This window comes from Budorcas taxicolor, chromosome 5, assembly GCF_023091745.1.
Source record: "Budorcas taxicolor isolate Tak-1 chromosome 5, Takin1.1, whole genome shotgun sequence".
Taxonomy (NCBI): Eukaryota; Metazoa; Chordata; class Mammalia; order Artiodactyla; family Bovidae; genus Budorcas; species Budorcas taxicolor.
In genome coordinates this window covers 134,913,279-135,489,994 of record NC_068914.1, presented here as the reverse complement: position 1 = coordinate 135,489,994, position 576,716 = coordinate 134,913,279, and the positions used below count along the sequence as shown (strand labels likewise).

At 38.1% G+C, this 576,716-nt stretch overlaps 1 protein-coding gene across 1 annotated transcript; it reads left to right on the top strand.

The window, feature by feature from the left end:
• The first annotated feature begins 126,091 nt into the window (after nucleotides 1–126,091).
• On the top strand, nucleotides 126,092–570,477 carry PIK3C2G (phosphatidylinositol-4-phosphate 3-kinase catalytic subunit type 2 gamma). Its single transcript, XM_052640675.1, has 32 exons — nucleotides 126,092–126,772; nucleotides 131,253–131,335; nucleotides 137,015–137,172; nucleotides 143,799–143,913; nucleotides 173,109–173,211; nucleotides 183,352–183,422; nucleotides 186,657–186,720; nucleotides 204,999–205,121; nucleotides 208,839–208,872; nucleotides 216,377–216,575; nucleotides 225,965–226,087; nucleotides 232,187–232,315; nucleotides 241,764–241,878; nucleotides 249,642–249,772; nucleotides 258,339–258,527; nucleotides 281,722–281,815; nucleotides 285,970–286,064; nucleotides 368,974–369,154; nucleotides 373,546–373,653; nucleotides 388,903–388,995; nucleotides 390,424–390,553; nucleotides 396,888–397,024; nucleotides 399,368–399,537; nucleotides 437,461–437,617; nucleotides 449,047–449,156; nucleotides 473,495–473,684; nucleotides 474,188–474,309; nucleotides 479,661–479,769; nucleotides 507,224–507,299; nucleotides 530,920–531,014; nucleotides 557,886–558,011; nucleotides 570,325–570,477. Exons 1-32 carry the CDS (start codon nucleotides 126,092–126,094, stop codon nucleotides 570,475–570,477), a joined length of 4,464 nt encoding a protein of 1,487 aa, XP_052496635.1.
• The last annotated feature ends 6,239 nt before the right edge of the window (nucleotides 570,478–576,716 follow it).

Here is a 576,716-nt window from a genome sequence, read left to right as displayed (position 1 = left end):
CTTAATGTGGCTTCTGCGAATACAGACCACCATGTTTAGAACCAAAATCTCTCCCAGCTTTAATTCTAGCAGATTCAGATTCCTAACGTTATCAAGTCCTCTATTTTGTAGATTGACAAGACTTGGAAAACAAATAAAAACCATTAATGTCATTTCAAATGAGCAACTTGTCTGTTCTACAGAAAGTATATGATCCATGGGTAGAAAATGTCCTTTTAAGTAGTTTACAGAAAACACGCCAGTAACGTTGACCTTTTCTGCAACAGGGCAGTCTCAATAGTGCGCTGTGATTCATAAAATGACCTCTGAGACAATTGAAGATTCAACAAAAGTGTATAGAGGTTAAGAATGTACAAATATATATACATGAGTCACTTTTATGTAGAGCAGTAATTAACACAACATAGTAATTCAATTGCACTTCAATAAAAAAGTAAAAAAAAAAATAATTGGAAGTAAAAAATAAGGATATTTTTAAAATATCCTTTAAAAATATACTATATTTTTATACAGTATATACTATATATACTATATCTCTTGAAGTTTCTATCACATGACTATGAAACATAAACTAGAAATCAATAAACTCTTTTCTGCAAAATAAAGTGTTAAGATATTAAACATAATTCTCAGCATCTACCAATTATAATTATATAAACTTGGAAATTTTTCTTAACCTTTTTTCATGTCAGTTTCACATATTAAAGGGCTATAATAAGATTAATTCTGTCAAGGGACAGATACTGGAATAAATTAATGCATAGCAGTAAGCACTGCAGAAGTGCAACTTATTATGATTTCACAGTTCTTTTTCCTTAATTTAGGAAATGTACAATTCTCTAAGCCTCCAGTTTCCTATGATAGGCTGAGAGATTTTTCTGTTCTTCTAGTCTTTTAGCTAAGGGCAAAAATATATCAAAAGACACAATTACAAACAAACAAGCATTCACTCTGAGTTCTGGATGATGAGTGTTTCTACAGGATCTACTCATATATTTAAAATGACAAAAGATATGGATAACACATCTATGTCCTCTGATCCCAATGACAGTATAAGTGCAACTTTTGCTGGCTTTTGGATTAAAGGCCTTATAAATTTCCATACAGTACATTTACCATCTCAAGCCAAGATTATACCTGGAAAAATTAGTTTCTCTTAAGTAGGGATCCAACTACCTAGGTGCATCTTAACATTGCTAACGTGCAGTTGCCAGGGCTACAACCCAACCTACTCAATAAGAATTTCTGTGAAGTTTGGTCTGCAGGAATCGAGTTTTACCCCCAGGGGTTGGGACACACAGTTTTAAGGGTACTAGCCTGCTGTGGTCCTCTTTGCAAAGCAATAAAGCTATTCTTTTCTACTTCATCCCCATTCCTTCAAATGCATTTTGACATGTGCCCTAGGTGATCCTGAAGCAGATGGTATTGGCTACAACACAACTGGAAAACATTTCTTACGGTGCTATAACACCTTGAGAAGGCCCAAGTAAACGAGATGCTTATGCAAATCTAATGAGACTAATTTATTCAATGAATACATCTTAAACAGAGATGGGTCCACCATTTATATGTGCTTGCCAGTTCCCCAAGTAATGTCTGTCCAAGTGTACTCTGTAGTCAGAAGACAATGCGTCTGTTTGATGGAGTGGGATGCTCCTCAGTTGTACTTTATACAGTGAGCATGGGAGCGATGGCATGATGGGCCATTCTGCATATTTGGTTTGTCTGAGGAATTGAGAACTCACATTACTTGATATAGTAAATCAAGAGGGAGAATTTATATTTGATGACATACAAATAGACATGGGGCAGATCATGGAATAACTTATAGGTTATTACATATAAGACATGTGTAATAATACAAATAATATGTAATAAAGTAAATCAGCTACAAATCCACATACAGAAAAGCATATTCTAAAATTCATAAGGTTTTATCATAATTTAAAAGTGTTATATGATTTGACTTTCTAATACTGACTCTTGCCCTCTGACCTGAAGAAGCTCTTACTGTATTAGCAGAAGGTCATCTTAAAATCTCAGCATTTCTACCCTAATGACAGAACAGAGGTTGAAAAGTCTGAGACTACTTGTGACTTAACTGTTTCTACTTTTAGAGCAGGACTGACCTTTCTCAGGCACAGGATTTGAAGGGACAGTCACATGACTTTTGGAGAATTTAAAAGTTAGGAACTTTCACCCTTGAGCTTAATATGAGTGATGTCCATATATTTCATATTTTATAGCTGTGGTGCATGACTATGATGAAAATCAAAGTTAAAAAAAAATGTTCTTTTCTAAAAGCACCACAACAAAATATCTATTATGGGAATATGAGACTGCTGAAGCAAAAACTATTTAACAAGAAATTATCATTGCTATTATATATTAATTTTGTGTACGTGTGTCTCTCATCCTTTGTTGAGATCTAAAAATGTATGTGTAGGAATAGTGATTTGTATACATGAACCAGCATATTTTGAAAGAACACTGTGAAGCATATGCATTTCTTCTTTTAAAAAAGAGCAAGAATATTTCTTCCATTGAAATTTTAGTACCCATCAAGTTCAAGTGCTTCATATTCACCCTGTTCCACCCAGATATGGGCTTCCCACATGGCTTTAAAGAACCTATCTGCCAATGCAAGGGACATAACAAACACAAGTTTGAACCCTAGGTTGGGAAGGCCCCTGGAGGAGGGCATGGCACTCCAGTATTCCTGCCTAGAGCATACCCATGGACAGAGGAGTCTGATAGGCTAGACTCCATAGGGTTGCAAAGAGTTGGACACAACTGAAGTGACCTAGCATGCATGCACACACCCAGATATATTTAATTTCCTCCTCTACTAAAGATCTCAACAACATAAAACAACCAAGCTCATAGATGCAGACTGGTGGTTCCCAGAGACAAGGGATGGAGGGTGAAGAAAATGGGTGGGGGTGGGTCAAATGGGCAAATTTTCAGTTATAAATTAAATAAGTCATGGGGATGTGTTATATAGTAGATGTTTAAAATCCTCACCATAATAAAAAAATACACAGATACATATGGGGATTGATACTAATTAGACTAATAGGATATTAGACTTAATATATACAAATAATGGATCGTTACATTGTACATTTGAAACTAACATAGCTCAGTTGGTAAAGAATCTGCCTGTGATGCAGGAGACCCCCTAGTTCAATTCCTGGTTCAGGAAGATCTGCTTGAGAAGGGATATGCTACCCATTCCAGCATTCTTGGGCTTCCCTTGTGGCTCAGCTGATTAAGAATCTGCCTGCAATGCAAGAGACCTATGTTCAATCCCTGGGTTGGGAATATTTCCTGAAGAAGGGAAAGCCTACCCACTCCAGTATTCTGCCCTGGAGAATTCCATGAACTGTGTAGTTAGTCTATCAGGTAGCAAAGAGTTTGACACAGCTGAGTGACTTTCACTTCACTTCATAAAGTTACACATCAATTATACCTCAAAAAAAGCTTCATCCTTCAATATAGCATTAATCATATACCGCCTTGATGATTGCTCTGAATTTATTTCATGTACTGAAGCTTCTACAACAAAAATCCAGTCTTACATTAATATGGTTCAAAGAATATACAGATAGACAGATAGATAGATATGTATATCAGTTCAGTTCAATTGCTCAGTCGTGTTCGACTCTTTGCAACCCCATGGACTGCAGCACGCCGGGCCTCCCGATCCATCACCAACTCCCAGGGTTTACTCAAACTCATGTCCTTTGAGACGGTGATGCCATCCAACCATCTTATCCTCTGTCATCGCCTTCTCCTCTCGCCTTCAATCTTTCCCAGCATCAGGGTCTTTTCAAATGAGTCAGTTCTTCACATCAGGTGGCCAAAGTATTGGAGTATCAGCTTCAGCATCAGTCCTTCCAATGAATATTCAGGACTGATTTCCTTTAGGATGGACTGGTTGGGTCTCCTTGCTGTCCAAGGAACTCTCAAGATTCTTCACCAACACCACAGTTTAAAAGCATCAGTTCTTCAGCACTCAGCTTTCTTTATAGTCCAACTCTCACATCCATGCATGACTACTGAAAAAAAAAAAAAAGCTTTGACTAGATGGACCTTTGTCAGCAAAGTAATATCTCTGCTTTTAATATGCTGTCTAGGTTGGTCATAACTTTTCTTCCAGAGAGCAAGCATCTTTTAATTTCATGGCTGCAGTCACCATCTGCAGTGATTTTGGAGCCCCCCAAAATAATATCTGTCACTGTTTCCACTGTTTCCCCATCTATTTGCTATGAAGTGATATGAACAGATGCCATGATCTTAGTTTTCTGAATGTTGAGTTTTAAGCCAACATTTCCACTTTCCTCTTTCACTTTCATCAAGAGACTCATATACAAATATAATCTTTGTGAGATTGAAAGATGGATGGGAAAGTAATCTTAAGGAGAAACATATGAATAGGCCTCTGGGACTGAATATAGTATATAAGGATATTTGTGTCCCACAATATGCTGACCAGAAAGCACCCATTAAGAGGAGACTCTTAATAATTAAGTAAGATGGCCCATCCTATGAAATTCTGTCAAATGCCCTCCTATGTGCTTATAATGTGTCCATGACAGCAGGGAGAAAGGGAATGCATGCCCTTTAAGTGCACAGTATCCTTCCCTAAGGCTGACCTTCCATCTATCACTATTAAGGATCCAACTGACAACTGCAAAAACAAATTCTGAGTCTTTGATCTGACATAATATCCTGGCAGAACCAGCTATGGTGGCAGGTTGTTTCTACCATCCTTTTGCATTATGGAAGGAGTAGTGAGCAGTCCTCAGACGAATAGATTCACGTGCCAGATTACTACTCAGGTTTGCCTTTCTAGTCTGAAATGTTTCTGTCGGCACCATCATTCATGTTTTATCTGCCATTTTGACATTTCACACATCATCATGGGATTCAGTTCATGGCAAAGGATAACCTACTGGAGGCTCAGTGATAAAAATCATCTGGGATATACAAACTGGGATGCTGTTCTATGAGCTGTGATATATTTCTCCAAGCAGAGGTCACATATGGTGCCATCTACTCTAGAGCCATCTACTTACTAACAAAGGAACAGAAAAGAAAATGTCCCCTCTCACTGGAAGCAAACATATCACTTTCCCGTATCTGTAAACTTGATCAGTTGGTTGATCAAGGTTGATCAGAGGTTTTAGTGAAGGGATAATAATATTGGCTGATGGGATTGATTCTAAATCCTCATAGCCAATTGGCCCATTGTTACTCAATGAGAATAAGGAAAATATATTGAAGACCAGACATTATCCCTGATGCACTGCTTGAAAATGAAAGTGAAAGTGAAGTCGCTCAGTTTGTCCAACTCTTTGCGACCCCACGGACTCTAGCCTACAAGGTTCCTCCATCCATGGGATTTTCCAGGCTAGAATATTGGAGTGTGTTGCCATTTCCCTCTCCAGGAGATCTTCCTGACCCAGGGACTGAACCCTGGTCTCCCGCATAGTTCAGTTCAGTTCAGTCACTGAGTCGTGTCCTACTCTTCCAACCTCATGAATTGCAGCATGCCAGGCCTCCCTGTCCATCACCAACTCCCGGAGATCACCCAAACTCACTTCCATCGAGTCAGTGTTGCCATGCAGCCATCTCATCCTCTGTCGTCCCCTTCTCCTCCTGCCCCCAATCCCTCCCTCCAATGAGCCAACTCTTTGCATGAGGTGGCCAAAGTACTGGAGCTTCAGCTTTAGCATCATTCCTTCCAAAGAAATCCCAGGGCTGATCTCCTTCAGAATGGACTGGTTGGATCTCCTTGCAGTCCAAGGGACTCTCAAGAGTCTTCTCCAACACCACAGTTCAAAACCATCAATTCTTTGGCACTTAACCTTCTTCACAGTCCAATTCTCACATCCATATATGACCACTGGAAAAACCATAGCCTTGACTAGACGGACCTTTGTTGGCAAAGTAATGTCTCTGCTCTTCAATATGCTATCTAGGTTGGTCATAACTTTTCTTCCAAGGAGTAAGCGTCCTTTAATTTCATGGCTGCAGTCACCATCTGCGGTGATTTTGAACCTCAAAAAAATGAAGTCTGACACTGTTTCCACTGTTTCCCCATCTATTTCCCATGAACGATGGGACCAGTTGCCATGATCTTCGTTTTCTGAATGTTGAGCTTTAAGCCAACCTTTTCACTCTCCTCTTTCACTTTCATCAAGAGGCTTTTTAGCTCCTCTTCACTTTCTGCCATAAGGGTGGTGTCATCTGCATATCTGAGGTTATTGACATTTCTCCCGGCAATCTTGATTCCAGCTTGTGTTTCTTCCAGTCCAGCGTTTCTCATGATGTAATCTGCATAGAAGTTAAAAAAGCAGGGTGACAATATACAGCTTTGACGTACTCCTTTTCCTATTTTGAACCAGTCTATTGTTCCATGTCCAGTTCTAACTGTTGCTTTCTGGCCTGCATACAGATTTCTCAAGAGGCAGGTCAGGTGGTCTGGTATTCCCATCTCTCTCAAAATTTTCCACAGTTTATTGTGATCCACAGTCAAAGGCTTTGGCATAGTCAATAAAGCAGAAACAGGTGTTTTTCTGGAACTCTCTTGATTTTTCCCACATTGTAGGCACTGCTTAGTATTCCTTTTAAGTGAATGCTAGTACACTGGAAATTTTTACATGACAACTCAATAGAAACATGATCACCAAGGATTCAGTTTATGTAAATACACAGGTTTTAGTCACTTCATGGAAGAAGAGTCATATAGGTGAGATCCTGGTAAAAAGCAATCCTCAATCACAAGCACTGAATATAATTATTTTGTTTTTAATCATTATAATCTTAAGTGGTCAGAAAGTTTTTTAATTCAGTTTTTTTCATGTATTTTAACAGCAGTAAAATATTTTGCCATCAGAAGATTAGACATATAATTACATAGATACCTATGTAATCATTTATGAGATTTTTACCTTTGACTCTTAGTCCATTTGAAATTTGATGCATAGTTTGAGGTGTTTAAATGCCTCTGTCTCAATAATTAATAATCTTACCAACCATAATTGAATGGTTTTAAATTTACTTATTTTAATTTTAATATATAATGAATGATTTCTCAGATGGGTGAAGCATAATCTTTACTATGTACAAACTTATTTTGTATGAAACAAAACAAATAAATTTCAACTGCTGATGATGGACTTTCTTTTCATATATATCCTGTTTTGAGGAGGACACATACACATAAATTAATAAAATGATGTAGAAAGTTTTCTGGTTAAAAGCCAGAACTTGTCAACATTTTATCACATGCATGTGTGCTCAGTTGCATCCAACTCTTTGCAACCCTATACCATAGCCCACCAGGCTCCTCTAGTCCATGGGATTCTCTAGGCAAAAATACTGGAGTGGGTTGTGGTGCCCTTCTCTGGGGGATCTTCTTCACTCAGAAATCAACCCCATGTCTTTTGCACTCCTGCATTGCAGGTGGATTCTTTAACCGCTGAGCCACCTAGAAAGCCCCCATGTTATCACAGTTCAGTATTCTTATTTCCTCTTTTTCCCTTCCTCCACTTGTACATGTCCCTTGCAAATTTGCCATTTCTCTTCTTCATTCTATTCCTTTTCTATGTTGCTCATTAAAATGTTACAGTTTGTAACCCAGTATTGTCCCCATATTACAAGACTTTTATAATTTAGATATAAGTAATTGTTTTGCTATAGAGCTGGTTTCCAGTGTGATCTAACTGCTTTTGTGATATGTCTCAGACACCTAATGCCACACAAAGCATTGCTCAGCTTTTCCCATAAGTAAATTATATTATTTGGATATAAATTTCTTTTCTAACATGTATCTGGAAAGATTCAGCTCATTTAGTGAGAAATTTAACAGCAAATTACATTGAAAATGTACCTACAGTCACTAAATATTTTACATTGTGTCTATCATATCTCTGATTTATTTGTTTTTTTATCATATATTTCTACAACATAACTTTGTTTATGAGAACTAAAGTTTTAAATGTTCATACGAAATTTTATGCCTTTACTTTAGTGATTTCTTTCTAATTTCAATTGTAATGTATTGCTCAAAATTTGTTATCAAAGAAGTTTAATTAAGCTGTACATTTTGTTTGGTTTGCATGGTTGTGAAAGTGAAAGTGAAGTAGCTCAGTCGTGTCTGACCCTTTGCGGCCCCATGGACTGTAGCCTACCAGGATTGTCCGTCCATGGGATTTTCCAGGCAAGAATATTGAAGTGGGTTGCCATTTCCTTCTCCAGGGGATCCTCCCGACCCAGAAATTAAACCCAGGGTTCCTTCACTGTAGGCAGACGCTTTACCATCTGAGCCACCACGGAAGTCCATGGGTTTGCCTGGTTAGTTTACTGTTATTAATATATGTCATATCACTTAAAGTCCATTTTGGAAAATTAGCTAATTGGTTTTAGTTTCACATCTTGCATTATTTTCAAGAGATCAAAATTTTGTTATCTTCCTTTAGATCATGTTTAAGTTTTAAATTGAAATTTTCAAGCTTAATGCCATAATTAAGTAAATGTTGGCATCCTTTTGTATGTGAGTTAAACACATTTCATTTTAATTTTATGAAGTATTTTGGGAAAAAATACATAGGTGAAGAGTAGCAATAAAATCAATGGCTCTACTGGAAGTTTAACATAATTATATCCGTCTTTCATTTTAGAAATTTAGTTTTGGTGAAAAATAATCGTGTTTACTACCTCCATTACTTTGTATTCACAAAAACAGAGACATTACTTTGTTGACAAAGGTCCGCCTAGTCAAAGCTATGGTTTTTCCGGTAGTCATATATGGATGTGAGAGTCATACTATAAAGAAAGCTGACTGCAACGAATTGATGGTTTTGAACTGTGGTGTTGGAGAAGACTCTTGAGAGTCCCTTGGACTGCAAGGAGATCCAACCAGTCCATCCTAAAGGAGATCAGCCCAGAATATTCATTGGAAGAACTGATGCTGAAACTGAAACTCCAATACTTTGGCCACCTGATGTGAAGAACTGACTCATTTAAAAAGTCCCTGATGCTGGGAAAGAATGAAGGCAGGAAGAGAGGGGAATGACAGAGGGTGAGATGGTTGGATGGCTTCACCGACTCAATGGACATGAGTTTGAGTAAGCTCCAGGAGTTGGTGATGGACAAGGAAGGGCATGCTGTAGTCCATGGGGTCACAAAGAGTCGGACATGACTGAGCGACTGAACTGACTAATCAAACAATCAAGCAGAGGTATGGAGAGGATGGGAACTGTGATCCTGACACTGCTGCAGGAAAAACAAAACCCACCTACAGAAATTTTAAAACCTAGGTGTATAAACGCTAATACCTTTAACCCAAGTTTAAATAGGCATGTGTTATTTGCTTACAGGAACAACAGACTGGTTCCAAATAGGAAAAGGAGTACGTCAAGCCTGTATATTGTCACCCTGCTTTTTTAACTTCCATGCAGAGTATATCATGAGAAACGCTGGGCTGGAAGAAGCACAAGCTGGAATCAAGATTGCCAGGAGAAATATCAATAACCTCAGATATGCAGATGACACCACCCTTACGGCAGAAAGTGAAGAGGAACTAAAAAGCCTCTTGATGAAAGTGAAAGTGGAGAGTGAAAAGGTTGGCTTAAGGCTCAACATTCAGAAAACGAAGATCATGGCAACTGGTCCCATCACTTCATGGGATATTTCCCATGGGGAAACAGTGGAAACAGTGTCAGACTTTATTTTTTGTGGCTCCAAAATCACTGCAGATGGTGATTGCAGCCATGAAATTAAAAGACACTTACTCCTTGGAAGAAAAGTTATGACCACCTAGATAGCATATTGAAGAGCAGAGACATTACTTTGCCAACAAAGGTCCATCTAGTCAAGGCTATGGTTTTTCCAGTGGTCATGTATGGATGTGAGTGGTCATGTATGGATGTCCATCATCACCGACTTGATGGACATGAGTTTGGGTTAACTCTGGGAGTTGGTGATGGACAGGAAGGCCTGGCGTGCTGCAATTCATGGGGTCACGAAGAGTCGGACACGACTGAGCGACTGAAATGAACTGAACTGAACTGAACCTTTCCTACACTATCAATGTGAACATGTGAAACAGTTGCCTATAAATTACAAGATGTAATAGTTCCTTAAAGGAACTACATATTGTTGCATTTTCAGTATAAAATCACTTAAAATAAGTTGTTAAATTTCTCAGAAGTGTAAAAATGCCAGAACTATGTATAGCAATAGAAGAAATTAGATACTAATGAGTATTGGAAGCAATCAAATGGGGGACTAAAATGGGAGTATAACTACAAAGATGGATCAAGAATACTGATGAGAGACAAGCACATTCAGAAGTTAGTAAGAAAAGCAAACTGGCCAGGACTAGATCAGGACTAATCTAGCTCTAGAAGTATCACATGAGAAAAGTTCAGTAGAGTGTAATCACCATGAAGGAGCATAGAATATTTGTGCACTATGTATCTAAAGATGCTGGGACAAATTTTAGAAACATTAAATGTGCAAAGCGTAGCCATGATTGAAATAATTCAATCAAACCACATTCTAAAACATTTGCTCTATTTTAAGAATTGCTTAAGGCTTTCCTGGTAGCTCAGTAGTAAAGAACCTGCCAGCCAATGCAGAAGACATGGGTTCAATCCCTGGTTCAGGAAGATCCCCCAGAGAAGGAAACATCAACCCACTCCAGTATTCTTGCCTGGGAAATCCCATAGACAGAGGAGGCTAGTGGGCTACAGTCCATGGGGTCACAAAAGTCAGATACAACTTAGCGACTAAACCACCACCACCACCAAGGGAGATATATGAGAAGCAAAAAGTATAGAGAACATACATGAGAATAACAATTCGGAAAAAAAATTTACATGAACAGATAAGAAGATTAAACCAAACCCTAAAAATATCCCTTTTTATGTCAAATGCAAAGCCTACTAGCACAGTTTGAAATCTGCTGAGAATGGTATAAGTTTCCCAGCATATATCTACTTATAATTTATGAAAACAGAAAATATGGGCTAACCAAGGCAAACATATGTTCAGCATGATTATAAAGCAGACTGTTATTTGATATTGATGAACTCACCTCTTTTGAAGTCTCATTTAGGACAACAAAGAAATTAATAAATATCATCTGTATTGTCTTATGTAGGTCACATTTCTTCTTAAATTTCATTCATGCTTGGAGAATATTTTGCAAATTATTTTAAATTAAGTCGCTGAATATCTAATTGCCCTCTAGACCAATCCAATATTGATCTCATGATCAATGGTGATTGTGCTGTGCTATTTTTTCAATTTTTATTCAATGAAAAATGATTTTGAGAGTTTAATATACAATGGTTTAAGCAGTTTATTGTGTCAATATGAACAAGAGAGTTAAAAAAGATAAAATCTACTGACTGAATTAATATCAGTTACTATTTCTCCAGCTGTGATTATTATTAATAAAACAAAATAATATTTTGGTTTATGTGTCATGAAACTGTAATACACAGCAAAATAGAAGTAAAAGGACCATCCTAAAATTTTAAGATGTATAAAATGTAGTTTGAGAAAGAACATATGGACTCAAAAATGACAGGAAATTCCAGGGCCCAGGATCTATAATTATAGTGAGTACACTGATAGCAAGATGTGTGTGTGTGTGCACGCACATGTGTGTCTTGGAGAGTTGTTAGGAAATACTTTGCTGAGTTGGTATTCAAAATGGGTGGTTTTATTTACCTGAAGGACAGTGTGAAATTGCAAAGTTGTCCTAAAAAACAGAGACAGCAAAAGTAAAGGCTCTTGGCTCTGAGGTAGTATGGTATGTCTAAGCACAGATGATTTTTTTTTTTTAATTGGAGTATAGTTTTACAGTGTTGTGATAGTTTCTGCTGTACAATGAAGTGAATCAGCTATCTGTGTACATATATACCCCCACGCTGGGACCTCCCCCTCACTCCCTGGGTGAGATGGCCTCTCGGTTATCACAGAGCATCGAGCTGAGCTCCCTGTGCTAAAGCAGGTTCCCACTAGCTTTCTGTTTTATACGTGGTCCTGTGTGTATGTCAGCCCTAGTCTCCCAATCCATTCCACCCTCCCCATCCCCCGCTGTGCTATTCTCTGCATGTCCAATCTCTACGTCTGTGTCTCTATTCCTGCCTTGCAAACAGGTTTATCCACACCATTTTTTTTAGACTTCACATTTATGCGATAATATGCGATCTTTTTTCTCTTTCTGGTTTACTTCACTCTGTATGACAGCCTTTAGTTTCATCCATGTTTCCATAAATGACTCAGTTTCATTCCTTATGTGAGCATGGGTGATTTTGTGCTGTCCAGAAGAAAGGGAAAAAAAATGAGTTGCTCAGGAATTTAGAATTTGGAAGGATCTGGAGAAGTAATAATTTTAAACATGGGAGTAATTTGCTTATGTTTGCTTGCAGAGCCATAATTCTGGCAGAGATATAGATTTACCAATTCTGCAAATTAGAATTATTCAACTTTCCATTGATAAAACTACAATATCCAATAACATATACTAAGAATAATTATTCAGACACGTTGCTCACTTAATGAAAGCAATAATTTGGAAAGGAACAAAAAAGAAATCGCAGAGATAGCCAAGTGCTGGTTCCAGCATGAGTCCTGAATGTACTTACCAAATATTGGGACCCTGAGTTGCCACCTAGATGAGAGCAAGGCACAAAGAACAGGATATAAAGATAGGACCTCTGCTTCTGTGTATGATGAAGTAGCTTGAATCTAATCTAACTCTCAATTTGTTAAGAGTTAGAAGAGGAGGGGGTGGGATAAACTACTTGATGCCACTAGAAAGCAAGCAACACACTCAGGAACTGAGGGACTATTGTGAATCTTGAAACAAGGGTAATACGCAAGGTGGGCTCCACACTGGCCTGGCTTTGTCCATGAAGCCGTTTCTCAGTTTGCTGCATTGTAGTGGCACAGGGCCAAACAGAAGGAAGTAGTCTTAAGGAGAAAGGCTGTGTTGAACCCCACAAAGTGATTAGACAAAATTCACTTGTACCACCACTGAGTATGCAGACGGTTTTACTTTGATTTTGCATTTCAATTTTCATAGTAATGCTATACAAACAGACTCTATCTCTCCATATATATATGGAGAGAGAGAGATTTTTATATACTAACAAGGAATTAGTTAGGGATTTTTTTATACTAACAAGGAATACAAAATAATTGATTTTGTTTTGTTAAAATAAGGAGACACTGCCTTACATGACTTACTCCAGTCCAAAATTTCCTCTTACCCAACTCCCTTTAAACTCATTTTGGGTCTAATTGTCAGAAAAAAAATGCATATGGAAGAAATCCAGCACAAATTTGGTCTTAATATCTAGCTGCCTTAAATTACATTTGAATCAATATGAGAAAATCACAGGAAAAGAGATAGATGGCCTTATGATGACCAATAAAGATAATTTCAGTATGTGTTAACATTTATTATCATGAAAACTTGTGATCATTTAATTAAGTTACCTTATCTTTTGCCTTAAATTCTTAAAAAAAAAAACAACCATATTAATTCAGCCAAATAAGCACTTCAGAATTTTTAAAGTCTATTGATTTTTTTTTCTTCTAAAATCTCAATAAGATTTGTCCCTAGAGAATTCTCTAAAAGGGCAAACGATGTCCTTGCAGCCTTGGCTGTTTCAGACTGTTGGCAGTTTAGTGACTCACTGTACTTATAAATGTTCCTGATTAAGCTCTTTTCATTTTATTCTGTAATTTAGTTTATATTGTTACATTTCACACGTAATTTCTCATTTCTGCTACTGGATTCACATATCATTAAATATCAACTTGTGCAGTTGACAGTCTCTTGTAAACATCAAGTGTGTTTTCTCTACTTGACCTTTGCTAACCTTCTGTAACAGACCTATTCTTTCAAATGGGCAGAAATGACTTTTTGTATGTAAGTTATCTATCACACAGGGTGAAAAATCATTTATCTTAAAATGAAACTTAAACTGTACAGACACTGATGTTGAGAAAAAGAACTAAAAGATGATGCTAGAAATTAATGATGTCCCTTGGGTTTAGTTTTATCCAGATCCTGGAAAAGATGTAACCCTGAAACAGCTGTTTGCTTACTAGGGTACGAAAGTTTCCCACAGCAGGGCTTGATGCTTCACATCAGAAGATGTAGAACTGAGTGTTAAAATATGATTTGACACTGAAGCAGAAGTTCTATGACATAGGAAATTCCACCAAAAATGCCAGGCCAAAATATTCCACAAGATAATTGGGTCTAGAATTCTTGAACCCTTGCTCCTAGTTTGAGAGTATAAAATAATCAAAAATGGAACATCACAAAATAAAATTTTTTTGATGAGGGATTTTGCCTTCCCCCTTGCCAAAGGGGAGGCATGAGGTCCTTTCTCCATTTCAAGCCACAAAAGGAGACCGCCATGGAGGTTTCAGATAGAGACTATTCTTCCAGTTCTGCAGACATAGGTGAACGGGGCCCGACTAATGTCTGAGAAAGCCAACGCTGCCTTTGAACTAGGAATATGTCTCCTACCTGGAAAAATCCAGAGACCAAGGAAAAAGCAGATGGACTGTTTTGGGGCAGATTTAAGGAACGTCACTGCCATGAGATAGGTCTGCACTCTGAGGGCTTTCAGACATGAGTTGCACAAATGTTTTCCAGGGATAGGAGTCTCATGTTATTTGGGAGCAGAAAGAAACCAGAGGTATAATTCCTGATACCCTGGTTGTCACAAACAGTCATACACATCAGGGAACTTCAAGGGAGAAGGACAGCAAAAATCCCCATGAAGAACGCTGCAGAGAGTTGGCTTAAACCATCTGCCAGGGCTGGGAGGCTGGAAAGGATCCACAGACAGAGATTAACTAATCACATTTCCTCTCTTTCCACCCTCTTCTGTTGACCATGATGGAAGCCAAAATGTAAACCAGCTGTGGGAAATCTGGAATAGCACTGAGGCAAGAAAAACAAACCCTAAATTGAGTTTGATATTTTTATTTTTGTAAAGAATTTGACTTTTCAACTACTAAATTAAGATAGCATCTACAAGTTAAAATGTCTTGAAAGACTTACCTATGAGCAAGTAGAAACACACACACGCACACACACACACACACACACACACACACACACACACACCAAATAGGGGACCAATGAAAGCTTTTATAGGAGCTAAGGAGTAAAGAGTATTTACCCCAACTGAATACTTTTAAAGGGATTGTTGTTGTTTTCTTGCTAAAGTCGTGTCTAACTCAGCGTACCAGGCTCCCCTGTCCTTCACTATCTCCCAGAATTTGCTCATACGCATGTCCACTGAGTCAGTGATGCCATCCAACTATCTTATTCTCCGTCACCCCCTTCTCCTCTTGCCCTCAAACTTTCCCAGCATCAAGGTCTTTCCTGATGAGTCAGCTCTTTGCATTAGGTGTGGCGGGCAAAAACCTAGGGATATTATTATGTCATGAGGTCTGCTGACTCACATGATTATGATATATTTTTTGAAGTGTTAAAGAAACGTACTTGGTGTGATTGAAAATATATCTCATTTCATTAAAAGTAATGACATTTTCTGTTTCTAAAATATGATACTAAAACATTAAATACTGTTATCAGAAGTTTCCTAAAATTATATTGAGTGAGTGAGTGAAGTCACTCAGTCGTGTCTGACTCTTTGCGACCCCATTGACTGTAGCCTACCAGGCTTCTCGGTCCATGGGATTTTCCAGGCAACAGTACCAGAGTGGGTTGTCATTTCCTGCTCCAGGGGATCTTCCCGATCCAGGAATTGAACCCAGGTTTCCCACATTGCGGGCAGATGCTTTATCCTCTGAGCCACCACTTAATTCGGTAAATATCAGGCTTGAACTTAACTGGAGTTTCAATCTAGAACAAATAATATTAATTTGCTGTTTTTAAACTATTTTTTTCAACTATAAGCATTTGAAAAGGAAGAATAGGTCTTATATGTTTGTTCACCATTGAGTTGGTGATACCATCCAACCATCTCATCCTCTGTCATCCCCATCTCCTCCTGCCTTCAATCTTTCCCAGCATCAGGGTCTTTTCCAATGAGTCAGTTCTTTCTCCAGTAGCATATTGGGCACCTGCCAACCTGGGGAGTTTATCGTTCACTGTCATATTTTTTTGCCTTTTCATACTGTTCATGGGGTTCTCAAAACAAGAATACTGAAGTGGTTTGCCATTCCCTTCTCTAGCAGAACACGTTTTGTCAGAACTCTCCACCATGACCCATCTGTCTTGGGTAGCCCTACCTGGTATGGCTCATAGTTTCATTGAGTTAGACAAGGCTGTGTTCCATGTCATCAGTTTAATTAGTCTTCTGTGATTGTGGTTTTCATTCTGTCTGCCCTCCGATGGAAATTGAGTTCTTTATTTTTTTGAATATTTTTAGAAGTTCTATACATACTTTAGCTCTCCAGGGGATCTTCCCAACCCAGGGAATGAACCCAGGTTTCCCACATTGCAGACAGATTCTTTATCAGCTTAGTCCCCCCATTTAGGACTACCATGACACATGACAAAATGTATCACCTTTAAATGTTTGGTGACTAATCCACTTGGGGGTTTTGAATAATTCAAATTATAAAATTAATAAACATTGATAAAAGTTATATCACATTAGTAAAGCTCATATTTCTAGCCAGTCAATGTGCTATGAAGGAAGTTATTATTCTCTCCAATATCAAAAAAAGAATAATCTAGCCTCAGAATGTTTGTCACTTACCCCAAATCACAGTAGCAGCAAAGCTAGAAGTGAAAATTGTCTTATCAACTCCAAAGGCTACACTTTTTCCACTACATTGTATCACCAGCTGAACCAAATAAATTCATATTTTCAAAATATAATTAATCAAATTCAAGTTCTTCATATACTACTGAAATAGGTCACTTTACAAAGTTCTGGTTTGCTTAGTTTGTTACAAAATCAGGAAAATTCTGGAATTTATTTATCTTGAAATATTTACAAAAGAGAGAAAGCATCCATTCTCTCACATTTGCATTCATTGATTCATCAGGCATCTGTTGGCTGACTGTGCACTTCCCTAGACTCAGGAGGTTAATCTGTGAATAAGACAATGTCTCTGTTTTATATAACTTACATTTATATGGGAGAAGAAGACAATAATCACAAACAAGTTTTCAGTAATATTAAAATTATTATTAAAAGCCTTCCATGTAACAGTATTTTCTAAAACAAAATAAATTTTAAATGCTTTGAAGTAGTTATTAACACAAAGATTGAAACAAAAGTGCTCAACCATTGGCTAAATACATTTTAGCCTGACTGAGACGGCTTTTCTGATGGCTCCGTGGGTAAAGAATCCGCCTGCAATGCAGTTCTATCCCTGGATCAGGAAGATACTGTGGAGGGTCAAATAACAACCCTTCCCAGTATTCTTGCTTTAAAAATCCCATGGACAGAGGAGCCTGGCGGGCTACAGTCCAAAGGGTTGCAAAGAGTTGGACACATCTAAGCAACTAAGAATGCATGCATGCAAGAGAGGCAAGTACTGAAAAGTGTTAATACTTCCCTATTATACAAATAAACCCTTTAATATCTTTATCTTTAGCAGCAGTATCTGAAAACACCACAAGAGGGTGACATTACTCTTTAAAAATAAATCTTTGGTTCCACTAGCATAAACATTCTTCAGTTTCCTAAAGCAAAAACTGAAATGTTCTTCTTGCTTTTGTTTTTCTTTCTTTCTTTCTTTTTGTTTTTTAGTGTTTTAAAAGCACATGTGAGATTCCTAGAATATATAACTGTGGAAATCACATAAAAGAGTGATTTTCCAAGTTAATATATTACAATCTATGACATATTTTAAAATAGCAGTGTGAATAAATGAATCAACTAGAGCTTTGGCAAATATTGATATCTCACTCTTAAAATTCCTGACCCAAAATTATTGTGGCTCATCTGTTATGTTTACACACAAATTTTTGTGTGTGTGGAACTTCACCATTTGGACTTCCCTTGGCTGTCCTTGATAACAATTTGCAGAATGATTTTATATATCAGAATAACTTAGAATATCTTGATATCAAAAGAGACTGCATTGATGATTCTAACTATATTAAAGAGATGACTTGTTTCAGGCTTATATTTATAAGCGTCAAATGCTTAGAATTTAAACTAGTAAAACATTCTAAAGTAATTATGTATGTCTTCCGAATTTATCAGATTTTTTATTTTCCCTGGTTATCAGATGTCTTGTTGTTAACTCTACATTCTAACACTCCTCACAATTTCCTCCAAATCATGGGAGACTGTTTCCAGTGTATTCTTAGGTAAAGATCTGACAATAAGAGATTCTCACTTGAGATCTGAAAAGCAGAAGAAAAGGAAAAGCCTTTATTTTCTGATGGCAGTTGCAACAGAAATGTAAGTAAGCAGTAGAGAAGAGGTTTGCAGAGACTTCTAAAATGATATCCTGTAAAAACCATCTGTCTCAGAGTTATAAGCATGTGGAATGGGCAGTTTTCCTGATGTCATTCAAGTTGATAATATCTAAGTGATCTTCTCCAAATACCCATTTGAAGGTTGTAGGCAGCTGAGATCATTGACTGCAATGTAATTTTTTAACCTCTAGTGGCATTTTTTCAGACCTTCACTTCCAGTCCATGTCAATGCATGTATAAACTTACAATTCCTTTATTAAAACTAGTATCTCTTGGAATACATAGAGTGGCCATGGCTTTCCTGACTTGACCAAAACTGATGTGCTCAGAGGGCTTCCCAGGTGCTGCTAGTGGTAAAGAACCCAGCTGCCAATGCAGGAGAGGTAAAAGATGCGGTTTCACTCCCTGGGTCAGGAAGATACCCTGTAGAAGGGCATAGAAACCTACTCCAGTATGTTCAGTGCCATGGACCCCAGAAGCTTGTTGGGCTACAGTCCAAGGGGTCGCAAAGAATCGGATACATCTGAAGCAACAAAGCACACACGCTATACAAGCGTGGTACATATATTAGAGAATTTTCTTTTAACTTTTTTAATCTTTAATTTCTTTTGACAATGTTTTATAGTTTAAAGGGTGTAATCTTTTAATTTCTTTTGTTAAATTTACTTCTAAGGTTTTTTTAATATAAATTTATTTATTTATTTTAATTGGAGGCTAATTACTTTACAATATTGTATTGGTTTTGCCACACATCAACATGAATCTCAGACAGAGTTGTGTATTTCAGCACTGCAAGGATTTCTCTAATAAATTGCATTTTCCAATGATATGGTGCTGGACTATGAAAATAGAGTTGAAATTTTTTCTGATATCCAGAAACTGCTTTGAATTAAAATAATCATCTTTAGTGAATTCCTTGGTGGTTCAGTGGTTAGGACTCAGCACTTTCACTACTGTGGCCTGGGTTCAATTCCTGGTTGGGGAACTAAGATCCCACAAGGCACACTGTGTGGCAGAAAAGAAAGAAATCATCTTTAGAGTCTATATACAAAAGCATATGTTTTCAAACTATTGATCACATTATTTTTGTCTGATCCTTATATGTCTGTTTTATAAATTTCTTTTTCCTGCCTTATTTTATCAGCCAGCCCAATGAATAGAAGTGATGGCTCCTTTATTCATTCACAATATTAGAGAGAAAGCTATCAATTATCAAGACCAGCTGTGAGATGAGCAGTAGGTTTTCACACATGCATACTATATATTAGGGAAGTTTCTCTATGCTTTTACTTTACTAGGAAGTTTTATCATGCATAGATATTGCATTTTTCTAAATGTTTTTATGCATCTGTTCAAACAATCAAATAAGTTTCCCTTTATTCTACTAATGTGGTGAATCAAAGAACATGTTTGATCAAAGAATGTAAAAAATAATCCTTGAATTCTTAATATAAACTCAATTTTCTCATGACGTACGCTTTTTATACACAGCTTGATCGAGTATTTTAATATTTTTTCTCAGATATTTGCATTTATATTCTTAAGTAAAATTGACATATAATGCTCCTTTCTTGAAAAGTCCTTGTTAGGTTTTTGTAACAAATCTTGCTTGATACCAAATGTTACCTTCTGTAGTGAGTTAAAAAAACTTTCTTGTTTTACTCTATGTGAATATTTTCCCCTCAATGTTCAGTGGAATTCACTGGAAAAGACTGGAATTTATTACATTTGAAGACCTTAAATTATGGTTTCATTTTTTTAACAGTTTTTAACTGACTAGAAATTTCTCACCCCTTCTCAGTTTTGCTAAATTTTGTATTTAAAGGGATTTCTAAATTTTACTGAGATTTTCAGATATATTAGGTTAAACTTGCTCATAAAATTCTCGTAATACTTTTTGACATCTGAACTATCAAGATTAATATTTCCTTTTACATTCTTAATTAAAATTCTTTTTCTCAGTTTTTGATCACTTTAAGTTGAGGCTTACTTTTAAAAAAAGCTTTCCTTTGAACCAAGGAATGGTTTTTCTTTGTCTTGTTTGATTTTCATTTATGCTAATTATCTATTTCATTAATTTAATTCATTAATGAACTTCCCTGGTGGCTCAGATGGTAAAGTGTCTGCCTACAATGCAGGAGACCTGGGTTCAATCCCTGGGTCAGGAAGAATAATTTCATTAATTTACTCATTTAATTTCACTAATTTATCTTCTCATCTTTATTATTTTCCTCCTTAAGCTTTTTTGATTATATGCTGCTATTTATTTTTCAACTTCCATAGTTGGATTCATAGAATATTGATTCTTTAGTCTTTCTTATTAAAAAAATTATATATATATATATATATATATATATATATATACACACACACACACACATATATATATTAGCCAGGGCTTCCCTGGTGGCTCAGATGGTAAAGAATCTGCCTGTAATTTGGGAGACACAGCTTCAATCCCTGGATTGGAAAGATCCCCTGGAGAAGGGAATGGCTACCCATTCTAGTATTTTTGCCTGGCAAATTCCATGGACAGAGAAGCCTGGCAGGCTGCAGTTCTTAAGATGACAAAGAGTCACATATTTCTAGAAGAAAGAAGTCAGAGAAAATAAGAGCTATTAAAGACAAAAAATTATGGATTATGCAATAATGCTAAAGAGGTCAAGTGAAAATATAGAAACTGTCTATTGGATCTGATATTGAAAGTCAACTGTACACTCAGATACATTTTAATGAGGTAACTGATAACTCTACCAGTGTATTTTTCTGTAGTCTTAAATTCACTCTCATTCTAGTAATTTAGCTTTGACCATTAAATGGAAAATTGCCCAAGGTTATCAGTGATGTCATTCTAGGAAAATCCCTTATCTTGTAATCTTGCTGTCATCATATTTCTACCTTATTTGCACTAAGTTGTTTGGCATAGAATTTGTGATACAGAAAAGAAAACAGAAACAATTTTCAAGGTAAATTGGAAATATGCCCAATAAAGTATTTCTAAACACGTTCAGATTATTTAAATTTTTATGAATTAGTAAGATATTCATTATTATCTGTAATGTTTTGCATAAAAATGTGTATTAAAATATATATTAATAAAATGGCAAAACAGAGCTTGCTGTTGTTTAGTTGCAAAGTTGTGTCTGACCCTTTGAGACCCCCTAGACTGTAGCCTTCCAGACTCCTCTGTCCATGGGATTCTCCAGGCAAGAATACTGGAATGGGTTGCCATGCTCTCCTCCAGGGGATCTTCCCGACCCAGGGATTGACAGGCATCTCCTGTGTCTCCTGCATTGGCAGGCAGATTCTTTATCACTGTGCCACCTGGGAAGCCCCATATTAGTACTTATAGGGCAATAATATTCATATTAACAATTAAAATCTGAAGAATATTTAATGACATGAAAATTTCATGATAGCCTATTAAATGAGATTGCAACTCAAAGAATCAAGGTATATGGAGCTACCGATGAAAATGATAGCCCAAAATATTAGCAATTGAAAGTTATTCACTCCAAATGAAATAAAAGTAACTGAAGTTTTTGAGAAGATTTTTTTTTAAAGTTCAGTCTTTAGAAAGCTAAAGAAAGAAATTGCATCACCACAGTATTTTCTCCAAGATTGAAAAAGCATAAACTCTACAAATACATGTATTTGAATAAATTGAAAATAAATTGAAAATCTGAAATGTCAAAATATTATCTCTAGGAAAAAAACATCCAACAGGAGAGACTTGAACACAGTCAAAGAGTACTGATAAACTGGAAGATAATGGGGAATCAACTCAGAATGCAGTATTGAGAGACACAAAATTTAGAAATATAAAAGAGCACTAAGAGAAATGAAGCATACATTGAAAGACTCCACCTACAATTAGAATCCAAGAATCCCAGATGAATAGCAGAAAAGTCACCTAAAGAAACAGTGAGAACACATGAATCCTACACAAAAATTTGCAGGCTGAGTTCCAGTAAGGATAAATAAGTTCTCACCTAGTCAGTTTGACCCCTTCCCCAAAGGCTCAGAAGTAAAGAATCTGCCTGCAACGCAGGAGTCACAGAAGACATGGATTCGATTCCTGGGTTGGGAAGATCCCTTGCAGAAGGAAATGGCAACCCGCTTCGGTATTCTTGCCTGGAGAATCTCACAGACATCGGAGCCTGGCAGGCTACAGTCCAGAGGGTTGCAAAGAGTTAGACATTACTGAGTACACACACACACACGTCAGATTACACTGAAACTACAACTTACCAAGAATTAAAGAGAAACAATCATAAATGCAAATGGAAACTCAGATCATGAAAAAAAAAGAAAAACAGAGAACAGATTCACAATATACTTACTATCAGCTATCACAAATATCAGAAAACAATGGTATGACATAGCTAAGGAAAATAACTTTCAACTGAAACTTCTGTTTCTAGCTGCCTTATTTAAGAATATCAATAAAAATAAAGATACTTTCAGACATCAAAAGCACTAGAGTTCATAGTCCATAGACCCATTAAAATGTATGTTTACACACTCATTAAGATGTACATTTAAACTCTTTTGGATCAGAGTTTTCCAGTTGGAATATCATGCGACACACATAGATAGTTCTAAATTTTCTATTGGCACATTTTTAAAAAGTAAAATGATACCAGTAAAAGTAACTTTAACAATATTTTATTTAACCTGATATATGCAAAATGTTACCATTTCAATGTATATAATCAGTACAAAAGCACTTTATATTTTTAATAGTAACTGAAATTATTTTATGCTTATAGCGTATCTCTTATGAGACAGCCACATATCAAGTGCTCAGCAACCACTATGAGTCCTACTGTATTGGATAGCATAGTTTTACATGGTGAAATTGCCACATAGAGTCCACTTTCCCCTGGAACTGCTGAGTTATGTTACAGATCCACAATGCATTTTGTATGAGAGAGAAATGAATCTTTGTTAACACAGAAAATTATGGCATTCTTCATACTGCATCATATTTTGCAAATCACAAAAATACAAAGATAGCAATAATCATGGCTTCCTAAGCACATTAAAAAATAGACCTTTGAAATAAATAAAGACTGATAAACTCTCAAGAATAATTCATAAAACATGAATCAAAGAGGCTTTTATGCCTATCTATGAAAAAGTTATTGACAGTAGCTTAAAATTTAAGTAGGTCATAGAAACTCTGGATTCACAGTTATTCTAATGTACATGTACAAATGGAACCTATATCTCACAATAGACATTATTTTTAAAGTACACTTCAAGCATTTTCTATATAATTTTGAAGGAATTATCAATAAAACAAAAATTTCAATGTTATATAGATACTTTCAACATAATGTGATATATTATAATAAAACACTAAAAAAAAACCTCAAAAGAGATCAAAGTCTGATAAGTTTCGAAACTATATGTATATAGCACTAAGTCACTAAGTTGTGTCCGACTCTTGTGATCCCATGAACTGTATGTAGCCTGCCAGGTTCCTATATCCATGGAATTCTACAGGTAAGAATACTGGAGTGGATTGCCATTTCCTTCTCCAGGGGAACTTCCTGACCCAGGAACTGAACTCAAGTCTCCTGCACTGCAGGCAGATACTTTACCAACTGAGCTTCGTAGGAAGCCTCATTCACTCAGTCGTGTCTGACTCTTTGTAACCCCATGGACTATACAGTCCATGGAATTCTCCAGGCCACAATACTGGAGTGGGTAGCCTTTCCCTTCTCCAGGGGATCTTCCCAACCCAGGTATCGAACTCAGGTCTCCTACATTACAGGCAGATTCTTTACCAGCTGAGCCATAAGGGAAGCCCATATATATATGCATGATATATAAAATATCATGCATGTATATAAATTCCTCAATGACTCATAAAGAAAAATGATAAGTTTTCAATATCTTCAGAACTATGGACAATAAAAATAATGTGTAACAATTAACCTCAGTTCAGTTCAGTTCAGTCACTCGGTCGTGTCCGACTCTGCCACCCCATGGATTGCAACACGCCAGGCCTCCCGGTCCATCACTAACTCCCGGAGTTTACTCAAACGCATGTCCATTGAGTTGGTGATGCCATCCAACCATCTCATCCTCTGTCATCCCCTTCTCCTCCCACCTTCAATCTTTCCCAGCATCAAGGTCTTTTCAAAGGAGTCAGCTCTTCACATCAGGTGGCCAAAGTATTGGAGTTTCAGCTTCAGCATAAGTCCTTCCAATGAATATTCAGGACTGATTTCCTTTAGGATGGACTGGTTGGATCTCATTATAGTCCGAGGGATTCTCAAGAGTATTTGCCAACACCACAATAGTCCAACTCTCACATCCATACATGACTACTGGAAAAAACATAGCTTTGACTAGATGGACCTTTGTTGGCAAAAGTAATGTCTCTGCTTTTTAATATGCTGTCTAAGTTGGTCATAACTTTCCTTCCAAGGAGTAAGCCTCTTTTAATTTCATGGCTGCATTCACCATCTGCAGTGATTTTGGAGCCCCCAAAAATAAAGTCAGCCACTGTTTCCACTGTTTCCCCATCTATTTGCCATGAAGTGATGGGACCAGATGCCAAGATGTAGCTAAATAGTTTTTAGTGGAAATTTTATAATCTTAAATGCATTAATTAATTTAACAAGAAATTTTAAAAGAAATCATTAAGCAGTCAATTCAAGAGGCTTAGAAAAAGAAAGCAACTTCATCTTAAGGAAGTATGATTATTTTAATATCTGTTTGTAATGGTGGTAGAAAGGGTAGGGTACAAAATTTGAAACCTATACTTTTCAGAAGATAAATTGGCCCTAAACTCAAAATAGCTTATCAATATATCATACGTTATTTCCCTACTGATATATGGGAAAATAGGCTAGTCTATGGAAATCCTAGCACTTCGTGAAGTTTTTGCTCTGTAATTGTCTATAAACAATTTGTGTGTGTGTTTGTGTCTGTGTGTGTGTGTGTGTGTGTGCTCATGTGTGCACGCTCAGTCGTGTCTGACTCTTTGCGACCCCATGGATTATAGCCTGCCAGGCTCCTCTGTCTGTTCACCAGGCTTCACTGTCCATCAAATTATCCAGGAAGAGTACTGGAGTGAATTTCCATTTCCTACTACAGGGGATCTTCCTGACCCAGGGACTGAACTTTTCTCTCCTCTGTCTCCTGCATTGTAGGGGGATTCTCTACAGACTAAGCTATTACACAAGAAACTTAAGAAATTAACCTTTCCACAGTAGTCAAGTATTGTGCAATCCTCACAGTATGCTATGAAGTAATTTCACAACATGGAATTTAAGTTATTTTGACGGATGGACTAAATACTTAAGGCACAACATGATGAAATTACAAGCTCTTTGCTTTAGTTATCAGTGTTTAACAAGATAACATGTTGATTTATTAATTTAAACCAGGCAGAAAGATAGAGTGAGGGGATATTGGAAAAAAGAAATGTCAGGATTTCGGGCTATCAGATACTTATGAATAAACCAAGATATCCTCAAGTAGATAATAAAGAGAAAAAAGGATAGCTATCTAAACACGGAAAGGGGCTTGCTGTTCACCATGAAGACAAAGATGTAAAATGTATTTTAATCAATATATAAAGTTCTATAAATGTCCTGTTTTTTTTTCAATTCAATTCAACAAACATTTATTTTTAAAAACTATTATTTACTAGGGATTGTGAAAGATACTGCAGACACACAGATAAAGACTTAGATTAAAGGCAGCAAAAAAAGCTTGCTAAGCAAAGAAAATAGGAAAATTAGCTAATAACATCTGAAAATATAGAGGTACTGCACAAGTGAAATATGTACATATAGTTACTGTAAAATAAAAGTAGATTCACTTTACCTAGAAGACAAGAAGCCTTTTCAGATGAGACAACAGCTGATCTGAGTTCTGGGGACAGAGGGAGGAGCCTGTGTATTTGCAGGCGATAGAGTACAGCTGGGTGAATGGCTGAGGACAGAGTAGTGTCCCATCCTATAGGTCATGCCCATTCAAGACCCTGTACTACAGTTTGACCCTGATCCTTGGTCAGACCACAACTTATCTGAGCTTTGGTCACTCACCTTATCTGTCAAGAAAGTACTATAGTACTTACTTTTAGAACTGTCATGAGATTTAGAAATATGGATATAAAAGCAGATGGTAAAATAATGACAGTTCAGTTCAGTTGCTCAGTCGCGCCCGACTCTTTGAGACTCCATGGACTGCAGCATGGCAGATATCCTGTCCATCATCAACTCTCTGAGTTCACTCAAACACATGTCCATTGAGTCGGTGATGTCATCCAACCATCTCACCCTCTGTGATCTCCTTCTCCTCCCACCTTCAATCTTTCCCAGCATCAAGGTCTTTTTAAATGAGTCAGTTATTCACATCAGGTGGCCAGAGTATTGGCATTTCAGCTTTAGCATCAGTCTTTCCAATGAACATTCAAGACTGTTTTCCTTTAGGATGGACTACTTGGATCTCCTTGCAGTCCAAGGGACTCTCAAGGGTCTTCTCCAACATCACAATTCAAAAGTATTGCTTCTTTAGCGCTCAGCTTTCTTCATAGTCCAATTCTCACATCCATACATGACCACTGGAAAAACCATAGCCTTGACTAGACAGACCTTTGTTGGCAAAGTAATGTCTCTGCTTTTAAATATGCTGTCTTCGTTGGTCATAACTTTTCTTCCAAGGACTAAGCGTCTTTTAATTTCCTGGCTGCAGTCACCATCTGCAGTGATTTTGGAGCCCCCCAAAATAAAGTCAGCCACTGTTTCCACTGTTTCCCCATCTATTTGCCATAGAGTGATGGGACCAGTTGCCATGATTTTAGTTTTCTGAATGTTGAGCTTTAAGTCAACTTTTTCAGTCTCCTCTTTCACTTTCATCAAGAGGCTTTTTAGTTTTTCTTCACACATAGTAAAATAATGACAGTAGAATAATAAAAATAGCCATAACTGAGTTCTTAATTATTAAAAGCTAAAATGAATACTTTTAATACATAACCATATTTAATTTCAAACCCAACTTTGTGATACATATTACTATCCTCATTATAGAGGTATAAACTGAAGCTTAGGAAAATTAAGCAATTTCTAAAATGTTATATAATATTAAACATGAACACACCACCTCCACCAAAATCACATTAGGGATGAGACATTTCCATCTTACTGGTCATTTCATTCAGCATCTAGTACAGTCCTTTGTCCATAACAGGAATTCAACAAGTATTCATTAAATAAATGAATAAGTGCTTGGGAAAGTCCCAGGCATGTTAAATTTCAAAAGCTACACTCAAATTACAAAGGTAAGTAAACACTAACACTCAGAAGTTATTATTATTGTAACATTTAATATTTGCTAACTGGAAATTTAAAATACTTTATAAATCATCTAATAGAAAGATGAAGTTTTACTGGAAAAAAAAAAACAGACAAGAGAAGAAGAAAAGTGAACAGAAATAGAGGTCAGGTAATAGAAATGGTGCTGTAAATTAAATTTGGTTGTAGCAGAAGTAGTAGTTAAAAACAGCGTGGTTCATCAGCTGTCAAGGCTCTCAAAAATAGAGATTAAAGAAAACATGACACATCATTGAATAATCAGAAGTTATAAATAGTCACATTCAGAAGTAAGGCAAGAAGCCACTAAGAGAATCAATATTCCACCATAAAGACAAATCAATAATAGAAGACTTTTGAAATATGTGATCTGTGGAGTGGGGAGAAGGATGAAGAGGTGATAGACAGGAGTTACTCTGATTTGGGGGGAGATATGTTTGAAATAAAACATATATCCGGATTTTTTCCAATGAAGTACAGTGCCTCCTCTGTACTGATTTATTTCTCCATATATAAAGCTCTGATTATAAAAATGTATATAATAGTATGTCTGTACTATCCAGAAACTGTGTGTGCTTTTATTTTTTACTTTGAATTTTTGAGGCAGATATTAAGTTACATTATTTTATGTGGAATGTGTTAAGAAGTCTGAGGCACATATATATTTTAGAAAGATTTATATTAAAAATTAAAGGTAAAATATTCATGCTCAGAAATTTCAACTGACATTTAAAAGAGTGCTTATCTTGGGACTTCCCTGGAAGTCCAGTGGTTAAGACTCTGCTCCCAGTGCAGGGGGGCTGAGCTCAACTCCTGGTCAAGGAACTAAGATTCCACACGCTGCATGGCGTGGCCAAAAAATTAAATAAATAAAAGACACCAATTTCCTAAAATAAATAAATAAATAAATAAGAGTGATCTTGTATCTATAAAAGTCAAAATCTCAATTCAGTAGGCTATTTTGGGGGAACCTACACTTAATAGCATTGAATATCCTGTATTCCAGGGTGACTCAGAGAAGACAGAGCTACTCTGTCTGAAAGAAATTTGAAGACTTTTCTTGAACTTTCAGTGTTCACCAACACCATGGAAGCATTGGGAAGAACTATTAAGTCCAGCCAATGGAGTAAACTTAAGATACAGGATCATGCAATTCAAACCGATCTGAAGTTAGAAGTCCTCTTCCAGTCAGTCTTCAGTTCCTTTTTCCATTACAACCTTCATCCTCTAATGAATAGGGATATTTCACTAGTGATTATATAACAGGACTGTTTTCTCCTTCCCCTCATTGATTATATGGAGATCTCATACAGTGATCTTTTAGATATTAATATTTCCTGAACAACTTGTAGATTCAGTTCAGTTCAATACAGTCACTCAGTCGAGTCCGACTCTTTGTGACCCTATGAATTGCAGCACGCAAGGCCTCCCTGTCCATCACCAACCCCTGGAGTTCACTCAGACTCACGTCCATCGAGTAGGAGATACCATCCAGCCATCTCATTCTCTGTCGTCCCCTTCTCCTCCTGTCCCTAATCCCTCCCAGCATAAGCGTCTTTTCCAATGAGTCAACTCTTCTCATGAGGTGGCCAAAGTATCGGAGTTTCAGCTTTAGCATCAGTCCCTCCAATGAACACCCAGAACTGATCTCCTTTAGAATGGACTGATTGGATCTCCTTGCAGTCCAAGGGACTCTCAAGAGTCTTCTCCAACACCAAAGTTCAAATGCATCAATTCTTTGCACTCAACTTTCTTTACATTCCACCTCTCACATGCATACATGACCACTGGAGAAACGATAGCCTTGACTAGATGGACCTTTGTTGGCAAAGTAACGTCTCTGCTTTTCAATATATCTAGGTTGGTCATAACTTTCCTTCCAAGGAATAAGTGTCTTTTAATTTCATGGCTACAGTCACCATCTGCAGTGATTTTAGACCTCAAAAAAATAAAGTCTGACACTGTTTCCACTATTTCCGCATCTATTTCCCATGAAGTGATGGGACTGGATGCCATGACCTTTGTTTTCTGAATGTTGAGTTTTAAGCCAACTTTTTCACTCTCCTCTTTCACTTTCATCAAGAGGCTTTTTAGTTCCTCTTCACTTTCTGCCATAAGAGTGGTGTCATCTGCATACCCGAGGTTATTGATATTTCTCCCGGCAATCTTGATTCCAGCTTGTGTTTCTTCCAGCCCAGCGTTTCTCATGATGTACTCTGCATACAAGTTAAAAAAGCAGGGTGACAATATATAGCCTTGACGTACTCCTTTTCTTATTTGGAATCAGTCTGTTGTCCAACGTCCAGTTCTAACTGTTGCTTCCTGACCTGCATATAGGTTTCTCAAGAGGCTGGTCAGGTGGTCTGGTATTCTTATCTCTTTCAGAATTTTCCACAGTTTATTATGATCCACACAGTCATATGCTTTGGCATAGTCAAAAAAGCAGAAATAGATGTTTTCCTGGAACTCTCTTCCTTTTTCGATGTTCCAGCGGATGTTTGCACTTTGATCTCTGGTTCCTCTGCCTTTTCTAAAACCAGTTTGAATATCTGGAAGTCCACGGTTCATGTATTGCTGAAGCCTGGTTTGGAGAATTTTGAGCATTACTTTACTAGCATGTGAGATGAGTGCAATTGTGCGGTAGTTTGAGCATTCTTTGGCATTGCCTTTCTTTGGGATTGGAATGAAACCTGACCTTTTCCAGTCCTGTGGCCACTGCTGAATTTTCCAAATTTGCTGGCATAGTGACTGCAGCATTTTCACTTGTAGATTAAGCAATTACAAGTGTTTCAGAGTTATTAATGACTCTTCACAAAAGAACTGTACAAAAAACATTTTCATGACCAAGATAATCACGATGGTGTGATGACTCACCTATAGCCAGATATCCTGGAATGTGAAGTCAAGTGGGCCTTAGAAAGCATCAGTGTGAACAAAGTTAGTGGAGATGATGGAATTCCAGTTGAGCTGTTTCAAATCCTGAAAGTTGATGCTGTGAAAGTGCTGCACTCAATATGTCAGCAAATTTGGAAAACTCAGCAGTGGCCACAGGACTGGAAAAGGTCAGTTTTCATTCCAATACCAAAGAAAGGCAATACCAAAGAATGATCAAACTACTGCACAACTGTACTCATCTCACATGCTAGTACAGTAATGCTCAAAATTCTCCAAGCTAGGCTTCAGCAATACATGAACCTTGAACTTCCAGATGTGCAAGTTGGTTTTAGAAAAGGGAGAGGAACCAGAGATCAAATTGCCAACATCTGCTGTATCATCAAAAAAGCAAGAGAGTTCCAGAAAAACATCTATTTCTGCTTTATTGACTATGCCAAAACTTTAGACTGTGTGGATCACAATAAAGTGTGGAAAATTCTGAACGACATTAGAATTCCAGACCACCTGACCTGCTTCTTGAGAATTCTATATGCAGGTCAGGAAGCAACAGTTAGAACTGAACATGGAACAACAGACTGGTTCCAAATAGGAAAAGGAGTACGTCAAGGCTGTATATTGTCACTCTGCTTCTTTAACTTATATGCAGAGTACATCATGAGAAACGCTGGGCTCGAGGAAGCACAAGCTGGAATTCAAGATTGCCGGGAGAAATATCAATAACCTCGGATATGCATGACACCATCCTTATGGCAGAAATGAAGAGGAACTCAAAAGCCTCCTGATGAAAGTGAAAGAGGAGAGTGAAAAAGTTGGCTTAAAGCTCAACATTCAGAAAAAGAAGATCATGGCATCTGGTCCCATCACTTCATGGCAAAGAGATGGGGAAACGGTGGAAACAGTGTCAGACTATTTTTTTGAGCTCCAGTGTCACTGCAGATTGTGATTGCAGCCATGAAATTAAAAGATACTTACTCCTTGGAATGAAAATTATGACAAACCTAGATAGCATATTGAAAAGCAGAGACATTACTTTGCCAACAAAGGTCCGTCTAGTCAAGGCTATGCTTTTTCCAGTGTCGTGTATGGGTGTGAGAATTGGACTGTGAAGAAAGCTGAGTGCCAAAGAATTGATGCTTTTGAACTGTGGTGTTGGAGAAGACTCTTGAAAGTCCCTTGGACTGCAAGGAAATCCAACCAGTCCATTCTGAAGGAGATCAGTCCTGGGTGTTCATTGGAGGGACTGATGATGAAGCTTAAACTCCAGTACTTTGGCCACCTCATGTGAAGAGTTGACTCATGGGAAAAGACCCTGATGCTGGGAGGGTTTAGGGACAGGAGGAGAAGGGGACGACAGAGAATGAGATGGCTGGATGGTATCACTGACTCGATGGACATGAGTTTGAGTGAACTCCGAGAGTTGGTGATGGACAGGGAGGCCTGGCATGCTGCAATTCATGGGGTCGCAAAGAGTCGGACACGACTGAGCGACTGAACTGAACAGAACTGAATGCACTCTCACACAAGACTCAGTTGAGTTCAGTTCAGTCACTCAGTCGTGTCCAACTCTTTGTGACCCCATGAATCGCAGCACGCCAGGCCTCCCTGTCCATCACCAACTCCCAGAGTTCACTCAGACTCACAGCCATCGAGTCAGTGATGCCATCCAGCCATCTCATTCTCTGTCGTCCCCTTCTCCTCCTGCCCCCAATCCCTCCCAGCATCAGAGTCTTTTCCAATGAGTCAACTCTTCGCATGTGGTGGCCAAAGTACTGGAGTTTCAGCTTTAGCATCATTCCTTCCAAAGAAATCCCAGGGCCGATCTCCTTCAGAATGGACTGGTTGGATCTCTTTGCATTCCAAGGGAATCTCAAGAGTCTCCACTAATACCACAGTTCAAAAGCATCAATTCTTCGGCGCTCAGCCTTCTTCACAGTCCAACACTCACATCCATACATGACCACAGGAAAAAGCATAGCCTTGACTAGACGGACCTTAGTTGGCAAAGTAATGTCTCTGCTTTTGAATATGCTATCCAGTTTGGTCATAACTTTTCTTCCGAGGAGTAAGCATCTTTTAATTCATGGCTGCAATCACCATCTGCAGTGATTTTGGAGCCCGAAAAAAAAACAAAATCTGACACTGTTTCCACTGTTTCCCCATCTATTTCCCATGAAGTGTTGGGACTGGATGCCATGATCTTCGTTTTCTGAATGTTGAGTTTTAAGCCAACTTTTTCACTGTCCACTTTCATCAAGAGGCTTTTTAGTTCCTCTTCACTTTCTGCCTTAAGGGTGGTGTCAAGACTAGGGGAATATAGACCAACAGATAAGCCAACCCTTCTAACTGCGTTGGTAAAAAAAAAACTCATGCCAAATCCAAACCCAAATTCAAATATTTTACCATTTAAGATTATTCGGGTGTGACTTGCTAGCTGATTTGATATCCTAATATTTCAGTGAAAGCTCTTACCTTTATGTTCATGAGGAATATTAGCCTGTCATTCTAGTTCTCTTTTCTGGCATTGTTTTTATCTGGTTTGAGTATAAGGCTGGCCTCATAAAACAAGTTAGAAAGAGTTCTGTCCTTTCCAGTTTATGCAAATGTTTTAAAGAATCCATCAGTGAAGTGATAGATGAGCAGAGTTTTCTTTGTTCAAAGTTTAAACTACAAATTCAATGTGTTTAATCAGTGACCCCTATTTGGGTCATTTCTCCAGATTTTGACTTCCTTCTACAGTCAACCTAGTCTTTATTTTTTCTTTATTTTTGTATTCAGAATCTTCAGAAAAGTTACTTTTTCTGCTGGTGCTGCAACACAGAGTTTTTGCTGTGACCATAGCATACTTTTTTTTTAATATAAATTTATTTGTTTTAATTGGAGGCTAATTACTTTACAATATTGTACTGATTTTGCCATACATCAACATGAATCTGCCACAGGTGTACATGTGTTCCCCATCCTGAACCCCCTCCCACCTCCCTCCCCATACCATCCCTCTGGGTCATCCCAGTGTACCAGCCCAAAGCATCCTGTATCATGTGTCGAACCTGGACTGGTGATTCATTTCTCATATGATGTTATACATGTTTCAAGGCCATTCTCCCAGATCATCCCACCCTCTCCCTCTCCCACGAGTCCAAAAACTGTTCTATACATCTGTGTCTCTTTTGCTGTCTCGCATACAGGGTTATCGTTACCATCTTTCTAAATTCCATATATATGTGTTAGTATACTGTATTGGTGTTTTTCTTTCTGGCTTACTTCACTCTGTATAATAGGCTCCAGTTTCATCCACCTCATTAGAACTGATTCAAATGTATTCTTTTTAATGGCTAAGTATTAACTCCATTAACTCCATTGTTTATATGTACCACAGCTTTCTTATCCCTTCATCTGCTGATAGACATCTAGGTTGCTTCCATGTCCTGGCTATTATAAACAGTGCTGCGATGAACATTGGGGTACACATGTCTCTTTCGATTCTGGTTTCCTCGGTGTGTATGCCCAGCAGTGAGATTCCTGGGTCATATAGCAGTTCTATTTCCAGCTTTTTAAGGAATCTCCACACTGTTCTCCATAGTGGCTGAACTAGTTTGCATTCCCACCAACAGTGTAAGAGGGTCCTCTTTTCTCCACATCCTCTCCAGTATTTATTGCTTGTAGACTTTTGGATAGCAACCATTCTGACTGGCATGAAATGGTACCTCATTGTGGTTTTGATTTGCATTTCTCTGATAATGAGTGATCTTGAGCATCTTTTCATGTGTTTGTTAGCCATCTGTATGTCTTCTTTTGAGAAAAGTCTGTTTAGTTCTTTGGCCCATTTTTTGATTGGGCTATTTATTTTTCTGGAATTGAGCTGCAGGAGTTCCTTGTATATTTTTGAGATTAATTCTTTGTCAGTTGCTTCATTGGCTATTATTTTCTCCCATTCTGAAGGCTGTCTTTTCACTTTGCTTATAGTTTCCTTTGTTGTGCAGAAACTTTTAATTTTAATTAGGTCTCAATTGTTTATTTTTGCTTTTATTCCCAATATTCTGGGAGGTGGGTCATAGAGGATCCTGCTGTGATTTATGTTGGAGAGTGTTTTGCCTATGTTCTACCTCTAGAAGTTTTATAGTTTCTGGTCTTACATTTATATCTTTAATCCATTTTGAGGGTTTTTTTTTTTTTTTTTGTATGGTGTTAGAAAGTGTTCTAGTTTCATTCTTTCATAACATACTTTTTAAAGTGGAAAAAAATTAAATGAAAGACTATAGGTACATGTTAAATATCATTTTCTGAATTCCTAAATTCCTATTGTGAATCAAGACTTTACACAGATTATTTCATTTATTCTACATGAAAAATTGTTTACTTATTTATTAGTTATTATCTCCAATGTGAAGTTGATGATGTGGGTGGGTTCAAAAAAACGTCAAGTAACCTAACCAAACTCCTTCATTTTAGAATAAAAGAAAAAAAAAATAAAAGAATTAGAATTTGAGAACAGGTTTCTGGCCAAAGATGTCTACCTACATTTTTTTTTTTTTTTACCAATAATCAAAGTCATTGGAAAACTACAATAAATGTTATATTTACTCTTTTACTTTCACAGTCATCAGAACATAAGCTTAAACCAGCAGATATTCTTGAATTGATAAATTGAGAATACCTAAAGAGGGTTTTCAAAATACTATTTGAAAATAGTTTTAAAACTCTTATATAGTTTAGTAACTAATATTTTCTCTTGAAATAATTACTAGTACATTCCAAATAAAATCTTAACTATCCATAATAATTACAGAATCATGTTTCTTCAAAGACCCTCATTAACTTCTTTAAAAAACACATGACGGATACAATATGGCAAAAGTGAAAATCATATAATTTTAATGAGATAGTCATTAATACAGTGATATTTTATCCATCTGGAAGACTCATATAAACACCAGATTCTTGTACATTAAAAAAATCACTAATTATCATCAAGTATTCTGAAAACATAATTTTATAGAGGAGTTCCTTATTTCATTCAACAGATATTTAATACTTCCAGTCATGTCCAATGTTCTTTATACAACTATTTTAGTATTATATCTAATATAATTGTTAGCATTTAAATTGCATTCACCTGACATATTTTCCTATTGAATTATATGACATATAAAAGCTTTAATTTCTTATTGAATCTTCACTTAGTAATAGTTTCTAATACATTATTTATCTTTGATTAACAAACTTATCAGTACCCATATTGAGGAAATCACCAGCAACATGTATCAAATTCTAAAATATGACTCCTGCCCTAAAGAAAAATATCCTTTTGTCAACATTTTTTTTCATATATTTGCTTTTAAAGTATGTATCTTCCTAAAGTTCCCCCCCCCCCAAAGGAAAACATTCTCATTTCCTCCTATAATCAGGTTGCCTAAATCATGCAATATATTTCAGGCTCAGATTCATAAGAGCAGCACATGAGGAGTTACTTTTAGCATCCGCTTGTTATAAAGTTCAGTATACCCCCCAGACATACCCTTTATAAACATTGAACCTGAGAAACATTGTTCATACTAAATTGGGCGGCATGAATAATACCGAAGTCATGAATTTAAATTATTACTAGTTTTCAGAGAAATAAATGAGAACCCTTAAATAAGAACTTAAATAAGAACTCTATTTCTAGAAACTGAAGTTACTAAGTTGTAAATCAGAAGCATGCCACAGTTCCAAACCTCTCCTGATCCTCAACCCATGCTAGATATTTCAGAAATTCTACATCATATCTACATTACACTTCCCCTTAAAAGATGTTAAGGCTTACTTGAGCAAGATATGAAAGCCTTTCAATGATTTTGGTTTGCATTTTCTTATTTTTTATAAAAGGGCAAGACAAAATATGCAGCAGGTGCTGAAAGATGTCTCTGACCTATAATATGGGAGTCGGTAGATTCACAAACTAGCATCAAGTGCTATCATTCAGCACTGCTTCAGGGCACTATGCTTTTTTAATGAAGTTGCCTAATTCAAATTTTTTTCTCTACTTCAACAGTTTCCACACTGCTTTTTTGCTACCTTGGAACCAAAATAGTACAGGATACTGTGAGCTGTATTTATAAGAAGTCATCAGGATCTGGACAATATGATTGTAAGAATCACTGCTTACATGGCAAACCCTGCCCATAATGTTATCTTCCTTCCTCTTTCCTTTCTGAATGGAACTAATTGCTTAGCAGTTTAGTTCAGTGTGGGAATATGGAAACCATTGCAGGTTTCTAAAGTCAGAAAAATCTGAGTTTTGATTATGTCTTTGTAATGTGCTAGCAATAAGTCCACAGCAACCTTTCTTCCCCTTACATTTCTGAGATGGGATTGTGATTATGAAACATCTTGTACAAGAGAAGCTAGGGAAGGTTTGCAGGAAAGACAGTGCAACAAGACATGTGTAAATCCCATCACAACTTTCAGAGCATAGTCAATCAAGGAATGAAGTTTTATTTTGCTTAATCCATAAATATTTAAGGTCTGAATGTTGTAGCAATTAAGATTAGATTCTAACAACTATGCTTATATTCTTGTATACATTATGTAGCTACATACAATACAAAAGCTAGTATTACACATAATGGGAAAAGACTGTAGCATTCTCATTAGAGTCACACACACAAAACCAGGAATGTACTCCAGAACCACTTTTTATCAGTGTTGTGGAATAATCATCACTGTAATTATGTAAAAGCAGTATTTCAAGGTGGGCTTCCAGGTGACTCAGTGGTAGAGAATCTGTCTGGCAATGCAGGAGACACAGGCTTAATCCCTGGGTTGGGAGGAGCCCCTGGAGAAGGAAATGGCAACCCACTCAGGTATTCTTGCCTGGGAAATCTCATGGACAGAGGAGCCTGGCAGGCTACAGTCCTTGGCATTGCAGAGTCAGACATGACTTAGCGACTAAACAACAACAATATTTCAAGGTATAAAAAATTAAAGAGACAAATATAACTATATTTATTTGCCAGTTCTATCATTGCAATGTATGACATCCAAAACAATAAATTGGAAATATAATTTTAAAATATATTTTTACTTTTAAAACGCCAAAGAAAAAGCAATTATTAAAGGTTTGGAAGTAGTTAATGCACACGGCTTCTAATAATAATTTTATATTTATACATGAAATTTAATTTAGTTTTATGTTTTGGTTGTCTTAAGAAACACTACTTTTTAAGCAGAGTTCTTGAAAATTTATATCAAAAGCTTATTTAAGTCCTGAGTGAGCTGGGTTTCATAAAGGAGCCATCAATTCTCAACATTCTTTGTAACAGTAAATATAGTGAAACATTACGCTCAGTCAATATTGCTCATATTCTTTACAAGTGGGAATTAGAATTTCATGAAATGTTCAGTTGAAATTTCTGAAAATCTAATAAATGTACTGTCAGTTTCCAAGTAAATATTCTAGCTGGTGTATTTTATAGCAAGAAAAATTTGATTCATAGAATCACTAGTTTACATTACATTTTATTACAAAATATTGGAAGACAAGAATTATAATTTTTATATAAAAATGTAATGTAGAGCTTAACTGATAGTAATATATTTCTTAAACTGAAATAACATGTATCAAAATTTCCTCTTACACATTTCTTATAAATCATTTTATTGTGTTTATTTTGATGATAGCAAATATGAAAATATAAGACAGCTGTGAGAACTGAGAATATTTAACTTAGTTTTTATAACCTGTCACTTTTACTTCTGCTTAAGAGGGAACTTTAGTCTGTTTCATGAGATTTTATTGAAAATAGAACAGTAAATGTAATTGCTGTGATGGATAGAGCAATAATCATGTTGTCGCTGTTCAGTCACTCAGTCTTGTCCGACTATTTGTGACCCCAGGGAATGTGGCCCGCCAGGCTTCCCTGTCCTTCACCATCTCCTGGAGTTTGCTCAAACTCATGTCAATTGACTTGGTGAAACCATCCAACCATCTCATCCTCTGTTCTCCCCTTCTCCCCCTGCCCTCAATCTTTCCTAGCATCAGGGTCTTTTCCAATGAGTTGAGTCTGCACAACAGGTGACCAAAATATTGAAGTTTCAGCTTCAGCATCAGTCCTTCCAATGAATGTTCAGGACTGATCTCCTTTAGGATTGACTGGTTGGCTCTTCTTGCAGTCCAAGGGACTCTCAAGAGTCTTCCCCAACAACACAGTTCAAAAGCATCAGTCCTTCGGCACTCAGCTTTCTTTATGGTCCAACTCTCACATCCATACATAACAGGAAAAACCATAGCTTTGACTTTATGGACCTTTGTTGGCAAAGTAGTGTCTCTGCTTTTTAATATGCTGTCTATTGTTTTTAGAAGCTTTTCTTCCAAGAAGCAAGCATCTTTTAATTTCATGGCTACAGTCGCCATCTGCAGTGATTTTGGAGCCCAAGAAAAAAAAGTCTGTCACTGTTTCCATTGTTTCCCCATCTATTTGCCATGAAGTGATGGGACCAGATGACATGATCTTGGTTTTTTGAACGATGAATTTTAAGCTAGCTTTTTCACTCTCCCTTTTCACCTTCATCAAGAGGCTCTTTAGGTCCTCTTCACTTTCTGCCATAAGGGTGGTGTCATCTGCATATCTGAGGTTATTGACATTTCTCCCAGTAATCTTGACTCCAGCTTGTGTTCATCCAGCTTGGCATTTTGCATGATGAACTCTATATATAAGTTAAATAAACGGGATTACAATATACAGCCTTGACAAACTCCTTCCTAATTTGGAACCAGTCTATTGTTTCATGTCTTGTTCTAACTGTTCTAACTGTTGCTTCTTGACCCACATACAGTTTCTCAGGTGGCAAGTAAGGTGGTCTGGTTTCCCATCTTTTTAAGAATTTTCCAGTTTGTTGTGATCCACACAGTCAAAGGCTTTGGCATAATCAATCAAACAGAAGCAGATGATTTTCTGGAGGTCTCTTGATTTTTTTGACAATCCAGCAGATGTTGGTAATTTGATCTCTGGTTCCTCTGCCTTTTCTAAATCCAGCTTGAACTTCTGGAATTTCTCGGTTTACATAGTGTTGAACCCTAGCTTGGAGAATTTTGAGCATTACTTTGCTAGCATGTCAGATGAGTGCAACTGTGCGATAATCATAGTACATCTAATTAAGTTTTCAGTAAAAGTTTTTTATTTCTATTTATGTAACTAAAATTAATTTAGCTCCACAAAAATATAAGACCTTAGAAGATTGGTTATTTATATTTTCAATACTAGAATGACTTACATGGAGGAATAAGCATGTTTTGGGCTTCCCAGGTGGTAAAGAATCCACCTGCCAATGCAGGAGACACAAGAGATGTGGGTTCCATTCCTGAGTCAGGAAGATCCTCTGGAATAGGAAGTGGCAACTTACTCCAGTATTCTTGCCTGGAAAATTCCATAGACAGAGGTGAGCTATAGTCCATGGGACTGCAAAGAAACAAACATGACTGACCGACTGCTTAAATTACCCTCCAACATGAAGCCTTAGTTCTACTCAAAATGGCAAACAGGATTTCATTAAAACAATTCTTGCTAAAAAAGTTTGTCATTAAACAAGTTAAAAAAAATCCTTTACATAGTATCTAAGACCACATAGAAAACTAAACAGGATAACATAATAAAGAATGAATCAAGCAGTATCAGTGGGAAATATTAGATATCTAGTGATGAGATGAACCATATGCAGAGTGTTTGGAACAGTCCCTGGGAAAAAAAAAACAATTCCCTGTCTTGGCGCTAGTAGCAGTTTTGTTTAACAGGACTGTCATATTAAGGCAAACAGAAACTTTTAACAAAAGAATATCAAAATAAATTATGGATATTGTTATGTCTCTAAAATAAAATCTGATCACAACTATCCTAAAATAGTTGTTGTTGTTGTTCAGCTGCTAAGTTGTGTCTGACCTGCAACCCTGTGGATTACAGCACTCCAGGATTTCCTGTCCACTCCTGGAATTTGCTCAAACTCATGGTGATCGAGTCGGTGATGCTATCCAACTATTTCATCCTCTTCCAGTTCCTTCTCTTCTTGCCCTTAATCTTTCCCAACATCAGGGTCTGTTCCAGTGAGTCAGTTCTTCATGTCAGGTGACCAAAGTATTGGAGCTTCAGCTTCAGCATCAGTCCTTCCAATGAATATTCAGGACTGATTTCCTTTATGATTGACTGGTTGTATCTCCTTGCAGTCCAAGAGACACTCAAGAATCTTCTCCAGCAGCACAGTTCAAACGCATTAACTCTTCAGTGCTCAGCTTTCTTTATGGTCCAACTCTCACATCCATACATGACAACGGGAAAAATTATAGCTTTGGCTAGACAGACCTTTGTCAGCAGAACTTTGTCTGCTTTTTAATATGCTGTCTAGGTTGGTCATAGCTTTTCTTTCAAGGAGCAAGCATCTTTGAATTTCATGGCTGCAGTCATCATCTGCAGTGATTTTGAAGCCCAAGAAAATAAAGTTTGTCACTGTTTCCATTGTTTCTCCATCTATTTGCCTTGAAGTGATGGGACTGGCAGCATAATCTAAGTTTTTTGAATGTAGAGTTTTAAGCCAGCTTTTTCACTCTCCTCTTTCACTTTCATCAAGAGGCTCTTCAGTTCCTCTTTGTTTTCTGCCATAAGGGTGGTGTCATCACCCAGTTAAACAGCACAGATACACAGACCCATGGAAATACTGAGATTTATTCTGAAAATAATAGAATGCAAAAAGGAAAAGAACAGAATATATAGGGAACACAACAGAAGAGAACATCAAAGAAGTATGGGGGAATATCAAAAGCTATAGCAGAAGAAAGACTTAAAATACCAATGTTGAAAATTTTCTAAAATTAATGTCCAATATCAAACCACAAATCCATGAAACTCATGGAATACCAAACAGAATAAACACAAAAAAATATAGCCATATCATGTCATATCAGATTCAAACTGAAGAAAACCAAAGAAAAAGAAGAAAATATTGAAAGAAATCAGCAGTGAGGAAGGAGGAATCATCCTACCTGTAGAGGTACAAGAATAAGAACTTTAGGGATGTCTAGCTGAAATCAGTGAAGAAGAGAGTGACATAAAATATTTTAAATATTGAAAAAGAAAAAGTAAAATGCCACAACCTAGAATTATATATCCAGCAAAATTATCCTTAAAAAAAAAAAAGATAAATACTTTCTTAGACAAACAAAAACTGATATATTCATTGCCTGTGGATGTGCATTTCAAATGGTAAAAAAAAAAAAGCAATTTGAGAAATAAAGATTTAATATAGGATTCTCATAAAAAATGGAACAGTGTCAGAGAAGAAATAAATAAAGATAAAATGTTTTGCTTTTCTTATTTTTAAATGATAACTATTTTATAATAAAAATAATGTAGTGTGTGATTATAGCATATGAAAAAATAAAGTATATGACAGCAATATCACAAGAAATGGGATGGCAAAATTGGGAATACTCTGGGATAAAATACCTGGTCCCATGGATGGCAGCACAGTGTTATTTGAAGGTGGACTAGACTAGCTTAAAATATTTATTGTACATTCCAAGGCAACCATTAGATATTTTTAAGTAAACTGATACACTATGAGAGGAGATAAAGTCAGGTCATATAAATTGCTGAATTAAAACCAGAAAAGATAGAGTATGAGGAGGTGCAAAAGAATCAAAGAACTAATGCAGCATTCAGAAAATAGTTGCAGAAATGGTGGGTGTTAGTCTAACCGTACAGATGATCACTTCAAATTTGAATGGTTGAATGCCATTCTCCCTTCTCGCGATACAGCATGCTTGGGGCTGGTACATGGGGATGACCCAGAGGGATGTTGTGGGGAGGGAGGTGGGAGGGGAGTTCATGTTTGGGATCGCATGTACACCCATGGTGGATTCATGTCAGTGTATGGCAAAACCAATACAGTATTGTAAAGTAAAATAAAGTAAAAATAAAAATTTAAAAACAAACAAACAAAAAATTGAATGGTTTAGTACACCAATTAAAAGGCAGAGGATGTCAGAAGAGATTTAAGAGCCAAATTATACATTGTCTACAAGAAATTCACTTAAACTAAAAGACTCAAATTGAAAGTAAAGGGAAACAGAGGATATACAGTGCTATCACTACTTAAAATAAAGCTGGTGCAACACATTAATTTCAGACAAAGCAGACTTCAGGATAAAAAGGAACATTATGTAATGACAAAGGGGTCAATTCTAAAAGAAGACATATTAATCTTAAATATATATGTACCTGACAACAGGGCATCAAAGAGTATGTGAAGCAAACACCAATGTAACTTAAATGATAAATATACACTATTATAGTTGGACTCTTCAAAATATCTCTGTCAGTAATGAATAGCTCAAACTGGCAGAAAATCAGTACATGACAGATAGACAGGGAAGAATAATGGCTATAATAGTCAGGCCACTCACTAGTTTTACTATCTATGTGATCTTATATTATCTAAAATTCAGTACTGCATTCATATAATTGAAATAATAGTAGTATTTAATGATTCATAGAGTTGCTTGAGAGTTAAATAAATACTGCAGGTGAACTACTTATGAGTGCTTGACATATAGTAATTCACAATGAAATACAATATCATTATTTTACATTTAGATATTAATTTTGGATTGACTTTTTATAAATGTTTTCCTAAAACTCATAAGATTCATGACACTGTCAGAATGAATTTCTTATTTTTGTGCTGCCTGAGTAATGTATTTAGTACTCTCATGACATTTTATATTGACAAGATAAGTGTATTTTGCTAAACACTGTAACAATCAAATAATCTGCTTCTGGTAATGTCCACAATGCCTGAAGGTGAATAAAAAGCATTGTATATCACTAGATAAATGTAACAATCAATAAATTATATTTATGGTTCAGCTGTTAGAAAAATATATTGATTGAGATCTTTTTCTCTTAAATGCCTTAGTAAACTTTCTCAAGAATAGCAAATTCCATTCAGTCTCTTTCAAATCTACCATTTCAAATTATTCATTTGTCTCTCATTTACTGGCACCATAATGCATAATGTCTTTATTCTTTCCCTTAAAATTCTGACAGGCACACCAGGGTTTTTGTTCAAAATTAAGAATAAAAGGCTAGGAAACACCACTATAGTGTCAGAGCCCATACAAAAGAATGTGGAAAGGAGTGAGGTGGTGAATGATGGGAATGCCAGTGGGATTTTTATTTATAATCCAGAATTCTCAAGCAGAAGAATCAAATATCACTTGCCTTTCAAAACTGTTTTCATTTTTGGTGAAGAAAAACAAACCATGTAAAATAAGAGCTCAGTGAGTTTGATCTTCATCAGCAAATTAAAATAGACAATTACTATTTTCAACTCTATTGAAACTATAATAATGCTATTGAATAAATTTTTGAGTAGACATAGGATCTCTATTTTATTCCAATGACCAATGTTTTCTCTGTCTGGTAAAGGTGTCTTGATATAAAGTCAAAATATAATGTAAATTTTACAACCAAAATAATTTTTAGAGTCCTACACTAGTCATACAAAGCCATACATATTAACAAGAATGTACTATTGACAAAATAGATACTGATTTTTGATATGAGAGTAAATTTCTAAGTAAAAAATATATTTTTTTCAAATTTACCAAATATTATCAAATTACTTACCAAGTTATGCTGATTATACTCCAATTATTATGGTTTAGAAATGTTTGTTTCTCCACAACAAACCAAAAGCTTGATGTTAGAAAATATTCTCTTTTTTCCATTCTAATAAGTATAAAATAGTATCCCATTATTGCTTAATTTTGCACCTTCCCAAATACGTAAATTATACAATTGAACATTTATTTATATGGTTCACCAGGATCTTCTACTACATATTTTGCTCATTCTTCTATTCTGTTGCTATTTTTTTCTGAGTAATTTAGAAGAAATGATTACTAGTCCTTAAGTTCAGTTCAGTTCAGTTCAGTTGCTCAGTCGTGTCCAACTCTTTGCGACCCCATGAATTTGCAGCACGCCAGGCCTGTCCATCACCATCTGAGTCTGAGTGTCCATTGAGTCGGTGATGCCATGCAGCCTTAGTCAAAGATAATTGTGATTATTTTCTCTGTCTGCAGATTTTCTATTAATTTTTGAAGGTGGACTAGGTATCTTTTCTAGAAACATTTGTTAATATAGCCAAATTATCACAAAGTTTATTTTAGCTTTTATGACTTTGAGTCTTATTTAAGAAATCCTTAACTACCAGAAAGTCATTTTTATTCTAAATTTTTTACAACTTTGTTTTTATCATTTTGTTTCTTTATCCATCAGTAATTTGGTTTTTTTGTATGTTTTCCATAAAATAGGATTTTAACATTCTTTTCTAACATAGGAAAACATTCCCTGCACCATGGAAGAGTTCATGCACTGATCGGCAGTGCTTCTTATTTCATGGGATCAAAGTTCTATTTGTCCATAAGTCTGTTTCTGAGGTTTCACCAATTAAATTGTTCTAGCAAATATTCTCCTAGACCAACATCAGCCTACATGATTGGATACCGCTTTATAGTATGTCTTGATATCTAGATGTCAAATCGTTTCTCAAATGCTGGATATATTTCATTTGCCCTTCCACTATCATGCTCCACCTTTCTCTGTCCTGTTCTATGCTTTTCATACAAAGGCACATCAGATTTTTCTTTTCACTTAGCAGCTTTATTTGTTAGAATAGTTTTGAGTTTACAGAAAATTTACTAGACAGTATAGTACAGAGAGTTCCCACATATTGCCCTCCCCTGCATACAGTTTCACCTATTTATTAATGTTTTACATTAGGTATATTTTTATGTTTAATGAGCCCAATATTAATGTATTACTGGTCACTAAATTCCATCATGTGCATTAAGGTTCACCCTTGTGCTATAATGTTCTGTGGATCTGACAAATGAATAATATCATGTCTCCACCATTATAGTGTCATACAGAATAGTTTCACTGTTATAAACCCCCACCCCTCACTCCTGCCCACACTCTCTCCCCCCAGTTCCTCACCTATTCCGTCCATGCCCATATCCCTGAGCCCCCTGGAAACCAGTGCTTATTTTTTTCTTTCTTTCTTTTTAACACTGTCCCTAGAGTTTCTCTTTTTCATAATATCATGCAGTAGGAATTTCACGGTATTCTTTATAGACTGGCCTCTATCACTTAGCAATATGCCTTTAAAGTTCATTTATTTTTGTGTGGCTTTATAGTTAATTTTTTAAATGACTGAATAACATTCTACTGTATAAATACAACACAGTGTGTTTATTTAGTCATCTAGTGAAGGATAATTTTGTTGCAATTATGGATCAAACTATTTGGAGATTGTTGTGTAGGTTTTTGTGTCAACATAGTTTTCAACTCAACCAAATAAATACTTAACAGACTAGCTGTTGGATCATATCGTATGACTACATTTAATTTAATTCACTGAGCAAGTGAAGTTGCTCGATTGTGTCCAACTCTTTGTAACCCCATGGACTATATAGTCCATGGAATTCTCCAGGCCAGAATACTGAAGTGGGTCGCTGTTCCCGTCTCCAGGAGATCTTCCCAACCCAGGGATCGAACCCAGGTCTCTCTCATTGCAGGCAGATTCTTTACTGTCTGAGCCATCAGGGAAGCCCAGAAACAGCCAAACTATCTTCCAATGTGGCTGGACCATTTTACAGTCCTGCTGGCAAGGGAAGAGAATTCCTATGGTTTTACATTCTTGCCAGCATTGAGTATTTGTCAGGTTTGGTGTTTTTTGTTTTGTTTTTGTCAGTTTGTTTTTTGAATTTTAGCTATTTTTATAAATGTGTTATACTGTGGTATCTTGATGTTTTAACCTGCAATTCTTTAATGACATATAACTTGAAACATCTTTTCATATGCTTATAAGCCATCTGTGTATCTGTGTGCTTAGTCACTCAGTTGTGTCTGACTCTGTGAACCCATGGACTGCAGCCCACCAGGCTCCTCTATTCATTGGGTTATCCAGACAAGAAGACTGAAGTGGATTGTTATGCCATCCTCCAAGGGATCTTCTCAGCCCAGCTATCCAACCCAGGTCCTGCGCGTTGCAGGCAGATTCTTTATCGACTGAGCCACTACATATCTTAAAGAGGAGTCTTCTTAAATTCTTGACCATTTTTTAATAAGTTGTTTTTGTTATTGTGGTGTTTTAACAGTACTTTGTATATTTTGAATACCAATACTTTAACAGCTAAGTGTTTTGCAAATATTTTCTCCTAGTCTGTGTCTCCTTTTTTTCATCCTCTTAGCAGTGTCCTTTAGGGAGCAGAAGGTTTTTAGCTTTTTTTTAACTTGTCAATGTTTTATTCTGTGGCCAGTGCTTCTGGTGCCATATCTAAAAAATTATCACCAAATTGCTGGTCATTTAAATTTTTTTCCTATGTCATCTTCCAGAAATTTATTGGTTTTGCATTTTACATTTAGGTCTACAATCTAGTTTGAGTTAATTTTTGTGAAGGTGTAAAATCTGTGACTAGGTTCATTTGTTTGGATTTTGCATTCTCACTTTTCAATACATATATTTTAATGGGGCTTCCCAGGTGGCTCAGTGGTAAACAATCTGCCTGCCAATGCAGGAGACAGTTTTGGAACACCCCCTGGAGGAGGAAATGGTAACCCACTCCAGTATTCTTGCCTAGAAAATTCCACAGACAAAAGAGCCTGGCAAGCTACAGTCCTTGGGTTCACAAAGAGCTGGACATGACTGAGCACACACACGCATGCAGAGAGAAGACATTATCAGTTCTTTGAAGCTTTAGTGTATTTTACCTGTTACCTATAAAGTTGTCTGGTTCTTGTGTCTTTGAGAATTCTTGATTAATAATTAAATTTTTTAATGCTTAGGGGATTTTAAATATTTCTTGAAATAATTTTGGTTATTAATTTTAGTATATTATAAGCTTCATTGCATAGAATTTTTAAAATTTTTTGACTTGAATATTTTCATTATATATATATATATTAAATCTTTATTATATCTCTAGCTGTTTCTCCTTTTTTTATTCCATATGTTAATAATTTGCCTTTTGTTATTATTTTATTTTTCCAAAAAATCTTGCTAAAAAATGTTTCTATTATATTGTCCTTTCTAAAGAATCAGCTTTGGTTTTGTTTTGGTCATCCTCATATGTATGTCATATATTTCACCATTTTATATTTTATTAACTTCTGCTATCTTTATCATGTTCACACTCCTATTTTCTTTAGGCTACATTCTCATCCTCTTAAGTGTCCTGCATTAGATTTTTAAGTCATGAAATTTCAGTTTTTCTTGATTTAAAGTACAACTGAAATTATGTTAGGAAATGTTCCAGAATTCTACCATGTCTTTGATATATCCATCCATTCAGTTTTATTTTGCAGTGTCAACTGATTTTTTTCTGTCCAACCATGGTAATTTTTTTTTCTGTCCAAGGCACGGTATTTCTTTTCAAGGCATTTAAAATTTTACAACATATGCAGTTGACCCTTGAACAGCATTGGGGTAGGGATACCAACCCCCTACACAGTTGAATGCCTGCATATAACCTTACAATTGGCCTGTGGTTCTGCTTCTGCAGATTCAACCAACCATGAATCATGTAGTATTACAGTATGTCATATTTACTGAAAAAAATATCTGCGTGAGAGTGAACCAGTGCAATTCAAACCCATGTTGTTCAAGGGTCAACGATAAGGATTTTTCTTATATATACATTTGTTATTCATACACATCTCACTTAACTGCATTATTTCAGAAAATGAGGTCTCTGTAATATGTATTGCCTTAAATATCTAGAGACATGATTGTGAAAAGGTGCATGTTCATTTTGTAAAAAATTTTATGTAAATATAAATGTATTTTTCATTAAAAATGAATGTATATTAGACAACAGAAATATATTAATCCATAAAACCTAATATATAGTATAAAATGCATGAATAACAAATACAGTAAAAAAAAAAAATCCTTACAGTTGACCCTTGAACAACATGGGTTGGAACTGCACTGGTTCACTTATATTCTCTAATTTTTTTCAGCTTTCTTTTATAAATGTTAAAACCAAGTTATTAGGTGTAAGCAAATTCAACAGTACTGTATCTTATTTGTACATTCATTTGATTACTAAATTGTATTTTCTTTATCTTTTTATCTGATATAAATGTTGCAGTATCAAGGTTTTGGGTTAATACTTTTCTGTTTACCCTCTTCTTCGACTTGGATTCATTTTCTTCATGCTCAGTTAATGCCTTTACTAATTCTTTCTGTGATAGTCTTAAGAGCAGAAAGTTTGCCTATGATTCACAAATGCCTTTATTTTTCTGTCTCATGGATGATAGTTTAGCTATCATAAAATACTAAGTTCTAAGGAACTTAAACAATATTTTGGTAAAGTGTTCTGGTATTTATAGTTGTTAATGACACACACTCTTTTAATCTACTTGTCACACTTTCACAGAAAATGTCATTTCTCTTCAACATAATATAAAATTTTCATTTCATCTTTAGTATTTTACAGTTTCACTCTGATTTGCTGAACATGGCTTTACATTAGTTTAACTGGCTTAGTACACAGATTATACATTTGATTTAGGGGCCCACAATTTCCTTCACTTCTGGAAGATTCTAAGTTGTCTGTTTAAATACTTCTTTTTCTCATTTTATTCCTCTGTAATACCTTGTGTTTCATGTACTAAATATTCACAACATTTGATGAAGGATTATTTATATCTACACTTAATAATCAGGCTTGCCCATGTGACTTGCTTTGGTCAATGAAATTTAAGTGAGAGTGGCATGTTCCACATTCTAAGCAGATGCATTAAAGTAATGGCATAGTTGCATTCTGCTTTCAGGGACATGTTCTGTGAATGATAACTCAACATGTGTAATTTTTAATGCATTTCTGTCATTTTTACTTAGGTATGTGTTAACATAACCTGACTTATAAAAACCTATGAAATAAACATCAAATTTCTCAGTCTATTCTCTTTTACATCTTCTATTATATACTTGATCTTCTGCACCCACCCTGGAAGTATTTCTCAATAACTACTAATATAATGTGTCAGTGAAAGTTTCTCAGAAACTGGTATCTTAATTCAGTCTTCAACTAAAGAGTATTTAATCAATCAGCTATTTTCAGCTGTTAGGGCATGCCTAAGGAAACTGTGAATGGCAAAACACCCAGGAGAAGCAATAGTGGGAAATCTAGTTTGAAGTCTGAAGAAACAAAGGCAGAGAACAGTTTCAGGAAACAGTAAGTGTGGACTGATGCTGTGAAAGGAGGTAAGGCCTCCAGGAACTGTAAGCACAGGCATAGAGAAACACAGGCATTGCCAGAATCACCATGAATCCTAGCAAAAGCGTAGTTTAAAAAAAAAAAAAAAAAAATCCTCACTCCGTCTATCCTAATAACTCACTTTCAACTGTCAGACCCCAGTGCCTGGTCCCAACTAGAAGTTAAAACAGAAGAAGCCCAGATGATGCAGTCCACAGAATATAGTCTCTAAGAGCATAGAATATGACACAAAATGGCAGGTTTGGAGGAAGAGGAAAATGAAGAATAATCAGAACACTTTTTTTTTTTTTTTGTCACACTGTGCAGCATGTGGGATCTTAGTTTCCCAACCAGGGATGGAACTGGCACCCCTGCATTGTAACGCAGAGTCTTAACCACCAGACTACCAGGGAAGTCCCTTAGAACATGTTTTAAACCACAGATTTCTCTGTCCAAGTTCAATAATGAAATTAATGGTCATTTCCCTTTCATTTTCCTTTTTTTTTGGATGACATTTTAAGCCACAAGGAACGGAAGCTGAGCCTGCATAACTTGACTATTATTAAAAGAAAAGTGAGTAGACTTTAAATCTGGTTATTAGAGAATAAATTGTGTACAAGTGAGCCATCTTCCAAACCAACTCTAAAAACAATGCAAAATACATGGAACACCTATTTGAATGCTTTGTAGAAGAGCCAACAGAGAATTCTGGGGTCTGTGATTCTCAAAAGAAAAGAAATGCATGGATACAAGTTCTATGTTCACCTTTGTTTCAAACTTGAGGTCATTTGCCAATTGTTAGTGAAGGACAACACAATATGAACACAAAGCCCTGATCTCACTGAGCTAAGGAAGCAGAGATATGAAATCAAGAATCATCCAAAGAGATGAAAATGAAGGGGAGAAAACTGCTGAAAAGTAAAGCCAAAAATCTGCATGAAATTTTATTTAGAAAAGTTTGGATGAAAAAGCTGCTCATGGGAAGGACATGTCTCGAAAAATAGACAAACACAAAATACCAGAAAGCAGCAGCTGGAATGCTAAAGAGAGGGCTGAGCAGAAGTTTTCATCAGATTTATAGTTCTGGGAACACAGAAGTTCAAGAGACTGGTAAAGACCTCAGATTTCAGTGGAGATTTGTGAAGGTTTACTATACCAAAGGTATAGTAAAAGGTACCCGGCATCACCCATGCAGTGGTTTTATCAAAAATATTTGACCTAAATCAAGTCATAAACATACTATTTAATATAAAATTTAGTTGTTCTGCAAGACAAAAGGCCGGGACTCTTCAATGAATCAGGTACGAGGAATGGCAAGAAACTTTAGGATTGTTATAGATTGTGAGAATTTGAAGGGACATAACTAATGATAATTCATCAGACTTGACTGAATCCTCAATGGGGTAAAACAGATCCTTAATAGACATTTTTTGCTACAACCGAGGAAATTTTGCATGTTGCAACAGGATTTTGAATTAATGCTAATTTTCTGAAGTGTAACATAATGTTGTCTGGTAGGAAAGTGTCCTTGTCTTAGATTATTCATGTTGAAGTAGTTAGGAATGAAATGTCCTGATGTTTCCAGCATCCATTTGGACAGAGAAAGTGGAAAATAGAGCAGATAGGAGCTTAGTAATTGGTCAAAGTTGGTGATGATGCATAGGTATTCATTTCACTCTTCATTCAGCTTTTCTGAGTCTTTGAAACTTTTCAGAATAAAAGATAAACTTTCAAAAATTTCAAAGCTGACCTCTAAATTAAAGCATGTTTTATTTTTGAAAGCTGATTTCTCACTTAAATGAATTTGACACAGGTCCAAACTAATTATCAAAGCCTGAGCCTTTTGATTGGTACCATTAATTGAAATTTAAGCTGAGATACTAACTATTCAGAGCGAAGTGGTTATCTTGCAAGCAACTTGCTTTTTTCACAAGGTCTGATCCAAATTATTTTGAGTGTTTTTCTTTTTCAATTGAAAACACCAAGGTTTTATTTAATTGTATAAATTATGCCCTTGGCTTTGGAAACTCTAACAAAATAGATGCAAAAAAAATTAATTACAACATTGTCAGAATCAACTATTAAACAGCAGGATATAAGCATCACAAAATTAGCATTTTCATCTAATCATTCTAGTGTCATCTGCTAATTGCAAACAGACCCTATAAACAAATTATTTTTCAAAGCATCCTTACACAAACCCTTAATTCATACTGAACCTTGTGACAACATTTGGAGTCAGTCAAAGTTCTGAAAGAGATAATCCTTACTTCTCAAAAAGAAATTAAGAGAATCATGGTTTATTTACTTTCAATTCATACTCACAAAGAGGTGAATACTATGCAAAGCAGACGTTATTTGCCTTAGTTCTTATGACTGGGAATACTTCCAAAGACTGACATCTTCGATTGCTCAATATAGCACTCCTTTAGCTAAATCTTGTCAGAATACATTTCTTTTCTCTCTTCTCATTGCATTCTCACAAGTATTAAATAAAATGCTCTTGTTATACTAAAGAAAGAAAAAGTAGCTCAGTCGTGCCTGACTCTTTGCTACCCCATGGACTGTAGCCTACCAGACTCCATCCATGGAATTTTCCAAGCAAGAATTCTGGATGGGTTGCCATTTAACAGACCATAAAGAAGGCTGAGCATCGAAGAAATGATGCTTTCAAATTGTGGTGCCTGAGAAGACTCTCTGGGACTGCAAGGAGGTCAAAGCTCTCAATCCTGAAGGAACCGTAAATATTCATTGGAAGGACTAATGTTGAAGCTGAAGCTCCAATAGTTTGGTCACCTGATGGAAAGAGCCAACTCAATGGAAAAGACCCTGATGCTGGAAAGACAGAAGGCAAAAGGAGAAGTGGGCAGCAGAGGATGAAATGATTAGATAGTATCACTAACTCAATGAACATAAATTTGAGCAAACTCTGGGATATGGTGAGGCATGGGGAGGCCTGGGGTGCTGCAATCCATGGGATCACAAAGAGTCATACATGACTTAGAGACTGAACAACAACAACAATACTAAAAAGGTGTACAGTTTTCAAACTTTTGTGATAGTAAATACTGAACTTTCCTGAAAATCTCTCAAATGTTCCTTTTCCTAATAAGTAGCCTACAAAAAAGGTTCCTCATTTTGTGTATCCAAAATGTTTATCATTTTTAGGTGTTTAATACACATGGGATACTAAAAATGAATTCTGTACCTGAAATACTTTTCTTAATATACTGCACCTCCATCTTTTAACATCCTTATGTACAAACTCTCTCTTGACTGGTTCATGATTCCTTCTGTCTTTCCTTCAACAAATATGTATTGAAAACCTATTACGTGTTAGATCCAATGTTAGCATCTGAATTTACAAAAATCATTAAGGCCTGTCATCTGCCCTTTTGCGTGCATGTATGCCCAGTCACATCAGTCGTGTCCGATTCTGTAATCCATGGATCATAATCCATCAGGCCCCTCTGGCCATGAGATTGTCCAGGTGAGAATACTAGAGTGGGATGCCATGCCCTCCTCCACAGGATCTTCTCAGTCCAGGGATCAAAACTGCATTGCCTGCATCTCCTGCATTGCAGGTGGATTCTTTCCACTGAGCCACCAGGGAAGAAGCCCTCACCTGCTCCTTTCAGTTCAGTTCAGTTCAGTTCAGTCGCTCAGTCGTGTCCGACTCTTTGCGACTCCATGAATCGCAGCACGCCAGGCCTCCCTGTCCATCACCAACTCCCAGAGTTCACTCAGATTCACGTCCATCGAGTCAGTGATGCCATCCAGCCATCTCATCCTCTGTCGTCCCCTTCTCCTCCTGCCCCCAATCCCTCCCAGCATCAGAGTCTTTTCCAATGAGTCAACTCTCTGCATGAGGTGGCCAAAGTGCTGGAGTTTCAGCTTTAGCATCATTCCTTCCAAAGAAATCCCAGGGCTGATCTCATTCAGAATGGACTGGTTGGATCTCCTTGCAATCCAAGGAACTCTCAAGAGTATTTGCCAACACTTAGAGAATCCTAAATACACTAGAGAGAGAAACATGAAAATACAATCTTATAATACCAATAAAGAAAGTATCTACAAAGTCACAAGACCAAAATGATGTGATAATACATTTGCCCTCATTCCAAATGGTTGATTCCTATTCTTTATTTCAGAAGATATATATATATTAGGGCAAGAGCAAACAGATCCTTAAAATATACAGCTCTTAAATATTAGAGTGAAAGTGAAGGTTGTTAATCATCTCTGACTCTTTGCAACCCCATGGACTATACAGTCCATAGAATTCTCAAGGCCAGAATACTGGAGTGGGTAGCCTTTCCACTCTCCAGGGGATCTTCCCAACCCAGAAATCAAACCGGGGTCTCCTGCATTGAAGGAGGATTCTTTACCGACTAAGCTAGGAGAAGCCCACAAGAGAAGACTCTACACATGGACATCACCAGGTGGTCAACACCGAAATAAGATTGATTATATTCTTTGCAGCCAAAGATGGAGAAGCTCTATACAGTCAGGAAAAACAAGACTGGGAGCTGACTGTGGCTCAGATCATGAACTCCTTATTGCCAAATTCAGACTTAAATTGAAGACAGTAGGGAAAACCACAGGCACATTCAGGTGTGACCTAACTCAAATCCCATATGATTATACAGTGGAAGTGAGAAATAGATTTAAGGAACTAGATCTGATAGATAGAGTGCCTGATGAACTATGGACAGAGGTTCATGACATTGTACAGGAGACAGGGATCAAGACCACACCCAAGGAAAAGAAATGCAAAAGAGCAAAATGGTTGTCTAAGGAGGCCTTACAAGTAGCTGTGAAAAGAAGAGAAGTGAAGAGCAAAGGAAGAAAGGAAAGATATAAGCATCTGAATGCAGAGTTCCAAAGAATAGCAAGGAGAGATAAGAAAGCCTTCCTCAGCGATCAAAGCAAATAGAGAAAAACAGTAGAATGGGAAAGACTAGAGATCTCCTCAAGAAAATTAAAGATACCAAGGGAATATTTCATGTAAAGATAGGCTCAATGAAGGACAGAAATAGTATGGACTTAACAGAAGCAGAAGATATTAAGAAGAGGTGGCAAGAATACACAGAAGAACTGTACAAAAAAGATCTTCATGACCCAGATAATCACGATGGTGTGATCACTCACCTAGAGGCAGACATCCTGGAATGTGAAGTTAAGTGGGCCTTAGGAAGCATCACTATGAACAAAGCTAGTGGAGGTAATGGAATCCCAGTTGAGCTATTTCAAATCCTGAAAGATGACGCTGTGACAGTGCTGCACTCAATATGACAGCAAATTTGGAAAACTCAGCAGTGACCACAGGACTGGGAAAGGTCCATTTTCATTCCAATCCCAAAGAAAGGCAATACCAAAGAATGCTCAAACTACCACACAATTTCACTCCTCTCACACGCTAGTAAAGTAATGCTCAAAATTTTCCAAGCCAGGCTTCAACAATATGTGAACTGTGAACACTGAGATGTTCAAGCTGGTTTTAGAAAAGGCAGGGAAACCAGAGATCAAACTGCCAACATTTGGTGGATCATCGAAAAAGCAAGAGAGTTCCAGAAAAACATCTATTTCTGCTTTATTGACTATGCCAAAGCTTTTGACTGTGCAAATCATAATAAACTATGGAAAATTCTGAAAGATATGGGAATACCAGACCACCCGACCTGCCTCTTGAGAAATCTGTATGCAGGTCAGGAAGCAATAGTTAGAACTGGACATGGAACAACAGACTGGTTCCAAATAGGAAAAGGAGTATGTCAGGGCTGTATATTGTCACCCTGCTTATTTAACTTATATGCAGAGTACATCATGAGAAACACTGGGCTGGAGGAAGCACAAGCTGGAATCAAGATTGCCAGGAGAAAAATCAATAACCTCAGATATGCAGATGACACCACCCTTATGGTAGAAAGTGAAGAAGAACTAAAGAGCCTCTTGATGAAAGTAAAAGAGGAGAGTGAAAAAGTTGGCCTAAAGCTCAACATTCAGAAAACTAAGATCATGGCATCCGGTCCCATCACTTCATGGGAAATAGATGGGGAACAGTGGAAACAGTGTCAGACTTTATTTGGGGGGGCTCTAAAATCACTGCAAATGGTGACTGCAGCCATAAAATTAAAAGATGCTTACTCCCCGGAAGGAAAGTTATGACCAACCTAGACAGCATATTAAAAAGCAGACACATTACTTTGCCAACAAAGTATGTACCTAGTCAAAGCTATGTCTTTTCCAGTAGTCATATATGGATGTAAGAGTTGGACTATAAAGAAAGCTGAGTGCTGAGAAATTGGTGGTTTTGAACTGTGGTGTTGGAGAAGACTCTTGAGAGTCCCTTGGACTGCAAGGAGATCCAACCAGTCCATCCTAAGTGAAATCAGTCCTGAATATTCATTGGAAGGACTGATGTTGAAGCCAAAACTCCAATACTTTGGACAGCTGATGAGAAGAGCTGACTCATTTAAAAAGACCCTGATGGTAGGAAAGATTGAAGGTGGAGGAGAAGGGGGCAACAGAGGATGAGATGGTTGGATGGCATCAGCGACTCATTGTGAGTTTGTGTAAACTCTGGGAGTTGATGATGGACAAGGAGGCTTGGTGTGCTGTGGTTCATGCGGTTGCAACGATTTGGACACGATGGAGCGACTGAACTGAACTGAATTGAAATATTAGAAATCTATGAATATTTTTACTCAAGATAAATAGCAAAGCTAGATAGTTGATGAAAAACTAAAAATCCAGGAAACAAAGTTTACTGAAACCTATCATTTAATAATCTACACATCTCAATCTTAGTTAATTTGTTCCTGTTATTAACAGAAATATCTATTGAAAATTGTGCTGGAAACTCTGAGTTTCTTTAAATCTTGCATTTCCTTTAATATTAGTTATCTTTTTTATTTTATTTAACCTTGCCAATATTACTGTATTAGTGAGGTCCAGTAATAAAGCAGAGAGTTCTGATTATAAAAGTTGTTCAGGACCTATGAAAACATCAAATATTCTCATCAAAAAGACCTGTAGAATAAATAATTGTTATATAAGTTAGATATGAACTAGATACTGTAAAGAGTATATTTAAAAGCTTGGGTTAAAAGGAAATTCTTTGGGTTGAAATATTGGGTTGTAGGAGTGAGTTCTGTTTTCATTACATACTCTAAGCATTGGAGGAAAGGAAATCAATCATGGTTATTAAGGATTCTATGGGGAGGCAGGTGCTCAACTTTTGCTATTGCCTCTAGAATTTTTTTTCTTGTCTTGGGGAATGAAGTATCCATAACTCATCTGAGGACAATCTTCATTTTGTTTGGAATTTCATTGTGACCTGCTGCCCCAGGGACCTTCATGCTAGTAGTTTAAAAGTCAAATACTGATCTCCTCCCCAGCTCAGCATTTTTTCAAGAACCAATACCCATACATTGTACTTCCAATCTGACATTTCTAATTATATATCATACAGTCACCTGAATTTAAATTATTTAAGCAAGAATCAGTAGTTGCAAGCCACAGAAGCCAACTCTCAGTTCAGTCACTCAATGTGTCCGACTCTTTGTGACCCAATGAATTGCAGCACGCCAGGCCTCCCTGTCCATCACCAACTCCCGGAGTTCAACCAAACTCACATCCATTGAGTTGGTGAGGCCATCCAGCCATCTCATCCTCTGTTGTCCCCTTCTCCTCCTGCCCCCAATCCCTCCCAGCATCAGAGTCTTTTCCAATAAGTCAACTCTTTGCATGAAGTGGCCAAAGTACTGGAGTTTCAGCTTTAGCATCATTCCTTCCAAAGAAATCCCAGCGTTGATCTCCTTCAGAATGGACTGGTTGGATCTCCTTGCAGTCCAAGGACTCTCAAGAGTCTTCTCCAACACCACAGTTCAAAAGCATCAATTCTTTGGTGCTCAGAGCTTTCTTCACAGTCCAATTCTCACATCCATACATGACCACTGGAGAAAACATAGCCTTGACTAGATGGACCTTTGTTGGCAAAGTAATATCTCTGCTTTTGAATATGCTATCTAGGTTGGTCATAACTTTCCTTCCAAGGAATAAGCATCTTTTAATTTCATGGAACAACAGACTGGTTCCAAATAGGAAAAGGAATACATCAAGGCTGTATGTTGTCACCCTGCTTATTTAACTTATATGCAGAGTACATCACGAGAAACTCTGGGCTGGAAAAAGCACAAGCTGAAATCAAGATTGCTGGGAGAAATATCAATAACCTCTGATTTACAGATGACACCACCCTTATGGCAGGAAGTGAAGAGGAACTAAAAAGCCTCATGATGAAAGTGAAAGAGGAGAGTGAAAAAGTTGGCTTAAAGCTCAACATTCAGAAAATGAAGATCATGGCATCTGGTCCCATCACTTCATGGGAAATAGATGGGGAAACAGTGGAAACAGTGTCAGACTTTATTTCTGGGGGGCTCCAAAATCACTGCAGTTGGTGGGAAGCCAACTCTAGATCATTTAAATGTCCAATTATATTTTTTAAATGCCAAAGAACCTGGATTAAGAAGGTGCTGTGACGTGCTTAGTCACTCAGTCATGTCCGACTCTTTGTAATCCCATGGACTGTAGCCTGCCAGGCTCCTCTGTCCACGGGGGATTCTCCAGGCAAGAATACTGGAGTAGGTTGCCATGCCCTCCTCCAGGGGATCTTCCCAACCGAGGGATAGAACCCAGATCTCCCACATTGCAGGCGGATTCTTTACTGTCTGAGCCACCAGGGAAGCCCAAGAATACTGGAGTAGATAGCTATCACTTCTCCAGGGCATCTTCCCAACCCAGGAATTGAACCAGGGTCTCCTACATTGCGCAGCGGATTCTTTACCAGCTGAGCTACCGGGGAAGCCTGGATGAAGGCTAAACACCTAAAAATTGTTACCAAACTGTGGCATAGAATGATTCGCCACCAACACAGCTGAGCACTAAACGCCAGCCAGTATTTTTGCAACGGCAAATGACTTTGCAGTTTTTACCCGATATGATGACCACAACTGTCACTACTGTTGCTGTTACTACTACTTACTGCTTGAGAGAGGGAAGAGTGATGGGGAAGAGAAAGATCAGCCCTACCGCAGAGCAGCCTGTGTCACCTGTTTTAGAATCAAAGTCCACTGCAAGAGACTGTTGGAGCCAAGATCACACCTCTGCATCTTGTTCCACTGAGGCAGAGAAAGTGTCTACTCCAATGTCCGGTGTTGAATTCAAAATCTTTCCCCTGATTTTCACCCTATATTTTATTTCTTTAAGTGTTATCACCTCTCAGTGGTTCACTTACGTCACAAACTTCAAACCCATCTTTGCATCTTACTTCCCCATTCCCAATCATTACTGGTCTTATATATCACTCTTCTTAGCATCCATTAAATCTATCTTCTTTTTTACATCACCAATCATAATATGATGGAAATACCTATGTGTTTTTAAGGTGTGGCTCTTAGTGAGTGACTTGATGTTAAACGGTAGGTGGTTCTCGCTCACTCAGAACCTAGGGCAAGACAGATAAATTTTGTAGTCTCATTTTGTGAGCAGGTAGATTTATTCTCACAGTCCTTTTCAATGACTGAGATCTGAAAGAGCCTAGCTTTGTGGAGTAGTCTCAGTTTCAAATTCATCTACTGTTCATAATTAAGAACCAAGACTCTTTTAATTACTTAAGTGACTAACAACCTCAGGTTGATAAGTTTAAGAGACCAGGGCTATAACTCTGCTTTCTAAGCTTTTTCTTTTCCTTTTCTCTATTGTCTATTTTTTCTTGTCTTTTTTATTTAGGGTCTTTCTTTACTTTGTTATGAGAACAGGAATACAATAAAAGGATATGTCTTAAATTTTTCCTTTACTGATATCTTGTAGCTTTTTAATTGTCTTCTTGTCTTTGCTAAATCCAGTGACAGATTCCATGACAAATGCCACTTGCAGTGGACTGTAATGGCTGTTTGAAATTCTCTGTAGAAATGGTTCTAAGATCAAGATCAATTCCAGTGTAATAGAGTTCTGGAGTTGATTGGTGATGCTTGGAATGGTTGAGGAAATAGGCAGTCTGGGGCAAATGCTGTATGATTGCTGACATGCATCCAGTCCTTTCACTCCAGACCACAAATATCTCTCAGTTTAATCCTTCCCTAGTTTTTATCTGCCATTTGTGATACTGACTCATTTATCTAACTAAATACAACTTGTATTTAGTATATTGTTGTCCAAAGTATAAGGACATGATATTACCTTACTACAAGACAACTACATCTTGTATAAAATGTGGGACAACAGTTCACTTACCCATTTCAGAGAATACGTGTGAAAATCAAATGAGAGAATATGTATAAAAATGCCACACATATTCTGTATTGATAAATTATGGCATGCCTTTTTTAAAGCACAAAATATATTATTAATATTTACTTCTAAGAAACAGTACCTAGAACAAAGCTTTGCATACTAGAAATGGACAATAAATGTTTTTTGAATTGAGTTAAGTACTCACTTGCTCTATGGAAGTCTTTTCTTGTGATTTTGACCTGGAGAATGAAGGTATGTGTGTGTGTGCAGCACTGGAGGACTATAACTTTAGTAGGTAAAAATCAATAAGTTATCATTTTGAAAAGCCATGCATAACTGATCATGGTTTTTGGCATTTCTCTTTTGCAATATAACCTCCCTGGGGGAAAGGAGCTATGCTTCTTCATATCTAGCAAATTATGTAATAAAATGTCTTATTCTGTAGATATGAGATAAATAATAATTAATATTGGTGAATTAGCCTGATGAAACCTTCTGTAAATAGCATCCCAAAAGACTATGAAATATGTCTTGCTCTAAAATTAAAGTAAGGCTGCTAGCTTGTTAATCCTTCACTTTTTTTTTTTTTTTTTAATGTTGGGGAAAAATGGTTTTTCAGGACCATTAACCTATTTGGCAGAGTTCCACTCTTATATTTGCCAGCCTTTATACCAGGATTTGTTGTAAAGCCATGCTCATTCTAGCAAGTTTATAGGATTTCTACCAGAACACTCACCTCAGGACTTATGATATAATTTTAACAGTGATTAAAAAAAAAACAACTTTTTAACTCACTGTTTCATTGGAGAACATAAAACCACATGCATATTTAAACTGACTAGGACTTGATTCCCTGATATCTCACCAGTTCAAATCTGTTCCGCTTTCTGCATTTTCAAATCACTCATAATGAATCACACTTTATTCATTCATTCAAGCGAGAAGGTTTCAAATCATCTTCATATTTTGCTTCTCCTTAGCCACGGTACTCAGTCATGTATAAAGTAAGAGTACTCAACTCTACCTCCTGTGTGCCTGTGACTCCCTTCTCTTCAACTCCACTGTCCTTGACCTCAGTCAGGTGATTTTAGGAGACAACAGCCATAGCTTCTCAACTGCTCTCTCTTGCCCTCTCCGCATTTCAAATTATTGGCAATGCTCTGTTCAACTTATCCTTCAAAAATAATAGTGTCACATTCCTACATAAGAACTCTGACAATCACTGCTCACAAAATAAATAACGTTTTAAAATCCCCCTAGACATATGAGCCATACATAAACTCTTCTTTCTTCCCTGTGTATTACATATTAATTAAATTTTGCTTTTACTGAGAAGAAACTATGCATCTTAACACTTCACATAATGTATCCAAATTGTTAGATGCTTTTCCATTACTGATGACGTAAGTTTATTAGTTGGGCTGTTGAAAAGATTCTTGGAGAAAAAATATATATATATTTATAATTCACATATGTCATTTTGTTTTAAAAAAATTGTGAGAAACTAATCTATTCAACTCAAGCTGCCAAAATTTGGGTGTGTGCTCAGTCAGTCATTGTCTGACTCTTTGCATCCCCATGGACTGTGGCCAACCAGGCTCCTCTGTCCATGGAATTCTCCAGGTAAAGAATATTGGAGTGGGTTGCCATTTCCTTCTCCAGGGGATCTTCCTGACCCAGGGATCGAACCCATGTCTCTTGTGTCTCCTGCATTTGCAGGCAGATTCTTTACCACTAGTGCCACCTGGGAAGCCCACTAACATTTGTACCATCATATTAATATTAATGAAATACTGAAGCTAACAGTGAAGCACAATAATCATCTTTTCCTGTCAAACTTAGTTTGAGGGCAAAGAAAAATTTCCATACTTTTTTCTGAGGGCAGGATAGCACAAGAGTCAGATCTGGAGATAATCCTGACATATATGAGAATTTAGAGACTTACAAACAATGTAACCTTCAAAATGTTATCATGTCTGTAGCTCATTCACCTGTGAAATAGAAATAGCATCTAACTACATAGATTTCTGTGAATTAAATCAGATATCACTAATTAAGCATTTGGTACCACAAAACAACATACAGCAGATCTTTGATAGATCCCAATAGTCAAGTAGTCATTTTAAGTGAATTTGTATTTCCAATGTCTGGATTGGCATATATAAATAAAAGGTCACAAAATGTGTACTATGTTCATATTCCTATATCTATTTCAAATATCTGAGTCATTAAAGACATAACTTACATATCGTCAGATCTGAAATATCTGACAATTTACATTTAAATTCTGACTAAGCCTGGTTGTTTCAAATTTTATAGGCTGGAATGAATTTGATTCTTGGGAACAGTGGGGATTGAAATGCTAGAGAGTAAAAAGATGTCTAAGGGCATTCAAATCTAGTTTTGATTTTGCTTTTGAACTCATTCCATTCGAAAACAAGTAAGGAGCTTCAAATTTTTATTCACTAGAATGAATAAACATAACAATGGTGATTGTGGGGAATTCCCTGGTAGTCCAGCAGTTAAAACTCAGTGCTTTCATGGCTGGAGTCTGGGTTAAATCCCTAATCCTTCGTCAGGGTAGATCCTGCAAGTCATGTGATGTAGCCAAAATAAGAGACATTTCTCCAAAGACATTCAGATGGTGCAAAAACACATGAAATGATGCCAACATCACTAATTATTAGAGAAATACAAATCAGTACTATAATGAGGTATCATTTCGCACTAGTCAGTATAGCCATCATAAAAAAATCAACAAGCACTAAATGCTAGAGAGGGTGTGGAGAAAACAGAACCTGCCTATATTGTTGGTGGGAATGTATATTGGTACAATCACTCTGGAGAACAGTACAAATGTTCTCTAAAAGACTAAAAATAGAAAACTACCCAGCAATTCCACTCCTGGGTATAATCTGGAGAAAACCATAATTTGAAAAGATACATGCAGTCCAATGTTCATAGAAGCACTATTTACAATAGTCAGGACATGGAAGCAATTCAATGTCCATTATCAGAATAATGGATAAAGATGTGGTACATATATACAATGGAATATTACTCAGCCATAAAAAAGCACAAAGGTTGTCATAATGAGTGAAGTAAGTCAGACACAGAAAGGCAAATATCATATGATATTGCTTATATGCGGAGTCTAAAATGAGTACAAATGAACTTATTTACAAAACAGAAGTAGGGTCACAGATTCAGAAAACAAACTTATGGTTACTAGGGGATAAATGTAAGGGATAAATTGGGAGACTGGGATTGACATATACACACTTCTATATATAAAATAGATAACTAATAAGAACCTGCTGTATAGCACAGGGAACTCTACTCAGTACTCTTTAATGGCCTAAATGAGAAAAGAATCTAAAAAGTGGTGCCATATATATGTTTAACTGAATCACTTTGCAGTATACCTGAAACTAATACAACATTGTATTATCAACTGTACTCCAATAATTTTTTAAGAAGTTGATTGTAGTAACATGTATCATGTTTACAGATTAAAAGGTGTATTTGTTACAGCAAATACCATCTTTACTTTTGTTGACACACTTGTAACTGATTGAAATACATAAACATGAATGATAGAGATGAAGATCAAGATAGAGTTTTCTAGAGAAAAACTGAATCAGTGTACATAGCTTTCATGTAGGATTACAATGTGCTTCCTAATATTTCATTCTAGAATTCACTTACTCTACCAAACTGGAGCCTTCACCCTTATATGGACAAAACCCAACCTATCATGGTTATCATATGACAAGAAAAGCAAATCACAATATCACTTCAGGACCCACAGGGTACTGAATTAATAAGTCACTGGCCTCTCCTGGGCAGGAAGGAGTAAGAAAGTATGGAAAAGATGAAGGTGTCCTGTCTAAGCTTTTCCCTCATGGAAGCAGAATGGAAATTCAACCCTCTTATGCAGATATATTGTTGTTCAGTTGCTCAGTTGTGCCCAACTCCTTGTGATCCCATGGACTACAGCACACCAGGCCTCCCTGTTGCTCACTATCTCCCAAAGTTTGCCCAAGTTCATGTCCATTGAGTTGGTGATGCTATCCAACCATATATGCAATATAATTAGTGGTGAATAAGTGTTTGCTCCTAGCAATCTCTAAGATATTATTTGTATATCAGCAGAAAGTGAAGAGGAACTAAAAAGCCTCTTGATGACAGTGAAAGAGGAGAGTGAAAAAGTTGGCTTAAAACTCAACATTCAGAAAATGAAGATAATGGCATCTGGTCCCATCACTTCATGGGAAATAGATGGGGAAACAGTAGAAACAGTGTCAAACTTTATTTTGGGGGGCTCCAAAATCACTTCAGATTGTGATTGCAGCCATGAAATTAAAAGACGCTTACTCCTTGGAAGAAAAGTTTTGACCAACCTAGATAGCATATTCAAAAGCACAGACATTACTTTGCCAACAAAATTCCATCTAGTCAAGGCTATGGTTTTTCCAGTAGTCACGTATGGATGTGAGATTTGGACTGTGAAGAAAGCTGAGCACCAAAGAATTGATGGTTTTGAACTGTGGTGTTGGAGAAGACTCTTGAGAGTCCCTTGGACTGCAAGGATATCCAACCAGTCCATTCTAAAGCAGATCAGCCCTGGGATTTCTTTGGAAGGACTGATGCTAAAGCTGAAACTCCAGTACTTTCGCCACCTCATGCAAAGAGTTGACTCACTGGAAAAGACTCTGATGCTGGGAGGGATTGGGGGCAGGAGGAGAAGGGGACGACAGAGGATGAGATGGCTGGATGGCATCACCGACTCGATGGAAGTGAGTTTGGTTGAACTCCGGGAGTTGGTGACGGACAGGGAGGCCTAGCATGCTACAATTCATGGAGTTGCAAAGAGTCGGAGACAACTGAGCGACTGAACTGAACTGAACTGAACTGAACTGAGATTCAGAAAGGATGTCTTTTTTAGTAATAACAATATTTTATGATTAGAGCCAGTTACTAACACCAAACAAATCCATATGACCAATTACTAACTCTGTCATACAACCCTAATTATGAAATAAAATAGGGAAACAGGAGTTTCGCAAATGCTTTGAGGCTCTTATAGTACCATGACTCTGTGCTCACTATAATGTTAAGAAAATTAACACATATTTGTGTGTATGTGTGTGTGAATGTGCACTCTGTCATGTCCAACTCTTTGTGACCCCATAGACTGCAGCACACTAGGCTCTTCTGTCCATGGATTGTTTTCCAGGCAAGAATGTTAGGGTGGGTTGCCATTTCCTCCTCCAGGGGATCTTCTTGACCCAGTGACTGAAAATCTCTTGTGTCTCCTGCATTAGCAGGTGGATCCTTACCATTGGAGCCACCTTAAGTTTGCCCAAAAAATAATAGCACTTTAGACAATTCATAATCATGGTTTGCTCCCAGGTCAAATATATCAATTCAAAACACATCAATTCACGTTTGTAGAAGTTGAAGAAATAGCGTGAACATTGCCATCATCCCAAGAAAAGAGAGAGAGGAGATCAGAGGGAGGGGATAAAGAGGTCTGATGAGCTGTCCTTAAAGAGGGGTGAGAACACCCGCCTTGTGTGCAGAGTGGGTTTCTCATAAGTGCTGACACAGGCAGACACTCCAGGGATCAGGGGGAATTGGTGATCTAGTAAAATACAGTCTTTAGCTAAAGGTCAAATGAAATTGTACTGGGAACCTTGGGGATACTTTAAAGTGGGAGCTAAAGATGGGGGCTGCTCATTAGAGCTTGTGCTTAAGTACCAGTTTCACTTATCAGGGAAATTGTTCATTTGTGTGAAAATGTGACCTCTGTCAGTGTGCCAAGCAGGCTGGGCCCGGGGGTGATCTCAGGCTCACGTGCACTGACAGAAGTGAAAGCTACCCGGGGACTACTTTCAAAGGACGTTGCCAAGGTTAGCAGACCCAAAATCTGACCTTCCTCTTCTTTCTTTCCATTTATATCTGTTTGTAAAGTTCAAATAGTTCTCTCTTTTTTTTTTCCCCCCAAAAAAGAAAGCGCTTCAAATGCAATAAAATGATAAAAGATTCCAAGGGGAGGCAGCTATTAAAAGAGAAAGTGAAATAAAAATGTTTCATTTAGGAAGCCTGGTTATTTAGGGAAATAGAAGTCAGATACCTTGGTAACAATTACCGTATTTCTTAACCTAGATTAGAGTTAGCCTTAAAATTTTATGATGCTATCACCCTTTAACCAGAGCTAAGTATTACTGCTGATGCATTAATGGAGAAAAAGAGGAAAGAGGCTTTTCCACAGGATGTTTGCTATCCAAAGAAGCTAGTAATTCAGAATTGTTTTAATTCTCCAAATATATGGACCCATATATATTAAGATACAAAGAAAAGGAATGATGGGCAATGATTTAATGGTATGAATATATAATGATTAAAGAAAATTTGAATTTTAAAAATCTATATAAAGTATCTACTAAGATTTTAATTTTTATTTCATATCTTTATATGTAATTATGTGGTTTTTTAAAATATATCTACCTGCTTATTATGAGTCTCCCCTTACTAGCATATATTCCTCCAGAGATAATGGATTTTATCTTATTATTTGCTGTACTCCTGACATCTAGAAAAGCACCTGACATATTTGTTTGTACTGTTTCTAAATAATACCTATTTGTACTACTTTTTCTTTACTGAGTAAATACATGACAGACATGCTCATATATATGATCATTTTAACATTCACATGAATTAGTTACTTAAAAATAACGATATTAATGTTTACTCTCATAGCTAATAAGTGGTTAAAAATGTAACTATGATTTCTAATTGTATAGACTTCTCATGTATCACATAGAGGGTATGTTTATTTGTAATAGAGTGTTTTGTTTACATTGTTAGTATATAGCTCTGAAAAATTTTCCTAGCATAATTAAAATTACTTCAAGTTAAGCACTTTAATGAGAGCTTTGCATACAATTAATTAATTTATATATATGTGGGAAGGCAAGGCTATTTTAGTCTGAATCAGAAGAAATCTTCAGTACTCCACTGTTTTTAACCTGCATAAACAGCAGTTTCATTTGGTTCAGTCAAATATGATTTCCATGTTACAAGGAGTAATTGAGGTTTAGAGAAATTAAATAAATTGTACAAGGCCAATACCAGTAAGCAATATACTTAAGATCTGAACTTATATTTAATTATAAATGCATTTTCTGTCTCTTGCTTCTCAAATATGACTTTGGCAGTGGAATTCAAGAGTACTGAAGTCAGGGATAAACATCACACAGTAGTTTGGACACGGAACTAGGTAAGTACAATGCAAAAATTACATGAATTCTTAACGAGGCTCTGGAAAATTTTTACACTATGTAGGATGACTTTCTGCTAAAAGTACAATACTACAAAAAGGTAGGAAGCAGAGTCCATTTGCTCCTAGAGCCCACCCCCTTATGCTACTGTCTTAAAGTAAGTGCTCACAATGAGATTTGCCACTGATCAATACAACTGAACAATCTGCTGAGAATAAGAAAAAGATTATTTTCTTTGAAGGAAAAAAACTTACATGTCATCAATGTCATCAAAATGCAATGATTTGCTTCAGATAGAGTGTGGGTGTGCTTGCTAAGTCACTTCAGCCATGTCCAACTCTGGGGCCCAACTCTGTAGGGCTCTTCTGTTCACGGGATTCTCCGGACAAGAATACTGGAGTGGGTTGCCATGCCCTCCTCCAGGGGATCTTCCCAACCCAGGGATGGAACCCTGGTCTCCTGAGTGTCCTGCATTGCAGGTGATTCTTTACCACTGAGTCACCGAGGAAGCCCCCCTGTTAAATATCAACATATCGATATTTTCCTATACTTTAGAAATGAATACTAATTGATGTGGAATATACTCAAGTAAAATATACATTTTTTGAAAATTAATAAAGTTTTTTCCCCAATTACTTTCTAGACCCTGGGATGGACTGGCTCAGCTTGGGGCCTATGCTCACCCCTACTATGCCCAGACAGGTGGGTGGGTTATGAAGATGCCAAACTTCCACCAGGAATACATGATACAAGTGGAGAGTGGAGATAACTCCAAAAGGAAGAAGAATGTTATCTAGAAGTATGGAGGGCAGTTGGGTGGACCTTAATAATGGCTCACTATTATCATCACATTCTAAAACTTTGATTTAAAACAATATTATGTATGTAAAATTAATATCATGTACTAGCCAGGAGATTCTATCTGAATAGAATTTGAATTTCCTTCTTCTTTTCTTTTTTTTTTAACCATTCTATTAACCCAGACAACCACTAAATTGCTGACTAAGCATCTTAAAAGCACAAAATAGAATCTAAAAAAATAGAGAGGCAGAGCAAAAAAAATAAAATTACTTCCTATATGCATTACTTTGTTTCTTAGCATCAAATTTATAGTTGCTACATTTCTATATAATACATCATTAAAATGAAAGTATTTCTGAAAACTTTCATTATCTAGAAGATAATATTTAACTTCTGATTGTAATTTAGAAACTTGTGAAATTTTCAAACAACTTTTTTAATTTAGGCAACAAATGATAAAGATTCAAAAACACAAAGTATTCAAATATATTTTTTAAAAAGAGAATAGTACAAATAATTCAGTGACTCAGTGTTATTTATATAAGTAATTATCTCAATTGACTTTCAATGAAATGCATTCCTTTTCAATTAGAATTCTGAGTGGGATCACATAAATTATTTAATGAACTGATTATCAAGCTTATAGTCCTCAAATACCACTTTCTGAGTGGCTTCATTTTCCTAAAATAACATGTATCTCTACAGACATAAAAACATGAAAACGACTTTGACCTCGAAAGAGTTTTTGTTTTTTTTTTTAATTTCGTTTTACCTTGAATTCTCATTGAGTGAGCAAAAGATTATGTGAAAGAAAATTAAATTTGGATGAGACCTTACACTTAGCTGATTTCTATACTGCTACTCAAACTCCTGGGCTTCACAGGTGGCACTAGTGATAAAGAATTCACAGGCAATGCAGAAGACCGAGGTTTTATCCCTGGGTCAGGAAGATCCCATGGAGGAGGACATGGCAACCTACTCCAGTATTTTTGCCTGGAGAATCCCCATGGACAGAGGAGCCTGGTGGGCTACAGTCTTTAGGGTCGCAATGAGTTGGACACGACTGAAGTGACTGAGAACACATGCACACATGCAGACTCCTATTTATATTTTATTAAAGCAGTTAGAAAAAAATTCCCATGCAGCACTCACACTTCATACTAGCACCTCATTCACTTTCCAGGGTGTTTTATCAAGAAGTAATAAGGAGAGCAGAAATTGTGTTTGCTTTTAAATAGGATATAATGTGACTGGGGATAACTTCTATAATCTTCGAAAGAGATAGATGGAAGAGTTGTGTTGTTCTGTTTTCCCTTAAGGAAGTGAAAAAGTTAAAGTCATGCTGAACATAAAGATCTGAAATAGGTAAGCAAGAAGCAGCCAAGATACAGTGGTTCCCTGCCACAGCCAGCCGGAGCTAATTGTATTAGTTATGATAATACTGCCCTCCAGAGGAACTTTGCAGGAATTTGAAAGGCATAGGGAAAATGAAAGGATATGAAAATGATGAATTTAAATACACACTTGTAGTAAGTTAACATATTAATCCTACCCAGATAATTAAAATATATGTTATTTTAAGGTAAGTTTAATTCCAGGAACAAATAAAGGACTGAGATTAGGAATCTAAATTTGTGATACCATTGTTACTTTTCCTCTGTGGTATTTCTTTTGGCAGTTCTTTAGAATTCAGTGTAAGTAGAGCTATATTCTTAAGTTAGTATCGCTGAAATGAGGCAAAATTATAAACAAGCATTATTAATCATTGAACACAAACTGAAATGGGGGACTTTAAAGCACTAGGTTATATAGATAGTAAGCCCCATTTAACATCACAAAATGTTAACAAGTTAAAAACAGGTAATAAGTACAGGAAATGAAAAATAAGATGCCTTATTTTGTCATTTAAATATTTATACTTTCTTAATTTTATAGAATGCATAATGATTATTTCACATGATTTATTGTCATTATCATCAAAATTGCTTTCACTATTTTAACATGCTAGGCACTGAGGCAAATGCAGGGAAAAGGGAATTCATATTTAATGATTTCACTGCTTTTTACCTCACTCACCATTGTCAGCCACCACCATAATTATTTTCTGCATTTGAAAACTTGGAGGAAAAGACAAATCAGAAAGCAAATTCCTTTCAGTAATTTACTAAAATAGCTATAAAAGAGTTGAAATTGTTCTCTTAAAATTTAATACCACAAACCACAAAAAGAAGAAAAGGAGAATAAAACAAAAATAAGAACAAAGCACAAGGAAAACAGAAAGAAAACACTAAGAAACATGGTAGATAAACCCAACTATGTCAATAATTACACAGATTATCAATGATCTAATGAAAGTCACTCAGTCGTGTCCAACTCCTGCAACCCCATGGACTGTATAGTTCATGGAATTCTCCAGGCCAGAATACTGGAGTGGGTAGCCTTTCCCTTCTCCAGGGGATCTTCCCAACCAGGGATCAAATCCAGGTCTCCTGCATTGCAGGCAGATTCTTTACCAGCTGAGCCACAAGGGAAGCCCAGTGATCTAAATGCATCAATTAAAAGACAGATTATCTGAGTGAATCAGAAAACAAGACACAGTGTATGTTATCGACAAGAAATTCACTTTAAGTATAAAGACATATTAAAAGTAAATGGATTTGTAATGTCACTACATTATTTATGCACATGTGCATGTGCTCAACCACTTCAGTCCTGTCCAACTCTGCAACCCCACGGACTGTAGCCCACCAGGCTCCTCTGTCCATGGAGTTTCTCCAGGCAAAAACACTGGAGTGGATTGCCATGCCCTCCTCCATGGGATCTTCCCAACCCAGGTCTCTTATGCCTCTTGCATTGGCAGGCCAGTTCTTTACTACTAGTGCCACCGGGGAAGCCCTCTATATGCACATCAGGTCCATTCAGTCCCTCAGTCCTGTCCAGCTCTTTGCAACCCCATGGGCCGCAGCACCCCAGGCCTCCCTGTCCATTGTCTTATTTGTTAAACCCTGTTCAAATAGCATATCTTTTAAGTTCCTGTCATGTATAATGATTCTGGAGACCTAGAGGGTTAAGTTTTTCTTATACAGCTCTTACTTTTGAAATGATATTAGCCAATCTTGTTCCTTTGCCCATCCCAATGATATATAGAAGAGCTTATCAAGTTTCATGAAAGAATATGTTGAGATTTTAAATAAGCATCACACTCACTTAATAGTTTAATTCGAGGAGGACTGCTATCTTTAAGATACTGAATGTTTACATCCATGACGGTGATAAAGCCCCAGTTACTATGTGCTGTTTTACGTTCTTCAGTACTAACTGCTTTCTCTGTAAAGATTCCATCTTTTGTTACATTTGCTCCCATGCGTATTACTAGGGACAGAGTAAAAGGACAAAATGGGTGATTAAATAGTTAATCTCACTAGGAGACTGCAAGCAAAAACATATTGCTGTATTCTTATAGCTATACACATATTTTTAAAGCTATATTCAATAGACTAATGATCAGTTAAGAAAATGGCTTTGCTTAACCACAAAACCTAGCAGGCCTGATTAGCAACAAAACCATGCAACAGAAGCATGGGACATGTCCCAAAACATTCAGACAACGGTGGCATGAGAGCCACATCCTGCCCAGTGAGCTCGGTAAGTTAATGGTCCCTAGCATGTGCTCTTTGCACATATAAAGGCTTTTAAAAAGTATACAAATTGTGGATCCCTCCTTAGCCGAGGGACAGAACCTTTTAAGCATACATTTCACAGTGCAGTCTGCTTCAGCCATCAGACCCAAAATTCAAAAAACTACTGACGGTCCTCAGATCCCTATGAATGACTTGTTACAATTGGTTTATTTGGTTTTCAATAATAGGGATATGGCCAAAAAGGTGGAATGAACACAGAGAGATAAACAAAAAACCCAGATGATGACATAGTCTTTGTCCACTCAGAGACCACCAAAGAGGCCAGGCTTTCTGGACCAGTTTGGCCATGGTACACCACAAGGCCCACGGGTACCCAGGCAAAATCGGTGTGCCCTGTGTAGACAGAAGTGACACTGGAGTAAAGATTGTGATGGATACTTCCTTTGCAAACAGCCAGGTCATTGGCAGAGGGAATAGCCCAAGATGCCAGCGTGGCAGGGGCCCCTCTGCCTTTGATGGTTTCAGAATCTAAAGACTGATGGGGCCCAGTGCCTAATGGCTCTGCCTTAGAGACGCCACATACATAACTAATGCCAAACCTCAGGTGGTCATTGAAATGGCAGACCACTTGATAAAATTTCTCATAGACACTGGTGCAGCCTTCTCAGTCATAACCGAAAAGGTTGAAAACCTTAAAGACTGTAAGAAATAGGTAATAGGAATCAGTATCATTTCAGTCACTCAGTCGTGTCCGACTCTTTGCGACCCCATGAATCACAGCACGCCAGGCCTCCGTGTCCATCACCAACTCCCAGAGTTCATTGAGACTAACGTCCATCGAGTCAGTGATGCCATCCAGCCATCTCATCCTCTGTCATCCCCTTCTTCTCCTGCCCCCAGTCCCTCCCAGCATCAGAGTCTTTCCCAATGAGTCAACTCTGCATGAGGTGGCCAAAGTACTGGAGTTTCAGCTTTAGCATCATTCCTCCCAAAGAAATCCCAGGGTTGATCTCCTTCAGAATGGACTGGTTGGATCTCTTTGCAGTCCAAGGGACTCTGAAGAGTCTTCTCCAACACCACAGTTCAAAAGCATCAGTTCTTCAGTGCTCAGCTTTCTTTATAGTCCAACTCTCACATCCATACATGACCACTGGAAAAACCAGAGCCTTGACTAGACAGACCTTTGTTGGCAAAGTAATGTCTCTTGCTTTTGAATATGCTGGCTTGGGTTGGTCATAACTTTCCTTCCAAGGAGTAAGCATCTTTTAATTTCATGGCTGCAGTCACCATCTGCAGTGATTTTGGAGCCCCCCAAAATAAAGTCTGACACTGTTTCCACTGTTTCCCCATCTATTTCCCATGAAGTGATGGGACCGGATGCCATGATCTTTGTTTTCTAAATGTTCAGCTTTAAGCCAACCTTTTCACTCTCCTCTTTCACTTTCATCAAGAGGCTTTTGAGTTCCTCTTCACTTTCTGCCATAAAGGTGGTGTCATATCTGCATATCTGAGGTTATTGATATTTCTCCTGGCAGTCTTGATTCCAGCTTGTGTTTCTTCCAGTCCAGCATTTCTCATGATGTACTCTGCATATAAGTTAAATAAGCAGGGTGACAATATACAGCCTTGACGTACTCCTCTTCCTATTTGGAACCAGTCTGTTGTTCCATGTCCAGTTCTAACTGTTGCTTCCTGACCTGCATACAGATTTCTCAAGAGGCAGGTAAGGTGGTCTGGTATTCCCATCTCTCTCAGAATTTTCCACAGTATATCGTGATCCACACAGTCAAAGGCTTTGGCATAGTCAATAAAGTAGAAATAGATGTTTTTCTGGAACTCTCTTGCTTTTTCCATGATCCAGTGGATGTTGGCAAATTGATCTCTAGTTCCTCTGCCTTTTCTAAAACCAGCTTGAACATCAGAAAGTTCACGGTTCACGTATTGCTGAACTTGGAGAATTTTGAGCATTACTTTACTAGCATGTGAGATGAGTGCATTTGTGCGATAGTTTGAGCATTCTTTGGCATTGCCTTTCTTTGGGATTGGAATGAAAACTGACCTTTTCCAGTCCTGCGGCCACTGCTGAGTTTTCCAAATTTGTTGGCATATTGAGTGCAGCACTGTCACAGCATCATCTTTCAGGATTTGAAATAGCTCAACTGGAATTCCATCACCTCCACTAGCTTTGTTCATAGTGATGCTTTCTAAGGCCCACTTGACTTCACATTCCAGGATGTCTGGCTCTAGGTGAGTGATCACACCATCGTGATTATCTGGGTCATGAAGATCTTTTTTGTACAGTTCTCTGTGTATTCTTGCCACCTCTTCCTAATATCTTCTGCTTCTGTTAGGTCCATACCATTTCTGTCCTTTATCGAGCCCATCTTTGCATGAAATGTTCCCTTGGTATCTCTAATTTTCTTGAAGAGATCTCTAGTCTTTCCCATTCTGTTCTTTTCCTCTATTTCTTTGCATTGATCACTGAAGAAGGCTTTCTTATCTCTTCTTGCTATTCTTTGGAACTCTGCATTCAGATGCTTATATCTTTCCTTTTCTCCTTTGCTTTTCACTTCTCTTCTTTTCACAGCTATTTGTAAGGCCTCCTCAGACAGCCATTTTGCTTTTTTGCATTTCTTTTCCTTGGGTGTGGTCTTGATCCCTGTCTCCTGTACAATGTCACAAACCTCTGTTCATAGTTCATCAGGCACTCTATCTATCAGATCTAGTCCCTTAAATCTATTTCTCATTTCCACTGTATAATCATAAGGGATTTGATTTAGGTCATACCTGAATGGTCTAGTGGTTTTCCCTACTTTCTTCAATTTGAATCTGAATTTGGTAATAAGGAGTTCATGATATGAGCCACAGTCAGCTCCCGGTCTTGTTCTCGTTGACTGTGTTAGAGCTTCTCCATCTTTGGCTGCAAAGAATATAATCAATCTGATTTCAGTGTTGACCATCTGGTGATGTCCATGTGTAGAGTCTTCTCTTGTGTTGTTGGAAGAGGGTGTTTGCTATGACCAGTGCATTTTCTTGGCAAAACTCTATTAGTCTTTGCCCTGCTTCATTCCGCATTCCAAGGCCAAATTTGTCTGTTACTCCAGGTGTTTCTTGACTTTCTACTTTTGCATTCCAGTCCCCTATAATGAAAAGGACATCTCTTTTGAGTGTTAGTTCTAAAAGGTCTTGTAGGTCTTCATAGAACCGTTCAACTTCAGTTTCTTCAGCATTACTGGTTGGGGCATAGACTTGGATTACCGTGATATTGAATGGTTTGCCTTGGAAACGAACAGAGATCATTCTGTCGTTTTTGAGATTGCATCCAAGTACTGCATTTCAGACTCTTTTGTTGACCATGATGGCTACTCCATTTTTTCTTAGGGATTCCTGCTCGCAGTAGTAGATATAATGGTCATCTGATTTGGATGCATAGATATTTACAATTCTTATGCCTTCCTCTTGGATTGATCCCTTGATCATTATGTAGTGTCCTTCCTTATCTCTTGTAATCTTCTTTATTTTAAGGTCTTTTGGGTCTGATATGAGAATTACTACTCCAGGTTTCTTTTGTTTCCTATTTGCATGAAATATGTTTTTCCATCCTCTCACTTTCAGTCTATATGTGTCTTGAGGTCTGAAGTGAGTGTCTTGTAGACAGCATATATATGGGTCTTGATTTTATATCTATTCAGCCAGTCTGTTTCTTTTGGTTGGAGCACTTAATCATTTACATTTAAAGTAATTATTCATATATATGTTCCTATTGCCATTTTCTAATTGTTTGGAGTTGATTTTGTATATCTTTTTTCTATTGCTGTATTTCATGACTATAGAAGTCTGTTTAACATTTGTTGTAAAGCTGGTTTGGTGGTATTGAATTCTCTTAACTTTTGCTTGTCTGAAAAACTTTGAATTTCTACATCAATTCTGATGAGAACCTTGCCAACTACAGTAATACTGGTTGTAGATTTTTTTCTTTCAGTACTTTAAATATACCTTGCCATTCCCTTCTGGCTGCAGAGTTTCTGCTGAAAGATCAGCTGTTAAGCATATGGGGTTTCCCTTGCGTGTTACTTGTTGCTTCTCCCTTGCTGCTTTTAATATTATTTCTTTGTGTTTAGTCTTTGTTAGTTTGATTAGTATATGTCTTGTCATGTTTCTCCTTGAGTTTATCCTGTATGGGACTCTCTGTGCTTCTTGGACTTCATTGGCTATTTTTTCCATGTTGGTGAAATTTTAAACTATAATCTCTTCAAAATTTTTCTCATATGCTTTCTTTCTCTCTTCTTCTTCTGGGACCCCTATAATTCAAATGTTGGTGTATTTGATATGGTCCCAGAGGTCTTTGAGACTGTCCTCAGCTTTTTTCATTCTTTTTACTTTATTCTGCTCTTCAGAAGTTATTTCCACCATTCTATCTTCCAGCTCACTGATTAACTCTTCTGCTTCAGATATTCTGCTACTGATTCCTACTAGAATATTTTTAATTTCAGTAATTGTGTTGTTTGCCTCTGTATGCTTATTCTTTCATTCTTCTAGGTCTTCGTTAACTGATTCTTGTATTTCCTCCATTTTGTTTTCAAGGTTTTTGATCATCTTTACTATCATTATTTTGAATTCTCTTACAGGTAATTTTCCTATTTCCTCTTCACTTATTTGGACTTCTGTGTTTATAGTTTTCTCCTTTTTTTGTGCAGTAGTTCTCTGCCTTTTCAGTTTTTTTTTTTTAAGTTATTGTGTTTGAGGTCTCCTTTTACCAGGCTTCAATGAAAGTTGAATTCTTTCCTTGAAGAGGGTTGAATCTTTCTTCCTTTTGATTTCTGCCCTCCAAAGGTTGGTCCGATGTTTTGTGTGAGTGTTGTATAGGGTGAGATTTGTGCTGAGTTTTTGTTTGTCTTTCCTCTGACGGGCAAGGCTGAGTGAGATGGTACTCCTGTCTGCTGATGATTTGGTTTTTATTTTTGTTTTGTTTATTGTTTAGATGAGGCGTCCTGCACAGTGCTACTGGTGGTTATGTGATGCCGGGTCTTGTATTCTAGTGGTTTCCTTTTTGTGAGTCCTCCAGGACACTCTCTAGGGTTAGTGCTCTGGGAGTCTAGAGTCTTGAAGTCAGTGCTCCCACTCCAAAGGTTCAGGGTTTGATCTCTGGTCAGGAACGAATATTCCACAAGTGATTTGTTATGGTTTTAAGGGAGGGTAAAACAAAAAAAATAAATAAATAAGAAACCAAAGATGAACCCCATATCAATGGCAATTACAAAATCAGGCACATAATAATTATGTATGGCTGTGGCAAGGACTGTCTGATTCTCATTCCATTTAGGCTGCCACAGATCAGTTGTTTCACTCTCAGCCTTAAATGTTTCTCCTCTGACTCAGACAATTGCCCTTATGTAGGAATCAAATTCCTGCATCAATACCCCACCCACTAAGGGCAGGTCCAGTCCTACTAATACTCCTGTTTTTCCCCCTAGTTCCTTTGTCCTACTGAGTTTTGAGTGGTTCCATGTATTCTTTTCCACTGGTCAAGTACTCCTTGCTGCTCTCAGCTGGTGTTCTGCATGTACTTCTGTGTCTAAAGGTGTATTCCTGATGTATCCATGGAGAGTGATGTACTCCACATCCGCCTACTCCTCTGCCACTTGTTCTCCCAGCTTCCATTATTCTCATACTAATATAGATATCACAGTTTTCTTTCATTAAGTATCTGCTGATATATCTTCTATATTATTTAGCTTAAAACTGTCTGTGTTCGTTGTTCATATTTTTCACCTTTTTTGTAATGTACTTACTGTTTATTTTCTCTCTCCCACTAGAAATTGAATTTCATGGTCACAGGAATATTTGTATGTTTTACTCAATGAGGTACTGAAATATCTAGAACAATGCTAGGCGCATAATAGCATCTCAAAGCATACTTGTTAAGCGAATTCTGTGATGTTATTTATAGGTTATATTTAACTGGACATTTTTCCATTTTAATCTAAACCCAGAGTCTCTGTTTCCTTTGTTTTCTGTTGTTTGCTGTTGATGTTCAGTCTCTACTTCATGTCTGGAGTGGGCAGCCTAGGGATCTTCCTAGCCCAGGGATCAAACCTGGGACTCCTGCACTGCAGGTAGACTCTTTACTATCTGAGCCACTGGCTTGAATACAAATATATACGTATACACCCGTGTGTGTGTGTGTGTGTGTGTGTGTGTGTTTAAAAGATATGTGTGTACATATATATACATATATACATAATCTGTTTTTTCTGTGTTATGTGTACTGTGCATAATTTCTATTTTTATTATATTTTGTCTGTCCTTACAGTATTTTGTCCTGTCCTTACAGGTTTTACACTTTATGGCTTTAATCATTTTAAACACATCAGATTCATTTTATTATTTTCATTTAGTCTTGTTATCTCAAAATTCTGGCTTATTTTTGGTAGAACTGATACTTTGCTCATGACACTTTGTTCATTCACTTGTGTTGTGATTTATTTTAATCTAAAGCTGCTTTGTAATGAGGATTGTAATTTTTCCCTACTGAATTCCTCCCAGCCTTACATTATAAGAGGGTGGCTCTAAAGCAGTGTTACAGGTTTACGAGGGTATCTCTGGACCAGGACAAATATTTTTGCTAATTTCGACTGAGGACTTTGGCACATAGTTGGTGCCTTTTAATCATACTTGATTTCACCTAAGACATAGACCTCAGATCTTGATTTCTCACAAGGAGACATTTCCCTTAACTAAAAGGGAAAAGTTTTGAACTTCTTTTCTCCCAAGACTGGCAGTCAGAGTATACATCTCATCAGGGAGATTTTTTTTTTTTTTTAATGGATTCAATTCTTATTCCAAGGTCTGTTTAAACTCACATCCCAAAGTAATCATAGGATCACCATAACTCTAGAGCTTTTAACCCTAGTTTTTTGTACCTTCTCAGAGTGTACCACTGGGGGTTTCTTGCCTTCTCTAAGAAGTCAGATGAACAATCCATATTATTCAGTACATTCAATTCTTTATAAGAACAAAGGATAGGTTTCTAACTTGATAAAAAGCCCTGAAATGATACTTCTGAATCAATGTGTATCTTATAATATACTACAAAAGGAAAAATAAACTGATTATTAATCAGATCTATGAAAGAGAATGGTACAGCTGCACTGGCAACAAAGAGAATTTTTAAGAATTATTTTTTAATAAAAATATCCTTACTTATAATCCAATTAGCTCAAAAATGCTATTACTACTTTTTAAAGAAGGTTTCAAAGTATTTTAGGGATAAATTTCCCTAACTAATTTTTTAAATAAATAAAAAATGGAGAAATAGAATTGTACCCTAATGTAATCCCATTTCTAATAACAATATGGAAACAATATGAAGTTACAATAGCTAGAATATGTAGGTATAACAAACTCACACTACACTAAATTTCACGCAATTTTTAGTACTCAGGGACATGAAAAACCATTTATCCTTTAGTTTTCATAGATTTCATAAATTAAGCAACCAAAATTAAGAGGTTAAGAGTTGAAAAAATCTGAAAGCCTTACTCTAAGTTCAGGAACAAGATAAGTATGCCCCTTCTTATCACTTTTATTCAAAATAGTCCTAGAAGTCCTATTCAGAGCAATTAGACAAGAAAAATGAATTGGGATTATATGAAAAGACTATACCAAAAACTGTTAATACTAACAAACAAAATAGGTAGTTTAGAAGAATACAATATCAATATACAAAAACCAGTTGTCTTTCTGTACAGCAAAAACTATCAAGAAGATAAAAAGCAGCCTGTTTATAATAACATCAAAAAGAACAAAATATTTAGGAAAATATTTAATCAAGAAGGCAAAAGATCTAACACAATAAGACACTGATGAACAAACTGAAGAATGCATAAATAAATGGAAAGATATTCCATTCTCATGGACTGGAAGAATTAATACTGTTAAAATGACTGTACTATCAGGGCAATCTAGAGATTTAATGTGATCCTGATCAAAATTTTGATGTCCTTTTTTACAGAAATTGAACAATAGTCTAAAATCTATGTGGAATCATGAAAGGCCCTACATAGCTAAGCAATCTTGGAAAGAAAATAAAAGCTGGAGGTATCACACATCCTGGTATCAAAATATATTACAAAGGTGTAATAATCAAAACAATATGACACTGTTATAAAAACAGACAGAGATCCATAGAACAGAGAGCACAGAAATAAACCCACACGTACATGGTCAATTAATTTATGACAAAGAAGCCAAGAATACACAATGGTTTGGGGAAAACTGGACAAAAGACAGGATAAGAAATGTCGGTGAGGATATGGATAAAAGGAAATCTTTGTGCATTGTTGGTGAGAATGGAAGTTGGTACAGCCACTATAGAAAATAGTATGGAAGTTCCTCAAAAAATTAAAAATAGAAATACCATATGATTCAGCAATCCCACTTCTGGCTATATATCCAAAAGAAATGAAAATAAAATCTCAAAGTGATATATACACTCTCATGTTTACTAAAACATTATCCACAATAGCCAAGACATGGAAAACAACATTCATGTCCATCAATGGAGGATAGAGAAAGAAGGCATGATTTACATATATAGATATATATTACACATGTATATTATACATATGTATATACATATATATAGTGAAATATTATTCAGCTGTGAATAAGCACATTATGTCATTTGTGACAACACAGATGAACCTTGAGGGCATTATGCTAAGTGAAACGTGTCAGTCAGAAAAAGATAAATACTGTTTGATATCACTTGCATGTGAAATTTAAAAAATCTGAACTCACAAAAACAGACAGCAGAGTGGTGGTTACCAGGTTCTGGGTAGGGGGAGGACAAGGGAATGGGGGATACTGATCATATGGTACACACCGCTGATCATAAGATACATGTGTTCTAGAAATCTAATATATAGCAAGTCATGATAGTTATTAACTATAATTTTGTATTATATACTTAAAAGTAGCTAAGAGAGTAAATCTCAAATGTTCTAACCACAGAAAACAAAGAGCAATTAGGTGACATGATGCACATTTTAGCTAACCCTAGGCTGTAATCCAGAGAAGGCAATGGCAACCCACCCCAGTACTCTTGCCTGGAAGATCCCATGGATGGAGGAGCCTGGTGGGCTGCAATCCATGGAGTCACTAAGAGTTGGGCACGACTGAGCGACTTCACTTTCACTTTTCACTTTCATGCATTGGAGAAGGAAATGGCAACCCACTCCAGTGTTCTTGCCTGGAGAATCCCAGGGACGGAGGAGCCTGGTGGGCTGCCATCTATGGGGTCGCACAGAGTCAGACATGACTGAAGTGACTTAGCAGCAGCAGCAGCAGCAGCAGCAGGCGGTAATCATTTTGCAGTTTCAGTTCTGTACAACTCAGTCACCCAGTTGTGTCTAACTCTTTGTGACCCCATGGACTGCAGCACGCCAGGCCTCCCTGTCCATCACCAACTCCCAGAGTTTACTCAAACTCATGTCCATCGCATTGGTGATGCCATCCAACTATCTCATCCTCTGTCATCCCCTTCTCTTCCTGCCTTCAATCTTTCTCAGCATTAGGGTCTTTTCCAGTGAGTCAGTCCTTCACATCAGGTGGCCAAAGTATTAGCGTTTCAGCTTCAGCATTAGTCCTTCTAATGAATATTCAGGACTGATTTCTCTTAGGATGGACTGGTTGGATCTCCTTGCAGTCCAAGGGACTCTCAAGAGTCTTCTCCAACACCACAGTTCAAAAGCATCAATTCTTCGGCACTCAGTTTTCTTTATAGTCCAACTCTCACATCCATACATGACTTCAGGAAAAACCATAGCTTTGATTAGACGGATCTTTGTTGGCAAAGTAATGTCTCTGCTTTTTAATATGCTATATAGGTTGGTCACGACTTTTCTTCCAAGGAGCAAGTGTCTTTTAATATATATGTATTAAATCAACATGTGGCCTACCTTAACTCTGCCAGAAGTTACATGTCAGTTACATCTCAATCTGGCTGAAAAAAAGAACTTATGAGAAAATTAATACATATATATTTTTTAAATAGTTCTCAATTATGATTTCTAATATGATGTCTTTATATACACATATACATACATATATATAAACTATATGAATAAAAGCTATTCAGTAGTTCTTAAGAGGATAAAATATTATTGGGAGCAAAAAGTTTTGAGAATTAATTCATTAGACTGAACTCTATTCTTTAAAAGACAGTGAATCCAGTAATTTCCTTGTAGGGAAGAAATATAAGTACAAAGCTACAACACACACTTTTATGAAACTTTTAGATTTTATATGGGTGACAGAAAAAGAAAGTGAGAATCTCAAAGAATAATAAAATTTTTTAAAAAATTTATAAAAGTCCTTTTGTAGCCTTGAGCCCCTGTTCAGTCCTTGGAATTTATTGAAAGAGGGAGCATTAAATAGCTAGATTGTTACTGGTAACTTTTAAATTGTATAAATTAAATGTGTCAACAGTAAGAGTTAACGGAAGAGATTGGAGAAAATTATTTTTGATGGTGCTCATGCCAATCATTAAAGGTTCTCAAACAAAGTATGGGAACATGTGATTTTATTTGCACAGCAACTGATAAGATAAAATCAAGGGTGAACAAAACTCCTTTCATAATGTGTAGTGAATCATTAAACATGAAATGAGCTTCTGAGTTCACCCTGTTTGCATTCTAATGAGGCAAGAAATACAATTAAAATAAAGAAGAAATAATAAGGTAAGTAATACTGATATACATTGTGTTATAAAATATTATCTGTATATGTGGCTCAGCTGGTAAAGAATCTGCCTGCATTGTGGGAGACTTGGGTTCAATTCCTGGGTTGGGAAGATATCCTGGAGAAGGGAAAGGCTGCCCACTCCAGTATTCTGCCCTGAATAATTCCATGGACTGTATTTATATGATAGAAATAATTGCAAAAATGATTAATTCATAAATGGCATTAGAATTCCCATAAGCAAAGTTTTCGACAATGTATATTTTTCAAATTTCAGGGATAATTTTCCTGGGTAAAAATAAAACAACATATGGCAAGAATATTTTGTTTAACCATTTAATTGTTGAGGATTTGGTGTGAAACTCTTCTTTTGGAGACAGGACTCTAAAACCCAGAAAGGTTAAATGATATGTTCAAGGTCAGTAGTTCATTTCCACTTGATCCAAAGAACCAAGTGGAATTCAAATTCAAAGAAAATGAGGTAAAATAGAAACTTTAGAAACGCAGATCACTCTAGATACTTTAGTCACAAATAAGAGTGTGCAGTTAAAAAATATTAATAAAAGTGCTTAAGAAACTAGTGGCAAGATAATAAAGTTCTCATTACAGAGCTATCATTTTGGGATTTTTTTTTGAATCTTGTAGCTTATGAAAGTAGATTTCATTTTTAATGTGTACACACTTTTCCTACAGTTCTTGCATTTTCAAATAGAATTGAAAATTTGGAAACTCTAAATGTGACATAGACATGGAATCTGTCATTGTAACAATACGTAGACCATATGCCTAAGCTTATTAATGTGATATTTTGAGTCTTTTTAATGCTAGATATTACTATAGACAAAAGAAATATTGAGAAAATTATGACTGAATCCTTGCTTTCAAGATCTTATGTTCAGGAGGAGAAAACAAAGTGACAATTACAGTTCAAGATATCGTGAGCTAGTAATTATGAGTCAAGAGGCTCTACTATAAGAATTTAGAGTGAAAACAGTGATAGAATATTAGCTGTCACAGTGATCTTAGTAAATTATAAAATTAAGCAAAATAACTTTATCTGCCAAAGAAAATGTCTGGAAGAAAAGGACATTTTCCCCAAATTCCAGGATACAAAATAAAGTAGAAAACTAACTGCCTACCAGTGTCAATAACAATATAATCAGAGAGCTAATAACAGAATCTAAAAGTATAATAGAAGAAACCTAGGATAATTCTGGGTATCATCAGCTCTTGGTCAAGCCCTTTGTATTAACAGAAGGAGACATTATAGATTCTAACGGTTAGGCAGTAAAACAAATCGGGATTCTGCAGGTTCTTGGTGGATTGCTAAGAGAGTATAATAAAACAGAGCACTTGGTAGGCAGAGATTTTACATTGCTTTTGGTGGAGCTCAGAGCCTTTTTCATACCTAATTTCTGGGTTTCTGAGAACTACCTTAATCCAGGAAACCCATGAATCATATAATTTTCTCTGATACCTTAAATTATTTTTCTAAAGTGTTTTAAAGTATCAATAAAGTGTTAACCAAGCCAGAGGAGTACTAGGATTTCCAATCATGACTGGGTAAGGTACATCTTTAGCATGGCTCTAATGCCATTAATAGGAGCTGTGGAGAATAGCTAAGAAGACACAGTCTCATCCTCAGGACATTTATTATAGCTTTTCAATACAAATATTAATTTAAAAAGCAACTCAGAAATGATGTATGTCAAATTGAGTTACATTTAAAGTGTCTAAGTGTGTAGTAGAGATTAATACATTCTATTGATGGTGTCTGGGAAGAAAAGAGCACAGTATTTTTTTAATATGGCAAGGTAGATTATAATAAAAGATTTATTCTGAAATCAAAGATATGGGTGAGATTCCAAGATTTATAATTTTCCCATATGCTGTCATGGAAGTCCTACATTCCTTCTGGCTCTCAAATTTTTGAACTATAAAAGGAATGTATTTTCATATGCCCAGAGTCTTTCCAGAATTTTTGTATCAAGTGTTAAAAGTATGAGAACTGTACTACATGATATTAATAATTTAGCATCTGAATTTTAAAGTACTCCATTAAGGAGGTAATTGAGCCCCTCCCCCACAAAATAGGGAAAAGCTTATGGAAGAAAAAAGGCATATTCAATAATATATAGCTCAAGTTTGGGAGTATTTATTACTTAACAAGCACAGTACTTAGAAGTACTTACTTATCAAGGGAACATTTCATGCAAAGATGGGCTCAATAAGGGACAGAAATGGTCTGGACCTAACAGAAGCAGAAGATATTAAGAAGAGGTGGCAAGAATACATGGAGGAACTGTACAAAAAAGATCTTCACAACCCAGATAATCATGATGATGTGATCACTAATCTAGAGCCAGACATCTTGGAATGTGAAGTCAAGTGGGCCTTAGAAAGTATCACTACTAACAAAGCTAGTGGAAGTGATGGAATTCCAGTTGAGCTATTTCAAATTCTGAAAGAAGATGCTGTGAAAGTGCTGCACTCAATATGTCAGCAAATTTGGAAAACTCAGCAGTGGCCACAGGACCGGAAAAAGGTCAGTTTTCATTCCAACCCCAAAGAAAGGCAATGCCAAAGAATGCTCAAACTACCACACAATTGCATTCATCTCACATGCTAGTAAAGTAATGCTCAAAATTCTCCAAGCCAGACTTCAGCAATATGTGAACCGTGAACTCCCTGTTGTTCAAGCTGGTTTTAGGAAAGGCAGAGGAACCAGAGATCAAATTGCCAACATCCGCTGGATCATGGAAAAAGCAAGAGAGTTCCAGAAAAACATCTATTTCTGCTTTATTGACTATGCCAAAGCCTTTGACTGTGTGGATCACAATAAACTGTGGAAAATTCTGAGAGAGATGGGAATACCAGACCACCTGACCTGCCTCTTGAGAAATCTGTATGCAGGTCAGGAAGCAACAGTTAGAACTGGACATGAAACAAAAGACTGGTTCCAAATAGGAAAAGGAGTATGTCAAGGCTGTCTATTGTCACCCTGCTTATTTAACTTATATGCAGAGTACATCATGAGAAACGCTGGACTGGAAGAAACACAAGCTGGAATCCAATACAGTATTGTAAAGTAAAATAAAGTAAAAATAAAAGTTAAAACAAACAAAAAAAGATTGCTGGGAGAAATATCAATAACCTCAGATATGCAGATGACACCACCCTTATGGCAGAAAGTGAAGAGGAGCTAAAAAGCCTCTTGATGAAAGTGAAAGAAGAGAGTGAAAAAGTTGGCTTATAGCTCAACATTCAGAAAATGAAGATCATGGCATCCAGTCCCATCACTTCATGGGAAATAGATGGGGAAACAGTAGAAACAGTGTCAGACTTTATTTTTGGGGGGGCTCCAAAATAACTGCAGATGGTGACTGCAGCCATGAAGTTAAAAGACGCTTACTCCTTGGAAGAAAAGTTATGACCAACCTAGATAGTATATTCAAAAGCAGAGACATTACTTTTCCAACTAAGGTCCGTCTAGTCAAGGCTATGGTTTTTCCTGTGGTCATGTATGGATGTGAGAGTTGGACTATGAAGACGGCTGAGCTCCGAAGAATTGATGCGTTTGAACTGTGGTGTTGGAGAAGATTCTTGAGAGTCCCATGGACTACAAGGAGATCCAACCAGTCCATTCTGAAGGAAATCAGCCCTGGGATTTCTTTGGAAAGAATGATGCTAAAGCTGAAGCTCCAGTACTTTGGACACCTCATGAGAAGAGTTGACTCATTGGAAAAGACTGTGATGCTGGGAGAGACTGGGGGCAGGAGGAGAAGGGGATGACCCAGGATGAGATGGCTGGATGGCATCACGGACTCAATGGACGTGGGTCTGGGTGAACTCTGGGAGATGGTGATGGACAGGGAGGCCTGGCGTGCTGCGATTCATGGGGTCACAAAGAGTCAGACACGACTGAGCGACTGAACTGAACTGAACAAGCACAGTGTTTTATTCTTTATATTTTATTATCACTTATTGCCAATGAATTCACATTTTAACTCAAAGCTAACATCAGAATTTTATACTTTTTGATGCTAGTGTAATATAATTAAACAATGAGAAGAGTCCTACTTCATAGGACTATAAGCGAAAGATTTACTTAAATTTCAATATCATATCTTAAAATTGTTGCAGCATTCTGTTACATAACTGATAAATAAAGTGGAGTTCAATTTAGTAATTCATTGTTAGCAATATGACTGTTATGCAGACTGGAATTCTCTAATGGTCGAAACTAGGACATTCTCTCCCTACAGGCTGACCTATATAGAATCCCAAATTATGATTATAATCAATTGTTTGCTTGGCAGGCTCTGAAGCAAAGAGGAATATTATAATTTGAATCTTTAATGGCAATAGACTAAGGTGATGAGAATCATTTATTTTCATGTTGGAGACTATCTATCGAAAACTTTCCAAATCTGATATGCTCTATAAAACACAATGGGTACTCAAAGAAAGTTGCTTCCTCCCTGTAGGATTTCTCACAGCTTTTAATATGCCAGTGTTCATCATTAATGTTCCAGAGGAAAATATCATAAGCCCTATTTTCCCAAAAAGAGTTTTTTTGGTGGTGGGGTATGAACTCTGATATCTCCCAGAAATAGAGATCCGGAAAACCCAGGTTCAGACTATGGAATTATAATACTGCAAAAGCTCTAACTTCTTCTCATAAATGTGTGGACATCTCTTTCATGGCATGTCCAACATCTATAAGGAGGGAGATCCAAGGCAATCAGAATCAGTGAGATTTCAATTTGCCAGAACTTGTAGGAAGCAAAAATTAACTTCCTGGATTGTGAGCTATGGAGGTAGTGTGTTGTGCTCAGTTGCTCAGTCCTGTCCAACTCTTTTGTGACCCCACGAACTGTAGCCTGCCAGGTTCCTCTGTCCATGACATTTTTTTAGGCGAAAATACTACAGTGGTTGCCATTCCCTTCTCTAGGGGATCTTTTCAACCCAGAGATCCAACTCATGTCTCTTATGTCTCCTGCACTGGCAAGAGGGTTCTTTACCACTAGTGCCACCTGGGAAGCCCTTCTCCCCCTCTCTCCCTTCTAAACCAAAACTGCAACCAAAATTAGCTTTACTGACTAACAGGGGCAATATCTGGTTAGATTCCTTCAACCCTGATTCCATGACTGCTTTTTGTATGTTTCCATTACTGCTCAATCACTCTTAAGATTATATTCTTTATATATATCAAGGTCATACATTATATAAAAGACAATACTTTGGGGGACATCTTGCCCTTGTTATTAATCTCTTTGATATGATTCATCTCTTTTCTGGTCCATTATCTTGGTTTTAAATGTATTTCTCAAGGGAATTTTACTTGCTAGTTCTCCTCAACTTCTCCCCCATACTACTTGTAGGCATAATAATGAGTTCAAATGAAATACTTCCAACTATCTCCTTTTATGTCAGTCTCTCTGACTCTTTACAGTACTTTAGGACTCTAGCATACATTCTCTATATCTTTAGCATCATAACCAGTATCTAGCCCTTAATAGGCTTGAAGATTGTTGGACTTCTTCCTAGACAAAGTAATCAATCTACTATTTTCTCTTGTTTGGGGTTCTGCTCTCTTTAGACTGCACATGTGCTCAAAAATTGGGTCTATCTTTTCTTCCCCCACCCCCAAAACAGATGGTCCTCTGATGACTGATGCTTTTAAGAAATAAATATAGTAAAACTGTTAATGACTGGTATGGTTTTATGTTTCTGACCTTCTGTTAGTCATTCCTATTGAATAAGAACTACTTTCAAAAGAATGAATATCTAATGGTGGAATTTAATTGAAGATAGTATGAGACTATTAGTACTATTTGCCTACTCAAATTATATCATTAAAGGACGTTTCTTTCCACATTTTCCTTAAAACTGATACTTCTCTTGCTCATGTTTTTCTCCCATCCCAACTGCAAGCATTTTACTTTTCATCCTTCTTGTGGTTCCTCTACGTGTTATGCACGCTTCAGTCATGTTTGACTCTTTGAGACCCCATGGACTACAGCCCACCAGGCTCCTCTGTCCATGGGATTCTCCAAGCAAGTATACTGGAGTGGGTTGCCATTTTCCTCCTCCAGGGGATCTTCCCAACCCAGGGACTGAACACACATCTCTTGTGTCTCCTGCATTGGCACGTGGGTCCTTTACCGCAAGCGCTATCTGGTTCCTCTAGGGCCTCAATAATCAGTAAGTTTCATCTTACAAATGAACTGTATTCTACCAAGGGTAACTGGAGTAAAACATTGTATATACTGCTTCCTGGATTCATAGAAAAACAGAGGCAAGTTTATTTAGTAATCTCTGCTGCAGGCATGAGTGGTTACTCATTTACAATAAATTTGCTCTCCCAGATATAGCCAATGTTTGTATGAAACCACCAAGACTAACTGACTAGTAAATATCTACATAGTCCTCAAGTGACCAGAATTAAAAATTAACACAGAAATTATGAATTTTAAAATCTTCAGCAGATTTTAAAAGTGAAACCTCAGAAACATATTTTACAAAGTTCACATTTTAGAAAGAAAACTATCATTAAAAAAATGTTTATACATACTCATCTTCACCCCATAAGTTTCCAACAAAGAAATACCAATAGTTTGTTTGTTCGTTTAAGTTCTAATGCTATCACAGTGAAAACAATCATTCCTCAGAGGTGGCAAATGTGGGTTACCCCATACTCAAATGTGAACTCTAGCTACTAACGAGTTTAACTAGCTTGACGTAGTTAGAATAGGTCAGAAAAATCCTGATTCTCTCATGTCTTATGTCAAACAAAATGTATATTCATTAACTAGCCTTTAGAACAGAATGCTTAACTGGAACTGCAGAGGCTTAGCTCATTCTTAATGGTGTGAACAATGGTGTTACTTATTTCTATGTACTATTATTAGATGTAAAAATGTTACGTATTACAGAAGCAGAACAACTTTATGGTTCTAAAAAGGGGCAGGGGAAGTAAATATATCAGAATTTTATTCCTAATACAAGCAATCAAAAACTTTCACTCATTCTGTAACTGTTACACACCAGTGTCTTCTTTAATTCCCCAGGGCTGGAGGTGGAGAATATTTGGTTGAAAGGAACATTGTTCCTGATGAAGCATGAGTTTTCTCAGTACCGAGTCCTAAATCTACCACAATCACAATGAACTGCTTCCTGACATTTAGAGAAGCATTTCATTTCCAGAAGGTGGCGTTCTAGAATAGTTGGAAATGAGTTTGCTTCTGTTTGAAACTAAGCAGAGACACATTAAATTACTATTCAAGTTAACTGAAAATCTGGGAACACAGAGTGGCTATTCAAACCAAAAAAAAAGAAAAAAGTCCTGCTGTCCTCTTATTGATAGCATTTAAAAATTCAAATATTTTTGTCCACGATCTAACTTATTTTCTTGGGAAAACTAGCAACATGACAGTTTAGATATTGCAGCATTTAAACAGAATGAAAGAACAAACATTACAAAACAGAGTTACAAATACAGAGAACAAACAGGTAGTTGCCAAAAGAGAGGCGGAGCTGGAGGAGAAAAGAAATTGGTGAGAAAAATCAAGAGGTAAATGAGTCACAAGTATGAAATGAACAAGGTGGAGAAGATAGTCAATAACTATGAGATGCTTATGTATGGTGACAGACGCTAATGAGGCTTACCGTGGTGATCAGTTTGAAATGTACAGAAGTATCAAATTATTATGTTGTGTAACAGGAACTAACATAGCTTTATAGGTCAAGTATACTTTAAAAACAAAACAAATTCATAGAAAAAGAGATCAGATTTGTGGTTACCAGAGACAGGGGGTGGGGAAGGGGGAACTGAATAAAGGCAGTCCAAAGGTACAACTTCCCAGTTATAAGATAGGTGAGTACTGGGGATGTGGCGTATGGCATGACTGATAAATAATTAACACTGCTGTACGTTATATGTCAAAGTGGTTAAAAGAGTGAATCCTAAGAGTTCTCATCACAAGAAAAATTTTTTGTCTTTCTCTTCAAATTTGTATATAAATGAGATGACAGATGTGCACTGAGCTTGTGATAACCATTTCATTATGAACGTAAGTCAAATCATTATGCTGTGTATCTTAGACTTATATGGGGCTATAGGCTATTTATATCTCAATAAAACTGGAAAAAATAAACATAAAATATAACATACAATGTTAGAAAACTTGGCCAGTTTTACATAAAAGTTTATCAGTTTCTCTTTTGACTTTTAATAAGTTCATTTGTAAGTGTATTTGAATAATATTTGATGCCATACAATTATGTTATATAAAATATATGCAAATTATACAATTATGGAAAATTTTGATTTCTCATTGATTACTTAAAATGTACTTGAGATTTCAAAATCTTTGGCCTGTAATACGCATATGGAGAAGCTGAAAGAGAGTGAAAAAATTAGAAAAGACATTAAAACAATTTCCCGAGGAAAGGTTAATTCTTGGGTCTTCTAAACAGAGTTCTTAGAAATCTTTGCCCTGTGAGAATGTGTGTGGCACCAAAGAAGTAATAAAGTTTGACTATAGTAAACTGATCCATTTTCTCTTCAGAGACAATTTGAGAACATTGCGATCTTGCCAGAGATTATGAATATTTTTAGCAGTTTAATTTATTTCTATCAGCAATAAGAATTTATGCAATGATCAAACGAAAACTATGTTTAGAATGTCAAAGACCATTTAAAAAGTCAGCTAATAAGTTTTCTGTAAGAGTTGGAAGTTTTAGTCATAATCATTTGTATCCTAAGAGCTATTTGTCTATTTGAGTATTGCTGTTTGCCAGTTGTTACAATAAGCCACAAATGGGTCTCTAACACAGCTGTATGTGACCATAATATAGACTGACTGGAAAACATATTTGAAATACATCATGTAAAATATATTTAGTACATCACTTAATATCATAATGCATTATAGAAGTATATACACCACACTCATTTGTAAAGATTTGAGAGGATGTCTGCAAATTAAATCAGTAATTTATCTTAAGGAAAAAGATAGAGGGTACCAAAATTACATGTGATATTTGGCAATATTAACATCTTTACTAGGACTTCCCTGGTGGTCTACTGGTTAAAAATCTGCCTTCCAATGCAGGGGGTGTGGGTTCCACCCTGGTTGGGGAACTAAGATCTCACATGCCATGCAGCACAGCTAAAAAGTAAATATATACATATATATATATATATATATATATATATATATACATATATACATATATATATACACACACACATATATATATACAACTCTACTAATAATCCATCTCTGAATATGATAAACTCTACTTTGCCTTAAAATAGAGTTGTTCTCAGAAAATGGATGCAAGAAACATTCAGATAAAAGACTATGAGACACAACTCATTCAAATATTAACATTTGGAATTAAGTGTACCAAATAGTAGACTCAAAGTTTTCGGACAAATATGGACACACATTATCACAAATCTCTCAGCAGAGTACAACTATTTATGTGGCTACAACTGAAGCTACAGAACTCATCGTGAAATACACAGTTCTGATTCTGTTTTGCTCCAAGACTGAGGTGGGGAGGGAACGTTATATTTTCATTAAGTTTAACATAACTATACACCATATATACACAATTTTAAGATAAAATGTAAAACCTTAAATAAAATTTTTCCTTCCTATAGACCAGTATAGATTCCCTTTGTCAATAAGGAATTTTATTGGAAAAATTTGAGAGAAACTGATGAGTATATTTTATTCCCTAAATTGTATTATTTTTTTTAGAACTGGATTCTCTTCCTTTACTTAAATCAGTTTAACATACAGTTCAGTTCAGTTCAGTTCAGTTCAGTCACTCAGTCGTGTTCGGCTATTTGCAACCCCATGGACTGCAGCATGCCAGGCCTCCCTGTCCATCCCAACTCCCAGAGTTTTTTCAAACTCATGTCCATCGAGTTGGTGATGCCATCCAACCACCTAATCCTCCGTCATCCCCTTCTCTTCCCGCCCTCAATCTTTCCCAGCATCAGGGTCTTTTCAAATCAGTCAGTTCCTCACATCAGGTGGCCAAAGTACTGGAGTTTCAGCTTCGGTGTCAGTCCTTCCAATGAATATTCAGGACTGATTTCCTTTAGGATGGACTAGTTGGATCTTCTTGCAGTTCAAGGGACTCTCAAAAGTCTTCTCCAATACCACAGTTCAAAAGCATCAGTTCTTTGGTGCTCAGCTTTCTTTATAGTCCAACTCTCACATCTATACATGACTACTGGAAAAAAAAAAAAAAACATAGCTTTGACTAGATGGACATTTGTTGGCAAAGTAATGTCTCTGCTTTTTAATATGCTATCTAGGTTGGTCGTAACTTTCCTTCCAAGGAGTAAGCATCTTTTAATTTCATGGCTGCAGTCACCATCTGCAGTGATTTTGGAGTCCCCAAAAATAAACTCTGTCACTGTTTCTGTTGTTTTCCCATCTATTTGCCATGAAGTGATTGGACCAGATGCCATGATCTTCATTTTCTGTATGTTGAACTTTAAGCCAACTTTTTCACTCTCCTCTTTCACTTTCATGAAAAGGCTCTTTAGTTCTTCTTCACTTTCTGCCATAAGGGTGGTAATCCTCTGCGTATCTGAGGTTATTCATATTTATCCCAGCAATCTTGATTCCAGCTTGTGCTTCATCCAGTCCAGCATTTCTCATGATGTACTCTGCATAAGCAGGGTGACAACATACAGCCTTGACATAACTCCTTTTCCTATTTGGAACCAGTCTGTTGTTCCACGTCCAGTTCTAACTGTTTAACAGTTTAACATACAGTGTGTACATTTATAAAATGATGACATTAATTACATTAAAGAGTTATACTAAGAGTTAGGGTTTTAAATACTCTTAAGTTATATCATTTCTAGAGTTTTTTTTTTTTCAAAAATTATTTTATTTGATCCTCAAACAACTACAGAAGGTTGATATGAAATGCATTATTCTTACTCTATCTTTAAAGAAAGGCAAATCAACCAAGATAAAGTGTCCAAAAAAAGTAAGTAAAAATTAACCCGATATGGGATTTTCAATTCTGGCTATCATAATGTCCATCAGAATCACAATTCTGCTGCAAGTAACTATGAAACTGGACAAAATTGGAATGCAGAGTACTCAGGGCTATGATAATTGAAGGAAAGAAAATAATATATAAAATGAGGTCTACATTCATCCTGGCTTTTTGCTGGGATCACTTTCCAATTTAAAAAGTAGAGCCAAACACAGAACAATAATCTCCTTGAATAGAAGAAATAAAGGTTGGAATTCTGGGCCACCAAGGTAGCTGTTATTTTCAGGGAAAAGGTACCAGAGAGAAGGAAGCTGGACAGAGAACTTCACAAATCTGAATAAGTGTTCTCTTGAGTTTCTGTGCAAATTCTAAGCTGTATGTGCATAGAGAAGAGATTCCATAGACCTGACAGACTGCTACTGTAGAGCTATAAACCCAACTGAGATTGGGCCTGGAAGTGATAGATACATTGTGGATCTCATCAGCCTGAGGGGAGAGACTGTCAAACATGCCAGAAGTTCAGGTGAAACTCCAGAACTGCCAGAGCTTAGGAGCAGAGCTGGTCTATCTCATCAAACTGTGTACTTAATATCTACACATTTCACTGTATTTAAATTATGTCTCAAAAGTTATATTAAATAAGGTAATATAGAAAGATAGGACAATTTTTAAAGTTTCTAAAAGGTTTTATGGGTTGGAAGAGGAATTTCCTGCATTACTGTATTAATTCTGGTCAGAAGGTAACAGAATGAATAAAGGAAAAAAACTAAAAAAAAAAAAATCTCTTTTATGAATGTATGAAGTTAGTAGAAACAATACAATAAAATACAGGAAGGCCCAGAAGCAGGATCAAGATCTGTTAAAAATGACTTCTTATAATAAACGTTTTGGTGCCTATTATGTTCAGAAAGCAAAAGGATGAGAATAAAACACAGACTCTATAATAAAGAAGGAGAGTAAATATACATATATACCCATTATAATACAAGGCAGAGAGTAGTAAGGCCTCCAAAGTTGATGATATGGGAACAATGCAATTTTAGAAGAACAAGAGAGAAGGATTTTATTTAGAAGTTGTTGTTATTTAGTTGCTCAATCGTGTCTGACTATGACGCCATGGACTGCAGCATTCCAGGCTTCTCTGTCCTTCACTATCTCCTGGAATTTGCTCAAATTCATGTCCACTGAGTTGGTGTTGCCATCCAACCATCTCATCCTTCAGGTCCCCTTCTCCTCCTGTACTCAATCTTTCCCAGCATTAGGGTCTTTTCCAATGAGTCAGCTCTTAGCATCAGGTGGCCAAAGTATTGGAGCTTCAGCTTCAGCTTCAGTTCTTCCAATGTATATTCTGGGTTTATTTTTAAGATTGACTGGTTTGATCTTCTTGCTGTCCAAGGGACTCTCAAGAGTCTTCTTCAAACGGGTAAAAATAGACTCATTAAGGAAACTAGCCACCCTGAGGCCCACGGCCGTTGTCCTCTGTAATTGTAGCCCAATGATATCCTGCAAGGCCTGAAAGTATCCACAGTGTAACTTCAGTTTGATTCTTACTATCTCTTACGTTCAAATTCTAGTTATTTACAATATGCTAAAATACAATCAGGAAGTAAAATTAGCCAAAACCAATCTGACAGCTTCAACTAATTTCCTTTCTTTTCAAATAAAACAGTTTCAACACATTTTCTCTTCTGGTTCCCTCTCCCCACTCTTCACTCCTCAGGTTTGTTCTCAACTCTGGCAGCCCCATAAGCCATAAGGCAATGAGAACTCTCACACACTTCAAGGAGACAAACCCCAGGAAGAAAGAAAAGTGCATATTAAGCTCTTTGGTCTTGGATTAAGAAACACAAGCAATTTAATTGACAATTTTGGGAATAGATATGCAATACGTGTTTTTTTTCTTTAATGTAGAGGAATTTTCTCATCATGTCATTATAGCAGGAAAAAAAAAAGCTGAATTCCTTTTAAAATCAACCCACTGTTTTTGTGCACTCTATACATACTCTGAACTTTACATTTGATGAGTCAAGATAATTTTTCAATTGTTATTGTTTTGTTATTTTCCAGAAAGGATGTTAGACTTCATAAAACTCTCATTTCAAGTTGTCCCTGTACAGACCATATTTCTTAGCTTTATACCAAACTATGTGAAAAGCTGTAGCAGTCTAATATGTAAACCTTTCATAGAATGTTTATCAGCATTAATTTAATGATTACTGGCATTAATAGTCATTGGATGAATTTTTCATTGTAAATAATCTCTGGAAATAATTGTTTGAGAACAATTAAGTTTTTAGTCTAAATTTATGGAACGTTAATACTTCATACAATTTTTAATTTAAACATGCACTTTGAAAGAGCCAGTTTGGATCTCTGATTAAATTTTTGTAAGTAATGCATTATGAATAAAATTTTAGGAAAAATAATCATTTCAGTCTATGCATACTGTGGTAGTTAATGTGGTTTTAACATAAACTCTATAATAAAGACTCAAAATACAGCAGTATAAACATGATAGTATGTTCTCTCTTGTGTTTTCCCACTCTTCTTTACAGCTAAGCTAAGAATGATAATGGGCAATTCAGGTTTAGCCATTGTCAGCAGCAGGCATCCATGTCCAAGGCGCCCACTCTAGTCATCGCTACTTTTCAGGTGTGCATCTGTCTGTGTGTGTGAAGAAGGAGCAGAGAGGAAGGTGTACATGTCATCCCTTTAAGGGCACAACTGAAGAGAATCACATATTTCTTTTCACATTTCATTGAGTAGAAATTTGGGCAACTAGTTACTTGCCCAAATCTCATTGAAATGGAGGCTGAGAAATGTGGCTTTTGATTGGCTGGCCATTACTATAGGAGGGGAAAAGACACTGGGACAAAGCTTGCAGCCTGCTGCCAAAAATCCAGGTGTGCACTTCTTCCCACTGACCTACCCTCCCTCTACACACATGTATACCCAATATAATAAAGTCCCATTCAAGAAAAAATGGAAGAGTGCAGTGTTGGAGATATAGTGGCAAGCACAGCTGCCTTCCAAAAAATGGAAGAATTGGAAAAGAAACAGCTGTCATTTTTCAAAGCAATGATCAAATCCTACTGCACAGGAATTATAAACATTCCCCATTCTGATGCTAAAATAATTTCCTTGACTAGATCCTGATTATATTACCCAGAAGAAATTTCATTGTCCCTTGTCATTTACAGTTCCTGTTTTCTTTACTTTGGGATGTTGTACTTGGTCCTTTATTTCATTACCATAATTACTGGTTTGCTCATGATCGTCCTGACTTACATGGACTGTCCTGATGTCACATCAATATTGAATGAATGAATTCTTTGTTTTAAATGTGTGTCTCTTTCATTCTTGAAAATATCTGAATACCTTATAATTTCCTCCTTAAGAGAGAATTGGACTCTATTCTCTCCTTGAAGACTGTACAGATTTCTGGGTTATATTCTTCAAGGCCAGTTGGGAGGCTTCAGGAGCTGCTTTAAAGGTCAAGCATACATTGGCTTTTGCAGATCGATACAATCCCTAAAAAACTCAGTATGCTTTTGTTCTACTGACAGTCAGATCCACAGGCAAATAATCATAACCAGAGATCTAACCAAGAAAAGCTTTTCAAGCTTGCAGGCTGTCCTCATATTTTCTGGTTTCTTTGTTCAGAATATTTTGGCTTCCCCTCAATTTAATGATGTCTACTTTGATGCGCTCTGAAAATATTAGTTGAGGCAAGAAAGCATCACCCTTAATCTAACCTTTGAAACTAGAATGGACCCCAATTAACTGAGAGGTTTTAATGGAGGCACTTGAGGACACTAGAGGTTATTCACTGTGAAAGCCACTTCTTTAAAATCGCATCATATAACCAGTCCAAGTACATCTTGTCACAGAACTGTGCATGGCAAGAAAGAGCTAACACCCATAAACATTCTGAGTCTTTTTTAATGTCCTGAGGTTTTCCAAGCAATTTACAGAGGCTGCACGTTCTTTTGGCAAGTAGTATATCTTTATAAGGATTACAAGTGACAGTTTTGTCAAATGTTTTATGATGATATAAGAAGAATCACTGGCTTTTCAGCCTGCAATAGTAGGGTTCTTGCCACCCAGTACCCAACTATTAGACTCATGCCTCATTTTTAAAATTATGTTCAAATTCTACTTCTAGCAACCCAATTATATTTTATTTAAGAATACGATGCTATTTTTCAAAAGCAAGAGAGAGTCTAAAATCCATCATTAAAGAAGGCTGAATGCTGAAGTAATGATGCTTTTGAACCTGTGGTTTTGGAGAAGACTCTTGAGAGTACTTGGACTGCAAGATCAAACCAGTCAATCCTAAAGGAACACAATTTTGAACAGTCACTGGAAGGCCTGATGTTGAAGCTGAAGCTCCAATCCTTTGGCCACCTGATGTGAAGAACTGACTCATTGGAAACGACCCTGATGCTGGGGAAAATTGAGGGCAAGAGGAGAAGGAGGCGATAGAGGATGAGATGGTTGGATGGCATCACTGATTCAATGGACATGAGTTTGAGCAAACTCTGGGAGATAGTGAAGGAAGGGAAGCCTGGCATGCTGCAGCTCATTGAGTCTCAAGAGTTGGACATGACTTAGCAACTGAACAACAACAACAAAACAGGATAGAACTGTGTGTTTCATAAAATAATTCAGGTGTAAGTGGTTCACTATTGACTGAACACTATACTCTCATTTTGTGGCTTCTGTCCCTGGATTCAGGGAAGATATTGAACCTTTGCCATCACATAGCAACTAGAAAGTATCAGAGTATTGTATGCTCCATGCTTTTAAAGACAAAACCCAGTAATACCAAATATAATACCTGTTTAAATTCTATTATCTGAAACTTAAGACACATTGTTATACCTCTCAATAAGAGAGGCTGAGCAAGGCAATCTTTCATTATATAGATATGTGACCAGTTGAAATTCTATTATTAGAAACAGGTTAACACAAGATATTGGCAACTCACAGTCTGACACGCTGTTGTGTTCTTCAGAAACAAATCTAAATATTTAAAGCAAGCAAGAAAGATTTAATACAGAGAATGAAGTACTTTCAAAATTAATAGAAGAAAGTGCCAAAGTTGTGGGCTCTGGACTTGAACACAACACTGTAGAACTAACACAGCCAGGGACTGAAGCTATCACAGATACGGCTGAGTACAGACATTCCACTTTAAAAGCAATTCCATAATCAGAAAGCTGGGAACTAGCTGTCATCACTGCTTTTGCAACAGCTGCCTCTCAACATGAAAGGAAGTGGATAACATACACTGGAGTACTGCTTTAGAAACCAAGATCTTGTCTGCTGGTAGGAAAAAAAAAAATCTAAAGCAACACAACTATCCTTTGCTTCCACCTTCTAAAGTCTGTGCAAATACATTTTATCGGTAGAGTCTAATTCTCTTCCTGACTCTTTACTGCAAAGGCATAGGGAAAGTATCACTTTAAGCTTTTCAGAATCTTCAGCCAGAAACACACAGGAAGAAGAAGGTTGGGATGGTGTCTAATGAGCCAATCTATAGCATCATCAGTGTTATTAATCAACAACAGGCACCTCAGCAAAGCAGATACTGTTGAAGTATCATTTTATTCAACTGAATACTCTAAATGAACTTTTTGTCTGTGTTTATGCTTTAGTAATTGAATTATCATTTAAAACAAAATAATTGTATTCACTTCACCAAAATAAGAGTCAAGAAACTCAGTTTGTATGAGATTTGGACACATCTTTATCAATTTCTCCCTCCTTTATACTATACTAGACTTTAAACAAATACTATTTTTAAAGGTCTGAAAGTTCTGTCTCTATCGAGACTTCATATTCTATTAACTCACTTTCTTCCTTCTCCCAAGCTACAGTGAATGAAAGAATAAGCAATTTACTTTTAATATAGTAGCAATATAGCTAGCACTTAATTTCAAAATAACTTGATCAAGATATTTCCCTTTATTTGTCAGTTTCTTGATATTTGGAATAGGAATAGGCAAATAACTTTATCTTATCTGCAACTGCCTTTAATTGTTTTTCAAAGAAGTGAAAAGGAGGTTCAGGTCACTCAATTAGAAAATAAGGCAGGGGTAGAAAGTTGTGCTGTCCCCTGCATGATAGCAGGGACCTTGCCTGTCTCATTCATCATAGTGGACCCAGAACCAAGCACTGCTAAGCACCCATTAGATAACCTCCTAAGAATTCTTCACTTAATAAGTAAGGCCCTAAAGAATCCGCCTGTAATGCAGGAGACCCTAGTTCGATTCCTGGGTCTGGAAGATCCTCTGGAGAAGGGATAAGCTACCCACTCCAGTACTCTTGGGCTTCCCTTGTGGCTCAGCTGGTAAAGAACCCGCCTGCAATGAGGGAGACCTGGGTTCGATCCCTGGGTTGAGAAGATCCCCTGGAGAAAGGAAAGGCTACCCACTCCAGTATTCTGGCCTGGAGAATTCCATGGACTATACAGCCCATGGGGTCACAAAGAGTCAGACATGACTGAGCAACTTAAACTTTTAAAACAGTTTATAAAAATAATATTAAGTAGATAATGAAGGGTAAGGAAAATGCTGAGCATACATGAAACACTCACAACCAATCTCAAGGTTCTGGATCATAACTCTTTGTAGTCAATTTTCAAGATGACTGTTAAACTTTATCCTACTGGCAAGATCACCATTGAAGATCCTTTCTCAGGTCTGAGGCGAGATTGCAGGCTGAATAGCAAGGACATTTACAGAACTTACCTTGGAATATGTGTTCTGAAAATTAAATCATTTTGAACAAAAAAAAAAATTATCTTTAGAGTGGGGAAAATACGTAACAAAATTAATCAGTTATATGCACTTAGATATTGATTTTTTTAATCCAACAAGCAGGAAAGTTTTAGGAGGCTATTCACCAAGACACTTAAATCACATGTTTGTAACACCTTTCAGGGAGCTTCCCTGACAGCTCAGTTGGTAAAGAATCTGCCTGCCTGGTGGGAGACCTGGGCTCACATCCCTGGATTGGGAAGATCCCCTGGAGAAGGGAAAGGCTACCCACTCCTGTATTCTGGCCTGCACAATTTCATTTAATGTTGTCTCTTATAATGAATAGACAAAACAACTTACAGTAATACTAACAGCATATACACAGAATATACAGAAAAGGAAATAAACTGACCCCATAAATCTTTTCTTTTTTTTTTTTTCCTAAAAGATGTGTAATTTCCATTTTGAAGGCAGATCACTTTGTCTTAAATACTTTGCCTGCAAAATGAGTAGACTATTATGTTGAAGAGAAGGCTTTACTTGTTTAAGTAGTGGGCACAGAACAAAGTCATGAAAAAATAAACAGTAAAAATGGCATGGTTTTCCATCTGATTTTATTTTTACTTAGAAGTTCTACTTAAAAGGGGTTAGCATTATGTAAAGGAAATAGATGGTGTTGAAGGACATATTCACAGAGGAAACAAAGCACAAGGTACATTTTGGTACCCTTTTCCTGTTAATAAATAACCAATATCAAACTGTGTTAACCTTACTCTTTCAGTTTTGCCAAGATTAGACTGTTCAAACAGCTGGACTTTTCAAATCAGTCCAGATCTCTTGGCTTTTCCTCCAAAATTCATGTCTACCATAACAAAAGAGACTTGTAGGTATAAAAATTTCCAATTTTTCTAGGATTTATTTTCTTAAAAATTAGCAGTATATTTTAGGGGTTACTTTAAAGAGAAAGTAAATGTTGAGCATAAATATACTGAGTAAAAATCACTACATGTAAAGTGGTTTTTAAGTCTCTCTACCTCTCCAGAGTCCCAAAGTTTAGAATTGCAATCTAGGCTATTATTAAAACATAAAAGTGAAAACATTTCCCTGTATCGCCACCTTCTGTTTCTAATTAAGCTTCTACTCTGTCTTTAACCTCTCACAACCTGTGTTACTCTATAAGGAAAAGAATGTGAGAGGGATGTACAATTTTGTGACTTTCATTCTTACAAATATCTTTTCATCAGGTGTTCTAATGTGAATGTAATTTTTAATTTTCTGTTTCTATCATTCCATTCAAGATATCAATCTTAGAAAAACACTAATATAAAATTAAAAGGGTAAAAGAGAAAAGGATAAGGATCCTATAATATACTTTAGTTCCTAAAACTTCCCTCAATAAAGCAAACATACTCCTGACTGGACCTAGTTCCTGGATCCAACTAGATATGTTATGTGTTGACTCCAAATCTCCACACATTGTCCATTTTCAATAGCAATAAACCAAAAAAGAAAAAAAGAAAAGAACTATCCACATCTGCTTTCTGACTAACCTTGTAAATATTCTTTTCTATTTCTGTTTCTTTCAAACATGATTAGATAATAAATTTATTTTTATGTTGGAAATTTACTTTGGATCCTGAGGTTGAATTAAAAAAAGGAACATATTAAATCTTAATTAAAAAACAAAAAAACTTGACAGTTAAACTCATAGAATGCTTAGAGTAACATTTTCAAGGGCTCAACTCTGCTTCTGGGAATTGAAACCACCAGTGCCTCCGTCCCCATTCACTCCCGCATTCAAATACAGGATCACATGAGGGGAAATACTTTGAGGGGAAATAGGTTCACCTTATACATTTTTTTTTCAAATAAGTACTTTGTTTGCATACTGCCATTCAAAGTCTTCTGGCACAAATTCTGTTCAACACAGAGAAGCTAATTCATTGTTAAGTGTTTGGCTTAAATCCTGTATTCATTATGTAAACTCCTTTTTTTTTCCACATAACCCTCCAAGGTTTGATGAAAAATATATTCCTAAACATGTTCAACCTGTCAAACAGGAATAAAAGTTTCCAGTGGAAGCATAATGCTCCCTTGAAATAGGATTGTTGTAGCTTGTATGAGTGTATTGCACTCTTGGACAGAAATGAGATCATGTTTCATTTCAGGAAGATATATGTTTCAGGTAAGAGACTGAAACGAATTAACTTTCTATAGTTAACTAAATGCATAGGAGAATATTTGAATTCAAGTGTACTGTTAAAGCCAAGTAGCTCTTTAATTATATTGTGAAATTAAATGGTAGCTGAGTTTCAATTCTGAGTAGGTTTGTAAATATTCTCCAGAAGATATAGATCTTTCCTGAAAAACTGCACAGTGATGATCTCTTCTTTCCCTCTCCTCTTCCCTTTCTCCCTCTCTCCGAATGACCCCATAAATGGCACCGATATAATTTCTTTTGTTTCTCCTCTTACCTGCTCAATTTCATGTCTGTCAAAATCTTGAGCCAGTTTCAGTCACGTCTGCCGGTAGATTCCTTCCTCGTGCACGTTTTCTTCAGTGTCTTGAATCAGTGTCTGTGGTCTATAGACTGTGTGCTGGTAATGACTGCATAAAGAAACTCTTAATGAAGGGTGGATATTCTTAACATATGGGCTCCAAATTAACTAGAGTTCCTGCTGCAGGAAGCAGCTGTTTTGTTTCTGTTCTGTCACTCCATGCTGGGCTCCTGTCCTGTTCTGTCTATCTATGTATTGGTAGCTCACTGAAGGCTGATATGAACAGGGTATAGTAACAAGTTATTCCCCCACATTCTTACCTGGCAATTATATTTCTGATACTTGAGTCTGATGATAGAAATGATATATCCCATTTAAAAATCATAATATACATGTGATACTGTTAAAATGCATGGTCAAATTGCAATACTGCATATCAAATAACAGAGAGAGGTTCAAGAGCATGTTGCCTACATTATAAATAACATCATCTATGTCATTAATCCAGAGAAGGCAATGTCACCCCACTCCAGTACTCTTGCCTGGAAAATCCCATGGATGGAGGAGCCTGGTAGGCTGCAGTCCATGGGGTTGCTGAGAGTTGGACACAAGTCAGTGACTTCACTTTCATTTTTCACTTTCATGAATTGGAGAAGGAAATGGCAACCCATTCCAGTGTTCTTGCCTGGAAAATCCCAGGGACGGCGGAGCCTGGTGGGCTGCTGTCTCTGGGGTCGCACAGAGTTGGACACGACTGAAGCGACTTAGCAGCAGCAGCAGCAGCATGTCATTAATCTGGAGAAAGAAATGATAACCCACTACAGTATTTCACAGATAGAGGAGCCCGGCAGGCTCTAGTCCACAGGCTAACAAAGAGTCAAACACAATTGAGCACGCACATGCCACACATACGTCATTAATAATATCAAGAGCTTGGATTTGAATCAAGGTTTTCTTACTCAATCTCAGGGGCTCTTTCCATGACATGTGACTTAACTTCATACATGTGTACCTGCCATTTGTACTATGTAGAAAGCAAGTCTGTGGAATGAGCATAAGGAAAGAACATCATCTTGACTGAGCTGGAAAAACAATGATATAGCTTCATCCGCTTCCTATAGAAAAGGGTCATAGTAAGTAGGTGAGTTCACAGATGGAATGAACAAGCTCATATGTTCCCAGGATGAAACTTCAGTCCCTGGTTTCATGGTGTTTTGTTTTTTTTTTTTTTCTGTCAGAGCTGAGATTCTTTGGTCATAGGAAGTCCTCTTCAAGGAAGCAAAAAAGCAATATAATTCTCTTGGAGCTTAGAATAACTGATGCAATAATCATCTTCTATCTAGAAAAGTACAGTATTGTATTTCTAACAATTATTACCTTTTTCTTTAAATGTATGATCTGATAAAGTGATACATAATCATAGCAGAAATGAACCACTATAATTATTTATGCATAAATCAATTATAACTATCATAAATCAATTATAAGCCATTAGTAATGCAGGTCCAGTCCCTGTGTCAGGAAGATCCCCTGGGGAAGGAAATGGCAACCCACTCCAGTATTCTTCCCTGGAGAATTCCCATGAACTACAGTCTATGGGGTCACACAGAGTCAGACACAACTGAAGCAATGTAGCACACAGCTAGCCATTAGCAATAGTCCTTTTATGACACTTTTCCATTTCAAGTTATTATCATTTATTTTTTTGTTGGATGGAATATTTTCAAGAAGTATTTAGAGCTGCAGAATAAGCATGATGTGTATCTCTGAAATTCTCTTACACAAAATACTTCTTTTCTTGACAATTTAATTTCATATTTCTACATGTCTTCCAACTTTATTGTGATTCTTTTTCTTGAGTTATTCAGAAATGCTTTTAAAGTTTAAAATATGAGTTATTTTGTAAACTATCTTTCTTTTAACTAATATTTAACTACTTCAGAGTCAGAAAGATTAGTCTATGTAATACTGACTTTGAGTTAAGTTAAAAGTAGCTGAATATATGGTCAATTTTCAAAAGTTATACATGCTTTCTTTAAAAACCTAGTTATCTATATCTGTACTTCTTCCTGGATATTATAAGGAACATTTAAAATTTAGATAACCCAATCCAAATTTATACTTTGTTGTGGTCTAGTGTTTAATTATATCTATTTTGATCTTCCCTGGTGGCTCAGATGGTAAAGAATCTGCCTGCAATGCAGGGGACTCAGGTTTGATCCCTGGGTCGGGAAGATCCCCTGGAGAAGGCAATGGCAATCTACGCCAGTATTCTTGCCTGGAGAATTCCATGGTCAGAGGAGCCTGGTGGACTACATTAGATGGGGTCACAAAGTGTCGTACATGACTCAGTGACTAACGCTAGTGTTTAATTAGATATATTTTGATCTCTGTATTAGAAATCACTACTATGTATACAACCATTAGTTTAGAATTATCCATATATTTACTACAATCTGTATTCATCATTCCTTTCAGAAAACATGATTTTTTTTGCTGTATTTCTTGAAAGACATGCATATATTCCTCATCCGATTTATTTTCCTGATCATACCGGCTTCCTGTTTTGTTGTGACATTTTTGCTTAGGTATCATTCTGATTACTTCTTACAAATGCACAACTTTGAATAGGAGTGATTTAAATATAATAATCTTTTTTCATGAAAAAAATGTATTCCCCCTTTCCCACTTTCTATTTATATAGGAACTCTGCAAGATGTTTACATTCTTTGTGCTTCCATTTCCTCTAAAATGAAGACAATAATAATGCCTACTCAAAAGACTCTCATAAGGCTCATATTTGTATGAGGATTAAAGAGGTTAAAAGTAGAGCACTTAGACTAATACCTAACACATTCTAAGTTAGCATTCTTCAATGTTTGCAAATGTAATTATTAAATTACATTTTTCTCCCTATTCAGCATTTCCCAGAACATATGCTAAAGGACTATCTTCCAGAAAATATTAATGAGTGTGACTGGAAGAGGTGTGGCCATGTCTGGGTTTTCACCGTCCTGTGAACAGGACATAAAGTTTGGTTTGTGTTTCCATCTGCACTAACCCTAGTACTTCATCCTCTGTCTACCTCTGACCCCTGTGACCAAGACCCAAGCCTGGTCAATCAAATCCCTGCTTCAAATGTTTAACCTGATGCCATTTGTTATGCAGAAAGTACATGTCTCCAGGAAGCCTCTATCCATATTCCCCATCCTGGAGGAAAAGTTCATTTGCTTAGAAAACGCAGAAGCCAATATACTGAGAGAACCAAGGGAGAGAAAGAGAGGCTTAGTTGTGACTGTCCTCAATTCACATCACATTCCCTTCTGTATTGACTTTTGCCACTGTGACCAAGAGTCCTGACCAGAAAAAAACTGCTCCTGAAAAGTGTCCTGAGTAAATTAGTTTTAAAAGTATTGCAAACTCTAGCCCTTTACTGAAATTTTAAAAAGTAAACTGTGCTCTTGTGCCTGTTCAGTCATGTCTGAATCTTTGTGACCCCATGGACTCTATGTAGCCTGCCAGGATCCTCTGTCCATGGAATTCTCCAGGCAAGAATACTGTAATGGGTTGCCATTCCCTACTCCAGTACTATGCTATCACAAAAGCCTCTATATACCTCTGCTTGGGGTTGGTGCACTGGGATAACCCAGAGGGATGGTATGGGGAGGGCGGTGGGAGGGGGGTTCAGGAGTGAGAACTTATGTACACCCGTGGTGGATTCATGTTGATATATGGCAAAACCGATACAGTATTGTAAAGTTTTAAAAAAAAAAAAAAAAACTCCAAAAAAAAAAGAATTTTATTTTAAAATCTTATTTTAAAAAAAGCATCCCTACCTTAACATAATAGCATTTCTCAAACATATCTGGACATTTTTTCTGACAACTTCTTGTTACAAATGACAAACCTGAGTCACGGAGAATAAATGTGTGCTTCACAGTAGTTTTGAAACCACTGATACAAGAGTCTCATGATTCCACATTATAGATCTTTACTCCCTATAGAATTTATTTTACAATTGTAATCCATCCTTAATGGTGCTAAGATTTTTTTTTATTCAAATAATTAACCAGATGTGCCTGCCCCATTTAATAAGAGACCCAACATTTCCTTCATGTCTAACATAAACTAGAATTGATATATGCCAGGTTTTGTTCATGCATTTTCCTTTCTGCTTCCTTGTTGCCTAAGTCTAAAACCATTTAATTTCTACATTGTTTTAATCATTGAATCTTTAAAAGGTGTATTATTTTTCAAATCTCACCAATGATTTTTCTATCCTTTGCTTTACTTGTACCAAAAGTACCATGGGATCAGCTTGTCAATTTCCTAATTAAGGGTTTTGAATTAATTTATAAATTCTTCCAAAGTTTATTTATATTTTTATAATTTTAAGCCTTCTCATGTTGAAATATTATGTCTCATATATCCTAAGGAGTTAATATAGTCTTCATACATAAACACATAATCTATGCATAATAATACTATTCTCTTTTCTAGCAGTTATATCCTCATTGATCTTATTGCATTAAATAGAATTCCTAGAACAATTTGATAGAAGGAATAATTATCCTATTCTTGATTTGAAAGAGAAAGCTTTTAAGTGTTTCTTCATTTAAAAAATTTGGCCATTAGTGTGTGCAAAGTATTTTTTGCATTTTTAAAGTATGTTCTTTTTATTCATAGTTCACCATTTAAAAAGTCATGAATGGGTACCAACACAATGTTGTAAAGTAAAAAAAAATAATAATAATAAATAATATAATAAAATAAAATAAGAAATTAAATCTAAAAAGTTTTTTCTGCTATGATTTATTAATTAACTATTTATTAGAAGATTCATTCTTGGAAAGATAAAAGGGAAAATCATATAAAATATAAATACAAGATTTAATAGGTTTCCCTGGTGTCTCAGACAGTAAAGAATCTGCCTGCAGTGCAGGAGATTTGTGTTCTATCCCTCGGATGGAAAGATTACCTGCAGGAGGGCATGGCAACCCACTCCAGTATTCTTGCCTGGAGAATCCCAAGGACGGAGGAGCCTGGTGGGCTACAGTCCATGGGACTGCAAAGAGTCGGACACGAATTAGAGACTAAGCACAGAAAAATATTAATAAATTGAGTTGGTTACAAAATCCCAGACAACACATTTTATATATGCATAAATGTCCACATTTATTTTAAGATCTTTAGAAACTGCAACAAGATTATCTTGATGCATTTCTGCTTTATGTTCTATTTTCCTATCCTGCTTCATTTTGCGTTTGTTTGTATATTTCTGTGTTTGAGCAACATACTTAGAAAAACTTTTAACCTTTCTCATACTTTTTGTTTCTGTTGCAAAAACCACACAACTGAAAATTACATATTTTAAATGTAATATGTTTTGCTTTTTAATGATAATGCATTTATTTTTTAATAATAATTTTTTAATTCCACGTATCTATACTTCTGTCATTAGAAATGCCACTGAACTTACTTGCCTAATTCTAGCTTTCATTCTTAATACATACTTTTCCTATTTTCCTTCTTATTATAATGAAAATGCTATCAAATTTTTATTGTTCTGGTGGTTTGAAAATTATACACACTGCTCTTCAACTAATAATTCTGTGTGGCACATTACAATTATATATGTGTACAAATAATTGTATATGAATTATTATTTGTTAATCACTGGTGAAACGAAAATAGCATATCTTAATCTCCTTTCTTCTTTTAAGGCAGAAAGTTTAACATGCCTTTCAGTTTTGAAATAAGTCTATGGTTTCTCACCTAACTTATTAATACCAAATAATTTCTGAGATTTATTTAAATCTCCAAATTTAATCTCTTATTACATTTAAAATTTTGTTTATAATTATTTAGACTAAGTCAACATTAACTGATCTTTACTATCTACTCTTAGGTCTCTAATCCTGAGTTTTTATTTTGATTAAAATTTTGTCAACTAGTACACCTTTTCCATTAGAAGTGTATAAAGATTTCTGAGCACTTACATACGGCAAATACATGTTTTTACTATTTTCACATATAAACGCCAAATTGAATGACATAAAACATAGTTACCCTCAACATTATGTAGCTTCTGTTCCCTTGTTTTAGGACAGCTAGTGTTTAAAGGTGAAGTCTATGCCTGGATGGTTAGATAGCATCACTAACTCACTGAACATGAATTTGAGCAAACTCCAGCAGACAGTGAAGCACAAAGGGATGCTGTAGGCTCCAGCGCACGGGGTTGGGAAGAGTCAGACATGACTTAGTGACTGAACAACAACAATGTGCAGATTAACCTTCCCTCCTCCTCTTCCTTTCCTCCCCTCCTCTTCCCTTTGTCCTTTAAAAAGTTTAAATATTTTACATATATCCTCAGTTTTTCCTGGTTGTATGTGTGCCACACAAGTATTTAGGTTTGGTATGCATATTCAGAGCTTTATTCAGTTCAGTTAGTTTTTTTTTTTTTTTTTGGCAGTCTTCAGTGCTACCTTTATTTCATTTCAATAATATGATGTTAGATATCTTTTCTCTGCCTTTTGCAATTGCAAGGGTACCTCTCATTCATTTCTATCACTAGCTCCTTTTCCTCTGTATTCATAGAATGGTTCTCAAAGTTTATCTCAAAATTTCATTTTCTTGTCATTCTGCTTTTAATGAATATTTTAAATGTTTGAATATTTAATTTCTTTGCATGTCAATGCTGCTGCTGCTAAGTCACTTCAGTCGTGTCCGACTCTGTGTGACCCCATAGATGGCAGCCCACTAGGCTCCCCCATCCCTGGGATTCTCCAGGCAGGAGTACTGGAGTGGGGTGCCATTTCCTTCTCCATGCATGTCAATAGTTCATTGTTTTGTCTTTAACATATCTCTTTTTTCCATTTTCTTCCATATCTTATTTTTTCATTTTATTATTACTTAAAATTTTATTTTTATCTTATTTCATTTAACACATTTCTTACTTTTATAAAAAACAAAAAAGCTTACGTTTTTATAAATTTACTTAGGGATATTATAGCATATGGCTCAGTGCTCAAAAATCAGCCTCCAGTGCAGGAGACGTGGGTTTGATCCCTAGGTTGGGAAAATCTCTTGGTAGAGGAAACGGCTACTCACTCCAGTACTCTTGCCTGGAGAATCCCAGGAATTTTATAAAATTTACTTAGGGATATTATAGCATATGGCTCAGTGGTCAAAAATCAGCCTCCAATGCAGGAGACGTGGGTTTGATCCCTAGGTTGGGAAAATCTCTTGGTAGAGGAAACGGCTACTCACTCCAGTACTCTTGCCTGGAGAATCCCAGGAATAGAGGAGCCTGGTAGGCTATTGATCCTTGGGTTGGGAAGATATCCTGGAGGAGGAAATGGCAACCCACTCCAGTATTCTTGCCTGGAGAATCCCAGGGATAGAGGAATCTGGCAGGGTACAGTCCATAGGGTCGCAAAGAGTCAGACATGACTGAAGTGACTTAGCATGGCATGTCATTGTAGCATATATTTTTCAAAAATAACTTATCTTCTAGTGTCTTGTTATTCATTTTACTTCTTGCAGAATATTTTCATATCTCCTCTGTCGATTTTTTTCCAGTTACTCATCCTTGAGGAATAAAGATTCTCTCCACTGATTACTCATAAATAATGTTTGTAGACTCTTCTGATTACTCTCATTGTTTTCTTGGTTGCTGTTGGAACATGTTTCTCAGATTTTCAACTAGAGAAATGGTAAATGTGAACAGACTTAGTTTAACTACTGGTCTCTGGCAGTCACTTGATTTCTAAATTCTGGACTTCATCAATCTTGCTATCATGGTCTGGTTGACTACTTTGAGAAGGTAATCATTTTTCTAGGTAATTCTAATCAATGTATATATAGTTCTTATACCAGAAGTGGTCTACCTTTGTACTTTCTTATGACACTTTCTTTTCTCATATTCTCAGATTCAGCAAACCAAATGTTTAGCCACTGTAGACTCTATTTTGTATTACTACAAATTTTAGCTGTAGAAAGGAGGATAGTAAAGTGGTCCTGAGTACAGATACTCTTTTTGGTCACTTTGGGAGAGTTGTTCAGACTCTGAATCTCCAAGTCAGGCAGCACTAGGGAAATTGGTCATTTCTTTCCCATTAGTTAGACTGGTAGATTTATTCTCCTTCAGATAATAAAGCAAGCCATATTCTAAAGATAATTAAGAAAGTGCCAGCCAATTTTTCCCCTTCTACTTCAGATTGATCTACTTGGTCTCACATATGGTGAAAATCTGGGTAACCAAGTGAATGGTTGCCAGTCTTTGTTGCTGGTAATGCTTTACGATGAATAGACTTTGTCTTTTTAGTTTTAAAAATATTTGATTAATTTTTTAAGTCACACCCTACCAGCCAGATGCCACTCTAAAGAAAGTCAACTCAACTGATTTTTAAATTTCTACATTCTTTCTTAGATTCTTTTCCATTATAGGTTATTACGAGATACTGAATATAGTTCCCTGTGCTATATTTCCTATATTTCCTATAGGTCCTTGTTTATCTATTTTATACATATATTGTGTGTGTGTGTGTGTGTGTGTGTGTGTGTGTGTGTGTGTGTATATATATATATATATATATAGTGTATGTATATGTTAATCACAGACTCCTAATTTATCCCTCACCCTCCTCCCCCTTTGGTTACCATAAATTTGTTTTCTATGTCTTTGAGTCTATTTCCGTTTTGTAACTACATTCATTTGTATCATTTTTTTATTTCATATATAAGTGATGTCATGTGATTTGTCTTCTTCTGTCTGACTTACTTCACTAAGTATGATAATTTTTAGATCCATCTATGTTGCTGGAGATAGTATCATTTTATTCTTTTTTATGGCTGAGTAATATCCCTTTGGGGCTTCCCTGGTGATTCAGCAGTAATCTTCCTGCCAATGTAGGAGATGTGAGTTTGATACCCTAGTTGGGAAGATCCCATGGAGAAGGAAATGACAACCTACTCTGGTATTCTTGCTTGGGAAATTTCATGGACAGGGGGGTCTGATGGGCTATATTCCACAGGGTCTCAAAAAGTTGGACACAATTTAGTGACTAAACAACAATATTCCTTTGTGTGCATGTATGCATACACACACCACTTTTCTTGATCCATTCTTCTCTTGATGGACACTTAGGTTGCTTCCATCTCTTGGCTATTTTAAATTGTGTGGCTATGAACACTGGGGTGCCTGTATCTTTTCAAGTTAGAGTTTTTGTCTTTTTCTGGATATATGTCCCATAGTTGGATGACTGGATCATATGGTAACTCAATTTTCAGTTTTTTAAGGAACCTCCATATTGGTCTCCATAGAGGCTGTACCACAGATATATGTTTTAAATAACTAAAATAAGATATGGTTATTTTAACCATATGTATATATTAACATATATCTCAGAGGAATGCCTTGTGTTATAGCTCACTGTATGAGCTGGCACAATAAACAAGTCCTTAGAAGTATTAAATGTAACAATATATTTATATTATCATAGTATTATTGGTTTCTCCTACACTTGGCTTATAAAACATTTCTGAGATCTTTCTCTTAACTATTATTCAAATAAAATTCATCATGTGCTGTGCTGTGCTTAGTCGTTCAATTGTGTCCGACTCTTTGTGACCCCATGGACTGTAGCCCACCAGGCTCCCCTGTTCATGGGATTCTCCAGGCAAGAATACTGGAGTGGGTTGCCACTTCTTTCTCCAACAGATCTTCCCAACCCAGGGACTGAACCCAGGTCCCCTGCATTGCAGGTGGGTTCTTTACAGTCTGAGCCACCACAGAAGCAAAAATTCATCATATCAATAATTTTGTCAAAGATTCAGTTAAAATTTAGACTTCTTACATCTTGTGCTAGTGATTACTAAGTATCATTAGGTAGAAATCTCTTCAATATCTCTGATATTTTGAATATGTAATTCACCTGGGAGTTTAATTTACCCGCTGAAAAACACAGACATGTTTCTAGCTATTAAAACAGTTGATGGGTACCACATGGTGAGCATCCCTCCTCCCCTTCTCCTGCATCCACACAGACTGCAGGAATGGAGCATCATTGCTTCCTGAGTTCTGTTCAGTCTCACAATTCTCAAACCATGTCCTGAAAAGCCACTACCATGTGATGAGATTTTACTTATGAGATAAAACTATTTACCACTTCAGCTTCAGATCCTTATTAGGGTTCCCCCAGAGAAGAAACTGTTATTGACTTGTTTCTGCTACTTTCCATTCACAGCCAAAAGAGAAACCATTTGCATGTATAAAAAAAAAGTAAATTATATTAGCATATAACAATGAAGCTTAAGATAGATGAGACAGCAAATATGACAATTTTTGATTTTTTATATTTAAAATATTTTAAAAACCTAGATTCAGGTTTAGGAAAAGGCAAAATAGAAAAAAGTTATTTATTGGAGGTTATAGTAGAATAGCTATTTGCTGTAGGTTCATTGAACATGGTTAGCCCTAAGGACTATTGTTGTTTTCCAAGAAAATATTAATATTTAAGGATTAAGTTTCTGGGTCAGGTAAAACTTACAGTAGTCCAAATTACTTTGGACCAGGATTCTGTGAAATGTGGCCTAAATTATATGTGGCTCCCAGGTAGTTTCCCTAGCGGCTTTAACGGTAAAGAGTCTGCCCGCAATGCAGGAGTCCTGGGTTTGATCCCTGTGTCAGGAAGATCCCCTGGTGAAGGGAATGGCTACTCACTCCAGGATTCTTGCCTGGAAAATACCATGGACAGAGGAGCCTGGTGGACTATAGTCTATGGGGTCAGAAAGAGTCAGACACGACTGCACTTTCACTTTCATACAACTGTTTATACTTTAGTTCTAAATAGTCTGAAAGAAGAGAGAACAATCTATTGTTGGTATTTTATGATGAAAATATATAATGTTTCATAAATACAAATCCCTTTAAAGAATGGTCTTGTATTCTAAATATGTAACTTCAATATGCTTCAAGTTTTTTACTAGAAACATAGCAGTATTTGCCATTATTAAAAAAATAAATATTCATGATACTCCAATTAAAAAATAAATTTTTAAAATTAAAAGTTTAATTTTAAAAATCTAATTAAAATTAAATTAAACAGATAATTTTAAGAACTGTGCTTTTTTTCATCATTCAGTCATGTCTGACTCTTTGAGATCCCATGTAGCCTGCCAGGCTCCTCTGTCCCTGGGGGTTTTCAAGGCAAGAATACTGGAGTGGGTTGCCATGCCCTCTTCCAGGGAATCTTCCCAACCCATGGATCAAACACAGGTCTTCTGCATTGCAGGTAGATTCTTTACCACCTGAACCACCAGGGAAGCCAAATTTTAAGAACTGGAGTTGAATAATTAACCAATGTTTTGTATTCCATATCCCCTCAAAGTAAGAGGAGTAGCAGAAATCCATACTTATAAAATATGTAGTGAGAGGCATTTCTTTGGTTGAGATTTAATCTGTGCAAGATGCACTGTTGATTTCTTAGCCTCTTCACTTCCATTTCCAAAAAGTAACCCTGGCTCTCCAAGTACTCTGCTTCTTTGCAGTTCTGTGGAAGTTGTTCATTCTCCCATGGCCGTTGTATCAAGAAGAGGAGACAAGTACAACCAGGATCCCATAACATTTTGCTCTCCTACTAATGTCCCTTCTACTTACTGTCATCCCTTGACCTTGTTTTTCCACATCCATTTAAGACTTTTGCTCCTAAGTGCAGCTGGTTCAGCATCTTCAGTTTGCATTCTAACTCCAGGCTATTCAGAGAACTTCAATTTCCTCCATCATTTCTCTTTCTAGTAAAAGAATATCGGTGCTTCTTCTGGTCTCCTGGTAACACAGTAAGGAACTTCATTTCCCAGGTTTCCTTGCAGATATATATTCAGGCCAATGAATGTGAGCAGAAGTGATATGCGCAACTTCATAATAAGGTTCCTGAAAGGAAGTCACTTGCCTTTCACTTCTTTCTCTCTTATCAGGATCAAAAGTGGAGAAAGTGAAGTGACAGTGGCTTAGAGTTCCTTTTCCTACCTTTCAGACTATTCTGTACCTTTTCTTTTTAGATTCATTTATTAGATATTGGTTTTCCCTCACAATGGGATTCCATTCTCAGATTCATTTATACCTGTTTTACTCCTCAACTGCTCCTTAGACAAGGCTCATGGGTCCAGCTACAAAATTTATCTCCTGAATTGAAGAATTACATATGCAAATGCTTATTCAGCATCTTCACTTAGATTTGTACAAGTCCTCGAGTTCCATATGGCCAATAAATCTGGCCACCCATTCCCCTTTTTTTTTAATGTATGATATTACCAACTACATAAACCAAATGTATAGCTTAATGTACTATTATAAATAAAGTGAACAACCTTCTAAACACCCAATGTCAAGAAATAAGCATTTTTTGCCACCCTCAAAACCTCTCCAACCCCTCTTACAATACCCTTCCTCCCCCAAGAAAAACAGCTCTCCTGATGTCACATCTGTACTTTTCTACATAGTTTCATCATTGAAATGTGTATCCCTAAAGTGTATAGCTTTGTTTTACATTCTCTATTTCTTTGGAGGGGTGCAGGAATGGGTTTTCACAGTCTTTTTCAACTGATGTATTTCATCTCTCTTTTTTATCTTCTAATTTATTTGCAGAAGAATCTAGCTTAATTTTCTATATCAGTTTCCATCCTGATTTAGTTCTATCCTGCACCCTTGTGCATGGTGACTGAATCCAGAAGCATAGGTAGATAGCTTAAGATGAGATTTTGTTGGCAAGACTTCATGGTAGTTTTGAACTCTTAAAGAAAGCACAAAACCCTAGCTGCTCCTCTTTTTGTGACGTTAGCAGCCATCAGTGCTGCTGCTGCTAAGTTGCTTCAGCTGTGTCCGACTCTGTGTGACCGCATAGACGGCAGCCCACCAGGCTCCTCCATTCATGGGATTTTCCAGGCAAGAGTACTGGAGTGGGGTGCCATTCTCTTCTCCGATCCATGCTAGATGCCTAGATTTTATAATTCATGACTTACTATAAAACATTGATAACCTGGCTTCATCATTCTCTCTTCACTTATCTTTTGCAGTACTTGTACAAAGAGAAACTTTGCCTCATTTATTACTTAGATCGCTTCATATTACTCATAACATTTCATATTATTTCAAATCATTTCATATTATTGCTTAGATCATTTCATATAAAAAAGGACAAAGTATGTTTTATTATGTAGTTTATTATCCCTGTGTCATACAAAGGCAATCAATTAGTTGTAGGTATGAATGTGTATTATTATGAATTCAGGCATCTAAGACGTTTGATATGCTTTCATCCACTTCAGTTTATTATACATTTTGGACAACGTAAGCCTTTTCAAGTTGGCTCTCAACTTCTATTGGTGCATCCTTATATTCTGTGACAATCTCCTTATTAACTAGAATAATAGGATTTCCTAGGCTCATGTTTAGAGAAGGCGATGGCAACCCACTCCAGTATTCTTGCCTGGAAAATCCCATGGAGGGAGGAGCCTGGTAGGCTGCAGTCCATGGGGTCGCTAAGAGTCGGACATGACTGAGCGACTTCACTTTCACTTTTCACTTTCATGCATTGGAGAAGGAAATGGCAACCCACTCCAGTGTTCTTGCCTGGAGAATCCCAGGGGCAGGGGAGCCTGATGGGCTCCGATCTATGGGGTCGCACAGAGTCGGACACAACTGAAGTGACCTAGCAGCAGCAACAGCAGGCTCATGTTACATTAGCTACCTTTTTCTCAAAGACAGGTGGTACTTCAAGTAGCTTTGTTTCTTTTCATAGGAAGTGGTATTTTTATATCACAGCCTGGATGGTATTTTTATATCACTGCTGTTAGGATGGGCTTTATTTCTAGACTTTTCCAATGAAGAAAACTATAGATAAATAAATGTGATTTCTTTTGAAAAAAAAAAAAATCTAATGAGTTCATTCTGATGCTTTCAGTTATAATTCTATACTTCTGAGAATACTGCTTGTTTTACCAAGCATTACACACAAAGTATTATAAGGATAATAATTCTAACACAGTCACCATATGGTTAATAAAAACTCTTCCAAAAACATGTACATGTTCTCTTCATTTTCCCTACCTTTTACTAAAGTTGAACTCTATCTACACTTTCAGTGCGGCCATATTAAACTACCTCCTATATCCCTCATCTATCTGAGTTCTTCAAAATAGTATGTGTGTATTTAATGCTAATCAGTAGTCTCAACGTTGATGTATCTCCATCTTTTTGATTAACCTGAAGTTTATTCTTCAGTAGCTTATAAATAAATAGTCCATAAAAACAATACTCCCTAAGCTCTCATGTGGCCATGACAGTTTGTGGAATGTTAATTTGGAAATCAGTTAAGTGAAGACATATTTTTGGTTCCCAATTTCTTTCCTTGTATTTTAAACATGAGTCCACTTGGCACAGGTGTTCCTGCCATAAAACCTAATGACAATTCTCTTTCCATTTAGGTTACAAGACTATGTTAGTCTTTCTCATGCTCTAACACAGCAGCTAGTACTCTGTTCCAACAGAGTATCTTTTCACATCTTCATTTTCTTCCATCTTTCATCTTTCTTTTGCATTTCACAGTTTCTTTATCCCCTCTTTCCTAGTTTTATTTTTCTTCCTTCCTATTTTTCTCCTTGACTTTTCAAAAATAATAGTCTCTGTCTGGAAAACCAAGGACTTCTTCTCCCTTTTGCCAAACCTGTCTGGAAAACTGCTCCTTTTTTCTCTTAGTTTAGGAATCATCTCTTCCTGAAACCTTTCTCAATCCACTTTAATAAATTGCAATTGTCTTTTCCTAATGTTGTTACTTAAAATTTAATGTAAAGTATTTCTCTGGAAACCAAGTAAATTATTGACAGAACCCTCTAATTTACTCATTCATTACTAATAGAACACTCAATGTTGTTGTTCAGTCACTCAGTTGTGTCTGACTCTTTTGGCACCCCATGGATTATAGCCCTGCAGGCTCCTGTGTTCATGGGATTTCCTAAGCAAGAATAACTGGAGTGAGTTGCCATTTCCTTCTCTAGAGGATCTTCCTGACCCAGGGATCAAACCCGTGCCTTTTGCATTGGCCAAACACTCTTAAATAAGGGATGGGGACCTACGTATTAGTTGCAAAAGTAGGCAAAGAAAACAGCAGCCACTACTGCTTCAATCACATAAAATTTCTTAGTCCTAATTTTTCAGAATAGATTTGTCTAATAGGCAAAACACTGTTAGTTCTTCCCAAATACCACTAGGCTGTGTTTATGGAGCCCTAACTGAGTGTCATATTTCAAGGGTTAACCGGATTGGGTCTGAAGATTTCCTCCCTTCTGGGTTGGTGTCATATTCCCTCACTGTCTCTGTCTTCCCCTGAAACAGTCTTCTTTCCCACTAGGTAATTTCCCCCAAAGCTGTTACTCAGAGCTGGAGGCTGACTTTCCATTGTCATGTTTATTCTTAAGACACACTCAGAGGAATTGAATGAATTACTGCTTCAACTGCTTTATCATGTTTGAGACTAAAACCTTAACAATACTTAGGAATAGAAGTATTCTTGAAACCAGGTCTCAGTGACCTGAACAAAACATACCCAATATATAAACCTCAAATATATCCTTTATGAATTTTACTTCTGCACTTTCTAAAGCAAAATAATCTTAATGATGTTCTATATGAAATTTCACCAAACAAAATGAAGACTTTGTCTATTAAAGTCATTCTCATACATCTGTATTATAAATTTATGTCTGTGAAATACTGGAGGGCAAGAGCTGTGCTTTATCTTTTTTATATTCCCAGTGCTTTGCACAGTACTTGACACAATGTATTTTAAAACACATACTGAATAAATAAATGTGCAAAGGAGTAAATAGAGGTGTGAATAAGTGAATTGATATTTTCAAGTCAATATCCCTCAAAAATAAGCATAACTGACAGCTTCAAATTTTCCACATAAGAGTGCTTGAGGCAATCTAATAGGAAGTGTCTTCTATAGGATTATACATTATTAAGAAAATGTCAATTGTTCACATAAAAAGGCACCTGATAGAGACTCCTTGGAAATTAATGTTTTTCCTAAGTATCTCCTGTCTGTGCTTACAGGAAAATAATCAGAGCTCGTGAAAATAGTATGTTTACCTTAGCACTCAATCACAAATTGGAAATGGAAAAAGTAAGGTAATACAAATTTTATATGTAATATGCTTTAATTATATATATCATTAAATTATATATAAATAGTTACAGTCTTCTCTGTATTCATTCAGCAAATTGAGCTGAGAAAGATCATACTTATGTCTATCTAAAATAGTGTCTGCATGACATATAAAATTGGCTCATAAGATGGAGAGATGGGAATTTCAGACCATGCAGCCAACTCAGACTTTTCTCAGAACCCAGGTTTGCCGCTACAGATAATGTGGGCTTGCCCTCCACCTTGCTGAAATACAGATGGCTTAGCTTGATTATGCTTTGACATGCCTTACGCTGGCACAATATTTATCTCCCAAGACATTAATGCATATTTTAAAAACTGCTAAATTTTCAACACGTTACAACTTGCTATCTGAAAGAAAAATCATGTTTCTTCAATCTCATAATTTATACCCTTCACCCTCTTCTCATCTTGTCCCTGCAGATATAGTGATTCAGTAATGCAGCCAGAAATTTTTGGATCAAGAACAGACAATTTTCAGAAAGGTTCTTTGTTCTTTTGTAAAATAAACATTTTTTTGTTCCCATTCTGAACACTGGGGCTATTTGGATGATATTTGAATCTTAGGAGATTTACAGAGTGGAAGCTGCTGGCAGGGGCTGCCCTTTCTCTGAAAGGTACCCAGGTTTTGTCTCTTCTTGTTCTTTGAGGGCAACTGAGCATTTAATCTTCAATAAAAACAGATCTCTTGAAAGTCAACCCAAATAGAAAGTTATAAGCTATTGAAGAATATTAATTTGTCATTATTAACACTTTTGAACTTCCTTGTTTGAATTTAGCTGGACTTACCAACAAAGACTGGGGAAACATTTTTGTGTGGTCTGCTATCTTTCTTCAAGTCCTTTCATTAATCACATTCCAGTTTTCATGTTGTATCGATTTTCTGTTGCCAGTGTAACAAATGATCACAAACTTAAGTGACTTAAAATCACACAAATTATTATTATACAATTTTATAGGTTGGAAATACAACGCAAGTATCACTGTGCAAAAATCAAGGTGTTATAAGGGATGTGCTCCCTTCTGGAGGTATCTGGGGGAAATCCATTCCCTTCCCCTTTCTAGCTTCTAGAGGCTGCTCACATTGCTTTGTTCACGGACCCCTTACTCCATCTTCAAAGCTAATAAAATCAGGTTGAGTCTTTCCTGAGTATCACTCTGACCTCTTCTTCCTTTAAGTATCCTTGTGATTGTACGTGTGTGTGTGTGCACGCTCAGTCCCTCAGTCATGTATGACTCTTTGCAACCCCATGGACTGTAGCCTACCAGGCTTCTCTATCCATGGGATTTCCCAGGCAAGAATACGGGAGTGGGTTGCCATTTCCTCCTCCAGGGAATCTTCCCGATCCACGGATTGAACCTGGGTCTCCTGCATTGGCAGGCAGATTCTTTACCACTGTGCCAAGTGGTAAGCCCTCTTGTGATTGTACTGATCCTATTCAGGTAATTTCCTAATTTAAGGTCAGATGACTAGGAAACTTAACTCCATTCAGAGCCTTGATTCTTCTTCATCATGTAACCTAACATATCCACATGTTCCAGGGATTAAGAATGGGAATACTGGAGAAGCGGGGCATTATTTTGCCTACCACAGAGCTTTTTCCTATAATTCGACAGAGTGTTATTTAAATCAGGAACCAACAGCCATGTCATCCCTATTATGACATATTTGATGCCATGTAGTATATATATGGTAGAGCTTCCCAGGTGGCTCAGTGATAAAGAATCCACCTGCTAACAAGGAGATGAGGATTTGATCCCTGGGTCAGAAAGATCCCCTGGAATAGGAAATGGCAATCCACTCCAGTACTCTGGCCTCAGAAATCAAATGGACAGAGGAGTCTGGCAGGCCACAGTCCATGGGGTTGCAATGAATTGGACATGACTGAGCAATTGAGCATGCATGCTAGCACATAGTATGTATAATTCTGCCTCAAAGTCAAAGTATATGACTTTTAGTTATTTTATGCATTACTTCCTAATGCAGACTGCATATATTTACTAGCTGGCACTCAATCACATTTTTATTTATTTTTAAACTAAGATATAGTTCTGAACTGTAATGGTAAAGAAGAGACATAAAATTATTAGGAATTTCTTAAAATCACCAAATTTAATATTATAAAAGTGGATCTGGATATGGTTTCTGTTTTATTACATTTTCAATATGAATAAGTATTTATCATTCTCCTTTATCTCACTATAATGAGATTTTTTTCAAAGAGGGCTTCTCACTCATTTTAAGTTTCAGTGCTGTGAGAAATGGATGGAAAATATTATTATTAATAAAAATGTTTACATTTCCAACTCTTTGCAGCAAAGATGGTTTCAATTAAGTTAATGCTGTTTTTCAATGCCTAAATTCCGGCATGCTCTAGATGTTATATTAGTATGGAATTATCACTCACTTGCTTTTTTTAAATTCCCATTTAAAACAAATCTATGAACACAAACTCTTAGACACTGGGTAAGTTGATTCACCTTTCTGTGCTTCAGTTTTCTCATTTGTTAAATGGCAGTAATAACATCACAGGTTGAGAGGATATGTTAATTCATGTAAACAAAGCAGTCTACTGAGTACTGTGTTAGAGTGGTGCTGAAAAGATGTTCAAAATCATTATTATTAATAATAACCAGGTGGTACAGCTTACCTGAATCTTTAATTTCATCATTATACCACTGATACTTCATTTAAAGACTTCCCCTGTGGCTCCAGAAAAAATCTAAAATAATTAAAAAACACTCAGTTCATTTGAAATACCCGAAAATTTAAAAAGTCAACATGAGATAGCCATATTGACCATATTTAAGCTAAGACAAGACACAGCAGGCTAGAAGACTAGAACAGGATATTAACTACGGTTGTCAGCAAAAAGTGACACTTGCTGGAAAATTCTGACTTCCATGACAGAGACAGAAGAAAGTGTAACAGTTCAGTTCTGCTCAATCACGCAGTTGTGTCTGACTCTTTGCAGCCCCATGGATTGCAGCACACCAGATCTCCCTGTCCATTGCCAACTCCCGCTTCAGCATCAGTCCTTCCAGTGAATATTCAGGACTGATTTCCCTTACGATGGACTGGTTGGATCTCCTTGGCAGTCCAAAGGACTCTCGAGTCTTCTTCAACACAACAGTGCAAAAGCATCAATTCTTTGGCGCTCAGCTTTCTTTATAGTCCAACTCTCACATCCATACATGACTAAAGGAAAAACCATAACATTGACTAGATGGATGTTGTTGGCAAAGTTATGTCTCTGCTTTTCAATATGCTGCCTAGGTTGGCCATGACTTTTCTTCCAAGGAGTAAGCGTCTTTTAATTTCATGGCTGCAATCACCATCTGCAGTGATTTTGGAGCCCCCTAAAATAAAGTCTGACACTGTTTCCACTGTTTCTCCATCTATTCGCCATGAAGTTATGGGACCGGATGCCATGATCTTAGTTTTCTGCATGTTGGGTTTTAAGCCAACTTTTTCACTCTCCTCTTTCACTTTCATCAAGAGGCTCTTTAGTTCTTCACTTTCTGCCATCTGCATAACTGAGGTTATTGATATTTCTCCCAGTTATCTTGATTCTAGCTTGTGCTTCATCCAGCCCAGTGTTTCTCATGATGTACTCTGCATAGAAGTTAAATAAGCAGGATGACAATATACAGCCTTGACATACTCCTTTCGCTATTTGGAACCAGTCTGCTGTTCCATGTCTAGTTCTAACTGTTGCTTCCTGACCTGCATACAGATTTCTCAAGAGGCAGGTCAGGTGGTCTGGTATTCCCATTTCTTTAAGAATTTTCCACGTTTAAGAGTTTTTTGTGATCCACACAGTCAAAGACTTTGGCATAGTCAATAAAGTAGAAGTAGATATTTTTCTGGAACTCTCTTGCTTTTTCAATGATCCAGCGGATGTTGGCAATTTGATCTCTGGTTCCTCCACCTTTTCCAAATAAGGCTTGAACATCTGGAAGTTCACAGTTCACGTACTGTTGAAGCCTGGCTTGGAGAATTTTGAGCATTACTTTACTAGCATGTGAGATGAGTGTCATTGTGCGGTAGTTTGAGCATTCTTTGGCATTGCCTTTCTTTGGGATTGGAATGGAAACTGACCTTTTCCAGTCCTGTGGCCACTGCTGAGTTTTCCAAATTTGCTGGCCTATTGAGTGCAGCACTATCACAGCATCATCTTTTAGGATTTGAAATAGCTCAACTGGAATTCCATCTCCTCCACTAGCTTTGTTCATAGTGATGTTTCCTAAGGCCCACTTGACTTCACATTCCAGGATGTCTGGCTCTAGGTGAATGATCACACCATTGTGATTATCTGGGTTGTGAAGATCTTTTTTGTATAGTTCTTTGTATTCTTGCCACCTCTTCTTAATATTCTGCTTTTGTTAGTGTATAAGTTGCTTTAATGAAACACACCTTTAACTACTACTATGGAAATGAAAAAAATGTCAATTTCTGCAAAACGGATTATGGCTAGATAATGTATCTGTGTGACCCATCAATTTGAATAGTTTGGAATAAATTTTATAGATTAATTTTCTATTTCACATATCCTTCTATACACATTTTATTTATATCTTCTGAAGTTCCATTTTATTTATATCTCCTGAAAATCTTTCTCGAATCAGTACAATTTCTTGAGTGACACATAATAAATCTAACTTGTTTATGTCTCAGGTGGTTGTGAGTTTCAAGTAGACCCTTAGTGCCAATATAATAAAAATCATTTGCCATTGCAAAACACATTGATAGAAAATGGTATTTGATAGGTAATGACTATTATAATCACCATTTAAAATGTTTTTTTGTCCTTTAACACACATATAATTGTTAAGGCAATTAATAAATCCACATTGTTGTTGTTTAGTCACTCAGTCAGTCATGTCCAACCCTTTGCGACCTCCATCGACCATAGCCTGTCCAGCTCTGCTGTCCATGGGACTCTCCAGGCAAGAACACTGGAGTGGATTGCCACCTCCTCCTCCAAATGAATCCACAAAATTACAGAAATACTTTTCAGTGTCATTTTCTTATAATTCAACTATAATTTTTCCAACATTTAAATCATTTGATCAATAAATGCAAATGAGCAACTACTCTCAGTGAAGCAAAGCACTAAATACTGAGTTATAAGTGAAAAGACTAACATGGCCTAATGATTTAATGGGACAGAAAAATGTTACATATATAACATTTATACATGTTACCCCCAGACAGTAGGAACCACTGTTATATACAAAGGTGATATATGGTTAGTCTATTAAATGTAACAGTATAACACAAAAAATGGATTACAAGACTCAAGAATGAATTGTAGAAAATGTGGAAGCAGTTTCAGAGAAACTGCAACAATGCAGATGAGAGGATTAGAAAACTTTAGACTAAGATTGTGACAGTGGTAGACAAAAAAGGAAGCAAGATCTCCTATAGGAACTGGTGACTTACCGGAGATAGAAGAATTAAGGTGTGGGAAGACTCAAAGATAAAACCCTGGTTTCTGGTCTAAGAAACTGAGTGAATTGTTGGGCCATTTTCTGTCACAGAAGACATTGGAATAAAAGCAGATTTTTGGGTGAATTTTGATTTAGGTTTTGGACTTTCTCTTAGAGGTTAAAAAAAAATTCCAAGTGGAGACAATGATAAGAATGGTCCTGTGTTAGGGTTATTGATATGTAGATAGTAATTTAAGCCATAGGAGGTATGAAATAATTTACACACAGAAAATGGATGAGAAGAAAAGCTCTGACAAGGGGTCCAGTAGGTAATGAACAATATGGCAGAGGATTCTTGAGAAAGAGCTAACACTGAACTCTGAGAGTACAGTGTCACAGAGAGTCAATGTAGGACACAGAAAGAAAATTTTAAATAAGTATAGTGAATAAAAGGGTTCAAGTTTTGCAGAGAGGTAAGTTAAAATAGAGATTGATAAACATCAGTTGAATTTTCTCATCAGTGAACTTAATGAAAATTGCTTTGGAGAAGTGATGAGAGAAGTTGGCAATTATTTAAAGTTTGAGCGAGGATATGAAAGGGTCTAGCCAACCTACAAGATGACTGGTTATGGAGGGCTGAAAAGAGTTAAGACTGTATCTAGGAATGGAATCACTGCTGATCATGAAGAGACTGTTAAGATACTTTAGCATACTAGCATGCTGATAAAGTGAAAGTGAAGTCGTTCAGTCGTGTCCAACTCTTTGCGATCCCATGGACTGTAGTCTACTAGGCTTCTCTGTCCATGGGATTTTCCAGGCAAAAGTACTGGAGTAGAATGCCATTTCCTTCTCCAGGGGATCTTCCTGGCCCAGGGATTGAACCCAGGTCTCCTGCATTGCAGGCAGACGCTTTACCCTCTGAGCCACCAGGGAAGCCCAGCATGCTGATAGATGATTAAATATAGAAGGAGATAATGCTGCTATGGGCCAGTGGGTTTTCAGTAGTAAAGGAGTCCAAAGGAGAATACCGGCTTTCATTCATGAAATCACCGTCATGACTGAAGTGGACTTAGTTTTCTACTACAGGAGTTTCATGCATGTCTCTGAAGTCAATACTCCCCCTTGGACTTTAATTATGTGAGCTCTGATGGATTTATATAACCCATGGGTTTATCTCATTTGCTATGAAACTTCAAAACAATCGTCTGTATTTATTCAACATGTTTCTTTCTTGAAAGCTCTTTTATTTCTAATTAATCACATTTTTAAATTTCCTTTTATCATTTGTCTAGGAAATTTTCTATCATCTTTTATAATATCATTGAAGAGATATTTGGACCTGAGTCAACCCTCTCAGTTACCTAAAATAAAGAATGGCATATTACTGGAAAACAGATCTAAATTCCAGTGAATCACATGAAAAGCAGCAGGAGCACCAAGAATTCTCCTCCTTGAATCAACCTCTTTTTCCTAGCACAGTCAGTCTGGGTTTTGATAATGTAGTAGGTGAGATCAGTAACAAAATCCCACTCTGTCATAGAGAAATTGAAGAAAATGCCTTTTTTGTGCCCAGTGCACCACACTGGGACTCAAGAAAACATTCATTAGATGAAACAGACCAAACATCCTTGAATGAATTCACTTTTAAAAGCTCAGAACTCTCCTGTCACCAAGTTAGTGAAACGCCAGTAATTGGTTTTAGTAGGCATTCTGTGCTACCAAATCCTCAAAACATCAATAAAGGAAGCTCTTGGGGAAATCCCATAGGAAAATACCATGATGCTGATGATTACGGATTCAATATTTTGCCTCTATCATCTACCAGTCTGGATAAAACTAATTCACAGAGTCAACTGGAAAATGAAAATCATAACTACTATATAGGATTTGAAAGCAGCATTCTTCCTATATACCCATTCTTGTCAACTAACTTGATGCCAAAAGAAGAAAATAAAAGCAGTAGAAATATGAACATTGTAGAGTCTTCTCTGATGCCCTTTAAAGGTTCTTCTCTACCCAGGATATGGGAAAGTACACTCCCAAAGAACACAGAGGTATGTACCATATTTTTCAACCTAAAAATATGAATCTGAAAGAATCAATCAATAATGTGCTGGGTGAATTTGGTAACAAGAATAACTAATATTCAGTAAGGGAATGTATTGCTACTACTTTTGAAAAAATGCCTATTATTCACAAATTCCATTTTCATGAATTAACGATTTTTTCTAAAGAAAGAGTTTTTCTAATATTTTTAAAGTTCTTGTTTCATCAAAATTAAATAGTGCGGTATAGTATTTACATTTTATTAGATAAAAAATATCATAGTTGGAGTTTTATATGATTGTATTTTTCATTCTTATTGTGTTGCTATGCACACACAGAAACACAAATTCATTTCATTACATTTATATTTTGAGTTACATTACCATGAATTAAAACATCATATTATTGGTAGGAAAAATGGCCCTTTACTCAGAGGCTTCTAAATTACCCTGTTGGCAGGCACCATCTATTGGGAACATTTCAAGAGTAGGAAATTAAGTAATCATTGTGCAATTCATCCTGATGGGTTCATTAGTAGTTTTCCAATCATTTTAGTAACCACAAAGCTTCTTGCATAATATTTGAACATTTCTCTGCTATACAGACTCCAGACACAAGGGAAACAAGAAGTAAACAATAAAAAGAAGAAACATTATTTCAGCTGTAATATTCAGGGTTAGACAAAAGGATTCTTCATTTATTTGACAACTATTTATTATTATTCTTAAGTTATATATGACATACTAGGCATAAAAAATAACAAAGAAGAAAAATGCATGATACCTGATTTTAGGAATAGCATATTGTTCAAATTTACATGCAAATGAATAATGGCAACACAGTAAAATAACACAGAGGATGAGTTCATTAGAGAAGACACAACTGTGTCTGAGGCACTTGCAGAAGAAATAACACCTCAAGGGATTTGAATTAAAAGTGGATGAATTTTAGGAACCTCTACTTCTGATTATGATGGTGTAACAAGTATTAAACTTTCTCTCACCACTGAAAACAACTATAAAATTAGACAAAATACATGAAACTACTGCTTTCAAGACTGAAGAATCAGTCGAGACAGTGATCCGTGAGAGAAGAGAAACACCCAAGGGTTGTTATGGTCATTCTGGTTTCTGCAGGGATTCTTCCTGGTGCTAGGTAGGCTAGTGGAGCCTAATTTGAGCTGCAGTACCTAAAGAAGGCTGAGCGCCAAAGAACTGATGTTTTCAAACTGTGGTGTTGGAGAAGACTCTTGAGATTCACTTGGACAGAAAGAGATCAAATCAGTCAATCATAAAGGAAACCATCCTGAATATTCACTGGAAGAACTGATGCTGAAACTGAAGCTCCAATACTTTGGCCACCTCATGCAGAGAGCCAATTCATGGCTAAAGACCCTGATGCTGGGAAAGATTAAGGGCAGGAGGAGAAGGGGATGACAGAGGATGAGATGGTTGGATGGTATCACCAACTCAATGGACATGAGTTTAAGCAAACTCCAGAAGATAGGACAGAGAAGCCTGCAGTCCATGGGGTCACAAAGAGCTGGACACAACGGAGCGACTGAACGACAACAGCATCACTAAACTGAGGAGGCAGAGACTGCAGTTCTAGGCTGCAAAGGACACTGTGATTTGCAGAGCAGACCACAGAAGGAGCTATGCAGTGGATGGGATTTATACTGCAGATTGTTGGCCAAGAGATCGTATTCACCACACACAAATAGAAGTTACACAGGCCACAAGTTCTGATCCAGCAAGAGAAGACTGAGCAGAACATTTCTGGTATTCGATTGAGAGCACACAAAACTCTCTCTTAAGAGCAAAAGTTGTGCTCTATAGTAAATGCTCTACATACCAAATTAGATGTGGCCTCCCAAAAAATAAAATCAAGGCAGACAAGACCAAAAGGATTTCAACTGCCTGCCAGAGAAAAACTGTAGTTTGTAGAAACAATTCCTAATGTGTCATCTACAATATCCAATATTTAATAACAAATGCATAAGATGTGTAAAGAATAGGGAATTCTGAACCATAATCAAGAAAATAACTCAGTGAATAGATTCTGAGATGGAACAGATGTTGGAATTAACAGACAGTGAATCGAAGGAAGTTATTAAAAGGATGTTCAAGTAGATGAAGTAAATGTGAACATAATGAAAGACAAATAAGGAATCTGAGGAGGAAACAAGAAACTATGAAAAAGCAAAGACTAAGGAAAATTTAGTATTAAAATTATACCTGCAAAGAAAAAGTCAGTGGGTACGCTTAAAAACAGATAAAGGATGATAGAGGGAAAAAACAGTACTTGAAAGGAAAATAATAGAAATTATCCAAACTAAAAAAGAGAAAATAAAAGAACTTTATAAAAGTGAGCAGGACTAAGAAACTTATGAGATAAACAGTTTAACATATGGATAATTTGGAAAGCTAACAGGAGAGGAAAGATGGAAAAATTCATTTCAAGAAATAATACCCTGAATTTTATCAAATTGAGTACAAAATATAAAATTATAGATATAATAAAATCAATACATCTCAAACTATAAATGCAAAGACAACCACATGTAGACAAATTATACTAGAACATATGAAGACCAAATTTGAAAAGATCATAAAAGGCAGCAGAGAGGGGGAAAAAATATGTCATGCAATGAAACATTTTGAATTAAAGTATTATCTTATCAGAAACAATGGAAGCCAAATGACAATGGAATGGCATTTTGAAAGTTTTATTTTAAAAAAAGAAAAGAATTCATACTTCTATACTCATTGAGTACATGCTTGAAATTTTAAATAAAATAAAAATATTATCATATAAACAAATGTAGAGAAAACTTAGTTCACATACACACAAAAAACACCAAAGTGCTTTATATGCAAAGAAAATTATATCAGATGGAATCTAGAAAAGAACAGAACAAATGGTAAATATGATAGTATATCAGAAAAACTACTTTAATCTTATTTTTTTGAAAGACAGCTGTATAAAGCAAAAAAAATAGTATTTCATTATGAGAATTACTGTATATGTAAACAAAAAGTAAAAGACAACAAGAGCATAAAAGATGAAGGGGGTAAATGTTATTTGCTGTTGAAAGTTCTTACATTTTAAATGCAGTAGTACAGTATTAACTCTAAGTAAACTGTGAAATATTTAGGATGCATATTTTAATTTCTAAGCTAGTATAACCACTACAGGAACAGTAAAAAAAAAAAGAAAAACTAAAAATCCAACAGAGGAATTAAATGAAACAGGAGAAAAATCAAATAGATTGAAAAAGTCAGGGAAGGAGAAATAGAAGAACAAAACAAAATAGAAGAAATGAATAGAAAGAAGTATATGTGAACATGGCAGTCTTAAACCCAACCACATCCAGAAATATGCTAAATCCATTCCAAACTAGATAAGAAAGACAAGTATTATTTACAAGAGTCAAATTTGAAAAGCATAGGTACAGATAGTTTGAAAGTAAAAGAAATCAAAATGTTTAACATTCAACCAGCAAAACAAAGCCTTGTGTCATTACAAATATCAGAAAAAGTACAGTTCAAGGCAAGATATTACTAGAGAAAGAAAAGGGTCATTTCATAATAATAAAAGAGTCAATCAGGAAGACATAATAAATTTAAATGCATATGTATGTAGTAACAGCTTCAAAATACATAAAGCAAAGATTTTTCTTTTAAAGTTAATCATATACCTACCCTCTGACTGAGTCATTTATGCACTTATTCACAAGAAGTGGAACACATGTCCAAAAAACACTTGCATATGAAAATTAATATTTCTCTTTACAATACTCCAAAACTACAAACAACACACCTGTCCATCAAAAAGAAAATGGGTAAACAAACTGTGGAATAGTAATGAAAAAGACTACTGCTGCTGCTGCTGCTGCTAAGTCACATCAGTCGTGTCTGACTCTGTGCGACCCCATAGACAGCAGCTGACCAGGCTCCGCCGTCCCTGGGATTCTCCAGGCAAGAACACTGGAGTGGGTTGCCATTTCCTTCTCCAATGCATGAAAGTGAAAAGTGAAAGTGAAAGTGAAGTCATGTCCGACGCTACTTCAAATAAAACTAATAGGCAATAAAAAAGATAAATCTTTGATAATGTATGACAGCATAAATTTTAAAATATGTATGATTTAAATGAAAGAAGACAGAAACACAAGAGCATATGGTGACAGAAATGTGAATTAACAGTTACCAAATAGATGTTGAGACTGAGAAAAGGAGATATGGGGGAACTTTCTAAAGTGATAGAAATGTATATTTTGATTGGATATTAATATTCACAGTTGCATATATTCCTCAAAGTTCAAATATAAATATTTTTCAGATTTATGTATTTTTCCATTTGTATTTTTTCAGTAAAGTTTTAAAAATATTATTAAAAGCAGAATGGCTTTTTAAAACAAAATAAAAATTTTAGAATTGTATTTACCTTTTCTCCACACAAAACTATTTTAACAGTTTTTATTTTAAGCTGACAGGTTGTTCCATTCAGCTGGTTGAAGTAGCTCAAGGCAGTAATATGAGTTTGGCATCCTTTTGCAACAAAGTAAAAAAGTGAGTGCTGCTATTTCATTCAACTTTGACATTTCTAGAATGTGCATGAATTTGTCTATCTTAACATCCTTGAACTGACTAATCTTGCATATAGAATGTTAAAGCTCTATAATTTTTAACATAGTTAAATGGATAAATTTATTACACAGTAGTTCATTAATCAACTTCTGGTATTGTTTCATTGTTTACAGTAAAATAATAAAAAATTTCCCCTGAAAATCTGCTAAAGATGAAAGTTTTATAACTTTGGGCTTGCTCATGCTGTTTGCTAATAGTTTGGTTTGCAGTAAATTAACTTCTCATTTAACTAGCACATAAGTGACTGACTTCTGTGGCTCTGTCCCAAACTAGCATGAATTTATCCTTCTTACCTGGAATATACTATTTAGAACAATGAGAATACCTTCTGCTTAATAACTCAATCTTACCCTGAATGGGCTGCCAGAATGCTGAATAAATGCATGGCTGTTTGTCCACTGAAAAACAAATTTGATCACTAAGGGATATTAACAAGAAATCGCAGATCCCCTTTTTGCTAACCTAAATAAAGAACTTATAAACGTAGATGCCTCCTTTTTAAAGACCAATCTCTCATTAATCAATGAAAATTTACATAATGCCATTTCTTCTTTTGCTCAGATTTCTGAAATTTTTGAAAAATTAGTGCACTTTCATTTTAATTATCTTGATTTTTATACTTTTTGGCTGTTTTAAGTGTAATAAATATACATATAAGTAAACATATTTATCACCTATAGCTGCTGCCTGCTGAATGATCATTTGGGATTAAAGATTTGAACCACTGATTTAGCCATTATCTTAAAAAGCTACCTGAATGCCTACTAACTAGTTCATGCATGAGAGAGATTCAAACAAAGAACAAGAAGAAAACTGAAAAGCAAGGTCAAGTTAAAAAGCCTTGTTACCATATTGGAAGAACCAAAGGGCACACACATACCAAAAAAAAAGCATTTCAAATCCATGAACCCATATTCAAACTTTAATTAACTTCTTGCTCCAGTTCACAGAAGAAAAATTTAAATGGCACTTTGGATTCCTAAATTAGGATCTTTAAAGATATCAATATTGATTCTTTCAAGAATAAGCTACCCACTGTAACAATCTGACAAGCACTGCCAGGAACTTGACACTTTAATAAAATTTAAGATGTGGTAATTTCTACTCTCGAAGCGTGAGAAATAGCTCTCTTCATATCACAAGGTAATACTTAGTATAGCTCCATCAAAAAACACTTATTAGTCTCTCCCATAACTTTTTTCCCCAAGAGAATTTAGTATGTATTTTTTGATGAAACCTTCTTAATAGTGACATAAAAATATTTTATGGGATGGTTTGTCAGTAGCTCATGGTACATTTTTAAACTCTTAGATGGAATTTTTCTCAATAGTTTCTTTCAAAGTAACCATAAGTACTAAAAAAAGACAACCAAACAATAATAAATGTTAAAGTAGTAAAAAAGAGGACAAAGGTTACATTTACACATTTACTTTTTTGTTTGCAATAATTTTTGTTGGCATGTACTCATATAAAATGAATTTATATATGCATAATTATTTTGTACACAAACACACTGTTCACGCAACAACAATTTTTTGAGGACCTACTATGCGCTGGTGTCCAAATACTTGCAAAAATATTTAGATATCCAAATATCCAAAGCTCTTTCATTCAAAAACAGACCAAATTGAATTTGAAAGACAAGTTTCTTAAGAGAGTCTCCAAACTTTCTGGTAAGCCATAGTAGAATGGATTTATATATCCAATTTCGTGTTTTTTCCTAATATTTAAATAACCATACCTAAAAATGCTGTTAACATTCCTGCTACATACCCTTCAAGAGGCTCTCTAATTTGTGGAATCTGGTTTCCTATTATGACATATTTTAAGCCATATATCTCAAGAAATGTAGTTTTATGATACAATAAAATATCATAGTGAGACAGGAGACAGACAGGTCCCAAGCTATGCAGCCGAAGTTTGTCCCCTGTAGACATATACTCCAAGATAAGAGTGAGAGAGGAGCTGAGCCCTACCCAGTTAAGAGATAAAAGACCCCATATTCCTCATTCTCGATGTCAAAGAGATCTCCCCAACTACACATGTGCAGGAAGGCTCCCTGAAGCTCAAAAAGGAAGGTGGTGCCAGGGCATAGTAGGTAATGTCAATATCCAATAGCACATTTGCTAAAATCCATCTTGGCTAACAGATGTGCCTACACCCACAGAAGGACCCTGAGATAAACCAAATACAGACTCGGAACCAGGTAAAGCAAGATGAATGGCCAAAGGAAACCCGGAAGAAACACCCCATAAAAGGGATTCAAACTCCTCTGAGGGCATGACTCTCAGCCCATCCATGTGCCTATCCACATGTGCTCTTTTCCTCCTAATAAACAATTTCTTTCCTTCACTACTTTCCATCTCTATGCGAAAATTCACTTCTACACATCTGATGGGCCAGGGCCTTGCCACTGGCCACTGATCACTGGTCACTGGGGGTCTAGTGGTTAGGATTCAGCGCTCTCACTGCCATGGCCTGACTTCAGTCTCTGACCCGGAACCGAAACCGTGCTTTAAGCTGCTGCAGGCAAAGGCCATCACAGAGCAACAGTCAGAGTCGCTCAGTTATACCCAACTCTTTGCAACCCCATGGACTATAGCCTGCCAGGCTCCTCTGTCCATGGAATTCTCTAGGCCAGAATATTGGAGTGGACAGCTGTTTCCTTCTCCAGGGAATTTTCCATCCCAGGGATCAAACCCAGTTCTCCTGCAATGCAGGCGAATTCTTTACTGTCTGAGTCACCAGAGCAATAGTACACAAAAAAGTTTTGGGCCCACAGTAGATGCTCAGTGAAGGTTTAGAAAAGAGAGTCATGAATTTACATTTTAAATTGAATCCTCCAAAATGGTAGAAGGTTAAATCATGCATGTAAGCATTGAGCAGTATCTTATCATATGGTTGAATGCTAGATCATCAAACTCCTCAATTCAGAAATGGAGTCCAAACCTTTGATGGAGGGTAAAAGAAGGAAGAGTGGCCTATATGTTTATCCTAAGTAGTGGTTCTTGAACTGTAGTAATATTGACTTATTTGGAAAACTGCTGGGAGAAAAAAATTGGGGTGGGGGTAGTAATCCTCCACTTACCTACTGAGTCAAAAACTTTGGGGATAGAATCCAGAAAACAAGATGATCCTTATGCATGCCAGGCCCATTGGATGAACATATACTTTTCCACTTGCGAGGTTCCTTAAAGAAGGGATGTTTTGGTAGAGTTTAAGGGTACAGAGATGGAGCTACCTCAGTGAGCCTATATTACTTTAATGCTGCATAAATTGTTAGGATGAATGTCAAGGATGTACTATATATGATATATTACACAGAATGCATAATTTTCATTCAGGAAAATTACTAGAAAGTTTAGGGTTCTGCAAAATTAACAAAAAAGGAAAAATAATCCAAGGCTTCATATTCATCATCAAAAGCATTTTAAATAGCTAGTTACAAATGTTATATTCTACATGTGGGCATAAAAATATAGCTCTACAGAGATTCAGCTATAATGATATATAATGATAATTATGATGCATTACATGCAACATTCAGAAAACGAAGATCATGGCATCCGGTCCCATCACTTCATGGGAAATAGATGGGGAAACAATGGAAACAGTGTCAGACTTCATTTTTTGAGACCGCAAAATCACTGCAGATGGTGACTGCAGTCATGAAATTAAAAGACGCTTACTCCTTGGAAGAAAAGTTATGACCAACCTAGATAGCATATTCAAAAGCAGAGACATTACTTTGCCGACTAAGGTCTGTCTAGTCAAGGCTATGGTTTTTCCTGTGGTCATGTATGGATGTGAGAGTTGGACTGTGAAGAAAGCTGAGTGCTGAAGAATTGATGCATTTGAACTGTGGTGTTGGAGAAGACTCTTCAGAGTCCCTTGGACTGCAAGGAGATCCAACCAGTCCATTCTGAAGGAGATCAGCCCTGGGATTTCTTTGGAGGGGATGATGCTAAAGCTGAAACTCCAGTACTTTGGCCATCTCATGTGAAGAGTTGACTCATTAGAAAAGACTCTGATGCTGGGAGGGATTGGGAGCAGGAGGAGAAGGGGATGACCGAGGATGAGATGGCTGGATGGCATCACTGACTCGATGGACGTGAGTCTGAGTGAACTCCGGGAGTTGGTGATGGACAGGGAGGCCTGGCGTGCCGCGATTCATGGGGTCGCAAAGAGTCGGACACGACTGAGCGACTGAACTGAACTGAACATGCATGTATTGCTTTACATTCTACAAAAGTCTTTTATATGCCTTTTCTCACATAAAACTTTAAAGTAGATATAAATATCCTCATTTGTGCAAACAAAGAATATGGTCAAATAACTTGCCTCTGACCATGAAACTACTGAATAAGAGAGTCAGGGTTCAAACTCAAGGCTCCTGGCTCCAAGGAAAAACTATTTTGCAGTTCTCTGACTCTGACACAGCAAATAATTGTGCAGAATGTACAAATGACTTCTGAGCTCAATTATTTATACAAAATCCAAATATTTGTGTAAAATCCAAATTTTAAAGAAAATGAGCTGCCAAGAATTGTACTTACCGATATGACACAAACAAGAGAATTTAACCATCAATAAATGAATAAATAACAAATGAGTGACTTCTGGCTTGAGAAAGGCACGAGTTCAAGCTTCAGAGGAAATGTCAGTGAAGCAATAGTCATTGTTCAGGGTGAATTTTCATATTTTATGAATGACAATGTATTCCTTTTTCATCAGCAAAATGGGTTTATTTGGAAGAAGCAAAAAATTACACTTTGGGTCATGTAATTATGGAAAACCACAGGCAACTCCCAGTAAAGCAAAGGAGAGGAAAACTTTCATAAAGGAGAAGGGGAAGTTGGGAGGGGCTATTACAAAAGTCCATCAGAGGCAAAGGGAGTTTTCCATTAGAGTGGCTTTTCATTGGCTGACTTGTGACAGTCTCTCACTGACTGAGTTGTGGCCAGGCAAGGAAAATCTTTTCTCTTGGAAATCTGGAAAATGGTATTATCCCCCATGGGATTGTCGGGCATTAGCCATCAGGCAGGTCTAATGAAATTTCTTTCTATGCTGTCACAAAATTCCTTTTCCAAGTCTGCTTGGCTGGCTGTGTAGTTGTGCACTGGCAAAAAGTTTTCCACTCAATAAAGCATTTAGAAGCATTTGTGGAACCCCTTTCATGTTCATGGACTGTGTTTAGTGATGATGGGATACAAAAATGAATATATCATAGTGTGTGTGTGTGTGTGTGTGTGTGTGCCTGGTGGGATACAAAAACGAAGGCAATATAGTGTGTGTGTGTGTGTGTGTGTGTGTGTGTGCATTTGTGGGAAAGAAGGCAGCAATAGCAACTGTTCCTCTCTTGTTTTTGCTGGACAATATATTCCTAATTGCTTCAAATGAGATGCACCAGAGAAAATTTAAAGACCAGACATTTACAGTTATTTTTGGTTTAACTGTAATCCTTACCAAGCTACCCTAGCTAACAGCACTGTACCACGAATCAGCTGCTGGCTACTTTCCTATATTAAATCTTCTATTGCAAACCCTGCAAGAAGTTTCTTGCAATTTTGTCCTAAGTACTTTTTCACATATGTTTTTCAGAATAAGAGAATCATATCATGCCGCTGACATGGATTCCAATTCTGGGAAGATTTGGAGCATGACTACAGCATTTCCATATAAGCTCTTTTCTAATACTAAGTTTAATATAAATATTTTTACTGATAACTCAACAAAAGGACTTCATTTTATCCCATGTGGTAAGCAATCTTGCAAATGAGTATAAAAATCTACCTAAAAGCTGGTATGAGCTGCCTAGCCTTGAGCCCACAGTCTGAAGTCATTAAGAGAAGCAGTGTTAGCTAGTATTTTGCCCTGAAGTGAAGTAACAGGAAAGCAGTTGGAAATCTTTTAACATTTACTTAGCTATTGTTTCAAAGAACTCTCTCCATAGCTCACCCCAGGACACCTTATTTTCCTACTATGAAATAGCAAGTATAGCAAGTTTTTAGCATATTAAAAATAAAAGCTAAATTTCAGAAAGATTCTAGAGAAAGGCTACATGTAAGTGGAAATGGCTGTTCTTATCCTTTAGAAACAACTGTTTTATTCAAAAGTAAATGGAAGATGGAATAGACATTGATACACAGCCTGTATCTTCAGAGTAAGAACTGTAATAGTCCTGTCAGTCCAGTATAGTTAGCAGATCCACTGAATCAGTCTCTGCAGATGGATCCCAGGTATCTATCTTATTAAACTCACCAGATGATTCTTATTCCCTCAAGTTTTAGAATCTCTTTAAGTTGTTTAATATTTATTTCACTGTTACAGTCAACCTTTTTGCAAAACAATTTTCTTCTTCAAACAACCTTTGTTGCTACTAAGTGTCTACCTATCAATTGCTGTTTCTTGACAAATTATTGTTGTTCAGTTGCTAAGTGATGTCTGACTCTTTGCGACCCCATGGATGGCAACATATCAGGCTCCCTTGTCCTTCACTATCTCCTGGAGTTTGCTCAAACTCATATCCATTGAATCGGTGATGCCATCCAACCATCTTCTCCTCTGTTGTCCCCTTCTCCTCCTGTCTTCAATCTTTCCTGGCATCAGGGTCTTTTTGGCTCTTCACATCAGATGGCCAAAGTTACTGGAGATTCAGCTTCAGTATCAGTCCTTCCAATGAATAGTCAAGGTTGATTTCAATTTTTTCATTGAAGAAGAAGTGTTAGTTACTCAGTCATGTCTGACTCTTTGTAACCTCATGGACTGTAGTTTCATTATGATTACTAGATTTTGTTGTTGTTGTTGTTGTTCTTCTTCTTCTTCCTTTCTTACTCTACCTAAGGCTCCAAGTTAGTACAGATGACTACAAACATAACAATATTATGTAGGAGTATTAGGATTATCTGGTTCGAAACTAACAGAAACCAACTCCTGCTGATATAAGTTAAATAAAATTTTTTTAAGGATTCCAGGTATTTCTTTAGCATTTAGGAGTAGGAATTCAGAAAACATTTGGGAAGAAAATCTGATGTACAAGCAGTCCAAAATTCCTGTATGTCTCTCACCTTATCTCCTCTCTGTATAACTGTCTCTTGTGTTTCTCTTACTTTCTGCTGACTCATTTCCCTTACTTTTCTGAATCACGTGGAAAGCCAGGCTCAAGCTTAAATGTTATTTGGCCAGCTACCTTAAGAAAGTTCAATCTCTAAAGAAAGTTCAATCTGTTGGATCTGTTACCAAACTCATGTTTGCCTGCTCACTGCTAAAAACCAATAATCAGGAGGAATTATTGAAGGTGCTTTAATCAGAAAAGCTGGCAATCTGTGGATGGTGTGGAGAAGATGGACTCATGCCCCACTCCAAAGATTCTGCTCAGCCCTGACAGTTTTTAAAGGGAAACAAGTGGGGGAAGAATCTCAGTGACTCGTAGAGGCAGAAGGCTGGGTTCTGCGTTGTTCTCTGTTCTGTGCAGGTTGACTGATTCTCTTCAGATGTAATCTTGCCTGTGGGACATGTCTGCAGGATCGCTAATGGGGTGGGGGCGGTGTTGCTCTAGAGAATTAATCATCCTTTAGCTACTTAATTCTTCATCTTACTTCTTTTTATCTCAGAAAAGAATCAACAGGTTAATTAGGTTCTTTCAAGGTTACAGGGGAACAGAAATGGGCAAAGAGAAAAGGGGCAAAAGATCTGCTTTCAGATCCACGTCCCGATTTCTGAAAGCAGGTTCTGATTGGACCACCAAGGTCAATGCAGTGTTGCAACTTGATCCAATCAGAATGATATCTGAGTAATGCTGACTTCAGTGGCTGGAGAAGAAGAAAGAATTATGAACTAAGGAAACTATTCCTGATCTTCCAGTTTATAATATTTAATTTCCAAAATTGGATTTGGCAAGCCAGAGGCCATTTTTGACTTTTACAAGCAGTTTCAGTAAAGTGATTAGGTCATTGTATTAAGTGTTAGAAATGTACGGTGGTAAAGAGGATGTCTGTGGCCTCAAAGATACTAAGAGTGCTTATAAAAAGGAGGAGGTGGAAGGGATGGATTAGGAGAAGGAGGAAAAAGTAGAGGAGGAGACAAGACACATTTATGAAAATATACAGAGTAGTGTATGCTACTCTTAGGAGAAAAACTTTTCCTCTGCCCATTTAAATTTGAAGTGGGATAGGACTGTGACATAATTGACAATAGACAGATTAACAAGACAAAAGACAAGATTTCTTTACACAGTCATTAACGAGCATAATATAAAAATGTGTGCAGGGGGAGGTATTTAAAGTTTCAGCTAGAAAAAACAATAATTATATATCTTTTTATGCTAGTGGATGGGCAGTCTGTCTCCTTCCTGAAATTTGCAGGAAGCTCTCTCAGAAGGAAATTAATAGCACCTGTATTATGAGACTTGGCTTTATTCAGTAAGAAAAGTACAGATAAGATTTCAAATGTTTTCATTTTAAAGTAATTTTTACACCAAAACTGTGATCCCTTCGCTACTTTATATTAGTGCTTTACTAATAATATAGACAGAGGATGAGATGGCTGGATGGCCGACTTGATGGACATGAGTTCGGGTGAACTTCGGGAGTTGGTGATGGACAGGGAGGCCTGGTGTGCTGCAATTCATGGGGTAGCAAAGAGTTGGACATGACTGATCAACTGAACTGAACTGAACTGAATAACATAGATGTACTCTAAAGAATAAAAATATGAAGAGCATTTCAAGAATGACTATTAAAAACCAGAAGCTGTTGCTAGAAACTTATGGAATAAAGAAATCTAAACAGAAAGAGTAGACAGTGAGAGATTCTCATCCAAAGAGAATTCTGTTTCCCCCAGAGTGAGAAAATAGAATCCTTCTGGAGGAGCAGGTGTTTTGAACAAGGTCGTCTCTGCTTCTACAATCTTCAGCTATCACTTCAGTGAAGAAGATTCCCTGTCCTTTTTTCCAACTCCAAAGTTATTCTAAAGGCAGTGTCTTTACTTTCTAGATTTAAATGATACATAGCTGGAACTGTATTAGGAAGTCATTTGTGACCTGTAAAGTGGTAGAAGTCAGTTTGCAAAGATTAAAGAGTAATAGAGAACTATTGGCAGAAGTTATGTACTCTTTAAAGAAATTTGGCAGTAATGAGAAGGTATAAATTAAATAAATAAATAAGATACTATCCTTAAGGGAATATAATGGAAGAGGAGTGATTTTATTGGAATATTAAATAGAAAAAGATTATTTTAAAGAAAAGACAAAAGCATCTTTAGAGGGGGGAATATTACATAAGAGAAGGGCTTTAAATTGATGGAACTAGAAACCAGTGATGGAAGAATCATATGTGAAGAAGTTAGATTTAATAAAAAGCAGTGATACTCCAGCTCACTGGAAAAGACCCTGATGCTGAAAAGATTGAGTATAGAAGAAGAAGGGGATGACACAGGATGAGATGGTTGGATGGCATCATCAACTCAATGGACATGAGTCTGAGCAAACTCCAGGAGATAGTGAAGGACAGGGAAGCCTGGTGTGCTGCAATCCATGGGGTCCCAAAGAATTGGACATGACTTAGCGCTAAGCAAAACAACAGTGATTCTTTTATATCAAAAGACATGTAAAGGGATCGAGAAGGATGCATAAAAACTAGATTTAAGCTGCAAAGTAGCATAATTTAAAAAATCACGAATGGATCTTTGCCTTTTCAATATGGTAGGCAATATGGTCAACAGATTGAGAAGGGTTCTATGAAGTTGGCAACTATGAGAAACTGGAAAAAGGATCATATTAGCTGCCAAATTGAAGATATAGGTATAAAATTTACTTAAGATAAACCATGGTACTTGTTGGCTTACAATATGGATGAAAAGTTTAACTTACAGATGCTTAACTATTTGGCTTCAAGGAGAAAAATGGTAATTTCAGATACAGACATGCTGAATTTGAAGTGATAATGAGACATCCAAGGAGTAACATGAGTTAGTAGTAGAAGACATGACACCAAAGCACAGAAGAGGAGTAACAGCTAGAAACTAGCTTATGGAGTCCTTCATGTAAACTGAAACAACTGACTGGAGTGAAATAATGAATGCATACATACTACAAAATAGCCTGGGCCATACAGTCTTGGAAATGGGAAAGTCAAATTAATTAAAATAAACTGGAGACTTTGGAAATATTTCCCTGCCATTTTACATTGGCCATGCTCTCCCCTTCTTTTCAAAGCCTTTCCAGTCTTGATTTTGCTTGTGGCTATATTTTCCTCTAGCTTCAATTCATAATATTTCAGTCAATATTACCAAGCAGTAGCACATATAAGACACTCTCTCCTATGTCAGGGCATTTCTGTAATCTCTACTTCCCTGATGAGCACTATCGTTTGTTTCTCTAAACATTTTATTGATAACAGCTTGATCTCCCATAAAATGCACTTTAAAATCCAACATTATATGCTTCCATTTTTCCTTCATGGCAAGTTCAATAATACCACTTATACTATGTTTTGTAAGCCAGTATGTGACAAAAACCTTTCCCAATGGTTTGGCGGTAAAAGAAGTCACATCAATGTAGACATATAAGCAAAACTCAACTTCAGTTCAGTTCAGTTCACTCAGTCATGTCCGACTCTTTGAGACCCCATGAATTGCAGCACTCCAGGCCTCCCTGTCCATCACCAACTCCTGGAATTCACTTCAAACTCATGTCCATCGAGTCAGTGATGCCATCCAGCCATCTCATCCTCTGTCATCCCCTTCTCCTCCTGCCACCAATCCCTCCCAGCATCAGAGTCTTTTCCAATGAGTCAACTCTTCACATGAGGTGACCAAAGTACCAGAGTTTCAGCTTTAGCATCATTCCTTCCAAAGAACACCTAGGACTGATCTCTTAGAATGGACTGGTTGAATCTCCTTGCAGTCCAAGGGACTTCTCCAACACCACAGTTCGAAAGCATCAATTCTTTGGCACTCAGCTTTCTTCACAGTCCAACTCTCACATCCATACATGACTACTGGAAAAACCATAGCCTTGACTAGATGGACCTTGGCAAAGTAATGTCTCTGGCTTCTTAATATGCTATCTAGGTTGGTCATAACTTTCCTTCCAAGGAGTAAGCGTCTTTTAATTTCATGGCTCCAATCACCATCTGCAGTGATTCTGGAGCCACAAAAAATAAAGTCTGACACTGTTTCCACTGTTTCCCCATCAATTTCCCATGAAGTGATGGGACCAGATGCCATGATCTTCATTTTCTGAACGTTGAGCTTTAAGCCAACTTTTTCACTCTCCTCTTTCACTTTCATCAAGAGGCTCTTTAGTTCTTCTTCACTTTCTGCCATAAGGGTGGTGTCATCTGCATATCTGAGGTTATTGATATTTCTCCCGGCAATCTTGATTCCAGCTTGTGCTTCTTCCAGCCCAGCGTTTCTCATGATGTACTCTGCATAGAAGTTAAATAAGCAGGGTGACAATATACAGCCTTGAGTAAGTGCAACTGAGGATTTTCAGTATGCTGTTCAAATCTTCAGTAAGGATCATCAGTACAATCTGTTGTACCTACTTTCATTTAAGATCACATTGAAAGCATTTTTGGCTCTGTGTGCTTGGCCCCTCAGTCGTGTCCAACTCTCTGCAGTCCCATGGATTGTAGCCCAACAGGTTCCTCTGTCCATAATTTCTAACTATTATCATATATGATAATAAATGAATCCGTCTTTAGCATCTATAAATACAAAATATTTCATAGGCAAACATAATTAAATGGTATATGTGTATCACTATGGGGGGATATTGTAGAATGTGAATATGAGACAGCGAAGGGTTTTTACCCTATAATATGCTGACACTTTTGAGTCCTAGGGAAGATGAATAAAAAGAGCACATGTCCTTCAAGGTTATTATAATGCTGTCCAAGACAGAATCTGGGGTGATTCTATACAGGAAAAGAAGAACGATAAGGTGTGAAGACTCCGAATTATTAAGAGCACCAGCTTTGGAAGCTGCCATATTTGGGTTAGACTCCTGGCTTGCCACCTAGCATTCACTCTATAATCTCTTTGGCATCTCTCAAATCTCTAAGGATAACCACAGTAGGACATTTTTTTTTTTAATGCAGGAGCTACCATTACCAAAGTTTTCAGAATGAGAAATGAAATACCTAGCTCTGTTAGATTATATAGAGACAGAGTGATCAAAGAAAATGCAAAGAATACTTTTAAAAAAATCTCCAAATATAATTAGATTAGTAACTGTGATGTATATCATTTTAATTCCTCTTGATGGAGCTAGACAGTTATAACAGTTCATAATGCATGCATCATTTTTTGGTCTCAAAATCTTTTACTTAGCCAATATATAATGTGCTCTTATTAACACTTTCTTATTCAATCTTGTTTTTAGCTAATTATCTTGTCAAAGACCTAATTGCAGAAATTCTACATTTTTGCACAAATGACCAGTTATTCCCCAGAGATCATCTTTTAAGTATATGTGGCCATGAAGAATTTTTACAAAAGTAAGTATCTTATTAAGGTAAATTTTGATCATTGTTAATCTATATTAAGCAACATTTCTTTCTTTGCTTTTAATCAGACTGTGCAAATACTCTATTCATAATCAGTTTTGCTCACTTAAAGGTGAATTTAAAATTTTGTGTCAAACTAACTGTCTTATTCTTGGTTTGACTTTATATTTTGTATATATATGGCAATGTGTATTTAAGTGACCTGTAACTAGGGTGACCAACTATCTCAGTCTGTTCAGACTGAGGCTGCTCCACAGACATGGGACTTTCAGTTCTGAAATCAAGAAAATCTTGGGCAACAAAAGTTATCTTATTTGTGACAAAGCTTAGTAGGACTGATCACAATTTAAACAATAAATTTTTTGCAATAAGTAATTTTTTTGACTCAGAAAAATATTAGCATGCTGTTTAAATACATTTCAAAATCACAGAGTGTTTGAGTATGACAATTATAATATTTTCATAAAAGACTAAGTTTTAAAATACTTTCTTCAATTTTTTACTTAGGGAGCTCAGTAAAATAATTAGAAAAGTCTATTCTCATGTATGTCAGCTGCATATACTTATTTGATAGAGAAAAAAAAAACAAAAAACCTTAACTCTTCTTAATGTACCACAATAACTATCGTCTTAAAGTTCCCTAAAGACCAAATTTGAAAATATAACACAACCTTAAGAAAGGAAATACTAATATTTATCTCCTGCTATTGCGTTATTTCTCTCCTGGTATTTATATTTCCTCATTGTGTTTCTATAAGTACCTAAAGATTGACAACATTTTTGCTTCATATTTCTTTTGAGACACCCATTGTCACTGTCATTGCTATTCCACCATGAATATGCTTGAAAATATCTTATGGGTGATTTTCCTTTATTGTACAATGTTAACTGTGAATGATTTTTAAGACTGATTATTCTCCTTTCTTTGTTCCCAGTTACAACAAAATTGTTTTGTTCTTTTTTCTTTTAATATAAACATAATAGATTTTTTTAGTGTTTTATGTTATTTTATTAAAATTCATTTACCTGGGTTTATTAAGATAGGAAAGTTGCCAAGTATTAGTGTAGGTTAATTAGAGTTAGTTTTTATCTAATGGAAATTGAAGGATATGTACATAACTGGAATTTGCTTACTATTTAAGAATAATAGCGTATCAGGACTGATATGACTACTTTAATAAGCAGAATATTCTTACTATTCTTTCTAATAGCTAAAGGAATATGTATTTCATTCATTTTTTTTCATGTATTCCCATGTAATTTATCTTAAAAATACATCCTTAAAGATTTGGATATCTGTTTTTATTTCTCTGTAGAGGCAACACAGGAAACATGTAATAAGTTAATGATGCAATAAGTAATAATTCAAACACTAACAGTTAGAGTATTACAATTCATCTGAATTACCTAACTAATTTTGATTGCAATGATAATATTAAAATAATAGTCATCATTTATCAAGTGCTAATGATGCCCCTGTCTCAAATTAGGGAAACATCTAAGTCTCATAAGACATCAAGAGATAGATACCATCAGATCAGTTCAGTTCAGTCACTCAGTCATGTCCGACTCTTTGCGACCACATGAATTGCAGCATGCCAGGCCTCCCGTCCATCACCAACTCCTGGAGTTCACTCAAACTCATGTCCATCAAGTCGGTGATGCCATCCAGCCATCTCATTCTCTGTTGTCCACTTCTCTGCCTGCGACCAATCCCTCCCAGCATCAGAGTCTTTTCCAATGAGTCAGCTCTTCACATGAGGTGGCCAAAGTACTGGAGTTTCAGCGTAAGCATCATTCTTTCCAAAGAACACTCAGGACTGATCTCCTTTAAAATGGACTGCTTGGATCTCCTTGCAGTCCAAGGGACTCTCAAGAGTCTAAACCAACACCACATTTCAAAAGCATCAATTCTTTGGCACTCAGCATTCTTCACAGTCCAACTCACACATCCATACATGACCACTGGAAAAACCATAGCCTTGACTAGATGGACCTTTGTTGGCAAAGTAATGTCTCTGCTTTTGAATATGCTATCTAGGTTGGTCATAACTTTTCTTCCAAGGAGTAAGCGTGTTTTAATTTCATGGCTGCAATCACCATCTGCAGTGATTTTGGAGCCCAAAAAAATAGTCTGAACTGTTTCCACTGTTTCCCATGGAGTGATGGACCAGATGCCATGATCTTCATTTTCTGAATGTTAAGCTTTAAGCCAACTTTTTCACTCTCCTCTTTCACTTTCATCAAGAGGCTTTTTAGTTCCTCTTTACTTTCTGCCATACGGGTGGTGTTATCTACATATCTGAGGTCACTGATATTTCTCCCTATAATCTTGATTCCAGCTTGTGCTTCTTCCAGCCCAGCATTTCTCATTATATACCCTGCATAGAAGTTAAATAAGCAGGGTGACAATATACAGCCTTGACGTACTCCTTTTCCTATCTGGAACCAGTCTGTTGTTCCATGTCCAGTTCTAACTGTTGCTTCCTGACCTGCATATAGGTTTCTCAAGAGTCAGGTCAGGTGGGCTGGTATTCCCATCTCTTGAAGAATTTTCCACAGTTCATTGTGATCCACACAGTCAAAGGCTTTGGCCTAGTCAATAAAGCAGAAAAAGATGTTTTTCTGGAACTCTCTTGCTTTTTCCATGAACCAGCAGATGTTGGCAATTTGATCTCTGGGTCTTCTGCCTGTTCTAAAACCAACTTGAACATCTGGAAGTTCATAGTTCATGGATTGCTGAAGCCTGGCTTGGAGAATTTTGAGCATTGCTTTACTAACATGTGAGATGAGTGCAATTTTGTGGTTGTTTGGGCAATTTTTGGCATTGCCTTTCTTTGGGATTGGAATGAAAACTGACCTTTTCCAGTCCTGTGGCCACTGCTGAGGTTTCCAAACTTGCTGGCATATTGAGTGCAGCACTTTCACAGCATCATCTATTAGGATTTGAAACAGCTGAACTGCAATTCCATCACCTCCACTAGCTTTATTTTTAGTGATGCTTTCTAAGGCCCACTTGACTACACATTCCAAGATGTCTGTCTCTAGGTGAGTGATCACACCATCATGATTATCTGGGTCATGAAGATCTTTTTTGTACAGTTCTTCCGTGTATTCTTGCCACCTCTTCTTAATATCTTCTGCTTCTGTTAAGTCCATGCCATTTCTGTCCTTTATCGAGCCCATCTTTGCATGAAATGTTCCCTTGGTATCTCTAGTTTTCTTGAAGAGATCTCTAGTCTTTCCCATTCTGTTGTTTTCTTCTATTTCTTTGCATGGATCGCTGAGGAAGGCTTTCTTATTTCTTCTTGCTATTCTTTGAAACTCTGCATTCAGATGCTTATATCTTTCCTTTTCTCCTTTGCTTTTCGCTTCTCTTCTTTTCACAGCTATTTGTAAGGACTCCACAGACAGCCATTTTACTTGTTTGCATTTCTTTTCCATGGGGAGGGTCTTGATCCCTGTCTCCTGTACAATGTCACGAACCTCATTCCATAGTTCATCAGGCACTCTATCAGATCTAGTCCCTTAAATCTATCTCTCACTTCCATTGTATAATTATAAGGGATTTGATTTAGGTCATACCTGAAAGATCTAATGGTTTTCCTACTTTCTTCAATTTAAGTCTGAATTTGGCAATAAGGAGTTCATGATCTGAGCCACAGTCAGCTCCCGGTCCTGTTTTTGCTGACTGTATAGAGCTTCTCCATCTTTGGCTGCAAAGAATATAATCAACCTGATTTCGGTGTTGACCATCTGGTGATGTCCATGTGTAGAGTTTTCTCTTGTGTTATTAGAAGAGGGTGTTTGCTATGACCAGTGCGTTCTCTTGGCAAAACTCTATTAGCCTTTGTCCTGCTTCATTCTGTACTCTTAAGGCCAAATTTGCCTGTGACTCCAGGTGTTTCTTGACTTCCTACTTTTGCATTCCAGTCCCCTATGATGAAAAGGACATCTTTTTTGGGTGTTAGTTCTGAAGGTCTTGTAGGTCTTCATAGAACCATTGAACATTAGCTTCTTCAGCATTACTGGTTGGGGCATAGAATTGGATTACTGTGATACTGAATGTTTTGCCTTGGAAACGAACAGAGGTCAGTCTGTCATTTTTTTGATTGCATCCAAGTACTGCATTTCAGACTCTTTTGTTGACCAGGATGGCTACTCCATTTCTTCTAAGAGATTCCTGCCCACAGTAGTAGATATAATGGTCATCTGAGTTAAATTCACCCATTCCAGTGCATTAGTTCGCTGATTTCCTAGAATGTCAACATTCACTTTTGCCATCTCCTGTTTGACCACTTCCAATTTGCCTTGATTCATTGACCTAACATTCCAAGTTCCTATGCAATATTGCTCTTTACAGCATCGGGCCTTGCTTCTATCACCAGTCACATCCACAACTGGTTATTGTTTTTGCTTTGGCTCCATCCCTTCATTGTTTCTGGAGTTATTTCTCCACTGATCTCCAGCAGCATATTGGGCACCTACCGACCTGGGGAGTTCCTCTTTCATTATCCTATCATTTTGCCTTTTCATACCGTTCATGGGTTCTCAAGGCAAGAATACTGAAGTGGTTTGCCATTCCCTTCTCCAGTTGACCACATTCTGTCAGACCTCTCCACCATAACCTACCTGTCTTCGGTGGCCCCACGGGCATGGCTTAGTTTCATTGAGTTAGACAAGGCTGCGGACGTGTGATTAGATTGACTAGTTTTCTGTGGTTATGGTTTCAGTGTGATAGATACCATAATGATCCATTTTACAGATGGGCAATCTAAGACTTTCATCAAGGTTACACAACTAGGAAGTTGGTAGGGTCAAGCCTGAACTCAAACTCAGGATTGGCTATCTGCATAACCTTGGCTCTTAACTATAAAACAACACTAAAAGAGCTCTTGAGTGAGACCCAGAAAATAGCTAATGGTTCTTCATGCTGGAGCATGGGGTGGAAAATATTTGCAGTTTTGCAGAGGTCTACAGGATAGGTGTGCAGGAATTACAGTACTCCAATTCAACACCTACTGGGCACACAGGTGTGCAAGTGATCTGGTTTATCATTGAGACACAAACATGATTTAAAAATATAATGTTTGCCTTCTTCCTTGATTAAGGAATTCATAAAACTATGTAATTAGTTATTACAAAGTCCTTTTGTAAGGGCAGTATTAGTTGGTTTTTGTTTTTGTTTTTTTTTTTTTCAGTATTAGTTTTTGTATATACCAACTACTTGCAGGGCAAAAAGAGACATGGATTAACAGCAAGAATAATGAAATGGTGCAAAAGAAAGTCAATGAGTAATTTGTATTTAAAGGGTAAATACTGAGGAGAGAAATCAGTACTGTATGACAAAATGATAACAGCTTTGGAATATATAAAATGTACATAAATTTTTAAAGAAATAATTATCAAGATAAAAAATGAGCTAAGAATGTGACTGGCAATTCAGTGAACAAGAAAGTATTTAGTGTTTAACTAATAACAAACATGCAGTTAAAACAATGAGATGCCATCTTTGCTCAACAAGTCGTTAAAATATTTATTATGATGAAATTCAGAGGGAAAAATGGACAAAATCCAGAAAGCTGCTGGGAATTTAAACAGATAGAGCACTCTCTAAAGTGAATTTTGTCAAAAATGTGTCAGACATCTATAGAAATATGTCAAGAACATACCTGTGTTCCAGCAATTCTGCTTCTACAAATATTTCTAAAGAAACAACCATAATTGTCCAAAAAAGACTTACAAAATACTACAGTCACCATAGAATAATTTCTAATAGTAATAAAAAAACTAAATCTCCATCAGTATTCAACAAGTGATAAAATAATTTCATTATATAGTTTCATTATATATAAAATAATATCATTATATATATAGTTCATTATATATAATTTTATATTATATATTCATTATATATATAATAATTTCATTATATTAATTTATAAATTAATAGAAAATACAGTATCATAAATCTTGATATGAAAACATGTATATCCCTGATGGCTCAGATGGTAAAACATCTGTCCACAATGTGGTAGACCCAGGTTCAATCCCTGGGTTGGGAAGATCCCTTGGAAAAGGGAACGGCAATCCACTCCAGTATTCTTGACTGGAGAATTCCATGGACAGAGAAGCCTGGCCAGCTATAGTCCATGAGGCCGCAAAGAATCGTACATGACTGAGTGACTAACATGCATACATATCATCCTTTTTAAGGGTAAAAAGATATATTTTCAAACCATATTTTAATATATTAATGTATACTACTATTTGGAAAATAGAAATCCTACATATGAAAATGTAATCCTATACAATAAGTGAGATCTTATACACTAAAATGCTAGAGTAGCTATTCCTTGAAAAAGAACTACAATAAAGATAATATTTATTCTTTTTTTACTTACAAAACATCAACAATAGGCATGTCTTTTTTGCTATCAGGAGATTAAGGAAATAAATTATTCTGGAGAGTGGGAGAAGTATTTAAGTGATCATATGAATAACAACATATGCTTAAAAGAGGGTTGGAAACGAGTTAGAAGAACATATGAAAGATGACAGAGTTTAACCTAAAGTATTAGCGGTGGGGCTAAACAGGAAGTATTAAATCCCTGGGGTATTAAAACTGTGGAATTAGTGGAACTTGGCAAATAAATGTGTGATGATTGAAATACAAACACACAATGTGAGAGCTGTGAGTTACAGTATTTGGGGGGGATTATGAGCTTCCCAAGTGGTGCAGTGTTAAAGAATCTACTTGCCAAGCAGGAAACATGGATTCTATCCCTGTGTCGGGAAGAGCCCCTGGAGAAGTGAATAGCAACCCAGTCCAGTATTCTTGCTTGGAAAATTCCATGGTGGGCTACAGTCCATGGAGTCACAAAGAGTCAGACATGACTGAGTGACTGAGCATGCACACAGGCACTGAGGACTGCAGCCAATAGGCAGCCTCTCAGCTAGCTTGGAGGAACTGCTCTGAAGAGTTAAGATGAGATTAGTTTATACATGATCTTGGAGAAGGGATGCATGCAATCGAACACACATCTTGGTGGAAGACTACTGTTATTCAGGAAGCACAGATATATCTTCAAGACTTCAGAACATACCTAAGTATGGGAAGATGCAAGAAATTGGGTTCATAAACTTTCTCCTGAAACCCAGTTTTCTTAGAGCACAGAGTGCCTCCTTCCTATCCCTTCTCTGAAGTCCTTTCAGGGTGTGGAGGTCAGCAACTGCAGTCGCTAGTGACTCAACCCTGGTAGAGCCAGATGGTGAGTGACATTCTGTAGGGTATAAAATAATTAATCAAGTTAGAAACATCCTGAGTATGTGAGTGCCAAGGGGCATCTGATATTGAGAAAACAGCTCAGATTTAGGGAAATCTGGCATGGATTAAGGAATCATTGGCACTAAGAGGAAATGGAAGTCTTAGAGATACATGCAACTGTGTAAGGAAAGTGACAAAAGAAAGGATCTTGAGAACATTAATATATCAAAGATGAAAGGAGGAAGAGGAACAGAAAAAGCAAACTGGAAAAAAGCAATTTAAATTGTATGATACTTTGGAAAACTTGCCTTTCACAAGAAGGAAAGAGAAATTTGAATTATTAAGCAAATATAGCATCATACTGGAAATAAATTAAATGAGGATTGATAAATCATCATTAAGTTTGGCAACTAACAAATTAGTTGATTCAAATAAGAACAAGTTTCATAAAAAGGAGAAGAAAAAAGCAAGATTGCAATCAGCTAAGGAGAAAGGAAGGTGTTAAAAAGAAACTCAAGCAGACTACTCTCTTAGAAGTAACGTGTGGTGATAAAAGACTGGGGGAAAATGGGGTTTTAGATGCTGAGAATCAGTCTGGAGATTTGGGGAATGTGGATAAGAGAGATACTGAAAATATTCATAAGATGAAGGGAAAGAACTGATGAAGAAGGAAACACTGAGGGCAGAGAATGTATCAGTTGTGAGGTGTTGTGAGAGCATGGGAACAGATCAAGAAGACAGATGAATATACCTGTGGCTGATCCATGTCGATGTATGGCAGAAACCAACACAATATTGTAATTATCCTTCAGCTAAAAATAAATAAAGAAAAAAAAGTCATACACACAAAAAAGAAGACAGAGAAAAGGTGAGCAATGCCTTGAAGGAGGACCTTCCCTTCCCAGAAAGACCAACAGGAGCTCAAATGAATATTAAATTAAAAAATTAATAGTCAGAAAGATAACTATGCATTTGAAAAACTGAATCTCTGATAAAAGCAGGAATGCATAAGGAAGTTGCATCGAAATGAGAATAATAATTATAACAATAAAAACAAGAAGAAAGTCTACTTATAAAAGCCTCTAATGGGTCTTCCCCTGTGGCTCAGTGAGGTAAAGAATCTGCTATCAATGCAGGAGACATGGGGTTTGATCCCTTGTCAAGGAAGATCCCACACACCATGGAGCAACTAAGTCCATGTGACACAAATACTGAGCCTGTGCTCTAGAGCCCATGAGCCATAACTGCTGAGCCCATGCATCCTGGAGTCCATACTCCACAAGGGAAGCCACCATAATGAGAAGTCTGTGCACTACGACTAGACAGTAGCCCCCTGCTCGCTATAACTAGAGAAAAGCCCACACAACAGAAAGAGAGACCCAACACAGCCAAAAATTTAAAATAAATAAATGAATGTTTTTAAAAGCCTCTTATGAGCAATTAATAAAATTTTCACATGTAATACCATTTGTTTCCATATAAGAAAAGTATGATTATTCCCATGTTAACATGCGGAAAATGAGGCTAAAAGAAATTGACTGACTCCCTGAAGTTCAGAAAATCATAAGCAGCAAAGCCAGGATGGCACAGATCAATCTGACTTTGAAGCCCTGTCTTCCCACTCAATTACAAAGCTTCCTTTCATGATAAAGGGCCATTTGAAAACAAAACTTACAGGATAACACCTCATTATGAATAATGACAATATGTGGCTTCCCAGGTGGCACTGTGGTAAACAACTCACTAAACATGAGTTTATAATTCAACATAGAGTATTTTGGTCAAGGAGAAGATAAATAACTTACAGAACACTCATTTTCTGACACATACACAAAATTTCAGTTTCTTTAATCAGGATATGCTTAGAAATGCTTTGACTAAAATAAAGGCAAATCAAAATCACTAAAAGTGGACTTTATTTGTCGTTTCCAAATTTCCGATTAGATAAAAATAAACTCTCTTTTTGGAATCTTGAGTCTGTTTAAGCAAATAAATAATATGAAAACACATCCTTCCCATTCTTAGTAAATACCCCTGATTTGGCAAAATGAGTTAATCTCCCTTAACTTCAAATTTTTTCCTTTTAAAAACTGAGTTTTTAATAGTTTTCTACTTTAAAAATGAGATGTAGGATTATATTTTAGTAATCTTTAATTCAAAATGTAAAATTTTATTAAGCTTCTACTAATCCTTTCATTACATATGGATTGCTTTAAGCTCTAAGCTTAGTTCTAAATAAATTAAAAGTTATGGTTGTTAAAATATAATAAACTGAAAAATAAAAATGTATTCCTTACCCCAAAATTCTACTATTACTTTTGTAAAATGACGTGGAAGGATTTTTCATTTTAAACTCCCCTTAAATTATCAGATCTATGTTTCTTAATCTGCTTTGTGATGATAGCAACAAATTATATTTAGTTGCTACGTTTGCAGTTTCTCATCTAGTTTGGATAAGATAAGGGCAAATTCTCAAAATTTAAACTTCTTGGTTTCTTCCAGATGGAATATCAGTCTGTTAAAACAGTCACAATAAGTAACTACTTGATGAACCAAGCAAATTTTCAAAAATTGGTTAAAAAATTTGGTCAATATTAAATGTCAATGGTCAGGAAACTTTTTCCCAACTTGACAAATAGTATTTCTGTGATTATATATTATTTTTTTTAACTTTTCATCCTTAAGTCATATTTTGCTATTTTATTGAACTAATCTGTCTTTACCAGAGTTAGTAAAGTAACAAATAAAATCCTAAAAAGGCAGGAGATGTAAATAAATAAGACAGACACAAATTACACATAATTTTACCTTTACATTGATACATTAAAGTGTCCTCAAACTTTAGTGTGTATATGAGTTATCTGAGGATGTTGTTAAAAACACATTCTGAATTTCTTGGTCTAGGGAAGAGACTTCACTTTTAATAGACTTCTGGGTGATGCTCACACTAATTGTTCATGGTTCATGTTTCAAGTTGCAAGATACTAGTTCAGTTCAGTTCAGTTCAGTTGCTCGGTCATGTCCAACTCTGCAATCCCATGAATCACAGCGCACCAGGTCTCTCTGTCCATCACCAACTCCCAGAGTTTACCCAAACTCATGTTCATTGAGTCGGTGATGCCATCCAACCACTTCATCCACTGTCGTCCCCTTGTCCTCCTGCCCTCAGTCTTTCCCAGCATCAGAGTCTTTTCAAATGAGTCAGCTCTTCACATCAGGTGGTGAAAGTATTGGGAGTTTCAGCTTCAATATCAGTCCTTCCAAATGAATACTCAGGACTGATCTCCTTTAGGATGGATTGGTTGGATCTCCTTGCAGTTCAAGGGACTCTTGAGGCTGGAGATATTAGCTACCTAAGAATTTTGACTCAATGAAAAATGAAGTACACATTTTTTAAATTATTATTTATTCATTTATTTTAATTAATTTATGTATTTTAATTGGAGGCTAATTACAGTATTGTAGTGGGTTTTGCCATACATTGACATGAATCAGCCATGGGTGTACATGTGTTTCCCATCTTGAACCCCCTCCCACCTCCCTCCCCATCCCATTCCTTGGGGTCGTCCCAGTGCACCAGCCCTGAGCACCCTGTCTCATGCTTCAAACCTGGGCTGGTGATCTGTTTCACATATGATAATATACATGTTTCAGTGCTATTCTCTCAAATCATGCCACCCCCGCCTTCTCCCACAGAGTCCAAAAGACTGTTATTTACATCTGTGTCTCTTTTGCTGTCTCGCATATAGGGTCACTTCAGTCGTATCCGACTCTCTGCGACCCCATAGGCGGCAGCCTATCAGGCTTCCCCATCCCTGGGATTCTCCAGGCAAGAACACTGGGGTGGGTTGCCATTTCCTTCTCCAATGCATGAAAGTGGAAAGTGAAAGTGAAGACACTCAGTCATGTCTGACTCTCAGCGACCCCATGGACTGCAGCCAACCAGGCTCCTCCATCCATGGGATTTTCCAGGCAAGAGTACTGGAGTGGGTTGCCATTGCCTTCTCTGATATAGGGTCACCGTTACTATCTCTCTAAATTCCATATATATGTGTTAGTATACTGTATTGGTGTTTTTCTTTCTGACTTACTTCACTCTGTATATAAGCTCCAATTTCATCCACATCATTAGAACAATTTAAATGTATTCTTTTTAATGGCTGAGTAATACTCCTTTGTGTATAGGTACCACAGCTTTCTTATCCATTTATCTGTCAATGGACATTTAGGTTGCTTCCATGTCCTAGTTGTTGTAAACAGTGCTGCAATGAACATTGGGGTACACGTGTCTCTTTCAATTCTGGTTTCCTTGGTGTGTAAGCCCAGCAGTGGGATTGCTGGGTCATATGGCAGTTTTATCTCCAGTTTTTTAAAGAATCTCCACGCTGTTCTCCATAGTGGCTGTAATAGTTTGCATTCCCATCAACAGTGTAAGAGGGTTCCCTTTTCTCCACAGCCTCTCCAGCATTTATTGTTTGTAGACTTTTTGATAGCAGCCATTCTGACCAGTGTGAGATGGTACCTCATTGTGGTTTTGATTTGTATTTCTCTGATAATGAGTGATGTTGAGCATCTTTTCATGTGTTTGTTAGCCATCTGCATGTCTTCTTCGGAGAAATGTCTGTTTAGTTCTTTGGCTCATTTTTTTATTGGAATTGAGCTGCTTGTATATTTTTGAGATTAATGCTTTGTCAGATGCTTTATTTGCTACTATTTTGCCCCATTCTGAAGGCTGTCTTCTCACCTTGCTTATAATTTCCTTCTTTGTGCAAAAGCTTTTAAGTTTAATTAGGTCTTATTTGTTTATATTTGCTTTTGTTTCCATTACACTGAGAGGTGGGTCATAGAGGATCCTGCTGTGATTTATGTCAGAGAGTGTTTTGCCTATGTTTTCCTCTAGGAGTTTTATAGTTTCTGGTCTTACATTTATATCTTTAATCCATTTTGAGTTTGTTTTTGTGTATGGTGTTAGAAAGAGTTATAGGTTCATTCTTTTTTAAGAGTGGTTGACCAATTTTCCCAGCACCACTTGTTAAAGAGATTGTCTTCTCTTCATTGTGTATTACTGTCTCCTTTGTCAAAGATAAGGTGTCCATAGATGCATGGATTTATCTCTGGGCTTTCTATTTTGTTCCATTAATCTATGTTTCTGTCTTTGTGCCAGTACCATACTGTCTTGATGACTGTAGCTTTGTAGTATAGCCTGAAGTTAGGCAGGTTGATTCCTCCAGGTCCATTCTTCTTTCTCGAGATTGCTTTGGCTATATGAGGTTTTTTGTATTTCCATACAAATTGTGAAATTATTTGTTCTCTTCTCTGCAAAATACCGCTGGTAGCTTGATAGTGATTGCATTGAATCTATAGATTGCTTTGGGTAGTATCCTCATTTTTCACTATATTGATTCTTCTGATCCATGCACACAGTATATTTCTCCATCTATTTGTGTCATCTTTGATTTCTTTCATCAGTGTTTTATAATTTTCTATATATAGCTCTGTTGTTTCTTTAGGTTGATTTATTCCTAAGTATGTTATTCTTTTTGTTGCAGTGGTGAATGGAATTGTTTCCTTAATTTCTCTTTCTGTTTTCTCATTGTTAGTGTATAGGAATGCAAGGAATTTCTGTGTGTTAATTTTATATCCTGCAACTTTATGATATTCACTGATTAGCTCTAGTAATTTTCTGGTGGAGTCTTTAGGGTTTTCTATGTAGAGGATCATGTCATCTGCAAACAGTGAGAGTTTTACTTCTTGTTTTCCAGTCTGGATTCCTTTTATTTCTTTTTTTTCTCTGATTGCTATGGCTAAAACTTTCAAAACTATGTTGAATAGTAATGGTGAAAATGGGCACCCTTGTCTTGTACCTGATTTTAGGGGAAATACTTTCAAATTTTCACCATTGAGGATAATGTTTGCTGTGGTTTTATCATGCTGCTGCTGCTGCTGCTGCTAAGTCGCTTCAGTTGTGTCCAACTCTATGCGACCCCATAGATGGGAGCCCACCAGGCTCTGCCATCCTTGGGATTCTCCAGGCAAGAACACTGGAGTAGGTTGCCATTTCCTTCTCCAATGCATTGAAAGTGAAAAAGAAAGTGAAGTCACTGAGTCATGTCCAACTCTCAGCGACCCCATGGACTGCAGCCTACCAGGCTCCTCCGTCCATGAGAGTTTCCAGGCAAGAGTTGCCATTGCCTTCTCTGTGGTTTTATCATATATGGCTTTTATTATGTTGAGGTATATTCCTTCTATTCCTTCTGGAGGGTTTTTATCATAAATGGATGTTGAATTTTGTCAAAGGCTTTCTCTGCATCTATTTTGATGATCATATGGTTTTTATCTTTCAATTTGTTAATGTGGTGTATCATATTGATTGATTTCTGAATATTGAAGAATCTATGCATCCCCGGGATAAAGCCCACTTGGTTGGATTCTCTTTGCTAGAATTTTGTTAAGGATTTATGCATCTATGTTCATCAGTGATATTGGCCTGTAGTTTTCCTTTTATGTGACATCTTTGTGTGTTTTTGGTATTAGGGTGATGGTGGCCTCATAGAATGAGTTTGGGAGTTTACATTCCTCTGCAATTTTCTGGAAGAGTTTGAGTAGGATAGGTGTTAGCTCTTCTTCAAATTTTTGGTAGAATTCAACTGAGAAGCTGTCTGCTTCTGGGCTGTTTTTTTTTGGCTGGAAGATTTCTGATTACAGTTTCAATTTCTGTGATTGTGATGGGTCTGTTAAGATTTTCTATTTCTTCCTGGTTCAGTTTCTGAAAGTTGTACTTTACTATGAATTTGTCCACTTCTTTTAAGTTGTCCATTTTATTGGCATATAGTTGCTGATAGTAGTCTCATGATACTTTGCATTTCTCTGTTGTCTGTTGGGATTTCTCCATTTTCATTTCTAATTTTGTCGATTTGATTCTTCCCTCTTTTTTTCTAGATGAGTCTGGATAATGGTTTGTTAATTTTATTTATCTTCTCAAAGAACCAGATTTTAGCTTTGTTGATTTTTGCTATGGTCTCCTTTGTTTCTTTTTCATATATTTCTGCCCTAATTGTTATGATTTCTTTCTTCTTGCTAAACCTGGAGTTCTTCATTTCTTCTTTTTCTAGTTGCTTTAAGTGTAGAGTTAGGTTAGTTGTTTGACTTTTCGCTTGTTTCCTTGCTATAAACCTACCCCTTAGCATTGCTTTTACTGAATCCCATAGGTTGTTTTGTTTTCTTTTCATTTTCATTTGTTTCTATGCATATTTTGATTTTCTTTTTTGATTTCTTCTGTGATTTGTTGGTTATTCAGAACTGTGTTGTTTAGTCTCCATATGTTTTAATTTTAATAAGTTTCTTTTTTTTCCTGTTCAGTTCAGTTCAGTCTCTCAGTTGTGTCCGACTCTTTGCAACACCATGAATTGAAGCATGCCAGGCCTCCCTGTCCATCACCAACTCCCAGAGTTCACCCAAACTCATGTCCATCAAGTCTGTGGTGCCATCCAGTCAATTCATCCTCTGTCATCCCCTTCTCCTCCTACCCCCAACTCCTCCCAGCATCAGAGTGTTTTGCAATGAGTCAACGCTTTGCATGAGGTGGCCAAAATATTGGAGTTTCAGCTTTAGCATCAGTCCTTCCAAAGAACACCCAGGACTGATCTCTTTTAGAATGGACTGATTGGATCTCCTTGCAGTCCAAGGGACTCTCAAGAGTCTTCTCCAACACCACAGTTCAAAAGCATCAATTCTTCGGTACTCAGCTTTCTTCACAGTCCAATTCTCACATGCACACATGACCACTGGAAAAACCATAGCTTTGACTAGACGGACCTTTATTGGCAAAGTAATGTCTCTGCTTTTGAATATGCTCTCTAGATTGGTCATAACTTTAATTTCAAGGAGTAAATGTCTTTTCATTTCATGGCTGCAATCACCATCTGCAGTGATTTTGGTGCTCAAAAATAAATAAATAAATAAATAAAGGTTGGCACTGTTTCCAATGTTTCCCCATCTATTTCCCATGAAGTGATGGGACCAGAGGCCATGATTTTCGTTTTCTGAATGTTGAGCTTTAGGCCAACTTTTTCACTCTCCACTTTCACTTTCATCAAGAGGCTTTTTGTTCCTCTTCTCTTTCTGCCAAAAGGGTGGTGTCATCTGCATATCTGAGGTATTTGATTTTTCTCCCGGCAATCTTGATTCCAGCTTGTGCTTCATCCAGCCCAGCATTTCTCATGATGTACTCTGCATATAAGTTAAATAAGCAGGGTGACAATATACAGCCTTGACATACTCCTTTTCCTATTTGGAACCAGTCTGTTGTTCCATGTCCAGTTCTAACTGTTGCTTCCTGACCTGCATACAGCTTTCTCAAGAGGCAGGTAAAGTGGTCTGGTATTCCCATCTCTCTCAGAATTTTCCATAGTTTATTGTGATCCACACAGTCAAATGCTTTGACATAGTCAATAGAGCAGAAAAAGATGTTTTTCTGGAACTCCATTATCCAGCAGATGTTGGCAATTTGATATCTGGTTCCTCTGCCTTTTCTAAAGCCAACTTGAACATCTGGAAGTTCATGGTTCACGTATTGCTGAAGCCTGGCTTGGTGAATTTTGAGCATTGCTTTACTAGTGCATGAGATGAGTACAATTGTGTGGTAGTTTGAGCATCCTTTGGCATTGCCTTTTTTTGGAATTGGAATGAAAACTGACCTTTTCCAGTGCTGTGGCCACTGCTGAGTTTTCCAAATGTGCTGGCATACTGAGTGCAGCACTTTCACAGCATCATCTCTCAGGATTTGAAATAGCTGAACTGCAATTACATCACCTCCACTAGCTTTGTTCGTAGTGATGCTTTCTAAGGCCCACTTGACTTCATATTCCAGGATGTCTGGCTCTAGATGAGTGATCACACCATCATTATTATCTGGGTCATGAAGATCTTTTTTTGTAAGTTCTCCTGTGTATTCTTGCCACCTCTTCTTCATATCTTCTGCTTCTGTTAGGTCCATACCATTTCTGTCCTTTATTGAGCCCATCTTTGCATGCAATGTTCCCTTGGTATCTCTAATTTTCTTGAAGAGATCTCTAGTCTTTCCCATTCTGTTGTTTTCCTCTATTTCTTGGCGTGGATCACTGACGAAGGCTTTCCTATCTCTCCTTGCTATTTTTTGGAACTCTGCATTCAGATGCTTATGTCTTTCCTTTTCTCCTTTGCTTTTCACTTCTCTTCTTTTCACAGCTATTTGTAAGCCCTTCCCAGAGAGCCATTTTGCTTTTTTGTATTTATTTTCCATGGGGATGGTCTTGATCCCTGTCTCCTGTACAATGTCACAAACCTCCATCCATAGTTCATCAGACACTCTATCTATCAGATCTAGTCCCTTAAATCTATTTCTTACTTCTACTGTATAATCATAAGGGATTTGATTTAGGTCGTACCTGAATGGTCTAGTGGTTTTCCCTACTGTCTTCAATTTAAGTCTGAATTTGGCAATGAGGAGTTCATGATCGGAGCCACAGTCCACTGATGATAAAACATCTAGGTTAATGGAGAAAAGAGGGACACAGTGAGGGACACACAGCGAGGTTCACAGAGTTATATGAAGAAGAGAAGAGGGAGGAGGGAGACAGAGGTGACCAGGAGGAGAAGAGGAGGAATCAAAAGGGGAGAGAGCAATCTAGCCAGTAAACAATTTCCTATGTGCTCTCCACAGTCTGGAACTCCCAGAGAGGTTCACAGAGTTACATAGAGAAGAACAGAGGGAAGGAGATAGAGGTGACCAGGAGGAGAACAGGAGAAATCAAAAGGATAGAGACTGATCTAGCCAGTAATCAGTTCCCTAAGTGTTGTCCACAGCCTGGAATACCCAAAGAGATTCATAGAGTTGCCTAAGGCAGACAAGGGGAGGGAGAAGATAGAGGTGATGTTGGGAGAAAAAAGAGAGTCAAAAGGGGGAAAGGGCAATCAAGCCAGTAATCACACTCCCAAATAATAATGGGTACTGAAGATTGGATTCTTAAAGGTACAAAATTGATAACAAATACCAAAAAGCAAAGATTAAAAAATCTGGAGTAAAGGTTAGACTCTCAAAAAAAATTTTTTTTAATCACAGAAATTATTTTTTTTTATGTATGTAATTTGCTTTAAAAATAGGGTCTTTTTTTTTGCAAGGTAATAGTAGGTTATAAAAATGAAAATTAAAGGAGTAATAAAAAACTTTAAAAATTTTTAAATTTTTAATGATAATGGTAAAATATATCTAGGAATTTCTCTGGAGCTGTTGAGGGCAGTGTGGATCAGTTCAGTTTCAGATAGTTCCTTGTTCCAGCTTATACTTCTTCTCAAGGTCTATAGGCCCCTTCCAATGTAGTCAGTGCTGAAAGGTTGTTGTTGAATTACGACACCGGGATTCTTGGCCCCCGGAGGAGAAGAATTCAATCCAGGGCCAAAGACGAGGCTTGACCGCTCAGAGCTTTTGTGTAATAAAGTTTTATTAAAGTATAAAGGAGATAGAGAAAGGTTCTGACATAGGCATCAGAAGGGGGCAGAAAGAGTACCCACCTGCTAGTCTTTAGCTGGATGTTATATAGTCACCAGCAGTCTGTTAATGAAAGAAAGGAATGCCTCAAAACTTAGAATGGCACAAGGCCCCTCACCCATAAGATGTATTTTGGGATAATCTTGGCTCCAAATGGTTTATCTTGGGCCATAAATGATTAACTTGAATCTTGAAGAAGGGCAGATCACTAAACAAATAGTTTCATTTACATAGATTAGAGGAACAATATCGGAGTATAACATACTGGTTTATCAAGTAGGTTCTGAGCCCAAAAGGCAGAACCGACTTGAAGACAGAGTTTGGGGTAAATGCATAGTACATTAGCATAGCTTAAGATAAATATTTCCATAAGAAAAAGGCATTGGTTAACTTCAGGTGAAACCAGGTATCATTATGATAACACAGAATTTTAAGAGAAACCACCTTTTAAATTTATATAGAGAATTAAAAAATATCGCTAGTTTGTTTCCTCCTGCCGCTTAAGAGAGATAAAATGTCTGACACTTGTAGGATACTTCCTCCATTTAGAGACCCCTGGCCTTCCTGCCTGTTACCCTCTCAGTGCTAACTACAAGGTTTTAATCTGCTGCACCTGTCACTTCCAAAGCAGTTCCCTCTTCTTGTTTATTTTGGCTTCCTCTGTTTGCAGGTCTCTTCAGTGCCTAATTTCCACCCTGATACAAGGGGGTGAAAGCTCACTAGTTCAGTTGTGCTGTGGGGAGGGAAGAACACTGCAAACAAATATCACTGGCGTGTGTGGGGAGTACTTGTAGTGTCTGGGCCACACTGGGTTTGCCCCTGCTCATGGCATGTGTGCTTTCTTGCTCTACACTGCTCAGGCTCCAGGTTGCTCTGCAGGGGAACTATCTAAAGCAGGCCCTGGGTTGTGGGCACTTCCCAGGTCTAAGGCACTCAAGTTAGGTTCTCAGGTACTCCACAAAGGCACAGACTCAGTTGGGCCTGAGTTTTGCGCCCTTCCCAGGTCTGAGAAGCTCAGGTGACCAGGTGCTTGGCGAGCTCTCCCCAGGTGGGCAGTGCGTCTTATAAACTCCCCAGTCCCAGCGGCTCAGTTTCCTGAGTATGCAGTGGGAGCACCGTCTCAGGAGCACGTGTGTCTCCTCTGGGGAGCTGACCTCTGGCTGTGGCCCTCCTGGCAGATGTCAAATGTCCAGGATCCCAGTAAGACTTGGTTAGCAACTGGGAGCCTGCTCACAGTTTGGTGTCTCTGTGGTGGAGTGCCTTTCGCCTTCCAGCTCTGGCTGTCACTTGCCTGCCTCCCTGCCTCTGGCGGGGGATGGGCCAGTCCGCAGCGTGCTAGCTCTCCTCTGGTATTCGTTCAGTCCTTTGTTCTGTGAGCCTGCCAGCAGTGCCTTAGGTTAGAGCTTTTCGTGGCAAAGTTCTCTCTCTCTCTCTCTCTCTCTCTCTTCTTTTCTCTCTCTCTCTCTCTCTCTCTCTCTCTCTCTCTCTCTCTCTCTCTCTCTCTCTTTTTCTCTCTCTCTCTCTCTCTCTCTCTGGCTAGCCCACAGTTTGGGTTGCTATCTCATGTTAGCTCCCTCAGACTGTCCTCAGGGCATTCAGGCCCTGTCCTTACCCTATGGAACACAGCCCACTCCTCCCTGTTCAGCCCCTGCTTGCTGGTGGCTGAGGCGATCCTCTGGGCTACTTCACCGGGAGTTGCAGTTAGGTGTGTAGTCTGTGGGTTTTTTGTTTTTGTTTTTTCCCTCCTGGTTATGTTGCCCTCTGAGATTCCAAAACTCCTTACAGACCCGGCGGTGAGAGGGTTTCCTGGTGTTTGGAAACTTCTCCTCTTTCATGACTCCCTCCCCTGGATGGGTCTCCATCCCTAATTCTTTTGTCTCTTTTTTTATCTTTTATATTTTGTCCTACCTCCTTTTGAAGACAATGAGCTGCCTTTCCAGGTGCCTCATGTTCTCTGCCAGCATTCAGATATTATTTTGTGAAATTTGCTCAGCGTTCAAATGATCTTTCGATGAATTTGTGTGGGAGAAAGTATTCTCCCCATCCTATCCCTCCGCCATCTTAGGACTACCACCTAAAGTACACATTTTTAAAACCAGTTTCTTGCACAAATACTGAATTTAATCAATAAAACAAAATGTTATACTTCATAACATATTGAAAAATGAGATAATTTTCCTAGCAAGTCACAATTCCCCTTTTAATAAGTCAGCTACCTTATTTTTACAGCCATTTACCACTTATCATAACCTAATATATGACAAACTCTTCCTGACAATTAAAGTATTCCATTTTCACTCTGTTGAATCTTGCTCTGTCACTCCTTCTTTCTGTGAAACACTTTTAAGAATCCAGTAACTCACTCTACTAACTCATTTCCAGAACTCTTCTCAAATGAGGGGACTCCTGACCTCTCACACATGGCTATCATGCTATTCTTACCAGGCACTTCAGTTAACATCAAAGAGAGTTGCATCAAGTATCATATACTCTTCAAAAACTGCCTCACAAAGTTTTTAAATTAGGAGCAAAGAGCAAATGAAAGCATTGGAACTTTATCAATTGTAACATAGGCTGTTGGTAGTGTAAAACAAAGTTGTGAGCAATATGAAGTGTGGATACTGAATGAGCTAATTAAAGTCAGAATAAATTAAACAGCAAAATAATAAAAATATTAGCAACTTCCATTACATTCCTGGTTTTAGCCCCCAAGTTAACTACCACAGTAGGAGTGTCTTGGTAATCTCATTTCCTTATTTCTCATGGTCTTATCCAATAGACAGATCCTCTGGGACTTATGCAGAGGCAGTATTGAGGTCAGGGACGATAACACCTTGTCTTTTCTGTGAGGTACATCACAGATAAAAGACCTAGGGACAGAAAGACTGTTTCCTAGAGTGTTCCTGTTTCTGCTTTATTTCCAGATAGTAAACCTTGTTATACCTTCACCTAGACTCACGTGAAGTTTAGATACACATATAGATAAGATAGATAAATACAGAGACATGGATATATCTCAATAATATATGAAGTATAATGCTACTTCATCATTTTTCCTTTATTATCTAAAGGCCTGACAATTGCAGAGTGCAGGTTTTTGTTTCTTACTCCTAATCTATGTGATTTGAGCATTTTCTTTTCCCAAAATTCTTGCTGTCTTGCTTTCTAATTCAAATTAAAAACAATTTTCCTTATGAACTTCTATGTGAAAAAAATTTTTTCTACTGCACCTAAAAGTTTCTGTTAAATAAATCATGACTACATTGCCAATAGTGAACCACGAGTGCCACATAAGGAAAAGTGAACAGTCTTCCTTGAAATTGGGCTTGGACCTACTGCTTGCAGTTATGGCCAAGTTTTAAGTCCTGGATTTAAACAAGATATGGCAAAACTTTTCTTTACTATTTAACTGACTCTTGATTTCAAGAACTCAGAGTACTAAAAAGATATAAGAAAAGAAAAAGAAAGCTTATGTTAATTAATTAAAAGTCTTACCTTGAAACTGCCATAGTTTTAAATAAAATTAAGAAATAATATCTACCTCTTGATTCATCACTAGCATTCATTAGTCTGATCTGGTTATCTACTATGGAGTCCCTTTTCTCTCTTCTGGGCTCTCCTATGAAACAAAATGTTGAATTACTTTGATGAGATTAAGAAAGTCCTCTTCAAAAATTAAATCTATTTTAAAAATGCTTTAGCTAGTTCCATTACAATTAGTATTAATTTATTCTTTAAACATTTGATTATAAGTTGGGGTTGCCTGTAATTCAAATAAAAATCAAACTATTAATTGGCAGGGTAAAAAGACTAGGTAATATTGTATAAAGTTTAACGTAATAGATTATACTCATTAGCAGTGAAAGCCCAGTTGCCTATATTCCTGGGGGAGAAAATGAGTCTTTTCATTCTCAATAAAATTAAAGGTTTTGTTTAGCAAACTTGAACAAATTGATTAGTTTCAGTGCATTCAGAACAGCCTAAGAATTATAGTACTATAATTTAGTCTATTATAATTTTTGAGACTTACTTTGAGAAAAAAAAAAAAAGATTAAAGTGCATTTCTCTTTTACATATTTGCTTTCCTCATAAAATCACAGAAGCATGTCAGGGCACGGAAAGAACATGTCATAACTCTGAGATCTCTCACAAAATAATGAAAACATGTTCTCTTAATAAACCATCCATTAAGAGTATTCTAAGTTACTTCTGTTTAGTGTTGAATCTCCTTCAAAGTACCCTTCCAAACATTTTTAAATGAATTTTTGTTGCTATCTTTAATAAACAGTAAAGTTCAGTTCAGTCACTCAGTCATGTCCGACTCTTTGCGACTCCATGAACCGCAGCATGTCAGGCCTCCGTGTCCGTCACCAACTCCCGGAGTTTACCCAAACTCATGTCCATTGAGTCAGTGATGCCATCCAACCATCTCATCCTCTGCTGTCCCCTTCTTCTCCTGCCTTCAGTCTTTCCCAACATCAGGGTCTTTTCAAATGAGTCAGCTCTTCACATTGGGTGGCAAAGTATTGCAGTTTCAGCTTCAGCATCAGTCCTTCCAATGAACACCCTGGAATGAGCTCCTTTAGGATGGACTGGTTGGATCTCCCAAAGGATCTCAAGAGTCTTCTCCAACACCACAGTTCAAAAGCATCAATTCTCCAGTGCTCAGCTTTGTTTATAGTCCAACTCTCACATCCATACATGACAACTGGAAAAACCATAGCCTTGACCAGATGGACCTTTGTTGAAAACGTAATGTCTCTGCTTTTTAATATGCTGTGTAGCTTGGCCATAACTTTCCTTCCATGAAGTAAGAGCCTTTTAATTTCATGGCTGCAATCACCATCTGCAGTGATTTTGGAGCCCAGAAAAATAAAGTCAGCCACTGTTTCCACTGTTTCCCCATCTATTTGCCATGTAGTGATGGGACCAGATGCCATGATCTTCGTTTTCTGAATGTTGAGCTTTAAGCCAAAGTTTTCACTCTCCACTTTCACTTTCATCAAAAGTCTTCTTAGTTCTTCACTTTCTGCCATAAGGGTGGTGTCATCTGCATATCTGAGGTTATTGATATTTCTCCCAGCAATCTTGATTCCAGCTTGTGCTTCTTCCAGCCCAGTGTTTCTCATGATGAACTCTGCATATAAGTTACATAAGCAGGGTGACAATATACAGCCTGATGTACTCCTTTTCCTTTCCTATTTGGAACCTGTCTATTGTTCCATGTCCAGTTCTAACTGTTGCTTTCTGACTTGCATACAGGTTTCTCAAGAGACAGGTCAGGTGGTCTGGTATTCCCATCTCTTTCAGAATTTTGCACAATTTATTGTGATCCACACAGTCAAAGGCTTTGACATAGTTAATAAAGCAGAAAGAGATGTTTTTCTGGAATTCTCTTGCTTTTTTGATGATTCAGCGAATGTTAGCAATTTGATCTCTGGTTCCTCTGCCTTTTCGAAAACCAGCTTGAACATCTGGAAGTTCACAGTTCATGTATTGCTGAAGCCTGGCTTGGAGAATTTTGAGCATTACTTTACTAGCATGTGAGATGAGTGCTATTGTGCGGTAGTTTGAGCATTCTTTGGCATTGCCTTTCTTTGGGATTGGAATGAACCGACCTTTTCCAGTCCTGTGGCCACCTCTGAGCTTAAAAATTAGTAAAAATAATATATACAAGCTTGAATTTGATTCTAGCTAGTAACTGTACTAGAACAAATGTCGTACTATGAGAATACTCTATATATACATATACCTTCATTTGAAAGCAATTCCCCAAAGAAAGAGCTTATACTAAATAAAGGTCGTTCATTATTGAAAGAAACATGTAAAATTATATCAACTACTGAGTACAGTAATAGTTTTTATTATTGTTAACATACATAAAAAGGACTGTTTAGTATTTTAAACATGATAGCCCCAAAAGAAGTACCAAATACAAATTCAATTGCTGTTGCTGCTAAGTCAGTTCATTCGTGTCTGACTTTGTTCGACCCATAGACATCAGCCCACCAGGATCCTCTGTCCCTGGGATTCTCCAGGCAAGGATACTGGAGTGAGTTGCCATTTCCTTCTCCAGTGCATGCATGCATGCTAAATCGCTTCAGTTATGTCCCACTCTCTGCGACCCTATGGACAGCAGCCCACCAGTCTCTTCTGTCCACGGGATTCTCCAGGCAAGAATACTGGAGTGGGTTGCCATTTTCTTTTCCAAATTCTTAGCAATATGACATATTTCTGTAACATGAATTAGTTTATTCAGACAAGTCACCTTTACATACAGGGAAAATTTTCGGGCATATTTGTAATGTTTTGTTCTGCTAAGTAACAGTAGATGAATGCAAAGTATACATAAAGCTGCTGAGAGTGACAATACTGTACCAGTGACTGTGACTATTCACCCGGAAAACATGCATTCCCCACCCCCCACCAGCTTGATTTCACAGTCTTGAAAATGCTTATTGAAGAATTCTCCACAATTGTACATTTCACCCTCATCTCTATATTCAGCAGCATCAAGGTTTTCTATATATTCTCTTTCACCAAGTTAAAGACATTTTTAAAAGTCAGGTCTATTTTACTATATACATATTTTTTAATTTTTGAAATTAAATGTGTCTTTTAAGACCATGCTAGTGTTCTGTACTAAGGTGTCTCTGTGAATGCACACAAACACATGAACTCTGCGTAGACCTGTATTGATTTGAGTGGTCTTTTCCAGTCCTATTTTCCCATGAGATGGTTTATTTTTAGCCCAAAGTTTGCAGAACACCTTAATTCCCCCGCCCCATTTTATAAGAAGAAATATGTATATCACATTATAACAGGAAAGCTTAACTCTATAAATAAACTTCATGCGTGCTATATTTACTCCAAATATTTATGTTCTAATTTCTGATCTTAGGTTGTTGAACTCAGTGTCTTTAATTGCAAATGAAAGAGCTGAGCAGAAAAATACTTCCTTTCCAGTTTTTGAGCTCTCTTCTCATGTAAAATCATTCCCATAATTAAAATAATTATTTATCTTCAGAATTGGATTAATACATTAGAGTGAAAATGCAAATCTACCCGCAGCCCACCAAAATTCTCATGTAAGGACAGGAAAAAATATTAATAATAAAACTGCTGGTAAAACAAGAAAGAGTGATAAGATGGAAAGGACAGAAAGATCACAAGGGGATTGTAGAGCTCCCAGGTAAATGTCAAAAGACTTTTAAAATAGAAGGGACTTGGGACATTTGTTTGACAACTTTATAAAAAATAGATAATTTCCTAAGGAATCATGAATTTTCAAAATTAGCTCAAGGAGAAGTATAAATGTGAAACAGAACAAAGAACAGTGGGGAGTAGAAAATGTAGTTTTAGGCAAATTGCATCAAACCTTGGGGGAATAGATAATTCTCAATTATACAAACTGTGCCAGGACAGAGAATAAGATGTATGCACTTTATAAAGATAGATTAATAGTAACGTCTAAAACAAATAAATATTAACACAAACATTAAGATTATAGGCCAATTTAGATTTTCCTATATACAAACAGAGACTTTAAAAAATTGAAAATTAAAGTACTCAAGAATGTAAAAATAATTATACATAGAAAAAGTCTATTGATACAATTAATATATTAATACACTCAAGGAAAAAAAGATCCTTGCAATATGATGTACTCAGTGAATGCAAAAAACTCATTAAATAAAATTTGAACCTTTTCATAATTAAAAAAAATAATTAACAAAATAGGCAACGAAAGTATAGACCAGGAATGCAGCAGATACCATATCTGTTAATCATCTGATGCATTCTCCATACAGTCAAGAAAAAGAAAAGGATACCTATTTTCATTGCTACTACTCAAAAGTCTGCCAAGCATCCTAGCCATCACAATAGAATAAAAAATCAAAAGGAAGCTTTTTGCTTTTGGAAGGTAATAAAATTGCATTTTAAAAGAATATAGCTTTCTACTTAAAAAATCCAAAAAATTCAACTGAAAAACTTTCAGGTATTACAACAGGAGTCCATAAGAAAAATCAACAAATAAACTCAATTAATAAATATTATGGAAAAAATCTTTGATTTGTAATAGAACAGAAACTATAAAATATCTTGCAAAAGGCATACTTCTAAAATCTACTTGGAAGAAAACTATCATTTTACTCAAAGGTATAGAAGAGAATCAGATTGCATGTAGAAATATATTATCCTTGGAAGAATTCAATGTTATACAAAGGCCAACTCTTCTTATAAATTCCATAAATGAAATATAAGTCAACACTATATTAGAATTTCTCTTTAATACTACCACACTAATTTCAAAATTGTTCTGAAAGAGAAATCATGGAAAGATAATATAATTTTTTAAAATTGTTACTTTTATTTATTTCTAAACTTCAAAATATGCTAGAAAATTAAATAATTGAAGCAATTTGGTACTGGACAGGAATAAATATATGGATTCATGAAGTATTTAGAGTTGAGAAATATTGGATATTTATGAAAATTATTCATGTGTTAAATGCAAAAGGTCAGAGATAAAAAAAAAAAAAAAGTCCTTGCTAGTTTAAGAATATTTGGGCAAATTGTTATTATATTGAAAAAAATGTCTAAAATTGGAGCTGTAAATCCCTCTTTACTCAACAAATACATTCCAGATAGATCATTAAAACCACTACTGCTGAATTAAGTGTGGAGGAAACAACTTCAAAAGATTAGAATAATAAGCACAGGAATCTAAATCAATTCTCCATTCAGGTTGGAAGCTGGAGCTGAAAATTAAAGATAATTATAGATTTGTTTTATGCCAGAAGACACAAAATTGTAATCAACAGATGCTTCATCCTATATCAACAATTTTATTCTAGCATGAAGACTTTGGTTATTGAGAGGCTATTTTTAGCTTAAAAATAAAGTATATTAAGATATCTTTTTATAATTTCCATTTCTAACTTTTTGCATCAACTGATCTACTATATTTTTATTGCATCCAGTAAATTATAAAAGAATCTGGAAAAAAATTGAAATGATCTCTTTTTGGGCAACCGTAGTATTATGAAATAGAAATGAAGTCATATTAAGCTCTAAGATTTATTTGAGAATGTGATATAAATTATGATTAAACTGATGTTGAAGTGGAAAAGATTTAAGATATGTTTTATTTTAAAAAATAGTTAACCAGTAGAAGATTAAAATTATTTGTGTCTTCTAAGCTTCTAAAGATAGAGGAAAAAGAGTTTCAGGGTTCAAATAATCCCAAAGAATAAAGGGAAAAATTTTAAAACAAATATGTTTAATATAAACCTACAATAACACAGCAGATGGTTTTGCTATGAATGGAATTGTTTAAATTTTCTGATCAAGAAGCAAAGTCTCAGGAATTCCTTGACGTTCCATTGCTTGGTACTCTGTGCTTCCACTGCAGGGGGCAAGAGTTTGATTCCCAGATTGGGAAATTAAGATCCTGAGTACCATGCGACATGCCAGAAACAAAAAAGTCAGTGTCCAAAAATAAATTAAAAGAAATTTAGCTACAAGTTAGAGGCACAGCTAAAATAAAAATGATCTTATTTTTAACATAAATGTATGTGTGCTTGACCATTTATCTCAGCCTATTTTCTTTTTTTTAAGTGCAATAAACTCTTGTTAACTATTGTTTTGGACAAAAGGAAAGAAAATAATTTTAAGATTTTTTTATTGTCCACAATTTAGTATAATTCAAATGTTTTTCCTGAGAATATATTCCTATAACTTTTTTTTTTAAAGAAAATATTTATAGGGGAAAAAATTCCTTCCAAAATCTGAAAATTACCCAGACCTTACCCCTCTCCTCACCACACTTGAGGCAAAGATAAGGGAAGAACTAGGGCTGACTTTTAGAAGGGAGTTGAACTGACATATTTAGCAAATAAATATACAGAATTTTCAGTTAAACTCGAATTTTAAAAATTTCCATTTTTCTTAGTGTATGTTTCAAACATACTTAGACTAAAAATGTTAATTCATTGTTATCTGAAATTCATCTTTATTGGTCATCTATTTTCTCTGGCAAGCCTAGTGAGGGACATACATACAAGTGGGTGAAATAGGCAGTTCAAGAAAGCAGTAGCCATATCTTAGGCTGAATTCACTGCACTGGGATCCAGGGTCCAGACTTCAACACACTGAGGAAAGGAAGCTTTGAAAGCAAGATGGGTCACTACTCTTAAAGTGGTTCCCAAAATAGGAAGAGGAACTTCAGAGGAATTTCAGAAGTATAAGCATGAAAAAAAAAAAAAAAAAAAAGTTGGGGTTGGAGGAAGTGAAAAGACAAACCTGAGTATATGTGATAGAATACGAGAATAGCCCTTGGAGGAAGACAGAAATCAATGATTCCAGAAACTCAGGGAATACACTGGCCATGTTTTATGTCTAGATTCACAGTAGAAACAATCCAAGGAACAATATAAGAGCCCTATGGATAGCAATAGGTTGTTTTGTTCATTATTTCATCTGTGATTAGGAAATATTTAGAGAGAGAGAGAGGGAGGAAGGAAGGATGGAAGGAAGAAAGGAAGGGAGGGAGGAAAACAAAATAAAATTACACCATTAAAAATGTCTGAAATGTGTAATATTTTTATTTAATCTGCTTATCAAGCCTTTGACGTAGACATTAATATCCCAACTCTAAAGGAAAAATATTGTGTTTCAGATAGTTTAATTGGCCTAAGGTCAAAGAACTAGTATATCTGTCTCTAAACTTGTGATATTTCTACCACAAGGCTCTGCTTCCTTGTTACAGTGATCCCCACATACATTTTGTGGCATCAATTAGACCTCCCAGAAGCATGCTGTGGTCAGCTTTGAGATGGCCGGATAAAACTAACTCTGAATATGGATTCTTTATCATATCCATTCTAAAGGTGTCTAGTCATTTTTTCTAACAATGAATTTGAAAATAAGTATATCTTGCCTTTAAAACTGAATATGAGGAGACATGTCTCTATACGTCTACATACACATGCACACTAGAGATAGACAGATAGATAGACAGATAGTTAAGGCACAGTCGTTCAGTTGTGTCTGACTCCTTGCAACTTTATGAACTGTAGCCTGCCAGGCTCTTCTGTCCAAGGAGTTACCAAGCAAGAATACTGGACTGGGCTGCCATTTCTTCCTCCAGGAGGGATCTTTCTGACCCAGGAATCAAACCCATGTCTCCTGCATTGGCAGGCAGATTCTTTACCACTGAGCCACCTGGAAAACCATGATAGAGAGGTAGACAGACAGAAAACTAAAGATACATTTAAACTTTTATCAGACTAAGTTCTAAAAATAAGATAAAATGACATAGAGTCAGGGGGGAAAACATACACTGGGGGAATAGTAAGAGAATAATTATGTTCATTTTTTTTTCTCTTTCAGTGATCACTATTTGGGAAGCCACAGAATATTTCAGAAAAATAAATCCGTTATTCAACTTCATCTACAGAAAAAGAGAGACACTCCAGGAACATTATCTCGAAAGGTGAGACTTTCTTAGCATTGGCATCATTGGCATCAGTTAGCAAATGGGTTCTTTAAGGACAGTGTTCCCATTGTTATGGATTGTTGCCATTTTGGGATTACATGGCTTAATGAATATGTATTTATTTGAGTATATTTACTGAAACATAATGAAATATATGTCCATATGTCTATTAACAATTTGGACTAAAGCAATTACATGTACAGCGTACTGCAACCTCAGTATAATAAATCAACTGGTTTCTTGAAAAGTCATTTATGAGTAACTTATTAATGTTATCATGTTCATATAAGAATCCATAGTAAATGAATGGGACAGAAAATGTGATGGGGAAACCATTGAAGGGAGCAAAATAACACAACTCTTGCTCTATTTGAAGACAATGGTGGTATCAACACAGTTTAAATCAGGACAGATTAATATTTATAATATATATAAAAAACTCCTTAGAAAGGAATTACTGTGCTTTAATGACAGATTCATGCTGTTAGATATAAATTTTATTCCCTGTGTGATGTCTTGAGTTACATCAAGCCCAAATTGCACAGTATGCAGTGACCTTTGATTTTTAGCAGTTTTTATCTATAGAATCTTCCAATTACCTACTTTAAGCAAAACTCCCATCACTGTCATTTACCTCAGATGACAGATTTCCAATGCATGACTTTTTTTCCTAGTTTGGGGTGCTTCATCATAAAAAGTGTCAGGTAGTGCATTAGTTTGCAATATATCTATGTGGAACATAACATAATGAGGCCAAAAGAGAGTTGTTTAGAAATATCTTTTGGAACTCATACCCAACTCAGCATTGATGGCTCCAGGGCTATGCATCTGAAATCTCCACAAAGAAGCATTATAAAGTCACTAATACCGTTAATATTAATAAACCTAAGTGTCTTCAAATTGTCCTCGGTGTTGATGAGAAAGCTGAAATTATCATGCTTCATTTCAACAGGGGGAGGAGAAAATGTATAATCCTAACTCCTACTCTTATTTAGAAGCTGAATAATTGTTAAAAAGAATGTCACTGGTAGTAATTCACAAATCACTAACATTTCAGTTTCATGTAAATTAAAGTTTATACTTAAATGCATATAACTCCACTACTTTGATATAATATGTCCTGAACATGTATTTTATACCTGAAACTTTAACATTTACATCACATTTACTGTTTACAACAATTCCATGTGTCAATAAGGAGACTGATCCCAAGGAACTCATGACCTTTCTCAGGTCACATTCATGGAACTAGTAAGACTTGGATCTGAGCCCAGTCAGTGAGTCTCCACTGAGAATTTATGGGATATACTCAAACGTTTTAGATGTGGGTGTCAGAGCAATTAGTCAAAAGTCTACCTTTATGTTTTTTTGGCTTTGTTTTGTTTTCCACAGCTGTACCCACATATCCCAAAGCCTGGGCCATGACAGGGTATTTAATGATAATTAACCACATTTAGTATATATTAGGTGCCAGGCACTGTTATTAGTGCTCTACATGTATTAATTCATAGCAGCCCCAAAGCAAACACTATAGAATGTTAGACTATATGATATTGTAGTCTTTTTTTAAACTTTTAAAAATAATATTATTTACTTATTTTGGTTGTGCTGGGTTTTCACTGCTCTGTGGGTTTTTCTCTAGGTGCGGCAAGTGGGTTTTGGTGCACAGGCTTCTCATTGTCCGGAGCACGCACTCTCGGGCATTACGGCTTCAGTAGCTGTGACTCCCAGGCACTGCAGCACAGGCTCACTAGTTGTGGGGCATGGGCTTAGTTGCTCTGTGGTCTGCACCATCTTCCCAGTTCAGGGACCAAATATCCATCTCCTGCACTGGCAGGCGGATTCTTTACCGCTGAGCCACTAGGGAAGTTCTAAAGGTTTTTTTTGATGTGGACCTTTTTTTTTTTTTTTTTTTTTTTAATTCAACTCCCCTCAGTTGTCTGTCTGGCTCTTTCTGCCTCTTTTTTTTTAATATAAATTTTTTTATTTTAATTGGAGGTTAATTACTTTACAATATTGTATTGTTTTTGCCATACATCAACATGTATCCACGACAGACTTTATTGAATTTGTTACAGCATTACCTTTCTTTTTTCAGTTTTTTGGTCACAAGGCATGTGGGCTCTTAGCTCTCCAATCAGGGGTCAAATCGACATCCCCTGCATTGGAAGGCAAAGTCTTAAACATTAGACCACCCTAACGTTAGTTAAGACATTCATACATTTCAAAAACTTACTCATGATATTGAAAATATTAGAGTCTGGACACTGGTGTGTTATGTCAACATGATGCATATGTTGCACTCTGATATATCACACTTTTTGTTATGAAATTTTAGTACCCATCAAGTAGGTTAAATTATAATTTCACTTGAAAATCTTATAGGTGAAAAAAATAAAAACTAATTGCCTGGTTTTATAAAATCCTCTTTGAGGACTAGATAAGCATGTTAATTAATTTAATATAACTGGATATAACTGAGAGAGTTTAAGAGTTTGCAATCCTTCTTCATTGTCTGAATGGCTATATTTAAAATAAATGGCCCATGATTCTTTTTCTTTTATAAATCTATGCTAAGCAAATGGTGAATGGTCTTCTATCTTAATTCTGTTATTAAAATGATGCCAAAATTCTCTATGATTTTCATAATTTCAGCTGTATGCTAAACATTGTGAATAATTAAATTTTCTTTCTACTTAAACAACATAAAAGTGGCTTGACAATATTCTTTCTATGTAATATTGGAACTATAATGATCAGTTCAGTTCAGTTCAGTCGCTCAGTTGTGTCCAACTCTTTGCGACCCCATGAATCGCAGCATGCCAGGCCTCCCTGTCCATCACCATCTCCCGGAGTTCACTCAAATCACGTCCACTGAGTCAGTGATGCCATCCAGCCATCTCATCCTCTGTCGTCCCCATCTCCTCCTGCACCCCATCCCTCCCAGCATCAGAGTTTTTTCCAATGAGTCAACTCTTTGCATGAGGTGGCGAAAGTATTAGTTTCAGCTTTAGCATCATTCCTTCCAAAGAAATCCCAGGGCTAATCTCCTTCAGAATGGACTGGTTGGATCTTTGCAGTCCAAGGGACTCTCAAGAGTCTTTTCCAACACCACAGTTCAGAACCATAAATTCTTCAACGCTCAGACTTCTTCACAGCCTAACTCTCACATCCATACATGACCACAGGAAAAACCATAGCCTTGGAGAAGACTCTTGAGAGCCCCTTGGACTGCAAGGAGATCCAACCAGTCCATTCTGAAGGAGATCAGTCCTGAGATTTTTTTGGAAGGAATGATGCTAAAGATGAAGCTCCAGTACTTTGGCCACCTCATGCAAAGAGTTGACTCATTGGAAAAGACTCTGATGCTGGGAGGGATTGGGGGCAGGAGGAGAAGGGGACGACTGAGGATGAGATGGCTGGATGGCATCACAGACTCGATGGACATGAGTCTGAGTGAACTCCGGGAGATGGTGATGGACAGGGAGGCCTGGCATGCTGCGATTCATGGGGTCGCAAAGAGTCAGACACGACTGAGCGACTGAACTGAACTGAACTGACTAGACGGACCTTAGTCAGCAAAGTAATGTCTCTGCTTTTCAATATACTATCTAGGTAGGTCATAACTTTTCTTCCAAGGAGCAAGCGTCTTTTAATTTCATTGCTGTAGTCACCATCTGCAGTGATTTTGGAGCCCCCAAAAATAAAGTCTGACACTATTTCCACTGTTTTCCCATCTATTTCCCATGAAGTGATGGAACCGGATGCCATGATCTTCGTTTTCTGAATGTTGAGCTTTAGGCCAACTTTTTCACTCTCCAATTTCACTTTCATCAAGAGGATTTTAGTTTCTTTTCACATTCAGCCATAAAGCTAGTGTCATCTTCATATCTGAGGTTATTGAGATTTCTTCCAGCAATCTTGATTCCAGCTTGTGTTTCTTCCAGTCCAGCGTTTCTCATGATGTACTCTGCATAGAAGTTAAAAAAAAGCAGGGTGACAATATACAGCCTTGACGTACTCCTTTCCCTATTTGGAACCAGTCGGTTCCATGTCCTGTTCTAACTGTTGCTTCCTGACCTGCATACAGCTTTCTCAAGAGGCAGGTCAGGTGGTCTGGTATTCCCATCTCTTGAAGAATTTTCCACAGTTTATTGTGATCCACACAGTCAAAGGCTTTGGCATAGTCAGTAAAGCAGAAATAGATGTTTTTTCTGGACCTCTCTTGCTTTTTTGAATATCCAGTGGGTGTTGGCCATTTGGTCTCTGGTTCCTCTGCCTTTTCTAAAACCAGCTTGAACATCAGGGAGTTCACGGTTCATGTATTGCTGAAGCCTGGCTTGGAGAATTTTGAGCATTACTTTACTAGCATGTGAGATGAGTGCAACTGTGTGGTAGTTTGAGCATTCTTTGGCATTGCCTTTCTTAGGGATTGGAATGGAAACTGACCTTTTCCAGTCCTGTGGCCACTGCTGAGTCTTCCAAATTTGCTGGCATATTGAGTGCATCACTTTCACAGCATCATCTCTCAGGATTTGAAACAGCTCAACTGGAATTCCATCACCTCCACTAGCTTTATTTGATCTGATCTTGGTGTTGACTATCTGGTGATGTCCATGTGTTGAATCTTCTCTTGTGTTGTTGGAAGAGGATGTTTCCTATGACCAGTGCATTCTCTTGGCAAAGTTCTATTAGTCTTTGCCCTGCTTCACTCTGCATTCCAAGGCCAAATTTGCCTGTTACTCCAGGTGTTTCCTGACTTCCTACTTTTGCATTCCAGTCCCCTATAATGAAAAGGACATCTTTTTTGGGTGTCAGTTCTAAAAGGTCTTGTAGGTCTTCATAAAACCGTTCAACTTCAGTTTCTTCGGTGTTACTGGTTGGGGCATAGACTTGGATTACTGTGATATTGAATGGTTTGCCTTGGAGACAAACAACGATCATTCTGTCGTTTCTGAGATTGCATCCAATTACTGCATTTTGGACCCTTCTGTTGACCATGATGGCTACTCCATTTCTTCTGAGGGATTCCTGCCCGCAATAGTAGATATAATGGTCATCTGAGTTAAATTCACCCATTCCAGTCCATTTTAGTTCGCTGATTCCTAGAATGTCAATGTTCACTCTTGCCATCTCTTGTTTGACCACTTCCAATTTGCCTTGATTCATGGACCTAACATTCCAGGTTCCTATGCAATATTGCTCTTTACAGAATTGGACCTTGCTTCTATCACCAGTCACATCCACAGCTGGGTATTGTTTTTGCTTTGGCTTCATCCCTTCATTCTTTCTGGAGTTATTTTCCACTGATCTCCAGTAGCATATTGAGCACCTACTGATGTGGGGAGTTCCTCTTTCAGTATCCTATCATTTTGCCTTTTCATACTGTTCATGGGGTTCTCAAGGCAAGAATACTACAGTGGTTTGCCATTCCCTTCTCCAGTGGACCACATTCTATCAGATCTCTCCACCATGACCCTCCCATCTTGGGTTGCCCCACGGGCATGGCTTGGTTTCATTGAGTTAGACAACGCTGTGGTCCTAGTGTGATTAGATTGACTGGTTTTCTGTGAGTATGGTTTCAGTGTGTCTGCCCTCTGATTCCCTCTTGCAACACCTACCATCTTACTTGGGTTTCCCTTACCTTGGGTGTGGGTTATCTCTTCACGGCTGTTCCAGCAAAGCACTCCTTACCTTACAGCCGCTGCTCCTTACCTTGGACAAGGGGTATCTCCTTACCGCCGCCCTTCCTGACTTTCAACGTGGGATAGCTCCCCTAGGCCCTCCCACGCCCACGCAGTCACTGCTCCTCAGGTTGCTCCTCCCGGCTGCTGCCCCGACCTCGGACGTGGGGTAAATCCTCTCGGCTGAGCTTAGTGAGCCGGGTCACAGCCACACAGTCATTTTATTAAGTTTATTGATACCAACACTGTTCAGGGGATATTTCAGAGTTTTTTGTTTTTTTTTTTTCATTGTAAAAAGCATTACAATAGATGATGGCTTTCTTATTTTAAACTGACTCCTATTATATAGATATATGAAGAAAGTAGGGAAAACCACTAGACCATTCAGGTATGACCTAAATCAAATCCCTTATGATTATACAGTAGAAGTGAGAAATAGATTTAAGGGACTAGATCTGATAGATAGAGTGCCTGATGAACTATGGACTGAGGCTCATGACATTGTAAAGGAGACAGGGATCAAGACAATCTCCATGGAAAATAAATGCAAAGAAGCAAAATGGCTGTCTGGGGAGGCCTTACAAATAGCTGTGAAAGAAGAGAAGTGAAAAGCAAAGGAGAAAAGGAAAGACATAAGCATCTGAATGCAGAGTTCCAGAGAATAGCAAGAAGAGATAAGAAAGCCTTCTTCAGCAATCAATGCAAAGAAATAGAGAAAAACAACAGAATGGGAAAGACTAGAGATCTCTTCAAGAAAACTAGAAATACCAAGGGAAATTTTAATGGCAAAGATGGGTACAATAAAGGACAGAAATGGCATGGACCTAACAGAAGCAGAAGATATTAAGAAGAGGTGGCAAGAATACACAGAAGAACTGTACAAAAAAGATCTTCATGACCCAGATAATCATGATGGTGTGATCACTAATATAGAAACTGACATCCTGGAATGTGAAATCAGGTGGACCTTAGAAAGCATCACTACGAACAAAGCTAGTGGAGGTGATGTAATTGCAGTTCAGCTATTTCAAATCCTGAAGATGATGCTGTGAAAGTGCTGCATTCAATATGCCAGCAAATTTGGAAAACTCAGCAGTGGCCACAGGACTGGAAAAGGTCAGTTTTCATTCCAATCCCTAAGAAAGGCAATGCCAAAGAATGCTCAAACTACCACACAATTGCACTCATCTCACATGCTAGTAAAGTAATGCTCAAAATTCTCCAAGCCAGGCTTCAGCAATACGTGAACCATGAACTTACAGGTGTTCAAGCTGGTTTTAGAAAAGGCAGAGTAACCAGAGATCAAATTGCCAACATCCACTGGATATTCGAAAAAGCAAGAGAGTTCCAGAAAAAACATCTATTTCTGCTTTACTGACTATGCCAAATCCTTTGACTGTGTGGATCACAATAAACTGGAAAGTTCTTCAAGAGATGGGAATACCAGACCACCTGACCTGCCTCTTGAGAAAGCTGTATGCAGGTCAGGAAGCAACAGTTAGAACAGCACATGGAACAACAGACTGGTTCCAAATAGGGAAAGGAGTACGTCAAGGCTGTATATTGTCACCCTGCTTATTTAACTTATATGCAGAGTACATCATGAGAAACACTGGGCTGGAAGAAGCACAGGCTGGAATCAAGATTGCTGGGAGAAATCTCAATAACCTCAGATATGCAGATGACACCACCCTTTATGGCAGAAAGTGAAGAAGAACTAAAAAGCCTCTAGATGAAAGTTAAAGAGAAAGAGTTGGCTTAAAGCTCAACATTCAGAGAACGAAGGTCACGGCATCTGGTCCCATCACTTCACGGCAAATAGATGGGGAAACAATAGAAATAATGTCAGACTTTATTTTGGGGGGCTCCAAAATCACTGCAGATGGTGACTACAGCAATGAAATTAAAAGACGCTTACTCCTTGGAAGAAAAGTTGTGACCAACTTAGACAGCACATTCAAAAGCAGAGACATTTCTTTGCCAACAAAGGTCCATCTGGTCAAGGCTATGGTTTTTCCAGTGGTCATGTATGGATGTGAGAGTTGGACTGTGAAGAAAGCTGAGTACCAAAGAATTTATGCTTTTGAACTGTGGTGTTGGAGAAGACTCTTGAGATTCCCTTGGACTGCAAGGAGATCCAACCAGTCCATTCTGAAGGTGATCAGTCCTGGGATTACTTTGAAAGAAATGATGCTAAAGCTGTTGACTCATTGGAAAAGACTCTGATGCTGGGAGGGATTGGGGGCAGGAGGAGAAGGGGACGACAGAGGATGAGATTACTGGATGGCATCACTGACCCGATGGATGTGAGTCTGAGTGAACTCCGGGAGATGGTGATGGACAGGGAGACCTGGTGTGCTGCGATTCATGGGGTTGCAAAGAGTCGGACACGACTGAGCAACTTATGAACTGAACTGATGATGATTTAATTCATGTTCCAGGAGATTATTCACAAAACTGGTTGATATTCTTTAGAAATCATCCTAGATTTCAAAATTTTTAAATTCCTGTCTTGATTAGAAATGGCACAAATGATTGAAACTTTTTTTTTATTTTCTTCCTTTATGTCTTTCGGGTCTGATCTAAAGTATTGCCAATATTGTAGATATTAATCATATAATTAAGATTTCTTTATAATTCAAGGAAGCCTTCACAGAATATGTAAAGCTATAGATTTCTGTATGAAAAAAAAGGAAAAAAAATACCTTAGTGTTTTTACTAAAACAAAGGTATGGCTTTTAGCTTTGGAGAAAAGTAAACTGCACAATACATTCCAAGGATACGTGCTCAAATTTCCCTCCAACTCTTTGAGATCCTTTAGATAAATTGTTTTTGTTTTTGTTTTTTCTTTTAAGTGACTATATGAAAAAGGACAATTCCCCTGCCCCAAAAAGTATCTCTGGAAGCCAAGTAAAGTAGCTTTTAAATGAATATGATTATGCTATACCAAAAGATGCAAATATGTCGTATTATTTATATACTGCTTTGGTTTTAACTTCGGAAATAAGTGCAGGTGTGCTCAGTCATGTCCAAGTCCTTGCAACCCTATGGACTGCAGCTCCCCAGGCTCCTCTGTCCATGGGATTTCCCGGGCAAGAATACTGGAGTGGGTTGCCATTTTCTCCTCCAGGGGATATTCCTGACCCAGGGATCAAACCTGCATCTCCCGTGTCTCCTGCATTGCAGTTTGATTCTTTAGCACTGAGCCACCAGGGAAGTCTCTGAAATAAGGCAAATGTCAAAGGTTACAGTTTAAATCTTATTGTATTTTGACTTTAAATTTCTCTTTTTTCCCTTCCCTTTTATTGTCCTTTCCATGCCTGAACTTTAGCTTTATCTACTGCAGAAAAAGAAATTGTCTCAATCACTATCACACTTTCAGATTTCATCAACTAGGAACCTTGGATGTAAAATCCTATACAGTAAGCCTCATGTTGCCAAGTTCCTTAGCATTTCTAATAATACAAAGCCTTCCTTTTTCATATCAGTGACCTTATGCTTTCCGTGTTACTTAGCTTCCTCCCTCTTCCTCACAAAACAAGCCAATATAAAAATTGATTTACCATTGACCTTAAGCCATGTAAAGGTTTTCCTTCTGATGTTTTCTGTCAGAAACTCTAACAGGCAGTTTTAAAATTAGATTGTGTGTGTACTGACATACAAGATTATATGTACCCCAGGCACTAAGGAACTCATTGGGCTATAAAACTTAACGGCTCTGGGTGATGAAAAAGTGCAAAGATGATGGGGTATATTTGCTTCCTCTGCAGACCTGCATAGGATTTTCACAGGTACCCATTTCAGAAGAGTTGATCAAGGAGTTAAGATGAGAGTGCATCTGTGTGAATGCAGAGATGTGGATCAGGGGGCTGCTATTTTAAGATGAGTAGTTTCTGCTCATCTTGGGAGAAAAATACAATGCCATCTGATAACTCCTGTAATTTGTACCTACAGTAGTTGTCTTTCATTAGCATAACTCAATGTTCATGAGATGGAAAGTTACCCTGACATTTTGGTGGCAAGATATGGAAAATCTGAAAAATAGAGGATTCCATTCTGTATCTGCTGGCCAATGTGGCAAGTCGTCAAGTCTTATGCTGCCATGGATCCAAGGCCTAAATGTGAAAAAACATACACGTACATGGGAGAACTGGTGTCAAAACTGCCTTCCTGCTGGGATAAATTCGTATTTGACCTTGGTGGTGGCAGGATGCTTTTCAACTGTCCTTGGGGTTTATCCTCAACCAAAGAGCAGCTTTCCACTTTACTTTTGAAAAGAATGCTTCTACAGTTAAGAAGTGTCTTCTAAGGTCTTTAAAACAAAATATTAAAATGATAAATGAGGGTTATCAAAAGAAGTGAATAAAATGACAGTAGGAAGTTACGGACCTATTTTTATCTGGGATTCATTCCTCTTCACTCTATAAATATTAATATATCCTGCTATCTACAGCATGAAGATGACCACAGTCAGTTTTATCTGAACCAGCTTCTAGAATTTATGCATATCTGGAAAGTATCCAGGTAAGACATTTCGTTTCTGTTCCAAGACTACTTGCTGACTGATTTCTTAAGTGCCAAATCACAATATTTTTCAGTTGATTGTAAAAACTATCCTTTCACTAATACTGTGGAAGCTATTGTACTTTTAATAGATACCTCCCTTTGGCAAATTCTGTTAATAATTATCTATTCTTCACAGTTATTCAGATACGTTTGAAGAGCTGCTAACACCTTCCAGAACAATCTAACATTCATTTAAAAATCTCTCTGCTACCAGTTATTACATTTTCGAGGATTTTTTTTCCTCATTAATTTGGTAATTTTGATTGTGCACATGTCACTAAGCTCTTTGTATCACTGAATTTCCATACTTTGAAAATCACCATCTCCTGCTTTAAATTCCTTTCTGGAACTCCTTGAAAATAATTGGTACATTATAAACAAAGGAGAATGAATTCAAATTGGAAAACTCAAGTGACAGCAAATGAGCATATTCTAATTGAGTCTGATATCTCAACATATGCATGTATTATTTGAAAGAATAGACATATCAAAAAGCTAACCTGGGAGAAGGTATCAGTGCTACAAGGTGAGTTTATCAGGAATTAAAGTTGTTCTGAGCTAAATGAGCAAAAAATGGAGTGTGGGAGGTACGTGTCACAAATTCTCTAAAGCACAGCCTGATATAAAAGTGAGCTAAAATTGTTTTAGTGACTATTAATAATAGCTATCACTTCCTGGAGTTCTAGTACATTTTGCATACATTATCTCATCTAATTCTCCCTTTAACTCCATAACAATACATACTACCTTACTTTGGAATCAAGGAAACTGAACTTCTGAAAGGTTAAATAACTTATCTAGGGCTGATCATTCAGTTTGTTAGTAGGAAGAGTGAAATTAATGCTGTCTGCAATTTGCAAAGGCTACATTCTTTCATTAAAATATCATGTCTTTCTCTTTCCCCCCAGTATTCAGCCTCATACCATAAAATCATAGAATGGGTAAAACTAAGGAGGACTTTTGATATCACTTAATCTAAATTATTATTGTATTACTAATTATATGCTTCAGATAGGTCCCCATCAAAATGGTGTATTAAATCAAAAGTTGTGTTTCAAAATAAATTTATAAGACAACAACTACCACATCAACAAATGCAGAGAAACATCAAATTGGACAAATTCTTTGAAAAGTCTGGAATCCTTGGCAGTCAGAAATTTGTTCTGAACTGTTTGGTGGAGGGCTGTGACTTGTAGGTGGATGCTACCTGGGGCACAGAGAAACAAAAGGAGCCTGTGACTCTTTGGAAAAGACCCTGTGCTAGGAAAGATTGAAAGCAGGAGAAGAAGGGGACAATAGAGGATGAGACGGTTGGATGGCATTGCCCAATCGATGGACATGAGTTTGAGCAAGCACCAGGAGTTGGTGGTGGCAACTGCATGCTGGACTGATATGCTGCAATCCATGGGGTCGCAAAGTCAGACACAACTGAGTGACTGAACTGACTGTGAGACCCATATGATTTATTCCCTAACTTTTCATTGTCAGTAATTTTTAACTGAAGTGTAGTTGACAGACAACATTTCTTCATTCCCTTCCTTCTTTTTGTTGTTCCTCTGATTGGGTGATTGCAAGAAATCTGTCTTTAAGTTTACGGAATCTTCTGCTTGGTAGTTTATCAAATTCTTCAGCTCAGTCTTGTATTCTTAAGCACAAACATTTCTATTTGATTCTTGTGTTTTCTCTTTGCTGAATTTCTCATTTTGTTTCTTGCATTGTTATGCTAAATTCATTAAATTCTTTTTCTGTGTTCCCTTGTGGTTCTCTGAGCATCTTTAGAATAATTATTGTGAGAGCTTTAATCAGACAATTCTTTTATCTCCATTTCTTTGGGGTCAGTTGCTGGAAGTCTACTGTATTCTTTGGGTGGTGTCATATTTCCCTGATTTTTTTGTGATTTTCTAGCTTTATATCCTTGGGTGGGGAAGATCCCCCGGAGAAAGGAATGGCAACTCACTTCAGTATTCTTGCCTGGAGAATCCCAAGGACAGAGGAACCTGGAAGGCTAGAGTCCATGGGGTCACAAAGAGTTGAACATGACTGAGCAACTAACCCTTTCACTGCACACAGCCTTGCATAGCTGCTGAACAGAGGAAGCAGCAGTCACCTCTTCCAGACTGTATGAGCTGGCTTCAGTATGGAAAGACCTTCACTTACTGGCGAGGGTATCCTGAAATGTGCCATAACCCTGGGTGTAGTGGTGCAAGGCACCAAGCACAGAATTGTGAGACAACTCCAGGTCTGGAGCGGGGGAGAAACACAAAGTCTGCTCAGTTCAGGTCACGAGGCTCCACAGCATCCACAGCCATGTGGTCCTTGGCAAGTGCTGTGGGAGGTCTGCAGTGCTGCAGGGGCTGTTGGGATCCTCAGTGGTGCCTCCAGATAGGGACCAGGGCAGACAGCAGTTGCTGCTGGAGCTGGTCATGTACACACACACACCTGGCTGTGAAGACCAGCTGCAATTGCCTGTGTAGCGACAGGGTTGGCTGCAGACACTCAGAGTTGGGCGGGGATCGAACAGGGCTACCTGCTACTATAAAATATATTGGTGTGTTTTTAACATTGTGAATTTGTGTTATACAGTTCATTATTTGATTCAGTTCAGGAGTTTTCAGGACAAATAGGAAGGGAAAGTCAATAACGTTTGGGACAATAATTTTGAATAGTGAAGCCAGAAGAATCTCTGCTCAACTCACATCTGTCCCATATAAGAAGAGATGAAGCTGAAGCATTAAGAGGAGCTTAGGGAAAAAAGCAAAAATATCAGGAAAACACAGAGGTTTGGGGTCAAAAACAACACCACCTATGATAAACATGTCATTAATTCTGAAAGCAATTATCTGCAAATTTTTGCATATTTAATATTTCTTGTTGTATCTGTCATTATCTCCTTATGAATCCCTTTGCAACTGACATTTTGACTTAAAAGTAGTTTCTTATAATGAACAATCTTTGAGAGGTTTGGTTGTCAAAAATTTATTCTGAGTTCTAAGGTTTTTAAATATGCTTGTTGCCTATCAAGTTATACAGAGGTTTTAAGGCAGACATCCAAAATGATAGTTAAAATTACATCAACAGAAATCCTTAAACCACATTTGCTATAGAATCATGGGAAAAGCAAGACTTGTGATAAACTTGCTAAATTTAATGTTTTACCACTCAATTTTAAACAAAGCTCTTTTTTCTTTCCAGACAGTGTCTCTCAACAGTAATCCAAAAATATGACTCCGACCTGAAATACTTATTGAAAACTCAGGTATTAACTTTTGTTACTTACTTAATTGATCCATTAAGCATTTATTACCTACTCTTTTACTAAAACTTTGCACATTTCTGAAGATACAAAGATTTATAAAGCAGAGGATCTACACTTCAATGGCTTTCATTCGATCATAGCGAAACAGACAAGTAACCAGATGTATGTAATAAAGTGTCATGTGTACTGCGAAAGACCTATGTGTATATAGGACACCCAGAAGAGGGTTATCGATTTTACTTATTTGATCTGAGTGTTGAAAAATGAGTGTGTCAGCCAGGGGAGGGGTATGGTGAAGGAAAGTCAGAGAGGTAGGGATAACTTAGAGCAAATAACAGGAATAGAGCAGGTTTATAGACCTGGTTTGAGTCAGAAACTGTATCCTTTTGAAACTCTGGAATGGCTACAATTAAGGTTCAAGGTGAAAGCCTATGAAAAGACCAGATGAAAGGGAGAAGCAGGAATCAAGTTATGTATGGTCTTAAGGACATTTTATGGACAATTTAATGATTTTCTAATTTATCAGCTGATGACATAAAGCCATTATGCAGGGCAGCATAATGACAGATGGGTGACTATAGGACATTTCATTAACCCAAAGAGATGAGGAGGGCATGGACAAAAGCTCTAATATGGGGATGGAGAGAAAGGGACAGATTCATAAAAGGTGAAAATGTGCAATTTACATGATTTGGTGAAAAACCGTGAACAACAGAAAAACACAGTGCCTAGACTATCTACAGATTCCTGGAGGCTGACTGATCACATGGAGACATTAATTAACTAAACAGTGAAGGTAGGAGAAGCTAGCTTGGCAGAGAAAAGAATGGATTCAGTCTAATCGAATGCCTATTAGGCATCCAAGTTGTAATCACCATTGCTGCTGCTGCTGCTGCTGCCGCTAAGTCACTTCAGTCGTGTCCGACTCTGTGCAACCCCATAGATGGCAGCCCACCAGGCTCCCCCATCCCTGGGATTCTCCAGGCAAGAACACTGGAGTGGGTTGCCATTTCCTTCTCCAATGCATGAAAGTGGAAAGTGAAAGCAGGCAAATCATTTCTTACAGTGTGTTCTTCCAGGGAAGGATTGTTGTTTTCCAATCTCCAGTCATGTCTGACTTCTTGCGATCCCCTGGACTGCAACACACCAGGCCTCTCTGTCCCATACCATCTCCTGAAGCTTGACCAAGTTCATGTCCATTGCATCAGTGATGTCATCCAGCCATCTCATCCTCTGGCACCCTCTTCTCCTTTGCCCTCAGTCTTTTCCAGCATCAGGGACTTTTCCACTCAGTTAGCTGTGCACATCAGATGACAAAAATACTGGAATTTCAGCTTCTGCATCAGCCCTTCCAACAAGTATTCAAGGTTTATCTCCCTTAAGATTGACTGGTTTGATCTCCTTGCTGTCCAAGGGACTTTCAGGAGTTTTCTCCAGCACCACAGTTCAAAGGCATCAATTCTTTGGTGTTCTGCCTTCTTTACAGTTCAGCTCCTACAACCATATGTGACCAATGGGAAGACCATAGCCTTGACTATACAGACTTTCGTCGACAGAGTAATGTCTCTGCTTGTCAACACACTGTCTAGGTTTTCCAAGCTTTCCTGTCAAAAAGCAACTGACTTCTGATTTCATGGCTGCGGTCACAATCCACAGTGATTTTAGAGTCCAAGAAAAGGAAATCTGTCACTGCTTCCACTTTTCCCCCTCTATTTGCCATGAAACAATGGAGCTAGATACCACAATCTTAGTTTTTTTAAAAAATATTTAGTTTTAAGCCAGCTTCTTATTCTCCTCCTTCACCCTCAAGAGGCTCTTTAGTTCCTGTTCACTTTCTGCCATTAGAGTGGTATCATCTGCACATCTAAGGTCATTGATGTTTCTCCTGCCTGTCTGGATTCCAACTTGTAACTCATCCAGCCCAGCATTTATCCTGATGTGCTCAGCATACATATTAGTTTTCCACAGATAAAATACTGTATGATTACAGAAAATGAGGTAAGAGAATGATTTTAAAACAAGTGAAGACTTCTTTTTCCGTTAAACAAATGACTCTTGATATCTGTACAAAGGGTACAGATCTTAAGCAATATTAAATTGCTATCTCCAATATTAAAAAACATTAAACAGTTCCGAAAATAATAAATTACACTTCTTGATGTAGATACAAAACTCACACATGAATTCCATGTCAATAAGCAAAGATACAGTAACGACAAACACACAACTCCTCTTCCTTCCCAAAGTGTAATCCTCTCACTCTAATTCCACTTCTTTCTTGAGTCTAGCCTGAATCTGGACGTTTAAAATGTGGAATGTGCAAATAATTCACAATTATTTATATTGTTTTAAACCTTATAAAAGTGTCATAATTACTATTTCTTTGTGACTGCCATTCTTCCTAGTGTAGAATTTGAAATATACCAGGTACCCAGGGCATATTAAGGCTCCATTCCCATATCATTTATGGCTCTTGACTATACACAGATATACTGTGGAGGTTATCATACCTTACTTATGGATGAATTTTAATTACCTAAATGTCTCAGTACTGCTCATGTATCACAGATCCATGATAATTAATTTAGTTTTCAAATGCAGAGGTTTGATCATATCACTTATATATGAGGCCTCCAATACTTTCTCTTTAAAATAAATCATTTTTTGAAAGAAAGCAATTTTTCCAATCTGACTGAAAAGTTGGCAAACCATCAAAGAAATACTGTCTTTATACTATCACAGGCAAATAGTTATTATCACCACATCTGAATTATTTTATAAATAGGCCACAGTGTCTGCAAATTTCCACATGAACTCTCTGTAAACCAATGAATTTTTTAAATGACATTTCTTCCTATGAAGCATCAATAGCTAAATATCTAAGAAGTGGGAACAGATTGTGATATTATCAATTTACAACACTGCACTTTCTGTTTGTTTGACAAGTGCATTAAGTAGCATTTAATCAACACTGAAAATAGTTAAAAATTTGAAGAATAATGTTTTCATCTTTCTCATACTTGAATTATTATATGATTTGACAAAATAACAAGCAGGTCGAATAAATTTGCCATGAATATTACTGAATAATATGGATACCCTAAATTTCCAAATATTTTGTCTCATCAGCAATGGCTATTGGCATATTTTACATTTGACACATTTCAGATTATGCATCCTAACTTATGCTTGCTAAACAGCTAATTTTGTAAGTAATTTGCATAGAGCTTTTCCTTTCGGCAATTTCCCCCCCTCTTTTCTAGTCTACTAATAATTAGGGAATGTTTTCTGTATTATGCTATATTCTGAATTCATTGCTAACATTTAGGAGAAATTAAGAACAGAAGAAAGAAAAAGAATTTTCCCCAGAGGTGTTACTTAATGCTTACTTAGTACAAATTACTAAACTATTTATTTACTGGAATCAACAGAAATCAAAGTCAGAACCATACTCTGAAGTTGCTAACAATCTAGCTGGAAAGAGCGTTTTCACATAAAGCACACAGAGTGGTAGATCTCCAGGAGAAAGCAATGAAAAGCCAGATTTCCATCTAGGTGGAAGAATCAGCTTCTGATTCAAAGTTGCTTTCTCCTACTAACCTCTAATGCGTTGTCTCCAAAATTTTTATTTAAATGCCAAGTAGGACCTTTAGAGAAAGTTAGCAATCCTTATCACTGAGGACACACTTACACTGGGATCTAGTAACTGATGAACTAATTGTAGACCAAATGGATCCGGATTGAAAAAAGCCATCCATGCTTCAAAATGTAGGTTGGCTTCATGAAAGATCTGCTTGGTATAAAAAGAGCTAAAAGCCTCCAAACACTTCACCTTCAAGTGGATGACTCAGAGGCTGTACCAACTAGATAATCGGACGAAAAATAAAAAAGGCACCTCTATTGTTTGTGTGTGTGTGTGCTAAGTCTCTTCAGTCACGTCTGACTCTTTGCGACCCTATGGACTGTAGCCTGCCAGGCTCTTCGGTCCACGGGACTCTCCAGGCAAGAATCCCAGAGTAGACTGCCATGTCTTCCTCCATGGGGTTTTCCTGATCCAGGAATCAAAGCCAGAAGTCTCCTGAGGCTCCTACACTGCAGGCAGATTCTTTGCCACTGAGCCGACAGGGAAGCCCCTCTCTATCGTTCAGGTATAACTAACTCAATGAGGAAGGCAGAATAATTCTTTTCTCACACCATCCTCAAAACCAAAATCTAACAGTATTTAGCCTCTAAACAGAGATCAAAAATTCCATTTAAAGGAGAAAGAAAGTGGGCACACAGGTATCTGATAATATATATTTAGCATTTTTAGGACAATAGCTTTCTTAGTAATAAGCAGACTGACTGTTGGATTTTCAGAAGTTCCAATTTCAGACATACTTTAACCAGAGTGGCAGTCAAGACAGAGTTTAGGAGCAGAGATTCCAAATGTATGTGTAAACATTCTGCCAGGGGGTAAGCTTTAATTCAGCAACCTTTGAGCTTATATTTTTCACTACTAGAGTGAAGATAGTAAAATAATATTGTTAAAAATTAACAAAGCAGTAGATGTAATGTGCTTAATATTATTTAGTGGCTGGAAGATAAAAAATGTTCAAGAAAAGATAAGTACAAGTGTGATTTTATTGTTAGAGTTACTGTTTTTAACACTGTCACTAAAGTAGAGGATTGTATATGATCCAGAAGAAAAATGTCACAAAACTGATTTGCATTCACAACAGAATATAATAGGAGGGAAAGGAGCAAAATTAATCATTAGAAAATAAGAGTAAAATGGACCAGCTAAAAGGTCACAAAAGGAGAAGTCAAGGAGATGAAAGAGGTTAAGTTAGGTTAAAAAGGAAGTAAAACACCTTTGCAGAACTAGAACCTATCTTAGCAGAAATAAAGGGCAGATTGAAAATACTAAAAATCAAACCTATGTATAGAACACTGCCAGAGAGGAATAAGAAGAAACAATGAAAGATCTTCAGTAAGGAAGAGAATTACTACCCAACATAATTTGTATTCTAAGTGGGCTTCCCTGGTGGCTCAGACGGTAAAGAATCCGCCTGCTAATGGAAGAGACCTGGGTTCAATCTCTGGCTTGGGAAGATGCGCTGAAGAAGAGAATGGATTCTCACTCCAGTGTTCTTGCCTGGAGAATTCCATGGACAGAGGAACCTGGCGGGCTACAGTCCATGGGGTTACAAAGAGTCAGAAACGACTGAGCGACTTTCACTTTCAAGTGAGACATAAAGAGTTTGATCAGAATAATGACATAATCTGATGACTTAAGATTTGTGCAGTAAGTTAACACAGGAAGAGTACACACACACAAATTAAATAACTGAATAGGCAATCTTATTACATAATCAGTTTGGTACAAAATATTTCCAGTATCCTAAGATCTGTCTGTTTGCCACTTTATATATATCTCTTTTTTTTCTCCATAAGAGTTATTCTTTGAAGAAAAGCCACTTTGTACCTTTTCTTTGCCATTTCACCACAGAAGTATGCATCCATTAGCAACTTGCATCTCAGATATTTCAGATTTGGTTTTATTCCACCACAATAAAGAAAATATGGCACTAAAGTGAATCACATGAATTTTTTTTTATTTTTCAGTATGTATAAAAGTTTTGTTTACACTGTAGTCTAGTAAGTGTGTAATAACATTATGTCTTGAAAAGTACAATGTCTGTACCTTAATTAAAAAATAATTTTTTGCTTCAGTTCAGTTCAGTCGCTCAGTCGTGTCCGACTCTTTGTGACTCCATGAAACACAGCACACCAGGCCTTGCTATCTGTCACCAGTTCCCGGAGTCCACCCAAACCCATTTCCATTGAGTCAGTGATGCCATTCAACCATCTCATCCTCTGTCGTCCCCTTCTCCTGCCCTCGATCTTTCCCAGCATCAGGATCTTTTCAAATGAGTCAGTTTTTTGCATCAGGTGGCCAAAGTATTGGAGTTTCAGCTTGAACATCAGTCCTTCCAATGAACACCCAGGACTGATCTCCTTTAGGATGGACTGGTTGGATCTCCTTGCATTCCAAGGGACTCTCAAGAGTTTCCCCAATACCACAGTTCAAAAGCATCAATTCTTCTGTGCTCAGCTTTGTTTATAGTCCAACTCTCACATCCATACATGACCACTGGAAAAGCCATAACCTTGACTAGACAGACCTTTGTTGGCAAAGTAATATCTCTGTTTTTCAATATGCTATCTAGGTTGGTCATAACTTTCTTTCCAAGGAGTAAGCATCTTTTAATTTCATGGTTGCGGTCACTATCTGCAGTAATTTTGGAGCCCCAAAAAACAAAGTCCGACACAGTTTCCCCTGTTTCTCCATCTATTTGCCATGAAGTGATGGGACCAGATGCCATAATCTTAGTTTTCTGAATGTTGAGCTTTAAACCAACTTTTTCACTCTCCTCTTTCACTTTCATCAAGAGGCTTTTTAGTTCCTCTTCACTTTCTGCCATAAGGGTAGTGTTATCTGCATATCTGAGGTTATTGATATTTCTCCCAGCAATCTTGATTCCAGCTTGTGCTTCCTCCAGCCCAGTGTTTCTTATGATAGAGAGACCTGCATATAAGTTAAATAAGCAGGGTGACAATATACAGCCTTGACGCACTCCTTTTCCTATTTGGAACCAGTCTGTTATTCCATGTCCAGTTCTAACTGATGCTTCCTGACCTGCATACAGATTTCTCAAGAGGCAGGTCAGGTGGTCTGGTATTACCATCTCTTGAAGAATTTTCCACAGTTTATTGTGATCCACACAGTCAAAGGCTTTGGCATAGTCAATAAAGCAGAAATAAATGCTTTTCTGGAACTCTCTTGCTTTTTCCATGATCCAGTGGATGTTGGCAGTTTCATCTCTGGTTCCTCTTCCTTCTCTAAATCCAGCTTGAACATCTGGAAGTTCATGGTTCACAGATTGCTGAAGCCTGGCTTGGAGAACTTTGAGCATTACTTTACTAGCATGTGAGATGAGTGCAAATGTGTGGTAGTTTGAGCATTCTTTGGCATTGCCTTTCTTTGGGATTGGAATGGAAACTGACCTTTTCCAGTCCTGTGGCCACTGCTGAGTTTTCCAAACTTGCTGGCATATTGAGTGCAGCACTTTCACAGCATCATCTTTCAGGATTTGAAATAGCTTAATTGGAATTCCATTACCTCCATTAGCTCTGTTCGTAGTGATGCTTCCTAAGACCCACTTGACTTCACATTCCAGGATGTCTGGCTCTAGGTGAGTGATCACACGATCGTGATTATCCGGGACGTGAGGATCTTTTTTGTACAGTTCTTCTGTGTATTCTTGCCACCTCTTCTCAATATCTTCTGCTTCTGTTAGGTCCCTACCATTTCTGTCCTTTATTATGCCAATCTTTGCATGAAATGTTCCCTTGGTATCTCTAATTATTTTGAAGAGATCTCTAGTCTTCCCCATTTTATTGTTTTTCTCTATTTCTTTGCATTGATCATTGAGGAAGGCTTTCTTATCTCTTCTTGCTATTCTTTGGAACTCTGCATTGAAATGGGTGTATCTTTCCTTTTTTCCTTTGCTTTTCATTCCCCTTCTCTAGAAATATCAACGCAAAAACTTCAGCCTTCAGTGAACTGTAATCTTTTTTGCTGATAGAAGGTACTGCCTTGATGCTGATGTCTGTTGAAGATTGGCATGCTGCGGCAATTTCTTAAGAAAACGATGAGGTCTGCCACATTGGGCGACTCTTCCTTTCATGAATGATTTCTCTGGAGCATGCAATGCTGTTTGATAGTATTTACTGATAGTAGAACTTCTTTCAAAATTGGAAGTCAATCCTCTCAAACACTGCCACTGCCTTAACTAAGTTTATTTATTCTAAACCCTTGCTTGTGATTTCCAAAGTCTTCATAGTGTCCTCACTAGGAGTAGTTTCCATTTTGAGAAACCACTTTCTTGGCTCATCCAGAAGACTCAGCTCCTCATCGTTCAGGTTTTATCATGAGATTGCAGCAATTCACTGCCATCTTCAGGCTTCCCTGTATCTATGTGTGTGTGTGTGCTCAGTCACAGTCAAGTCCAATTCTTTGCAGCTCCAGGGATGTAGTCTGCCAGGCTCCCCTGTCCATGGATTCTCCAGGCAAGAATACTAGAATGGTTTGTCATTTCCTCCTGCAGGGGGTCTTCCTAACCCAGGGATCAGACTCATGTCTCCAAAATTGGTAGGCAAATTCTTTACCACTAGTGCCACCTGGGAAGCCTCTCACTGTACCTGTACATATGGGTGTATGATTTTCTCATTTATTTTCAATTTTTGAAAAATCTTTGCACTGCTATAGATACAGTGAGGGGCTTCTCAGGTGGAACTAATGGTAGAGAATCCACCTGCTGACTGGTGATGGAAGTCAAGTCCGATGCTGTAAAGAACAGTATTGCACAAGAACCTGGAATGTTAGGTCAATGAATCAAAGTAAATTGAAAGTGGTCAAACAGGAGACGGCGAGAATAAACATCAACATTTTAGGAATCAGTGAACTAAAATGGACTGGAATGGGTGAATTTAACTCAGATGACCATTATATCTAATACTGTGGGCAAGAATCCCTTAGAAGAAATGGAGTAGCCATCATAGTCAACAAAAGAGTCCAAAATACAATCTCAAAAATGACAGAATGATTTATATTCCATTCCAAGGCAATATCACAGTAATTCAGGTCTATGCCTCAACCTCAAAGAAGCTGAAGTTGAATGGTTCTATGACGACCTACAAGATCTTCTAGAACTAACACCAAAAAAAGGATGTGTACTTCATCATAGGGGACTGGAAAGCCAAAGTAGGAATCAAGAAATATCTGAAGTAAAGATAAGTTTGGCCTTGGATTACAAAATGAAGCAGGGCAAAGGCTAACAGAATTTTGCCAAAAGAACATACTGGTCATAGCAAAAACCCTCTTCTAATGACACAAGAGAAGTCTATACACATGGACGTCACCAGACAGTCAATAGCAAAATCGGATTGATATATCCTTTGCAGCCAAAGATGGAGAAGCTCTATACAGCCAGCAAAAACAAGACCAGGAGCCACAAGACTGTGGCTCAGATCATGAACTCCTTACTGCAAAATTCAGACCTAAATTGAGGAAAGTAGGGAAAACCACTAGACCATTCCAGGTATGACCTAAATCAAATCCCTTATTACTATACAGTGAAAGTAACAATTAGATTCAAGGGATTAGATCTGATAGACAGGGTGCCTGAATAACTATGGACAGAGTTTCGTGACATTGTATAAGAGGCAGTGATCAAGAATATCCCCAAGAAAAAGAAATGCAACAAAGGAAAAATGGTTTTCTGAGGAGGCCTTGCAAATAGCTGTTAAAAGAAGAGAAGCTAAAGGCAAAGGAGAAAAGGAAAGATATACCCATTTAAATGCAGAGTTCTAAAGAATAGCAAGGAGAGATAAGAAAGCCTTCCTCAGTGGTCAATGCAAAGAAATAGAGGAAAACAATAAAATGGGAAAGACTAGAGAGCTTTTCAAGAAAATTAGAAATACTAAGGGAACATTTCATGCAATTATGGATACAATAAAGGACAGAAATGGTATGGACCTAAAAGAAGCAGAAGACATTAAGACGAGGTGGCAAGAATACACAGAAGAACTGTACGAAAAAGATCTTCCTGACCCATATAACCACGATAGTGTGATCACTCACCTAGAGCCAGACTTCCTGGAATGCAAAGTCAAGTGGGCCTTAGGAAGCATCCCTACAAACAAAGCTAGTGGAAGTGATGGAATTCCAGTTGAGCTATTTCAAATCCTAAAAGGTGATGCTGTGAAAGTGCTGCACTCAATATGCCAGCAAATTTGAAAAACTCAGCAGTGGCCACAGGACTGGAAAAGGTCAGTTTTCATTCCAATCTCAAAGAAAGGCAATGCCAAAAATGTTCAAACTACTGCACAATTGCACTCATCTCACATGCTAGCAAAGTAATGCTCAAAATTCTCCAAGCTAGGGTTCAACAGTACATGAACCGAGAATTCCCGATGTTCAGGCTGGTTTTAGAAAAGGCAGAGGAACCAGAGATCAAATTGCCAACATCTATTGGTCATCTAAAAGCAAGAGAATTCCAGAGAAACACCTACTTCTATTTTATTGACTATGCCTAAGCCTTTGACTCTGTGAATCACAACAAACTGAAAAATTTTTAAAGAGATGGGAATACCAGACCACCCTACCTGCATTCTGAAAAATCTGGAAGCAGGCCGACAAAGAAACATTTAGAACTGGATAGTACTACAGACTTGTTTCAAATTGGGAAAGGAGTACGTCAAGGCTGTATACTGACACCCTGCTTATTTAACTTGTATGCAGAGTACATCATGAAAAACGCTGGGCTGGAGGAAGCACAAGCTGGAATCAAGATTTCTAGGAGAAATATCAATAACCTGAGATATGCAGATGACACCACCCTTATGGCAGAAAGTGAAGAGGAACTAAAGAGCCTCTTGATGAAAGTGAAAAAGCTGGCTTAAAACTCAACATTCAAAAAACTAAGACCATCACATCCAGTCTCATCACTTTAAGGCAAACAGATGGGGAAACAATGGAAATAGTGACAGACTTTATTTTCTTGGGCTCCATAATCACTGCAGATGGTGACTGCAGCCATGAAATTAAAAGATGCTTGCTCCTTGGAAGAAAAGCTATGACCAACCTAGATAGCATATTAAAAAGCAGAGACATTACTTTGCCAACAATCGTCCATCTATTGAAAGATGTGGTTTTTCCAGTTGTCATGTATGGATGTGAGAGTTGGACTACAAAGAAAGTTGAGTGCTGAAGAATTGATGCTTCTGAACTGTAGTGTCAGAGAAGACTCTTGAGAATCTCTTGGACTGAAAGGTTATCAAACCAATCATTCTTAAAGGAAATGTCCTGAATATCATTGAAAGGACTGATGCTGAAGATGAAGCTCCAATATTTGGCCACATGATGCAAAGAACTGACTCACTAGAAAAGATCCTGATTCTGGGAAAGATTGAAGGCAGGAGGAAAAGGGGATGACAGAGGATGAGATGGTTGGATGGCATCACCGACTGGATGGATTGCTTTGAGCAAGCTGTGGGAGTTGGAGATGGACAGGAAAGCCTGGCATGCTGCATTCCATCGGGTCACAAAAACCCCAGACAGGGCTGAGTGTCTGAACTGAACTGTAATGACTTAGAACTCTTTCTACATATTTCTGGCTTCAATAAGCAAATATTTTGTTAAGGCTATCTGCATCTATGTTTATGAGAGACATCAGCCTATACTTTTCTTGTAATAATTTGGCTTGATTTTAACATTGAAATAATGCTAGCTTTATAAAATAAGTTAAGAAACGTTCCCTCTGGCTGACTCTGCATTCTGAAATAATTTGTGTAGATTTGGTTTTCTTTCTTTCTTAGATGTTTGATAAAATTTATCAACGAAGCCATCTGTTTATAGAATTTTCCTTATGGGAAAGATTTATTATAAATTCAATTTCTTCTAATTCAAAAACATAGAATCATTCAAAGTTTAAAGTCATAAATTTCCCTCTAACTTTTAGTGGTATCCTATGAATTTTGATACGTTGGCCATCATCTCTTTAAATATATCTCTCCCCCATTTTTATCTTTCCAGAACTCCAAATGCATAAATGCCTCTGACAGGTTTGGCTCGTGTGTACTGGCTTTTCTTCCCACTCATTTTCCTCTTTGCATTTCGGTAGGATGGTTTCTCTTGATCTATCTTCAATTTCACTGATACTTTACTTCACTGTGTTCAATCTGATGCTCAGATTGATGTTCAATCAACTGAAAGAATTCTTCATCTCTAGTATCAAGTGTATTCTTATAATTCTATGATTTCCACTTGCCTCTTGTACATCGTTTTCATGCCTCTGCTGAAATCCCCATCTGTTCATGCCTGTCATCTACATTTTCCACTATGTCCTGTCCCATGCTAATCATAGTTACTTAAAGTCCTCATCTGATTGTTCTAACATCTGGGTCATTTATTAGTTTGGTTTTGTTAGTTGTTTCATCTACTGACAATGGATTGTTATATTTTGTTTTTTTGGTATAGATCCTAATTTTGTATTGAGTCCTAAACACCCCATGTAGAACAATACTGGAGACTGAGGTTAATTGTATTCATACCTGGATATGGGCAATGCTTTTCTGTTATGCTATTTGTATGTAGAGTTGGTAAATCTAGTCAGGATTTGAGCTTTGAGTTTTGTTTTTCCTATCATTATAGTCAGGGCAGTTCAGGCTTCAAATTCCCTAATGGTTAGTTACCATCACCTATACTTATACAGAGCACCTGCAGTACCAGAGTCTTTTTCTCTGTTCCTCAGCTTTCAACAGCCCATTTGCTAGGTCACAGAGATGACCTCTCTCAATACTATTGTCTCTCTCCTAGTGTACTCTGCTATTGTTTATTCAAAATAGATTCATTTTTGTATTAGAGTAAAGGGAATTTTGAGGTAACGATCAACAACAACCCTAGGCTGTGTTTTTGAATCTCAGGATTGGAACTGTCTGAGCATTTCTGCCTTAAAATTGGAACTTTCTTGCAGCCAAACTGTACTTTATATCTGCACTTAGTCTTGTACAGGAGACAGTTTTCTGTCCTTCCTCCTAGTGGTTCCTGACTTCGGATTGGTATCCATGTGGGATCCTGGGCTCCAGACAGGGTCCCCAGTCTCCTCCCCAGGAACAACAGGTTTTTGCTTCAACCATTCTCTCACCAGCAAAGGATCTTAACCCATGTCCCACCTATCCCTGCAAGGCAGGCTGTTTGCTTTTTCTCCCTTCCTCCAAAGCAAGAGATTTTTGCCAGGGCTCAGGATCACAGAGGATATCTGTCTCCTCTTGTATTATCATTTTGCTAGTATCATAAACCAGTAGCTTAGAGCTTCAGCTTCTTATAAGAGGAAGATCTACAGAAATAGGGTTTCCCCTAGAAGGCCAATGAATGGACCTTCAGTTTCCTGCACTGTCTTCATTATTTCCCCTGAACAACTGGTAGATGTCCAAGATGAGCTTACGAATGACTGTTAAGTCTCCTTGTGTCTTGAACTCCCAGATATTTCAATCTGACATGTTTGCTCACATCTAGCCTTTAAGAATCTGCTGAAATTTTGGCTGATTTATTCTTACCCTCTTATATAGTGGCCATCTCGTTCTCCTGTGTCTGCCAAAGGCCAAAGACATTTTGTGCTCCATCTCCCCTTGGCAGGGCCTGCCACTCTTTGGAATTTGGTCTACTTGGTCACCTTTTGACCTCAAATCTCTAATGCAGTCAGGAAAAATTATGATCTTTGTATATTATCTGCCTTTCTCTACTTTTACAATGAGTCCAAAGTTCTACATTTTAAGCTGAAATGAAACTCCAAAGACAATTTTTAATCTTTAAGGAGCAATTTATAATAGCAGTAACTGCTGAACCTGGAATAAAAATAATTCTAAATTCTTAATTTGTCTCCTGAATTTGATAATTAATTGAATTTGATAATTTTTAATATGTAAACAGAAATAGAAATTAATTAAGATTTATTTTAAAAATCCTGGAAAACAGCAAGCTACTTAAACACATTATTACTTTGGTCTCCCTCATAGCTAAATTAAGGGAATGGGGTGGGGGACATGACCCTTATGCTCTTAGTTTACTTTTGTTTTCAAAACAGATGAGAAGGAAAGTTTGTCAGCAATCTTCTCCAGTGTTCAAAATACATTACAAATATGCTTAATCTCTAAAGTATTAGATTGGTGCTCCTTCTGAGTCTATGATACATCAATTATTTCTAAGGTTAGAATATAGCACATAAAATAACATTACAGCAGTATTGTTAGTTTTCACTAATCCATAGAGTTAGAAAGAATTTAAAGTAGTCTACTTCAAACTCTTATTTAACACAGAAGTTTCCTCTAAACATCCCAACTGCCTGCACACCTGTAACGTGGAAGAAGTCTCTACTCACAAGGCAGCCTGCTTTTTTTCCCAAAATATCAAGCCAAAATGAATATCTCACGATGAGCCAAAATGAAATGCCCTAAATGTGAAATCGTTTGTTCTGATTTATCATTCCAGAACTTACAGTAAAGGTAATCTCCTTTTTACTTGAAAGGTCATCATATACTTGAAAGTGATTGTGTTTCCTTTTCCTGTTTTTCCAAACTGAAACTTCCTAGTAACATCTATTATATTTTCTTTATGCCCATTAAACTGTAGTCTTATGGTTTATGTCTCAAAACTTTGTGTGCTCCAACTGTGACCCATACTTCTTCCTTCATCATCTAAATATTAAATGTTCTGAAATGTTATATACCCAAGTTTCCATTTTCATTTCCTCTGTTTATATTTTCCTTCTGGACAATCAAATCCATTTTCTTTGTCAGGTATCACCTCTATGAAAATAACACTCAAACCTAAGCTTTGATATCTCTTGAAATTAGGAACAAATTCTTTTGTTTTGTGTCTGTAGAATATCTCATCACGGATCAACCAAAGCCCTTGTGGTTTGGGGTCAGAAAAGTTTTGCATTTGCTTCTGCTTGAGTCCAAAATATTAACAACACTGGCATTATTTTTAGCATAAATTCTTGCTAAGGGTAGTGCAAATTAATACTCCATAGCTATACAAAACAGTTCCTCAGGTAATCATTTTCCTTACTCAATGCCCAGGTTGACAGAGAATTCCTCAATTGTTCTCCTGGTCAGTAGGCACTGTTTTTTTGTGTTTTTTTTGTTTTTGTTTTTTTTTCCGCATCTTTTGCAGGTGACAATCCAGTGTCAGGGATCTTAGCCCCAGGTCTGCCCCTTCTCCTACCTCAACCAATAGCTTTAGATCTAAAATTTTAGCACTTGTCCCATTCTAAGCAGTAAACACCAGTATCTAAGTCCACTGACATTTTCCCCAGGCTACTGACATATCCATGTTGAAGCTAATGCTCAGCCTTTAAATTTCCTCATTAAATTTCTGTCATCCACAGATTTATCCCATCTTTGTTTTGGGATAAACTTTGGATTTACATTTTTCTTATGGTTCAGCTAATGTTTATATGAGTGTACACTGTGTGTGTGTGTGTGTAAGGCATCCATGTTTGCTCAGTCCAGCAGCTGCAAGAGCTAGAACTCTGCTGCATTTCCCAGTACCCAGAGGCTGAGTCTACTTGGTTTTTCCATTGGCAACTCAAGCTCTGTGTATCAAAAATAGACACATCACAATTCCACCAAAACTTCGTATTTTGCCATAACTCATGACACTCTGTCTTTTGGTTTTCCAAGTATGAAATTTTGAAAACATCTCCAATCCAATATCCCTGTTGCACTCAATCCAATTAGTCACCAAGTTAATTCTACAATGGCAACATTTCACTTAACATATTCTAGCAATTTTGGTGACTCAAAAATGAAATATTTATCTTTCTGAATTTTTATGCAGATCAAATGAGATAAATAGATCAGATAAGAGGCACTACAAGACTACAATAACAGATGGAATAAATTAGCTATTGAGTGACCCAATCAACCCAACATTTGCAATTTAACTAGTAATATTTCATGGATTTCAACAAATTCACATGTATCTCATATCTACCAAGAATGTAAGAATGAAAACCAAATTCATTTACTCAGAACCTGATATACATCTCCATCATAGTTTAATAATTTACATATTATTAGTTACCTGGGCATGAACAGTGTCTGATTTCTCTTATAAACCAAAAAATCTGTGTGAATGGATAAAAATGAACTAATTAAAAATGAATTAACTAAAATTTAGCCCACATTCTTTGCCAGGGACTTTTCCTATTTTACCTTATTTAACCTTAATAATAATTGTGTGTTGTGTGTTAGTCACTCAGTCGTGTCTGACTCTTTGCAACCCCGTGGACTGTAGCCCACCAGGCTCTTTTCCCATGGGATTCTCCAGGCAAGAATACTAGAGTGGGTCGCCATTCCCTTCTCCAAATAATAATAACTAATTATTATTTAATAATCATAATCAGTTCAGTTCAGTTGCTCGGTCGTGTCCAACTCTTTGCTACCCCATGACTTGCAGCACACCAGGCCTCCCTGTCCGTCACCAACTCCTGGAGTCTACCCAAATTCATGTCCATCGAGTCAGTGATGCCATCCAGCCATCTCATCCTCTGTCATCCCCTTCTCCTCCTGCCCCCAATCCGTCCCAGCATCAGGGTGATAATAAGTAATTACTATTGTTCCAATTCTATGAGGGAATGAGGGAATTCAGATACATGGAAGTTAAACAATTTTGATAATGGCCATAGGTAGAATAGGACAGAATCAGGATTTTATCACATATAACCTTACTGCAGAACTGGAAAAAGAATTTATTATTTCTTTCACAAGAAAGAGTATATTCATATGATATTAATAGTTGGGTTGCTCTCTTTGGGGAAAATTTGATTTGTTAATAAGTTCAGTGTCAAACGTGGTACTCAACACTAACCTCAGTTCAGATTATATACATTTGCTGAGCTCTAACTTTCTGGTTTTGGAGAGTACATGTCTTCCAATTTAACAATAAAGTAGCTCTTCTGGCAGCCACATCACAATGTGGACTCATTTATTTCACACATAAATAAAACAACTGAGCTTTTTCCACATGTATTAGTAATAAATTTTTCTTCCTATGTTATAACTGAGTAGTTATATTTTCTTAATTTGTGAAGACTTAAGATCCAAGTTAACCCAGTTAAGTTCAATTTTTTATTTGTTTTGTTTTGTTTTATTTTTAGCTCATTAGTCAAGTCTGTTGACAGTTTTGGAGTCCTGATTGTGTCTTTCATAGTATTAATTAGCCATTCTTTCTAGGTTTTTGTCAACAGTTTTCAATGTTTATAAAATCATTATAAAATGTGCTGGAGATATATTAAAAAGCTTTGTTTTTCCATAAAAGACACAAAATGATATTCTTAAATATAATACACAGTTTTTTGTATTTATGTTGATAATGTTTTGATAAGAAAATGATCTAGAATAAGTAGAGTTAAAATCTTTTGTATTATGAATTCATATCTTTGTGTGAAAAAAATTTTTTCCATCTCTGTTGAAATAAACTCCATTGAAATTCTCCATTGGAATGACTGTGATTCTAGACTTGATAGAGCTAATGTGTTTTGAAAAGCCAACTTTATAGTGAGATAGTGATATAGATAAAATACATTAAAATATAATAGAGTTAAAGATGACTAACAAATGATTAAAAGAAAACAAGAGATTTCTAAACAGTTAACAACAAAAAACAAAAAAGAATAAGATCAAAATAGGGGAATTTTTCTTTTTTTTTAATGAAAGCTAAGTTTAAGAACATATGAAAGTACAGAAATTTAAAAAAAAAATGAAAAGCTCTTAGAACTGTGACACAAAGTCTGTGTATAACTATCTTAAGCAGAGACAGTAATTTTGATTTTAAGAATACTTGGTCATTTCTGTGGACTGTACTTGTCATCGGTGATTTTATTTTTGAAACATCATAAACTTAAAATACAGTATAATCAAATGATTACCTAACACCCCCAGTACCAAGCTTCATTGTCCCAAGTTTGTTCTGAACGCTGATTTTTAATGATTTTGCCCTCGTGTACAGTGCTTACAAAAATGAATGTGTTCTGCACTCTACACAGATCTGCTATAAACTGACTGGTTTTCAAAGTATTTTTCAGGAACCAGAGACTTTCAGTCTCTCTCTCTCTGTCTCTGTCTCTTCTCTCTCCCATTTTATATCAGATAATGTTAGAGTTGATATATATAAACTAGGACTGATAATCCTCAGAGAAGGCGATGGCACCCCACTCCAGTACTCTTGCCTGGAAATTCCCATGGACGGAGGAGCCTGGAAGGCTGCAGTCCATAGGGTCGCTGAGGGTTGGGCACGACTGAGCGACTTCACTTTCACTTTTCACTTTCATGCACTGGAGAAGGAAATGGCAAGCCACTCCAGTGTTCTTGCCTGGAGAATCCCAGGGACGGGGGAGCCTGGTGGGCTGCCGTCTATGGGGTCGCACAGAGTCAGACACGACTGAAGTGACTTAGCAGCAGCAGCAGGACTGATAGTCCTAGTTTTCAGCATTCACTCAATGCAAAGCATGCTTAAATCACAGGGTAACCAGTCCTGAGAATCTTTTACATGGAAACAACCATTTTTTTATTCTGTTTCCTCTTCCTAGGTAGAGAGGTAGTTTAAAGATAAATTAGTGTCCTCTTGATTTCAATAAACTAAAAGGTATAAATCTTTCCATCTACAGCAAAATGTGGATAATGTTATTGAGGAAGTAAAAAATATATGCAGTGTTCTGGGATGTGTGGAGACCAAACAAATTACAGATGCTATAAATGAACTAAATCTTATTCTTCAGAGAAAGCCAAAGGTAAATACACTCATTTATTACACAGCAATTATTTTAAACCTGAGTTCAATAATTAATTAAGGAGATTGAAAGACTTTTGATGAACTGGTATATACGTATGTGTGTGTGTGTGTGTGCGTACGTGTATGCATGTGTTGTTCCTCATATATATTTCAATCATTTGAGGGTAATGAAAACCTACTATACCAAAATGATTTAATTAAAAGGAAATTTCTTATAACTTCGAAGTGTAACTACAATACAACCTTCAAATGAGACTGAAATCTACCCTACAGTCCTACCTAAATGAATGTGCTTATATAATAATATTCACAGGCAAGTGTTTGTATAGACTATTAATGGCTCTCATGCACACCAGTGTATGCAGAGGTAGGCACCCATGCTTGCTTGGACAAGCATTTATACAGGTAAGAAGAAATCAGTTTTTGCGGTATTTTTTGTTGAATCTTCAAGGCACACTCCTTCGATGATCTCACATTCTATAATGATTTCCTGGGTTTTCCATTTATAAAAATGAGCATTATATGATTTTTTTTAATCTCAGAAATCTGATGTATATTATATGTGATTATAGCCTAAGAAAAAGATTAGGACATCTGGTTACAATGAATTGTTCTATCTTGTTACTAGTTTAGCAAGTGATAAAGTCAAAAGATATGATACTGCTGATGATAATGACTAATACTTGATAGTGAACTGCAGTAGTATCTTCACTTATATATTACTTCATTTCATTTCATTTTTATTTTATTTCAATTAATCCTCCCAGCAATACCTTGAAGGTGGCATTTTACTGTTCATTTTAGTATTAAAATCTGATGCTTAGAGTGCTGTGTATAGAGGATTAATAAGCAGCAAAAATAGAAATTTGAGCCCAGGCCTCTAAACACGCTTCAGTACATATGAAACTTAATAAAGAGAGTGACTGCATGCATTCCTTATCCATATGGATAGGAAAAGCACAGATTCTATTACCTTGAATGCACCAGTCTTGAAATTTCCAAAAGACTGATTTACAAAGTTGACAATTATACTAATATATATAAATTGTCATACTTATAGTTTCAAATAGGTGACTGGTAAAAATCAGTAATTTCTTACTATTGGACTTCCTATGTCTTTTTTTCTTCCCCTCAAGTGCAATTGCTTTACAACGTTGTGTTAGTTTCTGCTGTACAACGAAGTGAATCAGCTATATGTATACATGTTCATTGAATCAGCTATTTGTATACATAAATCTCCTCCCTCTTGAGTCTCCCTCCTACTCTCCCATCTCACCTTTTTAAGTCATCATAGAGCACCAAGCTGAGCTCCCTATGATATATAGCAGCCTCCCACTAGCTATCTATTTACACATGGTAGTGTATATAAGGAGAAGACAATGGCACCCCACTCCAGTACTCTTGCCTGGAAAATCTCATGGACGGAGGAGCCTGGTAGGCTGCAATCCATGGGGTCACTAAGGGTCAGACACAACTGAGCGACTTCACTTTCACTTTTCACTTTCATGCATTGGAGAAGGAAATGGCAACCCACTCCAGTGTTCTTGCCTGGAGAATCCCAGGGACAGGGGAGCCTGGTGGGCTGCCGTCTATGGGGTCGCACAGAATCAGACACGACTGAAGTGACTTAGCAGCAGCAGCAGCATTCATGCATAGAAATAAAGAAAAGAACTGACATTTACCAGTTTTATTTCATATATGTCAAGGGTCAAAATAAATAGTTGAATATCCCCAAGTAAACTCAAGTAAATGCTTAAGTACATTTTGAAAGTTAACTTATTCAACATCATTCAGACATTTTGTCCATCCCTTTCCTCAACGTATCTTAACTACAAGCCTACCTATATAAGAAAATCACCACAAATAGTAAGTATATTTTACATTACTTCTGCAGTAACCAACTATGGCTAATAATGCCAAAGTAGTTCAATCTACCCACCCACCATAAACCTAAAACTAAAGAAACACTGAGAAATACGTCTTCTGCCAACAAACTCAGATTTCAGAAGCTGTCCTTTTTCTTGGCTGCATTTTTAGGTCAACTAGCAAAACACCATTTCCTGCCATACCAGGAAGTAATTAAGTATTTACTAAATGTAAGTTTTGGCAAAATGAAGAATTATATCACAAATGCAGTTGTATTCCATCTATACTTCATGCTCCCACCTAGCACTGGAAACAATTTTCCATTCTTTAGAATTATATTCCAGAAGCTCACATAATATATTTCCATTAAATACACAATAAACAAAATACAAATAAAACATAGAGTCTCACACATTGTGCTGTAGGTGGATGTTACGGTGATTTTAAAATACAAGTTCACACTTCTGAATAAACTCAATTCTAGTTAAGTCATGTTAATGTGTTTAACAATCTCACCCACACAGCTAGGGTAAAGATCTTATGTGTTGAGCTTAGTAGTTGAATCTATGCTCAAATGAACTATTTTATCTAAGAGAAATGCTTCTGAGAAGGTTCATGTGAATGATACTCTTCAATGAAAAGTTATATAAATGTTTAATTACATTCTAAACATGACAGAAAACTTTTCTCTCTAAAAGGAATACTCTAGCAAGTTCCTTGTTACAGGAAAACAATTATTCCCTAGTTTGTTTGAGAAATCAAGCTTTTCATTAATTGGATTTCCTTCAAAGCAAACTTGTCAAAGCAAACTTTCCAAAAAAATTTAGTGTCAATTAAAATGGATCTTGTTAGAAAACTGAATTTGCTTTTGGACTGAAATGTAACTTTTAGTGAATCTGTGAATCACCTACCTTACATAGTTTTCATGATAATGAAGTTATAGCCAGTAAATTCTAAACCACTAAAGTAACTGCAGGTGTACAATAAACATAAACAAAAAAGCAAATAAAAACCACCATGTTAATGCACACAGACTTAAATGATAATGAAAAACACAAAATTTCAGATAGTATTTTTTTTTAATCCAGGATACAATCTCAAGTATTTGACTACCAGATTATCTTTTTAATCCTACAAAATAAAGAAATGAAACTATACAGTGAATCTGTATGATTTTTTTAAGCCTGTATCTAAATGACTGTTAAAATAAGAACTGAACACAGTAAACAGCAAAAATGACAAATCTTTTATGCTAAAATATCAGTCTGTTGTGGAAGGGGGATTGAATTTAGGCATTATCTGTGGGTGTGTGCTGAGTCGCTTCAGTCGTGTCCGACTCTTTACGACCCTATGGACTGTGGCCCGCCAGGCTCCTTTGTTCACAGAATTCTCCAGGAAAGAAACTGGAGTGGGTTGCCATACTCCCCTCCAGGGTATCTTCCCCACCCAGGGATCAAACCTGGGTCTTCTGCATTGCAGGTAAACTTTTTTTTACTGTCTGAGCCACCAGGGAAGCTATTTTGCCACCAGACAATATCTGCAGAACTGTTCAAATAATACTAAGAAGCGTGAGCTTATGCTAGAAATTTTTTTTCTTGAATCAAATAACAAAGATTGCTCATTATGACAAAAGACTTTTCTTTCAATTAAAACCTTACCTAAATTGTAAACCTTACAATTTAGATTTCCTGCTTAATAGGTAATATTGATATAAGACACCAAGAAATGCATTTTCTTTTTATCATGGCAGAGAAATTTCTGTATGTAGATTGTAGACATTATTGGTTTGGTTTTCCAATATTGTTTTCTGAATAACAAGTGTATCTTTGGACCTATTTTTCTTTTTCAGAATCTTCATCAAAATTCAGACACTTCAGCAAAAGGTAAAACATACGTGCACCCAAATATTTTTTAAATAAACAATTTCTAAAACCAAAAATAACAATTTTTCCAAATTTGGTAGTAACACACACACAAAATATTTCTGAGGGAAAAAACTTTTGCTAAAACTCTTTTTACTGATAGTAGTGATTATTCTGCAAGTGACTAAAAATCCACTGCCTTTGAGCCTGAGATTTTTTTTTTTTAAATAAAGTCAAGAAAGCTATAAAGGTAAAAAGAATTCTGAAAATGCTCTTATTACCATTCTAAAAAAGTATAAAATTTTATTTAACTAATGATATTCTGATGTAAGAGAAGTCGGAAATGTAGCAGATGTCTTTCTTCAAGGTCATTAATTTCCACTTTAAAATCAAACATCAATTTAATGTATCAGGCGGGAGGATTTGGTTCTGAAATACTTAAGTATTCGCAGAAGCTCTGAACCTACAAAACTACAGGAGGACTGGCCCTCTGTTGAAAAGGGTAGATAGTGTGGTGCACAGCAATGAGTCTGGCTTCTAGAATCAGGCAGAACTGGTTTTGAATTCCAGCTCTGCCCATTTTTTGACTCTGATGGTAAAGAATGAAACTCTCTGATCCTCAGATTTCCTAATATGAATAAAGGATAGGACAGTATGTAAAGTGCAGGGTGTGGTCAAGATTGCTCTTGTTTGCACTGGCAGATCGTATTTGGCTTATGAACACTTATGAGTATCTTTAAGGAAATGATCTGACTCAGAGATGTTCAGCTAACACTGTCAAAGGTGACAGTGAAGCACAAACAATAATTCTGACCTGCCCTCCCATACCCTTAGTGGTTTTCAATAGAAAGTTATGTATAGCAGGATATCCTGTCAACTCTAATTCCCACCACTCAAAAGAAGACACAGTAAGGCCCCTACATATGAACCTTCAAGTTGCAAACTTTGAAAGATGTGAACGTGTGTTCAGGCATGAGTGAAACTGCAGCTTTCCCTCCATTTCCTACTGCTAATGATTCTTCAGCTCCACTATCTCCCACCTCCTCCTCTCCATCTCCAGTCAGTAGCTCTTCTCACCTGTTCATGCAATGCCAGTCTCTGTATACCAGCTGTTGGACTGTACTACTGTACTTTTCAAGGTACTGTACTATCAGATTAAAAATGTTTTTATTTTTTGTTTGCTTTTTATATGTTCAGTTCAGTTCAGTTCAGTTGCTCAGTCGTGTCCGACTCTTTGCAACCCCATGAATCGCAGCACGCGAGGCCTCCCTGTTCATCACCATCTCCCGGAGTTCACTCAGACTCATGTCCATCAAGTCCGTGATGCCATCCAGCCATCTCATCCTCTGTCGTCCCCTTCTCCTCCTGCCCCCAATCCCTCCCAGCATCAGAGTTTTTTCCAACGAGTCAACTCTTCTCATGAGGTGGCCAAAGTACTGGAGTTTCAGCTTTAGCATCATTCCTTCCAAAGAAATCCCAGGGCTGATCTCCTTTAGGATGGACTGGTTGGATCTCCTTGCAGTCCAAGGGACTCTCAAGCGTCTTCTCCAACACCACATTTCAAAAGCATCAATTCTTCAGCGCTCAGCCTTCTTCATAGTCCAACTCTCACATCCATACATGACCACAGGAAAAACCATAGCCTTGACTAGACGGACCTTTGTTGGCAAAGTACGGTCTCTGCTTTTGAATATGCTATGTAGGTTGGTCATAACTTTTCTTCCAAGGAGTAAGCGTCTTTTGATTTCATGGCTGCAGTCACCATCTGCAGTGATTTTGCAGCCCCCAAAAAATTGAGTCTGACACTGTTTCTAATGTTTCCCCATCTATTTCCCATGAAGTGATGGGACCGGATGCCACGATCTTCGTTTTCTGAATGTTGAGCTTTAAGCCAACTTTTTCGCTCTGCTCTTTCACTTTTGTGTGAAAAGTATTATAAATCTATTACGGTACAGAACTATATAGTCGATTGTGTTAGCTGGGTACCTAGGCTAACTTTGTTGGACTTATAAACAAATTGGACTTACAAATGCACTCTCAGAACTGAACTCATTCATATATAGTGGACTTACTGTATGAAATACATAGGAAGAACTCCCCCACTTCACATCACAGAGGAAAATGGGATGGCAAAGGGTAAGGGCAAAAAACCGTTGCTAGTGCAAAAACCCCTATTCCAAGCATTCACATAATAAAACTCCAGAGCACCAACAAGGAAGGGGAGAGATAGACAGCCCCTAACAATTTTTCCAGTAGTCATGCATGGATGTGAGAGTTGGACTGTGAAGAAGGCTGAGTGCCGAAGAATTGATGCTTTTGAACTGCGGTGTTGGAGAAGACTCTTGAGAGTCCCTTGGACTGCAAGGAGATCCAACCAGTCCATTCTGAAGGAGATCAGCCCTGGGATTTCTTTGGAAGGAATGATGCTAAAGCTGAAACTCCAGTATGAAACTGGCCACCTCATGCAAAGAGTTGACTCATTGGAAAAGACTTTGATGCTGGGAGGGATTGGGGGCAGGAGGAGAAGGGGACGACAGAGAATGAGATGACTGGATGGCATCATCGACTCAATGGACGTGAATCTGAGTGAACTGCAGGAGTTGGTGATGGACAGGGAGGCCTGGCATGCTGCGATTCATGGGGTCGCAAAGAGTCAGACACGACTGAGCGACTGAACTGAACTGAACTGAACAATTTTTCCTAGCACAGAGTATAAGCTTTTAAAAGAACAAGGAGTGAATAAACCAGAGGTCTGCCTATATGAAACTGGCCTTTTCTTCCTTTCTATCAGGAATGTTGGAATAAACTCCTCTCATCCTACGTTCTTCAGGGGTCAGGATATGAGAGTCCACAAAACTGCAAGAAATGTTCCCAGGGACTTATAATCCATGCTAAGTCATCACAGAAAAGGAATTAATTCTGGATTAAAAATTCTCCATCTGCAGCTCTCATAAACTTTTCGTAAATCATACTTCTCATTCTATAAGATAAATATATTTTCTAGTATTTTGTTATGTAGAAACACCTTACAGTAGTTTAAAAAGCAGAAAGGAAAAGTGCTGAAATGACAGCAAAATGAAATGAACATTTGCCTGTATATACATGCAGTTGCTTTCTATTTAAGTACTCAGAAATGAAAAGTCTAGAACCCTCTTTACACAAAATGTTGATCTAACAATAAGCCACTATTATTGATGATTCTGATTCTCATACTTAATATTCTTATGGATTCTCCACAATATACTTTGAAGCTAAGAGATCTGATCATACCTGTGCTCTACACCAGCATTCATTAAATCTGACATGTTGCCTGTTTGTGTAAACAAAGTTTATTTGAAACATGAAAAACAAACCAGATTTTAATACAGATTATGTTTGCAAGGAAAACACAGACTTCTCTGAACAGGAGAAGTGACAAACACCAACACCACAGAGACTATTTTCCATTCAAAAGTAAACAAGAATAAAGTCATGTACTCTTACTCCCTCATTTCCATAAAAATGCAAACAAAACATTCTAATTAATGCATTTTAATCACCTACATATTTTCATTGCTTTTTTTTCTGTTACTACAAGTCTTTTCTCATTGCAAAATCAGGTGCAATAAACATTTTCCCATATTTCACCAAGCGCAGTACTTTAAGTCCTTAATACATTCCTGATGATAACTAAAATGCATTCTTCACCCAGAGTTCTGGAAGATGCACACATCTCTATACTACCTTAAAGAAGCAAATTCTAATCTAGAACGGTATTTCTGCAAAAAAGTGAAAAGTGAAGTTTGAGTAATTAGCCCAATAATTAAGATTCTCTAAAATATGTGCTGGGGCTTGAATTAATGAGATCTCTAACTCAACTTTATGATTTATTTTAATGTGCATTCATTTGCACAAGATTGGGAATTATTAACAAGAAGTCTGTACTTCCTGCTTGAGAATACAATTTGGGGACCAGAGAAACAAGATGTTTTTATAAATTTATAATTCTCTGCCTCCTGTTGTTCAGGAGAAACCCTGTTGGTGGGCCTCCAGAGTTTGATGAGGCCTCTTTAAAGACTATTTTTATGCTCCTTTCCTCTTCTGTTTCATTAATTGCTACTGCTGATTTCTCAGAGAATTTTAATTAGAGCTCTTTCACTCTGCTTGTCACCTCAGGCTGTTTCAACAAAGGACACAATTTTAGAAACACAGCAAGTAAGTAGAATTTGGCCATCTCATAAATTTTGTACAAATTTATGAATAACTAAGTGAATAATAGCATGTGTTGGACAACAACAACAAAACGTTTAATTATGGGCAGAGCTACTGAGGGACAGGATGTGGGAAGAAGCTCCATGCAGAAGCTGGCCTCTTTCCTGGGCAATGGAACACTGCACACATACTATTGGAGGAAGCGTCTAGTTCATTCTGCTAATTTCTTTTCAAACCAACTAATAACCAAAAGAATCTGCCTGCAATGCAGGAGACCCCAGTTGGATTCCTGGGTTGGGAAAGATACCCTGGGGGAGGGCACGGCAACGCACTCCAGTATTCTTGACTGGAGAATCCCCATGGACAGAGGTATCTGGTAGGCTACAATCCATGGGGTTGAAAGAAGTCCTATGCGGCTGAGCAACTAAGCACAGCACACAAGAACCAAAAAGCAATTTCCGTTTTGGAAACTACTTATGAGAAAGTACACGTGTCTCAAAAAAACAATACTGTGTGATGTGACTCCACACTGAATACACGTATGCCAAATTTGTGACTTGTCCCACTTGTTCCATTCATCATCTTTTTATCATCATTATTATTATTGGTCGAACTGAGTGGCTGGTAGGATCTTAGCTTGAATCGCACCTACTGCAGTGTAAGTGTTCGGATTCTTAACTACTGGACCATCCGGGAACCCTGCTCCCACACTTGGTCCCTTTCATAATTTTAATGCACATTTCTTTTTCTATACCTCAAAATATAAAAACCTTTAAATATAGCACAGTAAGTAAAATAAAATGTTATGAGAATATTTTTTAAATCACAGCAGATCTTGAGAACATAAGATCTAAGGATGCACTTACTTGTTCTGTCAACGTCTCCTTAGCTGCCAAGGGCTTGGCGACCTCGCTCTTCTGGGCTGTGGTCTTGGGGACTCACGGCTGCACATGACCCAGCCGCCCGAAGGGTAGGGAGGCGGGGGAAGGGAGGGCGTGGAAGGAGCCCGCCCTGGACCTGGTATCCGGGACCCCTTCTATGACAGGTGAGCACCACCAGCCCTGCTCAACCAGTGGGCTAAGAACCTGCAATCTGGAGAGCGAGAACAGGCGTTCAGGCTGGACCACTACAAAGCCAAGGCCAAGCAGCCCTGCTCCGCAACTGACACTGCCAGTATCACGTGGATGCCTGGCTTGAAAAGGCCCACACTCTGACCCCGGAGTCGTGAACCAGAACTAACTGGTGTCCAACTAGCAAGCTTGGGGTTGAAATGGAAGGAAATGTCCATCGGTCCCTTCCTCGCGCTACAGAAACCTCAGTCATCATCTGCAAACACCTGCCAGGCATGTTCAGCCTCAAACTTAGCTCAGCCCTGCTGGGGGAAGGCTGCCTGTCGAGGCCAATCAGCTCCTGTCTCAGCCCTTTTCCTCCGGGAAATGGAGGCTGTGCAGGAACCCGAGACGGAAGTCAAATGGAGGCTTGACTTCTGGAGCAGCAACCAGGTGCGGAGGCCTAGGATCAGGAGGACGGAGACATAATCTTCTGCCTTTCCCCACACAGGCTGGCTCCGCCCGTCCCTCCGCCACGGCCCCATCACTGTCCCCGTGGTCCCGCCCAGAAGCCTAGGATTGCTACCGATGCTCAGCAGCACGGGCTTCAGGCCTCTGGACACGGTGTCTCCCTTCCAAGTACCGCCTGGAGGGCCAGCTCTCCTCCGCAGGCCCTCCTCCGCAGCCGGCGGCCGTTCCCAACGTGGGAACCGCCGTCAAGAACACGGTTCCTCCGCCTCTGTTCCGCGCTGATGGCACTGCATTTTCATTTAATTTCTCCAGAACAAGGCGGCCGAAAAGGAGAAATATCTGAAATACGGCATTTCTGTACATATTTCTGGCCCAGGATGGATATAGGAACGCAGGGTTTTCTGCCTCACTCTCATCTACCAAGACCCTCCTGTGGGATTTAAGGAGGCCTTTTGGGGGGACTGAACAAGGCCTGAAGTACCGAGTGGTCTTGATCACAACCACAGGAGCCTTGCGACCCTCGACCTTCAAGACTTGTCAGCAAAGTCAGGCATGAGTAACCCAGAAGAGTAGGAGGGCTCCATTGATAACACTTCGTATTATACCTTCATCTCTTAAGACTCTTTGTCAGTTAAGTATTGTCCATTGAAGAGTTTCTTCTTCTAGGGAAAAAAGAAATAATTTTTAAAATACAATTTTTTACATGAGGTTATTCACCTAACTTCTGAAACAGCATAGTTGAATATTAAAAATAATTGCAAGTCATGAGCATCTTATGATTTTCGATGCATTGACTACTGCATACAAAATGTCAGCAGTGGGTGTTATTCACCTACCCTTTTAAGGGTCTGACAGCGAATCCTACCCGGAGATGACATTCATCATCCTCAGGTTTCTCCATCCTAATGGCACCAGATTCGTATCAAAGGCCACCAGTTCTGCCCAGTCCATTTCATCAGCCTCTTCTGCTTCTCCCCCTCAGGTTGGAATTCGTCCAACAGAGAGTTTAACAAGAGGGAGAAAACCATTCTCAGAAAAATTTACCTTAAATTTAATGATCAGGGAGCGCTTTTCATGTGCTCTAAACTAAATTGGCATGGCATCTTGCAGACATCCCAAAACTATTGAAACCTGTAGTTAGTCATTTTTATTCATTTTTTTCTTAATTTTTTCTTCCTTCATGACAAGTCACTTTTTTGATAATCAATAGACTCCCTATAAATAACTAATGGTAAAACTCGAGTAACGCTTTGATTTTGAAGAAATATAGTAAATGTCATAAATCTTTTATTCTAAACTTACCTCGGATCCCAGCCATGTACTAGCACTCTTTTTATGGCAGCATAATGTGTATGATTAGTGTTCAGTTAATGGCAAACATAGCATAATCAAACTTATTATAATTAATTCCTCAGATGGAGTTTGTTTAAAGTAGATATAAACCACACAGAAAACATGTCCCTGTCTGAACATTAATTCTAAACAATAATAATCTAGACCAAAAATTTTGTGAATTATAGTTGATCAGAATGCCAAATTGATAACCCAGAATTATGATTTGTGATTAAAGGCTGCACTTCCCAAATTTATGCAATTGAAGAAATGAAAGCTGATTAATTACACTATAGCAGCTACCCCAGGCTGCATACAGAGGCACAGATGGCTAATTGGCTTCAGTTGGTAGAGGGTCATTTTAATTCAGTTTTCTTTAAATTTTGTTATAAAAATTTTCAAAGCTGTAAAGAATGGTTTGTGATAAATATGACCCTTCACAAATGACCTGGTTTCTATCCCTCTCCCCGCGCTCCCCCCAGGTTTGATAGAGAAAGTGACAACTGAACTATCCACATCCATCTGTCAGCTAATTGATATCCATTGCAGCAGCTTCTGTGCAGATTTCCAGCCTCTACATGCACCTCTGTATAGTGTCTCCTGTGTAAATCTTGGGCTCCATTCCCACCTTAGCTTCACAGTGTATGCAGCTCACAATATTCCAGAAACCTGGGTGCACAGGTGAGTAGTGATGCCTTTTCCACAAAAGGGTTAATTAGTTTTGTGTCACTTCTAATTGCGTATAATTTGCCTTGTTCTTATTTGCAGAAGCAAATGTTTCATCTTGAAATTTAATCAGCATGGATGTATCCAAGTTTTTTAAATCATTTACACTTTTATTTCCAGTCGAGTGCACATTCCTTTTCCCTCAAGTCTTCTCCCATTCTCCTATTTAAAATAACTGCATGTTATCAATATATCATAACAGAAACAGAAAGTGCCCATCTTCACATAGCGATTGCCCTAAATTTTTCATTTTTTAAGTTTGAGTTTAAATGACTGATGCCAATTAACACAGGGTGAGAATGCATACACACATACAAGGAGATGGAGAGTATTTAAGAATAGAAAGAAATCACTTTGATCCCTATCAAGTTGTGAATGGTAAATATTTTGTGAGATTAGTACCTTGATAAAGTGAAAATTAGCCAAGAGTTACTTGAGTTACAATAGAAATTAACCACAATTATGCATGGAACATTGCCAGGTTTGAGGTTAATTCTGCTATGTACTATTTTCTTGAATAACATAATTAGAGTAATATTATAATAATTATTTTAAATTCCTTATGGATTAAATCTGTAAGAGAATACTGATTAAATCAAATTAAAGATGATAAGAGAATAGTAATTTTCTAATGGATTTATTGTACCCATTGCACTTAGCATCTCAAAGAAAGGCTAAAAGAAACAGTTTTAGTAAAAAGAGAAATACTTTTATCTTGGTCTGTATTTTTACAAATGGAAACTGTGCAGAATTTATGAGTCAATTATAATGAAAATTTTACCTTTGTATGTAAAAAAGAAAAATGATCATCTATGTATCTCACATAAACGTTCTTTAAAATCCATGGGAGGATTCTTTTACACTTTCTCTTTCTTAATTTTATGAAGTGTTTTAGGAGGAGGATGTATAATGTTACAAACTGCTACTCAAATGTTTTCATAATTTTTAAACCTTTAGTATACCTTTATTGATTCTAATTCACCTGGAAAAACTATGTAGCCAGATAAATACTGAGAAAGCTATATACACAGAGCTTCTGTTTATGTATGTGGGAAATTTAGTCTTGTTTATTTTTCTACTGTTTCTCTATTTTGTTTTACTTATTTTGCTCCTGATCTTTATTATTTTCTTTCTTCTTTTAATTTTTATCTTAATTTGTTTTTTGTTTTCTGGTTCCTTGAGTATAAATTCATATTGTTTATTTGTGAACTTCTTTCATTTTTAATTTTTTAAATCTGTTTTTAAAATTTTTATTGCAGCATAGTTGATTTACTATGTTTTGTTAGTTTCTGCTGTAAAGTGAATCAGTTATACATATACATGTATCCACTCTTATAGATTCTTTTCCCATGTGGGTCATTACAGAGTATTGAAAAGACTTCCCTGTGCTATACAGTAGGTCCTTATTAGTTATCTACTTTATAAATGTATAGTAGTGTGTATATATCAATCCCAATCTCCCAATTTATACCTCCCCTCCCCCACTTTCCTGGCTGGTAACCATAAGTTTGTTTTCTGCATCTGTGACTCTATTTCTATTTTGTAAATAAAGTCATGTGTGTGTGTTAAGTCGCTTCAGTTGTGTCTAACTCTTTGCAACCCTTTGGGCTGTAGCCTACCAGGCTTCTCTGTCCATGGGATTTTCCAAGCAAGAATACTGGAGTGGGTTGCCTTGCCCTTCTCCAGGGGATCTTCCCAATCCAGGGATGGAACCCATATCTCTTAACGTCTCCTGAATAGGCAGGTGAGTTCTTTACCACTAGTGCCACTTGGAAAGCCCAAATAAGATCATTTATACATTTTTTTTTTTTAGATTCCACTTATAAGTGGTATCACACAATTTTTGTCTTTCTCTAATTTAGTATGAAAATTTCTAAGTTCAATCATGTTGCTGCAAATGGCATTACTTTATTCTTTTTATGACTGAGTATCATTCCATTGTATATGTGTATCCCATCTTTATCCATTCCTCCACTGATGGACATTTAGGTTGCTTCCATGTCCTGGCTACTGTAAATATTGTTGCAGTAAACACTGGGGTACATGGTTTTCTCCAGATATATGGCCAGGAATGGGATTGCTGGATCATATGGTAGCTCTTTATTTAGCTTTTTAGGGAATCTACATACTGTTCTCCATAGTGGCAATACCAGTTTACGTTCTCACCAACAGTGTAGGAGAGTTCCCTTTCCTCTACACCTTCTCCAGCACTTAATGTTTGTAGACTGTCTGATAACGGCCGTTCTGACCAATGTGAGGTGGTACCTTATTGTAGTTTTTATTTGATCTTCCTTCTTTTAATGTAAGCATTTATTGCTTTAAACTTCTTTTTCAGAACTGATTTTGCTATATCTCATAAGTTTTGTTATGGTGTGTGTTTTCACATTTTACGGTATTTTCTAATTTCCCTTTTGATTTCTGTTTGACACATTGGTTGTTCAAAAGTACTCATTTCTACTGCATGATCTCACTTATGTAGAATCTGAAAAACAAACAAAATGAAAACAGACTCTCAGAGAACAACAAGTGGTTGCCAGAAGGAAAGGGGTGGGTTGGGGGTGAAATAGGTGAGGAGGATTAAGTGGCATAAATCTCCAGTTATATAACTAATAAGTCACATGGATATATTAATAATATACAGCATAAGAAACATGGATCAATGATATTGTAATACCTTTGTATGAGGACAGATGGTTACTTAACTTATCATTGTCATCAATGTATGCAAACATCAGGTCATTATATTGTACACCTGGAACTAATGTAATATTGTGTGTTAGTCGCTCAGTCGTGCCCGACTCTTTGCCACCCCATGGACTGCAATCCACCAGGTTCCTCTGTCCATGAGATTTTCCAGGCAAGGATACTGGAGTGTGTTGCCATTTCCTTCTCCACGGGATCTTCCCAACCCAGGGATTGAACTCGGGTCTCTTGCACTGCAGGCAAATTCTTTACTGACTGAGCTACTAGGGAAGCCCAATGTAATATTGTACAATAACTATATTTCAGTAGAATAAAAAAAGAAACAGAGACTAAGAAGTGTTAATTAACATTAATTTGAGAATTTTTCCAGGTGTTTTTTTTTTTTTTTTTCCTGCCACTGATCTCTACTTGTATTCCATTGTGGTCAAAAATATACTTGGTATGATTTCAATTTTTTAAAATTTGTTAAGACTTGTTCCATGACCAATTTTGTGATCTGTGCTAGAGAAAGATCCAAGCTTGAGAAGAATGTATATTGCCCTGAGGTTAGGTGGAATGTTCTATGTCTACTAGGTTCATTTGGACTATAGGGTTATTAAAACCCTCTGTTTCCTTATTGAGCTTCTTTCTGATTGTTCTATTAATTGTAACCAGTATTGAGATCTTCTGTTATTATTGTGTTATTTTCTAATTCTCCTTTTCATCCCTTCAGTGTTTGCTTAAGATATTTGCTTCAATTTGGGGTGCATGTATATTTACAGCTATTGTATCCTGTTAGTAAATTGACCTCTTTAACATTATATAATGTTTTTGTCTGTTGTGACAGCTTTAACTTAAAGTCTATTTTGTCTTGCATAAGTATGGCCACTCCGGCTCTTTTGATTATCATATATGGAATATCTTTTTCTGTCCTTTCACTTTCAGGTGTGTCCTTAAATCTAGACAGCATATGGTTGGATCTTTTTTACTAATCCATTCAATTATGCTGTTTCTTCTCATTGTAGAATTTAATTTATATCTAATATAATTAATGATAGAGAAGGACTTACTTTTGCCATTTTTTTGCATTGTTATCTGTTTTGTACCATTTTTGTCCCTCTTTTCCTGTTTTGCCACTTTCCTTAGTGTCCTGATGAATTTTTATAATGATACACTTCAATTCCTTTCTTAATTTCTTTTGTGTATCATCTGTATTGTGGTTGCTTTCTTTGTGGTGACAATGGGCCTTACATAATACATATATTTAAAACATTGTTTAATAACTTCACTTTTTAAAATTTTGTTACAACTTCACTTTCAGTTCAGTTCATTCGCTCAGTCATGTCTGACTTTTTGCGATCCCATGAATCACAGCACGCCAGGCCTCCCTGTCCATCACCAACTCCCGGAGTTCACTCAAACTCATGTCCGTCAAGTCGGTGATGCCATCCAGCCATCTCATCCTCTGTCGTCCCCTTCTCCTCCTGCCCTCAATCTTTCCCAGCATCAGGGCCTATTCAAATGAGTCAGTTCTTCGCATCAGGTGGCCAGAGTATAGGAGTTACGGTTCAACATCAGTCCTTCCAATGAACACGCAGGACTAATCTCCTCTAGGATGGACTGGTTGCATCTCCTTGCAGTCCAACGGACTCTCAAGGGTTTTCTCCAGCACCACAGTTCAAAAGCATCAATTCTTCGGCACTCAGCTTTCTTCACAGTCCAACTCTCGCATCCATACATGACCACTGGAAAAACCATAGCCTTGACTAGACAAACCTTTGTTGGCAAAGTAATGTCTCTGCTTTTCAATACTTCACTTTCAGTTCAGTTCAGTCGCTCAGTCGTGTCCGACTCTGTGACCCCATGAATCTCAGCATGCCAGGCCTCCCGGTCCATCACCAACTCCCGGAGTTCACTCAGACTCACACCCATCGAGTCCGTGATGCCATCCAGCCATCTCATCCTCTGTTGTCCCCATTCTCCTCCTGCCCCCAAACCCTCCCAGCATCAGAGTCTTTTCTAAAGAGTCAACTTTTTGCATGAGGTGGCCAAAGTACTGGAGTTTCAGCTTTAGCATCAGTCCTTCCAAAGAAATCCCAGGGCTGATCTCCTTCAGAATGCATTGGTTGGATCTCCCTGCAGTCCAAGGGGACTCTCAAGAGTCTTCTCCAGCACCACAGTTCAAAAGCATCAATTCTTCGGCACTCAGCCTTCTTCACAGTCCAACTCTCACATCCATACATGACCACAGAAAAAAACATAGCCTTGACTAGACGGACCTTAGTTGGCAAAGTAATATCTCTGCTTTTGAATATGCTATCTAGGTTGGTCATAACTTTAATTCCAAGGAGTAAGTGTCTTTTCATTTCATGGCTGCAGTCACCATCTGCAGTGATTTTGGAGCTCAAATAAATAACTAAATAAATAAATAAAAAGTCTGACACTGTTTCCATTGTTTCCCCATCTATTTCCCATGAAGTGATAGGACCAGATGCCATGATCTTCGTTTTCTGAATGTTGAGCTTTAAACCAGCCTTTTCACTCTCCTCTTTCACTTTCATCAAGAGGCTTTTTAGTTCTTCTTCACTTTCTGCCATAAGGGTGGTGTCATCTGCATATCTGAGGTTATTGATTTTTTCCTAGCAATCTTGATTCCAGCTTGCGCTTCATCCAGCCCAGCATTTCTCATGATGTACTCTAAATATAAGTTAAATAAGCAGGGTGACAATATACAGCCTTGACAAACTCCTTTCCCTATTTGGAACCAGTCTGTTGTTCCATGTCCAGTTCTAACTGTTGCTTCCTGACCTGCATACAGATTTCTCAAGAGGCAGGTCAGGTGGTCTGGTATTCCCATCTCTTGAAGAATTTTCCACAGTTGATTGTGATCCACACAGTCAAAGGCTTTGGCATCGTCAATAAAGCAGAAGTAGATGTTTTTCTGGAACTCTCTTGCTTTTTCCATGATCCAGCAGATGTTGGCAATTTGATCTCTGGTTCCTCTGCCTTTTCTAAAACCAGCTTGAACATCAGGAAGTTCACAGTTCACATATTGCTGAAGCCTGGCTTGCAGAATTTTGAGCATTACTTTACTAGCATGTGAGATGAGTGCAACTGTGCGGTAGTTTGAGCATTCTTTAGTCATATACAAATTCTCTACTCTTCTTCCCTCATCATACTTTGTGTTACTAAGACCACAAATTGCACCTTCTTAAATTTTATGTATTGTTATCATTAAAGTTTTCTATACTTTGTCCTTTTAAACGCTATAGCAGAGTTAAAAGTTATTCATGTATCACCATTACAGTCTTTCAGTATTCTGTTTTTCTCTATATGCTTCCCTTTACCAGCAAGCTTTCATACTTTTATGCTCTGCTGTTGCTATCTAGCATCCTTTCATTTCCACTTGAAGGATTCCCTTTAGCATTTCATGTTGAGTGAGGTCTAGTGCTGATGAACTCCCTCAGCTTTTTACCTGAGGAAGTATTTATTTCGCCTTCATTTTTGAAGGACAGCTTTGCCAGATACAATTTTTTTTTTTTCTTTCAGAACTTTAAATATATCATCTCACTCCCTCTGGCCTTCAAGGTTTCTGTGGAGAAATCTGCTGAAAAACTGATGAGATCCCTTTTATGCGGCAGATCACTTTTCTCTTGCTGCTTTCAAAGTTCTCTCTTTGTGTTTGACTTCCAATAGTTTAATTTTAATGTGTTTTAGTATGGTCTTCCTTTGGCTCATCCTAGTTTAGACCATTAGGCTTCTTGAAATTGGATGTCCATTTCCTTTCCCACAATTAATAAGTTTTCAGCCATTATTTCTTCAGATCAGCTTTCTGCCTTTTTCTCTCAGTCATCTTCTGGGACTCAAATAATGTGTTTGTTTGTCTTATTGATTGTGTCCCGTAAGTCCCTTAGACTTTCTCCACTCTTCATTTTTCTTGTTTCTCTGAATAATTTCAAATACCTATGTTTGAGCTTACTGATTTTTTCTTCTGCCTGATCCAGTATGTTCTTGAATCCACCTATTGATTTTTTTCAACTCAGTTGTTGTATTCTTCAGCTCCAAAATTTCTTCTTAATATTTTTCTTTTTTTTAATATTCTTATTTTGTTTATGCATTATTTTTCTGAGCTTATTGAGCATGTGTGTGTATATATATGTATATATTTTATTCTTCATTGGGTAATTCATATGCTTCCATTTCTTTAAGATTGTTTTCTGGAGAGTTTTCTTTTAGCATAAACCAACTCTCCACAATTTTGATGTATTCATAACATTTCATGAAGTTGGTCAATATGGTGATGTAAGAACTTACCCTTTTCTGAGGGAAATAAAAGAGTGTTAGTTCTGTGTCTGCACTTGTTGCTTTAATTCATCCGTTAGAAAGGTCTTTGCTTTCTAGCCCTGGTACCATTTTATGTTGATATCCTTAAATAAACTTGGCTTTCCAGTGAACAACACTTGAGCGTTGTTTGCACTTTCTCTTTGATTTCTAATTTTGTTCTTTCACTGAGAGACCTGGTAGAGAAACGACTGGAGGATCTTTGTAATGTCAGTTAGATTCATACAAAATTATTGACTTTGCAGATAGTAAGTTTATCTAGCCTAACCTCATTTTTCATCCTTTCATTCTCAGAAATGATTTAGAAATGCATTTTGACTCTCAGGGCTTCCCTTGTGGCTCAGTTGGTAAAGAATCTGCCTGCAATGCAGGAAACCTGGGTTCGATCCCTGGGTTGGGAAGATCCCCTGGAGAAGGGAAAGACTACCCACTCCAGTATTTTGGCCTGGAAAATCCCATGAACTATACATGGACAATAAAGTCCATGGGGTCACAAAGAGTTGGACACGACTGAGCAACTTTCAGTTCACTTCTGGAGATTTATCTTGTTCCTTTGATTGGGCCCATGTTTTCCTCTTTCATTGTATACTTTGTTTTACTTTGTATTGAGATTTGAGCATTTAAAAAAAAAAAAAAACAGCTACCTCTCCCAGTCCTTATGGACTGGTTTCATACAAGGAAAGAATTATTGCTTTAAAAAAAGATGCATAACGTGAGAGTTGTGAGTTCAAGTTTTATTTGGCGCAATATGAGGACTCTAGTCTGCAAGAGAGCACCTCAGATATCTCTGAAAAACAGCTCCAAAGAGGCAGGGGGAACGGACAGCATATATGTGACTTTGGTGAAGGGGGAGTACATGCAATCAAGCACATATTTTTTGTAGAAAGCTTCTGTTGGTTTTGTGAAGCTTCTGCTAGTCATGATAAATGATCATTTTAGTGCTTTTCAAGATATGAAGGATTTTAGTGTTTTTTGAGATATGAGGAAAATCAAGCATGAGGCTCATAAACTCAGTTTCTGAAAATATCTTACTATCAATAAGACCTGTCCTTGCCAGTTTCCAGAAACACAGAGTGCCTCATTTCTGCTGTCTACCCTGAACTCCTTCAGGGGGTGTTGGAGGTCAGCAATTGCAGTAGCATGTGATTTAATCCTTGCAGAGGTAGATGGCAAGCATCCATGGCAAATGCCAATTTGTGGTTGACCAAATGTTACCAATCAGCTAGAGATTTGGTGATTTTCAAACCTTTCTTGTAGGTGCATCCTCCCTGGATTTGTGTGTGTCAATTCACACTTAGAAAGGTTTTACTTCTTTGGTCAAGAACTTGAATTTCTTGTTTCATCCAGTGTCAGCCTGTGGTCCTTCCTGCTGGTTCTCCTTAAGCTGCCCAGCTCTTTTTTGTTCTCAGTTGGGTGCCAGCATTCAGAGTATGCCTGGTCCCATAGATGCTCTGGTGATGAGACATAAACCAGACCCTCACACAGCTTCCAAAGAAAGCCAAACTGTTGGATGCACACTGCACTCTCCCTGCTCCCCCTCTCTTCCTGCCAATTCAGAGATCATCAGATTGCATCAGCCTCTGCCTACAGTCCCACAAATCCTCTGGAGCAGCAGCAAGCCTCCCAGCTCTTTTTTGTTCTCCTAAATCCCATGGCCCCTGGGATATCATATCCTATTGGAATCACAATCCAGATCTTTCCCAAGGGAGAAGCTGGGAGTTGGGGGGTTTCTCCTATTCATTTTGCACTGAGCTCGGGGAAGTGGTGAGTTAGTTTGTGCTAGTTTAGACCACTAGCTGCCTTTGTTTTCTGTTCAGCACTCAGATTCAGGCAGGAGAGAAACCAGTCCCTTGGATAAACCCCTAAAAAGTCTGAATGTCAGACATATGTTCCAGTCTTCTATTTCCCACCCCAGGGAAAAGATGGGAGTTAGGAATTCTCTCCTGGTCACATGACACTCTGCTGGGAGAAAGGGCTCTGCAAAATGAGTGCCATGAATTTTCCTACTGATTTCATTGTGACTGGTTTTGTGCTTGGGTGCAAGAGCCTTTTAACTTGTTTCTGGATTTCTTGCAAAGGAAACTGATCCATGTATTGTTGAACTGGTGTCTCCAGCAGGGGAAAGAGGGTCTAGGACTTCCCATTATTCTGCAATTTTGCTGAAGCCACCAAACATAAATTCTTAGTAATTTTTAAAGTACACTCTGTACAAACAAACATCACTTTATCATTTGACTTTTAACTATAAAATAACTGACCCACTTAGAAAACTGCTTCCTTCACAGTGTTCAACTTATTGAATCAATATTGTTTCTTTTTAGCTATAAAGCATTTTCTTTCTCCTGTTGGCTTACATATGCTGGAAAGAAGCTGTGCCAAGTGAGAAACTGCAGAAATATTCCTGTCAAAAAGTTGTTCTTTTCCTTGGTCAACTGGAATGAAACGTAAGTTTAATCTTTATTTTGAAAGAATTATTTGTCTAATAAAGACCAGGGCTCCTTCCACTTCCCCTCTCCCTGCTGCTTCTAAGTGAAAGATATAATTTTTTTTTAATGTAGCTGGTTGATTTGATTCAGAGATGTGGTAAATATGCTAAGCATACTAGGTAACTGACTTCAATTCAACAGATTAAAGGTGCCTTTAAAAATCTAGATAAATATCCAATCTATATTGTTGAGCTGCTCAAAGAGGGAAATTGGGAAAAGGAGAATTATTAATCATTTGTAGACTGTGGATAAAAGAAATATCCTCTATTGGTATTGGAGGGAGATAGATTTCAGTTATAACAAAGAAGAAAGATGTCATCTAATGATATATGTAATCTCCATTTTCTCCCAAAAGCCAATTGCAAATTTATTTAAGCAATCAAGTTTTTGTACAGTAACTATCTATGCATTGCGTAAAATGTCATCTAATTTGGCATAATCAACTCCTACCAAGATCTTTATCTATTTATTTATTTATTTAATTTTCAGATTTTATCCCTAACAGCTAAAGCAGCACCAGACACAGTAAAAGTCCAGTAAATGTGGCTTGGCAAGTGAATGAATTTTATGTAATAAGTGACTCCCCAAAAATATATTAACCAGCTCAGTTACTAGAATTAGGATACCCTGTTTCGGTTCCTGGGTCAGAAAGATCCCATGCAGAAGGAAACAGCTACCCACTCCAGTTTTCTGGCATGGAGAATTCCATGGACTGTATAGTCCACGGGGTCACAAAGTGTTGGACACGACTGAGCAACTTTCACTTGACTTTTCACTTTTCTTCTGACTTAATTAAAGCTTATCCATGGTTGTTTTCAACTGACATATATGTGCCATCTTTTAAATAATTCAAGAGAAAAATTTCCTAATTCTAAAATCACATGAAGAAGAGAGACTCAATGGAAAAAAGAACATTCCAGATTATATGAGAAATAAAGTGAAATTATAGCTTCCATCCTGACACAAAATTATGAAAACTAATTAGAATGTCAATTACAGGTAAAAGAGAATATTCAAGAAAGTACTGTGCATTTCACAAAATCATCAACATTTTATGTTGAGTTTCAGAGCTTCTTTTTAAGCTGAGAAATAGTCCACATTACATTGAATGAATATTATAACTGTGAAAAAATATGAATGATAAGAACAACTTTTGGATAACTAAACGTGTGATAATTTAATTTTCAATAGTCTAAATTTTGCTAATATTAAAAAATAAATTTTCTTTAGCCTTTCCTTTGTTTTCTGTCCTTCCTTTTTTTAAAAATTTGTTCATTGGAGGATAATTGCTTTACAATATTTTGTTGGTTTCTGCCATATATTAACTTGGCCCAGGTCCCACAACCAGCGAATGACAGAACCAGTGCTCAGATGCACTCTGACTGCAGAACTGAGGTTTTTACTGTGATTTTCATACTTTCTTACAACATATAAAACCCTAGGCTGAATATTTATATTCTGCAACTAGTTCTTAATCTTAAATTTAAAAAAAAAAAAAACCTCTGCTTTATTGTTTCAACAGCAGCTATACCATTTTTCTCTCTACTTTGCAGCAAAACCCTTCCAAAGAGTTGTCTGTATTCACTTTCTTCAGCTTTCTCCCCTGCTTTAAAACATACTCCAGTCAGGCTTTCATCATCTCTTTTCCACTGAAATTGATCGTTAGAGTCACCAGTGACCTGCAGAGCTAAATCTGATGTTTGTTTCTCTGTCTTCATTTTACATAATCTATTAAGAGCTGTTTCCCACATTCTTTTAGCTTTCTGCCTCCCTCACTGGACATTCCTTCTCCGTATCCTTTTCTTCTCCCAGACTGCTCATAGTCCTAGCCCTTAAGCTTCCTCTGTTCTATCTATATTTATAGGCTTAGTTTTCTCTTATAGTCACACAGCATTAAATGCCATCTGTATGCCAGCAACTCCCAAATTTATATCACCAACCCAGGCATCAGTCACAAACTTCGTACTTATTCACTCAACATGTCTAAAACTAAACTCTTGATCTTACACTCCAAATTTGTCCTACCCATGGATGGCCACCCTGGATGATCATTTCCAGTTTTGGTTGTTTAGATCAGATCCTTAGCCTGAATTTCCTTCTCTCAGACCCATGTCTCGGATATCCTACTGGCTCTCTCCTCAGAATATTTCCAGAGTGTTACTTCTTGTCACTTTCCTTTGTCTAGGCCACCATCATATCTCCCCTGTATTCCTAAAACTGCCTTGTAATAGTCACCCTACTTCTCTTGCACCTTTATAATGCTTCTCATACAACAGCTCAAGTAACATCTTTTAAAATGTAAGTCAGGCTACCTCACTCTGCTGTTTTATAATCCTGAAATGGCTTCCTCTTTCACTCAGACAAAAGTCAAAGTCCTTACAATGGTTCATTATTTTATATCAGTATTAATAGGGGAATTCTATACAGTGTGACTTTTTAAATCTCCCAATTTCTCTATCAAAAAGTTATTCTGATTTTAGAAAAACTGTCTTATATGGAAGCAAAGAATGTTTAAGAAAAAAATTAGTTTTTACTCATTTTTAAATAGTAGAGTAAGGCAAGCATATGGTTAAAATTTGAAGTTTGTAGATATAGAGAAGCAATCTTACTTCACTTATTGAATTATCTCAAAGTATTTTTCTTCCTTTTTTGTGTAAAGTTCATTCCTTTGATTTTTCAATAGCCATGTAGAAGTTAATAAAAAGGATTTCTCAGTGACTGTGAGATTATTCTGGCTTAAAAATCCATATGTATTCAAGAAAATGAATAAATAACTATAAAATATGTATTCTTACTCTAGAAGAATTTATTTTTGTTAATAAAAATGACAAAATGGAGATTGGCAGTAACTATCCACTGTAACTTATCAAATGTTTTCTCATTCTTGATTTGAAAAGCTCACTAATAAGTGAAGTTACACATGAAGAAGAGAGACTCAGTGGGAAAAAGAACATTCCAGATTATATGAGAAATAAAGTGAAATTATAGCTTCCATCCTGACACAAAATTATGAAAACTAAATAGAAAGTCAATTACAGGTAAAAGAGAATATTCAAGAAAGTACTGTGCATTTCACAAAATCATCAACATTTTATGTTGAGTTTCAGAGCTTCTTTTTAAGCTGAGAAATAGTCCACATTACATTGAATGAATATTATAACTGTGAAAAAATATGAATGATAAGAACAACTTTTGGATAACTAAATGTGTGATAATTTAATTTTCAATAGTCTAAATTTTGCTAATATTGAAAAATAAATTTTCTTTAGCCTTTCCATTGTTTTCTCTCCTTCCTTTCTTAAAAAATTTGTTCATTGTAGGATAATTGCTTTACAATATTTTGTTGGTTTCTGCCATATATCAACATGAGTCAGCCATAGGTATATGTATGTCCCTTCCCTTACTTTTAACTATAATTATATTTCATCTGTTTTACAATGGCTATTATAAGTTATTTATTACATTGTTGATGGGATAATGAATATACTGCTGATATACAGTCTACCATGTATCACATATTGTGTTTTGTAATATTTTTTCCTTTTTATAGATAGACAAGGCTTAAAAAGGTTAAATTAATCACTCAAAGAACATCTGTTTAGTCACAGGGCCAAATTTGAATTAAATCCTTTGACTCATCTCCACACCCAGTTTACATATTGACATCTCTGAGTTATTATTAACTCAGTGACAGTAAGCCATAAGCCGCATGTAAGTCACCTACCCCAAATTCCTTATCTGTATTTTCTATCAGTTAAAAGGATCCACTAACATAATCTAGGAGCCTGAAATTCATCTTCCATTTGTCATTGTCCTATTCTACTAATATGCTGTCGGTCAATTATTAGTTATCCATTCTACCTCTAAAATAGCTCTTCTGTCTTTTCCTTTTGTTAGATGTCTTTTTACACCTGGACCTAGATCTCTCCATCTCAGAGAATAGCATGTTGAGGGGAAAGATGTGTATTTCTTCAGAATCAGTTATGGTCACCGGTGTGAATTACCTGTTCCTTATTCCTGAGGCTGAATGCCGCCTGTTGCCGTTGTTGTGTAGTCACTAAGTTGCGTCCACCTCTTTGCAACCCCATGGACTGCAACATACCAAGCTTCTCTGTCCTCTACTATCTCCTGGTGGTGATTTAGTCACTAAGTTGTGTCTGGCTCTTGCAACCCCATGGACTGTAGCCTATCAGGATCCTCTGTCCATGGGATTTCCCAGGCTCCCAGAGCTTGCTCAAATTCATGTCCATTGAGTCAGTGATGCTATCTAACCCCCTCATCATCAGCCACCTTCTTCCCCTTTTGCCTTCAGTCTTTCCCAGAATCAGGGTCTTTTCCAGTGAGTCAGCTCTTCACATCAAGTGATCAAAGTTTTGGGGCCTCAGCTTCAACAACAGTCCTTCCAGTGAATAGTCAGGCTTGATTTCCTTTAGGATTGACTGGTTTGATTTCCTTGCTGTCCAAGAGACTCTCAAGAATCTTCTCCAGCATCATGATTTGAAAGCATCCATTTTTCAGCATTCAGCCTTTTTCATAGTCTAACTCTCACATGCTTCCTGAGTGAGTGAGTGGAAGTCGTTCAGTCGTGTCCAACTCTTTGCGACCCAATGGACTGTAGCCTGCCAGTTTCCTCTGTCCATGAGATTCTCCAGGCAGGAATACTGGAGTGGGTAGCTGTTTCCTTCTCCACACATGCTTCCTAGCCACCCGTAAATCTATCTCTCCTAAACATTGTATTTCTCTTGAGACTGTTGTATCATTTCTATGTAGCCAAGATGACTCCTGAAAGGAAAGAAAGGTATCCTTCTTCCTGTCCACCATTAGGAACCTCAGATCTCTCAGCTTCCTGTCAAAACCCCTTTCTTCTTAGATTCTTCAACCACTCAAGTGTATTCATCCCAGTCTTACAGTATCTTTATACCTTGTAGGCAATCTTATATAGATTAATGGATTTGATGCCCAAATTCAAATTTTTTCCTCCTTTAACAACCTTGTGCTTATCCTTAGCCACTTTTTTTTACCCATATCTACAGGGTACCCATATCTATCTGAGTTTGATGTTCTTCACCTTGACATATCCAGGAATTGTACTGTCTATTACATCTCAGCAATCAGCCCTGAATTTCCTGGAATCTCATCATCACCCAGAATAGTTCACATTTAAAATTATAAACAACTCTCTATGCTTTTAGCTCTCTCATTTAAACATTTCCTTTTGCCATTAGGAAAAACATCGCAAATTCCTTTGCCTGGCATACAGAGTTTTTAAATATTCTGGCAACCACCTATCTTTCTAATTGCATCCTTCATAACTTTCAGGTTAAGACCAACTTGACTATGTTTCTTGTTCTAGCTACAATGCGCCACTCACCATTCCTCAGCTCCATGCTTATATGCCCTTGTCAGTGTACTTTTTTCTTTTTTGGAATATTCTTTTCCAACTATTTACCTTGTTGTAGCCAGCTACTGCTTAAGACCCATTATGAGTTTTTTCCTGTCCTCCCCCCATTCCCTAAGACAATGTTAATCATTCTTTCTTGATGCTTAAGTTTTTGTAATTTTCAAAAAATAAGCTTATGTATCAAAATCAAAACAATCACCATAGAGTAATCAATCTCATTACTCTAGTACTTCTGCTATATTTCTGCCTTTACAAGATAAAACATTAAAACTTGAGAGAATGCCTCAATTCAAATAGTTAAAATGCTTGTGTCACACAGCACTGTATTAGAAGGAAATATTTATGAAAACATCATAGTAATTGGGTCCTAGTGTCCTAGAGTTGCTGGGAATATTGATGAGATCAAGGGTTAACGGTGCTTGACACACAATAAAGTGAAGGTGTTAGTTGCTTAGTGGTATCTGACTCTTTGTGACCCCATGGTCTGTTCATGGAGTTCTCTAGACAAGAATACTGGGTGGATTGCCATTCCCTTCTCCAGAGAATATTCTCGATCCAGGAATCAAACCAAATGTCTCCTGCATTACAGACAATTTTTTTTAACCATCTGAGCTACCAGGGAAGCCCAACCTAATTTTTTTTTTTTTTATTTTAAGGATCAATTTTCCTCTTGAAATAAAATCACTTCCAAGAGAATCCATGCTCACTATAAAATTGTTTGGAATTACCTATGCAACCAATGCAGATTTATTGGCCTGGACTTGTTTTCCACTGTTTCCAAAACAGTAAGTATATCTTTTGTGATTAATAAAACTTCCATCTCAATAAAACCTCCTTGGAACTAGATAATGTCCAGTATATGGCATAATGAGAAAATCAAGGAGATGTTTCATTCTAAAACTGAGCTACCTCAATATAAATCACAACAGTTGAAAGCAGGACTGAAAAGCAAAATGTAGAAATGGCTTTAGAAACAAGCTTCATGCTCAGCTTGTCAACTGGATCATTTACCATGAAAAGGTATTGCCATGACCAGTCTCAATTTCTTTTCCTTCTCTGACCAGCCAGTTTCTCTGGAATTACTAATGCAAAATGATTTAGATCAGTACTGTCATTTAGCAACAATGTAAGTCTTGAAATTCTGGCTGAAGTAAAATTATTCAATGTAATTGGCTTACTGACCCTTTATTGCCAAGAAAAAAAATATATGTCAACTTTAAGACAATATTTTTCAGGAAAGTAAGCCAAATAGGAGTTCTGTCAGGACTGGTTGCCACTGCAAAAGTAGCTGTAAATTTAACCATAAGGATTTGGAATTATTAATACTTAGAATATTTGAGAAAGTCAGTAATGTGATTCTCTATGTTATTAAAGAAAAATATTTTAAAACATCTTAGTTATTTTCCTTTGACAAAACTTGCTTTAGAATCAAACTGTTAAAAAAAAAAGGACTTTTGAAGAATTAGAACTTGTGTTGTTATTTTAATATTATAAAGTGTGTTTCTGCCTCCGCTCTTTTAGAAAGACTTGGTAATATAAAAATGTTAACAAAATTCCTCATCAGGTTTTAGTTCCCACTTTTGTCAGTATAAATAAAATATCATCAAAGTAACTGTGATACATATTTTGGTTTTGTTTGCTTGTTTGTTTTGCTTTTAGCCATACCTTATGGCATGTGGGATCTTAGTTCCCCAACTAGGGATCGAACTCATGCCCCTTGCAGTAGAAGCACAAGTCTTAACCACTAGGTTACAGGAAAGCCCTCTGGAATACATTTTATAAATCATTTCTATTGGATTAATTATGACATGGTGTGCATGTTTGTATGTGTATATGTGTTGCTCTTTTATTTGTTTTCATGTTATAGCTAGTTTCCACATGTGTGAGCAGAGGGAATGTATTTTCTTGGTAATTTCTGTCATCTAACATGGTACCTCTTGTAAATAGGCAATCAGTACAGGTTTATTAAACTGAATTAGAAGAAAATCAATCTCTATAGGAAATTTAGAATGAAATAAGATCTCAAAAGTCTGTAAGAAACAGTTCAACCCTAACGGGAATACCAACTGCTGTTAGCAGATATTTCAAAAATCTGATTTGTGGGCTAAGAACTTTCATTACTTTCTCACTGGGAGCAGCTGCACAGGTGCCTTTCTTTCTCCTGAGTGAGTTTCTTTAAAGTTTCATCTGCAGTAAGATCTAAAATGTTGTAGAATACATTTGTAGCTATTCACTGAAAAAAAAAAAATCCATTTTATTACCTCTAACACTATTTTGTACATAATAGGTAATCAAAAACTTGTTAAATATATTAAAGGTCTGGAATATTTTTTGTCTTTCAAACTAATCTTCAAGGCTTTTTTCTACATGCTTATTGTGATAGCAAAATACTGCCTCCATGTTGTTTTGTCATCTGTCACTTAACCTTTGGTAGACATTTAAGATGCAAGTAATTAGAGACAATGGGTATCTTTAAGGAATGCCATCTGGGACTGATACTAAGTGCTTTTCCTAAGGGTAAATGGCAAAATTGTGGATGCTGAGACATCACAGAAACACAACTTACTTCAAAGAGGATTTCAATAAGCATTTGTGAAAGTGTTTCCAAAAGATCATTTCTTATGAAAATCAGAAAATCTGCTCTCTCCTGGGCTAAACAACGTAAAGAAATTTAGATCTTTTTAAGACATCAGAAATCCATCACGTGGCCAGTTGGGGAGATGTAATAACTCCCACTGTGTTCATTGCTTTGAGTTACAGAGATTCTAACCCAATTTATGTAAAGCAGGTATTTCAAGATCACATCAAATAAGTCACTTAATTTTATTTCCTTTATGGGCATGACCCATGCCCATAAACATTTGGTATCAGTTTTGTCATTTATTTCAGTTCAAATTGCTCATACCTAGTCATATGGAGCTGTAATGAGCATTTCTGTCTTTATTTTTCCAAGATACACACGACCTGAAAATATGCAGACTTAAAGTCTTTCTATCTCTTTGTGGGTTTCAGAGGTGGGTTTCAGAAGAACCAGCCAAGTTTAAACTCATATGTATTGGTTATGGCTGTATCAACAGTGTGTACCAATAAAAATAAGGTTCAACATTTTCAAGCACACAAACTCACTTTGAATCCTATTAAAAGGATATGTTTCAAGAACAAAGGTAAAATGTTGCCCACAGAAGTTTTATAATCCTCTCCTTTGCAGACAGGGCTCTACCACATCTGTATTCACAATGCCTCCACTGCAGTAAGACAGGGTTATTCTCACCTCAGTCATTTCTTTCTTTCTTTCTTTTTTTTTTTTTTTTTTATCTCAGTCATTACTATGAGCTACCTTCCCTACTTAAATTCAAAACAAATAGTGTGGTCCTTTCTTAGCATTTCTAAATTGCAGTAAACTCCTTCAATGCAGAGATGCTCAACCCTAATTGAACAATAGAATCTCCTGGGGAGATTTAAAACTAAACCCAAAACCCAAGTGCTCCCAAAGATTCTAATTTAATTGGTCTGTGGAGAAGCCCAGGCATCAGTATTTCCAGAGTTCCTGAGATGAGTTAAAATCCAGGAAAATGAGAATCTCTTTTGTAGAATTTAAAAAGAATCCTAAGTAAATCATAATACAATTTTATTCCTGAGACTGTTGTCTGAGTAGCCAACCCTGACCCCACTACGTAGTGTCATTTCAGATATACCCTTAAAATCAAATAATAAAAACAAGTTGTAGATAAAAATGCCTTATCATTCTTCCATCCTGTAGGAGAAAGACTCTCAGAGCTCAATTCAAATATCTTATTTATATATGAAGATCTTTATGATGAAGGAAGGTTAAGGGACTGGCTAGAGGTCACTGGGATACCTGGGAATAGAACAAGAACCAGAATGGAGAATTGGCTTCTCTGCACACATCTTCCTACTTCAAGTCGCCTCCCTTCCTGCCCTTAGATGTTATGTCCTGCTTCTGAGCTGTGGAAACCTCACCAGCACAGGAGGGGATCTTGTCTCTCTTCCTGGCCATGAAACCTGTTAGATCTATGAGAGTCAGAGTCTCAAAGAGTTTTATAAGATCAAATCTTCTGAAAGTACTGGTTCCAGAATGCCAAACCATGGATGCATAGAATCCTATACCTAAAAATGGGAGTAATTAATTTATTCTAACCATTTTTTAAAAATTCTCTGAGGAAACAGGGGGCCAGAGAGGGTCAACTAGCCTATCTGTTCTCCTGGTGCTAGAGATTTTCATTTGGTTTTTCCAGGCATAGGAATTTGTATAATATTGAAATTTAAAGCACACTTAAAGATAGAAACAGTATGAACCTAACTGGAAAAGGAGCAAAAATGGTATGGACCTAACAGAAACAGAAGATACTGAAAAGAGGTGGCAACAATAACAGAAGAACTGTATGAAAAAGATCTTCATGACCCAGATAACCACAATGGTGTGATCACTCACCTAGAGCCAGACATCCTGGAATGCCTATAAAGTGGGCCTTAGGAAGCATCACTATGAACAAAGCTAGTGGAGGTGATAGAATTCCAGTTGAGCTATTTCAAATCCTAAAAGATGATGCTGTGAAAGTGCTGCACTCAATTTGCAGGTTAATTTGGAAAACTCAGCAGTGGTCACAGGACTGGAAAAGGTCAGTTTTCATTCTAATACCAAAGAAAGGCAATGCCAAAGAATTCTCAATTTCACAATTGCACTCATCTCAGACACTAGCAGAGTAATGCTTAAAATTCTCCAAGCCAGGCTTCAACAGTACGTGAACCGAGAACTTCCAGATATTCAAGCTGGATTTAGAAAAGGCCGAGGAACCAGAGATCAAATTGCCAACATCTGCTGGATCATCGAAAAAGCAAGAGAGTTCCAGAAAAACATCTATTTCTGCTTTATTGACTATGCCAAAGCCTTTGACTGTGTAGATCACAAAAAATGTGGAAAATTCAAGAGATGGGAATACCAGACCATCTTACCTGCCTCCTGAGAAATCTGTATGCAGGTCAATAAGCAACAGTTAGAACTGGACATGGAACAAAGACTGGATCCAAATAGGGAAAGGAGTACATCAAGGGTATATATTGTCACCCTGCTTATTTAACATATATTCAGAGTAAATCATGAGAAAAGCTGAGTTGGATGAAGCCCAAGCTGAAATCAAGATTTCCAGGAGAAATATCAATAACCTCAGATATGCAGATGACACCACCCTTATGGCAAGAGCCATAATGCAAAAAGCCATCCATATGGCAAAGAGCCTCTTGATGAAGGTGAAAGAGGAAAGTGAAAAATTGACTTAAAACTCAACATTCAGAAAGCTAAGATCATGGCATCTGGTCCCATCACTTCATGGGAAATAGATGGGGAAACAATGGAAATAGTGAGACTTTAATTATTGGGGCTCCAAAATCACTGCAGATGGTGACTGCAGCCATGAAATTAAAAGAGGCTTACTCCTTTGAAGGAAAGATATGACAAACCTAGGCAGCATATTAAAAAGCAGAGATATTACTTTGCCAACAAAGGTCCTTCTAGTCAAAGCTATGGTTTTTCCAATGGTCATGTATGGATGTGAGAGTTGGACTGTGAAGAAAGCTGAGCACCAAAGAATAGATGCTTTTGAACTGTGGTGTTTGAGAAGACTCTTGAGAATCCCTTGGACTGGAAGAAGATCCAACCAGTCCATCCTAAAGGAATTCAGTTCTGAATATTCATTGGAAGGACTGATGCTGAAGCTGAAATGACAATACTTTGGCCACCTGATGTGAAGAACTAGCTATTTGGAAAAGACCCTGATGCCAGGAATGATTTAAGGCAGGAGGAGAAGGGGACAACAGAGGATGAGATGGTTGGATGGCAGCACCGACTCTATGGACATGAGTTTTAGTAAGCTCCAGGAGCTGGTGATGGATATGGAAGCCTGGCATGCTGCAGTGCATGGGGTCACAGAGTCAGAAACAGCTGAGTGACTGAACTGAACTGAACTAAGGATAGAAATGTTATTTATCAGCATAGTCCTTTGCTAATGACATCTTATTCAAAATCTCCACATATAAGATCAATGAACAGTGCATATACATGTTGGTGAGGTAGGCAGGGTAGCATTTGAAATTCTAGATTCCTGTCTATTTGCCACGGCTTCCCTGGTGGCTCAGTGGTAAAGAATCCACCTGCCGATGCAGGAGACATGGATTTGATCCCTGGTTCAGGAAGATCCTCTAGAGGAGGAAATGGCAACCCACTTCAGTACTCTTGCCTGGGAAAGCCTATGGATAGAGGAACCTGGCAGGCTACAGTGCATGGGGTAACAAAGAGCCGGACATGACTTAACAACTAAACAACAATTTGCCATCTCCTCAGCACCTTTCTGCTTCCCTGGTGGCTCAGATGGTAAAGAATCCCCCTGCAATGCAGGAGACCTGAGTTCAGTCCCTGGGTTGGGAAGATCCCCTAGAGGAGGGCATGGCAACTCACTCCAGTATTCTTGTTTGGAGAATCCCCATGGACAGAGGAGCCTGGTGGGCTACAGTCCATGGGGTAGTAGAGTCACTCAGACAGGACTGAGTGACTAAGAACAGCACAGCACATCACCTTTCTAAAGTCTACTCCCCTAAACACAAGGCCACATGAAGACAAATATAAAACTACTGATTCTGTGTCAGAAGCTTGAAGAAATTAAGCAAATTAAGGCTTGCTAATGAAGACAGGATACAGATGTCCTGGTATAAATCTGGTGCTCGTTCCACAATTATGAAACTGTTTCTGGTATGCTTTGCTTTCATCATGTTTTTGTTTTGTTTGCTTAATTTTTAACTGACTTCATAAACATTTGCATGGCATTGTAATGTAAAACCTACTGGTGAATCCCACCAACTTGGAAGTTAAAAATTTCCATTTTCATCCTTTTTTCTGAGACCACCAACACTAAGATGCATTCTTTAAACCCCTTGATTCCACTGATCATCTTCCTCATCCTCATATTTTCTATTCACAGACATCTATGGAAAGGTAGTCCTTCAGTCAAGCTTACAATATTGAAAAAGGCCCCTTGTCAGAATATAAATTAGGTAATTTCCTGCACACAGAGAACCGAAAGAATGGTGTCAAACATCCTCTCCCCCAGAATTGTCTTAAAGTATGTATTATATTAACCTTAACTGGGCAACTAAAAGTTCATTCTCTCTATGCCCTATCCCTTGATACATCCTTTCATACATATACTTGAATCCAGAGTTCCGACTTCACTGTGCCCCATACAACTCAGGGTTAAGACCAGGGTGACTGTTGATCCAGACTCCATCTGAGGAGACAAACGACAGATAACTCACAGTTATTCTTGAGTCTCTTCATTATTTGTAGGAATCAGCTTAGATCACTCAGATTTTCAGAGTGAAATACGGCCAAGATGTATAAATATAGTAGGGCCATAAATAGAGCTCACTACACAACTTAGATGTGAAGAAAAAGTGCAATTAATATATCACACTTTTCCTCATGAGCTCCCACCCTGTAACTAAGGAAGAGGACAAGTTTTCCATTGATAACTAAAAAATTAGCCAATTTGATCATCTAAATAGGTCCTTTTAGAATTATGCAGCCTCCTTTGATAAAATGCTCAATCACTCAGCTTCCTGACACCCTAAGTCTTTAAGAGGACCATTGTTGTGTAGTCGCTGAGTTCTGTCTAAGTCTTTTGCTATCCCAAGGACTATAGTCTGCCAGGCTCCTCTGTCTGTGGGATTCTCCAGGCAAGAATACTGACGTGGATTGCCATTTCTTTCTCCAGGGGATCTTCCTGACCCAGGGATAGAACCCTCATCTCATGCATTGACAGGTGGATTTTTTACCACTGCGTCATTTGGGAAATCTGGATACAAAGGATCAGAAAAGAAACAGATTATTTGGCCTAGTGACATACAATATCCAAATCAAAGGCATTTTTAAGCTGGTGGTTGTTCGTTCCATCTATTGTAGCCTGTGATTGGTACTCTCCCAAATTGGCTAGGGCTAACTGACATTGCCAGGGTGTCCTGGGGTCTTGCAGGCACCACAGACCCACACAAGACTCCAAGCTGACAGCTCAGATGGTCTAACCAGATGCCCTTATTGTAGAAGCCCTTTGTCCCCACCACCTGACTCCCTGTATGGAAACATTCTCACACAGACATCTTCAGCTCTGTCTAGATTCTGGCTCTTCTGTAAAGAAACCAAAAACCCAATAAAGCTGAACATGAGTTCCTTTGGTCTGTATATCATGTGGCCCCATGTTAAAGGTCACTCTTCAAGTCTGTACGGGATCAGCTCAAGAAATTATTTTCTTCTCAGATCTGAAGCACAGAGCATGAAATGGAGCCCCCTCTGCCTTCAGCATTAGGCCGTGCTCACTTACTTAACACTCCTCCCCATCTGCCTTCCTATGGGCAGAAGAGGGGAACTTGGGATACCATGATCGCACTGTCCCCTCTTTCTCTGTCTTTTGCTTCCCACCAACTCAAATTGTCAGGAAGTGGTAGCTATTTCTTTTGCCACATTCTCCTTCCAGTATGCCACACCCACCTTCCTACACTCCTGTTTACTCTACCATGGATAGGTGTATTTTCTGTAAACACTGTAGAGGACATTAACATCTGAGCCCTCCACACTCAATTATAAGACTCTTCTTTTGCATTCTGGCTGAAACTAATCCAAAACTTTTCCCAAGAAGATGGATGCTTCAGACCATTTGGGGCAAGATTATATACTCTGAAAGGTAAAAGAGAAAATCACAGTAATAATATTCTAATCTTTATCTCCACTGAGTTAACTTTTAGCTTGCTAATATACTGTGGGCTTCCCTGATCACTCAGACAGTAAAGAATCTGCCTGCAATTCTGGAGACCCAGGTTCCATCTTTGGGTCAGGAAGCTCCCCTGGAGAAACGAATGGCTATCCATGCCTGGAGAATTCCATGGACAGAGGAGCCTGGCGGGCTACAATCCATGGGGTCACATAGAGTCAGATGCGACTGAGCAGCTAACACTTTGACACTACTTTTGCTAATGCTGGTATTGGCTAATACTGGTCCCTGGTATTGTTATACCAAAAAACAAACAAACAAAACTCAAGTTTCTCCAGATGAGGTGAGGATAGAAGAAAGGGATAAAAATGACTCAAAATTCATCCTGCTAAAACAATATTCTTGGGTTATATAAAAATATCTGCACAGTAATGCTTAAAATTATACTTCCTTGTATAGTTTCTAATAGTATGTTTTAATATGAAAGCTAAAGAAGCCAAGCCTCAAGAAGCTAAGGGTTTAGAAAACTTTATTTGGATTTTTTTCCTCTTACTTTGCATATTTGTCCATTAAATGGCAAGGTAGAATTCTATGTTATTTTCCAAAGACTTGCTTAATGAATTAAAATTCTATATAAACTTTAATCTTGTTGACTTTAAGTTCTACAGTTTTAATTTGGTATGTTAATCAAAGACTGGTCTCAGATCAGTAGAACATTTTAACCAATAATCTTATTCATATATACAAGCCAGGTATGGCTTGTTTTTTAATTCCTATAAGCCTCTGTGAATTTGAATGTTATTGAAGCTGTTAAAACTATCCATGAATTCCTCCTGTCTAAAGTCTTTTCTGTATTCACTCTCATTTACTATGGCAATTTACAACATAGGTTTAAATATTCAGAATATGAATAATCTTTCTATTTATGCATAAAGAACCACTTCTTCCATGAAGTCCCACAACTACTTTGATGTGCAAATCATATGCTAATTTAAATCTTTTCTTTTTGTAAATTTAGAGTTCATATCTTTAAAGATGCCCAGGGAATTTAGTCACCCTATGAAGCAAGAAAAAAAAAAAAAATTCTTAAGAGTTATTAACATCTTTATTAATTTAAGGCAGTCATAACTCCAAGAATATAAACTTGAGATTCTTAGTCCCATCTTGTAATCAGCATTGTTGGAAATTAAGAGCAAGTGCTACCTGTTAGAAACCATTGTGGAAACAGTTTTCTCTCGTGGAAAATAAATGTAGGGATCTACAGACATCGCCATGCATGTGGTATTGTTAGAAACGAACCATTCATCAGTATCTAGACTTGTGGAATATCTTATTTCTCTTTTAACTACTGAGTGAAGCTACTTAAATAGCTAACTGTGCTTATTTTTTTTAATTTATAAACAGTAGTACCTTCCCTCTTGAAATGACTCTTGCCTGACATATGTGTTGTCTTTTGCAGCAGACCCATTCTCGGGTCTGTGCTGTTCAGCATGACATTACAAAGTGAGCCTCCCATGGAAATGATCGCTCCAGGAGTGTGGGATGTAAGTCAGCCATCCCCAGTGACCCTGCAGGTAAGGCCAGGCTATGAGATTAAAGTACACACAGCACGCATTACTTGATAAATGTCTTGTTGTCAATTACAGAAACAATTTTCTTCCAGGATCACACATTTTAATAGTCTTCTCTTTCTCCGGCCTGCTGGGATCTGTAAAACCTCTATTGCTTTTATTTTGCATTCAGTGTTCTCACAGCACTTTTCTCCCAGTTTATATAATAGCAATTTCAAGCCATTCTCCATCCAACACAATCAGGAAGGAAAGGAATGGACTGTTGCCAGGAGTCTACTCATTATACATATTCATTTTTCTTTCCATTGTCTAAAAACAGTCATTAGTATATATTATTAACTTGGCACCTTATTCACACCTACCTCTTCATTATGTCATATTGCCTTAAAATCTCTTTTGTTACGTGTTTCCTAAATGACTAGCCATTAAGCTGAATAGTAGGGGGAGAAACAGCAAACCAAATCTTTCCTTTTTCCTTAAAGGCTCTCTCCTTTCTGTGATTTGTAATCATGAATGAAAGGTGATTAATGATTTTGGACTTTCATCCTTTCTGCTCAGAAGATTTTTTTTTTTTTTTTCATTTCCCTCCCTTTTTTTCATGCTGGTAAATGATCAGGTTCATCAGATACCTGAAGCCTAACCGCTCCCATACATGCAAATGCGGGGAATACAGACTCTCCATCTACGTGGGAAAAACTGAGCTGTGCGCCACAGCACAGGATTTTTCAACCTCTCACTATTGACATGTTGGATGGGATGAGTCTTTGTTGTGGGGGGTGCCCTGTGCACTGTAGGATATTTAACAGTGTTTGGGGTTTTACCCACTAAGTACCAGTAGTACCTTCCCGGTTCTGATAACCAAAAATGTTTCCACATACTGTCAAATGATCTCTAGGGATAAAATTGCCCTCAAGTGAGAATCACTATGCTGGAGGAAATTAGTAGAGTCTATAGGTTTGTAGAATTTCCAGGTCTGCGGTAAAGGAAGTGAGGGACAAAGTTTAGCAACATGGAAAGTAAGCTGTTAAAAATGGAAAAGAAAAGCAGCAGTAATAAGAAAACGCGGCTTTCACTTTGCAAGATGGAAGAACTTCCCCCTCCAGACAGTAGCTGAAGATCCACTTCTAATCCGTGGATGGGGTGATAAAAAAAAAAAAAAAAAAAAAAAAACAGTGTTACAAAAGAGAGACACACAGAGAAGGAGTTTCTGATTGCCAGTGCAGGGGTTTGTGGGTGGGGAATGAAGGATGGGATAGTTAGGAATTTTGGGATGGATACATACACACTTCTGTACTTAAAATGGATAACCAACAAGGACCTACTGTATAGTGCAGGGAACTCGGCTCAATGTTATGTGGCAGCCTCGATGGGAGGGGAGTTTGGGGGAAAATGAATACATGTATATGTATGGCTGAGTGCCTTTGCTGCCCACCTGAAGTTATCACACCATTGTTAATTGGCTATATACCTCAATACAAAATACAAAATAAAAGCCAGGTGTTGTCAAAAAATAAAGCACACACACGCCAAAGAAGTGGTTGATTAGGTTGGATCTTGGCATAGCATCCTAGACACTCAACAGATGATGACTTAGTGATTAGCAGATGTTTCCTTATAACAGGACAACTACCTTTCTTTAAGAGGATGAATGCAGACTTTTCCTTGCCAGATCCAAACCACCTGAGCTTAACAAAAATCTTCCAAGTCTGCCCATTGCCAGAGCTTTATGGATATAAATTAATGATTATCAGGGTCTTTAGTAGCTGAGGTAGGGTGGGAGACATGAAGGAGACTATCCGATGAGACCTTCCTTGATTCCTCTCAAGTGAGGGGATCAGCTGCTTTAGGAGCACAGATCCTGGAAGTGGAAGCTGAAGAAAAGTATCAAGGATTCAGCAGCATAGATTTCCATGTAGAGACCTACAGCCAGGATGGAATTACCACATGCTCATGTTCAGTCACTAAGTCTACTCTTTGCGACTGCATGAACTGTAGCCTGTTAGGCTCCTCTGTCCATGGGATTTCCCAGGCAAGAATATTGGAGTGGATTAATGTTTCCTTCTCCAGGGGTTCTTCCTGACCCAGGGATCAAACTTGTGTCTCCTGCATTGGCAGGTGGATTTTTTTTTCTTTTTTATACCTCTTAGCCATCTGGGAAGCCCCTATGACAGAATTTATCTTACAAGAAAAGGAGAGAAGATATGGAAATCATCCAACAGGATGAAAAAATGTTCAATTATCTTCTCTTGCAAAATAATTTCACATGGTATAGACATAGATGGAAACGTGTCAGAATTTTTTCAATTGATGATGAAATACACAAAATAAAGTAAGAGGTATTCAGGTAATAAAGTTGAAAGCCTTAATAACTAGTCGCATTCTAATTACACACAGCTAAATTTAGAGCAGAATTTTCAACCTAAGGATTATGAGATGGTGAGGAAATTAGAAGCAAGTTCTGCAACCAGTGTTTGTGTTAAGGAGTCAGTGTGAGTCACAGGGAAAGACATCAGGCTCAGAGTCAGGAGATTCGGAGTCTAGTCTTAGCTCTTTAACAGTAAACGTTATGACTGAACAAGTCACTTTCCACCTCCATACAGTGAGAGGACTGTACTATGCCTGTTCAACTTCTTTCTGGTCTGTGCTTTGCTGATTGTCTATGTTATTAAAAGATGACAATTATGGTATGATGCAGGTTATAATATGTTACAGAACCTAATTCCTTCCAGTCAGCCTTCTTTTTTTCACTCTTTTACACCACAGGGAAAGAAAGTGTGAGTCACTCAGTCATGTCTGACTCTGCGGTCCCATGGACTGCAGCACGCCAGGCTTCCCTGTCCTTCTCTGTTTCCCAAAGTTTGTTCAGATTCATGTCCATTGAGTCAGTGATGCCATCTAACCATCTCACCCTCTGCCACACCCTTGCCCTCCTGCCTTCAATCTTTCCCAGCATCAGAGTCTTTTCCAGTGAGTCAGTTCTTCACATCAGATGGCCAAAGTATTGGCGTTTCAGCTTCAACATCAGTCCTTCCAAAGAATATTCAGGACTGATTTCCTTTAGGATGGACTGGTTGGATCTCCTTGCAGTCCAAGGGACTCTCAAGAGTCTTCTCCAGCACCACAGTTCAAAAGCATCAGTTCTTTGGCACTCAGCCTTCTTTATAGTCCAACTCTCATATCCGTATATGACTACTGGCAAAATGATAGCTTTCACTAGATAGACCTTTGTCAGCAAAGTGATGTCTCTGCTTTTTAATACACTGTCTAGGTTGGTCATAGCTTTTCTTCCAAGGAGCAAGTGTCTTTTAATTTCATGGCTGCAGCCACTGTCCACAGTGATTTTGGAGCCCAAGAAAATAAAATCTGTCACTGCTTCCACTTTTTCCCTTTCTATTTTCCATGAGGTGATAGGACCAGGTGCCATTAGTTTTTTTTAATGTTGAGTTGCAAGGCAGCTTTTTTACTCCTCTTTCACCCTCATCAAGAGATATTCTGTAGACAGCTTCCAAAACAATACATTCCAAATTGAGCTCACCGTCCTCTGAGAATTGCTTTCACTCCTTGAATTATTTATTACTGTGCATGCACTCACATACAGCTAGTCATTGCACTTGTCTTGTCTCTCTCTCAATACTCATATTCTGTCCACCATAGATCCTGTCAACTCTTCTCTCATATGTTCCTCAGTCTGTCCTCACAAGTCCCCACTGTGTCTTCCCTGGTTGTTATTCTCTAATCCAAAATCCACAAACATGATCCTTCTAAAACATAAATCTGAACCCGCCACTCTCCTTATACTCTCCAGTAACTCAGCACTGCCTAGAGAATTACAGGCAAGTTCTAAAGCACAGCCTCCTCCCATTGTTTCCCTTGCCACTCCCTGATGTCAAGCTCCAGCAGCTTCAAAATTTGTAGTCTCTGACGTGGACTGTGCTGTTTTTACCTTTTGTGCATTTATGAATTCTGTTCACTGCCTGCAATATGTCTACCATCTTCCCTTAACTGTCTGTTACCCACCCTTGGGCTTAGTTTCTGTCCTTGTTATTCACCTTTTAGGATCCATGGAACCCTCTTCCATGAATTTCTTACCCCCTTCCCTCTTTTTACTCTAAGAAGCATTGGAGTGTCCTACTTCTGTGTTCTCATAATAACCAAGAAGATTTTTGTCAACACATTTACAACATTGTATTTCTTTCTTGAGAACTTCTTTAAACCATAGTTCTTACCTACTCATTCATACAAGGTATTTTACTTTACCTAACATTTCATTACCTGTTTATCCTTCATTATCAGTGATGTTAGGGTGAGGCAACAGCAATATTATTGGTACATGATCCTTAGAACACAGTACATTTTTGTCCAAGTGTAGCATAGGTTCCTTTTTCTTCACCCCCTTTTCACAACTCCTTCCACAGACTCACAGCAATTGCCATCTAGTTGGTAGACCTCATTCTTTCCCTTGAACTGCATAGAACTTATGGTCTAATATGCATATGCCTTATATCCAAACTACACCTACAGCCCAGGTTCATTTCTTTGAACAAGGTGGTAGAATCATGGGGGCCTGAGCCAGGCCATGAACGTCTTATTGGCATAGTTATGTGAACATGAACACTAGGCACATTCACAGCAGCTCCTTCAAGGAATTCCAAAACATGAAGCCGTAGTAGGAACCATGGTGGCCAAGTGTAAATGGAGAAGGAAGGAGAGAGTAACAGCAGAGCAGATAAACGGAACACAAGACGTCAATATTCAGTGTATAAGGACGCGTGCGTTATAAGTGTGGATGATTGGATCTGAATATTTACCTGTACCCTGGAAGAAAGAGCCTCATAATTTCTTTCTTTCTTTCTTTTTCTTTTTTTTTGCTTAAAGTCAGTAGTCTATCCTTAACTCTTTGAGGCAAGAATGGAACAGTAGGTGTCATGGCACATTAAGTGAACACATTAGTAGAGAGCTCCTGTGAAGTGAAGTGAAGTTGCTTAGTCGTGTCCGACTCTTTGCAACCCCATAGACTGTAGCCCAGTAGGCTCCTTGGTCCATGGGATTCTCCAGGCATGAATACTGGAGTGGGTTGCCATTTCCTTCTCTAGGGGATATTCTCGACCCAGGGATCAAACCCAGGTCTCCCACATTGTAGGCAGACGCTTTACCGTCTGAGCTACTAGGAAAGCCCTTTAAAAAGAAGCAATCAATCCACGTGTGCCCCTTTGCTTCCGTGAGGGGGCGGGGCTGAGATGAGCTCAGGGGGCGTAGCCCTGGCTAAGGGGCTGGAAAGTGACTTGGGCCCCAGGTGGGCGGGCTCTGCAAAACCACCAGAACCAGCCGCAGGGCGGGGTCATCAGAGGAGGGGCGGCCCGGCCCAGGGTGAGAGCTCCTGTAGCACTCTATTAAATAAAAGAAAACAAAAATAAGACTAAGGCCAAGCTTAGTGCGTAATGACCACAGAAGAGGAGTCACATGTTTGCCATTTTTAACTTGAAGCATAGCTTGAGGGGCTTTGTATATATTCAACCCTGTTTTAATTGTTAATGTTTGCCTTTGTCCTCCTCCATAATGCATAGAACTCAAAAGTGTTCCAGGGAAAATGTTGTACATTAACATATATTTGGGAAAGTATCTTTTATGAAAAATTAAAACAAGAGGCAACTGGGGAAAGCCCTAATATTTTCTATCAGAAACTGAAGAATCGATAACTGTTTAACTTCATAAAATATGAAGATATGCAGTTTGTATAGGACCTCATTCATGTATCAGAAATGAAAAAAATTTCATAATTGAAATATATCAAGGAATTTATTATAGATTTTGTATAAGGATACTTCTGTATTCTCATCCACTAGCTTTAGTTTCCTCATCTACCCTGCCCTTTACTTAGGACCAACATAAAATTGAATAAGCTCATTAATATTTTAGTATTTTTCTTTTCTATGTTTAAAATATCTGGATATATTAAGAGTAAAGGGTAACCTACTAATACCGGAGGCACTTCTTTCCAAGGCAAAATTAATCTTTCTGCCAACAGGCAAAATTTACTATAATATTGCTTTGGTGTGTTGGAATAATGAATGATTATTATAACAAAAATTATACCAAAAACAAATATTGCAACAAATTTTAAAGATTAAAGAATAAAATTCTTAAGACTTTTCAAATAAGAACCCAAGTAGATTAAACTGTATTTCAAACCGTAACTCACAGTCTACCTTATAATTTTATTCCATTTTTTTCTGAGATCACAATCTAACATAGATCAGCAGAGAAAAATAAATTCTTTAGATTTTCTGATATGAAAATAAAAAAAAAAGTGATACTCTTAAGTACTATGAAAAGTGAAAGTCACTCAGTCATGTCCAACTCTATGACCCCATGGACCGTATTCTGCCAAGCTTCTCTATCCATGGAATTTTCCAGGCAAAGGGGTCTTCTGACCCAGGGATCGAACTTGGGTCTCCCACATTGCAAGCAAATTCTTTTACCATTTGAGCCACCAGGGAAACCTCCTAAGCATTATATGGGGCTGAAAATATTTATCTCATTTATGTACTTGGAAACTGTATTTTTTGATAACTACCGTTTTATTTACTGGGCTTCCCTGGTGGCTCAGTGGTAAAGAATCTGCCTGTCAGTGCCAGAGATGTGGATTCGATCCCTGGTCAGGAATATCGCCTGCAGAAGAAAACAGCAACCTACTCCAATATTCTTACCCAGGAAATCCCATGAGCAGAGGAGCCTGGTGGGCTAAAGTTCATGGGGTCATGAGAGAATCAGACATGACTGAGCAACCAAACAACAACAGTGACAAATGTTATTTACTAGAATCAGGTTATCACTTAAGTGTGGTCTAGTGGGAGGTGTGTTAAGCCAGGAAAAAAGGTCCACATTCTAGCCTTGTCTATAAAACTGAGCTACAGAGCCACAGCAAGAATATTCTGTTTGGTTTTATAGTTGCAAAACAGATCTTTACCAGAGAAGAGTTCACTGTCCTGTCTACAAAGTGGTTCACAGACTTACAAATTTTAAATAGTAGCTGCTACTAAGTCACTTCAGTTGTGTCCAACTCTGTGCGACCCCATAAATGGCAGCCCACCAGGCTCCCCCGTCCCTGGGATTCTCCAGGCAAGAACACTGGAGTGGGTTGCCATTTCCTTCTCCAATGCATGAAAGTGAAAAGTGAAAGTGAAGTCACTCAGTCGTGTCCGACCCTCAGCGATCCCATGGCCTGCAACCTTCCAGGCTCCTCCGTCCATGGGATTTTCCAGGCAAGAGTACTGGAGTGGGGTGCCACTGCCTTCCTCGTTAAGTAGTGGAGACGAACATAAAGTTACTCTTTTTATTTTCTCAAGTGATTACATGAAAAAAATGTGATTGCAATCTATAATTTTCATCATTTAATAATCAACATTTAGTAATGAAATACAGAAAGGGTATAATTTCAGCATTATATAAAATGTAGCATTTAACTTTAGGAAAAGTTAATAAATATTATTTTCTTATTTTTTCTCAGATAAAGTTACAGACTACAAACTTATATACCATTTATATAAATAATTGAGGATTTACCAAATATCATGTATATTTAAACACCGAGTCCAAACCCTAATGATTCTTCTAAAATTATTGTTAAATAATAAACATTACAGGAAACATAGAATATTTTCCTGCCCTTTGCTTTATTTTCTATAAATCTAAGATAGAGATCATTAAATTAATGATGCATTTTTCAGGCATTTGATACGTGGCAAACCATCTTTTTGTTATTTCAGATTGATTTTCCAGCTACTGAGTGGGAGTATATGAAACTTGATTCTGAAGAGAATGGAAGTGATCTTGAAGAACCACCAAAAGAATGTTTAAAACATATTGCCAGACTATCACAGAAACAGACTCCGATACTGTAAGTGAGCCAGTTTTTGGGAGGGAATTTTGCCTCTTTTCATGATACCAGCAATCATTCTAGAAGCACTCATATCTGTTAAGAGTGAAACTTCTTTCCAACATAACTCCTCTCGTTTCCTACGATCACACCTTTTGGATGATCCACTAATACTTAGGAGCTAAGTTAGTAATTGTGGGTTTTTTTAAGATTTTTTTTTTTTTCTCGTGACACTCAGAAACTTTAACTTTGGTCAAAAGAAAAATAAAAAGATTGGAAAACATTCAGTTCAGAATGACAAAGCAGAGACTGATAGATACAGATCAGCATTTAACAGTGATAAACCATTGTTCTTCAGTTAGATAGAAAATTGTTTTGGTAAACCAGAAAATGTAAAATCTAATTATAATTACATTAAAAAAGAACAGAAATAGCTTATGTTTTAATACCACTAAATTAGTAACTAAAGGAATACTTAAATTTTGTCAAACAGAAATTCTCTGGGAAAGAGATATCCCAGGAAGAATTATAAGAGATTACTAATTCTGTGTACTTAGTGTTTGTACTTGATATTTGGTAATCTCTAAGCCACAGTTTTGGAGAAGGCGATGGCACCCCACTCCAGTACTCTTGCCTGGAGAATCCCATGGAGGGAGGAGCCTGGTAGGGTGCAGTCCATGAGGTCACAAAGAGTCGGACATGACTAAGCGACTTCACTTTCACTTTTCACTTTCATGCATTGGAGAAGGAAATGGCAACCAACTCCAGTGTTCTTGCCTGGAGAATTGCAGGGATGGGGGAGCCTGGTGATCTGCCATCTATGGGGTCACACAAAGTTGGACATGACTGCAGCGACTTAGCAGCAGCAGTAGCAGCAAGCCACAGCTTATGATGTTCTCATTACCAATATGGAAAAATACAAAACTAAGAAAGCAATGCTTCATGTGTGTGAGATATATAATATAATAAACATTTTATTCCAAGAATAAGAGATTATTTAAAGTTTTGAACAGGGTAATCATGTGATCTGAATAATCTTTTTGAGTGATCTTTTTGGCTACAAGTTGAAGGATTGTTTAGAGAGGAAGTAAGAGAGGAAGACATCACTTTGTCAACTTTGTTCATCTAGTCAAGGCCATGGTTTTCCCAGTAGTCATGTATGGATGTGAGAGTTGGACTATAAAGAAAGCTGACTGCAGAAGAACTGATGCTTTTGAACTGTGGTGTTGGAGAAGACTCTTGAGAGTCACTTGGACTGCAAGGAGAGCAATCAGTCCATCCTAAAGGAGATCAGTTCTGTGTGTTCATTGGAAGAACTGATGTTGAAGCTGAAACTCCAGTACTTTGGCCACTTGATATGCAGAGCTGACTCATTTGAAAAGACCCTGATGTTGGGAAAGGTTGAGGGCAGGAGGAGAATGGGACAACAGAGAATGAGATGGTTGAATGGCCTCACTGACTCGATGGACATGGGTTTGGGTGGACTCTGGAAATTGGTGATGGACAGGGAGGCCTGTCGTGCTCTGGTTCATGGGGTTGTGAGGAGTGAGACATGACTGAGCAACTGAACTAAACTGAAAAGAGGAAGTGAGCAGTACAGTAAAGTAACTGATGTAATATTTTAGGCAGAAGGTCATGGTCACTAGAACGAGGGCAATGGCAGTGGACATTGTGAACATTGATAGTAATGGCTGGATTTGGAGCATATCTGGGAGTTGAAAAGGCATGACTTGATGATTAATAGTAAATAGGGGTGAAGCCAAATGAGAAACGAAATAATCAAGGTAATTCATTGAAGAGTCTAAGGTTTGAAATTGCTGAACTGGGCAGATATTAGAGCCATTTTCTGGAAGAGGGATTAGTTTGAGACCTTCCAGACTGAGGTGTTGAACGTGATTAAGCATTTCAGTTCAGTTCAGTTCAGTCGCTCAGTAGTGTCCGACTCTTTGTGACCCCATGAACCGCAGCACACCAGGCCTCCCTGTCCATAACCAACTCCCAGAGTCCACCCAAACCCATGTCCATCAAGTCGATGATGTCATCCAACCATCTCATCCCCTGTCATCCCCTTCTCCTCCTGCCCTCAACCTTTCCCAGCATCAGGGTCTTTTCAAATGAGTCAGCTCTTTGCATCAGGTGGCCAAAATACTGGAGTTTCAGCTTCAGCATCATTCCTTCCAATGAACACCCAGGACTGAGCTCCTTTAGGATGGATTGGTTGCTCTCCTTGCAGTCCAAAGGACTCTCAAGAGTCTTCTCCAACACCACAGTTCAAAAGCATCAGTTCTTCTGCAGTCAGCTTTCTTTATAGTCCAACTCTCACATCCATACATGACCACTGGAAAAACTAGTTTGGGGTAATCTTGTTAATGCCCTTAGCTCTAATTTCCGCACATCCTACTCTGTTCCTCATTCACTTCAAGCCAATGACATCTCTTTACTTCTCATATTTCACATGTGCCGTTCCCTCTCCCATCTCAGAGTCTTCTTATTTGGAATTTCCTCTTCATGAAATACTCCTTCCTCGTTCTTCACATGGCTGAATCATCTCATCTTGTAGTGAAAGTGTTAAAATGCTAGTTGTTCAGTCATGTCTGACTCTTCACAACCCCATGGACTGTAGCCCGCGAGGCTCCTAGGTCCATGGGTTTCTCCAGGCAGAACACTGGAGTAGGTAGCCATTTCTTCCCCCAAAGGATCTTTCCAACCCAGGGATCAAACCTGGATCTCCTGCATTGCAGGAAGATTCTTTACCATTTGAGCCACCAGGGAAGCCCCTCAACCTATAGGTCCTCACTTAATTGTGATCTTCTCAAAGAGACCTTCGTTTATGACCCTATCAAATGAAGTTTTTCCCTCTTTAGAATCTCTCTTATTACCTTTTTATCACACGTAACACAATCTGGCATCATCTTGTTTATTAATGTGTTTTTTTTTTCTCATTTATTTGTGAGAACAAGAGAATCTTGTTTGTTACTACGTTTCCAGTGTTCTACATTGTGCCTGATAAATAATATGTGTAAAATAAATGTTATAAAGGATAAAGTTCCTTGGCATAGAGTTTGGTATAAAAATGACCTTAAGGATTCTCATAGTCCTTATGACACATATTTTGATGATCCATCGTTATTCTAAACTATTGCCATCTTAATTAGATGAAGCATCTTTTGATAGTTCTTATTCAAAAATATAAAACTTAGCATTTAAAAAGTATGTCACATATCGGAGACTGATATATTTGCATGATAGATTTTTTTTAATATAAAAAGTTGTTATCCTTTGAAATTTTAAATATGTTCAAACAAAAAAATGTCAAAACCAACAAATAAATAAGCACAGAAACTGCCTTTAAATATTAAAGGTTTGTGTTTTTAAACTAGCCCCAGTGAATTCTAACTGGTTTTATACTTAAGTTTTCCATTTACATGAATAACTTATACATAAAATAAGCAACATTTTTTCTGTTTTGCTCACTCAAATACAATTATTAATGCTCAGTAGAGTACAGTTTCATTCAGGACTGTGAAAACAGATGGAGAACAGTCTTCAGTGTGATAAAACTTATGTTATAAACAGATTACATTCGTTTTCCAAATACCACATTTTATCATTTAGTTGGTGACATACTTGTCTTCTTTCAAACTGGTTAAATGTAAGCAGTTGAGAAGTTCAAACCATGAAGTTTGGTGAAAATGTACTATAACATTTGTAAAAATAAGAAGAATACCTTCTTGATGACTTCTAAAGAAAAGTATCTAATGTAAGGAAAATCTCAGAACATAAAGTAAAAAACAAATGTTTTGAAAGAAATTATGCCTCCACCTCTAGCCATGAAGGTTACCTATTATATTACTAAACTAGTCCTCCTGAAATGAAATATGACACAAGAGAAATACATATAAAGCAACTGCTCTCAGAAATTGAGCAGAGAAGGCTTGAGGTGAACCCATGAGTAAAAAGGCCTTCAGACCCAGAGACACTTTCTGTATCATAGCTCTAGAAGTTATAATTAAAGAAGAGCAGGCAGGTCTTACCTCCTGAGATTAAAAAATAAATAAATAAATAAGGCAGAGGTCACAGAGTTTAATAATTGTGAGGCAGCTAGAATTTCCAGAGAATAATAGTGAAGAAAGGAAGATCCACAGGATAGGAGCTTCAGAAATATGTAGTAGTGTCCCCTTATGTATTCAGCTGAGTACTGAGCCACTCATGAGCACATGGAGATTTTATAGCAAAAGAATTGCTACAGGGAGATGTGAAATAAATGTAGATTCTAGAGGTTGCACAATGCTGGGAGACATAAATTTTCTGACTGGTAATGATGCAGAAAGATCACAGAACACCTCAGCACTCAATAAAGAAATCAGAAAGATGCATATTAGGAGTAAGTGTGCTCTAGCTCAAGATTTAGGGCTGTGCTTGGCCTAGTCTAACACATCGTAAAAACAGACCCCAAGAGGATCAAGCTGCCTCCTAAAAAAAAAACTGGAAACATTTAGCACTCAAATGTAGCAAAATGCAGACTGTGAATAATGTAGGATTTTAAAAGTTTAGTGTACAACCAATAATTGCTAAACATAGGAAGAGTCAGGAATATATAACCATAGACCAGGATTGAAGGAGGCAGTTAACAGAAACAGCTTCAGATATTTTGCATGCGTGCTAAGTTGCTTCGGTTGTATCCAACTCTTTGCAACCCCATGGACAATAGCATGCCAGGCTTCTCTGTCCATTGGATTCTCCAGACAAGTACAATGGAGTAGGTTGCCATTTCCTCCTCCAGCAAATATTTTACAACTGTAATAAAGGTATTTATGGGTTTAAATTAAAAAATACATATGGGTGAACAAATGAAGTAGAAAAATGGAAATTTAAGAACTGAAAAGCACAGTATCTAAATTTTTAAAAATCACTGGAAAAACTTAATAGATTGCATAATAATAATAATAAAAAGAACAGTGAGTTTAAAGAATGGGCGATAGAAATTATCCATGTTGAAGTACAGAAAGAACAAAACCTGAAAATAGTGATACAGCCTTGTGACCTATAGGACAATTATCAAGCAATGTAATAAGTATATATTGGACACACAAGAGAGAAGAGAGATAGTGAAGAAAAAAAATTCTTAAAGAGATAATAGCCAAAATTTTACAAGTTTAATTAAAAAAAAAAAATCACCTACAGATATAAGAAACTTAGCAAATCCCAAACACACACACACACACACACACACACACACATCACCTAACCTCATCATAGTCAAATTTCTGAAAACTAAAGATAAATATAAAATTTTTCTAAGGCTTCAGAGAAAGTCAGCAAATCACATTCATGGGATAAGCTATAATTCTACAGATTTCTCATTCAGTTCAGTTCAGTTCAGTTCAGTTCAGTTCAGTTCAGTCGCTCAGTCGTGTCCGACTCTTTGCGACCTCATGAATCGCAGCACGCCAGGCCTCCCTGTCCATCACCATCTCCCGGAGTTCACTCAGACTCACGCCCATCGAGTCAGTGATGCCATCCAGCCATCTCATCCTCAGTCATCCCCTTCTCCTCCTGCCCCCAATCCCTCCCAGCATGAGTCTTTTCCAACGAGTCAACTCTTCACATCAGGTGGCCAAAGTACTGGAGTTTCAGCTTTAGCATCATTCCTTCCAAAGAAATCCCAGGGCTGATCTCCTTCAGAATGGGCTGGTTGGATCTCCTTGCAGTCCAAGGGACTCTCAAGAGTCTTCTCCAACACCACAGTTCAAAAGCATCAATTCTTCGGTGCTCAGCCTTCTTCACAGTCCAACTCTCACATCCATACATGACCACTGGAAAAACCATCGCCTTGACTACACGGACCTTAGTTGGCAAAGTAATGTCTTTGCTTTTGAATATACTATCTAGGTTGGTCATAACTTTTCTTCCAAGGAGTAAGCATCTTTTAATTTTAATTTAATTTAATTTAATGTTGTCTTTTAATTTAATTTAATTAAATGTTGTTTACAGGTGCATATTTTAAATACAATAATTTAACTAGATTAAAATTAAAAGAATTGAAAAAGATATATAAGGAAAATCATTCCATCTTGATATATTTGGGAAAAAAAATTGACAAAATTCAGCACCAATTCATGATAAAAACTCTCAAAACTGGGAATAGAGTGGGACTTCCTCAACCTTCAACTCCTGAGTTGAATCTGGAACTATAGGAAAAGCTAGAGTTAGCTTTATATTAAATGATGCAAGAATAAATGTTTTCTCCCTAAGTTTGGGAACAAAGATGCTTGCCTAAATATTCCTCTTCAGTGTTGTACCATTAGTCCTCGCCAGTGCACTATCCCAGGAAAAAAAAAAAAGAAAGTTTTAAGTGTGTAAAAGTCAAAAAGAAATAAAACTGGCTCTTTTTTCAGATGGGTAATTATGTAAGATCATAGCATTTGAGATTAATGTACAAAATGCAACTATATTCCAGTAAAAAAAAATAGAAAATAAATTTCATTTTTCTAAATTCTATCAGTATTTACAGTATCAACATCTCTATCCCCTGAAGAAAGGAATGGCAACCCACTTCAGTATTCTTGCCTGGAGAATTCCATGGACAGAGGAGCCTGAAGTGCTAGAGCCCATGGGGTTGCAAAGAATGAGACATGACTGAGTGACTAACACACACATAGTTAAAAATGCAAAACTTTGCTAGGAGAAATTAAAGAAAACCTCAGTAAATGGAAGGATATATCATGTCATTGATTAGAATAACCATAATTATTAAGATGACAGTTCTAGTACTTCCAAAATAGTGATAAAAATGCAATTATAATCTGTTAGAAAGTGTAATTTTTTTCAAATGATCAGTATGCTTTTAATTAAACTCCAGTGACTTGCATAATATTTTTTAATGGGCAAAATTAAAGAATGGCAAAATGCTATACAATTAGTTCTGTCATACCCTACACCTGCTAATGTGAAATGTAACAACCACTTCAGAAAGCAGTTTCTTCAAAAAGTAAACACATGACATACAACAAAGTCATTTCCCTCCATGGTACTTCCTAGGAGAAATGAAAATACACCTGTACAAACACATGCACACAAATGTTCACAAAAGCTTTATTCATAACAGTTCAAAACAGGAAACACTCTCAGTGTCCATCAGATAAGAGAAAGGATAAGCAAATTGTGATATGCTCATATAAAGGAGTAATACTCATTAACTAAAAGAAATAATCTACTGTTATACTCAACAGTATGGATAATTTCAAAAAATTATACTTAGTGAAAGAAGCTATAAATAAAAGAGTATTCATGATTCTGTTTATATGAAGTTTGAAAGTAGATATTATTTGTCTAAAATGAAAGAAGTCGTACTACTGCTCACCTCTGGTAGCATAAGAAACGTTTCATATCTTGAAAAGAGTGTGGATTTTATTATGCTTGATATGTGCATTTGTCAAACTTTAATTAACTGAATCCATGCATTCTCTTTTATGTAAATTATGCTTCAATAAAAGAGAAAAAAGCATTGTTCAATATTGAAAAATGAATTCAGTTAAAACAAAATAATTAGTTTTAGTAGCATAGTAATAATTTTATTATGGAATATTTTTCTTCTGGGGGGTTTCTGGTGAAGAACGTAGTAACAAAAGAGAAAAAGAGCACAAATGTACCTCAAAAACCATCCTCTGTGATTCATTTCTTTCATTTTGCAGATGGAGAGGATTTCAGAAGATATCATACAGAAATAATAATATCTAAAGTCTGTTAATAATTCTTGCTATCCCTTCTTGGGAGTTTTAGTTAATGAAAGCTGAGCGACAGAGTGTCAGTTTGGAGACAGTGTTGAAAAGCTGTCATTGTCGTGTGAGAAATGCTGTCCTTCAGTTCAACTGTGGTCTTGAATGCTTTTCCTGGAGTGTAAGCAAAACATGGTAAACTGTCAGTGAATCAATGGCCCTTGTCCCAAATCTAGATCTTCTGAGGGACACTTGTGCATGTGAGAAAGTCCTATTCACTGGCATTTTAACTCCAAACTTCCAACAAACTCTAAGAATTTAAAGCCAGAATCCAAGGATGAAATGAGATCTTTGTTTCTGAAGTTTAGAGCAAAAAGTTTTCTGACCTCTGATGAAACTTGCTTTGAAATGAAGGAATATCGTCTTTAAAATGTGCCATTTCTCCACAGGGCCCACTTGAGTCTAAGTTAATTTCCAAATACAGTAAGAAAGTAAATGGTTGATAATCTTTGTTCTAAGTAGTACATGTGGCAGAATTGATAAACTTGGTCTGCCTTGAAGGAGACAGAAACTTTGCTAACCAGAATGACATTTTTTAAAAAGTGGCAAAGATAAGAGCAAGGAAAAATACATGTGAATTATCTGAACTGAAGTACATTTTACTTAATTTTTCTATAAAAGATTAAATTAGTGGGAAATAATCAGATAAAATAACCTATCAAACTGTCCCAAGAAGATAAAGGACTTATTTTCCAAAAGAAACTAAAAATCAAAGAACTAGACCTAATATTTTGTACTGACTGTTCATAGCAAACGTTTCTTATTGTCACAAACTCCAGTAAATTATCACTTCCAATCTGGTTTTGCAGCCTCTCTGAGGAAAAGAGAAGATACTTATGGTTTTATCGCTTCTACTGCAACAATGAAAATTGCTCCCTTCCTTTGGTCTTGGGAAGTGCCCCTGGATGGGATGAAAGAACTGTTTCAGAAATGCATACCATTTTAAGAAGATGGAAATTCTCTCACCCTTTGGAGGCACTTGGACTTTTGACTTCCAGGTAAGAATTGCATGACAGGCATGATATTACTAATATGAAAATTTTAAAGAGAAAAACTGTAACTCTCTATGAGTAATTCAATATCAATTCTGTTTATTTCCAATTTCAGTAGCTGTAGATATTAAATTTAGATAAATGTAAGCTGTGAATATAAATTTGAAACAAATCTAAACTATAGTTGTGTCTTCTAAACTAAACTTAAAATTAATGGCCAGAGTTTCTTGAATGGGGAGTCTAGTTGCTCTTTGAGAAATAACTACCAAAAAATATTGAATAGGGAAAAATAAACTTCTCTACATGTCTCTCTCTCAAAACAAAAGAATCCTTAAAAACTGAAACTGTATCTTTTACTATTGAAATATGCAAAGCCTGGCAAAATACCCTGTTTATAGTAGGTGTCCATTTAGTAAGACAATGATAATGATAACAAAATGAAAAAAAACCTATCCCTTGTGTAATCTCTGTCTCTTCCCTAGAATGAAATGCATGGTGGTTGAGAATCTGGTGGATAATGATGTCATCGTCTAGTTAAGAGGAAGCATGTGGGAACAAGTGTGATGTCTGGTTCTGGCTTGGGGAAGCAACTCTTACTTGGCTTCTGCTTCACATTCAAAGCCAAGAAGAGATATTTTAAGTCTGTCTTCATGGCATCAGCACTGATGCCATGAAGAAAGTCTGTAATCTCTAGAGTCAGAGAAGAAGTGTGACACTCAGTTCTGTTCTGAATTCTTTCTCAAGATCCTGAAGAAGGAGAAAGGAGGGAAAGAAAGTGACACAAAGGACTTTTCAAACAATTTTTTTTTGGTTTATTTTAAAATCTGTGTCTTTTATAAAACTTCTAGCATGTGAAAGGAGGAGAAAGGAATTTATTTTTCTATTTTTCGTAGGAGTTACTAGAAGCTTCCTCTCAATCTTCCAAGTTCAAAATTTACAAGTTATCTTAAAATTCTGTTTTTTGTGCCTTGTACATTGAATATTTCTATTTTCTGATGTCTTTCATCAATTACTGTGCACTCATATACCCACCTTCCTTGATAAATGATAGAACATAGATACATAAGTAGAATATGTCTTTTGGTTGAGCTTGCAGCTTTCCCCCTTTTTATAAGGCTTCTTCTATGTGGACATTCTTTGACCTCACTAAGTAAAACTGACCACATGTTCCTACTACAGTGCTTTGTTTCCTTATGAATTATATTATATTGCAGTGTGTTTACACACAACATGTGAGACATGTAATTTACCCACATTAGAATGAGAGCTAGTAGTGAGTAGTAGTAGTGAAGTCGCTCAGTCGTGTCCGACTCTTTGTGACCCCATGGACTGTAGCCTACCAAGCTTCTCTATCCATGGGATTTTCCAGGCAATAGTACTGGAGTGGATTGCCGTTTCCTTCTCCAAGGGATCTTCCTGACCCAGGGATCGATCCCAGGTCTCCTGCATTGTAGACAGAGGCTTTACCCACTGAGCCACCAGGAAGTCCACAGAATGAGAGCTATTTAAGCCCAAATAGTTCATCATAGTGTTTCTGTTTCCCACAAGCTTAATAATACCTGAGACATAGTAATTACTCAATATTGAATCAATCACTCTCAAAAATTCATTATGATTATTTATACCTTATTTTAAAATAATATTTAAACTATATTATTTGAAGAAATCATCAATTATCCTTGTTTCTTACATCTCCGTATACAGTTGAATTAATTAATGAAATAATTATATAAGAAAATAAATTAACAATTGGTTTCATTGGAATTACTTACAGTCCATACTTATATTTCAAGAAACTTCTGGAAGAAATGAGTTCCTATTTTCATCTTACTCTTAACTTCTTTCTGATTTAGATAAGAGTAGCCAACATCTAAAAAAACTTTTTTTTAATTCTAATTGTTTTTTAGCTCAAGTAAGACTTAGAATAATAGCACAGTTATTGTTTTGTCATTCCTCAACTGATTAGCTCATAGAAAATTGGTTCAAAATGCAAAGGCTAAAAAAAAGTATGAAGGTAACAATTCACAGAATAAGAGAAGATATTAGCAAATCCTATATCTTAATAAAGGAATGTAATTGAGAATATATACTCTTATGACTCAATAACCAGACAATAAATAACCTAATTAAAAAAAAAAAAAATAGTCAGAGGGTCTAACATTTCCTCAAAGAAAATATAGACATGTCCAATAAGCAGGTGGAAAGATGCTCAGCATCATTAATCACTAGGGAAATATAAATGAAAACCACATTGAGATATCACTTAACACTAACTAGGATGGCTATAATCAGAATGACAATTAGCTTTGGCAAGGATGTGAAGAAATTGGAAATCTCATATATTGCTCGTGGGAATGTAAAATGGGGCAGCCAGTTTGGAAACCAGTTAGTCAGTTTCTTAAATACTCAACATCAGGTTAACATATGACCCAACAATTCTACCCTTAGGTATATACTCAAAAATGAAAAATAGGTTCCCTCAAAAATTTCTCCATGGATGTTCAGACCAGCATTATTTACAATAGCCAAAAAGTAAAAACAACTCAAATGACCATCAAATAATGAATGGATAGATAAAATGTGGTCTGTCCATGCAATGTTAGAGTATTCCATAATAAGGAGTGAATATTAATGTATGTTACAACACGAATGAACCTTGAAAACATGTTAAGCAAACAAAGCTAGTCACAAAAGACTACACGTTTTATGATGCCCTGCTGCTGCTGCTGCTAAGTCGCTTCAGTCATGTCCGACTCTGTGAGACCCCATAGATGGCAGCCCACCAGGCTCCGCCGTCCCTGGGATTCTCCAGGCAAGAACACTGGAGTGGGTTGCCATTTCCTTCTCCAATGCATGAAAGTGAAAGTGAAAGTGAAAGTGAAAGTGAAGTCGTGTCCAACTCCTAGCAACCCCATGGGCTGCAGCCTACCAGGCTTCTCTGCCCATGGGATTTTCCAGGCAAGGGTACTGGAGTGGCGTGCCATTGCCTTCTCCGTTATGATGCCCAGAGATAGGCAAATGGATGGAGACGGAAAGTAGATCAGTGATCACCTAGGGCCAGAGGAGTTTGGGGCAATGTAGGGGATGAGAGCCAGTGGTTATGAGGTTTCTTTTGTGGTTATGGTTCAGTAACCTTGGGAGGAAGCTAAAAGCCATTAAATTGTACACTGAGTGAATTGTGTGGTATTTGTTACATCTTTACAAAACTGTTAAAAATACTTCAAGAATGATTGTAAAGGCAAAACTATTAGTATGACTCTCTATATCACTAAAGCCTAGTTTACTTATGGGATAACTTTTTAAAGTTTCTAAAGCATTAACTATGGCCTTTTTTTGATAGCTTAATGTTCCATTAAGATGTACTTTGATCTATTTTAAAGACATTTAAATGTATTAAGTAATATTTTCTTGTAAAGTTCATGGAATATTTTTTACAAAAATCTTTATCAGCATGAAGCCTGCTTAGTTTTCTTGCTTATAGGTAGAGAGGATTCACTAGATGGACTTCTGTATTCTCTGATTCCTGATAACTAAGCTTCTCTACCTGAAGAGAAGTTGAACATCTATTTGATTCCCTTAATGTTTTAAGCATAAAGTTTAGATTTTCATGTAGTGCTCCCTTAATACGGCCTCATTTTATTATCTGTAATAACCCTAGAAAACAAAAACTATTATTATCCCAATTTTACCTTTGAGGAAACTGAGGCTTACAAGGGTTAAATTGCCCAAATGGCACTTGTAAGTTAAGGAGCTAGAGTTAAATCCAGAGATTTGGAGCTTGCCATCCTCACCCTATAATTCACACCATTCCTACATAAATACATGCTGTTTGTTTATGTACTAAATATGTAAATAAAACTATCCTAAAGTAGTTTGATTATAGTAAATAGCAGTACTTACGCTTGGATGTTTCCACTTCACTGTGTAATTTCTTTTTTTCTGAATAATCAGAGTTTTAGACGTTATGAGGACCGGTTTCAGATAGAGTGGTGTTTAGTAAGCATCATTCAAGGAACTTAGTAGAAACTTGATTTATTTGCACATTGAACAGTTCTTTATCATGCATCAAAAAAGGTCACTGAAAAGGTTGGAGTGTTTCCACTGTACTCATCCTCCGACTCCCACTCTCAGTTTAACAGAACTGTTAAAAAACTTGAGGACAGACTATTTCGAGAAATGAAGTTTTCAACTTCTCTAAATCAAAAGCTGACTTCTCTGAGAACAAACAGTATGTGCTTGTTAAGTAAGTTGTCAGAGTGAGTTCTTCAGAGGTCTATATTTTGTCTCTGTTGAATAATCTATTTTTTTTCCAGTGGCTTAACCTCATAAGAACCAGCGTGCTCCATTTCTAGCTTAGATAATTTTTAATATTGCTGATTACTTAATCCTGTTTGAAGATTCACCACCTCCTGCTGGCTTCCTTTTAGCAAGAGACATGTTGAAATTTGATTTAGCTCTTGTGGGCCATAGGGTGTTAATATTTCCACAGCTGAGTGTTAACAGTGTGTTCACCGGGTACTGATACTTCCATTAGAGAAGGCAGTGCTGTCAGAATACCAGAGACCAAGGGCTAAGGTCTGTAGTTCTTGGCAGATGGTTGCTATTTTCTTGAACCCTGGTGCACAGACGCAACTATTCAACTACTAATAATAAGCAGAAATTACCCAAGGAATTAGAAGGCAGTTCAAGGAAAGCATTCATTTAAAAATAGCAACTCTGAATTAGCATCAGAGGATTACATCAGAAGCTTAAATAAAAATTTGACAAGGTACTAGAACTTCCCATCCTACATGAAGTGAAATTATTGTTTTGCAGAAACAAGAGCAATACTTAATAGGCAGTGCCTTAGCTTTCAAAATCAGTTTCCCTGGAAAAATGTCCCACAAAAATGTTTGCATCAAACCACTGTATTCTTTATTGTAGAGATTAATGTACTAAAGTCATTCTTAACTAACATTGTAAGCAGGCCAAAGAGAATATGGAAAAGGTAGACAGCTATAACTTCCACATTTGACTAAACAATCAACTAATAGATCATGATGTATCCTTTCCATTTATTTTCTGAGTAAAAATATGTGTATATGGAAACTGGCACACAATGAATCAAAGAAGCAGAATAGGACATAGCAACTGTGTTGAAATAACATACAATTCAGAGGGAAAGACTCAAACTGAAGATCACCACACAATGTTCTCTAGACTATAATCATAGTGTTGAGTGCTGTATGCCCCCAAGGAAGAGAGAGGCAGATTCTCTCAGAGAACGTAAGAAACGTCTTGCAAAGGAATTGAATTCTGACTTGAAACGTTCATAGGCATTTCCTGAGTGGAGAAGAGAGGAAATGGAATTCCAGAAAGAAAGACTAGATGGTCAAAGTTATGGAAGTTCAGAGACTAATGAGAGATTCACTATAATATTAGAAGGGAATGGTATTGGGAGACAAAGTTGAAAAGGTTGGATCAGTTTAGATCATTCAATTACTCATAACTAACTTTATTGCAGCCCATGGAATCTTAAAAATGGGACTTACGCAGTCCAATTTATTTTGTACAAGGATAATTCTGTGCATTAATGTAAAGTGTGGACTGTAAAGAAGAATAACAGCAAGGAAATTAGATGCAGGTATAGAAATAGTCTACTTGAAAAGTGGTCTAGGCCTGCTCTAGGCATCAGTAGAAATATACAGAGCAGACTGGAGAAACATTTCAGAGGAAAGTGAACAAGAGAAGAAATAAGGAAGACTTTGAAATTTTTGATTTAGGTAAATGATAGATAATTACATCATTAACCAAGACAAGAGTTGTGGATGAAAGAGCAAATTTGGGTGTTGAAGTTGGATGCCATCTTCAAGGCCTCAAAGAGGAAATGGAGAAAAATAATTTGTGCCTCTTGGAATAAGATTGATCGTAAAGGCGAGAAGATCACTAAAGTTGAAGGAGGTAAGAGAAAGATTTTGATGTTTGGACTTCTTATGTTTGTTTAAATAAAAGAGCTCCAAGCATGTTTACAAACTGAGATGGAAGATGCATGAAGGGAAGCTCAGAAAACAGGGATGGGTGGAGTGACAAAATGAGATGACACCAACATCCAACAGACTGGACCAAAAATGAAAATAGAGCTGTTATCAAGGAAAGAGAGTAACTTGTTCCTCTCAGTTGGGAGGGAATGAAATATATGAATGGAATTATAGGTAACTATGGATATGGAGAAAGGAGTACAACAAGGCTGAAAATTGCTACCTTGTTTGTTTAACTTATATGCAGAGCGCATCATGCAAAATGCTGGGCTAGATGAGTTATAAGCAGGAATCAATTGCAGGGAACAATATCAACAATGATATGCAGATGATACCACTCTAATGGCTGAAAGCAAAGATGAACTAAAAAGATTCTTGATGAAGATGAAAGAGGAGAGTGAAAAGGCCGGCTTAAAACTCAGTGTTAAAAAAATATATATATGATCATGGCATCCAGTCTCATAACTTCATGGCGAGTAGAAGGGGAAAAGGTGGAAGCAGTGACAGATTTTCTCTTCTTGGTCTCTAAAATCACTGCAGATGGTGACTGCAACAATAAAATCAGAAGACAATTGTTTCTTGAAAGGAAAGCTATGACAAACCTAGACAGTGTATGAAAAAGCAAAGACATCATTTTGCTGGCAAAGGTCCATATAGTCAAAGCTTTGGTCTTTACAGTAGTCATGTGTGGGTGTGAAAATTGGACCTTAAAGAAGGCAGAACACTGAAAAATTAATGCTTTCAAACTGTGGTGCTGAAGAAAACTCTTGAGAGTACCTTGGACAGTAAAGAAATAAAACCAGTCAATCCTAAAGGAAATAAACCATGAATACTCATTGGAAGGACTGATGCTGAAACTGAAACACCAATGCTTTAGCCACACGATGCAAAGAGTCAACTCATTGGAAAAGACCCTAATCCTGTGAAAGATTGAAGGCAGAAGGAGAAGAAGGTGATGGAGGATGAGATGGTTGGATGGTGTCACTGATTCAGTGGACATGAACTTGGGCAAACTGGGAAATGGTGAAGGACCGGGAGGCCTGGCATGCTGCAGTCCATGGTGTCTCAAAGCCTCGGACATGATTTAGCGACTGAACAACAACAAATGGATATGGAAGAGAAAATATGAAGGTTTCAGTATTCCACATGAAGAGAGAGTCAAAGTGATATACTGAGAATGAAGAGCTTAGAACTGCATAAACCAAAACTATGAATCTTACCTTTGTGTATTTTTGAAGAGTTTATGGAGTTGCTTCCAAATTTCACAGTTGACAATATAAGGTTTGAAATCAAACATATCTGTCTCTGTCACTTATTACCTGAATCACTTCAGTAAAGTTTTCTTTTTCTTTTTTTAAGTTTTATTTATTTATTTACTTTACAATATTGTATTGGTTTTGCCATACATTGACATGAATCCGCCATGGGTGTATATGTGTTCCCCATCCTGAACTCCCCACCCACCTCCCGCCAACGGGAGTAATAAGTATCACACGTTGTACCTTACAAGATAAAGTACTTATGGGAACTTTCAACAAATGCTACCAGTCAGTCTTGTCAACATCATCCTCTTCCTGGTATCTATATTTTTAAGAGTATTTAGAATTTTCAGATTTTTTTCAATGCTAAATTGTAAATATCATAAATTCATGGGAACAATTTCATTTCTAGTAAGCTTCACTAAGCTTAAATTCACTTGTCAAAATGTATATGATAAAAGAGCAAATTTATATTTGAAAATTGAATAGTGACTTACAGCTTACTTATTAAGCACTTTCAAAATATTATGTGATTAACCTACAAAACAGTCTCTTTAATATTGTTACCAACATGTACAGTTTCCCCCATTTTACGAATTTCCACTTTATAGATGAAGAAATTGATATCCAGTTTGTCTATTCATTCATTCAGTAGATACTTACTAATGGCCTGTTCATGTTAGACACTTCTTTAGGCCCTGAAGCTAGCATACTAAGCAAAAATAAACATAATCCTGCTTTTATGGAGTTGTAGTCCACTGGAGGTGGGGAGAAATAGGCCCTTACCAAATTATAAATGTAAAATAACAGGCGTCATAACAACTCTGAGAAAAGTGCATGGTTCCATGATAACATAAAATGAAGGAACCAAATCTTTCTCCAGAGTGGGAAAAGTCTTCCCTGAGGAAGTTATATGTTTGATTGCATATCTGAGTGAAAATGAACTGGCGAAAGGGAAGACAAGAGAAGAGCTCCGTGGGAAGACAGGAGCTAGGAAATACAGAAACTGGATTTAGAAAGTGAGAAGAGAGCCTACTGTGGGCAAGAATTCCTTAGAAAAAATGGAGTAGCCATCATAATCAATAAAAGAGTCTGAAATGCAGTACTTAGATGCAGTCTCAAAAACAGAATGATCTCTGTTTGTTTCCAAGGCAAACCATTCAATATCACAGTAATCCAAATCTATGCCCCTACCAGAAATGCTGAAGAAGCTGAAGCTGAACGGTTCTATGAAGACCTACAAGACCTTCTAGAACTAACACCCGAAAAAGTTGTCCTTTTCATTATAGGGGACTGGAATGCAAAAGTAGGAAGTCAAGAAACACCTGGAGTAACAGGAAAATTTGGCCTTGGAATACAGAATGAAGCAGGGCAAAGGCTAATAGAGTTTTACCAAAAGAGCACACTGGTCATAACAAACACCCTCTTCCAACAACACAAGAGGAGACTCTACACATGGGCATCACCAAATGGGCAATACCGAAATCAGATTGATTATATTCTTTGCAACCAAAGTGGAGGAACTCTATACAATCAACAGAAACAAGACCAAAAAAGAAACAAAAAAAAGATCGTGAATTCCTTATTGCCAAATTCAGACTTAAATTGAAGAAAGTAGGAAAAACCACTAGAGCATACAGGTATGACCTAAATCAAATCCCTTATGATTATACAATGAAAGTGGCAAATAGATTCAATGGATTAGATCTGATAGACTGCCTGAAGAAGGAGGCAGGGATCAAGACCATCCCCCAAAAAAGAAATGCAAAAAGGCAAAATGGTTGTCTGAGGAGGCCTTACAAATAGCTGTGAAAAGAAGAGAAGCCGAAAGCAAAGGAGAAAAGGAAAGATATACCCATTTCAATGCAGAGTTCCAAAGAATGGCAAGGAGAGATAAGAAAGCCTTCCTTAGCAATCAATGCAAGGAAATAGAGGAAAATAATAGAATAGGAAAGACTACAGGTCTCTTCAAGAAAATTAGAGATACCAAGGGAACATTTCATGAAAAGATGGGCTCAATGAAGGACAGAAATGGTATAGACCTAAGAGAAGCAGAAGATATTAAGAAGAGGTGGCAAGAATACACAGAACTGTACAAAAAGGATCTTCACAACCCAGATAATCATAATGGTGTGATCACTCACCTAGAGCCAGGAATCCTGGATTGTGAAGTCAAATGGGCCTTAGGAAGCATCACTATGAACAAAGCAAATGGAGGTGGTAGAATCCCAGTTGAGCTATTTCAAGTCCTAAAAGATGATGCTGTGAAAGTGCTGCATTTCATATGCCAGCAAATTTGGAAAACTCAGCAATGACCGCAGGACTGGAAAAGTTCACTTTTAATTTCAATCCCAAAGAAAGGCAATGCCAAAGAATGCTTAAACTACCGCACAATTGCACTCATCTCAAACGCAACCCTCTCTAGTATTCTTGACTAAAGAATACCGTGGACAGAGGAGCCTGGTGGGCTGCTGTCCATAGGGTTGCACAGAGTCGGACATGACTGAAGTGACTAAGCATGCATGCATTAGAGAAGGAAATGGCAACCCACTCCAATATTCTTGCCTGGAGAATCCCAGGGACAGAAGGTCCTGGTGGGCTGCTGTCTATGGGGTCGCACAGAGTTGGACACGACTGAAGTGAGTTAGCAGTAGCAGCAGCACACGCTAATAAAATAATGCTCACAATTCTCCAAGCCAGGCTTCCAAAATATGTGAACCATGAACTTCCAGATGTACATGCTGGATTTAGAAAAGGCAGAGGAACCAGAGGTCAAATTGCCAACATCCGCTGGGTCATGGAAAAAAGAAAGAGAGTTCCAGAAAAAAATATCTATTTCTGCTTTATTGACTATGCCAGAGCCTTTGACTGTGTGGATCACAATAAACTGTGGAAAATTCTTCAAAAGATGGGAATTCCAGGCCACCTGATCTGCCTCTTGAGAAATCTGTATGCAGGTCAGGAAGCAACAGTTAAGAACAGGACATGGAACAATAGACTGGTTCCAAATAGGGAAAGATGTACGTCAAAGCTGTATATTGTCACCCTGCTTATTTAACTTATATGCAGAGTACATCATGAGAAATGCCAGGCTGGATGAAGCACAAGCTGGAATCAAGATTGCTGGCAGAAATATCAATAACCTCAGATATGCAGATGACACCACCCTTATGGCAGAAAGTGAAGAGGAACTAAAAAGCTTCTTGATGAAAGTGAAAGAGGAGGGTGAAAAAGTTGGCTTAAAGCTTAACATTCAGAAAACTAAGATCATGGCATCTGGTCCCATCATTTCATGGCAAATAGATGGGAAAACAGTGGAAACAGTAAGATACTTTATTTGGGGGCGCTCCAAAATCACTACAGATGGAGAATGCAGCCATGAAATTAAAAGACACTTACCCCTTGGAAGGAAAGTTATGACCAACCTAGACAGCATATTCAAAAGCAGAGACATTACTTTGCCAACAAAGGTCCATCTAGTGAATGGGTTTTCCAGTTGTCATGTATGGATGCGAGAGTTGGACTATAAGGAAAGCTGAGTGCCGAAGAATTTATGCTTTTGAACTGTGGTGTTGGAGAAGTCTCTTGAGAGTCCCTTGGGCAGCAACAGCAAGGAGATCCAACCAGTCTGTCCTAAGGGAAATCAGTCTTGAATATTCATTGGAAGAATTGATGTTGAAGCTGAAACTCCAATACTTTGGCCACTTGATGTGAAGAACCAACTCATTGGAAAAGATCCTGATACTGGGAAAGATTCAAGGTGGGAGGAGAAGGGGACAACAGAGGATGAGATGGTTGGATAGCATCACTGACTCAGTGGACATGAGTTTGAGTAAACTCTGGGAGTTGGTGATGGACAAGGAAGCCTGGCATCCTGCAGTCCATGGGGTCACAAAGAGTCGGGCAGGGCTGAGTGACTGAACTGTACTGAAGAGAGCCAGCATGCCTGGAGTCAAAGGGAGGAGTGTGTGATGAAAAGATACCTTCAGATGTAACTAGATCATGTTAAGATCTTATGGTATGGACCTAACAGAAGCAGAAGATATTAAGAAGAGGTGGCAAGAATACACGGAAGAACTGTACAAAACAGATCTTCACCACCCGGATAATCATGATGGTGTGATTTCTCACCTAGAGCCAGACATCCTGGAATGTGAAGTCAAGTGGGCCTTAGACAGCATCACTACGAACAAAGCTAGTGAAGGTGATGGAATTCAAGTTGAGCTATTTCAAATCCTGAAAGATGATGCTGTGAAAGTGCTGCACTCAATATGCCAGCAAGTTTGGAAAACTCAGCAGTGGCCACAGGACTGGAAAAGGTCAGTTTTCATTCCAATCTCTAAGAAAGGCAATGCCAAAGAATGCTCAAACTACCACACAATTGCACTCATCTCACATGCTAGTAAAGTAATGCTCAAAATTCTCCAAGCCAGGCTTCAGCAATACGTGAACCGTGAACTTCCTGATGTTCAAGGTGGTTTTAGAAATGGCAGAGGAACCAGAGATCAAACTGCCAACATCTGCTGGATCATGGAAAAAGCAAGAGAGTTCCAGAAAACTATTTATTTCTGCTTTCTTGACTATGCCAAAGCCTTTGACTGTGTGAATCACAATAAACTCTGGAAAATTCTTCAAGAGATGGGAATACCAGACCACCTGACCTGCCTCTTGAGAAATCTGTATGCAGCTCAGGAAGCAACAGTTAGAACTGGACATGGAACAACAGACTGGTTCCAAATAGGAAAAGGAGTACTTCAAGGCTATATATTGTCACCCTGCTTATTTAACTTATATGCAGAGTACGTCATGAGAAACACTGGGCTGGAAGAAACACAAGCTGAAATCAAGATTGCCGGGAGAAATATCAATAACCTCAGATATGCAGATGACACCACCCTTATGGCAGAAAGTGAAGAGGAGCTAAAAAAGCCTCTTGATGAAAGTGAAAGAGGAGAGTGAAAAAGTTGGCTTAAAGCTCAACATTCAGAAAACGAAGATCATGGCATCTGGTCCCATCACTTCATGGGAAATAGATGGGGAAACAGTGGAAACAGTGTCAGACTTTGTTTTTGGGGGCTCCAGAATCACTGCAGATGGTGATTGCAGCCATGAAATTAAAACACACTTACTCCTTGGAAGAAAAGTTATAATCAACCTAGATAGTATATTCAAAAGCAGAGACATTACTTTGCCAACTAAGGTCCGTCTAATCAAGGCTGTGGTTTTTCCTGTGGTCATGTATGGATGTGAGAGTTGGACTGTGAAGAAGGCTGAGCGCTGAAGAATTTATGCTTTTGAACTGTGGTGTTGGAGAAGACTCTTGAGAGTCCCTTGGACTGCAAGGAGATCCAACCAGTCCATTCTGAAGGAGATCAGCCCTGGGATTTCTTTGGAAAGAATGATGCTAAAGCTGAAGCTCCAGTACTTTGGCCACCTCATGAGAAGAGTTGACTCAATGGAAAAGTCTCTGATGCTGGGAGGCACTGGGGGCAGGAGGAGAAGGGGACGACCCAGGATGAGATGGCTGGATGGCATCACGGACTCGATGGATGTGAGTCTGAGTGAACTCTGTGAGATGGTGATGGACAGGGAGGCCTGGTGTGCTGCGATTCATGGGGTCACAAAGAGTCGGACACGACTGAGCGACTGAACTGAACTGAACTGACAGGGCCATGTTAAGCAACTTCGTCTTTATTCTGATAGCAACAGGAAGGCATAAATGATTCTCAGCGAGAGAATATTTTGAATTGATTTGCATCTTTCAGAGATTACTCTGGTTTCTGAATGAAGCATGGATTTTGTGAAGGAAGCAAAAGTAGATGAGAGATGAGATAAGTTATGGAAGTATTCCAAGGATCAGAGAATGGTAAGTCAGCCTTAGAAGGTGGTGGTGGTGGTGGTTGTTTCCTTGCTCAGTCATGTCTGACTCTTTGTGAAACCGTAGATTGTAGCCCGCCAAGGTGCTCTGTCCATGGGGTTCTCCAGGCAAGAATACTGAAGCAGGTTACCATTCTGTTCTTCAGGGGATCTTCCCCACCCAGGGAATCTTCCCCACCCAGGGATCAAAGCCGTGTTGCAGGCAGATTCTTTACTGCTGAGCCACCAGGGAAGCCCTAGAAGGTGAGTGGTAATGTAATGAAATGAAGAGAATCAGAACATTTAGACATAAGAATGACAGGACTGAATGGGAAGGAGTAGTGAAAAAGAGTATCGAGGATTACTCCTAGGTCTCTGTCTTTTGTAAGTAAAGGGATAAAAGTAACATTCCCTAAGATGGGGCACACTGGGAGATACATAAACAATAGAAGAACAAGAACTATGCAGTTTAGAGTTTGTATGTTGGCTTTGAGGTGTGCTTGAGATGACCAAAGGTGTTCAAGAAAGGTATCTAAGCTGGAGACCCCAACATGGAAATCATCCAGTGAAGGATGGGAATTAAGTCAAGGGTGCAAATAAATTTGTTTAGGGAGAGGTCTTAAGATAAGAAAAGAACCCTTCATATTTATTTATTTATTTTTAGAACCCTTCATATTTAGACCCAAAATCCCTTATTCTTTTTTTTTTTCCCCACAAGATAATGAATAATTTTATTCTCAATGAGTATTTTTTGGTTGTACTTTGGAATTGTAAGTACACATTATTATTTTCTTCAGTCAGATGCCTATTGACTAGAATTATAAAACTCTAAGAACTTTTAAATAATTTTTGTTGGAGTATAGTTGCTTTATGATATTGTGTTAGTTTCTGCTATACAGCAAAGTGAATCAGCTATGTGTACACAGATGGCCCCTCTTTTTTGGATTTCCCTCTCATTTAGGTGGTGACAGAGCACCTGTTATAATTCCCTGTACTCTACAGTAGGTTCTCATTAGTTATTTACTTTATACATGCTAGTGTATATATGTCAGTCTCCCAATTCATCCCACCCGTCCTTCCCTCCATGGTGTCTATATGTCCATTCTCAGAAAGAGAAACATATCATAGATATCTTAAGTAATTAATTAATACCATGACTATAGGGCTTTCCCAATGGCTCAGTGGGTAAAGAATCTGCCTGCAGTGCAGGAGACACTGGAGACATGGATTTGATCCCTGGGTTGGGAATATCCCTTGGAGGAGAAAATGGCTACCCACTCCAGTATTCTTGCCTGAAAAATCCCATTAACAGAAGAGCCTGGCAGGCTATGGTCCAAAGGGTCGCAGAGAGTCAGACACAACTGAGCGACTAAGTACACATGCATGACTATGTAGGCATTTCCTAGCATCGTTGTGCAAGTCCATAACTATCCATCAGGAAATATCTGAACAGTTCCTTTGTCTCTTTGGGCCTAGGACTCATTCTTATTCCTTTTGGTTCATGGCTGAACCAGTGCCCCAATCCAGATAAGTAAATTACACTACTCACTATTATATGTCTCTATTGACCCATTTAGAATGGAATAAAATTAAAAATGCACCCAAATAAGTCTTGTGCATATTATATAAGCATAGATGATAATAGCTAGTCAAAAGATTAGAAGGCCTTGATAGAAATATTGGCCTAGTATTCTGGATGTTTAGAATCTAGTTTTGGTGTCAACCAGTGAATGACTTCAGGAAGATAGCCCAAACTCTATGGAGTTTCAGTTTCTTCATTTATACAGTCAGGAGGTTAAATAAATCTCCAGGTTTCGTTGAATTCTAATATTCTATAATCATGTGAACAATTTTGAAAAGACATGAATTATTCAGTAGATAGAGGTTGACAATCATCTTAAAGAAGCCTTATTCACCTCTTTTCCTTGAAAAAAATTTCTTCTGTCATGTCTGATTGTTTTTAGTGTTAGAAAAATAGCGAGGATGTTCATATTGACATTTTCCTTCCAAGCTGATGCTGAGTGTGTCATCAGATACAAAACCTGTTGGAAAAACAGTTCTGTACTTCTGATGGTTTTCTAATTCCAACCTGACATTGGTGCTTTTAAGCTGAATAGCCTCATGACATTCTGCATGAATTCTTACTGTGTTTTCTGAAGTCTGACATTTCTGTTACACTTAAATTTGATCTCAGATTTCTTTCTTTTCAGTTTACTCCAAGTTGCTTTTTTTTTAAGGTCAACATTTGTTACATTGCATTTGGCTTTCACCCATCACTTCAGAAGTTTTTGAAGTAAGCTATTGACCCTATACCATTTTTCAAACTAGAAAAAGAAGAGAAAAAGAAAGTAAGAAGTAGAAATGACAAAGTAACAAGCCAAATGGGAAGAAGTTGAAAGATATATTTTTCTGTTGAAATTTCACTTCATAATTCCAATGGTCCTATTGAAGCTTGTCTGAATCCATTGTGATATTCCTATAGCCCTCTGAAATGAGAGGAATTATACATGTTTGAGGAGGAATGAAAATTCCTAAGTCTGATGTTGGTCAGATGACTTTGAAGCCAATTTTTCATTCATGGGAGACATAGGCTGATATGCTGCTGTCTTAGAAACAGGGCACTGGTGCTGATTCTTTGACCAAAACTACGTGGTACAGCCAAAGTTTTCAGAGTCTACAGTCTACAGTCCTAGAGGTCGACAGTCCTCAAGATGTTTCTAGCGATGTCACAAGGTCAAAATTGTTTCCAAAGTAGTTCCAGACATCATTTCTTTTTTTTCATACTCATTTGCTCATGAGTGTATAGTGGGGTTTTCCAGAGACACATGATATGCAGTATTACAACAGAGTTAATGCCAAAGCAGATAGGAGAATTCAGCTGTTTTCTGTTAAGCCAGACATTAGAGACAAAAATGTTAAACCGTATAATTCTTCTCACTATTTTCTTTGTGAAAATAAGGCTATATTTTTTAGAACCATATTGTTTATGTTAACATGTAATGAATTTATTAATGTCACTTAAAATGAACTGATAAATATTTCTTAAATGTCTTGGTTGTATTTTCAATTGATAATTATTGATAGATAGAGCCTTTCCAGGTGACTCCCCAGTAAAGAATCTTCCTGCCAAAACTCAGGAGTCACAGGTTCGATCCTTGAGTGGGGACAATCCCCTGGAGAAGGAAATGGCAACCCATTCCAATATTCTTGCCTGGGACATCCAATGGATAGAAGAACCTGGCAGGCTACAGTCCATGCAGTCGCAATGAGTCAGACACGACTGAGCATGAACACCTGCCTGCATAACCCACATAAACAAAATCTCTTTGGAATCGTCTATAATTTTTAAAATTATTTAAAAGGATTTAAAAGGTTCCAAAGGAAACTGAAAAACTTCTACTGTACAGCAGATTCTAACCACTGGTCAGTTTCTGCTTCTCCCTTGAGCCAAAGAATTACATGAATACTTGATACGCTTCCTTTCCTACCCATGTAAAGACTGCAATTCCAACTTAATTTTCTGCTTGACTTTCAACTTTGTGTTTACCCTATAGTATTGGCAAAATATAGAATTGATATCTCACTGAAGTTTCTTTGAATAATGTTTGTCTTGAATTTGCTTTCATTTTACTTAATGTTTTCACATTTTGAGGTTTTTCAGCCATATTTCTTAGATTCCTTTTATCAACTTTTACAGTCAGTCTGCAAGGAGTATTTTTTTCTTTGTATCCATATGTCCTCATTAGACAACAAGCTATTTTTAGGTAAAATCCCTTAACAATTACTGTAGCAAGTTTTATATTAGGTATGGTATCTCGTCCTTTTAGAAATCCGAAAGATGCAATTGTCAGCTCAGTTCAAAAGCAACTAAACCCTGAATATATAGAATCACTGTTCAGGAAACTCATATAAAACTGAATAGTAAGCCAGTCTTAATATTTTTGCTTTTGACCATAATTGTAGGGTTTTGGGTTTTGTTTTGTTTTTTTTCCTCTCTCTCTCTCTTCTCTTCAGACATACTTGGGAAGCTAAATTAGATAGCATAAAGTTAATTAAATGGACATTTAAAAATTATCAATAACCTTAAATAAGAGATTATTTCACATGGGCTCTTTTTATTTCTAATTTTTAAATGTTTCATAATAAATGAAAATTTGTTTCACTTACCTGGTCTCTTCCCCAACAAGTAATGAATTTTACTGATCTTATATCTTTTTAATACCTTAAAATGGATAGATCTCCATTTTTTACATTTTAAATTATCTATTTTCTGATTGATTATGAGGAAAGGAAAGGAAAGTGAAGTCGCTCAGTCATGTCTAACTCTTTGCAACCCCATGGCCTGTAGCCTACCAGGCATCTCCATCCATGGGATTTTCCAAGCAAGGGCACTGGAGTGGGTTGCCATTTCCTTCTCCAGGGGATCTTCCCGACCCACGGATCAAACCTGGGTCTCCCACATTGCAAGCAGATGCTTTACCCTCTGAGCCACCAGATTATAAGGAAGTTTATGATAAATATAAAGGAACGAGGATTTAATTGACATCAGCCTGATGAATCCTTCTACTGAGACTTTTGTTTACTTCTGAGATTCAAGGTGTTATGTCCATGCCTACAGACATTAGTAATCCTAAGGTTAGCAGGATCACTAGAGAGTGGCTCTAGTTTATTATCAGCAAAAATTATACTTAGTTTTCAAGCAAACCAGGTCATTGGAAATTACAATAACCTGACTTGTGAAAAATTCAAAATAGATTGCAGTTCTTCTGATACATATGACATTTCAGCATGTAAATATCACACCACAGTCAGAGAACTAATATGAGTAGCCCTCACCTCATTGAGGAGCGAGTTACTGAGCATGAAATGCCAATAGCTATATCCCCAAAGAATGTTTAAATAGTTTCAGACAACATCACAGGGAAGAAAGGCCAGGATTTGTGGAACATATTTGTCCATTCATCTGTGGCTGAGTTCATGGCCCTGAAAAGATATTAAGCACAAATTCTCCAGGGGTAGAGATCCCTATTTGGGCCTTAAAAGAATATTCTAAATCAAGTACAAAATATTAGGCTTGTTCTTTCACTCTACAAGGTGTGCTCTTAAAAGGATGCAAGATTTGGATCTTTCTAGTGGTAATACATTTGCAGTTATTTCTTTTCAATTATTGTTTTTTCATAATTAATTGAATGAGACTTACTTTTAAAATTACTGTTTTTTAGTAACCAATAAAAGTATCATATGGAAAGTTTAAAAATCTTCAAAAATTAAGCTTTAAAAAAGAAAACTAAAGTCTTCCATGACATTTCCATCTAGAAATTTGGTATTCATATTTTGATCCTTCCTTTCCATCTTTTTTGTTAAGCATGTGGAAAAATTCACACATGTTTCATAATATTCTCATATTATTTAATATTATTTTAGTATTTTAATGACTGTGTATTTTATCGTAGAGTCACAGCACATTTAACTTAACTGCTTATTTTTAGATATTTACATTATTTCCAGTTTTGTTTGCATACATATATCCTCACACACATCTTTGATTATTTCTGTAGGATAAATTCCCAAAGTAGAATTGCTTGGTCAAAGAATAAGCACATTTTAAAGATTCTTTTTATACATGTTGCTATACATTGCCAGCAATGTATAAAAGAGCCCCATTTTCCAGGAACTTCACCAACACTTCCAGCATCTCTTTTAATGTAGCCAACTCTTCCTAATATAGTCAGAGTCAGGTTATATTTGGATATGCTTTAATGTCGTTAGGCCTTAGTCACATCTCGGGATGTCATGTGGTTCATTTCTTGGCAGTTTCTCTTCCAAATTCTTCCTGAACTTGAAGCACCAGTAATGAATAAAAAGAGACATCTTTTTCTATAAAAATGCAAAAACATTCTTCCCAACATTTGTGTGTATTAATGCAAATACATAATATTCCTTTTCGACTATTCTATAAAGATATCACAAGTTTTTTGTTCTACTGTTCCTTAAGAGCCTGAAAAAAAAAATCTTTCTCTTCTATCACCATCGGATTTGTTTTTTTCTTACTGTTTTGACTGTGGTGAGGGAAAAATCTGGGATTTGTATGAGTACTGTTTGTGGAACTGAACCTCTTGCTACCAATATATAAATTATCTCAGAGCACAAAAAGCATAGTATGATTTTCCTCATTATTATTATTGTGACCAATGCTTTTATTTTATTTTTTTGACCATGCCACATGGCACATGGGATATTAGCTCCCTGACCACAGGGATCAAATCCATGCCCCCCACCCACGGCTGTCCCAGCAGTGCAAGCATGGAGTCCTAACCACTGGACTGCCAGGGAATTCCTATGATCAGTGCATTTTTATTAATCACCCAACACATATGGAGAGTGGTCCTGAATTCTGGAAATAAAGAGGATAGAACAATCCTTAGCTACAGTATATTCACTAGTTGAGGAATGAGGACACATATTAATAAAAGATAAATTATTTCATGCACTGTCATACCCAATTGCCCAGTGGAGGAAACCACTCAATGCCCTGAGAGTTGAGAAAAGTGATTGCTAAAGACTGGCATAATGGCCTTCAAGGGAATATGATCCACAGTTTGAAGGAAAACTAGAAGTTTAAGAAGAGAGGGTGTTCCAAGCAGAGGTTACAGTGCTTACAAAGATGAGAATGAATATAGCATGTTCAAAGTAAAAATAGCATACAATGAACCAGGGCAGCTTATTCAGTATTACAGCAGTACAAAACTCTGGAGCGCTTGGCTAGCTTTTAATATGTAAATAAATAGTATAGGCCTGAAAGTTTCTTTGAAAATAGAAAACCATTTACTGTTTTATGGGAAATGAATTTACAAAATAATTCAGGAAATTTTATAAGGTAACACTATGAAAAATGCTAATACCAGTGTGAGCCAAATATAGCCTAGCATAGATAATTGCAGAAGAAACTGAAAACAAACATAGAGTAACTTCCCTGGTGGCCCGGGGTAAAGGAATCTGCCTGCCAATCCAGGAGATGCAGAAAACATGGTTTCAATCCCTGGATAGGGAAGATGCCCTGAAGGAGGAAATGGCAACCCACTCCAGTATTCTTACCTGAGAAATCCCATAAACAGAAGAACCTGGCAGGCTACAGTCCAGGGTATCGCAAAAGAATCAGACACAACTTGGTGACTAAATAACATTATTGGTCCAAGAGCCATTGGCATAGAAAAATCAACAGAACTTGGCAACTGATCAGATGTAAAGATAAGAGACTACTAGAAATTCCACAAACTTTTATTCAGTTATGCTTGGACTGGGGATATAAATGAATGAGCCTACCCTCAACCTTGTGTTTAGAATCCCATAGAAAAAGGGGGTGATTCTAGAAAGTGGCTGAAACAGCTTCACCAGTAAACTGATGTTTGAACTTTGTCTTCTAGGATGAATTGAATTTCACCAGATAGAAGGGGGGTGGGTAATTAAATGACGAGTTTTTAGCGAAGAGGGAGAAAAAATAATCATTAAAATTTCAGACCTACATGACTGGAGAAAGATGATAACACAGACTGTGAGACAGAAGTCTGGCAGTAGTGCTGCTTTAGATAGAAAGGTAACTAATTAAATTTAGACGTTTCTGAAATATGTGGAGAGTGTCCACCAATCTAGAGATAATGGGGACAGGTAAGCGAACAAAACAGGCACAATTTTTCTGCTTTCAAGGACTATACATTCTAGTGTTTGGAGATAAGCACATGATTAGAGACACAGTGTTTACCAAAGAGTTTTCTTTTGTTGCAGTGTTTGTTTTCTGTTTTTCCTCCTTTGCTGTCATTCACGTCAGTAAGATGAAATAGGCACACAGGAAAGCAAGGATGACTAGTATCTGACCTAAGTCATCACTTAGGGCAACAAAATGTACCGAGTAACTATTCCCTCAAGACTTCAAAGTGTCCTCAAACTGACCTTGATGTCTACAAGCCTCATAAAAATGGTTTGGTAATTGAGAGCAATAAATTAGAGTCAATCACATTTAGTTAGGAGAAAATAAAGTCTTAGTGTGCTAAAGCAAGCTGACCTTCTTCCAGCTTTGAATTTTTATTATATCCTTTCTTCTTTCCATCTGTGCATGATGCTATGCTGAAATCTTCTGACCTGAGTGGTACTCCATGAGATGTGCCTGGACTACAGTCTCATCAGGTCTTATTGCTAGAATATTTGCAGGGAAAAAATTATTGGAAAAAGTATATGTAGATCAGAAGTAAGGGTTTTGAATGACAAACCTTGGAAGTGAAATTCTTGTTGCAATTAAAATGCTCAGTTTAAATGAAGAGAAAATATGTAACTTGTTTAAGCACCACATTTCAAACTGCTGTCAAGGACAGTTGGGAAGATACTGAATAGTGCTAGTTTTGTCCTTTACACTATGGACTGCTGCCCACCAGGCTCCTCCGTCCATGGGATTTTCCAGGCAAGAGTACTGGAGTGGGTTGCCATTGCCTTCCCCACCTTTACACTATAGCTGCATGTATTCCTTTCACCCTTAAGTAACCAGACATGCTGAAAAGAGACTGGGCATTAGAGATTAAAGTTTTCTAACCTCCACAGTCTTTAGAGCTCTCACCTGAAAAGCATTCACTTAGTTCCCATGCAAAAAGATTCGAGGGTCTTATTTATTCTTTTCTTTGTTTCTAAGTGAATTGCTCTAAACTGTTCCTTTGAATTTTAAATTGTGCATATTAATTTTTAAGATTTGTTTATTTAAAATAATAAATAAGGGTGTTTCTCTCACCAAAACCCTTCTTATATTTATTTATCATGTCAAAGCAGTGTGTGTCAAATTTATATCTAGGCACTTTCCGGGAGCTCTGGCAATGTAGGAGATACAAGAAACTCCAGTTCGATCCCCTGATCAGGAAGATCCCCTGAAGAAGGGAATGGCAACCTGCTCCAGTATTCTTGCCTGGAGAATCCCATAGAGAGAGAAGCCTGGCGGGTTACAGTCCATGGGGTCACAAAAGAGTCAGACACGGCTGAGCACGCGTGTGCACACTCACACACACAGTTCTACTGACGGAGCAGTGTTAGTTGTTACGAGGAGCACAGTCATCCATCAGTATCATTAGTTCCAGCACCCCTGCAGAAACCAAAATCTAGAAGCTCCAGTCCCTTATATAAAAGAGCATAGTACAGTCCACACTATGTACCCACAGATGAGAACCCTCCAATATGGGGGGTGACTGTAGGATTTCAGATGTGAACTACCTTCATAAATTTAGTTTAGTAGCAAGCTTTTACTGTGTTTGAAAGTGAAAGTGAAAGTGAAGTCGCTCAGTTGTGTCCGACTCTTTGCGACCCCATGGACTGTAGCCTACCAGGCAAGAGTACTGGAGTGGGTTGCCGTTTCCTTCTCCAGGAGATCTTCCCAATCCAGGGATCAAACCCAGGTCTCCCGCATTGCGGGCAGACGCTTTACCATCTGAGCCACCAGGGAAGACTCTTTACTGTGTTTAGTTGGTGCTAAACAGGCATTTGAAGTTCAAAATGAGTAAGGCATAATTACATTCAATAACTTCACAGCCTAGTAAGATTTAGCTGTATTAAATTATTTGTGTTTATTTATTGTAAGATACTTTAGATTTCTTGTTTTTTATTATTCTCTGCCCAAAGACTCATTTAAATATATTTTATCCCATTTTTAATCATATAAGCCATCAGATCTCCAGCTGGTAATTATTTACTTAAATACACAGCTAAATAATAAGCAAAGATTTTCATGTATAAAAAAAAAATCTTATATATCCTATAATCCGCATATTATAGGCAGAAAAGTTGGCTGGGATCTGACTTAAACTCATGTTTCCAAAATCTAGTCAAAAGAACTTTTGACTGCAGTTCACAGGAGAGCACAGAATATGAAAAAAAAAAAAAAGGAATTATTATTTGATGCTAATGATTATCTTAAATGATTGTGAGATGATTTTATCTAATGCATTGGGAGTGGAATTAATTCTCTGTTTTCTTGATATCCCTCATGCATTATTGTATGCTATTAACAGCTTAGTAAGTATATTTACTTTGTTTTAGTTTTCCAGATCAAGAAATTCGTAATGTGGCAGTTCGGCAGTTAGACAACCTCTTGAATGATGAACTACTGGAATATCTCCCACAGCTAGTTCAGGTAAGAACAGCAAAGTTGCCAAGGGATTCCAGGATTTTAACCAATAATTCTCTAAAACAGGTCCCAGATCAACAGTAGCCTACTTAAAAAGTGATAATTTCAATTTGGCTAGCCAAGGGGCTAAAAATATAGCTCATACATCAACTTGGGTATCACAGAAATTCTCTACCCAAAATTGATATGGTTACAAAAAAGGTATATAAACACCAAAAAGGAAAATATTTTTTAAAACACTGTCACCCTCTCCCTCTCCCTCTGAGTCCAAAAGTCCGCTATACACATCTGTGCCTTGGGAGAATGGCATTGAAACATGTATACTGTCATGTAAGAATCGAATCATCAGTCTATGTCCGATGCAGGATACAGCATGCTTGGGGCTGGTGTAGGGAGGGAGGTGGGAGGGGGGGTTCATGTTTGGGATCGCATGTACACCCGTGGTGGATTCATGTCAATGTATGGCAAAACCAATGCAGTATTATAAAGTAAAAATAAAAGTCAAAAAAAAATAAAACACTGTCACTTATTAATTAGAACAGGAAAAAAAATAATACTTGTGATGAAAAATTGGTATCCAACTGTATATATAAAACTATAAAAAAGTAACCAAATAAACATTATGTAGAAAATAGTCATTTACTAGGCATCTGCTCATAATATTTTTCTTGCATTTCCCATATTCTAATATTAATTACAGATTTTAAAACAGTAGTTTCTAATAATCAAATTCTGCTGCCAGATAGTAGTTTTGTGATATCATATATCATGATATTGGAGTAATTTTGGAAAATACTCTAAACTTATCTAGAAATCTGATCATGGTCTGATTTAGTTTGAATATGTTACCATATAAACAATTGCACAAATAGTCATGTATATGATTGAATATCCAAAATATAAACAATGATTTTTTCCTAAGTTAACTGGATACTGAATGCTGAATAGGTCTAAAATAGGGGGTCTGTATGTTTTTCTTTTGCTTTGTTTTTAACTCAGGTGTTTTCTTATCTGAAAGATCAGGTCATCACTATAAGCTATTTTAAATGCTGGGTCCCTCAGGTACCCTGAGACTAAAGTGAGGAGTCTCTAATAATAGAATTGAATTCTATGTTACTTTACAAACAGAACATGCGCTTCTCTGAAGGCCTTAAAGAGAGAACTGATCTAGAAGCGTTTGTACTGTAGAGTTACTACTACCACTCCTTACCTAGCCTTGCAGGAGTGTGTAGTAAAAATAAAAATTAATTCAACTTGCAGAAACACTATTCATCTCATGCCTCTTGAGTATGGAAAACATGCTATATCTAACCCAACTCAAAAAAAGGAAATTTCTACAATAGCATATGTAAATTAAATCTATTTGAAAGCCAGAATCTGAGTCAGTAACACTTGACACTAGGAATGTGGCTGAGAGACATATGCCTGTAAATGCAAATTCATTTATAAAACAAGTCACACTCAGTATCCAGCATTGCAAATACACAGAGGTAAAGATAGGTAAAGTTGCAAATATTCCCTAATTAAAATGATAATATAAAATCATGTGAGATGGAAATAAATATTTAATGTGACTGGAAAATTAATAACAAATGGGAAGAATTTTCAAAACATTAATTGTGGGATTTGCCCTTAAAACTTCGATGTTGCACCCTGACTTTCCAAGACATAAAAAAAAAAAATTCCTACCCTGCTGATTATTTTCTGGAATCAAGTTATTTTTTTATGCATTATTTTATTAGAACTGTGCAGGCTATGTTAAAGAGCAATATGAAGTTACTTGAAGACCATGATGAAAACGAAAAGTATGGTTCTTAAAGTGTTAGTCACCCAATAGTGTCCAGCTCTTTGTGACCATGTAGACTGTAGCCTGCCAGGCTCCTCTGTCCATGGAATTCTACAGACAGGAATACTGGAGTAGATTGCCATTCCTTTCTCCAGAAAATCTTTCTGACCCAAGGATCAAACCCTGGTCTCCTGAATTGCAGGCAGATTCTTTACTGTCTGAGGCACCAGGGAAGCTTATGGTTCATTGCTAATGCTCAAATAAGCCACAGACCCAGAGGTTACTGCAAACCACAGGCTGTAACAATGCAGGTAGGTTTCAAGAAGAGAGTTCAGAATAATGTTGTTGTTGTTGTTGTTCTGTTTCCTTAGTTGAATCCAACTGTTTTGCGACCTCATGGACTATATCCTGCCAGGCTCCTCTGTCTGTGAGATTTCCCAGGCAAGAATACTGAAGTGGGTTGCCATTTTCTTCTCTAGGGGATCTTCCCAACCGAGGGATTGAACCTACCTCTCCTGCATTGGTACACAGATGATTCTTAACCACTGAGACAACTAGGAAGCCAACGAAGTGTGCATCCAAAATATTGTCTCCTTCTTAGATGATGATGCAGGATGTAGGGAGAAATTGTAGCAGTAGACAGAGTGATGCAGTGAATTTGGAAGCAATGGAGGTCATTCATGATCAGTAAGTAGTTTCTGGGTTCAGAAGGAAATCACAAGAAGTCTTAAAAGAAAGCTAAAAGACCAGCATGGAAGTAGACTCTGAGGTATCTCTCTCCTGCTAATGTACTCATAGGATATGTTCACGATAAGGGCATGAACACAGCCCATGGTCTAGTCAATCCAATATTAGCATGTTAGTTAAAGAAGGTCATAGCTGCAGTTTAAGACAACACACATTATGATCTTTATATATTCAGACAGCATCACGAGTTTATGCAAATTTACTGAGATCATCTTTGACATTCTCACACTTTAAGAATTCATAAACATTCCCATCCTGGAGGATAATTAGCATACTGATGTGTTTCTTTAGGTGTGTGTTGAATGAATGCTGTACCCATTTTTTTCTGCTCTCTGGACTGTGGTATTAACTCTGTGTGTGTATGTGACTTAAATGGCTTATGGAGCAACAAACCATAGAAGCTTTGTTTTTCAAGCAGGAATAAGTACTTTTAGAAAGATAGGAAGAAAACCTGACATTCATTTTCACAGCTTATTGTGGTTCATGAGATGATGGTGATGATGATGAGGACCCAGATACCGAGTGCTGATGGTGAAGTCCCTGTAGAGTGGGTGTGGAAGTCTAATTTAGGTCTCAGAGGTTGCTGTTGCTGTCTGTGTTTTTCCGTCAGGTTTGATATCTTTAGAAAACATTAGAAAGTTGTTCACAGTGCAGATGAAGGAATGGGAGATTGGAAAGTGAAAGTGAAGTCACTTAGTCGTGTCCGACTCTTTGCAACCCCGTGGACTGTAGCCTACCAGGCTTCTCCATCCATGGGATTTTCCAGGCAAGAATACTGGAGTGGGTTACCATTTCCTTCTCCAGGGGATCTTCCCGACCCAGGGATTGAACCTGGGTCTCCCTCATTGGAGGCAGGCACTTTAACCTCTGAGCCACCAGGGAAGCCCTGGGTAGAATTATGTGTCCACCAAAAGGCACCTTTGACATTTAAAAGTAAAGCTTCAAAGTCTGCATGTTAATACTCAGTAGGTGATTTCAGTTAAGGCTTTGAGTATGTGGGGCTTCCCTGATAGCTCAGTTGGTAAAGAATCTGTGTGCAATGCAGGATACCCCGGTTCAATTCCTGGGTCGGGAAGAACCCCTGGAGAAGGGATAGGCTACCCACTCCAGTATTCTTGGGCTTCCCTAGAGGCTCAACTAGTAAAGTATCTGCCTGCAATGCAGGAGACATGGGTTCGATCCAGGCTACCCACTCCAGTATTCTGGCCTATAGAATTCCATGGATCCATGGGGTCACGAAGAGTTGGACACAACTGAATGACTTTCACTTTTTCATACCAAAAGAAGAGAATCATCTATTGTTTAATAATGCCATTTTTTATATCCAAGACACTGTTCATGATATTATTTTCTGTGTGCCAGGATTCTCTCCCTAGGCATGGTTGAACTCCACCAACCACCTGCTCTTATTTATTCTGTGATACTAAAAGCCAAAAAAGAACATTGTGTGATGTGTATATATGCTCTGTTATTAGTTACACACCAACTGATAAAGCTATCAAATATAAGTATTTTGTCAAACCGTTTATGCTGTTTTCCCTTTCTCAAGCCGCTTAAGTACCTCTGTATTCTGCTATAATTTTGTTACTGAGGAAAAAAAAGTAAAGTAATTGATCTCTTATTTCAGGCTGTCAAGTTTGAATGGAACCTTGAGAGTCCTCTAGTGCAACTTCTGTTACACCGCTCACTACAAAGCGTCCAGATTGCCCATCGTCTTTACTGGTAAGAATAACCAAAGTAGCGTAGGATGCCTTTTTTTTATTGTCAACTAATTTTTGTGGGGCAGCTTTTCCTTATAAAACTGATTCAAACTTCCACTTAAAGTTCAGCCAAATGTGAGTCTTTACCAGGGTTATTTTTTAGTATAATTTAACTGTCATTGTCTTCAGAATCTTCCTTTTGTACTGTTAGTGCTCTTTAAATCCAACTGGAATTTTAAATCTAGGTGATCTTTTTCCGATAGCTTTAAATCACAAGGTCTACATGTGGTCACATCCACTTGTTGAATATTTCAGTATAAAACCTAGTTATAAGACTGTGTATGTTTTGGAAGAATATAAGCTTGAAAAGTAATTTCTGTAACAATATTAGTTACAAACAGTGGGATCAAGGCCAATATATACTGTCTTAAGCTTATAATTCCTGGATCACTAAAGTTTTCCAAAAACATTAAATTTGAATACTATTAGTGAAGAAGTTAGACTTATTTAAGATTTATCAAGATTTCTCCCTACTGCCTGCTCCTGATCCTACTAAACTAGGTGTTCTTTGGATGCTGTTCTCCCTACTGTTATTACTAAATTCGCACAAAAAATTTAACGATTACAAGTGTCAGTAACCTAAGGATGGAATTCAATCTATCCACATATGTATGACAAGCATCATTTATTGGCTTCAATTGCTAGTGAAGAACTTTAATTAATGGGAAAAAAGGAAGTCATAATTTTTGAATATCATGTTTTTCTACTTCAAAAACCATTGCTCTTGTTGACATCACTCTTCCCATGAAAATGACTCAAGGATTTCATATAAAAATAGAAATACAAGGAATTGTCAAGCCCTAATGTTTGAGTAGATGCAGATTTCCATTTCAAGTGTCTAATAGAAAAGCCAGATCATTTTCCTCTAGTATGTCAGTATAATTAGCCATCAAATACATTGGCCAACAGCAGGCCTTCCTTCCACTAAGTAGACTCTCTTCATCAGACTCTGAATTAAGTCTTATTCTCTTACATTTTTCCAACAGCTACTTTGATGATAAGGAAAGTTAAGTGGATATATTTGTTGGTATTTCACTGTCATATTAAAGCTAGAACTCCATTACCCTCAACATTTATTTCCCTTAAAACTTCACTTTTTTTCACTTTTCACTTTTTAAAAACATGTTCACTAAAATGAAGACATATTAAAAAGTAACATGACCACATAACAGTCTTGATTTAAATATCTGAACCAAAACATAATATAAAATATATAAAGTAGAAGAGCAAATAAAAAGATCATTTTAAAAATTAGAATAAAATATTGAGGACTTACATTGATTGTTATAATACTAGTACTAGAGCCATCTTAGTAAGTTCTTCATCTGCTAAGGGTATGAAAAGTGCGGTCATTTGATAGGAAACAGTGAGTACAGACAGAGCTGTCAATCAATGCCACACTTGCAGGTTCACAATAAATACAATAATGTCACTTTGTCAAAGAAGGTGGGAGGAAAGACTTTCTCAGTATAGAACTCATCCTTATGAAAAAGAGAAAAAAGAGTAACAAAGTCCATTTCCCTTCTCGCTGATTTAAGAAGAGAGTAAGATAGAGGGACTAGAAAAAGATGTAAGTTATAAATGGACTTCTTGTTTCTGAATGCTTAATTTATGAAAATATGAAAAAGGAACAAGACAACATGGAGGGAAATTTTAAAATACCCATCTCATTTTAAAACTTAGGATTAACAATCAGGCAAAATATTCTAAGCATCAGAGAACATTACGTATATTTAAAATATATCTTGGAGTTTAAAAAAAAAAAAAAAAAGCTGCTGCCTAGCATTGTATTTGGGGCTTCCCAGGTGGCTTGGTGGTAAAGAATCCACCTGCAGTGAAGGAGACGCAGGATTTACAGGTTTGATCCCTAGGTTGGGAGAATACCTTGGAGAAAAAATATGGCAACCCACTCCAGTATTCTTGCCTGGAGAATCCCATGAACAGAGGAGCCTGGCAGGCTTTAGTCCATGGGGTCGCAGAGTCCGACATGACTGAGCAACTGAGAATGAGCATCATATTTAGGGGACATTTGCATGTAGAATGCTGAGTTTAAACTTCAAAGATGCAACTCAGACTCCTCATGATACACTTGAAAACATTCTCAATTTATCTTTCCTTAGAAAACAAAGCAACAACAATAAAAACCAATATCTGATAACTTTTAAAAAACAGTTCCATCAGACATCAGTTTAATGATTTTTTTCTACTTGGGTGAGCTCCTGCTACTTCATATTCAGCATATTTACCACTGAACTCAATGACTTACCCTGCTCACTCAGGTCTTGGAAGCTTTTCTGGACCCTCCCTGTTTCTCACTAATATGCTCAGTTGTTTACCAAGCCCTGTAATCATATACCTCCCAAATAGGTCTCCCCCAAACAGTTGCTTCCACCTGCCACTAATCAGAAGGTTAACTCCTCAGATATTGAATTGTGAATAAACAGGCTTTCACAGAAACCATCTTGACTGCTTACCATCACTGCAGGCAGCCTTCCTGAAAAGGGAAATTGACTTGGAGTTACTGCAAGTCTCCTCCATTGAAAGGGTGACATAGAATGAATATCCCCAATTTTTCATGGAAAGAGAGCTAACAATAAGCTTTGGATTGGGAAAGTTTAAAAGCTCTCAATCATAGTTTGCACCCTAAAAGGTGACTATAAATTGGTAGGGTAGCATTTGGAGTTCATACTTAAAGAGGCCCTTCCCCCATCATATAGCAATTATAGAAATTTAAGCTCAGACCCTTTCCATTTTGAATAAGAAATAAACAGCCATCACTAGCTGATAGTGAGATACTGGATTGAACCGGATGTCCCCAAAAATGTATTTACATCTTAACTCAAGGAACCTATGACTCTGAGCTTATTTGGAAAAAGGGTCTTTGAAGAAATAATTAAATTTAAAATCTAGAGATTAGATTGTCCTGTTTTATCAATGTGTGAGTGCTAAGTTGCTTCAGTCATATTTGACTCTATGCGACCCCATGGACCATAACCTTCCAGGCTCCTATGTCCAGGGGATTTTCCAGGCAAGAATACCGGAGCGGTTTGCCATGCCCTTCTCCAGGGGATCTCCCTGACTCAGGGATCGAACCCAAGTCTCTGGCGTCTCCTGCATTGGCAGGCAGGTTGTTTACCACTGAGCCACCTGGGAAACCCAGTGTGGGTTTTCATCAGAGTGGGTCCTAAATCCAATGACAACTGTCCTTGTAAGAAACAGAAGAGAAGGTACACACATACAGAAAAGGCCACGTGGAGATGGCATCATTGACAGGAGTGATACAGCCCAAAGCCAAGGAATGTCCAGAGTCATCAGAAGCTAGAAGAGGCAAGGCAGGATTCTCCCCCTGAGCCTTAAAAGGGAGCACAGCCCAATCTTGATTTCAAACTTCTGGTCTCCAGAGCTGTGAGATTAATCTCGATTGTTCGGTTTGTGTTGATCTATTACGGCAACCACAGGAAGTACACAGTAAGGACAGGACTTTATGAAGGGCCCTGACTAGACTGGCTCTGATGACACATCACACAGGAAGCTTCTCCTGACTCTTTCCGCAGCCACTGTCCAGCATGAGTACTGCTCGCATGCTGTCTCCCAGAGTACACCCTATATGACACCACAGGTGTCATGTCACATTACCTTAACACTTCTGTTCCGCTGTCTGCTTCCCCTCCTAGTCCTTATAGTAATTCATGATAGTTATCATGTCATACTCATCAACGTACTAATCATACCAATGCCTGAAACTCAGGAGATACTGACAAAAAACATTGTTTAAGTCAGGAAACCAGAGAAGTTTCTTTAAGGCCAGCGACAGTTTCACATCCAGGGAATTCAGTGCACTCGCAAAGGTACTGTCAGTGCCCTAGGCAGATCCCCTCTACCAGCTGGTGGACCCATCTCGCAGCTTCTGTGGATATTGACCACCAGTTGACAGCTGCATCTTCTCTGCAGAATCGGTCTCTGCTAACATAGCTACCTAGTCTGGGGAGTGGGAAATCATTAAGGTACAATTTTCATTCCAAGCCTCCACCGAGATGACTCAAAGCTAGATTAGACCTTGATCTCCGGGTTAACTCCTTCCCCTCCCCTACAGTGCTTCTCACTCCCTCAAAGGTTTGTTAGTTAGTTTGTTTGTTTTCGTGAAGAGTACTCCTTCAGTAAATCACATACACCTTAATTCCTGTGTTATAATTGTTCTAGGGAAGCTTAGCTAAGATAAACATTTCTTTATCAAAGAAAACTAATTCAAATATTTGCTTAAAAAAAAATTGGAGCATCAGTATGCTAGACACATATCATAAGTAGAAAAGCAATATTGCAGTCTTCATATTCCTAATAGTATTAATAAGTCTGGCTGAATGAGCTCTGAGAGAGCCATTTTGAAAAAAAATCTGTATAAAATTTTTTTTTAAGTTATATCCTACAAAACTCTGAAAGTGTTCTCTTCAAAGTATGGAGATAACCTGAGATGAAATGCCCATTGGCAGACTCTCCAAGTACAACAATATTTTTCTGTCTTATTCACTGATAAGTTATATCATATTTATCAAGTACTATCAAGTATATAATATATATTTATCAAATATATCATATGTATCAAGTGCAATCAAGGACAGTACTTGGCACTTGACAAGTAATAAATTGCTACTGAAGGGATTAATAGGACAAAATTGCCCCAGGCCCAGCTGGGTACATGCAGACTTGTGACAGAAGGGGGCAGAAGAGAGCTGCTTGAGCAGTCAATTGGTCTTGAAGCAAACAAGGCTGGCAGGGCTAGAACAGTATCAGGTGATTGGCCTCTGATGCAGTGTCTGCTGAAACAGCTGGGAGAACGCCGCAGTGAACTAAGGCCCTGGAGTCTCTGGGACCACGAGGACTTTCCAGGGTGGCCCATAGTATCAAAGGACTATTGAGCTCTAATGTAGTACTCATAAAGTTGAGATGATTTGAAAACTGACCAGTCATTTTCTTAGCAATCTACCTTAAACTTTTCTTATCTAGAATTTTGGGGCAATTTCTCAAATCGGGGACTACTCTAAATAAAGCAAAATAATGTGGAAATTTTGCATCATGTGATCTGAAGTCACATGTCCTCCTTACCCCTCTTCCTAAATATGTCACAACCACTCCTTTTGGTTAAATAATGTTCCCTCTCAGAAGTACTCTTCTCATATTTTATATATTCAGAACATAATGTTTATGAGGAATTAACTTATCATTTGTTCATATTTAAATATTTTATTTTGGGCTGTGCTGGGTCCTCATTGCTGTAAGCGGGCTTTCTCTAGTTGTGATGAGTGGGGTTACTCTCTAGTTGCTGTGCATGGGCTTCTTGTAATGGCTTCTCTTGTTGCGGAGTACAGGCTCTAGGGCATGCGGTCTCCAGTAGGGCATGCTAGCACACTGGGTTAGTTGCCCCAAGGCATGTGAAATCTTCCCCAACCAGGGATTGAACCCATGTCAGTAGGGCATGCTAGCACACTGGGTTAGTTGCCCCAAGGCATGTGAAATCTTCCCCAACCAGGGATTGAACCCATGTTCCCCACATTGGCAGGGGGATTCTTAACCACTGTACCACCAGGGAGGTCTTCATTTGCCCATTTATACGACAGATGTTAAGATGTTAGATACTGGTGAACTATTACGGATAGACTAGAATGGTGTTTGCCTAAAGAAACTCACAGGCTAACTCTCATTAGCATCCAGCAGGTAGGAAAAAAAAACCTATGGGCTGTGTGGCAGGGACAGAGTAGAAGGAGAGAGCTGACAGTAGGTTCTGTCCATTTTACAGTTTTGCCCGTGACCTGTTCCAAATATAATGTGAGCACAAGGCAGAGAGGCAAGGCTGGCCATCAAGTAAATAAAAAACACTTCTATCTGTCAGACTTAAATATTGATAAAGGCATACAAATTATACACAGAGGAGGTACGTGCTCTGCCTCTTTCGAGGTCTGGAACACTCCCTAAAGTGAGAGAGAAGAGCTGCACTTTAGGGAGTTATTGTGGTGTAATAGAGCACGCATGATATAGAATCAATAGGAGGTTTCAAAGCCTCAATCCTTTACCTTCTAGAATCATTTTATTGCCACTAATTCACCATTTTACTTTTATAGTGTAATAAATAATAAATTGTTGCTTCACTTTTTTGTAAGAGGAAGATATATCTTGTCATTTAATATTGATCTGTTATAATCATCTTTCACCCTGTCATTCTCAGAAAAGTACACACCAGATAAAATCCCTATAATAAGCAATTCAACAAACTAATGGTAGCTCTTCTCCACTCTGACCAACCTGGAGAACAGTGACAGTTATTTGTGAAAAGGTTTATATTTTACATAATAATCTGTAAAATTCATTAGCAGTTTTCTAGTTAAGGTCAAAAAAATAAGAACAATTGGTTTTTGTCTGTTTTATATGATAAAGGTTATATGTAGTTCCTTTAATAAAAAGATTTATTTAAAAAAGCATAATATAAATTTTAAGTTATTTTCTAATATAATTTGTCTTATTGCTATTAAATATATATGAAAATAGAATCTGATGCCAACCCCTGGACTGTAGCCCACTAGGCTCCTCTGTCCATGGAATTTTCCCTGCAAAAATACTGGAGTGGGTTGCCAGTCCCTTCTCCAGGGGACCTTCCCAACCCAGGGGTCAACCCTGGGGCCCCCACATTGCAGGCAGATTCTTTACCACCTGAGCCATGAGGAAAGCCTGATACAAAGGTCTACTATAGATCAGTGAAAAACAGGCACAGAGCTCCACCTTCAATTTATTCCTAGTTTAAGTTATTTTTCCCTGATATTCTTCTATTCTGTAAAATAAGTTAAGAGTTGTTAAAAAGAACATTTTGTATATATGTACTGACCTCAACTATTGAAACTCAGACATCTGACATTCGGGAACTAAACTTTCTAATCCAGTCTCTCGCAATTTTTCATCATAACTGCATGCAATTACATCATTGCTTCCTTAGATAGTCATCTGGTTCCCTTATAATAATATTAGCCTCCCTCTGCCATAGTTTATGCTGGAGATTTGGGTTAAGACCTTGAAAAACAGCATTATATTGCTTGATTATTGTTGGTTTTTAATGAAAATCAAGAAAAAGATCTGGATTAATGACAGGTAATAGAAGCATATCACCACGCTGATGGTATTGGACCCAGAAAAAGAAAGAGAGAGAATCAGAGCATCAGGTTGAAGATATTTTTAGGTGCCAGGTCTAGAAATAGCACATACACTTTGGATTATATTCCATACATGGGAAGTCAACAAGAAGGCCCTATCCACTGTCAGCTAGAGTAGGAAAGAAGATTGGGTGTATATCTATGTGAATGCATGCTCATCCTCCTCAGTCATGTCTGACTCTGTGCGATTCTATAGACTGTAGCTCACTAGACTCCTATGTCCATGAAATTTTCCAGGCAAGAATACTAGGTCAAGTTGCTATTTCCTACTTCAGGGAATCTTCCAATCCAGGGATCGAACCTAACTCTTCTGTGTCTCCTACATTGGCAGGTGGATTCTTTACCACTGAGCCACTTGGGAAGCATGCATACTTTCATTTACTTCATTATTTCCCTTTTCTTTAAGACACTTTGGGCTTAAAGTGATTTGATTCAAATAGTTGAAATGATATGAAAAGTTAATCATCTCACAGTTTGTTTGTCAGGTGGTTCTGGAGTTTATTATTGCAGAAGCTCACTGATTTTGTCATTAAACTCAGTTTCTTTGATCTTTCTGCTCTGTCAACCTTAGCGTGTTCACTGGTCTCTAGTCCATTTCATAACATGGTTACAAGAAGACTGCCAAAGTTGGTATCACATGCATACATGGCACCATGCAGCAAAACGAAAAGAACCAATCTTTCTCCAACAAGGAAAGTTTTCTGTAAACTTCATAGCAGAGTTAACTTCCTATGTCATTTGCCAGAATTGGGTTGCATGTCATCCTGAACCAGTTACCTAATTAGATGACAATTGAATGAGTTGGCTTACCCAGCTGATTCAGAATATTGAGAATCTGTCCCCAAACTGTTCATCTCTCCTGAAGATTTTTATATCTGAACAAAATCAGATTCTTTACTCAGATATAAAAAGGGAAATAGATTTGGTGTAGATAAAACGCTCTATTCCCTTTCTGTACTGTGAGGCTCTATCTTGATCATCTCTCCTAACACAAACATTGCACATAGTAGAATCATTCAGTTCAGTTCAGTTCAGTTCAGCTGCTCAGTTGTGTCCGACTCTTTGCAACCCCATGGACTGCAGCACAACAGGCCTCCCTGTGCATCACCAGCTTGCTCTAACTCATATCCACTGAGTCAATGATGCCATTCAGCCATCTCATCCTCTGTCATTCCCTTCTCCTCATGTCTTCAATCTTTCCCAGCCTCAGGGTCTTTTCTAATGAGTCAGTTCTTCACATCAGGTGGCCAAAGTATTGGAGCTTCAGCTTCAGCATCAGTCCTTCCAAAGAATATTCAGGACTGATTTCTTTTAGAATTGACTGGTTGGATCTCCTTGTAATCCAAGGGACTCTCAAGAGTCGTCTCCAACACCACAGTTCAAAAGCATCAATTCTTCAGCACTCAGCCTTCTTTATGGTCCAACTCTCACATCCATACATGACTACAGGATAAACCATAGCTTTGACTAGACCTTTGTCGGCAGAGTAACGTCTGCTTTTTAATATACTGCCCAGGTTTGTCATAGCTTTTCTTCCAAGGAGCAAGTGCCTTTTAATTTCATGGCTGCAGTCTCCATCTGCAGCAATTTTGGAGCCCAGGAACATAGTCTCTTACTGTGTCCACTTTTTTCCCCATCTATTTGCCATGAAGTGATGGGACCAGATGCCATGATCTTTGTTCTTTGAATGTTGAGTTTTAAGCCAGCTTTTTCAACTCTCCTCTTTCACTTTCATCAAGAGGCTTTTTAGTTCTTCACTTTCTGCCATAAGGGTGGTGTCATCTGCGTATCTGGATGACACCACCCATATGGCAGAAAGTAGAATCACTGGTGCTCAATATATATTTGTTGAATGAATTTTAAAAATAATCACACCACATACATTGGTCCTTCCAACAGATTATCTTAACTACTGTACTTACAACAGCAGGCAATCCAACCAAATCATATTATATTAAATGTATAGAGTTGGCCATTGGTATTCTAATAATCATATTTGTTGAGTTAAATGACTTACAGAAAAATATGGTAGTCTGGAATAAATTTTTTGAAGAACTATCAGGTGTTAATACTGATTAAGTCCACAGAGTGAGATGCTTCTAATGACTTTAACTATGCTTTTTCTTAAAGCCCTGATTGAAAATGAAAGGTTACGTCTAGTGATTTGTCAAGAAGTGTTTTAGGGGCAAACCTTGTGAAATAGCTGATTACTATCTTTTAAAATATAATCTTCTGTATTGAGACTTTCTCTGAGCTTTAGGGAATTACTGAAGAGTTTATGACCTTTGCTGACTCCTGTATTCTCCAATTTTTTGTTCTTTTTTCTGGGCTGTGGAGATTCTTATATCTTTTTGTTTTGTATCAGTTACTGAATAAGTCCTTTCTTTTCAGGCCCTATTTTACTTTCTATCTTTGCTCATCAAAAGATCACTCTTTGAAAAGGTTGAATGGAGGTTTGATTTGCTTTTTTTTCTAGCTCAGATTTCAACTTCATCTGTGTACAATTATTGTAGTTACAACAGAAAGGCATTTACTTTATTTTCCTCTAAAGAGCTTAATATGTGTTGCTTTTATTTGCAACAAAATCTAGACCTGGGTATCTCAATCAAATATTTGTCATCTTTAATAACTTAGAATTCTTGTTCTTGTTTTGGCATGTGTGATTCATTTTTAACCAGAGATGAGTGAACAGCTTGCACACATAGTGTTTGTCTTCAGATATGACAATCTGCCTGATACACTAGCCACTCGTGACAGAATGTCAAATTATTGGTCTATCTTAACTTGAGTTTAGTCATCTGAAATTGTTAAATGGAGAATCCTAATGTATGCATCACTTTCCTTTTTATATTGGGCACTGTGTATATATGTTTACTAAGATACTGTAAATGTCATTCAGTTGCCAAAATGATGAAATTTCCATTACTTTCTTCCAAGTAAATCTTAACATTACTTTTAGAGAGTCTCAGTTTTTTATGTCAACAAAAATTGATTGAGAACTCTGCAAATATCACAGAATTCATTTTAGAGCTTTACTTTCTAGTTGTCATGGGGGCAGCTGAAAAAGTGGACCACTGGACTTCAGGGGACAGAGGTAGAAAAGTGCATGAGAAGTCTACTGAGAAAAAGAGTGTTATGTTAGTCATCCATTCTTTCATTCATATATCTATTCCCCAAGTTTTTATTGAGTGTCTATTATATACATAATTTTAGCTAATTTGTGAAAGGAATAGAAAATATAAACAAATTATGATAAACATAGTTTAAGTCATGTGTTTTCTTCAACCATTTGCTTCCCTCTTAGCTAATCCAAGCAGTTACTACAGATGCTAGAGTTTATTTTTCAACTCTGTTGTCTCAAAAGAATAATTATAAACATTTTATTCAATGAGTTTTAAGCCCTCTGATTGAATTATGAAACCAAATTCAGTGTTCAGTTCAGTTCAGTCGCTCAGTCGTGTCTGACATTGCGACCCCATGAACCGCAGCACGCCAGGCCTCCCTGTCCGTCACCAACTCCCAGAGTTTACCCAAACTCATGTCCATTGAGTCAGTGATACCATCTAACCGTCTCACCCTCTGCCACACCTTTGTCCTCCTGCCTTCAATCTTTCCCAGCATCAGGGTCTTTTCTAATGAGTCAGTTCTTCACATCAGGTGGCCAAAATACTGGAGTTTCAGCTTTAACATCAGTCCTTCCAATGAATACCCAGGACCCATTTCCCTTAGAATGGACTGGTTGGATCTCCTTGCAGTCCAAGGGACTCTCAAGAGTCTTCTCCAACACCACAGTCCAAAAACATCAATTCTTCTGCACTCAGCCCTCTTTATAGTCCAACTCTCACATCCACATATTCAGTGTGTTCGTGTGCAATTACTTGTTCTTGGGAATAGTTGTGTCAAGTGTCCAGCGAACTACTTCCTAAGATCAAGGAACTTCATGAACTTAATTGGTGATGAGATGGTGTCTTGGATAATCTTTAGGAATATTTTACTATCCTTTCTCTGCTAAGACTAAAATACTAAAATTTATCAGTTCTGGTATGGCTCTGACTTGAACAGTATTGCTAAAATTTCTAATCATGCAACTCTCTGTTTTCAATACTCTTTCTTCTCAGGACAGCATTGCCTTCTGGTAGACATAGTATGATTAATGCTAGATAATATACCAGTATTTCATTCATTCTCTTTCATTAATTCAGAGAACTGTTATCTCCACTTTTCAAAAAAAACATAGTTCTCAAAAGGCAATATATGCAAAGCTACTAAGTGGAAGAGCCAGAAATTGACCCTGAGTTTCATCTATTATGATCCTCCAAGCCACATAAATATTATAAAAGATAATAATAAAAGGCAGGATAATGTAATAGTAAGAGAACAAGATTTGGAGGAAAACATAATAGAAATTCCAACTCAGATCTCTACTAACTAAATGCTCTCAGAAAAATTACTTAATTTCCCTGATCTTTTTCATATTCTGTACAAAGAAATACAATTATGCCTCAGTTCAGTTCAGTTCAGACTCTCAGTCATGTCCGACTCTTTGCGACCCCATGAATCACAGCACACCAGGCCTCCCTGTCCATCACCATCACCCGGAATTCACTCAGACTCACATCCATCGAGTCCGTGACGCCATCCAGCCATCTCATCCTTGGTCATCCCCTTCTCCTCCTGCCCCCAATCCCTCCCAGCATCAGAGTCTTTTCCAATGAGTCAACTCTTCGCATGAGGTGTCCAAAGTACTGGACCTTCAGCTTTAGCATCATTCTTTCCAAAGAAATTCCAGGGTTGATCTCCTTCAGAATGGACTGGTTGGATCTCCTTGCAGTCCAAGGGACTCTCAAGAGTCTTCTCCAACACCACAGTTCAAACGCATCAATTCCTCGTCGCTCAGCCTTCTTCACAGTCAAACTCTCACATCCATACATGACTACTGGGAAAACCATAGCCTTGACTAGATGGACCTTAGTCGGCAAAGTAATATCTCTCTTTTGAATATACTATCTAGGTTGGTCATAGCTTTTCTTCCAAGGAGTAAGCATCTTTTTATTTCATGGCTGCAGTCACCATCTGCAGTTATTTTGGAGCCCCCCAAAATAAAGTCTGACACTGTTTCCACTGTTTCCCCATCTATTTCCCATGAAGTGATGGGACCAGATGCCATGATCTTCGTTTTCTGAATGTTGAGCTTTAAGCCAACTTTTTCACTCTCCTCTTTCACTTTCATCAAGAAGCTTTTTAGTTCCTCTTCACTTTCTGCCATAAGGGTGGTGTCATCTGCATATCTGAGGTTAGTGATGTTTCTCCCAGCAATCTTGATTCCAGCTTGTGTTTCTTCCAGTCCAGCGTTTCTCATGATGTACTCTGCATAGAAGTTAAATAAGCAGGGTGACAATATACAGCCTTGACGTGCTCCTTTTCCTATTTGGAACCAGCCTGTTGTTCCATGTCCAGTTCTAACTGTTGCTTCCTGACCTGCATACAGATTTCTCAAGAGGCAGGTCAGGTGGTCTGGTATTCCCATCTCTTTCAGAATTTTCCACAATGTATTGTGATCCACACAGTCAAAGGCTTTGGCATAGTCCATAAAGCAGAATAGATGTTTTTCTGGAACTCTCTTGCTTTTTCCATGATCCAGCAGATGTTGGCAGTTTGATCTCTGGTTCCTCTGCCTTTTCTAAAACCAGCTTGAACATCAGGGAGTTCACAGTTCACGTATTGCTGAGGCCTGGCTTGAAGAATTTTGAGCATTACTTTACTAGCATGTGAGATGAGTGCAATTGTGCAGTAGTTTGAGCATTCTTTGGCATTGCCTTTCTTAGGGATTGGTATGAAAACTGACCTTTCCCAGTCCTGTGACCACTGCTGAGTTTTCCAAACTTGCTGGCATATTGAGTGCAGCACTTTCACAGCATCATCTTTCAGGATTTGAAATAGCTCAACTGGAATTCCATCACCTCCACTAGCTTTGTTCGTAGTGATGCTTTCTAAGGCCCACTTGACTTCACATTCCAGGATGTCTGGCTCTAGATTAGTGATCACATCATCATGATTATCTGGGTCGTGAAGATCTTTTTTGTACAGTTCTTCTGTGTATTCTTGCCACCTCTTCTTAATATCATCTGCTTCTGTGAGGTCCAGACCATTTCTGTCCTTTATCGAGGCCATCTTTGCATGAAATGTTCCCTTGGTATCTCTAATTTTCTTGAAGAGATCTCTAGTCTTTCCCATTCTGTTCTTTTCCTCTATTTCTTTGCATTGATCGCTGAAGAAGGCTTTCTTATCTCTTCTTGCTGTTCTTTGGAACTCGCATACAGATGCTTATATCTTTCCTTTTCTCCTTTGCTTTTCACCTCTCTTCTTTTCACAGCCATTTGTAAGGCCTCCCCAGACAGCCATTTTGCTTTGTTGCATTCTTTTCCATGGGGATGGTCTTCATCCCTATCTCCTGTACAGTGTCACGAACCTCATTCCATAGTTCATCAGGCACTCTATCTATCAGATCTAGGCCCTTAAATCTGTTTCTCACTTCCACTGTATAATCATAAGAGATTTGATTTAGGTCACACCTGAATGGTCTAGCGGTTTTCCCTACTTTCTTCAATTTGAGTCTGAATTTGGTAATAAGGAGTTCATGATCTGAGCCACAGTCAGCTCCTGGTCTTGTTTTTGCTGACTGTATAGAGCTTCTCCATCTTTGGCTGCAAAGAATACAATAAATCTGATTTCGGTGTTGACCATCTGGTGATGTCCATGTGTAGAGTCTTCCCTTGTGTTGTTGGAAGAGGGTGTTTGCTATGACCAGTGCATTTTCTTATGCCTAATCGTTGTTAAAATGGATGGAGATCATATATATCAAGATGTGTATTTAACAAATCTAAGGATGTATTTTTGAGTCATTTAGAAAACATAGGAATTCATTTAGAAACATAAAATTGCAATTCCCAAGGTTATATCACTAATTAATAATTGTGTTGAATTTAAATCTTGGATTATTGACATTTGACTCCTCACTCCTACCATTGTTCTTTGTTTTGTTTGTTTGTTTTTTTCAATTCAAATTTATAATTGAAGTTTAATAATAGAATTTGAATGTGGGACCAGGAGAATCAATGTGTATACAAATTAGTTAAGAGACCTCTTGAGAAAAGTATCTTGAAACATTCTCAGTGTCAGAAAAAGTTGGGAATATGTGCATCGTTTAGGTTCAGAGAAATTTAACAGACAAAGAAATCTAACAACATTCACAGATTGCCTGTTGATACTTGTTTTTACATTTCAACAGCCAGCATCTGTATCACTCACATCACTCCACTGCCTGCTAGCACAATTCAGAAGATACAAGTAAAAATTTCCACCAACCCTTTGTTTATTTTAAAGGGTTATAACTATAAAGTGCAAAATTGTACTCACTCAAGAAGTTGGGAAAGGCAAAGGCAAAGAACTGAAGAACCTCTTACAACAGCAATAGAATGGATCACCAGAGCATTGCTAAACCTACCACACTAGGAAAGCATTGTAGGCTATCCAAGAAAAGATAAGAAATCACTGGAACATCTCATGAGATGGGGAAGAAAATGTGATTGGTGGTCATCATGGACTTATTCATAATTTAGTCAGATTTTCAAACCTTGACTGACTTATTCATTTGGTACAAAATGTCTATAATAAACCTTATTACTGAACTTGTGACTAAAATGCAATAATTTGTTCTTAAGGTAAAATAACATCAGTTATGCAGGGTTCACTTTCAGGGTCATAGTTGGCAGTTCTTTCCAATTTGGCAGTGGATTAATGACAAGTGAAGACTGAATGTTGCTCTGGTCTCTTTCCTTTATCCAGAAGCCTTAGCAATTACTATCTTGAAGAAATTATTTTAATTTCTGTACATGTGATGATGGACTTCCCTGATGGCTCAGAGGGTAAAGTGTCTGTCTGCAATGCAGGAGACCTGGGTTTGACCCCTGGGTCAGGAAGATCCCCTGAAGAAGAAAATGGCAACCCACTCCAGTATTCTTGCCTGGAGAATCCCATGGATGGAGGAGCCTGGTAGGCTACAGTCCATGGGGTCACAAAGAGTTGGACAGAACTGAGCAGCTTCACTTTCTTTCTTTTTTTTTTTTCCCAACATTAAAGTTAGGTCCAACTCCTGCTCCAACTTCTAGGGGACTTTGTATCTGTCACTTTTGGAGCTTCATTTTGAAGCACCCAGTGATCTTTGCTATGACACACCATGCCTTTTTGGTCCTGGGCAATTGATTTAACCATCTAAGCTTCCATTTCCTTATTTGCAAAACAAGAATAACATTCTTACCGTAAGTACCTAGCACAGGCCCTGACACCTGTAGCTACTCAATAAATATATGTTGAATCAGTCAATCATTGAAAGGATTGAGATTTTTTTGAAAATGGAAAGACATAAGGTTGTGCAATATGCCTCATACAGCTCCTAGACATGACAATTATTTCTTCTTATGCTTTTCCTTCTTTCCCTTTCTTTTTTTTTTAATTTTTTTTAATCAAATGATATTTTATGTTAGAATATAGCACTCCCCAACTGAAGTATTTCATCAGATAAGTGGGCATATATATGTAACTCTGTGGTCTAATTCATGCATACTTCATCTAAGTGTAAATGGGAAAACTACGTACCTGGGAAAACTGCTGGAACACTATTCCTCGTGTTTCTCACCATCCCACATTTTATCAGCATTCTGGAATGTTTCATTTCTAAATGAATGATTCAGCTAAAATCTCCAAGTGTCAAGAGCCCTCAGCCTCCTTTTTCACCAGTAAAAGTTAGCACCTTTACACTTGAGTAACTCCTTTCCATGGCTACATATTTAATCTTGTCATCACTAAGAATGGCACTTCATTTGAAGTTTCAAACTTAGAAATCTAATGTATTAATCTTTTCACATTTTGACTTTACCACAAATACTAAACTCAGAGTTCAGTGTCAATAGAAAGACCTTCGCTGGTTCTTCAGTCTCATCAAACCACTCAGAGCTGACTTTCCTATCAGTTTTTCTAGCCACTCATTTCTATATCTGGGTTAATTTTCTCCATCACCCACTGTATCTACCAAGTTAACTTAAGAAATATGAATCAGTACCATCTCCATTAAACCCTTAACTTAGAACATCATCATTTCCCTACTAATAATGCTGTTGTTTATTATTTCATCTACCCAATTCAACGATTCAGCAGTATCTGTAAGACACAAATCAAATTCATTCATCCTATACTATATAGAATGACCCACAAGATAAATTTAATTTTATTATCTGTAGTAGGAAAGCTTGTGCTTCTCCAAGACATGCAGTTTGTTTTTAACATATAAAAATGTAGGTTTTCTTAACTCGCAGGGTAATCGTTAATAGTTTAGGATCTACATCACTATACCTGGATGCAAAACTTGGTTCTACTGTTTACTAGGTATCTGACTTCCAGCAAGGTACTTAAACTTTATGAGACCAGTTTTTCTCAGGCGTTACAAGTGAGAATATCATTTACTTTCAGAGGGTTGTTGTGAGATCAGATTTGGGATGAAAGAGATGGAAAGCTTTGTGATACAGAAAATCTAACCAGTGTCAAGCTTATATCTCTAAGAGATGTTATGCTATCCCATAGGAAGGTTTACTCATTAAATAGATATTTATTAAACACATTCTATGGGCTTCCCAGGTAGCTCAGCTGGTAAAGAACGACCTATAATGCTGGAGACCCTGGTTCGATTCCAAGGGCAGGAAGTTCCCCTGGAAAAGGGATAGGCTACCACTCCAGTATTCTTGGGCTTCCCTGGTGGCTCAAATGGTAAAGAATCTGCCTGCAATGAGGAGACCTGGGTTTGATCCCTGGGTTGGGACAATCCACTGGAGGAGGGCATGGCAACCCACTCCAGTATTCTAGCCTGGAGAATCCTCATGGACAGGCTATATTCCTTGGGTAGAAAAGAGTTGGACACGACTGAGTGACTAAGCACAGAAGCACCTTCCATGAACTAGGTTATGTTGTCATCTTCAGGGATACAACAGTGGATAAAACATACAAAAATCCCTGCCCTTCCTTATGTGTCGTTTGACAGAAATAAGATACACAGTTATAGGATGTTGGTATGATTTAGGGAGAAAAATGAAACAATCAGGAGATACAGGAATACAAGAGTTAAAGGAGTTGCAATTTTAAGACAGAGCAGCTGGAAAGCTGGATTTGATCCCGAGATTGGGAAGATCCCCTGGAGAAGGGGCTACCCACTCCAGTATTCTTGCCTGAAGAGTCCCATGGACAGAGGAGCCTGGTGGCCTATAGTCCATAGGGTCACAAAGAGTTGGGCCCATGGGGTCATGAAGAGTTGGAAATTACTTAGTGACTGAACAACAAGGAAGGAAAGGCCTTATTAAAAAGGTGGTATTTGGAAGAAGACATCAGTGAAGTATAAGAATGGATTAGTTAAGTATGTAAAGGAAGAGAATATCAGGGAGAGGAAATGGCAAATGCAAAGTGTTTTGGGGTGTTAGAGAAAAAAACAATGAGACCAGTGTGGCTGAATTAACTTGAAAAGGGGGAAGAATAGTAAGAAATGAGATCAGCTGGGAAAAAGGTGAAGATGGGGACAAGCTATATAAAATTCTCTACAGCATTATGAGAATACTAGCTTTAATCTAAATGAAAAGTCATTAGAGGGTTCAGAGAAAATGAAAGACATGATTTGACTTATATTTTAATAGAATTACCCTGTGTGCTGGGTTAAAAATCAGCTGAGGAGAAGTAATGGTAAGAACAGGAAAACCAGTTAGGAGGCTATTGCAATGACCCAGGTGAGAGATTATAGTGTCTTAGTCTAGGATATAGTAGAAAAAGAAGTGAGAAATGGTTAAATTCTAGATTTATTTTTGAAATTAAAGCCAGCAGAATTTTCTGATGAATGAGAAGTATAAGAGAAGCAATTAAATTATGATACCAAGGTTGTTGCTTGAACAGCTGAAAGAATAGTTTTAAGAGTGTTTATTTATAAGGGTAGGAAATAGGCATCAAAACATCAATCTGGGCCTATTAAAATCTGAAATAACTATTGGACATCTTTATCTGTACTACAGGTAAAAAATAGATTTATCAACACAAAAGATGAGGTTTAAAACTATTAGCACAGATGATGTGGTGGTAGAATGAGAACAGATAGAAAGGCAAAGTCCAAATATTTCATGGTCAAGCCAACATTTCAGTCAAAAGATAAGGCAGAAGCAGAAATAAAGACTAAAAAGAAGCAGAAACAGAGGTGTAAAAGATAAGCCAAGTGAGCATGGCATCCTGCAATGCTATTTCTAAATAAAGAAAGTATAGAAATAAAACTGATATGATCAACTTTGTCAAGGACTGCTAATAGGTTAAGTAGCTCTGAGATCAGAGTAGCACCGTGAAGTTCACTGCAGGTCACTGGAAAAGCAATTTGCAGTACAGTGGAGATAAAAGCCTGATAGGAATCGATTCAAGAGGTAATGGAAAGGGGATCAGTCAGTTCAGTCTCTCAGTCGCCCGACTCTTTGCGACCCCATGGACTGCAGAATACCAAGGCTTCCCTGTCCATCACCAACTCCAGCAGCTTACTCAAACTCATGTCCATTGAGTTGGTGATGCCATTCAACCATCTTGTCCTCTGTTGTTCCCTTCTCCTCCTGCCTTAGTCTTTCCCAGCATCAGGATCTGTTCCAATGAGTCAGTTCTTCACATTAGGTGGCCAAAGTATTGGAGCTTCAGCCTCAGCATCAGTCCTTCCAAAGAATATTCAGTACTGATTTCCTTTAGGATGAACTGATTGGATCTCCTTGCAGTCCAAAGGACTCTCAAGAGTCTTCTCCAACACCGCATTTCAAAAGCATCAATTCTTCAGCACTCAGCTTTCTTTATAGTCCAACTCTCACATCCATACATAACTACTGGAAAAACCATAGCTTTGACTAGATGGACCTTTGTAGGCATCAAAGATAATGATTTTAAATGTTTTACTGGGAAGGGAAAGAGAAGTGGGATCATGAAAATGAGCATTGGGTTTGTTTTTAGAATGTGAGAAAGAGCAGCTTTTTAATATGCGTATATACTGTTGTTTTAGTCATGTTCGACTCTTTGTGACCCCATGGACTATAGCCTGCCAGGCTCCTCTGGTCATGGGATTCTCCAGGCAAGAATACTGGAGTTGCCATGCCTTCTTCCAGGAGATCTTCCCAACCCAGGGATCCAACCTGAATCTGTTATGTCTCCTGCATTGGCAGGCATGTTCTTTACTGCTACGGCCACCTTTGGAAGGCCACTTTTTTATATACTGATGGGGGAAACTAATAGAGCAACATTAATGAGACAAAAGTGGTAAATTTTCTGATGCATCGTCAGTGAGTAATGATGAGGAGCAGAATCTATGGCACAAAATGATTAATACACTGAGTTCGTACAAAGTAATAGAAAAATAAATGAAAAGTAGATGGGAACAGACAGGGGGCTAGATGCAGTGATACTTACTTATAAAATGAAGGAAACAAGAACATCTTTGAATGGAGCAATTGGTGCTGGAGATATGAAGAGTGAGATCACTTGAAATTACTGCTTTTAATTCAAAAGGGCAACAGGCATGCTTGTGTATTTTTCTCCCTATCCAAGAAATATGTGGAGATTTGGATTTAACCAGAAATATTGTTTATCAGAACATATCATCAAGCAGGAGAGGCAAGAAGGGATTCCCTAGGGGTCCATTGGTTCAGACTCCTCTGGCCCAACACAGGGGATGCAGGTTCCATCCCTGGTCAGGGAACAATGATCCACATGCTGGGCAGTGCAGCCAAAAAAAAGAGAGAGGCAAAGAAATGGAAGGTTTATGCAACAGGGTGTTACCCAAAAACTGGATTTACCTCTTGGTGGGCGTCAAGCGAAAAGACACAACCAAGCCAGAGATCAGGAGAAGGAAGAATTTATTATTATTTGCAGCAAGCAAGGAGAACACCAGAGATCTTTCCCAAAGCAGTGTCTTCTTGAACAGCAGAGTTGGGGAAGTTTTAAGCTAAGGGTATGTGCATATTCTGGAAGAGGAAATGGCAAACCACTCCAGTATCCTTGCCTGGAAAATTCCATGGATAGAGGAGCCTGGTGGGCTACAGTCCATGGGGTCCCAAAGAGTCGGACATGACTGAGTGACTAACACGCACACATGTGCATATTCAGGGCTTTCCAGGTGGCGCTAGTGGTAAAGAACAGGCCTGCCGCAGGAGATAAAAGGGACGTGGGTTCAATCCCTGGGTCAGGAAGATCCCCTGGAAGAGGGCATGGCAACACACTCCAGTATTCTTCCCTGGAGGATCCCATGGACAGAGGAACCTGGCAGGTTACAGTCCATGGGATTGCAAAAGAGTCAGACACAACTAAACAACAACAGTATGGTGCTCCAGGAATCTTGTGCTCAGCCAGAAGTTACTGTCCTCTATCTGGGTGAGGGCTTTAGTTCCTTCAGAACTCAGAGATGTGTTGTTGCCTATATCCCAAGGAGGAGCCAAGACCCCACTGCACAACTGTTTCTTGCCTGTTCCTCCTTTGTTTCTGTATTCCCTCCCTTCCCCAAGGAGTAACATTTGAACCTGCCATTTGAAACTCAGGGAAGGTCTAGGAGGGTGAAGCCTTCTTCCTACAAACAAGAAACAGGGGACTCTCAGAAAGACTTTTGTATGCAGGAGGGCCCTACAAGGCCCTGCTTGGTTTCATCAGTAGTGGTCACTGGAGCCAGAAGGAAAGTCCTTTAAATATTTTAAGGGCCAGAGAAAAGCAAAATTTATTTAAGTGACACAGCAGCTTGTGGGAGCCAAAGTGAAGGTTGGATAGGGATCTGGAAGGGTAGGAAGGGGCAGGTATGAGAGGATGTAGTAGAATGCCAATGTCAGTCTGAAAAATGATATAATTTCTAATGTGAACCTAAGGAACATGGGTTGAAAGATTCCCTCAGTTGGAAGGTGTTGACCTAGAAATTACAAACTAAGCATCAACTGGCCAGTGTTCTACCCAGAAGCCACTCTGATAGTTAGGAAATCTCATCAAGCTGAGAAAGCAACACAAAAATTGTTTAAAAAGGTACTCCAAGATTGTTTGGAATAATATATTTGCATCTTTAATGACAAAGCATTTTAATTTTTTTTGTTTGTTTTAAAAGTGTTCAAATACTTACAAAAATAGAGAAAATAGTACCATAACCTACCCCCACACACATACACTGTCACAAGATTTCAACAATTATCAAGATTTTGGTACATAAAGCTGAAACTCCAGTACTTTGGCCACCTCATGTGAAGAGTTGACTCATTGAAGGCTTTGATGTTGGGAGGGACTGGGGGCAGGAGGAGAAGGGGACGACAGAGGATGAGATGGCTGGATGGCATCACTGACTTGATGGACGTGAGTCTGAGTGAACTTCGGGAGTTGATGATGGACAGGGAGGCCTGGCGTGCTGCGATTCATGAGGTCGCAAAGAGTCGGACACGACTGAGTGACTGAACTAATTGAAGTGAACGGAAGAAAACATCAGGAATTTCCTGGTGGTCCAGTAGTTAGGAGGACTCCTACCTTTCACTGCCACAGGCCAAGATTCAGTCCTTATCTGGCTGGAGAACTTGGAGTAGGAAATGGAGATCCACTCCGGTATCCTTGCTTAGAAAACTCATGAACAGAGGAGCCTGAGCAGAACAATGCTCAGGACTGAGGGCTGAGTGACTTAGTTGGGGAACTAAGATTCCACAAACCAAGTGGTGCAGCCAGAAAAAAAGAAAGCATCATTTAATTCTTAGATTTATGATTAGATGTGGAAATATTTGAGAGAATTAGACTGTAATAACTATTATTACATGCATATGTATGTCATTGTAATTTTTTTAAATAAGAGAATGTGGCCTTTAGAGTAACAGATTAGCCAAGTAACCAAATAGGTTTGTGATTTTTAGGTTGAAATGGTACTATATAAATAATATGAAATATTTGAGTAAACAGCACACCATATTTATGATATTATGTATAAGCTATATTGAGAAAATTTTCTCTCTCAAGACAGATTACTGAGGTATTAAAAGAACATTAAATATACTAAATTTATAAATGAAGTTCAAAATGCTTGAGAGCATTAAGTTTCTAACTAGGAAAATATTAATCAAAAATATACCCCCCCACTCCCCACCAAAAGTGATTATTAAAATTAATTGCATTTATAAATAGTATAAGATATATAAACTGACCTTAAAACCTTAGGGCTTCCCTGGTGGCTCAGAGGTTAAAGCAATGCAGGAGACCTTGGTTTGATCCCTGGGTCAGGAAGATCTGCTGGAGAAGGAAATGGCAACCCACTCCAGTATTCTTGCCTAGAGAATCCCATAGATGGAGGAGCCTGGTGGGCTACAGTCTACGGGGTCACAAAGAGTCAGACACAACTGAGCGACTTCACTTTCACTTTAAAATCTTAAGGAAAATGGACTCTTTAAATTTAAAAGTTAATAAAATAAATATTAATTTGTACAGCAAAAATAATTTTTGAATGATCTTTTCTAGACTGAAAACTGATTGAAGACACCAGAAAGTCTGATATTATTAAGAATAGTGCTTGGCACACAGTAAACATTGATTAGATGTCATTACTCCCTTTGACTGTATACACAACTTGGGACCTTTAAGCATGAGCTTGTAGCCTGAATTCTAATACTAACTTCACTCCAGGTCTATCTTTCCTATCTGTACTTTTCCTTTGCCTTATATTTAATTTAAATTTAAATGTTATACTGTAGACATATATATCTGATACATAAAGAGAAAAGCACATAAGCCCTTTACATTTGGTCCTTCACTTGCATCTTTTTCATCTCATTTTCTACTATTTATTCTATGCTCTGATGGTCAGACCATGCCAGCATGCTTGCTGCTGCCTGGAGAGATCACTACCTTCACATCTTTTTACTGTCTGAAGATACTAAAATGCTTTTCTTTGCTCTTTGCCTGTAAAACTCCTTGGCATTTCTCAATACACAGTTTAAATATCTTCTCTAAATCTTCTCCATCCTTTGCTAGAGTCAGTTAAGCCTTTCTCTGGATTCCCAAAGACCTCCTGTTTATGTTACTGATCAAATTACCTGGAAATTAATTGTTTAAAGTCTGTCTTTCTGATAGCTCCTTGAAGGCAAAGGCTTAATCACTCCTAAAAGTAACCAGTTCAACACAATTTCCTTGAATTATTTTAGTCAAGAGCTGGTAAATTTAAAATATAATCAGTGTCCTTAACACATGAATTGCTGTTATTATTTTTGATGATGACAATATTATATCTGTTATTATTATTATTATTTAACTCCTATGTAGTCTCATATTTGTGAGTTCTGTTTCCCTGGCTAAAACCATAAATTACATTTCTCTGTTTGTTCTGAATTGTCTGGGTTTTTGCACTCAAAGTCTCATGTTCCAGAAAACCCCTCCGTTACAGGCAAAGTGGGTCTGTGGTTTGCCCAAAACCAGACATAACTAGCATGTATGCAGGGCTTATATTGATGATATCTGTTGTTGCAGTTCAGTAGCTAAGTCTTTGCACTATGTTAAATATTTTACCAATATTAACTCATTTAATCCACACAACAGCTCCACCATGGGATACTATTATTATCCCCATTTTACAGATACGAAAATTGAGATGTTAAGTAATATGCTGAACTGTTAAGTTGGCGAAGGAGGTTTGAATCAGGCATTCTGACTGCGGAGCTCCCATTCTTAATACTAATTAAAGCACATTGTCTCTCACAATCACAGAAGTGTGATCAGCCAGTACCTTCACCGCTCTTTACCCTGCACATGGTATGTACCAAGTACCAAGTGTTCAACGTGTCATCAACAAGTAGAATTGCCAGAGGTCAGGCAATCCTATACAATTAATATACAGTTAAATTTGAATTTCAAATAATAAGTAGTCTTTAGTACAAGTATGTCATGCTATATTTATGACATATGTATGCTGAAAAATATTTATCTGAAATTCAGTAAATTTAACTGGTTATCTTGTACCCTCATTTGCTAAACCTGACAACTCTATGGCTATTTTATGCGCCAAGTAGGTGTTGTTTGTATACATGAAAAAATTAAGCCTCCAAAAACCTAAATAACTTATTCAAAGATAAAAAGGTCTGTGGTGGGGTTATGAATGTCTAGTTGATACATTTATTTCAATTAATATATGAACCTTCACTCCTCCGATTATACTATTGTTTCTTTATTGAATTTCTGATCTATGTTAAATAACTACCTATTATCTGGGACTAGAATTCAAAATTCTGATTTCCCAGAATGCTTAGTTGGCTTATTCATTCATTCAACTACTCATTTGCAAAAACACTGTCTCTGGGCCTATTTATTTTTTCTATGTCACAAACTCTAAAATCATGTATAATGATAGGAGAAGTCCAAGATTTTCCGATGATACAGCAAAGGACAGACTAGTAGAGCAGATGATGATGATGAAAGGTACGAGAACAGTGTGCTAAAGACAGATGTACATTCTAGAAACATGAGCGCCAAGTGCCTCAATACACATTGCTCTACTTCAACTCCTGACTTAACTGTTCTTGAAGCTTTGTTTCCTTTTAATCTCCTACTTCTGTCTGTGCATTTTATGATTCAAATTAAGCTATAAAAATGTAAAACTTTAAGTAAACACAATTTTAATTCAGTAGTAGGACTGAATTAAGGAGCAAAAAAAAAAATTTTGACCACCTATCAGCAGCATTTAAGGTCTGTACTCTACCAATTTAGAAACATCAAATTAGGATTTAAGGTGTGTTACATTTTACCAAGTGTGTGTGTGTGCTCTGTCGCTAAGTCTTCTCCAGCTCTTTTGCCAACCCATGAAATGTAGCGCTCCAGGTTGCTCTGTCCATGGGAGTTCCCAGGCAAGAATACTGGAGTGGGTAGCCATTCCCTCCTCCAGAGGAATCTTCCCATCCTAGAGACGGAACTTGCATCTCCTGAGTCTCCTGCATTAACAGGGGGATTCTTTTACCACTGAGCCACATTTTAGCATAATAGCATTTAAATAAAAACTATATTAAAATGGATGGCTATGATTGCTTTGATTTAACTGACAGTATTAACCCCCAGACTGTGAGAAACAACTGTTTCCATCTCACGCGGAGACGTTTAATGAGACTGAGTGTGGAGCACTGTTAAAATATGCACTGGACCAATTTTAAAAATGTATTAAGTACCTGTCCTCGAAAAGTTTACATTCTTTCTTAATAAGTATAAACAAGCAATTTATCACAACAATTGTAAGATAACCACAATAACTATTAACGAAATGGAAAATAAAAAAGTCTTCAAGATTAAGCGAGCTTAATTAAAATGAATTCTTGGAAGTACAGTTTTGACACTGTTTCATAGAGGCTATGAATAAGGATAGTCTGAGTAGATTCCAAGAACCTCATAGAAAGACACAGGCTGAAATGGGAAAAGAGTGGCCAGATTAATTTTCTGAAACTAGGCTCATTTTAGGAAAGAAAGAAAGAGTACCAAGTTACTGCATTATAATTCTTCAGCTTTTACCAACAACCTTCACAACTGATTAAATTATCTAGGATTACTTCTTTTAAAATGACAAGAAAACCTATGTCCTTTTGTACCTACAATTTTCAAATAGGAGTCAGAACTCAATAAAACAGGCTACAAGTTTCTCTCTATGGTCAATGTGTTAATTTTTAGTTAATGAGTTCCTGGAAGCTGATCTCACAATTTAAGAAATAGAATTAGCATACAGAAATCAATAGCGTAATTACTCTGTGTGTTGTGCTATCTCTGAGTGTATGTTTGCGTGTGTGTGTGTGTATTCCCCATGTGTATGTGCATGCTCAGTTGGGTCTAACTCTGTGCTACCTCAAGACTGAAGCCCTCCAGGCTCCTCTGTTCATGGAATTTTCCAGGCACGAATACTAGAGTAGGATGCCATTTCCTGGATCTTCCCAACCCAGGGCTGGAATCCAGTCTCTTGTGTCTCTTGCCATTGGCTGGTGGATGCATTCCCAGGTACCCACCTGGAAAGCCCGAATAAAAGGAAATGTATACTTACAGCTCAGATGGTACAGAATCCACCTGCAATGCGGAAGACCTGGGTTGGGAAGATTCCCTGGAGGAGGGTGTGGCAACCCACTTCAGTATTTGCCGGGGTCCAGCCCCAGTGGATCCAGGGTGATTCGAAGGTGGGGACGGAGTCGGCATCCTGGAAAAAACTTATTTAATTACAGATATAGAGGGAGATTAGAAACAGATAGTGTAGTAGGAGAATTAGTGGAGAAAAGAGGCTGAATAACTGGTTTATATGGAATACCAATCACCACCTACATAGGCCACAGGCGTCTTTCCATTCTCCCAAAGGAGAGGAGGCACTGAGGCCTCCCCGGTCCGATCTCAGAAGCCCAGGCAGAATTAGCAGGCTTGGTGAGTACCCACATTTCAGATGGTAATTCAGCCAGGAGAGCGAAGAGCAAGAAAGAAACGACACGGGGGAATCAGTCTTTCCAGAAACTGATCCGATTTCTTTATTTTTCAGGTTTGTTTATATACCTTTTTGTTATACATAGGGATGAATACAGAGTCACGCAGGGGTCAGCAGACCTGATCCTTGTCACAATCAGGTGCTTCATATAAAATTATACAAAGGTCTTATGAGTTTCATCATCTTTTAGCCATGAGGTCTGCTGACATTTTATGGCCCTTTCTGATACCTGTCAGTTAACCAGAAAACTTATTTTTCCAGGGGTGATTTTTTCTTAAATCAGGCGCCACCCTCCAAATAAAGTTGCATTCCTATAGGGTGAGGGTGTAGTGAGTTACAATCAAGAAAGGAATTTACTTAACCTAAGGTTTAACATGATTAATCTTAAAGGTTAATACTTATTTCTCCTATATGCTAGTTATATTCATTATAAGGGCAGGAATATGAAGTTTTAGCAGCAAATATTGGCTCAACAAATGTAAACCCTTCACCAATGTTCCCCTTAAGATCTATTTTGTTTTAAGATAGTGATAAAGTTACATTTTTGCATAGCAAGGACACAGTGATTTATAACAAAGTACAGTGATCTATAACAAAAGAGAAGATTCATTAACTCAAAAAGTCTAGTATTGCTAACATCAAAAAACTACTATATTTCCTTTTCTATATTCCAAATACATTGATTAATATATTCCCAGGTGCCTAAGGATATGGAGGCCTGATGGCAATCATTGACTCATCAATGAAAAAAGCCCTATGCTAATACTCCAAACTCTCTTTGCTGTTTATGGCTGAGAGGCTGTCACACAAGCTAGTCTGTCAGCAGAGAGGTTTGACCTGAGACATCCTTGTCACACCCAGGGCAGGGAATTAGCAGTAATTATTGGCACGACAAATGAAAAAACCCTTCACCAATATAATTCCTAATCAACCTACTAATACTATACTAATGATCTTCTAACTTCTCCAAAGAGTCTGTATTTAGAAAGTTTTAAAATATCTCATGCCTCTCACAGTTGGGAGGCTGTAAACCATCACATGCAGCCGGACGAGCCTGATCAGGCAGGCCAGAGAACCTTCAGAGTTCGTAAGTTGAAACACTTTTATCACGCCCAGGAATTTTTATTAACTGGAGCTGCAAGTTAACTCCTTCTCTGAGAGAAATGTTTATGGGGGAGAGCTCCCCGTAAAGTACTCTGATTTGGGGGTAGATGCTCGGGAACAGGGGGTTTCCTGAGGCTTGATCACGCCTTTGCGTATATGCCAAGCTTCTTTCCTCATGACCTTTGCCATGGGCGGAGTTCCTCACGCTGGCTCCCAACAAGTATTCTTGCCTGGAGAATCCCCATGGACAGAGGAGCCTGCCAGGCTATAGTCTACGGGGTCACAAAGAGCCAGACATGTCTGAGCAACTAAGCAGAGCACATACTTACATATTTAATATTTTTATCTTTTTTCAAATGTTATATGAATATCTGTTCAGTTCAGTCACTCAGTCGTGTCCGACTCTTCGCGACCCCATGAACCACAGCATGCCAGGCCTCCCTGTCCATCACCAACTCCCGGAATCCACCCAAACCCATGTCCATCAAGTCGGTGATGCCATCCAACCATCTCACCCTCTGTCATCCCCTTCTCCTCCTGCCCTCAATCTTTCCTATATTTTCCTTTTATTTCATGTGCTGTTATAGTTTGGCAAAGCATTTCTGTTCATTACACAGCACATAGGAAATAAAAAAAAACATTTATTGGACCCTGTGGCTAAGATGGTAAAGTGTCTGTCTGCAATGCGAGAGATCCAGATTTGATCCCTGGGTCAGGAATATCCCCTGGAGAAGGAAATGGCAATCCACTCCAGTACTCTTGCCTGAAAAACTCCATGGAGTGTCGCCTGAGGAGCCTGGTAGGCGACAGTCCATGGAGTCACAAAGAGTGGGACACGACTGAACGACTTCACTTCACTTTGTTTAATTTAATTAAAGGAGCCTCTGAAAAACCTGTTTACCCTTTGGTTTCCATAAGCACTGGAAAATTCTTCTGTATGTTAGAGTAGAAATGCTATTGTCAAAAGCTAAAATTTTGGTTAAAGACAAGGAAAGAATAAAATCAGAGTCAGAATGAACAGAAAATCATTTCATGGCAAAAGTGAATTACATTGTATAATGATTATAATAAGACAATGAAGAATTGCTAAATCAAACTGTATAAGTACTAAAGTCTATTCCTAATCTCTTACTATCCAATAATTATAATAACTGTACTGCTGCTAAGTTGCTGCTAAGTCACTTCAGTCATGTTCGACTCTGTGCAACCCCATAGATGGCAGCCTGCCCGGCTCCGCCGTCCCTGGGAATCTCCAGGGAAGAACACTGGAGTGGGTTGCCATTTCCTTCTCCAATGCATGAAAGTGAAAAGTGAAAGTGAAGTCGCTCAGTTGTGTCCGACTCTTTGCGACCCCATGGACTGCAGCCTACCAGGCTCCTCCATCCATGGGATTGTCCAGGCAAGAGTACTGGAGTGGGGTGCTATTGCCTTCTCAGATAGTAACTGTACAGTCATCACCAATCATTTATGCATAAGAAAGATGGCTCAGTGGTAAGGAATCTGCCTGCCAATTCAGGAGGTACTTGAGACACAGGTTCAATTCTGGGGTGGGACGATCCCCTGGAGGAGGGCATGGCAATGCACTCCAGTATTCTTGCCTGGAAAATTCCATGGATAGGGGAGTCTGGCAGGCTACAGTCCATGGAGTCAGAAAGAATCAGACATGACCGAGCTACTGAGCACACAGGCATGCTAGCACAGGCATAAGAAAGATCCAAGGGTTGTTTTAAAATAGGACAGCAAAGTTTGGATGGAAAACATTTTAGAATGTAATGACTTCCCCTGGCCACCCAAGAGCTGTTTATTTACACAGTTGCCACTTTCGCATTCCTAGTTCATGAAGCGTTATATAACTATGCAGATATTCACACCAGGCTTGACTCCTATTTGTAACTCTCACATGTTTTTGAATGTATTTCCTTTGATAAGAAACAAATACCAGTTATCATCTTGTCCATCAGAAAGTACCAAAGCACAATTCTCTTACAGAATGAACACATAAATGAAGTAATGGATGTAAAACCTCTCCCATTCTGATAAAATCTATACACCTATTCTCCAAATACATTATGAGCCATCTTCCTTCTATAACATTATGTTTGATCTTCAATTCCACTCCCTGGAATGACCTCTTGAGTCATCCTCTTTAACAGTTCCACCTATTAATATAAAAATATTGTCATACTTGAACAACCCCAATTTCAAGAATTTCTAACTCTGCTGAAATTCTATATCACATTTTGTCTTTATCAATCACTTGATAATTTTTGTTTTAGTCTTGTATATAGGCCTGCATCTTGTGAATACTTACGTTTATTCTAATACATGTAGCAAATGCTCATCAATATTTTAATTGTGGTGATATGGTGGTTCTGGTATTTCCTAGCAACCTAATCTTAAATTCCCCTGACCTCAGTTTTCACAATGTAGAATGGGTATAATGATGGCCAGGTACTCCATATAATAGTCAATACAGGGATATTTCTATTGCCACTGTTGATGATAGTGACAAATGATGACTAATTTTTCTTTTATTATTTTCAGTGTGCCTGAATTGATTTGACCTTTTATCCAACACAATGTTTTTATTTTTTTTTCATTTTTATTAAAAGTACTTCTCTGAGTCCACTTGTTTCATCCAAAATCCAAAGAACTGATTCAAGTTATGTTCTAGGTTTGATATATTCATGAACACTCTTCAGCACAGTGGATTTTTTTTTATAATTTTGGTACATTTATAATCAAAATGAATCATTATCGATAATAAAAACGTACAGTACTGCCAAAACCAAAAAACCAAAGATTGCCATAAAAAAAGATTAATGAAAGAGATTCGAAGGTCCAGATGCATACCAAATTGTCTTTAATAATTTAGTGGATTTCTTTTTAATAAAAAGAATTTCAGATCAGTGGAGGAAAGATAGATCATTCAGTAAATAGTGCTTGGATAACCAACTATGTGATAAAAAAGCTGGATCCATAACTTATACAATTCCTTGAAATAAATTCCAAGTACATCAAAGATTTATAAGACAAAGAGAAAGAGGATAAAAGAGAAAGAGACCATAAAATTTCTACAGCAAAGTATAGAATTTCTTTTATGTAGAAAAACACTTTCTAATAAATCAAAGTGTTTTATAAACCCACTCTTTTCAGTGGCAAATAACTTATTTTCCTAATGAATATAGAGCCCTTCCCAATCCATAAAAATAGTTAAAGGATATAAACAAATAATCCAATAAAAAAATATACTTGGTTCCTAGTTGGACAATGAATCATTGTCCAACCTAAGTCATAACAGTAGAAATTAAAATTAAATCATTTGTCATTTTAACCTGTCAAGTTAGTAAGAACAAAAAATTTGGTGGCACTCGGCTGGTAAAAATGTATAAAATAGACTCTCAAACTGCAGCTGGAAGTTTAATGATTATGGCTTTTATGGAGATTTATTTATCAGTATAATTTAAAATTTTGAATGTAGTAACCTTTTAACAGGAGAAGGAAATGGCAACCCACTCCAGTGTTCTTGCTTGGAGAATGTCAGGAATGGGGGAGCCTGGTGGGCTGCCATCTATGGGGTCGCACAGAGTCCGACACAACTGAAGCGACTTAGCAGCAGCAGCAACCTTTTAACAAAGCAATTTTGCTTTTAAGTCCTGTTATACATACAGTAGAAGATGTAAAAATGATTTATATATGATAATATTCAGGGTAGATTTTGTTGTAGGAAAAAAAGCAGAAACAAATACTCATCAATAGAAAACTAATAAAGGAGATTCTGTTCCACTCATGCAAACAAAATCTTATATACTATAGAAAGCAGGGCTTCCTTGGTAGTTCAGCAGTAAAAAATCTGCCTGTGATGAAAGAGATGCGGGTTCAGTCCCTGGAGGACAGCATGGCAACCCACTCCAGTATTCTTGCCTGGAGAATCCCAAGGACAAAGGGGCCAAGCGGGCTACAGTGCATGGGGTAGCAAAGAGTCGGACATGACTGAAGCGACTTAGCATGCATGCACGCACTATAGAAAACACTCTATGTATTGATTTAAAACTGTCTCAGTTCAGTTCAATTCAGTCACTCAGTCATGTCCAACTCCTTGCGACCCCATGAATCACAGCACACCAGGCCTCCCTGTCCATTACCAACTTATGGAGTTTACTCAAACTCATGTCCATCGAGTCCCCAATCCCTCCCAACATCAGGGTCTTTTCCAATGAGTCAACTCTTTGCATGAGGTGGCCAAAGTATTAGAGTTTCAGGTTTAGTCCTTCCAATGAACACCCAGGACTGATCTCCTTTAGGATGGACTGGTTGGATCTCCTTGCAGTCCAAGGAACTCTCAAGAGTCTTCTCCAACACCACAGTTCAAATGCATCAATTCTTCGGTGCTCAGCCTTCTTCACAGTCCAACTCTCACATCCATACAAGACCACTGAGAAAACCATAGCCTTGACTTTGTTGGCAAAGTAATAACTTTGCTTTTGAATATGCTGTCTAGGTTGGTCATAACTTTCCTTCCAAGGAGTAAGCGTCTTTTAATTTCATGGCTGCAATCACCATCTGCAGTGATTTTGGAACCCCAAAAAATAAAGTCTGACAGTTTCTACTGTTTCCCCCTCTATTTGCCATGAAGTGATGGGACCAGATGCCATGATCTTTGTTTTCTGAATGTTGAGCATCAAGCCAACCTTTTCACTCTCCTCTTTCACTTTCATCAAGAGGCTTTTTAGCTCCTCTTCACTTTCTGCCATAAGGGTGGTGTCATCTGCATATCTGAGGTTATTGATATTTCTCCCAGCAATCTTGATTCCAGCTTGTGCTTTTTCCAACCCAGTATTTCTCATGATGTACTCTGCATAGAAGTTAAATAAGCAGGATGACAATATACAGCCTTGACGTACTCCTTTTCCTATTTGAAAACAGTCTATTGTTCCATGTCCAGTTCTAACTGTTGCTTCCTGACCTGCATACAGATTTCTCAAGAGGCAGAGGTGGTCTGGTATTCCCATCTCTTTCAGAATTTTCCACAGTTTATTGTGATCCACACAGTCAAAGGCTTTGGCATGGTCAATAAAGGAGAAATAGATGTTTTTCTGGAATTCTCTTGCTTTTTCCATGATCCTAAAGATGTATTATTACATTTCAAAAGAAATGTACATTCTGTGTATATAATATGCTACAATACTTGTAAAAAGTAAGAAATATATATTTATATACTTACTCTTGATTGCAAGCACATGGGAAAATCTCTGTTAAGTAAAAGAAACTAGGAGCCATGGTTTTGTGTAAGGAGGGAAAATGAGCACAAGGAAAGGAGAATTGTAGACAGTTTTCACTCTAGTGCCATTTACAATTTTGAATTTTGTAACACAGAAACATTACCTATTCATAATGGTAAAATAAGTAATTTTTTAAAAGCCTATAATTAGTCATGCTTTAAGGCCACAGCAACAGATTGTATGATCTCTCCATATTTTTTAATTGATCTCATATCTTTTTCACATACACTTTTTAAAAAATAGAATTTAGTGCTAGCCTGTCATTCAACTATTTTATCTTACAGAAGGGAATAAAATTGAAAAAGATCTGGCCTTGTGTCTTGTGTTTGCCTCTTCAGACCCACTCTGCACCCTTCACCCTGCTCTCTGCCCTAGAAGGCTAACCTTCACGGTCAGCTTCCAGAGTTTCTTTTGCCTTTGGCTGACAATAGCCAGTGAGTAGGCTCAGCAGGATATTACAGGAAAAGAAGGAAGTGTAGTCGGGGTATGTATTTATTCCCTGCCTCTATCTGTGAAGCTCTCCTCCAGTTGGCCATGTCTTCACTGCTCCTTGTGTGGTCACTGACTCTCTCCTGAGGTCCCATAACTGTTCCCACACCTCAGGCCTAAGATTGTCAACAATCCCACTGTTAGTGGCCCCACTTATTAGCTGTTCAAGGTGGTTTCTCATCATCCCTCCCATATCTTCTTCATAACACATTCATCAAATTATTTAAATAGACATTGTTCCCCATTTGGACCCTGACTGTTACAGTGAAGGAGCTAGGTTTTGAGGTTGTTTTGTTTCAATTAATATTGGAATGAGCAAAAGTAAATATTTAATTGTTATCGTGAACCCTATACCATAAATCATCATAGTCAGAAAGGTTTATGTTAACTTCCAGAGAATATGTGTATTAAGATAGTCTTTGTTCAAAATAAAGTACACTCTATTTTTTTATTTTATTTTAAACTTTTTATTTTTTATTGGAGTTAGCTGATTAACAATGTTGTGATATTTCAGGTGAACAGTGAAGGAACTCAGCCATACACATACATGTATCCATTCTCCCCAAGATTCCCCTGCCATCTAGTCTGCCATGTAACATTGAGCAGAATTCTCTGTGCTACACAGTAGGATTTTGTTGGTTACCCATGATAAATATAATAGTGAAAGTACACTCCATTTAGTCTACTGGGTTCCAAAGGCTTTGTTTTCTTTCTCTTAACTCTTCTTTTTTTCATTTGATTGCTAGATGTTTTTCCTATTTAATAGTGCATATATGGAATAAAGAGCAGATGGAGTTGAATGAAATTGTTTTATTTAGAAGAGATGTAAATTATATTAATATCTCCTTGTAGATAGGGATCTTAAATTTCTTCAGTTTCTTCCCAAGGCTCCATGGTGTTCCACCTTTTTTCAGTGATTAAATAGAGATATTGAACCACATATTGGAGTAATCATTGCACTTAATATGAGGGTACTCATTGGTACCCTCATTTGACTCACGTGTCAGGTGATCATTTTCTCTTACAACGTCATAAAAGAAGAGTGAATTCCACAATGTACTGCAATTGCCCGTGGCACTTTTTGCTTGTGCCTGGCTAAGTAGACGTATGTTATTTTGAAAGGCAGAATCGTATCATTACAATTCCTTGTAATAATACAGAAGTAACCTTGAAGAATTTTTGTCTAGATGGATGGTCCAGACAGACAGTGGCTGTCTTGTGATAGAACACTTTTAAAAGCTGGCAAACACAAAAGAGAGTTGTGCAATTTCATTTAGAAACTATGAGTTCAAAATTTGCAGCTTTTTCTGTGATGTCTAGTATGCTACTTGGCAGATATTTTCTTAAAGTAAACACATACACACACACACACATATATACATACATACACTGAATTTCATGTGCTCCTTCAAGATAAAGGTAATTTTTTAAAGTAATGGAAAAGCAAATGTCATTTTTTTTAATGTGCTAAGAGGGAGTATTTTGAAAATGTTATGTTGGTTAGGATAGGTTTTCATAATTAAGTGGATTTGTTGCCAAAAATTATGTAAAAGGATGACCTGCAAAATTTCTCATATCTATGTACTTTTAAAATTTGGGGATAGAAAATTCTAACTTGTATTAAAATCTTCCAAATGAAGTTAAAAGTATGAAAGTGCAGAAAATTCCACTAGCTTTTAAGAACAACTAGTATGTAATAATAAAAATTTCTAGCAAAATTTTAAAAATATTTGCTTAGCTGTTAGATAGTATTATTAAAAATTATTATTATTAAATACGCCTATGACAGGGCAGACTCCAAGGTCTTTCTCCTACTTGAATCTATGCATCTTTGTGACGGGCTTTTCCAAGTAATGAAACCAAGTAAACCAAATATTGAACCCAGACCTTGGTAGCATAAAGTGATAAGCCAAGACCTTAAAATATAATGTAGAATGTTTACTAATATAACTGTCACCAAGCAGTGTTAGTAACTGTGTTTACAAAGAGCAAAAAATGCATTTTAGTTAATATTGTGATGGAATTAAAATTAATTTTAAATATTACTTTATTTTATTCTAATATATCTTTTATGTTTTATAATATAACATATTTATATGGATGAATATGCAGGTAACTCTTAAATGAATATATATATCTGAGAGCAGCTTTACAATTTTCTCTATGTGAGAAATGAATGGTGAAAAAGTTTTGAGACCTGTGGTTTTAATACTTGTCTATAGGTCCTGAGTGTTGGAGTTGGGTCTAAAGTTCAATGTAATAGTTCAAAGTGACACCCTTATCTTGAGTTAATGGCAATATAGAAAACTGGAAAGTTTCTTTAGAAATTTTCTTTCAGGTGTTGTTTCTGAAGAAGAATTGTGAAGCCACAAAGAACGACTTTCTGTCATCCTTGTTTTGTTCTCTTTAATTAAAAAAATAAAGAAGAAGTAATTTACTATTGAAATAATTTTTGCAAGTAAACACCACTCAATTAGCTTTTAAATGTAAATTTTAATTAGTGTTCTGACTCAGTGCCTAATTTGAATGTTGTCAGTTGTCTGTGGTTTGGAGTATTCCATGCCAAGGTTTACTCCTGTTTTTTAGGAAGAACCAAAAGTTGGCTTAATTCCACCCCACTGCTTAGCTTATTAATGTAAAGCTCCTTGTGGCCTTAAGTGCTATAAAAATGTCATTGCATATTACATAATACACATCCTCTCTTCAAAACAGTTTTTGTATTAATTTCTTCTAGCTCTAGCAAGTACAAATTGATAATATTCATTCATTCATTCATTCATCATTTAATGAATGGCTACTATATATTAAGCAGTTTCATATGCTGGAAATAATAGTAAACATATTAAAACTCTCTGCCCTCATGGGGTTTATAGTGGAGGAGACAGATAATAAAAAAGATAAATAAAATGTATAAAATATTCTATTGTGGTAAATACTAAAAAGGAAATAAAACTAGGAACGATGTTGAGAAGTTGCAGTTTTACTGGGGTGTCCAGGGAAGACCTCTCTGACAAGAAGACAGTAGAGTATGATATTTGAGGGAACCAGCCATGAAATTGTTGGGTGTAGCACATTCTATGCTGAGAAAGCAAAATGCAGGGGCTTCAACATCTAATGGTGAGTATCAGAGTGTGATAATGGCATGGTAGGGAAGTCTGAGAAGCTGGTGTGATTGTGCTGTGTGTGCCCAGGAAGAAGAAATAAACCAGGCATCCCTATATAGGTCTCTGTAAGGTGGCTGAGTATCTGACTTGGAGTAGACTCCATTAACAGGGTCATTGTGCCTGCTGTTTTGAAATAAAATAAGGGGAAAAAGACAAAAGCAGAAAAGTCACATGTTCTTTAGAGGTTACTGCAGTAATCAGGTGAGAAATTGTATTAGATGAAGATGGTAGCAGTAAATTGGTAAGGTTATATTCTAATTTTGAATTCAGAAAATTTTATTAACAGAATTTTCCACTCTAAATGTGAACATAGAGCCGATACAATTTACTGATGAATACATTATCTGATGTTGTTGTTCAGTCACCCAGTCGTGTCCAGCTGTTTGTAACCCCATGGACTGTAGCACATCAGGCTTCCCTGTCCCTCACCATCTCCCAGAGCTTGCCCAAGTTCATGTCCATTGCATCGGTGATGCCGTCCAGCCATCTCATCCTCTGAGACACTATTCTCCTTCCACCCTCAATCTTTCCCAGCATCAGGGACTGGGTAACACATTACCCCAACAACTTACTGGCTGAAAAAAAAAAAAAAAAACATGTTTATCATCTCACTTTTTCTGTGGATGAGGAATTCAGGCAGAGCTTAGCTATTTATTTTGCTTCAAGATTTCTTTCTCAAGAGGCTGCAATAAGATGTCAACCTGAGATCCACAGTCATCTCAAGATTTAGCTGGAACAGAATTGACTTCCATGTTGACTCAAACTAATATTTGACAAGATTTGGTTCCTAACCAGGAAACCCTCTTCATCAGAGTGAGAATATAAGAACAGCCAGAGAAAATACCAGCAACACAAAGTCAGAGTTTTATAGTGTAATCACAGAAGTGACATCCTGTCACCTTTGCCATATTCTGTCAGTTGGGAGCAAGTCACTAGCTTCAGCCAGTGCTCAAGGGGAGGATTCCCCAGGGGCATGGACACCAGGAGAAGGGCATCATTGGGAACCATATCAGAAGATGCCTCCCACGTGAGGTATGAGGGGATGGGGAAGAACCAGGAATGGTTTCAATGTAAATAACAGTGAAGAGGTCATCTTTTTTTCTTGAATTGCTGAGTTTGAATTGCAATTGATTTCAAGTTCAGAATCTTCATGATACCTTTTTTATTTAAGGACTTTGCACCTCCATTCATAATATGTCAGAGACATTTGCCTTATGCCATTTTTTCTTGACCATTTTTTTAAACCATTCTGGAGTTCCCAGAAGTGGGCCAGAAATCTTGGTTGAGGTTTCAGCATGCGTGCATGCACAGTCACTTCAGTCATCTCTGATTCTTTGCGATCTCATGGACTGTGGTCCACCAGGCTCCCCTGTCCATGGGATTCTCCAGGCACGAATACTGGAGTGGGTTGTCATGCCTCAAGGAGATCTTCACAACCCCGGGATTGAACCTGGGTCTTCTGCATTGTAGGCAGATGATTTACTGCTGAGCACCCAGGGAAGCCCTTGAGGTTTCAGATGTGCCTGTCATTGAGTTACAGGGCAGTTACACAGAGGCTTTGTCCACAAAAAAAAAAAAAAAGAAGAAGAAGAAGAACTCAACAGAGGCCAGAGGCCATTGCTTACTAGTCAGAGATTTAAAGGAAGCTAGATGCACATTTAGGAAGAAATTATGCTTTTAAAAGTTTAAATCATTTGTTTGAGGCCATGCTGCTAGTGAGGCAGAGCTGGGTTTGAGCCTGTACACCTGTACCTCTCTTATTTTACACTCCATCTTCTTTGCACAGCCATTTTCCATTTTTAAGGCTTTGTATTCCTGAGAGACAAAACCAACATCCTTGAAGCCATCGAAAAGTGGTTACTTCCAAAGTATTTCAATGTGAAATGAGAATAAAATTGAAACCAAGGAAAAGGAGAAATCAGGGTGGATTGGAGTAGAGAAATTGGCTGGAAGGAGACAAGACAAAAATGGAGCTTTAAAAAAAGGACAGGATGAAGATATGCATACTATATTTTCCTTTGTGACTTGTGCATAGGAAGTTATTAGATAAATGTGAAAGTAAGAAAGATTAGTATCAACAGAGAATAGTTAAATGCTTTTGCTTGATTCTGCAGCATTACATATTACTTCTTTCTTTCTTTCTGAATTTACTTTTTATTTATGATGGTAATTGAAACAATATAAAAAACAAATATGAATGCAATGTAGGCCCATAGTATCATGTCAATACAGAAAAATAATTTAACAATTCTGCTTTAGTGGCCATCAGGAAATTATGCGGTTATGTACACTACTAATATAGCTCATTCTTCAGTGCTACTATCATTGGCCTCATTTCTGTGTGAGCCTGTTCCTACCTGTCTAAACCACATACATCATTGATTTTAGAAAATTTATGTATCTTCATACTGTTCCAAAAAATTTCCCCTCCTTCTTTGTAATGTGTCTATCTATGTGACTCTAAAAGTTTTCAATCTCTATAAAATAAAAATAAGGGGTATCAATTTTTTTTTAATGAAAAGCCAGATTTTTTATTCGAGACTTTCAATAAGAATGAATCTAGTGATATTCATGGTAAAATTATGAAATGAAGAAGTTTGAAATATTATGAGAATTACCAAAATCTGACACAGACACAAAGTGAGCAAATGCTGTTGTAAAAATGGTACCAAGATTTAGTCAAAGCCAAGTTGCCAGAAATCTTTGATTTGTTAAAAAAAAAAAAAGAAAGAAAGAAAGAAAATGCAGTATTGGGGAAGCAGTATAAGGCAAAGCTGAATAAAATGAGGTCTGTCTGTATATGGCAAGAGAAATTACCCTGTGTGGGCCTGACTAGTCAGTTGAACCCTTATAAGCAGAGTTTCCTTTAGCTGGCAGAAGATAAAGCTACTACCACAATTCTAAGTGTGAGAGGGAATCTGTGTGAGGAGATGCTCTGTAGCTGACTTTGAAGATGGCAGGAGACCATGTGCCAGGAAGTACAATGACCTCTACATTCAAGAAGTGATGCCCAGCTGAAAGCCAGTGAGGAAATGGAAATCTGAATGAGCTTGGAACCAAATTTTCCCCAGAACCTCCGGAAGAGTACTTAATCCGGCCAATATGTTGATTTCAGCTTTGTGATATCCCAAACAGACTACCCAGTCACACCATGCTCAGACTCATTATCCATAGCTAATATATGGTCATTGTTTTAATACACGAAGTTTGTAGCCTATCAGCTGTCATACTCATTAAAATATGAGAAAAAGTATCCTTAGTGAAAGAGAGTTTGAAGTTTACCACCTGGAAACCCTCAGCTAGTCTTTGTGGTTTTTTTTGTTTGTTTGTTTGTTTGTTTGTTTTTAATATATAACTACATCTCAGACAGTCCTTAAAACTTGTAATATAAATTCCCATAAATAATTATATAGGGCTTCCCTAAAAGCTCAGTTGGTAAAGAATCCACCTGCAGTGCAGCAGATCTTGGTTCAATTCCTGGGTTTGTTGAAGTGTTTGTTTGGCACAGGTCAGTCCACTATGAGTTGTTTTAGCCCCTCACTTAATTCTAAGGCATTTAGAAAAAGGAAAAGAGACCAACCTACATGATGAACTAACTAATGGAGTAGCCTACATTGAAAGTGTTAGTAGCTCATTCGTGTCCAACTTTTTGTGACCCCATGGACTGTAACCCACCAGGCTCCTCTGTCCATGGCATTCTCCAGGCAAGAATACTGGAGTGGGTAGCCATTCCTTTCTCCAGGGGATTTTCCTGACACAAGGATCAAATCTGGGTCCCCTGCATTGCAGGAAAATTCTTTATCATCTGAGCCCCCAGGGAAGCAATTATGTTAGGAAGCAGTTATGTTAGGAAGCAGTTATTTTGTTGAAAACTTCCTTTTACTACAGCAGAAGCCTCAAGGAAATGTTCATGGGAAAGTGTGAGAGATTAATTTCTACTATTTAGATATTGATCCCTATAAATGTGTGGACTGCTTCACTCCTTTATATTATGTAGTGGGTATCTTTACTGTTAGAAACAATTAAATTCAAATCTCACTACTTGGATTTTATGTTGGAAATACATTAGTTATATTGAGATTCATTTCCAGTCCTTTGAGTATTTAACCTGTGACTAGATTGAACTCTTTAATGAAATATACTCAATATAACTAATCTATAATATGTAGAGAATTGCTGTTATTAAGTCACATCAGATGGTATGTTGAAGTTCTCTGAACCCATGGCTGGAAAGGGAGGGTTTCTTTCCTTTCAATGAATTTTTCTACAGTGTTTATTCATGCAGCATGACATGGTAGTTAAAAACAGTGGCCTCGAATTCTGGTAAGTGGGAACTTCCATCTGACACTCCGTAGTTGTGTGATTGTGAAAATGTACCTTCACCTCTCTGAGATTTACTTACTATGTAAAACAGCATGATTAAAAATATTGCTTTGTAAGTTGTTAGTTAGGATTAATTAAGATCATGCATATAAAGCATTTAGCACAATGCCTGGAATAATTAAAGTACTCAATATATCTTAATCTTTGTTACTATTTTTGTTGTTGTTATATCAAAACCAAAAAATCTAGATCAGCAAAAATACATTTTCAAATGGCACTAATCCCAGCATTTTAAGGCTGGCCCCTGTTAGTTAGGTACATAAATTCTGTACATCACTGTTTTAGTTGCTGAAACGTGTCTGACTCCTTGTGACTGTATGGACTGTAGCCCGCCAGGCTCCTCTCTTCATGGGATTCTGTCCAAGCAAGAATACTGGAGTGGGTTGCCATTTTCTTTTCCAGGGGATCTTCCCGACCCAGGGATCTTCCTGACCCAGGGATCAAACCTGCGTCTCCTGCTTGGCAGGATTCTTTACCTCTGAGCCACCAGAGAAGCCTGTACATTATTACCAGATCTCCCACTCACTATTTATATCGCTTTGAACAAATTAAACCTTCTTAACCTTGATTTCCTCAGGTGTAAAATAGAGACTAATTACTAGCACTTACTCTCTAGGTTTGCTGTGAGGATCAAATGAGTTATGTAGAATGCCTAGAATAGATGCTACAAATCAGTTGTGATATGTAACTGTTAACTCTCAGGAGGCCTTGCTGGCAGATACTCTCCTAAACTGTGTGTTTATGTGTATGTATGTGCATAATGTGTGTGTATTATATATACTATAAAAATGATGTTATATCATAGATATTGTGTTATTCATAGTGTTATTTTAAAAATACAACTTGCCCTGAGCATCTTTCCAAAAATAATTATACTTTCACAATGTTATTTTTACAGCTGACAAGTGTTCTGTTGTTAATTAATACCATTTATTTACTTTAGTATCATCAATTATTATGATACAGTTAGTTAACCCCCTATTATCAGATGGCAAGATACACAAAAGAACTGTACAAAAAATATCTTCATGACCCAGATAATCATGATGGTGTGATTTCTCACCTAGAGCCAGACATCCTGGAATGTGAAGTCAAGTTTGCCTTAGGAAGCATCACTATGAACAAAGCTAGTGGAGGTGAGGGAATTCTAGTTGAGCTATTTCAAATGCCCAAAGATGATGCTGTGAAAGTGCTGCACTCAATATGTCAGCAAATTTGGAAAACTCAGCAATGGCCACAGGACTGGAAAAGGTCAGTTTTCATTCCAATCCCTAAGAAAGGCAATGCCAAAGAATGCTCAAACTACCGCACAATTGCACTCATCTCACACGCCAGTAAAGTAATGCTCAAAATTCTCCAAGCCAGGCTTCAGCAATATGTGAACCGTGAACTTCCAGATGTTCAAGGTGGTTTTAGAAAAGGCAGAGGAACCAGAGATCAAATTGCCAACATCCACTGGATCATCGAAAAAGCAAGAGAATTCCAGAAAAACATCTATTTCTGCTTTATTGACCATGCCAGAGCCTTTGACTGTGTGGATCACAATAAACTGTGGTAAATTCTTCAAGAGATGGGAATACCAGACCACCTGACCTGCCTCTTGTGAAACCTGTATGCAGATTAGGAAGCAACAGTTAGAACTGGACACGGAACAACAGACTGGTTCCAAATAGGAAAAGGAGTACATCAAGGCCGTATATTGTCACCCTGCTTATTTAACTTCTATGCAGAGTACATCATGAGAAATGCTGGGCTGGAAGAAGCACAAGCTGGAATCAAGATTGCCGGGAGAAATATCAATAACCTCAGATATGCAGATGACACCACCCTCATGGCAGAAAGTGAAGAGGAACAAAAAAGCCTCTTGATGAAAGTGAAAGAGGAGAGTGAAAAAGTTGGCTTAAAGCTCAACATTCAGAAAACTAAGATCATGGCATCCGATTCTATCACTTCATGGCAAATAGATGGGGAAACATTGGAAACAGTGGCTGACTTTATGTTTTGGGGGCTCCAAAATCACTGCAGATGGTGACTGCAGCCATGAAATGAAAAGACAGTTACTCCTTGGAAGGAAAGTTATGACCAACCTAGACAGCATATTCAAAAGCAGAGACATTACTTTACCAACAAAGTTCCATCTAGTTAAGGCTATGGTTTTTCCAGCAGTCATGTATGGATGTGAGAGTTGGGCTGTAAATAAAGCTGAGTGCTGAAGAATTGATGCTTTTGAACTATGGTGTTGGAGAAGACTCTTGAGAGTGCCTTGGACTGCAAGGAGATCCAACCAGTCCATCCTAAAGGAGATCAGTCCTGGATGTACATTGGAAGGACTGATGTTGAAGCTGAAACTCCAATGCTTTGGCCATCTGATGTGAAGGGCTGACTCATTTGAAAAGACCCTGATGCTGGGAAAGATTGAGGGCAGAAGGAGAAGGGGACAACAGAGGATGAGATGGTTGGATGGCATCACCAACTCAATGGAGATGAGTTTGGGTAAACTCCAGGAGTTGGTGATGGACAGGGAAGCCTGGTGTGCTGTGGTTCATGGGGTGGCAAAGAGTCAGACATGACTGAGCAACTGAACTGAACTGATCAGAAATTCAGATTGTTTCCTATATTTAACCAGTCACAGTTAGATAAACTTCCTTGTGCTTAAGTAGTTGCTAGGGCCTTGGTTATTTCCCTGGGCTAGTTTTCAAGAGTTGAATGCTGGAATAGAAATTGTTAAGTTTTTATACTTCTTTTGATCTCCATTGCCAAATGCCTCTATTAAGGAAGATTGTGGGAACTTACACATTCCCACTCCAGTACTCTTGCCTGGAAAATCCCATGGATGGAGGAGCCTGGTAGGCTGTAGTCCATGGGGTCGCTAAGTCGGACATGACTGAGCGACTTCGCTTTCACCTTTTGCTTTCATACATTGGAGAAGGAAATGGCAACCCACTCCAGTGTTCTTGCCTGGAGAATCCCAGGGACGTAAGAGCCTGGTGGGCTGCCATCTATGGGGTCGCACAGAGTCGGACACGACTGAAGTGACTTAGCAATAGCAATGCATTCACTGTGAGTGAAGTGAAAGTCACTCAGTCGTGTCCAACTCTTTGCGACCCCCATGTACTATATAGTCCATGGAATTCTCAAGGCCAGAATACTGGAGTGGGTTGCCTTTCCCTTCTCCAAGGGATCTTCAAACCCAGGGATCGAATGTGATCCCTTCCCATCTCAGGTCTCTCACACTGCAGGCAGATTCTTTACCAGCTGAACCACAAGGGAAGCTCAAGAATACTGGAGTGAGTAGCCTATCCTTTCTCCAGTGGATTTTCCCATCCCAGGAATAGACTTGATTATCAAACCAGTTGACTTTATTATCAAACCAGAGTGCAAGTGTAGGTGAAGATCCAGGAAACAGCCATTTTTGTATGCTACACATTCACTAGCAGTACACAAAAATGACTGTTTCCTGGATCCTCACCTATACTTGCACTCTGGTTTGATAATAAAGTCAACTGGTTTGATAATAAAGTCTAACTATTGAGGTAATCACATTCTAAAGGAAGTTGGGTAGGGTTTTCTGTTCATTTTATTTAGTATCTATTAATTTTTTGAATGGTATATTTATTTTACAAGGGATGTTATACAACTTGCATTGCAAAGAATTCCATTTCTCAGTAAGGCGCTATAGCAAATGTATGTTTCCCATTGCTGCTGTAACAAATTACCATCAAATTAGTTCTGGACATTAAAATCAGAAAATGGGTCTATCAGGCTAAAATCAAGGTATGAGCAGAGCTCTATTTCTTCCAGAGGCTCTAGGGAAGGAACTACCTCCTCACCTTTTCCAGCTTCTAGAGGCTGCCCACATTCCTTGACTCAGAAGTCTCTTCTAGCAGTGGCCTCACTCTGACCTCTGTTTCCATCATATCTCCTTCTCTTCACTCTGACCCTCCAATCTCCCTTTTGTAAAGACCCTCTGATTACAGTGGGTCCAGCCAGATAACTCAGAATAATCTCTCCATCTGAAACTCTTTCATCATAAGTCTCTTTTACCAATTAAGGTAACACATTCACAGTTTCCGGGGATAAAGACACAGATATAATGGGGGAAAGGAGTGTATTATTCAGCTTACTATAGGGAATTACCTTAATGTCCTCCCTGCATAGCCTTTAGTTTAACCCATGGTGCATTAGAGAATCCTTAGAAAAGGCCGAAGAGATGTAATTCTAATGTTAAACCTCGTAAACGGTCTATAGAATATTGGCCACTCAGAGACAGTATTCAAATGAAAACACAGCCCTTTTGCAAAAGGTAAATAACATACTGTGGAGAACTACAATACAACGACAACAACAAACGTGGCTTTCCCTTAGAGATATGGCATGCGTGTTATAACTGATACTAGAATAAACTAGAATGAAATCAAGTAAACAGTCCTTTTCCCTCTCCTTCCCTTCTGCTTGCTTTGTCTCCACTATAATTTAGGCCTGTTTTATAGATCACTGACAGATGATAAGTCAAAAGGAACTGATAATTCTGAAATCTAAACCAGTACCCTTGGGAAAGCTGAATGAAACAATCGAATTTCTTTTTTAAGCTGTGAGAAAAATCTAAAAACTTAACCAAGTTTGCAAGAGAAGTCACAAATGTGGATCTTCTGTGTGTTTTTCTTTTTCCTCAAGTAATGTAATTTATTTATTTATCTTTTTTTGCAAGTTGAATTTCTGGCTTAGGAATTTCCTCTCACTGATTCAATTGGCCTCATTTCAACACATGATATTGGCTATTTTCTAAAGGCCAACTTGCTTACCAACAATGAAATCTATTCTCTTTACAAATAAAACTAAATTATCCAGCATTACATTATTTTCAATGATTTGGAAACAGCTTTTAAAAGAATAAATATATACTCTCATTTATAAAATGTTCTTTTGGCATAGAATCATTACGTGTACAAGAATACCACAGCCTTTATCAACTGTGCTTAAAGATAGTTTTTCCAATCAGTATAGAAAAATCCCATAATTGATGAGGATATATTCGATTTTTACTCAATTTGATTATTGTTAATGGTCACCATCATCAACATTGATTCCTGTGGTCTGATTTCTATCATTCTTTTAGAGTCCTAAGATTTGCTTTACCTATTCGTTTTCACGGTATACCTTACATACCCAAATTTGATAAGATTCAGAATAATTTCTTTCATCATGTGATTTTCAAGCATGTTTATAGTAGAGCACAGCAGTTTTTAATAGCATATGGCTCAGTCTTGTCCGACTCTGTACAACCCCATGGACTGTAGCCCACTGGTCTCCTCTGTCCGTGGAATTCTCCAGGCAAGAATACTGGAGTAGGTTGCCATTCCCTTCTCCAAGGGATCTTCCTAGCCCAGGGATTGAACTTGGGACTTCTGCGTTGCAAGCAGATTCTTTACTGTCTAAGCCACCAAGGAAGCCCACCATATCTAAGGGAAATCAAACATAAGGCAGCAAGAAAGCAAAGCATAATCTCTCTTACAATGACAGCTCAGTATTTGAATAAAATGCTGCAAAAAAAAAAAAAATTCACCACTGCTGTCCCATAATAAAATATTTTCTCCTTAATATTTCAGTCCAGGTTTCTCCTCTTACTGATAAATTTGGCATAGGCAACAGAGAGTATTCTTGCTAAATGTTTACCAGAGGGGATGAATGCTCCCTAATTAGTGACCCGTGGACTGCACTGGAGATTATATGTTGGTTGTGTTTCTGATGCAGGTGTTCATAATTTGAATGGTATTTAATGAGTACAGGTAGTCTAGCAGCTTTTATTCTCTGGTGCAAACCAAGGCAATTAAGACAGTTTTTGTGTTTATGGAATCACAGAAGCGTAGAATGTGAGAAATGAGAAGACCTTAGATGTCTTTATGACCTAGTCTCTCATTCTGCAAGTGAAAAAACTGAAACCCAGAGAGACTCAATGTCTTCCTTCCTCAAATCCCTTTATGTTAGCCCTGAATGAGTTTATTGATGGTCTCAGAGCTGACAGGATGCAAGTTGATGATAATCATAAGGGCTCTTTGCTACTCCAGCCTCTCTGCTCTGCCCTTTACCTGGTCCCACTTCCTCCTTGCCCACTTGCTTTCCCTTCTTCTTCATATCAGAGTCAGTCACAGGTCTGATCTCAGAACTTGACACTTAGCTGTGTACTCAGTTCCATTATTAACTTCCCCAGAATTATTTACATTAACACATCATAAACTCTGAAATTGTACAGTGAAAAATTGCCTGGCAGTATGGGTCTGATTTTTGTGTGTTTTATTGCTGCTGAGTCCAATTCAGTGTCCTGTTTCCTTATGTATATTGAGGTATTTGATCATGCATGTGTGCTAAGTCACTTCAGTCGTGTCTGACTGTATGTGACCACATGGACTGTAGCCCACCAGGCTCCTCTGTCCATGGGATTCTCCAGGCAAAAATACTGGAGTGGGCTGCCATTCCCTTCTCCAAGGCATCTTCCCAACCTAGGAAGTCAAACCAGCATCTCTTGTGTCTCCTGCATTGGCAGGCAGGTTCTGTACCACTAGCACCACCTGGGAAGCCCCTAGAGTATTTGATTGAGAGCTCATATTTTCTGGAAACATATCTGTAGAAATTTTTATCCATTGGTATGAGGCCTGCCTGGATGAAGGTGAGAATGAAAGTGAAAGGGTTAGTCCCTCAGTCCTGTCCAACTCTTTGCCACCCCATAGAATATAGCCTGCCAGTTTCCTCTGTCCATGCGATTATCCAGGCAAGAATACTGGAGTGGATTCCCATGCCCTTCTTCAGGGGATCTTCCCAACTCAGGGATCAAACCCAGGTATCCTGCATTGCAGGCAAATTCTTTACTGTCTGAGCCACCATGGAAGCCCTGCCTGGATGAATGTAGGTTCCTTCAAAGAAGACTTGCATTTGCTTCTGCTGTGTGCCTGAGAGCTCTGTCAATTCAGAATGATATCAACTAAGTTATTTGTTGAAGGAGTTTTTGAACACTAGGGTACTATATGTATGAGATATAAACCCAGATAGGAGCCAAAAGAATTCTCCACCCAGCACCACATTTTCAGAAAGTTAATTTTCCTTGAAGTGCTTTGGAAATGTCTAATTGATTTTAGTTCACTCCTACACTAAAGGCCTATCCCTTTGAGCTCCAAGATTTATGGGTAAATTGTTTATTAAATCCCTCTTCTTAGGGTACAATCTTTGTTCTTTATCACCCCATGTGAAAAATAAAAGTCCTTGTTGCTTAACTTCAGCAAAGGCCAGGCAAAATCTGGCTTCTGAGTCCTATTTACGTCTCCACATTTCTGCTTTCTCTTATTTTTTTGGCATCTGAGGAATCTTTCCCTTCCTGCTGGCTCATCCATGCATGTAATACATTTTAAAATAAATATTTTAATTATAATCTAGCATTTAGGATTTTCTTTTGCAATAAACTTGGTCAGGATACTTAAACTGCTGCATTACCCAAAACAGAAGTCAGTGATCAAGTCTCTATACCTGTGGCAGATACATGTTGATGTATGGCAAAACCAGTACAATATTGTAAAGTAATTGACCTCTAATTAAAATAGATACATTTATTTAAAAAAAAGAAAAAATATATATTTTAATACTATTACTAGAAGCAGCATGCATACTATAAATCATTACTTATGTGTATCTCCAGTTTAATAATTTAGTAGTCTCTCAACAAGATTTATACACCCCATCACACACATACACATACATACATATTAAGAGTGTGCAATAGGCATTCTTTTTTAAATATTTAGTAGATGCCAGACACTCTAGTAAATTTCATATGGATTATCTCATGTAATCCTCATGTATTCCTAAAGAAAATTCACATTCTGCAGAATCATCCACTGAAAGGAAGCAGGGATTATGGGAAAAAGTTTTGAGGCTGACTATTCAACATTTCTGTGAATGTTATTGTTAGAGAACTAGGCAAAACAGTAACAATCTTAGTAATAAATACCAGGACAGTTTGAAAATATGTTAGATTCCTAATACATAAAGAAATGCAAAGTATAATTGCATGTGTGCTCGCTCACGTCCGACTCTGTGACCCCTTGGACTGTAGCCTGCCAGGCTCCTCTGTCCATGGAATTTTCCAAGTAAGAATACTGGAGTGGGTTGCCGTCCCATTCTCCAGGGGATATTCCTGAGCCAGGGATCTACATTGGCCGGCAGATTCTTTACCACTGAGCCTAAGCTCTCATTTAGGTTACTGGCTTTCCAAGCTGCTGCCAGAAAAGCGACATTCTCTCATCTCCTTGCTTCTATCGTTGTTCCCTGCTGTTAATCTCCAGGGCACTTTGCCTGATGAAGGTCATATTTATCATCCTTATATTCTCAGGGTGCTCAGGGTCTGTATCTGTGTAGCACCTATAAACTTGATAAATTCTTTCTAGAAACTGATGGATCCTCAGTTGGCTTTTGCTTTATCTCCTGAATTTTGTTTAAACTCTTCTGTCTAGGTATTCCATTGGGTTTTCTCTCAGATCTCTGCACCACAAGGTGGTAGTCCTCTGACTGCTTTTTCTTCTGATGAAATAGCATAAATGCTTCTTCCTGTGGTACCTCATCTCTTTTCCCTGCTCTTTTGCAAAACACTTCTAGCTGTGAGATTGCATAATAGTTGAGTGAGCTATTCAGGGGCCATTGCTCTTCTGATTCTAACATATATTGGGTCCATACCCTATTACAATAGCATAGTCACAGGCTTACAGTTATATCCAGTATCCATTTATCCATATCCCATTTGTCCAGTATATGCCCAAAAGCACTCTCCTTCGAGATAGATGGAGTAATTCCCATTAATTGATGGAATACTTCCCATTTTTATAAGTATGGCCATACCACAGCACAAAAGATGTATACAAGTCCAATATAAAAAATTCCACACAAAAATTGCAGCATTGATACACCAACAAATTGGTTCCCAACTCCCAAACTTACCAGACAAAACAAAGAACTAATTCCAGCCAGGGTAGACTTACCCCCACAAGAACTAGTTCCCCAATAAACTGGTTCCAACTGAACTGATTCCCAACTCATGTAAATAAATTTACTCTACAAAACAAATGAGTTAATTCCAACTAAGATAGGCTTACCCCCACAAGAACTAGTTCTCCAATGAACCCAGTTCCAGCTCAGGTACAGTCCAACAACAATTCCCCTTCCCAACAAGGTACCCAAATCAAATTGGCTTGTTCCCTAAAGGAAAAGCCTACACTGAAGGGGAAATACGTTCCCAGTGTGAACACTTCAGTGACCTACCCTACAAAATCGAGTCTGTCGACAGATAATTTGTCGGTTCCTAGTTTCAACTGCCAAGCCCTGGGGCAGCCGGTGCCATGTCAGGGAATCTTGAAGGAAAGATCCTCGGGACAAATGGTCCAGGCAGCTGCTAGGGCCTTGCCCCAGTACTTCCTGACTGAGCAGCAAAGCTTAACTTAAAAGTAAAAGATAAAATTTACCTTGATAAAAGCAAGTATAAAGTTCTTTCATGAGAAAGGTTGTGGCCACTTTGAACAGAAAACTTGAATACTACTGGAAACTATGAAAATACTACTGTTATTTTTCTTTGGTTTATTGTTTTTAACTCTTGATGTACATGACATTCAGTTGCTGCTTCTTAGTGGCACAAAATATTATTAATATGCTAGAAAAAATAGCTTATGAACCAATGTAACTTCTGCATTATGCTAACATTCCCCCATATGCTAATCTTACATGAGTAATTCACATTACAGAAATACATGCTACTGTAGAGCAGACTATATTAATATCCTCTCCTTCCAGACAAAGAAAATTTGTCTTAGAGAAACTAAATGACTTGCCCAGCAGCTAATAACTGTTGAACCTGGGATTTGAACAGTGTGATTCCAAACACTCCTGTGACTATTGTCTCTTTGTAAAATAAACCAAAAGAATGGAAGGGCCACCCAGGATAAATTATGATCAGTATTGTTGCTATTTAGATTTATCATAGACTGTCTTTGAAGAATTATACAATTTAAAAATCACTTGTCATAGAATTAGACTGAAAATAATCTTGGAAGTATAAATGTTTATAAAATTTTGAAATCTACTTGCTTTAACCTTGAATTAACATATTGAGAAAATCACCATGTGGGAGTTGTGAAGATAGTCCAGGATTAAATAATGTAAAATAGTAAGTAAGCATTATTTCTATGGCTTACTTTGGAATTAGTCCACATAAGCAAGATAAGAGAATGGGCATGCACATTCATTTAGTTATCTATTCATTCATTTAATCTTTATTTAATACTTCCTAGTCGCTTCAGTGTATCAGTGAACAGAATGAAATGTATGTCTTTGGGGGTGTCCATTCTAGAAGGAAAAAAATACAAATAAATATGCGATGTTATATGATGTTAAGTGGTGACAATTGTTATTAGGACAAATGGAACAGTGTTCAGGATATTGCTGGTAAGGATAGTAAGATATTTCATAAACATCTGAATGAAATGAAGGTGGGATCCATTTGAATGCCTGAGGAGGACCCTTAGGAATGAGGGTTGGGACTACATGCGTTGTACTGGGGAAGGCCAAGTGGTCCAGTGGACTGAGCACGTAGTTGCAAGTGAGGCGACAGTGCACAGTAGAGGTCAAATCATCATAAGCCATGGCAAGAATTTTGGATTTTATTATGGATAAGATAGAAATCCCTTGACGGGTTTTGAACAGGGAAGGATATGAACTGGTTCAGTTTAAGAGCTTCATGGCTACTGTGTGGTGAATAGATTTTATAGGTGTTTATGTGTAAATGTGTGCTCGTGCATTGTGATTGGAGAAAGCAGCGGAGATGTAAAGATGAAAATAGGCAGAACAGTTCAAATAGTCCAAATTTGAATTAAGGTAATAGTGATGAAAGTGATCATATTTCAGATATACATTAAGGGTAGAAACAAGAAAATTTATTACTGTGGACTTCTCTTGTGAACATGAGGCCAAGTGAAATTTTGTCATAAACAGTGGAATTAGACAGAAAAATAGTGGGCTTAATGAACTTCTTTAAAAACAAAAATGTTAATAAAGACAGGACTAATATTCTTAAACATTATTACATTCCATCTTGAAATATTTTAATTTCTGCTTCCCACACCAATTATCTTCAGGGCTGATATCAAAGTATTGGTTTCAAGCTTATTTGTAGAACTCTTTTATAAATGAAATCTTATCAGTTCAATTCAGTTCAGTCACTCAGTCGTGTCTGACTGTTTGCAACCCCATGAACCGCAGCATGCCAGGCCTCCCTGTCCATCACCAACTCCCGGAGTCCACCCAAAACCATGTCCATCGAATCGGTGATGCCATCCAGCCATCTCTTCCTCTGTCATCCCCTTCTCCTCCTGCCCCCAATCCCTCCCAGCATCAGAGTCTTTTCCAATGAGTCAACTCTTCGCATGAGGTGGCCAAAGTACTGGAGCTTCAGCTTTAGCATCAGTCCTTCCAATGAACACCCAGGACTGATCTCCTTTAGAATGGACTGGTTGGATCTCCTTAAAATACATAGTTGTGCTGTGCTGTGCTTAGTTTCTCAGTCATGTCTGAGTCCTTTGTGACCCCATGGACTGTAGCCCTCCAGGCTCCTCTGTCCATGGGGACTCTTTAGGCAAGAATACTGGAGTGGGTGCCACGCCCTCCTCCAGGGTATATTCCTCACCCAAGGATCAAACCCAGGTCTTCCACATTGCAAGTGGATTCTTTAACATCCGAGCCACCAGAAGAATACATGGTTGTACTGGTTGTAGTTTACTTCTATAAATGTTTTACATAAATCCAAGCTTGTAACACTTACAATAAATTTAATCAATTAACTAATAAAAAGCTATTTTATGAAGAGAATATAAAAATGTTAGTGCCTTCATGAAGCTTAAACATTTATTGGCTGATGTGACAACTGAATGGATGGGTGAATTTATTTAGAGAAGCTTGAAATGTTCAAGAATTAGCACATGGGAAAAAGTCAATAGCAAACCACTTTACTCCAACACAGAAAGGAGAAAGCTCTGTTAAAATGACCCCAGAGTCAGATAATCAGCATTACCCTTCCCTAACCTTCATCTGTTGCAAACTTCTAATTCAATCACACATGAACAAAGTATTAAGATTTGACACAAATAGAATTAGTAATCTCTTTTTTCACTTTGTATGTTCCTGATTTAATAAAAATAATACAATAATGCAAGAACACAGTTCTCAAAAAGAAAACACAATCAACAGAACTCTTCATTTTTACCTTTCATTACTATTTTTACTGAGTCACTTTTGGAGCTTACCATGTTCTAGAAGAACAAGTACTAAATGACCTTATATTGTCATTCATAGTGTCCTATTTTTGAAATGTTGAAAGATGGGAAGCCATATAAAAATGACTTGATATTATAAACTCAACTGCCCAGTTATTCACTGATTCACATATTCAGTCAAACAAGTTATGACTATGTCAGTTGGCTCAAAGCTGGCAAACAGATTTCAAATACAGAGATGCTGCTTCAGATAATTGATTCTACTCCTATTCTTAAGATCTTTTTCTGGCATTATTCTGTTATTCTGGTAGGAAATCCAACACAAAAAATACTGGGACCAAAAGAAGCATGGGACCAAGGAAACAGTATTTCTTATTTCAAAATTTTATCCTTGATTGGCTTCCTTGTTGATTCTGGAATGCTCTCCCCAGCCAGAGCCTTAAAATACTATTTGTTTCATCAATTTCATTAATAGAGAAGTTTTCAAAAAATTCTCAACCATGTCAAGCAAAGCAGACAGTCTGAACAGTGTGAGGTCATGGATTATGAGACGACAGGGAACAAACAGTTCCTGTGACATCTTCTGCCTTTATTGACTGTAAGTAATACATTGTGATTAATTGTTGTGCCTTATGATCTTTGAGCAGTAATATTCTGTGATTAAAAAGAATTTCCAACCTTTTGTGATTCACAATTGGTTTCTCAAGGACCGAGTTTCATAAAAAATAATGACTATAAGTGCTTCTGTGAATTACTTTTTTAAAATATACTTTAATCTCACCCACGTTTCTGTGAACAACAACAACAAAAAAGCCATATACTTAACAACCAGAACACGAATCAGTGTATTGATGTGAAACTAAAGGGCTTAATTTCATTGGTTAAGGGTAAATAATGCACAAAATAAGCCGATGACTAAGATTTATCTTAGGGAGAGAAAAAAGCCAACATAGTTTCATTTCCCTGAAATTACAACATACTAAACCTATAATCCATGTTTTCAGCAAAAAGAATTCTAAAAACTGGTGAATATATTCTTTAATCATATATCCATATTGTTTCAATCAACTATTCAGATAAAGCCTTTGTGCTGTATATTCAAACTTTCTTTCCAAATCAGAAATAAATGTGTTTTGTGTGAAAATGTGACCAGAGGCTCCTCTGTCCCTCTCAGTTCCTAAACTACTGCTCCTAAATCGGAGCTACATCAGAGGTTCATTTTGACAAGGAAGCTCTTACCTACAAATTAGTGTATAGCTTCTTTGATTTCAGTGCAGTGACTCATTTGACTCTGCATAAAATGGAAATAATAATTTATTTTTATTTATTTATTATTATTTTTTACCTTACAATATTGTATTGGTTTTGCCATACATCAACATGAATCCACCACGGGTGTACACGTGTTCCCCATCCTGAACCCCCCTCCCATCTCCCTCATCGTACCATCCCTCTGGGTCATCCCAGTGCACCAGCCCCAAGCATCCTGTATCCTGCATCGACCCTGGACTGGCAATTCATTTCTTATATGATATTACACATGTTTCAATGCCATTCTCCCAAATCATCCCACCCTCTCCCTCTCCCACAGAGTCCAAAAGACTGTTCTATACATCTGTGTCTCTTTTGCTGTCTCACATACAGGGTTATCATTACCATCTTTATAAATTCCATATATATGCGTTAGTATGGGAAATAAAGAGGAAAACCCACAGGGGATTGAGAGAAGGGGAAGTTTTCTTGGAAATACTTTCATAAACTTGGTAATTAATGTCAACAAATTCTTATTTTAACCGTGACCTTTTCAAAGACATGCTGAATATGCTCAAATTATACTATACCTATTTATAATCACATTTCAGATTGTAGTTGGGTTTTATTTAAACAAGCTATTATATATATTACTCTGACTTTTATCCTATGGAAGGGCATGTCTTATTTAACCCCTTGTTTTTGTTGTTTTAGTTGCTAAGTCATGTCCGACTCTTTGTGACCCCATGAACTGTAGCCCACCAGGCTCCTCTGTCCATGGGATTTCTCAGGCAAAAATACTGGAGTGGGTTGCCATTTCCTTCTCCAATTTAACCCCTTGACCACTTTAAATTCTATTTTTTAATATAAATTTATTTATTTTAATTGGAGGTTAATTACTTTACAATATTGTATTGATTTTGCCATACATCAACATTTCCCCCAAAAATTTAATTTACCTCCCAAATCATTCTCTTTCTCTCTCTCTTTTCCCTCTATCCCTTTCTGCTTTCCATGTTTGGTTTATTATATTGTTTTCTAATATTTCATTTTATATATTTTTTAAAAATATGCATGCATGCTTAATTCACCTATGGAGTTGCTTTTTTTTAAAAGCTTACTAGATAAACTGGTTCAGTTCAGTTCAGTTCAGTCACTCAGTGGTGTCCAACTCTTTGTGAACTCGTGAATCACACAGCACACCAGGCCTCCCTGTCCATCACCAACTCCCGGAGTTCACTCAGATTCATGTCTATCACGTCAGTGATGCCATCCAGCCATCTCATCCTCTGTCATCCCCTTTTCCTCTTGCCCCCAATCCCTCCCAGCATCAGAGTCTTTTCCAATGAGTCAACTTTTCGCATGAGGTGGCCAAAGTACTGGAGTGTCAGCTTCAGCATCATTCCCTCCAAAGAAATCCCAGGGCTGATCTCCTTCAGAATGGACTGGTTGGATCTCCTTGCAGTCCAAGGGACTCTCAAGAGTCTTCTCCAACACCACAGTTCAAAAGCATCAATTCTTCAGTGCTCAGCTTTCTTTATAGTCCAACTCTCACATCCATACATGACCACAGGAAAAACCATAGCTTTGACTAGACGGATCTTTGCTGGCAAAGTAATGTCTCTGCTTTTTAATATGCTATCTAGGTTGGTCATAGCTTTTCTTCCAAGGAGAAAGTGTCTTTTAATTTCACAGCTGCAGTCACCATCTGCAGTAATTTTGGAGCCCCCCCTCCCAAAATAAAGTTTATCACTCTTTCCATTGTTTCCCCATCTATTTGCCATGAAGTGATGGGACCGGATGCCATGATCTTAGTTTTCTGAATGTTGAAATTTAAGCCAAGCTTTTCACTCTAATCTTTCACTTTCATCAAGAGGCTCTTTAGTTCCTCTTCACTTTCTGCCATAAGGGTGGTATCATCTGATAAACTGGTTACTGTAATATTAAATATCAGCACTTTTACCTCTTACCTATCTTCCCTATGTGCTTAAAACATTTTAAGTGTAGAAAGATGAAGGGTAACAATCTGCTACTACTGTTTTTCTTCTTATAGACTTAATGATACCTGGCACTATCAACTTAGAAGATTTGGAGCCACATAAAGTTGACCTGAGTTATAGCCCAACATGGGCTTCCCAAGCGGCAATAGTGGTAAAGAATCTACCTGCCAGTGCAGAAGATGTAAGAGACACTGGTTCCATCCTTGGGTTGGGAAGATCTCCCCAAGGAGGGCATTCCAACCTACTCCAGTATTCTTGCCTGGAGAATAACATGGACAGAGGAACCTGGTGGGCTACAGTCCATGGGGTCGCAAAGAATCAGACATGACTGAGCAACTAACACACACACAGAACAGAAGGCAATTTGAAAGATTATTTATAATATTGTTTTATTATTTATAATAACATTATAGATTGAGAAACTATTAATTATAATAATATAATCACGAGTAAAGGTATGTGACCATCAGGAGGGCAGTTATAATCATAATAGACATGGAACCAGACTAGCATTTGGGGTGGGAGTTAGTCAAGGGCAAGATATTTGTCAAAGTTGCTGATTGGTACATGCTAAGTTGCTTCAGTCCTGTCCAACTCTTTGCAACCCCATGGACTATAGCATGCCAGGCTCCTCTGTCCATGGAATTCTCCAGGCAAGAATACTGGAGTGGGTAACCATTTCCTTCTTCAGGGAATCTTCCCAACCCAAGGATCAAACCCAGGTCTCCTGAATTGCAAGCAGACTCCTTACCATCTGAGCCACCAGGGAAGCCCGAGAGACATAGCTCCTATCAACAGGATTATGTATAATTTCAAAACTCAAATTTAACTCTGTATTTTTTTGGCTTTTTTTCTTTAATATTTATTTTTAATTGGAGGATAATTGCTTTACAATATTGTGTTCAGTTCAGTTCAGTTCATTCGCTCAGTCGTGTCCAACTGTTTGTGACCCCATGAATCGCAGCACACCAGGCCTCCCTGTCCATCACCAACTCCCAGAGTTCACTCAGACTCACGTTCATCGAGTCTGTGATGCCATCCAGCCATCTCATCCTCTGTCGTCCCCTTCTCCTCCTGCCCCCAATCCTTCCCAGCATCAGAGTCTTTTCCAATGAGTCAACTCTTCACATGAGGTGGCCAAAGTACTGGAGCTGCAGCTTTAGCATCATTCCTTCCAAAGAAATCCCAGGGCTGATCTCCTTTAGAATGGACTGGTTGGATGTCCTTGCAGTCCAAGGGACTCTCAAGAGTCTTCTCCAGCACCACAGTTCAAAAGCATCAATTCTTTGGTGCTCAGCTTTCTTCACAGCCCAACTCTCACATCCGTACATGACCACAGGAAGTTTCCGCCAAATAGCAACAGGAATCAGCCATAGATATGCATATGTCCACTCCCTCTTGAACCTCCCTCCCACCTCCCACCCCATCCCACGCCTCTAGGTTGTCACAGAGCATCAGATCTGAGCTCCTTGCATCACACAGCAAATTTCCACTGGCCACCTAATTTTACATATGGTAATGTGTATGTTTCAATGCTACTCTCTCAATTCGTGCCCCCCTCCTCCTTCCCCCACTGTGTCTACAACTCTGTTCTCTTTGTATTTAATGGCTCATCATAAAAAATAATTTACTTGATTTCAAAATTTCCAAAATGGATTGAAGGAAGGCTTGAGATTGGTTTTATCCATCAAAGAAAGAATAAGTTTTGAGAAATCAAGAAACACCTTTATGAGGGCCCAATCATTATGTCAGAGTTTATCTAATCTGTTTCTTTGCCCTCTAGTGTACCATAGCCACTCTCAGCAATGCAGTTATCTGAAAAGAAATAAACAAAAACTTCTCCTCATCTTGAAAACCTATAAAAATGCAGCCAAGCAACTGTTGCAAAAGAACCAGTTGTTTGACATCAGGCAAAACAGTTATGCCCTATGGAATTAGGTCTTCTCATCTACAAAATGAGTACACAGGAGGAGACAAATCTTAAGCTGTCTGAATGTAACATCTCTTCCCTACTCATAAATCTTGACTGCATGTACTCCTGTCTGATGTTATTTATAGAAAACTCTTACCTTCTTTGCTAGGTATCTAAGATCCCTAGTGGCTCAGATGATAAAGAATATGCCTGCAATGCAGGATACCTGGGTTCAATCCCTGGGTCAGGAAGATTCCTTGGAGAAGGATATGGCAACCCACTCCAGTATTCTCTCCTAGAGAATTCTATGGACAGAGGATCCTGGTGGGCTGCAGTCCATGGAGTTGCAATGAGTCAGACACAACTGAGCACACGCTCATAATCTATCACAAATCTATTAATACCTTTACAACTTTGCTTCCACTAGTCCCCTGCATAAACTTTCTGCTTTTATCAGATTTTTGAAGTTACTAGTGCCTGAATAAACTTTGCTTCATCCCATCACAGAGTCATTGTTTATATACGACTCATCTCTGTAAACTTCTTACCTTTCTAACACATCCCATCCATGTGTTACTTATCTTTTATGGTTTAATTTACACCTGACCTTTCTGCAGTCATTCTGAACAAAACTTATCTTTTCTCTAGTCAGTTTTCTGTACCAAAAATTTCTGTGCTAAGATTTGATCCTCGGGCTCCCCAGGTGGTGCTAGTGACAAAGAACCTGCCTGCCAAGGCAGGAGTCATAAGAGACTCGGGTTCAATCCCTGGGTCAAGAAGACCCCCTGGAGGGAGGCATGGAATCCCACTCCAGGATCATTGCCTGCAGAATCCCATGAACAGAGGGGCCATGGGGTCGTGCAGAGTTGGACATGATTGAAGCAACTTAGTACACATTTGATCTGCATAAGGTCAAATATAAGATCTTATATTTTTAAGTGTATCTTAATTCCCTTAATTCCAATTAAGCTAGATGTGCTTCTTGGTCAAGAGATTCTTATACTTTAATGGCTTTCTGACAATACCTAATAAAATATCTCACCTGTGTCCAGGAATTAATATTTGTAAATATTTGGATATTAATTTATTATGGAAGATCAAATTCAAAGCTGAATCACAAAAATCAAAATGGCATATACTTTAAAAGCTATGAGAAATGTAACTCTATTGGTCTATATTACTAGAGTGAACTTTCCCCAGTCACTACCTTATTCTAAATAGGAAGTAATTCAACTTTCCCTTACTTTCAAATTTGAAAGAACACTCTGCACTTCTTGATTCAAAAGTATGTTCAAATGTATAAAAACATGAAACAGATCAAGCAGTTAATATATTTAAGAATTGTTTGTAATTATATGCTTTTAATTCTTTCACTCTTGTTTAAAGCATCTTTCTTTAAAATGTACCCCCATCTTAAAAGTTAAACATCTGCAGGTATTTTAATTGTATTTTTTTGTACTCTGGATTTATGTCTAAAGGTGTTCTTTTACTGGCTATACTTATCAGCTATGTAAAGGTCTGCATTCTGGTCACTGTATATTACAAATTAAAATTATCTTGCTAATCCATTTTCATATTTGCTTAACATCTGTCTTCCCCCACTGTAATGTAAACTCCTTGGGCATAAGAATTTTGGTCATCACAATCAGTACTATATGTTGGTCACTGTTGCACTTCCATGTTTTGGTTACTACTGTATTCTTAAAGAGATAGGAATACCAGACCGCCTTACCTGCCTTCTAAGAAATCTATATGCAGGTCAAGAAGCAACAGTTAGAAACAGACATGGAACAACAGACTGGTTACAAATTATGAAAGGAGTATGTCAAGGCTGTATATCGTCACCCTGCTTATTTAACTTATATGCAGATTACACTGGAATCAAGATTGCTGGAAGAAATATCAATAACCTCAGATATGCAGATGACACCACCCTTATGGCAGAAAGTGAAGAAAAACTAAAGAGCCTCTTGATGAAAGTGAAAGAAGAGAGTGAAAAAGCTGGCTTAAAACTCAACTAAAAAACTAGGATCATGGCATCTGCTCCCATCGCTTCATGGCAAATAGATGAGGAAACAGTGGAAACAGTGAGACTTTATTTTCTTGGGCTCCAAAATCACTGCAGATGGGGACTGCAGCCATGAAATTAAAAGATGATTGCTCCTTGGAAGAAAAGCTATGATTAACCTAGATAGCATATTAAAAAGCAGAGACATTATTTTGCCAACAAAGGTCCATCCAGTCAAAGCTATGATTTTTCCAGTAGTCATGTGTGGATGTGAGAATTGGACTATAAAGAAAGCTGAGTGCTGAATAATTGATGCTTTTGAACTGTGGTGTTGAAGAAGACTCTTGAGAGTCCCTTGGACTGCGAGGAGATCCAACCTGTTAATCCTAAAGGAAATCAGTCCTGAATATTCATTGGAAGGACTGATGCTGAAGGTAAAGCTCCAATACTTTGGTCACCTGGGGTGAAGACCTGACTCATTTTAAAAGACCCTAGTCTTTTACAGTTCAGTCGACTGAGCAACTGAACTGACTGAACTGACTGGCTGACTGACTGTATTATCAGAGTATATGTAGATGCTTAGTATCTATCTTTTGAATAAAATATTATAAATAAAGTCGTTGTATAAACTAGATAGTGGAGGACAGGGAAGCCTGGCGTGCTGCAATCCATGGGGTTGCAAGAGTCGGACACGACTAAGCAACTGAATAACAACAAACTAGAACAAGTCACTTTGTCTCTTGGCCTCAACCATTGCATCTCCAAAAATAGAAATATTTACCTATTCCAGTATGTTTTAAATACGTGTTCTTTCAAATCACAAATTTCCCAGAGCTATATCTGAGTGTGAAGTCAGTCAGTTCAGTCATTCAGTCATGTCCAACTCTTTGTGACTCCACAGAGTGCAGCACACCAGGCTTCCCTGTCCAGCACCAACACCTGCAGCTTGCTCAAACTCATGTCCATCAAGTCGGTCATGCCATCCAATCTCATCCTTTGTTGTCCCCTTCTCCTCCTGCCTTCAACCTTTCCCAGCATCAGGGTCTTTTCCAGAGTCAGTTCTTTGCATCAGGTGGCCAAAGTATTGGAGCTTCAGCTTCAGCGTCAGTCCTTCCAAAGAATATTCAGGACTGATTTCCTTTAGGATTGACTGGTTTGATCTCCTTGCTGTGCAAGGGACTCTGACGAGTTTTCTTCAACACCACAGTGTTGGAGAAGTGTTTTACTGAAGGTGAAAGAAGACACCAAAACAGACCATTGGTCTAGGCAGCTGTTGACCTCATTCTCAGTTGAGCAAATCTCTTTTAATCTATTTTTCTAATAAGAGAGAGGTGGGAGGAAGAACATAGTTCTAAATAAGATTTTGTGTAAAAATGTAAAACCAATACAATATTGTAAAGTAAAAAGAAAGAAGTTAAACTTTTTAAATAAAAATAAATAAATAAAAATGTATGCTGCTTTTGCAAAACAAATGAAAAACTTCTGAATAAAATTTTTTTTCATAAAACTTCTTATAGCCCAAGTCCCATTTCACAGTTTATTATTGGGCAAACAGTAAAAGAAATAATTATTCTCTCCACTACTGTGCAAATGTTAGCCTACAAATGATAGCACATTTGTCTAATGAAAAGATGAAATGCCCTTGTGTATCTGGCCACATTTATATATTGAGGCAGTTTCCAAAGTTGAAAACTTTGGAAGACAGTGTCTGCCTTATGCTTGACTGCTACTTCTTTGCATGCTAAACCAATTCAGATCAAATATCAAAAACAAGCCCTGCTATGTGGGTCAAGTAGAATTAATATGTCTATAGCTATATGTCAGCATATGTTTAAAAACTCAGAAAAATAGTCATATATTCACTCTTATCAGTAACAATGGTCAACTTTAGAGTGCTGCTGAATAAATTACAGTATTTTTCTTACACTTGGTGCCTCAACTTCAATGATTGTTATTATTTTATGTTTATTCTCTTTGTTATTCTAGTGGTTGTTTTGCCAGTATTTTTGATAGTGATATAAAATGAACTGAGGATACTGAACCTGCATATCCTTAGAACCAGAATTGCCTTGAACAGTGGAGAAAGCTTTCTACCATTCTTCCTGTCTTTTTATTAAACAGAGAGTGTTGTCTAAATAGCATTCAAATAAGAAATATATTTAACTCAGCAGCTATTTTGATTGAGGAAAGTTTAAGTTTTCCATTAGGTCATGTTTAGAAAAACATTTGTTGTAAAATGAACCACACTGTAACCAAAAACATTTATGAAGTCTAGAAAAATGCAAACTAGAATTCAAACTGCATATTTATAGGGATAGCAAGAACAATGATTGCTGTTATGATTGAGATGATAGTAATGGCAGATTTTCACTAAGTACTTTCCTGAATTTTATCATTTACTCCTCATAGCAGACATTAGATACTGTGGAAGCTCAGAGAGTTTAAATCAGAGACCCAAAGTCACACAGCAATTAAATGGCCCGACTGTGTTACACTATCAGTTATGTCTGACTCCTTGGCCTATTATTTTACCTATATTTCAAAGCCTTTAAACTGAAAATACCACTTCTTAATTGATGACCAATGGTATCACGAGTCCAAAAGAGGGATGAGACCATGAATGTTCCCTGAGGCAGAATTTATGCAAAAATAATAGACTTTTTCTTGCTGAATTCTTTGTCCATTTATACATTTCCAAAAGTCTTAGGAAAAGAAATGAGTACAAATTCATAATCAACTTACCCTCTTATCAGCATGTTTTCCTCATTTATGAAAATAGAAATCATTACACTATAAACAGAAAAAGCATTAAAATAAATAAGTTATTTTGTTCTGCTGCTGCTAATTGAAATAGAGGGAAACAGAAAAATGTTAAACATTAGCAAAGGAAAAATAAGAAATTAAGGATTATTGGATTTGGCTAACATAAAATACTGTTTTAGGGAAGAACACCTCCAAAAGTAGAGTATGTAAGTATTTGATTCATATTTCAAATGAATTAATTTTTAAGTCTTAGCTAAGAGTAAATGACATTCCCTAAGAAATGTGAACAGTAAACCACTTATTCTTTTTTTTTTTTTTTAATGTGTGGGTCATTAGAAAGAAGAAAGTTCTCAACCACTTTTGTCTAAAATAATTTTTGTTATCTGCCCTTTGAGCACTATCATCTAAACTCCACTGTTGATTTCTGGGGTAACTAAAGAGTCTCATTAAAGCAAGCTCCTGAAGCTTTTCTTCAAGGATAAATTATGAACAGACAGTCCCATAGAGGACTAGACGATTTGGTGGTCCAAAGTAGAAAAGACTTGGAGGCCCCCTGAAGAATAACAGTAGGAATAAAAACCACCCTTAGGTTGTTACAGGCCATATTAACTTGGGTAGATAAACATTTTTTTAACTGTTATAACTACTCGCATTCTTAAGATGAAATTTTAGGGTCTGACGTTTTTTGCACCATTTTTTTTTTTAACATGTGATTTAAGTATCATACAACAAGCTTTTAGAAATTCTTTGGAAATAAATGCTCTGATTAGTTAGCTAAATAGATCCACCCTCCCACACAGACACATTCTTGCTCACACATGTACAGTAATGTTTTCTTCAGTTCAGGTCAGTTCAGTCACTCAGTTGTGTCCGACTCTTTGCGACCCTGTGAATTGCAGCACGCCAGGCCTCCCTGTCCATCATCAACACCTGGAGCTTACCCAAACTCACGTCCATTGAGTCAGTGATGCCATCCAACCATCTCATCCTCTGTCGTGCCCTTCTCCTCCTATCCTCAATCTTTCCTAGCATCAAAGTCTTTTCAAATGAGTCAGCTCTTCGCATCAAGTGGCCAGAGTATTGGAGTTTCAGCTTCAACATCAGTCCTTCCAATGAATACCCAGGAACGATCTCCTTTAGGATGGACTGGTTGAATCTCCTTGCAGTTCAAGGGACTCTCAAGAATATTCTCCTATACCACAGTTCAAAAGCATCAATTCTTCAGCACTCTGCTTTCTTTATAGTCCAACTCTCACATCCATACATGACTACTGGAAAAACCATAGGCTTGGCTAGATGGACCTTTGCTGGCAAAGTAATGTCTGCTTTTGAATATGCTGGCTAGGTTGGTCATAACTTTACTTCCAAGGAGTAAGCGTCTTTTAATTTCATGGCTGCAGTTACCAACTGCAGTGATTTTAGAGCCCAGAAAAATAAAGTCAGCCACTGTTTCCCCATCTATTTGCCATGAAGTGATGGGACCAGATGCCATGATCTTAGTTTTCTGAATGTTGAAATTTAAACCAACTTTTTCACTCTCCTCTTTCACTTTCATCAAGAGGCTCTTTAGTTCTTCTTCATTTTCTGTCATAAGGGTGGTGTCATCTGCATATCTGAGGTTAGTGATGTTTCTCTCAGGAATCTTGATTTCAGCTTGTGTTTCTTCCAGTCTAGCGTTTCTCATGATGTACTCTGCATATAAGTTAAATAAGCAGGGTGACAATATACAGCCTTGACGTACTCCTTTTCCTATATGGAACCAGTCTGTTGTTCCATGTCCAGTTCTAACTGTTGCCTCCTGACCTGTATACAGGTTTCTCAAGAGGCAGGTCAGATGATCTGGTATTCCCATCTCTTTCAGAATTTTCCACAGATTATTGTGATCCACAGAGGCTTTGGCATAGTCAATAAAGCAGAAATAGATGTTTACATTTATATTTTTTTTCCTCTGAGATATAGGAAATTCCAATTCTAAAATGACATGGTTTATCTAATAAAAAAGTGCTTTGCAAGATATCTTTCCTACAGATTACCTGCCTATTAGCTCAAGTACCTTTCCCAGTGATGCACTTTCAATATGAGCCTCCTCAGCTAAGTCTGTCTAATTAAGAACAGTAAGTCCCCTCCATCTGAACCTTCAAGTTGCAAAGTTTCATAGATGAGAATATGTGTTCTCATATCCAATCATGTAAGTTAGTTCACATGTTCATTGTACATTTTCATGCGCATGTATCTTCTACACATGGTTGTACTTTTGTGAACATTACTGTATAATGCTGTATAGAGTCTCATGGAGAAAGAAATGGCAACCAACTCCAGTATTCTTGCCTGGAGACTCCCATGGAAGAGGATCCTGGCAGGCTACAGTTTATGGGATCTTAAAGAGTCGGACACTACTGAAGTGACTGCACTAGCACATTGACTGGCTACTGTCACAATTAGAAACTTTCTACTCCAATAAAATAAAATGTAAAAAAGAACTTAAAGTCTAGTAGGAGAAAGATTTAAAAACAATAAGCAATTAAAATACCATTAAAAAAAACAGGTAGTGTTACAAGAATAATGGATATGGGAAAATACTTCATCTTTACAGAGAGAAGACTGAACATATGCCCAAGATTGGAAAAAAATTAAGAAAGACTTTTTTAGAAAAAATGCCAATTAAGTTAAACATTAAAGGACAAACAGATATTGGCATATTGAAATATCATTTCAGACACAGGTTGGTGCAATGCGAAAGCATTCTAACCTGTGAAAACAGAAGATTCAACTTATTATAAGTAGCACTTTGTGTTTGGGAATGGAAAAACATGAATGTGAATCAAAGACAAGCCTTTAAGACGTGGAGGAGCTAAACTATCTAGTGCCCTGTCTGTTCATACTAAGGATTTTATATTTTATCCTGAGGCTATATGGCTTTGAATTACAGGACTTTTAGAACAGGACTTATTAGACAAAGAGAACTAATTTGAGGTAAAAAAGAAGTAAAAATGCAGGTGGTACAAAAATCAAGTACCAGTAGATTAAGGTAATTAAGACCTCAATTAAATGCTGTCAGTCCAAGCAGAGAGAAGGAATTAGATTTGAGAGCTATTTAAATGGTAAACATAATGATGCATGGTAACAGATTTGATGTTGGGTTGAGGGTGAGAGAAGAATCACGTCTCATTTTTAGTTCAGGTGATGGCTGGCTGGCCATTCTCTTTGTGGAGATAAGTAATTCAGGTAAAGAAGTAGGCATTTGGAGGAATAATGATGAAATTAGTCATGTAATGGTTAAGACAGTAAAAAATCTGCCTTCATTACAGGAGACCCGCGTTCAATCCCTGGGTTGGGAAGATCCCCTGGAGGAGGGTATGGCAACCCACTGTAGTATTCTTGCCTGGAGAATTCCATGGACAGAGGATTCTGGTGGGCTGCAGTTCAGAGGGTTGCAAAGAGTCATACACAACTGAACGACTATCACTTCTTGATTTCTTCACCCTCAAGGTTAAGATGTCTTAAGAAAATTTGAGAATCTTATCTTGTAGACAGATGAACATGTCGGTCTGAATTGGAAAAATGACTTCTAGATTGGAAATTGTCTTACAGTCTGCTGCTGCTAAGTCGCTTCAGTCGTGTCCGACTCTGTGCGACCCCATATATGGCAGCCCATGAGGCTCCCCTGTCCCTGGGATTCTCCAGGCAAGAACACTGGAGTGGGTTGCCATTTCCTTCTAGGGCTGCCAAATCAGAGTACCACAGACTAGGTGGCTAGAACATTAAAAATTAAGTTTCTCCCAGTTCTGGAGGCTGGAAGTCCAAGATCAAGGTGCTTAATCATTGGTTACTGGTAAGAGCTAAAAACAGACTTTCTGGCTTCCAGACAGCCCATCTTCTCATTGGGTCCTCACATGGCCATTTTTCTGTGTGAACACTTACCTGGCATCTCTTCCTCTTCTTATACAAACCCTAGTCCTACTGAATTAAGTCCACACTCTTATGACCCCATTTAATCTTAGTTACTTTCTTAAAGGCCTGTCTCCAAAGACCGTGACATTAGGAGTTAGGGCTTCCACATAAGAATTCAGGGAACACAATTCAGTCCGTAACAGACACATAGATCTGATGACAGGACACTCATTATTATTATTTTAGAAATGGGAAGACTAAGGTTGGAACCTCTAAGTTATTTGTGCATACAGTGATCATGAGAGTTGGAAAAGGCTTATTACTTTCCCACAATCATACAGTATGGTGGACAGGACAGTTATCCCTGCCTGGCAAGTACAATCTGAACCACAGCAACAAAACAACAACAACATCACCTAAATCAACAGAAAATTAACCAGGTAGGTTGTAGATACCTCCTGGAACACCTCTAAGGCTTTACTGAATTTCCAAAAGGAACAGGATTAAACAGTGCTTGCTGACTTCAGGGAACACGCTCTTTCATGATGCTGAGCAAGAATGTCCCAGAAATATTCTCAGGACATCAAACACAGATCCAAATCTTATAGCTAGCCTCCCAGGGAACCTTTAATACCCTCACAGAATAAACCACGCTATTTGTGCCTCTGGAGGATGAAGGATGAAGCAACCGCCCCAGCTGTGACTTGAAACTGGGGTTCTGATGCGTTTGGGTTCTGGGGAAGCAGGATATTTCAAAGCCAGCTTTGCCTTTAGCCTTGTAAACCGGCCCCTCCGGCTGTGTTCAAACACATGACTTGCTCACTGCACAATGTAATGATTATCCAACTTTCACCAGAGGGCTATGCAAGAACAAAAGGCTGAGTGATAAAGAGGATTTTTATTATTAGGTTGCTGTTCTTATGAAACATTCATATAGCAAAGGAATTGCTTTGCCGTTAAAAAATTTTTGTGAAGGAAGCTTTATGAAAAAGGTGCTTACATGGCCTTTAAAGTAACTATACATGTATTCAGAATGTGTATATATATATATATATATATATATATATATATATATATATAAAGAAAACAAAAAGGCTGAGTTTAGAAACTCAGTTCAGAACCATATTTTAAAATATAAGTAAGGGAAAATGTAGACATCTATTGGACTAGTTTAAAACTCCACAGGCATGGATTGAACACTAATTATATGTCAAGTAGAATTTATTTTATTTTGGTACATGTGCTGTTGGTAATGACTCCCCATTCCTCTTCTGCCACAGCTTGGCATTTATTTGGAACCACAGACCCCATTAAGGTGGGTAGCTCAAGGCACACGGGTTGTGTCCACACAATTCATCAGGATTTTATAGGTTCCCAAGTGCAATGAGTGTTATTTTCAATTCAGCATCTTTTCCCTCCACCCTCCTAGCTAGCCTCACCCAGCACCACCACTTGTATAAATAAACCGTGAAAGTCCAAATCCTTTGAAATTGTGGTGCTGGTCTCGCTTTCTCGAGTGAGGAGTGACAGTGCATAGGTGAGTGTATTACTTGCATTATCAAAGTAGATCAATACATCCTATTCTTTTTTCTAACTAGGTAGGGAAAAGTATTCTTGCTTATAAGTATTTCACATGAAAATATGTTTAGGTTAACAAGCTCTTCTTTAGAAGTTCAAAAAATGTTATTAATAGAAGCAGAAAGGAAAATATTATTAACATGGTTTGGTGGTTTTTGCCAGGGAGCTTACACATAGCAGGACAAAATTAAATGAGGAACTTTGGAAAGAAAGAAGTCAACCTGGAGAGCATGACACTTCTGAGGGTCACAACACAGTAAGTAAAAGATGTTAAAGAAAAACATAATTAGAAAGTGGCAAGAAGAGAATTCTTCGATTATGTATTCTGTTCCTGTGCTCAGTCGTATCTGACTCTCTGCAATCCCATAGACTGTAGCTCACCAGGCTCTTCTCTCCATGGGATTTTTCTTAAGAATACTGGAGTGGGTTGGCATTTCCTCCTCCAGGGAATCTTCCCAACCTGGGGCTCAAAGCTGCACCAACTGTGTTTCCTGCATTACATGTGGATTCTTTACTCACTGAGCCATAGTTATTAGTCTCAGAGTAAATCATCAGCTGGTACCTGTGTTAGGATATCACAAGGTGGTACAAGATGATGTTGAAGAGTAAGGGCTCTGGAGTCTGATCCACTTGCATTTGAATCCCTGGTCTACAGATTGGGTGACTTTGGGCATTGTCACCCAATTATCCAGTAACTTTGGGCAAGTTATTGGATCTTTGAAGGACTGATGCTAAAGCTAAAACTCCAATACTTTGGCCACCTCACGCAAAGAGTTGACTCATTGGAAAAGACTCTGATGCTGGGAGGGCAGAAGAAGAAGGGGACGACAGAGGATGAGATGGCTGGATGGCATCACTGACTCAATGGACGTGAGTTTGAGTGAACTTCCGGAGTTGGTGATGGACAGGGAGGCCTGGTGTGCTGCAATTCATGGGGTCCCAAAGAGTCAGACACAACTGAGTGACTGAACTGAACTGAACTGAAACTGTAACATCCCCTGTAAAATGGAGGGAATCACGTTACTTGGAGCGCTTGTGAGAATTACCTAACAGAGCTACCAGAAATGCTTAGGAAATGCCTGGTTTGGATGTTGTGTAAGTTCATTAAGTATTAAAGTCATGGAGCCCTAGAGCTAGAAGGTATCTTAACAGAACCTCACAAACTCCAACATTTTACAGAGTAGGAAAGTGAGGAGCTAAAGCATTAAGTTTCTTGCCAGAGGTGATACAAGCATAAAATCATCTTCCAAGTTGCGTTTTAATGGTTTTTAGGACACTGTTGTTAATCAGTTCAGGCTGCAGTTAAAAAGGAGAAGGCAATGGCACCCCACTCCAGTACTCTTGCCTGGCGGATCCCATGGACAGAGGAGCCTGGTAGGCTGCAGTCCATGGGGTCGCTAGGAGTTGGACACAACTGAGAAACTTCACTTTCACTTTTCACTTTCATGCATTGGAGAAGGAAATGGCAACCCACTCCAGTGTTCTTGCCTGGAGAATCCCAGGGACGGGGGACCCTGGTGGGCTGCCATCTATGGGGTCACACAGAGCCGGACACGACTAAAGCAACTTAGCAGCAGTAGCAGCAGTTAAAAAATAACACAGACTGTGTGCCTTAAACAACGTGAATTTATTTCTCACAGTCTGGAGGCTGGGAAGTCCAAGATTGAGGTGCTGGCAAATTTCAGTCCCCCATAAGTGTCCTCTTCCTGGCTCTTGGATGGACACCGGATGCCTTCTCAGTGTCCTCACGTGGCAGAGCTCCAGTCTCCTCTTCTTATAAAGGCAGTAATCTAGTTATATTACTCCGCTCTCATGACCTTATCTAAGCTTAATCACCTCCCAAAGATCCCACCTCCAGTATCATTCCGTTTAGAATTAGAGCTTAAATATACAAATTTTGGGAAGACACAAACATCCAGTCCATAACAGACACAAACTCTGGTGCTGTGGAAAGAGCCTGTTAAGAACGCAGTGTTTTCGTCATAAGGATCTTAGGCAAGTCCCTTAATCTTCCCGTTTCCTCACCTAATAAATGTGATGGGTGGGAGGACTTATCTCAAAGTGCAGTTCAGCTCTACACTAATGTGATATTATTCTTTAAAAATATGAGTGTAATTTAAAGTGAGAGATACCATGTTTGGAGTAAGAAAAACAAGGAGTAATTGGGACCTCAGGACGCAACAGGGGAGAGCAGGGCTAGGTAGTTTCTGGCAAAGGAAGAGCAGAAGAAGCAGTACGAATCTTGAGGCACAGGAGAAAACCAGAATGAGAAAAAAGGGAAATGTAATACAGGAAGGCCTCATCGAAGGCTAGTTAGAATTCTAAAGTGTGCCCAGGGCCAAAATTCTGCCTGTTTTGTTTTAGGATTAATAAGCACATATACAGTATAACAGTAGGGACTGAGAGAGGTCACTGATAGCCATTCATAGCTTGGTGCTTAATTAAGGAAAGTGATTAGAATAAAATAACACTAAAGCATAAAGTGTGTTGGAATGAGAGGAGAATGACAGAGTTTCTGCTCTCTGACATCACATCATTCAGTATGTTAGACATGTGAACATAGGAATACCTGTGAGTGGATTGGAAAGAGTTTTATGTATTTACCTTAATCTCCCAAGTTGGGCTTTCCAGGTGGCTCAGTGGTAAAGAATCTACCTGCCAAGCAGGAGACATGGGCTCCATCCCTAGGTTGGGAAGATGCCCTGGAGAAGGAAATAGCAACCCCCTCCAGTATTCTTGCATGGGAAGTCCCATGGAGAGAGGAACCTGGTGGGCTATAAGCCTTGGTGTCACAAAGAGTCAGACCCAACTTAGCTACTAAACAGCAGCAATAACATCTCCCAAGTTGACCATGTCCCTCAGCAAGATGAGCAGAAAGGGCTCTGATTTCTAATTATAGATTCAAGAATCTACTCAGGGGAACTTACCTGCTCAGCATAGTTTTTTTTTTTTTTTTTTTCTTCTTTCCTTCATAGCTTCCAGATGATCCTAAGAGAGCAACACTGCTGTGTAAGCATCATCCTAATTACAAGTGTGTCCATAAACTGGGTACCTTTTATGGCTAACTTTTGCTCATAAAAATATCATTTAAGCTTATAATTAACTATACAACTGGTCATAACTGTTAAAAGATTTTGATATGATGATAAAATATCAATTATAGTAGTAAATATATACCTATATGTACACATATATGAAATATTAATATCCTATTTCTTGATGAAACAACTTTGATTTCTTGAATACAATTCTGTGCTTCACGACAGTCATCCACAAAGGAACCCAAAATCAGCAGTGCTCTAAAAAAGCAGTCAGTGGTTGCAAGGGGATGAAGAAAGGCAAAGACAGAAATCTCAACCAACTCTCTGAAAATTAAGGGATAAGACTCCCCAGTTTTTACTGTGCATTTTGAGACTTTTTCTCTCATGCAGTGCAGTCAATGCATTTCCTGAAGTTCTGCACTGACTCAAAGATGTTTAATTGTCTTGCCTAGTTTTGTTTAAACTGGCTGAGCCTGGTATTGGTAGGTCTCCAATAAAACTTTTTATTATTTTGAAAATACTACTCTTCCCTTTCAAATTTCCTAATTAAAGCCAGGGTAGATTCCACAGTTTCCTAGGTCACTTTTAGACAGAAGAAGAAAAAACAAAAACAAAAAAAAACTCTTCACCAGTTTTGTCCAATTTAAAACTTAATTTTCTTCTCCAATTGAGCATACACTTCCACCTCATTCTCTAGCACCCCCAAGTTTTAGCCTGGGGGACTTGTGGTGGGTGGAGACTGTTACCTGCTCTTTCACTCCTCTTCTCTCTGTCTCCTAGTTCTCGCTTTTCTTGATTTGGAGTGGAGGGGAAAGAGAAACAGTGACCCTCACACTCACTGAGGCAAGAAAGTACAGTTTCTGTCTGTGGTCTCTGATTCTCCATCAAGGCCCACTGTGGATTCAGTGTCGAAGCTGGCTCCCTCATGTGAGTGAGTTCCAACCTTGCAGGATTTCCCATTAGGAGATTTTCCTTTGGCTGAGCCTCTGATGGCTCAAATGGTAACGAATCTGCCTACAATGTGGGAGACTCAGGTTCAACCCCTGGATGGGCAAGATCCCCTGGAGAATTCCATGGGCAGAGAAGCCTGGTAGGCTATAGTCCATGGGGTCGCAAAGAGCCAGACCTGACTGAGGAACCAACACAAGGAGTGGGATCACATTTAATTACCTGTTTTGTGTTTATCTGAACCTTGAGAAACTCACACATGCTTGCTTTGCCAGTTAGGGTGCAGGAGTACAGGCTGCTCCTTTGCTATCCTGTTTTTCCGTCCAAGCGTTGCACTCTCTTCCTTATTGACATCCCCAGGGAAAATCAACAAACACTTTTAGCACAGACATTTAAGCTGGAAATGAGGCAATAGTCTCCCATTCTTTCATGTATCTGAATAAATGGCTATCCTTGAACTTCCCTCCTCACTAGACTTTGCAGGGATGAGTGGGAATAACAGATCCACTCTATCCCTCACTAAGCTGATGACCCATGACTCTCAAACAGCCCCTTTCCTTGAACCCCACTTGAAAATACAAAGCCCAGGAGGGGAGATGGCACTTGGTGTGTCATAGCCATTTTGGCCATCTCCCAATAAACCCTGTAGAGTTCTCTCATTTCAGTCACTTCTTTGGCTACTGTTAAAGCGTAGGATAACTGTTGTCTCTTTCCTTTAATCTTAAGGTCTTGATCACCAACTCCAGAGCAATAAAGGAAGTTCCATTAAGCATGCTAATATAGATAGATGCTTTCTCATCCCAAACCCTCCCTATTCAGCCATTGCATTTTTCCAGCTGTCACCATTAGCAGAGCTCAGTTTCTCAAGCAGCTAGGTGTGATGCCTCCCTCACTGCCCTCAACCATCAGACCCTTCATCTAGTAGTGTGTTAGGTTTGTCTAGTCCTGTAATATATATAAGTCAAAAGATTTTGTCATTGCCCTGTTGCACTCACAAGTGCATTTTTACTCGGAGAGAATCTCCTATTAGATATCCAGACACTTGGGCTGGACAAAACAGCAGATGGTACCTAGGCCTGTTCATACTCTAAATGAGTCAAAAAGTATGTTAGTAGTAATAAAATAGCAATAAAATTCTAGCAATATAATAGAATATACATGTCCAAATGAACCATATCAAATCATTTTTTAAATACTCTTTTGGGCTTTTTATGATCCATAAAATCAAACCAGTCAATTCTAAAGGAAATCAGTCCTGAATATTCATTGATGACGATGCTGAAGCTGAAGCTCCAATATTTTGGCCACCTGATGTGAAGAACTGACTCATCAGAAAAGACCCTGAGGCTGGGAAAGATGGAAGGCAGGAGGAGAAGGGGATGACAGAGGATGAGATGGTTGGATGGCATCACTGACTCAATGGACATGAGTTTGAGCAAGCTCTGGAAGTTGGTGATGAATAGGGAAGCCAGGCATGCTGCAGTCCGTGGGTCACAAAGAATCAGACATGACTGAGCGACTGAACTGACTGAATGATCCATAAAAGAAAGTAATTGTTATAACTTTTATAATTTTTTAAATCTAAAATTGTGTACTCAAATTGATCACCCATCTATTTCACCAGACTTGCCTCCTTTGTTTATTTTCACTAATTAGATTTGCCCCCAGAGTATCCTCAGGGCTAACATTGGAGAGATTAAAAAATATGTATGTTCCATATTCTAAAGGCAGTACAAACAAATGAAAACAAAAGCAAAGAAAAGGGAAAAAGAAAGAGTATACAACTTGGCATATTCATTAGTTTAAACCATATCAACAAATAGCCCCACAGTTTCAGTAGCTTTTAGCAATAGAATTATATCTCACTTATGTACCACACAGGCTGCAGACTTGCTATAGCTGTGCTAGGCTGCCCTGGACTTCACACAGCAGTGCTCAGCTCCGCTCAGCATTGTCTTCTCATTCCAGCACTGAAGGAACACCCCCATCCCTCACCCTCAACCTCCAGCAGGGACATGCTGTTCTCATGGCAGAAAGCAGAAGTACAAGATGGCAAACCAATCCATGATAGTACATTTAAAGCGTCCACATGGACATGGGCATACATTTTATCCAGACATAGCCTACTGGCTTAAGCAAAGTCACAAGGCCAATCCTGACATGGGGTGGAAAAGTAGATGTTGCCTCTGGGAAGACACTGGAAGTCACAGAGCAAAGAGTGTAGTTGTGTAAGCTTCAGAGAAGAAAGCATGGCGTTGGGAAAAATAATCAAATCTACCACACAGTGTGAACACAGTGGAAAGATTGTAAGTATGAACACATGGCATTCTGAACACACTGCTTTGGAGGTGGTAATAAATATTTGGTACATAAATTGCAAAACGGGAATAAAATGAAGTCAGTTCATACCTTAGGGGCTCTTCTCATATATTTAAGTGTTCTAAAAATGTATACAATCTCCAGAGTATGAATTTCATTATCTTCTGAATTTATTCCTTTTTAATAGTTTTATATTCTTGTTTCAAAGTGGCTTATAGACAAATGTATGTTGCAAAACAGCTATTGATTAGAAATTACATTTCAGCAGACTTGGACCATGTAATGCTCCCTATGTGCAAAATTCAAAAGAAGTTCAGTGCTATATTTCTGAAAGAGCAAATCAACATTCTAGAAATGAGCTAGTCATAGGAAACAGTTATGTTTGCAAGACAATAAAATGTATCAGCTACCTCAGTTTAGGGAAATATTAAATAAATCTCTCAACCAATGAGAAGTAAAATAAAGTTATAAAGACTAAAGAGGTATGTTATTTTTTACTTTTTAACAAACTGTTGAAAACTTTTAGTTAATAATTCCATATCAAATATTGGATTTCAGCCTTTATATGTCCCAGGGTTATAAATACACTTGAGGAAGTCACATTCTAAACTTCAACCGTGGTCACTAAGACCTGGTCTAGGAGCACACCCCTGACCCCACCTAAAGTAAAAACCAAAAGAGGCAATGGGACGGGGAGGCCCTGGAGTGACCTGAAATCACTCATCTTCACTGTGTAGCTCAATTTTCTTCCGAATGTTTCCTCTCTTCCCTCAAAGGAAATATACATGTGGGTGTGTATTTCATACATTCATTCATGTCTGACTCCTTGTGACCCCCTGGACTGTAGCCCACCAGGCTCCTCTGTCCATGGAATTCTCCAGGCAAGAATACTGGAGTGTGCTGCCATGCCCTTTTCCAGGAGATCTTCCTGACCCAGGGATCAAACCTGAGTCTCCTGCATTGCAGGCAGATTCTTTACCATCTGATTAGGAGATCATGCTCTTGAGAACTAAAATTAAGACCTACACTGAAGGGAGTCATGAGGCAAGGAGAGTTGCGTTGGTGTGATTCTGTTCTGTCCTGCTGGTAGACTGATGAAATGAGAAGAAATGGAGAGAAGCTCTAATTTCCAAGGAAAATCTCCATTTCATGCTGCTGGGGTTTGTGTATATAAGTTCACCACTATCCCCTTAACTTAGGCAAATGCCTTTAAGACATCCCAGAACAAGTACGCTCTGTCACCAGGGGTATATTTGCTTCTCTTCTTGTTTTTTGCCTCTCGTTCTCAACACTACCAAAACCTTTAATCAGCTGGATTTTATGCATGTATTCTCATTTTAATGTTGTCATTACTTACAGTCCATTAGACACATGTAAAAACTAATATCAAACTACTCCTGTATCTCACCGGCACTGAGATAAACAGGTCTCTGATATTTTGAGGTTTACCTCATAGTTTGTTTGTGGTCACACTGCCTGCATCTTAAAATCCCAGTCTTTCAGCACCAAGTATTATTTCCTATTTCTCAATCCTTTGACCTGAACTTTAAAAAATTATTATTTTTTTAATTTGGCATAAGCAATTCTGCTTTTCCCGGTGACAAGAGTTTCTATAATTCTCAGGGGAAAGTGACCAGTTGTTTTCCAGTCTTACAAACAGAAGCAGCAGGTAAAAAATACCACATGATGGGTTTGCCACTTCCTGCTGGTGAAGGTCATTGACACAGAGTTATGTAACCCTCCACTCAAAATTGAATAGTCCAGCTTTCTCTGAATAGATTAAAATTAAAGTACATGTTAAATTTCTCTCCTCAGTTAAAATGATTGTCCCTGACAACACAGGGATAGACTAATTGACCTCTCAGGATCATTATACAACACACTATCATTTCAATTTTGCGCTGTGTAAAAAAACTTACAAGTTGAGTAAAAACCAGGAGATCATGTCATCATGGGAGAAATGAAAGTCTGAATGAGACATGTTCTATAAGGAAAATAATCACAATGAAATACACTGAGTTTTCTTCACTTAAAAAATTTTAAAGCACAGTCACATAATCTCTCTACAAATCTTCCCTGCTCTGTTTTATTTTTTTATTTATTTTTAAGGATTTTTTTTGACGGTGAACCATTTTTTAAGTCTTTATTGAATTTGTTACAATATTGCTTCTGCTTTATGTTTTTTTAGTTTTTCGCCATGAGACAAGTGGGATCTTAGTTCCCCAACTAGTAATTGAACCCACACACCCTGCAGTGGAAAGCAGAGTCTTAACCACTGGGCTGCCAGAAAAGTCCCTGCTCTGTTTTATTTTGAACAATGAGTTAGACTGATTTTTTTCCCCTCTTTGAACCAGCACTTATGAGAGAAGCAAATAGACTTCTAATAGAATTCAGTTCAGTTCAGTCACTCAGTCGTGTCCAGCTCTTTGCAACCCTGGGGACTGCAGCATGCCGGGCTTCCATCACCAACTGCCAGAACTTACTCAAACTTGTGTCCATCGAGTTGGTGAAGAGTATTTGGGATACAAGCAATACAATTTTGACAGTTCCTATGACCATACTCCCATTCCTAAAATATATCTTCTCTAATTATTTAGTAAAAAGTTAACTTCATCTGTGCAAAATAACCTTTCATCATATATGTAATAGTCAGGCAGTAATAGAGTTATATTTGTGTTCTAAAAGTTTTAAATAATAATATCTTTAAAAACAAGTAACTCAGTATTTTAAATGTATGAGAGTGTTGGCAAGCATTGATATGGGATATGGAAATATTCTACCCATCACTTCCTTACCTTATTGAAAACTAAGCAGCCTATATAACTGTATATTACTGAAGTCCTCAAATTACTGTGAAAATCTCTGAGGTATACATGAGTACATGCTCAGTCGCTTCAGTCATTTCCAACTCTTTGCAACCTCATGGACTATAGCCCACCAGGCTCCTCTGTCCATAGGGTTCTTCAGGCAAGAATACTGGGGTGCCATGCCCTCCTGCAGGGAATCTTCCCCATACAGGGATAGAAACTGTGTCTCCCGTGTCTCCTGAATTGAAGGTAGATTCTTTACCACTGACCCACTGGGGAAGCCCCTCTGAGGTATACACTCTGCGGAAAATATCTTGAAGTTTTAAATGTGAATGCTTTCATTTGAGGGTTTCCAGTTCACATTCATACAATTCTCCTAGAGCCTTCAAATAATGACATGATTCATTTATTATGTCTGAAATCTCAAAATCTCATTGAAGGAGTAGATAGGAAACTTTTTCGTTGTCTGTTATTCTCCTTACATTGAAAATATAAGTATCAATAGATTATATTTTCATCAATATATCTTTAGCCCCTTAGGTTTTTTTTTTAATGCTTTTCAGAAGTAAGAAGTATTATTCTACTCGGTTTATGTTCCCTTTGCCAAAGTAAAAGAGGTGCGAGAATATAAGTTGGCTTCGTAAAGATGACAAGGGAGCAAGCCCTTTCCTAAAAAAACAAAAAAAGTAGATTCATTCAATTATTTTTTTTAACTTAAATGTGTAGGAATAGAGAGTTCGTTCAGAGTTGAGTGGCTCAGTCATGTCCGACTCTGCAACGCCATGAATTGCAGCACGCCAGGCCTCCCTGTCCATCACCAACTCCCGCAGTTCACTCAGACTCACGTCCATCGAGTCCGTGATGCCATCCAGCCATCTCATCCTCTGTCATCCCCTTCTCCTCCTGCCCCCAATCCCTCCCAGCATCAGAGTCTTTTCCAATGAGTCAACTCTTTGCATGAGGTGGCCAAAGTATTGGAGTTTCAGCTTTAGCATCATTCCTTCCAAAGAAATCCCAGGGCTGATCCCCTTCAGAATGGATTGGTTGGATCTCCTTGCAGTCCAAGGGACTCTCAAGAGTCTTCTCCAACACCACAGTTCAAAAGCGTCAGTTCTTCGGCACTCAGCCTTCTTCACAGTCCAACTCTCACATCCGTACATGACCACAGGAAAAACCATAGCCTTGACTAGAAGGACCTTAGTCAGCAAAGTAATGTCTCTGCTTTTGAATGTGCTATCTAGGTTGGTCATAACTTTCCTTCCAAGGAGTAAGCATCTTTTAATTTCATGGCTGCAGTCACCATCTGCAGTGACCTTGGAGCTCCCCAGAAAATAAAGTCTGACACTGTTTCCACTGTTTCCCCATCTATTTCCCATGAAGTGATGGGACCGGATGCCATGATCTTCATTTTCTGAATGTTGAGCTTTAAGCTAACTTTTTCACTCTCCACTTTCACTTTCATCAAGAGGCTTTTTATTTCCTCTCACTTTCCGCCCTAAGGATGGTATCATCTGCATATCTGAGGTTACTGATATTTCTCCTGGCAATCTTGATTCCAATTTGTGTTTCTTCCAGTCCATCGTTTCTCATGATGTACTCTGCATATAAGTTAAACAAGTAGGGTGACAATATACAGCCTTGACATACTCCTTTTCCTATTTGGAACCAGTCTGTTGTTCCATGTCCAGTTCTAACTGTTGCTTCCTGACCTGCATACAGATTTCTCAAGAGGCAGGTCAGGTGGTCTGGTATTCCCATCTCTTTCAGAATTTTCCACAGTTTAATGTCATCCACACAGTCAAAGGCTTTGGCATAGTCAATAAAGCAGAAATAGATGATTTTCTGGAACTCTCTTGCTTTTTCCATGATCCAGCGGATGTTGGCAATTTGATCTCTGGTTCCTCTGCCATTTCTAAAACCACCTTGAACATCAGGAAGTTCACAGTTCACATATTGCTGAGGCCTGGCTTGGAGAATTTTGAGCATTACTTTACTAGCATGTGAGATGAGTGCAATTGTGTAATAGTTTGAGCATTCTTTGGCATTGCCTTTCTTTGAAATTGGAATGAAAACTGACCTTTTCCAGTCCTGTGGCCACTGCTGAGTTTTCCAAATTTGCTGGCATATTGAGTGCAGCAGTTTCACAGCATCATCTTTCAAGATTTGAAATAGCTCAACTGGAATTCTGTCACCTCCACTAGCTTTGTTCGTAGTGATGCTTTCTAAGGCCCACTTGACTTCACATTCCAGGATGTCTGGCTCTAGGTGAGTGATTACACCATCGTGATTATCGGGGCCATGAAGATCTTTTTTTTACAGTTCTTCTGTGTATTCTTGCCACCTCTTCTTAATATCTTCTGTTTCTGTTAGGTCCATACCATTTCTGTCCTTTATTGAGCCCATATTTGCATGAAACGTTCCCTTGGTATCTCTAATTTTCTTGAAGCGATCTCTAGTCTTTCCCATTCTGTTGTTTTCCTCTATTTCTTTGCATTGATCGCTGAAGGAGGCTTTCTTATTTCTTCTTGCTATTCTTTGGAACTCTGCATTCAGATGCTCATATCTTTCCTTTTCTCCTTTGTTTTTCACCTCTCTTCTTTTCACAGCTATTTGTAAGGCCTCCCTAGACAGCCATTTTGCTTTTTTGCATTTCTTGTCCATGGGAATGGTCTGGATCCCTGTCTCCTGTACAATGTCACAAACCTCATTCCATAGCTCATCAGGAACTCTATCTGTCAGATCTAGGCCCTTAAATCTGTTTGCCACTCCCACTGTATAATCATAAGGGATTTGATTTAGGTCATACCTGAATGGTCTAGTGGTTTTCCCTACTTTCTTCAATTTCAGTCTGAATTTGGCAATAAGGAGGTCACGATCTGAGCCACAGTCAGCTCCTGGTCTTGTTTTGTTGACTGTATAGAGCTTCTCCATCTTTGGCTAAAAAGAATACAATCAATCTGATTTCGGTATTGACCATCTAGTGATGTCCATGTGTAGAGTCTTCTCTTGTGTTGTTGGAAGAGGGTGTTTGCTATGACCAGTGCATTTTCTTGGCAAAATTCTGTTAGTCTTTGTTCTGCTTCATTCCGCATTCCAAGGCCAAATTTGCCTGTTACTCCAGGTGTTTCTTGACTTCCTACTTTTGCCTTTCAGTCCCCTATAATGAAAAGGACATCTTTTTTGGGTGTTAGTTCTAAAAGGTCTTGTAGGTCTTCATAGAACCGTTCAACTTCAGCTTCTTCAATGTTACTGGTTGGGGCATAGACTTGGATTACGGTGATATTGAATGGTTTGCCTTGGAGACAAACAGAGATCATTCTGTCGTTTTTGAGATTGCATCCAAGTACTGCATTTTGGACTCTTTCCATGATGGCTACTCCATTTCTTCTGTGGGATTCCTGCCCACAGTAGTAGATAGATTGGTCATCTGAGTTAAATTCACCATTCCAGTCCATTTTAGTTCACTGATTCCTAGAATGTCAATGTTCCCTCTTGCCATCTCTTGTTTGACCACCACTTCCAATTTGCCTTGATTCATGGACCTGACATTCCAGGTTCCTATGCAGTACTGCTCTTTTCAGCATTGGACCTTGCTTCTATCACCAGTCATATCCACAGCTGGGTAGGAACAGAGAACATATAACAAATGAAAATAATGTGTTTCTTAGAATCTCTGTTAAAAAAAAAAAAGGAATCTCTGTAGCACAATACATAGTGGGCAGAGATGTAAAATTAGGAATGCAAATGAAACTCATCTATATTTATTAATATTTTGGCTCCTAGGTATTTAATCCTTTTTCTAAGCATTCCATTCTCATAACTTTCTTCTAGTTCCTTGGATGATAATTTTTTTTTTTTCCAGGAGAGAAGAAACTAGAGACAAGTTAAGAATTAAAGAATCAATCAAAGAGATTTAAAGGAATCAGTCTTTTTTACTTCAGTGTTTTAGGGCATAATAAAAAGTAAAGTTGAACCATATGGGAATTAGTTTCAAGGAAATAGAAATTGTCACGTGGCAGAGAGAGTAATCCAGTAATTGTCACTGTTCCATTATCTAGCGAAGTGTCCTTCCCATGTTTTGTTGTGCCTCCCCTGTTCATGGCACAAGCAGACTGCCAGTGAGAGAAGTTGGCTTGGGAGACTGCAAGATACAGCTGAACTAATGTTTTTTTATTGACTAGTACATACTTTGAGCTAAGCCCTTTTGAATTAGAATCACATTAACTTTTTCTATATTCTGTATAATTCTATATGTTAAGAGATATTACTTTTTTTTTTTTTTTTTAACCTCAACCAGCTTGAGTAAATAGCCTAAGTTACTTGGAAGTTGTAGGGCTGAGATTTGAATCAGAAATACTTGAAAGCAAAATGAAACAACAAAAAAGCACCGTGTTCTTGCCTTTATGGTATCTTCCTCCAGGTAATCAAGGGGAAGTAATGGAACAAAGAGCAATACACAGATATATGACAGTGTGGGGACATTATCTATTGAAGAAAAACAGAAAAACTTGGGGTTGATGGTTGAGTCGCCATTAAGTATAGTGACTATCAAATACAATTTAAAAAACTTTGTCTGTATTATAATAAGTCAAAAATAGGCTCTTAGGGTAAGTTATTTGTCATAGAACTTAAAAAGCCTGAAAGAAAAAAGAGTGCATCGTGAACTGAAATGAGGAATAGTGGGTCTCTTATTGATTTTTCACTCTCAGATTCTCATTAACTATCAGATGAAACTTGATGACTGGCAACAAATAAACAACATTTTCCCCATTCTAGGCTGTTAAACTGCCCAAAGCCATCACACAGATTAGTCTGAAAGGCACTTATTGTTCCTGCTGGAGGTGTTTTAAAAAATCAGCTTTAGATATAAGAATTCTTTTTCTCCCTTTCCTTCAGGCTGCTAAAGGATGCACAGAATGAAGCTTATTTTAAAAGCTGGTATCAGAAGCTATTGGCTGCACTCCAATTCTGTGCAGGAAAAGCCTTGAGGGATGAGTTTTCCAAGGAGCAGAAACTTATCAAGATTCTGGGAGACATTGGGGAAAAAGTCAAGACTGCTAGTGACCCTCAAAGACAGGTTTGTTGGGACATCAATCTTCATGTAATGAAGTTTTGTTTTCTTTTTCATTATGGTTCAATTAAGTTTGAATTTCATAACACAGATAGTACATTCCTTGACTGCCATTTAGTTATAAGACACTTCAATTAATTCTTTTGATTAAGTTTTTCTTGTCAATTTACTATCCTAATGTTAACTTCTATCACCAGGACACAGTTTTTTAATTTAAATAGCCATGTTGCACAAACAGTACCTGACAAGAGACCAATTTCAAGGCAATTTGACTAAAATGACCAGATGAAGTAATTTCCTCCAAATGGAAGCACAATTCAGGCTTACAGAAGAAGTACACAAATGGGACTTTTTAAACACCCTTGTCCAAGGGACAAAATTTTGGTCTAAATTTTTCCAACTCTGCACTAATCAAAGTTACATTTTTAAAGGCTTTTTTTTTTCTTTTTTTTTTTTTTTTTGCCACAACAAATGAAATACATGAAACAAATCAATAGTGGTGTGGATAGTAAGACTTTCATGCTAACATCCATGGATGGTAGTCAAAATATTGTACCTCTTTCATCACTGATTATAATAAAGGGCTTGGCTGTTCTTTTTCTTGATCTAGTGGAAGAACACTTGCTCTTTTTAACTGTCTGTGTTACTAGTTCCCTTCATTAGTGATGTTCCCTTCACTGTTACAGACCATTGAGTAGATTCTCTTAAGCTCATATTCTAGATGTAGAGAGATAGTGAACTTCCATTCATTGGATTAAGAATATCATTCAATAACAAGGACTTACTATGGTCTAGGAGTTAAGGATAGAAAGACGACTAAACCATGAATCTTGTCCTCAAGGGAGCTCATGGTCTCTCTCCACCCACTGTTTAAAATCAACAAGTTTTCAACAAAATGATATGAAAATAGTAGGAGGCAAAGTGTCCCAGAACTCTTTCCCAGCGCAAGATTTTTCTAACTGGAAATCACTTCATTTGGTAGTAATGCCAGAAGCTGTGCTACTTCACCTACATAGGAAAACATGGAAAATAAAAAGCAGAAGCATGGAATTTGTTTTTAAATGGGAGGCATATAATCTCTGGATGCAGAGAAGAGCCTTAAGGCATATAACATGATAAGCAATGCAAAAAATATTTCTATGACTTCTCCATGTTATTGCAAACTCATTAGTTATTGTCTAATGGTAAACAAAAAGTTGAGCACAAGTAAAATAAATTTGGTTTAAAATTTACAAACTTTGTGTATAAGTTTGGTCTTTATTTCTTATATTTTAAAGTCCCTCGTGTATTGAAGATGTGTACTACAGTCAGTACAGTGCCTTTTTTGACCAATTGCATCAAGTTCCGAAATGATACTGACATCATCCTCTCATATAAATGCATTTCTCTCACCTTGACTGACTGCTCTTGTGAGAACACCTCTTCACATGAAAACAGGAAGAGAAAAAAGAAGGAGGTGGGAGAAGAATTTATAATTTCTCACAAGTTACTGTAAGCTTTTTTTTTTTTTTTAAGTCCAATTAACAGGACTGGAAAAGGTCAGTTTTCATTCCAATCCCAAAGACAGGCAATGCCAAAGAATGCTCAAACTACCGCACAATTGCACTCATCTCACACGCTAGTAAAGTAATGCTCAAAATTCTCCAAGCCAGGCTTCAGCAATACGTGAACCATGAACTTCCAGATGTTCAAGCTGATTTTAGAAAAAGCAGAGGAACCAGAGATCAAAGTACCAACATCCGCTGGATCATCAAACAAGCAAGAGAGTTCCGGGAAAACATCTATTTCTGCCTTATTGACTATGCCAAAGCCTATGACTGTGTGGATCACAATAAACTGTGGAAAATTCTGAGAGAGATGGGAATACCAAACCACCTAAACTGCCTCTTGAGAAATCTGTATGCAGGTCAGGAAGCAACAGTTAGAACTGGACATGGAACAACAGACTGGTTCCAAATAGGAAAAGGAGTACATCAAGGCTGTGTATCATCACCTTGCTTATTTAACTTACACGCAGAGTACATCATGAGAAACGCTGGACTGGAAGAAGCACAAGCTGGAATCAAGATTGCTGGGAGAAATATCAATAACCTCAGATATGCAGATGATACCATCCTTAGGGCGGAAAGTGAGAGGAAATAAAAAGCCTCTTGATGAAAGTGAAAGAGGAGAGTGAAAAAGTTGCTTAAAGTCCAACATTCAGAAAACGAAGATCATGGCATCCGGTCCCATCACTTCTTGGCAAATAGATGGGGAAACAGTGGAAACAGTGTCAGACTTTATTTTGGGGGGCTCCAAAATCACTGCTTTCCTGGTGGCTCAGAGGTTAAAGCGTCTGCCTCCAATGTGGGAGATCCGGGTTCAATCCCTGGGTCGGGAAGATCCCCTGGAGAAGAAAATGATAACCCACTCCAGTATGCTTGCCTGGAGAATCTCATGGACAGAGAAGCCTGGTAGGCTACAGTCCACGGGGTCACAAAGAGTCAGACACAACTGAGCGACTTCACTTCACTTCACTTCAAAATCACTGCAGATGGTGATTGTAGCCATGAAATTAAAAGACACTTACTCCTTGGAAGGAAAGTTATGACCAACCTAGAGAGCATATTGAAAAGCAGAAACATTACTTTGCCAACAAAGGTCCGTCTAGTCAAGGCTATGGTTTTTCCAGTGATCATGTATGCATGTGAGAGTTGGACAGTGAAGAAAGCTGAGAGCCGAAGAATTGATGCTTTAGAACTGTGGTGTTGGGGAAGACTCTTGAGAGTCCCTTGGACTGCAAAGAGGTCCAACCAGTCCATCCTAAAGGAGATCAGCCCTGCGTGTTCATTGGAAGGACTGATGCTAACGCTGAAACTATAATACTTTGGCCACCTCATGCGAAGAGTTGACTCATTGGAAAGGACCCTGATGCTGGGAGGGATTGGGGGCAGGAGGAGAAGGGGACGACAGAGGATGAGATGGCTGGATGACATCACCGACTTGATGGACATGAGTTTGAGTAGACTCCAGGAGTTGGTGATGGGCAGGGAGGCCTGGAGTGCTGTAATTCATGGGGTTGCAAAGAGTCAGACACGACTGAGTGACTGAACTGAACTGAACTGATATCCAGTGAAGAGATTTTAGTTAAACAGAGCAGAGGTTCCACTCTGTGATGCTCTTCAGGCAAATCCAAGTATAGAAAAGACAAAGAGGGCAGACAAAAAGAATCCCATTGTGGAACTTTGCCCCATTTCTCCTCCTTGTTTTTCTGGATTCTGGGAGCAGTCAATTCTGTTATTTGACCATGAGCCAGGAGTCAGAGCTGCGAAACTCTTGAGAGTTAGTCAAGCATCATTAATCTGATATCCTCATTTGTAGAAATGTAGTTAAAAGAGTTTTCAAAGTAGGCCAGAAGTTTTTTGTTTTTTTGTTTTTTTTTTAATCATTGCTTTTCCCTCTTTTTGACAGGGAATACACAATTCTTTCTTTCTTTCTTTCTTTCTTTTTTTACTGGAGTATAGTTGCCTTACAAAGTTATGTTAGTTTTTTCTGTACAGCAAAGTGGATCAATTACATGTATACATGTGTCCCCCCTTTTTCGGAGTTCCTTCCCATTTCAGTCACCACAGAGCACTGAGTAGAGTTCCCTGTGCTGTACAGTAGGTTCTTATTGGTTTTCTGTTTTATACATAATAGTGTATATATGTCATTCCCAACTTCCCAATTCATCCCATCCCCTCAGATCCCCCTTGATATCTGTAAGTTTGCTCCCTACCTCTCAGGGGATACACAATGCTAAAAGTGTTGTTTGGTCTCTGACCTTCCACGTATGCAGAGGACTGTGGAAGGGAGTAAGTCAAGTATCAGAAATACACTCACTGGCATTTAGTAAACTATTTGTTCATATATGTTACCATTTCTGACATTTATCAATTGTCCATAATTGTCTTTTTTGTCATCATTGCTCCTACTCTATGTAATTTTTTTTTTCTAAAATGTACTATTAGCATCAAGTGTAAATCTTAAGAGTTACAAACTAAGATTTCAGGGAATTACATAAATGGATCATGTTAATAATTCCTTAAAGTAGGGGTTGCAAGTTGCTGGGTCACAGGTCAAGCCCCATGCATCATGTTTCGTTCGAACAGAACAGTACTTTGTTTTGCTTTTGTTTTTAATTTAAAGTGCTTCAGAAAGGGCATTCGATCTTTACTCCCTCATTTTTCCTAGGACTCCCTCTTGTTTTAGCCTGTTGCCTCCTGATATGCAGCTACATCACCCACCGACCCAAAGCATCCAAGTGTGTAACCCCTAAATTAACAAGCTTATATAATCAATAGAAGAAACATATAACTTCAAGGGAAAGTCAAGTTCTTTACAGTTTCAAAAATGCTTTTTCTAATGATTTTTCACAGGAGGTCCTGAAGAAGGAGCTTGGCAGACTAGAAGAATTCTTTTGGTGTACAAAGACCTGTCACCTCCCTCTGAACCCTGCCTTATGCATACAGGGGATTGATGGTGATGTAAGTCGATGTATTCAGTAGATAAGTTGAATATTTTTAGTTTGTGTTGTTTAGGTTTTGAAATGCCAAAAACAATTTGTGAATTTTTATTATAATTATTTAACAAAAATTAATTGAATCTCATCCAAACTGCGTGATCTGTTTGATGCACTGTGTCCAGTTGGGATCACATTAACTGCATCAGCTATTTCGTTGGTTTATTAATAGAAGCAGACTTTCAGTTCAGTGAAAAAAATAAAGATACTCCTTACTTAAATTGATTTCTTGACTTAATCAAAACTGGTTGGTTTGGTGACCCCATGCAGGCTGGTTTAATTTCATGCTTATTTAGATTACGTGTGCACCCTTGCCTAGGACGCGAGTATATCATTAGCTATAACATCTCAGTTTTGATTCATTTTAAAATTCATTGATGTTCATGAATCATGATGCTATGTGATGTATTTTGTGATTTTACTCATGCCCAGAAAGCCCTTCTCAGCATCACTGAACTCACAGACCCCTTCTCTGCCAAGTCTCTATCAGTCACACTTGTCTGACTTAGAATCATTCTTTCTCCATGAGTTTTATTATTTTCTTTCTCCAAAACCCAAGACTAGAAGACTCTAATAAAAATGATTGATGTGACATTTAGAAGTGAAGAGATTAAACTTTCATACATACACAGTAAATGTTACGTAACTGAAGTCTTAATACAGTCAAGGAAACAAATTTAATAATTAAGGGGAAAATTAGACCATTAGTATGAATAGAAGAGGGCTTCCCAGGTAGCACAGTGGTGAAGAATCTGCCTGCCAAGCAAGATATGCAAGAGACTCAGGTTTGATCCCTGAGTCAGGAAGATCCCCTGGAGAAGGAAATGGCAACCTACTCCAGTATTCTTGCCTGGGAAATCCCATGGACAGAGGAACCTGGAGAGCTACAGTCCATCCATGGGGTCGCAAAGAATTGGACACGACTGAGCACGCACACACCCACACAATTCATGAATAGAAAACATTTTGCTAAAAACAATGCTGTCACCTTGACAACTTTTCTGCTACAAAGACACCCTACAAACTTTCCTAATATATGTATTTTGAATAAAAACAAAACAAGGCATCAACTCCATAAGCTGATATGTCTATCAAAGCTAAAATCCAAATCATCACTGATGTTTTATAAAAACGTGTAACATTTTTATTATGAGCAGTATACACTGATTAATGCTAAAGATACATGGAAACTCAATATTTCAAAGACAGCATATCTTTTTTTTTTGGTTATAAGTATTAATATATTTTTCTAGCACTACAATCAAATGAAGTTGGGTCCAGTCAACAGTTTTTGAAATGAAAAGGAAGGTTTTTACATAAATAACTAGGTCATTTAAGCAGCCACATGAGTAATACATAGAAAGAACAATGGAGATTGTGGAGGCCAGATGCTATTTTTTATTTCTGCCTTCTTGATTTGTTGTTATTGTTTAAGAAATAGAAAGATTTTTTTCAATTAAAATTATGTATCAGTTATGCCTCGTGCAGGCCTTGGGGATGTGGAGCACTGGCTCTCCTGGGTGGCTGTGGGAGTGTCCAGGTGAGCTGGCCAAGCCAAGGTCCCCACTAGCCCAGCAGTCAGCACCCAAAGTGCTGTGGCTGAGACCACGTTCCTCCCCTACAGCAACCCACAGCCATCAGCACTTTTCCTGAGGCTGGCAAGTGCCCCAAGTGGAGCCATCTCTTGCCCATATGCTCTGGTCAGCTCTGCTGTGCATATAGCAATGAACAGGGAAAGTGGCAGGCGAAGCTCTCACTGGCAGAATATTTGTCTGTTCTCAGTCCTACTGAACAGCAAGGAGGTCTGAAGGGACACACATCACCTCTGAAGGTGCCATAAGTGCAGCAAAAGTCTAGTCAGAACGCACATCTGGTTGACCATCAGGGAATCCATACTTGTAAGAACCTCTGGGAATATAATGAGTATGTTAAGAGCTTTAGAGAAACCCCTCAGCCAGTGGTTTATCTGAGCACCCACTGAGGGGACAGATTCTATGAAAGTGAATGTGAGGAGACTTGTCACCACTCCTCCCATCTCAGTAAATACTAGACAGGGAGAAACCTCATCAAGGTGACGAACATGAAACGCCTTCACTCCTCATTCTCTCAGAGGCACATCAGACAGCCCTTACTGGGGAGAAGTCTTCAGAATATCATGAGTGTGGGAGGCCTTCCTTCAGAGTAGAATCTTTTCACAGCACCAGGCACTTCATACAGGTGACAAATGTTATGTTGAAATGAATGTGGGAATGCTCTCTGTTTTGATAGAAATCTTACTGACCACCAGAAAGTTCACACTGGGGAGAAGTCTTACAAGTGTCAGGAATGTAGTAAGGCCTTCAGTCAGAGTAAATTCAGTGTCAAATAAGAGAGTCAAGGTCAGTCTTACTTGACACTGGGTCCTCCATGCCAGGAAACAAGCACATATGTATTGGCAGTGTAGAAAAGCCTTCAGTCAGACCTCTAAGCTTGTTGATTAGGAGCAAATTCATGCCAGAGAAAAGCCTTTTGAATGTGGCATGGCATGGCATTTAGTCTAGTAAATATCTTACTTTATGTTACAGACTTCACACCATCAAAAGCACAATAAATGGAAAATACACAGTTGAGACTCACATTTCATTATATATCACAGAATTCACACGGGTTAGAAGTCCTATGGATGTAATAATGAGCATGGGAAGGTCTTTGGTTATACCGCCAGTCCTCTAGGACATCAGAGAGCCCATCTGGGGAGAAAGCTGATAAATGCAGTGATGGTGGAAAAGTCAATACTGAGCTTATCGTGTGTCAGAAGTCACTCTGGAGAGAAGTCCCATGAATGAGAGAGCGTGGGAAAGCCTGCACACGCAGTCAGCATTCTAGTTTAATCACCATCAGTTAACTACACTAGGGAGAAGCACTCAGGCCTGGTTCAATCCATTTCTTAAAACATGGCCCTTCAAGACAGAAAGCAAAAGTCTTCTTAGGTTTGGCTAAGCTTTCTTTATAAGAAGAATTCTCACTCCTACCTCTCATTCTGACCACTAATCACAATGGACCATTTCCTATTTCACTAAGGGATGGATAGAATAAGAGAGTGGGAATAACAATGCAATCCTTCTCTATTCCTGGGAAAGTAAGGACCAGACTTTTCATTTACTAATAGGTTTCTTTTCCTTTTAAAAATCTCTTTTAAATCTATTTCAGCAGTATTTACTTTACAACAAGAGAAGTCATATCATCCTTTCCCTATTCTAACCTTTCTTATCTTTCTCTATTCCAGCTCCTTTATCTCATCATTTTTATAAACTATACTCTAAGACTTTGATTTATTCTTTCCTATCTCTTGGTTATGGCCTTCCCAGTCCACTTTTAACTTCTACTCTGAGGTGTCTTTGTTTGCCTTTTCCTATCTAGCAAACCTTTTCTTTCACCTGTTTATTAATCTATGTCTTTCACAATCTTCAAATTCAGCTCATCTCTGAAATACTCTCTTCTTCAAATGCTTCCTCATTCAACTATGTTACATTGCCTTGTAAATTATTTTTGACTTAATGCATGTTTGTATACTTTCATAGCAACTTTTCACAAGCTCTTTCAGAGGTAGATATGGTGCCTCTTTCTATTTGCATATAGATAGTGGTTTGTGTAGGAGAAGGAAATGAGGTCACACAGAGTTGGACACGACTGAAGCAACTTAGCAGCAGCAGCAGCAGTGGTTTGTGCATACTAGTTGTCAAGTGTATGGTATTTTTGTTGTGACTCTCAAAAAACAGACTGCATCTGAAAACCAAAATATGAAACAATGCAAGCACAATCCTTCTCAGTGATGTAATTACAAAGAGGGGCTCAGTCTCTTAGCTCTTTGTCTCTTCCCTGGACTTGGCATGCCTCAAAGACTATCACCTCCCCCCATACCTCTCATCCCTAGAGTTGAATGAGGAGAATTTGAAAACCACTAGTCTAGACTGTGGCCCAATACTGAGCTTTCTAATTGAATACCATGACATAAGGTCATATTCACTGATTGACTGATTCTTGCAGCAAGAATTCATTACTTAACAAGCAGCCTCATCCTTTCACTGTAAAACTCAAATTGATTCAATAAACAAGGGTTTCTGTTTGCTTGGGGATTATGTTAGATTTACATCGATAGGTTAAGAAATAGATCCTTTCCTCTCTTCTACCCATTTCAGACTTCTCAGAAATAATGACATTCAAACTGATCCTTCAAAATGTATTGATGTCATATTTTTACTAAGTTGATAAGTTGAAAGTATCAAATCCTTTTCCTTTTAGTATTGATTTAATTCTTCACTGTCAACATGAACTCTCTAATAACCTAAAAACATATAACCTTTAGCACTAGAAGAATTGTAAGCACATAAAAGGAAAATAATGGAAAGCAGTCGATATTGTTTATGATATTGTTCAGCTTTAGGTGAAGATAAAATGTAAAGTATAATTGAAAAACATCAGAATAGGAAATATATGTTGTACTGTTATTTGTAAAGATAAGAAAATGTTCATTAACAAAAAGGGAAAAAAATGCATTAATCTTTTAGAAGTACCTGATTAATATCAGACATTGTAAAAGCTATTTTATATCCATTAGTTCATATACCTATTACAAAATTGTATGAGGTAGGATTTTTATCCCTATATTACATTAGGATACAAACATTTTTCCCAATGTGAAATAGGGATAATGAGTCAGACACAACTGAGCAACTAACACACAAGCAAAAACATTTAAGTAATTTGTCCAAGATGTTAACAGTTGATAAGTTGCAGAGTCCAAATTTTTTTTAATTTATTTTTAATTGGAGGATAATTCCTTTGCAACATTGTGTTGGTTTCTGCCAAAGCAATGTGAATCAGCCATAAATATGCATACATACAAAAACAAAACACCAGGAGCTGGCTGTGGCTCAGATCATGAACTCCTTATTGCCAAATTCAGATTTAAATTGAAGAAAAAAGGGAACACCACTAGACTCTTCAGGTATGACCTAAATCAAATCCATTATGATTATATAGTGGAAGTAACAAATAAATTCAAGGGTTTAGATCTGATAGAGTGCCTGAAGAACTATGGATGGAGGTTTGTGACATTGTACAAGAGGCAGTGCTAAAGACCATCCCCAAGAAAAATAAATGCAAAAAGACAAAATGGTTGTCTGAGGAGGCCTTACAAATAGCTGAAAAAAGAAGAGAAGCTAAAGGCAAAGGAGAAAAGGAAAGATATACCCATTTGAATGGAGTTCCAAAAAAAGCAAGGAGAGCTAAGAAAGCCTTCCTCAGTGATCAATGCAAATAATAGAGGAAAATACATGGGAGCTGTTTTCTGAGATCAGGGGGAAATTTGCACGGTGCCCAGAGATGTGCAGAACCTCAGGTGGGGCCTCACAGTCAGATACATATAGAGATATTACTCTGGTCTTGGAATGTATTGCTATTTCCCAGGAGAATAAATCAAGGAGGTGGACTGAGAGCTCTAAAATAACTAAATAACCAGGTTGTTGAGCCACTGACAGGCATAGGCACCTCATCACATAAATGAGATGTGCCACAACAGAGATCAAACCCTGAGCCTTTGGAGTGGGAGCACTGACTCCAAGACCATTGACTACAAGATAACTAATCCTAGGGAGTATCAGATAGAGAAAACTCACACAAAGGAAACCACTGGAATACAAGACCTGACATCACCCAACCACCAGTAGCACCCCATACAGGACGCCTCATCTAAACAACAAAGTGAAAGTGAAGTCGCTCAGTCGTGTTCGACTCTTTGTGACCCCATGGACTGTAGCCTATCAGCTCCTCCGTCCATGGGATTTTTCAAGCAAGAGTGCTGGAGTGGATTGCCATTTCCTTCTCCAGGGGATCTTCCCAACCCAAGAATCGAACCTGGGTCTCCCGAATTGCAGGCAGATGCTTTACCAACTGAGCCACCAGGGAAGCCCCTCTAAACAACAAACAAAACAAAAATACAAACCAAATCATCAGCAGACAGGAGTACCAATCTCACTCAGCCTTGCCCATCCCAGGAAAAACAAACAAACAAAAACTCAGCACAAATCTCACCCTATACAAAGCTCACACAAACCACTGGACCAACCTTAGGAGGGCAGAAATAAAAAGGAAGAAAGAATTCAACCTTCTTCAAGGAAAGAATTCAAGTTTCCTCGAAGCCTGGGAAAAGGAGACATCAAATGCAATAACTTTAAAGACAAACTGAAAAGGCAGAGAAATACTGCACAAATGACAGCACAAACTAGAAACACAGAAGTCCAAATAAACAAAGAGGAAATGGGGAAATTACCTGAAAAAGAATTCAGAATTATAGTAATAAAGATGAGCAAAAACCCCGAAAACAAAACAGAAAAAATGCAAGAATCAATTAACAAAGACCTAGAAGAATTAAAGAATAAGCATATGGAAATTAAAAATACTCTAGAAGGAATCAATAAATATCTGAAGCAGAAGAACAAATCAGTGAGCTGGAAGATAAAAGTGTGGAAATAACTTCTGAAGACCAGAATAAAGTAAAAGGAATGAAGAAAACTGAGGATAGTCTCAGAGACCTCTGGGACCATATCAAATGCACCAACATTCAAATTATAGGGGTTCCAGAAGAAGAAGAGAGAAAAAAAGGGTATGAGAAAATTTTTGAAGAAATTATAGGTGAAAATTTCCCCAACATGGAAAAGGAAATAGCCAATCAAGTCCAAGAAGAACAAAGAGTCCCGTACAGGATAAACCCAAGAAGAAACACACCAAGAAGCACACTAATCAAACTAACAAAGATTAAACTCAAAGAAAGAATATTAAAAGGAGAAGCAGCAAGAGAGAAGCAACAAGTAAACAAATAAATTCAAGGGATTAGAACAAGTAAAATACAAAGGAAACCCCATATGCTTAACAGCTGATCTTTCAGCCGAAACTCTGTAGGCCAGAATGAAATGGCAGGATATATTTAAAGTACTGAATGGGGAAAATCTACAGCCAACTACTGTACCAATCAAGGATCTCATTGAAAATTGATGGAGAAATAAAAAGCTCTTCAGACAAGAAAAAGTTAAAAGAATTCAATACCACCAAACCAGCTTTACAACAAATGTTATACCAACTTATATAGTCAAGAAATACAAGAGAAGGAGAAAGATCTCCAAAATCAACCCCAAACAATTAGAAGATGGCAATAGGAACATATATATATCAATAATAACTTTGAATGTAAATGGATTAAATGCTAAAACCAAAATACACAGACTGGCTGAATGGATACAAAAACAAGATCCATATATATGCTGTCTACAAGAAACCCGCTTCAGACCCAAAGAAACATATAGACTGAAAGTGAGAGGATAGAAAAATACACTCCATGCAAATGGAAAGCAAAAGAAAGCTGGACTAGCAATCCCCATGCCAGACAAAATAAACGTTAAAATAAAGAAGATTACAAGAGATAAGGAAGGACAGTACATAATGATCAAGGGATCAATCCAAGAGGAAGACATAACAATTGTAAATATCTACGCACCTAACATAGGAGCACCTCAATACATAAGACAAACATGAACAGACACAAAAGGAGAAATTGACAGTAACACAATAATAGTAGGAGACTTTAACACCCCACTCACACCAATGGACAGATCATCAAAACAGAAAATTAATAAGGAAACACAAGTCTTCAATGATCAGTTCAGTTCAGTTCAGTTCAGTCGCTCAGTCGTGTCCGACTCTTTGCGACCCCATGAATCGCAGGATGAAATGGATCTCATTGATATCTTCAGGACATTATATCCAAATGCAAAAGAATACACCTTCTTTTCAAGTTCACATGGTACATTCTCCAGGATAGACTTGGATCACAAATCAAACCTCAGTAAATTTAAGAAAATTGAAATCATATCAAGCATCTTCTCCAACCACAACACTATGAGACTAGATCTTAATTACAAGAAAAAAGCTGTAAGAAACACAAACACATGGAGATTAAACAACACATTTCTAAATAACCGCAGGTTAATGAAGAAATCTAAAGGGAAATAAAAAAATTTTTTAGAAACAAATGACAATGAGAACATGACAACTCAAAACCTAAGGGATGCAGCAAAAGTGGTTCTCAGAGGGAAGTTTATTGCGATACAATTCTACCTTGAGAAACAAGAAAAACATTAAATAGACAACCTAACTTTATACCTAAAGCAACTGGAAAAAGAAGAAGAAGAAAAAAATCAGTAGAAGGAAAGAAATCATAAAGATCTGAGAAGAAATAAATGAAAAAGAAATGAAAGAAACAATAGTAGAGATTAATAAAACTAAAAGTGTGTTCTTTGAGAAGATAAACAAAATTGACAAACCCTTAGCCAGACTCATTAAGAAAAAAAGAGAGAAGAATTAAATCAACAAAATTAGAAATGAAAAAGGAGAGGTTACAACAGACAATGCAGAAATACAAAGGCTTATAAGAGACGTTTATGAGCAACTACATGGTAATAAAATAGATAAGCTGGAAGAAATGGACAGATTCTTAGAAAAGTTCAGTCTTCCAAAACTGAATCAAGAAGAAATAGAAATTTTGAACAACCCAATTTCAAGCACTGATATTGACACTGTGATCAAAAATCTCCGCCCCCCCCGCCACAAAAGACAAAAGTCCAGGACCAGATGGCTTCACAGGAGAATTTTATCAAACATTTAGAGAAGAGCCAATGCCTATCCTTTTAAAGCACTTTCAAAAAATTGCAGAGGAAGGAACACTTCCCAATTCATTCTATGAGGTCAAAATCACCCTGATATCAAAACCAGACAAAGACAACACAAGAAAAGAATACTACAGGCCAATATGACTTACGAACATAGATGCAAAAGTCCTCAACAAAATTTTAACAAACAGAATTCAGCAACACATCAAAAAGCTCATACACCATGATCAAGTTGGATTTATTTCAGGGATGCAAGGATTCTTCAATATACAGAAATCAATCAATGTGATACACCTTATTAACAAATTGAAAGACAAACCATATGATCATCTCAATAGATGCAGAAAAAGCCTTTGACAAAATTCAGCATGTATTTATGATTCAAACTTTTAAAAAATGGGCATAGAAGGAACCTACCTCAATATAGTAAACGCCATATATGATAAGCCTAAAGCAAACATTATGTCTTTCCTTTTCCCTAAGTCCTTTCGATAGCTCAACTGGTAGAGCGGAGGATTGTAGTTGACATTCTAACCGAGAGACATCCTTAGGTCACTGGTTCAACTCCGACTCAAAGGAGACATATCCGCTTTTGGACTTACCTTGTGGCTCAGCTGGTAAAGATTCCATCTGCAATGTGGGAGACCTGGGTTTGATTCCTGGGTTGGGAAGATCCCCTGGAGAAGGGAAAGGCTACCCCACTCCAGTATTCTGGCCTGGAGAATTCCTTGGACTGTGTAGTCCATGGGGTTGCATAGAGTCAGACACGACTGAAGTGACTTAGCAGCAGCAGCAGCAAACATTATTCTCAATGGTGAAAAACTGAAAGCATTTCCCCTAAGATCAAGAACAAGACAAGGGTGTCCACTTTCACCACTGTTATTCGACATATTTCTGGAAGTCCCAGCTACAGCAATCAGAGAAGAAAAAGAAATAAGTGGAATCCAGATCAGAAAAGAAGTAAAGCTCTCACCGTTTGCAGATGACATGATGCTATACATAGAAAACCCTAAGGATAGTTTCAGAAAATTACTAGAGCTAATCAGTGAATTTAGCAAAGTTGCCAGATACAAAGCCAATACACAGAAATCACTTGCATTTCTATATACTAACAATGAAAAATCAGAAAGAGCAATTAAGGAACCAGTCCCATTCACCATTGCAACAGAGAGAATTAAAAATCTAGGAATAAACTTACTTAAGGAGAAGAAAGAACTGTACACAGAAAATTATAAGACACTAATGAAAGAAATCAAAGATGACATAAACAGATGGAGAGATATTCCATTTTCCTGGGTAGGAAGAATTATATTCTTTCACAACCATATTGTGAAAATGACTATACTACTAAATGCAATCTACAGATTAAATGCAATCTCTATCAAATTACCAATGCATTTTTTACAAAACTAGAACCAAAAATTTTACAATTCATATGGAAACACAAAAGACCCTGAATAGCCAAAGTAGTCTTGAGAAAGAAGAATGCAGCTGGAGGAATCAACCTTCTTGACCTCAGGTTATACTACAAAGCTACAGTCAACAAGACAGTATGGTACTGGCACAAAAACAGAAAGGTAGACCATTGGAACAAGATAGAAAGCCCAGAAATAAACCCATGCATCTATGGGTACCTTATTTTTGACAAAGGAGGCAAAAATATACAATGGGGCAAAGACAGCATCTTCAGTAAATGGTGCTGGGAAAACTGGACAGCTACATATAAAAGAATGAAATTAGAACACTTCCTAAGACCATACACAAAGGTAAACTCAAAATGGGTTAAAGACATAAGTGTAAGACCAGAACCTATAAAACCCTTAGAGAAAAACATAGGCTGAACACTCGATGACACAAATCAAAGCAAGATCCTCTATGACCCACCTCCTAGATAATGGAAATAAAAACAAAAGCAAACAAGTGGGACCTGATTAAATTTAAAAGCTTTTGCACAGCAAAGGAAACTATAAGCAGGATGAAAAGAAAACCCTCAGAATGGGAGAAAATAATAGCAAATGAAACAGCTGGCAAAGGATTAATTTCTAAAATATACAAGCAGCTCATACAATTCAATACCAGAAAAACAAACAACCCAATCAAAAAGTGGGGAAAAGACCTAAACAGACATTTCACCAAAGACGACATACAGATGGCTAACAAACACGATCAACAAATGAGTGATGCTCAACATCACTCATTATTGCTGCTGCTGCTGCTGCTAAGTCACTTCAGCCGTGTCCGACTCTGTGCAACTCCATAGACGGCAGCCCACCAGGCTCTCCCATCCCTGGGATTCTCCAGGCAAGAACACTGGAGTAGGTTGCCATTTCCCTCTCCAAGGCATCACTCATTATTAGAGAAATGCAAATCAAAACTATAATGAGCTATCACCTCACACCGATCAGAATGGCCATCATCAAAAAGTCTACAAACAATAAATGCTAGAGAGGGTGTGGAGAAAAAGGAACACTCTTGCACCGTTTGTGGGAACGTATATTGATACAGCCACTATGGAAGATGGTATGGAGATTCCTTAAAAAGTTAGGGAAAAAAACACCATATGACTCAGCAATCCTACTCCTAGGCATATACCCTAAGGAAACCAAACTTGAAAAAGACACATGTATCCCATTATTCATTGCAGCACTATTTACAATAGATAGAACATGGAAGCAACCTAGATGAATGGATAAAGTTGTGGTATATAGACACAATGGGATATTACTCAGCCATAAGAAAGAACACATTTGAGTCAGTTCTGATGAGGTGGATGAACCTAAAACCTGTTATATAGAGTGAAGTGAGTCTGAGAGAGAAAGATAAATACTGTATTCTAACACATATATATGGAATCTAAAAAATGGTACTGAGGAGTTTATTTACAGGGCAGCAGTGGAGAAACAGACATAGAGAATAGACTTATGGACATGGGGAGAGGGGAGGAGAGGGTGAGATATATGGATAAAGTGACATGGAAACTTACATTACCATGTGTAAAATAGATAGCCAACAGGAGTTCAGTATGGCTCAGGAAACTCAAACAGGGGCTCTGTATCAAACTAGAGGGGTGGGATGGGGAGGGAAATGGGAGGGAGTTTTTAAAGGGAGGGGATATATGTATACCAATGGCTGACTCATTTTGAGGTTTTACAGAAAACAGCAAAATTCTGTAAAGCAATTATCCTTCAATAAAAAATTAATTTTAAAAATAAATAAAGGAAAATAATATAATGGGGAAAACTAGAGATCTCAAGGGATACCAAGGGAACATTTCATGCAAAAATGGGCACAATATAGGACAGAAATGGTATGGACCTAACAGAAGCAGAAGATATTAAGAAGAAGTGGCAAAAATACACAGAAGAACAAAAAGAATCATCATGACCCAGATAACCACGATGTTGTGATCACTCACCTAGAGCCAGGCATCCTGGAATGTGAAGTCAAGTGGGCCTTAGGAAGCATCACTATGAACAAAGCTAATGGAGATGATAGAATTCCACTTGAGCTATTTCAAATCCTAAAAGATGATGCTATGAAAGTGTTGCACTCAATATGTCAGCAAATTTGGAAAACTAAGCAGTGGCCACAGGACTGGAAAAGGTCAGTTTTCATTCCAATCCCAAAGAAAAACAATGCCAAAGAATGCTCAAACTACCGCACAATTGCACTCATCTCACAGGCTAGTAAAGTAATGCTCAAAATTCTCCAAATCACTCTTCAACAGTACATAAACCATGAACTTCCACATGTTCAAGCTGGATTTAGAAAAGGCAGAGGAACCAGAGATCAAATTGCCAACATCCACGGGATCATTGAAAAAGCAAGAGAGTTCCAGAAAAACATATACTTCTGCTTTATTGACTACATCAAAGCCTTTGTGTGGATCACAACAAACTGTAGAAAATTCTTCAAGAGATTGAAATACCAGACCACCTGACCTGCCTCCTGACAAATCTGCATGCAGGTCAAGAAGCAACGCTTAGAACTGGACATGGAGGAACAGACTGTTTACAAATCGGGAAAAGAATACATCAAGGCTGTGTATTTTCAAAGCTGTATATTTTCACCCCACTTATTTAACTTATATGCAGAGTACATCATGCGAAATGCCAGGCTGGATGAAGCACAAGTTGGAATCAAGATTCCTGGGAGAAACATCAATAACCTCAGATATGCAGATGACATCACGCTTATGGCAGAAAATGAAGAACTAAAGAGCCTCTTGATGCAAGTGAAAGAGCAGAGTGAAAAAGTTGGCTTAGAACTCAACACTCAGAAAACTAAGATCATGACATCCAGTCCCATCACTTCATGGCAAATAAATGAGAAACAATAGAAACACTGAGAGACTTTACTTTTTGGGTTCCAAAATCACTGCAGATGGTGACTGCAACCATGAAATTAAAAGACGCTTACTCCTTGGAAGAAAAGTTACGACCAACCTAGAAATGATATTAAAAAGCAGAGACATTACTTTGCCAACAAACGTCCATTTTGTCAAAGCTGTGGTTTTTCCAGTAGTCATGTATGAATGTGAGAGTTGGACTATAAAGAAAGCTGAGCACCGAAGAATTGATGCTTTTGAACTGTGGTGTTGGGGAAGACTCTTGAGAGTCCTTTGGACTGCAAGGAGATCCAACCTGTCCATCCTAAAGGAAATCAGTCCTGGGTGTTCAACAGAAGGACTGATGTTGAAGCTGAAACTCCAATACTCTGGCCACCTGATGGGTAGAACTGACTCATTGGAAAAGACCCTGATGCTGGGAAAGATTGAGGGCAGGAGAAGAAGGGGACTAGAGAGGCTGAGATGGTTGGATGGCATCACTTACTCAATAGACATGAGTCTGAGTAAACTCCAGGAATTGGTGATGGACAGGGAGGCCTCGCATGCTACAGTCCACGGGGTCGCAAAGAATAGGACACAACTGAGTGACTGAACTGAACTGATGTGTGTGTGTGTGTCTGTGTGTGTGTATTCAGGCTTCCAAGTTGGCTGAGGACTAACGAATTTGCCTGGCAAGCAGGAGACACAGGTTTGATCCCTGGGTCAGGTAGATTGTCTACAGAAAGAAATGGCAACCTACTCCAGTATTCCTGCCTCAAAAAGCCCATGAACAAAGGAGCCTGGAGGGCTACAGACCATGGGGTCACAAAGAGTTGGACCTGACTCAGAAACTAAACAACAACAACATACATATTGTTGTTTAACCTCCTTCCCACCTTCACATCCTACCCTCTATGTTGTCACAGAGCACCATGCTGAGCTCTCTTTGTTATAAACTTCCCACTAGCTTTCTATTTTACATGTGGTAGTATATATATCCGTGCTACTCTTTCCTTTTGTTTCACCCTCTTCCTCCTCCACTGTGTCCACAAGTCCGTTCTCAACAACTACGTCTCTATTCCTGCCCTGCCAAAAGGTTCATCAGTACCATTTTTCTAGATTCTATCAGTTCAGTTCAGTCACTCAGTCGTGTGAGACTATACAACCCCATGGACTGCAGCACGCCAGGCCCTCTGTCCATCACCAACTCCTGAAGCTTGCTCAAACTCATGTCCATTGAGTCAGTGATGCCATCCAACCATCTCATCCTCTGTCATCCCCTTCTCCTCCTGCCTTCAATCTTTCCCATCATCATTGTCATTTCAAATGAGTCAGTTCTGTACATCAGGTGGGCAAAGTATTGGAGTTACAGCTTTAACTTCAGTCCTTCCAATGAATATTCAGGACTGATTTCCTTTAGGATGGATTGGCTGGATTGGCTAGATTCCATATATATGTGTTAATACAAAATATTTGTTTTTCTTTATGGCTTACTTCACACTGTGCGTGCACGCTAAGTTGCTCCAATCATGTCTGACTCTGCAACCCTATGGATTGTAGCCTGCCAGGCTCCTCTGTCCAAGGGATTCTCCAGGCAAGAATACTGGAGTGGGTTGCCATGGCCTCCTCCAGGGGATCTTCCCAACCCAGGGATCAAACCCACATCTCTTATGTCTCCTGCACTGGCAGGCATGTTCTTTACCACTAGAGCCACCTGGGAAGCCCACTTCCCTCTGTATCAGAGTCCAAATTTGTATTCAAGTCTTTCTTAACTCTGTATCCATGTTTCCTTAAAATATGCTGTTGGGCAGAAAGAATGAAAAGGAAATATACTTTTTTAAATAGCAATTTCATCTTTTAGATATTAACCAACCAGCAAAAGCACAATACCTACATCCTACTTAGTTTATGTAAACCCCCTCCACACCATCACTGCTCAGTGAGGAAAAAATGTCCTTGAAGATTTACAACCTGGTGAAAAGCTGGCTTTTTAGTTTACAAATGAAAGCTTTGGTTGGTAGACTAAAGTCTTTTTTTTAATGAATATGTTTCTTTGTTTCAAAGTGTAAAAATTATTCATATGTGTTATATTTGCTCATATAACAGATTCTGCTGGGGCCATGATTTCAAACTGTTCTTTTTGCTTTATTTTGCTCACCATATTTCTCTTGCTTTTGTCCTGTAGGCATGTTCATATTTCACATCTAATGCTTCGCCGTTGAAGATTACTTTCATTAATGCCAATCCAATGGGCAAAAACATCAGTGTCATTTTTAAGGTACAGTAGCTCTCCTGAAACATCACATTGATCCCATAGATAGGACTATTGATTTATTACTCAGAAAAATAAATTAGTATAGCTCTATTCCTCTGGCAACAGCACAGAAGATCCCAGTTATTTTTGATTCCACATTTTCACAGAATTATAGTACATGCCCTACCATGATTGGCAATAAATCCAACATTACTGGCTCAAAGCCAATGAATCTTCAGTGCAAAACTCTGGGAGGCATGTTTCAAACAATGAAATATTATCCCTTTTGAGTAGTACAGAAAGCAGAATTGTGGTAAGTTTCTAGGGGAGGGAGAGTCTTCTTTTGGCCTCCATATTAAATTTGAATCAAAATCAGCTGCAACTCAAATGATATGATTTAACATAAAATTCTTCTCAGTGAGTACTTGCTTATTTTAGTAGTTTGGGTTGTTATCTTCTTTTAAAATGAAACATAAATATGGGTCATATCCGTCTTTATCATGAATCCCATGGGACAGTAGAGTAAAAAGTTACATACAGTTCAATAGGAATAAAGGAAACATTTGCCAGGCATTCGATTAATATGTTAAATGACTCAGCCAAACCAGAAAACAAGGTCTCAGAGTGGAATTTGTATTCAATTCTGACTAGTTTAAGGATCACACTTATTAGTACACCCATATTTTTGCTGTGATCTGTGTAACCTCAAGCATTAAGAGTTCCCCCAGCACTGCATTTTTGGTGAAGGAAAAAGGACCACACAAAATCTCATCATGGCACAGTCTTCTGCATATAATTTAGAAAGCATTTTCAAAACTGAGCCTCTTAATAGTTAACAGCATAGAACTGTCCTTCCCCTTTGGACATTTTCCATTTCCTTCACCTACGCTAGAAAAACTCCTTTATGATTTCTTGTTATCAAAGGCCATTTATTCTGAAAACTTTATAACTGCCTTCAAAGTAAGAAAAGCCAATGAGCCAAAGTCTGATGAATCATATATGTGCTATTTATACTCCCAGTCAAGAAGCTCCAGGTAATCTAACTGTGTATCAGTGTATAAACTTGTAGCACATCAAATATGTTTCCCTTTGAAAGATGTCTCTTGGCTGAGTTTGAAATTTGGATGAACGTTTGTCTAGCCTCTCTTCACCAGACTTTGAGGTTAAGAGGCTGCACATGGATAGTAAATTGAAAGATTGTTATCAGGGAGCAACATTCCAAGACACTTCTAATTTAATGGCTGAAGCTTCTATAATCATTTAAAAGAAAGCTCTTATTTTCTTTAATCTTCTATCAGAAACACAGGGTACTCTTAGTGCTAACAGGACAACTGAAACCACCCTAAGTCAGGCTGGAAAGTTATTCAGAGAAGGAAATGACATATACTGTTGTTGAAAACTTTCAATGGAATTCAAGGAAAAACTCAGAGTCTATAATTTTGTTTCTAACAGGCTGGAGATGATCTCCGTCAGGATATGCTTGTTCTGCAGATTATTCAAGTGATGGACAATATTTGGCTGCAGGAGGGCCTGGATATGCAAATGATCATTTATAGATGTCTATCCACAGGAAAAGGCCAAGGTCAGTATAGATTAGAAAGCTGACTTCATTAGTTATCTTATTGGTAATATGCTCTCAGACTTTCTACAACTTTCATTTTAGATGACAAATTTTAAAATCCAAAGAACTAAACATAGTCATTCTTCTTCTTCTTTCTTTTCTTTTTTCTTTTACAAAGGATTAGTTTCAAAAACAATAAGCCAAGATGATTTAATATCATCAAGTGACTGGCTGTATGGACTGTAGCCTGCCAGGCTTCTCTGTCCATGGGATTCTCCAGACAAGGATATTGGAGTGGGTTGCCATTGCCTCCTCCTCCAGAGGATCTTCCCAACCCAGAGATCAAACTTGCATCTCTTATGTCTTCTGCTTTGGCAGGCTAGTTCTTTACCACTAGCACCACCTGGGAAGCCCCAAACATAGTCATTCGTCTTTAAAAAAAAAAAAGAATTAGTTTCAAAAACAATAAACAAAGATGATTTATATAAAGCATAATGTCCTTTCAAATATTAATCAGGACTCTGACAACTCAAATGTTAACTGTAATATTCTTTTGAGTGTCTTTAAGGATTATTTACATTAATAATTCATATTTTTTTCTCATTTTCAAGCTGATAGTAGAAAGGTCTGCTTATTCATAAAAATTATAGTTGTTTCCAGTTAAGATAAAATTTACAAAGTTGCAAACACTTAAAGGAGTTCTGAAAATTCTAAATAAGTTATAAACATGCATTTAGTTTCTGAAAGACTTTTGAGTACAGTGTGATATCAATAATCAAAGATGATCTATATGCAAACTTTGAACTTACTTCAGCATTTCTCTTTATAAAGCTAAGACATTAATATGGAAATATAATTACATATGTACACATTTTCAATGAAAATAAAATGTTGAGGATCTACACAAATAAGCAGACATCAGAAGTAAAAATTGCACTTAATTACAATCATGCTAAATTGAAGAAATAATTTCTAAGGTATCATAATTTTTTTACATGTGGCCATTGCCACTTTAAATTTCATTAAATTAATTGGTATGAAATATAGAAGATATGGGCTTCGCAGGTGATACTACTGCTAAGGAATCTGCTGCCAGTAGAGTAGACACAAGAGACCCAAATTCAATCCGTGGGTTGCCAAGATCCCCTGGAGAAGGAAATGGCAACCCACTCCAGTATTCTTGCCTGGAAAACCCATGGAAAGAGGAGCCTGGCAGGGCTACAGTCCATGGGGTTGCAAAGAGTCAGACAAAACTGAGCACTTGTCAGCAGCAGCATAGAACGTATATCTGCATAAATAAAGGGATAAAATAATCATAAAATTGGAAAAGGGATTATGTTGTTGTTGTTGTTGTTGTTTTTAATTCAGACAGAACTACAATTTAAACCCATCATCTTAAAAGACAAACTGTTACTGCCTCCAGGCACCCTCTAGTTCCTGGGGTCCCATCACTAGGCTCAGTCCCCCAGCCAACTGAGATTCAAGATTTTAGAAGCTAAACATGGAAGCATCTCCTAGTTAACTTGCAGCTAGATAGTTCAGGGTCACTGTTACAAGTCAAACTGCCCAATTATTTCGATTCTAATAGTAGGGCCCTTGTTTCCATGCCAAGTGAGCCACTCCTGAGCTTCTAACGTCCTAAGTCCTGAAAGTCTTTTATTACTGCTACTCAGAGGTACTTTCCTTCAGTTTTATTCTCCCTTTTCTCACATAAGTAACCTAATTCTTTCATTTCTTAATATGTTGAAAGGGTAAGAATGAGCCAAGGCTCAGATAGGCCAAGCTTACATGGATTACTTTTTATTCAGAAATTGAACACAGCAATAATCTCAGTGTAATTTTTCAATTCCATCTCTTTGTTACTCTGTTTACAATCATAGGAAGGTAATGGAGACTAAAACTTTCAACGTTCATCAAATAATTCAGCAAAAATAACCCTCGGTTCAGTTCAGATCAGTTCAGTCGCTCAGTCGTGTCCGACTCTTTGCAACCCCATGAATCGCAGCACGCCAGGCCTCCCTGTCCATCACCAACTCCCAGAGTTCACTCAAACTCACGTCCATCGAGTCGGTGATGCCATCCAGCCATCTCATCCTCTGTCATCCCCTTCTCCTCCTGCCCTCAATCCCTCCCAGCATCAGGGTCTTTTCCAATGAGTCAACTCTTCACATGAGGCGGCCAAAGTGCTGGAGTTTCAGCTTTAGCATCATTCCTTCCAAAGAACACCCAGGGCTGATCTTTAAAATGGACTGGTTGGATCTCCTTGCAGTCCAAGAGACTCTCAAGAGTCTTCTCCAACACCACTGCAACAGCATCAATTCTTCAGCACTCAGATTTCTTCACAGTCCAACTCTCACATCCATACATCACCACTGAAAAAACCATAGCCTTGACTAGACGGACCTTTGTTGACAAAGTAATGTCTCTGCTTTTCAATATACTCTCTAGGTTGGTCATAACTTTTCTTCCAAGGAGTAAGCGTCTTTTAATTTCACGGCTGCAGTCACCATCTGCAGTGATTTTGGAGCCCCCCAAAATAAAGTCTGACACTGTTTCCACTGTTTCCCCATCTATTTCCCATGAAATGATGGGACCAGATTCCATGATCTTCATTTTCTGAATTTTGACTTTTAAGCCAACTTTTTCGCTCTCCTCTTTCACTTTCATCAAGAGGCTTTTTAGTTCCTCTTCACTTTCTGCCATAAGGGTGGTGTCATCTGCATATCTGAGGTTATTGATATTTCTCCTGGCAATCCTGATTCCAGCTTGTGTTTCTTCCAGTCCAGCGTTTCTCATGATGTATAAGTTAAAAATAACTCTAGACTTGCCCAAAGTTACAGATATAATTAGGCAAACAAGTTATTCTTCCCCACTATCTACCAACAGATTCTTTAGTTGTAAGATTATAATGGAAAAATACTTCTTCCACAGAAATGGCCACCATTAAAGCAAATGTCTTTTTTTTGGCATTTAGGTTCCATTTTTTAATCAGGTTCCAAGGGTTATTGAATATCTACTGTTCTCAAGAAATGTCACAAAGTAAAATGCATGTGTGCTAAGTCCCTAGTAGCCAATGCTTTGTGACACTATGGACTGTAACCTGCCAGGCTCCTCTGTCCATGGCATTCTCCAAGCAAGAATACTGGAATAGGTTGCCATCCCCTTCTCCGGGGGATCTTCCTGACACAGGGATCAAACCCATGTCTCCTGCATTGCAGTTGGATTCTTTACTGCTGAACCACTGGGGACACCTGTCACAAAGTAAGATAGGGGATACTAAAATGACCTAAACAGGGCTGCTGGTCTTAAGCAGAGTATACTCCAGGCCACAAGTTAATATAACTTTATCAACATTATTGATAATTCTCATGACTACTTGGGATATGGTGTTGTAGGAACTTTGGGAGAGATTATCAGAGCAGATAAAATTTCTTTAAGATTTATTTCATTGTTCTAAATTTGCTCCAGATTTGATGGGATAAAAATTATTTAGGAAAATGGAGCAGTTACATCTAGGATCCGGCCAGGTTACTAAATCAAGCTCTCCACTGGGCAGGGGTGGGGAGGGAAATGGAAGGTGGAGAGGCTCAGTCTCAATCATTACAAAAGGCTGCTCTGGTGTTTCTCAGGCACCTTTTTTTAAAATATAAATTTATTTATTTTAATTGGAGGTTAATTACTTTACAATATTGCATTGGTTTTTCCATACATCAACATGAATCCACCACAGGTATACACATGTTCCCCATCCTGAACGCTCCCTCCTTTCTCCCTCCCCGTACAGATGTATAGAACAGTCTCAGGCACCTTTTTTTGAGAACCACTACCTTGTATGATGGGGGCTTCCCTGGTGGCTCAATGGCAAAGAACCCATCTACCAATGCAGGAGATGTGAGTTCAATCCCTAAGTCAGAAAGATCCCTTGGAGAAGGAAATGGAAACCCACTCCAGTATTATTGCCTGAGAAATCCCATGGACAGAGGAACCTGGCAGGCTACAGTCCATAGGGTTGCAAAGAGTCAGACACGATTTAATGACTAAGCACGCATGCACACCTTGTATGATACCATCTTAAAAAGTTTTCTCCATAAGAACCTTGCTACTTAAAGTGTGACCTATGGACATGACATCACCTGCAAACTTGTTAGAAATTCAGAATCTCAGGCCCCACTTCCACTCTACTGAACCATAACCTACATTTTGACAAGATCCTCAGGCAATGCATATGAGCATTAAATTTTGAGAAATGCTGTATACAGAACTATGGGATTGGAACCACACATGTTACCCAATGTGCACAGAATTATGCTAGAAGTGTTTAAAAGGTGTATAATACACAGTAGCTTAAAATGTATAAAAATGTAAATTATGGTTTGAATTAATGGGCAGAATTTAGCCACCATGATTGTTATAAATGAGGTACAAAGTTTTCAAGGTAGTCAGCAATGAAAGACTTATGATAAATGACTTGGGATTTAGCAATGATTAATTCCCTGAAGACAAATGAGGTCTGATGCATAACTGGCTTTGCTACAGTACCATATCTAAGAAGGGCACTAATCTACGTCCTAGTCTAGGGTGTGGTCAGATGTACAGGGCCTTCCCTGGTGGCTCAGTGGTAAAAAATTGCCTGCCAATGCAGGAGATGCGGGTTTGATTCCTAGGTCAAGAAGACCTCCTGGAGAAGGAAATGGTAACCCACTCTAGTATTCTTGCCTGGGAAATCCCATGGACAGAGTTGCCTGGTGGGCTATAGTCCATGGGGTCACAAAGAGTCAGACATGACTCAGTGACTGAACAACAAATGCGAGGTGGCAATGAAGCACCACGGAACCAGGTGCCATGGTTTTCGGTTAGAAAGTGTTAAATGGAGAGAATTGAGGAAAATTTCAGGTTGGAATAAAGGAATTATATTACTGTTTCCAAAGTAATTATATTACTATCAAATGTTAAGTTTTACAGTCACTATTTCTATAAGCAAGGGAATACCTGCACAAGAGCCAAATACTGTCAGGCAGGAAGGGAGAAATTATACTAAAGATATTACCAGGATTTATCTCTGGGGTGTTACATTTCCTTCTTTTTTGTTTTCAACAAATTGATTTTAATATGTTACTTTTTGTAGCATTCTATTCCCACTTTCCATGTTTTAAGTTTCTCTCTGATCCAGCAATGTAGATGCCTAATGGTCACCCCTGGGCTGGGCTACTGAATATTACAAGATTAAGGCTGCCAAAAAAAAGAGAGAGAGAGAGAGAGAGAGAGATGAAGGCTACAACCAGCTGCCACTGGCCAAATCCAACACAGATAAGGGTTCTGCCTACCATTACTATGATCTACTCATTTGTTGTTTAATTTGAATATTTTTAAGGTAGACATGAAACAGTCAAATTTTAAAACTTAACTGTCTCTCTTTTCATATAGTTACATTTATGTCCCTGATCTCTTGGGGCATTTGTGTTTGCAACTTTTGCAACTGTCAAAGATTGTGGAAATCAGAAATCCTCAACTCTTAATTTCTTTCAATGACTTTATTTACAGAACTGTAGATTACAGGTTGTTTGGGGGGCATTATTCCTAGGAGAATTTTAAATACTGGGTTTAAATTGCTGTTCTGTACAGAATAAAAATCAGAAGGTTTGAAAATATTTACATTCCAATAGCCTTAGGAACACAGTGAAAAGAAGTCTTGATGGTTAGTGGGTCAAAGGTCCTATTGAAGTTCAATCAATGTATGTTCCTTTAAACAATTATCATAGCTACCCTTTAATATTGACTGAGAAGGAAAGCGTAGCTGGCTCTGTACATATTTACTACAGAGTTACTCTGTTCACTCCTAGAAGTCAAACTAGTAAGTGAAGCTTTTATTAACCCAAACATTGATTTTATAGTATATTTGAAATATTTGTCATGTAGATTATATTTGATTCACTTATATCATAAATGTGCTTGTTATACAAGTATAAATGTCTTCCTTTAAACTCTAAATGCATGTACAAGCCATACATTAATTAATTCACTACTCTGTTGACTCAGTGAGGTTTCTGGGAGACCATCTACTATTGTTTTAATGGAACATCTAAGCGTCTAGTAGAAATAGATGTTTCTGATACATCTGACCAAATACAAGTAGTCTCATCACTCCCCAGGATTTAGGAAAATTTAGAAGGAATACCATCTAGGTAAGACTCCTTCAGAAAAGAAAATTTGAAAAAAGAAAAAAAGCAGGGTGAGGGGGGTAATCCAAGTCATGCTAGCAACTGTTGTTGTCGTTACCTAGATCAAGATGTGTTTCCTAAATATCCTTCATCCTGCAAAAAAGAGCTGTTTCCATAATCTCTTTTTTATCACCCAGGGTTGGTGCAGATGGTGCCTGATGCTGTAACCCTAGCAAAAATCCATCGCCGTTTTGGACCGATAGGACCCCTGAAAGAAAATACAATCAAAAAATGGTTCAGTCAACACAACCCTTTAAAGGCGGATTATGAAAAGGTTTGTCCTTCTGTAGCTAATTTTAAATGATGTACTTAAATAAGGATATACACTAGCTCATTAGATATTCTGATTTATGAAAAAATAAATTGAGTTCTCTTGAGTTCTTGAGTTCTCTTGAGTTCTAATTCACTCAGACATCAGCCTAGTAATAACAGTTTAAATGGTATATTGTTGTCGTTGTTTAATCATTAAGTCATGTCTGACCCTTTTTGACCCTACGGACTGCCATATTCTAGACTTCCCTGTCCTTCACTGTCTCCTGGAATTTGCTCAAATTCGTGTCCATTGAATAGGTGATGCTCATCCTCTGCCACACCCTTCTCCTGCCTTCAATCTTTCCCAGCACCAGGGTCTTTTCCAATGAGGCAGCTCTTCGCATTAGGTGGCCAAAGATTTGGACCTTCAGCTTCAGCATCAGTCCTACCAATGAATATTCAGGGTTGATTTCCTTTAGGATTGACTAGTTTGATCTTCTTGCAGTCCAAGGGACTGGTATATTAACTCGGTAAAAATTTCTGTGTTTGGTTTTTCCTCTGGGTGGAAATTCTGGGCTATCAATAGAGACTTAGCTGCTGCCCTTACAGCAATCTCACATGAGATGATGCTTCCAGAAACTACCTTCTCTAAGTTAGCTCTGCCTATTTGTCCATAATCTATAATTTTTATAAATCCCCCTCCTTCCTTTGCAATGTATTTTCTTCTGCCAAGTTCTCTTTTCTCATGCCTTATTCTTTTAATGTTTTCAGAATGTGTAATAGAGTTTTCATTTTTTATATCTCAGAATTTACAAAATGTAATATTCCATTTGACCACAAACATTTTTCCCACTTTACCCTGGCATCTAGCCTGCAGTATACAGTGTTCAGATTCTTCCTTCAACCAGGGCTCCTAGATGAAAGAATGAGTTGACTAGAGCCAGGCCTTGCCCTACTTGCCAAAGCATGGTCCCCTAGAGAGGTAGGGACGCCTTTATTCTGATTCACACAAAGATACAATATGGGCCAGCATCACATTTGCTCAGAACCATCTTGAGCCCTAAACATCCCTCCTTCTAGGAAACTCCTCAGTCCTAGGCAAACTGGGAGGTTTGGTCAACCTAGTTGGCCTGGGACAGGAAAGAGAGACCCAAGATTTAATCCACTCCAGATTTCTATGATACTGAGTGAGTCAGTGAAAGTCGCTCAGTCGTGTCCAACTCTTTGCAACCCCATAGACTATACAGTCCATGGAATTCTCCAGGCCAGAATATTGGAGTGGGTAGCCTTTCCCTTCTCCAGGGAATCTTCCCAACCCAGGGGTCGAACCCAGATCTCCTGCATTACAGCCGGATTCTTTACCAGCTGAGTCATGGAATACAGCAAAATACAGGTTTGAAAGTTCAAATAACAAAGAATTAGATGAAATTATCTTGAATCTACTTTTTACCCATTCCCAAATTGAAACTTGAGTTAGGCACAAACCCTGAGGTTGTATTGTTTGAGGTGTTTCCATGTACATTTAATGTTCACAAGTACCATGTGAGAGACTTATTTTATTATCTTTATAAGTAAAGAAAATCAAGACAGACAAATTAAAGCACTTGGGATACCTGGAACTGACCTGGCATGTAGTCCAACCACATAGACTTCCCTTTCCAAGGGTCAGCCACACTAGCTGAGGAGGTCCATAGGTGTGGCTCAGTCTGTCACTCATGGTTGCACCATGGTTACTCACCATTGCATCATCCATCAAAATGATGTATACCCAGGAGACAATGTTTTATAGAAAAAGGAATTTTTGCAAGAAGCCTGTGTTCATTAAAGAAACGTAAGCCACAGCTGACTTAATGGAACCTTCTTCCACCCACGCAGGTATATACTGTACCAAACCCTCTGGGGCATTAACTGGATGATATATTTGTAAGGGATCAGACATCTCAATATAGTTTATTTTGTGTAAAAACTTCAAATATTCAAAAATTGATATTTTACATTTCTATAGAACTAGGCAATATTGAGCCATATTGTTCCTACTTCTTTTACCTTGAAAAAAGTAATCCACTCTTGTGCAACTGTAACATTAAAAAATCACATTATGAATAAACTATGAAAATTAGCTCTAATTGAAAGAAAGATATTTTCTCCCATTTCAACAAAAACATTCATTGAGCCAAAGAACAGACTGCTTCACCTTCTTCTGTAGCATATCAAGAACCAACCATCTAATCATATCTTCTCAACTGAGATGTAGAATTTGTTCCAGATGATATAATTCTGTTTTTTATCATACTTTTACCACTACCTCTGTGTTTCCTCATTTGTGTTTATATTACTTTTGTGTTACTGTTTTTCAACTGATTAGGTCTTAAGGAACTTCTTCTATTCCTGTGCTGGCTGGTGTGTGGTAACATTCATCCTAGGAGTCTGCGACCGACACAACGACAATATCATGCTGACAAAGTCGGGCCACATGTTTCATATTGACTTTGGAAAATTCCTGGGTCATGCACAAACATTTGGAGGGATAAAAAGGTCAGTGTTCAAATCATGTTTATTGTAGTAATTAAGCCATCTCCTGAAGTGATCTATAACACGTAACAACATAGCAACCTGGCAGATGAGTTGCTCCGTATCTCTCAAATCCCCTAAGATAACATAAACCTGATTATATAGCTAATAATATTGAAGGGAAGAGTTTTCTCAATAGATTATTAATGGAACAAATTGTGTGTGTGTGTGTGTGTGTGTGTGTGTGTGTGTGTGCTCAGTTGCTCAGTCATGTCCAACTCTTTGTGACCCCAAGGACTGTAGCCCTCCAGGCTCCTCTGTCCATGGAATTTTCCAGGCAAGAATATTGGAACAGGTTGCCATTTCCTTCTCTAGGTAGATATTCCTGACCCAGGGAGCAAAGCCTTACCTCCTGTGTCTCCTGCATTGGCAGGCAGATTCTTTACTACCAAGCCACCTGGAAAGCCCTAATAGAACAAATTAGGTTTCCTCAAATCGTTAGTGAATTAAATTGGCCTTCCCTCACAGGATCCTATTCCTGTTTTGGTCTGAATTGTTTGAAACATGGTGTTTTCATTCTCTTATAAGCTTTGAATGGACAGTGAGGACAGAGTTCATGGTCTCCATGTATCTTGCCCGTAGTAGTCACCACCCTGGTCTACATGAGCACACTTAAAATGCACACACTTCCTGACTAAACTAAACTTGAATCGTTCCAAAAATATTTAATAAGCAACTACCATTCAAGACTCTGAGGATACAACAGGGGACGAAGCAAATACAAACCCTGGTCTCTTTCTAGTGAGGGATAACAGACATCAAAGAAGATGACACGAGGAAATGAGGGGTTTCATTTCTTACTGAGAAACAAAAACTGAGAATTGGGATAGAAAGTAACTGCGGGAGGAATGCTATTTGTGTTGGCCAAAAAGTTTGCTCAGGTTTTTCCATAACATTGTAAGAAACCTGAGTGAACTTTTTGGCCAATCCTATATTTTAGAGAGGCTTCCTGGAAGAAATGAGAGACAGCTGTATAGTGAGTGATCCCCTCATGGAGATCCATGTGAAGAGTATACCTGGAAGAGAGAACACCAAAATAACAGCCATGACCACGTACTAAGCATGGTACATTCTAATGACAAGAAGGACTTGGGCCTGGAGATGGGATAAAGAAAGGTGAGCTGTAGGGAAGAAAGATGAAGAGTTTGGTGGAGGCCAGATCAAGTAGGGCATTGAAGACATGGTGTAGAGTGTGGCTTTTATTTAATGTTCTGGGGCAACCATTGATGGATCTCAGTGGAATTCAAAGCTCTTTCCTGCTGCCCTGAGAAATAATGGAAGTAGTTAGCAGACTCTTACAATAGCTAAGGCAAGACCTTAATGGTAATGAAGATTCTGAACATATTTTGGAATCTGAGCCACAAGACCTACTAATTGACTGGGCATTGTCAATCATTATCAGGAGGGGAAAACAGGCCTAGTGGGTAGAAGAACTAAGGAAAGCATTCAAGGATGACTCTTAGATTTTTGTTCTTTGCAAATAATTATATCATTTACTGAAATGGAAAAAAATGGTGAATAAACAGGTTTTTGTTTTATTTTAGTTGAGCTGGAGGCAAGGGAACCAGAAGTCTAAGACTAAAAGTCTCTTACTTTATAGAGATAACTTCATATTAAAGTAGAAATGGTATCAGACCATTCCAAAGACCCATCAGTCACTTTTATCTAAAAACAGCTCCTCAACAGAGGACATAAAAATGTCTCCTACAATATTACAAGATGAATTTTCACCAGATGGTCATAATCTGGTATTAAAATGCCAATATAAACTACATAGTAAGGTTCAGTTCTTACAAACTGATAGCTCCTATTTTCTGAAGGCCTACAAATGGAGTTGTTTCACTTTTTATTACTTTCAAAACATTGCCTTCTATAATTAATAAACTCAGGAAAATTCACCACATACTCATTCATTCCTTAAACATCTTTTGGTATGGACTATGTGTGAAGGACTGTGATAAACCTTGGGGATACAAAGATGAATAATATATAGTTACCACCTCAGTGGTACTTACTCTGTCTTTAGAATATTGGAAAGTGAAGTGAAAGTTGCTCAGTTGTGTTCTACTCTTTGCAACTCCACGGACTGTATAGTGGAATTCTCTAGGGCAGAATACTGGAGTGGGTAGTCTTTTCCTTCTCCAGGGGATCTTCCCAACCCAGGGATCAAACCCAGGTCTCCCGCATTGCAGGCAGATTCCTTACCAACTGAGCCACAACCACCTCCGCGGTGCTTACTCTGTCTTTAGAATACTGGGAAGACTGACACATAAATAATTATCAAAAAAGTGGTGAGGGAAAAGATAAATATATAGAAAATTTGAACATCACAGAGGAGGGATACCTGGTTTATGAAAGACAAATGTTTGTTAACAGCTATGAGCATATTACATAATTTATTCATGTAACACTTTCCCTAAGATCCGCTCTTTCCTAGAAATTTAAATATTACATTAAAAATGTGACATCTTTATTGTGCTGTATTGTCCACTGGGGGGCTTCCCAGGTGGCACTAGTTGTAAAGAATCTGCCTGTCAGTGGAGGAGACATAAGAGACGTAGGTTCAATCCCTCTGTCAGGAAGATCCCCTGGAGGAGGGCATGGCAACCCCCTCCAGTATTCTTGCCTAGAGAATCCCATGGACAGAGGAGCCTGTTAAGCTTCAGTTCATAGGGTCACAAAGAGATGGGCACAACTGAAGCAACTTGGCACACATGCACATCATCCACTGAGAATTCAGGTTAACCCTTATTCATTTACTTGACAAGCATCTGTGTTGACCACGGGGTGGTTAAAATATGCATGAAGATATTCCAGTTATACAGAAAAAAAAAAAAATTCAGTAAGGGAAACATAAAAAGTAAAGAACAAGTCACTAAACAATAGGGTAAGTGCCATGTTAGAGGTATGTACCAGTGTCTACAGAAGAGGTGGAGCCCAGTTTGTTGGTTTATTGATGCTTCAGCAGGTACTGCTGCTTCTGAAGTGTGACAATTTTTTTTTTTTAATGCAGCCACTAAGGAGGTCATGAAAATGTGCCCAGCAGAGAACCTTACTTATGGTAGGTTCTTAATACCATTTCCTGAATTGTTGTTTAGACATTAAGTCATGTCTGACTCTTTTGTGACCACAAGGACTATAGGGTCCCACCAAGCTCTTCTGTCCATGAGATTCTCCAGGCAAGAATACTGGAGTGGGTTGCCATTTCCTTCTCCAGTGGATCTTCCTGACCCAGGGACTGAACTCTCATCTCCTGCATTGGCAGATGGACTTTTTAACAGCTGAGCCACCAGGAAAGTCCTTGCTGAATTAGTCAGCCAATAAACTATTCACAGATCAGCCCTCAGCCATTCAATAATTATTAACTGAATGAAAGAAAATGAAGTTGGCACTGTCCTTCCTTGAGATTACTGGGCACCAGCTTAGGTGGCTGACAGAAGCATTGTGACCCATGTGGATTATTGTTTCCAGGATTTTTTCTCCACCAGTGACTATGTAAGGCTCACTGGCAATGTCTCCTTAGATTTCTTTCTTGATACTGATGCTTCTGCCCTTTTATTCTTTTTTTTTTTTTTTTTTTTTTGGCTGTCCTGGGTTTTCGTTGCTGCACACAGGCTTTCTTTAGTTGCAGTGAGTAGGGGCTACTATTCATTGCAATGCATGGGTTTCTCATTGTGGGATCAATAGTTGCGGTGCAGGGGCCTACGGGCTCTGAGGCATGTGGAATCTTCCACAAGCAGAGATTGAACTCATGTCCTCTGCACTGGCAGGTGTATTCTTAACCACAAGTTGATTCTTAGCTTGACAACCAGGGAAGTTTCTTTAATGATTAAACTAAACTATGCCTACTCACTATAACTCTGTATAGATTAACATTTTGAATTATAGCTGCTGCTGCTGCTGCTTAGCCACTAAGTCATGTCTGATTCTTTAGTGACCCCATAGTAGCCCACAATGGGGATTTTCCAGGCAAAAACTGTCCATGGGATTTTCCAGGCAAGAACTGGAGTTGGTTGCCATTTCCTTCTCCATGGGATCTTCCCGACCCAGGAATAGAACCCACATCTCCTACTTGGAAAGAAGATTCTTTACAACTGAGTCATCTGGGAAGCCCTGAATCATAGGCAGCATCCAATAATTTCCTTCCACATCTCTTTCAGTTGTTTCTGGAGTTCATTTGAATGTTGTTTCATTAAGCAGCCAACTTCTTCAATCCTAAGTCCATTGATTGTTCTTGGTTGCTAGGTGAACAAAGGTTGCTTATAAAAAAGGCCTCTGAATCCCCCTGAGATAAATGTGTTCATTATTACATTATATAACTGATCTCTAGAGCAAAACTTAACTACACCTTGCTTCTTCTATACACATACTAGACACATTAATAAACATCCTCTAATGTACTGTGTGGATCACAATAAACTGTGGAAAATTCTGAAAGAGATGGGAATACCAGACCGCCTGACCTGCCTCTTGAGAAATCTGTATGCAGGTCAGGAAGCAACAGTTAGAATTGGACATGGAACAACAGACTGGTTCCAAATAGGAAAAGGAGTACATCAAGGCTGTATACTGTCACCCTGCTTCTTTAACTTATATGCAGAGTACATCAATGAGAAATGCTGGGCTGGAAGAAGCACAAACTGGAATCAAGATTGCCAGGAGAAATATCAATAACCTCAGATATGCAGATGACACCACCCTTATGGCAGAAAGTGAAGAGGAACTAAAAAGCCTCTTGATGAAAGTGAAAGAGGAGAGTGAAAACATTGGCTTAAATCTCAACATTCAGAAAACGAAGATCATGGCATCCGGTCCCATCATTTCATGGGAAATAGATGGGGAAATAGTGGAAACAGTGTCAGACTTGATTTTTGGGGGGCTCCAAAATCACTGCAGATGGTAACTGCAGCCATGAAACTAAAAGACGCTTACTCCTTGGAAGGAACGTTATGACCAACCTAGATAGCATATTCAAAAGCAGAGACATTACTTTGCCAACCAAGGTCCATCTAGTCAAGGCTATGGTTTTTCCAGTGGTCATGTATGGATGTGAGAGTTGGACTGTGAAGAAAGCTGAGCACCAAAGAACTGATGCTTTTGAACTGTGGTGTTGGAGAAGACTCTTGAGAGTCCCTTGGACTGCAAGGAGATCCAGTCAGTCCATTCTACAGGAGATCAGTCTTGAGGGTTCATTGGAAGGACTGACGCTAAAGGTGAAACTCCAATACTTTGGCCACCTCATGTGAAGAGTTGACTCATTGGAAAAGACTCTGATGCTGAGAGAGATTGGGGGCAGGAGGAGAAGGGGACGACAGAGGATGAGATGGCTGGATGGCATCACTAACTCGATGGACATGAGTTTGAGTGAACTCTGGGAGTTGATGATGGACAGAGAGGCCTGGCGTGCTGCGATTCATGAGGTCGCAAAGAGTCGGACACGACTGAATGACTGAACTGAACTGAATGTACAAAGCCAGGTTTGTAAATCATGCTCAATGAATATCCCGATTTCTTGTAGCCTAGCAAGGCCATATAAATGTCCCAGTAATAACCAGCAATAAGCCAGGATCATACTCCTTTACATAAAATTCTGTACCCACAAGGAAAAAAAGAACATATGTGTCCCAGAATGCATATTTCTCCTATTTATCTACTCCTTAAAAACATGGAGAAGGAAAGTATTCGTGTGACTTTTTATGGTTTACAAAGTGTCACTGACCCATACATTAACTGATTTTACTTCATAAGACAATTGCTTAACCTCACATAAAAGAGTATAGTTTCCAGTTGTGAATGGGAATGGAGCTGACAAAAAGAAATCACATAAAATCCTTCTCTATGTTGCAGATTTAACCCTTAGCAAAGGATAGAGAACTTAATAATGGAAATTAACAGTCCAACAAAGCAGACACAAATAAATTTAAGCTAGGGAGAGATTTTCCCTTGGTTTCCTTAAAAGGAAACAGTAATGAAGTAATATTTTCCATAAAAATATAATCTTGAAAAATAAAGGACATTTTTGTTGTTGTGTTCTACCATGCCCTGAAGCATGCAGGACCTTAGTTCTCCAACCAGGAATTGAACCTGTGCCTCTGCATTGGGGGCAGAGACTCAATCACTGGACCATCAAAGAAGTTTCAAGAAATAAAGGGATTTCCTGCTATGCCATTGCCCTTTAATACTCATGCTTATATCATCATTCCAGAGTATCTCACACTAACCATCTGTGTGATTCTGTTTAAGAAATGTTTATAAACATCAGGCCCTTCTGATTCTTGAATTATGTGAGTCAGCCCAGCAACACTCCTTAGGAGTGTTCACTCATGTGTCGCTGAACAACTGCTCTGAATTCAGTTTTCCATATATCTGGAAAACTTATCTTCAATAGACCAAATCTGAGGTTCCTGTAGATTTTCTAACTAAGAAGAAATAAAAAAAAATTACAACTCAGTTATGAATTTGAAGAATTTCACATCCTGTACATAAAAAAGCAGTTCTTTAGTGTTGGTTTTAATTATGAGATTAGATAAAGAGGATTTACAGCAGATTAAACCACATGACAGTTTAGCCCCAGCATTACTCAATGATTTGGGGAGAAAAAAATGGCTAAATCCCCACAATGAAAACAATGAGATTTCACCAACTTTCTGAAACCAAGTGGTTTTTCTTTTGAAATACTGCTTAATTATTCTGTTCATTTCTTTATTTTCTCTCACAAAGATTCAAATTAAAATGGTTAACAAATTACGCATCCACAGTTTTTCAAAGTTGCTGTGTAATGATTGTTTCTATATAATAATTTTTTCATTGCATAAAAATATTCTTGCAATAAACTCTAAATTTCCACTCAACGATTTCTTGATGGTGACTCTCTTACAGAAGAGGGGAAATTAAGGAAGGCCTTTATTGGCGACATTTAATGTTCTCCTAATTCACTGTTTCACGCTTTTATTTTTTCCAGACTATTATTTCCAGTCTGAATGATCTTTCACTTTGGTAATGGTAGACTTGCATGAAGTCATTCTTGAAACCTTATGCATGTATGCTAAGTCACTTCAGATCAGTTGCTCAGTCTGTCTGACTCTGCGACCCCATGAATTGCAGCACGCCAGGCCTCCCTGTCCATCACCAACTCCTGAAGTTCACTCAAACTCATGTCCATCAAGCCAGTGATGCCATCCAGCCATCTCATCCTCTGTCGTCCCCTTCTCCTCCTGCCCCCAATCCCTCTCAGCATCAGAGTCTTTTCCAATGAGTCAACTCTTCACATGAGGTGGCCAAAGTATTGGAGTTTCACCTTTAGCATCAGTCCTTCCAATAAACCCCCAAGACTGATCTCCTGTAGAATGGACTGATTGGATCTCCTTGCAGTCCAAGGAACTCTCAAGAGTCTCCAACACCACAGTTCAAAAGCATCAATTCTTTGGTGCTCAGCTTTCTTCACAGTCCAACTCTCACATCCATACATGACCACTGGAAAAACCATAGCCCTGACTAGATGGATATTTGCTGGCAAAGTAATGTCTCTGCTTTTCAATATGCTATTTAGGTTGGTCGTAACTTTCCTTCCAAGGAGTAGGTGTCTTTTAATTTCATGGCTGCAATCATCATCTGCAGTGATTTTGGAGCCCCCCAAAAATCAAGTCTGACACTGTTTCCACTGTTTCCCCATCTATTTCCCATGAAGTGATGGGACCAGATGCCATGATCTTTGTTTTCTGAATGTTGAGATTGAAGGCAATGTTTTCACTCTCCTCTTTCACTTTTACAAGAGGCTTTTTAGTTCCTCTCACTTTCTGCCATAAGGGTGGTGTCATCTGCGTATCTGAGGTTATTGATATTTCTCCTGGCAATCTTGTTTCCAGCTTGTGCTTCTTCCAGCCCAGCGTTTCTCATGATGTACTCTGCATAGGTGTCATCACTCAGTTGTGTCCAACTGTTTGTGACCCTATGGACTGTAGCCTACCAGGCTCCTCCGTCCATGGGATTTTCCAGGCAAGAGTGCTGGAGTGGTGTGCCATTTCCTTCTCCAGGGGATCTTTCCGAACCAGGGATCGAACCCAGGTCTCCTGCATTGCAAGTAGATGCTTTACCCTCTAAGCCACCAGGGAAGCTATAAGCAAGGTGACGATATACAGCCTTGATGTACTCCTTTTCCTATTTGGAACCAGTCTGTTGTTCCATGTCCAGTTCTAACTGTTGCTTTTTGACCTGTATATAGGTTTCTCAAGAGGCAAGTCAGGTGGTCTGGTATTCCTATCTCTTTCAGAATTTTCCACAGTTTATTGTGATCCACACAGTCAAAGGCTTTGGCATAGTCAATAAAGCAGAAATAGATGTTTTTCTGGAACTCTCTTGCTTTTTCCATGATCCAGCGTATGTTGGCCATTTGATCTCTGGTTCCTCTGCCTTTTCTAAAACCAGCTTGAACATCTAGAAGTTCACGGTTCATGTATTGCTGAAGCCTGGCTTGGGAAATTTTGAGCATTACTTTACTAGCATGTGAGAACGTCAAGAGAATGCACTGAGTATAGCAAACACCCTCTTCCGGCAACACAAGAGACTAGTCTACGCATGGACATCACCAGATGGTCAACACAGAAGTCAGATTGATTATATTCTTTGCAGCCAACGATGGAGAAGCTCTATACAGTCAGCAAAAACAAGACCAGGAGCTGACTGTGGCTCAGATCATGATCTCCTTATTGCCAAATTCAGACTTAAATTGAAGAAAGTAGGGAAAACCACTAGACCATTCAGGTATGACCTAAATCAAATCCCTTATGATTATACAGTGGAAGTGAGAAATAGACTTAAGGGACTAGATCTGATAGACAGAGTGCCTGATGAACTATGGACTGAGGTTTGTGACATTGTGTAGGAGACAGGGCTCAAGACCATCCTCATGGAAAAGAAATGCAAAAAAGCAAAATAGCTGTCTGGGGAGGCCTTACAAATAGCTGTGAAAAGAAGAGAAGCAAAAAGCAGAGGAGAAAAGGAAAGATATAAGCATCTGAATGCAGAGTTCCAAAGAATAGCAAGGAGAGATAAGAAAGCCTTCCTCAGTGATAAATGCAAAGAAATAGAGGAAAACAACAGAATGGGAAAGACTAGAGATCTCTTCAAGAAAATTACAGATACCAAGGGAACATTTCATGCAAAGATGGGCTTGATAAGGGACAGAAATTGTATGGACCTAACAGAAGCAGAAGATATTAAGAAGAGGTGGCAAGAATACACAGAAAAACTGTACAAAAAAGATCTTCATGACCAAGATAATTACGATGGTGTGATCACTCACCTAGAGCCAGACATCCTGGAATGTGAAGTCAAGTGGGCCTTAGAAAGCATCACTACGAACAAAGCTAGTGGAGGTGATTGAATTCCAGTGGAGCTGTTTCAAATCCTGAAAGATGATGCTGTGAAAGTGCTGCACTCAATACACCAGCAAATTTGGAAAACTCAGCAGTGGCCACAGGACTGGAAAAGGTCAGTTTTCATTCCAATCCCAAAGAAAAACAATGCCAAAGAATGCTCAAACTACTGCCTAATTGCACTCATCTCACATGCTAGTAAAGTAATGCTCAAAGTCACATCAGTTGTGTCCAAATCTTTGAGACCTTGTGTAGGTGACCCACCAGGCTCTGCTGTCACTGAGGTTCTCCAGGCAAGAATACTGGAGTGTGTTGCTCGCCTTCAGGGTATCTTCCTGACCCAGGGATCAAACCCATGTCTCTTAAGTCTCCTGCATTGGCAGATAGATTCTTTACCAGTAATACCATGTGAGAAAACCTCTTGCAGCCTTATTTCTAGATAATTTTAAGAGGCCATATGAGCAGTAGTTAGTCTCATACCCTGAAGATAGGTTTTGCTTTTTAAAAACATTTTTTAAAAAACCTTTATCATTTACTAATGATCTGATCTTAAACACATGGCTTCTCTGTGCATCAGTTTCAGTTCAGTTCAGTTCAGTTCAGTCACTCACTCATGTCCAACTCTTTGCGACCCCATGATCACAGCATGCCAGGCCTCCCTGTCCATCACCAACTCCCGGAGTTCACTCAGATTCACGTCCATCGAGTCAGTGATGCCATCCAGTCATCTCATCCTCTGTTGTCCCCTTCTCCTCCTGCCCTCAATCGCTCCCAGCATCAGAGTCTTTTCCAGTGAGTCAACTCTTTGCATGAGATGACCAAAGTACTGGAGTTTCAGCTTTAATATCATTCCTTTCAGCTATGAAATAGATTTGGATTGAAGATTAAATTAATTGATATATGTAAAGTGCTTTGAAGAGTTCCTCAAACTCAGTGAAGCCTCTATAAATGTTTGATGGAACTAATAATAATGTAAATATTCCAAATGAAGTGACAAGAAATTAGTGTTAGTGTGAGTCGCTCAGTCATACCCGAATCTTTGTGACCCCATGGACAACAGCCCACCAGGCTCCTCTGTCCATGAGATTTTCCAGGCAAGGATACTGGAGTGTATTGCCATTTCCTTCTCCAGGGGTCTTCCGAATACACGGATCAAACCCGGGTCTCTTGCACTGCAGGCAGATTCTTTACCAACTGAGCTACAAGGGAAGCCTTGACAAGAAATTAGGTTGCATCATTAGGTAATTGTTTCTTTTGTTTAAACTTACCTAAATATCATGAAAGTGTGTTAGTTACTCAGTCATGTCTGACTCCTCGTGACCCCATGGACTGCAGCCCGCCAGGCTCCTCTGTCCATGGAATTCTCCAGGCAAGAATACTGAAGTGGGTTGTCATTTCCTTCTCCAGGGCATCTTCCCCATCCTGGGATCAAACCTGAGTCTGCCACATTGCAGGCAGACTCTTTACCAACTGAGCCATCAAAAAGCTAAATATCTTATTTGGTACTCTTTGTAGGATGTGTTTGAAAATCATAAATTGAACTGTTCTGTTAGTTCTCTGACTTTGAAGCTTGTTGCCTGAAAGAATAGATTACACTATTTGTCAGGTTTATTCAGCTTATGATGTTTTTCACCAAGTCACTGTTGACTTCTGATGTCATTTAAGACATGAGCCAAGGTGTGTGAGAACTGGCTCATATTGGCTTGAAAGAGCCTACTATGTGTTATTTCTTCTCAACACCACATTTCAGTGACATTCCACTGGTAGCCTGAAATCAGCCATGGTGGGAGAATATATATCATGGAAATTTGGCAAATGTCACAAATCAGAGCCTTTTTTTTTTTTCCTTAGAAAAAGTGAGTGAGCAGGTTATTAAATATTTACCACCAGACTCTAGGACCTATTAAGACATCTATTAAAACAGATGTCTTTTTACAACATGATTTAGACCCAATTTTCAAGTTTTATCCCAGCAGATCAACAATCACTTAATATAATTGATCTCAGAATTTTCTCTCAATATTAGTCATAGAAATTATCTGTACCTATAGTCATTTTGACATTATCTTCAATATTTAATTACTACTAAATTTTAAAATGTTTAATGTCTCAGTCCTAGTTTGAGTATTATATTATTTATATTCTAAATATCCTCAGTTTAACTATCTTTAGGGGAAAAAACTCCCTGAGCAGATTAAAAGATTAATTTTTGTCTTACTCCGATCTTTCTGGTTTAGTACAATATTCACAGTTATCCACATGCTATATGGATATTAATGATCTCCTGCATACTTTAATTACTATCTTAGTAGTCTTTGAAATTAGGTGAGTTTCACTGGTCTGTTATTCACAAAATTGTTTGTTAAGAAAGACTCTGATTTCTTTAACTCAAAGCTGGTTTCAATTTCACCTGAACTTTTGAGAAGAAAAACACACTTTCCAATACCTCTCCAACTCTAAGTGCCATGAGAACACTTTTGTATCTTAAGCACCTAGCTAATGCCTGACATTTAGCAGAGTCTCAGTTTTGGTTGACTGAATGATCACTGCAAAAATGCCATACATTTTACTTTCCTTGACCTGAGCAACTACACTTTTTCTGAAGATAAAATTGTGAAGAACTTGCCATATTCTCTTATTCCAACTGGAAATTTACCAAGGGATTTTACCTGATGGTCACTTTCCATGTGGGAGTCTGGAGGATGAGATTCAAAATTTGATACACACTGCTGCTGCTAAGTTGCTTCAGTCATGTCTGACTCTGTGTGACCCCATAGACTGAAGCCCATCAGGCTCCTCCGTCCCTGGGACTCTCCAGGCAAGAACACTGGAGTGGGTTGCCATTTCCTTCTCCAATGCATGAAAGTGAAAAGTGAAAGCAAAGTTGCTCAGTCGTGTCCCAACTCTTACCGACCCCATGGACTGCAGCCTACCAGGCTCCTCCATCCATGGGATTTTCCAGGCAAGAGTACTGATACACACTACCTCATACCCATTTAGGATGGCTACTATCAAAAAACAGAAAATAAGTTCTTGATAAGGATGTGGAGAAATGTCAGTGAGAATGTAAAACAGTGCAACTACTGTGGAAAACCTTCTGGCTGTTCCTCATAAAATTAAAAATGGAATTACCATATGATCCAGCAATTTCACTTCTGGGAATATACCCAAAAGAACTGAAAGCAGAGCAGCAAAGAGATATTTGTACAACCATGTTTATAACAGCATTACTCACAATAACTGAAATGTGGAAGCAATCCCAATGTCCATCAACAGATGAATAGATAAGCAGAATATGGAGTTCTTTAAAGAAAAAATTCTGACACATGCAACAGTATGGACAAGTCCTGAGGACATTATGCTGAGCAAAATAAGCCACTCTCAAAATCACAAGTGAGCCAGGCAAAAACCAACACAATTCTGTAAAGCAATTATCATTCAATTAAAAAATAAATAAATTTAAAATTTAAAAAAACACACACACAAGTGATTGTATGGTTCTACTTTCATGATGTACTTAGAGTAGTTCAGGTCATAGATTCATAGATAGAGAAAGTAAGTCAATGGTGGCCAGGAGCTCCACAGCCAGGAGCAGTGGACAGGGTAAATAAGGAGTTTAAAGAATATAAAGTCACACTTTTAAGAGATGAAAAGAATTGTGGAGGTGAATGGTGTTGATGGTCACACAACAGTATGAATATTCTTAATACCACTGAACTGTACACTTTACAATGGATATGATTGCATATTTTATGTGATATGTATTTTACTACAGTGAAATAACTGGAAAAAAAATTGGTAAACTGTAAGTTTGATAAAAGCCTTATCTAGCCAAAAAATCAATCCAGGGTAAACTCGACCTAGCATTTGAATAGACATTTGGATTTTTCAAAGCTCTCTCACTATTTCAAGAAATTAAGTTTGTTTTGTCACTCTCATCGCCTTACAGCTGATCCTCCCTCTTTTACTTCACTTTATCATTCCACTATGTTTCACCATTGGCTTTCATCTGAGTAAATTCCTTTTGTTTACCTCCCTCGCATGATAAGTTATAAAACATTCTTATGAAAAAATGCTCAGTATTGCTCTTTATTACAGAAATTCCAATCAAAACTACAAGGTATCACCTCATACCAGTCAGAATGGCCATCACCCTAAAGTCTACAACTGTACTGATGAAACTATTTGCAGGGCAGGAATAGAGATGCAGACATAGACAACAGACTTGTGGGCACAAGGGAAAGAGACGGTGGGATGACTTGAGAGAGAAGCACTGAAACATATACTTTACCATGTGTAAAATAGCTAGCTAGTGGGAAGGTGCTGTATAACACAGGGAACTCAACCCAGTGCTCTGCAACAACCTAGAGGGGTGGGATGGAGTGGGAGGTGGGAGGGAGATTTAAGAGGAAGGGGACATATGTATACCTATGGCTGATTCATGTTGTTGTTATGACAAACCAACACAACATTGTAAAGCAATTATACTCAAATTAAAAATAAATTAAACTGAGAGAACAAGACGGTGGAGGAGTAGGTGGACATGGAGTACATCTCTCTCCACGGATACATCAGGAACACATCTTCAGACACAGAAGTGCATGCAGAACAACAGCTGAGAGCAGACACGAATACCTGACCAGTGGAAATGAATACATAGACCCACGCAAAACTCAAGATCAACCCCTGAGCCTTTGGAGTGGAAGCACTGACTCCAAGACCCTAGACTATAAGAGAACTAACCCTAAGGGGGCATCAAATAGTGAGAACTCACACAAAGAAAACCACTGGAATTCAAGACCTGGCATCACCCAACCACCAGTAGCACCCCGTGCAGGATGCCTCATCTAAACAGCAAACAAAACAAAAATACAAACCAAATCATCCGCAGACAGGAGTACCACCTCACTCAGCCTTGCCCATCAGAGGAAAAACAAACAAACAATCAAAAACTCAGCACAAATCTCACCCTATATGAAGCTTACACAAACCACTGGGCTAACCTTCAGGGGGCAAAAAGCAAAAGGAAGAAGGAGTTCAACCTTGAAGCCTGGGAAAAGGAGACCTCAAACACAGTAAGTTAAAAAAAAAAAAAAGAAAGAAAAGGCAGAGAAATACTGCACAAATGAAGGCACAAACTAGAAACCCAGAAGTCAAATAAATGAAGAGGAAATAGGCAAACTACCTGAAAAAGAATTCACAATAATGATAGTAAAGATGATCAAAAACCTTGAAAACAAAATGGAGAAAATGCAAGAATCAATTAAGAAAGATCTAGAAGAATTAAAGAATAAACATGCAGAGACAAACAACACAATTACTGAAATTAAAAATACTCCAAAAGGAATCAATAGCAGAATATCTGAAGCAGAAGAACAAATCAGTGAGCTGGAAGATAAAAGTGTGGAAATAACTTCTGAAGACCAGAATAAAGTAAAAAGAATGAAAAGAACCAAGGATAGTCCCAGAAACCTCTGGGACAATATCAAATGCAGCAACATTCAAATTATAGGGGTCTCAAGAAGAAAAGAAAAAGAAAGAGTATGAGAAAAAATTTTAAGAGATTTTAGTTGAAAATTTCCCCAACATGGAAAAGGAAATAGTCAATCAAGTTCAAGAGGCACAAAGAGTCTCATACAGGATAAACCCAAGAAGAAACACACTAACCAAACTAACAAAGACTAACACAAAGAAAGAATATTAAAAGCAGCAAGGGAGAAGCAACAAGTAACATACAAGGGAAACCCCATATGCTTAACAGCTGATCTTTCAGCCGAAACTCTTCAGGCCAGAAGGGAATGACAGGATATATTTAAAGTACTGAATGGGAAAAATCTACAACCAAGATTACTGTACCTGGCAAGGATATCATTCAGAATTGATGGAGAAATAAAAAGCTTTTCAGACAAGCAAAAGTTAAGAGAATTCAGTAGCATCAAACCAGCTTTACAACAAATGCTAAGCAGACTTATATAGTCAAGAAATACAAGAGAAGATAAAAGATCTACAAAATCATCCCCAAATAATTAGAAGATGGCAATAGGAACATATATATCAATAATCACTTTAAAGGTAAATGGATTAAATGCTAAAACCAAACTACATAGACTGGCTGAATGGATACAAAAACAAGACCCACATATATGCTGTCTACAAGAAACCCGCTTCAGACCTAAAGACATATATAGACTGACAGTGAGAGGATGGAAAAATATATTCCGTGCAAATGGGAAGCAAAAGAAAGCTGGAGTAGCAATCCTCATATCAGACAAGATAGACCTTAAAATAAAGATTATAAGAGATAAGGAAGGACACTACGTAATGATCAAGGAATCAATCCAAGAGGAAGACGTAGCAATTGTAAACACCTATGCACCCAACATAGGAGCGCTTCAATACATAAGACAAACATGAACAGACATAAAAGGAGAAATTGACTGTAACACAATAATAGTAGGAGACTTTAACACCCCACTCACACCAATGGACAGATCATCAAAACTGAAAATTAATAAGGAAACACAAGTCTTAAATGACACATTAGATGAGATGGATCTCATTGATATCTTTAGGACATTCCATCCAAATGCAGAAGAATACACCTTCTTCTCAACTGCACATGGAACATTCTCCAGGATAGACCACATCTTGAGTCACAAATCAAACCTCAGTAAATTTAAAAAAACTGAAATCGTATCAGGCATTCCTCTTCAACCACAATGCTATCAGAATAGATATCAATCACAAGAAAAAAACTGTAAGAAACACAAACACATGGAGATTCAAGAACACATTTCTAAATAACCAACAGATTACTGAAGAAAACAAAAGGAAATAAAAAAAATTTCTAGAAACAAATGACAATGAAAACATGACAACTCAAAACCTACGGGATGCAGCGAAAGCAGTCCTAAGAGGTGAGTTTACAGAAATACAATCTTACCTCAAGAAACAAGAAAAACATCAAATAGACCACCTAACTTTACACCTAGAAAAACTGGAAAAAGGAGAACAAACAAACAAAAAAAAAAAAATTAGTAGAAGGAAAGAAATCAAAAAGATCTGAGAAGAAATAAGTGAAAAAGAAGTGAAAGAAACAATAGTAAATGTTAATAAAACTAAAAGCTGCTTCTTTGACAAGATAAACAAAATTGACAAGCCTTTAGCCAAACTCATCAAGATAAAAAGAGAGAAGAATCAAATCAACAAAATTAGAATTGAAAAAGGAGAGGTTACAATAGACAATGCAGAAATACAAAGGCTCATAAGAGACTATTATTAACAACTATATGGCAATAAAATGGATAACCTGAAAGAAATGGACAGTTTCCTAGAATAGTTCAGTCTTCCAAGACTGAACCAGGAAGAAGTAGGAATTATGAACAACCCAATTACAAGTACTGAAATTTGAAGCTGTGATCAAAAATCTCCCAAAAAACAAAAGCCCAGGACCAGATAGCTTCACAGGAGAATTCTATCAAATATTTAGAGAAGAGCTAATGCCTACCTATCTTTCTAAAACTCTTTCCAAAAATTGCAAAGGAAGGAACACTTCCAAACTAATTCTACAAGGCCACCATCACCCTGATACCAAAACCAGACAAAGACAACACACAAAAAAGAAAACTACAGGCCAATATCACTGATGAACATAGATGCAAAAATCCTCAACACAGTTTTAGCAAACAATTCAGTAACACATCAGAAAGCTCATACACCATGAGCAAGCTGCGTTTATTCCAGGAATGCAAGGATTCTTCAATATATGCAAGTCAATCAATGTTAATACCATATTAACATAATGAAAGATAAAAACCATATGATCATTTCAATAGATGCAGAAAAAACCTTTGACCAATTCAGCACCCATTTATGATTAAAACTCTTCAAAAAATGGGCATAGAAGGAACCTACCTCACATAGTAAAGGCCTTATATCATAAGCCTACAGCAAACATTATTCTCAATGGTGAAAAACTGAAAACATTCCCCTTAAGATCAGGAACAAAACAAGAGTGTCCACTTTCACCACTATTATTCAACATAGTTCTGGAAGTCCTAGCTGTAGCTATCAGAGAAGAAAAAGAAGTAAAAGGAATCCAGATCACAAAAGAAGTAAAGCTCTCACTGTTTGCAGATAACATGATACTTAACATAGAAAACCCTAAAGATAGTACCAGAAAATTGCTGGAGCTAACCAGTGAATTTGGCAAAGTTGCAGGGTACAAAATCAGTACACAGAAAGCACTTGCATTTCTATATACTAACAATGAAAAATCAGAAAGAGCAATTAAGGAATCAACCCCATTCACCACTGCAACAAAAAGAATTAAATATCTAGGAATAAACTTATCATGGCATCACCAACTCGATGCACATGAGTTAGGGTGAACTCTGGGAGTTGGTGATGGACAGGAGGCTTGGCATGCTGCAATTCATGGGGTCACAAAGAGTCAGACACGACTGAGCGACTGAACTGAACTGAAACTTACCTGAAGAGACAAAAGATTGGTACACAGAAAATCATAAGACACTGATAAAAAGAATCAAAGACAACATAAACAGGTAGAGAGATATTCCATGTTCCCGAGTAGGAATAATCAATTCTGTGAAAATGACTATACCACTAAACATAATCTACAGATTCAATACAATCCCTATCAAATTACCAATGACATTTTACACAGAACTAGAACAAAATTTTACAGTTCATATGGAGACACAAAAGACCCCGAATAGAAAAAGCAATCTTGAGAAAGAAGAATGGAGCTGGAGGAATCAACCTTCCTGACTTCAGATTACACTACAAAGCAATGGTCATCAGGAAAGTATGGCACCGGCACAAAAACAGAAATATAGACAAATGGAACAACATAGAAAGCCCAGAAATAAACCCACGCACCTATGGGTACCTTATTTTTGACACAGGAGGCAAGAATATACAATGGGGGAAAGACAGCATCTTCAATAAATGGTGCTGGGAAAACTGAACAGCTACATGTAAAAGAATGAAATTAGAGCACTTACTAACACCATACACAAAGATAAACTCAAAATCGATTAAGACTGAAATGTAAGACCAGAAACTATAAAACTCTTAGAGGAAAACATAGGCAGAACACTCAATGACATAAATCAAAGCAAGATCCTCTATGACCCGCATCCTAGAGTAATGGAAATAAAAACAACAAGCTTTTGCACAGCAAAGGAAACTATAAGCAGGATGAAAAGAAAACCCTCAGAATGGGAGAAAATAATAGCAAATGAAACAACTGACAAAGGGTTAATTTCCAAAATATACAAGCAGCTCATACAACTCAATGCCAGAAAAACAAAAAACCCAATCAAAAAGTGGGAAAAAGACATAAACAGACATTTTGCCAAAGAAGACATACAGATGGCTAACAAACACATGAAGAGATGCTCAACATTGCTTATTATTAGAGAAATGCAAATCAAAACCACAATGAGGTATCACCTTACACTGGTCAGAATGGCCATCATCAAAATGTCTACAAACAATAAATGCTGGAGAGGGTGTGGAGAAAAAGGAACACTCTTGCACTATTGGTGAGAATGTAAATTGATACAGCCACTATGGAAGACAGTATGGAGATTCCTTAAAAAGCTAGGAATAAAACCACCATATGACTCAGCAATCCCATTCCTAGGCATATACCCTGAGGAAGCCAAAATTGAAAAAGATACATGGATCCCATTGATCGTTGCATCACTATCTACAATAGCTAGAACATGGAAGCAACCTAGATGTCCATCGACAGATGAATGGATAAAGAAGTAGTGGTACATATACACAATGGAATATTACTCAGCCATAAGAAGGAACACATCTGAGTCAGTTCTGATGAGGTGGAAGAACCTAGAACCTATTACACAGAGTGAAGTGAGTCAAAAAGAGAAAGATAAATATTGTATTCTAATGCACATATACAGAATCTAGAAAAATGGTAATGAAGAATTTATTTACAGGGCAGCTGTAGAGAAACAGACATAGAGAATAGACTTATGGACATGGGGAGAGGGGAGGAGAGGGTGAGATGTATGGAAAGAGTAACATGGAAACTTACATCACCATGTGTAAAATAGATAGCGAGCAGGAATTTGCTATATGTCGCAGGAAACTCAAACAGAGGTTCTGTATCAACCTAGAGAGGAGAGATGGGGAGGGAGATGGGAGAATGTTTCCAAAGGAAGGGGATATATGTATACCTGTGGCTGATTCGTGTTGAGGTTTGACAGAAAACAACAAAATTCTGTAAAGCAATTATCCTTCAATAAAAAATAAATTAGAAAGAAAAAATAAATTAAAAGAATAAAAGATAAAATAAGCAAAAAAAAAAAAAGCCAAAACCAAACCAACCAACTATGAGTTTTGTTTCAAAGAGAAACTTGTACATTGTCAGATGAAAAAGGTGAAGAGTGCTTGAGAAAGGAAGAAAAGTTTGTGACAGAGAGGGAATAAAAGGAACAAAATGAAAGAGGGAAGGACAGAAGGGGAGACAGAGAATAAATACTGTAAGGATCCTGCCTTCCTGCACCAATGAGAACAAAGCATGTTGAAGATGTAAAACATGGGTGCTGATTCCTCAGCTGATCCAAGGTACAATGTGCTTGTCCATAAAAACATCTCATAGTCCTAAGTCTGAGTCTGGTTTTTAAAGAAAGACTAAATGTATCTCCTAAACTTGAGCCAGGTATTAAAACTTTATCTGATACCCAAATGAAGAAACGATACCTGCTTCTGTGCTCGGGGAGATGCTCCTGGTGTTAAACTCTTTAGTAAGAGGTAAAGGTCCATTTCAAGCTTGATACCTAAATTTTGATCATGCATATGATCAGCTTTAGGAGTGACTGAAATGTTTTCATAGTTAATTTGGGCTATTCTTGATTTTTGCCTTTAACCTGATTTTTAAACATAATTGGATCATTGTCACCCAAGCATCATAGTATACATAATCTTCTTTTATATATCCAGACTGATTTCTATTCCAAGCAGACTGGAATTCCATATAAAGCATAACTGTGCACTTTACCTTGAACTCAAGCTCAAGGGGGCAAAATGTGGGAATTTGGATGAGCTGACCATTTTGTTGCCATTCTTATAAAATCCTGCATGTGTGCTAAGTCATTTCAGTCATTTCTGATGCTATGCAACCCCACGGACTGTAGTCCACCAGGCTCCTCTGTCCACGGGGATTCTCTAGGCAAGAATACTGGAATGAGTTGCCATGCCCTCCTCCAGCAGATCTTCCTGCCCCAGGAATTGAACCCACATCTTTTATGTCTCCTGCATTGGCAGGTGGGTTCTTTACAACTAGTGCCACCTGGGAAGCCCCATATAATCCCAATCTACTATAAACTCAGTCCCAAAATATCATACTTAGGAAAGCAGGACTGATAATTGGAAGAGGTAGCTGTTTTAATTACCATTTTCAAAGAAGTGAGATAGAGTGTCTGAGCCTGGGAGGAACTCCAGAGTCAGTATGTAAAGTTATTAAGCAATTAAAGATGAAGGACCTCCCAGAGTCTAACTTAGGACCCACAGTGAGTTATAAAAGAGGTTAGTGGAGGGAAAACTTTGTTTTACACTTAAGAGATTATTGGTGAGAGTCTCCTTAGTTAATAACTGCTGAGAACTTGGAGATCTCCCAAGACTTTAAATGTTCTTTTTGTGATAGTACATGTACCTTTATGTTCTTATTATATTGCACAGATGAGGTTTCTTGTGCTGTCTAATTATACAAGGTTCTCTCCTCTCCAATGGAGATGCCAAGTCTGCCTTCTCAATTAACTCATGGATATGAGACAAGAGACTTGTGTTCTTTGTGTTGGACAGAAGAATGTGTTCTCTGAAATGTAGGTTGCTTGTGGTATCAGGGAAAGTGTAGGCTGAAACATTCCCCACTTATTTGTGTGCTAAGATCACCATCCGCCATGATGGCAGTCTGGAATTTTTAAAAATCTTTAAAACAATATATTTTAATGTGACAATGATACGTCTTGGGGACAAAAACATTTTTAATTCATGAAATTAGTAATAATAATTTCAGTAATAGAAATAAAATGTGCCTCATTACTGGGTCCCACATTGCAGTGCAATGTATAAACTAACGTGTTCAGCACTGGAGCCCTTCAAACTTGTATATGTCCTTTTGTATGTATCCACTTACTGGCTTTATCAGTTGCTCAAGTAAATACTAGATGAACTATCCTATAAAAGGGCTTCCTCAGTAGCTCAGATGGAAAAGAATCCACCTGCAGTGCAAAAGACCCCAGTTCGATCCCTGAGTCAAGAAGATCTCCTACAGAAGGGAATGGCTACCCACTGCAGTATTCTTGCCTAGAGAATTCCATGGACAGAGGAGCCTGGTGGGCTACAGTCCAAGGCACCACAAAGAGTCAGACATGACTGAGTGACTAATAATTTCACACTTTCATCCTATAAAGGGAAATTAAAAGTATGTCCACAGAGTATAGCAGACAAATTCTACCACCATGAATCCTTGCTGAGTTCTCTGTCTTTCCAACCCACACTTCATATTCCCTGCCTCCATCATCAATACTGAAACACATAGCTTTTCTCAAAATGCTATGAAATATCTCTGGGAGTGGTAGAAAGCAGTGCTTCTCAGTGTGGTGCTAATGTCATCCAGTAGTAGGGAGCAGATTCTAAAGGAGAGATTCAAAATTACCCTTTAAAGACTTGTCAGTACTTGATATGCGTTCAGTTCAGTTCAGTTCAGTTCAGTTCAGTTCAATTCAGTCACTCAGTCGTGTCCAACTCTTTGCGACCCCATGAACTGCAGCACGCCAGGCCTCCCTGTCCATCACCAACTCCTGGAGTTCACTCAGACTCACGTCCATTGAGTCGGTGATGCCATCCAGCCATCTCATCCTCTGTCGTCCCTTCTCCTCCTGCCCCCAATCCCTCCCAGCATCATAGTCTTTTCCAATGAGTCACCTCTTCGCATCAGGTGGCCAAAGTACTGGAGTTTCAGCTTTAGCATCATTCCTTCCAAAGAACACCCAGGACTGATCTCCTTTAGGATGGACTGGTTGGTTCTCCTTGCAGTCCAAGGGACTCTCAAGAGTCTTCTCCAACACCACAGTTCAAAAGCATCAATTCTTCGGCGCTCAGCCTTCTCCACAGTCCAACTCTCACATCCATACATGACCACTGGAAAAACCATAACCTTGACTAGACGGAACTTTGTTGGCAAAATAATGTCTCTGCTTTTGAATATGCTATCTTAATTAATTCTTACAAAAGTCTTTGAGGACATTACTGTTATTTTCTCTAATTTATGAATCAAGAACTACGATAGAAGTCTTTGTCATTATAATTTGCCCAGAGTCCTAGTCATTGGGTGGTGGTACCCTTGGGAGGGTGTCATGTAGGAATTTGGTGATTCTGTTTCTCTGTAATTCCAACACAGTGTTTCCTCTTCAGCATTGGGAAAGTTGGCTGTTTCTTTAGTTAGTACCAAATGACATAGTTATCCTGCATTTATGGCCATTATATACATTAAGTTCATATCCTTAGCAACTATAATCAAATGTGTTACAAGATGGTTGTATGGTAAGAGGCATTCAACACTAGGACCACGTGTGACAGCAACAGGGCCACTCCCTTGTCTATGGGCAACATGCTCTTTTATAAATGAAAACTCAGGCACAATTGCTCACCCTTTTTTTTTCTCCTTACATTTAAGAAAAATCTAACAAGGTCATTAATCTAACAGAAATTAAGTGCTCAAGGGATGTGACTCTAATTTTCCGAGCTCAGCAGGAACTGTTTTGTTGAACTTGGTATTGCCAAAGACCACTCTGAACCATTGGGATGAAGCCCAGAGGTACTATTAACATTTAGATTGCATAATTCACATCTGCGGAAGTTGCTTCTGTGAATTATTATGTCCTCAAATAGGTTATGTGCTTGACACTTTAAAATCCAACATCATTCATTTTTCAAGTATGTACCTATTTGTTTAAGGAACAGTTCAATAAATGGAAGAATGCTCATTTTAAGGAGACTGCACCACAGCCGTTTCAGGGTGCAGCCATTGCAGTTGGCACGCGTGGTCCATTTCATTAATACTGTATTTCAGAATAGGGTGGTCTCCACTGCCAGGGCTACTGACACTCAGCAGTTTTGCACTACAGGAAAGCCTCAGCACAACAGGGCAGATGTTCTTGGTTTCCAATGGGCCATCCACATGGCCCAGCAATCCTACCATACTTATCCTTGCAGGGTAAACCTCCAGTCTCTCCGACCCGCTGTTTACTACTCCTTATTTTACACAGACAGCCACACCTCCTACTTTATTGTGGAAAAAAAAAAAAGAAAAAGGGAAACAGAACAGAGTCTGCTTTTGTAGTCAATACAAAACTCAGAAACTTATATTTACATCACAACTTCTTTCTTGGTGTGATAATAGACAATTTGTTTTTCCTTTCCAAAGCCAGTCCCTCCATCTGTGCTTTGGAGCCATCTCCTCACCTTCTTACATACATTATACTGGACCTAATGCCTGATGATCTGAGGTGGAGCTGATGAAATAGTAGAAATAAAGTGCACAACAAATGTAACGCACTTGAATCATCCCCAAACCATCTCCTCCCCCATCCATGGAAAAATTGTCATCCACAAAACCGGTCCCTGGTACCAAAAAGGCTGGGGACTGCTGCATTATACTACCAAGAATTCATACTTCCCTGCATTCCTCTCCTATCTATTTATTTATTGGCCGCACTGTGCAACTTACAGAATCTTAGTTCCCCAACCAGGAATTGAACCTGTGCCATCGCTTCCCTGGGGGCTCAGACAGTAAAGAATCCACTTGCAAAGCAGGAGATGTGGGTTTGATCCCTGAGTCAGGAAGATCCTTGGAGGAGGGCATGGCAACCCACTCCAGTATTCTAGCCTGGAGAATTCCATGGACAGAGGAGCCTGATGAGCTATAATCCATGGGGTTGCAAAATGTCAAACACTATTGAGTAATTAACACTTTCACACTTCATGGCAGTAAAAGCACAAGGTCCTAACCTTTGGACCTCCACAGAATTCCCTCTCTCTTTTAAATAATACTGTTAAATATGCTTATTTCTCCAAAGTTTAAATGGCCTTGCCTCAAACCCCCCATTTCCATGCATTTTGCTCACCTTCACAAATTTCATGAAAGAGGTATCTAAACTCCTGATCTACATTTCTTACCTCTGATTCCCCACTTCAAACTGGTTTTATTCTTCATTACTTGATAAAATCAATGACCTTCACTGTGCTAAACTCAACATTATTTGGGCTTCCCAGGTGGTGCTAGTGGTTAAGAACCCTCCTGCCAATGCAGGAGACATATGAGACTCAGGTTCCAACCCTGGGTTGGGAAGATCCCCTGGAGAAAGAAATGGCAACCCACTCCAGTATCCTTGCCTGGAGAATTCCATAGACAGAGAAGCCTGGTGGGCTACAGTCCATAGGGTTGCAAAGAGTCAGGCACAACTAAAGTGACTTAGCATGCACAACATTATTTATTCTTCATTTTACCTAATTTACCTGCAGATTTCAGCAGTGTTAACTATTCCATCTTCAGAATAGTGATGATCTTTGCTTCCCTTCTAGATTTCTCCCCCAGCCAGTGTCCAATGCAGGGTGACTTCCTTTTCCCAAGCCACTAGATGTCAGATTCCTGGAGATTCATCTTAGCCCTTTCTTTTCTCTTCTCACTGTCCTAATGGGGATTCTCAGGTGACTCGGTGGTAAAGAAACCACCTGTCTCCAGCACACTGCTATCAGCTACATCCAAGGCCTCTATCAATATTTGTATCCAGATGACTCATACAAAATTTAATTGAACATTTTATTTTGAGATACTTGCAGATTCACATGTAGTTTTAACACATAATGCAAAGAGATCACATGTGCCCTTTATCAGTTTCCCTCACTGGTAGCATCTTATAAAATTGCAGTACAATATCATGACCAGCTTCTTAATATTGATATCATCCAGATACAGAATAGCTTCATCACCCCCAGAGCCTCCATGTTGCCCCACTTCTGTCTCACCCCCTATCTCTCTCCATCCTTAGCCCCTGGCAACTACTAATTTGTTCTTCATTTTGATAATTTTGTCATTTATAGAGTATTATATAAATTAAGTCATACAATGATGTAACTTTGGGGACTGGCCTTTTTCATATAGCATAATTTACTGGAGAGTCATCCAAACTGTTGTGTATCAGCACTTTGTTCTTTTTATTGACAAATAATATTACATGGTGTATATATACCATAGTTTGTTTAATTATTCACCCACTGAAGAACATTTGTGTTATTTTCAGTTTCTAGCTATTACAAGGAAAGCTGCTCTATATATTCACATATAGGTTTCTATGTGAATATGTTTTCATTTCTCTGAGACAAAAGCCCAAAAGTATAATTTCTGGATTGTATGATAGCTCATGTTGTTGCTAACAAACTGCCAAGTGGTTTTCCAGAGTGGCTGTACTACTTACATTTTCACCATCAATGTATGAGTTATCCATTTTCTCCATGTTCTTACCAGCATTTGCCATCGTCATTAACTATATATTTTAGTCATTCTTATGGGCATGTCATTGTGGCTTTAATTTGCTTTTCCCTAATAACTAATGGGGATTCTCAGGTGACTTGGTGGTAAAGAATCCACCTGCCAATGCAGGAGACACGGGTTCAGTCCTTGGGTCAGCAAGATCCCCTGGAGGAGGGCGTGGCAACCCACTCTTGTATTCTTGCCTGGAGAATCCCATGGACAAAGGAGCCTGGTGGGCAATAGTCCATGGGGTCACAAAGATTCGAACGCTACTGAGCACACACATGACTGAGTACCCCGCCCCCCCGACACACACACACACATACACAATAACTAATGATGTCAACCATTCTTTATGTGCTTATTTATTGCATATCTTCTTCCATGAAACGTTTCATGTCTTTTGCCCATTTTCTAATTATATTCTTTGTTTTTTTACTGTTAAAGTTTGAGAGTTCTTTACATATTCTAGACACTGCTCCTCTGCTGGCTATGGGATTTGCAAACATTATCTCTCAGTGTATAACTTTCCTTTTCATGCTTTTAAAAACTTTTTGCATAGCCCCCAAATTTTCTTTTGGGTTCTCTTCCAAGAAATTTTTCTTTTATATTTTGTATTTAAGTCTGTAATCCATTTAAGTTAATTTTTATATTAGGTATGAGATTTAGATCAAAGTTTATATTTTTGCCTATGGAAGTGTGATTGTTACAGTGTCATCTGGTCAAAAGACTGAAATCTTTTTCCATTAAATTGTCTTTGCCACTTTTTCAAAAATCAGTTGGGCATATTTATTTGAGCCTGTTGTTGTTTAGTTACTTAGTTGTATCCAACTCTTTGTGATGCCATGGACTGCAGCATGCCAGGCTTCCCTGTCCTTCACTGTCTCTTAGAGTTTGCTCAAACTCACATCCATCAAGTCGGTGATGCCATTCAACCATCTCATCCTCTGTCGCCCTCTTCTCGTCCTGCTCTCAGCCTTTCCCAGTATCAGGGTCTTTTCCAGTAAGTCAGCTCTTTGAGTCAGGTGGCCAAAGTATTGGAGCTTCAGCTTCAGCATCAGTCCTTCCAATGAATATTCAGGGTTGATTTCCTTTAGGATTGACTGATTGATCTCCTTGCTGTCCAAGGGATTCTCAAAGGTCTTCTCAAGCACCACAATTCAAAAGCATCAACTCTTCAGTGCTCAGTACAGTCTAACATCTGTACATGACTACTGGAAAAACTATAACCTTGGCTATACAAATTAGTATTTCTGTGTTATTTATCCTTTCCCACTGATCTATGTATCTCTTCCTCCACCAATACCTAGCTCCTTACTCACCTGTTTCTGATACCCCCTGGAGAGGGAACTGAGGTACCTCAATACAGCCTTGTGAGCATGGAAATTTAAGCTCCCCACTATTCATCTATTCTAGTGTGGTAAGGGAGTATGGTCACAGTTTTTCTGTGATATTTGGCTGGAGTAGAGTGGATATTGTTTAAACATTTTCTGTCTTGTCAAGCTACCTTTTTGGCTAGAGAGAGCAGGCCTTCTTTTGATCATGTTTTTGCCTACATCCACTGGCATTTCCATATCGCTGCCTTCTTGAGTTCTATGTCTGGAATATGTGAGGCAGAAATACATGTTGTTCCTTGAGGTCTCAGGTCCCTATTAAGTCTCTCTTCTTCTCTACACCCTTTAAGAATCTTCTTATATTTGTTTTATATATAATTTCCAAGGGGTTTTGTGTACTTAGTGGGAGGAATAAGGAAAAATATGCCTATTCAATCTTCCCAAAAGTCACAAAATTTTACTTCCAGTTTATATTCTTTCTTTGTGGTCCAGAAGTAAGTGTTGCAATACCTCATTATCCTCTGTTCTTGTAAGTCTCAAAGGTAACTTGCTCAAACTGAGCCCACTCTGCATGTTGCGCTGTCACCTTCCTGATACACAAGCCAAAAAATATAAAATTCTTCTTAGCTCTTCTTTTTGCTTCCATTTTAACCATCATGGAGTCCTCTTGATTTTTTTCTTCAAAGTAGTTTTTAATTCTTTCCACTTCACTGTATCCAGATATTTCCTTGGTGGCTGAGATGGTAAAGAATCTGCCTGCAATGCCAGAGACCTGCATTCAATCCCTGGGTCAGAAAGATCTCCTGGAGAAGAGAGTGGCAACCCACTCCAGTATTCTTGCCTGGAGAATTCCACGGGCAGAGGAGACTGGCGGGCTGCAGTTCATGGAGTTGCAAAGAGTTGGACATGACTATGCACACACATGCTTTTCTGTATCTGCATGCCACAATTCTAACCTAAACAACTCTCACCTCTAATCAAAACCTTCTGCAAACACCTCTTACCTGATCTGCCCACATACACCCTCCCTGTTTTACATTCTTTTCCATATTACAGCTGGAAAGATCTTTTCAAAAACTATTGTTATTATTCAGTAAATTTTCATTGCTTTTAGGGTATTGGTTTTTAAAATCTTTAACCTCCACCTACCTATTTAGTTCAGTTCAGTTCACTCACTGAGTCGTTTCTGACTCTTTGCGACCCCATGAATAGCAGCACGCCAGGCCTCCCTGTCCATCACCAACTCCCAGAGTTCACTCAAACTCATGTCCATCAAGTCAGTGATGCCATCCAGCCATCTCATCCTCTGTCGTCCCCTTCTCCTCCTGTCCCCAATCCCTCCCAGCATCAGAGTCTTTTCCAATGAGTCAATTCTTCGCATCAGGTGGCCAAAACATTGGCGTTTCACTTTAGCATCAGTCCTTCCAAAGAACAGCCAGGACTGATCTCCTTTAGAATGGACTGGTTGGACCTCCTTGCAGTTCAAGGGACTCTCAAGAGTCTTCTCCAACACCACAGTTCAAAAGCATCAATTCTTTGGCGCTCAGCTTTCTTCACTATCCAACTCTCACATCCACACAAGACGACTGGAAAAACCATAGCCTTGACTAGACGGACCTTTGTTGGCAAAGTAATGTCTCTGCTTTTAAATATGCTATCTAGGTTGGTCATAACTTTCCTTCCAAGGAGTAAGCCTCTTTTAATTTTATGGCAGCAATCACCATCTATTAGCATTCCATATATTAGTCGTCCACTATAAACACCTATAGTATGCTAACATTTTAGATGCATGCCTCTCTAGATAGATTGAAGTCATCTAAGGAGCAGAGTGTGCAGGCATGCTCAGTCGCTAAGTTGTGTCCAACTCTTTGAGACCCCATGAACTGTAGCCCACCAGGCTCCTTTGTCTATGGAATTCTCCAGGCAGGAATACTGGAGCAGGTTGCCATTTCCTTCTCCAGAGGTTCTTCCCAATCCAGGGATCGAACTTGCATCTCCTGCACTGGCAGATGGATTCTTTACCACTGAGCCACCTGGGAGCCCAGGGCAGAGACATTTCCTAAATCTCTGTGTACCCTCAGTGCAGTAAGAATCTGCATATAGTTAATGATGATGACCTTGGTATTCTAGTGACCTGATACAAGGAGCTTATATCTACAGTACAGTTAACAGGGAAGCTTATGCATAAGTAATAACAGAAAGCAAATTATTAGTTGTCCTGCTGTTTCCCATACCAAGAGAATTTGTCTCAGTAATTAGTATTTATTTATAAGAGAAGTATCCTTAGATTTCCCAAGTATATATACATTTTTAAACTACTACTTACTTCCTACCTATATTGAAAATTTATACAAAATATTCCCAGCATTTTTACAGAATAATAATTTCAGGGAAAGACTGATCATAAGTTATAAAAAGATTAAATTTGACAACAAAATGACAGAATCATAAAAATAAGTTTGTTTACACCATCTTCCCACATAAATGTTAAATTAATCTCAGCTCTTCACTGTGTGAGCTTGTATTTATTTACTGTCACATTCATTGTTACAGAGTGAAGTAAGCCAGAAAGAAAAACACCAATACAGTATACTAACACATATATATGGAATTTAGAAAGATGGCAATGACGACCCTGTATGCAAGACAGGAAAAAAGACACAGCTGTGTATAACGGACTTTTGGACTCAGAGGGAGAGGGAGAGGGTGGGATGATTTGGGAGAATGGCATTCTATCATGTATACTATCATGTAAGAATTGAATCGCCAGTCTATGTCTGACGCAGGATACAGCATGCTTGGGGCTGGTGCATGGAGATGACCCACAGAGATGTTATGGGGAGGGAAGTGGGAGGGGGGTTCATGTTTGGGAACACATGTAAGAATTAAAGATTTTAAAATTTAAAAAAATAAAATAAAATAAAATAAATAAAATAAAAAAACAAAAACAAAAAACAAAAAAATGCTGTTTGAGATATTAAAAAATATAAAGGTAAAATACTTCATGTTCCCTTGAAAATCATACAGATCATTGAGGGAAATTCATGAGATTACTAGATACTATATAAAATAAAATATATTAGCTGTAGGACTAAGCAAAAGGATAAGGCAGAGTAAGGAGAAATCAGCAAAGGAAAGATTAATTAGAGAAAACTTATTACAAAAACTTTTGATCCTGGTCTCTAAGAATAAGGATATTAAGAGGTAAAGAAAAACATATCCAGAAATGGCAAACTATACAAGTAAAATGTACAGAAGCACAAATAGTTAGGGCTTAGGCAGGTAATAGTAAAACCACTTATCTGGAAAAGGAAAAAAAAAAAGGATAGTCACAATAAGGAATTTCTGGTTTATTTGTACAGCTATAAGTGAGAGATTTCCAACATATCATTCAGAATGCAGTACAATATAGACTCTAAGAGATCAAATAGTTTCCAACCTTCCCTCTTGCCACAATCAATTTATATTTCAGACTTAGGAGTATTGCTTTAACTTCAGACACAGGCTCCAATACATTAATTCTGCAACTTGGGATTGTGGTCACACTTGAGTAGACTTATAAATCACAGTCCAGCTACAATATTTACAGCTTGTCGGGCTGGGGTAGCATTCTGTTCCATATGTGAGTCTTCCTACTGTTCATAGAAAAATCTTAGTCAAATTCTAATTATTTTTTAAAATTTCTCAAAAGTGAGCCATGAAAATCATATAGAAAAGATGCCACAGTTTAAACTATCACAATATTTAAACATAGCTAAAATTCACTTCAGTTCAGTTCAGTCGCTCAGTCGTGTCCAACTCTTTGTGACCCCATGAACCGCAGCATGCCAGGCCTCCCTATCCAACTCCCGGAGTCCACCCAAACCCAAGTCCATTGAGTCGATGATGCCATTCCAACCATCTCATCCTCTGTTATCCTCTTCTCCTCCTGCTCTTAATCTTTCCCAGCATCAGGGTCTTTTCAAATGAGTCAGCTCTTCACATCAGGCGGCCAAAGTATTGGAGTTTCAGCTTCAACATCAGTCCTACCAATGAACACTCAGGACTGATCTCCTTTAGGATGGACGGGTTGGATCTCCTTGCAGTCCAAGGGACTCTCAAGAGTCTTTTCCAACACCACAGTTCAAAAGCATCAATTCTTCGGTGCTCAGCTTTCTTTATAGTCCAGCTCTTACATCCATACATGACTACTGGAAAAACCATAGCTTTAACTAGACAGACCTTTGTTGGCAAAGTGATGTCTCTGCTTTTTTATATGCTGTCTAGGTTGGTCATAACTTTTCTACCAGGGAGCAAGCGTCTTTTAATTTCATGGCTGCAGTCACCATCTGCAATGAATTTGGAGCCTAAAAAGAAAAAGTCTTTCACTGTTTCCATGATTTCCTCATCCATTTGCCATGATATGATGGTATCAGATGCCATGATCTTAATTTTCTGCATGTTGAGTATTGAGCCAACTTTTTCACTCTCCTCTTTCACTTTCATCAAGAGGCTTTTTAGTTCTTCACTTTCTGCCATAAGGGTGGTGTCATCTGCATAGCTGAAGTTATTGATATTTCTCCCAGCAATCTTGATTCCAGCTTGTGCCTCATCCAGCCCAGTGTTTCTCATGATGGACTCTGTATATATGGTAAATAAACAGGGTGACAATATACAGCCTTGACGTACTCTTTTCCTGATTTGGAAGCAGTCTGTTGTTCCATGTCCAGTACTAACTGATGCTTCATGACCTGCATACAGATTTCTCAGGAGGCAGGTCAGGTAGTCTGGTATTCCCATCTTCAAGAATTTTCCAGTTTGTTGTGATCCACACAGTCAAAGGCTTTGGCATAGTCAATAAAACAGAAGTAGATATTTTTCTGGAACTCTCATGCTTTTTCCATGATCCAACAGGTATTGGCAATTTGATCTCTGGTTCCTCGGCCTTTCCTAAAACCAGCTTGAACATCTGGAAGTTCACGATTCACATACTGTTGAAGACTTGGAGAATTTTGTACATTAGTTTGCTACCGTGTGAGATGAGTGCAATTGTGTGGTAATTTGAGTATTCTTTGGCCTTGCCTTTCTTTGGGACTGGAATGAAAACTGACCTTTTCCAGTCCTGTGGCCACTGCTGAGTTTTCCAAATTTGCTGGCATATTGAGTGCAGCACTGTCACAGCATCGTCTTTTAGGATTTGAGATAGCTCAACTGGTATTCCATCACCTCCATTAGCTTTGCTCATAGTGATGCTTCCTAAGGCCCACTTGACTTCACATTGCATGAAGCCTGTCTGTAGGTGAGTGATCACACCATCGTTATTATCCGGGTCATAAAGATATTTTTTGTACAGTTCTCCTATGTATTCTTGCCACATCTTCTTAATAGCTTCTGCTTCCGGCAGGTCCATACCCTTTTTGTCCTTTATTGAACCCATCTTTGCATGAAATGTTCCCTTGGTATCTCTAATATTCTTGAAGAGATCTCTAGTCTTTCCCATTCTATTATTTTCCTCTATTTTTTTGCATTGATCACTGAGGTAGGCTTTCTCATCTCTCCTTGCTATTCTTTGGAACTTTGCATTCAAATAGATATATCTTTCCTTTTCTCCTTCACCTTTCGCCTCTTTTCTCAGCTATCTGTAAGGCCTCCTCGGACAACCATTTTGCCTTTTTCATTTCTTTTTCTTGGGCATGTTCTCGATCACTGCCTCCTGTACAATGTCCTGAACCTCCATCCATAGTTCATCAGGCACTCTGTCTATCAGATCTAATCCCTTGAATTTGTTTTGTCACTCCCACTGTATAATCATAAGCGATTTGATTTAGGTCATACCTGAATGGTCTAGTGGTTTTCCCTACTTTCATCAATTTCAGTCTGAATTTGGCAATAAGGAGTTCGTGATCTGAGCCACAGTCAGCTCCCAGTCTTGTTTTTGCTGACTGTATAGAGCTTCTTCATCTTTGGCTGCAAAGAATATAATCAATCTGATTTTGGTGTTGGCTATCTGGTGATGTCCATATGTAGAGTCTTCTCTTCTGTTGTTGGAAGAGGGTGTTTGCTATGACCAGTGCATTTTCTTGGCAAAACTCTATTAGCCTTTGCCCTACTTCACTCTGTACTCCAAGGCCAAATTTGCCCGTTACTCCAGGTGTTTCTTGACTTCCTACACTTGCATTCCAGTCCTCTATAATGAAAAGGACATCTTTTTTGGGTGTTAGTTCTCAAAGGTCTTGTAGGTCTTCATAGAACCATTCAACTTGCTTCTTCAGCATTACTGGTCGGGGCATAGACTTTGTTTACCGTGATATTGAATGGTTTGCCTTGGAAATGAACAGAGATCATTCTGTTGTCTTTGAGATTGCATTCAAGTACTGCCTTTCGGACTCTTTTGTCGACCATGATGGCTACTCCATTTCTTCCAAGGGATTCCTGCCCACAGTAATAGATATAATGGTCATCTGAGTTGAATTCACCCATTCCAGTCCATCTTAGTTCGCTGATTCCTATAATGTCGAGGTTCACTCTTGCCATCTCTTGTTTGACCACTTCCAATTTGCCTTGATTCATGGACCTAACATTCCAGGTTCGTATGCAATATTGCTCTTTATAGCATCAGACCTTGCTTCTATCACCAGTCACATCCACAACTGGGTGTTGTTTTTGCTTTGGCTCTGTTCCTTCATTCTTTTGAAGTTATTTCTCTGCTGATCTCCAGTAACATATTGGGCACCTACCAACTTGGGGAGTTCATCTTTCAGTTCACTTTCAGTTCTTTCTTTTAGTTTATATATTTTCTCTAATTTGTATATGTTTCTCTTACATATTTGAAATATGTTATCACAGGAAGTTAAGCATTACTAAAAAATTTTCCAAGAGAAATCAGTTTGGTCAGACATATTTTTCTCTATCAATGAGAGAAGCATATCTATCACACTGAAAAATGAAATTTCAGGAAGTTGTAAAGTTTGAGACTCTTTCAAAATTATTTCAAAAACTTCACTCAATACAGCCAATATACTATAGAGAGTAAGAAAAATAATTAGAAGACTTTTATATATAAAATTAAGTTTTTTTTCTGATTATAGAAGTCTAAGATTTTGCTAAAACTCACTGAAATGTTACCTGTAGTGATGACCCCATGGTTGAATGATTTATAAAAAATGCTACCAAATTCAAATGTCCACTTAAGGGCTTATGAAGCCAAAGAGATCACAGGGAGAAGCTGGAAGTAAATTAAACATTTAAGGATAGATGGGATCTCACACACAGAATTTCTGAAGAGAAAGAGAGATTTAGCTATGGCTAGGTTTAGCTCCTGGAGAAGGCAATGGCACCCCACTCCAGTACTCTTGCCTGGAAAATCCCATGGACAGAGGAGCCTGGTGGGCAGCAGTCCATGCGGTCGCTAAGAGTCGGACATAACTGAGCAACTTCACTTTCACTTTTCACTTTCCTGCATTGGAGAAGGAAATAGCAACCCACTCCAGTGTTCTTGCCTGGAGAATCCCAGGGACAGGAGAGCCTGGTGGGCTGCCGTCTATGGGGTCGCGCAGAGTCGGACACGACTGACGCAACTTAGCAGCAAGAGCAGGTTTAGCTGCAATAATAATTTTATTAGTATGGAGACTAAGAACAGTATTCAAAATTAATGAGTGTTTACTATATGCCAGGCTATGTTTTAAGTACTTTTACTCATTTAATCCTCTCAACTATCCAGGAGTCAAGTGCTCTTATTCCCATTTTACAGAGGGAGAGATTTAGCCACTCAGAGGCCAAGTGACTTGTTCAGGGTTGCAAAACCAGTAAGTCATTGAATAGCCTTGCCTAGCTGGCAAGGCTACAGTCTGTGCCCTCTGCATGAACCTCTTACATCCATTCACAGATGTGTAGCTCTCTCTGTGTCTGGCCTTTGTGTATATGTTCTTAGTCCTCACAGCAATTCTAAGACCTAGGTATTGTTGTTCAGTCACCAAGTCATGTCCAATTTTTCACAACCACATACTAACAGTGTCTGGTCATATTTCCTCCTTTCTGATCAATACTTGTATTGTACCTAGTATAAAATGAAATATAGCTACCTGGACATGGAACAACAGACTGGTTCCAAATAGGAAAAGGAGTACATCAAGGCTGTATATTGTCACCCTGCTTATTTAACTTATATGCAGAGTACATCATGAGAAATACTGGACTGGGAGAAACACAAGCTGGACTCAAGATTACCAGGAGAAATATCAATAACCTCAGATATGCAGATGACACCACCCTTGTGCCAGAAAGTGAAGAGGAACTAAAAAGCCTCTTGATGAAAGTGAAAGAGGAGAGTAAAAAAGTTGGCTTAAAACTCAACATTCAGAAAATGAAGATCATGACATCTGGTCCCATTACTTCATGGGAAATAGATGGGGAAACAGTGGAAACAGTGTCAGACTTTATTGTTTTAGGCTCCAAAATCACTGCAGATGGTGACTGCAGCCATGAAATTAAAAGACGCTTATTCCTTGGAAGAAAAGTTATGACCAACCTAGATAGCATATTCAAAATCAGAGACATTACTTTGCCGACTAAGGTCCGTCTAGTCAAGGCTATGGTTTTTCCTGTGGTCATGTATGGATGTGAGAGTTGGACTGTGAAGAAGGCAGAGTGCTGAAGAATTGATGCTTTTGAACTGTGGCGTTGGAGAAGACTCTTGAGAGTCTTGGACTGCAAGGAGATCCAACCAGTCCATTCTGAAGGAGATCAACCCTGGGATTTCTTTGGAAGGAATAATGCTAAAGCTGAAACTCCAGTACTTTGGCCACCTGATGCGAAGAATTGACTCATTGGAAAAGACTCTGATGCTGGGAGGGATTGGGGGCAGGAGAAGAAGGGGATGACAGAGGATGAGATGGCTGGATGGCATCACTGACCTGATGGACATGAATCTGAGTGAACTCCAGGAGTTGGTGATGGGCAGAGAGGCTGGCGTGCTGCGATTCATGGGGTTACAAAGAGTCGGACACAACTGAGCGACTGAACTGAACTGAACTGAACTTTTTCCCTTACTAGGCATATCACAATGAATTGGTAACATCTGTGTTTTTCACAGGTTACCTTCTGAAAGAATTTGTCATGCATATCTTAGCTTTTTTTTTTCTGAACTATAGTTGACTTACAATACCATCATTCATTTTAGCTGTAGAACATAGTGATTCAATATTTTTTATGCATTACAAAATGATCAACACAATAAGTCCAGTTACCATCTGTGTCCATGCAAAGTTATTACAGTATTATTTTGACTATATTCCCTGTGCTGTACATTATGTCCCTATGCTGTACATTATGCCCCTATGACTTATTTATTTTATAACAGGAAGTTTCTAACTCTTAGTCTCCTCTACCTATTTCACTAATTCCTCCATCTCTCTCCCCTCTGGCAACCCCAATTTGTTCTCTGATTCTATGAGTCTGTTTATGTTTTGTTGTGTTTGTTTTTTAGAATCTACATGTGAATGAAATCATATAGTACGTGTCTTTCTGTGACTCATTTCATTTAGGATGATGCCTTCTAGATACATCCATGTTGTTGAAAATGGCAAGATTTTATTCTTTTTTATGGCTGAATAACATTTCATTATATATATATCATAAAAATATACATATATATACATATATGTGTGTGTGTACATATATATATATATCACATCTCCTTTATCCACTTGTATATTGATGGACACTTAGGTTGCTTCTATATCTTGGCTGTTGTAAATAATGCTCCTCAATTTGTTGAAAGTGAAAGAAAGTGTTAATCCCTCAGTCTTCCCAAAGACTGTAGCCTGCCAGGCTCCTCTGTTCATGGAATTTTCCAGGCAAGAATACTGGAGTGGGTTGCCATTCCCTTGGGATTCCCTGGTGGCTCAGATGGTAAAGTGTCTGCCCACAATGCAGGAAACCCAGGTTCAGTCCCTAGGTTGGGAAGATCCCCTAGAGAAGGAAATAGCAACCCACTCCAGTACTCTTGCCTAGAAAATTGCACGGAGGGAGGAGCCTAGTGGGCTACAGTCCATGGGGTCGCAAAGAGTCAGACATGACTGAGCGACTTCACTTCCTTCTCCAGGGTATCTTCCCAATCCAGGGATCGACCCTGAGTCTCTCTCATTGCAGGCAGATTCTTTACCATCTGAGCCACCAGGGAAGACCATTAAAAAAAAGAAAAAGAAAAAGTACCATGAGGTTAAAAGCATGATCTGTTCTATCATTTCATACTTTAGCAATAAATATATTTTCTGTAAAATCACATTCCCTATATTAACTTTAATGGATAATAGTCAAATCAAAAATAACTTGAAATTACTATTTGAGACAGTATAGGTCAACTTTGTAAAATAACTTGTCCTTCCTTCTCTGTTACAGCTCAGATACATTATTCAAAGCCTATAATTAGCAAGCTTCTCTAACCATCCTACAATGAAGTTCATCCATTAGAGCGGAGAGAAAAATAACAAAGAAATTTCAAATGGAAATAAGTTGTTGTAACTGCCTAATTTGACTCTTCCAACAATTTCTCTTCCTGCTTATGATTGTTCTTGCTTTTCTTTCTTTTTTTTTTTTCTTTTTTTGCTTATAGAGACCGAGCCCCTTTTATTTTTACTTCAGAGATGGAGTACTTTATTACAGAGGGTGGGAAAAACCCACAGCATTTTCAAGATTTTGTGGAGCTTTGCTGTCGAGCTTATAATATTGTCAGAAGACACAGCCGGCTGCTCTTGAACCTGCTAGAAATGGTAAGTCCCTTGGAGAATTAACAGAAACAATAAGCTTCACTTGTTTCTGTCTTTCAGTCGTCTATCTTTGCTAATGGTTTGGAGTTCCCCAAAGAGCTATTCAAAATGGAATGGAATGAACAAACTAAAAGTACCATTGTACATCTTTCCAATACATTTCTTAACAGTTCATAACATTAATTCACAGTCATTGTCTCAAACCTTTCTCTTCACAATAATATTGATATATTCAGGGATTATTTCAGTATATTTTGATTAAAGATCAAGGACAGTAATTTAGAATATTATGTGAGTTGCACAGTGCTTTAGGATTTTTTTCAAAAGTATTTTTAATATATTATCTCATTTTCACATTAAGGCAACCCAATTATGTAGAACAAGCAAGGATTTTTCGTGGTTTCCCTCCCAATCCCTTTGATCACTTGCTTATTTTCCAGAAGAAACTGAGAGTCAAAAATGTGAGATGACTTGCTAGCAACTCAACTCTAGAGTAGCACATTTGAGTCTATGCATCATAGTCCTGGGTGCTCTCTGTTGGCCAACAGAGGAATTTTTAATGTTTCATTCCACTGTCCAGTGGACCAACCAAATGTCAAGGTGAGAGGAGAGGGATCTCATAGAAATATCTCCTGGAAGGTAAATGTGGTGATTCCTATGGGCACATACATACACGCTAATAACTGCAGCAAACTGTAGGAGATACATACATCTTTTGTAAATCAGCATGGTGTTGAAATCAGTACAATGATCAAAATAACTGGTTTAGGGTGAGCTGTATGGAGAGAGTAACATGGAAACTTACATTACCATGTGTAAAATAAACAGCCAACGGGAATTTTCTATGTGTCTCAGGAAACTCAAACAGGGCTCTGTATCAACCTAGAGGGGTGGGATGGGGAGAGAGATGGGTGGAAGGTTCAAAAGGGAGGGGATATATGTACACCTGTGACTGATCCATGTTGAAGTTTTGCAAAAAGCTACAAAATTCTGTAAAGCAATTATCTTTCAATTCTGACTGCAGCACGCCAGGTTTCCCTGTCCACCACCAACTCCCGGAGCTCGCTCAAACTCATGTGCATTGAGTCAGTGATGCCATCCAGCCATCTCATCCTCTGTCATCCCCTTCTCCTCCCACCTTCAATTTTTCCCAGCATCAGTGTCTTTCCTAATGAATTGGCTCTCTGCATCAGGTGGCCAAAGTATTGGAGTTTCAGCTTCAGCATCAGTCCTTCCAATGAATATTCAGGACTGATTTCCTTTAGAATTGACTGGTTGGATCTCCTTGCAGTCCAGGGGACTCTCAAGAGTCTTCTCCAACACCACAGTTCAAAAGCATCAATTCTTCATTGCTCAGCTTTCTTTATAGTCCAACTCTCACACCCATACATGACTACTGGAAAAACCATAGCTTTGACTAGATGGACCTTTGTTGGCAAAATAATGTCGCTGCTTTTTAATAAGCTGTCAAGGTTGGTCATAGTTTTTCTTCCAAAGAGCAAGCATCTTTTAATTTCATGGCTGCAGTCACCATCTACAGTGATTTTGGAGCCCAGAAAAACAAAGTCTTACTGTTTCCATTGTTTCCCCATCCTTCAGTTAAAAATGAATAAGTTTTTAAAAACTGGTTTATTGCCATCAGATGACAGTTCTACTAGATGCTGTTAACGGTAGCTTTGAATTCCTGGGTTTGAATTCTAAGTTGGCCTCTTACTGGCTATATTCCTCAGCATATGTTACTGACTCCAGTCAGACTCTTGTTTCCTCATCTATTAAATAAAGGTAATAGCATCTATCTTGTAGGACTGATAAATAAGTGACCTAATGCTTAATATTTTACACAAGCCTTTATGCTAAGTGCCTTATGTGTACTAATTTATTTACATTTCATAATAGCCCTATTAGATAATTAATATAAACAGCACAGTACCTGTCCTATAGTAGGATCCAATTATTACACTAGATCCTTGTTAACCTATAAGAGCGTTGTCCATACAGTATCCCCTAATCACTTGGTTATTTAAATTTAATTAGCATTGAATAAAATTTAAAATTCAGCTCCTTAGTCTCACTAACCACATTTCATTTGAAATTTCACATTTCAGTCACCAGCCACATCTAGCTAGTGGTATCATATTGGGCAACACAAATATAAAATATTTCCATCATAGCAGAAAAGTTCTATTGCATAGTACTAAATAAATGCTGACCTTCTTGCAGTGAAGATTGGATTTTGATTCTTGTTTCACTTTTCAAACAACATATGGACCTTACTTCTTTCTTCTCTGTCTTCAAAATATGAATTTCTAAATATTCTATAAACATGTAGTCCTTCATATAGAAAGACATTTTGGTTACTTCACATGTAAACTGGATATATACAGTTCTGTCCATCTCCAGAGTCAAACTGACTTTCCAGTAATAGCCAGTGATTCATACTGGTAGAATTTTACTCTATCTCCCAATTATATTAGATCATATTATAATCATTAGATGGTTTATAGTTCATTGTATTGAAGGCACAGGTAGGACTCTACAAGGACTGAGTCTATGACCTTGACTCCATTTCATAGTAAATATCCAGATGATATCAACGTTTGCACTCTAATGGGGTCTAGCTCATGAATCCATAAATTCTTGAGTACTTACTATATGCCAGAAACTGTAGAGAAAAGATTAACATATGATATCTTGTCAGTCTTAAAATTTTCATTTTAATAAGGAAGCCAACCAGTCCATTCTAAAGGAGATCAACCCAGGGATTTCTTTAGAAGGAATGGTGCTAAAGCTGAAACTCCAGTACTTTGGCCACCTGATGCGAAGAGTTGACTCATTGGAGAAGACTTTGATGCTGGGAGGGATTGGGGGCAGGAGGAGAAGGGAATGACCGAGGATGAGATGGCTGGATGACCTCACTGACTCGATGGACGCAACTCTGAGTGAACTCCAGGAGTTGGTGATGGACAGGGAGGCCTGGTGTGCTGCGATTCATGGGGTCGCAAAGAGTCGGACACAACTGAGCAACTGAACTGAACTGAACTGAACTGAAGGAAGACAAAATTCATGTACACAAGCAAATTAGATACCCAGCCTTTCTAAATGTCTAAAATGCTATAAGTAACTGCCTCCTAAGACTGAGTACCATATTCTAACAACTGCTTCCACCAGTCACAGACATTTTAAAAATAAACCCAAAGCAGAAAAGGACAAACATCATTTTATACTGTTTCTTAGCTGACAGTAAAATTATGCTGAATGACAAGCATGTTAAAATAATGTGAAAGAACAGACTTTTGAAGAAAAAAAGGATTCTAAAAGGTATTGGTGGGCTTTCTTCTTTTGCTTAATAAACATTTCCACTTAAAACTTTTAGCATGTGCATCATAACATATTAAATAGTCATTAAAGACTATATACAATGTTATTTCATCTAAAGAAGTAGATACATGATATTTTATTCAAGTAGTCAAATAATTTTTCATAAAATAACATTAAAATCAGACATTGAAGGATTCTGGTAAATAGTATTTACAAAAAAAAACCCTGTTTTAATTATTCAAGTGTGACTTTTAGGCTAAGGAAGAAAAGTTGGCAGTGAATGATACTAATTCAGATTAATCTTATAATCTTAGACTTAGACTTTTACAGAAACTGAAACCGAGATCAGATGCAATGTGGGCCAGTTAGTGTGTGCATGCGTGCTCAGTCGTGTTCGACTCTGCGACCCCATGGACGGGAGCCCTGGTGCCAGGCTCCTTTGTTCATGGAATTTTACAGGGAAGAATACTGGAGTGGGTTTCCATTTCCTGCTCCAGGGGGATCTTCCTGACCCAGGGATCGAACCCATGTCTTCTGCATTGGCAGGCAGATTCTTTACCACTGAGCCTCACCTGGGAAATGGACCAATTAGACAAATGAACGTTGTTGTTATTTAGTCACTAAGTCGTCTCTGGCTCTTTTGTGACCCCGCACATATGTGTGAAAGAGTGATGTTATATCTCTGTTTCTGATTACTTACCTCTTGATTCTCTGCTCCACATTTCTTTCCTATGGGGTTCTGTAGATAAACAAAACATCAGTAAAGGTTTCAAGACCATATCTTCTCTGGTAGAGCTTCTTATAAAATAAAGACCAAATTTACATTTAGAAGATTGTTTAACAGCATTTAGTTATTTATTCTATCACTCAATAAATATCTGTTGAAGATGGGCTGCATCTACATCACTGTGCTAGGCTCTGGAGAAATATCTGTAAAGGGATGAACAGAATTTCTGTCCCCATGGAGTTTATCAGTTCAGTTCAATTGCTCAGTCGTGTCCGACTCTTTGCGACCCCATGAATCGCAGCACACCAGGCCTCCCTGTCCATCACCAACTCCCGGAGTTCACTCAGACTCACGTCCATCGAGTCAGGGATGCCATCCAGCCATCTCATCCTCTGTCGTCCCCTTCTTCTCCTGCCCCCAATCCCTCCCAGCATCAGAGTCTTTTCCAATGAGTCAACTCTTCGCATCAGGTGGCCAAAGTACTGGAGCTTCAGCTTTAGCATCAGTCCTTCCAAAGAAATCCCAGGGCTGATCTCCTTCAGAATGGACTGGTTGGATCTCCTTGCAGTCCAAGGGACTCTCAAGAGTCTTCTCCAACACCACAGTTCAAATGCATCAATTCTTCAGTGCTCAGCCTTCTTCACAGTCCAACTCTCACATCCATACATGACTACTGGAAAAACCATAGCCTTGACTAGGCGGACCTTAGTCAGCAAAGTAATGTCTGCTTTTGAATATACTGTCTAGGTTGGTCATAACTTTTCTTCCAAGGAGTAAGCGTCTTTTAATTTCATGGCTGCAGTCACCATCTGCAGTGATTTTGGAGCCCAAAAAAATGAACTCTGACACTGTTTCCCCATCTATTTCCCATGAAGTGATGGGACCGGATGCCATGATCTTCGTTTTCTGAATGTTGAGCTTTAAGCCAACTTTTTCACTCCACTTTCGGTTTCATCAAGAGGCTTTTTAGTTCCTCTTCACTTTCTGGCACAAGGGTGGTGTCATCTGCATATCTGAGGTTATTGATATTTCTCCCGGAAATCTTGATTCCAGCTTGTGTTTCTTCCATTCTAGCGTTTCTCATGATGTACTCTGCATATAAGTTAAATAAGCAGGGTGACAATATACAGCCTTGACGTCCTCCTTTTCCTATTTGGAACCAGTCTGTTGTTCCATGTCCAGTTCTAACTGTTGCTTCCTGGCCTGCATACAGATTTCTCAAGAGGCAGGTCAGGTGGTCTGGTATTCCCATCTCTTTCAGAATTTTCCACAGTTTATTGTGACCCACACAGTCAAAGGCTTTGGTATAGTCAATAAAGCAGAAATCGATGTTTTTCTGGAACTCTCTTGCTTTTTCCATGATCTAGTGGATGTTGGCCATTTGATCTCTGGTTCCTCTGCCTTTTCTAAAACCAGCTTGAACATCAGGGAGTTCACAGTTCACGTATTGCTGAAGCCTGGCTTGGAGAATTTTGAGCATTACTTTACTAGCATCTGAGATGAGTGCAATTGTGTGGTAGTTTGAGCATTCTTTGGCATTGCCTTTCTTAGGGATTGGAATGAAAACTGACCTTTCCCAGTCCTGTGGCCACTGCTGAGTTTTCCAAATTTGCTGGCATATTGAGTGCAGCACTTTCACAGCATCATCTTTCAAGATTTGAAATAGCTCGACTGGATTCCATCACCTCCACTAGCTTTGTTCATAGTGATGCTTTCTAAGGCCCACTTGACTTCACATTCCAGGATGTCTGGCTCTAGATGAGTGATCACACCATCATGATTATCTTGGTCATGAAGATCTTTTTTATACAGATCTTCTGTATATTCTTGCCGCCTCGTCTAATATCTTCTGCTTCTGTTAGGTCCATACCATTTCTGTCCTTTATCAAGCTGATCTTTGCATGAAATGTTCCCTTGGTATCTCTAATTTTCTTGAAGAGATCTCTAGTCTTTCCCATTCTGTTGTTTTCCTCTATTTCTTTGCATTGATCACTGAAGAAAGTTTCTTATCTCTTCTTGCTATTCTTTGGAACTCTGCATTCAGATGCTTATATCTTTCCTTTTCTCCTTTGCTTTTCGCTTCTCTTCTTTTCACAGCTATTTGTAAGGCCTCCCCAGACAGCCATTTTGCTTTTTTATGTTTCTTTTCCATGGAGATGGTCTTGATCCCTGTCTCCTGTACCTTGTCACGAACCTCATTCCATAGTTCATCAGGCACTCTATCTATCAGATCTAGGCCCTTAAATCTATTTCTCATTTCCACTGTGTAATCATAAGGGATTTGATTTAGGTCATACCTGAGTGGTCTAGCGGTTTTATAGTCTATTGGAAAAAGATATACCCATTATCAGAACTGCAGTACCAGTGCCAAGCTCTGGGGGTTTTTTTGTTTGTCTGTTTTTTAATTGTAGTACAGTTGATTAACAATGTTGTATTAGTTTCTGCTGTACAGCAAAGTGAATCAGCTATCTATATACATATATACACTCTGTTGACATTTTTAGCAGGCATCCCTGGTGGCTCAAATGGTAAGAATGTGCCTTCAATGTGGGAGACTGGGGTTCAATCCCTGGGTTGAGAAGATCCCTGGAGAAGGGAATAAAACTCACTCCAGTATTCTTACCTGGAGAATCTCATGGACAGAGGAACCTAGTGGGCTGCAGGCCATGGGGTTGCAAAGAGTCAGACACAACTGAACAACTAACACTGACTTTTCATTCTTTTTGGGATTTCCTTCCCATCTAGGTCACCACAGAGTATTGAGTAGAGTTCCCTTTGCTATTTTATATATAGTAGTGTGTATATATCAATCCCATTCTCTTCACCCCAAGCTATTTTTTTTCCCATTCCAATTCTGGCCAACACATGGACTCCTTTTGGGTTACTTTCTACATCTGTGTGTAATCTATATTTCCCTCAACTCTCTCTCAAATGACTCTTTCTGTGTTAACTTACTCAAAAAGAACTTAATTTACTGTGCCATAACCTAGTTACGACTTGAAAAGTATTTGACATGGGTCATAAGTTCTGCCCTCCATGAATGGTCAATAACAAAGGATTATAAGACACAAACATTTGGTGTCTGCTGTGGAGTTCATTGCTCATCCTCATTAGAGAACAGCCCGTTTCCAGATATTCACAGTCCTTTTTGTTTACTCCTGGGAAAAGCTGGGGAAAAATAATCCATGAAATTCCCATCTTGCTTAAAAGCAAAACATCTGTAGAGACCCAAGAGTGTTGTGGCTGGATTCACTAACATAAAAGCCTGTATTTCATCAGCTTTTCTCTTATTAAAAAATCAATAGCAGTCATTATGGAAGGCTCCCAAAGAACATAGGGACCATTCACCCAGTTTTAAATGTTTATCACACCCATTTTTATATCCAATATTTCCCAGCAGAAATCTTTCTAACTTCTCTACCTGGTGGCAAAGAATGCCTGCTTTCTGAAGCATATCTATCAAGATAGATTTGGACTCAGTAAGAGAAAAACAGAATTGAAAAAAAAATTTTAATGTTCCCATGTTTTAAGAAGGAACTTATCTGTTTATCTGTACTAGCCACCCTTTCTCTTTCTTATTGCCCCCAATTAAGGTTATTGTTGGTGATTTAGTCACTAAGTCGTGTCCAATTCTTGTGGCCCCATGAACTTTAGCCTACCAGGTTCTTCTTTCCATGGGATTTCCCAGGCAAGTATACTGGAGTGTGTTGCCATTTCTTGCTCCAGTGGATCTTCCCAACCCTGCGATCTAACCCACATCTTCTGAATTGTACGCAGATTCTTTACCACTGAGCCCACTGGGGAAACCCAACTAAAGTTTTGACCCATGTAATCTAAGCTGGCAGGCACTTGAACCACATCTCTGTGGGTCAGTGAACAGACCTGGCTAAGTGCACCCAAGTTTGAGACCATCCTTACTCTCATGTGCACAGTTGCAACACTAAAAGCCCTCTTTCTAAGGAATTAAGCCCATCAACAAGGCCAAAGTTAGCATTTGCTTCCTTTAATCAGCCGCATGAAAGGGAGAGAATTTGGATCTGAAACCATCTACACTTGGCAGACCACTGGTGTGGTCTCTGTGTGTGTGTGTGTGTGTGTGTGTGTGTGTGTGTGTGTGTGTGTGCATGTGCAGGAAGGGGTAAGTATAAAGTCTACTTCCCAAGGAAATGTTTGACATAGTCCTAAAGGAGCATGTGTGAATTCAGAATATTCAGAGAAACTAGAAAGCAATTCAGCTCTAGGTGTTCATAGCAAAGAGACAGTCGTAGTGTGTTAAAGGGGGACACTGTCACAATAAGTGCGCATATGTCTCTGGAACTCTTAAGTACAGAACTGATAGAATAATCTAGGTTTTAGTTGTTCTTGGCAATGTATCTCCCTATGGCGGATTTTAAGTTTATTAGTTGAGATTGAAGTTCTATCTGTAGGTTTTCAATGCCTCACAGGGTCAGATATTTTTTAATTTACTCATGCATTCATTAATTCAGACATTCATTAAGTTCTAACTATGAAGCACGATGTTATGCAATATAGACAATTCAACATGGACTAAAAACTTAATTTCTATTCTCAAAGAACTTAAAATATAATGTGACAAACATACACTCAAACAAAACATAGTTAAAGCTAGGTAGCAATAAGTTCTTTGAAAGAGCTGTAACCAAAATAGGATTACTGTACAAAGAAAGCAAATTATGAAATCTTATCAAGAGCATCTGTGGTGCTTTCAAGGAAGAAGAAGTAATTCAGATGCGCCTTCAAAAAGAATTTCAAGACAAGGGAAGAGAGGAAAGGAATCCTGACTGAAAGAAAATCATAAGTACGTGTGAAGGCTTAAAGACCATGTGCATGACGTGTTAGAAATGGAGGTGACCAAGTGTACCCAGTCTGTGGCACAGGTGGGGGTCTATGTAGATAGTAAGGTTGAAGTGTTAGATCACAGTTAGATTAAGAAAGTCATTTATGACCAGGATGAAAATTGTGGACTTATATAGCCACCTGAGATATAGCCATCTGAGAACCTAGAAGTTTCTTTGTTTTTGATGAAGGCAGTACCATCATACTAAAATCCATGTAACTTGGATTTTAGAAAGATAACTTAGAAATTATGTAATTAGAGAGATAAGGATTAAAGAGCCAGAAAAAAAAGCTATTCAAGTTATCTAAGCAAATGAAGATGGGGAGCTGAGCTGGAACAATAATTGCAATGGAGGATTGTCATTGGGAGTCAGGAAGAAGAGAAACTCAAATAAGATATGAATTTCTTGTTACTACGGGCTTCCCTGGTGTCTCAGATAGTAAAGAATCTGCCTGCAATGTGGGAGACGTGGGTTTGAGCCCTGGGTCAGGAAGATCCCCTGGAGAGGAGAATGGCTTCCCACTCCAGTATTCTCTCCTGGAGAATGCCATGGACAGAGGAGCCTGATGGGCTAGTCCTTGGAGTCGCAGACTCAACTGAGTGACTAACACATTCACTTCTTGTTATATGGACAATGGTGGCAGTGAGATATGAAATTAGAAGCAGGAGGAAGAGTTTATAGGAGAAGAAAATTTGCTCAACTTTAGATATCATGAATTTAAGATGCTGGGTCATCCATGGGGAAAGACAGCTGACAACTTCCTAGGACAACCTAATCCATTCCGATGGTTTCAATTACTATCTGTATGCTGCTGCTGCTGCTGCTGCTAAGTCGCTTCAGTTGTGTCCGACTCTGTGCGACCCTATAGACAGCAGCCCACCAGGCTCCCCCGTCCCTGGGATTCTTCAGGCAAGAATACTGGAGTGGGTTGCCATTTCCTTCTCCAATATCTGTATGCAAATAACCCCCAAATCTGTACTTATGCTTTAGGCCCCACCCAGTCCGCCAAATATATCCAGTCAACCACCTAGTTTTTTCAATTCTATCCCCTAGGTATATTTAAACTCTAGTAACTTTTCTTCATTCCTCAACAGTCTCCAATCTAGCCTCTTATTTGGCCCCACTTTATTTTTCACATGTAACCATGATGATCTTTCTCAAACACAATTCATTTTATACTCATATATAAACATGAAAGGAGCTTTATTTGCCTTTAGGATAAAGTACAGAATATTTCCTATTACTAAAACAGCCTACATTCCTAGCCTTTTCAGCCCCATCTCTTGTCACTCACCCACAGGATACCCAATGTTCCTGAAATCTATCTTGGATCTCTGTCTGTGAACAAATGGAAGATATCTTGCTCTCCTCTGTCCATCTATTTATGCTGGTCCCTCAGCCTATGTGGAAAGAGTAGGAAGGGAAAATAGTTTCAAATCCTTTTTTTTTTTTTGCTTGAACTTCATTAAGTCAGTGACAACTTCAGCCATCCTCCATAGCCACACTCTCAGTTTATTCTTTTTTTCTTTTTTTTTTTTAGATTTTTAAAAAATGTGGGCCCTTTTTAAAGTCTTTATTGAATGTGTTACAATATTGTTCCTGTTTTATGTTTTGGTATTGTGGCTACAAGGTGTAATATTATCTTCCTAACCAGGGATCAAACCTGCACCCCCTTCATTGGAAGGCAAAGCCTTAACCACTGGACCTTCAAGGAAGTTCCTCAGTTTTTTCTTTATTTTTAGGATCAACAGCATTTTTCTTAACTTCCCACAACTGTTCTTAACTTCTCTTCCTCTATTCCAGAGCAGGAAGTAATTTATTTTAGTCATGAGATACTGATGGCATTCTTTTTTTCTCAGAGCTCACATTCATCTCAAAGATCTATTTTTTTCTAAGATGTTTGCCTATAACTAAAGAGAGTATTACTCCTTCAATATACACTATAATCTAAACAGAGCATTTTCCCAAAGTTTGGCAAAAAAATACCTGAAACTTTGTATGGTTTAATCTTTGTTTCATTGTTTTAATATTTTTAAATAAATTTAGTCACCACTTAACTAGGGAAAAATATGTTCTTATAGTAAGAGTCATTGACTCATTAAAGAACATAAGATTGAAAAGCAAAGGAATGCAGCATAAGATTAAGCAACAGAAAGATGAGTTTTTTTCTTTCCTTACACACCATTTTACCTGGATGCTTCACTTACGTGTTTGGAGGGATTAAGGTTTTCTTCTTAAAGAAAGATATTGTGATATAATTTTTGCGTTATAATTTATATGTATAGCTCTTTCTTAATCATTACTAGTTGATTCTCCCAGAACATGTTGGGTATTTTTATATTCACTTTAAAAAGGACAAAATTCATGATCATTTAGATTTTAAATCATGGATCCAGAAATTCGGACACTAGAGCTCTTATTATTTCTATTTTCTCTTGCTGAACATGCCTCTTCTACCGAAGAGGAAATTTTATTTATATTTATTGAGATTTTGTTTTGTTTTGTTTGTGTGTGTTTGTTTTGCTAAGATGTTACATGCAGGATTGCCCGAGCTAAGCGGAATCCAAGACCTGAAATATGTGTATAATAATCTTCGTCCACAAGATACAGACCTGGAAGCAACAAGTCATTTTACCAAGTAAGACTAGCTGTGAATGTACGAGTGTGCATGTATTCTTGTGTACAGACACGGCTCACATGTGTGATGATCTTAGGATGGACAGTCATGGGTATAAAGCTGTCATTTCCACAAGCTTGTGTCTTGTACCCCAGGGACAGAAAAGCAGCAATGCAGACTGTCTAGCAGGAGGCCTTAGTCAGCGTTTCTGTAGCAAAAGCTGTTGTTTGCTAACCAGCCTCTACATGTAACACATTACTCAATACAGAGGTCAGAGAGCTGACAGCAGTAAATCGGTTGTTCTACTTGAGCTATGTCCTGAAAAACAATTTGGAAAAAGATTTATGATGGGATATGGACTCACTACTTTCATCTCTAAGACAATACAAATGTTGGAATATTTGGTGACTGTCTTCTGTTGTTAATCTAGTTTTTATTAAGCCAGTCTGGGAAAGCACTAGGGAACAACAAGGTAAGAGTCTGGGCACAATATACTGATTATCAGTTGGATTCAAAATCTGTCAAATGGGTGGTTCATTTTATAATACAAAAATCTTTTGAACTTTAATTTTTGAAAGGATAGCAAAACTGCTAGCAGATTTTAGATGCTCCATAAATGTTAGCTATAATCATTATCCTAGTAAACAATTTAAGTCAAGAAATACAGTGCTCTTTCCTGTAATTTCTCAATATTGAACCTTGTGTGTATATTCAGTCACTCTGTTGTGTCCAACTCTGCAATCCCATGGATTGTATAGCCCACCAGTCTCCTCTGTCCATGAGATTTTCTTGGGAAAGAACACTAACTGGGTTGCCATTTCCTCTTCCAGGGGTTCTTCCCAACCCAGAGATCAAACATGCATCTCCTGTGTTCCCTGCATTGGCAGAGAGATCCTTTACCACTGAACTACCTGGGAAGCCCAATATTGAATCTTATTTGAGTCTAATTTTTAATCATTCTAATATTTTCAACTAGCAATTAGTAAACACAAATTATACTTTTTTAATGGATGTATGTTCTGTCTTTTTAAAGACAACACTACTGATAGCAAAATCTTTCCCACACAGGTATTATTTTTCTCTCCTTTTCCCAGAATGTATACTGTGGAATCTCTCTCCATTCCAAGGGATTAGGGGGAGTTCATGGGAATGTATGTCCTAAACACTCAGAGAATTTCACTTTTGCAAGGAATCTCTGTTTCATGAACTTTAATGGATAGGCTGCTCTTGTGGTTGAATGATAGAAATATGACAGAATATTATAGCTAGACGAGCCCTTATTGTTTATTTATTTATTTATTCTGACAATAAATATGCAAATCAGAAAACTGAGATCCAAAGAATTAAGGGCTTGCCCATGATTAAAAGAAGTAGTAAGAAATAGAGCTAGGACTAGGGCCCAAAGCTAAGACTTTGATACCATGCTCTAGGGGTTTTTTTCAGCATTCAACATTGGAAACTATATGATATTATTAAGGAACTCCAGGCAGAGGCCCTGTCAAAAATATACCTTCCTGCTATCTGGTTTGTTTCTGAAATTCTACCACTAGTGATTCTTTATGTAGGTCTGGTTTTTTCAGTCTTCACCCTGAATATTCATTGGAAGAGCTAATGCTGAATTTGAAGCCCTGATAATTTGGCAACCTAATGTGAAGAGCCAGCTCATTGTAAAAGACCCTGATGTTGGGAGGACTGAAAGGCAAGAGAAGAAGGGGACAAAAGAGGATGAAACTGTTCCATGGCATTGCCGACTCAATGGACAAGGGTTTGAGCAAACTCCAGGAGATAGTGAAGGACAGGGAGGCCTGGCCTGTTGCAGTCCATGGCATTGCAGAGTCGGATATGACTGAGTAACTGAACAACAACAAAAATGCCCTTTAATAGTAAAATTACCACTGAAAAAAGCAATGGTTTATATCTACTTGCATGCCGAGTTGCTTCAGTTATGTCTGACTCTTAGAAACCCTATAGTCTGTCGGACACCTAGCTTCTCTGTCCATGGGATTCTCCAGGTAAGAATACTGGAGGGGGTTGCCATGCCCTTCTTCAGGGGATCTTCCAGACCCAGGGATTGAACCCACATTTCTTATCTCTCCAGCATTGGCAGTCAGGTTCTCCACCACTAGTGAAACTTCAGTTCAATTCAGTTAAGTCATTCAGTCATGTCTGACTCTTGCAACCCCATGAACCACAGCATGCCAGGCCTCCCTTTCCATCACCAACTCCTGGAGTCCACCAAAACTCACGTCCATTGAGTCAGTGATGCCATCCAAGCATCTCATCCTCTGTCATCCCCTTCTCCTCCTGCCCTTAATCTTTCCCAGCATCAGGGTCTTTTCAAATGAACCAGCTCTTCACATCAGTTGGCCAAAGTATTGGAGTTTCAACTTTAGCATCATTCCTTCCAAAGAAATCCCAGTGCTGATCTCCTTTAGAATGGATTGGCTGAATCTCCCTGCAGTCAAAGGGACTCTCAAGAGTCTTCTCCAACACCACGGTTCAAAAGCATCAATTCTTCGGTGCTCAGCTTTCTTTATAGTCAATTCTTACATCCATACATGACTGCTGGAAAAACCATAGACTTAACTAGACAGACCTTTGTTGGCAAAGTAACGTCTCTGCTTTTCAATATGCTGTCTAGGTTGGTCATAACTTTCCTTCCAAAGAGTAAGCGTCTTTTAATTTCATGGCTGCAATCACCATCTGCAGTGATTTTGGAGCCCAAAAAAATAAAGTCTGACGCTGTTTCCACTGTTTCCTCATCTATTTGCCATGAAGTGATGGGACCAGATGCCATGATCTTAGTTTTCTGAATGTTGAGTTTTAAGCCAACTTTTTCACTCTCCTCTTTCACTTTCATCAAGAGGCTCTTTAGTTCTTCTTCACTTTCTGCCATAGCTTCTGCCTGCAATGTGGGAGACCTGGGTTCGATCCCTCGGCCAGGAAGATCCCTTGGAGAAGGAAATGGCAACCCACTCCAGTATTCTTGCCTGGAGAATCCCATGGATGCAGGAGCCTGGTGGGCTGCAGTCCATGGGGTCGCAAAGAGCCAGACACGACTGAGCTACTTCAATTTCACTTTCACTTTCACTTTCTGCCATAAGGGTGGTGTCATCTGCATATCTCAGGTTATTGATATTTCTCCTGGCAATCTTGATTCCAGCTTGTGCTTCCTCCAGTCCAGCGTTTCTCATGATGTACTCTGCATATAAATTAAATAAGGAGGGTGACAATATATAGCTTTGACATACTTCTTTTCCTATTTGGAACCAGTCTGTTGTTCCATGTCCAGTTCTAACTGTTGCTTCCTGACCTGCATACAGGTTTCTCAAGAGGCAGGTCAGGTGCTCTAGTATTCCCATCTCTTTCAGAATTTTCCACAGCTTATTGTGATCCACACAGTCAAAGGCTTTGGCATAGCCAATAAAGCAAAAGTAGATGTTTTTTTCTGGAACTCTCTTGCTTTTTCAATGACCCAAAAGATGTTGGCCATTTGATCTCTGGTTCCTCTGCCTTTTCTAAAACCAGCTTGAACATCTGGAAGTTCATGGTTCACGTAATGCTGAAGCCTGGCTTGGAGAATTTTGAGCATTACTTTACTAGCATGTGAGATGAGTGCAATTGTGTGGTAGTTTGAGCATTCTTTGGCATTGCTTTTCTTTGAGATTGGAATGAATACTGACCTTTTCCAATTCTGTGGCCACTGCTGAGTTTTCCAAAGTTGCTGGCATATTGAGTGAAGCACTGTCGCAGCATCATCTTTTAGGATTTGAAATAGCTCAGCTGGAATTTCATCACCTCCACTAGACCTCCATTAGCTTTGTTTGTAGTGATGCTTCCTAAGGCCCACTTGACTTCACATTCCAGGATGTCTGGCTCTAGATGAGTGATCACACCATCATGATTATCTGGGTCGTGAAGATCTTTTTTGTACAGTTCTGTGTATTCTTGCCACCTCTTGTTGATATCTTCTGCTTCTGTTAGGTCCATACCATTTCTGTCCTTTATCGAGCCCATCTTTGCATGAAATGTTCCCTTAGTGTCTCTAATTTTCTTGAAGAGATCTCTAGTCTTTCCCATTCTATTATTTTCCTCTATTTCTTTGCATTGATCACTGAGGAAGGCTTTCTTATCTCTTCTTGCTATTCTTTGGAACTCTGCATTCAAATGTGTATATCTTTCCTTTCCTCCTTTGCTTTTTGCTTCTCTTCTTTTCACAGCTGTTTGTATGGTCTCCTCAGACAGCCATTTTGCTTTTTTGCATTTCTTTTTCTTGGGGATAGTCTTGATCACTGTCTCCTGTTCAATGTCATGAACCTCCATTCATAGTCATCAGGCACTCTGTCTATCCAATCTAGTCCCTTTTATCTATTTCTCACTTCCACTGTATAATCATAAGGGATTCAATTTAGGTCATACCTGAATGGTTTAGTGGTTTCCCCCACTTTCTTCAATATAAGTCTGAATTTGGCAGTAAGGAGTTCACTTTTATATGCCACTTAGAAAACTACAAATATTAGTTGACAATTGACTGCAGCCAAAGGCACTAGCTTGAAGATTGGAAGAGGTGCTTCAGATCCTCAGTTTCAAGGATGAGGGACTCTCAAATTGCCTCGATTAGTGGGGGCAAGGGACTAATGAGAAATCCCAAGGAAGGACTGGCTAACTGCCTGCCTCAGGAAAAACAGAAGGTCTATCACAAGGCCTAGAAGGTCCTTCCAGATTTGTGTTGAGGGCAGCTCTGGGGACCTCATGAATAGGAATCAGCCTTTCACTTGAGCTGCTGACCTTGCTACAGTTAACTCCATCCAAGGTGTATGGGTTCACCTGGTACCAAAAATAGTCCCCTCAGGCTATTCTGGCAGGATCTGACTGGGATGCCCTTCTTTAAAGTGGGCTGCAGCAGGGCAGGGACAATGATTGGCATGTCAGTGAGACAGGGTAGGATGGGGGAGGAACAGAGAGAGGGCCAGAAAATGTGAGGTTGAAAACATGATTGTGCTCCAAGCTCATTTAATGTGTCATGCTTGAACAAAACAGTTATAGGCTGCAGACCACAGATAGTCCCTGCTGCCATTTAGAACAAAGGGAAAACTATATATTAGATGAAGAACGTTCTTTCAGGACAAGGCCATAGGAAAAAGGTAAATAAGATTTGTCTGCCAGACTCTTATCCCTCCACATCCTCCAACTTCATCTGACACACTCAGATCTGTGAGGAATGGAATTATAAAGATGGGAGTGCTTGCCTATGTCGACTCATCTCCCCTTCCCATTGAGAGGACCTGAACAAACAAAGGAAGTGAATCTGAAGCCAGTAGATTTCTGGCAGTGAGCTAGATCTCATTATCTGCCTGCATCTCTCTGCCAGGCTAATTTTCTCACTTTCAGATGTTATGTGGTACATTCGGTTAATTAAACTTTTTTCTACAACTTAGTAGTCAAGAACTTGTTCTCCTTGGGAGACTTTAAATGCATCTGGTCATCTAAACCACAGCACATTATTACTCTGTGCAGTAATTGTCTTTGACTCGCCATTTCCTACCTCTTACTTTTGAGGACCTTATAACTTGATTGTCTTTATTGAGGTTTATCCACACCACCTCTGTTATTCCCAAATGAATTCTTGTCATGGTAGATCAATTTGTCAATATACTTTCAGTCCTACAGGTCTTCCCTGGTGGTTCAGTGATAAAGAATCCACCTGCCAATGCAGGAAACACAGGAGATGCCAGTTCAGTCTTCCCCTGGGTTGGGAAGATTCTCTGGAGGAGGGCATGGCAACCCATTCCAGTACTCTCGCCTGGGAAATCCCATGAACAGAGGAGCCTGGTGGGCTAGAGTCCATGGAGTCACAAAGAGGCAGATACCACTGAGCATGCATGTATTCATTCCTGCTTTGTCTTTTTAACTTGTGTGTAGGCTCATCAAAAATGGCTCCTTAAGAATCATAAAAGTACTAGAAAAGAAGAGGATGTCTGATCTAACTTTTAGTCCTATCCATCCCTTGAGACTCTGGACGTCATCCACAAAGCCTTTTCAGATTATTTTAATACCGACTAGTCTTCTATAACTCTACAGAACATGTACTATTTCATGATATACCTAATTTATTACTGAATTATATACTATCTAGTATATCACCTAAGTTAATCTGCTGGTTGGTTTAATCAGTTTCTCCCAAGTAAGGCAGAGGACTTATTTCCACTTCCAAAAGTATCTGAATGTGAAACAAGCTCTAGTCCCTTAAAATATATCAAAAAGTTTAACTTCACAGAAAATACAATTTTAACACGAAACATCAAGTGTATAAAACTCATATAATAATGGCTAATATTTAATACAGTGCTTCTTACATGTCAAACCTTGTTCTAAGTACTTTTCATACAGTAACTTGTTTAATCATCATGACAAGTCTATGAGGCAGTATCACTTTTCTCTACATTTTTAGATCGGGAAATTCAGACCCCAGAGAAAGAAAATGATTTGACAAAGGATACAGCCAACAGGAGACAAAGCCATGATTGGAACCCAGTGACTCATGTCCCATAGTGCAGGGTCTTAAGTTCTACTGTGCTCAGATGCTCCCCTCGCATGTGAGGGCTACTGGAGTTGCGCTGCTTCATAATTCAGACCACGGTTTTCTTGAGGTTCTTCAGAGCCCATGCTGGCTGCAGGATGATATTGTAGCCTTTCCTGGGCACTCACCTTCATTCCTGAATGCCCTGAGCCTTGGCAGACCGAGGGCCTTCCCAGAATTATTATTCTGGCTCTGTACTGTGCCACCATCAGATGTCCCCCGAGTGTTTGGTTCAGGATGGTGGTGCTAGTGGTAAAGAACCCGCCTGGCCATGCAAAAAATGTAAGAAATGCCAGTTTGACCCCTGGGTTGAGAAGAGCCCCTGGAGAAGAGCATGGCAACCCACTCCAGTATTCTTGCCTGGAAAACCCCATGGACAGAGGAGCCTGATGGACTACAGTCTATGGGGTCACAAAGAGTCGGACATGACTAAAGTACACACACACGCTGATATGTGGTTGGTCTGGGAGATCCCCATGGGATAACCTGATTACTGATGCCAAGACTACCACCTGCCTTCCCACTTTTGGCACATTACCAGATGCCTTGAACCTGTATTTTTTTCCTACTTTTCTTCTCAGAGAAATCTCCAGGGCCCTCCCATTAGTTTCCAAGAGCCTGTCTCAGTAGTATCTTTTGTCCTCAAATCTCAATTATACACCTTTATGTTTTACATATGATTTAATATGCTTTGAGATTATCTTTTCAACTCTCCTTTAAGTTCCTTGGTCAGTATCTGTAGATCAAATGTTTAGGGTCTTTCCTATCACACTTTCCATCCAGCACTTTGAGGAACATATTATCAAGGTTGAAGAAGCCTTGAATTGAATGTGACTATGATTCTTTACCAGTTAAAAAGTTATTTAAACTCTCTATTATTTTGACATTTAAAATTTTAAAGGAAATTATAATTTTAAAGGAAATTATACAATATTCTTCTGTTAATGCTTAACATATAGAGTGAATTTATAAAAGCAGGGTGGTGAATTGAAAACAATAGGGAAGCTTTAAAAAATTCTGTGTGCTTGTTTACTTGTCTGCATAAATAATACTGTTATCTTAAGCTATGTTTTCTGACATTATATGAATATCAAAACTTAAGGAAAAAATTGAAGTGTCAATGACAGAGCACATAATTTACCAAAAAGGAAACCAAGTTCAGTAATAGATCCAGCAATGGTCTTGGTGCCTCAATGAGTGTCATTAACGGGTATACTTATGAGAGCCCTGATTTATTTAAACCCCTTGTTCTCTTTGTTCTAACAAGCTAGAAGTATTTTATGCCACTTTTTATTCTGATATCTCTACTAAGATACAGATAAAACTAAAATGAAAATCAGCCCTCTCCCACCACCACTACTAAACTCAGAGGTCTGGGTCATGAATGAGGACTAAGCCATCTGAGACACAGCATGTGTGGCTACCTTAAGCACCCTCATCCTGACTACGGTATTAGCATTAAGAGGTTGCCCCTCTTGACCCTCTTTGAGACTTGAAAGAAATGGCTTTTCCTGTGTCTCTCAGGGAGTACTCTGTTCATGAACAACACAGGATCCTGCTTCACTCTTGGGTATTCACATTGTGGGTTAAGAAATGATCACAAGAACTTCAGAGGATCTGTGACATTAGAAAATCATATTACAACGAAAAGAATTTAGAGAAAAATGAAAATAAAATTGGTTTACCGGCCGCAAAGGTTTTTTTACTTCATTGCAAACTCCTCTCTCTGCTTCCCTTACTTTTTTTGTTCTTGTTTTACTCCCCTTACAGCTGCGAACATTCTGTTGAATAGAATCAGCAAAGTATCACAACTCAGTCCCTGCAAATTGATACTCTCATGTAATATCTCTGCTAGGCAACAAAGGCAACCATCCATTAAAGTGCCATCCAAATGGCTTATTTCAGAATTTTCAGTCACTCTCAAACCTCAGGTGAGCTGTCCTTTAGAAACAGGCAACCTATTTCACAGGCCAGACCGAGATCATCAAGCATAAATTTCCTGGCCTACCTTCCCTCCTAAACGCAGATCCTGCTTTTCACTTTACCCATTTCCTCCTCCAGAAATATGAGAAGACATTTTCCATGTCTTCCCAGATAATGCATTTGGCCTGCCACGCAGATTCTCTGGTTTAGTAAGTATAATATCTCCTGCTCTTCAGCTAAACCTGAAGGCAGCTTGAAGCAAAACAGAACCCCAGACTTCAAAATAACCAATTATTTGCATCAGTGGGGTATTTTGATAGCAAGAACTAGATTCTATCTGGTATCTTTGGGGAGAAGAGTATACATGGACTCACAATCACCTAACAAACTCCAGAAACCGATATGCCTGACCAGTTTCTATTGAAAATGAAGGCCTTCTCTTCTGCTTATCTCTACCTAGCAAATACAACTTCTCTTTGCCTATTGGCCAGTATTCTCTCATATAAATTCCAGAGAGAGACTGCCTAATTGACTTAACTAGTGGCCTTTATTCCTACTGGACAGGTCCTTCATGCAAAGCCATCATGGATTCGGTCATCCATTCTTGTTCTCACCGTGGGCCACCCCTTCACAGTGAACAGCATGGAGCTTCTTCTCTGAACTCTGGTCTTTAGAAAGAATAATCTTAATAATGAGGGGTCATTGGGTAGTACAGGCACCATGACTGTCCCAACAAGTACAAGCATGAAGCTGCTGAAAATGTTGATGACATCCCGAAAGAGTGCTCCCAGGCCTCACATCACAAACACAGGAGTCAGAGTCCCTTAGCTGACAAAGTATGCAGACACGGTGCCAGAAATCCCCAGTGTCTCCAGCATTCCTTCTTGTTCATTTTTCATGGCTATAGGCTTCCCAGGTGGCACCAGTGTTAATACTTCACCTGCTAATGCAGGAATGCAGGTTTAATCCTCGGTTGGGAAGATCCCCTGAAGTAGGAAATGGCAACCCACTCCAGTATTCTTGCCTAGAGAATCCCATGGACAGCGGAGCCTGGTGGGATACAGTCCATGGAGCTGTAAAGAGACTAACACAAGTGAGCTTGCACACCTAACCTAATAAGGTGAGACAAGATTCCTTATGCTCAAACGTCTCAAAACATAGTTAAGTGGCTTTCTACCTGGTTTCTCCTCAAAACTGAGAAACAGAATATGGGACAAGAATGCAGATCCCTGGGCTCTTTTATCATTAAAGTTTCTTGATTTTATTTTTTTTAAGACTTTGCAAATTGTCATCTCATTGTTCAGTTGCTCAGTCATGTCCAACTCTCTGTGACCATGGACTGCAGCACGCCATGCTTCCCTGTCCTTCACTATCTTCCGGAGTTTGCTCAAACTCATGTCTAGTGAGTTGGTGATGCCATCCAACCATCTCATCCTCTGTTGTCCCCTTCTCCTCCTGCATTCAGTCTTTCCCAGCATCAAGGTCTTTTCTAATGAGTCGGCTCTTCGCATCAGGTGTCATCTCATGGATTGCTGAATTCCACAAATATGGGTCAAAGTTTTCTCTTGCCTTAGCTTAACTGTTGATACCTTCAGAAATGAATGCTCTCAAGAAAAACCAAATAAAAAACAGGAGTTAAAGGAACTAACAGTTATGACCTCCAACTTTCCTTAAATTAGGACAGCAGATTCAAAGGGAAATGTAAATTATACTGGCATTTCCCCAAAAAAGTCTTCCATTACAAAAAAAAAGTAATTGTAAGAACTAATCTGAACTAAATTGATTTTTTAAACTACTATTTTTTTTAACTGCAGATAGGACAGCTTTTAGAGGGGCTTCCCAAGTGGCACAGTGGTAAAGAATCGGCCTGCCAATGCTGGAGACTCAGGTTTGATTCCCATGGGCTAGGAAATGGAACCCACTCCAGTATTCTTGCCTGGAATATCCCATGGACAGAAGAGCCTGGCAGGCTACAGCCCAAGGGGTCGAAAAGAATTGGATATGACTGAGTGACTGAACACGCACATATGATAGCTTTTACAATAAATCCAAAAAAAAAAAAAAAAGCTGGCTTTTAGGGGAAGGTGGGGATTGAAACCTTGAATGCCATTTTGTTGGCATAGTACTTTTACGTAAGACTAGTCCATCTATATTTCCCTATTTTTTTTTAATTCCATTTGCTCTAATTTGGCTAAATTTTGTAAGAAGCCTCCATAAGAAAATATAAGAGTTATTTATTGTATTAAAAGCCATGGAGCCTGGAATTCTTGTTTGTATGCGATTGGGTGCCTTTGATGAAATTTGCCTAACACTTGCTGACCTTGTAGATGAATTCTGAAGATTTGAAGATTGAACTTGGAGGAGAGCAGTTTTTCATTCTTATAGCCAAGTTCTAAACTATGAGGTGGGAGAAAAGAGAAAAAGATGAGAAACTCTAAAGTTGCCTCTTATTTTAATCCCTATCTAACATCTCTTTTGTAGGATTTCAAGAGTCTATCATAAGTCAGTTTCCACAGAACCATAAATCTGTACATTTGTTTTCCCTTGTATCTATCTTACTAGTTTACTGCCTTTTGGGCTCATATATATATATATATTCATTTTTTTACTTATTTAGTAGTAAGCTTTCTTAAATAAAATTTATAAGGCTTCCCAGGTGGCACTAGTGGTAAAGAATCTGCCTGCCAATGCAGGACACATAAGAGACACAGGTTCAGTCACTGGGTAGAGAAGATCCCCTGGAGGAGGGCATGGCAACCCACTCCAGTATTCTTGCTGAAAAATCCCACGGACAAGGGAGCCTGGAGGGCTAAGTCCATGGGGTTGCAAAGAGTCAGAAAAGACTGAAGCTACTTAGCACATACACATTCTATTTCTAATAGCTTTCTATATGTTACTTCATTTGATTCTGTCCATAGTCCCAGGGGATGGCATGGTTTAGTCATCAACTATATTTCTAGATGGTAAAAATTGAGTCTTGTGAAAGCTAACTAACTGACTTTCTTGAGATTACAGGCAGAACTGATAAGTGAGTTCAAAAGAGAACAAAACTGATTTCTTGCATAATAGGTGCTCTTCCCAGGACTCTAAACAAAATTATATGGGGAAAAAAACTACATAGGAAACTGATAATCTCAGATAATATGGATGTGCTTTAACTGTAGTGTTTTTGGATTAGTTGAAAGAACATAGTGAGAGGATAAAAGCTCAATGTTTATAGCTGTGTTTCTCAAATTAGGGTACCATCCCATCAAAACTACATGAAATTAACATGAGATATCCATTTTTAGCATCCAATTTTTTAAGGTTAGACCATGAAGCTTAAATTTTTATCTTCACACAAATACATATACATGTTGCTGCTAAGTCAATTCAGTCATGTCCGACTCTGTGTGACCCCACAGACGGCAGCCCACCAGGCTCCCCCGTCCCTGGGATTCTCCAGGCAGAACACTGGAGTGGGTTGCTATTTCCTTCTCCAATGCATGAAAGTGAAAAGTGAAAGTGAAGTTGCTCAGTCGTGTCTGACTCCTAGCGACCCCATGTATTGCAGCCTACCAGGCTCCTCCGTCCATGGGATTTGCTAGGCAAGAGTACTGAAGTGAGGTGCCATTGCTTACATATCCCCAAATCATCAAGTGCTCTCTTTTTAATGTCAGATAATCTTGAATTTTTTAAAATAAAATTGCATAGAGAGGAATTTTTTTAAAAAATTGTGTACCAAGACTGCATCAGCAATGATTATTCACTAAATTCATTTCAGAATGATAATTTTTTGATTAAAAATATTTTGAATACTTTTGAATACTTATTGGTCCAATATAAATTTGTAATGATACAGGAATTATCATGATAGTGTATTTTATTGAGAGTTAGATGAAGAAATTTGTTCATGGAGAATGTGAGTTGAAACTGTTTACATGTGATAAAGTTACAGTGCTGATGGTAAAATAAGAACATTCTCATGCAAATTCCTTTACAGAAAAGTCATTTGAGAAGTTTTCCCTGAAACTATTAAAGAGATTGACCAGTAAAATAGATTGGTGTTCTATCAAACAGCAAAATGATATCAAACTTCAGCAGTAGAAATATGCATTTTTTGAAATTCCCATCAAGTGTTGTCTGAGAACCTTAGCTCAGTTGCCTAAACTACACCTTTAGGCCTTCAGTGGTTGGCCTTCCCTAGTAGCTCAGACGGTAAAGCCTCCACCAACAATGCTAGAGACCTGAGTTCAATCCCTGGGTGGGAAGATCCCCTGGAGAAGGAAATGGCACACCACTCTAGTATTCTTGCCTGGAGAATCCCGTGGACAGAGGAGCCTGGCAGGTCACAATTCATGGGGTCGCAAAGATTCGGACATGACTAAGCGACGAAACACGAACTTAGGCTTCAATGGTTACTCCAAGGTAGTTTATGAAGCAATTAGAAACTTTTGCCATTTTATTTATTATATAAATTTATATTAGTAAAAATATGAGCTCAAAAAATACAGTGTTTAACCTGAGAAGAAAAAAAAAAACCTGACATGAAAGATTAGACCTGAATTTGACAGTTTTCTGAGATGATAAATTCAATTGCCTATTCACACATAGCTGCTGCTGCTGCTAAGTCGCTGTGTGACCCCATAGATGTCAACCCACCAGGCTCCACCATCCCTGGGATTCTCCAGGCAAGAACACTGGAGTGGGTTGCCATTTCCTTCTCCAATGCATGCAAATGAAAAGTGAAAGTGAAGTCGCTCAGTCATGTCCGACTCGTAGCAACCCCATGGACTGCAGCCTACCAGGCTCCTCTGCCCATGGGGTTTTCCAGGCAAGAGTACTGGAGTGGGTTGCCATTCCTAGGAAACCTATTAGTAGCAGTTGCTTCTGATGATAAACAATTTAAAATATTTACATAAAAAGGTACATCTGTTCTGAAGTAGAAAAGAATTTGTACATATGTTAATGATGAAATCTATCACTTAAGAAATTTTATCTTATGTCCTTTTGGACTATGTTTCCCAGATCCAAGAAATACTAAAATTTTTATCTAAGTGTTATTTCTATATAAAAACTAAAGGGACATTGTTTTAGTGCTTTTATCCCACCTAGGAATTCTATACTAATCTATTAGCTTGTGCTCAGTTGCTCAGTTCTGTTCAGTTCAGTTCAGTTGCTCAGTCGTGTCCGACTCTGTGACCCCATGGACTACAGCACAAAGGGCCTCCCTGTCCATCACCAATTCCCAGAGTTTACTCAAACTCATGTCCATCGAGTTGGTGATGCCATCCAACCATCTCATCCTCTGTCGTCCCCTTCTCCTCCCACCTTCAATCTTTCCCAGCATCAGGGTCTTTACAAATGAGTCAGTTCTTCACATCAGGCAGCCAAAGTATTGGAGTTTCAACTTCAGCATCAGTCCTTTCAATGAATATTCAGGACTGATTTCCTTTAGGATGGATTGGTTGGATTTCTTTGCAGCCCAAGGGACTCTCAAGAATCTTCTCCAATACCACACAGTTCAACAGCATCAATTCTTTGGCACTCAGCTTTCTTTATAGTCCAACTCTCACATCCATACATAACCACTGGAAAAACCATAGCCTTGACTAGATGGACCTTTGCTGGCAAAGTGATGTCTCTGCTTTTGAATATGCTGTCTAGGTTGCTCATAACTTTCCTTCCAAGGAGCAAGTGTCTTTTCATTTCATGGCAGCAGTTGCTCAGTCATATCCAATTCTGCTCTGAGATCCCCAGTCCTAAATTGCATCATATTTACTAACACTAGTTTGTTTATCTGACGGAGAAGGCACTGGCACCCCACTCCAGTACTCTTGCCTGGAAAATCCCTTGGATGGAGGAGCCTGGTGGGCTACAGTCCATGGGGTCACTAAGAGTCAGACACAACTGAACGACTTCACCTTCACTTTTCACTTTCATGCATCGGAGAAGGAAATGGCAACCCACTCCAGTGTTCTTGCCTGGAGAATCCCAGAGACAGGGGAGCCTGGTGGGCTGCTCTCTATGGGGTTGCACAGTTCAACTGCAACACAAGTGACGCAACTTAGCAGCAGCAGCAGCAGTAATTTATCTGACCTGTTAAATCTGACACTTGAGAAGCTGGAGATAGATTTAGGTGAAAGTTGCCTTAAAACTCTAGGTTTATCATAAGAGTTCATTCTGCACCACTAGTCCTCTTGCATCTTGACTGTTGAGAAATGTAAGAATAAGGCCTGGATGTGTGTGGTTGAGATTATGTGAGCATGAGTACATCAGAACTCAAGATTTATAGTTCAGAGTCCTACCTTCATGAGAAGTGAGTACATGCTGTTACCATAAAGCTTTCCATTCCAATACATAAAATGTGCTCAGTAAATATTTGTTGAATGAGTGAATAAATTGTAAGTTCTCCATAAATCATGATTAGTATTATACTCCTACTATTATTATTGTCTTCATGTCTTTAAACTGCTGATGAGGAAACAAATGAATGTTTTATCCTGTACTACCTACTCATAAATTCATAAAGTCAAAGGACATCTTTAGAAATAATGAACACTGAGGAAATGAATAATGATCAAGGTCATATTTTAACTTTCTTAGCAAATTTTGGCCAAGATTGATATATAATAATGGAAAATTTTGGATTATTTTTTAAAAAACCTAATATCAGAACAAGACAAATGGGCCCGAAGTTTTATTTAAAAATGAGGGGGAAATTATTAAACATTATTGATTTATATTTTTAACATCAAGGACATGGCTGCTTCTTCATAAAGAAATCACTGCATGATAACTTTGATGGATGCCAACCCAGAAAATCAGTGTTTGATTACATTCAACATGGAAAATTTTAGTAAGCTCAGAATAGAAGGAAACTTAGATAAACATGTATTTTAAAGTGAAAAACTATAAGCATTAATGTCATTAATGTCAGGAAAAATATAATAATGCCTCTATCTTTATAGTAAAGCTCTATATCTAAGATTTGTTATATTGTTATTTTCTACTTGAATAAGAAAACAAATAAAGCAATTCCAGATAATTTTCTTTTAATTTTTGAAATAACAAGAATTTAGTACAATAAGTAGTTACAAGATAAAGATTCAAGAGTCAGTAGTGAAAAAAATAGAGGGTGAACTTTATATGATCACCTAAACAGATACAGAAAATGTAGTTATTAAAATTTAGAATCAGTTTTATTAACTCTCTAAAAATAGAAAGAAGTGTCCTTAACCTATAGCTAAAAACTATAGAAAACATAGTGCTTAGTGGTAAAACATTAAAAACGTTTCCCTATAATCAAACAAACCAAAAATGCCTGCTATTACTATTTTCATTTAACACTGAACTAGAAATCTTAGTAGTGTAAAAGGTAACAGAAAACTATGTTATTGTTTTCATATAACATGACTGTGTCCATTGAAATTTCAAAAGAATATACAGAATAATGTTAGAAATAATGACTTAATATCTACTCATATATTAACAGTTATTAGTTAAAATTTAGGGAAAAAAACTAGAATTTAAAAGCTATAATAAATCTAACAAAAGATATGCAAAACAGTCACAGGAAAAAAAAATTCTAAAATTGTACAGAAGGACATAAAATGAGACTCAATTAAATGGAGAAATATGCCATGTTTAGTGGTTGTATGTTTCAATACTGTGAAGATGTTGGTTCTCCCCAAATTAATTTATAGTTTAATGAATGCCACTCCAATGATTGTTCATTTATTTTGTGAATGGGTAAGCTGGATAGGCACATCAAGCTGAGCACATCATGAGAAATGCAGGGCTGAATGACTTACAAGCTGGAATCAAAATAGGTGGGAGAAACATCAACAACCTCAGATATGTGGATGACACCACTCTGATGGCAGAAAGCAAAGAGGAAGAACCAAAGAGTCTCTTGAAGAGGGTGAAGGAGGAGAGTGAAAAAGCCAGCTTAAAACTAAATATTAAAATAAACTAAGATCAGGCCCCATTACTTCATGACCAATAGAAGGGGAAAAGGTGGAAGCAGTGACAGATTTCCTCTTCCTGGGCTCTAAAATCACTGTGGATGGTGACTGCAGCCATAAAATCTGAAGATGATTGCTTCTTGGCAGGAAAGCTATGACAAACCACAGAAGTCCGTACAGTCAAGGCAATGGTCTTTCCAGTGGTCATGTACCGTTGTGAGAGCTGGACTGTAAAGAAGGCTGAGCACCAAAGAACTGATGCCTTTGAACTGTGGTGCTGGAGAAGACTCCTGAAAGTCCCTTGGACAGCAAGATCAAAGCAGTCAATCTTAAGGGAAATCAACCCCAAATACTCATTTGAAGGACTGATGCTGAAGCTGAAACTCCTGTATTTTGGTCATCTGATGCAAACAGCCAACTCATCGGAAAAGTCCCTGATACAGGGAAAGATTGAGGGCAGAAGGAGAAGAGGGTGTCAGATGATGAGATGGTTGGATGGCATCACCAACTCATTGGACATGAACTGGGTGAACTCCAGAAGATGGTGAAGGACAGGGGAGCCCGGCGTGCTTCAGTCCATGGGGTCCCAAAGAGTCAGACATGACTGGGTGACTGAACAACAGAAGCTTGATGAGCTGATTCTAAAATATATTCAGGAGGTCAAAGGACCTAAATTCATGGGGAAAAAAAAAGAAAAACACCTAAAGAAATGCAAAAAAGCAAAATGGCTGTCTGGGGAGGGCTTACAAATAGCTATGAAAAGAAGAGAGGCGAAAAGCAAAGGAGAAAGGGAAAGATATAAGCATCTGAATGCAGAGTTCTAAAGAATAGCAAGGAGAGATAAGAAAGCCTTCTTCAGCAATCAATGCAAAGAAACAGAGGAAAACAACAGAATGGGAAAGACTAGAGATCTCTTCCAGAAAATTAGAGACACCAAGGGAACATTTCATTGCAAAGATGGGCTCGATAAAGGACAGAAATGGTATGGACCTAACAGAAGCAGAAGATATTAAGAAGATGTGGCAAGAATACACGAAAGAACTGTACAAAAAAGATCTTCACGACCCAGATAGTCATGATGATGTGATCACTAATCTAGAGTCAGACATCTTGGCATGTGAAGTCAAGTGGGCCTTAGAAAGCATCACTATGAACAAAGCTAGTGGAAGTGATGGAATTCCAGTTGAGCTATTTCAAATCCTGAAAGATGATGCTGTGAAAGTGCTGCACTCAAAATGCCAGCAAATTTGGAAAACTCAGCAGTGGCCACAGGACTGGAAAAGGTCAGTTTTTATTCCAATTCCAAAGAAAGGCAATGCCAAAGAATGCTCAAACTATCGCACAAATGCACTCTTCTCACATGCTAGTAAAGTAATGCTCAAAACTCTCTAAGCCAGGCTTCAGCAGTACGTGAACTGTGAACTCCCTGACGTTCAAGCTGGTTTTAGAAAAGGCAGAGGAACCAGAGATCAAATGGCCAACATACGCTGGATCATGTAAAAAGCAAGAGAGTTCCAGTAAAACATCTATTTCTGCTTTATTGACTATGCCAAAGCCTTTGACTGTGTGGGTCACAATAAACTGTGGAAAATTCTGAGAGAGATGGGAATACCAGACCACCTGACCTGCCTCTTGAGAAATCTGTATGCAGGTCAGGAAGCAACAGTTAGAACTGGACATGGAACAACAGACTGGTTCCAAATAGGAAAAGGAGTACATCAAGGCTGTATATTGTCACCCTGCTTATTTAACTTATATGCAGAGTACATCATGAGAAACGCTGGACTGGAAGAAACACAAGCTGGAATCAAGATTGCCGGGTGAAATATCAATAACCTCAGATATGCAGATGACACCACCCTTATGGCAGAAAGTGAAGAGGAACAAAAAAGCCTCTTGATGAAAGTGAAAGAGGAGAGTGAAAAAGTTGGCTTAAAGCTCAACATTCAGAAAACTAAGATCATGGCATCCGGTCCCATCACTTCATTGGAAATAGTTGGGGAAACAGTGGAAACAGTGTCAGACTTTATTTTGGGGGGCTCCAAAATCACTGCAGATGGTGACTACAGCCACAAAAGTAAAAGACACTTACTCCTTGGAAGAAAAGTTATGACCAGCCTAGATAGTATATTCAAAAGCAGAGACATTACTTTGCCGACCAAGGTCCATCTAGTCAAGGCTATGGTTTTTTCAGTGGTCATGTATGGATGTGAGAGTTGGACTGTGAAGAAGGCTGAGTGCCGAAAAATTGATGTTTTGAACTGTGGTGTTGGAGAAGACTCTTGAGAGTCCCTTGGACTGCAAGGAGGTCCAACCAGTCCATTCTGAAAGAGATCAACCCTGGAATTTCTTTGGAAGGAATGATGCTAAAGCTGAAGCTCCTTTACTTTGGCCACCTCATGCAAAGAGTTGACTCATTGGAAAAGACTCTGATGCTGGGAGGGATTGGGGGCAGGAGGAGAAGGGGACGACAGAGGATGAGATGGCTGGATGGCATCACGGACTCGATGGACGTGAGTCTGAGTGAACTCTGGGAGATGGTGATGGACAGGGAGGCCTGGCGTGCTGCGATTCATGGGGTCGCAAAGAGTCGGACACGACTGAGCGACTGAACTGAACTGAACTGAAAGAAGAACAAGGTAAAAGAATTTCAAGACTTATTGTAAATTTCAGCTATTTAAAAAAATGTAGTATTAACACAGAGATAGGCAAATTGACGAGTACAACCAAATGAAGAGGCCAAGAACAAGCCTATATGTATGTAGACCATCGGCGTTGGACAAAAGTTGAATCAGTGAGGAAAGAATGGTCTTTGCAATGAAAAAAAAAAAAATTGGTTAAACTAATCATTGTATATCTATACTTCTAGATAGGTCATTTTTTAAAAAATAAAGTTAACTCTAGTTTCTGAAATAGATTGTTCATTCAACAAATATTTGGGGGCTACTTACTCTGTACAAGTTATTGTAAAATTTTTCTTCCAAAATATATTTGTTGTTGTTGTTCAGTCACTAGGTCATGTCGGACTCTTTGTGACCCCATGGACTGCAGCACAGCAGGCCTCTCTGTCCCTCACCATCTCCCAAAGTTTGCCCAAGTTCATGTCCAAAATATATTACTGTTAAAAAAGCAGATTACATTTCAAATAATTGTGATTTTTGACTCTTGCCTTTTTTACCTCCATCTCACACAACTTCAAAATTCTTACAAAAACATGCTCCCTTTATCTGCCTGATTCCTTTCTCCCCCTCCTCGCTCTGTCTGCCACACTGCAGTTTTTTGCTGTCTGTTAAGTACCAGTCATCCATCTACCTCTGAGCTTCTGGATGAGCTGTTGTTTCTATCTAGAATATCCTCCAACAGAAATCCCCATGGTCTATGTTCTTGGCAAATTAAGTTTGTCAAATCACTCTGCCCATCTTTTCAGTGAGATTATCCCTGACCATCCTGCTTAAGGGGTTCCCCTGGTAGTTCAGCTAGTAAAGAATCCGCCTGCACTGCAGGAGACCCCAGTTTGATTCCTGGGTCAGGAAAATTCACTGGAGAAGGAATAGACCATCTACTCCAATATTCTTGGCTCAGCTGGTAAAGAATCCACCTGCAATTGTGGGAGGCCTGGGTTTGATCCCTGGGTTGGGAAGATCCCCTGCTGAAGGGAAAGGCTACCCACTCTAGTATTCTGGCCTAGAGAATTCCATGGACTGTATAGTCCATGGGGTCACAAAGAGGCAAAGAGGCCTGAGCGACTTTCACTTTCATCCTGCTTAAAATGGCAACTGTTTCCTACTGCATATTCCTTCTCCCCAGTTTCTATTTTAGTTTCTTCTATGGTTTCTATTACTTTCTAAAATCCTATATTTTCATGTTTATTTCATGATAGTTTATATTCACATTATAGAAACTTTATAAGGGGAGACATTTCTGTCTGCTTTCTCATTGGTATATCCCAGTATGCACCTGGCATATAACAAGAGTGAAACTAGTGGGAGTGTCATCTGTGTCTGTGTGTCTGCTCGTGTGCACAAGTGTATAGAGGAACCGCAAAAGAAAACTACCAAACTGTTCATACTGGTTATTTGTGGGGAGGAGAGTGGGAACGGAAGAAGGATGAGGCAAACCTTTTACATTTTACTTAATATTTTATTGTGCGACTTGAATTACATTTTATTTTTTAAAAAGCAAATATTTTAGTGTGCCTGGAATTTCTTTCATAATTCGTAAAACAGATCAAATAGGGTAGCAAACCCCCGAAACTGTGGACAGCATCCAAAACAAAACTAAGTAACAAGGTATTCTTAAGAACAAGCAGGGAAGGGCAGATCATTAAGTTACAACACCTGTGTAACTGAAACTTATGAGAGGAAGCTAAGGAAGCTACAGGTTAGCTAAGGAAGCCACAGGTTATCTGATGGATCTGAGAACAAGGCTTCACAGAGCTCACAGGTACTCGTTGGAAAGCTGAGTGGGCCAATTTGATAAGCTATGAAGCAGCTGAAACGGGGAAGGACTTTTACACACTCCAGTTCACAAGAAAGGGCAAGGGTTCCATGGAAAATCTGAAAAGGTTGGAGAAGTCTATAAACTCTCAAAGGTAACTGACACTTCTTCCCTAGAAAAAGTCCTAAGCTGAAGACAAACTGCTATAAATATAATCCAAATGAAAGAAGAAAGACTGTAGAAGCAAAGAAAAAACAAAATCCAGGAAAAATTGGGGGCAAAGGGATAAGCCAAAGCAGCATATCTCAGAAAGTATGAAACAGTATTTTTTATTTTTTTTACCACTGTGACAGCAACAGAAAAGAGGGCTTAAGATCCTGAGAACTCTACTCCTTCCTGAAAGTTTAATTTCATCTTAAAATCAATAAGTAAGATGGATCATGTCTGAATGTCATACAAAATTAGAATTTTAAAAAAAGAAATAAGATGCAAATAAAATCTCTTCAATGAAAGTATGCCAGAAAGACATTCCTAACAAAGGGATAAACTGTTGTATTTCAAATTGAGCTAAAAGAAATTAAGAAAATGATAAAGATATGAAGGAGCAATGTAAATTATAATTAGAGAAAACTCAAAAATGAAATGATGAAACCTCCCAAAAATTAGAAAATAAAACATACTTTAATAAAGTCTCTGAAGAAGAAAACTAAAGTAATATATCAAAACAATATCAAAACTAAATTGCATATTTAGCATTTTGATAAATATTAACATCATAATTCAAGAAGCTTTCAGAAAAATGAAAAGACTTGAAATTACATATGAAACAGACACTTTGCATATTGAGAAAGTTACCCAAAATAACCAACCTGAAACATATTTTTGGAGAAAGTGTTGGATTTGAGGGGAAAAGAAAAAACTTGCTATAAGCATCTAGGCAAAAAGATCAATTCATTTGTAAGGGAAAGAAGTTCAGACTGTCATAAGAAATTTGGGTCATAATCCTTTATTCCAGAAGAAAAATAATATTTTTGTGACTCCCAACAAGGAAAACATGAGCCACGGATACTGTAGCCAGTAAAATTGACTTTCGTGCATAAAGGCCGCAGAAAAACTGTTAGCAACACCCAGAACTCAGAAGCTTACTTCCTTGAGCACTTCTAGCAGAATTTGACAGGAAATGAGCATTAGATTGTCGAAATGACGGAGGGATGTGGCCTAGGACTGGCAGAGCGTATCGTATTTAATGATAGTTAGAAGAGGGAATGTGTAATATGCATAGTATAGATACCATATGATGCAGATAGAATAGCTCTGTAAAAATGGGAGTGAAATAGGAAGCACACATGAAAAGTGAAGTAGGCATAAAGATTGCTTTAGTATATGAACTGGGATAAAAAGGATAACACTGCAATCAGATACTGGAGAAAAAGGGCACAGGGGATAAAGGGTATTGTCTGAAGATATTTATTATACCATTAGGACACAATTGCAAACCTTCTTCAATATAAATAATCATAATAATAAAGCAGAGACGATCCAAAACTAAAGCAGAAAAAATAAATACAAGTGATAAGTATTCCATGTAAAATATGTGTATGTTAAATATAGTATTATAGTATACAACTTCTTAGAAAATAGTTGACAGAGGAAATCCAATATATTTGAAAATAAAACAATAAAAGTCAAATCATAATTTTTTAAAAAATGTTTAAATATAAGGAGAGGAAGGGAATAGTATGGAGAGTTCAGGGATAGATGTTGGGATTCTTGAAATATACACTGTTTTGATAGATATAACTTCTGGAATTGTTTAAGTATTTTAAACAAATTGATGTTTTAAATTATTCCTAAAAAATAGAATACAAAAATCCGAGACCACATTGCCTGTCTCCTGAGAAACCTGTATGCGGATCAAGAAGCAAGAGTTAGAAATGCACATGGAACAGAGAACTGGATCAAAATTGGGAAAGGAGTACGTCAAGGCTGTGTGTTGTCACCCTGCTTATTTAACTTATATGCAGAGTACATCATGTGAAAAGCACAAGCTGGAATCAAGATTGTTGGGAAAAATATCAACAATCTCAAATATGCAGATGATACCATTCTAATGGCTGAAAGTAAAGAGGAATGAATTAAAGAGTCTCTTGATGACAGTGAAAGAGGAGAGTGAAAAAGCTGGTTTAAAACTCAACATTCAAAAAACTAAAATCATGGCATCCAGTCCCTTCACTTCACGGCAAATAGAAGGGGAAAAAAATGGAAACAGTGACAGACTTTATTTTCTTGGGCTCTGAAATCACTGCAGATGGTAACCGCAGCCATGAAATTAGAAGACGCTTGATTCTTGGGAGAAAAGCTATGACAATCTTAGAAAGTGTATTAAAAAGCAGAAACATCACTTTGCTGACAAAGGTCTGCCTAGTCAAAGTTACAGTTTTTCCCAGTAGTCATGTATGCATGTGAGAGCTGGACCATAAAGAAAGCTGAGTACTGAAGTACTGATGCTTTTAAACTGTGGTGTTGAAGAAGAGTCTTGAGAGTCCTTTGGACTGCAAGGAGTTCAAGCCAGTCAGTCCTAAAGGAAATCAACCCTGAACATTCATTGGAAGGACTGATGATGAAGTGAAGCTCCAATACTTTGGCCACCTGATGGGAAGAGCTGATTCATTGGAAAAGACCCTGATGCTGGGAAAGATTGAGGGCAGGAGGAGAAGGGGACAACAGAGGACGAGATGGTTGGATGGCATCACAGACTCAATGGGCATGAGTTTGAGCAAACTCCAAGAGTTAGTAGAGGATATAGGAGCCTGGTGTGCTACAATCCATGGGGTTGCAAAGAGTTGGACATGACATAATACTGAACAACAACAAAAATAGAAATTTAAAGAATTTCTGTTTTTGAAAAGTTTAAAGAAGTCAAAATAGAAATATTGCAATTAGTTTTATATTTCACCACGGAAGTTAAGATATGAATTTGAAGTTGATAAAAATAATGTTTACTATTTTGCTGTCTTGCATACAGGGTCATCATTGCCATCTTTCTAAATTCCATATATATGTGTTAATATACTGTATTGGTGTTTTTCTTTCTGGCTTACTTCACTCTGTATAATCGGCTCCAGTTTCATCCATCTCATCAGAACTGATTCAAATGTATTCTTTTTAATGGCTGAGTAATACTCCATTGTGTATATGTACCACAGTTTTCTTATCCATTCATCTGCTGATGGACATCTAGGTTGTTTCAGTATTGTAAAGTAAAATAATGTAAAAATAAAAATTAAAAAATAAAAAAAAAGAATCAATGAAAGAAAAAAAAAATAATGTTTACTATTAATAGTTGTACTCCAAATCAATAGGTATGGTCCTTGACTTTTCCATCCTCATCTAACACAAGGAAATGGCTCAAGTGAAATGGGTCAACTCAGGGGGAACATCACTCACTATATTATCTTTTTTCATTTTTCTAGGAAAATAAAGGAAAGTCTGGAGTGCTTCCCTGTGAAATTGAATAACTTGATCCACACACTTGCACAAATGACAGCCATAAGCCCTGCCAAATCGACTTCACAGACGTTTTCCCAGGAATCCTGTATGCCTGGTGCAAGCAGGTCAATCCAAAGAGCAACAGTCTTAGGGTTCAGCAAGAAAACCAGCCACGTAAGTTTCAAGACTGTCATCTTGACTTTAATATCATTTGACTACATCTCCCACTTTGCTTCACTGTACACATTCTTCCTGATACCATGCTTATTTTTTATTTTTTACTATGCATATGAAAAATCAGTTACAGTTTGAGTAGAAGTGCCATTAAGGAGGATGTTCCAAGGAGAAATCATAACAACCAGAGCTGTTAATAGAGAATCATCAAAGAGAACAGTTCCTGCCCTGTGGTAGACTATAAATCAAGAACTAATTAAAATGTCCACAAAGGAAGAAGAACAGAAATTAGGCAGTCTGTTCCCAGCACCTACGATTATGATACCTTTCTATACTGTGTGTTTATAGGTAATTTTACCTTTACAAAATGCACCTCTTATCTTTCGTGATGACTTTTTTTTTGCAGAAATTCTTGCTTTGTTTAGTTTACACAGAGCCAGATTTTGGAATGTATTGAAGGTTGATACTGCTGTCTTTTGATTTTGTCTATTTATTTTCTGCAGCTGTATCTAATCCAGGTGACTCACAGTAACAATGAAACAAGCCTGACAGAAAAGTCATTTGACCAGTTTGCAAAACTTCACAGCCAACTTCAAAAGCAGTTTGCATCACTGACCCTCCCAGAGTAAGTATTGTCCTCCCTAGGGTTTTGCTTTCAGTACTTGCCCTTAAACATAAGGAGAAATTATGGTTATGGGGTTTTCTATTTGTGAACAATACACCATTCTGATTCTAGTTCCACTGAACCTATTCAAGCAGTCTCTATTGCTCTCAGAATAAAGAACTTTTTGTCTCGTAAAACAGAAGAAGGTTTTTTAATTTTGTCTGCTTTCAGACATTGGTGTTGTAGACCAAAAAATCAGAACTAATTTCATTTTTCATCAATTATCAGCAAAATTGTTTTCTTTGCCTGTTTTTTTAAATTTAATCTTTTTCTAGAATTTTCTGTTAAAATAAAATTGAAAATGCAAAACAAAATTGGATATGTCTTCTCTTTCAGCAAATAATGGTGACAAAAAGCTCTGATATATTTATTTGCTGTATAAGAAAAATTTATCAATATCAATTAGTATACAAGTAAAATTTATTCACATCAATTCATTTTTGTTATTAATTTCTAACTTGATCCCCTGGAGAAGGAAATGGTATTCCAGTATTCTTGCCTGGAGAATCCCATGGACGGAGAAGCCTGGCAGGCTACAGTCTATGGGGTCACAAGAGTCGAACATGACTAAGCACAGAGCACACACATTAACTTGAACTTGGGTTATCTAAATTTAACTTGTTATTACCTTCATTTTGCAGTCTTGAGAACCATTGCTTCACTTCATGTTATAGCAAAAACATTTTAAGCATAAACAAAGGGTATAATTCAAAATAACTTCCCATTAAATAAATCTAAATTTTATCATTTAGAACTAGCCAAATTTAGATTATAGACTTGAATATGTGGAATATCTTGACTTTTTAAAAAGGAACTCCTTAGAAATTATGATATTTGCACTTAAGCATATCAAATGTTACCTACCTATAGAGTAGATTCTTGGTATCCACAAGGTATTGGTTCTAGGACCACCTTCCTGTGGACACCAAAACCTTGCATGCTCAAGTCCTACATAAGATAGCGTAGTGTTTACATATAACCTACCCTCTTACTTTAAAGTCTCCTCTTACTTTAAATCACCTCTAGATTTTTTATAATATCTAATACAATATAAATGCTATGTAAATAGTTGTAAATACAATGTAAATGCTGTGTAAATATTTTCTGGCATGCAGCAAATTCAAATTTGCATTTTGGAACTTTCTGGATTATCTTTTCCTGATAGTTCTATCTACAGTTGATTGAATCTTCAGATGTCAAACCTGCAGATAGGGAGAGCCAAATGTACCAGGATTTTTCTTGAGTAAATGGTCCTCCAACAATAGGAATATTCATACCTGACCTGACATACTTGGTACATGTGGATTTTCATTAGACTTTCAGGGTTTAGTCACTTACCAAAGTATAAATCTAAGCAACATCACCAGTACAATACAATATTGTAAAGTAATTAACCTCCAATTAAAATAAATAAATTTATTTTTTTTTTAAAAATCAGAAATTCATCAGAGTAAGAGACTGACAGGGAAGGAATGTCATTGTGAAAACTTAAAGACAACATCAGCTTTAAGAATTATTGAAAAGCATTTAATATGATAACTGAGGAAAAGGAAATACTGGCCAAAAAGTTTAAAGTTCAGCTACAAATACTGAATTCAACATTAGTAGTTTCCATTGTATCTTACTTAATGATTTAGAAATTATGTTCGTTCATTTCTGTAAATGGTTGTTCCTTTGGGTTTCAAAAATGTCTCTGTTCTACTCTTTTCTCTCCTCAATACATATTAGTATAACCTGTAAAACTTTAAAGGTCAGTAATCTCTTTCCATGTGCCTCGTCTCGATTTTCAGCTTTAGTTAGGATTCTGCTTTGCTCAACAACTCCTGCCAGGTAATGGGACCTGAATTGATTTTAAAACCATTCAAGCAACATGTGGAAGGGAGGAATATTTAGTCCTTTGTGCCCTGAACAATATTTGTATGCTGACAGTCCCAAAGGAGCTCAAGCTTATAGCAATGCATATAGATGAAGGATGAGGGCAAGATTTCCTCTGACTCCTAAATTTACTAAGAGGAGCTCTATGCAAATTATGTAAATTCAATCTAGAAAGTATGATCAGAAAGTTCAAATTAGACATATCGTAAAACAGTGGTCTTCAAATCAGGCTGTTAGTACTTCTTGGTGCCTTCTGAGAATACAGACATAGGACTCTTCCTTGAAATTAATCATCTTCTTTAAAGTCATCTGCACTAGGGCTTCCCTGGTAAAGAATCCACCTGCCAACGCAGGAGGCACTGGTTTGATCCCTGGTCCGAGAAGATCCTACATGCCGCAGAGCAACTAAGCCTGTGCACCACAACTATTTAGAGCCTGGTGGGCTGCCGTCTATGGGGTCGCACAGAGTCGGACACGACTGAAGCAACTTAGCAGCAGCAGCAGCTGGAGCCTGGGAGCAGCAACAACTCAAGCACGCAGTCCCTAGAGCCTGTGCTCTGCAATAAGAGGAGCCACTGCAGTGAGAAGCCCTTGCACTGCAGCTAGAGAGGAGCCCCCACTCACAACAACTAGAGGAAAAACCCACGCAGCAACCAAGACCCAGCGCAGCAAACAGTAAATGAATAAAATTATAAAATAAAAATGAAACTCATCTAGTTGGGAAAGATTGATTTCCTTTCCCTTGCTTACTTTCACCATTGCTCTTCTCCCAGCCATCCAGGATTTTATGCTGATACACTGTCCCAGAGAGTACAAAGTCTCTGAGGCTCAAAGAAAGGGCAAACCAAAATATCAGTATTGGTACTGAGAAAATAAATTATTCTAATAATTGGATATCAAATCTGTTTGCAGGTCAGGTTTTTCTTAATCTGTGGTGTGAACAGGATTGAGAGAGGACTTGTCAGCACCATCAGATAAAATATCCTAAAAAATCATTTTCAAGAACTATTACTATGTTATATTTGACATATAACTCAAATGCACTTCAAACAATTGAAGGACATTACTGGAGCTGAATTCCTTAATTCTCATATATTTATTTACATTCAAGAGATGGGAATACCAGACCACCTAAACTGCCTCTTGAGAAACCTATATGCATGTCAGGAAGCAACAGTTAGAACTGAACACGGAACAACAGACTGGTTCCAAATAGGAAAAGGAGTACATCAAGGCTGTATATTGTCACCCTGCTTATTCAACTTATATGCAGAGTACATCATGAGAAACACTGGGCTGCATGAAGCAAAAGCTGGAATCAAGATTGCCGGGAGAAATATCAATCACCTCAGATATGCAGATGATACCACGCTTAAGGCAGAAAGTGAAGAGGAACTAAAAAGCCTCTTGATGAAAGTGAAAGAGGAGAGTGAAAAAGTTGGCTTAAAGCTCAACATTTAAGAAACGAGGATCCATGGCATCTGGTCCCATCACTTCATGAGAAATAGATGGGGAAACAGTGGAAACAGTGTCAGACTTGATTTTATTTTATTTTTTTTGGAGCTCCAAAATCACTGCAGATGGTGATGGCAGCCATGAAATTAAGAGATGCTTACTCCTTGGAAGAAAAGTTATGACCAACCTAGATAGCATATTCAAAACCAGAGACATTACTTTGCCAACAAAGGGCCATCTATTCAAGGCTATGGTTGTTCCACTGGTCATGTATGGATGTGAGAGTTGGACTGTGAAGAAAGCTGAGTGCCGAAGAATTGATGCTTTTGAACTGTGGTGTTGGAGAAGACTCTTGAGAGTCCCTTGGACTGCAAGGAGGTCCAACCAGTCCATTCTAAAGATCATCCCTGGGTGTTCTTTGGAAGGAATGATGCTAAAGCTGAAACTCCTGTACTTCGGCCACCTCATGCAAAGAGTTGACTCATTGGAAAAGACTCTGATGCTGGGAGGGATTGGAGGCAGGAGGAAAAGGGGATGACAGGATGAGATGGCTGGATGGCATCACCGACTCGATGGACGTGAGTTTGAGTGAACTCTGGGAGATGGTGATGGATAGGGAGGCCTGGCATGCTGCAATTCATGGAGTCGCAAAGGGTTGGACACGACTGAGCAACTGAACTGAATATTTTTTAGTACATCCATCTATAAAAATGGAATAGAACTAATGTTGAACTCCATTTTATTCTAGAAATAAAGAAATTTCATCCACAAATAAACAAATTAATATTTAAAACCAGCAAAATCTATCTACTTACCAAATGTATTTCTGTGCTTTGATTATTTATACATGATACTAAATTTTATGATAAGTAAATCTGGATGAAAACTTTTAATACTTTAAGCCTTAGAACTGCAAAAGTTAAAAAGTAAAATATCAATTATTTAAAGACACAGACATATTTTGAGTTTCCCTGACGTTTCCGACAAGAAGCAATGGATAGGATGTCCTGCGGTTGTCACATACTTCGGTGTGTTTGCTGACAACCCTTTACCATCCCCCATGCTCCTTTGCCCAGGGGAAGGTCTAGACCAAAGCAGCAGAAGAAGGAGGCATCAGCAAGACTGCAGTCAGAGGGAGCTGCTAGACAGTTCCTAAAACTGTGCATTTAACCAGAAAAGTTAAAGTGTTTGTCGCTCAGTTGTGTCCAACACTTTGGGACCCATGGAGTGTAGTCCACCAAGGCTCCTCTGTCCATAGAATTCTCCAGACAAGAATACTGGAGTGGGTAGCTATTCCCTTCTCCAGGGGATCTTCCCAACCCAAGAAGCAAACCTGAGTCTCCTGCATTGCAAGCAGATTCCTTGCCATCTGAGCTACCAGGGAAGCCCTTAAGCAGCAAAACCTGTTGCCTTTAACAGGTCATGCCACCCCATAATTGGTCGTAATCAATGTCCAACCCATCAAGATGAATCATCAGATAGCGAAGAGGAAATTCTGCAAGTCAGACCTCTAAGGAAAGTGATACTTTGTTCCAAAAACCTAAGACCAGATGGAAGCATATGTCACTTGGTGAAATGTTTAATTTAGCTAGTGTAGCAGTGTCTCTAGTGAACCCAGAAGCAACAATACCATCTGACTTTTTGGGAAGATTATAAATCATTAAATTTCAGAAAGTATTTATTAACCCCCACATGTATTAAAAGACAAAATGTGTGGTCTGCCATAAATACAGTAAGAGGGAAAATATATATTAGTTTAGTGTGCTAAATTAAATTAGTGTTAATATTAATGACAGTTAAAATAGCACATGTCCACAGCCATGTTAATAAAACTCTCAGAATTAATCATGTATTCTGTAGTTTTATAAAAAGTGTTTTCATTGGCTCTTCCATCTGATGCAGCTATAACTCCATGAACGATTCTAAGATACAGACACCAATTTTCAAACTAATGAAAATATACTTTTTTTCTTTTAAAACAGGTTTCCTCATTGGTGGCACTTACCTTTTACAGATTCAGATCACAAAAGATTCAGAGATCTAAATCATTACATGGAACAGATATTAAATGGATCGTATGAAGTTGCAAATGTATGTTACAATTTACTTTTTATATTTTTACATAACATACAAACTGTTTTATATATCATTACTGGGAATATTTTAAAATACTTTATACCATTTTTAGTCCTACATTTACTCAACACATGTGCAAATTAAAGTTATCTTGTCAATTCTGTGCAAAAACTAACCAGGGTTTTAGTTGAAATTGCATCTTAATATGTTTCAATCCATTGTCATATACCCATTTAAGTATTTTTAGAATGTTCGTTCAATAATAGTTTATTGTTCTATGCATAAAGGTCTTAAAAATATTTTGTTATAACAGATATGGTACTTTTTAAAAATCCTTTTTCACCAGTATACAGATAGAACTGATTTTATATTTTGACGTCTTACCCAATAGTCCTACTAACTTCACTTTTATTTCTAATAACCATCTGGGTAATCATCCATGTTGTTTCTGAATTTTCAATGTATGAGCATATCATCTGCAGATAACAAGAAGTTTTTTATTTATGTATTAATGGAACAAGTTAAAAGTGTTAGTCGCTCAGTCGTATCCAACAGTTTTTGACCCGTTGGGCTGTATCCTGCCTGGCTCCTCTGTCCATGGAATTCTTCAGGCAAGAATACTGGAGTGGGTTGCCATTTCCTTCTCCAGGAGATCTTCCCAATCCAGGGATCGAACCTGGGCCTCCTGCATTGCAGGCAGATTCTTTACCATCTGAGCCACCAGGTTCCAAAATTTATGTATGCATTTCTTTTCCTTGCTATTTCGTACTCTCTAGGGCTTCTAGTATATACTGAATTGAAATAGTAATGGTGGATATACTTATGTTATTCCTGAATCCAGGGAAGAAGCATCTAATATTTCCTCATTAAGTATGTAAGTTTTTATGGGCTTCCCTGATAGCTCCATTGATAAAGAATCTGCCTGCAATGCAGGAGACCCCAGGTGTATTCCTGGGTCAGGAAGATCCACTGGAGAAGGGATGGGCTACTCACTCCAGTATTCTTGGGTTTCCCTTGTGGCTGAGCTGGTAACGAATCCACCTGCAATGCGGGAGACCTGGGTTCTATCCCTGGGTTGGGAAGATCCCTTGGAGAAGGGAAAGGCAACCCACTCCAGTATTCTGGCCTGGAGAATTCCATGGACTGCATAGTCCATGGGGTCGCAAAGAGTCGGACATGTCTAAGCGACTTTCACTTTCAAGTATGTACATTTTTATAGATACCCTTTATTATTTTGTTTCCTTGTATTCCTAGATCGTAATAGTTTTTACAGTGAAGCTTGAATTTATCAAATTTTTTTTCCTGAATCTATTGGGCTAATCAATGATCATCCAATAATCCTGGTTTTCTCCTTTATTGTTTTAATGTGGTGAATTACACTGCTGAACTTTCTAATTTTAAACAAGTTTGCTTTACTAAAATAAACTTCACATGGTTGTAGGTATTATCCTTTTTTTATGTATTATTGGATTTGATTTAACATTTTTTTCTTTACCATTTTTTTATATCTTTGTTTATGACAGAGACTGGCCTTCTTACAAAGTCATTACCAGGTTTCAGAATCAAGAACATTCTGGCCTCATAATATTAGTTGCAAAGAGTTACAGCTTTCCCCACACACACACACTCTGGAAGAGTTTGTATAAAATTGCTTTTATTTCTTCAATGTGTAAAGTCATGTAGGTCTGGAGATTCAATTTATTTGAGTTGTAAGTCATTTCATATTTTCTATTTCTTCTTGGTTCTATTTGTTAAGTTACATTTCTCTAGGAGTTTGTGCTAATCTATTGGTATAAAGTTATTCATAATATCCTATTATAATCTTTTAAACATTTATATGATCTGAACAGATATTCACTCTTTGATTTCTCACACATATCATTTCCTGATCAGTAATTCTGAGGATTATGAATTTTACCAGTCTTTGCAAAAAATGAAACTTGGAATTTATTGACCCTCTCTATTGTACTATTTCACTATTTCATTTATTTTTTAATCTTTATTATTTTCTTCCTTTGCTTTCTTTCAATTAATAACATTCTCACATAGCTAATTGTTTATTTTCAACCTATCTTCACTTACCCATTTAAAATTCTAAGTCCTTTCTTCTAATCAAGTTTTAATAGCACCCCATAAGTTTTTATATTCAGTATTATATTTTCTTTATCATTCTTCCAGAATATTTATAAAATTTTCACTGTGAATTTTCCTAGACCCATGGATTAAGTCTCTTTAACACACTTGAGTTTTATGTGCTGTACCAAAAATATACTATATCCATAAACTTAATAAATACTTGTTATTGTTGTTTTATGCAATCAACATATCTTTAATATTGCTCAGATATATCATTTCCATCGCTTCCTGTAAACTCTGGATTTACATCTTGGAATTTTTCCCCCCTATACCTGAAGAACATTGTCTACTATTCCCCTGAATATGAAGTTGCTGCTAAAAAAAAAAAAAAAAAAAAAAAAAACTCTGTACTTGAATATGTCTGAAAAGTTTTTGTTTTATCTACATTCTTGAAGGATATTTTTGCTGACTATAGTATTTGGATAGCAGTGATTTTTATTCTGAAAAACTTTAAAGCTATCATTTCATTGTCTTTTAGCTTTCATTGATTCTATTGAGAATTCATCTGTTATAATTGTTGTTTCTTTGAAAAGTTGTTTTTATTCTTTATAGTATTGTTCTTTTTACTATTGGTTTTCTGCAGTTTTATTTTCATTTGCTCAGATACGACTTTGTTTCTACTGATGATGCTTGAGCTTCAGCACTTTTTGAATTTGTGCCATGGTGTCTTTCATCATCTTGGGAAAGTCCTCAGTCATGAACACTTCACACACTGTTCATACCATTTCCTCTCTCCCCTTTTCTGGGACTTCAATCACATATATGTCAATCCTTCTCACTGTTCCCTCTATGTCTCATGCCTGTACTCCTGTGTGTTTCGGTCTTTGTCCTCTGCGACTTAGTTTCTGAATGGTTTCTTCTAACTTATGTACTGATCTGTGTTCAACATACTGTGGAGTCAATTCTTTGAGTTCTTAATTTCAATTATTATATTCTTCAGATTTAGAATTCTTTTCCGATTCCTAGTTCTTTGCTAAAAATCTGTCCCCTTTATTATTTGTTTGAAAATGGTAAGCATAGTCATTTAAAATCTTCCTAAAAACCCCAATATTGGGACCCACTGCATGTATATTTCTATGTTCTAAAGTTTCTGCTAGTTTTATTTATTTATTTATTTACTTTACAATATTGTATTGATTTTGCCATACATCAACATGAATCCACCACGGGTGTACACGTGTTCCCAATCCTGAACCCCCTTTCCCACCTCCCTCCCTGTAACCATCCCTTTGGGTCACCCCAGTGCACCAGCCCCAAGCATCCTGCACCTTGCATCAAACCTAGACTGGCGATTCGTTTCTTATATGATATTATACATGTTTCAATGCCATTCTCCCAAATCATCCCATCCTCTCCCTCTCCCACAGAGTCCAAAAGACTGTTCTATACATCTGTGTCTCTTTTGCTGTCTCACATACAGAGTTATCGTTACCATCTTTCTAAATTCCATATATATGCATTAGTATACTGTATTGTTGGTTTTCTTTCTGGCTTACTTCACTCTGTATAATAGGCTCCAGTTTCATCCACCTCATTAGAACTGATTCAAATGCATTCTTTTTAATGGCTGAGTAATACTCCATTGTGTATATGTGCCACAGCTTTCTTATCCATTCATCTGCTGATGGACATCTAGGTTGCTGCCACGTCCTGGCTAAGTTTCTGCTAGTTTTAAATCATTTAGTCTTGTTCTGTTGTGAGCCTGTTTCTTTTTCCTTTTTATAGTGACCACATATTATACTGTAACATCCCTTGTATAAATTGGACACCTATATTACTATCATTCTAATCTAGAGAATTATAATATGTGAAAGTGAAAAGTGAAAGTGACAGTGAAGTCGCTCAGTCCTGTCTGACTTTTTGCAACCCCCATGGACTGTAGCCTACCAGGCTTCTCAGTCTATGGAATTTTCTAGGCAAGAGTACTGGAGTGGGTTGCCATTTCCTTCTCCAGGGGATCTTCCTGACCCAGGGATCGAACCCACGCCTCCTGCATTGTAGACAGACGCTTTACCCTCTGAGCCACCAGGAAAGCCTGGTATATGTGAGCACATCGACAATTTAGGGTTGCAGAAATTCAGCCTCAGGGATTCAGAGTATTTGAAACTGAATGGTAGCTCTTGTTCAGGACTATTACTGGTTCACCCTATTCCTTAGATGCAGTCACTGTGGAGATAAACCCAAGTTGAGACAGACTCACCCAAAAATTATGTGGCAGCTCTGGATTCTGTTCCCTTTCCTTTTAACTCTGCCAGGTGATCAAAAGTGCTGTTCTATGTCTCAGCCTTCCACTGCTGCAACCTACATCAACACACACCTACACAACAGAAAATTGTGCCAAAACCCAAGTTCACATCCCCAAAATTGCCTTGTCCCAGATTTTAGTTTGGTAATTCCTCACTATCTTGTTGGCTATATGACGCTTTCTAGCAGTTTGAAAACAAATTGTCTAATTATACAAGTTATTCTCACTAAGAGGTCTACAGTAAATGACTGAATATACTGTCACTAAAACTGGGTGTTTAGAGCTGCAGTCATCACCCGCTCAATCCCTTCCCTTCCAGAGATATCTGCCATTCTACCTCCTTACCTCCATCCTGTGTTTGAAGAAACCTTGTCTCTCATAGGCAGCTGTTTCAGAGGATCTAAGATTGTGGTCACTTCCCATATGAAAAAGTGTTTAGGAATTTCTTGGTAATGATAACCCTGTATGCAAGACAGCAAAAGAGACACAGATGTATAGAACAGTCTTTTGGACTCTGTGGGAGAGGGAGTGGGTGGGATGATTTGGGAGAATGGTTGAAACATGTATAATATCATATAAGAAATGAATCGCCAGTCTAGGTTCAATGCAGGGTGCAGGATGCTTGGGGCTGGTGCACTGGAGGGATGGTGTTGGGTGGGGAGGTGGGAGGGGGGTTTGGGATTGGGAACATGCGTACACCTGTGGTGGATTCATGTTGATGTGTGGCAAAACCAATTCAATATTGTAAAATAAATATAATAATAATAATAATAATAATTTATTGGTGAGATTTTGGTACTACTCACCAGTGATTCTGAGTAGGCTGGAAAATTGAAAAGATATGCCACTTTCCAGTTTTGCTCCCTTCTGTCATATGCATCAAAAAAAAGGCTCTTAAGATCCCTCCCTATATCCACATACATACAATATACATGTGCACACAGAAGATACAGGTCCTTCTGAGGATTCAAGGGAGCACTTGCTCCCTTTACTATTAAATCCTTATCGTCATCTTGCATGAAAAGTTCCTATGAGATAAATGTAAGTTACAGAGGCAAGTACCAAGCTAATAGAATCCTCTGGGGTTACTGGCTAGACTTAGGACCTTTTAGGGATTTATCAAGAACATCATCCCCAAGAGTAAAAGGTTATTGTTGTTGTTGTTGTTTAGTTGCTAAGCTGTGTCCTATTCTTTGTGATCCCATAGACTGTAGCCAACCAGTTTTGTCCTTGAGATTTCCCAGGCAAGAATACTGGAGTGAGTAGCCATTTCCTTCTCTAAGGGATCTTCCCAACCCAGGGATCAAACCCACATCTCCTGCATTAGGCAGATTCTTTACTGCTGAACGACCAGGGAAGCCCAGGTGTAAAAGGTACAAGGTCTATTAAGCTTTTTGCCTTTTGATGAAAGAATGGAGACTACTTATGGAATATCTTTAGCTAATCCACATATCTGGAATAACTTCAGTGTCCCAACGAGAGACCATTTCTAATATTAATCATGCTAGTCAACAAGCTACCACTTTTATGAAAAAAATCTCATCTTTGACATTCAGTGTGCTAATTAATAATGTCCATTTTTTCAAAGTTTTCAGCACGATGGCTTGAGGTACAGATATTTTGAAATGGTTATGATAGGTTTAGTTAACATCTATCATTTCCTACAGATACAATAAAAAGAAGAGAGAAAAGCAATTTTAAAATTTATAAATGTCAGAAGATGAACATATAATAGCTCTACCTCTTCTTCATCCTCTCCCCCAAATTTTAGAGTGTTTTTAATTACATCAGTAATTAGCATTTATAAACTGTCTATTGTTGATTGAATTGTGAGTATAGAAAAGAAGCACTTATATTGACTGCTTCTAGTATGAATTTCTTGATTAAAACAATGAGAACCTCCTATTTCTTCTCCTCTATCCAGGCATCCTGATAGTGACGCCTTTCAGTTCAGTTCAGTCACTCAGTTGTGTCTGACTCTTTGCGACCCCATGGACTGCGGCAAGCCAGGCTTCCCTGTCCATCACCAACTCCCAGAGCTTACTCAAACTCCTGTCCAGCAAGTCAGTGATGCCATCCAATTAGGACATTAACAGAACACTCCTGGATTCTAGTCTCTTTTCCTTTTATTGAAGTATAGTTGACTTGCAATATTATATTAGTTTCAGGTGTACAGCATAGTGATTTGATAATTTTTCTGCAGTCTTGATTAAATCCTAGCAGCACTTTGGTATACTTTGATCTAAGAAACATACAATGTGCAGACTTTGAACTTCAGTAAGTTAAAGGTATTGTAACACGAGGACTACAACTAACGCTATAAAAGTGAAAGTTGCTGAGTTGTATCTGACTCTTTGTGACCCCATCGACTGTAGCCTGTCAGGCTCCTCTATCCATGGAATTCTCCAGGCAAGAATACTGGAACGGGTAGCTATTCTCTTCTCCAGGGAATCTTCCCACAACTGACCCCATAACTGGGACTTAATAAAACGCCAAAGAATCCTATTTTTCTCAGCTGTGAATTCAACAACTTTTCTTCTCCATGTGGAGCTTGGGAAAGACATTAGATGAGATTACTTTCCAGTCAGAGTATGAATTGTTTTAATTTACATGTTATATACCAGATTAAGTCAGTATATAACAAGGTAACCTTACTGAAATTTAAAAATGAAATATATTAATGAACATGTTCAAAATTGTTCCCTAACTGTTTGATTCAGGATGTTGGCTTATTGCTAGACCTCCTAGTTGAGTAATATTGTGGTTTGCTGATGAATAGACCCACTTTAAAAAAAATCCCACAGTTCAGATTATAAGCATCCTAAATCTATTAGGGAAAAAAAACAACAACACAGTTGTCAATAATGATTGTATTAGATTGCATGTAGTCAGAATCAAGAAGAGAAAATTTTAAATCCCTATCACCAGTCCCTAAGACTAGTGGTTCTCAAAGCTCAGTTTCTGGACTGTGCTTGGGTCATCAACTGAAATTTTATAAGACTGCAAAATATCAGCCTCATCCTCAACAAGAATTTAAATCAGACACTTTGGGGATGAGGTACAGCCATGTGTCTTAATTAGCCTTCCAAGGTGTTCTGATCCATGATAGTGTTGTTGTTGTTGTTGGCTCTGCTGGGTCTTCATTGCTTTGCTCTGGCTTTATCTAGTTGTGGTGAGCAGGGGCTACTATTCACTGTAGCACGAGGGCTTCTCATTGAGGTGGCTTATCTTGTTGTCAAGCACAGGCTCTAGCCACTAAGCGTTCAGTAACTGTGACGGTGGACTCAGTAGTTACCACTCACAGGCTCTGGAGCTCAGGCTCAGTAGTTGAAACGCATGGGCTTAGTTGTTCTGTAGCATGTGAAATCTTCCTGGACCTGGGATTGAACCTATGTCCCCTGCATTGGTAGACAGATTTTTTGTTTTTTTTAATGCACTGCATCATGAGGGAAATCTCCGTGACATATTTGAGAACCATATTTCTTAGTCTAGTCATCTTTCCTCTTTTTTTCTTTTTTTTTAATTTTTTCCAGTTTGGACATGGTCAGATATTTGGTTTCCAATGTAGTAGATATTAAGGTACCCTACTATATTATTGATTTTTAGCAAATCTGGACTCAAGAATATTGTGCTACAATATTGTTTCCAGGCTGGTAGCTCAGCTGGAGATGCTGTTTTGTATCAAAGGACAAGTGCCTGAGCACTTAAGGAGGTATACTTAACTCAGTTCCCAGTGAGGTAAAGAAGCATCCCAGGGAGTATGGCATTCAGGTTGTTGTTAAAGGGCAAACAGAATACAAGTTAGTAAATAGCAACCGGGAAAGAGTTGTGCTAGACAAGGGGAATTGCAAGGACAAAGCATCCATTATGGTTACATGTTTTTCTCTTGTTTGGAAGCTTAAAGAAATCAATGACTATATTCACTTAATTTTTATTCATGGATAGCACACTTATAATCTCATCAATATTTAACAAATACTTTAAATGAAAAATAACAGAATCATTAGCATATATTAACCTATAGGATTTATGTTGTTTTGTAAAACCTAGGGGACTGAAACTTTGCATCTGAAAAGTACCAGCAGTCTCCTAACTTATTCTTACCAGTTTTATTTTAATTTAATGCATGCTCCCGAAATGTATAATTTATTTTTAATATATAAACTACCATGCTAGTAAGCAATAAAGGCTTTAAAGTTTATAGAAAATAATACAAAATTTTGGGGAAATTTTGGATGATATTATAAAATAAATATGAATGCAATTTTGATTTTTTTCTCACCCCCCTGTATAATCCCACATGAACCCTGCAACCTCTTTACCACCTCTGGCTTGGCAAAGAATGGTCTGGAGAATCTTGCTAGCTGCCAGCTTGAGGACAAGTTCCTTGGTTACCTAGTGCTAAAGCCAGGAACACTGCTTGGCCATGCTTTAAATGGCGAGCATTACTGGTGCACTGGGTCATGATTTTACCCTTCAGAAAGATCACTCAGAGCACATCTGTAATATATCTCCTATGAACAAAGAGAAAGAAGTGAACAGTATCTGTTCATCACGGGAACAAAACCACATAATAAGCTAACTGAAAATAAAAACGTAAAATGATTGTTGAAACAGCACTAGACAATAGGAATCTGCGCTATACTAAGTGATATAGTAGCTATCTTGCATGTGCATGAATTTACCTGTTTGAGATGGCCAAAACATTCATTAGGACTTTTCTGTAAATCTTATAGAAAAACTGAAAGAATGTTTTTGGCCAATCCAATATTATACTAGCATACTCAATATAAACTATATATTATATCTTTTGACTATATTTAGTATTTAGGTCTCAAATCAATGAGTAGTGGGAAATAAGTGATAAGAGAAGCTTCTGTTCTATAGGATCAAGGCAACTGAATTTATGTCATTGGAATTCAAATGCTTTTTGCATATTCAAGAATGTAGTGTGCTGAAATCTTAATGTTCTTAGTAACTCTGACATTCTCTGAAGGTCATGTCCATTCACTTTGTCATAGTGAACGACACATGGCTATGACAACTGTCTGTAAGGGATCATGCTGAGAGGACTGTGAATGGGATTGTCATCTTTCAGGCTGAGGGCTGCCTTACAGATTAGGTAGTTTTAAAGACTGTTTTAAAGACTTTTCAGGGTAATTGACAAAATATCTAGTAACCATTGAAAATGTCAGTCTTTGGCCTATTTAAGCAGAGACAAGTGAGTGCAAAGTGAAGAGGCTTCTGATTTCCAGTCCTGGTGTGAACAGGGTAAATACTGAGATCTGTCTTGGTATGGCAACAGAGATTTCCTAAATATATCTGCCTAGAGGATGGGTTCACAGAGAACTGTTAGCAGAGGACTGTCATGAGAGGGGGAAAGTAAAGGAATCAGACATATACAGGTAGAGAAGACTTGCAAAGTGAAGTTTATCACCACAAGGTTTAATGAACAGTGTTAAAGCTCATCATGATCACAGTTGCACTGAGACAGCTGAACAGAATACCAGAGGACCTCAGTTTTCGTCACATTCATATTTACTACTGTGCTAAATTAAAGTGCTACTGAAGAGGCCCCAAGAAGAGATGCCTTTATTTTGTTTTGTGCTATTCTTAAATTCTATTGGCAAACATTTAGGGAAAACAAAGCTTAAGACATTTCAAGCACCACATTATTTTTGTTTCGGATGAATTAAGACCTAAGATTTGAATGGAAAAAAAAAAGGAGGAGAAGAAAAAATAAGATATATTTATATCATCAAACATGAGATGCTACTGTGAAATCACAGATCCCAGAAATGCTCCAAGTAAGGCTATGTCAACCACTTTCTAACCCTGGACTTCCAAAGAGAGCAATCCTATTTTGTGCCATAATAGTATCAAGCAAAAGGAAACTGATATGATGGGTGTGATTCTCACAAACACCTTGCTAATAGTTTAATTGAATTTTGTAAAATGAGTAGTTGAAGTACAAGAAAATACCTTCCTAAGATGTAAATCCTACATCTGCTTCTTAGTTGTCCTTTCTATATAACAAAATAAAATAGTGCTAGATTAACAAAGATAAAATCAATAAAAATTAAATCTGAGGACTGGAATAATAAAGACTATTAATACTTTCAAAATCTACTGTCTCTGTCACTCAACAAATGTTTATTGATTGCCTACATTGTATACTTTCTGACCAAGAAGCCAAAATAGTACCTACTGATCAAGTGTTTCATGGGGAAGTTTTAAAAAGTATGTTCTAAGGCCAGTCTTTAGAGATGCTGGTCATACAGGCAAAGGGAGATAACAGGTATACTCCATGTTATTGCACTTTGCTTTATTTGCCATGCACAGGTATTATTATTATTATTATTATTATTATTATTATTTACAAATTGAAGCTTATGGCAACCCTATTTTAAACAAATCTATTGCCATTTTCCCAACAGAATATGCTCAGTTTGTGTCTTTGTGTCACATTGTGGTATCTCAAAATGTTTCAATCTTTCTGACTATTATTATATTTGTTTTGGTGATCTGAGACAAGTGATCTTTGATATTACTATTGTAATTGTTTTGGGAGGGTGCCACGAACTGGACCCATATAAGACTCTGAGCCTTTGTGTGTTCTGACTGGTCCACATTGCTGATTAGCCTTGCCTTCATCTCTCTCTCTCTCTCTCTCTCTCTTGCCACCATCATCCTTGGGCCTTCATATATTCTCTGAGACACAAAAATATTGAAATTAGGCCAATGAGTAATGCTACAATGGCCTCTAAATGTTCAAGTGGAAAGAAGAGTTGCACATCTCACACTTTAAATCAAAAGCTAGAAATGATCAAGCTTAGTGAGAAAGGCATACTGAAAGATGAGAGGGTCTGAAACCTAGGCCTCTTGCACCAAATATTCAGTCAAGTTGTGAATGCAAAGCAAAAGTTCTTGAGGGAAATTAAAAGTACTAGTCCAGTGAACACATGAATCACAAGAAATAGAAAGAGCCTTACTGCTGATAAGAGAAAGTTTTTGTGATCTGGATAGAAAAATCAAACCAGCCACACATTCCGTTAAAACAAAGAGCAAGACTTTAACTCTTTTCAGTTATATGAAGGTTGAGAGAGGTGAGGAAGCTGCAGAAGAAAAGTCTGAAGCTAGCAGAGGTTGGTTCATGAAGTTTAAGGAAAGAAGTTGTCTCTATAACCTCAAAGTGCAAGGTGAAGCACCAAATGCTGATACAGAAGCCCCAGCAAGTTATCCAAAATATCTAGCTAGGATAATTGATGAAGGTTGCTATACTAAACAACAGATTTTTGGTTTACACAAAACAGCCTTCCTTTGGATGAAGATGCTGTGCAGGACTTTCACAGATAGAGAGGAGTCAATGCATGGCTTTAGAATTTCAGAGCTCAAGCTGACTCTCTTGTCAAGGGGGAGTAATTACACTAATACAGCTGGTGTTTAAGTTGAAACCAGTGTTCATTTGAAATTCCAAAAAATCTAGGGCCCTCAAACAGTATGCTAAATCTACTGTGCCCTCTGGTCTGTAAATGAAACAACAAAGCCTGGGTGACATCTGTTTACACACCTGTTTACAACATGGTTTACTGGATATTTTAAGCCCATTGTTGAAGAGCTATTGCTGAGGAAAAAAATGAAAAAGATTCTTTTAAAAATATTACTGTTCACTCAGAGTGCACTAAGTGAATACGGACAATGAGATTAATATTTTTCATGCCTGCTGTTACATCCATTGTGCAGCCCATGGATCAAGGAGCAATTTTGACTTTCAAGTCTTATTATTAGGTTGATGCAAAAGTAATTGTGGTTTCAGACCATGAATCATCATAACCATCTTTATTAATCAAAATAGGAACCATGACAAGTAACATGTTTTTGACAACGAGAAGTTTGCTTATTCCTGTAGCATAAAAATCTGTGCTTCGGGATTTGATGAATTCTTGGGAAGCATTTTCTGCCTCCTGCTGGTTGTGGGAGCATTTTCCCTGCAAAAAGTTGTCAAGATGCTTGAGGAAGTAGTAGTCGGTTGGCAAGAGCTCAGGTGAATATGGTGGATGAGGCAAAACTTCGTAGCCCAATTCATTCAACTTTTGAAGCATTGGTTGTGTGATGTGCAGTCGGGTGTTGTTGTGGAGAACTGGGCCCTTTCTGTTGACAAATACCAACTGTAGATGTTGTGGTTTTCCATGCATCTCATTGATTTGCTGAGCATACCTCTCAGATGTAATGGTTTTGCCAGAATGCAGAAAACTGTAGTGGATCAGACTGGCAGCAGATCACCAAACAGGGACCATGACCTTTTATTGGTGCAAGTTTGGCTATGGGAAGTTCTTTGGAGCTTCTTCTCAGTCTAGCCACTGAGCTGGTCACCGCCGGTTGTCATATAAAATCCACTTTTCATCACACATCACAATCCAATTGAAAAATGGTTCATTGTTGTTGTGTAGAATAAGACAACACTTTAAAATGATGATTTTTTTTTTTATTTTCAGTCAGCTCATGAGGCACCCAATTATTGAGCATTTCCCCTCTTTCCCACTCGCTTCAAATGCCAAACAACTTCTTATGTAGTTTTAAGAGGATCAGCTCCGATGATGCTCTCGATTGGTCATTGTCACCTTCCAATGTCTGGCCACTGTGCTCGTCTTCAAGGCTCTCATCTCCTTTGCAAAACTTCTTGAACCATCACTACACTGTATATTCATTTGCAGTTCCTGGGCCAAATGTGTTGATATTGCAAGTTGTCTCCACTGCTTTACGATCCATTTTGAATTCAAAGAGAAAATTGCTCAGATTTGCTTTTTGTCTTAACATCATTTCGATAGTCTAAGGTAAATATCAAATAAACAGCAAGTAATAAGTCCTTAGCAAAAAAATATAAACCAAGAAATGCACATTAAAATGATGTATAACATGACTCATTTATTAGGAATGCATTCTGATATCAAATGGCAAATTTCCACAATGCAAAAACTGCAATTACGTTTGCACCAACATTAATATTTAAGAAAAACATTTTTTAAGGCTAAAGTTGCCATAGATAGTGATGCCTCTGATGATCTGGGCAAAATCAATTGACACTCTTCCTGGAAAAGATTCACCATTCTAGATGCCATTAAGAACATTTCATGACTCCTGGGAAGAGGTCAAGATATCAACATTCACAGTTTAGAAGAAGTTGATTCTAGCCCTCATGGATGACTTTGAGAGCTTCAAGACTTCAGTGGGGGAAGTAACTACAGGTATGATATAAATAGCAAGAGAGTTAGATTTGAAAGTGGAGCCTGAAGATGGGACTGAATTGCTATAATCTTATGATGAAACTTTAACAGATGAAGAGGAGTTGCTTCTTTTTTTTTTATTTTATTTTTTTACTTTATTTTAATTTGCAATACTGTATTGGTTTTGCCATACATTGACATGAATCCACCACGGGTGTACATGCGTTCCCAAACATGAACCCCCCTCCCACCTCCCTCCCCATTATGGTTAAGCAAATCAACTTGTTTATTGAGGTGGAATCCACTCTTGGTAATGAGGCCATGAAGATTGTTGAAATGACAACAAAAACTTTTAAATGTTACATAACTTAGTTGATAAAACAACAGCACAGCTTGAGCAGATTGATTGCAATTTTAAAAAACATTCTACTGTGGATAAATGCTATCAAACAGCATTGCCTGCTACAGAGAAATCATTTGTCAAAGAGGCATCATGTCATCTTATTTGAAGAAGTTGCTGCAACCACCCCAACCTTCAGCCTGATTAGTCAGCAACCATCATCAGCAGGGTAAAGCCCCCCGCCATTAAAAAGATTACAATTTGCTGAAGGCTCAGATGATAGTTAGCATTCTTTTAGCAATAAAGTATTTTTTAACAAGTTATGCATGTTTTTTAAAGACATATTGCTATTGCTCACTTAATAGACTACAGTATATTATAAACATCACTTTTATATGCACAGGGAAACCAAAAAGTTTGTGTGACTCACTTTATTGCTATATTCACTTTATTATGGTGTTCTGAAACTGAACCTACAATATCTTCAAGGTATGACTGTATCTAGCTAGATATCTGTGTGGTTTTTTAAGAACCTGTTTCTGACATGGGCTTCCCAGGTGGTGCTAGAGGTAAAGAACCTGACACCAACGCAGGAGACATAAGAGATGTGGGTTTAATCCCTGGGTTGGGAAGATCCCCTGTGGGAGGGCATGGCAACAACACTCCAATATTCTTGTCTAGAGAATCCCATGGACAGAGGAGTCTGGAGGGCTATAAGTCCATAGGGTCACCAAGAGGCAGACACGGCTGAAGCGACTGAGCACACACACACGTTTCTGACACCACCAGGTTTGGGAAATTCTGCTCTAGAAATTCAAAAGCTGAATCAGATATGTACATTGCTCTAAGAAAATTACAATCCTTGTCCGTATTCTGTGTATGTTAATATGTTCCGGAGCTTCATAAAGACTCACAATTTCACACATGGGGGTTTTCTTTCCTTTACTACTAAGGAATTTTATGGGGGTTTTCCTGGTGGTTCAGTGGTAAAGAATCCACCTGCAATGTGAGAGAGGCAGGTTCAGTCCCTGGGTTGGGAAGATTACCCTGGAGAAGGAAATGGCAATTCACTCTAGTATTCTTGCCTGGAAAATCCCATGGACAGAGGAGCTTGGGGGCCACAGTCCACAGGGTCACAAAGAATCAGACATGACTTAGCGACTAAACAATCAGGAACTTTATGCATCTGATCCATTACTCATTATACATATTATACAGTGATAGAACACTCATAATTTGACAGGGACATCAGCAGATGCTGACTAGCCTTAATAAGCAGTGTGACCTGACTGACCACCCAGGTTCTCCGTGATGTATAATGTCAAATGTCAGTTATCTTCAAGTAGATTAACTACAGTGAAAGCTTAAGTGTCTCCATATGCTGGAGTATGCTTCCCTGATTCTGTTTGTTTATATCCAAGGAATGAAAACTTATTTTAAGAGCAGCTAAATAAACCTTGGGGCTTCCCTGGTGGCTCAGAGGTTAAAGCATCTGCCTGCAATGCGGGAGACCTGGGTTCGGTCCCTGGGCCGGGAAGATCCCCTGGAGAAGGAAATGGCAACCCACTCCAGTATTCCTGCCTGGAGAATCCCATGGACGGAGGAGCTTGGAGAGCTACAGTCCACGGGGTCGCAAAGAGTCGGACATGACTGAGCAACTTCACTTTCACTAAATAAACCTTATTGGCCTAAAAATCACATAAATAACTCCAAAGTGAATCGTGTTATTTTGAGATTTTTAAAAAACTTTGTATTATTGATGCATTTCTTCCCTTCTCTCATACGTTTTAACAGAGCTATCTGCATAAACACTAAAATCTATAAAGTCAGGGATATAACATAAATATTGTAATTATTTTAAGTGATATGGACAACTTAGAAGTCTTGTTTACATACACATATTTTTCCTCTTCTAATAAGACAGTTAATTTATATATAATAAATTTATATAATAAATTTTATTTTAGCAGATATTTTATTTTATTTCAGCAGATATTTCTCTGCTGAATACTCCTGTGATAGGATTATCCTCATTTCTGACCCTGGAAAAGTCCTCATAAAAATGCTTCTCTTCTTCCATAGCTGCTTATCGTATGGCAATGTAGGAAATACAAAAATTCTATTCTGTCTATACACTAAACATTGCCGTCTTTTTTAGTTATGTGAAGCACTTATTTGTAACTATTTAAAAATGTTTTATATCACTGTACATAACTCTGTAAAGGCTTTTAAATTTTTACTGATCACTTACTATGTATAACACTCTAGATTAAAAACTTTAAATTGGTTGTAGATAACAAACTGGAAAGATTAAAATAATGCAATATATTCTTTACTCTCAATGAGTTTATAATATGGTGATACATAGAGACATTAATATATAAATAATAGATGGCAGTGAGTGGAAAGGAGGAGAAAAAGAAAGTAGTAGATGCATCTTGAATATGAAATTGGACAACCTTACCTTACTAAAATAAAATATTATATACCCTTTCAGGGGCATACTCGATTGTAAGCAGTCTTGTTTTCTTGTCAAGGAAATGAGATGAAAAAACTACTTTGAAGTCCAGTCTCAAGTATCAGAGTTAAGTTAGATGGGAGAGATGTCTCTGGAGGTTTTATCTGAATCCAAGGTATATGTATATCAATTACCGATGATACACATATGTGTATCATCAGTAAAACCAAGAGCAACTCAAATAGAGGGATGACTATGGATCCCTGAGACCATCGTTCTCCCCTCTCCTTCTCTCTCTTCTCTCCAGTCCCCTTCTCCACACATAAATTGGTTGATAAAACAGACATAAATGAGGACTACAGTTACACACTATTTCACTTTCTTCTAATGAGGCTGCAAGCACCCAATTTAGACATCCTAGCCCTCTATCTACTTGGTTTTTGTTTGCTTGTTTAGCTTGACTCCCATCTCTCAAAGTGATTAAAATTTCTTTTGTTCTTTCAATGTGTGTAGTTTCATTCCACAAGGAAATGATAGTTGTGATAACAGGAATTCCTTTTGTTTCTTTAAATTTTGCTCTGTTTTGGTTAAATTATATTGTAAACTAAGTAAGATCTTTATAAAGGGCAATATAAACATGTAATAAAAGTTATAGCACATGATTGCAGTACCTAAACAAATGTGTTCCCACATTGGAGTTTAGCTGAGATAAACCAACAGCTGTTGTCTGAAAACTTTTAAAAACCATATTCACTGTGATTTTTAGCTCTTCTCAGTCTTATTGCTTATTTCTAGTAGTCCCTTAAAATAAGGAATGCTATCACTTAGCAATATTATTTTTTTAAGCAGAAATCAAACATCAAAATAAATCCAAACGGGTAAATCCTGTCTTAATAGTGAACATATGTTTCTTGTTCTCTGCTTGCTAAACCCAGATGTTAATTACCGCATTTGTCACTATGTTGCTCTTTTCCTATGTGAAGCTGGCTGAGATTAGGATGCAGGCAGGATAAATGTCATATGTGTATCATCAGTAAAAACTAAGATTATTTTTCAGAGTCTAGAAAAATGCTGATGACATTTTAGAGCCAGGATTATAAAAGATTCCTTAGAAGTTCACTATTTTTCATAGAGCCATTCTTCCATGTAACTCCAATACAAATATAGTGGGTTGAACTACATTAAAGACTGGACATTCTGACAAGCTGCTCTATGAAAAAAGCAATAAAATATAATTACTGTTCAACTTTGATTTAAAACTCTTAAGGGAATTCATTTGTAAATTCACATTTTTAACAATGCTTCATGGCGTTTGAGATAGATTTAGCTTACTGTTTTAACTTGCTGAAACTAAATCTTGCAGTCAGTTCTAGATGCTGGCTGGCCAGTTAATAAATGGGAATTCTTAATGTGTTATTTTAAAGAAAGAAAAAATTGATCTCAGTGTCATATTACATTACTTCTGATGTTTGCAAGGATTTAACGTTCTGTCATCTTTGAGAACAAGAATATATTCATATGATATTAGAAAAACACTTAGGTTTTCAGTGACTTTGAATTGATCAACTCTCAAAAATCAATTATTTTAAATTAAAAATGCCTTAATAATATAATTGGTAAACAAACTATTAATATGACTCTGAGTTTGAAATATAAGCTGATGCAGATTTTGGTTTTAAATTGCTCAGTTGGCTTTTAGATTTACTTTTTACTGACTGAATTTCTAATTTAAAGACACATTATTAGACATTAAGAATCCTATATTAGTTAAATAAACATCTGCTTTAGCAAAGAAAAAATATGTATAACCTCATAGAGTATTTAATATAGCTTAGTGCATTTACCTGGATCACTGATATCAAAGTTCAATAACTTTAAAGTCATTTAAGATAAATACCAACCATGTATTAATTTATTCACCAAGTATATAATGTTTTACATAGGAGGGATGTTCCAAATACTTAACAACTATTAGGGCACACAAACTGATTAATCAGGATAAATGCAGGCCAACAACCCACCTTTATGGCTATACAATCTTGCATTGGTTGAATGTTTGCTGTGATGGATAAAACTACGGGAGGAGCAGTGGGGAGTGAGGGTTTTCAGGAGTTTGGATCAAAATATACTGAGTTGCTTATGAGGCTTCTAAGTAGAGATGTCGAGTAGAAAATTGACTGTTTTGAGTTGAGGGGAAAAGAGAGACTGGAAATATAAATATTGGAGTTTCAGCTAATTGGTTTTTCTTGCCATGAGACTGGATATTACTTAGGGTGAAAATGTAAATATTAAAGAGAAGAGGTCTGAGGATGAGACCATGTAGCACACCAATTTTGAAATTTGAGATGATGGAAGAGAATCAATCTAAGAGACAGAGAAAAGGCAATCTGTTGGAAACTGAAGGAATCTGGTGCCTGGAATCCAAGAGAAGGAAATATTTCAAAGAAGAAGGAATGACGTCCTGTTTCAGATGCTACTGATGGGTCAAACATTGAGAACTGACCACTGGATTAGCAAAATGGATATCTTTGGTGAATTTACCAAGTCAGTTTGATGAGCGTGTTGGGAACAAAAACCTGATTAAAATGGGCTCAAAAGAGAATGTGAAGAGAGAAATTTGGGATAGAAAGAAGAAAACAATCCTTGCAGAATCTTTCCTCTAAGGATGAATTGGGGGTGAGGGGGGGCAAAGGAGGAGGGGAGGAAATAGTGTGCAGGGAAATTTAAGTTAATAATTTTTTTTGAAATGAGGGATATGTATAAGCTGGTAGGAAAATCCACAAAGAATCAAAAATTGGTGATGCACTTAGCCAGATATGAGAGTGATGACCTAAAGTAGAGAAGAAGGCATGCTATCTGGTGCCCAAATCAGTCTCAAATTAGAGCTCAGGCAGTGCACCTATGTAGCAGACAAAATGGCGGAGGTACGGTAAGATGACGGATGTTGGGAGCTTATAAAAATTCTCTGCTGCTGTTTTTCCTGTCAACAAGATTGACAGAGGGAGAAAGCATTAAGAGGGAGTGAGGTTAAGACATTAAATAGTCCTATAGGTGAATGGAAGAGTAAATGGGATAGTGATATGTGTAAAATTGCCAGAAAATCTTGAATGCCAATTCGATGGTAATGGGCATGAAGTGACAGTAAGATCAGTAAGCATGGGTGAGTGATTTTCTTCAGCAACATTCTTCAGGCCTGTTACAGTTGCACAATTGGCAGAGGGTAACCAGAGAAAAGGGAGAAAGGGTCGAAGGAGTTGAAAGAAGTATCCAAGAGAGTTATTGTAAGTATCGACCATGAGATCCATATTGGCCAAGGAAGGATATGAGAATATGAGAGGGGTTAAGTTCAGTGTAAAGGTCAACAGATTGTTTGAGTTATATAACTGGAGGAAGTGAACTGAAAAGGAGGGAGTGGGTATTGTAGCCTCAGAGGCTAGAAATCAAGACAGTGGAGGAGCTTCAGTCATTGATCAAGATAAGATCAAGAGAACAAAAGTGAGTGATGGAGTGAGATGCAGAATAAGATTACTGGATGAAATGAATTTTATAAAAAAAGAATGTTTTGTGTCAATATTAAATGGCTGATTCATGTCAATGTATGGCAAAAACCACTACAATATTGTAAAGTAATTGGAAAGAAAGAAAGAAAAAAAAAATGGAAGTGTGAATTGTGACTGGTACTATTGGAGAAAATGACAATGTTCCAGGATTTTAAATGTTCTTGGAATAAAGGCCAGTGACCTAGAGGTCAGTAGACAAGTGAAACAAGAGGGAGAGGGCTGTGTAGTAGACGTGGATATTCAAAGCAGAGCATTTTTAGATAGGAAGCAAGTGTGGAGATTAGAAGAGCAAGCAGATGCAAGGAGGAGACCTACCCCATCACCAGGACCAGGGTTATAAAGAGAAATGTGAGACAGCACTACCATTATTCAGAAACTTACAAGGAAAGCAGAATGGAATACTTAGAGAGTAGAATGTGTTGAGTTTACAAGGGATTTTGCTGATGACATTCTCTAAGTCTGGCTTCTGTTTTTCCTTTCCTCCACAGTGCTGCACTGTAAACTTTCTAAGAAATATCTTAGAAATAAACTTATGGCATATAAGTATATTGTGTGTGTTCGTTGCTCAGTCATGTGCAACTCATTGACTGTAGCTCACCAGGCTCCTCTGTCCATGGAATTTTCCAGACAGAAATACTGGAGTGGGTTGCCATTTCTTTCTCCACCAATATATAGTATATAATTATAAAATTATTTTTCTGAAAATAATATCATATTTTTGTTTATAACTCGTCAATATGTCCCAATTGCTTTACTCCTGTGCAAAAGACTAGAGTGCCCTAGGATTCCTGCAAAACTCTCTGTAGGCACACCTGTCCCCCTAGGTATTCTTCATGTCTATAGGTCATTGGCAGTGGTAACACAGTTGAGCCCAGGCATACCAATTATACTCTACATTCTTTTTTATACTAATTTTAATCAGCCAACCCCTTATGAGTTCTGATATTCAGTTTTTTCATTTCTAAAATGAGGCAGAGTTTTTCCTCTGGAAAACTATTACCATTTGAAAAATTAAACAGAAAAGTAACATTCTTTGTGATGGGAGAATATTGTAGGTATGTCAGGATATTTAGAATAAGTAGCCCTATTCATTAATTGCCAATTGTACTCTCCAGTTATTGAGACAACCAAAAGTGTGCCCATACATTTTTAAGCATCTTACACTGTAGGGTAGCTAGATAAAATGCAGGCTTCCCAGTTAAATCTGAATATGAGATAAATAAATTTCTGGCCCAGATGGTAAAGAATCTGTCTGCAATGTGGGAGACCCAGGTCTGTCCCTGGGTCAGGAAGATTCCTTGGGGAAGGGCGTGGCAACCTACTCCAGTGTCCTTGCCTGGAGAATCCCATGGATAGAGGAGTATGGCTGGCTACAGTCCAGGGGATTGCAAAGAGTTGGACATAGCTGAGTGACTAACACTTCCACTTTTCACATTGCAAATATTGCATGGACATCATCTTTTCTAAAAACATATATATTAAAAAATATATTGATTGATTGATCTGGCTGTGTCAGGTCTTAGTTGCAGCATACAGTATCTTCAATTTTCATTGTGGCATGCAGGAATATTTTAATTGCAGCATGTGGGATCTAATTCCTTGACCAGGGGTAGAATCCAGCTCCCCTGCACTGGGAGCAGAGATTTAGCCACTGGACCACTAAGGAAGTCCTGCGCATCATCTGTTTTTATTTATTATATCTGGCAGCTCTACATTTGGAGAGCTCTGCAGACTAGAAGTATATCTATAGTCAATGTAAAGAAGGCACCCATAGAATTGCTCAGTCTACACGACTAAAGATAGCCACACTGCCTGGTGGTCAGTACAAACTCAACTGAAAACACTGGTTCAGGTTATCAGTGAAAGCAATTATAGCACTAACATTTTGATAATTCTCCAAACTCTCCAGTAGTGCAATGTGCTAAAAAGCTGTGGGATACATGTGCACAAGTAAAGCCAAATGTGAGAAAAAAATATAATTATTTTGAAATCCAGTAATATTAATTTTCCTATCCTATCATCATTTTTATTGATTTTTTTCTCTTCCATTGACACTGAATCATTTTTTTCATTGAGTGAAAACCATCTGGCCACAAGAAGAAATTAGCGTTAAGCATGTCACCCACACCTGGAATTACAAATGAAGGTTTCAAGGATATGACAGTGTAAACACAAGGGAATAATTAGCTAGTGGTGACATTTCAGACATTAACTGGGGAAATATTCTGCCTACTACTGGAGTTTAATAACCATTAGGAGGTGAGGTCAAAATGTTGCCAAAATGAGAATAACTGACTGGTTGGCAAAAACCAACCACAAATTCTGCATGGCCTGAAATTTGACTTCAGACTCTCAAACTAAAAAAGTTGATTTGGTCAGCTCTCTGAATATGGATATATTTCTTGAAGATAGATTATTAAACAAGTTCACAAGAGATCAACATGTAGAGATCAAAATTGCTAATCAACTAGTTTATAATGATGCATAAAACTGCTACACAGATTAAAAATATTTCCATTAGAAGACCAATGTATTCTATATCTGAAGTCAGATCTCTGTTTTTATTAATAAATATTTATTGAGTAAAACTACTCTATTAGATATAAGTGAATAAATGATCTCTGCTCTTGATATCACACTGACTAGCCTAAATGAGTAAAGAAAAGAGAATGTGATAAAGCTGGGGAAAGTGGGTGGATAGAGGTGGAAAGGATGGAGAAAGGAACATGTAGAAAAGGTGAGAGAGTGTGAGGAAATACAGTTCAGTATAGTGGTGGCACAGTGGTAAAGCATCTGCCTACAATGCAGGAGATATGGGAGATCTGGGCTTGATCCCTGGGTCAGGAAGACCCTCTGGAGAAGGAAATGGCAACCCACTCTGGTATTCTTGCCTGAAAAATCCCATAGACAGAGGAGCCCTGTGGGCTACAGTCCATAGGGTTGCAAAGAGTCAGACACTACTTAGTGACTGAGCATGCATGCACAGGAAGAAGTAGCAAATCAAGGGAAAAGAAAATGCATTTGGTTGTGTACTTTGGGGGTTTTAATTATCTTTAGAATAGTCAAGGAAGCCAATAAAAAGATATTTCGATGTAGTGAAGTAGAGGGCTGAGGCTCAAGAGACAGAATGGAGATAAAACTGTAGATTTGCAAATCATTTAATGTCTATTTTAAAAAATATTTATGTAATTATTCATTTATTTATTTGGCTACTCCAGGTCTTAGTTGTGGCATGTGAACTCTCAGCTGCACCATGTGGGACCTAGTTCCTTGACCAGTTATCGAACCTGGGTTCCCTGCATCGGGAGTTCAGAGTCTTACCCCTAGACCACCAGGGAATATAGAAGCCACCAAGGGGAATAACATTACCCAGAAAGAACTTGTTAGAACAATGAGAGAAATGAGCCATTTCCTTCTCCAGGGGATCTTCCCGACCCAGGGATCGAACCCAGGTCTCCTGCATTGCAGGCAGACGCTTTACCGTCTGAGCCACCAGGGAAGCCCTTGAAGTGAAGGACACTAGAAGTGAAGTTATAAGGAAAATGAAAAGGAGCCTAAAAAAAAGTGTAAGAAGAGATGGCAGGACAAATGGAAGAAAAACTGGGACAACAAGGAAGCAAGTGAAAGAGAATTTTTCACTAAAAATGGAGTAGCTATATATATATATATATATACATAATATATATATATATATATATATATATAAAGGGCCAAGAAAATCTCCATTGGATTGATTTAGGGGGGAAAAAGACCTTAAACAAGAGAAATGATGGTAAGAGCATTTTCAAAGTTCGATTAATGACAGAAACCTGAGTGTGGTAGATGATAAAGTGAGAGGAAGTTGAAGTGGAATCAGTGTGAGTACTGACAGCTCTTCCCGTAAGTTTGTGTCAAAGAGGAGAAAAATAACAGGACTTGAAAGGGACATTAATGACAAGAAATTGTTTTTGTATGAGTATACTTTGCATGGTTTGAGAAATTTTATAACTCATCTGGGATAGCATGTCAGTGTAAAAGCTGTCCTACGCTTCCACACTGAGAAAACTTTGACGTTTTTTTAAACTTGTCTAGTGGGAAAACAGGATACTGAAAACTGAAACTGAAAGTCACTCAGTCGTGTCCGACTCTTTGCGACCCTGTGGACTGTAGAGTCCATGGAATTCTCCACGCCAGAATACTGGAGTGGGTAACCCTTCGCTTCTCCAGGGGATCTTCCCAACCCAGAAATCGAACTGCGATCTCCTGCGTTGTAGGCAGATTCTTTACCAACTGAGCTATCAGGGAAGCCCTAAATGGAAAGTGAGTGAAGTGAGCGAGTGAAAGTTGCTCAGTCGTGTCCGACTGTTTGTAACCCCATAGACTATACAGTTCATGGAATTCTCCAGGCCAGAATACTGGAGTGGGTTGCCTTTCCCTTCTCCAGGGGATCTTCCCAACCCAGGGATTGAACCCAGGTCTCCTGCATTGCAGGTGGATTCTTTACCAGCTGAACCACAAGGGAAGCCCAGGAAAAATAAGATGGTACCAGCTAAATTGGGTCCTTAATGTTTCTGTCCAAGTTAATATTGTGATGGCAATTACTCCTTATGGACATATTAATCGTCCTTCTCTCTCTTTCTGGAATAAAACTTGGAAAGAATGGAAACGGTGAAGGAAAAATTTATCTAGGAATAACTGTTAGGGCTATAGTCTTTTCATGCTTTATGTATAGTGTGGCCACCCTTGCAGTTACTTTTAAATAAAGTGAAGTCGCTCAGTCGTGTCCGACTCTTTGTGACCCCTTGGACTGTAGCCCACCAAGCTCCTCCATCCATGGGATTCTCCAGGCAAGAATACTGGAGTGGGTTGCCATTTGCTTCTCCAGGGGATCCTCCCAACCCAGGGATCGAACCCAGGTCTCCTGCATTGCAGGCAGAGGCTTTAACCTCTTAGCCACCAGGGAAGCCCTACTTTTAAATAAGATGCTATTAATAAAATGGACAGAAAAGTAAACATCATAAAAAGAGAAATATGGTTGTAAAATGAAGGGAAATAGCCATACTTGATTCTTGAGGGAGAGAAAGAAAGAGGGAGGAATGGAAGAGGAAGGAAGGAAGGAAGCAAGAATGAGAGGGAAGGAGGGAGGGAAAGGAGCAAGGAAGAAAAAGACTATAGACTGGGATATTCTACAAGGTTCTTGAGGAGAAAGGTATAGAATCTGGGACACTGAAGGACATGAGCAGCATTCAATGGTGTTTTAGTTTGCAAGGGCTGCCATAACAAAGTATCATACACTGGGTGACTTAAAACAACAGAAATGCATTGCACCGAAGTTCTTGAAGCTATGAATGAACACCTGAAATCAACGTGTCACAGGGTTGATTTCTTCTGACAGGTGTAAAGGAAGAATTTATCCCAGGCTCTCACCATGGATTGTAGATGATAGATGGACCTCTCCTCCCTGTCTCTCCACACCATCTTTGCAGCATGAAATATGTCTAAATTTCCCCTTTTTATAAAGACACCAGTCATATCAGATGAGAGGTCCACCCTCCACCATATGACCTCATCCTAACTTAACTAATTATATCTGCTGCTAACTCACTTCAGTCGTGTCCGACTCTGTGTGACCCCATAGACGGCAGCCCACCAGGCTCCCCCGTCTCTGGGATTCTCCAGGCAAAAATACTGGAGTGGGTTGTCATTTCCTTCTCCAATAATCATATCTACAGTTACCTTATTTCCAAAGAAGTTCACATTCTGAGCTACTGTGGGTTAGGATTTCAACATTTGGGGGGAGGGTGCAATTCAACTTAGAATAGATGGGAAGAGAGACAGATCTTCCCTTGGAGAAGGAAGAAAAGAGAAAATATGACTTTGTGCATCTGTAGATTTTTCAGCAGGAAATTCAGAAATCTCCATCTGCCTTTTGTTTTTCTCTAGAGTGCAGACAAAATCACCAGGAAAGGAGTCACAATTGGAAGTTTAAGTTTCTGGAAAAGTTTAAAAGAGCCATTGCACAGAACAAGGCTAGCTGGGGAGAATGGAGAATGTCAGGCAGCTTTGCAGCTAATATGGCATCAGCTTACTCCTTGGAAGGAAAGTTTTGACCAACCTAGATAGCATATTCAAAAGCAGAGATATTACTTTGCCAACAAAGGTCCATCTAGTCAAGGCTATGGTTTTTCTAGTGGTCATGTATGGATGTGAGAGTTGGACTGTGAAGAAAGCTGAGTGCCGAAGAATTGATGCCCTTGAACTGTGGTGTTGGAGAAGACTCTTGAGAGTCCCTTGAACTGCAAGGAGATCCAGCCAGTCAATCCTAAAGGAGATCAGTCCTGGGTGTTCATTGGAGGGACTGATGCTAAAGCTGAAACTCCAATACTTTGGCCACCTCATGCAAAGAGTTGACTCATTGGAAAAGATCCTGATGCTGGGAGGGATTGGGGGCAGGAGGAGAAGGGGATGACAGAGGATGAGATGGCTGGATGGCATCACCAACTCGATGGACATGAGTTTGAGTGAACTCTGGGAGTTGGTGATGGACACGGAGGCCTGGCATGCTACGATTCATGGGGTCTCAAAGAGTTGGACGCGACTGAGCGACTGAACTGAACTGAACTATGGTAGTCAAAAGCAATAATCAGTTATGTAGTGGTGCCCTTCAGATAAAAATATAGGAAAGGCTGCTTTGCTTAAAACAATAAATACATTTATATTTTAAAAATAAATAAATAAAGATGTACCTTCTATGGAAAAAAAAATATGTGTCAATATAATGGCTTAAAACAAAATGCCTGTCAATGTCACTAAGGACAAGTTATTCTGATTCATCAGTTAGCCCATTTAATTGGAGTCCAGGTTAAATGTCAGTTTGTTTGTGATCATCTCAGTTTAAAAGAGAAGCACACTCACATCTTTGTAGTAAAATTGCACAGAACTAGAATTTCTGCTGAAGCATTCAATACAATGTTTTCTCCACTAATCAGACTGTGTTCTAATACAGAGGTCACCTTTTGCATCTTTCTCTTTCTAAATATCCCCTAACATTCCATAATGCTTAGAGCTTAGTGAGCATTTCTAGAACTGAACCCTGAAGAGCAATGGTTTTTCACTGAGTGTCTGTGTCCTACTGAGAGTAATTTTTCTCCAAAAGCTTTGTCCAACAGTACACATTTTCTAGAAAAAGGACATGCGAGATTGATGCATAATTGTGAAGTTCAAGAATGTAAACATTGTGGTGAGCTCTAAAAGCAGTGTACACCTGAGCCTCTTAAAGAAATATAAAATAGCCAGATTCTAATCTCATGAGAGATTAGCTTAATTTAGTGAAAAATTACAGCATTGACTTAATAGACTTCCTAGTATATTTTGCCTATTTATGGAATCTATAAATATAGATATATCTATAAATAAAACAGGCATCTACAAATATTCTATATTTAGGTCAGTGTTTTCAGAGACTAAGAAACAGGAATGATAAATAAATGTATAAAATGAAAAAATATATTTTGTCTTATTTTTCAGAGTGATTGTGTACTTAGCTTTTTCCTCTCTGAGCCTGTGGAACAAGCAGTGAAAGAATCATCAGCTGTGGACCTAGGTAAGTAATTTTATCATTATTACCATGTACAATTATTGAGTTTCAATATAATTGTGAGGCTTCCCCAGTGGCTCAGTGGTAAAGAATCTACCTGCCAGTTCAGGAGACCCAGGTTCAATTCCTGGATTGGGAAGATCCCCTGGAGGAGGAAATGGCAACCCACTCCAGTATTTTTGCCTGAAGAATCCCTATGGAAAGAGGAGCCTGGTGGGCTACAGGCCATGGGGTCACAGAATCAGACACAACTGAGCATGTATGTACAACTATTGAGTTTCAACTGTATAAAAAATCAGAACTATATTTTGTTAACTTTCAAATTAAAATATTTTTAACAATAAGGCTTTCATAGTCTTTTCAATCCATTTTCAAAGCTTTTTAACCCCTTAGAATATGTTTATCAAGTTAAATTAAACCCAGGTGTGTTTGTCTAATTATACTAATTCCATGCTATCCCACTATTAACTTACTTCAGTTAACTGTGCTTTGAGGTGGAATTGCATTTCAGAGAGAGGGGTCCTGGTTTCCCCTGCATGTAAATCTTACAGTTTACTCAACATCTTAGAAAACAACAAAAATAAATATTGGGCAATAATAATGACCATGAATTATCTAGCAGTTTCATACTTATCTTTTAAAGCTCAATAATTATTCCACTTTCTTCATGAAGTCTTATTTTATTATCAGGATCCTAAACTAGCCCAGCACAATTATCTACCCTATTCTCTGCCAAATGTGTGTTAATTCTAATTAATTTTTCAATCATCTCACCTAGATTGGCAAAGACTTTTTAAATATCCTATCAATCTAAAGCACTCTTTAAAGTAATTCCATTGCCAGTGGCCATCTAACACTGATACTGGTTATTATCTCACACAAGATTTGCAAACTCATAATTGGCTAGACCTCACCCCCACCCCCACCCCAAACTTCCCTTTGCAACTACCAGTCTTCCTTTTGTCCACATCCACCTTTGTATTCTCTTCCTTTAAGATTAGGCCCATCTGCTCGTCACCTCTCTCTGTACCTGATATCCTAGTTACTTACCCCTTATGTGTACACTTCTCTATAGCCAGATCAGGTCTTAGAGTGTGATTGTTTACTGTTACATATTTATTTTTGGGTCTGCCTTGTTTCTCTTGTTAGGCTGAAAGTAACTTTCAGTCAAGCACTCACTTCCCCATTATATGCACTGCTCTATAGTAACAAATCCTAAATTAATATATGATAATTAAATCACTTTTATTGCCCCTGCATTTTATTCATGTAAGTAATGTTATCCTCTAAGATGCTCTGCTTTTATAGTTAAACCATAAACAGTATTGAGTAAGGTAATTTCTTACATTTCATAGCATGTATCTAAAGAAGAATGATGTCCACAAAATAAAATATTTTTAGAGACTGAGACAGAACTGTGTTTGAGCATCTCCTGTGGAGGTGCAGGTCAGCAGTGGACTGCCACTGGGACAGGGGCTCTGGGTGCAGCAGACTTGGGTATGGCATAAGCCCTCTTGGAGGAAGTCGCCATTAACCCCATCACAGAGCTGCCAAAACTTACACAGTACTGGGAAATAGACTCTTGGAGGGCAAAAACAGAAGCTTGTACACCAGGACCCAGGAGAAAGGAGCAGTGACCCCACAAGAGACTGACCCAGATTTGCCTGTGAGTGTCCAGGAGTGTCTGGCAGAGGCATGGCTTGGTGGTAGCCTGCTGCAGGGCTGGGGGCACTGAGTGTAGCAGTACTTGCATGGGATCTTTTGAAGGAGGTCACCGTTATCTTCATTACCTCCACCATAGTTTAGCCCCAGGCTGTGACGGCCGGCGCACTCAGCGCAAGCGGCTGTGACTGCCGGCGCGCTCTCAGCGTGGCTGAGAGGAGCTACCCCACGTCTGAGGTCAGGGGCGGCAGCCGGGAGGAGCCACCCCGCATATGAGGTCAGGGCAATGGTCTGGAGGAGCCACCCTGTATACGAGGCCAGGGTCAGTGGCCGGAGGAGCCACCCCGCGTCCGAGGCCAGGGACGGCACCCGGGAAGATCAACCCACATCCAAGGAGTGGTGGCTGCACTGGCGCAGGACAGCCTAGAGGAGCTATCCCACGTTGAAGGTCAGGAAGGGCGGCGGTGAGGAGATACCCTTCATCCAAGGTAAGGAGCAGTGGCTATGCTTGGCTGGAACAGCCTTGAAGAGATACCGCACGCCCAAGGTAAGAGAAACCCAAGTAAAATGGTAGGTGTTGCAAGAGGGCATCAGAGGGCAGACACACTGAAACCATACTCACAGAAAACTAGTCAATCTAATCACACTAGGACCATAGCCTTGTTTAATTCAGTGAAACCAAGCTATGCCCGTGGGGCAACCCAAGATGGGTGGGTCATGGTGGAGAGGTCTGACAGAATGTGGTCCACTGGAGAAGGGAATGGCAAACCACTTCAGTATTCTTGCCTTGAGAACCCCATGAACAGTATGAAGGCAAAATAATAGGATACTGAATGAGGAACTCCCCAGGTCAGTAGGTGCCCAATATGCTACTGAAGATCAGTGGAGAAATAACTCCAGAAAGAAAGAAGGGATGGAGCCAAAGCAAAAACAATACCCAGCTGTGGATGTGACTGGTGATAGAAACAAAGTCCGATGCTGTAAAGAGCAATATTGCATGGGAACCTGGAATGTCAGGTCCATGAATCAAGGCAAATGGGAAGTGGTCAAACAAGAGATGGCAAGGGTGAACGTCGACATTCTAGGAATCAGCGAACTAATGGACTGGAATAGGCGAATTTAACTCAAATGACCATTATATCAACTACTGTGGGCAGGAATCCCTCAGAAGAAATGGAGTAGCCATCCCGGTCAGCAAAAGAGACTGAAATGCAATACTTGGATGCAATCTCAAAAACAATAGAATGATCTCTGTACATTTCCAAGGCAAACCATTCAATATCACAGTTATCCAAGTCTATGCCCCAACCAGTAACACTGAAGAAGCTGAAGTTGAACGGTTTTATGAAGACCTACAAGACCTTGTAGAACTAACACCCAAAAAAGATGTCCTTTTCATTATAGGGGACTGGAATGCAAAAGTAGGAAGTCAAGAAACACCTGGAGTAACAGGCAAATTTGGCCTTGGAATGTGGAATGAAGCAGAACAAAGACTAATAGAGTTTTGCCAAGAAAATGCACTGGTCATAGCAAACACCCTCTTCCAACAACACAAGAGAAGACTCTACACATGGACATCACCAGATGGTCAACACCGAAATCAGACTGATTATATTCTTTGCAGCCAAAGATGGAGAAGCTCTATACAGTCAACAAAAACAAGACCGGGAGCTGACTATGGCTCAGATCATGAACTCCTTATTACCAAATTCAGACTTAAATTGAAGAAAGTAGGGGAAACCGCTAGACCATTTAGGTATGACCTAAATCAAATCCCTTATGATTATACAGTGGAAGTGAGAAATAGATTTAAGGGCCTAGATCTGATCTAGATAGAGTGCCTGATGAACTATGGACTGAGGTTCGTGACATTGTATAGGAGACAGGGCTCAAGACCATCCCCATGGAAACGAAATGCAAAAAAGCAAAATGGCTGTCTGGGGAGGCCTTGCAAATGGCTGTGAAAAGAAGAGAAGCGAAAAGCAAAGGAGGAAAGGAAAGATATAAGCATCTGAATGCAGAGTTCCAAAGAATAGCAAAAAGAGATAGGAAAGCCTTCTTCAGTGATCAGTGCAAAGAAATAGAGGAAAACAACAGAATGGGAAAGACTAGAGATCTCTTCAAGAAAATTAGAGATACCAAGGGAACATTTCATGCAAAGATGGGCCTGATAAAGGACAGAAATGGTCTGGACCTCACAGAAGCAGAAGATATTAGAAGAGATGGCAAGAATACACAGAAGAACTGTACAAAAAATATCTTCATGACCGAGATAATCATGACGGTGTGATCACTCGTCTAGAGCCAGACATCCTGGAATGTGAAGTCAAGTGGGCCTTAGAAAGCATCGCTATGAACAAAGCTAGTGGAGGTGATGGAATTCCGGTTGAGCTGTTTCAAATCCTGAAAGGTGCTGCTGTGAAAGTGCTGCACTCAATATGCCAGCAAATTTGGAAAACTCAGCAGTGGCCACAGGACTGGAAAAGGTCAGTTTTCATTCCAATCCCAAAGAAAGGCAATACCAAAGAATGCTCAAACTACCGCACAATTGCACTTATCTCACATGCTAGTAAAGTAATGCTCAAAATTCTCCAAGCCAGGCTTCAGCAATACGTGAACTGTGAACTCCCTGATGTTCAAGCTGGTTTTAGAAAAGGCAGAGGAACCAGAGATCAAATGGCCAACATCTGCTGGATCATGGAAAAAGCAAGAGAGTTCCAGAAAAACATCTATTTCTGCTTTATTGATTATGCCAAAGCCTTTGACTGTGTGGATCACAATAAACTGTGGAAAATTCTTCAAGAGATGGGAATACCAGACCACCTGACCTGCCTCCTGACAAATCTGTATGCAGGTCAGGAAGCAACAGTTAGAACTGGACATGGAACAACAGACTGGTTCCAAATAGGAAAAGGAGTATGTCAAGGCTGTATATTGTCACCCTGCTTATTTAACTTATATGCAGAACACATCATGAGAAAAGCTGGGCTGGAAGAAACACAAGCCAGAATCAAGATTGCCGGGAGAAATATCAACCACCTCAGATATGCAGATGACACCACCCTTATGGCAGAAAGTGAAGAGGAACTAAAAAGCTTCTTGATGAAAGTGAAAGTGGAGAGTGAAAAAGTTGGCCTAAAGCTCAACATTCAGAAAATGAAGATCATGGCATCCGGTCCCATCACTTCATGGGAAATAGATGGGGAAACAGTGGAAACAGTGTCCGACTTTATTTTGGGGGGCTCCAAAATCATGGCAGGTGGTGATTGCAGCCATGAAATTAAAAGACGCTTCCTCCTTGGAAGAAAAGTTTGACCAACCTAGATAGTATATTCAAAAGCAGAGACATTACTTTGCGGACTAAGGTCCATCTAGTCAAGGCTATGGTTTTTCCTGTGGTCATGTATGGATGTAAGAGTTGGACTGTGAAGAAGGCTGAGCGCCAAAGAATTGACGCTTTTGAACTGTGTTGTTGGAGAAGGCTCTTGAGAGTCCCTTGGACTGCAAGGAGATGCAACCAGCTCATCCTAAAGGAGATTAGTCCTGGGTGTTCTTTGGAAGGAATGATGCTGAAGCTGAAGCTCCGGTACTTTGGCCACCTCATGCGAAAAGTTGACTCATGAAAACTCAGTCACGACTGAGTGACTGAACTGAACTGAACTGATTGTCATAATTTATAAATATTCTCTAAAAAATCAGTATTAGCTGGGGAGATTTTTACAGTCATTATTTTTAAACTTGAATTAACCAGATTAAAAAAACCAATAATAAGAAAGTAGCCAATTTCTAGAGAAGCTAAACTTTTTTAAAAAGCTGCTAGTTTAGCCTCTATTTTGTCACTAAAGCCCTTAAAGAAAATTCTTTCTTTGCGTTTCAAAACATAAACTATTGGTACTATCAAGTTTTTTATTTTGGTGATTATTATTTGTCTATAAGTGTTTTAAAGTACATACACACACACACAAATAGGGTTCTTATTGTAAAAACTAATTTGGTTGTTTCAGAATTCTTTTTTTTTTTCTGGTTTGCTTACTTCTTCAGTTCAGTTCAGTCGCTCACTCGTGTCCGACTCTTTGGGACCCCATGAGTCGCAGCACGCCAGGCCTCCCTGTCCATCACCAACTCCTGGAGTTCACTCAGACTCACGTCCATTGAGTCAGTGATGCCATCCTGCCATCTCATCCTCTGTCGTCCCCTTCTCCTCCTACCCGCAATCCCTCCCAGCATCAGAGTCTTTTCCAATGAGTCAACTCTTCTCATGAGGTGGCCGAAGTACTGGAGTTTCAGCTTTAGCATCATTCCTTCCAAAGAAATCCCAGGACTTCTTACTACATCATATGATACTCAAGACTTTTTCGTCAGTGATAATGGACAAAAGTTTTGGTTCTGAATATTTTTGAAGACAAACTGCCTATTATGTTACAACAGCAGGACTGCATATTTTAAGCAAGATATGCAAATCACTGAAACAAAGAAGAATTAGCAGGAAGTTGTTCCTTTTTGTATTCTTTAAATTATTTCGTCTTTCTTATTCTGAATTCTGAATACTTTTGTCACAGAATATCAGTTGATTCCAAAAAAGAAGCACACTATTAAGGACACTTCTTGTCAGTCATTTGAAACTTTGAGTTGTTAAATAATTAGAGGATAAATTTATTCCGTGTATTAAAGTAATGGTTAAATAGGATGACCTGAAGCAAAAATCCCAGACTTCACTATTTTACTACCCCTACTAAAGAACTGCAGATGACACCTCCCTTATGGCAGAAAGTGAAGAGGAACTAAAAAGCCTCTTGATGAAAGTGAAAGAGGAGAGTGAAAAAGTTGGCTTAAACCTCAACATTCAGAAAACGAAGATCATGGCATCTGGTCCCATCACTTCGTGGGAAATAGATGGGGAAACAGTGTCACACTTTACCTTTTTGGGCTCCAAAATTACTGCAGATGGTGACTACAGCCATGAAATTAAAGACACTTACTCCTGGAAGAAAAGTTATGACCAACCTAGATAGCATATTGAAAAGCAGAGACATTACTCTGCCAGCAAAGGTCCGTTTAGTCAAGGCTATGGTTTTTCCAGTGGTCATGTATGGATGTGAGAGTTGGACTGTGAAGAAAGCTGAGCACTGAAGAATTGATGCTTTGAACTGTGGTGTTGGAGAAGACTCTTGAGAATCCCTTGGACTGCAAGGAGATCCAACCAGTCCATTCTAAAGATCAGTCCTGGTTGTTCTTCGGAAGGAATGATGCTAAAGCTGAAACTCCAGTACTTTGCCCACCTCATGCGAAGAGTTGACTTATTGGAAAAGACCCTGATGCTGGGAGGGATTAGGGGCAGGAGGAAAAGAGGAAGACAGAGGATGAGATGGCAGGATGGCATCACTGACTCGATGGACGTGAGTCTGAGTGAACTCCGGGAGTTGGTGATGGACAGGGAGGCCTGGTGTGCTGCAATTCATGGGGTTGCAAAGTGTCGGACACGACTGAGCGACTGAACTGAACTCAGCTGAACTAAGGAACTGAGAGTGGATTGCAGTAACTTAGCACAGCACATCTGGACACCTATGTATCTAGGCACAAGACTTGTAAAGATCACATTAGTAATCACTTGTAGTCCTACCGCTGCCATTACTGACTATCTAAACATGCTTTGGTAGAACAACAGAAAGTGCCAACCAAGTATACTCTCTCCTTTAGTTAACCCTTTTTCTTGGCTTCTCATTGCCTTTAGGCAGAGCCAACTTCCTGGGCTTATAACCTATGCAGTCGTACAAAGTACAGTACTTAAAACAATCCTATACTTGGTTTAATATTCTGTTGTCACTGTCTTGAAATTCTTAATAAAAAGTTTTTTGTAGAAAAGAACTCTGAATTTTCACCTTGCATTTTTATTTCAATGAGTCCCACAAATTATGTATGTGGCTGGCCCAACTTTTTGGGAAAAATCAGAATTCTCCTGGTGCATCTCAGCAGAATCTGGTACCCACCAATTTCCCTTTCCAGTCAAATATCAGGTCCTTCCCAAACTTGACTCTTGTCTTTTTCCAATTCTTCAACTAAGACCAGACCCTCAGTACCTCACAGATGCAATTTTCTCTGCCTAGATTTCTTGATTCCTGTTCCATCTTCCCCATCATTATTTGCATCCTTCAGATCTCATCTCATTGCCTTTACTATAGAGTCCTATATAATGTTTTTTCCTCAAAACACATATTGCAATGATAACTATGCTATGTGCTTCTTTGCAGACTAAAAATCCATGAAGACACAAGCCATGTGTATCTGGCTTACCATTGTAAACCCAGTGCTGAGCAAAGTGCCTTGTCTCCTCTAGATACTCCATAAAGAATTCCTGAATAAACGACTGACAATAAAAGACAAGAGAGAAGAAACCAAAATCCAAATTTAAGCTCCTTCTCTCGCACTCACCATTTTATGTGGAAAAATCCCAGCACAAGGAATTTAAAGGTTCCCAACCACTAGATTTCTCCTGAAGTATCACCAGGGGGGAAAAAAAAATCTGTAAATTATCATGTTTAATATTATAGGCACCAGACTTAACCAAGGCACTAACCAGAAAGTTGCTGAATTTTATCTTGTATATTCTTTAATTCTCTAATGACAGACTCTGTGTATTCCCCACAAATTAATACAGCCACCATGCCAAGTAATACTTCTACAAAAATAAAAATTATCCACCTTCCACCAGTACACAGCTCTGATACACAGAAGACAGATTTTTGTCACAATGCAGAAATAATAATGTAGGTAATGGACTAGAACATGATCAAAGACAACAGTTGCCAGAGTTAAGAGGATGAAATAATGAGCATCTTTAGATGTCATTGATAATTATAAATGATTACAAAGAGAAACTTTCAATCATTACCTTACGTCACTACTTTCCCTTTGAGATGTTAATTTAAAAGGAAGCCACACAGTCTCTATGGCAAGGTCTCTCTGGTTAATGTTGTAGCTGCTTGTTCTGGCAAAGCCCACACCAATTATCTATAGGTTGAAGTATGTTACCCATGCAAGTGTGCTTAGTCACTCAGTCATGGCCGACTTTTTGTGACCTCCCTGGACTGTAGCCGCCAGGCTCCTCAGTCCGTGGGATTTCCCAGGCAGGAATACTGGAGTGGTTTGCCATTTCCTATTCCAGGAGATCTTCTCAACCCGGGTATCAAACCCAAGTCTACACCATTGGCAGGTGGATTCTTTACCACTAAGCCACTGGGGTATTGTTTTTGCTTTGGCTCCATCCCTACATTCTTTCTGGAGTTATTTCTCCACTGATCTTCAGTAGCATATTGGGCACCTAATAACCCGGGGAGTTCCTCTTTTGGTATCCTATCATTTTGCCTTTTAATACTATTCATGGGGTTCTCAAGGCAAGAATACTGAAGTGGCTTGCCATTCCCTTCTCCAGTGGACCACATTCTGTCAGACCTCTCCACCATGACCCACCCGTCTTGGGTTGCCCCTCGAGCATGGCTTGGTTTCACTGAGTTAACAAGGCTGTGGTCCTAGTGTGATTAGATTGATTAGTTTTCTGTGAGTATGGTTTCAGTGTGTCTGCCTTCTGATGCCCTCTTGCAACACTTACGATCTTACTTGGGTTTCTCTTACCTTGGCGTGGGGTATCTCTTCACAGCTGTTCCAGCAAAGCACACCTGCTGCTCCTTATCTTGGATGAGGGTATCTCCTTACCGCCACCATTCCTGACCTTCAACATGGGATAGCTCCTCTAGGCCCTCCTGTGCTGTGCAGCCACCACTCCTCGGGTTGCTAGGCAAATTGGAAGTGGTCAAACAAGAGATGGCAAGGGTGAACGTCGACATTTTAGGAATCAGAGAACTAAAATGGACTGGAATGGGTGAATTTAACTCAGATGACCATTACATCTACTACTGCGGGCAGGAATCCCTCAGAAGAAATGGAGTAGCCATCATGGTCAACAAAAGAGTTCGAAATGTAGTACTCAGATGCAATCTCAAAAACAACAGAATGATCTCTGTTCGTCTCCAAGGCAAACCATTCAATATCACAGTTATCCAAGTCTATGTCCCAACCAGTAACACTGAAGAAACTGAAGTTGAATGGCTTTATGAACAACTATAGGACCTTTTAGAACTAACACCCAAAAAAAATGTCCTTTTCATTATACGGGACTGGAATGCAAAAGTAGGAAGTCAAGAAACACCTGTAGTAACAGGCAAATTTGGCCTTGGAATGCAGAATGAAGCAGGGCAAAGACTAACAGAGTTTTGCCAAGAAAATGCACTGGTCATAGCAAACACCCTCTTCCAACAACACAAGAGAAGACTCTACACATGGACATCACCAGATGGTCAACACCGAAATCAGATTGATTATATTCTTTGCAGCCAAAGATGGAGAAGCTCTATACAGTCAACAAAAACAAGACCGGGAGCTGACTGTGACTCATATCATGAACTCCTTATTACCAAATTCAGACTTAAACTGAAGAAAGTAGGGAAAACCGCTAGACCATTTAGGTATGACCTAAATCAAATCCCTCATGATTATACAGTGGAAGTGAGAAATAGATTTAAGGGTCTAGATCTGATAGATAGAGTGCCTGATGAACTATGGACTGAGGTTCGTGACATTGTACAGGAGACAGGGATCAAGACCATCCCCATGGGAAAGAAATGCAAAAAAGCAAAATGGCTGTCTGGGGAGGCCTTACAAATGGCTGTGAAAAGAAGAGAGGCGAAAAGGAAAGATATAAGCATCTGAATGCAGAGTTCCAAAGAATAGCAAGAAGAGATAAGAAAGCCTTCTTCAGCAATCAATGCAAAGAAATAGAGGAAAACAACAGAATGGGAAAGACTAGAGATCTCTTCAAGAAAATTAGAGATACCAAGGGAACATTTCATGCAAAGATGGGCTCGATAAGGGACACAAAGGTCTGGACCTAACAGAAGCAGAAGATATTAAGAAGAGGTGGCAAGACTACACGGAAGAACTGTACAAAAAGAGATCTTCACAAACCAGATAATCATGACGGTGTGATCACTCGTCTAGAGCCAGACATCCTGGAATGTGAAGTCAAGTGGGCCTTAGAAAGCATCACTATGAACAAAGCTGGTGAAGGTGACGGAATTCCAGTTGAGCTATTTCAAATCCTGAAAGATGATGCTGAGAAAGTGCTGCACTCAATATGCCAGCAAATTTGGAAAACTCAGCAGTGGCCACAGGACTGGAAAGGGTCAGTTTTCATTCCAATCCCAAAGAAAGGCAATGCCAAAGAATGCTCAAACTACCACACAATTGCACTCATCTCACATGCTAGTAAAGTAATGCTCAAAATTCTCCAAGCCAGGCTTCAGCAATACGTGAACTGTGAACTCCCTGATGTTCAAGCTGTTTTTAGAAAAGGCAGAGGAACCAGAGATCAAATGGCCAACATCCACTGAATCATGGAAAAAGCAAGATAGTTCCAGAAAAACATCTATTTCTGCTTTATTGACTATGCCAAAGCCTTTGACTGTGTGGATCACAATAAACTGTGGAAAATTCTGAAAGAAAGGGGAATACCAGACCACCTAACCTGCCTCTTGAGAAATCTGTATGCAGGTCAGGAAGCAACAGTTAGAACTGGACATGAAACAACAGACTGGTTCCAAATAGGAAAAGGAGTATGTCAAGGCTGTATATTGTCACCCTGGTTATTTAACTTCTATGCAGAGTACATCATGAGAAATGCTGGACTGGAAGAAACACAAGCTGGAATCAAGATTGCTGGGAGAAATATCAACCACCTCAGATATGCAGATGACACCACCCTTATGGCAGAAAGTGAAGAGGGACTAAAAAGCCTCTTGATGAAAGTGAAAGAGGAGAGTGAAAAAGTTGGCTTAAAGCTCAACATTCAGAAAACGAAGATCATGGCATCTGGTCCCATCACTTCATAGGAAATAGATGGGAAAACAATGGAAACAGTGTCAGACTTTATTTTAGGGGGGCTCCAAAATCACTGCAGATGGTGACTGCAGCCATGAAATTAAAAGATGCTTATTCCTTGGAAGAAAAGTTATGACCAACCTAGATAGTATATTCAAAAGTAGAGACATTACTTTGCGGACTAAGGTCCATCTAGTCAAGGCTATGGTTTTTCCTGTGGTCATGTATGGATGTGAGAGTTGGACTGTGAAGAAGGCTGACCGCCGAAGAATTGATGCGTTTGAACTGTGGTGTTGGAGAAGACTCTTGAGAGTCCCTTGGACTGCAAGGAGGTCCAACCAGTCCATTCTGAAGGAGATCAGCCCTGGGATTACTTTGGAAGGAATGATGCCAAAGCTGAAGCTCCAGTACTTTGGCCACCTTATGCGAAGAGTTGACTCATTGGAAAAGACTCTGATGCTGGGAGGGACTTGGGGCAGGAGGAGGAGGGACGACAGAGGATGAGATGGCTGGATGGCATCACTGACTCAATGGACGTGAGTCTGAGTGAACTCCGGGAGATGGTGATTGACAGGGAGGCCTGGCGTGCTGCGATTCATGGAGTCGCAAAGAGTCGGACACGACTGAGCGACTGAACTGAACTGAAGCCACTGGGGAAGTCCATGTTACCCAAGTTTTGAATTTAAATTTTATTGATATGGGAGGACAAGAGGTGAAGGGATAGCTAGGATTGTTTGTAAATACTTATACTGTTTTTGAAATTTTCCACTGAATACTTTAAAGTATACATTTTGCTACAATATATCATATAATCTCATGTTTTTATTTTTATTTTATTTTTTTATTTAAATTTTTAATTAGAAGATTATTTTAGATAGACTTCCCTGATGAGAAGGTGGTTCAGCCAGTCAAGAATCTGCCTACAGTATGGGAGACCTGGGTTTGATCCCCTGCAGAAGGGAATGGCAACCTACTTCAGTATTCTTGTCTGGAGAATCCCATGTACAGAGGAGCTTGGCCACCTACAGTCCATGGGGTTGGAAAGCTTTAAAATATACACTTTTCTATAGCATCTCATATAATCTCATGTAATTAGAAGATTATTTTTGACTGTTGCTTGTGGATGATATTGGAAGGAAAAGATGAAAAATAGATGAGAAATGACTTTCTCTAATACCTCATGTCTAATAGCTCTGTGTCAAAAGATATCACTTAAAGTGTAACAAATCAAGCAATAAAAAATCTTAGCGTACGTAATATTAGTGTTAGAAAAACACTGAGAAAGATCACAACATTGAATATAATTGGGCGGTAGATCAAAGTAGATGAGAAAGATCATCACACTAGTTTTATCTTTGCTTCTATTAGGAAAGAAGTATTGTCAAAATAAATAAAAGCCTAAGAATATTAAATAAAATAGCCACTAGAACAAAAATTAAAACTTCTATAAATATCATAAGTACATAAAGCAAATTACTTTGTGAAACACTTTCTTTAAAAATCAGTTAAAAGTTATATTTCTTTTTTAATGTGTTAAAATAATTTAATTCTCCTTTTACATTTCCATCCATGTGAGCCAACAGAGTCAAGAATGCATACTTCGCAATATTTACCTGTTTTGAGACATTCAAGTCAATTTCAGATGGCAAAAGTAGAATTCAGTCACTAATGACATGTTTAAAAATATATATTTTTTTAAAAAATGTTTTTACAAGATAAAAAGTAATCTTCCACAATGCAATAAATTGCAGATCACTGAAATTTTAACTCTTTAGATGATTTCATTTCAGTTTTTGGCTTAAAAATCTAGAGACAATTGAAAGGAAAAAGCATTGGCAGAATTTCTATCCATTTTTAAGTTTCTCTTTTTTGTTTTGACTATTTGTTACACTGTTTAAAGATGTTAAGGATGAAGGTGCTCTTGCATGACTGGTGGCCTTTAGATGATCAAAAAGTTTATTCCTGGATGGAAATTCACTGTGGCAGGTTGTACAGCTGATAAGCACATCACTCATTGTCTGTGGTTCAGCAGGTACTCTGACAGACTTTTTAGTATCTTTGGCTTTCTTTCCTTTGGGTTTGGAAACAGTTCTAGCCTCAGTTTTTGGGTCATAGCACAGTTCCACAGTGTCTGTGACCCCAACATTTTCTTGGAGACTATCTTCCAATTCTTTGGTACTGTTTTCTTTAGGTTAGTATCTTCCGGGTCAACGTTTACTCCTTCTCCAGTTCCATTTTCATTGAAAGTATCATCACAGTTCTGTGCTGGTTTCTGTTTCTTTTTCTTCTGTTTTTTAGAAAGCTTTTGTTTTGGCGCCTCCTCCATTTCTTCCTCGGAATTCGCATTCAGCCTGTTTTCACCAGTTTGAAGTCCTGAAAAATTTGCTTCCTCCTCCTCCTCCAACTATTGTTTTAACAAGGCAGCCATTTCCCAACGCTTCTTTGATTTTTCATGATTCCTCAGAGCCTTTTCGGTCTTGAAAGTCTTGCGTCGTGGGCCTCGTCGCTGTCCTTACCGTCCTGTCCGTCTCTGAGCTCCTCCGGTTCTTCCGTTTAATCTTCACCTGATCCATCTCCAAATTGCTTTTCATACTGCGCGTCCATCTCCCTGAGCTCCTTCTCCGAGTCAGCCACTGCCATCCAGCTCTGCTGTCTGTACTGCTCTGCCAGTTTGGCCTGTTTCAGCTTCTGCTGCCGCCTCATCGCCTCGGCTTTCCTCGCCTTCTCTGCATTTTCTTCTTCCACAAGCTTTCAATGAGCCTGCACTCTTCTATCCCTTTTTTGGATGAAAGCAATCTGCTGATGGACAAGTTCATTTTCTTTCCTTCTTCTTTCCTCACTTTTCCTCGCTTTTTCTTTTGTTTTCTTTTTCCATGCCTTGTTTCTCGCAGCCGTTTGAAGCCTGCTGTGTATTATATTTTTTCCAAGAAAAATTCTGAGTGCAGAAACTCTGCGGGTAAGCATAGAATGGTGGACTGCCATATCATAGTCACTCTGGGAGTCTCCAAAAGTTGGGAAGTCTTCCATGTCCTCTTCTAAAGCAGATTCTAGTTCTTCCTTTGCAATCATGTCAAAGTCATTACAGTACACCATATAAAAGCCCTTTTCATCATCGTCATAACCAGAGTAGCAGGTCACAGTGAAATAGTGAAGCAAATCTAAGCTGTCATCTTGATACACTCCATCATGTCCACCTTTCACCAGAGCTTCTCTATGATTATCGTACCACGCTCCTTCCTGAGGGTCACTCAACACATCATACGCCGCTTGGATTAGTTTAAATTGTTCGGCTGCTTCTGCGACATTATCCAGATTTTTTTCCGGGTGCCATTTCTGAGCCAGCTTCCGATAGGCCTTCTTGAGCTCCTTCTCGCTGGCGTGGCGCCACACCCCCAGCGCTTCGTAGTGACAATTCATCGCCCGATAGAGCAGGGGCCTCCCGCTGGCCGAAGTGGTGGCTGCGGCCCTAGTGGGCCTCTCCTGTGGCGGGAGCCCGGTGCCCGCACCGGGCCAGCCAGTGAGTGCAGCGGCGGCACGGGCTATTTGTAAAGAAGCCTCCTGCCACTACAGGAGACGAAGTAAACATGGGTTCAGTCCCTGGGTGAGGAAGATTCCCTGAGTAGGAAATGTCAACCCACTCCAGTCTTCTTGCCTGGAAAATTCCATGGACTGAGGAGCGTGGTGGGCTGTAGTCCATGGAGTCACCAAAGAATTGGACACGACTGAGCAACTGAGCACACGCATATTAGGCAATGCAAGAACATGGAAATCAAAAGTCACAATCATATCTAAAAGCAAATGCGATTTAGTCCCAGAAGACTTGAATCAAACAGGAATAGAACTTTAGACTATAACAAGTACAATTATGAATAAAGATATAAGCAACTGCTGCAACATGTATAAAATTATGGTACAAGGAGAAATACACAAAAACAAACCAGTAATAGGATATTCTAATTTATTTCTCTTGATTTTAGAAAGATTGAGTAGAAAAAAATAAGCTATACATAGAAAAACTAAATAGTAACATTAATGAGGCAAACTGTAATTTATATCAAACTCTTATTCTGAAAATAGAGAATATATCTTCAAGAGCTCATAGAATACTCATGAAAATAGATTATATATTAAGTCACAAAGGAAATTAATTTCAATAAATCCTCAAAAGTAGAAATCACCTAAGACATATTCCCTGATCATGAGACAATACAGTGAGACACCCATGGAAAAGTTCATAAACCTAAAAGATACTTAAGTTTGAAGGTTTAAAAAATTAAGTTCTCTTGAACAACTTTTGGGTCAGAGGGCTTACATATCAAAATTACAAAACTTACAAAGAATAGCAATAATGAAAAACCACATCTCAGAAAACTACAAGAGAAAGATAAAGCAGTACTCAGAGGGAAATTGGAATAATTAGAATAAAAGCCAAAAAACAAACCAAAGGAAGACAAAGAGAAAAAATGGATAAAGGTAAAAGTATATAAGAATATATTTTTATATTTTATGTAAATGTATAAAAAGCTTTTCACTATTGAATATGATATTAGTTGTCAGCATGTCCTAAATGAATTTTATTATGTCCAAGAAGATATGTGGGCTTCCCAGGTGGTGCATTTGGTAAAGAATCCATCTGCCAATGCAGGAGATGCAAGAGAGGGTTCAATTCCTGGGTTGGGAAGATCCCCTGGAGGAGGAAATGGCAATCCACTCCAGTATTCTTGTCTGGGAAATCCCATGGACAGAGGAGACTGGCGGGCTACAGTCTGTGAGGTTGCAAAGAGTCAGACACAACTGAGCATGAAGATATATTCCCTGTGTATTCACTTTGATGACAGTTTTCATCATGAATAAATGTTGCATTTTGTGAAATGTTTTTTCTGCATCTATTAAGATGCTCATGTAATTATTATCCTTCCTTTTGTTAACGTAGTATATCACATCGATGGATTTGTCAAATTGAACCATCCTTGTGTCCCTAGAATAAAACCAACTTGATCATGGTGTATGATCCTTTTTGTATATTGTTGAATCACTTTTCTAGTATGTTATTAAGGATTTTTACATATATAGTCATCAAAGAAATTGGCCTATAATTTTCCTTTATTGTAGTGCCTTTGTCCGGTTTTGGTATCAGGGTGGCCTAATAGAATAAACTTGGGAGTTTCTGTCCTCTTCAATTTTTTGGAATAGTTTGAGAAGGATAGGCATTAGTCCTTCTTTATATGTTTTGTAAAATTCCCCTGTGTAGTCATCCAGTCTTGGACTTTCGTTTGCTGGGAGTTTTTAAATTACAAATGCAGTTTCACCACTGGTGATTGGTTTGTTCAAATTATCTATTTTTCTTGACTCAATCTTGACATACTGTATGTTTCTAGAAATCTGTCCATTTCTTTTAGGTTATCCAATTAATTGGCCTCTGACTCATGGTAGTATTTTATGATTTTTTTTTTTTTTTATATCTCTATGGTATCAGTATGTATCTCTATGGTATCTCCTCTTTCAGTTCTTATTTTATTTGGGTCCTATCTTTTCTTCTTGGTGAGCCTGGATAAATGTTTATCAATTTTATCTTTTCAAAAAACTAACTCTTGGTTTCATTGATCACTCATGCTTTCTTCTGTATCAATCTGCTATTCATTCCTTCTAGTGTGTTTTTTTTATTTAGGCTATTGAATTCTTCATTTCTGATTGAGTCTTTTTTATATTTTCTAGTTCTTTGTAAATTTTTCACTGTGTTCATCTATTCTTTACCCTAATTCAGTTAACATTTTGACTGCCAGTGCTTTGAATTCTTTATTTCTGTTTCATTATCTGCTTTTTCAAGGGTTTTCTCTTGCTCTTTCAACTGAGAGCATTTCTTCTGTCTTTTCATTTTGCTTAACTTTCTCTTACTCCATGAATTTAGTGTGAAACAGTTGCCTGTTGCAGTCTTGAAGGGGTGTTCTTACGTGGGAACATCCCTATTCAGACTGCACACACTCAGTGATTTAATGGGAGAGCTGGATTTGACATGGGTGCAAATCACATCTTAGTCAGGGTGTGATGACAGCTATCCCCTTGGTAGGGAGTAAAACTGGAAATGGAAGGGCTGGAGCTGGAGTTAAGTGCTAAAAAATGGCAAGTTCCTTTTTAAAATGGTTTTACTTATTTATTTATTTTTGGCTTTGCTGGGTCTTCCTTGTTGCTCAGGCTTTTCTCTAGGCATGGCAAGCAGGGTTACTCTTGTTGCGGTAGGTGGGCTTCTCTTTGCAGTGGCTTCTCTTGTGGAGCACAGGTTTTAGGGTGCAAGGGCCTCAGTAGTTGCAGCACACAGGCTCAGTAGTTGTGGTGCACAGGCTTAGTTGCTCTGAGGCATGTGGGATCTTCCTGGATCAGAGATCAAACCCATGTCTGCTGTATTAGCAGGTGGATTCTTTACCATTTAACCACCAAGGAAAAACCACAGGTGCCTTTAAGTGTAGATTTTCCCCTACCCTCACACTGGAACCTATGCCCCAGTGTTGGCGACTGTTGAAGCAAGCAGGCCCATGCAACTACCAGCTTGTGTCAGCCATAGCAGAGGTCCAAGCTTTCTGCGCCGCACTGCCTGTGCACGCACCTGCAAGTGTGTCCCTTAGCTCAGTTGCAGCCTGAGGTCCAAGTATTCCTCATCCTTCACAGTCAGTCACTGCCCCCCAGCCTCCACCAAACTCCTTTGCACTGTGGAGGCACACCACAGGGCAGGCAGGGCCCCACATGGACACTCAGCATGTACTGGGGTGTGAGCTGGGGTGCAAGGGCTGCTCTCAGAGCTCTGGGCTGCTTCTGATGCACAGCTTGAGAAGGCACCAGCCATGACCACTGCCACCCCACCAGACTTGCCCTGGGTCTGGGTAGTCTCTGGATCCCTGAGTTATGTCTTCTGCTCAGTAGTAGCCGCCTTAGATCCAACACCACATGGTGATGTAAAGAGTGAATGGGGCTGGAATATTCATTCGACTGGGTCTGGGACATGCACCAAGGTGGCTGTGGGAAACCAAGCAGTGACTTGACCACCTCCTTCTGCCCGTCCTGGGGGCAAGCCAGTGTGCATGTGCTCCTCAGGAGCAGAATCCAGGCTTCTCACAGCTCCCCTGTTAGTTCCAATGGTCCCCCAGCCAGCCAAGGGGGCGCTTCTTCCAGGACTGGGGTTCCCAATCCATAGCTCTCACTGCTCACTCCCCAGGGCAGGTGTCTGACAATTAATTCTCCCTTTTCCTCTGAGTCTCTCCCAGGAGCAAAGATCCCAACTCAATCTCTTTTCTTTACTTCCTACCTGATTACATGTATATCTTTCTTATAGCCTTGATTGTATAGGAGTCCTTCTGCCAATTTCTAGTGAAATTTATTCCATATTTAGATGTATTTTCTGATATGTTCTTGAGGGGAGGTAAGCCCTACATCCCTTTACCCCACCCTCTTGATTGATCTCCAGATTTATTTTTAACAACATGAGCTAATTCTATAGCTTATAAACAAAAATAAACAAAGAAAAATCAGGAAAACAGCAAAACAAAGAGGTGAGTTTGCCTTATCTGATATAAAAACACATTACAAAGTCTCAATAATTAAAATGGTGTGACATCAGTACATAAGTAGAGGAGCAAGTAAAACATAATAGAATGTCCATAAATAGAGTCAAATATATTCAGGAATTTAATAGGTGCCCAAACCAGTAAGAGAAAACAAAGAATGTTGGCATAGTATACTTCATACTATATGCCAGGATAAATACCAAGTGAATGAAAGACTTTAAATGTAAATAATGAAATCATATATATGACAAAGAAAACATGGAAAAATTCTTTTTAATCTTGGGATGAGCTACTATAATTATGACAGCTGAGCACCAATGAATCAGTGCTTTAGAACTGTGCTGTTGGAGAAGATTCATGAAAGTCCCTTGGACTGCATGGAGATCCAACCAGACAATCCTGAAGGAAATCAATTCTGAATATTCATTGGAAGGACTGACGCTGAAGCTGAAGCTCCATTACTTTGATACAAAGAGCCGACTCATTGGAAAAGATCCTGATGTGAGGAAAGATTGAAGGCAGGAGGAGAAGGGGATGATAGAGGATGAGATGGTTGGATGGCATCACCAACTCAATGGACATGATTTGAGCAAGCTCCGGAAGATGGTGAAGGGCAGGAATCCTAGTGTGCTGCAGTCCATGAGGTCAAAAAGAGTCAGACACAACTGAGCAACTGAACAATAAATTCAGAAGCCATAACAATTCTGCATGATATAAAACATTGTAGCAAAGTTCAAAAAAGTGAAGTTAAGTGACAAAATGGGTGAAATATTTGCAAGTATTTAACATGTTACCATCTCCTATGAATTGGTTTTAAAAAAATGACCAAATATAAAACAGTGTAAAGAATATAATAATAAGTAAATAAATAAATCCAAACCTTCAGAAAACAAAAACAAAATGCAAGTGGCTCTTAACCAAATGAAAGAATCCTCAATGTCACTCATAAGAAAAATGCAAATTACAGCTACACTGATCCTGTTTTAACTCATCAGATCAGCAAAAATTCAAAAATTTAATTGACAAGCTTGGTTATGAATCAGCAAGCACTCATACACTGTTGGTGGTAATGCAAATTGGTACAACCTTCATGGAAGGCAGTTTGGCAATATTTACCAAAATTACAAATGCCAATACCCGTTGACCCCAAAATTCTGCTGTTGAAATTTATCCTTTAACACTTGTACAGGGGTACAAAATGATACACATACAAAGCTATTTAATGCAGCATGGTTTGTAACAGCTGGAAAGCATTGGAAACAACCAACTTGCCCATCAGTGGGTAAATTGTTAAATAAATTATGGTATTTCCTCATGATGGAATATTCTGAAAGTATATTTAAAAGTAAAGAAGCTTTGTATTATTGATATGAAAATATCTCCAAGACGGTTGTGCAGAATAGTAAAGATGCTATTCTTTTTGAGGAAAAGGGGGAAGAATAAAAATGCTTATTCATATTTACTTAAATGGAGAAATTCTGGAAGAATATGTGTCCCTCTGGAGGAATATTAGCAAAACTAATAAAATAATAATTGGAGAAGTGGCTGGATAGGTATTAGGAATGTGAGGAAGACTTTTTACTGTGTTCTTTGAAAATGCATTTTCACTTTTGAATCATATGAATATATTATCAGCTGAAAGGAAGTTAAATTTTGAAATGCCACTTTTTAACATTAATGGACACATTATGCATAACAAGCCCTGTATTATCTGCTGTATGGCATGCATTCAAGCATTTCAACATGGTCATTCTTTGGATCAACATTATTTTAACAGTTCTTGGGGTTACTATAAATGGTTAGATTAAGCATGATGAGATTCCCCCAGAATAACTTGAAGCAGAAAAATCAAAATGCTCTAGCATCTTCTTGTCCATCTGAAGCTATTCTCAAGTTTCCCTCAGGATTCCTGATGGTCCAGTGGTTAGGACTCTGAGCTTCCAATGCCAGGGGCCCAAGTTCCATCCCTGGTAGGGGAATTAAGATCTCTTATGCCCTGTAGTCAAAAAACAAAAACAAAAAACAAAAAAAACACCTCCCTCTCTGGGCTCTTCATTTAAAGTCTTTCCCCTTAGGTTACAGACTCTTCATCTACCCTTTACCACGTGATATTCAAAAACAGGCTGTAGAGATCATTTGACCTGGTACCATTAATTGTTTGCATAAGCTTGGACCAAACACTTCAATTTCCTCATGTGTAAAATGGAAGTAAACACAAACTTTATAGATTTGCTGTGAGGATTTAGTGAGCTATGTATGTAAAACTCTGAGCCCAACGTTGGCATATGACAAGAATTCTAGAAATACTAAGCACCTCTACTATTATTACATTGACTACAAAGACTTCCTGTGTTGCAGTTTAGTCACTAAGTCGTATCTCACTCTGCAGCCCCATGGACTACTGCACGCCAGGCTTCCCCGTCCTTCACTATCTTCTTGGGTTTGCTCAAACTCATGTCTGTTGAGTTGGTGACTTCCCTAGTGGCTGGCATTTCCGGTGGGTTCTAAACTCTGATCTGTTTCAATGGATACTCTAGTTACTAATCTTGCACGAAATGGTTGGATGGCATCACCAACTCGATGGACATAAATTTGAGTACATTCCAGGAGTTGGTGATGGACAGGGAAACCTGGCATGCTGCAGTCCATGGGGTTGCAAAGTTGGACATGACTGAGCAACTGAACTGAACCGAACTGATCCTCTTGTCAATTCAAGTAACAGTTGTATGGTTATCATTTAGACACTCATCCATAAATTTATGCTAATCTCCTATCTTTGAATTAATGCTCCTCTAATTCAACACATTAAGTTTCTAATTAATGTGTCTAATAATCCTTTCACTCTTTAATTCAAAAATAATGTTCACTGTTCATCAGAAAGTATCAGCATTTTTAGTGTCCTCATACCAAAAGTTCAACTACATTTTTTAATTATGAAATGCAGTTTACCTAGGTAATACAGTCAGAATTACCTCATAGTATCTCAGACTCACAGTATCACTCTATCACTGTAATCAAGATATTCTTAGGAAGAATTCTTTATTTATCTACATAATTATCATTTTCGTGGTAAGAAACACTCAATGTCAATTTTAATTATTGCAATGTCAATAATCCACATTAACATGAAAACTATTAATAATTAATATTACCTCTTTACAATGTGTAAGCAATTCTAATAAACATGTAAAAGACTTTGGGAGAGGAAACATACCACTCAGCTTTAATATTCAAATGCTAGGGCTAGAGAGCTAAGATTGACTATCAGAAAATAACCTAGACCCCAATGAGCCCACAACAAGACATTGCCAAATTTCTTATTATTAATAAATTTCTTCTCTCTGAATTCCCTCAGAGAACATACAACCAGTGATTACCAAGGGAAATATTAGAAAACTGTGAATTATGTTTAATCCTTGGGTTATAAACCAGAAATTTTTAATTAAAAAACTAAAGCCTTCATTTTAATGTTGGAATGCTATTATATAACTTGAAAAGAAAATTGAGGTTTACTTTTGTCATTAAATAGACGTTTAGTGCAACATTATGGAGCAAGCACTGATTTACATATCCTTTGGGGAAAGAGGGAAAAAAGTAAGCCTTAAGGGAGATTGTAATTCACTAAGCAAATTGAGACAGGTAAGGTAATAATTAAGATATAAATAATAAGTGATAATTAAGGGCTGTGCTAGTGAAGTTCAGAGGGAGGTGACCACAGAAACTATTTTGCATTTTAATTTGGCTTTGTAGAAAGGTAAAAATTCAACAGCCAGAAATAGTGGAAAGAGATCATTTCAAATAGAGGGAATAATATGAGCGATGTCTGGAAGGAAATAGCAGAGCATGTCTGTAGAACTGAGCATATGGACTGCAGTATGAAATAATATTAATGGGAAATAAAACAAACACAGATTCAATAAGAAGCAATAATATGAAGCCAAGAAATTCAGAATTTTTTTCATAAGCAATGGAAAGCTATGAACAGTACTTTGATTGAAAGGGTAATTTTATAAAAATTGCCCTAGGAAGATTATACTGGTAATTGTGTACAATATGGGTTACATTTGGGTTCTGGGGATGGGAAAGAGAGTGTTCTAGCAATTTGGGCAAAAGATCCATATGCATCTGAACTAGGTGCCGTGGAACTGGAAAGGAAGAGATGAGGTAAATATATGGAGTATATTTTAGTTTCAGTCTTTGAATGTTCAGCGTATCACGTGGTCATGCTCAGTCACGTCCAACTCTTTGCAGCCCCGTGGACTGTAGATCATCAGGCTCTTCTGTACATGAGATTTCCCAGGCAAGAATACTGGAGTGGGTTCCCATTTCCTCTTCCAGAAGATCTTCCCCACCCAGGGATCAAACCTGCGTCTCCTGCGTAAGCAGGCGGATTCGTTACCACTGAGCCACCTGGGAAGCCCCCATCCCATGATCAGCCACTTCCAATTTAACTCACTGAAATTCTACTCTCTCATCAGGTGAGAAGTTTGCTGACAAGAAGCCTAAAGTGCAGTTAGTCATATCCTACAAAGACGCGAAGCTGACCATACTTGTGAAGCACATGAAAAACATCGTAAGTTTCTCTGACCTAATAAGAAACATGTATACCTACATTTAGAAATCACTTTCTTCCTTTAGGCAATTAATGTCAACACTTGTGAGAGGGATGGGGCCAGCCACCAGGTATCAGTGAGGAACAATGAGCCAATTACAGTATTCAGTACGTTCAGTGTACAGTATAATGGTGATCCTTGCTGGAAAGGCTATAACATATTTCACAGGTAAAGTCCTAGAATGAAAGTCAGACTTTATTCAAAGTGAACTATCAGAACAAGTCAAGTCCAGCATAGCTAGAGTATTGAGAACCAAAAGAAAGAAAAAAAAAAAAAAGCTACGTCCCAACAGTTTATGATTGTCTCATCAAGCTAACCTTCATGGAAGGCTGACTCATCTCTTTGAACAGTGCCAACACCTTCTCTGTGAAGCCAGAGAAGTAATTTTCTCACAGATTTCCATTTAGTACTTTGAACACTTATCATATTCTGATATAATTGCTCAAAGATGTTTTTCTTCCTCAAAAAGTGATAATTTTTCCAATAACAAAGACCCCCCATCTTTGCATCCCCAGAACCAAGAATGGTAGTTAGCCTCTAAGGAAAACCAAAAACTGCTCTATTATACCCCATTACTCCCCGAAGATGGGTCAAGTCAGAGAGACCAGGATGGCAATTGCTGCTGCTAAGTCGCTTCAGTCGTATCCAACTGTACAACCCCATAGACAGCAGCCCACCAGGCTCCTCTGTCCACGGGATTCTCCAGGCAAGAATACTGGAGTGGGTTGCCATTTCCTTCTCCAAAGATGGCAATTGGATCATGTCATTAAGAGAGGAGCCTTCTGTGTCACAGTTAGTCTCTCAGTCATGCCCGGCTCTTTGCAACCCCATGGACTGCAGCACGCCAATCTTCCCGGTCCATCGCCAACTCCCAGAGCTTGCTCAAATTCATGTCCATTGAGTCGGTGATGCCATCCAACCATCTCACCCTCTGTCATCCCCTTCTCCTCCTGCCTTCAGTCTTTCCCAGCACCAGGGGCTTTTCCAGTGAGTCAGTTCTTCGCATCAAGTGGCCAAAGGATTGGAGATTTAGCAACAATCCTTCCAATGAATATTCAGGACTGACTTCCTTTAGGATTGACTGGTTAGATCTCCTTGCAGTTCAAGGGACTCTCAAGAGTTTTCTCCAACACCACAGTTCAAAAGCATCAATTCTTTGGCACTCAGCTTTCTTTATTATCCAACTCTCACATCCCTACATGACTACTGGAAAAACCTTGGTTTGTCTAAATGGACTTCTGTTGTCAAAGTAACGTTTCTGCTTTTTAATATGCTGTCTAGGTTTGTGATAGCTTTTCTTCCAAGGAGCAATCACCTTTTAATTTCATGGCTGCAGTCACCATCTGTAGTGATTTTGGAGCCCAAGAAAATAGTTTCTCATTGTTTCCATTGTTTCCCCATCTATTTGCCATGGAGTGATGGGACCGGATGCCATGATCTTAGTTTTCTGAATGTTTAGCTTTAAGCCAACTTTTTTACTCTCTTCTTTCACTTTCATCAAGAGGCTCTTTAGTTCCTCTTCACTTTCTGCCATAAGGGTGATGTCATCTGCATATCTGAGGTTATTGATATTTCTCCCTGCAATCTTGATTCCAGCTTGTGCTTCATCCCAGCATGGCATTTCTCATGATGTACTCTGCATAGAAGTTAAACAAGCAGGGTGACAGTATGCACCTTTGACATACTCCTTTCCCAATTTGGAACCAGTCCATTGTTTCATGTCCAGTTCTAACTGTTGCTTCTTGACCTGCCTACAGGTTTCTCAGGAGGCAGGTCAGGTGATCTGGTATTCCCATCTCTAAGAATTGTCCACAGTTTGTTGTGATCCACACAATCAAAAGCTTTAGCATAGTCAATGAAGCAGAAGTCGATGTTTTTCTGGAACTCTCTTGCCTTTCCTATGATCCAACAAGATGTTGACAATTTGATCTCTGGTTCCTCCAACTTTTCTAAATCCAGCTTGAATATCTGAGTCACCTTTAATTGGTTAAACGTCTGAGTCACATTTAATTGGGTAACACTAAGCCTCACTAGCTTCTCTGGTCTTCCACTAGCCTAGCAAAACGGGTCCTCCACATGGCAAAACTCCCTGGAGAATCCACTGACATGGCAAAAGTCAGAAGCACTACTTCGGCTCTCTCTATGTGCATATAAATCTCTAAGGATGCACTTGGAAGGACTTAAAGGAGCAAACTTCTCAACATGATGTGCATCTGGAACATACTACCACTTGATAAATACTTGTTCACTGAAAAATATTTGGCATAATTTTCAGGGAATAAATCTTTTATAAATTTAGTTTTAGCCAGACATCCAAAGATACCTGTCTGTAAATCTGTGTTGTTTGCAATCAGCAATTTTTATAAGCACTGGGCAAATATTATTAAATGTGCTTTGTAGAACTTTTACTCACTAAAAATAATTATTTTCAATTGCTTTAGCTTATTTAACTTATATGCAGAGCACATCATGAGAAACACTGGGCTGGAAGAAGCACAGGATGGAATCAAGATTGCTGGGAGAAATATCAATAACCTCAGATATGCACATGACACCACCCTTATGGCAGAAAGTGAAGAGGAACTAAAAAGCCTCTTGATGAAAGTGAAAGAGGAGAGTTAAAAAGATGGCTTAAAGCTCAACATTCAGAAAACGAAGATCATGGCATCTGGTCCCTTCACTTCATGGGAAATAGATGGGGAAACAGTGGAAACAGTGTCATTAGACTTTATTTTTTGGGGCTCCAAAATCACGGCAGATGGTGATTGCAGCCATGAAATTAAAAGACGCTTACTCCTTGGACGGAGGGTTATGACCAACCTAGATAGCATATTTAAAAGCAGACACATTACTTTGCCAACAAAGATCAGTCTAGTCAAGGCTATGGTTTTTCCAGTAGTCAAGTATGGATGTGAGAGTTGGACTGTGAAGAAAGCTGAGCGCCAAAGAACTGATGCTTTTGAACTGTGGTATTGGAGAAGACTCCTGAGAGTCCCTTGGACTGCAAGGAGATCCAACCAGTCCATTCTGAAGGAGACCAGTCCTGGGAGTTCACTGGAAGGAATGATGCTAAAGCTGAAACTCCAGTACTTTGGCCACCTGTTGCAAAGAGTTGACTCATTGGAAAAGACTCTGATGCTGGGAGGGATTGGGGGCAGGAGGAGAAGGGGACGACAGAGGATGAAATGGCTGGATGGCATCACGGACTCGATGGATGTGAGTCTGAATGAACTCTGGGAGATGGTGATGGACAGGGAGGCTTGGCGTGCTGCGATTCATGGGGTCGCAGAGTCAGACACAACTGAGCGACTGAACTGAACTGAAGACAATCTTAGGCTGGGAAATGAAGATTAAGTTAGATATTATTTATAGAGATATGTGTGTTCATGGACTTTAAGAATCTATATAAATACACATGATAAAGAAATAGTATTTAAGAAATAGTGTTAATCAATTTAACAGAATTTATATATATATATATATATATATATATATGACGTATAATGGGCAATTGAAAATAGGCCTCTTGGAAACTATACATATATTTCAGTAATGTCATTGCTGAAAACATTTTAAAACATGCCTATCGACATTGCTTTTAGATCTGCAGATAAACCACACAATAAACTTGTTGATAATATTCAACAGTCATGCCTAATGTTTGATCAAAAACAGTATTAACCAACCTGATCACTCATTTTATTCATCAGCAAAATCCCCAAATTACTTTTTTTTTTTAGTTTTTCTTATTTATTTATTAGTTTACTTAACAATACTGTATTGGTTTTGCCATACATTGACATGAATCCACCATGGGTGCACATGAGTTCCCAATCCTGAACCACACCCCCCCCCCCACCCCACCCCACCCCCGCCACCTCTCTCCCCATATCATCTCTCTGGGTCATCCCAGCACACCAGCCCCAAGCATCCTGTATCCTGTATCGAACCTAGACTGGCGATACATTTCTTACATGATAGTATACATGCTCCAAAATCACTGCAGATGGTGACTGCAGCCATGAAATTAAAAGACGCTTCCTCCTTGGAAAAAAAAGTTATGACCAACCTAGATAGTGTATTCAAAAGCAGAGACATTACTTTGCCGACTAAGGTCCGTCTAGTCAAGACTATGGTTTTTCCAGTGGTCATGAATGGATGTGAGAGTTGGACTGTGAAGAAAGCTGAGTGCTGAGGAATTGATGCTTTTGAACTGTGGTGTTGGAGAAGACTCCTGAGAGCCCCTTGGCCTGCAAGGAAATCCAACCAGCCCATTCTGAAGGAGATCAGCCCTGGGATTTCTTTGGAAGGAATGATGCTAAAGCTGAAACTCCAGTACTTTGGCCACCTCATGTGAAGAGTTGACTCATTGAAAAAGACTTTGATGCTGGGAGGGATTGGGGGCAGGAGGAGAAGGGGACGACAGAGGATGAGATGGCTGGATGGCATCACTGACTCGATGGACGTGAGTCTGAGTGAACTGTGGGAGTTGGTGATGGACAGGAAGGCCTGGCATGCTGCAGTTCATGGGGTCGCAAAGAGTCGGACACAACTGAGCGACTGAACTGAACTGAACTGATACATGTTTCAATGCCATTCTCCCAAATCATCCCACCCTCTCCCTCTCCCACAGAGTCCAAAAGTTTGTTCTTTACATCTGTGTCTCTTTTGCTGTCTCGCATACAGGGTTATCATTACCATCTTTCTAAATTCCATATATATGTGTTTGTATACTGTATTGGTGTTTTACTTTCTGGCTTACTTCACTCTGTATAATAGGCTCCAGTTTCATCCACCCCATAAGAACAGATTCAAATGTATTCTTTTTAATGGCTGAGTAATACTCCATTGTGTATATGTACCACAGCTTTCTTATCCATTCATCTGCTGATGAACATCCAGGTTGCTTCCATGTCCTGGCTATTATAAACAGTGCTGTGATGAACATTGGGGTACATGTGTCTCTTTCAATTCTGGTTTCCTCCGTGTGTATGCCCAGCAGTGGGATTGCTGGGTCATAAGGCAGTTCAATTTCCAGTTTTTTAAGGAATTGCCACACTGTTCTCCATAGTGGCTGTACTAGCTTGCATTCCCACCAACAGTGTAAGAACGTTCCCTTTTCTCCACACCCTCTCCAGTATTTATTGCTTATAGACTTTTGGATCGCATCCATCTGACTGGTGTGAAATGGTACCTCATTGTGGTCTTGATTTGCATTTCTCTGACAATGAGTGATGTTGAGTATCTTTTCATGTGTTTGTTAGCCATCTGTATGTCTTCTTTGGAGAAATGTCTATTTAGTTCTTTGGCCCATTTTTGATTGGGTCGTTTATTTTTCTGGAATTGTGCTGCAGGAGTTGCTTGTATATTTTTGAGATTAGTTCTTTGTCACTTGCTTCATTTGCTGTTATTTTCTCCCATTCAGAAGGCTGTCTTTTCACCTAGCTTATAGTTTCCTTTGTTGTGCAGAAGCTTTTAATTTTAGTTAGATCCCATATGTTTATTTTTGCTTTTATTTCCAATATTCTGGGAGGTGGATCATAGAGGATCCTGCTGTGATTTATGACAGAGAGTGTTTTGCCTATGTTCTCCTCTAGGAGTTTTATAGTTTCTGGTCTTACGTTTAGATCTTTAAACCATTTTATTTTTGTGTATGGTGTTAGAAAGTGTTCTAGTTTCAGTCTTTGACAAGTGGTTGACCAGTTTTCCCAGCACCACTTGTTAAAGAGATTGTCTTTTCTCCATTGTATATTCTTGCCTCCTTTGAAATTACTTTTGACAGTTTTCAAAAACACATTTTATACTCTGATCAAGTTGTACTACCAATAAGTATATTCAAAATGAGTGTGATGAAAGCATAAAGGAAGGGAGTGAGTAAGGGTAAGAGTTTAAGATTTGGATCAAGTTATGAGTAAATGGAAAATGAGAAAGTGAATCCTTTAAAAATTTGAAAACTGCTTTGAATTCCCTGGTGGCTCAGACAGTAAACAATCTGCCTGCAACACAGGAGACCGGGGTTCAATCCCTGGGTGGGGAATATCCCATAGAAGGACATGGCCACCCACTTCAGTATTCTTGCCTGGAGAATTCCATGGACAGAGGAGGCTGGCAGGCTATAGTCCACGGGGTCACAAAGAGTCGGACACAACTGAGTGACTAACATATTAGGGCCACTAGGGCCTGTATGTTGCCAATGCCCTTGAAAGAAAAGTTGTTAATAATGAAGTCATGTTTCCTCCTGGTTGTTCTCTGCCCCCTAATCTCTTAACATTGCCCTGGAACTCATCATGCCTCACCTCACAGATGTGGGATCTTAGTTCCCCAACCCAGGTTCAAACCCTTGCCCCTTGCATTGGAAGTGCAGAGTCTTAACCACTGGACCACCAAGGCAGTCAGTCCCTCTTTGCTTTTTATTGCCAGGCCTGTAGCTTTAAATACCCTTTACATGTCTTTTCCTTCTATATTTATAATAAAACTTGGAAGTCTCCCTAAAATCCAGTTATATGTACAACTGATTACTCAACAACTCTAGTAGAAATTCAATAAGCATCACTACTTAACATACATCCAGTCAAACTTCTGATTATTGTCCCCCTAAACCTGCTTCTTTGGCAACTTGTCTCACCTCTAAATAACACCTTCATCCTACTAGTTGCTCAGGTTAAAATCTTTAGAGTTCTTTTGACTGCTCTCAAAAACGACATCCCAATTTATCAGCGAATTCTGTCTGTTTCATCTTGCAAAATAAATCCAGGATTCCTTTGTGTTTTACCACCACCTTTGGATCAAGCTATCATCTTTTCTCATTTGAATTACTGCTGTTGCCTCTCAATAGGTTTCCTTGATTTTACCTTTATATCAGGAGCCCCCAACCTCCAGGATCTAATGCCTGATGATCTGCAGTGGAGCTGGTATAATAATAATAGAAATAAAGTGAACAATAAAGGTAATGTTCTTGAATCACTCCAAAACCATCCCCCCACCCCCTAATCCATGGAAAAACTGCCTTCACAAAACCAGACCCTGGGGCCAAAAAGGTTAGGGACTGCTGCTTTACATCTCTTTAGTCTTTTTCTAACCTAGCATCTAAAATATTCCTTTGAGAATAAAAGTCAGATCCTAATCATTCTTCTCTCACATTCCTCTGCAGAAGGAATCTCATTCTACTTACAATGATAGCCAAGTACCACCCTTGACCTCTCCAGCTTCACCTCACGCCTATTGTAATCAGTCCCAAAGTCGTGTTGGACTCTTTTACAACCCTATAGACTGTAGCCTGACAGGCTCCTCTCTCCATGGGATTTCCCAGGCAAATCCCCTAAATCACTCCATTCCAGCTGCAATGATTTTCTTCCTATACCTTGAATACTGAAGCATGTTTCTGCCCCAGGACATTTATACCTGCTACTCAGCATACCTGGACTGCTCTTCCCCAGGCCCATGGTTCAAATTCCCCAACGGTTCAATCTCACATATTCTAAACAGCTGTTTTTACTGTCACCTTTTCCCATGAGGTCCTCTCCTACTCCCATATATAAAATTGCAGAACCACCCCTGTTGGTTGGCACTTCCAAACTTCCTTCCTCCACTGCCCTGTATCAGTGCTATAACCCCAGTGGCTTAAGCAGGGTCAAATACATCGTAGGTGCTCAATGAATACTTTGTTAAATCAAAGAATGTTAAGTTACTTCTAATGTGGACAACTAACAATCTCTCACCTTCCCCAAATCATCACAACAAAGTTCTCAAGCTTTGCATTTTTTCACAGTTTCTTTTAAATGATAACTTTATTTCTTTGGCTTTTCTGAAGACTGAGATAACATTATAATGCAAATGACAGAAAAATCTATCTATAAATTCTCAACACATTTTCTTTGCTCATTTCAAGTTGTAACTAATTGTTATTTATTTTTTTAGCCATCAGTATTTTCACATGCTTGAGTAATCTGACTAAAGAAGTTGTGCTTGATTTTATTTTAATATTAAAATGAATTATTCTGCCTGCAGTTCTGTTATATTTGATAGTAAGTTTGATGAAAAGAATTGTTTATCTTATATTAGATCTTTGAAGCTTTGCTGTCAGAACTACTTCCCTCCTGTGAATTCACAGGTTAAAACAAAATTGCTAAAATTTTTCCCTTTCAAAGCCACACAATATGATTTATCCTAGTGAAAAGAGACTGACAAAATAGTGCAGTTATTTAGAATGGACCAAGATTTTTTAAAATAATATGGTATATTTTTATTGTATTTATTTAACTTTTTGTATTAATATTTGCATAATTCCAACATTTTGGAATTCTACCCCTAACAGAGTGATAATCATTTCATATAGAAAAAAAAATAATAATAGTTCAGTTTGTATGACCGAGAAACAGAATAATGACTTAGATTTGAAATATGTCTTTAAATCCTTCTAGTGTTTTCCCATGTAGCCCACATTAAAATGCTCTCTTCTGCTGACTTCTGCGATCTCTCTTTGCATTGCTGTGTGTCTCCTGGTCTTGTGGATTCCCCTAGTGTTGTGTTATTTCTAAACTGTTTTCTTCTACCTGCTCCTGAGTGATCACATTCCGGGAGCCTCTTAAAATAATCAGTGAGGATTACTGATTAGCATCAGTAATGGCATCAGTAGGGATGCCAAACTCCCCTCTGATATAGAATATGCTCTCACTAGGAGAGTCTCCTTAGTCTGTAACAGAATAATAAGTCATTTCATATGAAGAGCAAGTAATGACCGGGAAAGTCGGATGTATCTCAACTGGAGTGCTCTTTAGTCCTTTCCTAAGACACAAAATGGCAGAAATTCCTTACTGTATGAAATCAATAGAAGAGAGAGAAGTAGTCAAACACAGCAAGAACACATTAAATTTCATTACGTCTTATTTTTAAAAATTCTTACAGTTTCACTATGTATTTGTACTCTGGGGGCGGGGGGCTCTTGTTTTTAAAATCCACGTTCCTGGATGCAACTTCCAGGACATTGACTCTGTCAGTATGGGTTGGGATTTCTGCATCTGCCATTTACAGGCGATTCGTGGATTCCTCTACTCTTGCATTTCTAGATTTGTTTTCTTCTCTCCTGCTCTCAATTCTTTTCAGTTTTTTAAAATCTAGATCTTTAAAAGAATTTGTCATTGCTCCATCCTAGATTCACTTTATCTAAATGAATGACAATTTCTTGTTAAAGGAAAATTTTCTAATAATTATTATTCGAACAATTATATTGGCCTTATATTCCATGAATAAAAATTGTTCGTCCAGAGCTGGCCTATTATGACATCCATTTCCCATTTTAAAGAATAAGTAAGATGCAAAACAATGGACAGTGAGGAGTACCCAGCCCAGATATATATAACTTACTGTGTTTCATGATTTTTTAACCAAAAAAATGACCCTCAAAGATTACCAATTGTTTCTTAAGGAAACAAACTATGTTGTAGTTCAGTTGCTAAGTCCTGTCCGACTCTTTGTAACCTCATGGATGCAACAGGCCAGGCCTCCCTGTCCTTCACTATCTCCTTGAGTTTGCTCAAACTCACATCAATTGAGTTGATGATGCTATCCAACCGTTTCATCTTCTGTTGCCCACTACTCCTCCTGTCCTCAATCTTTCCTGGCATCAGGGTCTTTTCCAATGAGTCAACTCTTTGCAACAGGTGGCCAAAGTACTGGAGTTTCAGCTTTATAATCAGTCCTTCCAATGAATATTCAGGGTTGATTTCCTTTAGGATTGACTGTTTTGATCTCCTTGCAGTCCAAGGGACTCTCAAGAGTCTTCTCCAACACCACAGTTCAAAACCATCAATTCTTCGGTGCTCAGCTTTCTTTGTAGTCCAACTCTCACATCCATACATGACTACTGGAAAAACCATAGCTTTAACTAGACAGACCTTTGTTGGCAACGTGATGTCTCTGCTTTTTAATATGCTGTCTAGGTTGGTCATAGCTTTTCTTCCAAGGAGCAAGTGTCTTTTAATTTCATGGCTGCAGTCACCATCTGCAGTGATCTTAGAGTCCATGAAAGTAAAGTTTCTCCCTGTTTCCATTGTTTCCCCATCTATTTGCCATGAAGTGATGAGACAAGATGCCATGATCTTCATTTTCTGAATGTTGGGTTTTAAGCCATCTTTTTCACTCTCCTCTTTCACATTCATCAAGAGGCTCTTTAGATCTTCTTTGCTTTCTGCCAAAAGGGTGGTGTCATCTGCATCTTGATTCCAGCTTGTGCTTCATCCAGCCTGGCATTTTACATGAAGTACTCTGCATAGAAGTTAAACAAGTAGGGTGACAACACATAGCCTTGACATACTCCTTTCCCAATTTGTAATCAGTCTGTTGTTCCACATCTAGTTCTAACTGTTGCTTCCTGACCTGCATACAGATTTCTCAGGAGACAGGAAAGGTGATCTGGTATTCCCATCTCTAAGAATTTTCCACAGTTTGTTATGATCCACACAGTCAGAGGCTTTGGCATAGTCAATAAAACAGAAGTAGATGTTTTCCTGGTATTCTTTTGCTTTTATGATGACCCAGAAGATGCTGGCAATTTGATATCTGGTTCCTCTGCCTTTTATAAAACCAGCTTGAACATCTGGAAGTTCATGGTTCACATACTGTTGAAGCCTGGCTTGGAGAGTTTTGAGCATTACTTTGCTAGCGTGTGAGACGAGTGCAATTGTGTGGTAGTTTGAACATTCTTTGACATTGCCTTTCTTTGGGGTTGGAAGGAAAACTGACCTTTTCCAGCCCTGTGGCCACTGCTGAGTTTTCCAAATTTGCTGGCATATTGAGTGCAGCACTTCACAGCATCATCTTTTAGGATTTGAAATAGCTCAACTGGAATTCCATCACCTCCACTAGCTTTGTTCTTAGTAATGCATACTAAGCCCCTCTTGACTTCACACTCCAGGATATCTGGCTTTAGGTGAGTGATCACACCATCGTGGTTATCTGGGTCATTAAGACTTTTTTTTGCACAGTTCTTTCGTATATTCTTCCCACTTCTTAGTATCTTCTGCTTCTATTAGGTCCATAACATTTCTGTCATTTATTATGCCCATCTTTGCATGAAATGTTCCCTTGGTATCTCTAATTTTCTTGAAGAAATTGCTTTCCTTTATTTCTTTGCATTGTTCATGTAAGAAGGCCTTTCTTATCTCTCCTTGCTATTCTCTGGAACTGTGCATTCAGTTGGGCATATCTTTCCCTTTCTCCCTTGCTTTTTGCTTCTCTTTTCTCAGCTATTTGTAAAGCCTCTGTGGGCAATCATTTTGCCTTTTTGCATCACTTTTTCTTTAGGATGGTTTTGGTCACCACCTCCTGTGTAATGTCATAAACTTCTGTCCATAGTTCTTCAGGCACTCTGTCTACCAAATCTAATTCCTTGGATCTATTCATCATCTCCATGTAAAATTATAAGGAATTTAATTAAGGTTATACCTGAATGGTCTAGTAGTTTTCACTACTTTCTTCAATTCAAGCCTAAATTTTGCAATACAGAGCTGATGATCTGAGCCACAGCCAGCTCCAGAGCTTGTTTTTGCTGACTGTATAGAGCCTCTCCGTCTTTGGCTGCAAAAAATACGATCAATCTGATTTCCATATTGACCATTTGTAGAGTTGTCTATTGTATTGTTGGAAAAGGGAAGTTGCTGTGACTAGTGTATTCTCTTTACAAAACTATTAGCCTTTGCCCTGCTTCATTTTGTACTCCAAAGCCAAACTTATAACTCCAGGTATATCTTGACTTTGGCATTCCAATGCCCTGTGATGAAAAGGACATCTTTTGGCGGTGTTACTTCTAGAAGGCCTTTTAGGTCTTCATAGAACCTTTCAACTTCAGCTTCTTCAGTTGGATCATAGACTTGGACTACTGTGATTTTGAATGGTTTGCCTTGGAAATGAACTGAGATCATTCTTTGGTTTTGGGGATTGCACCCAAGTACTGCATTTTGGGCTCTTTTGTTGACACTGAGGGCTATTCCATTTCTTCTAAGGGATTCTTACCCACAATAGCAGATATAAGGGTCATCTGAATTAAATTCACCCATTCCCTTCCCTTCAAGTTCACTGAGTCCTAGGATGTTAATATTCACTCTTGCCATCTCCCACTTGACCACATTCAATTTACCTTGATTCATGGACCTAACATTCCACATTTCTATGCAATATGGTTCTTAACATCATTGGACTTTACTTTCACCACCAGATACATCCACAATTGGGCCTTGTTTCTGCTTTGGCTCAGTCTTCATTCCTTCTAGAGCTATTAGTAATTTCCCTCCATTCTTCCCCAGTAGCATACTGGACACCTTCCACCTTGGGGCCTCAATTTTCATCATCATATCTTCTTGCCTTTTCATATTGTTCATAGTGTTCTAGTGGCAAGAATATTAGAGTGGCTTGCCATTTCTTCTTCCAGTGGACCACATTTTGTCAGAATTCTTCACTATGACCTGTCCATCTTGGGTGGCTCTGCATGGCATAGCTCATAGCTTCATTGAGTTACACAAGCCCCTTCACCACAACAGGGCTGTGATCCATGAAAGGGACAGGAGCAGGGAAGGGCAGCTAACATTGTACTCAATGGTAAAAATCTTAGAGCTTTTCCTCAAAAATCAAGAACAAGACAAGGATACCCACTCTCACTACTCTTAGTCAGTTAGGTAAGAGAAAGAAATTAAAGGCATCCAAATTGGAAAGGAAGGTGTAAAAATGTCCCTGTTTATAGATGACATGATATTACATATAGAAAACCCTGACCACTTCTCAGTTATTAGAATTAATAAATGAATTCAGTAAAATTGCAGGATACAAAATCACTACATTTCCCTCACTATCTAAAAATAGGGCATTCCTATGAAATCTTTAGTAAGCCAAAATGACAAAAATGAAAAAGCAATTACCTTTGGCTACATCTTGCTAACAAATTCACAGAATAAATCTATTATCTCTCATCTAGATTATACTAGCTCCCAAACAGTATTCCTATCTTCACTGCTGTCCCTCTAAAATGTATTCTCATGAAGAACACAGAGAATGATCCTCTAAAATTATAGTTCAGATCAAATTATTTCTTTTTCACAAATTCCTGGTATAGCTTCCCATTTCATTCACAGTTAAAGCCAAACTTCTAAGGATGGCATGTACATCTTGATTTAATTTCTCCTACTCTTCTGATGCTTCTGTCCTCATTGTTGCTATCACCAACTCCCATCTCTTTTCTAATTTTATCTCCTATTTTTCTCTCATTCTATCTCAGCTATACTGGCCTTCCACTTTTCCTTAAAGACCAAGCATCCTGTTTAAAGACAAGGCAAATATCACATGATATTGCTTGTATGTTGAATCTAAAAAACAAAGGGTACAAATGAGCTTATCTACAAAACAGAAATAAGAGTTGCAGATATAGAAAACAAACATGGTTACCAGGGGTAAGCAGAGGGGGAGGAATAAACTGGAATATTTGAACTGACTTATACACAACTACAATAGCTAATAAGGATCTACTGTATAGCACAGGGAACTCTATTTAATACTCTGCAACAGCCTATATGGGAACAGAATCTTTAAAATAGAGTGGATATATGTATGTATATATAACTGATTCACTGTATATGCTGTACACCTGAAACTAATACAAAATTGTAAATCACCTATACCCCAATAAACATTAAAAAAAAAAAAAAAAGATAAAGCACACATGCTCACAGACAGTTCAGAGCTATGGCAGCTTGATACTGAAGTGCTAAGTGTAGTTCTTGGGGAATGAGCTTGGCAGCACCAGTCTTGCTGTACAGGGTTCATGCTACCTTGAGCAATGAGAGCACTGCTATTAACAGATTGTTGCCCCAAAAAACGCTGAAGGCTGTTTTTACTTTTCACCTTTCCTTGTAAAAGCGAAAATTCTCTGGATTTTGTTCAGTTAGCAAAAACAGGTGATAATGTAGGTTTTTCCTAAAAGAAAATGGCATAAAACAAACTTCCAAAAATCAGAAAAAAAAAAAATATATATATATATAAATCACCTGCATTATAGTAATAATGAGCAATCAGAAAGAGAAATTAAGATAACAATTCCAAGTATAACTGCATTTAAAAGAATTAAATACCTAGGAATAAATTTAACCGAGGAGGTGAAAGACCTATACACAGAAAAGTCATAAGATACCAAAATAAATTTGAAGAATTAAAAGTAAATGGAAAATATTCCATACTCATGAATTGGAAGAATTAACATTAAATGTCCATACTACCCAAAGTGGTCTACAGGTTCACTCAATACTGAATCAGTTTTCAATCAATATCCCAATGGCCTTTCTAAAGAAATGGAAGAAACAATCTTAAAACTTGTATGGAACCGTAAAAGACCCCAAACAGCCAAAGCAGTCTTGAGAAAGAACAAATTTATGGCATATGAGCCTAAAACATACAATAGGGGAAAACAGTCTCTTTAATAAATGGCGCTTGGAAAACTGGACAGCTACATGCTTTAAAAAAAAAAAAAAAAAAAAAGGAACTGGGTCACTATCTTATACTTGTTATTATTTAGTCGCTAAGTTGTGTCTGTCTCTTTTGTGATCCCATGGGCCGTAGCCTGCCAGACTCCTCTGTGCAGGCAAAAATAGTGGAGTGGATTGTTATTTCCTTCTCCAGGGAATCTTCCCAACCCTCGGATCGAACCTGAGTCTCCTCCGTTGCAGATGGATTCTTTACCTGAGCCACCAGGGGAGCCTGTCTTATACTATACACAAATCTTAAGTCAAAATGGATTAAGGACTTGAATGTAAGACTTGAAACCATAAAACACCTGGGGGTGGGGGGAAAAAAACCACTGGAAAAAGGCTCCCTGACATTGATCTTACTGATGATTATTGGATTTGACACCAAAAATAAAGGCAACCAAAGGAAAAATAAACAAGTGGGACTGTATCAATCTACAAAGCTTCCACACAGCAAAGAAAACCATCATCAACAAAATGAGAAGGCAGCTTACTGAATGGGAGTGAGATATCTGATTAACAAATCATACATCTAGTAAAAGATTAATATCTAAAATATACAGAGACCTCATATAATTCAGCAAGAAAACCAAACAAGCAAATTAAAAACTGGACAGATGATCTGAAAAGACATTTTCACAAAGAAAACATACAGATGGCCAATAGGTATTGCACATCACTAATCATCAGGAAAATACTAATCAAAACCATGGTGAGATATCACTTCACAAATAGAATGGCTATTATAAAAATAAAAAAAGACAAAAAAATAACAGGTGTTGGCAAAGATGTGGAGAAAAGGGGACCCTCATGCACTGTTGGTGGAAATGTAAATTGTTATTGCCATTATGAAAAAATATGAAGTTTCCTGAAGAAATTGGAAAATAGAACTACCATGTGATCTAGCAGTTTTACTTCTGAATATTTATTCAAAGAAAATGAAAATGCTAATTCAAAATTATATGTGTACCTCCATGTTTATTGCAGCATTATTGGCTGTAGACAAGATGTGGAGGCAACCTAAGCATCCATCAATTGATGAATGAATAAAGGAAGTGTATAGTCATACAATGAATATTATTCATCCATAAAAAGAAAATCTTGTCTTTGGTGACATCATGGAGGGACTTTAAGGGCACCGTGCTTAGCAAAACAAGTCAGGCAGAGAAAGAAAATACCACCAGATTTCATTTGTATGTGGAGTCTAGACAAAAATGAAACCAAGCTTATAGATACCGAGAATAAGACTGGTGACTGTCAGAGGTCAGGGAAGGGGTGAAATGGATAAAGGGAATTAAAAAGTATAATCTATCAGTTATAAAATACATAAATCATTGAGGATACAGTGTCCAGCATGCTGACTATAGTTAATAATACTGTCTTATATATTTGAAAGCTGGGGAGAGTAGATTTTTAAAGTTTTTGCCATCATAAGAAAAAAAATTTAACTCTGTGTGGTCATGGGTGTAAACTAGGCATCATAATCAAATCATTATGTTGCACCTCTAAAATTAATATAATGCTATATTGATATTGTTTTATTAATGGTCTATTAATTATAAGCTTCATTTTTAAAGGACCAGTATAAATTTAAGGACTTAAATATAAAATATCTAAAATTAAAAATCTTGCACTCAAGAGAAGAATGGAGATGATGGGAGAGTCAGGAAACTGGAAGATAGATCAAGGGAAATTATCCAATTTAAAGAACATGGAGAAAAAAGATTAGAAAAAGAATAGAATTTTAAAAGTCTGTGGGAAAATACTCAAAGATCTAACAATAGGTCACATTTGTTTCTGGATTCCAAAGACAGAAGTAAGTTTGAGGCAGAAAAATATTTGAAGAAATAATTGCCAAAAACTTACAAAGTTTAGTGAAAGGCATACACTTATAAATTTAAGTACCTTATTGAGTACCAAAAGGAAAAGCTCAAACAAAAGCATGCATTTATATATTGTTCTCAAACTGCTAAAAACCAAAGACAGTGGAAAAAAATTGTGAAAGAACTAGAGAAAAACAACACTTGGCATATAGGAGAAAAATGAAACAATGTAGGCAAGAAATAACCAAAGCTTGAAGACAGGGAACATGTTAAAGAATTGGAAAATAAAAAGGAATGTCAATTTAGAATTCTGCAGACGGCATACACCCTTCAGCAACAAAAGAAAAATGCCTATTCCAATGAAGGAAAGCAAAAAGAATCTCAGAGCCTGGATTTGCAGAATGAGTTTTCCAGGCCCAAAAGAAGAATTTGACGTTCAGTCTATTGTTTTCGACTTTGTTAGATATAGTTCATCATTCCGGCCCCTCATAACTCAGTCCCGATGATCTCATCTAGCATATTGGCCATAACTGTGTAGTTGGACATGATCAAGGCAAATATTTGAGGTATATTGGTAAAAAAAAAAAAACTGTTACATTTTACCTCTAAATTACTAGTCTCTGCTTTTTATAATTCATATTTTTTCCCATCCTATCAAATATAACACCATAAAGCTAACCTTCCAGCATTTATCTGTTCATCACAATTCCTCAGCAATCACTAACAAAACTTAGTCTGTCTCTTGTATTTAGATTTCTCAGCACTGTGGATAGAGGCTAAGGCTTTGGAAATTGGAAATCATCTACAGTGGTTCAATGCAACTGTAAAAAAAAAAATTTTAATTGCCAGTTAACTCAAACAGTTCTTCAGTATTTTCTATTGAGTAGATTGCAAAAAGTAAATGGGGTTTAATGCCTTACTCGTTACATGGTATTAAGATTGAGAAATGGAAAAACTTTTCAAGCTTCACAAGATACTTCAGTGAAAGTCTGGAGCCCTAGTTAGAATTCTGAACTTTTAGAAGCAATTCAATCCATATGTACTGAGTCAGAAAAGAATTTCTATCTACTAGACTGTGACTTCTGTCTGGTTGGTAACTATATTAAGTAGAGGATTAAAATTTATATATACATATATATAATACAAGATGATCAAGCCAATGAGTTGGTTATTGCTTTGAAGGCAGAAACTATTTTGATCACTTTTCTGTGTCCTCTCTCAGAACATCCAAAGTGCTAGACATATGGTAGTTTGCTTTTTTTTTTAAATTATTGGAAATCACCTATTGATGATAAGTTCTATTCAAGGCTTAAACTGATGTGAAATGAAGCAGAAGACCATCCTAATTGAATTCACGAAGACCTGAAATCATCCCATTCTATACAAATTAACACAAAGACTAGAAAAGCCATTCCACCATTTCTTTGAGACATACAGCAAACCATACATCACAAGCATTTTTATTGTACTCCTGCACTTTTACTGTACATTGTCATTTTATAAAAACACCCTCTTCATGATGGCCAGCCTGAGTTTCAAAATTGCCATTTGGCAGGCACATAAACGAGGGAAATTTTTTTTTTTTTTATTACATTGCTTTGTTTCTGGCATAGACCTCAGGTTTTGATAGTCCTATCTTGTTTTAATCATTGTCAGTTGATTTCTACCAATGCCTATATTACCCTATGATTGGAAACATTTAAGTTAAAAAAAAAAAACTTGATGGAAAATTCTCATAAATTATTCATCAAAAAGATAATAACCTATTAAATACAATTAAACTTTGAATTAATCTACAGACATTTCCAAAGTGTCTGATATTTTTAAACCATGTGCCTTCATCACATAACTAAGAAAATCTGATCTAGAAGTGCTCTTAATTTGAATCTATCAGTTTCCTTTGCATTCTTTGTAGAGAGACCTTACAGGATAGTGGATAAAAGCATACCCAGTATATTGAAACTTCTTGAATAAAATAAAGACAATACCAGCTCAACAATTATTTTAAGAGAGTGCTTTAAATAAACTAAGCATTCACTATGTGGTAGCTCTTATTATTATTACTGTTTATGAAAGATAAAAGTCTTTTTTCATATACTCATATGAAGAGTTGCTGGCATACCTTACAATGTTAAGATGGTTTTATTTACTTTACAAACAGTTTATATTTTGTTTTCTTTTTACACCAACATACTACCGCTTACTATTTTTTTCAATTTTGATGTTATATTTTCAAGATACTTTCATCCACTGATCACAAAAAATACAAAACTAACGTTGAAAACCATTTGAAAGGCTGTGTGCAACCTAAGGCAAGAAATAAAGACAGAAATTTGGCATATTTAACTATTACCCAGGTGGCACTGGGCTTCCCTGGTGGCTCATATGGTAAAGAATCCACCTGCAATGTGGGAGACCTGGGTTCAGTCCCTGGGTTGGGAAGTTCCTCTGGAGGAGGGCATGGCAAACCACTCCAGTATTCTTGCCTGGAGAATCCCCATGGAGAGAGGAGCCTGACAGGCTTCTGTCCATGGGATTGCAAACAGTCAGACATGACTGAGCAACTAAGCACACATGGTGAATAAAGATTTACTAATATATATGTTTATATATGTGTGTATATATATATATATTTCTAACTTAAAATAATAACCAAGCTAAGAATCCCCTATATTTCACTCTTCAGTTGAGAAGTCTCTTCCACCAGTGAGTGCTAAGAATATCCTAAGACTTCTGTTTCTAATCTTTTCAACTAGAGGAGCCTCTTTTCAAACAAGCAAAAAAGTTTCTGATTTCTCAGATGCCACTGAAGTCCTTTTGCTATCTGATATATCTAAGAAATACAAAAAATGTTTAAAACTACTATAAATGCAGCAGTGCTTTTAAATAATAAAACTGTATTAACAAATGCACCTACATATATTCGAAAAAATAATAAATACATGTGAGACATATTTATTTCCTCTGCAGGGAGTGCTTGCTGCTACTGTGGGGCCATCTCCCTGCCCCCACACAAAGTCCCCCAAAAGGCACTCCTCCAATTAAACTGAACATACCTCTTTCTGTTTCTTCCATTTACTCCACACAGCAGGACATGGAGAGGAAAACTTATTGGTGGTGGCGAGAGGGCATAGGAATGTAGTGCAAAAATATGACTTTAGTTCACACTCCGCCATCTATTAGGCCCCCAAGAAATTGTTGGATAATCACTAGCTCCTAGAAGCAGACTTAAATAACCTGCTGTGCTTATTGTCAAGGAGATTTTTAATGAGTTAGTAAAGTCCAGAGGGTTGAGAGGGCTATCACAGAAGAGTAAACAAGGTCTCAGGAAAAGGACAGCAATTAGAGATCAAGCCTCTGAGTGGGAAGAATGGTGACCAAGGATTCATTCTGAGACAGAGTGCAAGTAGTTATGTTACAAACACAGTCTAGCTCCAGCTGGAGCAAAAAAGGAGTAAGAAAGGGTCGTAAGGATCTAATTGTCTAACAGGATCTGAGAGATGAGATGAGATGAAGTCAAAGTTTTTGAAGTGAACCATTAAGAGACTCTTCAGACGGTAAAGAATCTGCCTGCAATGCAGGAGACCTGGGTTCCATCCCTGGGTCAGGATGTAGCCGACTGAACCTAACAAACAGACCTTAACACATACATTCCTGATGCAGTGGTGTGCATGAGAAGGTCAGCTCTAGCAGAGAGATGCCTTCAGACAGCTTTGCATTCAGGGCAAACACCTAGGACAGACCCTGGAAGCAGACACAAAGATACATCTATTTTACCCTGCAGTCGGCTTTTTTTCCTCTTTTTTAAATTGGGATAGTTTCTTTACAGTGTTGTGTTAGTTTCTGCTGAACAACCAAGTGAATCAGCAATGTTTTTCAGTCGCTCAGTCATATCCAACTCTTTGCGACCCCACGGACGGCAGCAGGCCAGAATTCCTGAGTTTGGTCAAACTCCTGTCCGTTGAATCAGTGATGCCATCCAACCATCTCCTCCTCTGTAGCCCCCTTCTCCTCCCGCCTTCAGTTTCTCTCAGCATCAGGGTCTTTTCTAATGAGTCAGCTCTTCACATCAGGTGGCCAAATTACTGGAGCTTCAGCCTCAGCATCAGTCCCTCCAGTGAATATTCAGGATTGATTTCCTTTAGGATTGACTAGTTTGATCTCCTTGCAGTTCAAGGGACTCTCAAGGAAGAGCTATAAGTATTCACATATTCCCTCTCTATTGGACCTCCCTCCCAACCCCCCATCCCGCCCCTCTACATCATCACAGAGCATGGTGCAGAGGTCCCTATGCTATATAGCTGCTTCCCAATAGCTATCTGTTTTACACTTGGCAGCACACATATGTCAACCCGTCTCCCAATTCATCCCACCACCTTGTCCCGTGTCCACACATCCATTCCCTAAGTCTGTGTCTCTATCTCTGCCTTCCAAATAGGTTCATCCATACCATTTTTCTAGATTCCACACATATGCACACATGTTAATATACAATATTGTTTTCCTTTTTCTGGCTTACTTCACTGTTTATGACAGACTCTTAAGTCCCTCCAGTGGGCTTTTTATTGCTTGGTTACAGTAAGAAATGTTGCAATAGGTAACAGAAACTACGTATAGCTTAGGAACTTAGGAAGACTTCTGGTTTTTATGTTGTTGTTCAGTTGCTAAGTCGTGTCTGACTCTTTACAACCTCATGGACTGCAGCACGCCAGACCTCTCTGTCCCTTACCATCTCACAGAGTTCACCCAAGTTCATGTCCATTGAATCAGTGATACTACCCAATGATCTCATCCTCTGGAAAAGGTCAGTTTTCATCCCAGTTCCAAAAAAAGGGCAGTCCTAAAGAATGTTCAAACTACCAGTCAGTTGTGCTCACTTCCCATCCTAGTAAAGTTATGCTCAAAATCCTTCAAGCTAGACTTCAGCAATACTTGAGTCAAGAGCTTCCAGATATACAAGCTAGACTTAGAAAAGGCAGAGGAATTGGAGATCAAATTTCCAACATTCACTGGATCATAGAGAAAACTAAGGAATTTCAGAAAAAATCTACTTCTGTTTCTTTGATGACGCAAAAGCCTTTGTGTGGATCACAACAAACTGTGGAACAAACTGGTTTTTATATTGCATTATAAATGGTTCAGCAAATTCTTATGAATAACTTTCAAAGAGCTAGGCACTATAAATATATAGCTCATTTACTCAGTCATTTGATAGCTGCTTCTTGAGTATTTGGATGCTCAGCTGGTAAAGAATCTGCCCGCAATGTGGGAGACCTGGGTTTGATCCCTGGGTTCAGAAAATCCCCTGGAGAAAGGAACAGCTACCCACTCCAGTATTCTGGCCTGGAGAATACCATGGACCGCATAGTCCATGGGGTCGCAGAGTCAGACACAACTGAGCGACATTCACTTCACTTTGCTTCATTTCTTGAGTATTCACTAAGTGCCAAGTACTGTGTTAGGGTTGGAGCTTCTATGAAGGAAAAGAATGCTACTGAGGAAGACAGCTGTGAAAAGAAAGAAATGAATAAGGTAAAGAAAAGCCCAATCTCAAGTGAGGATTTAAAATTTTAACTGGTGATTCAAAAACATACTGAAAGCTTAGAAGAAGGAAATGAGAGTGGGGTTAGGTTAGCAGGATAAAATAACCAATGGAGCAAAATCCTAAGCAAATGCTGGTGTAGGGGAAGAGAGGAACAACAAGACATGGGTTTTCCTTTTAAATAATTTATCTCATAAGGAAACTAACACACATATAAAACTATTTATTGAACTTTGAAAAATAATAAGCAGTTTAACAGGAAATCTATATAAAAAATTCAGAATTGGCCTAGGCAACAAAATGAAATTTGGATGACTTCACATCATCTTCTGAGCACAGTAAGAACATCAGGCAGAATTCTAGAAGACTGTGTTAGTGCTCTTTGACCTCAGCCCACCATGAATAAGAATGTCCTCTGCGTGATACAAGGAAATTTCTCATTGTTTAGACTGAACCTCAGACTAAGAACTCTGTAATCCCAAGCCTTATCACTCTTCAAAGTGTTAAGTCTTTGTGAAGGTCTAAAACACAACGAGAATAACAATCCTGGGATAAGACAGTTAGACAAGTAGGAGTTATTTAGTCATTTTAAAATAAAAATTTAGTTCACATAAATATAAGGGTGAAATGAGAAGTGTTGATGAAAAGACACCTAGTGATTTCTTTAATATATCAGATGAGATCTTTAAGGGGCAGGTTACAGTCCCAGTAAGAGGAGCAGGAGAAAAGTGTTGAAAAGACAGCTGCTACGGGGAAAAAAGTGAAAGTGAAAGTTAGTCATGTCCGTCTCTTTGCAACCCCATGGACTATAGAGTCCATGGAATTCTCCAGGCCAGAATACTGGAGTGGGTAGCCTTTCCCTGCTCCAGGAGATCTTCCCAATCCAGGGATGGAACCCAGGTCTCCCACATTGCACATGGATTCTTTACCAGCTGAGCCACAAGGAAGCCCAAAAATACAGGATTGGGTGGCCTATCCCTTCTCCAGCAGATCTTCCCTATCCAGGAATCAAACCGGGGTCTCCTGCATTCTAGGCGTATTCTTTAGGGGGAAAAAGGATTCCCTTGCAGGCCACGAAGCAACAGTTAGAACTGGACATGGAACAACAGACTGGTTCCAAATAGGAAAAGGAGTACATCAAGGCTGTATATTGTCACCCTGCTTATTTAACTTATATGCAGAGTACATCATGAGAAACGATGGACTGGAAGAAACACAAGCTGGAGTCAAGATTGCCGGGAGAAATATCAATAACCTCAGATATGCAGATGACACCATCCTTATGGCAGAAAGTGAAGAGGAACTAAAGAGCCTCTTGATGAAAGTAAAAGAGGAGAGTGAAAAAGTTGGCTTAAAGCTCAACATTCAGAAAATGAAGATCATGGCATCCGGTCCCATCACTTCATGGGAAATAGATGGGGAAACAGTAGAAATAGTGTCAGACTTTATTTTGGGGGGCTCCAAAATCACTGCAGATGGTGACTGCAGCCATGAAATTAAAAGACGCTTCCTCCTTGTAAGAAAAGTTATGACCAACCTAGATAGTATATTCAAAAGTAGAGACATTACTTTGCCAACTAAGGTCCATCTAGTCAAGGCTATGTTTTTCCAGTAGTCATGTATGGATGTGAGAGTTGGACTGTGAAGAAGGCTGAGCACTGAAGAACTGATGCTTTTGAACTGTGGTGTTGGAGAAGACTCTTGAGAGTCCCTTGGACTGCAAGGAGATCCAACCAGTCCATTCTGAAGGAGATCAACCCTGGGATTTCTTTGGAAGGAATGATGCTAAAGCTGAAAGTCCAGTACTTTGGCCACCTTATGCAAAGAGTTGACTCATTGGAAAAGACTTTGATGCTGGGAGGGATTGGGGGCAGGAAGAGAAGGGGACGACCGAGGATGAGATGGCTGGATGGCATCATTGACTCAATGGACGTGAGTCTGAGTGAACTCCGGGAGTTGGTGATGAACAGGGAGGCCTGGTGTGCTGCGATTCATGGGGTCGCAAAGAGTCGGACATGACTGAGTGACTGAACTGAACTGAACTGAAAGACTTGAGAAATCTTTGTCTGCATTTACAGCAGCTAAGGACAGACTAACTGTGCTGCTCAGATTAAATGCATCCCTGACTTAAATTGTTCTATTATTCTGAAAACAATAGGATATTCAAGGATCTTGTCAAAGACACTAATTGGAAACAGAAGCCCAAACCTTAAATTAGTAAATGCCTGGTGAAAGCTGGTATGCAAAATACTTTTTCTGTTCTGTGATTGGGAGCTTATCCCTCTGTGGGAAATCCTTGAAATGTTCTGAGAAGGAAAGTGACACAGTCAAAACAGTTTCCAGGAAGGTTAAATACAACAGTGATAAACAGAATAAACGAGGGAATGAAGTGTGAAGACTGGGACACAAAAAAGTAACTGTAATCTAATTATAAGTTAGGGAATAAAGATCTATGGTGGCAAATGAACTAAAGCAAAAAGGGAGGATGTTGATCTTGGTACATACTTGGATTTGAAAATCAGTGACAAGGGAGATATTGGAGAAATGAAACTGTATCATTTAATACAATTTCGATAGGCTGAAAAAAAATCGATTTTGGAGTAGTGAGGAAAGTGAAGATGGATTTTGGTTAGACTGTAACCTACTTGTAGAGCTCTTCATAGGTCACTAGACTGGAATCTGAAGGCTGAATTACAGATTCCAATTTGGGAGTCATCAATATCAGTGGTTCTCAACTGGGGTCAGCTTTGCCCCCAAGGGGTCATTTAACAATGTCTGGGGACATCTTTGCTGTCACAACTAGGAGGATGGTATTGCTGCAGACTGGTAGGTAGAGGTCAGTGATGCTGTTAAAGGATCCTCTGTGCACACAACAGCTCCGTACAACGAAGACTCACTTGGCCCTAAATGCCAATAGTGTCAATGTTGAGAAATCCTGCTCGCAACTGTCAGAGTACATTAGGGCTATCTAGTCCAATCAGTGCATATAGTGTATTCTTATTCAACTGATAGAAAATAAAAATAGTAGGAAGCATATATTGGAACTTACTCTTTCAGGCACTATACTCACATTACATGGTTTATTTTATTTAATCTTTTGAATGCTTTGGGATAGACACCACCTTTATCTCCATTTAAGAGGTTAGGAAACCGATCCACAGAGAAGTTATCTACCAAAAGCCACACGGCTGAGAAATTTGGGGGCCCAGACTGCAACCAGAAAGCCTCTCCCAGAACCACAATTCTAAGATGTCACCACTAAGATGACACATACAGTGATTATAGGTATGGAATGCTCAAGCCCAGTGGTAGAAAAGAGAGACATTTACACAGAGCAGAAACACTTTACTGCCTTCATTTCTCTCTCTCTCTCTCTCTCTCTCTCTCTCTCACACACACACAAAATCAGCTCTCTCAAATATTAATAGCAATGTTTTTCTGTGTCACAGAAAATTCCATTGTGTCATTGACAAATTTCAGAGCTCCTCCTGGGGGAGGGTTTTGGGTGGACCAAGGTACCTTGAGCATCATCCAAAGCAGCAGTTTTGACGATCTTAGCATTTTGACATGTGCATGTATCCAGATGCATTTTATCTAATTTGTGAATAATAATAAAGACCCAGATTCTCCTAATGACATGATTTTTACTATGTAAATTAGAACAGAATAGAAGTTAGTCCTATAATAATGTATATCACATTTCCTTACTCTCCTTCCTTTCCAATATGCTTTTCTAACTGCCAAAGAACGATGTAAAATTCAAGCTAATGACCTTGGGGATGGCACTGGATGTTCATGTGTGATTGTCACTGTCATTCACAGAATTTGTTGAAAACTACTGATTTAGTAGTTAGGATGTATTCACCAAGATAAGCATTTAAACTCCTCAATTGTGACTTTCAAATCATCCACTTCAAATGTAAATTACACAAACATTTCTCATTTTATCAAGCAAGATAGGCACAGCTTTTAGTACAATTTTTTCTCCATTTGGTTACAAAGATAGAACCCATTTCTCTGAAGTACAGTTGTTTTCAAACTTTTAAAAGTATACTCTGTCTTCAAATTTATTAAGAAATAAAAATATTCATAAGAAAAAAGGTTGAAAAAGGGAGACATTCTGAAGCCAGTTGGGGAAGTTCAGGGGGAGGAAGGCTGTTAGGCTAAGCTGGAGAGCATTGATCCACCCATCAGGCCGGAACTCATTTAGGATAATTTAGATCAGTGCTCCCCAACATTTTTGGCACCCAGGACTGGTTTTATGGAGGACAATTTTTCCACGGATCTGAGTAGGGGATGGTTTTAGGATGATTCATGCACATTACATTTATTGTGGACTTTATTTCTATTATTATTACATCAGCTCTACCTCAGATCATCAGGCATTAGATCTCAGAGGTTGGGGAGCCCTGACTCAGATAATAAAATTATTATAACTACCTTAAAATCTTGTAAGTAGGTCTAATTGATAGTTTAATTAAATTCTATCTGAAAATATGGTATTATGCAATATACATTTACATGTCATTAAATGCTACATCTTATTTTAGGTGTTAAATTTGATTTTTTTTTTTCTATTTTATTTTTAAGTGGTGTACAGTCCCCTGAGGCACTCAGGTCCTATCTCAGCCAGTGGCTTATATTCATCTCTTGACCATTTCTGTCAAAAATGCAAATTTCATTTTTACTACAAAAAACTAAAGTAACTCATACTTACTGGAGTTTTAAATGTAGCTCTCTGACACAGCGCTTAATTTAAGATGGACTGTTTTACTCCTTTAAACTGTATTTTGGGCTTCCTTTGAAGCCGTGATGTATTTCTTTTGATTGTTCTCTTCTTTTCTGGTAAACAGTGACTATAATAAATCTTGATCCTGTCTTTGGTCTAGATATTTAGTAGCCATGTATTTGTTTTCTTTGATAGCCACATACATTAATATTTACAACCATTTTCCTCTGCAGCATCTCCCAGATGGCTCTGCGCCCAGTGCACATGTTGAATTTTATCTTTTACCGTATCCCAGTGAAGCCCGGAGGAGGAAAACAAAATCTGTTCCAAAATGTACTGACCCCACTTACAATGAGATTGTAAGTATGACTCATCTCTTGTCCAGTCACTTTGTATTTTTTCTTACCATTTTTCAGCTTCACAATGAAATATGGAAAATCTGTAGTAATTGGCAGCATTATTTCATAAAGGGAAGATGTTTCCCAAAATAGCCACTGTGTGCCACTCACTGTTCTTGATGCTATAGGAATAGGAAAATACAGCTTTCAACGTGCTTATGAACCAATTTTCAAATTGTGGCTAGCTTACAGCAAGAGCCCAAGACTTTATGGCATTTGTTTCGCCTCCTAACATTATCCCTGACTCCATCTTATTTTCTCTAATAAGCTTTTATTTCCCTCTTTTTCCTTACCTGATAGCTTTATCATAGTCTAATCTATTGTAAACCTTATAAAATGTCCTTTGAAAAACTGAAAAAAGTAAGCAAGTACAAAGCACAAATTAAGAAAAAATAAGTATAAAGCAGAAATTATATTAAAGTTAATTTATATTATATATAGCTCTCTAATTCCTTTGTAGTATACAATCTAAACATACGATCCTCTCTTTTTTTCTAAGGCAAACCCTACATTTTCCTCTTGATTCCATCCTTTCCCATCTCCTCTGTACCTTGCTCACTTGATTCTTTGCTTACCTTTCCAGTGGGTTGTCTTACCCACTGAATCCTCAACTCTGAAATCTTAAAAACAACAACAAAAAAATCAACTCAGCTTTTATAAAGCATCGATTTTTTTTTCTCTTGCTATCACCTCCACACTTTAGCAAACTTGGCATATTTCCTGCTCTCTGTTCATCACTCCCTTCTCACCATTTAATCCTTTGCAATATGGATACTACCTTGACCAATGCTGCTTTGTTCAAAAGGCACCAGGAGACTCCTAATTGTTCAGTGCAGTGATCCAATGGGCTGTCCTCTCCTGAGCAGTTAGACAGCAACTCTATTAACTGCTTCCTCTTTCTTGACACCTCCCTTTTGCTTCTTGAGCTCTGCCCTTTAACTCTCTTCTGTTTTCATTAATCATTCTCTCATTTTCCTTCATTGCCATTCTTCCCCTGAAAATATTTATTTACTGGAGTTCCATGATGTGACTTCATCTCTTCTTGATATATACACTCAAAATGATCTTATGGATCTACAGATTTTCATTTATTACCTACTTGAAGCTTGCATCTCAATTATTTCCTCAAACTCTGGCTTCTTTCCTAAGCTTTAACCTGTGTGTTCATGCTCTGCTGTGTCCGACTCTTTGTGACCCTGTGGACTGTAGCCCACCAGGCTGCTCTGTCCATGGGGATTCTCCAGGAAAGACTACTGGATTGGTTTGCCATGCCCTCCTCCAGGGGATCTTTCCAACCTAGGGATGGAACCCAGGTCTCCAGATGGGAGGCAGATTCTTTATCACTAAGCCACCAGGGGAGCCCTTTAAACCTGTACTTCTACCTGATTATTGAAGAGCCCCTGAGTCAGGGAGGGTGGGAGGGAAGCTGAAGATGAAGGGGATATATGTATATTTAGATCCAACCAGTCCATTCTGAAGGAGATCAGCCCTGGGATTTCTTTGGAAGGAATGATGCTAAAGCTGAAAGTCCAGTACTTTGGCCACCTTATGCGAAGACTTGACTCATTGGAAAAGACTTTGATGCTGGGAGGGATTGGGGGCAGGAGGAGAAGGGGACGACCGAGGATGAGATGGCTGGATGGCATCACGGACTCGATGGATGTGAATCTGAGTGAACTCTGGGAGTTGGTGATGGACAGGGAGGCCTGGGGTGCTGCAGTTCATGGGGTCGCAAAGAGTCGGACACGACTGAGCAACTGAACTGAACTGAACTGATAGCTGAATTCACATTTACGGCAGAAATCAACACAACATTGTAAAGCAATTACAAAAGTAAGTTACGTGTTAGTGACTCAGTTGTGACTGACTCTCTGCAACCCCATGGACTGTAGCCCGCCAGGCTCCTCTGTCCACGGGATTCTCCAGGCAAGAGTAGCGGAGTGGGTAGCCATTCCCTTCTCCAGGGGATCTTCCTGGCCCAGGGATTGACTAGGGCTGCCAGAGTCCTTTCGGAGTTGACTCAGATGCTTCTGGCCTCACTTCTTCTCTGGCTCTTGGAGGAGGTCTCAGGTGCTAGCCACATGTGTGCTTGGTGTTCTTTACCACATGCTGCTGGCTTCCCTAACAGCAAGTGATCCAAGACAGAGATAAAGACACCGCGGTACTTTCTGAGCCACCAGGGAAGCCCAAAGCAATTATACTCCAATTAAAAGAGAAAGAGCCCCTTTAGGATGCCTCCTAGACCCTTTTAAACCAGGTTTCCCTCCACTGTCATCTCAGAAGATACTAATAACATCACTCTCTTCCTCACTCACAAGTCCAGTTAATCCCCAGGTTTTGTCAGTTTCACTTGAGCAGTCATCTGCCTCTTCAATCCATCTTCTCTTGTGTCCCAGCACTGTTTCTCTGGTGAAAGGCCTCATAACTTTGGCTAATATAATAGCTTCCTATCTGCCTGTCTTGTGCTTTTCAATTAAATCATTCAAATTTCTATCTAAAGGGTCAAAAACTACTCATTTTTATTACTCTCCTACATAACTTTTTCCAAATGTTCCTTACTATCTACTGGATAATATCCAAAATCCTAAGTAGGGCATTCACAGCCCTTCAAATTTGACTCAGTGATTTTCCAAAGTTGTCTCTGGAGCAGTATCATTGTTGTATACCTTAAAAAAAATTTTTGTTTTGAGATAATCGTAGATTCACAAGCAGTTGGAAGAAACAATATAGAGAGAATTCAAATACCCTTCAACCACTTTTCCTAAAATGGTAACACTTTGCCTGACTATTGACTAATCAGGAAATTAACATTGGTACAATTCACTGACCTTATTAGGATTTCTCACTTTACACGTGTTCTTATGTATGTGTGTATTTAGTTCTGTGCATTTATATCACATGTACAGGTCTGTGTGATCACCACAATCAACCAAGGTATAGGCCATTCCATCAAAATGATTCCTGGTGCTGTATTAAAGCCACAGTCACTCTTCCCACTCTAACACTCCATGCCCAACTCTGGCAACTCTTAATATATTCACTATCTGTATAATTTTATCACTTCAAATGTTATATAAAAGGAATCATACAGTTTGTACCATTTTGAGGTTGGCATTTTTCTTTTACTATACATCTCACAAGAGATCCATCCAAGTAGCTGCATGTATCAACAGTTTGTTTTCACTGCTGAGTAGTAGTCATGGCAGGGAGGTATAAAAGTTTAACTATTTGCCAATTAAAGGACATTTGGGTTGTTTCTGACTGGGGACTACTGCAATACAAAGCTGTTCTAAACACTGATGTATAGATTTTTGTGTAAATATAAGTTGTAATTTCTCTAAGAGAGATGCTCAAGATGTAATTACTGGGGTATATGGTAATGCCGTATATAGTTTTTCAAAGAAATTGTCATACTCTTTTTCTAAACCATTTTACACTCCCAATACAATATCTGTGCTAGTTTTGCTGCATCTCTGCCAGCATTTGGTATCATTTTTATTTTGTCAAATAAAAATATCACTATTTTTAATTTTAGTTCATTTGAAAAGTAATGAGTGATAGCTCACTGTGGTTTTAATTTGCATGTATCTAGTAGCTAATGATCGGAGAAGGCAATGGCACCCCACTCCAGTACTCTTGCCTGGAAAATCCCATGGACAGAGGAGCCTGGTGAGCTATAGTCCATCGGGTCGTTAAGAGTCGGACACAACTGAGCAACTTCACTTTCACTTTCCACTCTCATGCATTGGAAAAGGAAATGGTAACCCACTCCAGTGTTCTTACCTGGAGAATCCCAGGGACGGCGGAGCCTGGTGGGCTGCCGTCTATGGGGTCGCACAGAGTTGGACACGACTGAAGCAACTTAGCAGTAGCAGCAGCAGCTAATGATGCAAATTTCTTTTCATGTGTTTATTTACTATCTGCATATCTTCTTTGGTGAAATATGTCGGTGTCTTTGTTCATTTTCTAATTAGAGAGTCTGCATTTTTACTTATGTTTACTATTGACTTTTGAGATTCTTTATATATTATCAATAACCTTTGTCAGATACGTGGTTTACAAATACTTTCTCCAAGTCTGTAGCTTGACTTTCCATTCTTTTCTCAGGGTCTTTCACAAGTAAAAGTTTTTAATCTTGATGAGGTCCAATTCATCAATTGTTTTTCTTTTATAGACTGCATATTTGGTAGAAAGTCTAAGAACTCTTCACCCAGTGCTTTCTAAAGATTTTCTCCTGCAGAAAGTGAAGTCACTCAGTCGTGTCCGACTCTTTGTGACCCCACAGACTGTAGTCTACCAGGCTCCTCTGTCCATGGGATTTTCCAGGCAAGAGTACTGGAGTGGGTTGCCATTTCCTTCTCCAGGGGATCTTCCTGACCCAGGGATCGAACCCAGGTCTCCTGCATTGCAGGCAGACGCTTTACCCTCTGAACCACCAGGGAAGCCCAAATATTTTATAGTTTTATATTTTACATCTAAGTCCATTATTCATTTTGAGTTGACTTTTAAATAAAGTGTGAAGTTTAGGTTAAGGTCCACTTTTTTTTTTTTTTTTTTGCCTATGAATGCCAATTATTCCAGCACCATCTATTGAAAAAGCAATTCTTGTTACCTTTAATGTCTTTTGCACCTTTCAGCACCTTTAACAAAAATAAGTCAGGAACATTTGCTTGCTCATGCCCTTCCACTGCCCCACACTTAGTCATATTCTCCAGGCACATTACACAGCTTGTCATTCCCTGAATAATCCCTGTGACCTCTGTGACTGAGCTCATGAGGCTGTTCACCCTCCTGCCCTTCTCTGCCAACTTTGATGTTCCCCTCAAATATGGACTCTGTGAACCACTCTTTCCTCCCTGATTCTTATACCACATTTACCATCTCTTGATCAGTCCTACACAATTTTTTTTTTCTTTTAGTACACTGAAAACTTGAGGACAAGGAATAAGTCTTATCTTTTTTAGTATCTCTGAAACTTAGCTACTTCTAAAAAGATTTGTGGAATTAAATATTTGGGATAATTCCATAAGTGACACTTTTTGTGTATGTGGAAAAATGTAAAACTAGCAAACATTTATATATATTCAACTATATGTATAATTTAGTAAGGAAAGATATTTTGACATTTTATTATTTGCCATGATGTCAACCACTAGAGATATATGTACATGCTCAGTTGCATCCAACTGTTTGCAACCCTATGGGCTGTAGCCTGCCAGGCTCCTCTGTCCATGGGATTCTCCAGGCAAAGATACTGCAGTGGGTTGCCATGCCCTCCTCCAGGGCATCTTCCTGACCCAGGGATCAAACCCACCTCTTTTAAGTCTCCTGCATTGGCAGGTGGGTTCTTTACCACTAGCACCACCTGGGAAGCCCATAACGCTATGCATAGCAAACTCCAACTCATACATCATCCAAATGAGCAGGAAGATGAATTCATATATGGGTAAGTGACTGCCTTAATAGTAATGATCATCATATAAACAAATTTGGCAAGGAAGTGGTTGAATTTAGAAAGCCATGAGAAAAAAAAAAGACATCTTTTTTAGGAGTCCTTGTTAATATTTTAATAAGTATTCTTTCTGAATTATGTCTCTTTCTCTCAACAGACACATTCTCCAACAAAAATGGGATCATATTGTACCTATTAATTTGTTACTTGCTTTATTCAGTAAGCATGTAAGACTAGTATTTTAATTTTTCTCCCATTATGCTGTGTCTGTATCAATACAAGAATATTTCTAATAAATACTCCCACAAAGGGCACCAGTTTTAACTGTGGTTATACTTTCTCTCCCCTTCAACTATAATATAGGCCCCCATCTCTTTGCCAAGTCCCCTCTATTATTTTTGTGCATTCTTAGCAACACCTTATACAGACGTCCTCATCCCTTCGTATCTGCAGGGGAGGTTAGCTCCGGGACTCCCGAGCATACCAAAATTCTCGGGTGCCCAAGTTCTTTCTATAAAATGGCATATTTGCATATAACCTATACACATCCTCCCATTTACATTAAATTGTCTCTAGGTGACTCATAACAGTTGATACAATGTATATGCTGTGTAAATAGTGGCTGGTAGGCAACCGATTCAAATTTGCTTTCTAGAACTTCGGAAATACTTTTCCCTGAATATTTTTTGATATGTGGTTGATTGAGTCGATGACTGCAGAGCTCATGGCTACAGAGGGCCAACCGTATGTGTTTTCTGAGGAGGCTGGTAATCATCACATGGCATCTACCTTGTATTTAACTTCTCCCGTTTGCTTCCTGAGGGCTGCTACATCCAGGACTTTGGGATTTCTCAAACTGCCAAAGCCAGGCAGAGGTCTGGGGAGTGAGAGAGAACTTATATAAACCTCTTAGAGGAATTCAAAGGGAATATCATATTGCATCACTTCAAAAAGCTTTTCAGGAAAATAGTTCTTTGAGGTGTTATTCACAAGCCTCTTTCTCCCTAATACTCAGACCTGAGAGAGGCTGGGTCAGGACCGCTGCCAAGTGTCCCTTCAGCATCCACCCTTCAGATACTAAAGCTCTGATACAAGGCCACGTTTGTCACCTTGATGCTCTCCAGAGTGGTTCCCAACAGGACTGCCTGCAGCCTTCCTGAAAACCCTTCCCACATACAGAGCCCTGTGGTGGACACGACTGGGCTCAGGACGGGGTGGGGCAGGTGGTCGGAGTGCCCCCAGAACTGCCCTCCAAGTCTTTCAGAAGCAGAGTAGGCTGCTAACTCCGCTGCCACTGCTCTTTCTACTCTACTATCTGGTATCTGGTTAAGAGCCATCATTTTTTTAATGACTCATTAGAAATACGGATTCAATTTTAAAAATGAATTATATTGTTATAGTCCATATATTTTGCACATTGTATTCCTTTCTTTCTTGATTGAAGTATAATTGATTTACAGTGTTGTGCCAATCTCTGAAGTGACTCACTTATACATATAGAGACATTCTTTTTTATATTCTTTCCCATTCTGGTTATGACAGGATATTGAATATAGTTCTCTATGCTATACAGCCTTTGACTGTGTGGATCACAATAAACTGTGGAAAATTCTGAAAGAGATGGGAATACCAGACCACCTAACCTGCCTCGTGAGAAATCTGTATGCAGGCCAGGAAACAACAGTTAGAAATGGACATGGAACAAAAGACTGATTCCAAATAGGAAAAGGAGTATGTCAAGGCTGTATATTGTCACCCTGCTTATTTAAACTTATATGCAGAGAACATCATGAGAAACGCTGGACTGGAAGAAACACAAGCTGGAATCAAGATTGCCGGGAGAAATATCAATAACCTCAGATATGCAGATGACACCACCCTTATGGCAGAAAGTGAAGAGGAACTAAAAAGCCTCTTGATGGAAGTGAAAGAGGAGAGTGAAAAAGTTGGCCTAAACCTCAACATTCAGAAAACAAAGATCATGGCATCCAGTCCCATCACTTCATGGGAAATAGATGGGGAAACAGTGGAAACAGTGTCAGAGTTTATTTTGGGGGGCTCCAAAATCACTGCAGATGGTGACTGCAGCCATGAAATTAAAAGATGCTTACTCCTTGGAAGGAAAGCTATGATCAACCTAGATAGTATATTCAAAAGCAGAGACATTACTTTGCCAACTAAGGTCCGTCTAGTCAAGGCTATGGTTTTTCCTGTGGTCATGTATCGATGTGAGAGTTGGACTGTGAAGATGGCTGAGCACCAAAGAATTGATGCTTTTGAACTGTGGTGTTGGAGAAGACTCTTGAGAGTCCCTTGGACTGCAAGGAAATTGAACCAGTCCATTCTGAAGGAGATCAGCCCTGGGATATCTTTGGAAGGAATGCTAAAGCTGAAACTCCAGTACTTTGGCCACCTTATGCAAAGTGTTGACTCATTGGAAAAGACTCTGATGCTGGGAGGGATTGGGGGCAGGAGAAAAAGGGGACGACAGAGGATAAGATGGCTGGATGGCATCACTGACTCGATGGACGTGAGTCTGAGTGAACTCTGGGAGATGGTGATGGACAGGGAGGCCTGGCGTGCTGCGATTCATGGGGTCGCAGAGAGTTGGACACAACTGAGTGACTGAACTGAACTGATGCTATACAGTAAGGCCTTGTGGTTTCTCCATCCTGTATATAGTAACTGGGAGAAGGAAATGGCAACCCACTCCAGTGTTCTTGCCTGGAGAATCCTGTGGACAGAAGAGCCTGACATTATCCTACTATAAAGTATAGAGATATTAGAAAGGACAGAATAAGAATGTTCTGTGTAGTTTACATGCCTTAAAATATTCAGCATGTGCATGAATAATATCTAGCATAGAGCAAGGTGTATGGTACACTCAGTAAGCAATGGTTATTGCTGTCTGTAACATCCTCTCATTCCATACTCATAAAGTAATGATAATTCTGTTTGTAGAGGAAGACCCTGAAACCCTGAGGTAGATATTTTGATCAGGATTAGGTAACTAAATTTCAAGTCCAGAAGTGCCTGATTCCAAAGCTCTGACTGACCCCATTAACCTTTCTGTGCTGTTCCTTTCCCTCACTCCACCCACAGAGTTCTGGCTTTCAACTCTCCCTTTCACAGTCTGGCCTCTTCACTCCTTCTCTCGCCAGCCCTAAGCACAATTCAGTTTCCATACTGTTTTCCTCCCCTTGCAGTCATTCAAATACTCTTTAGAATTATTTACTAGAACTTGGTGTCAAGTGACACAGTGAATGCTTGCACATAAGTTAGTAGATATTAAATTACCCTAAACAATGTTCTTCTACTTGATGTAATAGTTTCAAACTTACACATTCAGTGTTTGTCAGAAGGCAGTGAAGACTTGACACATGCCTATGGGTAAAAAGTATTACAAAGTGAAACTAAAAGAGCTGTGCATTTTCGGTTCTGTGTACATTAAGGCAGAATACATATTAAATCATTTGGTGAAAAGTCTCAAAGAATATAGTCATCTGCGTACCTCTCTAGCATTACACACTAATTATTCATTGCATTGTAGCAAAAAGTGCTTATTTTTTAAATAATGTTACGGATGAAGTAAAGCAATTAGAATATATGTATATATCATCTATGATGTGCAATGACTACATGTTATAAAACAGTCACTTTCAAGAAAAATAGCTTTTACATAATAAAGCATAGGAAAAAAATCCATAGTAATATAAACTTTGGAGTTTAAATATTTGTATTTTAACCAGGAAGGCAATTAATTCCTATCACCATGTATTAGAGAAATTCTGCTTGCTGAATAGCTGGAGACTCAACTTTGTCTATCACTGTTATTTCCCGTCAGCTAAGGTAAAATGGGCTTCCCTGGTGCCTCAGCTGTTATAGAATCTGCCCGCAATGAGGGAGACCCAGGTTCGAGCCCTGGTTGGGAAGATCCCCTGGAGAAGGGAATGACCCTCACTCCAGTATTCTTGCCTGGAGAATTCCATGGACAGAGGAGACTGGTGGGCTACAGTCCATGGGGTCACAAAGAGTCGGCCATGACTGAGCAACGTACAGCTTCATTTTCAAGGCAAAAATACCAGGAAATGACTGTTATTCTTGTGTGTGTATTTGATGGATCTTTTTTGGTTATAATTCATTAGTGTTTACTATGTACCAGGTTTTGTACCAAGGCTTATTATATTCATTCTCTCACTTTATTCTTCCTCACAATACTAAAAGGTAAATATTATCACCATATTCAAATAAGAAAGTGCATTCAGATGGCCCCCAACTTGGGATGGTTCAACCTGAAATTTTTTGAACTTACAGGGCTGCCAAAGCGGTATGCATTCAGTAGAACCTGTACTTCAAATTCTGATCTTCTCCCAGCTTATCAGTGCACGGTAGAATATTCTCTCCTGATGCTGGGCAATGTCAGTGAGCCACAACTCTCAATCAGTCACGCAATCATGAGAGTAAACAACCGATACTCTCACAACCATTTTGTACCCAGCCAGCCATTCCACTTTTAACTTTCAGTACTATACTCAATAAATTACATGAGACATACACACTTTGTTATAGAAGAGGCTTTGTGTTAGATGATTTTGTCTAACTGTAGGCTGACGTAAGTGTCCTGAATGCATTTAAGGCAGATGAGGCTAAGCTATGATGTTTGATGTGTTAAGTGTGTGTGTGCTCAGTTGTTCAGTTGCCTCTGACTCTGCACCCTCATGGACAGTAGCCCGCTAGGCTCCTCTGTCCATGGAATTTCCCCAGGCAAGAATACTGGAGTGGGTTGCCATGCCCTCCTCCAGGGGATCTTCCCAATCCAGGGATCGAACCCGGGTCTCTTATGTCTCCTGTATGGGCAGGCAGGTTCGACCACTAGCGCCACCTGTTCAGTTTACCATGGGTTTATAAGTCCATCAGGATGTAACCCCATTGTGAATGGAGGAAGAACTATAGTTGACAACAGATTTAAATACATATCATAGATATGTTTCTTAGAAAGTTACATCTTTAGCACTAATTTATAAGATTCCCAGTGTTCTGAAACCAGATTTTCCAAAGGCCTAATGGTCAGAGCTATTCCATTTTTCTTTATACACTTTGAGGGCCCCTTTGTCTATTTCCTCTGTAAACTAGGAATTGAGTGTATCTGCCAAATGTGTTGTGGGGAGGAAAATGGAGGATAATTTAGACAGTTCAAAATAACCACCATAGAGAAGAGGAAAAGGAGCTTACTCTGAAGTCCTGGAAAGATAGGTGTTCAGGAGATAAGAGTGATTCAGAGTCCATGTTAGACTTCTCTTTGCTATTAAAGATGAATTACATTGGTAAGACTTTGAAATTTTTAAGGCAGCCCTTAAAATCCTTTACTAGCCGGGGGAACTCAAGAAATTAAGTGGAATAACTTGAATAAGTAGTTCTGCCATGAGAATCCCATGGACGGAGGAGTCTGGCAGGCTACAGCCCATGGGGTAGCAGAGAGTCAGACATAGCTGAAGTGACTTAGTACGCACACACAAGAATTTAAAAGGTAATCTCCTGCCTGGAATGGGAGCAAGATACTAGAAGAGTAGGTAGCCAGGAGCTGTCACAAGAAATAATACAGACTGCATCAACATTCTGTATTGTATCTCATGTCCCTTAATTGAATTATTATGTTTTTGATAAGTAAATCACTGTTCAGAGCAGCTAGCAGATTCATCTTTAGTGGAATTTCATTCATAACTTAAGATGGCCAAAAATCACATCCATACACACTGAGCAGGTTTCCTAGAAGAATGCAAGGCTTTCCTCTCAATTTGTTTCCTCTGATTCTTCTTTGCATATACAGAAAGCACTTCTTTCTATCTTGTAGCTTCACTATAAAAAGCAAGCACATTTGTAGCATCATATGAAACTCCTCTAAGTGTGTTCTAAGGCGTTTCCTTGGCAACCACTTTGGGTTTATACACAGCAATCTCCTCCTTTTATGATGTATAACTAACTTCTTGATCCTGCACTTTTTAAAGTTTCTTTAGCACTGCGGGACCCAGTGATGATGCCTGCGACTTACTTCTAGGATGTTATAAATCACAGTTGAATAGCTCTCTCTCCTTAAAAATAGTTCCATGACTAGTAAATGAAAAGAAGAAAGACACAAAACTATACACACAGCATAATTATAGCTCAGAATCTAAAAAGTGATTATATATAGAAAACAAAAAGCACATCAAAATGTTAACTATAATTATCTCTTAATGGTAGAAATATAAAAATGTTCTTTCTTTTATATTCATTTTTGTTTCATCCCCATATTTTACTTAATGAGCATATATTTTCATAACTAAAAATTAAACAATTTTAAATAAATTAAAGTAACCATAGTGTGACTGCTTCACATGGAGACGGAAATATTGTTGGACTACATTAAATTAACAAAACGAAATCATGGAGAGTGGTCTGATTTCCTCATTAGCCTTCAACAAAGAAAAATAGTGTTCAAGGCTCCATGCTCCACACAAATTCAAGGACAGTTAAAAGGTGCTAAGTATTTAAATTTCTTCCTAGAGAATGATTTGCAGTCTTATTAAATTTGGGATAGACAATTATTAATGGAATCAGAGTAAATTTTAAGCTTCTTAAGAAATACTTTGTCATTAAACTCCTTCAGGTTAGCAGAACCTTTAGCCCTTCAGAATTAAGAGTTAGAAATGAAAGATTCTAACATTAACCTGTCCAATCCAAGGTACAAAATATGAGATGCAATTATTTTGTTAAAAGAAATATTTTTAAAAGATGCATTTAAGCATATCTAATTTATATTTTCAAAATTCTCTCCCTTTTCAGGTAGTATATGATGAAGTCACAGAGCTCCAAGGACATGTCTTAATGCTTATTGTAAAGAGCAAAACCACATTTGTAGGAGCAATTAACATCCAACTCTGCAGTGTCATGCTCAATGAAGAAAAATGGTATCCACTAGGTAACAGTATAATTTGAGCATTTCTTTGAACATACAGATTCATTAACTACTCATATTTTTTTCACTTTGGGGTCTCTCTATCACAAGATCAGGACATTTTTTTTTTAATCAAAGGTAGTGTGGTAAATTAAGGACACAGAGAAAAGAAATCAGAATCAATGTTTTTAGCTATTTATTCTCTATGTGTATTTCACTGTTTTCTTAGAACCATTTTTCCAATTGATTGTGTAAATCCAATATGTAAAATAATAAAAGGATATTTTAGTGTATCTTTTAAATCAAACATGTGTTCACTTTATAATTATGTGCCTATAATTAAAAGCAATACTTTTAATATAGTTTTTAAAAAAGACAAGCAAATAAATTTCATCACTTCAAGACCTAAGTATATCTGAAACAAGTTTTTAAAATTTGAATTAAGTATCTATACCTACATATCCACTTATAATCTTATATTTATTGAAGGCATTAGTAAGCTCTGGCAGAACACTATAGTTATTTTCTAACAGAAAAACCAAGCATAAATGCCTAAAATTCTTAAATCCAATTTTTGGAAGAATTTTTGTAGTTTTTTCACCCTCTTCAATACTCATCATCACTGGATATCACCTAATCAGAGGCATTATCACATTTTAAACTTTGTTATACCTTAATTCAAAGAACTCAAACTCTGAAACCCTCCCCTCTGATCAAAACCTCTTTTCTGTACAACAACAAGTTTTCTTACTTCTGAACCTACTTTCATACCCATCGTGACCTGAGTAAACAATCCTGGAGGGACTTCCTTGGTGATTCGGTGGTTAAGAATCTACATTGCAGTGCAGGGGACTCAGGTTCGATCCCTGGTCAGGGAATGAATATCCCACATGTCACAGGGCGACTAAGCCCTAGTGCCTTACTATGGAGCCTGGGAGCCCTAGAGCTGTGCTCCACAACAAAAGAAGCCATCACAATAAGAAGCCCATGCACCTCCACCAGAAAGCAGCTCCCGCTTACCACAAATAGAGAAAGACCTTACACAGCAACAAAGACCCAGTGCAGCCATAAATTAAGTTTTTCAAAATCCTGCAGATTTCTACCTGCCAAGTAGGTACAAATCAAGGCACTTTATCATATTTTTTTAAGAGAATTAAATTGCTTTCAAAAAATTCCTGCCAATTAAATTATTAAAACCCTTACTTTACTCAATGTTCTCCTGTATGTATATTAAAAAAAGCAACTTAAGCTCTTTTTATACAGTCATTGGCATAAGCCTGTAAAAGACTGTACATTTATTCATTGAAAATATATGTGTGCCTAGTGTGGGCTGATATGGTCTTGCTCTGAACACATGATCATGTGAGTCAAGTCATCCATAATCCTCTGGGCAGTGACTGTGTGTTTCAGGTCCATTCCCTCTCCTTTTCTAATAGAGTGATTCCATATCCTTCTCTCTGATGAAACCCCAGAACCCTCTACCGTAATCCTCACTCTCAGTTGATGACTGTGTTTCCTCCTTCACTTAGAAATTGGAATCAGTCCACTAGCACATCTATGCACTCAGCACAGTCTACATTCCACCTTTCTACTTATTATCACAGAAAAACAACCCCAGCTCCTACCAGAAACCAATCTCTCAGCTTGTACATTTGACTCCAGGCCCTCTTAGCTCATGCGTTGGCAAGTGGTTCTTTACCAATTGTGCCACCTGGGAAGCTCTTGGATCATAGAAAAAAGAAGAGAATTTCAGAAAAAACATCTACTTCTGTTTCATTGACTGTGCTAAAGCCCTTGACTATGTGGATCACAACAAACTGTAGAAAATTCTTAAAGGATGTGAAAAACAAACTACCTTATCTGCCTCCTGAGAAACCTGTATGCAGGTCAAGAAGCAACAGTTAGGACCAAACCTGGAACAACACATTGGTTCCAAACTGGGGAGGAATATGTCAAGGCTGTATATTGTCACTCTGCTTATTTAACTTATATGCAGAGTACATCATGTGAAATGCTGGGCTGGATGAATCACAAGCTGGAATCAAGTCTGCAAAGAGAAATATCAATAACCTCAGATATGCAGATGACACCATCTTAATGGCAGAAAGTGAAAAGGAACCAAAAAGCCTCTTGACAAAGGTGGAAGAGGAGAGTGGAAAAGGTGGCCTAAAACTCAACATTCAAAATACAAAGATCATGGCATCTCGTCCCATCACTTCACAGCATAGAGATGGGGAAACAATGAAAACAGTGAAAGACTTTGTTTACTTGGGCTCCAAAAACACTGTGGACAGTGACTGCAGCTATGAAATTAAAAGACGCTGGCTCCTTGGAAGAAAAGCTATGAAAAACCTAGACAATGTATGTAAAAGCAAAGACATTACTTTGCCAACAAAAGTCCATCTAGTCAAAGCTATGGTTTTCCTGGTAGTCATGTATGGATGTGAGAGTTAGACTACAAAGAAGGCTGAGCACCAAAGAACTGATGCTTGTGAACTGTGGATTTGGAAAAGACTCTTGAGAGTCCCTTGGACTGCAAGGAGATCAAACCAGTCAGTCCTAAAGGAATCAACCCTGAATATTCATTGGAAGACTGGTCCTGAAGCTGAAGCTCCAATACTTTGGCCACCTGATGCAAAGAGTCAACTCACTGAAAAAGACTCTGATGCTGGGAAAGATAGAAGGCAGGAGGAGAAGGGGACAACAGAGCACAAGATGGTTGGATGGCATCACCAACTCAACGGACACGAGTCAGCATGCTGGGAGATGATGAAGGACAGGAAAGCCTGGCATGATGCAGTCCGTGGGGTCACAAAGAGTCGGACATGACTGAGGGACTGAACAACAACAACCTCTTACCTACTCAAAAACAGTACTGGAATTCTCCTCTCTGCAAAAGCATCATTTCTTCATTCTCTTCTAGATAATTCTCTTCAACATACATGGTTACATGATGGAACAACCATTCTAAAAAAAAAAAAAAAGAAATCTCAGCACTTCTGTCTTCCTTCCAAATATTCATCTAATTGACGGGTTCTTTTCTTCAGCAGAACTTTTCAAAATGGTTGTCTCTAATCTCTGCCTCCAGTTTTTCTCTTCTCGTTTTCTCTCAGACCATTCCAAGGAGATGTTTGTCCCAAACACTTCAACGAAACTGCTTTTGTCATGATACCTACTGACCTCCACCTAGCTAAATCCAAAGCCCTGATCCAAACTTACCTATCAGCAGCATTGAGATATACAGTCAATAACCCTCTTTCTCAAAGCTCTTCCTTTGACTTTCAGAACACAGCACCCCCTTGTGCTTTCCTCTATATCACTGGTCCCTCCTTCTCAGTCTTCCGTGCAGGAGCATCTCCACAGTCTCCAAGGCTGAATTGTCCAGGGCCCAGTCCTTGGTCCTCTTCTCCATCAACTTCCACTCCCTACTGGTCTCATCCCATTTTGATGGCTTTAAATATCATATGCTACATGCATGCTAAGTTGCTTCAGTCATGTCTGACTCTGTGACCCATGAACTGTAGCCCACCAGCCTCCTCTGTCCATAGGATTCTCCAGGCAAGAATACTGGAGTGGGTTGCCACATCCTCCTCCAGGAGATCTTTCCAACCCAGGAATTGAACCCTCATCTCTTATGTATTCCCAGTTTTACAACTCCAGCCCAAAAAATGGCCAGGATGATGGAGTAGGAAGACTCTGAATTCACCTCCTTCCATAGGCACACCAAAATAACAACCGATTACAAAGCAACTCAGCTATTTGTAGACAGCCACTCAATGGACAAGAATTTGCACAAACTCAGGGCAATAGTGGAGGACAGAGGACTCTCAGAGTGCTGCAGTCCATGTTGGATACAACTTAGCTACTGAACAACAACAGAGCAACTGTAAATGAGAATAATCTGAAGACTAGTTGAAAATTTCTACAATTGGGGATAAGAAGAAGGAATCACAACAAGATGAATAGGAGGAATGGACACACAAATTATAGTCAACTTTTCCCAGATCCCACCACTTACGCCTCTCCACCTGTTTCCTCTCCTGGTCAAGGCAATCCTATCAACTTTGGCCCAAATTACTACAATTGCTTTCTTCTAAATAGTCTCCTTAGTTTCTGTGTTTACCCTGCCCACCCTTATAGTAATAGCAATAGTTTTAGTCGCTGAGTCATGTCAGACTCTTTGAGACCCCACGGACTGTAGCCTGCCAGGATCTTCTGTCCTTGGGATTCTCCAGGCAAGAATACTGTTGTGGGTTGCCATTACCTTCTCCAGAAGATCTTCCCAACCCAGGAATCAAACCCAGGTCTCTACGTTGCAATCAGATTCTCTGTTTCAGCTACAAGGAAGTCCTTACAGTATATTCTCAACACAGCAATTGGAGCCATCCTGTTGTTCTTCTGCTCAAAACCTTGCAGAGCCTTCTAATCTCAGAGTGAAAACACAAACCTTCAAAACAACCTAATAAGCCCAATGTGATCTGGCCTCCCTTTGGTCATCTCTCTGATTTTAACTCCCATTACATCCTCCTATGCTCAACACACTCAAGAAACACTGGCCTCCTTTCCATTCCCTGAGTGTTCTAGGCATATGCTTCTTCCCTGGAATCTTTATCATGCAGCTCCTTTCCTCCAAAATGTGTTTTTGTCCTATATATCCACCTACCTGTTCTCTCACTTCTTTCAAGTCTTGGTCATAGGTTTCCATCTCGACCCGTCTGTGTCATACTGAAACCTGCTCTGTCCTCAAATACACACCAGATCCTTCCCACTCAGCTCTAGTTTTTTTCTTATATCCTTATCACCTTTGAACATTCTATACAATTTACTTATTTATTTTGTTTATTATTTATGTTTTGTATCCTTTCACTAAAACACAAGACTCTCAAGAAGTGTTGTCACTGACAGTACAGCTATAGACCCAGGCAAGAAGAATCCTTGCTCAGGTGCCCTCATCATAGACCTATGGTGAGGTATATGACTCACCTATACCCACAAGCCTCATTCTAGACCAAATTCTAGGTACACATGACTCCAGAACTCCCTGCCCAAACAGCCTTTGCAGGCCTTCTAAGGATCCATTCACCTGAAGTCAGACACCACATCAGGGTGAGGAATGCCTAGGCTCCAGTGGTGGCCAAGGGCAGGCTGCTTACAGTGTATATGGATGCAGCTTAAATGTACCAGCTGGAGTGTCCACAAATGTGCATGAGGCCACTGACAGTGCAGGAGGGAGCCAGGAGGCAAAAGCAGGACATACAGAAGGATAGCCAGCTCTAGGAGAGGAGCCAGTCCTTTTCAGGTCATCATAATCCAACACAGATCTCTAAGACATTCAAGAATTCTCAATTAAAAGCTGTCTTTTCAAGAGGAGAATAAGACATGCTGTAGTTAATGACTTCTTGGCTTTATTTATAATTTTTATATTTAGACAGATGTTATGTAAATTTTATGGACTGAATTATGTCCCCTCAAAATTGTTAAGTCCTAACCACCAGAAGGGCTTCCCAGGTAGCTCAGTGATACAGAGCCTGCCTGCCAGTGCAGGAAACGTGGATTTGATCCCTGGTTTGGAAAGATCTCTTGGAGAAGGAAATGGCAACCACTCCAGTATTCTTGCCTGGGAAGTCCCATGGACAGAGGAGCCTGGACGGTGACAGTCCATGGGGTCACAGAAGAGTTGGACACAACTGAGCACAACAAAGCACAGTAACCACCAGCAACCTCGAAATGCAACTTTATTTGGAAATGGGGTCACTGCAGATGCAACTAGCTAAGAAGAGGTCATCCTAGAGTAGAGTGGGCCTACAATCCAACAAGACTGGCATCCTGATAAAAGGAGGAAATCTGGACGTGGACCCGCAACCAGAGAGAAAGCCGTATGAAAACATGAAGTAGAGGTGGAGTGATACACGTAAAAGCCGAGGGATACCAACAGACTCCCTGCGCTAGGAGAGATGCACGGGACAGATCAGAAGGAACCAGCCCTGCCAAGCCCTCAATTTCAGGCTTCTATCTCCCAGAAGTGTGAGACAAATGCATTTCTGTTGTTTAAGTCACCAAGTTGGTGTAATTTTTTATGGCAGCTCTAACAAGTGAATCTAACATTGAGTCTTCATTTGTTTTGCTCTTCTAGCCCCTACGAAAACCTGGCATGTACTAGATGCTTAGTAAGTCTTTACAAATGAAATGCCTGAATAATGACTGAATGACACGCCAGTGAAAGAAAAAAACAAGGTTCCTAGTCTTAACTCTCATTCATATCATGTTTTACAGCTCTTTT

What these genes read in the sequence shown, in the direction of transcription:
- PIK3C2G (XM_052640675.1), top strand. Translation starts at nt 126,092, where the DNA reads ATGGCATATTACTGGAAAACAGATCTAAATTCCAGTGAATCACATGAA. An exon ending in TAAAGGCGGATTATGAAAAG is followed by an intron (nt 397,025 to 399,367) that starts GTTTGTCCTTCT and finishes TCAACTGATTAG; the next exon opens with GTCTTAAGGAACTTCTTCTA. An exon ending in TGAAGCACATGAAAAACATC is followed by an intron (nt 531,015 to 557,885) that starts GTAAGTTTCTCT and finishes TTTCCTCTGCAG; the next exon opens with CATCTCCCAGATGGCTCTGC.